The sequence below is a fragment of the Nilaparvata lugens genome, chromosome 5 (assembly GCF_014356525.2).
Source record: "Nilaparvata lugens isolate BPH chromosome 5, ASM1435652v1, whole genome shotgun sequence".
Lineage (NCBI taxonomy): Eukaryota > Metazoa > Arthropoda > Insecta > Hemiptera > Delphacidae > Nilaparvata > Nilaparvata lugens.
The window spans coordinates 63,867,041-64,443,756 of NC_052508.1; the positions used below are offsets into that span (position 1 = coordinate 63,867,041).

The window sequence follows — 576,716 nt, forward strand, 5'->3', positions numbered from 1 at the left end:
AGATCACTTCTAGAGCTTTCACGGACAACTTGGGTACCAGTCATCTATATAAGTATGCAGAAAGATAAATTTCAATTTTGTTGTATTTCCGCATCTTTTTATAATGGATCGAACTTCAAATAATCGAATAATTTCAAAATATTTCTTGTGACTCAATTGAATATAACATTTTATGAAATATTTAACCATGATTAAGTGCTGATTAAAGACGTCTTGACTTTTCTGATTGATTCTCTTCAGTACTGAGTACCCTACCCATAACATCATGTTCAATTGGTCAATAGCTATTGATATGAATTTCGAGTTGCATTACCACGAGCAATGGTTAAAATTAGAAATATCATTAAATATAAACAATAATGGTTAGGTGTGTTATTTTTCAATTGCTTTCATGTTTATTGAATTCATCAAGTAGTACTTTGGCTAGAACAATTGGCTCTTCCATAGTTTATATCCAATGTTGTGCTTTACAATATTTTCATCAGACTTATTGGCTGAATAAAACAAACTATTTAAATGTTATGGAATCTATTGTGATGAGAATTCCATCATGCTTCTAGAAATAGATATGAGAACTTCATTATTTTTTGTCAATGGAACAAAATTTTTTACAATATCATGACACGTTTTAAAAGTTTTTGGAAATTCAGCTTTCAGGTTACGTTACCTACCTTTCATTTTTACTTGCTATTATCTACGATTCACTATTTCAAGTTCCAAAACTATATTGGGAATATAGAAAGAACATGAGAGAAATTATATCGAAGTTAATAAACACAAAAATATACTTTAATAAGTAAAAGCAAGCGATTTTGCTTATAATCCCATATAAGCTCCATTGTAAAATTCAAATATTTGGAATCTTCATGGCGGCGGTGAGAAAAAAAATCCAATGGCCATGCTGTGGGTAATATAGTTAGTGTAGATATCAATTTCAATTCCAATGTCAGCTGAGCAATCTATTACGTCACACAACGTCCACCAATCACGTGCAAGTACACTTTTAGCTGCTCAATGCAAGTCCAAGACTACAACGCGCTCTCATTGGCTGATGTCTTGAAGCCATCATGAAGACTGAAAATATAATTTGAACTGATGAGATGCTGCTCTTAAAATCTTATAGTATGAGGAAAAATGGGTGGTAAAGCGATCAGTCAACAATTTAAACAAAAATTAAACTTTAGTTCATCATTATTTAAAAAGTATTAAGTTTGGTATTACATGAGTTTTAACTGTGATATTACATTATTAACAATTTGTCATTTCCGTCATTTATAGATCAACAAATTTGTATTCAATTCAAAAGCCCAATATCTCACTGAACGTCAGCTTCATATCCACTCATACTGCGTTGCACAAACGTTTTTCAATAGAAAATAAAATACCAACCTGAATATCAATGGCGTTAATAAATAAGTCACGCCACGTTCCATGCGTTCCTGATAATGTGTAATGTTCAAAGGGCATGATTAATTGATTTTCAGCCCGTTAAGACCAAGTACGCGAACTGGTTTATGAAATAAACAGCTTTTTGTCATGCGATTATTACACGATTTAACTTCTGCCACACCATTTTTCACGAAACTAACATCTTGCCAGTTTCTCAATCCAGTTATTCTATCTTCATGATGACAAGAGTAACTGATTCCGAACTTGTTTTGACCAGTATTTCACAAATTTATTAGTGGTCGAATTTTCCCAAATTAATAAAACGAGGTATCCATTTTTGGTGGAAAGGAATGCTGTAGCATCGTACACGGTTGTGCATATGAATGGAAATTACTATTCCACTTTGTCATATTATTAACTGTAGTTCCAATTCAGGTATTTGCCCCAATATTTTCAAATTGGCTAAGGTTATTCCTCTATACAAGTCAGGTGATAAGGGAGATAAAAATAATTACCGTCCAATATCTTTACTGAGTGTATTTTGAAAAGTTATTGAAAAATGCTACAAAAACCAAGTGTCTCAATATTTAAAAATAAACAAATTATTATCTGATTGCCAGTTTGGATTCAGGAACGACTGCAACTCTTCCAACTGCTTCTATCAACTGAGTGACTACTTGAGAAAAGGCATTAATAATAACAAATATATTCTTTTGCTGTTTGTTGACCTGGCAAAGGCTTTCGATTCTATCGATCGCGCAATATTGCTCAATAAATTGAAAAATATTGGGATAATTGGCGCTTCTCATGATTGGATCGGAAGCTACTTGTCGGGTCGCAAACAAATAGTAAACATAAATAGTCCATTCAGTTATAGTAACAATGGTGGTAACAATGAAATTAATAGCAATAATGTAAATAACAACAATACAAATTCTGTCGATAGTGAGGTGCGAAGTATCGATTTTGGGGTTGTCCAAGGAAGCACACTTGGGCCAATCTTATTCCTTATATACATCAATGACATTATCAAATCTGATATATCGGGTAGAATGCTACTGTTCGCTGATGACACTGCAGTCTATTTTGAGGCAGACAGCTGGATGGAAGTCTACGAGAAGGCATCCAGAGACTTAATTACACTCAAAAATTGGTTTGACGAGTATGAATGCGAAGAAGACCAAAATTCTACCAATATTCCTTCATAAAAACCGCGCCCCTCCGGATAATTTTCTGCTAAAACTACATTGTTGTGGTCAGGTGTGTAATGATGACTGTGATTGCCAGGTGATTGAATCGGTCAACGAGTTCAAATACCTGGGTATAATCATTGATAATAATTTATCTTGGCATCCACGTATTTTCTACTTGAAAAAAAATTACGGATATTGATTTTTGTTTTTTCAAAACTGAATGGCATTCTTAACACGAAGGAATTGAGGACAGTGTATCACGCACTTGTGCAGTCAATCCTTACCTATGGAATTATTGTCTGGGGAGGTGCGTGTGATACTAAGATTGCAGAACTTTCAGTGACTCAGAAAGCTATTATCAAAGCCGGACTGGGCCTGGAAAGAACATATTCTTCCGAACGTTTATTTGTTTATTTTAATGTTCTAACTATTAAGAAGCTTTATGTTAAATTTGTCTTAATGTATGCGTTCAAGAATAAAATGAACTTAAATATTCCAGCACAACAAGAACATAGGACTAGAAGCGGACTCCTTCTGCATCCCAATTTAGAGAGAAATTCGCGAGCTGTTTGCGACAGAAATGTCTCTTATGTAATTAATATGATTCTGCGGAATGCTCCCCCCCATATAAGTCATCCTGGTTCTTGTACTGTACTAAAGTACAAGAAAGTGCTACATGAATGGTTGGCATCTTTAAATGACTATCAGTGTGGTAGATTGATCAAATCAATGTATGTGTAACGCCTTGGAATTTATTCCCTCATGTGTGTGCGTAGTGTGTGTGTGTGTGTTGTGTGTGTGTGTGTGTGTGTGTGTGTGTGTGTGGTGTGTGTGTGTGTGTGTGTGTGTGTGTGTGTTTCCCTTCCCGTGCGAATGTTCATAGTTGAGCTTGAATATTAAAATTAAATAAGTATTTTTATCTTTTATTTAAATAGTTTTGATATTGTATTATTCAATACTATTAAATATTGGTAGCTATCTATAATAGTAATATTACTTCTCTGTATCATAGATAAGTTATCTGTGTAAATTAAATTTTAATATACTTATGCGAACTCTTACTCACGAACAGACCGACAGGTCCATGTGAGTACAGTTTCAATTATTTTGTGAAATAGTTTAAACATAGATATAATTTTCTTTAAATTAGTACATTTACTTATGTTTTATAAGTCTTCTTTTTGTGAAACAATAAATCAATTCAATTCAATTCAATGTGTAGTAGGCCTACTCTTTTTACTGTATTTGCTGACATAACAGATTTCGGGTAACCTATTCTTCCCATTATCAAGATGATGGCCTAATGAAAAATATTAATCTTTATATAATAATATATATATAGATTAATATTTTTCATTTCACATATATATATATATATATATATAATATATATATATATATATTGTGGTGCGGTATTTTACTCGCCTCACATGTGTAGAGAGATTTGCCAAATCATGTAGTGCTGTATTTAAATGCCTCACGTTGGGCCGGCAAATCATGTGGTGCGTTTTTTAACGGCTTCACACATGTAGGGTGAACCTTGTACTGAGTCAATGGTGTAGAGGCTATAAATTTTGCAGTGCGTGTGTGGACGCTGAGTGAACACCAGACTGATTGATTCACTACAAGATTCATACAATTGTCGGAATCGCGGGAGGCCTAAACGCTCGCTCACCCTTGATTCTTCTAATGACAGATTGTATAATGATGAAATTTTTATAAGTAGTGTAGCGGACGCTAAACACTGAATACGGATACCTTAAAATTATTACCTGTGAAGAATGAGCATACAAAATCATACAGGTCGAGCAAAAATCCCGATGTAGATAATTTACGGGACTGCGTCTCTAATAAGTTCTGAAGGATTAAAATACGGTATTTGAACCAAATATCGTTCAGAATATATTTCGAGAACAGAGTCTTGTCGGGTTTTAAGCTCTATTGTAGGAATTTATATGATCTATGGCTGCCACTGCTGTACAATTGATGCGTTCGCTCCTAAGTCGAGGTAGGTAACAGATAAAAGCTGATGTATGAGCAGGTAAGGACAAAGAATAAATATCTCGATCTGACCCCACTCGCTACATCCACTTAGACCTGTTCCAATATCCAGCTTGATTCAATTATTCCAATGATTGTATTCGATCGGTTCTTGATGATATAGAACGTATCAGACACAATAATTGACAGGCTTAAGAAATAATCGAACTCAGAAAGCGAATTAACAAAACTGAAATATATTATAATAAAATATGTAATCATACAGTGCAGATTCAGAATTTGATTTACAGGTTGATAATAATTTAGCATTAATAGAATAGTTAAAAATTTTCTTGTGCTTGCATGATACCATGCGTGATTCAACAGAATTTTACAATTGATAAAATTGAACAGTTTTGAAAAAATAGTGAAAAAAAAAAATGAATTATAGAAAATATTTTTTAAAATGCTCGGGGTCGTGGTTCAGGCAGCGGAGGATAGTCAATCAACTACAAATTCTTATAAATTTAATATGAATAAATTCTAGACTCTTAAATGCTAAAGCGCTTGTCGGCGTGGCCAATAATTTAACGAAGAAAAAATTTATGTTTTTCTGCACTGAAATATTTTCGAAGCGTAGATTGGGGCCCCTTTTAAAACTTATAACTCACGTGAATTTCCTTGGCGGTCGTGGTTTTCTTCTTTAGATCAAAAATCGTTTGATCGGCGGCAATCCAGGCTTCGGTTTCAGCACGTGGGGAATTTTAATTTAAATATCTCCTTCACCGAATTAATTAAGGGATAATTTACTTTAAGCTTTTAAATTTATCGATTGATGAAAACAGAAATTTACAAATAACAAATAAATTGGCCTAAAATATCGGCTCACAAATAGAACATTTAAAATCGAACAAGAAATTTTCACAAATAGGTCTTGGTAACTATAAAAGAGATCTGCACGGTGAGGATTTCAAAAGGGAAGTGCTGTCTTTTCTCTAAGCTTCTAGGCTAGACCTTGCTTCTCAGAATCTCGATGTAATAATTTGCATAAAAATTTGCCATTGGTAGAACGCTTGTGACGTAAACATGACGTCAGTGGCAAGCAGTAGAATATAATTCTTTTAATTACAATAATAATTCAATTTATGTAATTCTTAAAACTGCTTAATCTTCTAGACATAGTTCCTCTCATACAATGTACATGTGCTAGTGTAACTGATAAGGCAGGGTTGTTGTCTGATAATAGATTAACATGTGTTGCTTTCAAACGATCACCTTCTTGGTGCTATTTCTATGCACTATGATTGGCTTAGACCTGCCAAAGAGATTTAATTACCATGTGGTTCAGTTGAATTAAATCATTAATAAATTAATATTCTTATACAATTTTTATTAGGTTTGAGATTGTTATAATTAATTTCTGTCGTTTTATCAATAATATAATTTCATGCTATGACCTATTTAGTTACAATAAGACCTGACATATAATATAATTTCTTAAATAATAAATAATTTCAACGATAACACATACATTTTATTTTTTTATTTGAAATTCTTGATCCTTTATGGATAGTTTTAATTTTTAGAGATGGTATTATATCTTACGTGAAGCCAGCGTGACATTTGACAATACTTTGAATCAGTCAGCTGCGTTCGAACTGTTTTAAAAACATCTGATCGATAGTAAACAAAGTGTAACCTCAAAATCAGTGAGCGATTCATAAATAATTTGTGCTTTATTTGCAAAATAATTATAATTTTATTGAATAATTTTCCTAGAAAAATATTCAGTACAGAACGGTACTCTTATCAAATATACAGTTACTGATAAGTAAGCTTTATCGCTCGGTCGCTAACTATTCCTTTAGCAAATTCTTTCATTTTAAAAGGTAATCACAATTTTTCTCTCTTTTCATGAGATCTATTTGAAAGATTCATCACACAAAAGCCCCCAGGATATTTTAAATAGGTAATTGGGAGACGAGTCGAAACAATGACTATTTGAAAAATCCGATATTGTGATGAATACACTATTTCATCTCCTTACTTCTACGAAAACTCCACACTTAACACTAAAAACAATATATCGTGCACTTTTGGCTACGAGAAAATAAATAATTGATTGTTCCTTTCATTGGATACAATCGAAATACAATAATTAATGAGGTCTCTTTGGATCCTTCATTAAAACAACTCCACAACTTCCATTCACGGGTGGCTTATGAGCAGACCCATAACTATAACAAATATACAAGATTTCACATATTACTTCTTAAGATTTGAACAGTATTTGCAACAAATATAGATTTTCATCATTTTTTCATGGTTATTACAAGTTTCGACTCTTTATTCTGGCTTTTACATAAATTGGGTGAGAATGTGATTTTACTTCGGTGACTTGACAATCGTCTACCGTTTGACTCGAGCAATTTCTTATTTGCGCTTAGTATGTTGTGTACAAACGGGGCTACACTTGAAATGGCTTTCTTGATTTTTATCAATGTTGGTTACAAATATTAAGTCTTTAAGATTATATTTATCAATTTGAATTACAATTCATGATCTTTTGATGCAACAGTAATAAATTTCACATTTGAAGGTAAGAATTTCATTTTCTTTGGAGTTTTTTAGAGATACATTCATATAACACAGAACATGCGCATTTCGTGCAAATTAACATAAATATATATTTTTGGTTGCGTTTTTTACTTATAATTCCACATTAAATAACAGGTTACAATAATTAAATAACGATATTGCTTTGATTCTATACATTGACTCTAGGATTTCGCACACATTGGTTGGTGGGACGAAGAAAATTATCGAACAGGCTTTGGTTCTGAGTAGATTTTTCTATTGATTCTGTATTTCAAGGTTAGATTTACACATTTTTTCGAATAAACTTTGTTTGTTTTCTTTCCTCCTATTCACTACTAATTTCATCTGATTTCCAATTTACAAATATTTTCTGTTGATAATATAACTCTTGTTTCTGTTTTTCAGTTGTGCAGATGATACCAGGCGATTGTTTCGGTGATGATTGTAACATGAGGTGGATGGCTTGATCAGGTTGGTAAATTCTTAAAGTTGTTTTCAGTTTTATTTCTTGATTTAAAGTTGATTTCAATTTCTTCTTTTGAAGTGAATTGTTGTTTATTAGATGAGATGTGGCGAAGTTTAGGTTATGTTGATTATGATTAGGCTGCAGTAAAAAGATGCCAGTATGCAAGGATATGATTTGATGGGTAGGCTGTGACTATGAAGAAGTTTGATAGCTGATGTACTTCACAAATGTAGCTTCCAATTGATTAAAAGATTATTATTTCCTCAAGCCCCCATCTAAATTTGATTTCGGTATCCTCCAAGGTCCAATTCCGATTTGTGACTATCCATTTTATTAAATTTGGCTTAAAACGAATGTGCCTGTGGTGTAGATCATTTCCTACAAATTATTCATTTCCTCTTGGTCGGCCGGTGACATGCAGTTTGATATCCTTAAATCTGACATGCCGGTGGTGTCTGTGTGTCTTTCCAAATAATCCTTTTCTTTTCTGCATGGTGGTGTACAGTTGGCTTGATTTTAACCGGACATGACTGCGGTGGTTGTAGGTTCTTCTTGATATGGTTTTTCTCCTATCATGCATGCTTGTAAAAGATTTGATGTACGATTTCAGCCTAACATGACGGCGATGTAGATAAATTTTTCTTGAGACCATTTTTCTTTTCCGTGGAGCTGCTATTTTACTTGTGTGTTGTTTTGATTTAGAGGTTTTTATTTTCAGTTGTGATTTCAATTTGTTGTGGGTTTCTGTTTCATTTCTATTGTTTAGGTGACTATCTTCATGAATGCTGGGTTTATATGTTGCAGGCGCTGTCCTCGGTGGATGGACGGTGATGTGGGCGGTCGGCGGTCCGGGCTGCTCTTCTACGCGGCGGGCAACGTCCTTGGACTCCTGGTGTCCAGCGCGCGGTGGTACGAGCTGTCCCTCTATGCCACGAATGATGTCCTCAGCTTGGCGGGCGATGTCGACTGGTTCCTCTCGGCGTTCGGCGGGGTGCATCGCGACTCCAGTCTTGACATTCTCGGTGGGTTGGTTTTCCATACATGTGTTATGTTCGCTTGCTTGTTTGACTTTAACCACCTTTATTGTATCCTTCTCCACATGTATATGTTTCTTAATGCTGACTTCGACGCTGATTTTTCCCATATGCATATCTTCAGATATCCTATCCAATCGGTTATTTGTTTCTAAAATTGATTTATCCAGACACTCAGCTAATTTTTTGATGGTTTTATCTGTGTCGCGGAATGCTCCATCCATCCGCTGACTCAATTTCTCCAAACCCTGTTCATTTACCTTCTTTGCTTCTTGAACTTCCCTTTTTAATTCTTCCTTTGTTTGTTTGTTGCCTTCTTTTAATTCTTCCTTTGTTTGATCGCTTTTTTCATTTAAGTTTTTTATTTCTGCATTTGTTTTATTTATTGCTTCATTGGTTTTCCTTATTTCTTTCAGGATGAGGGTCCAGTCAACGGCGGGAGTGGGTGCATGGTTATCGGTTAGCCGCTGGTTTTTTATCCGAGCAACGGTGCGAGAAATGGGAGTTCCTGTTTCTGAGACGTCATCGACTGAGTGCTCTTCTGATGTTTCATCCTCCGGCTCTTGGGCTACCAACGTATCCTCCACCAGAATGCAGCTCTCCTCCACCTGCGTCGAAGATAAATCATCCAGTACATTGGGATGGAAATCGGCGGATGCGGCGGCAGATGCGGATGGCGGCGAACAATCGGGTGAGATGTCTTCGGTGTCCGACAGACTTGGATTGACCTGGTCGTTTCCTGCCATAGTTTGCGGAAAAATAGCGCAACGAAAGTGTGCAGTGAATAAACGTGAAAGTGTTGTGATATACAAAATAATTAATAAGAAATCCAATAGAAATTGTGATAGCTTCGTAGTGAGTGAAATACAGAAAAAGTGGTTTAGCAATGTGTTCAGTGATAAAATGAGTCAAGTTAGCAATATCATTAACATAAAAATGACAAGAACATACAGGATACACAGTGAACACTTATGCGGTAATACAGGTACGCCTCTTATAATTTATTATTACTATTATTATAAATATCTTACTTTTATAATTTCTTGCCGCAATTCAATATATAGGCTAGTGTTCTTTGCAAAATTTTATATAAAAGGGGCAGTGTTTTGTTTGAATTATTCCGCAATATATCCGTGATTTAATTTTACTTCCCTCTTTATGTTTTAAAAACTTTTAAAAATGTAAATAACTTCAATCCTCTTTTCTGTAAATATTTATAAATTGTTTCAATATAGACCTAATATTCTTCAAATAATATGACCTTTCTTATGATATCTCTTATACCTATGACTTATAGTATGACCAATTTTCGAATAACACGATAATAAAATTCTGAGTTCGATTTTCTCTCTAAAAATTCATCAATCGATAAATTTCTTTTCTGTTCAAAAATTGGGTATGGTACTTCTTGTTATTTTATATAACAGTGAACAGTCAATATTAAATTCGAAAAAATTCACAACCATGAATTTTTCACAAATTTTCCCATTGTCAGCGCTATAGTATACTGAGCAACTAAATAATCCTCGTAGTCGATTATCCACCTCTTCAATGCCTATCACTGTTGGGCGCCAAATCATGGGGTGCGGTATTTTACTCGCCTCACATGTGTAGAGAGATTTGCCAAATCATGTAGTGCTGTATTTAAATGCCTCACATTGGGCCGGCAAATCATGTGGTGCGTTTTTTAACGGCTTCACACATGTAGGGTGAACCTTGTACTGAGTCAATGGTGTAGAGGCTATAAATTTTGCAGTGCGTGTGTGGACGCTGAGTGAACACCAGACTGATTGATTCACTACAAGATTCATACAATTGTCGGAATCGCGGGAGGCCTAAACGCTCGCTCACCCTTGATTCTTCTAATGACCGATTGTATAATGATGAAATTTTTATAAGTAGTGTAGCGGACGCTAAACACTGAATACGGATACCTTAAAATTATTACCTGTGAAGAATGAGCATACAAAATCATACAGGTCGAGCAAAAATCCCGATGTAGATAATTTACGGGACTGCGTCTCTAATAAGTTCTGAAGGATTAAAATACGGTATTTGAACCAAATATCGTTCAGAATATATTTCGAGAACAGAGTCTTGTCGGGTTTTAAGCTCTATTGTAGGAATTTATATGATCTATGGCTGCCACTGCTGTACAATTGATGCGTTCGCTCCTAAGTCGAGGTAGGTAACAGATAAAAGCTGATGTATGAGCAGGTAAGGACAAAGAATAAATATCTCGATCTGACCCCACTCGCTACATCCACTTAGACCTGTTCCAATATCCAGCTTGATTCAATTATTCCAATGATCGTATTCGATCGGTTCTTGATGATATAGAACGTATCAGACACAATAATTGACAGGCTTAAGAAATAATCAAACTCAGAAAGTGAATTAACAAAACTGAAATATATTATAATAAAATATGTAATCATACAGTGCAGATTCAGAATTTGATTTACAGGTTGATAATAATTTAGCATTAATAGAATAGTTAAAAATTTTCTTGTGCTTGCATGATACCATGCGTGATTCAACAGAATTTTACAATTGATAAAATTGAACAGTTTTGAAAAAATAGTGAAAAAAAAATGAATTATAGAAAATATTTTTTAAAATGCTCGGGGTCGTGGTTCAGGCAGCGGAGGATAGTCAATCAACTACAAATTCTTATAAATTTAATATGAATAAATTCTAGACTCTTAAATGCTAAAGCGCTTGTCGGCGTGGCCAATAATTTAACGAAGAAAAAATTTATGTTTTTCTGCACTGAAATATTTTCGAAGCGTAGATTGGGGCCCCTTTTAAAACTTATAACTCACGTGAATTTCCTTGGCGGTCGTGGTTTTCTTCTTTAGATCAAAAATCGTTTGATCGGCAGCAATCCAGGCTTCGGTTTCAGCACGTGGGGAATTTTAATTTAAATATCTCCTTCATCGAATTAATTAAGGGATAATTTACTTTAAGCTTTTAAATTTATCGATTGATGAAAACAGAAATTTACTAATAACAAATAAATTGGCCTAAAATATCGGCTCACAAATAGAACATTTAAAATCGAACAAGAAATTTTCACAAATAGGTCTTGGTAACTATAAAAGAGATCTGCACGGTGAGGATTTCAAAAGGGAAGTGCTGTCTTTTCTCTAAGCTTCTAGGCTAGACCTTGCTTCTCAGAATCTCGATGTAATAATTTGCATAAAAATTTGCCATTGGTAGAACGCTTGTGACGTAAACATGACGTCAGTGGCAAGCAGTAGAATATAATTCTTTTAATTACAATAATAATTCAATTCATGTAATTCTTAAAACTGCTTAATCTTCTGGACATAGTTCCTCTCATACAATGTGCATGTGCTAGTGTAACTGATAAGGCAGGGTTGTTGTCTGATAATAGATTAACATGTGTTGCTTTCAAACGATCACCTTCTTGGTGCTATTTCTATGCACTATGATTGGCTTAGACCTGCCAAAGAGATTTAATTACCATGTGGTTCAGTTGAATTAAATCATTAATAAATTAATATTCTTATACAATTTTTATTAGGTTTGAGATTGTTATAATTAATTTCTGTCGTTTTATCAATAATATAATTTCATGCTATGACCTATTTAGTTACAATAAGACCTGACATATAATATAATTTCTTAAATAATAAATAATTTCAACGATAACACATACATTTTATTTTTTTTATTTGAAATTCTTGATCCTTTATGGATAGTTTTAATTTTTAGAGATGGTATTATATCTTACGTGAAGCCAGCGTGACATTTGACAATACTTTGAATCAGTCAGCTGCGTTCGAACTGTTTTAAAAACATCTGATCGATAGTAAACAAAGTGTAACCTCAAAATCAGTGAGCGATTCATAAATAATTTGTGCTTTATTTGCAAAATAATTATAATTTTATTGAATAATTTTCCTAGAAAAATATTCAGTACAGAACGGTACTCTTATCAAATATACAGTTACTGATAAGTAAGCTTTATCGCTCGGTCGCTAACTATTCCTTTAGCGAATTCTTTCATTTTAAAAGGTAATCACAATTTTTCTCTCTTTTCATGAGATCTATTTGAAAGATTCATCACACAAAATATATATATATAAATATATATATATATATATATATATATATATATATATATATATATATATGAAAGCGAAATGGCACTCACTGACTGACTGACTGACTCACTCACTTTCAGAACTAAAAATCTACCGGACCAAAATCGTTCAAATTTGGTAGGTACGTTCAGTTGGCCCTTCAGAGGCGCACTAAGAAATCTTTGGCGATATTTTAACTCTAAGGGTGGTTTTTAAGGGTTTAAAGTTCTTTTAGCTTGTATATTCTTCTTATTCCAATATCTTGAAATAAATTATAATTGAAATGTCCATATCATATGTTAATATAGAACTATAATCTAGAGAGTACCTCTTCGAAACAGTTGTTGCGGTAATTAAATTAAAATTTTGTCAGGTTGGCATTAAGTTGAGTTGACTTTGTTAGGTTGGCACCAAGTTGAAGAATCCAGGACCTCCTAAATACCAATTTATCCAATTAGCCAATATCAGCGTTTTCTCAGCTTTCCTGCTTTTCCTCACCTTCTTCAATAATTGATGGAAATATATTAACAAAAAAAAATCAGTACACAGGTTTAGCTGAGGTGGAAGAATTTTGTTCGCCAAAGATACGCCGATATAGTAACAGGGTGTTTTTCGAGATAAAATTGACATAATACCTTCAAATTCGGTACAGAGGTTCCGCTAAGGTCCACATGCAGGCGAGCGAAGCGAGCCCGTTGATCTCATTTTTGGACGATCTAGTCGGGCGTCCAGGGGGCGGAGCCCCCTGGCTAGATGGATATGGCGAGCGAAGCGAGCCTGACGGCTAGTATTGTATATATTTCTAATGTGTGGAATATACAAATGTGAGAAGTGAACATGCAAATAAAGTAGACGCTTTTGAAATTTTGAATATTGTGTGAATGGGAAATTCTAGGCCCATAAGCATTGAATTCAAGCCATTTCTTGAATTGATGTTGTTAAACTTTATTGGAATCTTATGAACTCTATATAAAATTAATTATTGTGACTTACTTGTGCTCTCAACCAATCAGCGTTGCCAAATTGTTTGAAATTGAGACTTTTCTATGCAAACTTATGTGATATTCAACGTGACAACGCTGTCTTACCTGATTCAAGTGATGTCATCATATTGATTGGCTTGCAGGATTGACGTTTTTGGGGCAATATAGGAAACTCTCAAAAATGCTGAATGAGTTTTGGAAACGTGGTTAGTGATGAATGTACAGTTCAACAATGCTACCTCATTCGATGATAGAGATCTTTTAATGGGAGAAAATGAGACAGAAACACATGAATGAAACTCATTCGTTAATGAAGTCGTGTGCTAAGTGAAGACGTAAAATACGTGAAGATACACTTGACCAGCTTTAAAATGTAGCATGTAATGTGTATCTATATATTGGTAATTTATATATTATAACGAATACCATCAGACAAACATCATGAATATGTATAGGCCGTGTTATACCGAACAACACCTTCTACTCTAATACTCTTCTTCCTTTTCTTCTTCTTCTTCTTCTTCTTCTTCACGTTTTTCATCTTCCTTCTTCATCATTCTTCTCCTCCTCCTCCTCTCCCTTCACCTCATACTACTAATCCCCCACCCCCACCACCTCTCTCTCCTCCCCCTATTCTTCCTTCTCATCAGTTTCTTATCGTTTCTTAATGCACTTGCTGTATTTGATCGCTTGACCAACTATAAACAGATATAGACACTCTATGGTGTGTCATATAGGTCTATACATTAACACGCCTACCTTATACACCGATGTTGGATTGAGCACTCTACTGTACCAGTGTCTATACACTGAAAAACAACATGGCACAGCACAGAGCACAACATGGCTACCGAACAACCAACATCTCCATCTTGTCTCCACGAACTCGGATTCCTCGTATTTAAGTTGTCCATTAATCAGGATGGACTTTTGCATTTCAAATGGAGCACTTTCTTTAGAACAACCTGAGAACTTTGTTGTTAGATTCACTTGAATATGTCAGCATTGTTTGAATGGGATATGGGAGCATCTATGTTATCTATTACAGGGATTATGTATGTTAGAAGTGAAGTTTAAGATGTACTTTAATATGTCAGCATTAGTTGAACGGTGAACATTGATGCTATCTATTGGGAATGCTGACTGTTTAAAGCGAATCTCTCCATGTACTACCTCTGAATACAATCTGCGCTCTAGCAAGAAGCTTTGAGTATCTTCCAGACTCCCTTACAAAGACATTGATTCAATGCCAGTTACTTATTATCTTATATTGGTGATTTATGGCGAAAAAGCGATATTGTGTTTGACATAATAATATACTGTTCCATAATGAACAGATACCTAAAACAGTATCTGAAGATATACTGTTCCCTTTAATGGAGGATTGAATTATTTCAGGATAATAGCTGTGAGTATGTAGGCTATAAGTAGCAGTAGCCTACTGTATGAGGTTAAGGTAATATGATATAACTGTTTTTGAAAATAGGTTTTTGGTTTTTTGGTATAAAGTTTTCGTCTTATGATTACAAGAAGAAAAATATATAAAGAGTAATTCATTCACAATGATCTTCAAATACTACGTAGAATCAAGAAACTATTTATCAATTGAATTAATAATTCTCCCATGGATCATAGAGAATGTTGTTTCCACTGAATTGTTGTACATAATTTTTAATGTCGTCGAAGATTTGGGGGTGGGATGTGACTCAACACCGGGAGCCATTCCACAGGGGTAGATTTCAGAACACCACCTATCATTCTCATTGAGTTATTTACCTGTACATCAACCCTATGAACATGAGAGCTATTCATCCAGACTGGAGCACAGTACTCAGCAGCTGAAAAGACAAGGCTTAGGGTATATCTTAGAGAGTACAAGAAGATACAGGAAAATCGAAGCCTGCCAATACATGAGGATATACAAGATGCCAATCAGAGCCGTCTGCAATCTCGTAAGCCACCGGTTAGGACGGCAATTACAGCCTTAGATTCAGGTTTCCGTTCAACTGAGGCCTGGCAACAAGCGTGGTCAGCAAAGCAGAACATTGACATCCCATTTGTAGCCAAAAGGCCACCAGGCTTCGATTTGCCTCGTAAAACATGGTCGGCATTGAATAGGGTACGAACTCATCATGGTAGATGTGCCTATCTGATGCATAAGTGGGGGAAGGCTGACTCCCCTTTCTGTGAGTGTGGAGCAGTCCAGACTGTGAGACACATAGTGGAGGAGTGTCCCAGATCAGCATACATGGGTGCACATGAAGATTTCCTGGTGGCTAAACCAACATCAATAGCCTACTTAAATACCCTGGAAGCATGCCTCTAATTTCCAGGTCAAAAGTGACTAAGATATTTTCATTCGTTTTATATATGAATTTTCTATTGTTTTCTTTTTTTTTGAATTTTGTGATCATAAATGTGTTGTGTATACTGCCATACGCTGAATAAATTTAATGTCGTACTAATTATTTATCAGAGACAAATAAATGGGTGCCATTTTGAATAAACAAAAATCTGGTGTGGCGCACTCACACAACTTTCCTTGCCGTTATGAAAATTGATCACCTGACGCTAGTTTACCCGCGCATCTCAAGTCTACTATTCAAAGATTTGAGCCAGCTGGTGACAGGGCAATAACGCTGGAGACACACATGAGGTCTGCTATCTCTTCATAGTGAATGATTTAATAGAATCAACAATAATTTGCAATTGAATAATCATATTTTCTCGAATTTAAAGCTTATTTTCAATTTTAGGTGAAAATGTTACTGAACATTAATTGTAGAGATTTTCATGCTCAATCTACTCCACTTGATTTTTTTTGTGTCAATTGTATCTGAAGCCTGATAATTGGGAATCTATCTGCATTGATGGGGCGGAGCTCCTGAAATTGTTACAGATATGGGACTTGTGGCAGTTGATGAAGCTTATCGATGACTATTTTAAGTATGAATTTGATCAAACTCGTTGGAGCCGTTTCCGAGAAAATCACGAAAAACCCTGTTTTTGAAAACATTTTCGCCATTTTAGCCGCCATCTTGAATTGCATTTGATCGAAATTGTTCGTGTCGGATCCTTATAGTGGAAGGACCTTAAGTTCCAAATTTCAAGTCATTCCGCTAATTGAGAGATGAGATATCGTGTACACAGACGCACATACACTCATACACACACACACACACACACACACACCACACACACACACACACACACACACACACACACACACACACACACACACACACAACACACACACACACATACAGACCAATACCCAAAAACCAGTTTTTTGGACTCAGGGGACCTTGAAACGTATAGAAATTTAGAAATTGGGGTACCTTAATTTTTTTCGGAAAGCAATACTTTCCTTACCTATGGTAATAGGGCAAGGAAAGTAAAAAATCAAACAGTATCTCTACTGTATGCTTCAACCTAATATGAACAAAATATTCAATACTTGGTGTGAGAGAAAAATATGATGAATACTGTTGGAAGAGGCTCATGAATGAACTTTTCACCATAAATGTGTTACTAGCCAAGCACGATGTGATTTTTCAGTTACCATTTACTACGCCTTCATTGGTTCCTGGACAAACACAGCAAGCCGTATTTATTGCCACCAACAATGTGAAACATATAAATATTTATGATAAAATCATCAACTCCAGGTATGCTCCTTTAAAAATTCTAGCAAGCAGTTTCATGTCCACGCCGTGACTTGATATTAAGTATGAAATATATTGAGATTTATCTCATACTGACTCTCAAAATAGACTTTCTGTTTATCTTTTTAAGTAGATCGTGAGTTAGACTCTTCTCAATGAACAGAAGCTAGTGAGTCTTACTTTAAACTGTCAGTATACTACATGAATAACCCAAGTGATCCCCATTTAACCATCGCTGTCAGTTTAAAGTGAATCTCAAAATAGAAACAGACACCATTAACCTTCCGATGACGTCATTATTTTATTTCTTTAACGTCCAGCTCCATAAACACAGAACACTTTCCACAGCCATAATTATCGCTCTCTTATTATCATTATTATTTACCTGGCTGGCAATGAAACTCAACGAGAAAGAAATCTGAGAGAATAGAAATGAATTGGGAAAAAGATGAAGACAAGAAGTAAATTGAAAGGATTCAAACGGAAGAAGAAGAAGATTAAGGAGTGTAGTAAAACGTACCGGTAACGCCTATTGTATCTGCTAATGATTGCTGGTGTTAATGAGTGGTGATTTACAAGGCCTTCAAATGATATTTCAATGCAAACGGAATGATGTGTTCAAGATTTAATAATAGTAATGATAATAATAATAATAATAATAATTATATTCTACCATCGTGAGTACAAGCTCATACCAACCATGTGGGTATCAAGCTCAATTTTCATTGTAGTGGAATAATAGTGTGCTGAATAGTGAGTTGTGTTTTTTCTGGCTCTAAATTTTGTAAAATAACTCAAAAATTTTCCAATTAATGGTGATTTGAGAGTGATATTTTTGTTTTTTTATTCTGTTTCCAACCGTCAAAATTTAAAATCTTAGTTTTTGTTGTTTTTGAGTGAAAATGGACTGAATTTCAGTAAAGTGAAATCATAACCCTATTTTGGACTTTTAAAGTTACAGCTGTGATAAGTTCTAAATAGTGTGTTTGTCTTTTCGGTCTTTAAATTTTATAGTTTTTTCAAAGTTTGGAATTTTTTAATTAATTGTCATTGATTTAATTTAATTTTGAAGTATTTTTAATTTAAAAATAATCTTTGTGTGTTTCAAATTGTAAATTGAGTGTGAAATAGGAGAATGTTGAGTGACACATAGCCTAGCTACATTTGGACTGTTGTATAAATTAGAATTGGAACCGTTTTGGGCTTATAAGCCTGTGGTACTTTCTGTAAGTTGTGTAATTCTGAATGATTGGATAAATAAATAAAGTGTTATCTAAATTTGGGAAAGAAATAGTACAAGGAGTATCCTTAGTTTTCCTCTCCCAATCAGTGCTTCTCTGTAAAAAATATAAATAAATAAAATAAATAAATAAATAAAATAAATAAATAAATAGAATAATTTGATTTGATGTGAAAAGATTTCATCCATTTTTTAGTGTGATTGAAGTAAGTAGAGTAGGTTGACAGCTACAAAGAGATTAGATTCCTCGGAAAACTCCAATTTTACAGACTTAGACATGAGGGGTGAAAATGTCGAGTTATAATTTCACACTGAATAAAGAGACTGGATAGGCCTACTGTCCAACCACAGATTTATTTTAAAAATTGAGGCATCGGTTTTGGTTACTGCACCATTATCAATCTTTGGTAAACCCTGCAACCAAAAGTTTACCATATCATATTTACAATATCTAGTACCGGTTGCACGACAGCCGGTTGAATTTTAACCGTGATTAATCCAATGAGAAACAATCAGAGAAGTCGTCTTTTCAAATCGCCTTCTCTGATTGGTTCTCGTGAAATTAATCACGATTAAAATTTAACCGGCTGTTGTGCAACCGGGCCCTAGTCTTCCTATTCATTATGGATAACAACCACAATATCACCTTCACAGCTACTCAAAAAATTATTTCTCATACTGGTGATGTGGTTCAACTGAATATTTGACTATACATAAGTCTTAAATATGTGTGTTGCAAATATTTGTTATAATATTCATAAACAATGAATACAATTCAGTTATAATGAATACAAATTCATTATGATGATTATAATACATATCAATACATAATAATATAATAATGCACATTTAGCCGCAAGCTTAATTAATTCAGTTATTCCGATATGATAATGAATATTATTCATTACCAGTATTATTATAATGAATATTATACTCATTAAATACTAATAAACTCATTTTGTATTACAATAATATGTACAAAAAATAAGTGAGAGGAACAGTTATGAGTAGTTTCTCCTCTATCATAGTCATGAGTCGTGAATGAGTGGCAATAGTTCTCTTCTTCATTGCATTTTGTCAATTTGCTTATTTGAGACGATGAATTCTATCACATTCAATTATTCTGTAGATTGATCGAATCATTGTTATTTGTATTTCCATCAAAGTCAAACCCAATCAGTTTTCAAGATACGGGTGCTGTGACATGATAATATAATGGTTAACAAACAATTCTGAACTGAAAGTTTCAATTCAAACTCACATGTAGTGACCTCAGACCTTCCAATGATTGTTGACATTTAGTTGGCCATAATAAGTTAGTTCAGAAGTTCGCCGACACTTATGTAGTGGCAAGTTTCGCATAACTCGAATAGTAACTAGTTAGTTATAAGCTGATGCATAACTTATTCCAGTGGCAATAAGTTATATTCTCAATGATATTATGAAGCATGCAGATAACACAGACAAGGATAGTAGGCTGTAAATCAAAGGAGAAATAGTTTGAATTTTAATTTCTCCTATCTTCTCTTCTTCTCCTTCCTCTTCTATCTTCTCTTATTATACTTCTTCTTCTTCCTACTTCCTACTCTCCTTCTTTTTTTACTCCATTCTTCACTTTCCAACCTTTTTCTCTTTCCCCCGTTACCAATCTGCTTCAGTTTTCTAGACTTTTGCTTGTCTCCTTCTTTTCATCTCAATTTTCCTAAATGTGGTTTTCCCCAATTTCCTTGTGCTTCACCTTCCACTTCTTCTCTTTCATTTTCTATTCATTCATGCTTTCTCATTTCACGTAAACAGGTTTCATCTTCACTATGATAAATGTAATGATAATCCTCATGTAGGCTTTCAATTATTGTTCAAATGAGTTCCGCAAAATCTAAGAGAATGTTAAAAAGTTATAAATCAATATTATTGCAGTGGCTCTAATGATGTATGACTGGGTAGAGTACAGCATATGACTTTGATTCAATTTGATTTTTTTGACAAATAAAGAAAGAAACATTTAGTTTTCGAATATATTCTTTTGGAATCGTATCCGACGTTGGGACAATGTCATCTCATCTTTAATTAACTTGAGGTATTTGAAGCTGATAATTCTAGATTGGAGTACCTGTATTGATTGGAGACAGGATTTATCCGTATATTGAGCCCCGAAAATAAAATCCTGGGATGGAAATTGAATCTCAAATAATTAAGATGGAAACAAACTTTTCACCTTCCTGCGTCAGGCTATTATACAACATCTTTCCGGTCTATTATCCTAATTGATAATAAAAATGATGGTGAGCGAATATGTGCTCAGAAGAGAATAAATAAAAAAAAACAAGAGAAAGGATAGAATAGAGAGAATAAATGTGTATGAAAGAGAGAGAGGGAGGAAGAAAGAGTGTGTGAGAGAGATAGATAGATGGAAACTCAGCCATAAACGGTAATGGTGCAAGACAATAAAAGCCGACGACATGTTTGCATGAGCGACTGGAAGTCGAAGGATGGTCGTAAATAAAGTTAGTGTCAGTTCGGGAGTCGAACCCAGGACCGCGAACAAGGATTTTCTCTTAGCTGAGAATGCCGCCGACTCGAACTATACGACAGCAAAAGTGAGAAGGAGAACATCAAATATGGGCGAGGGAATTCCAAATATGATGAGAGAGAAAACACCTGATATTGAGTAGAATGTGTGAGTGAGAGAGGATGATCACTACGGCAATTGAAAGGTCTGATTATTAGATGAAATTTGAAGGAAATTGATCAAATGGTGCAAAATCATAAATGTAGTGCCGAGGATAGCATAAAATATGAGGAAGATTGCCAAATTTTTAAAGAAAAACGTTGAATATGAGTGAGGAACATCATATGTGTAGGAGAGGGAAAGAGAGAGGGAGAGAGAGAGAGCGAGAGAGTGTGAGATAGTATGAGAAGGAATCTGTGACTTCTCACAAACGGTAGCATCAGTAGCGCAAAAATGCTGCTCAAGATTAGAGACTCTTTGACTCTCTTATCACACCGCCTTAGCACAACGCTAGTAAATTCAAATATTCCCGCTATTAAATGTCGCTTGTTGTCATTGTGAATAATTGGCTCAAGGTAACCATTATTCATAGAGCTACAAGTATATTTATCCATTATATATAACAGAAGAATGAGTATACAAATATAATGTTGCCACTCATTCCATAATTTTCAAAAAATGTTGATTGAAACAGTAGTTGTTCTTATCTTTCACGGCAATACTCGCTCTTTTCTTGAAAAAGAGTGCAGGAAAATATTCAATTAATTAACTTCTAATATTCCATCTTCTATGGTTCTTCAATAATGAAGGTAACGTCTGTGATGTGAATCATCTAAGATTTTCCAAAGTTGATGATTTCTTAAATATAATTTGACTGCCATTATTCCAATTAACTGTTAAATTTTAGCTTGAATTAATAGGAAGTTTCACACTGAGGGGGCTTGTCGCTTCTTTACAACTTTGATGATGCTAATGAGCCCTAGGCCTAGGCTTTGTTGAAGTGGCGTTTGTTTCAACTGATAGAATATGTTAAAATTAGTCTTTCATTCATGGATCATTCCCTGAATGGTATCATCAATTAACATTCACCAAGGTAAAGATAGAATTATTCCACGAATGCTTTTGTAGGATGAGGAGATTGTTAGCATACAATAATATGAAACAGAGCCCTATAATAATAATAATATGAAAGAGCTCAATAATTTATAATAATATAAAAGAGCTCTAAGGAGAAATTAAGAAGATTCAGTACTTAAAATCGAAATCAAATCACTTTTATTTTGACACTAGCTGGCCCGGCAAACTTCGTACCGCCAAAAAGTTAATGCATCTCATGACGAACTTTAGCTGTATGCACACCTGAGGAGGCGCGATGCGGTATTTTGCATCCAGGTGCTTCTTGCTTATTGGTTTGAATGGAAGCACTCGAATTTTATTGTTTCAGCTTTTTATATTGTTTCTAATAATTTTAATAAAGTAGCCATACAAGTAAAGTGATTTCACTCATCCATCTATTATGAATTATTTTTAATGTCATGGCGATCAATGGGAGATCGGCCTGGAAAATATAATTGTTCTAGTATCAACTATTGTCCACTATAGTATTGTTCTATTGTCCACTTTGGGTTACAGGTCAAGGTGATAAACAAATCTGACCTTATTTTTGGTTTAATTTATATGAATAATTTTCCAACTGCAAAATAAATAATTTACTATGAATCAATTAATTCTGAACTCCGAAGACAGCACAATTATTCGAAACAAAGCAATGTCTTTAGAGCATGTAAGTCTTCAACCTGAGGCCGCACTGCTGGATGGTTACACACAGAACAGTCATTTTGTTTTTAGTCGGGGCGTTTAGAATAAAATACATGGGTGGTTATGGAGCAGCACACACTCTTGTATGCTAGCTACTGACGGCTGTTGGATGGCGCAATGATTATATTATAACAGCTGAGTAATAAGAGAATAAGAGCAACAGCTGATTTTTATTTCTGTGTGTGACCAGCTCACAAATCTTCTCCCATTAGGAATACATGTCAACTTTGAAGGACCGTAGGAAAGAGTCATGAAGTCGGATTATAAATTTGATAGGCCATAAACCTGATCCTGAACATAACGAACACAACTGAAAAAAAATCATCAAATTTGGTGCACACATCAAAAAGTTATTGAATGTCAAAATTTGAGGCTCGATTTCTATTCATATAGATAATCATAAATGACACCTCAACATTTTGTAGATAATAATCTTATCCAACTGGGATTTAACAAAAACAAAATGAATTTTGTTACAATCATTCAAAATTAGAAAGAATAGACTAGATTATCGTACGTATTTCTAAATTAAACGCGGTTAAGTGACGTCATTGCACTGTTTTATGACTCTTCTATTAGATCTCGTTACACTGTAACTCTAGTTATGATACAATATTAATCGAGGTTGAAGATAATAGATGAAATAGTAATAGGTTGATGATAGATATTTCTATTCTAACAAAAATAGTGGCACGTAATAAATATTTCTATCCTTATCTGGAATCTGACATGGTCTGTCAACCTATAGGAATGGAGAAAAGAATATTGACATGAATTCACAGATCCATACCAGACGAGGTACAGACTAAATAATATCACGATTCTTATTGGCTGATCCAATGATGTCGGAGGTTGATCGGAGTTTCTATTTTCTCTCAAATTCAACATAGCTTCTCAACTTGGAGGAAGAATTCACATAACTCATTATGAAAAAACAAAAATGAAATGAATTCCACACCAGACATCGAACAGACAAAATAATATTACGATTGCTCGATTGTAATTTATATTTATCGATTTCGGCTGCAATACGAATGTCATAGCATAATACATGGGAAATGGATGCACGCCAACAAGTGAGTGTTGTGTATTCGGCTACTGAAAAAACGAACAAGAATACAACAAGATTAACGACACGAATCTTATAAATCTCCGTTCAGAGCAGACAGAGAAGGAAAAGGAGAAAGAGAAGGCGAAGGAGAATGAGGTGGTAATGCTGGTGAAGAGGATGCAGGTGAAAAGGTAGATTGTGAAGGAGAATGATAAGGAAAGGGAGATGAGATAAAGTCAAAAATAAGAGAAGGAGAATGAGAAGAACATATGGGAGAAATTGAAGAAGAGAAAAGGAGGAGGAGTACGTGTAGGAGATGCAGAAGTGAATAAGAGAGAAGACGATGTAGTGGGAGAAGGGAGAGAAGGGAAAGTAGAAGAAGATGAAGATGGAGAAGTAGAGAATGTTCAGGAAAAAGTTATTGTGGAGAGGTTTCAGTAGAAGAGGGAGGGAATGGAGAAGGAGATGATATGAGCGAGAAGACGATGGAGAAGGAAGATAAGGAGATGAGAAGGAAAGGGCAAAGATATAGAATATGGATAAGAAGAAGAGAGAAATGTGGAAGAGAGAATGAATGAGGGATAAGGAAGAGATCAGTAGTAGGCGTAGAGTTCAAGCGGGTGTTGAGGATTGAAAACGTTAGAAGAAAGTGAAGAGAAAGATGTATGGAAAGAAGTAGAACTGTAGTAGAAGAGGAATCTGAATGGGTGATGAGAATTTGAATAGGAGGGAGAACGACTACAAAAAATGACGTTGAGAGGAGTAATAATGTGAAGAATTGATGTGAAAAACGAGGAAATTAGAATAAGGAGAAAGATCAGGAAAACTACGGAGGATAGGAGACTGAAAATCGGAGAAAAATTATAGAAATGCAAGGATTAGGGAAAAGGAGGAGGATGAAAAGAATAAGTAGTAGAATAAGGAGAAGAAGGAGGAAAAGAGAATTAAAAGTGGCAAGTGAAGAGGGGAAAGAGGAAAAGAAAAACAATGCTGAGTAGGAATGAGATATGGCTGTAAAGAGGAATTGATAGGATGAAATAAAGAGGAGAAGAAAACGGATGAGGATAGAAAGAAAAATAAGATGAAGAGCAAGTTATTGGAACAGTGCTCTTTGTATTGTCAGAGCAGAGAAGAAATCACAGACAATAGAATTTTAATGCGTTTTGTTAGTGAGAGATAAGGTAAGAGATAGAGAGAGTGAGAGAGAATGATAGTGAGAGAGAGAGTGAGTAAATGAGAGGGAAGAGTGCTGCTGGTTACCTCTTGCTGTTTTTACGTCGGAAATAATTATTTAATTCTCTTTGCGGGGCGCGGAAGAGAGAGACGGATAGACGGTGTGAGTGGGTGTAGAAAATAAAAAAAATTGGTCCATGGGGGTCGAACCCATTGCAAGAGAGTACATGGCACGTCGTAAATAAAATTTATGACCAACTGTAAGACTGTAAGATGGTTTCAGCTCCTGGTGATGTCTTAATTTCTTACATACTCACTCCCTACAGTCTGCAATTATTGTTTGTAGGCTGCATTATGATCTTCTCATTCAGAATTTGAGCCTATATTGATTATTATTATCGTAGACGATTTACAGACGAAAGATTAATCCAACTATCACTTCTTCTTTAGTGGAAATCGGTATGAATTTAATTTATACTCTTGATATTCATTCAATTGTCGATTTCAATTTCAATGTTATGAGATCATTCATTGATGATCGGGATATTCAAGACCGATTGTAAGTTATCATGTTGTATTCAATGAACTCAGATATTTTAAATTTATTTGAATATTCAGATTTGAGAGTTGTTCTGGTGATATCACTTGATCTCACTTGAAATTCGTCCAATCTTGGAAAATGAAGTGTCAATCGATTTGTGATTGAATTTAACAAAAGAAGTTATTCTTGTTATTTGTTCATAGAATGAAAGGATTTTTGGTTCTTCAAGAAATAACATTTTGAACAGACGCCATTTTGTTTTATAAATTTGAGAAACTGTCATATTTTTTGTAGCTCTGTCTAGTTGACATAGATGTTTGTGCAAATATTCAATCCTTCATTACCAGCCATTATTTTAAACAAAATGGTTTGTGAAGAAGCAAAATGACGGCTGTGTGAGTAAGGCTAGCTTAGCTACACACACATCGAGTTTTATCCATACGATATTTTTCCGTCCTTATAAATTCTATCAGATTAAACAGATGATTTCAAACAGATGATGTTTGTTAAGTCCCGTTTAATCTTATAGAATTCACGAGTACGCCACTACATCGTACAAACAAAAATCGATATGTGTGTGCAGGGCTCTACTAGGGTCTTTCGAACAGTTTGAAAGTGATACATAGATATTTTCTTACACAGGAACAATGCCATAGAATATTGGTAGAAAGTTTTGAAACTCTCTGTATTACAGAGAATTCAAGCTTTTTCAAATCATCATATTAGTAAGGAACAAATTATGGTGATAGATAGAGCATTATATCTAGTACCATTATATCTAGTATCATTATATCTATTGTTAAGTATTTTAAGTGAATAATATATTTGCCATGTTACGTTCATATTTCTCATTAAGGTTACATTGATTTTATGGGAAAAATCTTCTCAGTGAAGCTTCTACCCAACTCTCTGCTATGGAGTTGAAATTCTTTACTCCAAAATCAATCTGAACCCGCCTTTTGTATCATTGTTCAATCATTTGATGCACATCGTTGATCTGTCCAGGCTCCCTTACAGGATTCAACAACATTTCGAACAATCCTTAACTACAAATTAGAAACAATAAATCCTCAGCTTTGTATGGCAGAATTTCCTCTCTCCTACCCTTTCCCCTCATCCACTCCTCTTACTGATTTTTCCGTGTCTGTTCATCCAATTTCCGATTATTCTTTTCAGTTTAGCGCTCATTAGGAATTTATGAATTCGTTTCTGATCAATATTCGATCATGTTTCGCTTTCAAAGTCGGGACGCGAAGATGTTCAGCCCAAACGAGACTCTAATAATCTTGATGTTCCACTTGATATACGATGGGGACATGTGAGGGATGGGAACTCATGCTTCCACTTTCGAGAACATGTTTTTGGAACTCATTTTATGTAGCCTAATCCTGATCATCAGCAGAAATCAGGAGCAGAACGAATTTTGCCACCATGAAATCCGACAAACAAGATTCCAAAAGTTTCAGTTTATATCCTTCCACTCATCCTGTCCCTCTCTTCCTCATTCAAACCTACTTTTTCTCTCGTACCCACAACTTTTTCTATCTTTTCCCCCTTATAACTCTTCACCTCCTTCAGTTGCCGCCGAATAAAAAATTATACATCAGCAAAGATTCACTTTTTCAGAAGCTGATTTTTTCATGTACTCACCCGTAATTGGCTATTTTTGAAATCACGTTTCGGCTTTCGGATTAACAACTCTTCAGTGTCTCTGAACGACTTTTGGTTACAATATAATTGAATAATATATTTACTGAATTGAACTGTATTGGATTATATTCAACATCGATTCAATTATATTTACTGACAATTTTCAAAACGTAAAAATGCCATTGTCCGTAATAATTGAATTTTAAAGTTATTCAAAATTGAGAAGAGTTGAATTTGTCAATAGCTACTGAATGAATGTATGAAAGTTATGCATTCTGATAGATGAATCAAATTAAATTCCTCGTAGAAGAAGAAGCGAAGTAGTTCCGTTGTCAAATTTATCTCTCATTCCAATTATTATTAAAGACCAGCATCAAAGGAATATTAGGATCTTGAAATAATCATATCTTAATTTCATAGTCTGTGCTCTTTGAACTATGATGGAATTAATTCATTATTAGATCGACGATAATGTTCATTGATTTGAGCTACAAAACAATATTTTATTACAGATGGAATAAAATAGAGAATGCATTTATTCAAATGCTAATTAATATATAATTATTATTTTACGAAAATCCTAAATAAATGCTGCAAATCACCCCGAAGACCTCTGCTACTGCAGACATTGACAACAGGGTTAACAGCTGGTTGGAAATTCGATGAGAACTACTATCCAAAAATTAGTTGCCAGCCCGGGAATCGAGCCCGTTACCTCCCAATTGCTAGTCAGGAATGCTTGCCCTTACACCAAACTGACAATCTGTGGATAGCAGCGCTCATTTTATACGTATAGATTGTCAGTTTGGTGTAAGGGCAAGCATTCCTGACTAGCAATTGGGAGGTACCGGGTTCGATTCCCGGGCTGGCAACTAATTTTTGGATAGTAGTTCTCATCGAATTTCCAACCAGCTGTTAACCCTGTTGTCAATGTCTGCAGTAGCAGAGGTCTTCGGGGTGATTTGCAGCATTTATTTAGGATTTTCATAAAATAATAATTAAATATTTTATTACATGGATTCAAAAGAAGAACTCAATTGAAATATACCAAGATCTCCGATCTCAGATACTTGAACCATGTAAATCTTTGGAATACAAAAATCGATGATTCGAGGTTCAAGAAGGGAGTATATAAAGTGAAAAAAGATTACAAAATAGTAAAGAGATTGAGAAAAGGGAAATAGCTGAACCATTACGACAGTGGAATGAATATGATAATGATTTCAATCAGGTACCCTTTTGCTGTGGCTGTGGCATGTGGCATACTGTGACGCCGACTGAGCTGTTTGTGTATTCAATAGGAGTACTACCGACTACTTCGATTGTGGTACACCATTAAATGATGACCTGGGGATATTTTGCAGACCGAAAGGTGCCCGTCTATCCCAGGGTGGCGCGCAGAGTCTCAAACCCACAACACGAGCTACTGTTTCATTATTTATTCATCGATCAGTGGATGGTTGCCCACTTGATCTTCATCTTCTTCTTCGTCTTTTTCTTCTCCTTTTTCTTCTCCTTTTTCTTCTTCTTCTTCTTCTTCTTCTTCTTCTCCTTCTTATCCTCTTCTTCTTCTTCTTCTTCTTCTTCTTCTTCTTCTTCTTCTTCTTCTTCTTCTTCTTCATCTTCTTCATCTTCTTCTTCTTCGTGTCTGTGACTGTGTATTGCTTCCTATGTTGTATCTCAATTCATTCATTTTCTCGAATACGCCTTACTTCTAATACTTCTTGATTACCCTTCTTTTCTCCAATCTCATTTATTTTCTTTATTCTCCTCTCATCTTCACCATTATACAAGTTTTCTTCCTCCCACTCTTCCTCCCCCTTTCCATTCTCCTCTACTCTCTCCACCATCGGCTTCTCTTCCTCCATCTCGTTTCCCACTCCTCCTCTTAGTCAATATATTGTCGATTCCTCTCAATAGCAGTCAGTTACAAGAAAACTTGAGAGTAATTCAATAATAATTTTCTTGTCCAAGTGATTCATCTTGTAGTGGTTTGTTACTGCTTACATTCTCCTGTCAATTTCATCCTGCCATATTACAATGTCTTTTTCAAGGGCACTTTTTAAATTACATAAGGCGAGGAGAGCTGATTATTATAATAAAATGAATTCAACATAATGTATGAATAATTCAGAATAGTGGAATTTCACTAATGTGGAAAGCATATTGCCCACTGTCTCCTGTACTCAATCACGAATTATGAACTTTTATGGTAACGCCAAGAAAAATCATTGCTTTTAGTATCGTAGCCTATTACTTCATGCTCAAACAACAATTCCATTATGAGGAAGTTGGAAACAGTGTAGCTGCATTATAATTCAACCTGGCAATTCACCGAAAATTGAACACGTAGAGCTGCTAAACTTGCTTTTGAAAGTGATTTTCGGTCGCAAGTGTCAGGTTGTAATGATAGTAATTTCTGTAGCGTGTGCAGACAATATTAGGAAGCTGGACCAACAATTTGAGAGAAAAACGTGAAGTAAGAAGAATGAAGAAGTCCTTGTACTTGGTGAAATTGCTTGAGCACTTTGCTTCTTAATTGACTGTTGAAAAAGACAAAACTCACTGTCAACCGATTTTTGTAGATGGTAACATATTATTATTTGACCCTCCAACGGCTGGGATATTATTTTTTAATACAGTGAAATTCGTCCATTGGATCTCTCTCTCTCTCTCTCTCTCTCTCTCTCTCTCTTCACAATATGAATCCATTGATCAAACTTGATAGATAATCACAGATTCAATATATTCTGTAAATTTGTGTAGCTTTTGATGAAGATTTCGTTTTTTCATGATCTTCAGATGATATTTTCTGGATGTCCAATGATTGAGAGTTTTCTATTGTTATCCATACAGTAATCCACCAGTAATTGGATTACTCTACTTTACTTATCCTATTGTTTCTGTTGTTTTTTTATTGTAAATCTTCAAGTGTTATTGCTAATATAATGCAGCTCACGGTGCTCATTCCCCACACTCAGACTTGTTGTCTTTGTGGGGAATATTCACTATTTATCTAATGTTTCTGCTGCTGTATTCCTTTTTTTGTGAATGAAGATCATCTGAATTTGAATTCCCCAGTTGTTTTCAAAACCTTATTGGTTTCCAGTTCAATACATCATTCAGGGAGCTCACAGGGGGCTCAAAATAATTGAAAATGTGAGAAAAGAAATTTAAAATGACGACTGACGGCCTTTTTTATGGTTTTCCCAATTTATAGGGGGTCAGAGCTGAATTTTTACTATGTTGAGGCTGATAATATGAAAACACGACTCAAGTATATTCACAGTCTTTGACATTAGATTAGTTATTTGTGCAACTAGTGCGCAAAGTGACAGTTTAGTGCACCGAAAGAATCGTTCACGGCTTCTTGAGTGCAGCAGAGGAACTTTTCGCACGTATTTCATATTAAATTTTTCCTACAGTTACCATTGAATATAAAAAGTGGGTAATCATGGGTAAAATTCCCTGAAATCCATAAAATGTTTTTCTGTGTAATTTTATCATTAATAAAAACTTTACTTTATTTAAAATTGAATAATGTAGTAAATAAATGAAGGCGGCTGTGGCACTCATGTGGTGGCTGTCGCTGTCATCCACTGCCTTCATATTATTATAACGTGCACCACAACACTATACCACACTATACCACACTATACCACTCTATACCACACTATACCACACTATACCACACTATACCACACTATACCACACTATACCTCAGTTACCAACTTCATTTTGATTTTGCTGCACTGGTGCTCCATATAACCTACTAACTATTTTGCGTTGCCATGTTGCAAATCTGGAGTGCAGAAAAAATTTTTCCCGCACTAGAGCGGAAAAGTGATTCTTTGCGTTCTGTAATCAGTGCAGGAATGACCACTTTTCAAGATAACTGTAGGAAAAAGAATATGTAGGCGAATGACATTGATGAATGCACTTTCATTGAATTGAAATTCAAACAATTTTCGCTATAACTCTGGTCTTCAGCTAAGTAGATCCAAATAACGATAGGTGGTCTGGTATTATAATGTAGGCATACTGCTGATGCTGATTACAACTGAACTGCTGAATGGATGAAGCGAAGAATGCTGATCGCTGAGTGCTGATCTCATAATGATCAGAGCAAGTCACTGATACAAATGAGCTCACCTCGTCAACTCTATTCATCAAGCTCCAAAAGAACTGTTGATTATGTATTCAAAGGCAGTAGATCACAATCACATGATATAAAGGCAACCAAGAAGAGGACAGAAATGAGACGATGGAATTTTTGGTTTTATAACAGTAGGAATAGGAATAGTTTTGGGATTGACTCTAGTGTTCTTTTCCAAAAATTTTACGATTGTTGCTTGCTGTAATGCAGAATGGATGAGTTATCGATTTGGTCAGAAATCAGGAATATGGAAATCGAGTGCATTCTTTATATCAAATATTCATAACGTATAATATTGCATGCACATAATATCATCATCACCATCATCATCATCATCATCATCATCATCATCATCATCATCATCATCATCATTTTTATCATTGACTCGACAATCCAAAGCGGATCTTGGCCTCTTCATTGTACTCTGACCATGGAAGCACGCCTCCAATTCCTGACTCCAACAACTCTTGCATCTCCGGCTTGATAGATGATATATTCTGAATATCATCAGAATATTTTGGAGGCAATGATCTACTCATCCGTGAGTTTGTAAGCTATTAGATCAAATAGGATTCGCGTATATACTGTCTCTGATGGAATCTAGATAAAATCCTCTTTGATAATATCCACTTGAAATTGTAGTTTTGAAGCTGTGAAGATTTCTAATTCATTCAAAATTTAATTTTCCATTTTTAATCTAAAATCCAATTTTGTAAAATAATAGCAAAGTCATCAGTTTCATCAAAGTCACTTGAAATATGGATTCAAATATTGGAATAATATTTGGAATACCTTTCATTTTCATCATGTGTTATTCATTTTTTTTTCACGGGATTTCATACTTCATCAACCGACGACCTCTTTGTGTATTGCATCGTGCCAGGTCTGGGTGCTTTATGCTTGACGTGATATCGTACAAGCGATAAAAAATAAAGTTCCTTCATACTGAATTCCTCAATATATTTGGAATTTTCATAAAACTTGAAAATTCCTTCTCACGATACAATAATTCCCTATGAAAATATTTCTCAAATGAACCTTCCATGGTGTGTATATCTATTTATTTGTTCATTAGGTTAGCAAAAACAATACAAGGATCGGAAAAGAAAAAAAACTGGTGTGGCACACTCACACAACTTTCCTTGCTCATTGAACTGTAAGCCCCATTCTTAAAGGAGAATAATTTAAGGGAATAACATATTGACGATTGGCAGCAACATATTTGAAACTACGATCAGACTACTGTATATGTGTATTATATAATTGTTTTCAGAGTACTTTTTCTCTTGTGTAAATTGTGAAATTCGATATTTTTTGAAAATCGTCAAAACAGCTGTTCTACAGATATTATATCTCGACTATGTGTTCTTTTTATGAACTGCGCTACCTACCTACCTAATAAACGAAAAGGAGGCTACTAAGTCCATTTCTCAAGGATGGGGTGGACCCCCCATTAGTTTCCCAGAAAGGAGACTCATGCCAGTTGTCAGGGCTTATAAATAGCTCTCCATGGTATAAATTTGAAGAGAATCGTTGGAGCCGTTTTTGAGAAAACTGTGAATAACATGTTTTTAAGTGATTATCCGCCATTTTTCTCAAGAATATTACGGAGCTCCTGCAATTTTCCCAGAAATGAGACTCATGTCAATTGATAGGGCTTATAAATAGCTATCTATGGTATGAATTTGAAGAAAATCGTTAGAGCCGTTTTCGAGAAAACCGTGAAAAACATGGTTTTTTAGTAATTATCCGCCATTTTCTCCGCCATCTTGAATTGAATTTTATTGAATTTCTCATTGTCGGATCCTCATGGTATAAGGACCTCAAGTTAAAAATTTCAAGTCAATCAGTTAATTAGGAATGGGGTGATCGTGTTCACAGACATACACACATACACACATACACACATACACACACACACACACACACACACACACCACACACACACACACACACACCCAAAAATCATGTTTTTGGACTCAGGGGACCTTGAAACGTATAGAAAACTTGAAATTTAGGTACCTTAATTTTTTTTGGAAAGCAATACTTTCCTTACCTATGGTAATATGGCAAGGAAAGTAAAAACAGGCTATTGCCAAAACTTCTTATATGCTGCAAAGGTATAAATTTCATTGAGATCACAGACTCACATCAAATTAAACAAGAGCCCACAAGGGTAAAAAATCACTCAATTATCCACATTGAGAGCTGCACACCTTCTGTTGATTACATTTCGTTTCTCAGTAGTATTCTCCCTCTTATTGGAGAGTGAAATCTTGTTCAAATTGAAAGAAAAAGATGTTCAAAAACAAGAATTACCTGAGCAGTTAACAACAAAGCTCACTGAAGCGGGCTGTTTGATAGGAGAAGATTGTTTAATTGGCGAGTGAAGATGCCAAGCAATGATAGTCGGAATAAAGCATCGAAACAAACTTCTGGATGCATTTTTTTCCACAACACCTCCTTCAAGAGGTGCATAATAATTTATGGTTATCTGTTATTTATAAATTAATCTTGTACCATGTCCCGTACTGTGTCCTTTATCATACTGACCAATCTTTTGATTGAGAAGTGAATAAATAATTTGAATAATATTTTTATCTCTCAACCTTTGTTCTTCTTCTCTCTCTCTTTTGGTCCTTCTCTTCTGTGTTGTTGCAACACAGCACGGAACAAGCCATAAATTAGGCGCAACCTTGGTTTTAATTGTCACATATCGGGCCTAATTCTCTGATTAATTGTGTTTTGTGGTTAGATTGGAACGTTATTTATGTTGCAACTGTTTTGTTCGGCTTGTTCGTGAATGGTATCTTCTGAGGCAGTGGGTTAATGGAACCTTTATTCCACTGCAGAGCGAGAAGAGAAGACTCAATTTAGTGGAACAGCAATTATTTATAGTGCGGATTAAGATGTCCAAGTAGCCTCCTAAATGATACTCATACATTCATCCTTGTTTTGAGAAGCGTTTGAGACAAATAATAAGAAATTGATAAACATGGGAATTATCTTTGTATTTTGTAGTTTATGTAAAAATACTTAACAGAAGTGGATCCACAACATCATAATAAAACCAATTCAGGACTATATTTACATATTATATAAGATATTACATAAGAATACCAATAATGGAATAAGAAGACTTGTAATTATCATAGCCAAAAAATTTATCAGAATAACAATATACAGCTTCCGGTTGTTATTCCATTGTCCTTATACCTGGTGTTACACCTTATACATTATTGACCGAACGAAGTGAGGTCCAAGATTCATGTCGACTGTTTGGCATTTCTCTTAATGTTCAAATGTTTGAATGTTTATATGTTTATATGTTGCGCATTTACGGCGAAACGCGGTAATAGATTTTCATGAAATTTGACCATGTATGTTCCTTTTTTAATTGCGCGTCGACGTATATGCAAGGTTTTCGGAAATTTCGCATTTCAAGGATAATATAAAAGAAAAAAGGAGCCTCCTTCATACGCCAATATTAGAGTGAAAATCAGACCAGAGAATTATTCATCATAAATCAGCTGACAAGTGATTACACAGATGTGTGGAGAAGCCAGTCTATTGCTGTATTTCCATAAGGTCTATAGTTTCAATCAGGTAGTAAGTTGTGGATGAGAATACTGCGTTAGGTCTACTGTTCAGAGAACTACTAGTGTTATACCTGGTGAACTTAAACATGAATACAGAGCGGCATAAGAGCAGTACGGTAGTGAGTGAGCTCTACGATTGGTAGAAGACATAATCAAGTTCAACATTTGCAATTGGCCTAGACAAGCCACACCCACAATCACCGGTCCATCCACACGTCACAACAATAGTAATTCCTACATCAGACAGTATAGTAGAAATCAATGAATATTCACAAGAAAAATGTGAGTTGATTGATATATTAATAGAAAAAATAGTAGGAAACCGGAGAATCATACAATATTTTCTGAGAAGAATCTAATGATTGGACAATTTGAAACTAAATTAGGAAATTGAAGATGTTTTGGGCAATAGCCTGTTTTCTCTTCTCTGATCTTTGTAGTGTTTATGCTAACCTAATAGATTAATAAAAAACCTATGGCAGATTTGGATTGGTGATAACTTAATGTAAGAATATCATGGAGTTTAGTATGACACCAAATCAATATTATTCTAGATTAATTTGGAAAAATTCAGTTGCAAATATGAAAAAGAAATTTAACTGAATGGGTACCGGATTTTTATTTTAATCATTTATGAGCAGTAGTGAGTGAGCTCTACGATTCTACGATTGGTAGAAGACATAATCAAGATCAACATTTGCAATTGGCCTAGACAAGCCACATCCACTATTACCGGTCCATCCACACTATTTGGGTCTACTTTTATCTCAAGAAAAGACACAGATTTTGACTTGAATGCAAGGTCTTCAAATTTATCATTTCTATACAATACATTTTAAAATCTTTTTTTTTTTGAAACAATAATTCAGATTTTATCAGCAATGTGCTGAAGCTCGTAAGTCATTGACACCTATTCTCATAGCTAGTAAAACAAGGAGCTCAATTAAAATAATTCAAAACCAGCACATTTTATACAACCGACTCAAATGTCATGCAAAAATAATTGAACATTGGCGACTCATTACCAACTGTCAGCCTACAATCGGTGTGAATATGTCAACAGGTCTGCCAACCTAATATCCAGTAGTCAATCACTTGTTACTGTCAGCATTTGTTGAATGAGAAACGCTGGTATTAATAATGAGAAGATGCTAACAGTTCGAAGTGAACTCACTTCACCCTAATCATTCGGGCGGTAATATAGCAATGCCGCCGCAATGCTCATCTATATAAATTAACATCAACGTGCTGGAAAATCAATATAAATTTATTTCACATAAAAAGCGTATCTGATTCTGTTATTGAGATAGAACTACAACGATTGTATTTGCCGACTTGCAATTATTATGACTTTTATGTATTTGTGTGCAGATTTTTCAAACTTATAATGGAAGATATCTTGTTTCTGCAAGTTTCTCCTTTTTATTGGTGTTTTTTCTGCCCTACCTACATGTGACACTTTCGTTAAGCCGGTGATATCACCAAAGGTGGCGCTGCGCTGCGTTGCGGCTGGCTAATTGAACAAAAATAGACAAAAATGAGCGAATAAATCATACAAAGTACATGTGACCTTCCAAGCTGTGTACCTGTATAATAATACGAGTATCTAAAGCCGCGCGCTAATTAAAATAATCTTTTCATCGATGAATGCGTCGCTGTTCGGACTGGCTGGGGTTGGCGATCGCGCCTAATCCGACCACATTAGCGGACTGACAGTGTCGATCCAAGATTCTAGATTTGCACAACTCGAGAAAAATAATCTTCCCCCTCTCTCTTACACTCCCTCTATCCAACTCTATATCGTTTCCCTTTTCACAAAAATAATTTTCCACACCGCCGCGCGAATTAATCATCGCCTGTTTAATTGGCGGGGACATTGCGAAATGCGCCGTCAAAATAATGAGCCGGCGTGTAGCGATTGTCAGCTGATAAATTGAGGCGTCGCCGCCAATAATGACAACATTTGTCGGGTGCCAGGGGTGCCGAACTCCCAGAGCGTCACATTCCAATATATAAATATATATTTCCAGAATATATTCACCCTTGAAATACACCGAGATGAATATTCAGAGAAGCTGTTTAGAAACCGAACGCATTTATTTATCTGGCTACTGAACTGTGGGTGAAGAAAAATTGGATGGTACAACCTGTTTTTATCGCGCTTAGAGGATATTGATCAGTTTTTATCGATGCTGTAGATGGTGACTTTTTCGTAAGACTAGCTAGCCACAGTGGAGGAATACATGGGAGTGGGGAAACTATAAAATGTGTGATAATTTGATTTGATTATTCAGATCAGTCAGTGGGTTCAATCTTCAAAATGTTGTGCCGTTTTAAAAACAGGACAAACAGAAAACAGTACAGTTGAACGATATTATTATTCTGCGTGTTACTATGTAACAGAAGATTATAAAGTGTTATAAAAGCTGAAAGAATTGAGGATTATGGTTTCACTCATTGCAATATTTATGACAATTAAACCCATGAATCATAAAATTATTAAATCATAGTCCAGTCCTCTATGATTGTGATCAATAAAATATCTATACCATCAAACCTATTCCATGTTTTCTGTGTTGAATTTCATAGAGATCATGAAATTCTCCATAAGTTGTGAAAAATAAAAATAATCATAGAATCAGTAAGATAAAGCTGGGAGGGAATACAAGTGGGAATTCTATTAATTTTGGGAAATGATAATTCACTGGTTAGTAAGGTAAGTTACCACTCAATTGAAAATCAATTTTGAATTTGAATTCAAAAAATGTCCATTATAAACATCAATTTTCTGACAGACTTGGAGTTATATGTTGAAGCTATATTCTACTTAGCACTGTTAATCGATTCTATAGCAAGACAAACGAAAAAATGCACAATTTTCTCGATAGAATTCCATGATATGAATTGGGAAAGATGATAGCTCGTAACTTGTTATAATTTATTGATTATAAACTCTTGATTGGTTTAGTAAATGGCTGTCAAAAAATATAAGATTTGATAAGTGGGAAAAGAGGAGGAGGTCGAGAAAGAAGACAAAGATAAAAAAGAAGGAAAGAAGGAGAAGAAAGATAGAAAGGCTAGTCTTCAGAAGCGTGCCACTTAATTAAAAGTGTGTGCAGGTGCTTTGCCATATTATGGTCAAGAATCTCCAAAAACCAGGTGTATAATTCCATAAATTACACGAGAAGGGATGCAACTTTCACAATAATCCACCCCTAGACGTTTTAATAATACAGCTGGCCTCTCCGAGCCCTTATTAACCTTTAAGCCCTAAGAGGGCTTCTCTTGATTATGATAGACTTGTGATAGTGCTCAATTTTTTTAGTTAGCCCTTATAGTCTGAATGTTTCTAGTTTGGTTGAATTTATGGATGTCAGATCTGTTTAATTTTGAAGGGTAGTTCTTAATCGAGTCTTTCTATTATTCAAATGTTTCCATAATCATAGTATCTCTCTTTGTATGACCGATCTTTATAAAACAAGTTAGACTGATATTTGTAGGATATATATTTCAATTGACTCGATATTATATTGAATGACGGAAAATGTGTGATCAATAATAATTGCTGCTACAAATCGATTCAACCGTTAAAAAAGAAGAAAAGAATAAAGAATAATTATTGACAATCGGCTTACAACACTGCTTCTACAAAAATGTGAAATATGGGAAATAAGTGGTTATAGTTGAAACTTTAACGAGCCAACAATTTTGAACCATTTGTCTTCTAGAAGGTAAGGCTTTCTTCAGAACAGACTATATACAGTAGCTTCTATGTGTAGAGGATGGTGAACAAGCATGGTGGATGTTCCACTTTATACTGTAAGTACAGTATCTAGGATTTGACAGGTCGTAGTTACCGACGTAAATAGAGATGTAACAATTACGATTGACCCTTGGCCTCTTTGATGGTGAATACTGCCGTCAACTAGGAAACAACTAGCCTACAGTTACTTCTTCCTCTTCTTCTTCTACTCCTCTTCTTCATCTAATTCCTCTCCTGTATCATCCTATTTTCTCACAGCCTCCTCTTCCTCTTCGCCAAGGTCCCTCTTCACCTTTCTCTGTATCCTCTTCACTTTCTGCACCCTCTTTCAAGATTCTCATAATAATCTCACTGCTAATTACTAGAGCATCATTAATTTTATCCGATTCCTTCTCTTTCCTTGTTCATCTTACATTCTTGTACAGTAATTTCATTCCATCATATTTTTCCCATTGTTGAATGTTCCTTGCCTTTTATCTAATCCTCCTTGTACTTATTATCTTTTCCGAATTTTTGTTTCAGATTTTCTTGTTTCTCACTTCTTGATTCTAACCTTCTTCTTCTCTCTCTACTTCTCTATTCAGTTCTCTCAAAGTCATTATTATGCACTTCCATTTCCCCATCATCCTTGCTTACCTATCAATTTCCACTTGGACCCTCTTCTTTGTAGTATCCTTCTCCTTGTTATTCCCTCATTCTTATTCCTTACTCCAATCTTTTTTCCCCTTCCTAATTTTGTAGAGAGTTAGTGAGAAGGATAGTATAAATATTCTTCCCGAAGAATGGACATTGATATGTCCAAAGCTCCTTCAATTTATGTAGATGCATAACAAAATTACAGTATCTATGGTTATTCCAAATTGCTATTAATAATTCATATCATATACAATTCAATAATAATTATTTTCTCTATATTATGTAAATTCATCTATAATTTTGCTTTATTGTAAGCTATTGTATATGAATGTATAAGCCAGTATATATTATAATCTACATAAAGTACTTAATCAATCAATCAATCCTTTTCTAGTACTATAATCTTTCCGTTCATACTCTTTCAGTTGCTATAATTTCCTATCGCAATCTACCCTGAACTTCTTTCTTTCTTCCTTGATCATCTCCCTCTTTTCTCCTTCTTATTCTCTTCTCTCTCTCAAGTTCCATCTCCATTTTCAAATATTCAATTTTCCCCTCATTGTTCCATCTTCCGCAGCTCTGTCTTACCTCTTTATCGTATTTTCTCGTTCCTCGTTCTCTACTTCTGAATGGTTCCTCTTTCTCTCCTTCGAATTCTCTTCTTTATCTATGCTCTACTTCTATAACTCGATATCCATCATCTGTTTACTCTCTGTTTTCTTGAGTAATTGGAGAAGATAAGAGAATTATCATTATTCTCCCATCTTCTCTAGTTCTGCTCTCTTCTTTCTTTTCCGTCCTACTTTATCTTATCCTTCATTATTCTCTCATCTTCTCTTGCTCTTCTCTCTTCTTTCTTTTCCGTCCTACTTTATCTTATCCTTCATTATTCTCCCATCTTCTCTTGTTCAGCTCTCTTCTTTCTTCTCTGTTCTACTTTATCTTATCCTATCTGTTCATCTTCTTCTCCCTTCCTCTGGCGTCTCTGAAATGTGCTCCACTACTGTTCTCCACTTGCTCCCAATAGCTCACTCAGCACTGTCCTGGACTTTCACTTAAATACCGGTAGTCGGTAGTTGGTAGTTGGTAATTGTCTAGCCTTACTCACAACAAAATTACAAGTTTGTACCAATTTATTACAATTGTCGACCCACGACTGAACACGGCTACTGTAACAGATTGTTAGTACTTCGAATTTATTTTATTGTAATAATAAAGCCGGTGGTTGCCGCTCGAATTATGTGACAGCTGTAGTTGAACCTAACCGTGCACACTGCCGTGATATACCCTGCTACACACAACGTCATAATATTGATATAGTTCATGAGGTACTATATCGTAATACACACTACCATTGTTGGAGATATAGGTACAGCTATAAATAGAGTATAGGTACATACTCTATAGTATAGGTAGTTTATAGTATAAATGGGTATATATAGATATGTAGTATAGGTACAGCTCAGAGTTAGTCCCATATATACGCTACCAAACAGTAAGTAATAGCATAACTATATTATCTTCTGGAGTTCCAGAGTAACCTTATTCTTCTATGATGATATAGTAATAGGTTCAAAGCTACTGTATTGTAATACACTCTATCATGGTTGTAGCTATATAGTTATAGTTCCAAAGTTACCTGTAACTATTAAGTTACAGTGCAGGATATGAAGTGAAATGGAGTCGGAGAACTTTATTAGATCGTAGAATAGTGCATTGTAGTAACTCAATTGACCATAAACACCATTATTGGAATTAATTGGAGATAGTTATTTGAGTTAGCTGTCTGTGTAACTAAGATGTTGATTTTCAGTGGGTAGGTTGATCAAGTAACTAAACAGGGTGTAGACTGCTGCTGAGTTACTTGAGGCTCGTATAATTATTGAGTCATTGATCAAGCATTGCTTTTACATGAATAGAATAGTGAATGATGAAACAATAAGTCGCCTACACATGAGACATGCATGCATAATTTTTGACATACTTGCAGTAGTAAGGTTGTCCAGTGTGTGAACATGGTTACAGTTGTTCAGAAATCCAGTACTAGATGTTCAGAATCAACAATTCAGAGTTCTAAATATTCCATATTGCCAAATTTGTGATGAATCAGGATAATAAATTTATGAGGATGCTGTATTATTTGCTTCTGGAATTATATAAGATACGAATATTTTCTCGCAGAATACATCACAAAACAATTTGGTTTCATCAGTATTATTAATTAAATGAAGGGGTGCCTACATTAATGTTTGGACTATTTTCTTTTTTTAGGAGGGTGGTTTCAAAATAAAATCTTGGTGTGGTTCCAAGAAATGTGTTCGGAATTAATACTGACGACATTTTTTGGGTTTCCAATTCATGTGGAGGGGGTACCCCTGTTTAATCACGAAGTATTCATAATCAAAGAAAAACCGTCAATCAAAAAATTCTATTCCTTTAAATAAATACCAATGTGAGACTTGGCTTCTGAACATGTAGATACACAGGGCTTCTATTATGAGTTCTTCAGAAGATATCTTACTCAGTTGAACATGTTATGGCTAGCTATTTCATAGAACAATGACACAAACCAATCAAAACGATTTCAGATTCGGATTGTTGGCCATAAAATACTTGCTTGGCGAGGTTTATTCTTTGGAATACTGTTCAAGTACGGATAGATGAATTCGGCACACAGTAATCGATTTGGAAAACTTTCTTAGGTAAGCACGCTTTGTTGAACCTATCTATCACAATCACTATGATTTTAGTGGTGTGTTCAACAATTTCGATGGTCTCGCAATTGTTTGCTAAGGAACCGAAGCCTGATTCGATAAGACCGTTCCAAGGCTCATAAACTCGGCCAAGTTTCATAAATTCCCTTTCAGCGTTAGGCCGTGGGCTAATAAACACATTGCAGGATCTCCACAAAAAATCAAGTCACCACTAAATTTTAATTCAACTTAACGATTGCAATTTAACAACACTTACAATCAGAGATAAGATGTGACTCCTCAGTTATAATGATCATGGTTGTCGCTGTTCTCCCTCTGAGTACTCTTCTTCTCCCTTTACATATTTTTTATCCTTATTTGTTTCTCTCTCCTCCGTTTTCTACCCTCCACATAAACCACACCTCTCATCTTGCGGTCATAGCCTGATGATTGCTCCTGTAATAAACTGAGTGGCAAGAAATAATGTAATGTACAATATACAGAAGCGGAATAAAATGACAATAAAGTGAATTTGAAAAAAATGAGAGGAATGAAACACATAAAACATTGAACCAGTTTAATGTATCATAAAACGCTCCGTGAGTGCTGCTTAATTGTCTGAGGAAGAGGTGAGGGAAAACGTAGAAGGGAACTAAAAAGAGAGGGAGTTTTCGATGAAGTGAGAAAGGAGATGGAGTGGGGGAAGTTAGTAAGAGAATCGGGGGATGAAGGAAGATAGGAAGGTGGGAATGAGAGAGAATCTGAAAAAATCGTGAAAGAGTCAATTCTTTATCCTCGTCTTTTTTCTAGTCATTTCATGATTTGGTTCAATCTGTTCAATGAAATCATCTGCCATTTTATTGCTACATCCAACCCTTCATTCTTATTCTCACCATTCGTCTCCTATTAATTTTTTTTTAAAGTTACCTTTGTATTTAGTTACATTATAATTACTATGCTCTGTTTTATTCCTCATTCATTTCTTAAAGTCAATCATTTTCTATGATCAATACCTCACAATTCCCCTGCATTTTCATAAAATCCACGTTATAATATTACTCGTTACATCTCTTCCCTTTGCTGCTATCAACCTCTCTCTTACTTCTCCATTATCACAATTCCTCATCCTCCATTTCCAATCCTTTCCTTCCCTACTCAGCAATCTTCCACTTCTCTCCTAGACACTGGCAAAAACACAGAAAATAATCGTAACAGTCGTAATAATGACGAAAATAATAAAAGTGATCTTTACGATTCGCCATTCGCCTAATGATGACTACAACTGGAATTGAGCTGGATTGGGTGTGATGAGTAAGTACACACTTCTGCTTCCAGTACTAAGATTTCTCCGTCTCTTACTTCTTGTCCTTTTTCTCTTTCTCTTCCTTCTTCTTCTCTATTTCCTCTCTTTGAGGAGTATACATGTATTCTGTACTGCATTTATGTTTGGCCTGCACTCATAGCAGAATGATTTTTGTCAGTGGTAGCTCTGGCCAATTTATAAAATACTACAAATTATTGTTCTTTGTGCAGTTGATAACAGTGATAAAGTGTGGTCCACGTTATAATGGCAGTGGATAAAGATAGAGGAATAGCGATGCCGATTCTCTGCATCAATTAATTATATTTCTACACTGTCAAGGACATAATTGTCATCGATGTGTACCTAGAAACGGATAGTACAACCGGCTTTGTCGAATGATAGACAAGGATAGCAAAACCAAAGTTGATCAAATACTGTCATTATAACGTGGACCTCACTATAGCTTCTCCTTTGTATTTTGTATCTCATTTTTTTCAGGTTCATCTCACTCTGTTTCTGTTTCGTCTTTGTTTTCGTTTTCGCACCCACCTTCATCCACCTTCATTCTTGTTTCGTCTCAATATTGTTCCATTACTTAACATTCTGTTCTATCATTTTATCAATATTTTTCCTTATTCTTTTCCTCTTTTTCTACTTTCCACTTTCCATTCGTTCATATTCTCTTCATCCACTCTCTATTCGTAACATTGCGTCCTTTTTCAAAAAATTAATAATTTTCCCGTCTTTCTCTTTTCTTTGCTTATATTCTATCCTCTTTTCTACCTTCTCAAACCTCAAATCTCATTCCCCCTCATCATCATCCTGCTTTTCAACTTCCTCCTTCTTCCTAATTTCCTTAAGTTCATCTTCCTACTCTACAATTCAAATATTGTGTCTCATCTCTCTCTTCTATTTCTACTCTCTCACCTCGTCCACCTCCTTAACATCCTCCTTCTCACTCTCCACCACCTCCTCCTACTCCTTGAGTTCTCACCACCAATATCCTCTTGCGTGTTATACTAGCCTAAGCAATAAATTAGAGGCATTGGTTAGTCAAGAGTGTAGGCAGAGCGCCATCATCCAAAATATCATTCTCATTATCATCATCAATATCAGCAGAAAAAAGAGAAGTTGCAAAGTTAGTATCATCATCATCATCATTGTCATCTTCAGTATTATTATAATTCAGCAACATCGTTGTCATCATCATCATCATCAGAATAAAATTCAGAATTATCATAATCTGAATCTGCACAATCAACATCATAGTAGCCATGATCAGAAGCAACCGAAACAGTAGTAACAATAACTGTAGCATCATCATCATCATCAGTGTCATCAAATCAGTAACTTCATGATCATCATCAGCAGCTTTATCATGAGCAGGAGCAGCAGCAGCTGTAGCACCATCATAAACATCATCATCATCATCAGCTTAATCAGCATTATCATCAACAGTGGCAATCAAATGACTAGGATTCATAGGACTAGTCATTCATAGGAACAACAGCATTATCACCATGATCATCATTATTATAGTAACATCAGTATCGTCAGCAACATCAGCAAGAAAATAATAATAATAAATTCATTTATTCTTCCAATTTATGCATTACACATAATCAAAAATTATGTATAGTACAGTAGATATATAACAACAACAATCTTGCAAATTATAAAAAGTATAGATAATAAAAATAATACAATTACACGTTGTACAAAGAAATCACAATAATTCATTTACATCAAATGAAGAATAAATAATTTCAAGTACCACGAGGACCAAAAGTCCTGTTTGGGGCACCTTCATATTTTTAATTAAGAAAGAAAAAAAGCAATGAATTATCTTGCCGAGTCGGAACTTGCATACTATGACAGGGTGAGGAATTTTAGTTTAGAAAATACATGTATATTAAATTTTTATCTACTTTCATTTGAAAAGAATAACCAACAATCAATGCACATTCCAGGCAATTAGCAGACTAATAAATTTCATTTTATAAATTTCTGTCCATAATGATCAACATTTTAGGAAAATTACTCATTTAGCTTGAATAATAGTATTATCTTCACACAATTTCCAAGAGAGAGAGAAGACATTCATCCAATGTGACCCGTAAATTCATCTATTCTACTCTTGAGAGTAAAATCATCGTAATCATCATCATCATCATCATCATCATCATCATCATCATCATAATCAGCAGTAGCAGCAGCAGCAGCATCAGCTTAATCAGCATTATCATCAACAGTAGCAATCAAATGTACAGCATCCATAGAAGCATCAGCATTCTCATAATGATCATCATATAGTAACATCAGTATCGTCAGCAACATCAGCAAGAAAATCATCGTCATCATCGTCGTCATCAACATCATCATAAGGATCATCATCGTCGTCAGCACAGAGCAGCAAATGAAGTCATAAACATTAGTGCTTGCGTCTGGCTACAGTCACAGTGGCAAGCTAGCCGGTCGGTTTGTTTTTTAATAATAACGATAAATCTTTGTGTTGAGATGGAGGCGCTCCCACTTTCCCTAATATAACTGCCCTAACAACGGCACCACTCTTCCCTCTATAACCTCTTGTAATTCTCTTTGCATTGACATCGGCAAGTTATCGCCTTCCTCTCATCCCTTCTTGTCATTCTTCTTCTTCTTCTTCTTCTTCTTCTTCTTCTTCTTCTTCTTCTTCTAGGAGGAGTAAGGGAATAAGAAGAAGAAGGAGTAGCATATGAGGGAAATAAGAATTAGTGGATCATGAAGGAGGAGAAGAGGATAAGAAAGATGAAGATATACTATACAATAGTGATGAAAAATAATAAATATTTAGAAGATGATGAACTGAAAACTTCTTTTTTTTCTTCTTCTTCTTCTTCTTCTTTGTCTTCTTCCTCTTCTTCTTCTTCTTCGTCTTCTTCTTCTTCTTCTTCTTCTTCTTCTTCTTCTCTTCTTCTTCTTCTTCTTCTTCTTCTTCTTCTTCCTCTAGGAGGAGGAAGTGAATAAGAAGAAGGAGTAGCATATTAGAGAAATAAGAATTAGTGGATCATGAAGGAGGAGAAGAGGATAAGAAAAATGAAGATATACTATACAATAGTGATGAAAAATAATAAATATTTAGAAGATGATGAACTGAAAACTCGATATTTTTTCTTCTTCTTCTTCCGCGTTACCCTTCTGCTCCTCATCTATTTCCTTCTCCACATCCAATATCCCATCTCCTCACACTCTCACTGTTTCTCATCTTTCTTCCAAAACTTCCCTTCTCTGAATTATTGAAAATTATCATCTCATGTGATAAATGTTATTACCGTGCTCACTTCAACTATTTTCCTTATTATCCTCTCATAGTTTCCGAATTCTTCTCCAATTCATATTTTTCGTAATCTCTTTCTAATTCTTTAACCATATTCTATAAATGAATATTATTAATGGCAATGTCTTTCGATTTTCGATTTATTCAACTTTTTTCCCAAGTAAAAGCTTCCTGCAAAAAAATAAATTTACCTATACTTCAACTTTCGATTAATCTACAACTCTATTTTGTTTTGATGATGATTCCTCCATTATCACCACTATTCCTTCTTCTCCTTTTTCATCTGGAGGATGGATTCTTGATTTATTGGTGGTTCATTCGAAAAACATTACTTAAATTCCTCTTATGCTATGTGGATTATTATTAGCGTATGGCTTTGAATGGTGGAGAGACCCAAGGGTAGTTCCACCTCGCCGTATATAGTCCAAACTTCCCTAACAACTTAACAACTTAACCGTCATCCACATATTTTCATACTGCAATGGTGGGCCGTGAGACCCCATGTGGGATCTCACATGACTTTGCCAACCAGCCATGAGACTCCAAATGGAGTCTCACTTACTGTGTGCTCATCTGGAGTCTTAATTCACGTGTTTTTATACTCTATTCTTGTTCCTCACATTCCAATCTTTCAAATCATATGTTTAGCCAGTCAAAAAGAGGGTTGGGAAAGAAATTATACAAAATCAAAAATTTTTGTATATTTTTAAGTTGATAGTGTCTTTACCAATAATAAAACTATAATCATCTTATTTATTCTCAGCAAATAAAAGTTGTGGTGGTAGAACTGCTGTACAACAGCGTTGAAGGTGGCACTGGTTGGGTTGGCTTCAGTTGTCGCGTGCTCGTTGTGATTTCTAACCGATTGTGTTTTCTTGTTTTATAATTTTCGTGTTTTGTGTGTTTAAAATTCGGATTAATTATGGATGAAGAGGAGATATACGATTGCTTAATGGAAGACAGCAGTGATGATGACGACTTTGAGATGCTATGGGAAACTGGACACTAAGGTTTTAGTGAGCAAAATACTTTAAACTTACTCTTTTCACTTTGGAATAAAGTTCATTTGATGTTAAAAAGTCAAAACCGAAACAATACCGAAACAAAACACAAAACCATCAAGCCAAATTTAGACTTTGTTTTTTCTTTGTTATTTATTTATTAATAATTTCTACAAAGCAGCATAGATTGGGAATAGATTGCTATGTGGAATAGACCTCCAAATGGAAATAGAGGATCAAATGAAAATAGGGAATCAAATGAAAATAGAGAATCAAATGAATGCTCTAATGTTAAAATGAATGAGAAATGGCGAGTTGAAAAAGTGTAGAATTGATGTATCAATCAAGAATCCCTACTCTCTGATGAATTACATTCGTTTATGTTCCAGTGAATAGGTTTATACTGTCACGAATCATTTTCATTTCATTTTCGGGGTTGTTCGTTGAGGCAAAGAGTAGCTTGTTGAGCATGATCCACTCAAATATTTTAATACATCGATATTATTAATAATTGGCAGGTAGCTTGAGGTCCGCAAGGGTCTATTAAAGATTTTACAAACTGAAAACTTGACCTACTGGAATCTTCAAGTACTTGAAATGAGCCTATAACTATCCTTGGTGAATCATGAATCTATATTTATGCAAAATTTCAAGTTAACCAGTTCAGTAAATAAATTCGTATGGCTTTTGTTGGTGGGGAGTCTCTTGCGGGAAGGTCCCACCGCCTGAATAATTAATTTGAGCCGTCAATGGGCCTTAAGACTGTATACTTCAGCCGGGACCGACAGTTAACGTGCCCATCCGATAACACGGGAGTGATCTGGTTAAAAAACTTTTGGTTGTGAGAGGGTTCGAACCCGGGATCTCTATGCTGCTACGCAAGCTCTCTATCCACTAGAACACGGATCAGTCCACCAGTTCAGTAGTTCAGACGTGATGATGTAATTCGTGAATTTACTATCCCCTAAATGTATAAGCCGATTTTTTACCTCTATTATATAACTAGCCGTCAGGCTCGCTTCGCTCGCCATATCCGTCTAGCAAGGGGGCTCCGCCCCCTGGACCCTCGACTGGATCGTCCAAGAATGAGATCAGCAGGCTCGCTTCGCTCGCCTGAATTTTTATCATATGTTATGACGATATGTTTATTATTAGGACGATCCAGTCGGGGATCCAGACTAAACGTCTGGCTAAACGGATATGGCGAGCGAAGTGAGCCTGACTGCTAGTAATATAATATTCCCAGGATTGAAGTAGCAGTGCCCAATCAATTTTTCCGCGATAAATGCATTTAAATCTTCAACTTGGTGCCAACCTAACAAAGTCAACTCAACTTAATGCCAACCTGACAAAATTATTAATTTAGTTGCCAGTCAACAACTGTTTCGAAGAGAGACTCTATCTAGATTATAGTTCTATAGTAACATAATATGATATGGAAATTCCAATTATAATTAAGAGATTGGGAGAAGAAGAAAGTACATGCTAAAAGACGAACTTTAAACCCTTAAAAACAACCCTTAGAGTTAAAATATTGCCAAAAGATTTCTTAGTGCGCGTCTAAAGGGCCAACTGAACATACCTACCAAATTTGAACGTTTTTGGTCCGGTAGATTTTTAGTTCTGCGAGTGAGTGAGTGAGTGAGTCAGTCAGTGAGTGATATATATATATATATATATATATATATATATATATATATATATATAAAAATAGATAGCTCATTGATATAGAGGACCTGTTTTTCCAGAGAATATGGGGATATTGTGTCCAAGAACAATAATTGGTTCTAGAAAAAGCAGAAGAGGAAGAAGGTGAAGAGGGTTAGCTTGAAAGCGGCAAGTTAAACGTTCGGAACTCGTCTGTTATTTATGGTAGTCAGACAGCGCTCGAATCTGCATGCGAGCTTTTTCACCCACTCGTCTCAAGGATGGAGGAATACTGGAATACTGGAATGGATTGAATAGATGCCAGCAGTTGGATGGAATCCAACCGATTCCAGTAGCAGCAAATGACTGGAGCGGGAGGGAGGGAGATAGAAACAAGGGTAGAGATATGTGAGAAGAGAGCAAGTTAAATTGCAGCCGACGACCCGAGGCTAAACAGAGCAGGGTAATCAACGGATAGAGTAAAAGTGAGGAAAATGAAAGAAGAGAAAATGAATACAGTATGATAATAAGAGGAGGAATAAAACCAAGAGGAGGAACAATGAACTATGATAATATTGTTTTATAGAATAAATTTAATAAATGAGCATGTTGAGAGTATCCAACACTTGTAGGAAAATTGTTTTCTCGAATTTATTCATTTATTGAAGTTTCTTCAGTTTATCGGATTGATAGTTTGAGAATTTGACACCTTTGGGACCGGACTCCTAAAGTCTTGTTGATTCAAGAGATTCGTAAAGTGGCATGGTCCACTTTATAAATTTTATTGAAGTTTTCTCAGTTTATCAGATTGATAGTTTGACACCTTGTGGGACCGGACTCCCCAAGTATTGTTGACTCAAGTGATTCGTAAAGTGGCAAGGTCCACTTCATAAATTTTAGTAAATTACTATAATTTTAATGATTTTAATAATTTCCTGGATTATTATAATTTATTTCAGCCTTTGTAATAGAAATTTAGGATAGATATAGCTCAAAGTAGCCTTATTCTTCCTCTCCCGATCATTATTCAATGATATACTTCTTGTAAAAATTAAATTTAAGAATGAAAATTATTCCAGAATGATTATTATTGTATTCGTTATGAATATTGTTGGCCAGAGAATTCAAATATTATATAATTCATTAATTATACTTGATAGTTTATTGATAGAATCGTAATTGAACATTTTAATCATTATCATAATAGTATTTTTATTATCTATATTGTATTATACCATCGTGATCCTTATAATATCCAACCAACTTTTATACTTTAAGCTTCTCAAATACTAGTTGTTTATAAGAAATAATGATACAGTGGAGTGAGATGAATGGAATTGATAATAACATATTATTTACTTCCTATTATCATCAAAATTTTTATAGTTTTTGCTTTTGAATGTGATTTTGTGTTTGAAAATAGTTTTCTTGATTTTAAAATTTATAAAATAGGAACTCAGGAAGTGAAAGTGCAAATTTTTAGTGAGAAAAGTTTTTCTGGGAGTTTCTAGAAGAAATGAATAACACTGTAACGGTAGCAGTTTTCTATTTTTTCCTCTTCATTGTTCAGATTGGAGTGTGATTAACGTTGTTTGAAGAGGATGGATAAACGGAGAAGAAGACGAAAAAATAAAGATTGATTTTTACCGAAGTCATTGAAGGACAATTATAATGTGAAGAGTTTTTAGTGGGTTGATGATCAGCTGGCATTTTACTAACAATGATGGTATCTAGTTAGCCTTGGAAGAAACATAACAAGGTGCAAAATCTGATAGTGATTTGCTTTATTCGTTTCGTTCTGGCACAGTGATTATGAAATAGTTTTTATTCATTTAAACAACGATTTTTATTATTTAGTAAAGTTTCCCCAGCTATCAACTGAATAGTGTTTTTGAGTTTTGTGGAGCCAACAAAAAACTAAACCATCAACTATCAACTAAACTAAAAACTAAACAAAAAACTAAACCATCAACTATCAACTAAACCATGTTTTTGAGTTTTGTGGAGCCTGTTAACTTGAAAACGTCAGTGGTTCTTGCAGAAGCTTTACAGCTTATGGAACTTTATTGTAACTTCAATTCAAACCAATTAATATTCTCATCTGAATCAGATAGCGATTGTGCACCCTCAATCAAGTTGACTAATACCTATCCAGTTGTAAAATTTGGAACTTGACTCAAGTCTATCAGTTCATCAAGCTTTAATGGAAATTACCTATGAGAATGCATATTTGAATAATGATTGTTCAAAAAGTACTCGACGCGAGTTGTATGTTGATAAATGCATGTGAATGTTGAAAAAATGGTCATTTCCCTTGTATTTATATGAATTCGTTCTCTTGAATAGTGTTCAAAAAATAGCTGAGGAAACATTTTCAGTAAATCTAGCGTGCAAAATCTGTTTCTCCCACTTGTAAACTCTACTGGTAAAAGTATCAAGGTGCTTGATGTATATGATCTGACTCAGGTTACTTGACCAATTTAGACGTCCTTCGAACTCCATTAGATTTAAACTTCTTGAAACCCTAAACTTCTTGAAACTCTTACAACATATTCGATCCTGCAGTATCTTAAGAGTACAATACTGTGCTATCCAAAAGACACATAAACGAGAATGATTAATTGGTTGTCTTCCATTCATATTTTTCATTCAAGTGACCAGTCAAAAACATGCAGGAGATCTATCAATGCAGTGATCTATCTTATCTATTAGAGAAACATCCACCAAAACCATAGCGCAGCTAATTTAGAATTTTGAATGTCAAAAAGATGTTGAGGTGAATTAATGGAGCTGGCGCTATCCTTTCTTCTTCTTCTTCTTCTTCTTCTCTTCTTCTTCTTCTTCTTCTTCTTCCTCTTCTTCTTCCTCTTCTTCTTATTCTCCTTCTGCTTCTTCAGCAGCATGCAGCCAATAATCAATCATAACTGCTCTCTACCTCTGGTTTCGGTAAAGTACACAACACTGACTGACACATCCTAAGTTTATTTATGCTAATGTCTGAGCGGTGATAGTTCTATTAAACATTCAAACAACCCACACGGACATTTGGTTTTGTAATATTCTTTTTTTTTACTGATAATAATATTGATGATTGTTGCTTCTATGTACATATTAGTTTAGGCGCCTGTAAGGAACTAGAGATGAGGGGAGTGATACATTATTTTATCTTCTGATGTAGGACTAACAAGCTAACAATCATTGGTGAACTGCATCAGCTGAACTGCATAAGCTGAACTGTATTATCTGAACTGCATTAGCTGAACAGCATTAACTGAACTGCATCAGCTGAACTGCATTAGCTGAACTAAATTATCTGAACTGTATTAGCTGAACTGCATCAGCTGAACTGCATTAGCTGAACTGCATCAACTGAACTGCATCAACTGAACTGCATTTGCTGAACTGCATTAGTGGGTTAAATACTAATTCAGCAAGTTTAAACCTGTATATATTTTTTTATTGTGGATGATGCTCATATAAGCTCTCTGCTTGTAAGTGGATGATGTGGACAGTGCGTGGATGATTGATGGGATGAGCAAACGTCCATGTCTACCGGTAGGATTCGAACCCACTACCAGGCAGTGCTAGTAGACTGAACTGGAAGGTGTAACGCCGCTACCTCCGTAAACAAAGTTACGGCTTGCATTTGTGTGACATCAGCACAGGTGGGGCTCCTACACCATTAACAAATCTGGTGTGGCGCACTCACACAACTTCCCTTGCCATTATGAAAATTGATCACCTGACGCTAGTGTTCCCGCGCATCTCAATTCAAAGATTTGAGCCAGCTGGTGACAGGGCAATAACCCTGGAGACACACATGAGGTCTGCTATCTCTTCATAGTGAATGATTTAATAGAATTAACAATAATTTGCAATTGAATAATCACATTTTCTCGAATTTAAAGCTTATTTTCAATTTTAGGTGGAAATGTTACTGAACATTAATTGTAGAGATTTTCATGCTCAATCTACTCCACTTGATTTTTTTTTTGTTTCAATTGTATCTGAAGCCTGATAATTGGGAATCTATCTGCATTGATGGGGCGGAGCTCCTGCAATTTTTACAGATATGGGACTTGTGGCAGTTGATAGAGCTTATCAATGACTATTTTAGGTATGAATTTGATCAAAATCGTTGGAGCCGTTTCCGAGAAAATCACGAAAAACCCTGTTTTTGACAACATTTTCGCCATTTTAGCCGCCATCTTGAATTGCATTTGATCGAAATTGTTCGTGTCGGATCCTTATAGTGAAAGGACCTTAAGTTCCTTCCGTTGATTGGGAGATGAGATATCGTGTACACAGATACACACACACATACAGACCAATACCCAAAAACCAGTTTTTTGGACTCAGGGGACATTGAAACGTATGGAAATTTAGAAATTGGGGTACCTTAATTTTTTTCGGAAAGCAATACTTTCCTTACCTATGGTAATAGGGCAAGGAAAGTAAAAATCAGACTATAGAATTATTCATCATAAATCAGCTGACAAGTGATTACACAGATGTGTGGAGAAGCCAGTCTATTGCTGTGTATTTCCATAAGGTCTATAGTTTCAATCAGGTACTTGTGGATGCGAATACTGCGTGAGGTCTACTGTTCACAGAGCTACTAGTTTAGTATTATTTTTTCAACTGAGGAATGATAATTATTTCATAATGCACCTGATGAATTGGTAACGTCTGTGGGTACTGAGTGTGAGGAGGTACGTACTCGTTACAATTTCCAGTACAGTATTCAATTGTTTTTGTCGACCAGGTTGGTCGAGCGGTTGGTCGGCGTTACCACTACCTCCGTAAACAAAGCCGTATTGCATTCGTAGTGCAGCCGTAGGTCAGCACAGGTAGGGCTCCTACACCAATAAAAATTCGTTGATTTCAGCTGATCTATATTAGCTAGTGTTTTACTTTCCTTGCCCTATTACCATAGGTAAGGAAAGTATTGCTTTCCGAAAAAAATTAAGGTACCGCAATCTCTTAAATGTTGTCAAAAACAGGGTTTTTCATGATTTTCTCGGAAACAGCACCAACGATTTTGATGAAATTCATACCTAAAATAGTCATCGATAAGCTCTATCACTGCCACAAGTCCCATATATGTAAAAATTTCAGGAGCTCCGCCCCATCAATGCAGATAGATTCCCAATTATCAGGCTTCAGATACAATTGGAACAAAATTGAGTGGAGTAGATTGAGCTTGAAAATCTCTACAATTAATGTTTAGTAACATTTTCACCTAAAATTGGAAATAAGCTTTAAATTCGAAAAAATGTGATTATTAAATTGCAAATTTTTGTTGATTCTATTAAATCATTCACTATGAAGAGATAGCAGACCTCATGTGTGTCTCCAGCGTTATTGACCTGTCACCAGATGGCTCAAATCTTTGAATAGTAGACTTGAGATGCGCGGGAACACTTGCGTCAGGTGATCAATTTTCATAACGGCAAGGAAAGTTGTGTGAGTGCGCCACACCAGATTTTTACTCCAATATTGTCGTATGAAGGAGGCTCCTTTTTCCTTTCATATTATCCTTGAAATGCAAAATTTCCAAAAACCTTGTATATATGTCGACGCGCAATGAAAAAAGGAACATACCTGACAAGTTTTATGAAAATCTATTACCGCGTTTCGCCGTAAATGCGCAACATATAAACATATAAACATTTAGATATTCAAACATTCAAACATCAAGAGAAATGCCAAACCGTCGACTTGAATCTTAGACCTCACTTCGCTCGGTCAATAAGGAAATAAAAAACAGCCATTTTCAGATGATTATTCCATTTCCAAGTTTTGAAAATTAAGTGGCCCTGAAGAAATACATTTTCAATAAATTATAATTTATAATCAGCTGTGAACAACGTTGGTTAACTCTTATTTGGCAACCTTCACTCATCTGTTTTCATCTCCTTCGGACTATTTTCATGCGGTTGACTATAGGTGAAGGTAGATTATGAGTTCGGAAATTCAGCAGGTTTTTCAGTGAAGCAGCACTAAATTATGTAGTATATTATTCAGGGTTATCAACAATATTCAATTTTCAAATCACGTACTCTCATTTAGACCGACTACTGGTTGGAGGCTCGGCGCTCTGCCATCATCTTGTATGCCCCAAGGCCACATCAGTGAAAGCAAAATTATTGTTTCAAAGCTCCAGATTCATTTAGAGATTAATCGTGAGCAGAACCGCAGATAATGAACGGTGATGATAGTTGAAAACACCAGATAATGCATTTATGATTATCGTTGTAGCAGCTACAAGTATACTAGAAAAAACTGTTTCCAGTAAGATTAGGAGAAGGGGAATAAGAGGAGCAGGGAGGGGAAGATAGTGGTGAAGGAATGGGAGGAAAGTAAGCAGGAGGAGGAGAAGTCAGAAAAAGAATGAGAAGATAGTGTGAGCTGGAGGTGCAGAAGATAAAGGAAGAGAAGAACAATGAGAAATATCGTAAGGGTACTGCAGTACGTTTCGGAAATTTTATAAATAGAGCAGAAAATCAAGCAAACATGATGTTGGATAGGAAATGAAGGAAGGAAATGAAGCAGAATAGAACGAATACTCGAATGTAGAGCATTGAAGTGGAGTGGACTGTTGAAGGAGAGTGAAAAGAAAAGTAGGGGGGGGGTGAACGTGAGGGGAAAAGACAGAAAATGAAATAGATGGATGATGGAAGTTGAATAGAAGAAATTGAAAAAGAAAGGTGGAATATAATTGAAAAGAAGGGACAAGAAACATCTAAAATAAGGAGGGAGAAGGGAAAAGCGGAGAGTGTGCAAGTGGAAGAAGTAGAAAAATAAGAAATGAAAAAAAATGAATGAAGGAGATGATAGTTGCATGAAGGAGTAGACAAAGATAGATGAAAGACCAGGACGAGGAGTAGTGGAGTGAGGATGGATAAAGAGAAAAGAGGGTTTGAGAGGAGAAAATGAAACGTCAAGACGAAGTACCATGGTGGGGAAATTGAGCAAATTGTGAGATAAATGAATTGAGAAATGATACGGGAAGGAACAATGGAGATTGAAGAATAAGAATAACATGGAAGAAGGGAAACACAACCTGTACAGGACTTCATAAGAAGAGAATGAGAAAGAGAGAAAGAACAAATAGAAGGAAAAGTTTATCACAAGATATCCACAAGGGAGATATTCACCAGGTTTACAAGATCTTTAATAGAGGAAAGCAAATAATGATAAGATAGAATTGCTTGATAAATGGATAGAAATAGAATAGGGTGGACTACGAGATAATGAGTGATAAGACACCACTCACAAAAAAGGATATTTTGAGACTAATGGAATATGATGAGGGAAAGGACGATGAAAGATGAACCTGCAATCAGTTAAAATAATCATTAATTGAAAATTAATAAGAAAAGAATTCATTGAGAATAAAATTATATACACATAAGGATAGGAGAATTATGTTTGACGCATCATCACGTCTGAACTACTGGACTGATTAACTTGAAATTCTGTATATAGATTCTTAATTAACCGAGAATATCTATAGGCCTATTTTAAATTCTTCAAGATTTCATTACGTCAAGTTTTCGGTTTGCGAGTTCTGAAAAAGATCCTTGCGGATCACGGGTTTCCTACTAGTTGAAAATAATTTAAGTTAAAATAATTCATTGAATTTCAAAAGATGCGGAGTGATAATCGAAAAGATAAATCAATAATCGTTCGAGATGAAGAAAGAGGATACAGGTATAGAGGAAGATCAAGGATTTGGGAATATGAAAAATAGAATGAAGAAAAATGGAGGGTCCAAGTGGAAGAAGATGCAAAGCGAGAAGGAAAACAAAAGGAGAAGAGAGAGCGAAGCTTAGATAATCTAAGACAAGTAAATGATGAATTGTCAGTTACTTAGCTGCCTGGTTTACAACATGGAGAGCTGCTACTTATCGCTACTCGTGAATTCAACTGAAGTGGACTCTAATGATATTGTTCCATAGGCTATTCAACAACATTAGTCCTCGATTAATAGGGAGCTACTTATGTATTTGTTGACCGTCCCTCACTAGAGGTCATTGGCTACTGAGAATAGGAATGAGAGGAGAAGACAATACGAAGAAGGAAAAGGAGGAGATGAAGATGAAGAAGGATGAGATAAAGGAGGAAGAGGAGATGAAGAATGAGCAGGAGGAGGTAGGAGATGAGAAGAAAGAGGAGTAGTTGTGAGAGAACGAGTGTGGAGGATGTAGGGGAGGTATGAGGAGGAGGAGTGGTGAAGGAGATAGAAGAGGAACCATCAACAGAAACAGCCAATTAAGAATGCAAAATCGTTTTGATATAAATAAATGAAAGGCATTATAAAACAATTTCAGAGTAGCCTCGTGCCTTGTGCTAAGCACTGTATTGCGTGTCTCATATATCTTTTGTAAAGCGCATGCGCTAACTTGTTGTTTCTCCCTTCTTCCAACCATATTTTCCGACACTTTTGTGATCCTATTCGTTTCTCTGTTGATCATCGTTACTACCCGTTCCTCTTTAGAACTCATTCGTACAATTAACACTACATGTGAATAATTGACCGAGCGAAGTGAGGTCTAAGATTCAAGTCGACGGTTTGGCATTTCTCTTAATATTTAAATGTTTAAATGTTTATATGCATTTACAGCGAAACGCGGTAATAGATTTTCATGAAATTTGACAGGTATGTTCCTTTTTTAATTGTGCGTCGACGTATATACAAGGTTTTTTTGAAATTTTGCATTTCAAGGATAATATAAAAGGAAAAAGGAGCCTCATTCATACGCCAATATTAGAGTAAAAATCAGACTATAGAATTATTCATAATAAATCATCTGACAAGTGATTACACAGATGTGTGAAGAAGCCAGTCTATTGCTGTATTTCCATAAGGTCTATAGTTTCAATCAGGTACTTGTGGATGAGAATACTATGTGAGGTCTGCTGTTCACAGAACTACTAGTATTGGAAGAGAAATAATAAGGCAATCCTTGTGCTACTTTTCTCCCTAATTTGGATAATATGACACATTCCCAAATATAGGTTGGTCTTTCACGCATTCTTGAACACACTCTGCAGTCCAAAAATCATCATACAACTTTGAATTTTCATTCTATGTGGATTAAACATAGGTGAATACATAAATGTTCCACATAATTATAATTTTAAACGGGAAAATATGGAGTTGAGTATTGAAGTTGAAGTTGAAGTATTGAAGAGAATTTAGCATCATGAAAGAAACACAAACTTACTAGCTACTGAATTATTATTATCTCATATCCTTTCTCTGTCACCCATCCTGAACTTAAAAATATATTTATGTATAGGCTATAATTATATCGGATTGACAACGACTTAAAGTTGTCACAATCATATCACAGTTATCAAGAAATTTGAGACTAATTTTGATATTAATTTTTGTTTTACGGAGAGTGGCCATCCCCAGTGAAATGGAAGAACAAACATAGAGCATCAGACTATCAACTTCAAAATATTATTAGTTGATTGTAAGTATGCTCATTGATCCAATCTAATTCGGTTTTTCGGGTTGAATTCCAAAAAGCCTGAGTCAAGATTGTCACTAATTAAGATTTGTTAGAAAACAAGTACCGTCTCAAATATTAATTTCTTCTATTTCAGAATCTTTTTTCGGATTGAATTTCAAAAAGCCTCAGTCAAGGCTATTGCTAATGAGTGACTACAGTCACTGGTAGCTACTGCAAAGTTTTTTTGCATTTGAAGATAACCGAACATATTAATATAGCTCAGAATAAGTGACTTACAGAAAAAATTTACAAAGAAAAGCAAAACATTGGAAACAAGCATCTTTCCACAACACTAATGAACGGAACGAGACCAAAGAAGAGAGTGAGACAGTGATTGAGGGATTATCTGAGAGGAGGGTGAGAGAGAGGTTGAACAAGATAGAAAAAGAGCTGAGGGTTAGAAGGGGAGTAAAATCTCTCACCACTCCCAAAAAATTAATCACAGGTCTGCCGATCACCTTCAAAAACCGATCATTACTCGTTTATTTGCTCATTCCTTCTTCATCTTCTTCTTCTTCGTTTGCTTCTCCAATAATCCTCTGCCTCTCCATTGGATCGTGCATTGTCATACTAATCACCGAATCTTGAGTAGTGATCAACTATCAGAGCCAGAATATCAATTAACTTCCCAAGCCACTAATTGATTAGACCACTCTCCAGGATAGATCTCTGTGCATATGCATCCACCTGATAATATGAATGAAGTGGAGTGTGCTTGTTTCAATTTTGTCTCAGTTTGTCTTTGTTTCGATTTGATTTTCACGTTGCTCATTTATGCAGCTGTTGAGTTATTCATTGCATTAAAGTATATTGAAAAAAGAAGGAAGAGGATAAGCGAGGAAGGAGAAGAAGAAAATAAGAGAATTGAAAGAATAAGAAAGAAGGAAAATTAAAATGCAGAAAAGATAAACAACGAGGATGATAAGTGATTGGAATCATTAAGATGGTCAAATTATACAAATGATTCTCATGACTTAAATGATTATTATTGGTGACAGTTAACATGCTGATCATGTATGTCCCTCTGAAACTAACTTTCGATTTTCTATTGCTGTAAGGAGGTTGGAGGAAAATAGGAGAGATTATTATAGAGTAGAAAAGTGAAGAATAAGTAGGAGGGAGGATGAAGAGCTAAAAATAGAGATGGAAAAGGAGCAAAGATAAGAGAAAAATGGGAAAGCTCTCACAAACGAGATGAACATAATTATGAGATGGATTTGATTAGATTAGATTTCTTCATCTATGTATGTTACAATACAATAGAGAGAGAATATGGGGAAAGGAATGTTAAACGATTGTAGGAAAAGGTGGAAATAAAGAATTAGGAAGATAAGTAAAAGGGGAAGAGTTGATGGAAGAAAAAAATGCAAATCTAGGTGGAAATGGGATACAGGAATAGTATATTTCGCACCTAGAGCAGAAAATGAGATTTTTCCGGCTCGAAATCGGTTTTCAAAAGATTGAGAGCCGGAAAAACATTTTGCCCGTGGTGCGAACGCTATTTTTCGCCACACACAAAAATAAACAATATATATATATGAGAATAGTTGTTTACTAAGCACTTCCGAAAGCAGGAGTGGAAGATGATAGCTCTAGCAAATCTGAGGTAATCTGAAATCAGGAAATTGTCCAAGTATTTTCATTTTTTATTCTGATTTGTATAAATAACCTAGATGATAATGTTCAATTATGTGGGAGGTTGAGTTTATACTTTTTTATTCTTACAAATGACAATAAGATTATATTATTATAAATGTTTTAATTATTGAATAATGAACACAAATAATGAAAAGTTTTTTGATTACCTTTCTTAGTTCCATGTTAGCGGCTGGAAAGGGTACTCTTTCCGGCCTAGGCCGGAAAGAAACCTGTTTTGATTTCAGACGAGAGTCGTCTGCAAACAATGTCTTTCAGATCTACGTAGGGACTGGAAAACAGCTGCTTTCTGTGCAGTGTGGCGAAAAATATTTAAAAGATGAGACAATGTAAAAAGCAACTAAGCAAGGATAAGAAGAAAATATTGATTCAGAAGAAGAAGATAAGTGTATAGGAATAGAGGGAGAAAAGGAAGAAGAAGAAGTAGCTTAATAAAAATGGAAAAAGATAAGAGTGTAAGCTTAAAATCTGGTAGCTAGCTCCTGTCAAAATGGCAGGCAACAGCCTATCTCAGTTGGCGCACTGAAGTGAGATTCATTCTCCAACTGTCAGCATTGATTGAATGGGGAGCTTCAATGTTGTTAATGAGAAATGCTGACAGTCAGAATCAAATCTCTGTCTATAAACGAATGCGAACTTAATTATTTGGAGTTGTTCTGTCGAGCGTCGAGCCTGTGGAAATTAATAGCTGAACAATTTCTAAGTTACGAGCATTGTAAAGCCAGTGGAACAACACGGCAGCTAACTGCTTGTTCCATCTCCTAAATCAATGTGCCCTCTCTCTACCCATTCATGCTATGGCGCTCCACAATACAACTATAGTTATAATAGGTTTTCATTACAACAGTTGAAACTTTACTATAGTTATAATTGATATAGTATAGTCATTGTAAGGATTAGTATTGTGGTATATCGTTGATAGAGTTGTAATAGGTTTAAGTACATAAACCGGTGAATGTCTTAGATTCAACTATCATAGTTATCAAAGGTGGGTACTAACTCCTTCAGTAACAAACTCTTGTTTCTAGTTACTGTCAATTTTACAAGAGTTAACAATGATGTAACTAAAGCAGTTCTCTATTAGTGTTTTTAAAGAGTGTGTCACAAAATCGAAAAATTGCAAATCAACTGATAAACTTAGAGTTCACGAATCAACAAAGATAGGTTTGCAACGATCAGAAATGTCGGAGCCATAGATATCATGTCGGACCTGAGTGATTCCTTCAATCCCAGCAAGACTGGAGGTACCTCATACTAATAATTAAAAGTATAGGTACTACCAGGAAAAATTTGAGATTCATTGATTCATACAATAAGTACATCATCAAAATTATAGAGGGAAAAAATGAGGTAACCTTGTGCTATTCCTCTCCCAAGGTCACACATAGTCCGAAATAGGTTTAGTCTTATTTAGATTGTTTCATTTTATGTTACTACATAACACGAGAGACCGCTAAAGAAACATATTCCTATAGGCATAATTTATAACACTGTTATTGTTTTGAATAATTTGGTGGAGAACCAAAAGGCACAGTCCAAAACTGTTCCTCCTCCGAATTTCTATTCATTTGTATAATTCGCCAAAAGTATGTTCGAAGTAACTACATATTTAGTGTAATCAATAATTTATATTTTTTACTACAATCCAACATCACTTTCAGCGAAACATCGAATTATAATTTTTGTTTGTTGTCTCTCTCTAAATATTTGTAATTATTCATGCTTGTGTGGTTAAAGTTTTCTTTAGAGTGATGCAATATTGTAGAATTATTGACTACAAATACCATTAAAATATTATACTGTATCTGTATAATGTGTATAATAGTATTAAAAAATATCAAACTTTACCTATATAATAATATACTTTTTCTACCTGTGGCATAAATGAAACAACATTAGATATAATCTGCCCTGCTAAGCGAAAAGGCAGTATCTGCAAAAACCAAGTTTCGAGTAAATTGGATTTGAAATTTGGCAACAATAAACTGAGGGCTGTCACCGGGCCTGAACTTTTTTCAACATACTATTGGTGGATTAATATACTTTTTGTCACTTAGAATTGATTTATGCAATATTTTTCTATGTTTTTTTATGTTTTCCACATAATAATGCACATACTGCCTTTTAAAAAAGCTTTGTGCTAAGCAAGAGGGCAGTAAGTGACATATAATGCTCTTTTGCTTCGCAGGCTCTTCCTTCATGAAGAAATTGGTGCTAAGCAGGAGGGCAGTAACTGACAGATACTGCTCTTTTGCTTAGCATTCTCTCCCTTTATGATAATGAGCTACAAGTTGTAATGGCAGTATGTGACATATACATTATGCTTATTGATTAAATTGCCTATTAATATTATACAGATTCTTTAATTCAACTTTTTTGTTTGTGTTCCCATCTTCTTCTTTTGGTTCCTATCCGTTCCGGAAGTCGCCAACCAATATGTTGTGTTCCCATATATAATAGGTTGAAAAATAATTTCTTTCTCAATTGGAAAATAAAAAGCTCATCTAATTCAATGTATCAGTAAAGGAAAGGCGTACTGAAATAGTGTATCAATAAAAAATTCATTCAAGGGAAGAAAATGAAATTGTTTTTCTATTTTAGCTATTTTGTAGAGAAAACAGTTAGTTGGGAAATAAGCATTGAGATATCAACAACAAGAGTTACATTGCTTATTATGAAATATGAAATAACATGACTAATTGAAATATGAAAAAAATCATAACTGAGGCTAGCAAGAAGATGATGAAGTTGGATGTTCATTCCAAAATTTTCTTCTGTTTGGGGGAAGTATGGGGCGCAATGCTTTCATCAGAGCTTGTTTCTTCTCCATAGGGAACCCCTCTGGCTCAACTCGTACTTTTGGAGTTGGAAACTCCTTTTTAGTAGGGGTAAAGTGAGAGTACTGCCCCAAAGCTGCCCCAAAGCTGCCCCAAAGCTGCCCCCAAATCTGCCCCAAATCTGATTCTTGGTTCTAACCTTGCCCAATCCAATGTAATCTGATCTAACCTAACCTAGCCATACCCCTAATCTCACAATAAACCTCAAATGAAGATTTCCCACTTTTTTGGAAAAAAAACTAGATCCAGCTTTTTTTTATTTCTTGAATAACTAAGAAACCGTTAATTTTACAAAAAATCTACAAGAGTAACTTTTTCCAGTACATCACATATCGAATCCATTGACACCCCATTTGTCAAGATTGAACAAAAAATAAGGATCTCATGGGAAAACTAGATCCAGCTTTTTTTTATTTCTTGAATAACTAAGAAACCGTTAATTTTACAAAAAATCTACAAGAGTAACTTTTTCCAGTAAATCTAATAACGAATCCATTTGTCAAGATTGAACAGAAAATATGGAAAAAGTAGATCCAATTTCTTGAATAACTAAGAATAATTTTTTTCAGTAAATCCATTATTTGTCAAGGGGATCCTAACTCTGAAACTGAGCAACAAGCATTTTTATGTTGAGACCCTTTCTTTAGCAAACCTCAGCACTGAACCCCCCCCCCCCACAAGGGGGGGGGTTGGGGGGGCTTGACCCTCTGCCTTTAACCTGAACTACTTGAAAACTCACCTCAGGTTGTATTAAGAAGAAAAAAATATATAATAAAAATAGATCATGAGTGTTGATAAATTTGGTCGATATTTGTATAATAAAGATAATAATAGAGATATTAATGTTGATATCAAAAATTTGATTCAGAATTTTTTCCATTTTTTACAATGTATACCATTAGCTGCAACTTTCATACCAAACATCAATCTCAATAATGAAAAAGAATGGAAGTATATGACTGATCCAAACTTAATCCAACAATTCTCACTTTCCTCTGGAATCTCTTTTAAAGAATGGTATGAAAAAAATGTAATAAATATAGATGAAAAATCTTAGGTTTAGGTGAGTACACCCAGAAAAAAATTGTAGATGTAGGTGAGTACACCCAGAAAAAAATGTAGGTTTGGTTACCCAGACCAAGAACATTATTCAACTTTAATGAAAAATCTAAGCTCATATGGATAGCACTATATAATCACAGTCAGTATTTTGCTTTGAAAGAAGCTGATAAATTGAATAATAATATAATGCTTTAAAATTAAATTTGAAGAAAATGGTTGAGATCAAGACAAGAACAATTCTACAAATCAATGGGATGATACTGAAGGTAAAATATTGATACATTTGTAGATAATACTTTTGATTTGAATAATGTCTAGTTCTTTGTTATTTTATAGAAGATTTATAATACTCTTTTTACTGTTCCACTCAGTGGTGTATATTCAAACTCATTATCATAGAGGATTAAACAGTAGGCACTGGTTTTTTCTGAGAAATTATTTGTTGTTTCCAATGTCAACTTTATGTCTATTGCACCAGATTTCAATAGTTCATTTTGCTTACTACAGTCTATAACAACCAATGGTGCATATTCATCAAATGTTTTATACTCAATTGATGTACTGCTGTCATAAGGATAGTATTCATTTTGGAATTCAGAGAACATGTGATACAATAAATGTTTATTACCAACAATATTTTCATAGGGGAATGATTGAGCATTTAAATAGAGATTAACATTGTTCAGATTACAGAAATCGAAATGTGACCCGTTAGCAGTTATAACATTTTTCCTATTCTTTTGAAATCCAAGAATAATGAATCTAGGTTTCAATATGTTTGAAGTTGTCTTAACTGTCCATTGAAGATTGGTAGTTTCAGGTAATTGTGGAAATTCATGCAATTCCCATGATCTGAATGGAATGGTAATTGGTATATCACTATGTGTTAAACTCAGCAGATCAAGACGAACAGTGTCAGAAGCATGTATATAGGGTACTTTCCATTGTAGTTTTGTAATATCAATTTTCACCAATTTTGCTGTCTCTGATTCAATACAATTTAAGTCTGATGATGATCTTAATAGAACAATTTCCTGACAAACATTTAATAGAACTTTTCTATAGTCTTCCATTACACCTAACCACATATCCAGAGGAATGCAAAAGCAGAATTTATCTAAACTTTTCCATCCAGTCAACTTCCATCCTGCATTCTCCATAATTTTTTCATTGAGTTTTGATTGACGTAGATAGTTTTTCATGGTTGTTGTCAATCCTACATTACGTGTGCGATCAACTTCAACCCCTCCCAATTCATATCTGATTTCATCAAATAGGTATGCAACTCCATTATTGATAAGTGAAAAGTCCTTGGTTTCAACATCATTCTTGTCTTTCACTTTGATTTCGCCTTCAATTATGAGAAAACTTCTACTTGGAAGTGTATAAATATCTTCTTGTTTTAAACTAATTCGAATTTCATCATTGTGATTAAATGTCTGTTGAATATATGGTGTGTGAGTGATATACTCATATTTGGTAATACTCTCATCAAGATGTACACTCTGATCAACAAGTAATATATCCGACTTGACTTCTTTCCTATACATTTTTATTATATATTTTTTTCTTCTCAATACAACCTGAGGTGAGTTTTCAAGTAGTTCAGGTTAAAGGCAGAGGGTTAAGCCCCCCCAACCCCCCCCCTTGTGTGGGGGGGGGGTTTAGTGCTGAGGTTTGCTTAAGAAAGGGTCTCAACATAAAAATGCTTGTTGCTCAGTTTCAGAGTTAGGATCCCTTGACAAATAATGGATTTACTGAAAAAAATTATTCTTAGTTATTCAAGAAATTGGATCTACTTTTTCCATATTTTCTGTTCAATCTTGACAAATGGATTCGTTATTAGATTTACTGGAAAAAGTTATTCTTGTAGATTTTTTGTAAAATTAACGGTTTCTTAGTTATTCAAGAAATAAAAAAAGCTGGATCTAGTTTTCCCATGAGATCCTTATTTTCTGTTCAATCTTGACAAATGAGGTGTCAATGGATTCGTTATTAGATTTACTGGAAAAAGTTACTCTTGTAGATTTTTTGTAAAATTAACGGTTTCTTAGTTATTCAAGAAATAAAAAAAGCTGGATCTAGTTTTCCCATGAGATCCTTATTTTTTGTTCAATCTTGACAAATGGGGTGTCAATGGATTCGTTATGTGATTTACTGGAAAAAGTTACTCTTGTAGATTTTTTGTAAAATTAACGGTTTCTTAGTTATTCAAGAAATAAAAAAAGCTGGATCTAGTTTTTTTTTCCAAAAAAGTGGGAAATCTTCATTTGAGGTTTATTGTGAGATTAGGGGTATGGCTAGGTTAGGTTAGATCAGATTACATTGGATTGGGCAAGGTTAGAACCAAGAATCAGATTTGGGGCAGATTTGGGGGCAGCTTTGGGGCAGCTTTGGGGCAGCTTTGGGGCAGTACTCTCACTTTACCCCTACTCTTTTTCAATATCTTTGTTTGAAGAAAATCAAGTTGCTGGTATTCAGTCTCCTCGTTGTAATCTTTCTTGAAATCCAGCGAATGATGACTTGGTAAAACAGTAAAATGATTAATTTAAGGCTTAACTGTTTGAGTGTCAAATAATGCCATGTCTAAAATCAAATATCAATGAACCAACAGAAAATCTTCCTACAAAAAAGGTATTGTCAAGTTGAAACATTTTTCTATCAACCAAGCTACGATAGTATTACAATAGTAAAGGTTAGTATAGTATTACAATGTATTTGGTTAGGATATGATTTACTCCAATGGGATAAGTTACTGAATAATCTAGCAAATAATTTTGCTCATTTTTCTATTGTGTGACACTTGGGTACTGAATTAAAAATGACTGTAGTAATAACATTATATTATCCAAGCAATGAAATTCGTTAAGTAGGTACCTAATAACTTATCCATTACCGGTACCTTACTAATACTTTATGGGGTTATTATTTAATGTTCACTTGTGAAATACTCATTAATCATAGATTGAAATTATATTAGTTATTGCAGACTGATGATAGTTACTTTCTGGTTGGGTTTATTATTGTTGTTAGCACCAAATTCCAGTTGGTTCATAACTCCAGGCTCTTCACATACCGGTATTTGACAAACTGACCGATGCACAATAAATTTCGATCTGTTATTTAGTGAAGTATGTTCACTACAGTTACAACAAACAAACACCATTGTAAGCCTTTCATATGTCTTTACATTTATTCGTAACATTTATTGTTACTGAACCGGCTTTTCATACACACTTTTGCAGCTAGTAAAAACTCACAACACAGTCTGACCTAGCCTAAAAACATAAGATTTTTGGCGGCAACTAACAAGAAACCGTCAGGCTGAGCTAAGGATAAGAGCAGTATCTACAGCTTTTATTTTTCATAACAGCCGTATCTGCCAAATCACTGCTACAATACTCAGGCAAAGAGCAGTATCTGACAATGCACTTACTGCTCTTTTGCTTAGTACTAGTAGATACTGCTCTTATGCTGTGTTCTTGCTTGCTGGTTTTGTAGATACGGCTATACTGCTTATAGCAAAGTGTCTATATCTCGAGAACGGATACGGCTATACTTGCAGATACGTCTTTTAAACCTAGTCCATTGGATTCCCCGCCTAAAAATACATGGTATTCGATATATAACTCAAAATATGAAAATTTGTAGATACGGCCCTTTCGCTTAGCAGTGCAGATTTCTGTGTACTGTGAAAAGTAATACATTTCTCTACCCATGCTATACTGTACTGAAATACCTTTCTCTACCTATACTTTACTGTACTGAAATACCTCTCAATGGTTAGCGCTAATTCTCTGTGTACTCTCTGCCATGCAAATCACATGCCTTCCGATGTGAGTGAAATTGAATACCTCAACAGAAAAGCTGGAAAAAGCAAAAGAAAGAAGAATGCAAAAGAAGTCACCGCTAATTGCGAATCTGGCTTTAGATTGACAGCGAAAAGAGTAGACCTGATGTCTGACAGCGGAAGAAGGAATTTGGCAAGAGAATTTCAGAAAAGAAGCAGAAGAAGAAGTAGAAGGAGATGAGGAAGAAGGAGAGATACAGTGAAGGAATGCAGGCAGCTTTGTGATACCGCCTCTGAGTAAGGCACTCCGAAGGTGTTTAGGTGCCTTTTTAATTCTAAAGGTATTTTATGTTATGAAAATATTCGAAAAATTTCGCTTGAATGTAGTTAATCTGATTTTGTTTTTGGATCTACTTGATCTGACGCAGAGCCCAAAGGTAAAAAATTAAAGATGGTCCGACAGAGCTTGGAATAATAAGTGTAGATGCTATTTATCTCTTTTCTGTATGGGGTTACTTTTTATAGAAATAGAGAGGAAAATAAAAATCTCAAGTGTAGATGATTTCTTCCGAACTTCTGAAGATTCAGATAAATAGTTTGAAATGAGTCTTACAATATAACAATAAATTTTGTGTGTTTTCTCAAGTCTCCAGAACGCTTTAAAATGGTAGAAAAAGAACCCGAAAACTTCAGTTATAGGTATTTGTTGTTGATTGACGAATCATAGGTAGGAGTCAAATTACTGACATTATTAAAAAAAATCCAATCCAATTTGCAGCGAAACTGCAAAACTTCGAAAACTTTTAACTCGAATCGTGAGATATGAGTAGATTTGGAATAATGCAATGTTCAGAAATACTCACTATTGAGGAAATTCAACTTTAATTATTTTGTGGCCCTTTCCATCATATTGTATTGTATGCTATGTTATGAGTCGATAGTGCATGTATTTGAAATTTTCTTCAATTCCTATAATATTTCAAACATTGAATCTCTTTACTTATCTCGAGTTTCAGAAAATGCCGATTCCAATTTTGAATTGCATAGCCTCGAATGACAATAAAATGTAGCTCATCCAGTGACGTAGAGTCATCAGCCAATGAGAGCCAATTGTGGGCGTGACCTTGAACTAATCTGAAGTTTTCTGCCTCGTGATTGGTTGACATTTTGTGACGTAGTGTATCTGTCAGCTAATGTTTGAATAGGCTTCCACTAATAGCAATACGGAGGGGCGTTTTGTGAGGTAACTTCTTCCTCACTTCTTCTTGGAAAACTTTAATATATTTGGATTGATACAAATTCTTTTGCTTGGAGTTGCTCCCTCCTTTTTTCAAATCACAACCAAGTGTGATGTAAGAATAAGTAAACTATGAGTATGTAATTTTTGATTATCTTGAGAAAGTATGGTAAACGTGAAGAACTTGATGATCTTGATAAATATGATTAGAATGAAGTGAGTTTCAGGTAGCTATACCCTATTACGAGCAATATCATAGGGAGAATTCAATTGTAAAAGATGTGAATATTGTTTATCGAATCACGTTTGTATGATGAAATACAACAAAACGAAATTTTGTAGCAATAAAAGATAATTTGAGCAAGCAATCGATTTACTCAAGCTCAACTGGCTTGAGTTGAACAAATCTATTTTTGTCATTAATTTTCTTTTGCAACCATTGAATAATACTGTGATTATCATAATCAATCAATAATTTAGCCAGCATTATGATGCTATTTCAGGGTGACTGAATAGATTACATTGAAGAGTGTGTCATATCAACTGTCATATGCCAGTCCACTTTTTATTCTTTCGCTGAGGATGATCCCCTTATAATTTTGAAGCTTGTGCTTGACTAATGGGAGGAATGATAAGGCATTGATAAACTTCAACTCCTCAGAGAGTTTTAGGAAAAAAAAATAGTTGTAGAAGTAATTTTGAATCTCATATGTTGATGGAGCAGCCACTCATACAATGAGAGTATCAAGCGTTCATCACTTTAATAAATGATCACATCGACACCTCTAGGCTTCGAATCTTCTACGTCTATAAAATCCAATTCAATTGAATATGAACTACTATTTTGATAAGTTATCCTCTCTGTTATTCAATTTAATACTTCAAGGAAAACATATCTGCTTCTGCAGGAGTCTCCTTCTTTGTTTCATATTTATTTTCCAAAACCTAATCTATGGTTGATGTGCTCGATTATTCTCGGCCACCCAACTTAGCCAAGATCATCAGTAAAACACCTGGTAACCGGGCAATTTGTACTCGAAAATAGAATATTCCTTCCAAAGTTAAATACCGGCCTGGTGAAGGCTCGATCTTAATGCATCAGAGCCAAGATTAATAGCAGATCTTCAATGTGGTTTGGCTGCCCAACCCTTCAACCCGTTGACGAACATTAATAGAATTGTTGACGAAGTAGTTGAATCAACGGTTACTGGTCAACAATTTTGGATTCCATCACGAACTGCGATTATTAACTCACTCGAAAATGATGAATTGAAGACTACCAGTCCAGTTTTTGAAACTGTTGTGATAGAAAATTACTCACTTTGACAACGAGATCTTTCAGCTGGGTTGACATCTTCTTGTTCTATTCATGTTCTATTCTTCTTCTTGTTCGTTCCATGTAACTATATAACTATGGTTATATAGTTACTGAAGTTCCATGTTTTCAAATTGAGCGTTGAAACAACATTTTCAAAAAAAAGACTGCTAGTCTTGAAATTTATCAAATTTCAAGTGATTCCATTTCTCTGTTCCCTGACGAGGTTTAGTTTTTCATTAATATTGTTGGAGTTTATAAAATAGTTTAGTTTTTAAGATTAAGGTTCTTGGAACAAGAACCTTGGTTAAGGTTGAACCAGGTTTCAACACTTAACCCAGGGTACGGTAATGTTGAACAACATTTTCAAAAAAAAAAATACTGCTAGTCTTAAAATTTAACAAATTTCAAGTGATTCCATCTCTTTGTTTTGTGACGAGGTTTTGTTTTAAGGGTGTGCAAAGGCTATAAATAAACTTTCTACTCGTGGTATTTTTTAAAGTTTTTCGAGTTGTATATCAATAAGCTAACAAAATAAAAAAAAATTCTCTGGAAAACATTTTTTTCGATCATTACTTTTTGAGATATGAGCGTCTGAAGTTTGAATCTTTGGGGTGGGGCAGAACATTTCAAATTCGGTAAAATATAAATTCATGAGATTCAGATGATGAATTGTTATTGTACTTCATGGTATTGTTGATCTAATAAAACAAAAATTTTCTGAAAATATCCATTTTTGAGAAAGTTATTCAATTTACCAGAAATAACCAAAAATAACTTAACAAAAAGTTTATTTGGGTTATTTTTAGTTAATTGAATAACTATCTTTAAAATGGATATTTTCAGAGATTTTTATTTTACTAGATCAACAATACAATGAAGAATCTATCCTCCAAATCTCAGGGATTCATCTCTTACCGAATTTGAAATGTTCTGTCCCAAGAATTTAAACTTTAGGCGCTCATATCTCAAAAAGTAATGATCAGAATAAAAATGTTTTCCTGAGAAAAGTTTTTCATTTTGATAGCTTAATGATATAAAAATCGAAAAACTTTGAAAAATATCACGAGTAGAAAGTTTATTTTTAGCCTTTGCTCAGCCTTAATTGTTGAAGTTTATAAAATAATTTTGTTTCAAAGATCAAGGTTCTACTGCTTCATGACAGATTTTCATTCTCTGCTGATTAAACACGTTAATGTTTCAACAGGTTCTTCAACTAGTTAACCCCTTCCAAAACAGTTCCATTCCATCAACGCTCAACTAGTCACTACTGGACGCTTCACTCGCTTATTAATGCATCTTCTGTAGTCGATTAGTGACTGAGGAGTGACTGCTCGAGAAGCGTGCACTTCCAGTCATCTAGTCATTTAGTCATTCCTGTCCAGTCATTTCCAGCGAGCGAGTTAATGACCACACATTCAATGATCTAGCTACAGAAATGAGCTTATGTGGCCCACCTCACAACATACACCTCATATTATTATCGAACCATCTTGTTTTGCTCTGTTATTATAATGTAATATATGCTAAGGTTTTCTACTCTTCCCTATTTCAACAGAAGACGTTTCAACAGTGTGAGTTCAAACCGAGTTTGATGATTAAAATCAATCCGTTGTTCCATTTATTATGATATTCAATTGCATTAATAAATGAATGAATTTGATCCACTTCGCATTCGAACCACGCAACCATATATGATATCTAATATAATATGATATTTCGTTCAGTCCAACCAAACTCATTCTGTTGAGCTGCTTACATACAGAGAGATCCGATAGCATATTATGAGATCGGTGATAGCGAAGCGATGAAAACTGGAATTACTCTCTCAATAAATACCAAGATGAATTGTTCAGTAGGCTACATAGTGAGATAATAGCAACGGTCCAGCAAAAGATCAGCCTCTAGTTCAATTTCAATTTACAAGTCTAATATTGAGCTATGTTGCTTTGATATTGGATGTTTGGAGGATGAATACGAAATAAATTCTTAAGAACAACAATATTAATCGAAAATATACATTTATTGATGAAAATATTTTGTAATTAGATAGTCATTGTTATATTATTTCCAATAATTCTATGTGCAATCCTTAACAATTTACATGACTAGAGATAAAGTAGAGATACATAATGATGCACTTATAATAAGAAAATATCCTACATAACTAAGTTTTTAAAGCAATCCTTAACCATGCTTTTTTCGTTGTAAATCTATAACACAAATAATTCATTCAATAAGTATAATACAATATCGAACAGAGATTATGCATTACTTATTTGAAGTATTTTCAGGACTCTAAAGATATATTAAATAATTGTTCTGTAATTTCGAAGGAAAACATTTGAATCATTCAACTTCTATATTTTAGTAGAATAATAATTGACCGAAACCAAATCATAGTAATTGAAACATTTTTTGTTATTTATGCCAACAGAATTAATATTCATAACAGAGAATACATTTAATTCCACATGAATAAAAACGATGTTCATGAATATCTTCCAGCTACCCAGCTTGATTTTAGAAAAGATGATAATAAATCATTGAGATCAAAACAATAGGAATTAATAAGACCTATTATACATCCAATTCCATAATTTTGTATTAGAACTACATTATTTTTTGTAGTGTTATTTCAGTCTTATTTTAAGAGATTACTTTCCATTAATGATGGAAGATATAGGTCGTAATTTAAAATTTGAATATTTTTTTTAAATTGAGCTTAGAAAGAATAATAAACTGTTTTCGATTATGCAGAGAAATGTTTTTTGCAGGATCTAAGTTAATACTCCTCTCTTAATCAGTTTGAAAACTCAATCTTCATGAAATTCAATTATCATACTTCATGAAAAAGTTGGAATAAATAATGCTGAAGTAATTTGTTCAGCTAACAAATTTCATCATTTAAATGAATGTAGGCCATACAATTACAATGCTTTTTGCAGACCTTCCTAGTGCACTAAGTGTTAAACATAAATATACACATGCTATCACATAGTAAGTTGAATACATAATGAGCTAATACTATTATAAATAATACAGCGACCGACAATAATCTATTGAGATTCTGTTCCTACTTGAGAAGTACTCATTTACAATCACGATGAGAATAATTAATACTAGTTTAACTAATTCCACTACAGCATCAGATATACACATAACACAAGAGTCGGCCTACAATGATAATATAGTAATAAATTAGTTTGTCAAATATGAACAAAAAATGATGAAGCAGATGAAAATTCCCGAAAAGGATGTATTTATGGATAATATATTTTACAAATTACCAATAACTCTGCTACAGCATCCATAACATTAACATAAATCACAATATTTTTGTTCAATTTTTAATGAATTTGTGCAGTTTCCATTCAATTACATAAATATTCAAAAGTGCTTGAAATATCTTCATTAATAGATAACATTGAGCTTGATACCATGAAGACTACAAAATTTGTTGAAATTCCCATATAGTTTTAATCATAAATAGAAATACAAATCTCAGTACCCTTTTTGAAAAGAGACAATTTTAATCATATCTCATAAATATAAGAACTATACAGATATTTTACATTGTACGATACACTTATTTCTTCAAAGGATGGATTGGAGATATGATTTTCACTGATAACATTTTACAATACCATATCAGCTGTGCTAATAGTGAAGTTGTGTTTCTTTTCTGGCTCAAAATTTTGCAAAATTACTCAAAAATTTCCAATTTGTAGAGATTTGAGTGGAATATTTCTGTTTTTAATCCGTTTTTAAACATCAAAATTCAAATTTTTTAGTTTAGTCATTAGTTTTGAAGTGGAAATTGGTGTTTTTGGAGTGAAAATAAAATCTTAACCTTATTCTTTTTTGAAACTTTTATTTGTAAAATTTGGGAGAAGACAGTTTTGGGCTATGCCTGTTGTCTTCTCCCAATCATATTATATTTATTATAATTATGATTTGTAATTGTCAATGAAATAAATAAATAAATAAAAATGATTGGAAGAGCCAAATTGCATAAATAAGCATTGAAACTGTGATTATAAAATTTACTGTTATAAAGTAATGTTTACTTATTAATATCGATTGATTTTAGTACTATTCTGAACCCAAAGCGTCAAGTAGGTCTTTCTATTTGATGAATATTAAGTGGCTTAAGAATATGACCTGCGTGTCCGTTGATGCAAGATGGGTTGTTCAGTTCAATTATTTTATAATCAAGTAACAAGAAAAAATTGACAAAAATGTATAATATTTTCAAAGCACTGAGTTAGCGGGTCGTCAGTGCGCATGACTGGAGATCAGCTGTCAGCTAACCGGTCACTTTGCTAATCCGAGATGCGAAACTCAAGGAAGGAATGTTTACTGATCGGAGTTAAAAAAGTGGAATGTGAAGAAGGAATGCTTGCTCAGTGAGATTCTCTCTATACTGTCAGTATTTCTCATAGAATCTAACAATACCTTCGATTTGAATAATGCTGACAGTTCATTGTGAAACTCTAGAGGGTTGGAAACTGTCAGAATTCTTCTTATAAACTCCTCAACTCTCCAGATTTATTCAATGCTGACAGTTTTATGTGAAACTCCAGAGGGTTGGAAAAGATGGTAATATGCATACGGAACAGAGAAGAAAGAGGAGGAGCGAGTAAAAGAGACAGCCTGACAAAACAGGCTGAGTTTCGCTTTGCTCTAGTGAGTTTAGACAGTGGAAGATGGATAGCGTTAGCCAATCAAGGGTGGCCTTACATCTCACATCAACCTGCATAATAACAAGATGAATATTTTGGATGTGAAATTTTCTCATCGATCACAAGATGTAGAAGATTTCAATCTCTAATAAAAAATAACAATCTTGTCATAATAGATTGCAATAATTTATTGTTCAGAGTTGATTGCTAGTTTGAGTGTTGGATAAGTACAAGAATAGTATAGTATAGTATAGCTATATTATACTATCCTTGGGATAAGAGCGGAGAATTTGAATAAAGCAAAAAACGCTTGACGCTGTGTTGTGTTGAGTAAAGTATTGGATTGATATTCGATTTTTTGAATCCAATCACTCACCCTTCAAACGTTATTAATTCATTCTATTATCACAATACTATTTACCTCACTAACACAATTTTTCGCTCTATAAATATCTACTTTATCAGAAGAATACCATCAGTGTTCTTATTTGAAGCTTGGTATTTCTCCCGGAAATTGTATGATTCGCACCCATACATATAATACATTCCATTCAGTCTACATATGGGAAAGAATTGGAAATTGCATTTGGTAAAATGCTGATTAATGAATAATAATTATTAAACTAAAATACCAATAAAATTCTGTGAATCACCCTTGCATTACTGTATATTCGCAGTAGCAGAAGTGTTCATGGTGATTAGCAGCATTTAATTCGGATTTTCATTAAATAATAATTATTCATTCCATTCAGGGTTATTGAAGAGTATAATCGATTTTATTCGAGGGAAATATACAACTTTTTCAATTTTTAAGCTATGTTTTATCACGTGTCTTTTCAACAATTCCAATTCTCTTGCAATATCAAGTATATTATATTATGTTAAATTGTATTGAATCATGTATAATATAGAAATTCGCAAGTTAAAAGTATCTTACAATCCATCCCATACAAGAAATAACCTATCATCTTCTGAACTTAAATAAATAATATGCCTACTCAAACCAAACTACATAACTTAGAATTAAACAAATCACAAAATTTACAGAATAATCATATTATAAACACAGATTATCACAACAAAGAACACATAAACAGGATACACAATGAATAAATACAATTTTTAATTGATATAGAATGTGATAATGAACCTTGTAGCTATTATCACTTGTTATCACATGTTTCATTACAATTGTGAGGTTTAATCTTGAGCCTCAACATTGTGCACAGAAATAAATATTTTTACAGGAATTTGAATAATATTGGAACAATAATAATGACGCTCTATTGAGCTTCAAATAAGGTTCTTATTGTGAGAATATGAATTCTGATATTGGACAAACTTCCTATTTTAATTATAGAAAAGTTGTCTGATATCCGATTTCAAATAATCTAATCCACGAACAGCATTCAAAGATGAAGAACCTTCCGCTGGAAAATTGATAATGGAAATTACCTATAATTAGTCTAGTAACGATACCATCCATAAGCGTGTTTATAGGTAGTATTGTCAGTAGTTTCGTAGCACTGAACTATCATAGAGCAGTCTAAAGCCCTCTGAACAAGCTGTCTAGTTAACAAAACCAAAACTAGTCTACATGTTTCAATAATTGTTTAGACTGTTCTACAAGAGAGCTTATCACATTCTTGGTTTGGAAATTTTAGGATAAGCATTTACAAAATTGAAAAATTTATTCCGCCATCAATTGAGTGGAAGAGTCCTCATCTTAGAAGCATTTTATGGAAACCAAGGGGTTTTCCACTGTCACAGATTCATTAAATAATATATATTCATATGATTCAGATATATTATGATATATTTTATGATTCAGATTCATATGATAGGTTGAAAAATCAATGTCATGAGTTTCAAAACCATCAACAGATTTCCCATGCAGGGATTTGTCTCATTCCAAAGAAACTATCGTATTCAAAAAGAGTTTCATGAACGAGATACTACTGATTCGAAATCCAAATTGATCGATCAAACCAAATTCTATACACTACACAATAATCTGATGCAAACATATCTACTTATCAATAAGAAAGAATCAATTCCATCTATTGAGTTTCCCATGTAACAATCCTTTTCAACAAAATATTCAATTTATTGTCATTGTACTCACATCAGATTAAAGATAATGCGAAGCATCATGTCCCAAAACTTTTGTCATAAAAAGTAAAATTCACGCATCTTAGTCCCCCTACATAGAGCTGTTCCATTGATATCAGCAGAAACTATATCTATACAAATATATTGTGTGAATATAATATGATCGTGACTCTGAATGATATAATCATACTTTCAGGCTAATATAAATTCATCTTGTCCTATATAAATTTGCATACATCAAAAGCAACAGAATCTCCACCCAAAGGAGATTAGAAAATAATTCACATGGACACTCTTAAACTGTCTCTCTGGACTATCAATATTAGTTTGCAAGTTTCAATTTACAACCACAAACAGACTCAAGTTCCAGATTGACAATATCGGACAAATTACATATATTTACAAAAAAAAACACAAATAAATTATTAAGCTATAGTACACAGATAATAATTGCCATGATTTGAACATTATAATACTAGTGTTCATTAATGAATTCATTCGATGTGGATAATTAAGGCGTGACATGGAGAAAGAACTATTTTCACATATTTAATTCAATTTCAGTTCATGATCTTTCAGCAGCACGACTTCCACCACGACGACCACCTCACTGCACCGAGTGCCGTCCTAGACAGGATGAATCTCCTCCTCATCATCGCGCTCCTCCGTACCAGTGGTAGACTCCTCGCCGTCGTCCGAGTCACCACATGATCGCAGGGAGGGTGAAGAGGCGGCATCCTTGACTCCTCCCACTCCGCCACCGCCTCCCACCTGTGGAGGCAGCACTCCTCCCTGACTGCTGGCGTAGCAACTGCCACAGAAGCCGTGGGCCAACTGGTTGCTAGCGATCAGGTACACCTTGCCACAACGCACGCATTCCTCTTGGGCGTCACCTAAAACCAAACAAAGAAAGAAAAACATTAATAAATTGAGTAATTGGAGTTGTTGAATTTGAATAAGTGGTTTGGATATTAATCATGAGAAATAAGATAGTAACAAACCGAAGTCAATCAAATCGTGAACAACACATGGATGATTCATTAAGTATGGAATATAATGATGTGTAGTGGATTTTAAGTTTGATAGCAGTCGGATATTAATAAATAAATAAAAATAAAATAAATAAAGGCCTTTATTGAACATTTCAAAGGAATCATTACATGATATTATTGTATATTTAATTGTCGGCAGATCTTCATGGCAAAGTGCCGTCAGGAGGCAATCGGATATTATATTCAGCCTGTTTTACAACTACATGCCGTCAACTTAGGTATATGAAAAATGCTCTTATGAGTTTATGAGCTATGCTCAATTTGAGTTTCAGCCCCGTTTTTCATGTCAAGCTTTCAATAATAACTAAGTTATTGGAACAATTATTGTACGTTATAGTCATTATATCATTATCAAAAGGAAGAGTCTTTTAGAATAGGATTATTTTGTACACAGTTGAAGAAGGTACTCAGGATGCCATTGATTCTACTCAGAGACAATCTAGCATCAAAATATTAATAAGACGAACAGGAAAGTGAATAATCAAGCTGGAATGTTTCTTCAGCAACAACATCCTAGAATATTATATATCCAAGAATGTCAAGAATTTTCAAAACTATCATACAAGGACATTAAATCCATATCAATTCCCAACCCACCATCTAACTTCTAAAATTCAACTCCAGAAAAATCTCGATCAAGTCTATAATTTTTCGTTACTTAATGATCGGGCGACGAAAGTGACATTTAATTCAGATCGTAGACACAAAATGGCGTCTCAGATTGCAACCTTATAGTTTAGAACTAATGAAAAGGGTTCGTCTAATGTCCTCTAGACCAGTAGATGATGCCACTATAACCACATATTCCACTATAATCACAGATCGACTATAATCAACTCAAACCATAGCTACCAATCTTTGCGGTCAATAGTGCTATCAAGTCCTCAACCTGCAATCATGGAGCCACAGCTTTCCAGATCTAAAGTTATTCGTCTCCTCTCTTTATAGACAGCATCTCAATGACGCTTCCACTTCAAAAGTACAAGACTTCAAAAAGTAAACTACTACAACCTGACTCGAAAAATCCCGTCCCATACACTCAAAATTTGCCATGAAAGTGATGATTAGCGAATTTGGGTCCTTTCAATCAATGACCTTTTGGACATTAGACCGTAATGTGCCATTTTTTGAAAATCACCCTCGACCATAGTGTTTTAGGTCCTTTTTGGCAGACGCCAAAATCACCTGCCCGGGCAACTAATGATACTATAGGAAGGGCGGTATCCTCTGATACTCATCTACTTAGGACGAATTTGTTGTAATTCTGAAATAACATGGTTATACTTCAGCAAAAGCTTTGATTCTAGTGTAAAACGAATTCTCCTGTCCATTATCAAATGTCTGAGGCTGGGTAATCGAAAAAAAGGAAATTCAATCATCAATATTGTGATTCGAGATAAGGTTGTATTCTACTGAAGCTATAATATGTATTGACAAATGTATCTATTTGAAATAGTAGAAGATTGAGCGTTAAGCTGAAAACTTGTACTCCTCTGTTATTTTTTAGATGATTAACATTCAAGTTTTATCAATATTCTTTTCTCATCTCATATTTTGAAATAATGAAAGTCAATTTGACAATATCATTCCTCCAACAATTTCAATTCTAAGACGAACTGAAAGTTCTGGAATTGTTATGAAATTTCTTGATAATAATATTACAGCCACCCCTACGAGGACATTCATGACATTCATCTACCAGTGTGATTAACAGAACTATGAAGTTTGAAAGAGATTCCATTTGAGGAGATGGTATTGCAATTTTTACTGGGATATAAATTATTGCACAATGACGTGAAAATTTGAGAAAATTGAAAATTATGACTTAAAACAGCAGAAGAAGGGAAGAAATTTAGATGAAGGAGAAGAAGAAGAGGAAGAAGAAGAAGAAAAAGAAAAAGGAGAGAGAATGAATTACTGGCTAAAGTAGCAACTGGAAGCACCAAGTGGCGCCTTGCTAATGGAGCAAGGCAGGTCCTTTGCCTCTCCCTCTTTCTCCTTCACCTTCTTCTCCTTCCTTCTCCTCACCAGCGACCAGTTTCAAAAGTCAACTACTATCTGCACTCTTCAATTGAATCAGAAACTGCCGCTCTGAACCCCCTTCACTCCTGAACCCCGCTGCCAAATCGCCTGGGGGGCATTCGTGTACTGGCGGCGTTCCTATAAACACCCCTCTACAATCCCACTCGGAACAAGAAATCACTGGTCTATTTACTGGCATTTTATAGAGATGCAATCTAGACGTGAGCTAGGCGAGAGAGATGGAGGGAAAGGGAAAAGAGAGAAGAGAAAGAGAAAATTTGTTCACGATGATGAATGGAGTAAACAAAAGAGAGAAGAAAAATGAAAGAGAGAATTGATTTTTTCTCCCTTCAAAATATACAATAGGATAGAAGGTTTATCCAGGGAAATTCTACAAGCAACAATAATGTATGTTAAATTTTAGTTTAATCCAACAATAGTTCAATTTTGTCATACTGATACATTGAAATATCATATATCATTGATACATAATTATGATACATTGATGAGTATGTCACATTGATATACTAAAGAAAATTTACTATAAAATAAAGGACTCGGAAAAGAAAGAAGAAAAGCTTGAATGTGAGGATAACTAAGAGGAGAATTATGACTAGAGGAAGTGGGGGAAATCACAAAGATGGGCACGAAGATGGAATAGAATCAGAACATTTGAAGTGAACGAGAAGAAGATGTTGAAGGGAATGAGAAGAATATGGAGAAGAAGGAAAAGGAAAAAAACAAAAAAAAATGATAATAAGTAAAAGAGAAAGGGGAAGTAGAAAGGAAATAGGAGAAAAGAAGAGAATAAAAAAGGAGAACAACAAGATGAAGAAAAAAAGAAGAATAACAACAAGAACAAGCAAAAAAAGACGTAAAAGGAGGAGAAAAAGAAAAAGAAGATGCAAAAAGGGAAGAAGGGGAGTATAGATAGGAGAAGAAAAAGAAGAAGAAGAAGAAGAAGAAGAAGAAGAAGAAGAAGAAGAGAAGAAGAAGAAGAAGAAGTGATCATGATTGGCGTCAGCCATCCAGTATAAGCGAGCGTAAAACACCTCTAATCACAGCAGAGATAAAGACAGCTAGCACAGGTCGCAATAATAATAAAAACCACGCGCCTCATCACAAGACCAAGACAAAGAAGAAATTGATTGGACAAAGATGGAGAAGACAAAGTAGCAATTGATCAGACAGAGATAGAGAAGAAAGGAACTGTCGAGATATTGATTGAAGGGAGATGGGAAAGACAATGATGGTGCTCGTTGGAGGAAGATGGAGAAGACAGAGTTGAAATCGATTGAAAGAAGATGGAAAAGGATGGACTTCTTGAATGGAACTAGTTTTGAGAGAATAATACGCCCCGCTCGTGGAAGTAAATTAGCCTCTTTCAATCATAATCCATTCTGAAATGCCTGTTTGGCTTGAGGACCACTTCAGTTTTGAGTCGTGCATTTGCAATTCAATGTTCGACGGATATTGCTTCAAGGAAGAGCAGAGAAACGCCTAGCACGTGGCTACCTCACATTACAAAAAGGAAACTCTTTTCGAAATTGAGAAAATGCCGAGCAGTAAGCATGATACGAGTATCTTATCGCTGAGATTGTACTCAAATACATTGAAGTCTTGTATTAAAAAAAAACTCTTGCTTACTATTCCGAGATAAGTACTACTTGGTTTTGACAATTTTACATACCTGGAGTATTGGGAAAATTAGCTCAAGTATTTTATTATTCTAAACTCAAATTTCCCAGTTTCTAGTTATTGGACAAGAAGTGAAATGCAACCTAAATGGATATTATGTTACTCTATTAATAATTTTAGAGGAGAGCAGTTTTGTTCGAAGCCTGTTGCTCGCAGCCAGTCAGTGCTACTTGATTTGTAATTGTATTGATAAATTGAATAAATAATAAATATAAATTTGAATAATGCAAGCGATGGACATTACGCTGTATAGTGAGGTCCACGTTATAATGGCAGTGGATAAAGATAAAAGAATAGCGATGCCGATTCTCTATATTAATTAATTATATTTCTACACTGGCAAAAACATAATTGACATCGTTGTGGACCTAGAAAATGATATTACCACCTGCTTTGTCGAATGATAGACAAGGATAGCAGAACCAAAGTTGATCAAATACTGTAATTATAACGTGGACGTCACTATAGGATAATTATCGTAGAGTGGCTATGAAGTTTGCATATAGTTTTTCTTATACTCAGTCAATAGTTTAAAGTTACATACTTGAAATATATAGTTTCTTTCTGCTTAAAACCATGATAATTATTAAGAATTTTGGAAATTGTATCATCAATACAAATACTTACCTTCATGTGTTTTCATGTGGGCCCTCAGGTTGCAGGCCAGGGCGAATTTCTTGTTGCAGAGTTCACATGCGTGCGGCTTATCTCCTGAAACAAAACGAAACGATCCTTAAGTTCAATTTATTCGAAATTTATTTGAGAAATTCATTGTAGACTCCTATATTTTTGATGAATATACAAACTTTAACCTGAAAAAAAATTATCCGTTTTCAATGGTGATGATAATCATAATCTATAATATTGTAATAATTGGTTGCAATCCTTGAATTCAATCCTTACGAGTATTTATGAGGAGATCTCATTCATGTTCCATATTGATAAATATTGTATTATAGTAATGCATTTTTGAATTCACCTGTATTTGTTAGTATTTATTATGACAAGTGCAAAAAACAAACAATGATATCAATATGAACTACATGATGATACTGCACATATGATGGTAACTACATAGCTACATCTATAATAATAATCAATAATCTTAGCTACTGATCACAAGTTCTGATCACAGACAGAGAAAACTACAAACAAGGTTTAAAAGCAAACAACCAGTAAACCACAACAAACAGATGCTCACAGACACTATAAAAACTAAAAATAAGATCTAGTTCAGTGGTACAATAAGAGAAACCGTTCAGACAGTAGAAAAACAGTAACTTTCAATGGTCAGCTTGTTAAACTTGAATGAAAATACAAGAACTACATTGATTGATGCCTGATGTGTGCAAGATACATGGAGAAATGCGACTGAAAAGTACCAACTTTACTACAACCAGTATAACACTATTACTATGTCGTATAATATATCTAGTGAGACTCAGTTCAATCTGTCAGTATTGGTTGGATGGAAGGAGTTGATGCTATTCATGAAGAATGCTGACAGATGAAAGTGAATCTCAAGATAGTACATATTTGTAGCGTTCTTTGAAGATCATTATAAACAGTCAGAACTACGTCAATGAGGAGTATCGATGTTGTTTATAAAGAAATCCTAACAGTTCAAAGTGTATCTCACAATAGAAGAGCACATACTTGATCGACCACTTTTATTGTCGTTTTACCGTAACAAGATTCTTCACACAACTTTTTATCGACAATGCAACTTCACGTCAACAAGTTGCAATGTCACAAAAAGATGGAGTTGTACTTTTATCTCAAGCACGTACTAGTAGACACGGTTCTATAACTATGTATATGATGTGGGTCATAAGTATACGTCAGTTTCCGCTAGTCGCGAGCTGGAAAAAGGATGAAGAATGAACAAAACAAACTTCTAGAAGTGTGCTTCCGGAATTTATACTTTTTCTCTCCTTCTTTATCCTTCTCACATTCCCTTTTGCGGCAGATTCTATAATTGGCGTGTGTGCGACACAAGACAAACAAAAAGTGAATGCAATTAAAAAAGGAAACAACTGATCAAAGGAAGTGAAAACAATAAAACGGATCAGGAAAGACTTCCTTCAAAAAAACTTTGGCACACGAATTTTGACCTGAGGATGCACCATTACAGTTTCCGATCAAACAAAGAAATTGGAATAATTCTAGTAATAAATAATTGGATTGAACGGTTTGTTTCCTTCGTTATCAGAGTAGAATGTGTCTATCCGTTTCCTGATATTGGGAGAGATTTTGAGTAGTTTCACCAAAAAAGGAGAAAAAACAGTGATTGAGGAGGATGCAAGGATCTAGTAAGAAACAGTTATTTTTTCAGATCAGTCAGGATTTTAGAGATTATACAATCCATTGAAAAATTGAAGAAATGTAACTTCTGTTACAGAGATCAATTATTTCATTCAGTTTTTCATTGAGCTATTCCCACTTGAAAACAAGTAGATTGCAACATAATACAGAGACTGGAATATTATCATATACAGTATTTATACTAAAAAATGTGTTTTTACTGTATATGCTGTATATACTGTATACTGATCTTGTATAAATGAACTTATTATGCAATAAAAAAAACTCTTGTTAGTAAAAATGATAATATCTTATGTATTCATTATCAAACTTGTGTTGGTAAAATTATGTTAATTGTAAACTTGTGTAAGATATGCTCATATTTGTCCCAGATTTGTGTGTTCTTGGTCATTGAGAGAGTCATGATGGGATATGAACTGAAGTTTCATATGAGATTGGATCAATTGAGAAGTTGATTTGAGAACTCTCATAAATGTCAGCTAGCAGATCCAGCCTAAAGATATAACTCTTTTAATCGGAGGACTTGTGTGACTTTGCTCATCTCAGCTCAAAAACAAAATGTTGATTCAATCTCCAAGTCACTCACTTACAATCCCTCATAAAAATATGAGTGCAACGAATCTTATTTCCTAGAAGGTCCTCGAAGCTATGAAATCATGAGATCTACATGCCTACAATCTCAAAATTAGGGTGCAAATCCGTTCTGTAATTTGACTTGGCATTTTCAAAATAATATGACTCATCAATACTATTTTTCAAAGGAAATAGAGAAGTGCTATAGATAATAGGCTATCAAGAGCAGTGGGAATGTATTTCTCAGTCAAATTCAAGGCAGCAGAAAGTGATAGTGAATACTATAGTGTTCGTTCCAGCTGTCTGTCTGTTGTGGTCCATCTGTTTGAATAGTAATGAAGAAGAATCAGGATAAGAGTGAGAATATAGAGAGAGAATGTGAGAGCTGAAAAAGGAAGAGGTTACAGTAAGAAAGCAAAGGACATTGCATTCTACACTCCGAGTAGAAGAAAAGGTACGAAAAATGATTGTGAGAGGGAATTTAAAACAAGCAGATGAGTGGAAGGAGAATTGAGTAAGAAATCATGATTAATTCATTATGAGGGAGAAGAGACGAGAATGAGGAGGATAACATTAGGGAGGTTAGTAGAATATGGAATGATTTGTAAAACTGAAATGATAGATACGTAGAAGATGGTGATTCAATTTGGAAATTCAAGGGATTTTCAAATTCCCTGAACTCACTTGTCATCCGGGTTCAAGAATTATTAAAACGAAACTGTCATATAATCAGTGATAAGGGGAATTGAAGAACAAGGAAATAGAAGAGTGAATGATAGAAACGATTGAGAATAATGGGGAATACAACTGGGAGAAAAGAAAAATGGAAGCAACATGAATCAGTAAAAAATGTAGAACAGAGAAGTAATAAATGGATTAGGAAAGGGATGGCCGAAAAAAAGATATTAGGAAGAAGATAGAGAAGACGAAGAGGTGGGAAGAGAGAAAATTGAGCGGGAAAGAAATAGGACGAAGGAGGAGATGAAGATGAAGAAAAGGAGAGATTTTGTTTGAATAGGGCATAGCAGATGAGCCATTAATCGTCTGGTAGTTCCCCGGTAGACGAGTAGCTGAAACGTTGAAAAGCAAAGGGAGCGAAGAAGAAGAAGAAGAAGAAGAAGAAGAAGAAGAAGAAGAAGAAGAGGAAGAAAAAGAAGACTGAATAAGACTCAAGCAAGAAGAAAACGAAGAAGATAGAAGCCAGAGAAGCCGGCGGTCGGGCGAAAGGACTTAATACGCAATGGGTGACATCTGAATGGATCGGGGGCTAATTAAAATACTTACCCTTTTGCCCCCCACTCAAGGGTAGAGTGGGGAGGGGTGGACACCGCCAAAGGGCCCCCGAACAACAATGGAGAGCTCGCCGACATGAGAGGGAGTCTGCCGCCGCCATCACGGGGACAATGGGCACCCGGGTCACTGCAGTGCAGTGCATTATGAGACAACTGGCATTGTCTCATGGGTCTCAGACTCTGACTTGGATGGACAATCGGCGGCTGTAGCGGGTAATGTATGTGAGCGGTGACCGCTATTGGACGGACTCTATTCAAATGAGCTGCAGAAGATGTATGGGAAGTGGGAGAATGTTGGAGTGATGATGCAGAAGTGGGAAAGAGGAAGAAGCTGGAGGAGAAGTAGAAGAAGCAGAAGGGGAATTGAGAGAGCAGAATAGGCGAAAGAGAATAGAGAGGCAAGTATGTGAGGGCTGAATTGAATAAAGACAGAATGAGAAACAGGAAGAAAATTTTGTGAATTATGAATAAAAATTGATAAACTAGGTTATCAATAACATTCTTGACTTGTATCAGACTGATTGCTGGAATTTAAGAATAATTTCTATTGTGTAAGTATAACTAACAAAGATAGCGTTTTCAAGATTTGATGTTGAAGGTTCAATGAAATGCTGAAAGATGCACTAATCACTAAAACAATTTAAAGGGAATGATACAGAAAAGGGGGAAGAATATTTAGCGAGTAAATGAAAAATAAAAGATGGAATGTTTTTCGCTGTGGTGGTGCCAAAAATTTCTAGTTTAGTTAGTTTTTTCTATATAAGTTATAAATATTATAACAAAAAATTTCTAGTTTAGTTAGTTTTTTCTATATAAGTTATAAATATTATAACTTATAATGTATAATTTTAACACTTTGCGCGATAAAAACCATTTTTTATATATTACTTATGGAATCTGAATGATAAATATTGTATCACAGAGATCAGTTTAAATCTACACATGTCTCTGAACATGAATAATAAAAATACATATTATAATGATTCTACCATTATAATCAAATAATTGATTTGATTTGCTTTGAAAAAAATTCTCCGACAATTAACCTTGTCTTTACTATTCAATGTTTGTGAGAGGATTTTGTGGCAAAACTAAACTTTAGTTGAACTACCACATTATGGAAGGAAATGATAATGTACATTTTTCTACTTGCTGATGAGGAGATGGAAAGGCTTCGGAAGGAGCGTGGAAAGATGGTAGAGAGAAAGAAAGATGGTGGATGGAGAGAACGGGAAGAAAGTTGGTAGAGAGATACAGTATGATAAAAGAGAAAAAGATTAGTAAGATGGAGAAGTAAATAGTTGAGAAACGGAAGAGAGAGGAAGAAAATAAGAAAACGAGGATCTAAGTGAGAAATCAGACATGTCATTCCCACTGATAAGCATTACGTAGTCCTCTGTATTTGTAGCAGGTAGCTGTCCATTTTACTCAATTAATTGGACCTTTTACTGTTTCAAATAACTCTCTCTTCTATCTCCTATTTTCTCAAACTTCAACCCTTCTTCTCCTTGTCCTTTTCCCTGATTTTCTAATCTCCTCTCCTTTAGTTCATTCCACTTTAAATAATCACCGAGAACCGAACTAGTCAGCTACTGGTTAATCTATAGCGGAATAATTTATGCATCTCATCACTTTACATCCTCTTCTTCTTCCTCCTCCACCTCCTTCTCCACCTCGTCCTCCTCCTTTTCCTCCTCTTCGTACTCTGCAATCTTCTTCTTCTCTTCTTCTTCTTCTTCTTCTTCTTCTTCTTCTTCTTCTTCACCATCTTCTCCTTCTTCTCCTTGTCCTTGCCTTCTCCTTCGTCTTATCCTCCTTCTCCTTTTTCTGTCTCCCTCGTTGTTTCTTGACAGGTTCTTGGCATTCACAGCCTACAGAGACTGCATGCATCCACTCAAGCAGACAGTTTAAGAAGATTAGCGAGTTCAGTGCCACTCGTCTCTTGGTTTACTGAAATTGTTTTGCTGCAGCAAAGTGCAGCGGTATTGAAAAGGGCAAGGTGGATTGAAGTGCTGCATACCATTGTAAGACAACATGTGAATACAGTGATACAGTACACTACTCAGTAAGCTTCTATGATTTTTACTTTCCTTGCCCTATTACCATAGGTAAGGAAAGTATTGCTTTCCAAAAAAATTTAAGGTACCCCAATTTCATGTTTTCTATACGTTTCATTACTTCCTTTGCCCTATTACCATAGGTATGGAAAGTATTGCTTTCCAAAAAAATTTAAGGTACCCCAATTTCATGTTTTCTATACGTTTCAAGGTCCCCTGAGTCCAAAAACATTATTTTTGGGTGTTGGTCTGTGTGTGTGTGTGTGTGTGTGTGTGTGTGTGTGTGTGTGTGTGTGTGTGTGTGTGTGTGTGTGTGTGTGTGTGTGTGTGTGTGTGTGTGTGTGTGGGTGTGTGTGTCTGTGAACATGATAGCTCCATTCCTAATTAACCGATTGACTTGAAATTTTAAACTTAAGGTTATACCATGAGGATCTGACAATAAGAAATTCAATAAAATTCAATTCAAAATGGCGGAAAAAATGGCGAATAATGGCTAAAAAACAATGTTTTCCACGGTTTTCTCGAAAACGGCTCTAACGATTTTCTTCAAATTTATACCCTAGATAGCTATTTATAAGCCCTATCAACTGACATAAGTCTCATTTCTGGGAAAATTGCAGGAGCTCCGTAATATTCCTGAGAAGAATGAATTTTGTTAAATTTCTAACACGATTTTCTCAAAAATGACTTGACCGATTTTCTTCAAATTCATACCATGTATAGTTATATATCAGCTCTATTAAATGGCATGAGTCTCCTCCCTGAGAAACTAACAGGGGGTCTACCCTATCCTTGAGAAATTTACTTTGTAACCTCCTTCTCGTACGTGAGGTAGGTAGGTAGAGCAGTTTATTCAAAAGAACACATGTCGATATTTTATTTGTAGAACAGCTGTTTTGACAACTTTTAAAAAATCCTCAAATTTAATAATTCAAACAAAGGAAAATGTACTCTGAACACAATCACAATTATAGTATAATCGTAGTTTCAATTATTTAGCCGCTAATCGGCATAATGTTATTCCCTAAATTATCCTCGTTAATGAGACTTACAGATCAATGAGCAAGGAAAGTTGTGTGAGTGTACCACACCAGATTTTTTTGTTTTGTAATGCGATAAACCAAGAACGATGTGCGTCTTTCACCGTGAGCCTCTTGTGATAGACAAGCATATTGTGCATTGATGGTAATTTGTCGTATTTTCGACCATTTTCCGAGATATGATTTCTTATATTTTAATTCTCCAATTCAGTCTTGCTACATCTCATTCAAATGAAATTTTACTCCCGAAGTGAACTGAACAATTTGTTTGAACTTTCTCTGTAAAAACAGAATGAATGGAATTTTAATCAGGTGATAACATAATTAGTATCCCACTAATACAACTTAAATAACCTTATTTTTCCACACAACATCATATCATAACTCATCATATCTAATAAACATCATTAATATTCATATCAAACTTCATAATTACAGAACTGTAGACATCGTATTGTGTTATCTCAGTCACATTCAATTTACTCCACTTCTTCTTCTCCTTCTTCTTCTTCTTCTTCTTCTTCCTCCTTCTCTTCTCTTCTTCTTCTTCTTCATCCTCCTCCTCCTCCTCTTCTTCTTCTTCTTCTTCTTCCTCCTCCTCTTCTTCTTCTTCTTCATCCTCCTCCTCCTCCTCTTCTTCTTCTTCTTCTTCCTCCTCCTCCTCCTCTTCTTCTTCTTCTTCTTCATCCTCCTCCTCCTCCTCCTCTTCTTCTTCTCCTTCTTCTTCTTCTTCTTCTTCTTCCTCTTCCTCTTCTTCTTCTTCTTCTTCTTCTTCTTCTTCTTCTTCTTCTTCTTCTTCTTCTTCTTCTTCTTCTTCATCTTCTTCTTCTCCTCCTTCTTCTTCACCTTCTTCATCCTCTTCTTCTTCCATTCACCTTCCATCCTAGCTACTTGTGTTCTGTTTTCACAAAGGCCAAGCGCCGGTTCCCCCATTCACAAGAGAATGTAGGTACTACAAATCGATTATGTGCATATGTTCGATTATGTTAATGCGAGTGTGTGTGTGTGTGTGTGTGTGAGAGAGAGAGACAGAATGGGAGGAATGAGAGAAAGAGTGTGAGTGAGTGAGAAGAGGAGAACCGTGAAGATTGTTAATAGTGTACGGGGACCCGCTTTTGTTTGGTATGGGTGGCCAGTGGCAGTTTAGAGTGGTCGGTCACTTTTAACCAGGAGAAGAAATTGCACCCTGGCATCAATACTCTTTAACTACACCGCCATATTCAAAGGACAAAGACTCTCTCTTCCTTCTCCTTCACCCTTTCTCACTCTCCCTCTCTCTCCCCCATTTATTAATCATTTCATCCTTTTCCTCATCGTTTTTTCCCCTTCCTTCTCCATCACTCTTTCTTGTTCTCGCTTTCCCTTGGTTCCATTCTCTCTCTCTAGTCAATCACCGTATGCAAAATAACCTGATTGGATTGGAAGCCCATCTCATTTTCTTCTATTTACTCTCTTGGTTCAACTTCTTATCATCTTTCCTCGTTCCTATTCTCTTTCCTTAATTTTTTGTCTCTTCATTCTCATTCTCTTCTCAATCTGCATCCATTATAATATAATTCCATAGGTTCTTTATTTGAAAAAAAATCAATTTCTTCCAACTTATACTCATTTATCACCCCAATAATTATTATCCCTCTTGTCGCAATTACTGATTATTTTTCTCTTTCTTTATGGCTATTCGCTTATTATATTCGTTAAAATTCGTTATCATCACCTTTTTTTTCATTACATCACTTTCAAATTATTACCGATCTTATCAAATTCAATTTTTATTCCTCTTACTCTTCCATCTCTCAACTCACAATCTTCTCCAACATTTTGAATTTTTTCAACAGTTCTGTTTCCTAATTAGTTATCGCTTCATCCTTTTCTCTTCTTATTCTGTTTTCCACCATTCTGCAAAGATATTCTCCCACATAATTATCAGGTATTATTTAATTCAATCCCTTTTATAGCTCTCTCTTTCCTCATGAACTCTTCGTCACGCTCTCTTCATTATCTTCTCCCTTTTTTCTACAAAATTCTTCTCCCACATAATTAACATGTTTTATTCAGATCAAGTCCCTATTCAACTCTTTCCTTCTCTATGAACTCAATATGATTCCTTCTCAATCCGTTTTCCTTCTTGATCTGAACAGAATTCATCATCATCATCATCATCATCATCATCATCCGCACCTTCTTTCTCTTTTTATTCTCTTTTCCACCATTACCACCATTCTGCAAAGTTCTTCTCCCACATAATTATCAGGTATTATTTAATTCAATCCCTTTTATAGCTCTCTCTTCCTTCATGAACTCTTCGTCATGTTTTTTCACACTCTCTTCATTATCTTCTACTCCCTTTTTTCTACAAAATTCTTCTCCCACATAATTATCATGTTTCATTCAGATCAAGTCCCTATTCAACTCTTCCCTTCTCTATGAACTCTTAATCATGTTTTAATTTGTTTTCCTTCTTGATCTGAACAGAACTCATCATCATCTTCCGCACCTTGTTTTAAGTTTCTTTTCTCTCTCATTTCTTGCTGGTTCTAATAACAAATCACCGTCCATTTCCTCACCCTCTTCCTTCTCATTTATCCCTTCACCACTCGCTCTCCATTCAATTCACATTCTTATATCCCTTTTCCTCCTCACGATGAATGCACAGTAGCACCGAAAAAGATTTATAACAGTAGCAATTGATCCGAAGATATTGCCATCTCTGTTGCCCAACATTATATTACGAGCAGGCGACAAAAATAACCATCCATAACTCAATGAAAAATAATCGAATCTTCTCCCGGGAGATTCATTCCAAACTATCAGTATTGGTTGAATGGAAGACATCAATGTTGTCAGGGAGAAATTATGTCAGTACCGAGAGTGAATCTCACCAACTCACCACTAAAGAAATAGAGTGTCCATGCTGGAATATTTATAGCAGTTATGTTTAGTTTATTACCATCCCACAATTCATTTTGAAATATTATGGTAGCTATAATTTTTTTCTCTCTTCTAAACTCTTGTTTTTCGTTACTACGAAATCAACCGATCTAGTTTATTATCGTGTAGAGATGTAAATGGAGAGTCTATTCATCCATAGTGAAATTTAATTCAAACTGTCATAACTCCGTGAATTTGTTACTTTTGTTGATGTATGTCCGTTTATTGATGAATTTTCCATATTGTTAATTCAATGCAATCAATTATTTATTTACTCTTATGGCTTTTATCGGCAGAGAGATCCTTTCGGATGTTCTGCCTTGCCGTATTACCCAATGTCATTTCCTATCAACACTCAAGTTTATAGGTTATGTCTTGGGTTCTTCATTTTTCTCACTAAAAATATGCACTTTCACTTCCTAAGTTCCTATTTTATAAATTTTGAAATCAAGAAAACTATTTTCAAACACAAAATCACATTTAGAAAGCAAAAACTATAAAAATGTTGATGATAATATTGAACTGAAAATTCAATCAATGCTCACAGTTGCAAGTGAATCTCACTGTATCATTGAATATTCAATATTGAGAAACTTTGGAATTTACAAATGAAAATGGGCCTCAATTTCAGTACATAGGCTTACATGGACTTGATTCTCATTTGATTCCTTTTGAAGTAGTGATTGGAAATGCAAATTTGCAAAAGACACTGTGATGACTAAGTTTGATTTAATCTATGATATATTTGAAATTAGATAGTTCGTGATTGATTTTATCAAGAATAATATCTGAAGTTATATCCTCTGCTTGATTCCCTAGTTCCTCTTCTCATACATCGTGAATGTGATCTATTTATAGTTTTTCTTAGCCAGTCTATCACAATCATGTCATTTTTGTATTTTGCGTTCGCTAGAATTAGAATAAACATATATTAATTTCTATCTGTTTTTCAAATACCTCGTAAAAATATTATCCATTCATTGCCTACATAGTTCATTTAGTCAGCCTACTAATATCTATTGAGTAAATAACTATTTACTTATTTCGTAGGGAAATATTCTCTGGAGAAAAAAAGTTTCTATTTGCTTTGATCTGCATCATTACAAAATTGAGGTAGTCACAGTATCTTCGTTCTTCTCCTGCTCCTCCTCACACCCTCTCACTCTCTATCTCCCTATTCTCTAACGAATGTGAAGTCACAATAAGATTCGTTACTAACCTCCTTTCTATTAGGGAAATATACGATCCTCCATCTCAATTTCAATCTCAGCTGAAATTCTCAGCTCGTAAATAAATTTATGAATGAGGTCGTAGCCTGAGGCGAATTTCATTCACAGAACGCAGCTACTGAGCTACTACCGAGATTCATATTTTAGAAACCAATCAGTGCCTATCACACAATGATCTATTGATGTTGTTAATGGCTTTTAAACTTTCCAGTAGATATGTAGTGTGACTATAAAGGTATATGGTCACGTTGTGCTGCCACACCATCTGGTGGCGGGAAATGGAACTGAACGCAATCACTTATCGGTCAAAATGGAATTTAAATTGAAAAATGTGTGACTGCTTGAGTGGTTGGTGATGGAGACTGGAAATAACTGTGACTACTATTGTACGAGTGTTTCCATATTGTATTCTCGTTATTCAAATTACATGTGAAATATGTATGAAGAGATGAAGAGAACCAATCCCACGCGTGCATTCTTGTACAACTTTCTTGTGAGACTCAAGATTTTTAAATTTGAACTGATACGAAAGTATTATGAAGTATACTTTTAGCTTATGTATATCTATTGAAATATATGTATATGAATATATGTTTAGTTTTGGAACATCTTAATTTAAAAATCTTCTTCGTAAAAATACTTGAGGACTGAAAATTTTGTGAATTGAAGAACTACAAGACTTAACCTATTTCGGACTATGTGTTATCTAAATTTAGGAGAGGAGTAGCACAAGGCTACCTTATTTTTCCTCTCCCTATCAGTTTGATGATGTACTTATTGTATAAATGGATAAATAAAAATGATGTTTTTGGACTCAGGGGACCTTGGAACGTATAGAAAACCTGAAATTAGGGTACCTTTATTTTTTTTGGAAAGCAATACTTTCCTTACCTATGGTAATAGGGCAAGGAAAGTAAAAATAAATACTACCGCATACAATCAAATCTTCTGATTTGAATGACGATTGGAAAAAGTAGAATATCAGAGAAAGAAAAGCTGGTTATACAGAATGGTTCGAAATAGATTGAATTTATCCAGAGAAATGGCAGATTCCATTTAGAACATTTGTATAAATAAAACTAGGAACCAACTTCTAATAGTTTTGAGCATTATGAGCCAGAAGCCACTGTCATTGGACGAAGCAGATAGCTCCATCCTTTTCCAACTATACACCGTGTTCATTGTATGTTCTGTATGTTAGAATAAATGATATTATAATTAACTACCAAGTTACTGAATGTCATTGATTTACCTTTTGATTTTGAATTAAATTTCCAAGATAGAATGATTGATACTTGGATTAAGGAGAGGTTCTTTTTTTCACTGGGAGCGGAATGGTGGTAGTGCCAATTTGATTTGTATTTTTTTTTCTCATTTAAAAATTTTTTCCCATTTAATTTTGTTTTTCATTCGTTTTTAAGCTATCTATGTATTTACTCGTTTATTCTTTTTAGTTGATCTACTTTTTCAAGTTTTTGTTTTCCTTTTTATTTATTTATTTATTTAATACTCCCACCAGCGGGCAAGATGTTTTTTCTTTTGCTGGTGGCGCCTAAAAAATTCTACTTTTATCTTAGGTTTTCATGATTAGTCAAGTTCTATTCTATGTTATTTCTTAGTTTAAGATATTATGTTTTTTAGACTTGACCATTTCAAATTTTTGTAATGTATGAATTTTTTGGCAAATAATTTCAAATTTCATTTATACATTCTATAAACTGCAGTAATCAGTAGTCTATGTTATAAAACGCTATCATAGAGCTGCATGGTAACATGGAATAGTATTGATAATTATTGAAACTTTTTTCTAAAATGAGTGTGAATGCATACTGAAATGAATTGAAAGAAAACATAATAAATTATAGTCACCCTGAATCAATTCCCCAAAATGTGTTTTTCCTTTTCACTTTTATAAATCGCTCTCAAACAACATTCATGGGTAATTGGCCTCACACTCTATTTACATGAGAAATGTCCCCTCGTCACAGTTGGTTGCATATCAGTGGCTGTGAAGGATGAGACAAGACCTGTCACGACTGAACATGCAAACATGTGAGGCCTTCCAGTATTGGCTACTTCATTGTAGGCTACTCACAAGTGAACCCTGAATTCCATGCAAAGTGATGTAGGCTATCAATTCATATTAAGTTCAATCGAATCTAAGTGTATCATCGCCGCTGAAGGACTAGAAGAAGAGAAGAGGGTTTGATTGATTGATTGAGTACTTTATGTAGATTACAATATATACTGGCTTATACACTTATATACAATAGCTTACAATACAGCAAAATTATAGATGAATTTACATAATATAGACTAAGAGTGGAGGTGGAGGAGAATGGAGTAGGAGTAGTGGTTGAAAAAGAAGTAAGTGGAGGAGAATGAATAGATAGAGAAGAACAAGGAGATGAGAGGGATAGAATGAAAAGAAAGGGAAGAAGGCAAAGGAAATGATGAGAGAGGAATTAAATTAAAAGGAGAAGAAGGAGGGAGAGAAATAGAACGAGGAGAAGGATGGGAAGGATAAGAAGAATGAGGAAATATTTATTTATTTCATTTCATTTCATTGACAATAACAAATCATAATTATGATAAATATAATATGAATGGGAGAAGACAACAGGCATAGCCCAAAACTTCTCCCAAATTTTTACAAATAAATGTTTCAAAAAAGAACAAGGTTAGGATTTCACTCTCACTTCAAAAAGTCCAATTTCCACTTCAAAACTAATGACTAAACTAAGAATTTTCAATTTTGACATTCAAACACTGATCAAAAACAAAAATATTTTACTCAAATCTCTACAAATTGGAAATTTTTGAGTAATTTTGTAAAATTTTGAGCCAGAAAAGAAACACAACTTCACTATTAGCACAGCTGATAATATTGAAGTATGGAGAGCCAAAGAGGGAAGAATGGAGAAGGATGGGAAGTAGAAGATGATGAAGAAGGAGGATCGGAGGATGAGATGATGATTGAGAAAGTGGCGGTGGAAGGAGAGGGGAGAGTGAAGAGAATGCGAGCTAATGGAAGGAGAAGATAAAGAAACGAAAATAAAACACAACCAGAAGAAGGATATGGAGAAAGAAAGGATCAGTAAAATGGAGAACGAGAGGGAGCAGCAGAACCAAGATGAACTACAAGAATCAGAGGGAAGAAACAAGAATACGCAGAAAGCGTGTGTACTACCAGAAAAAGAAGAAATGAAAATCAGAGAGAAGATGGAGAACGAGAGGGAGCAGCAGAACCAAGATGAACTACAAGAATCAGAGAGAAGAAACAAGAATACGCAGAAAGCGTGTGTACCAGGAAAGAAGAAATGAAAATCAGAGATAAGTAGGAGAGAAATCAGAAGATACTAGAATAAGATGAAGAAGAAGACGAAGAAGATGGTGAAGGAGAAGAAGAAGAAGAAGAAGAAGAAGAAGAAGAAGAAGAAGAAGAAGAAGAAGAAGTGAGTAACGTGGTGCCTGAACCTGTCTACCACATTTAAATTGACATCAAGTTGGGCATACTCCCCATAGTGACACTGAGTCAGTCACTTCACTGCACCACGACTCTTATAAAACGTCAATTTTGTTCCAATCTACCTACTTTATATCACTCCACGCATGCGTAGAATGACTCTCCATATGTCACACGCTTGCTATAAATCGAGGCTTGAGAGATCTCGTATACAATGTGTATCGTATATGTGAATATAATAGTGGGGTGGACTTGTATAATAGTGGAACGTGTGATAATACGTCTTGCATACAAGCAGCTACCAATACTATACATATCCTACAATAATATTTGAATAAATATATATATTTGCAAGGGGCAAGATTGCAATCTGGACTGGATGATGCACGTTACACTTATTCTTTGGTTTGCCCGCCTGACCACCACAATGTTATCGTGTTAGATAATCATGTGATTGTGTTGGTGGTCTTAGTGCTTAGCCAACGTTGGTACACTTATTTGCTGCTATTTGAAATATCTCCTCCTCCCCCTCATCCTTTTCAACCACACCCCCTGGTCCCCTGGCCCCCTTGTAGCCCCCCGTAACCTCTTTTCGATAACCATCTCCGCCTTTTGCTATCGATTCAGATTGGCCTGCTCTGTCGATGGCTGCTTTGTCGATGGCTGCTTTATTCTTTGTTGATCGTTGTTTGCCACCCTGTAAATTGCTGCTGAGGTCTACTAGACCCTTCCGTAGTCTGTGGGACCATGGTTGTGATCTGAACGATCGTTTCCAGCATCATCGCCAGATTAATCCACTGATTTTCTATGTTTAAGGGTAGAGCTCTTAACAAGAAATGATTGAAAATTTAACTTAGCAGACCACTTTGAAATCTGCCAAAAATATTGTAGATTGTTGATTTTAATGAGAAGTGATTGACTGAATGAGAAAATTCAATTGAGCAGACCACTTTAAAATCTGCCAAAAATATTGTAGATTGTTGATTTTAATGAGAAGTGATTGTTAAATGAAAATTCAACTGAGCAGACCACTTTAAAATCTGCCAAAAATTGTAGATTGTTGATTTTAATGAGAAGTGATTGTTGATTCTATGAAACGTTCGATGTTTAAAAGTGGAAATTATAGGAAGCCATTGTTGCCACTTTTCCTTTCCACCGCCTTCTATGGTCAATAGCTATAATCCAAGTTATCTTTGTGAATCTGATATAATAATAAATTCTTATTCTTCCAAAAAATTACGTTTTCAATCCTATCTCAAATATATTATTACATTCATCAAGAGGGAATATTTCTTATGATTCAATAATATATTTTCATAATTGAGATTAGATATTTTGTCAGTTTCCCACACAGTCCTCAGATAAGAAGGAAAAGGATGGAGCTATTTGCTTTGTCTAATGACAGACAAGAATAGTGAACCTAATGTTGACTTTCAAAACTCACTGAAGGCTCTCTATGTTTGATTTGCTGAATATCTCTATTATTGATTTATCTTGGCAGAGAAAACCTATAAAATGTTTATTCCAATAAGGATATTTTTTACAAAAGTGTTACAATGTATTTGATACATTGCTTATTGTAATAATGTGTTTATTCCATGTTATTGGTTAATCATAAATACATCAATGCCGAATTCAACTGACTCTAATCGATCAAGCCTAATTTATCACTATTTCCACAGTAAGAGATTCTGAATTGAAGTATCAGTTTCCAGAACATCCATTTACCATGCTAATTCATTTCCTGTATTGAAATTCCTTAACTCAAATTTGTACGATGGGATCAATTTCAAACTAATTGGGAGTGATCTAAGTATATGTGAACCCTCAATTCTACTCATAGATATTCACAATGCTTGAGCAATGAACCAATGAATATTAATCACAAGAGAACACGGCTACCGAAATAATAGATTATGATGATGTATGCGTCGCGTCGCAGAAGAAGAAGAAAGAGAAGAACAAAGAAAAGGAAGAAGAAGAAAAGAAGAAAAAGAAGGAAGGGGTAAAAGTGGGAGAAAAAGTAGAAGATACAAGAAGGGATATAGCTAATATGTCTTAAAATATTCTGAACCATTTCCATATTCATATATTAAAATACGTAGCCGTTAAATTATATAAACATTGGCATGAAGATTTCTTTGAAGAGATCGACTTCAATCTGTCAGCATTGATTGGATTTGAAGGCATGATCCAATTTTCGAGAAAAGCTGACAGTTGAAACTGACTCTCACTATTGATAAATTGCCGGTATGCCTTGATTATTCCAGTAGCGATCCAGAAAATTGTCGAATTAATTTGAATTTTTTGTACGGTAGCATTTTAGTGGGAGGATGGATGATGGGCTATAAGCAGTTTTCAGGTTAATTGAGATGATTCGTGTTTAGGTACCAGGGTGCTATTTACATGGAAATACAGTAGCCTCACTTTGAAGTGCGCTATTAACGTGAATTTCATCGGAATACCAAGTAGTTTGATTTTTTCCCTATCGATCACCTACTCACTCAAATCGTTGTCTCTCACTCCTCCATAATATCTTCCTCCCACCTCTGATATTAATACATCATAATACATTCATGTATTGATATATCGAATGAAAAAGACTAAGAAATTGTCAAAAAACCACTGATTTATTGATAATTAGAAAGACCGGTTTCGGTTATTACACCATTGTCAGTTAAACAATCATTGTCGGTTATTAAACAATCAGTTTATCAGAGATTGACAATGGTCAATAATAAACAATCAGTTTATCAGAGATTGACAATGGTGTAATAACCGAAACCGGTCAATTATCAATAAATTATCAATAAATCAGTGGTTCTTTGACAATTTCTTTTTTAATTATCAATAAATCAGTGGTTCTTTGACAATTTCTTAGTCTTTTTCATTCAATATGAATAGTTACCACAATATCAACTTCTCAACTACACAAAAATATTGATATATCATTTTTTAGTGATAATAATATGAATTATTTCTTCTATGTTTGGTTTTGAAGCATCTAAATTTGAGAATCTACTTTGTGAAAATAATTAAGGATTGAAAATTTTGTAAAGTGAACAACTAGAACACTTAACCTATCTCGAACTATGTGTGAAGTTATCTAGAATTGAGAGAGGAATAGCACATCTCCTTATTTTTCTCTCTCTATCATTTTGATAATGTACTATGAAATAATCAAAAATGGATAATATTTACTTGTCCAATATACTATAGTGAGGTCCACGTTATAATGACAGTATTTGATCAACTTTGGTTCTGCTATCATTCGACAAAGCCGGTGTTACTATCCTTTTCTAGGTTCACAACGATGCCAATTAAGTTTTTGACAGTATGGAAATATAATTAATTAATGCAGAGAATCGACATCGCTATTCTTCTATCTTAATTCACTGCCATTATAACGTGGACCTCACTATATATTTAGGTCCTACTATCATACATCTTTTAGCTACCGAATTCAAGCTACATTCCACTCCTTTATCAACACTGTTCATGAAACGTTCGCTTAGAATTTGAAAGAGGTGAACTGATCTGAAAGCTTTTCGATCCTACAAAAACGATCAATCACGTCATATTTGAAAGGATAACTTTACACACATAAATATCGGTCATTTGAAACTCGTGAATGGATCTATTGAAAACACTCGCTGGCAAAGAGCTAGTTCACACATAAATAGGTTATTTTTCATAGCTATGAATGGATCATTAATGCCCAACTGATGTATTGTGAGGTTGGTTTGATCGTTATCACAATGACGTGTATCGATCAATTCACAGCTATGTTCGATTATTTGAATGTCATACTGACATATTAGTTGCTAAACATTTGATACTGTCTTTTGTTTAAGGATGAATTGGTTAAGGACGTCCATTGAGTTAGTTATTGAGCACTCGAGTTTTTAGTTATGATATATTGATCAGTGACTATTGTATCTGAAGGAGTTCTAGCATAGATGAAGGATAAGTAATATTAAAACTATATTATTCTTGTCTCTGGTTCTAGTTACTGAATAACACGACAAAAGTTACTAAACACCTGTTCAATGATCTATTGGAGTGGACCATCCTCCTGAGTGAGTCATTCTATTGATGTTGCATTCTATTGATGGACTTTATAGAGATATGGATCTTTTGTAAGGTGGGCAGATCCTGTAACCTTTGGAAGATAAGATGATTCAGATCATCATCTAGCTATCTCTTTTCTGTATAGGGCTACTTGTAATATAAATATAGAGAAAATAAAAATCTCAGTACCCTTTTTTTGAAATATTTTATCACAATATGTTTCGGGTGATTATCACTTCGCATAAATGTCCGAATCATGATGTGATAAAATAATTCAAAAAAAGGGTACTGAGATTTTTATTTTCTTTATATCATCTAGGTAGTCTAGGAAGGCATTAGCACAAGGTGGCTCTTATTTGGAAATGACATTATTGTGGGTGAGTTCAAAAAATTGAAATTATAGTTGAGGTGACCGATACAAACTGTGGTAAAGGAGGAACAGAAAGTGAAAAACTTGAAGAAAAAATGGAAGAAGATGGAGATGAAGAAGAAGAAGAAGAAGAAGAAGAAGAAGAAGAGAAGAAGAAAGAAGAAGAAGAAGAAGAAGAAGAAGAAGAAGAAGAAGAAGAAGAAGAAGACGAAGAAGAAGAAGAAGAAGAAGAGAAAGAAAAAAAAAGAAGAAGAAGAAAGAAGAAGAAGAAGAAAAGAAGAAGAAGAAGAAGAAGAAGAGAAGAAGAAGAAGAAGAAGAAGAATAAGAAGAAGAAGAAGAAAAGAAGAAGAAGAAGAAGAAGAAGAAAAAAAAAGAAGAAGAAGAAGAAAAAAAGGAGAAGAAGAAGAAAAAGAAGAAGAAAAAGAAGAAGAAGAAGAGAAGAAGGAAAAGAAAAACTAAAAGAAGAAAAGCAAGAAGAAGAAGAAAAACAAAAAGGAAAAGAGGAAAAACAAAAACAAGAAGAAGAAGATGAGAAACAAAAAGGACGAGAAAGAAGAAGGAGAAGAAAAAGAAGAAGAATAAGCTCAAGTAGGAGAGAAATGTTAAGGTGCGTACAGATTAACGCGCCGCGAACATGAGCAATTCACTTTTAATCAGTTGATGTCAAGCTTTTTATATCTATATCTTACCGTTTTTGTAAAAATACAGGTTTGATCAGCTGATTAAAAGTGAATTGCTCATGTTCGCGGCGCGTATATCTTTACGCACGCACCTTTAGAGGTGCAAGAAGAAGAATGCAATGTGTGGATTATGAAGTGGAGATGTGCTATGGTGAAAGAAAAAAGAAAATAAGATATAGAATGGAAGAATAATGAGTAGAGTTAAAAGTGAAAGATGGAAGTTGAGTGAATAAGAAAGGGGAGGAGGGAAAGAGAGAATGCATGAAGTAAAAGAACAATAAGAGAGAATAAGAAGGTAGAGACAGAATGGGGAATGAGAGAGGAGGTGGAGGAGTAGTTCGTTGAGTGGGAAGAGGGGGATGATGAGGAGATGGAAAGATGAGAATGTGACAAGAGGACAAGATGTAGTAGGAGGTGAAAAGGATAGGAGAAGAAGAGAATGAGGAGGGGAAAGAAAAGCTCTTGAAATCGGTTCCACTACAACGGATATTTAGATTTTAATTGCTTGCAGATGCAAAACGACATTTAATTTCATGGAACGAGTAGGATAGAATAAAGAGGAAAACGCAAATAACATAGAGTGGAAATGGTAGTGCACTGCATCCAAGTTATCTTCGTTAATCCTCCAGTGCGCAATGAACGTGGAGAAGCATGATGTCAGATGTGGAGAGAATGTGGAGAAAAATAAAATAAGCGAAAGAGGAAGAAGGAGGAATCCTGTCGTCCGTTGAACATCGGTCTTCTCACGACATTCTATGTTTATCTCACCGTCTGCACTGTTCAACTCTGCTTAGAATTCATTGAAGTGGAAAGCAGTCAACTTAGCGTCAAATATAATGGAAATCTTAATTGGTGCCTGTTTGCCGTGATGAGCACAAAATTCACTTCAGCGAATCGATTTCTGGCAGAATACATTGTGACAATAATTCGAATTTTAAAGGTCATCAACAATGAAATGATGATTATTGTATTATATTGTAAATGTATTATAATATAGTATACAGTATATTGAATGACAGATGACCTGTGCACACTTGGAATGACTGACCAGTTTCAAATCATGTTCATCTATACAACTATCTATATATATAAGAGCGAAATGGCACTCACTCACTGACTGACTGACTGACTCACTCACTCACTCACTCACTCGCAGAACTAAAAATCTACCAGACCAAAAAAGTTCAAATTTGGTAGGTATGTTCAGTTGGCCCTTTAGAGGCGCACTAAGGAATCTTTTGGCAATATTTTAACTCTAAGGGTGTTTTTTAAGGGTTTAAATTTCGTCATTTAGCATGTATATTCTTCTTAATCCCTTAATTATAATTGGAAAAAGGCCATACCATATGTTAATATAGAGCTATAATCTAGAGAGAGTACCTCTTCGAAATAGTTGTTAAATGGTAACTAAATTAATAATTTTGTCAGGTTGGCATTAAGTTGAATTGACTTTATTAGGTTGGCACCAAGTTGAAGATTGAAATGCATTTATCGCGGAAAAATTGATTGGGCACTGCTACTTCAATCAGAGCTATTCCTGGGAATAATATATCACTAGCCGTCAGGCTCGCTTCGTTCGCCATATCCGTTTAGCCAGACGTTTAGTCTGGACCCCCGACTGGATCGTCCTAACATATGATAAAAAAATGCTCAAATGAAAAATGTAGGCGAGCGAAGCGAGCCTGCTGATCTTATTCTTGGACGATCTAGTCAGGGGTCCAGGGGGCGGAGCCCCCTGGCTGGACGGATATGGTGAGCGAAGCGAGCCTGACGGCTAGTACTATAATAAAGTAAAGAACTGGCATGTACATGCACGGGATATGCAAATTATGTTTGACGCATCATCACGTCTGAACTACTGGACTGATTAACTTGAAATTTTGCATATTAATTCTTAATTGATCGAGGATGGTTGGTTGTCTATTTTCAATTCTTCAAAATTCCATTACTTCAAGTTTTCAGTTTGTCAAGTTTTAAAATAGACCCTTGCGGATCAAGTTTCAAGTCTGCTAGTCTTAAATACTTGTATGAATCACTTCGGCAAGTCAAAGTGAGTCCTCGTCTTTCTTATGCAACAATTAGTGTCAATAATTTCTTCCAATCTCTAAGATTCTCAAGCTTCAGGTTTATGTTCAGAATTTTTGGTGCAACATGACAGAATTTTATTTTTGATTTCGTAGAGCTTTTCATAGTTCACTTGGAGTACAGACAATATTGTAGCTGCAACAATTATTGTGAACAGCATTTGTGTATTTTTTCCAATGGTAGAACAAACTATGTGTAGGACCAGACCTCATGTGAAGCACATATTATGCTATGGTGAGGTCCACGTTATAATGACAGTATTTGATCAACTTTGGTTTTGCTATCCTTGTCTATCATTCGACAAAGCAGTTAGTACTATCATTTTCTAGGTCCAGAACGATGCCAATTATGTTTTTGACAGTGTAGAAATATAATTAACTAATGCAGAGAATCGGCATCGCTATTCTCCTATCTTTATCCACTGCCATTATAACGTGGACCTCACTATAGTTACATGAGATAAAAACCGTTTAGAATCAACCGGCAATTCCAAGGAAAATAGTAGCTGTAAAGTAAATATTAAATCACCAATGTTGTGGGGAGAAAATGAAAATTCTACAACTGTACAGATTTTTAAGTATTTCGAAGAAATAAATACAGAACATTGTCCTGGAATATAGTTATATAGCCAATTATAGGCTGAATAGATCCAAAACCAGTAATTCACAATATTGCTGGATGAATGAGAATGCAGCAGCGAAGCAAGCAGTAATCAATGGAACTGAAGAATATCGCACGGTAACCTTTTTATTTTTCAGTTTAGTTACATAAATTGTCGGCAAATATCGTGACTAAACATCGTTTCTCTATTGCAGAACTGAACTTGTGGCCTCAAGTGGGTAGCCTATGAACCACATTTAAGTACATGGATTTGTGAAGAAGAAGAGAAAGAAGATGCAGAAGGAAGAAGAAGGAAGTAGAAGAAGAAGGGATGAAGAGAAGAATATGAATAAGAAGAAGAAGAAGAAGAAGAAGAAGAAGAAGAAGAAGAAGAAGAAGAAGAAGAAGAAGAAGAAGAAGAAGAAGAAGAAGAAGAAGAAGAAGAAGAAGAAGAGAAGAAGAAGAAGAAGAAGAAGAAGAAGAAGAAGGAGAAGAAGAAGAAGAAGGAGAAGAAGAAGAAGTAGAAGTAGAAGAAGAGAGAGAAGGGATGGAATAGAGAGGATCTGATACGAAAGTCGTGCAATAATGAGAGTAATAATTACATTGAGAGATTGATCGCAGAGATGTGTTATGGAAATAATATGTGTTCTGTGTTCTGTCATCTACTCCTACACGTCTTGCTATCAACCTTCTAAACATCTTCTTCCTTTATCATTCTTATCCTCACACTTCCTCCTCATTCTCGATCACTTCATTGTCGTTCATGCTGATCTCTCTACTTACATTCCCTCATGATCTTTACTGAATCATTGTCTCTTTAATATAATATTCGAGAAAACTTGTAATTGATTTGCATGCAAACTGTTAGAGTATCTATTGTAGTAAAACAAAATAGATCTTATAGCACCCTTTATTCTTTGAAAAACATTAAAATAGTTGAACAACTAGCTTCGGTTTACACCATCTTCAGGTTCTAAAACCTTTATAACCTGAGATTTTAGAGCCTGATTATGGTGTAAACCTAAACTAGTTGTTCAACTATTTTAATGTTTTTTATAGAATAAAGGGTGCTATAAGATTTATTTTGTTTTATTAATTTAGAAGCAGCCCATGTCAATAAGTGTTTCATATCTATTCTAGGTATTGAATACTCAAACTTCAATAACATTGTCCAATTATCATTGATATTCCTTCCAGCGTTTTTTTCACCTCGTCTGCTTCTCAATTCAACTAATTTTCCTTCTTTCCATTCAATTGATTGAAGTTTTTGAATCATTTAAAATTTCATCACTCACACACTACATTTCATCATCCTCTCCTATTATTCATAAGTATTCTTCTTTCATCTTACACTCTACCCTTCTTCTTTTTCTTCTTTTCAATCATCCTCTCCTCGTCTCATATTTATCTCATATCTCCTTCTTCTCTCTTCTAGTCGTTCATATTCCTTACTCCAATCGTTCTGGCGCCTCTGACCACATCTTCATCGTTTCACGCAATTCTAGTTGTTCAAGCAAAACAAGGCTCTACTTCTCTTCTCTTCCTTCTCTCTTTTTTCTCATTCTTCTTCTCCTTTTTTTCCTCCTCCTCCCCCTCCTTCTTCTTCTTCTTCTTCCTCCTCTCCTTCTTCATCTTATTTCCCTCCTTCTTCTTCTTTTTTAACGTCTCCTCCAACATCTCTTCATTTCACGAAGTGGCGTATCAGTAACAAAGCTAAGAGCGTACAACATCAACTGGTAATGTATTTATGTAGTAGGCAGCAGGCAGCAGGCAGCAGATAGCCAACAACATGAACAGTAGCTCTTTACTTGAGATAGGCACCTCTCCTTCATCCTGCTGCTCCTCCTCATCATACCCAACCTCCTCCCCCTTGACTCATGGCGTCCTCTTGACTGGAGATGTGTTTTATGTTAATGAATGTCGGGCAATTACAAGTTAATTTTCCCCTCAGTCCGACACAAGATTAGCTATTCCGATCACTCCTGCGTTCGGTAGTTGTTGTTCGGAAAGTGGCCAACAAAAAGAGTGAGTGGACAGTGTGAAAGGAGATGAGGACGAGAGAGATGGAGAGCGGCGTATGAAGCGTGGGAGGAAGTGAGACAGAACAAAGCCGTTGAGGATGCTGTTGATCCATACCATCCTGTCTTCGTGAAGTGAGAAAAATAAGAAAATGAGAAGGAAATGTGCTGTGATCTTCATTCGCTGATCACACCTTTTGCTCCAATCTTATTTTGCTGCATTCAATTCTCTTCTTCTTATCCTACCTCTCCTTCTTTTCGTTTTTGTCCTCCTCCTCCTCCTCCTTCTTCTTTTTCGTCCACGAGTTCTTCTTTCCTTCTGTCCTTCTTTTCTTCTGTCCTTCTTTTCCTCCATCTCCTCTTTCTTCTTCCACTCCTTCCACCTCTTCCACGAGTTATCCATAATTTCATATTGTTCCCTTTCTTTTTGTTTCCTCCTTTTTCTCGTCTTTCTCCTGCTACTCTTCCAACCTCTTTTCCAAGTTAGTTCCATATTGTTCGCTTTCTTTTTTCTCCTCACAAATTTCCATCCTCCTTCTGGATATGAATCTTTGCCTACTAATTCTTTCTCTCCAACTTCTACTCTTCGAATGTATTTGACATCTTCAATGAATATTATTATCTTATTCATAAGAAAATTACTGTATAAGATATGAATGATAAACGTTCGTTTTATTATACTAATTGTCATTCGTACTACTTGTGAATTATTGGTATCTTGCTATACTTAGTTCTCAAAACTTCAAAAACGATTTATTCCAACTATAAAATTATTATAGTTTTCAATTTGGAGTAGATTAATATTCAAAACCACATTGTCGGGTGTTCTTGTGCCATTGTGGTATTCTCAATAGTCTTCTGTGTTCTGCCATCAGGCATTTAGCACTTCAAATTTGGAGTCTCAGAATAGAATATAATATCGAAGACATACTGTTGTTTGTTGTATTACTATGGGAATTCCAATGAATTGTGAATTTACGATTCAATAGAGTCAAAAATTCATAAAATTTCATTTTAAAAATATTGAGTATTTATTTATTCACTTCATATCACTTGAAAATGGCATCAATGTCCAAAACATGTTGTGATTAAATAATTCAAAAAGGGTACTGAGATTTTTTTATTTTTCTTTCTATTCTTATATTGAGAATAGTATATATTTAGAACCAATGCTTCACTTGCCAATCCTACTCCTGATCAGCCGATGAATCCAATGAATTCGCAACAGCTTCAGATCATTCTCCTCAATTTGCTCTAAGAATTTACGTTGGCGTCAGAATAGGTAGCTGAATGTGTGGGAGTGGGTATATTTATCAGCAAGGCGTGCTAATAACGTATAAAGAATGCTGACAGTGCATATTCAACATTGGTAGCTTGATATTTATTGGAATAATTTGAAGTATTGTGAATATATAGCTTCCAGAGTCACATGTAGATAGTATATAGAAGTACAGAGTTGGGGTACAGTCGAGAACATAGAGCCAGTATAGGTTCAATGTTTTTCAAACTTCAAAACTAATTAGCTTCCTAGGATTGATTGGATGATTGACTGGTTAGTCACCCAGACATCGACATTGACAACCCAGTTGAGTTGTCAATCCAAATTAATAAAGATAGAAACATAGTGCTCTATTGTGTAATACCATAGAGAAACGATAGCATAGATATCCCATGGTATAGGGCGTTTATGTCGCAAGTATTACTGTTATCCCAAGCCGATAGTTCACATAGTTCTTTCCTATGCAGCTGTGTGATGCTGGTAGTCTCTTAAATTGTGCCGTTCATACACTATCACCCCAACAAAACAGTGAAAATCGACAATAATCGACAATAATCGGCTTGTGATAACAGTAAAAGTTGCGACATAAATTCCCTATACCATGGGATATTTACTTACGCTATTGTTTCTCTATGGTAATACATTGTATGGCCTGTATGGGCTCATATCCCATCTAACCTTATAGCTATTATACATTAATTTCATAATAGGGTTAGTCGATTTTCATATAGATGTATAAATTCATTCCACATCTAAACCTCTCTTTTCATATAGTTATTAATCAAGTTAAATTTTGGAGTATATAAAATGAAGCCTGATGTAGTGAACATTTCTGTGCAATGGACCTACGTAGGAGACTTGCCATTTGTAAGAAAAACTGAAACGTATGGGTATAGGGTAGAACGGAATTCATGGTATTCAATGAAATATTGATTACTTACATCTATACTGCTAACAAGAGTTGGTTGTATAGAGTTGAACAAAATCTATTGGATCCATGAATTATCACTGATCATAGAATACATAGGTATATTACTAACTCGAATCGAATTTGTGATACCCATAGATACAAAATGTAACGAAATTTATTCGATTTCATGAAATACGGTTCAATACATAGGTATACTTGTAAATGAATTATTGGTGATATCCATAGTTAAGAATTTCAACAAAGCTCACAACATTCCGTGATTGTACATAGATATACAACTGGATGAATTGGTGATAACTACAGGTATAGTGTGTCTATAAACTCCTAAACAATGTGCGAATGGTGTTGTTACAGCACAGAGTTGTTGAATTAATTATTGGCGGACTGAAAACGTGTTAAGTTGGAAGCAAAATCGTTGCATAAATTTTGTTCGATGCATTAATTTAATGGCGAAATGCTTCTAGCTACTGTGCGTAGGTGACTTGTTCAGTGTTAGATCGGAGTCTGGCTGGTATAGTATTCAATGTGAGATTTTATTTATGTTGGAAGAAAATGAATATTCCATGAATGTTCAATGATATAGCGAATAATTTAAAAGTATTCAAATAGTTTGCAGGAGTCTCAGCTGGTTATTAACTAGTAGTTCTATGAACAGTAGACCTCGCGCTCAGTGAGTTACATTGACCTGATGTTATGTTTTCTCAAAAATTAATCAATAATTTATCAATTGAAAATGTCTAGAAAAAATCCTAAATAAACATAAAGCTTTCTGTCCTATATCGTACCGTAACGTGTCGTCCCGGAATGTAAGTGTGAGCGCTGTTATCAGGTCTGGCTGCAACTGTCTACAACGTTGATGGAAAGATACATTTTCAAGATGTTCGATGTTTTTGAACGGGTAGTATCATAGTCAACTGTCTACTAACGTTAATGGAAAGAGACATTTCCAAGATGCTCGATGTTTTTGAACGGGTAGTATTATAGTCCACTAGACAGCTGATTTATGATGAATAATTCTATAGTCTGATTTTTACTCTAATATTGGCGTATGAAGGAGGCTCATTTTTCCTTTTATATTATCCTTGAAATGCAAAATTTTCAAAAATCTTGTATATACGTCGAAGCGCAATTTAAAAAGGAACATACCTGTCAAATTTCATGAAAATCTATCACCGCGTTTCGCCGTAAATGCGCAACATATAAACATTCAAACATTAAGAGAAATGCCAAACCGTCGACTTGAATCTTAGACCTCACTTTGCTTGGTCAATAAAATCTAGAGTCGTTAGATAGTTGACGATTTTAGAAAGATAGTTAATTAACGAGAGTTGTTGAGCAGCATTGTATACATTACAAAAGTATAGTACAAATACTCGATATTTTTTATTAAAAAATTCCTCATATTCATTGAATTTTAAAAATTATGTCAACTCATCAAATCATCTTATTTCACATCTCCTACTCCTCACTATTTCTACACTGTCCCCCTACACTCTGTTCCCCTACTTTTTCTACTCCAAACCTCCTTCTATTTTTCCTTTCACACATTCTCTAACTCTGCCCAATTCTGACTCATATTCATTCCAAACGTTATCTCTTTTCAAATCACCATTCGCGCATTCACACTTTCTCTTTCTTTTCCCTTCATTCTCGAACCTTTCCTGCCAAACCATGTTCACAGCATGGTCCCTCTGAACCATCTTCAAATACTTTTGACTTTCTTCACTTTTTTTCGAATCCGACTATCTACCGTTTCCTCAATGACAGCACCCAATGTTCTTAGTATAGTGTTATAGTCAGATTCACTCTGAACTATCAGCATTGTTGGAATAGGAAGTATTGAAGTTTATAATAAGGAATGCTGGCATTTTGGAATGAATCACACCATCGTACACCGGTAGATCTACCTGCTGTGAGCTGTGAATAACGTTTTCAAGTAGCCTGTGTTAAGAGTTTTTTGTTTTTCGGATTAGATTATATACCATCATCATCCACCATCTGGTTCCTTACTGTACCGCCTTAACTATTATTCTATCATTTTATTTTTCTTCTTCTTCTTCCTCTTCTTCTTTTTCTCCTTCTCCTTCTTTTTCTTCTTCTTCCCCTTTATTCTTTCTGTTTTCCAACCTCATCTATTCTTTCTCGAATTGTGCTCCTTACCTGTGATGCTGTTACATTGCTGCAGAGATTTCCATAAATGAATAAAACATTTTTCCCACGCTCGCTGGGTGCGTGTCTCAACTCTATTAAGGAATATGATAAGATATTTCAATGTCTACATTTCAAGAGAACAGCCTTGTTCTATGTTAAACCAACACTAGAAACCTAGAAACTCACAAATTTTAATTTTTTGAATGAGAGATACTTCACTTCCTATGTGTTCACGTTTGTGTCCTCCTCACAATCTGTTTTTTCAATTATATTTCATTTCATTTATTCATATACGTTTCATATTCATAATTCTCCATAACGTTTTGTAGATATACAATATTTATTCCTATGTGATATTATTCCAGTCTCTTCAATTTCTGATTCTTCTTTTTGTAATTTGTAATTTATGATACAAGAATTTTGTACAAGAATAAAATTGTGATAGCTCAAGATTCTTATTGTTTAGTATAGTTCTATATTTTGATGTTTGTTTTTAGTAAGTATATTATATCGTTTCTTGAATTGTATAAACTTTATTGCTCAAGAATCTTTGTAACTCCTTTAAATTGTATTCAGAAGGAAAAAATAAATTGAATTGAATTATCTTCCAGTAAAGGCTCACGATCAGACAAGAACGTTTTGTGAATTCCATATCTTCCTGTACTGTTCCAATATTCATGAATTATATTGTAATTTCATGTGGTACTTTGTGAAAAAAAATCAATAAATTTGAATATGAATGGTATTTGTATATAATTATAGCCCAATAAATATAGTGTTTGATAGTCTCTAGTTTCTAACCTATCATATTGCCCTCATTTGAATATTCTTCCAGAACAGGTGTGACTTGGTTCATCTCGTGAATTTTATCCAAAACTAAACCAGAAGTAACAGAAACCCGGTAGAAGAGTTGGTTGAATCAGCTATCATTTAATCCTTCAACTGCGAAGTTTCAACTGATAACTGAGACGTTGAAGCGATATGACCAGACTGTGGTTAGGCCAAATCCGTATTCTTGATATTGTTTACATACAGGATAGCAGAGTCTGTACCTATACACAGTCATAGTCTAGAAATAGTCCATTGAAGAATGAGAATAATTTATGCATTAAAAATATAAAATGGTATAGGAGATATTATATTGTTCAAAATCCCCATAACATGGATAAATAATGTCTTCAACTCTCTGTTTAGTTGAGAAGTTGATATTGTGGTATATTATCCATTTTTCAAATGAGAGACTTACTTTTTGATAAAATCTGCGGTTTTGACAATTTTAGTATTTTTATTTAATATTCAATTTTAATGTACTTTTCCTACAGTTACGTTGAAAAGTGGCCATTGCTGCACTGATTACAGAACGCAAAGAATCACTTTTCCGCTCTAGTGCGGGAATAGTATATTTCGCACCTAGGGCCGAAAATGAGATATTTCCGGCTCGAAATCGGTTTTTAAGTCCGAGGCCGTAGGCCGAGGACTAGAAAAGATTGAGAGCCGGAAATACATTTTTGCCCATGGTGCGAACGCTATTTTTCGCCACACCCAAAAACAACTTCCCAATATATAAGAAATAAAAAAATAAATAAAATTCAAACAGCCTATTTTGATAGTTTGAATCTTGGTTATGACAACTTTTACTGTCAATTAATTTCAATATTACCAATTAATAATTTACAATAATGACCATATTTTTATACTATTGATATTAGGCACGAGCTTTGCGCCGGTGCAATATCATGGATAGATGGATGATAGAATTTTCATTACTATTTTGAAATAATGTGATGAAAAAATTAATATAATTGCATATTTCACAGTTTTGTCTCAAAATATATCTAAAAAATTGATTGAAATTTAAATTACGGTAACTAATATAAAAAAAAGGTAATAAAAGTCGAAATTCATCGACAAAAAAAAAGTCATTGACCGAGATTCGAACCTAGATCATGATTGTTATTCACTGAACATTGAGTTCTGACTGACGCCTTTACGCCCTCGGTCATTCCGTACTGTTGAACGCTGGGGCCTGACTGATAACCCTTAGCATACACGTAATACTGTAATACTAAACTTCTAAAAAAGTTTACTTCACTCCTAAAAAGCGTATCGTACAACAGACTTTGGCTCATGACTTATATTATTAAAATTAATAATATTATCTGTCTCACAATAAAATTTTCACTCTGAATTAAGTCAGATAACGTAGGCTATGTAGGCTACTATAATAATAGAGTATAGCGCAAATTTAAAGCCGGTATGCTGGCATTTTCACAACAAAATATTGCTCTGAAAATAGTTAAATCATAGAGAAAACATTCGAAGATTCAATCTTGAGTGGGCCTAATGTTTTCTCTATATGGTTTAATATTGAAGAAAAATTATCTAAAAGTTTTAATAATGAATTACGGAAAAATTACTAGGAATTTTTCAGTCAATGCTGAGTTTCACCAGTAGGCTTACCTTAAACTTCAGATCTGTGCTGTATTTGCTTATTATTATTGTTGATTGTATTGCATTAAGAGTGGAATTCGATAATAAAAAAGAAACAATTATTACTCTACCTTACTTTTAAATATTGATACAATTATTGTACTTTGAATTCAAATTCGATTCTTCACTTTTAAATACTTGCGATACGTACCTATCTGACAATGGACAATGTAGCCAACATTATATTGTTGAGGCTATGGAGATATATCATCGTATTCTATTGTTTGATATCAAAAACACAATAATAAATATTAAATTATGGAACAGTAATTTATAAAATATATTATTATAGACATAATACCGCGATTCACGATACATAATTATATAGATTATTACAGTCATTATGAGATTATCTCTCTATGATTTGTGTGAGATCGGACACGATCAGCTGTTATTCAAGGTCATTTTACAGCCCTAGGGCCGTAAAGTTTTACCGGCCTGGTCGGAAAACAATCACTTTCGGCCTCCATATGACGCACGTAAACCAGCTCATTACATCCAAGTGTGGCGAAAAAATTTTTCTGCACTCCAGATTTGCAACATGGCAACGCAATAGTATATTTCGCACCTAGAGCAGAAAATGAGATTTTTCCAGCTCGAAATCGGTTTTCAAGTCCGAGGCCGTAGGCCGAGGACTAGAAAAGATTGAGAGCTGGAAAAACATTTTTGCCCGTGGTGCGAACGATATTTTTCGCCACACTACAGGTATTGCTGACAAAATAAATAAAGAATACAAAATAAAGAATACTCGTTAAGCTATCGTACCTATCTCTTGATTTTAGTGGTAGAAGATTTGCAGTCAGGATTTCAGATTCTTTTAAATTTCACTTGGAATACCACAGTCATCTTCAAGCATTTTTGAAAATTCGGAATGCACTAATCAAAAATAAATAATTGAATAAAACTGGTTGCGAAGCGAATTAGGTTGATTCGAAACTGGAACTAAAATCATGGCGACTTCAGCTTATTATGAAAGTGGACACTCGCCCGATCTAGCGGATGACTTATTAATAATAATTAGCGCGTTGTTTCCAGCCATAAGCGGCTGGAAAGAGACAACTTTCTGGCCTAGACCGGAAAAGAAACCCTTTCTGACGTCGTCTGCAAACAAGGTCTTTCAGATCTACGTAGGGACTGGAAAACAGCTGCTTTCTGTGCAGTGTGGCGAAAAATACTTAGTAGGTTATATGGAGCAACAGTGCAGCAAAATCAAAATGAAGTTGGTAACAGTGACTGCTGTGGCTGCTATAGTGAGCAGAGGTGCAACGAAGCACACCGCGCTAATTATTACTATTATATATTATAACGAGGACAGCAACAGCACAGTGCCACCACAGCACACACCACACAGCCGCCTCGCCATTCAAACACTACTAAGTTATTTGATGGATTTCAGGCAATTTTACCCATTATTACCCACTTTTCATATTCAATGGTAACTGTAGGAAAAACTTAATGTGAAATACGTGCGCAAAGTTCCTCTGCTGCACTCAAGAAAACCATTCCGCCCTCGCCTACGGCTCGGGCGTAAACGTTTCTTTTGGTGCAGCAAACTGTCACTTTGCGCACTAGTTGCACAAATAACTATTTCCTCCTTTCTTCCTTTTCAGCACACCCCTAAAGTGAAGTTGATATTATGGTATATATTATTCATTTCAAATGGAAAACTTACTTCTAATAGAATCTGTGGTTTTGACAATTTTAAAATCTTGTTATTTAATATTAAATTTTAATGTAATTTTCTTCCTTTTTTCCTTTTCAGCACACCCTACTATGAAACCTGTTTTTGTATTTTTATTATTTGTAAATTTATTATTGATTGTTATTTTTTGTTTTGTTTTCTTTTATGTATATTGTGTTGATTTGAATAAAATTATTGATTGAATGTCTACATATTTACCAATTTTATAAAGTTATTAGGCCCTTGCAACTTATCCAGTAGATCACATGCGGGACTAAGGTTTCATGTTAAGACCAACTAACACATCTCAAGGTTTAAGCATGAAAAGCTTCCTTGTTATTCAAGTAAAATACTGAACAGGGCTTGATTCACACGTATCAGTATGTGCCCGCGTCCGATTCAGTGCGAATATTACTATCAATATTATAGTTAAATTTATTAATTTAACTATAGTTTGGTGTTTTAATTCTTCCAAATTCAAAATTTATAGCTTAAACATATTCTTTTGGACGAAAATTGAACTTGAACGTTCTACAGAACAAACATAATCTATTTTTTTGGACATCTTATTCTTTATCAAAATTTGAGAATGGAATAGTTTTGGGCCAAGCCTTTTGTTCCTTCCTAATCATATTTAGAGTATATGATTTGTGATTGTATCAATAATGAAGTTTTATTTAATAGTTTAAATTTAAGAATGGAATAGTTTTGGGCCAAGCCTTTTATTCCTTCCTAATCACATTTAGAGTATAAATGATTTGTGATTGTATCAATAAATGAATGAATCATTCACACGTGAAGTGAGTTAAAAAATGTGGAAATAAAATATAGATAATGAATTATATGGGTAATTTGGGTATAGGTAATATGGGTGAAATAGGTAATATAGCCGTTCTCAATAGAATCTATTTTATCAATTCATCAATTGAATTTTTTTGCAGAATTAGCTACTTTGTATATTTAAAATGTATTCAATTCACGGAAGAATCTAAATATGTAGCCCAGATAATATGGTGTAACAATTGAATTGAGTCCTCGCGACCACCAAACCGATCTTAAAACCGCAACGGTTTTCAAGTCACCGTTGCTTGTATTATTTTGTCGTGGCAGTTGATATTGCTATGAAGCGACCAAACGGTGTAATGAAGGTAATACGATAGGCGGATCGACGGCAACGATTGTGAGCCAAACCACATTCAACGATGTTCAGTTGCCCTCGATTTGAGGGTGGTTGGGAAGGGGGGGAATGATGAGGAGGGGTTTTGGCAGGTGCTTTTCAAAGAAAGAGTGAGAGAGAAGGAGTGGTGATGAAGGATAACAGATAACACCGGTTAGCAGGTGTATTGGGTAACTTAGGCACAAGGAGTAACAGACACAGCAGTGCACCTGTAGGTCGGTTGAAGAAGAAGAAAAGAAGAAGAAAAAGAGAGAGAGGAAGAAAGAAGAATAGGAAGGAGATAGAGGAGGGAAGAAGAAGCAGAAAGAAGAAGAAGGAGAGAAGAAGAAGAAGAAGAAGAAGAAGAAGAAGAAGAGCAATATAATATCTCCCATACCATTCCATTTTATATTTTTAATGCATAAATTATTCTGAACTCTAGTGAACCTTGTTTTTGATTCTTTGAAGAATTTATTCATGCACAAAGTGAGCACCTAAATTTTGTGTTGCCATAAAAGATTTGCTAACTTGCTTCTTATCCATCCATATTATTGCAGTCTTCTAGCATTTACATATTACTGGCTTGGATTTCGTAATGAAATTAACGCAACGTATTTAGAAATGTATTTGAACTGTGCGACCCCACGACGTTTTAACCTGAAATTAGGCCGGGCGCTCCACGTGTTTTCTTGAAAATTTGAAAATTTCAGTGGAAGAGCGGCAGTTCTAATCGAGTCGTCACCGCGAGAAGATGTAGTCGCAGAACAAGTCTCGGTCTCTAATTTAGGCTTCGGCCTATAATTAGATGAAAAATCTCCTTATTATTTTGTATAAATTAGAAATATGTAGTCTGGAAAATAGTTAGCAAATCTTTTATGGCAATACAAAATTTAGGTGCTCACTTTGTGCATGAATAAATTCTTCAACAATCAAAAACAAGGTTCACTAGAGTTCATATTGGAAAAATTTAGTTCAATTTTGATCAGTTCAACAACCTGAAAGGAAGGTACAAAAAAAAACTACAATTCAAACCTCTCAATATTCACCATAAGCTATTACAATAGTATGGAATGAAACGTCAACTATTTTTACCGCTGTCCGTTTTTCTAATTACGGAAGTTTCTCAAATACGAGTCTTTCCAATAGAACCTTCATTCCTCTTGACAAACAGTCAAGAAAAGACTTATTCAATAGAATCTTCATCTGTCTTGAACAAACAGTGGATCCTTGAATTTACAAGAAATCACTCCCGAGTTCGCAGCAAGAAGCAGTAGTATTTATTAACTCGTGCTATAAACAGGACGATCTCAGAGCATAAATAAACTTTACGATATCCACCTTGCTGCAGCCGCTTTATGCACCACTATAGCTAAAATCAATGCTTCTCATTCAGTGAATGCTGACAGATTGTAGTGAATCTTATCATAGAGTCGGCCGACAATCAAATCCGTAGCACTTCTGATTGCATAAGAACAAAATCAGTAGGCTACACGAATTTCCAATTAGAACAGTTATTCGGTGAATTTTAATGAGTGGCTGGAGGAGAAGAATTTTAGGAACCGCGATAAAATCAGAAGGGAGGAGGGTTGGAGGGAGTGAGGGATGATGGGGGAGAGATAATGGTGATGATTGTGATGAGGGACAAGCGAGAAAAAGGGGAAAGCTGGAGGAGAGGAGGTGGTAAGGAGATAATGGTGAAGAGTAGGGATCGATCATAAAATGGAGGCAGGAGAAGAAGATGGATATGATAATCGGAGGTAGAATATGGAGGATGAAAAAAGGAGAAAGGATAGGAGTAGGAGCGAAGAAGATGAGAAGGAGATGAAGGAGGAAAGAAGAAGCAGAAGTGGAATAAGGAGAAGAAGAAGAAGAAGCAGAAGGAAGAGGAGCAAGGAAGAGAAGAGGAAGAAGAAGAAGGAAAAGAAGAAGAAGAAGAAGAAGAAGAAAGAGAAAAAGAAAAAGAAAAGTAGAAGCATGAGAAGAAGAAGAAGAAGAAGAAGAATTTTAGGAACCTCGATTGAATCAGAAAGTAGGAGGGTTAGAGGAAGTGAAGGGTGTTGAAGATTGTGGACGAGAGAGAAGAGGAATAATACGTGGAGAAGAGGTGGTAAGAGGATAATGGTGAAGAGTGGGTAGAGAAATCATAAAATGGGGAGAGGGAAAGAAGATGGACATGATAATCAGAGATGGAAGATGGAGGATGAAAAGAACGAGAAAGAAAGGAAGAAGGAGCGAAGAAGAAGAAGAAGAATAAAAAGAAGAGGAAGAGGAAGAGGAAGAAGAAGGAGAAGAAACAGAAAAAGGTGAATTAGGAAAAGGTATAAGTGGAAGTTGAAGGTAATGTGAATGTGAGTTAGGAAAAGGCAAGAATGCATGAAATAAAAGAAGAAGGATAGAAGAATGAGAAGTAAACTGAATAAAGGGAGAAGAATTTCGGAGGAGATATTGATGCATGCATATAATGGAACGCTACTAAAAAGGAAGAGTGAGTAGTGACATAGTGTAGCGGGCGTTATCGTCAAAAATTTATTCATCTACAAAGGCAGGACGAAGTTTTTAAGAAACCAGTTCGATTCTTGTGGATTAAGGAGGAAACAGGATGACTTTATGTTTCCTCTATTAGGCGGGAAAAGAGAAAAGAAACAGAACAGCGCAGCCATATGACACTATAGAAATTTCTGATTGATTGCGTCACTCGTCGATCGTTATATTTTCCGTCGAAAATACTTCTTCTCCTTCTTCTTCTTCTTCTTCTTCTTCTTCTTCTTCTTCTTCTCCTTATTCTTCTCCCATTTCTTCTCCACCTTCTTCTTCCTATCCTTCTTCTCCTCCTTCTATACTTCATTTGTGTCTTATGTCTTGTGCCGACGACTCATCTCCTCATTCTATAGTCGAGTCGAATAAATTGATAAGGCACAGGAAAAAGGCTTCGTTATTTATCGGAAATTTACATCCTTGCATCCTCCAAGACTGAGACACTGATAGCTGTAATCCTGAAGCTGTTATTAGACGACCAGCCGCCTACCTGTCTGCTTCCAAGTATATTTTTCTCTCTGTTTTTAGTTGGTCAGGTTTCGTGGTCACTTTCATCTTTACTGGAATAGGCTCTATGGTTTTAGTTTTCCGTCAATACAGTAAAGGCCGGTTTCCGAGCTCGGGATTTGGTCAAGTTCTTTGACTTTAGATAGCTGGAGTCAGAAACGGGGCGTAGTCGTAGTCATTGTTATAGCCACATTTGAATTGAATTTCGAAAAACTAGAAAATCGAACACAAAATAAAATAGAGAGGAAATAGTGTAAAGTTTCAGCTATTTTGGATTATTTAGGGATGTTTAATTTCATCAGGAAAAACCTTTCCAATATTATAGAAATGACTAAAGTCTACAACTTACTATAGCGAGTTCACTGTTGTGTCGTGATATTCAGATCACTACAATCATGGGACTCTCTTATAGCAGAGAGATAATGATACAGGATTCATCTAATATTCTCTGTTCATAGGAACAACAACTGAAAGTGATTTTCGCTATAAACAGCTTGTGATGACTCAAATAAATTAGTGGCTTTCACATGAAATCGTTATAACTGGATGTGGAATTTTAACATCTTCCATTTAGCATTTAAACATCTTTATAATATAAGCAATGGAATATTGATTGTCAATCAATACGATTATCATTGATGCATTCATACCCCAAACTTCAACCACCTTAAACCGGATTTCCAGTGCAATTTCTTGAAATTTTCGCTTTCAAACGAACCAGGATTCACTTTTTGAAAAGACAGTAAAGAGTTGACAAGACGACAGGATATGAACAAAAAATCGAGAAAAGGTCAATACATTTAGGTGGAATATCTGGAGTGAAGTCCAATTAACATAATCTGAGTGACGCAATGGATAATGCAACCGATGATGCTTTTTCGGTTGAGAGCATCTGGCTTAACAGCGGAGGCGTTCTCATGGAACCCAGATTTGCATATTATTATCCATTATTCATAAATATATATTTATATACGTGGTCGAAACTGTAATATTTATACATTTTCTCGTGTTTGATCGATCGAGAGCAACCTTTGCAGCTGCGTGTTTTATCTGTGGATACTTCACATCATGAAAATAATATTTAATCCTTCTGTTGGAATTTAGAGCCACCAGGCGAATCACTTATCTTTGCGTGCCTGGCTCTCTACTTTAGAACTGAGCTGAAAGATACTATTTGGTGTTTCTCGTCTACTTGAAGATTATAGAGTTCAAAATCCATATTATCTAAGTTTTTAACTGGGTATAGCTTGTGGGTTGATGAACGATATGTTGGCATTTTGTAGGTAGTCGGAATTATAGTTTTTCGAATCATAGTTGGTGTCTTAACACGAAAGATCAAGGAATAATTTCGACATATATGGCATTTGATAGCGTGATATTCTCACTAGAATATGAATTATTTAGAATGGGAATGGAGTATTGCAAAGTGAGAAGATTATCATATAGTGATCTCTCGCGATTCTCAGATACAGAGGCGAAAATAGTTAGCGTGACAATCGTTCCAGTAGTCACGTTATTCAGAATAAGTTGAATCAGTAAACTAGTAAGTAGTAATCAGTAAGTAGAAACAAGTAGAATCTACTCTATAACGATATCAATATATGAGAAATGAATGCTTATGTAGTTCAACTTGGATTTTTAATGGATTGAATTCATTGATAATTTTCCTTATATATTATAAAATAAATTGAATTTTCAACTTGATACTGTTAGTATTTTAATGCTAAAATTGTATTTTCGACTATAGTCGAATTACTTAGCAAAAAATAATATTAGGATGTGTATATTTATTATTGTTCAAATTCCCCTAGACGGCACTTTGCCATGGGATGAAAATGCTTTACAATGATTTGGTTTGTGTAGCGTTTTTTGTGGAATAATTCAATAAATGCCATTTATTATTATTATAAATGTTCACGTTCAGTGGAAAATCATGATTCTTAAAAATTTGTAATCACTCCTGCTTAAATCGGTCTTATTCTCAGTAAAATTCTTAAATATAATTGTGAAACTTTTTGTGTAGTTGAGAAGTTGATATTGTGATAATTGTTCATATTGAATGAAAAAGACTAAGAAATTGTCAAAAAACCACTGATTTATTGACAATTAGAAAGACCGGTTTCGGTTATTACACCATTGCCAATCTCTGATAAACTCCATATAGAGTACGTACATACTCCGTATGGAGTTTATCAAAGATTGACAATGGTGTAATAACCGAAACCGGTCTTTATAATTGTCAATAAATCAGTGGTTTTTTGACAATTTCTTAGTCTTTTTCATTCAATAATTGAGAAACCTGAAATAATTGAGATGAATGTATGTTTTCAGAAATGGATTCTATTCAAATTGAGTTCCTACCTTCCTACATTTCTACTCTGAATTATTTATGCTAGAAGCCTGAACATTTGCGTGGTTATAATTTTGATAAACTTATCATAATTTTTATCATTAAAATATTTCTTGAGAGTCTGTTCTATCGACCACCCCACATCCTACGCAAGAAAAATGATCGACATTTCATATATTTTCTTGTGGTGACTCATACCTTTCAACATCTCATTAAATTCCCCGTATCTTGCTCTCGAACATCCACATAACTCACAAAATTAAATCACAACAGTAGTATTTCTATATTCGTGTACTTCTAACAAGTTATATCTCAGGATTTTCTCGGAATAGCCAACATTAGTGTGGAAGCAGAAACAGCAGCCATCAGCGAGATAAATAATTGATGCATTTGGCTTCTTGTCATTAATGCACTGAACTGCATGGGATGCATTTGAGATGCACCAGCACTTGTGATTTACTTTGCTGCAGTTTTGTATGATACGGTGGTACAGTCAGTTTCAGACTGCAATAAATCACAGCAGTTTGCAGATTGTGTGCTGAAGTGAAGTGAGTAGGAGAAGTTCAGGAAGAACAAGTGAAAGAAGAAGAATAGGATGAAGCAGAATGAGAAGAAGAAGAAGAAGAAGGAGAGGAGACCTCAGTTTGTTATCGTCTCCATTAGAGCCTGATGACATGTGGGGGTAGTTGGGGATGGCAGTGGGAGGGGGTTTACATGCTAGTGCACAAGCAATTATTTGAAAGAAGGATTGCATCTTACTCTTCAAATCACACTCTATGTCTTCTAGTTCCTCACTTTGTTCTCTTTATACAGGAAATTTCTGCATAAAAATAGCGATGTTCTTTAGATGGTTTTCTTACAAAGAATAATCAATTCTATTGAATTGACAGTGATTTGGTTTTGAGTTCAGGATGAGTTTGGTTTGGTTAGAGAAGAGGAAGAAATTGATATGAACAAATTTCGGAAAATCTTTTTGGTAGCGTGAACTGGTGAGGAGAAGTAGCTAAATGGGGAATAAGAGGAAGAAGATTAGGAAGAAGGGGGAGATGGAGAATATTAAAATTCAGGAGAGAAAGAAAGAAGATAACTGAGAAGAAGGATTCGAACATCAAAGAATCGCAACATTGTAGTAGGGTAGCCATCAGCCATCATCTTCCTTTATTGTCGAGTACCGATATAAGATAATGAAAAGTATTGTTCTCATATTCGTCACGCACAGTGTGTTGGGTTGAAGGAAGAAAGAATATTGTGCCTGTGCCCTTTTGTGTTCTATATGGGTCCTGGTGATCATTAAAAAAGACAAAAAAGGCGAAAGAGAATAGGAAGAAGGAGAAAGAAGATGGGTAGATTGAATAAAAAATATGATTCAAGATTGTACCCCTGTGTCTAATCTTAAAGATGCGCTTGAGGCTTCTATTTTGGCTACCAGATACTCTCTTCTTCTCCTTCTTTTCAATTCTCTTCTTCTTTTTTTGTTTTCTTCCTCTTCATCAGCACCGAAAATCATTAACGGACCTATCGATAAAATTCTATCGATCACATTATCATCCTCCCAATACAATATCGAAGGAGTTCGAATTCTTTCCCTCCAATTAATTCCTCTTCCATTTTTTTTCTCTTTTTCTATCTATGAAAGCTTTATCTTTTGTCAGGTCATCTTCAATATAGCCCAATTCATCAACCAATTTCGAACATAATTATCTTCTTTCAGCACTCTATTCATTCCAGCCAATATTTTTGAAAGATCTCCCTCTTTTGAAACTACCAATTTTCGCAAAATCTTTCCCCATTAGCGAACTAATTTGTTGAAATTTTACCTCCCAGGTGTGAATTTCTCTATTGTTGTTACACCCACAAAAGGCCGAGAACCTTATTTCATGAATGGGAGATGTTGTGGACCGTTAAATAGGCCAATATTGTTGGAAAATTATGAATTAAGGTTTTCTGAACCGAAACCGTTTTTGGAAATATCGGTTCTCACTGAGAGAAACAAGAGAATATAAGTCTTAAGAAATGTGATATCAAGCATGAGGTTGGATTAGGTTGAGAAGGGACTCAAAATTCAATTAAATATTGTTCAATGGTAAAAATAATAATATCGAATGACCTGGCTGGCTCAGGTCTGGTGTCAGAGTTTTCAGGTCGTAACTGATCAATTCCAGGGCATCTGACATGACCCAACGACTGCTTTTTAGGCAGCCGGGAACGACATCTTAACGTGTCCATCGGAAACACGAGAGTGACCCGAGATAAATATCTTGCCCGGGCCGGGATTTGAACCAGGGTGATAATGTTTAGTGGTAATAATGAAACAGGTGCTAATTTTAAATGAACTTCACATCCTTTTGTTTGTGATCTTTCTGCAATGTTAATGATATGTATTCAATGAGATTTTGTATTATTGAGACTACCAACATATCCCAGTCTCTGGGAAACTCTAAATTGAAAAACACTAGAAGAAAAGAAATATCTCAAAAAAATAATCCTGAACATATCTCCCATTGAAAGATGGATGTGATCACTAGACACAAAATACCAACAAGGCAAAGTTAAATGAAAAAATGAATGAATGCAGACAGGATCTACTCTTGTGATATTACAAGAAAAATAAGATTATGCTTTCCTAATGACACTACTTCACTATCAAAGAAAAAACTCCCAATGGAACTCATCTTCTACATCACACTCACCTACAGCAATAATTCATACAGACATAACAATAACAATAAACTACAACATAACAATCAAACTTGCAATTTTTTCCTGTGAATTGATTATTGATTCAGGTATGTGAAACAACAGGCAACAGAAAAGGTATTCAGGAAGTTGATTTTCTTTCGATTCATTGTAAACAATTACTGCGCCGACGCATTCCTAGTCTATGATGTCACAAATCGTGCTTTACTACAATCACGTGTTCTTTTGTAATGAATGAATGAATGAGTTATCAATGAATTCCAGGAGAAAGCCCGAAGTTGCCTCTAGGCTAGACCTGGCTATGTTATTAGGTGTCGATTTCTGATGGTTTCCTAAAGATAGGATGAACAAAGAAAGGGGAAAGTGGAGGAGTGAGGAAGATGAAATAGAGGGAATATTGAAGGAACAAGAGGGATGAAAAGAGCAAAGAGAGAACCTGAGTGAGAGGTCAAGATTGAAGAGAAGGATGATACTAATTATAGTGATCAATGGATTCAAATTCTCAGGAACATTTGGTGATATTTCTCAAATTTTCTAGAAGTGCAAAGAGACAGGTGAAAACGGGATAGGAGAAGGAGGAAGAAGGAGAAAGAGGAGGAAGGAGCAGGAGAAAGGAGAAAAGAATAATTCGAAATAATAGGTGATTCTTTGTTCAGATTCCTAAGAAAATCGGCGATATCTCAAAAATACTTTCCAAGAAATATTTTTTGAAAGTATGCCGATAACGGGAGAGTAGTCCGATGATCTCAGGAACTAGGAATAGAGTATTCCAAGTTCCAACTACAAACTATTCTCTGAAATAGTCTGCAACCAGTAGTTACTATCATCTTGTATTGGTGCCAGACAATCTTAATCATTATCCTGCAATAAAACTACTTGGAATTTTAAAATTCTATTGAAACTCTAATTTGATTGAATGTTGGAATCGTTTCAGATCTCAACAGAGAAAGTATTAGGGTAAAGAAAGGCTACTCACATTTTAGCCTGTGCTCGTATAAGGTTTGTGTAGTGGTTTTCTTACCTGAAAATGAAAGAGGAAATACATGATTATGATTGGTTGAGGATCAAAAATCACAAATAAGAAGTAATACAACTGAACAAGAAGTAACAAAGGAACTACATTATACAAACTAGACTCGAAACTACAAGTCCCTCATCACTTACTCCTAACCAATATTACAACTCGACAAAACAAACAACATTAGCCACAGCTTTCGTAAGAACCGGTGACGTACTAGAAGTTTTCAGAAGAACAAAAACACTTATTATCTCATTTGAGGCAATGTCAAGTTCGTGATTCAAATCAATGGTAGCAAATCAGCCAAGGTTAAGCGAGGAAAATTATACAAGTTTTTAGTCGGAAAAAATTGCCAACCTGCGAAAAAACACTCAAGGTTGACTAGCAAAGTAGCGTTTGGTGAAACTTGTTCAATACTGATTGGTGATAACTTTTGTTAGGCTAAGTAGTAGCCTAGAGGCTCTTTGAAAATCATTGCCTGATGATTTGTTGATATTTTTGATAAATTCCGATGGATATTTGAACTCTCAACCTCCTCTTCTCCTTATTCTTTTGGCTTTTGTTTCCCTCTGTTCACTTGTTTTTATTTCATTTTTAACAGAATTAGGTTTCAAGTTTTACGGTGATTCTGCAAAATTGTATTTTTAATATGTGAATATTTCCTATTTTAGTTTTATTAATGTGGAATATTTTTCCTTTGTCTAGTTTTGAAGCATCTGAATTTGGAAATCTTCTTTGTGAAAATACTTGAGGACTGGAAATTTTGTGAATTTAAGAACTAAGAGACTAAAGAGCTAAGGAAACCTATTTCACAGTAGGTGTTATCTAAATTTGGGTGAGGAATAGCACAAGGTCCTTATTTTTCCTCTCCCTGTCATCTTGATATGTACTTGTTATTGTATGGAAGAATAGAGAATAACATTCCCTATATTGGTTTTTGATTGATTCATTTCCCCTTCACTTTCTTCCTCTTTTTCTACTCATCCCAGGCTGAATTATAAGAGCTTCAACTCTTCAACTGTACTATTCTCTCAGTTCTCAGATATCGACAGGTCTTCCTACCTAGCCTACCTGATCTAGGTTTGGAATGATCTAATCGATCAATCTACCAAGTTTATGAATATTAAACTTGAAACTATAGAACTATCCAACTCATTCCATCTGTATTATCTTCTTTGCTCATCCAAATGTTCTCAACTAGAACTAGCTCAACATAAATCATAGACTAAATTCATTTACAGAAAAACCTTCTCCTTTGTCCCATCAACCTTGTCTTCACCACCTTGGAGTACTTAGAACTCAGTCAGGTTGCTCTTAATTCTTTAAAAAAATACTCTGAACCATAAAATAGAAAAATGTGGCTCATTCCTTGTAAAGTACTTGAATGAATATTGTAGCTTATTCCATGTATAGCACTATATACAACTTTTTCGAGCATTGACTTTACCAATCTGGATTTCTAATTGATTGAAAGATTTCATCAATCATGACTCTATTAGTTACTGTGGTACTGTAGTGTCATGAGCCAATCATGTAATGTTTTATATGTTCGTAATTAACACTTGTTAGAAGTGCTGCAACGCTTGATTATCGCATCCATGACACACTGTGACATGAGGACATACACGAAGTAAATCACGTGCGAGCGTTGATCAACGTTGATCAATCGGTCAACCTTGATTGACCTTGACTCATCTGCGCATGCGCCGTCAATGTCACGGTCATTCACACACGCGTGCGCGCTGCAGCACGCGCGTAACAACTTTTGTAAGTTGTGTAACACCTGTGTTACACGTTACGTTACACTGGATCGTATGACACTAGAATCAAAGAATAAGCATACTGGATTGCTTGATTAGCTTCTCTATGGTATAAATGAGATGAATTGATTGTTGATTGAGTAGTCAAACAAGTAGATTGAGATCAATGATTCAAAAAGTTGAATCAAGGTAATATAGGCAGAACCAGAGAAAACTTCCATAATATAACTTCTATAATGTATTCTGTGGTAGAACTATAGAAGTGAAAAAACTAGTATGTGGATTGTTAGACCAGGGTTTTGGTCGCAAAGTCTTGATAATTAAGAAGATGAATCACACGTTGAAGAAGATTAAGCCTGAGTCAAGTAAACACGCAAGAAATTTGGGTATTCCAAGTCTTCGAACATACATTACAATGATCTTCCTGGTCTATATAATTAGAATATTGATTTTTAATATTCCAAATGAAAGATATAACCATAGAGATTCAATACAAGTTATATTTCATTTTGCTTCTTCTATCTTCAAACTTCTTCACTTCTTCTATCTTCCTACTTCTATCTTCTAACTTCTATCTTCTAACCTCTATCTTCTAACTTCTATCTTCAAGTTACTGTCATCAAGTCTATCTTCTTTCATCTACTGTATCTTCTATCTTCAAGTCAATAATGAATGACAAACCACAACTATTAAAACCATGAATTCATAATGATCACTATCAACTCCAGTCACCTTCTAGTTTAGATCAAAGTTCATTGATAACTCCACATAACACAGCGTGATAGCTAATTGCAAGATAATAAATCAATGGACCGGCGATCAATCATAGTTTATTTATTAGCTCATTCTACTTTTTTACGAAGCTTGTATTCTTATTTGTTTCAAAGCGACATTGTTTCATGTGTATAGGGTATTATACATGTATTACTTGTGTATTCTATGTATATGTGTATTGGGACATCGGTAGCTCACAGCTGCCTGTTCAGAAAAAAACCTGTCCTGCTTGTTACCATACTGACCAAGATCGTGATAAGGAATTCTAAATAGTTCTAGATCAGCCTAGTTGGTCGTTTAATGCTTCCAGGTGTGGACTAACTATGAGGTAACTAATCAGTTTTGTTTCCGAGTTACCAGTGACCAGTAACTATTGTTCCGTATCTACTAAGTAACTACTAGTCAATGTGGTCTCCAGGTGAAATAGAATCGCTGTCTTTATTATGACCTACCAACGTAGAAACGTTTTAAGTTTATGGTCAATAAGTACCTCAAAAAGAACAAATAGGGGAGAAAATAACTACGTATAATTAATAAAAACAATCTAAAAACATTGGGTATAAAATATATAGAGTTCCAAAACTTAAGCTTTACCCCAAATTGTTGCGCATTCATATTGCAATCAGTTCAAATTATATGCGCATTCAGTTTCAAAGATGTAAATTGTGAAATTTCAACAGTGAATTAGATGAGAGGGATGTAGGGGGAAGCTTTTGAAAATTGGAAAAGATAATATAATACGAGAGAAAAAGTATGGAAGAGTTACATTTGAAGGTTCTTTGAGTCATTCAAAAATATCACCAATTTTATTCAAATTTATATAATTTAATTAATTTATATTGCATCAATATAATATACATTTTTTTCCATTTGTCAAATGGGATAATTTTTCTTGTGTACGAACAATAGTTCATATATGTATTCATTTATATATGTAGTTCATATTATATTTATCAAAATTTGGGATTGAAATAGTTTTGGGCCAAGCCTGTTGTTCCTTCTTAACCATATTCATAATTATGATTTGTGATTGTATCAACGAATAAATAAATAAAATAAAATGTATTAAGCTGCTGAATGTATTGAGCTGCCTGTGGAATGTGGATGAATATTAATATTTTGCCTCAATACTTTTCTAATTCGATAGAAGTATGATATCATTTATTCAATTTGTGATTTAGAGTTTTCAATGATTGCCTCTCATGACTTTAACGATATTTAAGGAAAAATGAACATATAGAATAAAATAAAGAAGAAGAAGAAGACAAAGAAGAAAAAGTGAGAAGTAGACTGTAAAGAAGACAGTGAGTATAAGTGGTAGAGGAAGTTGAAAGGCCTGGAGGCAGTTGAGATGTCTGGCACTGGCAGAGGTGTAATTTATGCATAATGCTACTGGTTGGGCCAATGCTGTGCTGGCTGCTCTCTTGTAATATGCATAAACACCGCGGCAGCCCTAGTCCTTCCCCCATCCCCCAACCCTGGCAAATCTTCACCAGTCCTCCACTCACAGCTATTCTTAATCTTTCTATCCTTCATCTTCTCTTCTTTCTCCTCTCGATCAACTATTTTTGTCATCTTCTACGGGTCTTCGCTCCATTTGTTTTGTTGAGTTTGTATGATATTACTTCTCCATCATTCTTCTATACATCATTAACTTCCACAAGCTTTTGCGATCAAATTGTTTGTATTGATTCCTGCTCTTGTCAGTCCTCTCTTCTCCTTCTCCCAAACAATCTCTTCTACAGATGATCTATAGCTACAAGATCTTCCATAGCTGTTTACCTTGTTCTCAATATTTGCAGTAGCAGAAGTCATCGGGGTGAATTTCAGCATTTATTATGTCGGTCCCGGCTGAAGTATGACAGTCGTAAGGCCCATTGACGGCTTAAATTATATATTCAGGCGGTGGGACCTTCCCGCAAGGGACTCCCCACCAACAAAAGCCATACGAATTTACTTTTTACAGCATTTATTTGGATTTTCGTTTAATAATAACAAATCTATTTTTCCTGATTTTTCATCTTCAATTTCCCTCCTTTCTTATCAATATCCCATTCTTCTCTCATTTTACATCCTCATGTACATGTTATCAACGTGTCTCTTATTTTTATCTTACCTTTCTATTTATCTCAGTCACTTACTTCAATCTCCATCAATCTCCTTTCCATTGTAATCCTTCCACTCATCTCGTTTGTATTTTTGATCCGTATCATTGTTCTTTATTGGATTTGATCTCCTCTTCTCAACTTCTTACTAGTGAAAATCGTACATGATTTTCAGTTCTTATTGTGTGTTCAAATATATCACTTTGTCAGTTTTTTACATCGTCTTCTACATAACTTTCTCCTACTTCTTTTACTTCTACCAGTACTCCTCTCCAACGTGTCTTTCGCCTCCTTCTCCCTTCTTCTTCTCCACCTTCCTCAACCACTGAACTTCACTTCGTAGTCATCATCATACTCTCTCAAATCCTCCTCCCCCACAACCTCATCATCCTTCTCCTCCGCCACCTCCTCCTTCTCCACCACCTCCTCCTACTCCTCATCATCATCATCCTCCTCCCCCACTACCTCATCATCCTTCTCCTCCGCCACCTCCTCCTTCTCCACCACCTCCTCCTACTCCTCATCATCATCATCATCCTCCTCCCCCAATACCTCATCATCCTTCTCCTCCGCCATCTCCTCCTTCTCCACCACCTCCACCTCCTCCTACTCCTCATCATCATCATCCTCCTCCTCTTCTTCTACCTCCTCCACCTTCTCCGCCTCTCTCGTGCCCGACCGGCAGCAACCGATTATAGGCACCGGTTATCGGCTACTACTGAATTACATTGGAAAAATGATTTGAAATAGGGAGTCGCGAGCCCCACCGATACTTGATTAAAGAGAGGAACAAAACTGCTGCCTACTGGCTAAACAGAGTATCGAGGATTAAGTATAAAGATACATATATAGTGGAAGAGAGAGAGAGAGTGTATAGAGGCTGATGGCCTCCAGTACTTTAGACGAAGCGCCACAAGTAGCTTAAAGGATACCCATTATGGACCGACCAAGATTGGAGTTGAGTGGACTCTACTCCTCCCTCTCCACCACTTCCTCCTCCACCTCCTCGCCCTTCATCCTGTCCATTCTTGACGCGTGTTTAATTGCGGGCGCGCGACTCCTAACCGCGATCATCTCCTCTGCTCGCTAAAATTCATCTCTTCAATCATCATCGTTGAAGCATCCGCTCGTTCGCCCATCCTGTCCGTCCATTCTGCTCATCAATTCACTTTTTTTTTGTACTGCTCCATCATATTTTCTTCTCCTTGCTCATCATATTTTTGTTCGTGTTCTACCTGCCCATCATCTTCAATCGACACTGATGTCAGAGGGTATCAATCTCATGTATGCATGCATTACTCTATTCTTTATGAATTACTTAATGCTTATTTGAGGTTATGTGGGTTTCTCATTTATGCTAAAATGCATCGGTATCCAACCGTGAACACTCATCATTGAAACAAAAATGATATCATAATGATTTGAATGATTTTTTTTCACATAAATGAATAAAACGAAAACAAAAACAAAGATTTGTGTAGTTGAGAAGTTGATATTGTTGTAATTATTCTTAGCGAATGAATGTCAGTGGGTTTTGACAATTTCTTAGTCTTTTTCATTCAAAAAACAAAGATTCTGGTATCATTAAAAATTATCTAATAATTTTATAACTGAATATTTGATACTGTATCCACTTGCCTTCCAGAAAGCAACAGATTCTTGTCGGACTGGAACCTTAACTTACTGAAGTTGCCTTCTTGGATAAGTATCATATATTTTAGTATCATATTGAGACGCAAGGCGACGTCATATGACGTGTACCGAGTCAGCTATACGTGTTAGATTCATATTATCATATTATAATGTTCACACATGTTGTCTTAATGTGGACGTAATAGTTATGACATTAACTCACGTTTGTTTGTTTGTTTGTTTTCAAAAGCTTTCTAAAGACTCTTTTCAGAGTATAGGAGTTGTCAAGATTTATAATATACATACGGTAACACAAAAGATGAGAAGGAAATCACACAATCCTACCTAACCTTTCAGACTCGCGTCACGTCGCGTCAAGTCTCAATATGCGACTAGCCTTATAGCAGGCTGAAGCGAATATTGTAGCAATAAAAGAAAAATATACGTTCTCACTCAAATTTGTAAAATATTCCATATCAATCTTGCATTCATTTGACCGTTGAATTCATCGGTTGAGGTGAATGAATGAGATATCAAATCAAATCAAATCTTTATCTGTCCCAAAAACATAATTACAATGACAAAAATGGTTGTAAATGGAAAAAGTAAAATACCATTAATAGGATTAAACATAACTATATTAAAAACGGGAAGTCCCTGCAAGGTTCGAGGAACCTGAGCGCAGAGGCCGAGTGTTCAATGCTTAACAGTACATGAAAATAATAATGGGATATTATTAAGAAATAGGGAAAAGAAAAAGTGAGTGAGGAAGGAAAGAGAAAGAGCAGAGTGAAGGCTTAGGGGAAAGTAAAGAATAAAATGTTGAAAATTACATAAAAAACATGAGAAGTCTTTATACTAAGCTATGAGGAAATTACATTGCCAAAATTACATTGTTCGAGATTATACATGTATGAATTTCAATTAGCAGTTTTCTATTCAATTTACTAGTGATAAAATGGTTAGGAATAACATTGATGAGCTTTGATACCTGATATAAAAATTGTTTTCTACAAATTGATAGAATAGTAAAAAAATATCAAAATAAAAAATATAAAATAGTGATAAAATATCATTTGCAGAAAAAGATGACTCATCCACTGGAACTATTTTCAAATTTGTGGATTGAACCAGGTGGTTTATTAAAAGTGATCAATTAATCAGCGATCATGCTCGTCAGTAATATCCGATGTACCGGTATATGTGAATAAGTTCATCAACAAGTTTACTATCGTCAAAATATCTCGAGAATGTCCCTGGATTATAGACTATTCAAGGACTATCCATGTGCCGATTATAGCAAGAGTAGGGATTCAGATATAGCCATCAAAGTATAAACTTCTTCTTCCATATACATAAGGGATAAATAATCCACCTTATAAACGTTACACTCTCTGGATACAGCACAATTCATGATGGTCTGTATTTTTTTCCGAATTTTTCAGATGATATTGATTGATTTGAATTTTCCATCGATTTCATGGGTATGAATTGATAGATTCATCCTTATAACATCTAGTGAAAATTCAATTCAATCAATTCATCCCGATAAAACCGAAGCGCGATAAAGCGATAGCGTGATATCTACATCATCACAACACAAAAAAACTGAAAATAAAATCTAATAAGCTCTACTGTATCCTGTATGCCGTTCCGCTCCTCAATAACCTCACAAGGTCTGTAATAAATAAGGCCGCTATCTTTATTAGAATCCTAGCAGTGAAAATAACTTATAAGATATAACCGGCAGCTGTAAAACCGAAATGGGTCCATATATATTCTGTGTCCTGAGCTTCGTGTATTTATGTATTCATGCATTTATGTATGGACAGAAGCGGGGGACATCGAGCGAATTTACAGGTTTGTTGTGTTCATTATAGAGGTACGCAGCCCTTCTCACCCTGAAGCCCTGGGAGCTAACTTCATTCATTGCAGAGAATCAACCTGATCAACCGTCTGGTGTCAAGTCTGTGGACGCGCGTATCTATTCAAATACAGTATACATTTACGAGGCTGTATTTTAGTATCGTCAGTAAGTAGTGGACAATACATTTACGAGCATTCTTTCAGTCCTCTGTCTCCTCATCATCTTCTTCTCAGGAGGATGACTTCTCCCCCACTCCTCCTTCTAGGACACAACCTCCTCTTCCCACTCCGTCTCCTCTTCCTCCTATTCCTCATCATTCTACTCCTGATTCTTTATCTCTACCACATCCTTCGACCCACCCTCTTCAACCTTTCCAACTTTACTGTCGTATCCTGCACTTTACTGGCAAATTTCATCAGCATTCATACTGGATATGTTTCAATTTAGCGGTAGACTTCGTTCTCACTCTCTTCCCTCTCATCCTCTGCTTATACTTCCTTCTCTCATTCTTTGTCCACTCCTTATGTGGAACTGTCGTGTCTCACACTTTACTGGCTCTTTTCATCAACGATTTACCGAAGATATTTGAATTTTATCGAAGAGTTCGTTTTTCTTCTTCTTCTTCATCGCTTGTTCTTCTTGAATGTCTCCCCATTACTCTCACACTTCTCCTTCCTCTTCTCCTTCTCTTCCCTCTCCTTCCTCTTCTTCTTCTACTTCATCTTCTTCCCCTTCTCCTTCTTCCAGCTTACTTCCTTTCCATCATCTCTTTCTTCTTCAGGCTTTGATCACCTGTCTCGTCTTGCACTTTACTTGCAAACATCATCAATGTAGTATCCAATATGTTTCAATTTACTTGTCGAATTTTAATTTCTTCTTCTTCTTTTATCTCTTTTCGGTCATCTCCACCTATCGCCCTCTCTCTTTTTCGCTCTCTCAGTTCACTTCTGTCCACTTGTCGTGTCATGCACTTTATTTACAAATTTTACAACCGATTCATACAGTATATGTTTCAATTCAGCGGTGGAATTCGTTCTGCTTGGAAAACTACTTTGAATCGTCCATAAATGTGACTACAACGTACTCCCAAAGAATGGTGTGTCTCTTGACTAGTATAAACTGTATTCAATACTCTAAGCAGTATGAAGTCTTCTTCGAATAGTGCCAAGCATCATTAACATGTTTCAATTTATTCTTTTGCCTTCATCCTACTTGAACTGTTGATATGAATAATATATTGTAAATAATTAATTAAAATAATTGTATTAATCTTGCAATTTTACAACAGTACTCACGGTTTTCTTGTTTGACGGACGCATTTCGTGGCACTGAGCCACATCCTCCATCAGTGCCACGAAACACGTCCGTCAAACAAGAAAATCGTGAGAGCTGTTGTAAAATTACAAGATTAATATCAATTATAATAATCAATTGTTCAAAAAACAAGTTTAATTTTACCTGTCGAATTCAGTTTTCTTCCCCTTTATCTCTTCACCTCCACCTATCTCTCTCTCAGTTGTTACAAATTGATTTCTTTTCATATCATATACAGTTCAATAATTATTTTCTTAGTCTATATTATGTAGATTCATATACAATTTTGCTGTATTGTAAGCTATTGTATATAAGTGTATAAGCCAGTATATATTGTAATCTACATAAATAAAGTACTCAATCAATCAATCAATCAATAAATCTCATTCTCCGTCATTTCTTTCAGTCATACGTCTCGGTTGAATGTAACAAATTCTCTCATTTTTCCACCAACTAGAGCAATTCTATCACGAACTAACTCCATGAACTCCATGAATTTTTACGATTCCCTTCCCTTCTCCAACTGCAACTATTTCTTTACGAACAAACTTGAAACAATTAACCATTAGTGCTCTCTGTCTTTTCTCTCAAACATATTGTCCTGTTAAATGTTTTAAAATCTTCTCATTCTTTCACCACTGAAGCGATTCTATTACGAATCAACGCCTGACAATCATGAACTATTTTTACTATTCAACCCCTTCTCCAAGTGGAACTTTTTCATCACGAACAAACTTGAAACAATTACCCTTAGTGCTCTCCGCCATTTCTCTCACTCATATTTTTCTGTCAAATGTTACAAATCCCTTTCTTTCACCAACTGGAGCGATTCTATCACGAACTAACTCCTGACAATCATGAACTATTTTTACGATTCAATCCCCTTCTCCAACTAACTAAAACTATTTCATCACGAACAAACTTGAAACAATTACCCTTAGTTCTCTCCGCCATTTCTCTCAATCATATTTTTTAAATGATACAAAATCTTCTATTTTTCCACCAACTGCAGCGATTCTATCACGAACTAACTCCTGACAATCATAAACTATTTTTACAATTCAACCCCTTCTCCAAGTGGAACTTTTTCATCACGAACAAACTTGAAACAATTACCCTTAGTTCTCTCCGCCATTTCTCTCAATCATATTTTTTAAATGATACAAAATCTTCTATTTTTCCACCAACTGTAGCGATTCTATCACGAACTAACTCCTGACAATCATGAACCATTTTTACGATTCACTCCCCTTCTCCAACTAAACTGAAACTATTTCATCACGAACCAACTTGAAACAATTACCCTTAGTTCTCTCCGCCATTTCTCTCAATCATATTTTTTAAATGATACAAAATCTTCTATTTTTCCACCAACTGTGGCGATTCTATCACGAACTAGCTCCTGACAATCATGAACCATTTTTACGATTCAATCCCTTTCTCCAGCTATCTCTCTAGGTAAACTGGAACTATTTCATCACGAAAAAACTTGAAACAATTACCCCTAGTGCATGTAAATGTGACTCGCGCGCCTAGTCGGCAATAAAGTGGACGATTGATGGAAGAAACGCCGGCGGCTACACTCAATCCTAACTGACAGCATTCGTCATAAACGCCCTCAATGCAAACCATTCAACCAATGCTGACAGGTAAGGAGTGAATCGAGCTAGAGCGGTAGCGCGTCCACTGATAATATAATGCAGGTGCGTTTTCGGACAGCGCGTGAAATCTTCAGAAGCCGAACAGTGAATTTGTGATTGGTGGGTTGTTGTTGCATTGGAATAGCAAGCAGCCCAGGAGCCAGTTGCAGGCTCAGTTGTTAAGAATAGGTTTCGTAGCAAACCGACGGACAGCTACTACATACAGCAACTGATGTGTCATTATCATTTTTGTTTTCTTCTTCTCGCATGTCGATCTACCTCTCCTTCCAGTTTTTCTTGTTCTTCTCCCTGTTCTTCCTCTTATTCTTCTTCTACTTCTTCTCATTCTTTCTCTTGTTCTTGATCTTGATCTTTTCCTTCTTCTTTTTTCCATCATCATCATCATCTTCTTCTTCTTCTTCTTCTTCATCATCTTCTCCTTCTTTTCTTTCTTTCCCTTCTTCTGCTTCATCTTCTCCTCCTCATCTTTCTACTTCTTCTTCTTGTTTCCCTTTTACCTCTGTTTTTTTGTTTTTTCTTGTCCTCCATCTCCCTCCTCGTCCTTTTTCTCTCGCACCTTCACCTTTTTCTTCTTCCTCGTTCTTTTTCTTGCCTTGTACTTTTCTCGTATTTTTCATGTTCCTGCTCTTATTTTCCTTATTCTTCTTGTTCTATTTTTCTTCTTCTTCTAATTCTTGTTCCCATCTTCTTGTTTCGCTTTGTGTAGATACCTTTTATCAATTTTCCCCATTTTCTCATATTCTTCTTCAATTTACTATTTACCCATTATACTTATTCCAGTAATTTTACTCATTGTATTCATTATACTCATTACAATTAATCATACTCATATTTTTTTCTTTTCAATCATACATTTTTCCATATTATTATAGTTTCACCTTTCATCCCATGTTTCCCTTTGTAAATTCCCTCATATGGAATGGATCAATGGAGGAGACCTTTTCTTCTTCCATCATCCGAATCTTTGCATCTTCCTTCTTTTTCTTAGGTACTCTTCGAACAAATGGTCTGTGTGGTAGCCACTCTTGAAAACACGCGCGTCTCAGCAATATACTTGATCGCGAGATAGACTGTTATTTTCTGGTAGTCCAAGCCCCTTTTAATGATAGGCCACGTGCACACGAATAACTGAGAGTATGAATTGGAGGTGGGAGATGATGCGAGAGGAGCGAAAGAGAGAGAAAAAGTTGGGGAATAAGAGTTGCGCGTATTCCTTCCTATGCAGAGAGGAAATATTGAATCAGAGGAAGAGACAAAGACATCAAAGAGAGAGGAATTAAAGAAAGTTGGAGAATAAGGCTGGAAAAACCCGACTCGGAAAAAGGAAGTATTGGAAGAATTGGTTGGGCTGAGATTGAAGGAATGAATTGAGAAAAAAACAATTCGAGGACGAAAATGTGGATAGAATGGGATAAATTTCGAGTGAGAGTTAAAATAAATTCAGGAAAGCAATGAGAAGGAAAGATTATATTGACTTGAAACTTCGAGAATCGTAAAGAATGGGATTAGAGGGAAGGGATGAGAAGGTGGAAGAGGAATAATACATAATATATGAAGTATAATAAAGATATCATAATGGAGAAACTATAAGCATAGAGAAACAATAGCATAAGTAGATATCCCATGGCATAGGGCGTTTATGTCGCAACTTTTACTGTTATCCCAAGCCGATTACTGTCGATTATTGTTGATTTTTACTGTTTTGACCGGGTAAGAGTGTATGAACGGCACAATATGAGAGACTACCAGCGTCATAAAGCTTCACGGGAAAGAACTACGTGGGCATACACTCTTACCCGGTCAAAACAGTAAAAATCAACAATAATCGACAGTAATCGGCTTGGGATAACAGTAAAAGTTGCGACATAAACGTCCTATACCATGGGATATCTACTTACGCTATTGTTTCTCTATGCTATAAGTGTTGAATATTATATGAAAATTTGATGGAAAATAAAAATGAAAGGTGAGAGAACTATGAAATATGATTTTCATTCCTATTATTTCATGAAGAGGAACATAATATCCAGATACATAGTCTACAGGAATTCAGGAAAATTATTGAACCCTGAAAAGGGTTGAATATAGTAATACAGATATTCAGATTTTTTAATGCTCACCAAGAACTGCAGATTGGAAAAAGTTATGGAATGTTAAGTTTGAATAAAAGAATTGAGAAGTATAAGAAGGAAAGGTGAATGAGGGAGACAATGGAATTTAAAGTTTGAATGAAAGAATTGAGAACTATAAAAAGGAAAAGTTAGTTAGGGAGATTCTATACGAGTGTAGAGACATGAAGAAGACTGGATAAACATTGAAGAGGAATAAAGAAAGAGAGGGTGCATTCAAATTGAGACAGAAAACGTGGTCCGCGACGCAGACGGTGGAAGGAAGAAAGAATGTCGGTGTCAAGTCTGATAAGCTAATTGTATCTAATGATAGTTTGGAACAAACTGGTGTTGCTCCCGATCGAGCCTCGGGCCAAAATGGCCACAAGAGGATGGAAAAAGGAGGAAAAGAAGAAGGAGAAGATAAAGAAGAAGAGATGGAGAACGAACACAGACACCTACGATTAAAAACAAGCAACGAATCTGTGAGCAACACGAATAAATTGTGGCACGAAATGAAGGTAGAGTTGTATAGTCGTCGGACATAGCACACAGGAGATATGTTTATGCACCCGTCATTAAAAGAGCTGCTGTTTCGCTGCCTCTTGCGTAGAAGCTGCACACACGCTTCTCACTTATTTATTATTTATTTTGCTTCTTCATCTTTCTCTTCTTCTTGATTCTCTCTCTCCTCCTTTTCTATCTTCTTCTATTATCCTCTTCATCCTTTTTCTTCTCTGCTTTCTTCTCTTTCCCTCTCCTTCTTCCTTGTGTTCTCTTGTGTATTCATTCTGTTTGTCCAATGTCTACTTCTAGTGTTCTGGTATACCATTCCTCTATGGTGATCATTATTGACAACTCACCCTCCAGCTGGATTCTCACAATTATATCAGAATCAGTTTAGGACACTGGAATAAAAACACACATAGCCTATACTGTCAAATTCTACAGTTTTATTTGGTGACTACTCGAAAATGTGACCTGTGTGGTCACGAAACCATGGTCCAGTGCCAAATAGAACTGTAGAATATTATAATATATGTGTGTTTTTATTTCATTATGGAACGGTTCTACAACATCGACAGTGACTCAGTCGAAGTTGAGGATACACTTTTCATACAGTAAAAATATTATTTCTATTTATTGTCTAAATTTGGCTTAGTGGGTTTGTGTTTTGTTTCGGTTTTGTATATATTTGGACTTTTTAACATAAAAATGAACTTAATTCCGAAGTGAAAGGTGTAAATGTAAAGTATTGTGCTCACAATAACCTTAGTGTCCGGTTTCCCATTAGGGAACATTGGACTATATACGGCGAGGTGGAACTACCCTTGGGTCTCCCCACCATTCAAAGCCATACGCCAATAATAATAATTATTTCTATGAATTCTTATGGGACCATCCACATTTAGCCCAGCCGAGCAATTATAAAATTTATAATGATTGAGTGATTATCATCTATTCCTATCAAAATTCAATAATTGAATTCAAACCCTTTTGAATCCGATTGACCCTCAAATCCGTGAATTCATAATTTTACTAATTTCCAGAGATAGCATCAATAATAATTGAGAACAGGAAAGTTCACTCAGCAGTTCAGAAAGTACTCTGATCTGAACTCCTTATGAAGTCTTTGCTCCTTACTCCGACTGAAGAACTTATGAGTAAGCACTCATAATACCAAGAACTTTGAAATAATTATAAAACAAAATTAAAAATAAAAATCTGTGAACTACGCTAAAGACCTCTGCTAATGCAAATTTTCTCCATCTATTTTCTCCAACTCGCAATTGCGCTAATTCTCACGAATAGTGTAAAGGTAGTGTGAATAATAGAAAATGGAGGAATTCACTGACCAGTATGAAGGAAGAGATGGTTTTTGAGGTTGGTGTGTTTGCTGAATCCTCGATTGCAGATGTGGCACTTGAATGGCCAGGAACCATTATGCACATACATGTGTGATTTCAGGTCGCCGGGAGTCGGGAACGACTTGGAGCACAGTCCGCATTTGTGTGGTTTCTCCTGAAATCAGACAAAATTCAACAGAAATTATTAATGGAAATAACGGAAATGATGTTTAAGATCATGGAAAATCAGTTATTTTCAATAATTTGAGGAGATAAAACTATCATAATTGATGTTGTTTTATACCAGCATGCGATAAATTGAATGAATGAATTATTATATAATTATAGAATAATGAATTATTATATTATATTGATTATTAGTATTATTATTATTCTATTATTCATCGATGATTTGTACTCTTCCGAATTTTCTCAAATAAACACTTCTAGTTCCAGTACTCATGCTATTTCTGAGTGTACTTTTTTGAAAGAAATAGATTACATGGGTAAATGCATATGTTGGATCGAGGATCAATGACTAAAAAACATGGATGACAAATAAAAAATAAACTGAAAATGACTTAAAGTATGAAACACACATACTCTTTACTGGATTTGTTTGTAGTAGTCTTAGAATGATACAAGAAATAGGTACTTTATTGAAGATCATTTCTAACAAATATTTGGAAGCATTTGAAAATCAACAGAATACAAATAGCCTATGAACCGCATATTACTTCTAGTTGCATTCTTTGTCGAAAAAGAACACATTTCTCAGAAAGGATAGATAGAATATAGTTTATCCAAACATAAGGAAACTGAGCAGTTATTCACAATCTCAATTCTATGAAATAGAGAATGATCCCATAAATTCAATTTCTTCAATGGAGGCAAAATCACCTAAAACAAAACAGATTGTAACCTTCATCTGATTCCCAAGCTAGAAAACTGGCAAACGTCTCTCAAAACGAATATTAATCACGCCAACCAGAAACATGATTTATAATTTCTTATCACATCGACTACTATGCATACAAACCGCAACAATCCCAAGAATTTTCGCAGAAAGAATTCGCATCTTCTTCTCGTTATACGATGTGTCAAATGTGAAAGGTTAATGACCTTCTCAGGGCGACACTAACTGACAAGATTAATCTTATTACGCGGTAATTGATGTCCGACAAAGCCAGGAGAAATGAGACAGAAACAGATTAGGGAGAAGAACGAACGAAGATGGAGAACAGCAAATAATGCAGATAAATAAGCGAAAGAATAAAGCAGAAAAAGTGGTCGGATGTAGTAGGTAGTGGATGATATAAGCGGTAGCTGTGCATACATTAGCGATTTTTATTGCGTTTGTCGGCGAAACTAGATACGAAAGGAGAAAAATTAGAAGGAAGATTTTATGTTGAGAAAAAATTGTGGAGAGAGGAGAAAAGTGACATTTTCCGAGTTATAGTGTGTTATGAATGTGTCCAGCTTTCAAATAAAGGAGGAGTAGGTAAGTAAACATATGTGTGAATGAAGAAATGATGAGATAGGAGAAGTAGTAAAAGAAGGGAAGAAAGAGAGAAAAAAGGGGACGTAGGACAAGAAAGACTTCAAGACTTCCACCAATGAAATGCAAGGAGAAACTTATGAATAGGAAGGGGGAGGAGAGGAGGTGTAAAAAAGTAGTGGGAAGAGTGAAAAGAATAATAATAATAAGATGAAGAGAGAGAAGAAGAAAGCAAAATGAATATTGATGGCCTATTGGATGCTGTCCAATCTTGCCATCAAACAACTAAAGTATGATTGATTATTATTGACGGAAAATGCCATTAACTGGTGTATTGATTACACCCACATCCAATAATTGAACAGGCTAATTTCTATTTTTTCTTAGTTTATTTGTACTTGAAGATAATACAGGTTATACAGATGAGACAACTTATTAGAAGTTTCGATTTCAAGCATGATGGATGATAGAAGATACACAAGCATTGTTGCAAGATACACTAGCATTGTTGTGGGATACACAAGCATTGTTGCAAGATACACTAGCATTGTTGCAAGATAGACAAGCATTGAAGCACGATACACAAGCATTGTTGCAAGATACACTAGCAATGTTGTAAGATACACAAGCATTGTTGTAAGATAGACAAGCATTGTTGTAAGATACACTAGCATTGCAGCAAGATACACAATCGTTGATGCAGGATACACATTGCACGCACTTGTTGCAACACACTTGTTGCTATAGTGAGGTCCACGTTATAATGACAGTATTTGATCAACTTTGGTTTTGCTATCCTTGTCTATCATTCGACCATGCCGGTGCTCGTATCCTTTTCTAGGTCCAAAACGGAGCCAATTATGTTTTGGACAGTGTAGAAATATGATTAATTAATGCAGAGAATCGGCATCGCTATTCTTCTTTATTCACTGTCATTATAACGTGGACCTCACTTTAGGAGCAATATGCTCGCACCTGTTGCAAGACACTTGTTGCATGCACTTGTTCCACTCAAGTTGCATGCCCTGTTGAACAAGTGTACAAACATTACATTTTTCCACATCAACCTGTCCATCTTCTTTCACTTGAAACTGTCATCATTCTATATAAACAACACTAAGGCTCCCCATTAAAGCGATGCTGACTCTCACCATAGGGAACTCCACCCTACCATCTCTCATGTGTCATGGTCTAACGATGTTTTCACGCTCCCTTGACCATAGGGTGTTACCCGAGTCCCGTCTCGTGAGACCTCATGACACAATTATTACCATAGCCCTCATAGATTACCATAAAAATCGTAGATAACCATAGTACACCCACCTAACTACGAACTGAGACCATTCTTCATATGGTTAGCTGTGATTAAGCGCGTATTACGATCAACGCACAGTGGTAATTACACACTTGATGGGTACCATTAGAGCTTTCCTATCATGCTATGATTAGACACGATAAGATCTACACATCATATCAGAGTGGGTGACCTTGGGCAAGCTTCAAGTTTAATTTTTCGCTGTTTTAATTGTTACTCCCAACTGTTTTAAGAGCATAATGAGAATGATATAGAATGTGTAACATAATAATGGAACATTAATGTTAATCTGATTACTGGGAACTCAGAACGTAGAATGTTTTATACGTTTGATATCCAAATTTGGGCTTGTTGATCAAATTTACAATAATTGAAAGGATAGCTTCAATTTTGTCAGTATGATATTTTGGTTGACATAGTGAACATCTCTTAGAGTTCTGCAAACTAAAAGGGAGAAATTAGAATTGAGGCAATTTATTATACATTCTTCTTCCTCATTGTGAGCTACATACTAGTAATAGACTACTATCTCATTAAACTTTTCCTCTGAATTTCTCTTATTACTTATTACTATAGAATGCATAATACGTTTGATATCCAAATTTGAGTTTCTTGATTTAAATTACAATAATTATTGAAAGGATAGCTTCAATTTTGTCAGTATGATATTTTGGTTGACATAGTGAACATTTCTTAGAGTTCTGCAAGCTAATTGGAATTGAGGCAATTTATTGTACATTCTTCTTTCTCAATGTGAGCTACATGCTAGACTACTATCTTATTAAACTTTTCCTCTGTATTTCTCTTATTACTTACTTCAGTTTGCCGTCAATAAGATTCCATTTTAGTTGCTTTTTCAATTTCTACAGTCGAAACTGTGGAAAATATGATATAGATATAAATAAGATAAAGACAGAAGTAATGGTCCGCTCAAACGTCCCAGAGAATGTGTCCATTGAATTAGATAATCACGCCCTGAAGTAAGTGAAAATCTTCAAATATCTTGAAAGCATTATATCAGAAGATGGGAAAGATAGACTGGATATAAAGCACCGAATCAGAGAAGCTAAAGGTATTTTTATTAGTAAAAGGCAGCTCCTTTCCTCAAAAATAGACTAACGTTGGAAATGATAAAGGGACTACAAATGAGAATAAAGAGTTACAAATGAGAAGGTATTCCAGAGAACGGTGGAAAAGAGGTCTCTTCTGAATTTTCTCAAGGACAGACGACATTCTTGGATTGGACTCATAATAAGACACGTCGAATTCACGTCAAGTATTCTTTAATGTACAATTGATGGACAAAGGGGTCGTGGAAGACCCCGGCGACAGTATTCAAGACAAATGACAAAGGATCTGGGAGCTATGAGCTATGTACAATGGAAGAGAGTAGCAATGGACAAATTTAGATGGAAGGCTGCCAACCAATCAAACGATTAAGCTGTAAGAAGAAGACAGTTGAAACAAACATGATATTGAATGCAAATTTATTATAAATTATAAAAGGAGTTTATCAGTATCATTGAATCATTAAATTGACTTGGGACTCATTGTTTTGAAATGATAACAAATTTACTTATAATGCGGGATATTTTTGATGAATCATTACAACGTTGAGGAATCAAGTATATCAAGTTGAATCTCTTATTCTCTAGTTTCCATAATCCCCTACATTCCTCCATTGAAATCTCATTTTCAGCAGCTCTCTCCTCTTTTTCTTCGTCTTCGTCTGCAATGCTTCTGTTTATTCTTGTACTCCATCTTATTTTTTTGCTGCTGTATTTCTCAGTCGGTATGCACAACATACCAGACTGCAGGGATGCGATTGTATTTAAATGGCGATATTCATCGGTCAGACCTAGCTATATCAATCATTGCAACCAGAAACCATTACTTAGCCTCGATTTATATTGAGGAACTTGAAAACCGCACCGATTGACTCCCACATCAGATCATGAAGTGTTTTTCTCTACCTTCTCTCTCTTATCCTCAATTCACCTCATCTCACCAGTCTCCTTTCTCCTCTTCCTCCTACACCACTTCTTCTGTCCATCCTTCCCCACCACCTTATCATCCCGCTCCCTCTTTTCTTCCTCTATCTCTCCCTCATTAAACATTCTCATCTCTCTTTATATCAAAATAATCTCTCTTCTCTTCATCTTCTTCTTCTCACTCTTCCTCCTACTCCTCCTCCTCCACTTCATCTTTATTATCATCTTCCTTCTATATATCCTCCTCCTCCTTGTCCTTCTCATCCTGTTTATCTTCCTCTTCCAACTCCTACTCCTCCTCCTCCGCCTCCTTCTTCTCCTTCACATCCTTCTTTCTGTTTTTCTGTCTGTTCCTTTGACTACAGAGTATGCTGAAATGCTTCTGTGAGGCCTTCAATCGTTGACTGTGGAGAAAATCGAGATCCTTAAATTCACCCTAACATGTCTGTTACCATGTGAATAATGGGTATACGATTAAAAAGGCAGTGTGTTCAACTGGTCTAAGGCTGCAATCAAGGTGGCACTGCACTTGATATGCATGTCGTCGCTATGAGATACGATTCATCTCATAGGGATCTCGTTCATTTCAGAATCGATGTTTCTTAACCATGAATAGGAATTTCATCCATATCTCAGCAAACGAGCGGTATGAACTCTTATATGAAGTGCTAGTCGGGAAAATCATTTGAGATAGATAAGAAGAAGGAGAAGATAAATGAGAGCAGGGTGATGAAGAAGATTGGTAGGAGTAGTAACAGGATAACGGGGTTGAGAGGGGTTAGGTAGATAGTCCTTCTCCTTCTACCGTTGCTTCCGTGTATATGGATATACGAGGAGAAAACGCAGTAGGGAGATAATGGAAATGAATTGAAGGTGAACGAGAAAAGGAAAGAGGATGAGGCAAAGGTGGAGAAGGGAAAGAATGTAAAGGGGATGAAGGAAAAGTAGGAAAGAATATGGTGAAAATGGATGTGGAGGAGAAGTAGGAGATTGAAGATGGAAAGGCGAAGAAAGTGATAAAGATGGAGGAGATAAAAGAGACAAATCATATGAATATGATCGGGATAGAACAACAGGCATAGCCCAAAACTATTCTGTTCCCAAATTTTGATAAATAATAAAATGTCCGAAAAAATAGGTTACGTTCTTACTGAGGAAAGTTAAAGTTCAAAGTTCTGTCCAAAAATATATATGAGCTGAAATTTTTGAATTTAGAATGATTAAAATACCAAATTATAGTCGAATATAGCACTTAATATCACCGCACTTTGAATGAATTAAGTTATTTCAGAAAATTTTGAAGCCAAAAATATACACACAACTTTCCACCAGGCACAGCTGTTACCACTTTGAGTTAGAGGAGATGAAAGGGATTGAGGAGATCTAGGAGTTAAATGAAATAACGGTGATAAAGGACGGGAAAGATAACAAAAACAAAAAGTTGATGGAGTAAATACAGATGAAGGTCGGTTCAAGCAGATGAAATGAATTATAAAATAATTAGAGGGAGGTTGAAATGGAGAAGATGACTGAGAAAAATATCAAGAAGAAGAGGAATAAGAAGATATAGATGATGGAGAAAACAGTCAAGAATAAGGAGAAAGACAGCATGATGACGGAGAAGCCACAAGGAAGGAATTAGAAGACGGATGAATGTAACCAGGAAGTGAATCAATGTGATTGGATGGCCAGGCATGAGAATGATTCAGTTTTCAGTTGATTGGATGCAGCTAAAGATGGATTGATTCCATATTATTCAAATATTGTTGATGTTATCTGTTTTGTTTTGAATAATATTGTCTGTCCCTGGTGGGTCTTCATCTCAGAAGTTGAATACTGTATTACAATTTCTGCAAATAAACAACGTTGACTGTCGCATTTAAATTATGTCTAAAACATTCTTTTTATCTAAGAAAAGAATTGATCGTATTCAAGGAGATTCTTGTCTGTTTGAATGACTCTACGGTATTGTTTCACATAATTATTATTTTACGATTGATTGATTCAGAAAGAAGACAATGTGGCAGTTATTTGATTATTTATCGTGAATAGATAAAATGAATGTATACGACACCATATAATTCCAAGCCCAGTTACTATTTTTTGACTCAAAAATGTGTAGACTCCTGACTGCTTTGTTGATTCACTATAGTGAGAATCGACTGAATCTTTAAAAATTATGATATAATATTCCACAATCAATTGATGAATGTTAATTATGTGATGGGTTTGGGTAGGGTATTAAGAGGATTTGACTTATAAAATTCCTCATATTATATTCCTTCAATAGATGCGTTTCATCTTTAGTGAGTAGAATATTTCTTGAATGTGGTTATTGAATAGCGAGGGAGTGCTACGTGATACAATTAACAATTTACAACACGAACGAACATTTACTGACATTTCCTCTCATCTTGACAATCAACTAATGAATGGTTTTTATTACAACAAAGAACATGTGTCAATGGAGTTGCAAGGGGATACGTAATGAAATGATTCCATTCAATATCTCGTTCTTATTGACAACAGCATCACGTCAGTTATGTAACTTATGTTGATGGAAGAGTCTTCAACACAATCACTCCAGGTCACATTCTGTGATGTCCAAGTGATCTTCATAGTTGATGATATTTGGAAATAGTCATATTTGAAATCTAGGTAATAGCCTGTTTTCCCTTTACCGATCATTGTATTGTTTCATCTATCTACCATGATGTGGTTGCCATGGCAAAATTGTAACGTGCTATAAATTTTCAGCTCTAAATTTATTGTCTAAATTTGGCTTAGTGGTTTTGTGTTTTGTTTCGGTTTTGTATATTATGTTTGGACTTTTCAACATCAAAATGAACTCTATTCCGGAGTGAAAAGTGTAAATTTAAAGTATTGTGCTCACTATATAACCTTAGTGTCCGGTTTCCCATTAGGGAACTTTGGACTATTATAAACGGCGAGGTGGAACTACCCTTGGGTCTCCCCACCATTCAAAGCCATACGCTAATAATAATAATAAATCTATCTATTAAATACATGAATGATAGAAATATGCTGTGATACCATGAATAAGATGAGAACAAATAAGATTAACTGAATGATGTAGTGAATATAGAATGATGAGAGCAAATAGTGGAGTAGGAATACACACACACGAAGTGGAACAAATATCTGAGCCGAATTGGCTAATTAGTCAGACTCATCAAAGGTTAGCAATGTGAAGACAAGATCAATGGACAAGAAGAAGAAGAAAGAGAAGGAGAACGAGGAGGAGGAGGAGGAGAAGAAGAAGAAGAAGAAGAAGAAGAAGAAAAGAAGAAGAAGAAGAAGACGAAGAAGAAGAAGAAGAAGGAAGAAGAAGAAGAAGAAAAGAAGAAGAAGAGAAGAAGAAGAAAGAAGAAGAAGAAGAAGAAGAGAAGAAGAAGAAGAAAGAAGAAGAAAGAAGAAGAAGAAGAAGAAGAAGAAGAAGAAGAAGAGAAGAAGAAGAAGAAGAAGAAGAAGAAGAAGAAGAAGAAGAAGAAGAAGAAGAAGAAGAAAAGGACATAGAAGGGAACCAAAGTAGCAGGAGCCTTATGAGAAGTAGTAGTAAGGGAATGAGAAAACAAGAAGGGGAGGACGAAAATAAAAATAATGTTGGCAATTACGCGGGTGCTAACAATGCATCATGCTGTTGTCTTCTTCCCTTTCTTTTTCTCCGTCTTCTTCCGGTTCTTCCGGTGTCGGTCTGTCCTACTCTATCTGATAACAACATCACCAACTGACTCTACTCACATGCACCTTGGCTACTTCCTCTTAGTTCTGGCTCAACGACTTTTCAAAACGCCATAAGGGCTTTCTTTGAATTAGGGTTTTTTGTACACTCAAATTGTAAGTATACTACTACTTCTTCTTCTTCTTCTTCTTCTTCTTCTTCTTCTTCTTCTTCTTCTACTTCTTCTCCTTATCCTTATCTTTTTTCTTCTTCTTCTTCTTCTTCTTTGCACTCCCCTCTGGTTCCGGTACTGTATGTTTGTGAGAGTATACTTTCTGTAAATTTGTGTGTGTGTGAGTGTTCGTGAGTACACGCATTGTTACCTTGAAAAATTACGTTGTTGTATTATGTTTCTAAGTCTGAGACGTTCATCACTTCTCAGCAATGATTAACCCCAATAATATTATTGACTCGGGGGTGGTACTAGTGTCTTGGATGGCCTACTTTTCCCTGGGGAAAAAAGACGGTCTTCCTTTGACAGAAGTTGTGGTTTCCTTGACAATAACTCTCCATATTGAATGGAGAACACTAAGAAATTGTCAAAAAAACACTGATTTATTGATAATTAGAAAGACCGGTTTCGGTTATTACACCATTGCCAATCTCTGATAAACAGAGTTTACTGAGTTTATCAGAGATTGACAATGGTGTAATAACCGAAACCGGTCTTTCTAATTATCAATAAATCAGTGGTTTTTTGACAATTTCCTAGTCTTTTTCATTCAATATGAATAATTACCACAATATCAACTTCTCAACTACACAAAAAAAAGAATAACTCTCCACTTTCGAGTAAATTCAATTAAAGTTTTCAAAAGAGAGACAAATTTCTGGTTTGGCTGACAACGTTAATTCAATAAGTCCCTTATCGGAGTTGTATTAAATTGGATTTCTCCTTTCCAACATAAAAAATCGCGAATGAAAACTTTATGTTCATAAAATAAAATGGGAAGAATATCATCAAGAATCGGATCCAACCCTTGTTTTGTACAGATTCACACCCAACAGTTACCGCTGCAAAAAGCGGAACGAATCCAACATCAATCACAATCATCAATCATGATTCTATTCTTCTAGTCTCAACCGATTTCTGGATAAATGGTCCGAATTTTCCCGTTACCTGAGTTCTATTCATTCAGAAATTGATGGTGTTTCCAGTTTCCATTAAAGATTTCCGAAAAACTTACAAAAATTGGTTGGAACAAATCCATTTAATTTGTGGTGTGAGGTGCAGCTGGAGTTGAGGTTCTCTTGTATGAGAGGGTTTCTTTATGTACTTGTAAACGTTTAATCACTTCTAATTTATCTTCAAAACATTTTCAAAGGAGATCTGCTTCATTCCAGTCTCAGGTGGTTAGAAAAGGAACATAACGCGAATATAGGCTACACCATATACAATAGACAGGAAACTATTATCAACCTCACTTATTTATGATTTTTCCAATTTCTGAAGAAATTTTTTTGGATTATGATTATGACAGATAGTATCCAGATTGAAGATGGTATCTCAAACTTATTTGATATCATAGGGATTTGGGAATTGAATAATAAATAGTATTTGGTTGTTTAAAAATATCACAAATCTCCAGTGAGATATGATTTCTTGCTTCATAAAATATAATTGATTATTTTGAACAGTTTATTATTTATTATTTAGCTTATGGCATTTTTTCTGTCAAATTTTTAAAATTTCACACTTTCATAAGTGCACGTCAAGGGATGAAATATACTATATATCTATTTTCAAAAATAAAATATTTTACTTAGCATGAATTCTATTTTTAATTGTTATTTATCTCGTATTATATATTACTTCCAACCATGGAATAATGAGTGTTATTCTCTCCGTGTTTTCATGTTTTCAGCACTTCATGTTGTAGCTATTAATTTAAATCATGAAGTTCTTTGATGAATGAATATATTCGATTATTCCAAATACTATAGGCAGAATAAGTCTGGTCTTCTATTATAATATGTTAATATCTCAAATACTTCATTGTTCCCTTTCTTGTATTGGCTACTTGTATTTACATAAAGATTGGAGAAGTAGATACTATATTTAACATTAATAAAAAGAGAATGTTGAAAAAGGTACTTTGATTTTGAATATTCATCTCTCATACTGTCTACCTGAAACTCGCTGACTTCAATAACGTCTCTGACTCTATCTAACTTTTTCAGGTAGGGGTCAAATGCATTTTTCATCTCACATACTTCATTGTTCCCTTTCTTGTATTGGCTACTTGTATTTACATGAAGATTGAAGAAGTACTATCTTCAACATTAATAAAAGGAGAATGTTGAAAAGGGTATTTTGATTTTGAATATTCATCTCTCATACTGTCTACATGAAACTCGCTGACTTCAATAACGTCTCTGAGTCTAACTTTATCAGGTAGGGGTCAAATGCATTTTTCATCTCACATACTTCATTGTTCCCTTTCTTGTATTGGCTACTTGTATTTACATGAAGATTGAAGAAGTACTATCTTCAACATTAATAAAAGGAGAATGTTGAAAAGGGTACTTTGATTTTGAATATTCATCTCTCATACTGTCTACCTGAAACTCGCTGACTTCAATAACGTCTCTGAGTCTAACTTTATCAGGTAGGGGTCAAATGCATTTTTCATCTCACATACTTCATTGTTCTCTTTCTTGTATTGGCTACTTGTATTTACATAAAAATTGAAGAAGTACTATCTTTAACATTGATAAAAGGAGAATGTTGAAAAAGGTACTTTGATTTCAAATATTCATCTCTCATACTGTCCACCTGAAACTCGCTGACTCCAATTACGTCTCTGACTCTATCTAACTTTCCCAGGTAGGGGTCAAATGCATTTTTCTCAATTCAGTTTCCTTGCTAATACTTTTTCCTACGCCTCTTCTCTGCCATTCATTCATCAGTTAGTGCATTGCTTTTCACAAGGCAAGACAACCGCAAGAAGCTACTTATCTTGATCGGTGACTTGGAGTGGAACTTGAGTCAGGTGCATTGGTCATTGTGCAGGCGCAGTCAAGGGTGCAGCTAGTGAGCGACTTAAGGAGTGGTTGGAGGGGTGAGGTTGACTTAAGACACAGACGAGTGTGTGGGAACTTTACGAAGTTGTCTTTCCACCCCGGTTGCGTTTAAGCGCACATATAAACTTGGTCTTATTCATTTTTTCCCCACTTCTCTTCTTCATCTTCTTCTACTCCTTCTCACTATTTCCGCAAGACGTACGTTGCTCTGTTCTGTCCAATACTGTCTGCCTGACCAAAGATAAGACATTTAGATCTCATGTTTTACTTTCCTTGCCCTATTACCATAGGTAAGGAAAGTATTAATTGCTTTCCGAAAAAATTAAGGTACCCCAATTTGTAAATTTCTATACGTTACGAGGTCCCCTGAGTCCAAAAAATGGTTTTTGTGTATAGGTCTGAATGTGTGTGTGTGTGTGTGTGTGTGTGTGTGTGTGTGTGGTGTGTGTGTGTGTGTGTGTGAGTGTATGTGCGTCTGTGTACACGATATCTCAGCTCCCAATTAACCGAATGACTTGAAATTTGGAACTTAAGGTCCTTCTCCTATAAGGATTCGACACGAACAATGCAATTCAAGATGGCGGCTAAAATGGCAAAAATGTTGTCATAAACAGGGGTTTTCGTGATTTTCTCGAAAATGGCTCCAACGATTTTGATCAAATTCATACGTGAAATAGTCATCGTTAAGCTCTATCAACTGCCACAAGTCCCATATCTGTAAAAATTTCAGGAGCTCCGCCCCATCAATGCAGATAGATTCCCAATTATCAGGCTTGATAATTGGACAACCAGAACATTGGACAATTATCTGGACAACCAGAGCATCGTTGTGTTGGACAACCAGAGCATCATTGTGTTGGACAACCAGAGCATCATTGTGTTGGACAACCAGAGCATCATTGTGTTGGACAACCAGAGCATCATTGTGTTGGACAACCAGAGCATCATTGTGTTGGTTGTAGTACCCTTTATTGAAAACTTCAAAATATTTTAATGACTAGTTTCGACCATTGAAAATTTTCGAGTTGAAATGTTATTTTCGAAAAAGACCGATGGTCGCAAGTACTGTTTGAAAAGTTTCAAAGTTTTTAATAGAGGGTACTACAAGTTTTTATATTGTTTTCATCATCCTGAATTATGTAGCCCATATAAGTGAAGTGATTTTTCAAAAACTAGTATTATCTATGAACTGTTTCCAAGAAAATTGTTGTTCAATGATGCTCTGGTTGTCCAACACAATGATGCTCTGGTTGTCCAACACAATGATGCTCTGGTTGTCCAACCCATGATGCTCTGGTTGTCCAACACAATGATGCTCTGGTTGTCCAACACAATGATGCTCTGGTTGTCCAACACTCAATTCAGAATGATAAAATCAATATGAAAACTTGTAGTACCCTCTATTAAAAACTTAAAAATTTTTCAAACAGTACTTGCGACCATCGGTATTTTTCGAAAATAACATTTCAACTCGAAAATGTTCAATGGTCGAAACTAGTCATTAAAATATTTTAAAGTTTTCAATAAAGGGTACTATGAGTTTTTTATAAAATTCACTGGTTTTTAGTATAATTATTATCAATTTAACTTTACTTTTTCCTCCTTCTGATAAAGTAATCTGTGCTTTTCCTGTCCAGATGTCAACCAATGGATATGGTGTCACCTTCTTACTACATAATTTCATTATCTAAATATTTCCCTCTCCCTATATTTCACTCTCTCTCACCTCAATCCCTTTCTTCACCGATCTTCCAGTCTACTCACAGCACTGCCTCGCATCCTCTTCTTCTACCTACAGCATATCTTTCCACCGGTAGTTGAATGTAGATAGTAATTACAAGCCACAGTGCACTACTGGCAACTTTTTAATCGTGATTTACGTTATCGAAAAGCGCTGCAAATTATATCCTGCCCGGCTGCAAATCGTGGGCCACTATAATTTGTGAATAGGCGAAGCCCCCTCGACCCCTCACCCCACTTCCAATGATGCTACACACTGATAGTTCGGTAGCCCTGTATTTAGTTCACACTCTTCTGCACTCCTTTATTCTTCTCCTTTTTCTTCTCCTTTTCTTTCTCCTTTTTCTTCTCCTTTATCTTTTCCTTTTTCTTCTCCTTTCTCTTCTCCCTTTTCTTCTTCTTTTTCTTCTCCTTTTTCTCCCTCTCGGAACTTTTTCCGCACAGTACACTCACTCTCGAAGTCCATCTTTCCACTCTGATCTTCAACTTCTTCTTCAACCGTTTTCTTCTTAATACACATTCTTTTTTCCGTGCACGCCTCTTATATAATTCATCTGCTAGATTATTGATCATCATATTTCTTCAATTCAACTCTTTTTCCCTCTCTTCTACCCTTTTCCCACTATTTTTTTCCACTCATTAAATTGATCTGAGATAATCAATACTCTGATCATCATCTTTCTCCTCATATACCTCCAATTAAACTCTTTTTCGCTCTCTTCTCCCTTCTCCTCACTCATTTTCTCCTACTCATTAAATTGAACTGAATAATCAATCAATACTCTTTCCATTACCTCGATGACTCTTCCCAGATAGAAATTCTTATAGTTTTCACTTGATTTCGTTGAATTAGTACATATTCTTGATAATCCTTTTCATATTACCTTCATCCATGTTCTTCGCTATTCTCATTTTTCAATTTCATCTCCTCGTTTCGTTTCTTGCTAATCACATTAGTCATTGATTTCATTCTTTTTTCTAGTTATAAAACCCCTTTTTCTTCCCTCCCTATATTTCAGAGTCTTAACTTCTCATACGCTGCCAACCTTCCTTTCATAATATTCTGTTTATCTCTGCCTTTCTTATTCCTTTTGTTTCTCTGTTTCTCCAATTAATTCCTCTCTTAAATCTAATTAAATTCCACCCAAATGTTCCTCTACTACTACTTACCTGTTCCTCTTCTACTCATTTACTTTCTTCCCTATATCTCCCTTCAACATACATTTCTTGCTCCTGTCTTCCTTGTTATTTCTCTTTCTCTCATTTTCATCCTCGAAAACTTCTCTTTCTACCTTCATTCTCCAAAATCTTTCTCCATTCCTTCTCCTCTCCTCAGCAATCCTCATAATATTCTCCTAAAATAAAAGTTCTCTCTCTCTCTCTCAGTTTACTCAGTCTCCCTCTCATTCCTATCCCACATTCTTCTCCTTCTTCTTTTCTACTCTACTCCTGCCTTCTTCTTGCGCTAGAGAAGCAGCAGCCGCAAAAGGCAGGTGTTCAATTCAGCACGTACTTTACTGTTGAGAAACAGAGAGAGAAGCAACCAACAGACAACAGACCACAGTACTAATTAATTATGATTACAGTGGACGAACTTCTCGAAGAAGCATTTGCTTCCTTATCTTTGAGACTCCTCAACTACATTCACCTTAACTCAAGTATCCCCATAATTCGTTTCAAATTCAGTTTACAACATTTAACATCCGAGTAATTGCATGAGTCATGGGACAAGTGTAATTTCAACATTGCATTATGTAAGTTCATCGAACGTAAATGTAACTCTATATTCAGATGTGTGTGCAATTAATAGGAATTTGAAAGTCTTGTAAAGCTGATGACAGAAGAATGTGAATACACACTACACGAATAGAAACTCTTATGAATGAATAAAATACATTTTATGTGATATAATCAAAAGGACTCTTCTAGTTAGTGTACAGTTTTCTTCTATGAATTTTTATGAATCGGGAAACCCTTCCTACTTGTACAAAAGTATATTTTCAACATTTTTCAATCACGATTAAGCGCCTAGTTCCCATTCTGGCAATTTGCAATATCACAACAAAACCACGAGCTGTGCCAGGTTGTTAAGCGATTTTTACAAAATTTTTTAATAATAATTTCTTGGACAAAGTCGAAGTACTTCAATGACGAACTTACATAGACATATTATTATATTACATATTATTTAGATCATGTCGGAACAAAAATACACTCTCAGTTGTGAAAAGACTGTATCGAATGTGTGTCTATGTAAATGTTATTATTAATCAAACCATTATATCAAGCTTCAAGAAATTTTTATGATTCTTTTAATTATAATGAATATTGGAAGGAACATGATTTATTTGGATTCGCTGTAATTACAATAAAGCTGTGACAAAATCATAGGCAATTCAGGAAGCTTTTTCAATTATTTATAAAAAATTGTAAAAGGTTTCCTTGTTGGAAATCATTGCAAGTTCTCCTCATTTCATTAATGATGAGAGAATATTTTAAAGATTACAATGTCAGCTGACTCTGACATATCCGATCTTAGGAGGCCAGAGGGTTGATATGACTACAATCGGACATTTGACTGATCCAAGACGTTCCACTCAGGACCTCCCTTATTATACTAATACAGAATACCACAATAGATCACTATATACAATCCTATATATACCAAACAAGCCGCAAACAGTATGTTTCCTGCATGCATACCATATGCTCCTCTTCTTTCACTTCTTCTATATCCTTTTCTACTTCTTGTTCTTTCTCTTCTTTCCCCTTTCCCACTTCTTCTCCTTTTTCCTTCACACATGCCTCCTTACAAGAACTACTCAAGGTGAGTAATAATAAAGGAGAAAGAAATGACGGACTAATAATGATGACAGAAAATAATCTAATAACAAAACAACAATCGTAGCATATGTGTTGTAGGCCTACTGAAGGGTGAAGATGGCCTAGTTTACGGGTGAGATGTGCGTCTATAATATGTTGTCCTGAATAAAAGAGTGATTCGATATGCCTGGATAGAGCATATCTTTTTAAATGGGATGAAAATAACCAAGTATCCTTCTTATATTATTTTATCAAAGCGCAGCATTATTTTTATTCTATTTGATCGTAGTAGCCCATCCAAGGAAAAGTAAACTCACTAATAGCATAGAGAAACGATAGCATAGGTAGATATCCCATGGTATAGGGCGTTTATGTCGCAACTTATAGTGTTATCCCAAGCCGATAGTTCACGTAGTTTTTTCCTATGCAGCTGTGTGACGCTGGTAGTCTCTCAAATTGTGCCGTGCATACACTATCACCCCAACAAAACAGTAAAAATTGACAATAATCGACAGTAATCGGCTTGAGATAACAGTAAAAGTTGCGACATAAATTCCCTATACCATGGGATATCTACTTACGCTATTGTTTCTCTATGCTAATAGTGAGTAGGTTTGTGATTTTGTATTAAAATTTTTCAAGTAAGTGTAATATTTCTTAAGTTTTTTATTCATTGTGATACATTCTGTGATTCATTTAAAGTATTTAATGTCAACCTTCAAAATTCAAAATCTCTAAATATTATTCTTGGATGATAAATCAAGTGAAGAAGCAGTGTGTGATATCATAACCTCAAACTTTGCACAACATTAATTTTCTATCAAAACTTTTGGAGTGAAATAGTACAGGCTCAGCCTATTTCTTCCTCCAATGTCATAATTATATTATGATTGTAGTATTTTGCACAATGAAAAAATAATAAATAAATAAAAGCATCTCCAGTCTGAGTTTTCTATTACAAATGCATAAAGAGAATATTACTTTGACTCATAATGAAAAATAAAAAATGACAGTTTTTGAACTTTTGTATATTTTCATTGAATGATTAAACTGGAGGATTCATTGAAAACCTCTGCTGTCATCCCTATTTTGAGCTTTCTGTATTTGTGACACTCGATGGTTTCAGAAAGTGATTCATAAACTTCAACGAGAAGTTGTGTCATTGGAGTGCTTAATATTTTAGGGATTATTTTCTTGAAACCTCTCCAACACTGCATTTCCAACTTCGAGGACATCATTAATAATTATTATTCAACATGATTTTCCTAAAACACTAATTGAGTGAGACTAATAGAAGAACTAATACAATAATTTTGGGGATGAGGGAATGGACGAAGAAAAATTATGCAGTGGATGATGGAACAATCATCCTTTCAGATCTGTGTGCGATCTATAGGAATTTGGAAGTCTTGGAAAGCTGATGACAGTGAAATGTGCACACTGCACGCTCTATAATGAAACTCCAGAATGATCCATCTAGTCTGAAAACAATTCTTATCAGAGGAAATTTCATTTCTTATACTCCACCCACCGGATACAGAGATACGGTATTATGAATATTTCTCGGATTCTCAAATCAACTGAGACATATGTCCCTATATAATTGACGAAGCAGACGATTGTTTGAGAAGCACAGGCAGAGCTGAAATGATTGTAAAAAATCTCCACAACCTAATTTGTCAGTAGACCATCTTCATCTCCTTATCCACCTCCTCCTTATTCTTCCTCTTTTCCCTTTTCTTCTTCATATTTTTGTTTTCTTTTTCTGCTGCTTCCCTCTTCCGGTACTTACTGTTACTATCCGTCTTCCAGAAAACTCTAACAACGCAACGATTGCTGTCTGGTTGGCTCATAAGCGAACAACTAAATTGAAGTGGAAAAATGAGTTTTGTGGACTAATTGCTTCTTTGTCCGTGTTGTTTGTTCTTTACTCCATTTTTTCGACAAGTTAGACGAGCTTTACATCCTGTCTAAACGGGATGATGATGAGATATTCACATAATTTGGTGGTGCTCTAAAGTAGCTGCTGTGTGATAATCACACCATGGTTTCCACAGATTTCCTGTTGAACTTTGATTATGTGTCACTATGAGCTAGTAAAGTCTCCAGTCTCCGGAGAGTGTCGTTTGCGATGTAACAAATTTTGGGTAAAATGCTGCGTTCAATGTTTAATCTGCATACGAAAATGCGTAGAATATATATTCTTCATCTGTCGTATATGAACATGTGTCACCGATAGCTCAATAAAAAAGCATGAGATTTCATAATTGGGAATAATCGAGAACTCTAGACATTCGAGATATGGAGCGAAAAATGGATAGTTGACATGAGAATATCTTTGAAGCTTCTTGCAGGGACATAGAAACAGAATTTAGAAAGTGTACATGATACTAAAGACACAAGAAAGTTTTTTTCATCATATGGGTACAATTTTTCTTAAAAATCTCTGTTCCATAATAGGCATGGAAAACACTTTGAAATTCACAACATCCTCTATTATATATTAACATAGTGATTCAAACAGAAGTTGAACATGAATTATTGACCGAGCGAAGTGAGGTCTAAGATTCAAGTCGACGGTTTGGCGTTTCTCTTAAAGTTTGAATGTTTAAATGTTTATATGTTGCGCATTTACGGCGAAACGCGGTGATAGATTTGTATGAAATTTGACAGTTATGTTCCTTTTTAAATTGCGCGTCGACGTATATACACAAGGTTTTTGGAAATTTTGCGTTTCAAGGATAATTGACCGAGCGAAGTGAGGTCTAAGATTCAAGTCGACGGTTTGGCATTTCTCTTAAAGTTTGAATGTTTAAATGTTTATATGTTGCGCATTTACGGCAAAACGTGGTAATAGATTTGTATGAAATTTGACAGGTATGTTCCTTTTTAAATTGCGCGTCGACGTATATTCAAGGTTTTTAAAAATTGGCATTTCAAAGATAATTGACCGAGCGAAGTGAGGTCTAAGATTCAAGTCGACGGTTTGGCATTTATCTTAATGTTTGAATGTTTAAATGTTTATATGTTATATGTTGCGCATTTACGGCGAAACGTGGTAATAGATTTTCATGAAATTTGACAGGTATGTTCTTTTTTTATTGCGCGTCGACTTGTATACAAGGTTTTTGGAAATTTTGCATTTCAAGGATGATATAAAAGGAAAAAGGAGCCTCCTTCATACGCCAATATTACAGTAAAAAATCAGACCATAGAATAATTCATCATAAATCAGCTGACAAGTGATTACACAGATGTGTGGAGAAGCCAGTCTATTGCTGTATTTCCGTAAGGTATAGAGTTTCAATCAGGTACTTGTGGATGAGAATACTGCGTGAGGTCTACTGTTCACAGAACTACTAGTTATCGATGTTATGTTCTGTTTACAAACACGCAACACTGGTTTACTAGCCATTGTTAAAAGTCACCTCCTGAAATACCAGTTAGTTCAAAGACGAACAGGAAATTCATTACCAGCTCATTGACTTACAGTAAATCATAATGATTTCTGATTGTGTGGCCCTATACACTCCCAATACATAATACACCGAAAGTAATATAGAGATAGTAGAGGTGGTGGGCTTAAATATCTATATAGGCAAGATCTATTGTTGGATAGCACCCTGAAGTATAGATTACGAAAGAATTCGAAATAATAATTAGAATAGAGCAGCAGTAGCAGAAAAGGATAGAGAATGATGTAAGAATGTGTGCGCAGGTAGAAAGATATTGGTGTTGATGAAGTTGCTAGATATGAATGGGTTGAGAAGAGTGGGATGGAGAATGGTTGTTTGATGGAGGTTGATCCTCACAGAAAGGTTGGATGAGAAGGATGATGAATGAAAAGGGTAGAAGGAAGTAAAAGAGTCAGAGAGGAGGAGAAAAGAGAAGTAAAGAAGAGAAGGAGAGATAGAGTGGAAGTTGGAAGAGGTAGCAAGAAGGAAAACAATAGTTGAATCATTGGAATTAGATTAATCAAGTATCAGGAGAAGTTCCGATTGATATAGAGAAGATTTTGAATCAGGATGGGAAAGAAAAAGTAGTACCTAAAATGTGAATGTAGACTAGCTTATTTCATACGAACCAGAAAAAGAATGGAAGGAGGAAACATCTCCTAGGAAACATCTCCTAGGACACATCTCCTAGGAAACATCTCCTAGGAAACATCTGCTAGGAAACATCTGCAAGGAAACATCTGCAAGGAAACATCTGCTAGGAAACATCTCCTAGGACACATCTCCTAGAAAACATCTCCTAGGAAACATCTCCTAGGAAACATCTCCTAGGAAACATCTCTCACGGGAAGCCGAATGAATTAGGTATTGAAGAATCAGGATAGAGGGATGAGACACAGGACAGAAGGATAAACATTAGTTGATTGTGAATGATGAATAAATAAATAAAAAACGAAACTCAAGAGAAGATTTGTAATAGCAGACTGGATGAGAAGGAATAGTTTAAATGAACAAGTGAGTATACATGGTGGGAATTATGACAAAAAAATGAATTAAGAAAGAAGACAGATATGGAATGAAGATATACAGAGAATAAAGATGAACAAGAGTGGGAATAGTGTGACAGCGGAGCAACGGAAAGAGAGACAATGAATGGAAAAACTGAAAAAGGTGAAACAAGGAAAATGTATGATAAAAATACAAGAAACTTGACGAGAAAGCAAAGGAAGCTAGAAAGGTGAGGGTAAGAAATTGGAAATAGAAGATTTTGAAAAAAAGAGGGATTCCGTGTGAAGAGCAATGAGAATCTCTAAATGAAAGTGGAATACAGACAATGGGCGATATCCTAGAAAGATGATTTAGCAAAATAAAGATTAATCAGAAGAATAAAGAAACTACAAATCTATGAGTAATTACGAAGCAGTTCACGGAAAGGGGAGAATATCAAGACGAAGAGGAAGGAGAAGAAGAAGAAGAAGAAGAAGAAGAAGGAGGAGGAGGAGGAGGAGGAGGAGGAGGAGGAGAAGAAGAAGTAGTGGAAGAAGACGTGACACGACCAAGAACAAGTCAGTAGGCTATAAGATGAATGGAGAAGATGACTATTGTGGCTTTGAAGATAGCACAGCCTGGCAGGATAGCAGGAGCCCTCAATATATTATTTTCGAGACTATGATACAACAAGTAGGAGACCGGTAGCTTAATCGGCACAGTAATTAACTCTTAAGATAGCATCTCCTGGCTTGTTGTGTATTGGGGCCTCTCTTGAGATAGCCCCTTCTCACCTGCCCCCCTGCCAACCCCCCTTGGGATGCTGGCCCCCTGGCAAGACTAGTTTTGATTGGCCGTATTGTCTTGCTTTCGTCCGTCGTGTTTGGCACACGGCCTACAACGGTTAATGTGCACGAGAGAGAGCGAAGAATGAAGGATAATGGGAAAGAAAGAGATAGTACAAGAGAATGACAGAGACTATCACTGAAAGGATGGAACGATATTCAGATGGAAAGAATAATACTCGTGAAGGATATTTTAAACATCATGGGATCTAGAGTTTTTGCTCTAAGACCATGGGATCTATAGTGCGGTCCACGTTATAATGACAGTATTTGATCAACTTTGGTTTTGCTATCCTTGTATATTATTCGACAAAGCCGGTAGTACTATCCTTTTCTAGGTCCACAACAATGCCAATTATGTTTTTGACAGTGTAGATATATAATTAATGCGGAGAATCGGCATCGCTATTCTTCTATCTTCATCCACTGCCATTATAACGTGGACCTCACTATTAATTAGATTTCATGGATTTCTTGTTCAAATACCTAACAATTACCTGCTGGAACCTATGTAATAAAAGAATCCATTATTGTGGAAATAAGATTTGTTTTTCGCGGTTATTTGATATAATCGAATTAATTATGTTTAGGAATCAAGAAAATTTGAAGCTTTTTCACTTAGGTGTCTGTTCTATGTTTTCACAATGTTACCACATCCATCACTTTCGATGGTCGAAGATTTTTTAAGACCGTATGAGAAAAATATCCATACTTAATTCATTCTTAATTGTTTGAAAAGTTAGATCACCCATTAATTTCATGGAATTAGTGAAATTAATAGACCAATTTGAGGAACAACTAGGACGACTGTAAAACGGGAACAAGTAAGATTGGAAACGACTATACCTAAGAATCGAAATACCAATATAATCTTGACGATTCTCGACAATCTCAAAGTATTTTGTTCCTGATTTGATTCCTCGCATTCTACACAAGAATGATGTTAGGTTGATTGATAACTCGTCAATGATGATACGGCAAAATCGCAATGTGTCGCAAATCGCACAAACCCAACAGATCGGAGAACAGATAATCAATCACTCGATCAATCCATCGATTGCGTGATGAATTGATTGACAAGACACGTGAAATGCTCCGAAACAGCGCGATGGAGTGGATTGTAGAATGAAGCAAATTCTTCAAAGTCCTTAAATGGCTCTGCTCAATCAATTTGTCAATGTCAATCAGGTAGCTTAGTGGATATCTTGATCTGTTACCAATATGAGGTTGATTGTTGTTGGGTTAATTATAATTCAATAATTCACATAATTAAATTGGAAGTCAAGCATGAATTAACGAGCCTACTTCATTGAGATCATGAAGCATCCAACTAAAATTTTCTTGAATGAAACTATCATATAAACTTATCGAAAATCACTTCACTTGTATGGGCTACTTTATTACAATTAATAAAAACAATATAAAGACACTAGCCGTCAGGCTCGCTTCGCTCGCCATATCCGGCTAGCCATATCCGTCATATCCTGGACCCCCGACTGGATCATCCAAAAATGAGATCAGCGGGCTCGCTTCGCTCGCCTGCATGTAGACCTCAGCGGAACCTCTGTACCAAATTTAAACGTATTATGACAATTTGATTTCGAAAAACACCTGTTACTATATCGGCGTATCTCTGGCGAACAAGGCGAAAAAGGTGTGGAAACGCAGAAAAGCTGAGAAAACGCTAATTTTGGCTAATTGGGTAAATTGGTATTTAGGAGGTCCTGGATAAATGCATTCCAATCTTCAACTAGGTGCCAACCTAACAAAGTCAACTCAACTTAATGCCAACCTGACAATATTTTTAATTTAGTTACCAGAACAACTGTTTCGAAGAGGTACTCTCTCTAGATTATAGTTCTATATTAACATATGGTATGGACATTTCAATTATAATTTTAAGATATTGGAATAAGAAGAATATACATGCTAAAAGAACTTTAAACCCTTAAAAACCACCCTTAGAGTCAAAATATCGTCAAAAGATATCTTAGTGCGCCTCTAAAGGGCCAACATAACATACCTACCAAATTTGAACGTTTTTGGTCCGGTAGATTTTTAGTTCTGCGAGTGAGTGAGTGCCATTTCGCTTCTATTATATAGATGAATTACCCCTTTTATTTAAAACATTTTAAAAGTTGTTGAAATATTTCAACAACTTTTAAAATGTTTTAGATGAAAATGTTACTTCATGTTTTTTTTAAACTTATCGAACTATAAGGTCTTGAATATTGTATCATCGTCTTCAACCACGACTGAACTCAAATTAGAGCTTCAACATTTTTGTTGCGTTATCTTTCAGAGATGCTCCAGTAGAGATGTAGAAGTTTTGGGGTGAATTCTCCTTAATTCGATACCATTGGAATTTGATAGGGACGGAATAAATAATGATTGATTCTAATGATTATTTTTAATTATCAAGCCATGGAAAATGTGCCATAATTAGCCAAAACTTGATACGAATATGGATTGTGCTAATCTGCTTACAGAGGATAGAGAAAGAAAACAGTGCGGGATTCATATAAAGAATTCATTATATTCATTATAAGAATAATCACAAATTCTGAAAGATTGGCTCATTGTAAACCGTTATTCGCTCAAATAGGTATACTGACAGTAATAAACCTGTATATTTTTACTTGTCTCCTATATACGAAAAATAGCTTGCCTAATAATCTGCTAAGGAGAAAATATACATTCCCACAACACTAGGAGTAACGGAAATATAGAAATACCTTTCTCTAGGCTGACTAGATCTAAGGATAGCTATGAAGTTGTTGGAATGAGAATGTTTAATAAATTACCACATGAGTGGATAGAAGCTCCATTTCAATTATTCAGAAATAGGCTTCATAGCTGGTTAATTAGAAATCCTTTTTATAGTGTGAAAGAGTTTTTCGAATTTAAGCAAATTATTCTTTAGGATGAACTATTCTATACTATTATTTCTAGTATTTATGTTATTTCTTCTATGTAATATATTTTACGTGTATGTTATTTTGACTTGTGTTTTTACATTAACCCTCCATGTTATAATATAGGTTGACTATGTTTGCTAAACAATAATTTCTGACGTTGTCCATAACTATTGTAATGTTGAGCGGCAATAAAATTATATTTATTTAAAGAAAAATCTCTGAAAACTGTGTATATTCTTCTTTAATAATTAACTCTTCTCTCCAGCACAAGCTTAGACACCCCTGTAAGCATCACCCTCAGCCAAAACGAAACTGAATTTCACAAACCAACAGACTCCAAAACTTCAACGGTAGTTCGACCATTTCCAAATGAGGCTTGTCATTGAGCCAATAAATGTCATCCCTTTGTCTTAGATCATTATCCACCCCACTTCTCGAAAATAATTTATCTTCTCAACTGTCATCCCTCCGCCTGAATGAGACCTATTTCTCTAATTTCGTTTTCTTTTTGATTACAACTAACATCCCCTTGGCTTAAGTTCATCTCAAACCATCCGGAAAAGATATCCGTTCTGTTGATTCTCCTTCTGCTTTTCCATCATTCTCTTCTTCTTCTTCTTCGTCTTCTTCTTCTTTTTCTTTTTCTTCTTCTTCTTCTTCTTCTTCTTCTTCTTCTTCTTCCCCTTCTCCTCCTCTTCCTCCTCCTCCTCCTACACCTCCTCCTCCTCCTCCTCCTCATCCCCCTACTCCTCCTCCTACTCGTCTTTCTTTTTCTCCTTCTTCCTCTATTCTCTCTCTTAACAGCAACATGACAAACACAACAGGTGATCGTAAAAAAGCAAACGAAATATGATCACCGTTATCCAAGTGTTGATTCTTCTATTATTGCCAAACTGTTCGTCTTCTAAACGATATCCATTTCATGCAAGACTAATAATGACATAATATTTATTCGTCTTCCAGTGTTTAGTTCAGCCAACGTCTTCACTTCTCATTGACTGTGACGATCAAATTATTTCTTTTCTTAACGAGCATATGTCTTAATGCTTACTTGACATTGATAGTCTATGTACTTATGTGAGAAGTTATATGATGTTTCCGGAATGAGAAAATAGTAATGAACCTCTTTAGTTGAGTGGATTCTCAAGTTGTGTAAATAGGTTTCATTGTACAAATTCAAATATCTTTAAAAATATAATTCCAAGTGATTACAGTATTATAGTTGAATATTTTCCTTCTAATTGATTATATTATCATCCCGATTCGCTGTTTCCAAGATGTATAGTTTGATGTGAACATAAATTTAGATTCAAATCGCATATATTTGAACTATTCATTAGAGAAAATCAACAAATAGGAGACGTTCGGTGTTCTAGAGTTCCATCCAGTAAATAGTTAAATTTAATGTTTAAAACAATCAATTGCCATTGAATTATTGGAGTTACTGTTATTTGAGAAATTTAATACAGCGATGTGTCCGATAATTGAATACATTGGATACCATGAGGCACTTTGCTTCTATGATTCGACATTCGTTATGGTGGAACTAATATTATCTGAAACAAATTTCACAATTGATATTTACCAGAGAGGAATATTATATTACGGAAGTACCAATATCGTTGATAGGCACGACTGTCATTCGATCTTAACCTTCTCCATCGATCAGCTTCTCCTCTTTCTCTTCCTCATTTCCTGATCATCCTCATTTCTCCTCCTTCTCCTCCTGCTCATTCTCCTCCCACTGCTCCTTCTCCTCCTTCTCCTCCTTCTTCTCCTCCATCTCCTCCTTCTAATCCTTCTCCTCCTTCTCCTCCTTCTCCTCCTTCTCCTCCTTCTCCTCCTTCTCCTCCTTCTCCTCCTTCTCCTCCTTCTCCTCCTTCTCCTCCTTCTCCTCCTTCTCCTCCTTCTCCTCCTTCTCCTCCTTCTCCTCCTTCTCCTCCTTCTCCTCCTTCTCCTTCATCTCCTCTTCCAAATTCTTTCCCTTTATTTATTTATTATCTCTCGTTTCATGGCTGGCATAACAGCAAGTGGTTCGATTTTGTTATAAGCCATAAAAACAGTGGAAATCTTTATTAAGGTGCAATTGGAAGGGTGATGTGAGTAGGAGAGAACAAGGAGGAAGAAGAAAAGGTGGAGAAAGATGAGGAGGAGGAGAAGGAGGGAAAAGAAAAGGAGAAGGATTACGATCGTAATTCAAGACATCGCATAAAAGATACTCCTCCGCCAAAGCTTCAGTAGTCCCCCGTAATAAAGCTGCAGCCAGTGTCATTTCAACCCATAAAATATATCTATGCACCCATCTAGATATAGCACAACTATATGGTGCCAGCCTCTAGACTGCTTTTAATTGGACTGTTAATCCTTTTATTAGTCTACTTTTCGTTGTCGTCTCTTCATTTTTTCTCCTCTTTCTTTCAAACTTGCGCCGGGTTCCCATTGGAGTATCATCACATCATGCACTTGGGAGATTCTGTTTTGCTTCTCAGAGGTTATGACTTTCTGGGTAGGCTCTAATGTAGAATCCGGTGTGATTCACATGTAAAAGGTAGAATTCTCAGGTTATATGGTCCTTGATTGATATTTCACTTGAAAATGAAGAATTCACCTTAACCAGTGGGATTTACATGTAACAGGTATAATCCACAGGTTATGGTGACCTGTATTGGCATTTCCACTTTCAAAACCTCAATATTGGTTGATTGGAATAGAATTTGTGAGATAATTGAATGAGCGAAGCGAATTCTATGTTTTAAGTTTACGAATTTTAAGTTTTCTATGTTTTATGTTTACGAAGCAGTGTGTGATTACATAACCTTACCTTTTGGACAACATTAACATTTTATCAAAATTTTTGGAGAGAAATAGTACAGGCTCAGCCTAGTTTTTCCTCCAATGTCATAATTGTATTATGATTATGGTGTTTTATACAATAAATGGATAAATGGGTGATGGGTAAACGAAAACGATGGGTAAACGATGGGTAAATGGAAATGGATGATGGGTAAACAGTGACAAGGGTCAATCATCGTGTGTCTGCTTGTTTATACCGCAGTTACAGTCGTAGTTATGGACCGATTTGGACAAAATTTGTTGTATGAGTACTTTGAAACAAGGGGCAGAAACGTATATATTTCAAATTTCTAAATTCATCCCCGTTCCAAGATGGCGGCCGTTTATTCGGAAATTTTACCTTAAAATTCAACCTAACTTCTCAATACTTTATCGGATCAGGTTCTAATTGGGCGCATTCTTCTCAGCGTTTCAAAGCGGTATTATTCCATGTATCACATGTTGAAAAAAATCAGTTTTTGGAATTCGAATGTTTTTCCAAGTCCCAATTCAAGTTTCAGATTGTTTATCTTTCCAACAGTGCTTCCGAGCTCAAAAATGTGGAGGACCTTTATTCTTCAGCTCTCATACTCTAAATCCAATTTGTATGTATGAATAGGTAAGCGTGTATGAGTAGAAATGTTAGTGAGTGTAGCGAGTTATACTGCTCTCCGAACTACTAGTAAGTTAATTTCTACAACTTGAGGTGACGTTACGGTATGGTAATGCTGTTTCCAGTACTAAAATTTTTGTTTCCAATGTATTGACTGTTTTTGAAATTGACAACCAACCTCCTGTCCTTCATCATTTACTACCTACCCTTCTTCGACTCCATCACCTGTCTACTTTCTTCCCTCCTTCACCTGTTCATTCTCTCTTCTTCTCTCACTTGTGACACCTGACCGACAAAACATGCCGGCCGCAAAAGTTGACTGAGCTCGTAGAATGTTTGGATTGATGCTCACTTGAATCGCGGGTCTGATGAGAGGCAGAGAAAGATAGAGAGAGCAAAAAGCATTTTATTGATATGTCAAATGTGTAACTTCCCTTTTCCTTTAGTATTCAGACGAAGGGAGAAGATCATCAATAGAATGAATGAAGTTATGAACAGTAGAAGAGAAGAAAAAGAGGAATAGGGTGAAACAATTATAAGAGAAATGGAAGAAGAGGAAGTGAGACAACTTTAGCAGTGAGAGAGAATAAGAACAAGAAGAAGTGAGTGAATAAAAGAAGTCAGAGTACTTGATAATAGGTGGAGGATAAAAATGCAAGGAGAGAAATAGATATGAGAAGAAGAAGCAGATAAGGAAATGAAACCAAGGAAGACGAAAAGGAAGGGAATAATTGGAAGATAGAGACTAAAACAAACAAAATTGAAAGAGCAAAGGTGAAATTGAATTTTTCGCCCCACTTGGATGTAATGAGCTGGTTTACGTGCGTCATATGGGGGCCGAAAGTGATTGTTTTCTGACCAGGCCGGTAAAATTTTTACGGCCCTAGGGCTGTAAAATAACCTTGAAGTCAGCTGATTCTGATTTGATGTGAACTTGTTTACAAAATAGTTTATGAAACGGAATCAGTTTATGCTTCTAGAATTGAATAAAGTTTTTGCAATAAGATACTATCATTTTATTTGGATGGATAAAATACAAATGAGATATTATATATAAACTATTCAAATTCAATTTTCAGAGTATAATAGAATCTAACCTCAAACTTCCTAGTAAAGCGTTTGTCACGGAACATGGTGGATAAACGGAATCATTTTATGCTTCTAGAATTCAATAAAGTATTCTGTAATAATATACTATCATTTTATTTAAATGAATAAAATACAGATAAGATATATATTATAAACTATTCAAATAATTAGATTTTCAGAGAAGGATAGAACGTCTAACCTAAACTTCCATTGACATTCAGATCACATCAGATTGGCCAAATTTCAAGTGTGCTAAAACAGCTGATCAAAAACTTTTTCAAGTGTGATAAACCAGCTGATCAAAAACTTTTCATTATTTGTGTTTATCATTCAATAATTAAAACATTTATAATAATATCATCTTATTGTCATTTGGAAGAATAAAAAGTATAAACTCAACCTCTTACATAATTGAACATAATCTTTTAGGTTATTTAGACAAATCAGAATAAAAAATAAAAATACTTGGACAATTTCTTGATATTCATTCAGATTACCTCAGATTTGCTAGAGCTATGACCTTCCACTTTTGCTTTCGGAAGTGCTTATAGTAGACAATGAGAATACTTATTAGTCTCATATATATATTGTTTATTTTTCAGTGTGGCGAAAAATAACGTTCGCACCAAGGGCAAAAATGTATTTCCGGCTCTCAATCTTTTCTAGTCCTCGGCCTACGGCCTCCGACTTAAAAACCGATTTCGAGCCGGAAATATCTCATTTTCGGCCCTAGGTGCGAAATATACTATTGTAAGTAATATAAAGGAGAAATAAGAGAGAGAAAAAATGAAATACGAACAAGAAGAGGCATTGGAGATGAATGAGAACAGGAAGAAGGAGAAAATAGCGAAGGAGAAGGTGGCGGAGGAGAGCGATGATTACAGGAGAAAGATAGGAGGAATAAAGAAGAAAGACAACGGGGGGAGGAGAGAAGTGAGAGAAGTAGAAGAAGAAGAAGAAGTAGACTAAGAAGGGTATTAGGAGAGGAAGGAGACAAAATAAGATGTGATAAGGAGATAGAGTGACAGTCCTTAACAGAGGAATAATATATAACATGAGAGGAAGAGCATTTAGAAGAAGGAAAAGACAAAATAGAATGGTATATGGTTCCCAAGAGAAGAATCTATAACATAATTGGGTTAAGATGAATCTCTTAGTGGTGTGTCAAATATCAAATAATATCATCCTCCTGCTTCTCCACCTTCTCCCACCTCACAGAGAAGATGAAAGAAGAAATCCTTCTTTTTTCCCACCTTCTCTCATCCTACTCCGCTTCAGTAACTAGAAGAAGAAGCAAAAAACGGACAAGAAAAATCCACAGAAAGGTGCACAACTTACGACTCTGACAAAGGTGCCGATTTTGAAAACGTGGATTTCAAAATCGAAGGTCTTTGATTTCTTTTTCCGTGGTTCACAGGTAGCCTATCTGTATGGCTGCTGGCTAATAGTGTTGTCCTTGTCCATATACCTTTTTTATCACTTTCTTTCTGCCAACAGATTTCTCTAATTGGATCGCATTCCTCTTTTATTCATCTCTCTTTTTTCTTCTACAACTTCTTCTTCTTCATCCTTTTCTTTTCTGGTAGCCACTGCAAGAAGTAATAAAACAGTAGCTGTTGAGTGCGAGCAAAAATACAGTAATGTGGTACAGAATAAAACTCGGCTTATCTTTATTATTCCAGATAACAAGCTAAAACTAGCTCCTAGCACTTTATTATGGTAGGACTGTACTTTTTATCACCATTCCAAAAAAAATCGCTTCAAAAGCAGAGCACGATGGTGAGTTCTATGTTGGTTGTTGGATGATTCCAATCAAAATGTGACACCTTGTCCAATATATTAATATTTAGATTCAGTGTGCCAAAAAGTAAAGTAATAAAAACGGGTATACGGGATTTCGACAGGAGATTTTTTTCAACAGGTGGGAAACTTGATATTTGAAGTCAATAATATTATATGTTTTGTAGTGATATGATTCTCGATCCTGCCATTGAATCTGCAACATGATGATGATGATGATGATTGATGATGATTAATGTTGATAATGACATGATGATAAAAAATAATAATAATATCGTGTGACCTGGCTGGCTCAGGTCTGGTGTCAGAGTTTTCAGGTCGCAACTGATCAATTTCAGGGCCTCTGACATGACCTAACGACTGCTTTTTAGGCAGCCGGGACCGACGGCTTAACGTGTCCATCCAAAACACGGGAGTGGCCCGAGAAAAATATCTTGCCCCGGCTGGGATTCGACATGATGATGATATGCAAAGCTCGAGCATTTTGTCATCTTTTCACGATACTAGTGTTTTTCTCAGTTACAAGTACTTGTTTACTAGTATCAGTCACAAGTCTTGTGGAAACTAATCTTGACTCTTGTTTCATTCCAATTTCCACTGAAATATCTTTGTATTCTCCTTCTTTCTCCATATATCCTCTTCCTTCACTCTCTCTTATTCCACTTCTCCTTTTCAATGATGAGGCAGTAAGTCACTTTACGAGCGTGCGCACATCAACCGATCATAATTCATGTAATTTTGAAACAAAATCCGCCGCTAATAACGTCAAAACTGTAATAAAGCTAGTCGTTAAACGCGCCACAATAGAAATATTTACTTTTCTTCTGTTGTTTCTACAGCTGCTGCTGAGACAATTGAAATCAAGTCATTAGTGCTTCTGTGGTAGACTGGTCGGTAATTGGGGTTGCAGTACAACAGAAAATCGAGAAAGACAGTAGAAAAGGAAGAAGATGGGAACAGGAGATGCAGAAAAATTAGTAGGGAATTATGATGGAGAAGTGAATAGAATAAAATAAGGTCACTTTTATTTCTTGACGTGGTAGAGTTTGGACAGTGATGAACAGAAGGAGGGAGAGAAGTGAAAAGAAGAAAGGTAGGAGAATGATGAGCACAAGGATGAGAAGAAGAAAGAGAAGTAGTGAAAGAGGAAATAGAATGTGGTCTAATAGTAATTCTCAACAGAAAACTCAAGACGATCGAATTATACGAATGTGTTTTCATTATTGATTCATTATTGAAGTTATTCATATTGATCAATATAATTTTGACTCTCAATAAAAAAATAAATTCGTATGGCTTTTGTTGGTGGGGAGTTCCCTTTCGGGAATGTTCCACCGCCTGAATATATAATTTAAGCCGTCAATGGGACTAACGACTGTCATACTTCAGCCGGGACCGACAGTTTAACGTGCCCATCCGATAACACGGGAGTGATCTGGTTAAAAAACTTTTGGTAATGAGAGGGGTTCGAACCCGGGATCTCTATGCTGCTACGCAAGCACTCTATCCACTAGACCACGGATCACTCTCAATGAATACACAACATAGTACCATAGAGAAACAATAGCATGAGTAGATATCCCATGGTATAGGGCGTTTATGTCGCAAGTTTTACTGTTATCTCAAGCTGATAATCCACGTAGTTCTTTCCCGTGAAGCTTTATGACGCTGGTAGTCTCTCGTATTGTGCCGTTCATACAATCTTACACGGTCAAATCAGTAATAATCGACAATAATTGACAGTAATCGGCTTGAGATAACAGTGAAAGTTGCGACATAACATAAACGCCCTATACCATGAGATATCTACTTACGCTATTGTTTCTCTATGATAGTACCATAGATTCATCCTGTTTAGTTAGTTTTTGGTCATCACCCTTTATCTGAGCTTATCTCTAGACTCAGTTGAACGGTTAGGATCCAATCAAGCCGGCCGGTTTTTTATTGCGTGAAATGCTGTGTCCAAGTGGAGGAGAAGAAGAAGCCTCTCGTGTTAACCTGGATGAGGATGAGGAGGAGAAGGAGGAGGAGGAGGAGGAGGAAGAGATGAAGGAGGAAAGGGATGATTAGGTAATTACATAATTGGTGCTGCTGTTGTTGTTACATTACAGCCTTGTGTCGAAAAGCAAGGTCCACTGTCTGGAGAGTCTGCTAAGCGTGCGTGACCAAACGGCTAACATACAGAAGACACAAAAAAAGGATACGAACAAGAAGGAAAGGATGAAGAGGAAGAAGAAAAAGAAAAAGAAGAAAAAGAGAAGAAAGAGAAAAAGAAGTAGAAGAAGAGGACGACGAAGAAGAAGACGAAGAAGAAGACGAAGAAGAAGAAGAAGAAGAAGAAGAAGAAGAGAAGAAGAAGAAAGTAGAGAGAGAGAGAGAGAGAGTGAGAGGGAGAGAGAGAGTGAAAAAAAGTAAATTCTTATGTCTTTGGTTGGTGGTGACTCCCTCGCGGGAAGGTCCCTCCGCCTGAATATATAATTTAAGCCGTCAATGGGCCTTACGACTGTCATACTTCAGCCGGGACTGACAGTTTAACGTGCCCATCCGATAACACAAGAGTGATCTGGTTAAAAAACTTTTGGCTATGAGAGGGTTTGAACCCGGGATCTCTATGCTGCTAAGCAAGCATTCTATCCACTAGACCACGGATCACTCCAGAGAGAGATTGAGAGTGAAGAATGGGAAGAAGAAGAAGAAGAAGAAGAAGAAGAAGAAGAAGAAGAAGAAGAAGAAGAAGAAGAAGAGAAGAAGAAGAAGAAGAAGAAGAAGAAGAAGAAGAAGAAGAGAAGAAGAAGAAGAAGAAGAAGAAGAAGAAGAAAGTGGAGAGAGAGAGAGAGAGAGAGAAGAGAGAGAGAGAGAGAGAGAGAGAGAAGAGAGAGAGAGAGAGAGAGAGAGAGAGAGAGAAGAGAGAGAGAGAGAGAGAGAGAGAGAGAGAGGAGAGAGAGAGAGAGAGAGAGAGAGAGAGAGAGAGAGAGGAGAGAGAGAGAGAGAGAGGAGAAGAAGGAGAAGGAGAAGAAGAAGAAGAAGTAGAGGTGGTGAATAGAGACAGTAAGGATAACACACAGAAACGATGAACGAGGAATAAAGAAGAATTCAAAGGGATAAAAATAGGATGAAAAGAGCACGGAGTGGATATGAATTTCTTGTAGAACGGTTATGGATTTCAAGATTTGGATGATGATAAGCTTTGGATATGGATAGAGATAGAGATGTTGAAAAGAAAATATGATGAAGAAGGGAAAAGTGACAGTTGAGGGAGTAGAAATTAAGTAGAACTAGATGATAGGGTAGGCTATACTTTGGAGGAGAATAGAATGCATTGCACTGAAAAAAGTAGAATTGGGAAGCTGGAAATAGAGGGGTTATGTAAAATGGATTACAGTTGGTGAAGTGGGAGGAAGATGGAAAAACAGAGGATAAAGGGGTGATTTGTAGTGTATTTTTAGTGTAATATTATTTTTTCCTACAGTTACGTTGAAAAGTGGCCATTGCTGCACTGATTACAGAACGCAAAGAATCACTTTTCCGCTCTAGTGCGGGAAAAATTTTTCTGCACTCCAGATTTGCAACATGGCAACGCAAAATACTTAGTAGGTTATATGGAGCAACAGTGCAGCAAAATCAAAATGAAGTTGGTAACAGTGACTGCTGTGGCTGCTATAGTGAGCAGAGGTGCAACGAAGCACAACGCGCTAATTATTATTCATTATATATTATAACCAAGGACAACGAGGACTTTAGGATTTTAGGATTAAGGTTTTTATCAATAATAAAATTACACAGAAAAACATTTGATGCATTTCAGGCAATTTTACCCATAATTACCCACTTTTCATATTCAATGGTAACTGTAGGAAAAACTTAATGTGAAATACGTGCGCAAAGTTCCTCTGCTGCACTCAAGAAACCATTCCGCCCTCGCCTACGGCTCGGGCGTAAACGTTTCTTTCGGTGCAGCAAACTGACACTTTGCGCACTAGTTGCACAAATAACTATTTTGTATCAGTAACTTATCTCCATTATTTTGACAATACTCTCCAATGATGTTCAATTTAGAGAGTCATGATCCATTAAAACGATCTATTGTATTTGATTAACGTCTTCCTCTGAAGTTTATAGTGGGGTCCACGTTATAATGGCAGTGGATAAAGATAGAAGAATAGTGATGCCGATTCTCTGCATTAATTAGTTATAATTCTACACTGTCGAAAACATAATTGGCATAGTTGTGGACCTAGAAAAGGATAGTACCACCGGCTTTGTCAAATGATAGACAAGGATAGCAAAACCAAAGTTGATCAAATACTGTCATTATAACGTGGACCTCACTATACACGTCTAAACGTCATCTTCTCAAGTCCTCTGAAATCTAAAAATTTTTTTGTACACACCAGTCACCAGTCTCCAAAAACAGAGAGATAGTGGAAGAGAAGGCTGGAATTGATCGAAGCAGAAGCAGTAACTACAGTCTTAAGATAAAGTAGCAGAAGCGATCAAAACCTTATATTTTCACGCTTCGATTGCGACGCAGTAGTCAATTGCTGCTGCTGCTGCTGCTTCCACTGCGCCGGCGCTGAATGCCACCAAAGAGGAAGAAAATGAAGGACAAAACGAAGAAGAAAGAGAACAAGAAGGAAGAGTGGAAAGGAGAGTAATAAGTAATGCCCTACTGCACTTACTTAGAGAGACGACCGGAGAGATTATTTAGTCAGGACCCGAGAGATGCTGTTGCTACTAGTCACGTCCTGGGTAAACACGGAGGAGTGGATGAGAAAGAAGTAGAGGGGAAGAGGGAGAAGTCGGCGGAGAAGAAAGAAGAAAGAACGATAAGTAAAGATAAAAAGGTGCTTGAAGAGTATGTGTGTGTTCTGATGAAGATTTCTTGATCCAGTTCTAATAAGTTCAGGCGTTTTATGTTCAGCATTTTTCTCTGAAGAACAGTTCAGCTACTCCTTTATAATCTGGGGTTCCTTTATGTTTTCCATAGTGGTACAAATCACTTGTGGAGCTGTGCAGACATGTACTAGGGTAACATTATATTGTTGAAAGACTTCTACTGGACGTTTCAATATGTATTACGATTAGTTATTCAATTAAGATGATTGATTCATGCGAAGTGAGAAGAAATTAATTATTGTCTAATACAAGATTGCATTTGAAATTATCAACTTGCAAACTCTGTGGCTGATTTGAGGGATTGGTACATTAATTTTGATGTGATTTTTCTGAAAACGCAATCTCAATCAAGTGAGAAATGAACGTATATCAGAGTAATTCTCGTATGATATCCTCATGTTTCTATATACCATCAACACATTACTCTGACCTCTTTCCCTCTCTAGAATTTCTATTCACTCCATCCCTCTTTCCGTTTCATCTTGAATCCTTTATTCTATCTCTTTCTAGAAAATTATAGAATAGGATAATAAAGATGTGACGGGAAGGATTCGGAAAAAACGTTTGAAAAATGATGGGAATGGAAATAACATGGATATTGAATGTGAATTCAAATTGGGAGAATTCACATGAGGAAGGAGAAAAATGTGTTAAGAATAAACTGATAACAAGAATTTATAGAATAGAAATTCACAAGAAGATTTTGATTGAAGATATAGTTAAAAGGAAATATTGATTGTGAATTCAAATTAGGAAAATTTACATGAGGTAGGGAAAGAGTGTGTTGAGAGGAAACTAGTAACAAGAAGTAGAAAAATGACTGAAAAAGCAACATGTAGAATTAATTTTATGGTCATTTTTATTTGTTCATACATCCATAGATGAAATATAATTTCGTTCATTCCATTTCATTTCATTACATTTATTGTATAAAATACTAAAATCATAATACAATTATGACATTGGAGGAAAAACTAGGCTGAGCCTGTACTATTTCTCTCCAAAAATTTTGATAAAATGTTAATGTTGTCCAAAAGATAAGGTTATGTAATCTCACACTGCTTCGTCACTTGATTTTCGGTCCAGGAATGATGATTTAAAATTTTGAATTTTGAAGGTTGATTTTATACTCTAAATGAATCACAGAATGTATCACAATAAATTAAAAACTTAAGAAATATTGCACTTATTTGAAAAAAATTGAATACAAAATCAAAAACCTACTCACTATTTGTTATTCACAGCTGTCATCAATGAATTTCAATTCCTAACTCATTATGAATGATTGGGAAAGAAGCAATAGGCTCAAAGCACAAAACTGTTCCTTTTTTGGTAGAAATAGTCCAAAAATAGGTTACGGTATGCTTTTTTCCTGTAATTTCTGTCCAATTTTGAGTCCAAACTACATACTAACCAGACATTTATAATTTTGATTACTTCGATTATGAGTTTAGGATCTTATGATTTACCAATAAAGATCTAATATTATTTTATAGAGACCATGTAGCTCAATGGAGCTTTATGAGAAGCATAGGAAAGAGAGAAGGAGGAGAGAAAAAGGAGCATAGATCAACAAGAATGGTTAGTTTATCTGGTAGTAGGTAGTGGTCTCTGTGGACTCCAGTGGCTGGAAGCATTGGCGTGATAAGCTTCCGCTCCTAAATAATATGCCACCAATTACAATGTCCAGCCCTGCCACTGCCACTGCCACTGCCACTGCCACTGCCTTACCGATCCAACGCTCCAAATTTACAACACCGTTTATTTATCCGATGCGTGCTGTTCAGCAACGAACGAAGACGAGATGGAAAATAGAGAAGATAGGAAAACAGGAAGAAGGATAGACGAAAGGAGAAAGAGGAGGCGTAGTGAGATATGAGAAAGACTGTAGTAGGGTAAGAAGAAGAAGAAGAAGAAGAAGAAGAAGAAGAAGAAGAAGAAGAAGAAGAAGAAGAAGAAGAAGAAGAAGAAGAAGAAGAAGAAGGAGAAGAAGAAGAAGAAGAAGAAAAAGAAGAAGAAGAAGAAGAAGAATGATGATGAAGAAGAACAAGCAAAGAATAGATGGGAAACAGAGGAGAGTGGGACTCAAAAGGTGAGGAGTGAACTATTCAATATAGAAAGAGAACATCGCGAGGAGGAAGAAGATTGATTGATTGAGTACTGTATTCATGTAGATTACAATACTGGCTTATACACTTATATACAATAGCTCACAATACAGCAAAATTATAGATGAATTTACATAATATAGACTAAACAAATAATTATTATTATTGAACTGTATATGATATGGAAAAAGAACTTTGGAATAACTATAGATAATATTGTTATTCTTCTTCATAAAAAAGGAGACATATTTCGGAAGGAGTATTCAAAATATCCTTCCTACTAACTCTCTACCAAAAGAATATGGAGAAAAGAGGCTGGAAGCATGACAGAATAGGAAAACTAGAGATATTTGAGAAAATTTAAAGATCAAAGTACCAACTTGATTTCAATAAATTCATAAATATGCATGAATGAATAATATGGATGAAATAGAGCCGAAAAAATACCGAAAAAAGGTACTTTGGCTTGCTTTTTTAATTTTTAAATGAATACGAGTAGCTCTCACTACGGTTGCGAATACCAGAGATGTATGTATGAATAGTGAGGAAGTTGTATAATATAGATGAGTGTATCTGGGATAGGGACTGAAGAGAATAAACAAACGATAGAAAAAGGGATAGAACAGTCGATGAAAAAAGCAAAAGAGAAAGATGAATTCAACTAGAAGAGGGGGTCAAAGTAGTGCAGAGTAATAGGGAATATAAGTGCCAGAGAAAGATAATGATGATCATTAAAACATGAAGTTTGGAATATTAAAATGGGGAGAAAAGTGAGAAGGAATAAACTCAATTGAAAATGGAAAACAGAAAAACAGCTTGAAACAAGAAGCTGGATTGAGAAACAATTGGAGATGTATAAAAGGGGATGGCAGGAAAATCAGAAGAAGATTGGAAAGAAGAAGAATGAAAAGTAGGAAAATGTGATATTAAGAAGACTGAGGAAGAGGAGGAAGAGTGAGAAGGAGGGGGGGTAAAAAGAGAAGAAGAAAAAGGCAAATAGGAAGAATGTGGGTAGGAAAAACTGGACGAAGCATGAGAGGAAAAACAAGAAGTAGAAGACTAGAAGCGTTACTGAATGAATTGACTACTGTTATTACACGGCAGCCAACAGAAGGCAGTGCTGTGTTCGCTCTTGCCAATGCTGCCTGAATAGTGACTGCTGCTGTATTATGGGCAACAACATAAATTATAACTATATCTCCAACTTATATTCTACAATCTAACATGTCTTGTATACCTTTATTTGTTCGCCCAAAGTGTTCTTATATGCTGGTATAGCATACTTCTGCCGCTGTATTATGGGTAGCACACTTTTAAACTATAAATATATCTATATTCCTAAGTGTATATCTGAGCTGATATAACTATATTCGGTAGACTATGTTAGGATTAAATATATAGTACAGAAGCAAGGCGCGGCTTTTAAACACAGGAAAAGCCCCGAGGGTAACCAAGGCAGAACTCAGACAAGAAAAGGGTGCAAGATCTAGAGCCAGGATAAAGCGGTGAATGATGGAGGAAAATAGAGAGAGAAAAAGGATGAGCGGAGGTGGAGGAATATCGAGAAGTGATATGAATGATGTAGGAGAGAGAAGGAGGGAGATAGATGGGAGTATGAGGGAGTTATGGGAGAAGCTTACCGGTATGGTTGTAAATTTTTAAAAGCGTTTATTATCTATCGGATGAGGAGTTGTGGTTTATTGGGTTTTGAGCGAAGAGAACAACAAGGAAATAAGAAAATGAGGAGGAGGTTCATCATGCTGTGGAAGGTGTAGGTAACGATGAAGAAATCAAATGAGAGAATAAGGATGAAACAATATTGAATGAAAATGACTGAGAAATTGTCAAAAAACCACTGATTTAAGTCAAATTAAATCAGTGGTTTTTTGACAATTTCTCAGTCTTTTTCATTCAACATGAATAATTACCACAATATCAACTTCTAAACTATACAAAAAATGAAACAATATGGATTGATGAAATTGTGAGAATTATACAGGGAGATGGACAGCATGATGAGAATAGCAAATTTATTCAGGATAAAGAAGAGTAAATGCAGAGAATAACCGAATATAGTTTGAAAAAGAACATTAGAAAAATGAAGGAATATGAGGAGAAGGAAATAGCAGTTTTTGAAATCGATACAAAATACTTCAAATCAAATTGAATGAAGTGTACAACGAAGGGTCAATGAGAAGGAATAATGAAAAGTAAATGGTGGAAAAAAGGATGCTAAAATAGTAAATGGAAAGAGAAGAGAGAACGAAGAAGGAAGTAAATGTATCAATGAAAGAAGAGTCTCTCTGAATCTGAATCTGAATCTATTGAAGAATATCCAATACTGGAGCAATCACATCCGTTCAGTATGTTTTAGATGGAACGTTAGTGAAGATAAGCTAAATTTGTAAAACGAGGGCAAGATAGTACGCTAAGGTGAGAAGAGTTAGAAGGAAAAGATACAGTGAGAAAGTACAGGTTGGAGAGCAAGTGAAGAAACAAGAAAATTGGATGTGGAAATGAACTAGTGGAGAACATTAGATGTGATAGGACAGAAAATGCAGGAAAATAAGATCTTCGATTACAAAAGTAAACAGTGAATGAGAAAACAGTTGAAATAAACAGTAGTGATTCTTTTCCACTGAAGGAAGGAAAGGAGAAGAGGAGTCAAAGATACTGAAGATGCTAGCTGGTGATGATCAAGTAGAAGGAGTTCAAGAAGAATAAACCTATTGGTGAGAATAATACAAAGGCACGTCAATCGCTGGGGCTAGACGAAAGATACGGAGGCATGCAACAGTTTTCTTCTCCTTCTTCTTCTTCTTCCTGTCTTCTTTTCTTCAGCCTCTTTCTGTTGCCGCCTCTGCCAATATGAGAGGTGTCCAGGAGCGAACGGGATGAGGGAGCAGAAGAGGCGGTAGAGAAGGAGGAGGAAGATCTCTTATCGAAATGCTATTCGTTCTGGTTTGGCTTCTGGAATGTGTTCTAAGATGTGGCTCCTACCGGCTATTTTAATGTGGGTAGTTACCGGAATTGGAATGGATTTACTGAATCCTTTAAGAGATCCTCATTCTCTTCCTTTCGATATTCTCAAATTTTGGGGAATGAGTATCATTGGGATTCGAATACACACTGGAAATGCACTGAATTATTGATTCTGTGATATTATTGTGTAAGATAAGATTATTGTAATGGGATTGACTCAATTTGAGTTTCTTTCAAGTTTTTAAATTTTCAATAATTGATACAGTATTTTCCTACAGATACCTTGAAAAGTGACCATTTCTGCACTGATTGCAGGCTGCAAAGAATCACTTTTCCGCTCTAGTGCGCAAAGTATTACTTTGCGTACTCCAGATTTGCAGCATGACAATGCAAAATAGTTAGTAGGTTATATGGAGCACCGGTGCAGGAAAATCAAAATTAAGTTGGTAACACTGACTGTGGTTCAGTGAGGTCCACGTTATAATATGACAGTGGAGAACGGCGTTGCCTTGCCATTATGTGACTTGATTAATTTAATTATTATTATTTAATTTTAAATAATTTAAGGTTTTTATTATTGATAAAATTACACAGAAAAACAATTGATGGATTTCAGGGGATTTTACCCATAATCACCCACTTTTCATATTCAATGGTAACTGTAGGAAAAATTTAATGTGAAATACTTGCGCAAAGTTCGTTTGCTGCACTCAAGAAACCATTAATCCGCACTCGCCTCGGGGCAGCAAACTGTCACTTTGCGCACTAGTTGCACAAATAACTATTTCAGTTATTAGTGAAGTATTCTTATTCAATTTGGTTTTCAACTTTTCTAAATTCTAAATTCCTAGTTTATAAATATTTCGGACTCAAAATTGGACAAAAATCATGAAGTGTAAACAAAACCTATTTTTGAACAATTTCTATTCAAATCTGGGGAAGGAACAGTTTTGAACTTTAAGCCTGTTGTTTCTTCCCCAGTCATTAATAGTTATTCAAATAAATAAATGCATCAAATTATCGATGAAATGGAGTAGAAATGAAGGTTGAGAAACTGCAGTGTCGAAAAAAATTAACATTTATCTGAAAATGTGATGTCATAAATTGATGAAATGAAGCGGAAATAGAGATTGGATAAAATCAATATTCACCAAATGAACAAAACTGGAAACTGGATTTATTTATTTATTGTATAAAATACTATAATCATAATACAATTATGACATTGGAGGAAAAACTAGGCTAAGCCTGTACTATTTCTCTCCAAAAATTTTGACAAAATGTTAATGTTGTCCAAAAGATAAGGTTATATAGTCACACACTGCTTCGTCACTTGATTTTCGGTCTAGAAATGATGATTTAAAATTTTGAATTTTGAAAGTTGATTTTATACTCTAAATGTATCACAATAAATTAAAAACTTTAGAAATATTGCACTTATTTAGAAAATTTGAATACAAAATCAAAAACCTACTCACTATTTGTTATTCACAGCTCTAAAATATATTTAGATTACAAATATCTTTGCTCACAAGTAGTAGTTGGTCGTCAAATATTTTAATATCCATACAAATGATAAAATTATACATTTAATATTGAAGTTCACATATTTAGAAATGAATCATCTCTTCTAAGTAGGAATTACTACCTCAACAATCAGTAGCAGAAAAATCGTAAGGGATGTACTGAGCCGACAAAAACCACAAAAATCACCAAATGAACAAAACTGGAAACTGGATTACAAATACTTGCTCACAAGTAGTAGTTGGTTGTCAAATATTGTTAATATTCATACAAATGATAGAATTATACATTTAATATTGAAGTTTACATATTTAGAAATGCATCATCTCTTCTAAGTAGGCCTTACTACCTAAAAATAGTCAGTAGAAAAATCGAAACGGATGTACTGAGCCGACAAAAACCACTACAATTTCATTTCTCTCAAGCTTTCCTCCTTACCTAAGCCAACAACCATTCATCTACAAGTAGCACTAATGTTCTAATAAACACTCTCCCCCTACCCCTCCCCCTACACCCCCACCCACAACCTAGTCTACATGCAATTGCCTGAAGCAAGTTCAGTTGGGAAGTACGCAGTTTGAAGTGATCTATTACGTCGTTTACAGAGCGATCGCGGACTATTAAGCTACTGTTTCACTTCTGTTTGAAACGATAATGTATCAGCAGGCAATCTGTGTAAGTTGTTGCACAAATGTTCCATTGTCCGCCACAATTAAACGTCTTGTGAAAACAATTCCCAGTGTGCTAATAAATGTAATGTTGGCCGACTTGTAATGTTTATTACGTCTTGGTGCATGGTAGTGACACATCAATCCCAGGCACCTCTATATATCTATCTACATCCATCTGGGCACTGGGCAACTCTATATATTACTTGGATATCTAGGAACAAGCCTCAAGTTATGATAACAGATATCAAGGAAATGTCAGCTTATCTCTAGATGATAATCCCGTAACAGTAGCTGATTTCTGCTTGAAATCATGTTGAACCATGACTTTAAAGGTCTATTCTAGCTTGTGAAACGTTTTCATGGCAATGTTATCGTATTCACATTATTATTGGTAATGAGTCGTTCAGTACTAAAGTACAAACCTACAAACCTTAGTCAGAATATTGTAAATGCCGATCGATTGAAGCATAATATAATAGTCACATTTGCTACTAATGCCAGAGGATAGCTATGCAATATACATCTGTACATATACATATATATGTTTACATGTTAACAATACAATACAATATGTTCATTCTATGCTGATACCTGATAATATTCTATAGTGAGGTCCACGTTATAATGACAGTATTTGATCAACTTTGGTTTTGCTATCCTTGTCCATCATTCGACAAAGCCGGTGGTACTATCCTTTTCTAGGTCCACAACGATGACAATTATGTTTTTGACAGTGTAGAAATATAATTAATTAATGCAGAGAATCGGCATCGCTATTCTTCTATCTTTATCCACTGCCATTATAACATGGACCACACTATATATCTCTCGATCATGATTGACATTTGAGTTTCACTCTTGGTAGTTCAAATTCAACGTCTCTAATCGTTCTCTGAAACAATTGGAGATTAATGTTACGTTATGTAATGTAAATTCGGAGAGAAATAGTACAAGTAGTATCCTAGTATTCCTCTCCCGGTCAGTGCTTTCTTTTAAATTAAAAATAAATCTTGGAAACTCAGAAGTCCATACTGAGCACAAGGCTTGGTAGCAACAATGTGCTCAACCGAAATCAAGTTTGGACTTGGCAAGTTTTTTTGGACTTGGACTTGCAATTTTGGCAAGTCGGCGTGCCAGGTGACACACGAGGATGGATGATTCCAGCGGCATGTCTGTTGTCCAAATTCTTAGAGATCCTCAGCCTGACTCGTCCAATGGATCACAACCAGAGGACTCAACCGAAAACACTCTGCTTCTTTGAATTTATTTTTAGTCTGTGTCTTCTGCTACCAAACCTCTTCTTCTACACCATCAAGTATTGTTCTCGACTTGTTGTTTTCTCCTCCATCCTTTCTATTCATTCATTCCTATTTCATCTTGTTTATTATCTCCTGTTTATATTCTTATTATCCTTCTTCTCTCACGTTATTACCACTTCCTGCATGATCTTCTACGTTTTCTTATACTTGATAATATTCAATTCACTTAACTGTATTTCTCGACTATGTTTCTGTCTCTGTCTCTGTATATTAATAGACCATTCATCTCCATAGATCTCCAGACCTATTATAAGAATTTTTGTAACTAACTATTGTATGTAATTTATCTAATATTCTGTGTAATTGATGTTGTAGTTCTATTTTTTTGGGAAATAAACATTTATTTATTATTTATTTTATTTATTTATATTCTATTCTCCTATTGATAACTGTCTTGTATAACTTCTTCAACTTATGATTTTCCATGTCTCTCTTCTCGTACAATTATTATACTCATGTGACTACTTGACATTCTACTTATCAATTTAAACCACCTCCCTTTCCCTGGCTTCAAAAATATCTCAACCCATAACTTTTCTAAAATCACAACTCATTGTCTTCTCTTTGATTCATAAATCCCGAATCTTTCCTGTTTTATTTCTATCTTTCCCGTTTCTCTCTACACCCACTTATTCCTTCTCGTCCCTCTCTACTATCTTTTCTTGCATTCTCTCATTCTTCCTCTCTATCACTTCTCTATTCCTCTCTATCAATCTTCCTCTATATCTACAATATTTCCATTAATAAATAAATCCTTAGTTTAAATAATGAAAATAAGGTTTTGGTAAAGAGTTAGTTGGGAGGATATTTTTAATATTCTTTCCGAAGAATGGACATTGATATGTCCAAAGCTCCGCCAATTTATGTAGATGCATAACAATATAATTATCTATAGTTATTATATTACAAATTACTTTTTCATATCATATACAGTTCAATAATTATTTTCTTAGTCTATATTATGTGAATTCATCTATAATTTTGCTGTATTGTAAGCTATTGTATATAAGTGTATAAGCCAGTATATATTGTAATCTACATAAATAAAGTACTCAATCAATCAATCAATCACCTACTTATTCCTTCTCGTCCGTTTCCACTATCTTTTCTTGCATTCTCTCATTCTTCCTCTCTATCACATCCCTGTCCTTCGTTCTTTCCACATATTCCTCTCTCATCTTCTTCTGTTCATCTCCCAAATTTCTCTCACTTGTGCTCTTTAGTTGCACCTGCTTCCTCTTCACTATCCTTCTCCTACTCACTTCCGCCACCTTCACCTATCTTCTTCCAACTTCTTTTCATTCTTCATTCCTCTCGCCTGCTGCTCCTGTAATCAACAGTAGGCTCTTTATTGAAGAATTGAATTATTTTGCCTCTTCTATCATACCAATCCTCACTTTTCTACGTCTTCTGATTCTCTCTCCCATGCATCTCCCATTTTACAACTCTCTCACTTCTTCTCCCTCTCCTTCTTCCACCTTTATCGTCCCATGTTGCTCCCGAAATCAGCAGTAGACTCCTTAAAGCATCGGCCTTTTTAGGTGGCGGCTTTTCAGCTGATTTATGGCGACGACATAATTCCCTTCGCAACCGACCATCTGCGTGGGAAAAACAACCAACTCTTTCTTTCTCTTCTTCTTCTACATCTACTTCTTTCACTCTTCCTTTTTGTTTTCTGTTTCGTCCCCGGCTTTCATCAATCACGCCTTTCTCGTGAATGCTCGTCCTCACATATGGTGCAGTGAGTGACAATACCTTTTGCCGAATTCCGATTATCATTCTTCTGGTTTTTGTCCTTGTCCAAATTATGGTCTCATCACTTGATTCCCAGCACTTTGTTCTTCAATCACTCTTCAACCACAGTCAGTCCGAACAGAACTTTGATACAAAGAGAGTATAATACGAATAAATTTAGTGTGATAGTATTGGAAATGCGCTGAAAATAAAATGAACCAGAGCTCATCTTAGTATTGATTCAAATGCAATAATTATACGTATTACAATAATTTCCCTACAACATTCATGAATTAAACAATAAACCTAGCTGCTTAGATCTGTGAGTAATAATTATTATATTCATGAAAGATACGATACTCCCAACCTATTCAATAAAATATTACAGCCTTTTTCCATATTGAATATTTCAGGTTCCAGTATCAAATGCGATGAATAATAATAATGATCCAGAATAATAATCGATGTTATAATTAAAATCATCATCCATTAATCCTCATCGTACTATACAATTGACTGAGAAAAATTGGATAAAAATCAATCAATTTTCAGAAAATAATTATCCAATCGACAATCATAATGTGTCATCGGATTGAACTGTAAATTATAACTCTGAAGACGTCGTTCAATATTGATAATATTGTCAGATAATATATTACCTCATCGTTCAACAATATTGTTTTACAATATACATTTTTGAATAGTTCCAAATTTCTTAAATAACTCAATATTATTCGTTAAAAGTGGTAATTGAGTGGAATATTTCTAATTAATTTATCAATTTAAGCCATCCAAATTCAAAATTTATAGTTTTAATGTTTATTTTGGACCAAAATTTTACACATGAAATTCTAACATTATCTTGGACTTTGTCATCTAAAAATTTGGAAGAAAGATAGCACAAGGACTACCTTATTATTTCATCTTCCAATGACATTAGTTTTATTTGCATTGTTATTATTATTATTATTATTATTATTTTATTGATTCAATGATACAAAATTATTATTTAAAATAATTTGGGGAGGATCAACAGGCACAGCCCAAAACTGTTCCTCCCCCGAATTTTGATTTATTAAAATAGTCCAGAAAAAAGGTTATGTTTCCTTCACTTAATAAAATTTTGTCTAATTTTCTCACCAAACACTTGAAACAATTATTAATTTTGAATTTAGAAAGATTAAGATCTGAATTGATAACAAAATTTCTTTTTACTTAGCACTCAAAACTGTAAAATAAATATATATAAATAAAAATAAATATAAATAAATTGTGAATAAATTGTGAAAATATTGTATTATTTTGAGATCCAAATATGAAACTAAACGTAAATACTAAGTTTGATGTGAGAAATGAAACTCATCCGATGAATACCACGATAACATTCAAGCATGACACCATTTCCGTTTTGCATCAATTATCATTCGAAAACACCTCCACACACTTTCAATGTAAATCAGAAGCTGAGTTTCAGTTGGTAGCTGTTTGAGAGTTCAATTAAAAAAGCGTTGCACGTTCTGAAATGAAAATATATTGCTATATTATCAACATATCTGTATATATCTCATCGCAGTTATTTTCATCTCACTATACTATGAATATACATATAGTTGAAGCGTCTTTCTAACCATGCACCTATTATGTATTTCATATTCGTTGGCTGTATATTAGGTCACACTTTTAAATCATAGTGTAGGGGGTAGCTAACTACTGACAGTAGCATACCTAACGCCTACAACTTGGTTAGATTTATATCTATAGACGCGTAGATATAAGACTGCTTTCATCTATGGATTTGAGCCGAGCTACAATACCAATTATAACGACCAATAACAAGCATCCGAACTTAGATGGTGTTGCTGCTAAGTTATACCCCTTAGCGATCAATATGTGTTGTTCTTTTGTCACTTTTTAATTCCACTTCTTCTCTCTACATTCACTTCTACTTATTCACTCCTTGGTATTTTCTCTCTTTCCTCTCAATCTATGTCCTTTGTCTTCATACCTTCTCCTGTTCTATACTACTTGTTTTAAAAGTTTCCACTTTCAAACCATAAGAAAATATTTATTTAAGCTATTCCTTTGCTTTTTCTCACGATTTCTTATGAAGTTTACTTACGTCATGTTTATTATTCATATCAGGAGAACTTCAATTCAACCTAACCTCTTTTTCATTTATTTTATTAATCACTCTTACTCTCATATTTTACTTGAAAATTTTTTCTCATCTAGATTCTCTATTGACAGTATCAAATCATACAATGAGGAAGGGGGCAATTATTAGTCTTAGCTTACATGATTTTCAATTTCGTCACATAAATAACGAAGAATATCATAGATGTATACGAAGTCTATGTATTAGGTTACCGTAAGGTAACAAGCCATTTCATATTGACTTCGATAAGTTTCAATAATCTTATTCTATTCCTTGTGTATATTTCTTGTAATTTCAAGATCTTTTTCCCACTTTTACTTATTCTCATTCTCCAAAAACAGTATGCACTGATCCTTTAGACTTGTTCTTCCAATGACTTCTTCTTCTCCACCACCTAATTCTTGTAGTTCAATTACTGTAGCTTCCGGTGCCATCTGTTATCTTCTTGGACAATGCCATTATATCTTAGGAGAAGTAAGGTGGGGAGAAGATGAAAGAATAGGATGAGGAGGAGTAGGATGAGGAGAAAGAAGAAACTTCCAAATTTCAGACGGAGGAGAAAGAGGTCCATGTAGCACGTCCTCCTACTTCAATTCCTCTTCTTCTCCTCATCCTTCTCCTTCTCCTCCACCTCTTCTTCATCCTCTTTAACCTTATCCTCCGCTAGACTGTTTCTTTTTCGTTTTTGTCTGCAGCCTCATCTCATGTGTGATGTTAGATTGGGAATCTTATCAGTTAATTAAGTACGGGTGGAGTGTTGGGTGGGGGGAGGTGCATGTCGATATGTGGCGCTGATATAATTGACAGTAGTAGCCAGCGGCTTCCTTTTAGAGCATCGACCAGTAGTACTATGGAGAGGCCAATGAATGCTAGCTACTACACACTGGGCCTCTCTATAATGCTACTACACGTTGCCGACTCGCATATTAATTACTACTGGCATTCCTTGCGCGATCATCGTTACCTGCTCCGCTTTTTATTACTCTCTGTTCACCCTATCACCCTTTCTTTTCGTTATCTTCCCCTCGTCATCATACCTTCTTTCTCCATCATTCTTTTTCGAACTTGACCGTTCCGTATGGTCTAACCCTATCACCTTTTACCCATACCTCTTATATGCAGTGCCTTCTTAAACTTCTTCAATCGATACCGGAAATTCTTAGCAATTAACGCTCTCAAAGAAGAAGATTGGAAATAAATGGATTATTGAAAAATATATTCACAGCTAACCAGTTCTTTTTAAATAAAAATACAAAGGAATTGTCATATTTTTATCAATTGATATGAATAATTACCACAATATCAAACATCTAAACTACCCAAGAAGTATCCATTTCTTCCTAGAATACAATCAAGCCTGAAATTTATTAAAATTATGTGAGTTGACAATGATTGTCAATTCGGCATTGAGACATAATTGAACACAAAAGAAGGAGAGGACATTGAGACATAGTTGAACACAAAAGAAGAAGAGGAAAAAGAAGAAGAAGAAGAGGAGGAAGAAGAAGAGGGAGAAGAAGAGTTTGTGAAGAAGGACAGTGAGGATAGCATAAGGGAACTATGAACGAGGGATAAATGAAAATACAAAGGATGAAAAGACGACGGAGTGGATACGAATTTCATGTAAAACAGGGTGGAATCGAACACTCATGAAAACGGAAATGAATTTTCATGGAAACTGAGGTGGATGATGATATAGAAACAGATGAAGAGATATTAAAAAGAGAATATATAATAAAGAGGGAGATGTATCATTTACAGATGAGCGAGAAGAAGAAGAATATATAATATAATAATCCATATAACAATATAGAAATCTTGTAGTTATATAAGTTATATGTAGAAATCTTTATTTATATAATCTAGTTATATAAATTATATAACAATATGATAATCTTGTATTATTGTATTTGTGAAGGAGACACATTGGGGGTAACCTGTTGTCTCCATAAATAAATAAATAAATAAATAAAGAAGTAGAACAAGAAGAAGACGAAGAAGAAGAAGAAGAAGAAGAAGAAGAAGAAGAGAAGAAGAAGAAGAAGAAGAAGAAGAAGAAGAAGAAGAAGAAGAAGAAGAAGAAGAAGAAGAAGAAGAAGAAGAAGAAGAAGAAGAAGAAGAAGAAGGAGAAGAAGAAGAAGAAGAAGAAGAAGAAGAAGAAGAAGAAGAAGAAGAAGAAAAAGAAAAAGAAGTAGTAGTGTAGGGTATAGAAGGTAAGTGTAGCTGGGATGGAGAGATAACAATGACAAAATCAGGTACTTGACAATGTTAATAATATGATGAATGAATTCGACTCAAATAAATGAATAGTATTGTGAGGAACTGACCTTGATATGCGTCATCCGATGATAGTAGAGGTTGGAGCTTGCCGTGAATCGCTTGCCGCAAACCTGACACTGATGCGGCTTCTCGCCACTGTGGATGCGTCGGTGAGTGTTCAGCGAGCTCGACGTGGAAAAGCCCTTGTTGCACACCATGCACACGTGCGGCTTTTCTCCTGTCAAGGAAAAGCGGGAAAACAACTTTTCAGAATGAAGACAAGTTTATTAGAACGTCAACTATTATTGTTTACATAATTTGATTGTAACTGATATCACTTTCATCACATATTACATGTTGATGAATTATTCTTCTCACCGACATATGAATTAATTCCAGACAAAAATCTTTCATCTGTCTCCACATTACAAATCAATATCTGGGCATCGAGCTTCGCTTGTTATTCATCTATTGATTTACAGAAAACAATTCTTTTAAATTTACAATTATCAAAATTTGGGAATGGAATAGCTTTGGGCCAAGCCTGTTGTTCCTTCCTAATCATCTTTATATGATTTGTGATTCTGTCCACGAATAAATGAATAAATAAAATTATTGGGGAAGGACTAACAGGCACAGCCCAAAACTGTTTCTTCTCCAAATTTTGATTTATACACTATAAATAGTCCAAAAAGTAGGTTATGTCCCAAACACTTGAATTCAGGTCCGATTTCCATTCCAACCATTTGAAAACAAAAAGTTCCAATTTAGATTGTTTACAAACCAAATTGAATAACAAAATAACACTCACTAATCACTTGAAACTCTAAAATAATTATTAACTTTGAATATTATAATATACTCCAATTCATAATGATATACCATGTCATGTCAATGAATCAGATTATTTTGATCAAGTCGATTTGAATTTCTAGATAATATTTCTCGTGAGATAAGCTGATTGATTACACAGCTGAACATAATTCTGTCTCTCTTCCACACAGGCACACGCATCTTCTGTTATCGACAGACGACGGAATTATCATCTTTTTTCTCAAGGATGAATAATTATTATCACCCTTTTCATGTCCTTCAGCGAGTTTTCCCAGGGATTAGACCTAGTGCTATCGAATTTTTGCATCATAAACCTACTATGTTCTAATTCTCGTGAAAATCGTTTGAGCCGTTTTCGAGATCCGTTGGACATAGACATAACCATATAACCATATACAGAAATTGCTCGCTTAATTTAGTAGGATACATAATGTCCTCGATAGGAGAATGTTTAGCTGGAGAGGGAAATTTTTAGATTTCATGCCAAAATATGTATGATAATGTCACTATTTATTGATGTATCAAGTCGTGAAATTCAGGGGAGCCAAGGTAAACTTGACGTTGTTATTTATCTTTGACTAATAACAGATTATGTTGATGAGATTTCATTGGTGAGTTATTTTCGATATTTCAGATTGATGATTGACATATCAGAAAGAATTACTCAATTAACATAATCTATAATCCTCTGAAAACTTCCGCTACTGCAAATATTGACAAAAAATTAATAGCTGCAAGGGGATTTGATGATTGGCGCTACTACACAATAAATATATTATTCCTTTCATTAATAGAATTTCCCATTTGAAATATGTCGAAAATGGGAGCTTTCGGTTCAATATATTGTTCAATGAATGATGAGTTATGAAAATGAATCCATACAGACATTTGATGATCATGATGATTATTTTTTTAAAACAATTTAATTTCATTAAATAAAATTTACGGTAGTAAAGGAAATGAATAATAAGAACAACCATGTATTTCCTTACAAGACACCCAAATTGAATTGAGTTCATTTCATATTGAATAAGTATATTGAAGGTTATGGGAATGAATATTGTTGATAACTTTTGGAATGGGAAATGACTAACCTGTATGCGTGCGCATATGCCTCTTCAACAAGGATGGCCTATCGAACGCCTTCCCGCACACCTCACACGGCAACAGGGTGCGTTCACCCCTTGCACTACGCGCCGCCACCTTAGTAGCCGCCTCCTGGCCACCCGTCACGCCGTGTGAAACGCCTCGTCTGCTCAGTCGCAGTGGCGACTCGAGCGACAGGTCGCCGGCCGTCGAGGAGGCACCGGACGACAGCGAGCAGTCGCCTGCGACCAGGTCGCGGTCGCGTTCGTCCGGATCGACTGCGCTCGGCGGTGAGGAGGCTGAGGAGGAGGTTGAGGATGAGGAGGTCGAGATTAGCACGCGCGAGAGGAGCGATGTGGAGAGGTCGAGTGGGGAGTCTGTGAACAATAAGACACAAATCAGTGATTATTATCGAACAAAATTAGTAACTGAAATATTTACCAAATAATAAATACATGTGTAGTTCATAATATTATCATTGAACTAGAAAAGTAAAAGCCCAAAAATACATGTGAATTGAAATATTATTTTGGAAAAATGTAATAACTGAAAACAATACAAATGTATGATGGGGTAGCAACCGAAGTGTTTTGGCAACTCCAAATATTTTTCGTTCAACACGGATGTCTACCACACTATTAATAACAACACATACACTGAAAATATTCTTGAATTCCAACATTATTCATTTTCAATGAAGTATTTCAATAGAGCTACTATCATTGTTCAATTAATATGAAATAAAAAGTACCCTTTCTAAACTGTTTTACATAAACACTTCTAGTTTCAGCATGCCTTATTCGAGTGAGCAAGAGTAAAAAAGATAGCTGAAAATGATATGAATGCAGAAACTACTTTAGTACTGTTTATGTAGGAAACATAAAAATGGTATTTGTTGTGGTTATTTCTATATTAAGTCAGCATAATTATTTAATTCGATGAAAGAAATCATTGTTATTATCAGAACCTGAACTCACTGTATATTATACATAATAAGAATACTTAATAACAAGTAATTATTGCAATGTTTTAACCGACGAGCTCACTTCAATTTCAGATTCACACTGGTGAGAAAATAATTGTTGGTGAAGAGAAGAGATGTGAAGAGCAAAAGGAAGATATGAGAAGCCAGGAGATGAGAAGAAAATTGGTAAAGTGAATTAAGTATTGACATCTGTGATCAATTCAAGGAAATGGAAGTAAAGTCCAGTTTGGAAGCAACTACCACAAATGATCAATTCACATTTAATGATGTAAAAAACAATGGAGGCGAAAAATTCATAACAAATACGAAGAAAATTGAAAAAGACTACGTGTCAACGAACACTGAAAACATCACATTGAAGTCTGGAAAGAACAATGTGAACAAAGCTCCTCAATAATTCATAATACAGAACTGAGAAGCTTCAGAAACCTGAACGTCTTGAAGCATTATGAGATGTCAATGAAGTCACAATGACGACTATGAAAAGAAAGAAGAAGATGATTGAAACAGAAATACTCATCGTGAAATTAAAAACATACTGAAGAGAACATGGACGAAATGACAATGAAGAAGATAAGACTACTTTGGAGGAGATGAGAGTAACAGAGATGAATTCAGAAATTGGAAAAAACGTTGCAACCATACCATTCTGCTCGTGTTATATTGATGATACCAAACAACGGATATAAATCGTCATCGGATAGGAAGAACAGGGAGATAGAAAAAGAGACGAGAAGAAGGAAAATTGGATAATAATTGTATAGGTAGCCAGGTCACGTAGAAGAGAGTCGCAAAGAGCCGAATCTTCAAGAAAATCTAGAACTTTTTGGTGAACGTTGTATCCGAAAACGGTAGGGTTCAGAAGACTACCGAAGATTTTGCATTATTCATACGGTAACTTTGCTGTAGAACCAGTCATTCCTCAGTTGGCTGTTTACTTTTGGAGTAGCCAAACAATAGAATGCTCAATTGGGGCCAAATTTGGAAGAAATTGTTGAAGAAGTGGATGAGAGTGCTGTGAGAGATGCCGTTTATTATTCGGAGGTTCGCTTGTGGTTTATTCGATTATGGACAAGGAGGAAGATATAAGACAAAGGGAGAGAAGTCGATGAAAGGTTTGATGAGTAGAATATACAAAGTGGAGAGCACAAGTCTCAAACGTCTCGAAGAGTCCATTGGCAGTGGATGACGATAAGGACGAAATAGGGAAAAATAAAGAGTTGGGGTAAGAGAGTTGAGAAAAGACTAATGAACTTAAAGAATTGGGAAATTTTGAGAGGATCAGAATTGTATGAAGTGAGAATTATTGAGGGAAAAGATAACTTAATTAAAAATATTATGAGGTAACGCAAAGTATGAGTCGGGACAACTTGTATCTTGTAGAACATTGAAAATTTGAGACAAGAATATGGTGGAGAAAAAGGATTCGAAACAAATATAGGCAGTGAAAAACTTTAGACCTATTTCTCATAGATGGTGATGATTATGTAGACAGAAGTTGATGATGGAAGAGTTGAATGGAGAAAAGAATATAGATATTGTTGAAATAAGGGAGAGGCTATATTATATCCATATTATCCATAATTTTACGATCACACTCATAAGGAGATCGAGATTGAATGAAAGTGTTTTACTATATAAGTATTGATGGAACTGATAAGAGCGAAAAGAAAGTAAGACGATGAATGACAAGAGAAATTCAGTAGGGGAGATTAGAAGAGAAAACATATTCTTCATAAAGCAATTTATAATTATGAGAAACGTGGAAAAACGGGAGGTAGGTGTGGAATAGTGGGAAGCAGGAGTGAGGATGGAAATACAGCAGAGATTGATTATGGAGAATTGAACAATAATTGAGTAAAGAGAGAAATGGAGTAGAACAAGATGAAGAAGAGAAAAAGGGGATGAGATCATAGAGGAAATCGAGGAGATCAGGAGAGGATGGAAATATCAAGTGAAAGGAGAAAGAAGGAGGGCTAGGACAACGAAAACAGCATCCAACAGCGCAGTCAGTCACATTGTTTTCCGGTGCACAATTATTTTAATTTTTCGTCTGCTCCAAGCTCTGTGTCTGTACCGACTGCAGAAAACACAATTGAGCTCGGTGAGACAGAGTGCGAGAGGGAAAAGGAATGTTAAAGAAGTGATGATAAGGAGGAGTACAGGGAGAGCAGTTTGAAAGAGAAATACCGGCGAAAAGTTTTCAAACTTTTTTTGCGTTTGGGTGACACATAGCTGACATTTCAGCGCTACTGTGTAGAGCCGCGAGACGACAGAACAATGGGTACAACAAACTGATGACCAGAAGAAGGGAAAGAAGAAGTGGGAGAAGAAGAAGGAAAAGAAGAAGAAGAAGAAGAAGAAGAAGAAGAAGAAGAAGAAAAGGAAGAAGAAGAAAAGCAAGAAGAAGAAAAAGAAGAAGAAGTGGTAGGTGGAGAGGAAGATAAAAGGAAGAAGTGATAAACATGCGGCTTCTTCAGTTTGTTTGTTTACGGTGCTGAAGGACCTTTCGCTCTTGCTGACTGACTGAGCGATGAAAGAGAGACGGCGCATTTAATCAGGCATTGACAAAAGCGCACACAGACAATAGGGCGCATTCTCGGCGCATGCCTACGTGAGATACGCGCGCCACAATCGCGCATAACTATGCGCTGACGTAGTCCATAGGTAGCTGGCTGCATAAAACACATTACTCTGATTCAAATAGATTTGGATCAACTTATTTTTTTGAGCTATTTCCGTAATTAGTACAAGCTATTACCGTATTTGTACAAGTACAGAGTGTGGACAACTTGTGAGATGATATCATAATCATTATCGTGACTGAGCATGGATACGATAAGCACTAATGGATACGATTCAGCACTAAATTGGCACAGAATAGTGTGGCTTAATGCAACAAAAATCTGTTTTTGACATCTCAAAATCTCATTCTTTTGTTATTTATTTATTCATTTTTATAGCTTTTATCGGCAGAGTGATCCTTTTGAATGTTCTGCCTTGCCGTATTAACCCGATGCTATTTCCTATCAACACTCAAGTTTATAGGTTATGTATTGGGCTCTTCATATTTTCTCACTGAAAATTTGCACTTTGGCCTCCTGAGATTATATTTTATAAAGTTCAAAATCAAGAAAACTCATTTCTAAACACAAATTCACATAAAAAATGTGAACAAATGAAAAATGTATCTTTAATTTAACAATTCTTACGTTGAACGACTGGAAACGATGTCTGTTTCTTCTATTTATTCATTTATTTCATTGGCAATTACAGATCATAATTATAATAAATATAATATATGATTGAGAGAAGACAACAGGCATAGCCCAAAACTGTCTTCTCCCAAATTTTTACAAAAGCTTCAAAAAAGAATAAGGTTAAGATTCCACTTTTACTTCAAAAAGTCCAATTTCCACTTCAAAACTAATGACTAAACTAAAAATTTTGAATTTTGACATTAAAAAACTGATTAAAAACAAAAATATTTCACTCAAATCTCTACAAATTGGAAATTTTTGAGTAATTTTGCAAAAATTTGAGCCAGAAAAGTAACACAACTTCACTATATGGTCACATAACAGCCATAGCTGTTAATTAATTCCATTTACTCCATATCTCTCACATAATATCTCACTCGAATATCTCCTTTCTCACCAGATAACGGAAGCTTAAAACTCATTTCAATGTCGCTCGCAACATAATTTTGCATTTGATAGAACCTTATAAATATATTTCCACAGTCATATTGAGAACAGAAAAGTTTTGGAGTAGAAGAGGAAGAAGAAGAAGAAGAAGAAGAAGAAGGAGAAAGAAAAGGAATGGTGAAAGAAGAAGAAGACAAATTTGAAGCCAAAATTTTATATTGGTCCATGTCGAGTCAATGGACTATTATTATACTATTTATTACTATCTATCAAAAGTTTCCTCAACAATTCAGCCAGTTACACACACATCGATTTTCGGACGTTCGATTTTTCGCCGTCCTTATGATTTCTACAAGATTGAACGGAACTTGACAAACATCATCTGTTCAATCCAATAGGTTTCATGAGGACGGCAAAAAATCGTTCGTCCAAAATTCGATGTGTGTGTAACTAGCCCAGATGTGTGTTACTATAGTGAGGTCCACGTTATAATGACAGTATTTGATCAACTTTGGTTTTGCTATCCTTGTCTATCATTCGACAAAGCCGGTAATACTATCCTTTTCTAGGTCCACAACGATGCCAATTATGTTTTTGACAGTGTAGAAATATAATTAATTGATTCAGAGAATCGGCATCGCTATTCTTCTATCTTTATCCACTGCCATTATAACGTGGACCTCACTATAGAGCTCTCAACATAATTTTCTCAACACCAGCAATACTCTCCGCTTATAACAATAGTTCAGTTACTGCTAATCACCTGTACAATAGTGAGTGCAAATGATTGGTTACTCGGCCTACAGTTCAAATACCCTGAAGGAATTGAAGAACTCGAGGACTTTGACATCATTCGTCATGAGGACCAACAATACCACTTTTGGATCAATACAGTGGTGCCAAGTGATGTAGGAGCGACATCGTACGTCATTTCAAACAGTGGAGAATAGGAGAGGTGACATTCCGCCTCTGATAAGATAGCCGACTAAACGCTGAAATAAATATAAATAAACGCCGAACGCGCTATCATCTCCCAACCGCTAAACGGAGCCGCGCGGTGAATCAAAGGACTGCTCTGCGGTGATCAATGCCCACTGGGTTCTGTTGGAATGTATGCATTATGCTGGCTGGCCCGGCCCTTTCAGTCTCTTGCGCTCTGTTCCACTGGCTTTTCATCAGGGTGTGCTCTTCAGTCTCCTTTCAAAGTATTTTCATCGGTTACTTATTTGTTCCCAAAAATGGTTTTACTGTCTCTTCTTCCCTATACATTCTCATTTCATTTATATTTTCAATTTCTCTTTTCTTCAATACACAATTTATACTCTTCAGTATTTTTCAAAGTAATCTCATCGTTTACTTATTTTCCTTCTTGAAAGTCGTTCCACAGTTCGTCTTTCCCTATACATTCTCATTTTATCCGTGTTTTCAATATCTCTGTTTTTCTTCATTCAATTTGTACTGTAACTCAAATTCTCCCGTTTTTTTATTCATTTTCCACACATCTGTTAAGCTAGCTACACACAAATCGATTTTTGTTCGTACTGTATTTTGCCGTTCTTATAAACTCTATTGGATTAAACAGATGATGTTTGTCAAGTTCCGCTTTAATCTGATAGAATTTATAAGGACGGCAAAATTTCGTATGAACAAAAGTTGATTTGTGTGTGTGCGGGGCTTAATATCGAAGAGTTTGCAACATACAAAACCCAAGTTACACCCATGGCAATACTAATGAATTACACGAAATTAAATTACAAGTATAAAAGCATTGAGTAGCCTATCTTATTTCTTGTAGTATCTAATATTATTCTAACAATATTCACCTATCATTATGAATTTATCCATCCACATACGTACATATTATTATTGAACCCAATATTGTTTCTTTCCTGGATTATCCATTATCAACCTAAAGTAGTTTGAAATGAGATCATGTCCTCTCTTTCACAATAATTCTCTGCAGTACTAGATTCTCTGATTGCATCTCCAATCAAGTCATTACTCAAGTTCAAGCTTCTTGAAGATAATATATGGCACTTTTAGAAACTACAATTTGTATTATTCATCAGCTACAAAATTGTAAACTGATGACATTAAACAAAATGGCTGCCTTATTTGGATTCGGTTAGGAGAGCTGTTCTGTGATTGGCCAAGACTAGACACTCCAACTTTTAGCACTCCCACTCACACTCTTGGTCAAAGTTGGCCAATGAGAATCGAGCTCTTCACTCGCGGCAATTTTTGACATTATTGTATGAGTTTCGGTCAGGTTCTTGATTCAACCTATCAATTCTCATTATTTATGGATCCATCATTATTCTAGCTCGCATAAGATTGATCACTGCCAATTTTATAATATCTCGTATTATAAAATAATAATAATATAAATAATAGTAATATCTCGTATTATAAAATAATAATAATATAATAACTCGTATTATTTTATATTATTCTCGTATATCGTTTATCAATGAGGAATTGTTTCTTTAAACCTTGTTCGACATTGAATCCATCATAGGGTATAGATTGGATAACTTCCACGTTATATTGAACATTCGTCTATTTTTCTATTCCATTAAACTCCATAATTTGCCACGTTTTTATTTGTATATTCTCGTTTCTCCAACATGAAACACGCATCCAATCCTCATATTTATGACATAAATGATTTGATATCGTATCAGATTAATTATAAATAAAAGTCATCTATTGCAACATCACTGCAACAGTAAAATCATCAAACGATTAATCTCCGATTAAGAGAAATCTACATTAATTCTCCTCCACACACGGAAATTCCACCATTCTCATGGATTTCCAACTCATTACAATTCTGGACTTGACTATCATTACTTTTTACTACAGTGATAATGAATTCAAATTGTCAGCATTACTCACAAACAAAATCAATGCTCCCCAGTCAACTTATAATGACGGTTTTGAGTGAATCTTTCTGTAGTGACTATATTACTCTGACATGCGCATAGGCATAAAAAGCAACTATTTTTTCTCACGCCAGTATCAATCAGATCACATCAGCAATGAACTTGGCCTCTGTTTAGTTTCACCTCATTTACAAGACAAGTAATGTATGAAACTGGTTTCTAATTACTTTGAGACACATGCACTTGTGGTGCGAAAGAATAATTATTTTACAATTCTTGTTTACAATCCGAGACATTGCTGGTATGACTGTGAATACCTGTCCTATATCAGCTGACTTTTCTCACTTGATCACTTTTTTAAATCTATGTTTTCCTTTCTAGATTTATCTCTCCCTCGCTCTTTCTTTGCATCTTTCTACCCATCGCTGTATATGTATCTTATTCATTTATCTTCGAATCTCTTTTATCAATCTCTGCTTCACCTTCAATCATATTTTTGAATTTAAGTTTTCCTCTCCTCCCTTCTATCCATTGTTGTATAAGTATCTAATTCATGTATCCTTGAATCTCTTTATCAATCACTGTTTCACCTTCAATCATATTTTTAAATTTAAGTTTGCCTCTCCTACCTTCCATCCATTGCTGTATATGTATCCAATTCATGTATCTTTGAACCTCTTCTATCCATCTCTGTTTCTCTCCCATACCTCTCGCATATTTGCCTCATATATTCAATCCCTCTCACTCACTCTCATCGCTACTGGTCACACTCTCGTCTTCTCATCCATCACAAATCAAAAATAAACCACGTTTTTGAGACCTAGATACCTAGATCTGAAATAAATAGTGTTATCAGTAATCAGTTATGGGGATTAGCATCTGCACTATCTAGAGTACAGTCGTTTAAACAGCGTAGATCAGTGTAAAAAATCTGCATTGAATGTGAAACTTGCCGTCAAATTCACACCTATGAAATATATGAAAGCAACAAACTACTGTAGAAAACATCTACGATCAACGTCAGTGTGAAACAAAACCTGCCATACCAGATGCAGTGTCGTGAACTTGAAAATGAACATTCACTTATCTGACATCAATTGCTCAGTACAGACTAATGACTCCTCATTAGCTCCAACCTCATTTCAGATCCACATTTACGAGGTTGATCTCATTCACAATTAACATTGAAATACGTGTGAGACAATAACTGAACTCAATCAATGTGTTATGAGAATTTAAACTAGACTAGTAGACAAATACTTTTTAGAATATCATAGTTTTAGTGAAATGAACTGATAATCAGATCTCTGGGGTATTTTCAAGTTATATACATTCGTATATCATCGATTTCATTTATATTCATAGTCATTTCAGCATAACATATTTAACGTATCGATCACAACTTGATAACCGTGACTACATGGATGACTGTATCAGAAAGACAATGTGTTTATCAGAATGAAAAGTGAATAGTTTTATTATAGACTACTCTAAAAAGATGAATTTTGTAGTGGTTAATCGAAATCAATGAGAATAGTACTGGAGTTTCAAAAATGATAATGAAGGTTCTATAACTAATAGAGAAGGTACTCTAAACCGAATCTGAAACAATATTATTTATTCATCTATTAATCAATCCGTTTTTTATCAATTGATGAATTTGTTTATTGATGAAACAAATAATACAACGTTCCGAGAAGAAAGAACAGTATGTAGCCCAAAGCTTTTCTAAATTTAAATTATATTTACGTTTTATATTGAGAGACTCTGTTTTACTTATAAGCGATAAGAATATACAAATATACAAGAAACGGGAAATGATACTCGAGTATATAATGATACTAGAAATAATTCAAGTAACAAAATTCAAATTGGAAACAGAGAGAAGCCACAAGTAAGAAAGAGATTCGAGAGGACATTGAGCCTCTTTTTCTATGCAGCACGAGCCATAGGTTAATCTCCATCAAACTTAGTGGACAAAAACACACACACTCTTACACGCCGACAGTGTGTTTACCGATTTTCCATAGTAAGTGTTCACAAAAGACTCAAATGCATGCAACGAAGCTATCTATGCATTAACATTGACCGTGTCCTATCAAAAGTCTTTTGTGGTGACATTCTCTTTGTAGACGGTCTATGAATAAGCCCGTGCCGCTTTTTCTATATGGGTAGCATCCGTTATACTTTCGGCAAGTTTTCTATCAGCAAGGATCCTGGACGACGCTATTGGTTAATTGTTGTATGTTCACAAGTAGGTTAATGAAAATTGTATATTGGAATAGCTGAATACAGAGTCACTTAAGAAGTTCCAATAAAATAGTCTAAGGGCCGGTTTCCGAGCTCGGGATTTAGCTAAGTCCTAGACTTTAAACAGCTGGAGTCAGAAAATTGGCTTTCCAAAACGGGGCGTAGTCGCAGCTTTTATTATAACAGTAGTAGTAGTTTTTATTTTATCATTTCTATAAATTGAAAACGTTTTTCCCTGATGAAATTTTAGACATTCCTTAGTAATTCAAAATAGCTGAAACTTTACACTATTTTCTCTTTATTTTATTTTGTGTTCAATTTTCTAGTTTTTCGAAATTTAATTCAAACGTGACTATGACAATGACTGCGACTACGCCCCGTTTTGGAAAACCAATTTTCTGACTCCAGCTGTTTAAAGTCTAGGACTTAGCTAAATCCCGAGCTCGGAAACCGGCCCTTAATGATTCTAGTATAGATTTTGAACTATTCAGAAAAAAGTCATATTATTATTTGTGAGTACCATTTTTGAATTTTCTTCAATAAATTGAATTTGATTCTATTTATTTCGATAGGATAATATATAACAGATTATAGAATAGAATATACACACAGGGTTTAGTAGCACTAAAATTATTTGAGTAAATTACATATAACAATATAGATAACAGTGGAAATCATCCCTATTGTATATTAACACTTGGGTACTCCAGAAAATACAGCAGTGACATGGGCATGGACATCAAAAGCTACTCTCACACATACCACAAGTGACTTATGTCACAAATTGAACTCACATTGGATTATTCAACCCGATTGTCAATAATTCAATTAAAATTATGAAAGAGATTTTAGAATCATGGAATTAAGACGAGCTCATAATAGAAGGGATGTTTTAAAATGCTTGTTTTCAGAATCGATACATTTTCATCATATCCGGATTATGAAAGTTGATAAGAAAGCCATGCAACAGGTCGCTCAACTGTCAAAGACAGTGTTGCATTGTGGGTCATCGCAGGTAATTACATTACCCATAATGCCTTTGGGGGGCTCTTTTGATATCATCAGTCCAGTCTCTTCTCACTTAACACAGCAGAACACTGAAATGACCGCCAGATCTCTCACAATGGAACGCGTGCGCGTATAACACAACACACAATAGGATACTGTTGGTTGGATATCGATGATAATGGCAGAGGACAAAAAGCAAAATGCCCATCCCGGATGAGCAGAAAAATTAGGAGAAGAGGGACAAAAAGGGAGGATGAGAAGGATAAGAAGGATGAGAAATAGTATAGAATGAAGGAAAGGAATGAGATGGAGCAGTAAAACGGAGAGAAAGAAGAATTAGGAGAGAAAAATATGAACACCAAAAAACAAGGGAAACGAGACAGAAGAGTAGACCAGTGAGTGGAGGGAGGAAAAGATACAAATAGGAGAAAAAGCGAAAACAAGGAGTTGGAGGAAAACAAGGAGGAAAGGGGAGATGATGAAAATGAAGAAGAAGAAGGAAAAGGAGTACGATGAGGAAGAGGAGGAGGAGGTGGAGGTGGAGGAGGAGGAGAAGAAAGGTGTAGATGAGGAGGATGTGGAGAAGAAGAGTTAGAGTTAGAGTTCTTTATTTATCTATGTTACAATAGTAGAAAGGTAGAGAGCTATGTATGAAGATAGTAGAGAGGTGGCGACAAAAAAAGTTTTTCTTTTTCTAAGAAGGAAGATAATGGGACAAGGAGGAATGGAAAAAAGTAGAAAAAAACGATGCAGATCGTTGAAGGAAGAAAGTTGAAGAAGTTGGGGGAAAAAATCGTAAATTCATGAAAGAAGAAAGAGAAAAGGGGGGCAGAAGATGATGTGGTGGAAGAATATAAAGGAGTGGATGATTAAGAGGAATATGATGTTGAAGTGGAAGACTAAGAAGCAAGGACGGTGAGAAGCGCAATAATGATGAAGAAGGAGAATGAAGGAGAAGTTGGTGAAGAAGAAATGTGGAGAAAGAAAACGATGAAGAGAAGATGGTACAATTGGTCGCGCACGCGTTGACTGTTGTACGCGCATGAGCGTTGCCATGACGACAGGCAAGACAAATCACGGCCACTGGTCGGAATTCTTCGTGTAGCTATTGGTTTTGCCTGTTATTGGGTACTGTAACCTCAGAAATAGACGTTTCTTGTGCTTTTCACCCAGAAAGAACAATAATTATTTCAATCTGGGATCAGTGTTCATTGCTGTTATACAGTAACTTTACAGCATAAAGGAAGTAAATGATATTACTTATTTAATCTGTGCTTACATTAACTTTAGTATAACAATGAGTAACAATATAATGCAACTATGAAGAAAATTTCATTCTTGAGAAACAAATAGGGCAAATTATTTGAATCAATAAGGTCTGTTCCTTTGATTTGATATTTGATATTTATTTATTTTACATCTTACGTTGCCAGGTCTACCTAATTTGAGAGAGGACCTTTAAGAGATATGTGTTGTTACCTTCAAGTATCGTGTCCATAGTTCGTCTGTAGAGTGAGTTGCGCAGATAGTGCACGGCTGGCATGAAGAACACCTCCTCTGGTCTCTCGGGCAGATAGTAAACCACCAACTCTGTGTTTGCTGGAATCGATTTGACCACTTCGTAGATTGGTTCACCTAAAACATAGAATAAAACCATGAAATTTATTTCTCCGATTGTAATATTTCAAGCTTTTATGAAAAAGTGAGAATATCGCTTGAAGGGGCTGGAACATAATTATCCAATCATCAAAGATTTGAGATTGTCATAATCACTGCTTTTTCCTATTAGATATATGTTCCGTTGAACTGTAGTTCTATTTCAGATTCACAAATCAAATTAAAATTAAATCACGACAATTGAATTTTTATTTATTATGAATCCCGAGAAAACTCTGAATTTACTACTTCAGTATTTGAGAGGTTAGTGATTTGAGAGGTCAGTATTTGAGAGGAATAGTGTGATATAGAGATAAGTGAAAAAATATTAGAATTTATTATATATTCTCAGCTTATTTATTTGATGCTGGTAGCTTTTTGTTGAACAGAAATCGCAAAAACGTCTTGAATTTGTTCATCATACAGGTATCTTTTTGGGATTGTGCTAACCCAGTTAACTATCAAAGATTTATCTAACATCAAACTCAACTTCAAAAAACAAATGGAAAACAATACTTCATTTCAATCTTGTTCGAATTCATGTGCAATATAGTGTCATGTGTTATATAGTATAATTATTATGTAAACGTTTCTCAAGATACTATCATAAAATTCGTCCTACCTGTCACCATACGGCGAGCTCTCTAATTAATGTACTCACATGAGAAACTCAACTGTCACATGTAACTTCATTGTCAATCAACTCGACATAACTTGATTTATACCATATCTGGAACACTCAAAGCGTTATTTCAATCATTGGTCATGTATCCCAATATATTGATTGTATTAAATAGAATACAACTTCAAATATTCTCCACCAAATCTTACAAACGATTCTAATCAACTTGTATCAACCAGTCCTATATCAATCGTCTTAACCAAGTACAGTGCTCAATTAAAATTATGAAATTTTCGTGCGTTTTACAAACATTGCAATCTTGATCTACACAAGCTGCTTCACTGTCCAAAAAGCAGGTGAATTTCTTAATTGATAATTTATGGTCTTGTGTGACCAAACACCTGCATCATTCTTGTATATTTGTATTTCTATAATTTATTTGTGAATGTGTACTTGTAATTGAACAGGAAGAAACAAGTATTGTACCCTAAGATAAGCTCACACCTCACCACATCAAAGATAGCATCGTCTACGTATCATGCTATAAATAATAACCTTAAACACTTCAGTTCCTGTTTGGCTTGAAAATGTGCGATACCAGCACGAAACGGACGTCGCCACATCAAAATAATGTGAGTGCTTTTTCACTTAAGTTTTATAAAATTTAATAGTGATAATTATAGTGGAAACAAGATGGATAACCAACAACAAATAATAAGAATTGGGAGCCGTTTCAATTTTTCCTTGTATTTCTCACCTTCATCGATTTTGTATTTGTCCTTCCTGCCTACAAAGTTCTCCTGTTTGATATGTTACATCTCATCGTGTTAATTATGATATTAACGTATTGCAGATTTTAGCAGCTCTACAGGAAACTACAACTCTATTATCAATGAGAGTATTAAACATTTTGGAAAAGTTCATTGAATAGATTCTATGATAAAAATATATGTTTCAACTGAGAGAAGTATTGATTTCCGTATGTGACACCGATACCCCAATATTATCACTTAAAAAAAAAAATAAATAAATAAATAAATAAATAAATTTTTAGAGATCCCGGGTTCGAACCCCTCTCATTACCAAAAGTTGTTTAACCAGATCACTCCCGTGTTATCGGATGGGCACGTTAAACTGTCGGTCCCGGCTGAAGTATGACAGTCGTAAGGCCCATTGACGGCTTAAATTATATATTCAGGCGGTGGAACATTCCCGAAAGGGAACTCCCCACCAACAAAAGCCATACGAATTTATTTTTTTTTTTATCACTTAATTATTAATCGGAACTAGCGATTGTGATCTTCATTAATGAATGAATAAGTTTGAGTTTTGAGTGATGATTGGGGGTAAACTGACCTTTGACCTTGGTGCCAATGAGGTTGACCTGTGGATTGTAGGATGCCGACGTGCGCAGGAATCGAACCCAATTACAGTGTCGCACACGTCTTCGGTCCGCCTCTGTGATTTCATCGTAGCAACCGAATCTGTGACGTATCTGCAACAGAAATAGGAAGAAAAACATTAAGAATCAAAATAAAAATTCGACTGAGTCACTGTCAATGTTATAGAACTGTCCCATAATAAAATAAAAACACTAATAAATATTGTCAAATCCTACAGTTTTATTTGGTACAGGTTTAACCTGTAGAGTTTAACAATATATGTGAATCGCTAATTGCAGAAAGGGAACATGACCAGTTTTCATAATTTTACAGGAGAGACAAAAAACTTATTTAAACCTGAATCTAAACCTGTAATAAACGATATTATAATATTCAAAACGTCGTCATTACAATGCTTTCAGTTGGACATGTATCCTTCCTACAGTAAACGATGTATCTTACATTAAATAGTTGATATTTTGAAAAAAAAAAGATTTTTGTAAAAGTTGGACATGTTCCCTTTCTGTGATTAGCGATTCATTGTGTATTTTTATTCCAATATGAAAATTGATCATTGGTTGCAATATAAATATAATAGATCTTTCCTTTAAAACAGAGAAAACTTTTATACTAGATTGTAAATTCTGTGGCTAGAGCAATAATGTAATACTAGAGTATTGAATATCTAATCTACTAGAGTCTCAACTAATTTGTATACTCATTGTATACAACATTTTAAATATTTTTCCCACATCCAAGAAACTATACAAGCAGAGCTGTAAGTTCCCACTGGAAGTGTAAGCATTCACAGAAACATTTTTCCATATTCTGTGGCTAGAGCAATAATATTACTGGAGTATTGAATATCTGATATACTGGAGTCTCAACTAATTTGGATGACGGTTACACATTGTATACAAAATTTTAAACATTTTCCCACATCCAAGACATTATACAACAAGCAGAGTTGTAAGTTCCCACTGGAAGTGTAAGCATTTCGAGAAACATTTCTCCATTGCACCTAACAACTTAGAGTGCAATTAAGTGTGTGGAAGTATTGGGGATGTACGCAGTTAGTAGCAAGTAAGTACGAGAGTAGTGCGTAGCTGGAAATCCAACGTGTCAAAGTAACGTAGTGTAGTAAGTAAGTGAAGTTTGTAGAGACTCGACAAAATCGTGAAAATGTTTCTTGTTTTGCCCCCTGCATAAAATGTAGCAAATGAATGTTCTTGTACCGTATCTTAGGCCTATTCACACCCTACTGTTGGTGGGGCCACCACACCCAGCATTGGTTGGATCTTGGGTGGGACACATTATCCATAAGAAACATGATGAGAGTTGGAGTTAATTAACTCACTTTGACAGCAGATAGTGAATTCGTTTATAAAAAATGTGCTGTATAATAGGTTTTTCGACATAGGCTACATCCACTTCATAGAATCTAGTATGCTCTTCATGCACTTGCTAGTATCCTCCACATAAGTACCTACATTATTGTAATTTTCTTTGTGGTAGAACTTTTCATTTTCAGAATGACAGATATCTCGCAAATATGGAAAATCAACTAGCCTAGTGCAGAGAGAAAAATATAAAACAGAGAAGATGTAAAGGAAGAAGATAGGTAATATGAAAATGGAAGAGGCAGAGTGAGAACAAAGGAAGAAGAATAAATGAAGGAAATGGATAATATAAACTATATCATTCTACCAACACACTGGATGGAAACTTTGCTAAGAGCTGAATCTCTGTTTTCTCAAAAAAGGTACACTGTGAGCAAGAGACAGTGAGAAGAAGAGAGTCAGCAAGGGACAGAGAAAGAGTTAGGAAGAGTTAAATAGAGAGAAACAGAAGAAGATAGGCAGAGTGAGAGAGATGGAGATGCGCTAGGTTTTGTGAGTGTTTGAAGTTAATGAGAGACGTTATCTTGTGTGAAAGGTGCAATTGCAGAGCAGCGAAACATCTCCAGCCGGCTGACCATTTGCTATATTTCAGTATCTTAATGGTAGCGCTTGGAAATAAGGATTGCTACTGTGCTTGTACTTGTTCTTGTACAATCTGGGTGCAAGTGATATTATGCCACATTAGGTGCAAATAGGCACAAAAAAGGAGAATGAAGAAAAAATGTTGAGAAGGATAAAGATAGACGAAGTAAGCAGAGAACAAGATGGGAAGACCAAAAAAAGTGAGGAAAGAGATAAAAAAATGCAAATCGGCACAAAAAAGGAGAATGGAGGAAAAAATGTGGAGAAGGATAAAGATAGACGAAGTGAGAAGGGAACAAGATTAAAAGACAAGAAAAGTGGGAGAGAAAAAATATGTAAATAGGCATAAAAAAGGAGAATGAAGAGAAAAATGTGGAAAAGGATAAAGATAAGGAAAACAATAAGTAAGTAGAAGTGAGGAGAGAAGAAGATGAGAATACAAAATGAGTGCGGAAAGAGGAATAAATTATCAATGAAAGTGAGGAAGGAGATGAGATAGATTGTAGACATAGGTGTGAAAGAGTGGAGGAATTATGAAAGAGAAGAAGATACAGGATAGAGGCGGCAGATGGAAAAATAATAAGGGAGAAGAAAAATAGGAGATGAAGAATAAAAACATGAAAACGTAGAGTAGAAGGGAGAGAATGACAAGGCCAAAGAGAAGGAGAATTGGGAGTGAAGACGAACAATTAAATCATATTTTACGTTACGTACGTCATGATTAAGAAATAAGAAGATGAATTGTTTGAATGTATTGTTTTTTTGAATTGTACTGCTCAGTGTGCGTTAAAGAGGGCAATACAGGAATACAGGTATCTCCTGGTGCCCTCAAATATGTATATTTTCAAATAAACAATAATGAAGAGACTGGGGAAGTAGGACAAAGGCAAAAGGACGAGATATCATAATAGAAAATTGAGATGATGTGTACACGTAGAGTGTGGATATGATGAAAGAGGAAAAGAAGTGAAACAGAGGATGATCAAAAGAGAGAAAATAAAATGGAAGGAACACAGATATTTACTTTAGTAAGGAAGACAGGAGATGTTCAAACTGAGATGCTGAGCTACTGAGTACATGTAGGATAAGCAAGAGAATGGGAACTCAAAATATAAAATTGAGATGCAGTTTACTTGCAGAGTGAGAGGAAACTAAAAACAGGAGGATGTATATAAAAAACCAAGATAAGCTGAAAAGTAAGGAACACAGTGGCAGTGTCGTATCCTCTCGGACACTGCCATTAGAATATTTATTTAGCGACCTCATTTTATGCAAATCAGAGTCTTCGACCCGTCTAATGTCACTATCAAGTTGCCACCTCGCTTCTGTGTGAACGCCTCCTATTAAACTAATGAAATTGTTTAAGCCAGCCACCAGTGCAGCAGCCAATTAAAGCAGATTATGAAGACGTAATGCACACCCACACACTCGCATACTTGCATAAATTGCCGATCATTATGCAGTAATCATTGGATATAGTGATTGAGAATAATCAATGCAACTTAAATAATTGTTAGGAATTGGAGTGGATTGATAAGACTCATTAACATTGTTGATAGCAAAATACTGTAGTCTATGCAGTCTCGATTGGTATCCCCATACATGCACTATGCGATAAACTATTGAACTTGTGGATCGAATTATGCCCAGCATTCTGATGAGCGTCTACAATATTATAAAATAATCCTTGGATATGCAAATTATCTTTGCAACAGAACTTGATTGCTTGGGAATCGAGTTAAGTTCATGAAGCTTAACATTGTTGATGACATAGGAGTGTCTATCAAATTGTACAAATTGATATCTCAGAACCTACGCAAAGAACTATTGCCCTAGATAAAATTAGAACGAATTATGGAGTGAACTTTGAAGTCATCCCAAATTCGTTCTGAATTTTTGATGACTCTCACTACTCAGGAATTGGATTTTTATTCTAATTATATTCATGTGTTATGTATCTTAATGTTTACTTAATCAAATTTAAAATTCAATCAAAACGAAGAGCCTTATATGAATAATCGAGACCCTGACCTACGTTCTCTTACCAACTCATAAATGCTGCATTATTAATCACATCAACACAAAGATTATATTCAGCGAAAGTACACGTTAAAAGCGTGGGAAGAGACGAGAGTTTCGTCCTTTTTCATCCTTAATTCGAGCATCCTTCACACGGTCATCACTTTCCTCGTCCTAGATGGCGCGGTATTGTTCATTGTGACTGCATAATTAAAAATAACCGCGGTTAAACTGCCAGTTAACCTCGACATTGACTACACCTCACACGCTTATCTGGTGTAAGATTCACTCCATACTGCCAGTATTGTTTTAACGGGAGGCCTTAGTGGTATTTATAGAGAAGATGCTGACAATTGAAACTGATTGTCATATAATTATTCACAAATTTCTCCGGTTTTTCAGTGACTCATTAACACACTTTCTGTGTACTCTTTATCTCGGATCTTATCTGATAATCATCCGGTAATGTCTCAGTTAGACTAATGTCTCACTCAAATTAATGTCAATATGTCACGCAAAACTGTTAATATGACGTCAAGTGTGTATATTTCGCTTTCATATACTTTCATTTTGTTAATCTCGTTTTCTGATCAGATATAGCACACGAATGGGATAAACCATGGAAGAAATTCAGATAAGAGGGAAAGCATTGAGTTTTTTCATAGATTATATCGTGTCCATACAATAACTGGTTGAATTTTAGAACTTTTGGTGTTTTCGTATGTTCATTTTCTTGTCACAGCTTTCTTTCTTGGCTTATTTAACAGTAACCTAATATTCGTAGAGAGATATATGCTTTTGCAAGAGAATACGTACCTCCATGAAAGCTACTGTTAGAAGAAAATGAGAGAATCAAATTCTAGTATGATTTTGTTCTATTCTACCAATCCATTCATGGAACTAGACAACTAGAAACTAGAAAAAGATAAAGACTGCTCTTTTATTTACACATCAACAGCTAATAAGAGTAGTGGGACAGAAAATTCAGCCTGCTACGATCTAGCCAATGGGAGAGCAACGATCCTGTCGTCATTACAACAGCAAATGGCATTTGAGGAACAGAGGAATCAGGCCACTACGAGATAACCAATAAAAGATTTGTACTCTTTGAACATCAATCTTACAAAACAATCCATTGAAGCTAAAATAAGTAGTGAATAGTTGGATGAATTATTCTCTAACCATTATCCAAATCTAAAGTTCCACAATATTTTCATAATAGCTTCATACAATTCAACATACGATAGAGGCCCCACTTATCATCAATCTACAGAACGTGAATTCTTTACAAAATTCATTCACGAGTCATTAAAGTTGAATTTACCACTACTACTACTGTCAAATTTGAGTCATAGAGAAAACAATACTAATAATATCTAAAGGATAGTATTATATAATTGAAAAGAATAGTAATGTATATAATCTGTGGTTGGGTATAACTTGACAACCCAGCTTCACACCTTTATCTTCATAATAATTAATGCAAGAGCCTTAATGGATTAACCGAAATTAACTAACAGCTAACAGCTACTAAGCTAACAGTTAATAAGCTAACAGCTAATAACAGCTAACAGTTGGAGAATCACTTTCTAATCAAATATACAGTATTAATTAATTGTGAGAGAGAGGTGCAAGCGCACCACTCATCTTTCTTTCTTATCTTATTAATTTATTTATTATTTTTCAAGAACGCACTGACTGAGAGAGAAACCCTATTTCTATCCCAAATTCAGATAACATTTTCAAAGTCCAAAATAGGGTTATGATTTCACTCTTCTTCTTCACCCCTCTTCACCAAAAATTTTTTAACCAGATCACTCCCATGTTATCGGATGGGTACGTTAAACTGTCGGTCCCGGCTGAAGTATGACAGTCGTAAGGCCCATTGACGGCTATTTGATTAGACGGCTTCCAAATCTAAAGTTCCACAATATAAATATATTACAATTCAACATACAATAGAGGCCCCACTTATCATCAATCTACAGAACGTAAATTCTTTACGAAATTCATTCACGAGTCATTGAAGTTAAATTACTACTACTGTCAAAATTGAGTCATGTAGGAAAAAATACTAATATATAATATCTTAAGGATAGTGATATATGATTGAAAAGTATAGTAATGTATTATAATCTGTGGTTGGGTTTAACTTGACAACCCAACTTCACACCTTTATCTTCATAATTAATGCAAGAGCCTTAATGGATTAACCGAAATTAATTGCTGACAAGCTTCCTACCAATTAACGATCGACATTTAATGAGAATTAATTTATGTGTATCGGATTTTATTTCAAGTCTGACTCGTTTCATGTCTCAATTCATTAGGGTCTCATCGGTAATCTTGCCGGCAATGGAAGCAAAAAATAACTACAGATTCACTCTAAACTTTCAGAATTCTTTATAAATATAATCATTTCTACCCATTCAATCAATGCTGACAGCTTAAAACGGAGAAAATAATGGTGAGATTCACAATGAACTGGCAGTATTTCTTATAAATGACATCAATAATGTCATTCAACTAATGCTGACAGTTTGATGAATGAAGCACGCTTTAAAAGTAAGAGTGGGAGTAGAAATGAATGGCCCTTGTAGAGATTAGGAGTTGATTTATCAGTCAATCTCAGTTTGGAACGTTCTTACTCTTGGTTTAAAAAGTATTTTAAATTGTGGTTCTGAAAATAACTTCCTTTGCTTGTTGAAATTACAATGAGGCACGTACAATGAATATAAGACACTTCATTGAAATGGGCTACTTTTAAATTAACAAACTAGTTGTTCAACTATTTTAAAGTTTTTTTTTAAATTGAGGGTGCTATAAGATTTTATTAATGAATATAAGTTTTATTCAAATTCGAGTTCACACTATCAACTGATCCAACGAATTGCTTCGCAAATAAACGATGACTCATTAACTTATAATTGAAACAATCATAATATGATACGGTATAATATATACAGTAATATGATCTGGGATTGAGTTGATCTTGGGTTTCTGTAATCTTAGGCTGTTTTATCAATGAATATAAGTTTTATTCAAATTCGAGTTTACACTATCAACTGATCCAACGAATTGCTTCGGAAATAAACGATGACTCATTAATTTATAATTGAAACAATCATAATATTATGATACTGTATAATATATACAGTAATATGATCTGGGATTGAGTTGATCTTGGGTTTCTGTAATCTTAGGCTAGGCGCACATCAGTTAGTCAAGACATGTTCAGTCACAATACTTCACATGGTTGCTCATGGAGACATGTCTAATTGCAATGCCTAATCAGCGTGAGTTGCGTCATAAGCAACTATGTGAAGTATTGTGACTGAACGTGTCTTGTCTTGTATTGACTGACTGGTGTGTGCCTAGCCCTATTCTGAATATTTCAACACCAATAATCAATTCCAAGAAAATTTTACTTTAGACAGAAACTCTGCTGGTTGAACTAAACTTAGTGAAACAATCAATTTTGCACACAATATGATTGTCTTGAACCCAATAAGCCATAAGCAACTATGTGAAGTATTGTGACTGAACGTGTCTTGTCTTGTCTTGACTAACTGGTGTGTGCCTAGCCTTATTCTAAATAATACAACACCGATTCCAAGATAGGTTTACTTTGGACAGAGAGCTCTTGGTTGAACTAAACTTAGTGAAACAATCACTTTTGCTCATAATCATAATATGATTGTTTGAACATAGATTTATTTAATAAGCCTTCTTTGTATGTTATTGAAGTAGAGCATACAAGTTCCAAATGTACCAATTTGATACGTTTCACCAGCACATCTCTTATCTCTCATTGTCTTATTTCTATTCTAGAACCGTTGTTACTCTCCAATATAAACAATAATCTATAGAGCAGATTCGAAGAGAGGTATCGCAGCATTTCCATTGTAGGAGTGAAAGGCGCATTTCCTTATAAACTTCAGCTGTACTTTGTGCCTACGCATTTCAACTGTCATTATAGTTTGAATGGGTAGCCTACCTGTTATTCATTGATAATGCTGGCAGTTCAAAGTGAATTCTAGTATATTCAAAGAGAATGGCTGAGTTGAAATTTTGTGTTTTACAGGCCACATGAAACAAAGAGGAAGGAAACCACTACTTCCTCGTTGACCCGCTGACAACAGAACTTTCCTTATCCTTAAGGAGAGATCTCCTTAAGGAGTCGAGGAGAGGGACCGGAACAATTAACGGCCGATTTTTAATTGGCGGTCAGCATGATTGCCAATCGATGACTTGTGAAAAGTCGGTTTGGTCAATTGTTGATTGGAGATTAGTGATCTCTCTTTATTTTTTATACTCGGAAAGTGGATTTTTTTTGTGTTTGTTCTGCTACTTTAACTTTAACAGCACTTCCTCTTTCTCACTCTTATTCTCCGTCCTCGAATTATCTCTTATACTCTTATTCTCGGATACTTCGAATATTCTTTTCGAAGAATGGACATTGATATGTCCAAAGCTCCGCCAATTCATGCATAACAATAGATGCATAACAATAATATCTATTTCATCTATAGTTATTACAAATTGCTTTTTTCATATCATATACAGCTCAATAATTATTTTCTTAGTTTATATTTTGTGAGTTCATCTATAATTTTTCTGCATTGTAAGCTATTGTATATAAGTGTATAAGCCAGTATATATTGTAGTCTACATAAATAAAGTACTCAATCAATCAATCCCCTATCATAATCATTATTGTCTTCTCCACATTTTCTTTCCTTATCTATTCTCTGTTTGATCATTCTCTATTCTTCCATCCTTTCTCTCCTCTTCTTCCTGCTCATACCCTCCTCAACCCTCCAAAGTCTCTAATACCTCTCTAATATCACTATACGGTAATATCTCTCCAATACATTTTCTAATATTTTCGACTAAAATCTCTGGCTAGTTCGACATTTTTCTCTCAATCATAATAATATTATAATTATGGAACAATATTCTCCTTATCGCTTTCTTCAGCTCACTCTTCTTCATAATCCTTCCCTGACTTCCCTCTCCTTCTATTTCTCGTTCCCATTAGGAATTTCTCTAATTTTATTGTTTTTCTATTCCTCCTTCTTATTCAAAATTCCTTCAATCCTCCTTTTATTTTCTTTCTCATTCGAGATTTTCAAGAATTATCCATCAATAACTATATGTTTGATCTTTTTTCCTCCTAATCTTCTTCTTCATCTCCTTTAAAACAATATCGCAATTCTTCATTTTCATTTCTTTAAGCTTCTTCTATCATTATATATAGAAGAGATATTAGCTCTTTGGTAGAGAGTTAGTGGGGAGGATATTTTTAATATTCTTTCGGAAGAATGGACATTGATATGACCAAAGCTCCGCCAATTTATGTAGATACATAACAATATAATTATTATCTATAGTTATTATATCACAAATTGCTTTCTCATATCATATACAGTTCAATAATTATTTTCTTAGTCTATATTATGTAAATTCATCTATAATTTTGCTGTATTGTAAGCAATTGTATATAAGTGTATAAGCCAGTATATATTGTAATCTACATAAATAAAGTACTCAATCAATCAATCATTTTCCCATGTCTCAGACTTCTTTTCCACCTGTTTATTTCCTTCCTTGTCCTGTGAACTACCCTTCCCCTACAGTCATAATTTCTCCAGTTTAAACTTCTTTCCATCTCATTCTAGCAACAATAAACCTCAAAATTACTTCGCTTTTTTTTATTCTCTTTCCTCCTCAAACGATCCCTTTCTAAAAACAGTTTAACAATTCTCACATTCAATTTCCAGTACCCAACTCCTACTACAAGCACGCCTCCTAAAATGATAAATAATTTGATGCTTGTAGTACTTACTCCGCTCGTGGTGTAATGAGTGTGTTAATTCAATAGTAATTGAAACTCAGAGAAAGACACCACTAACGATCTCTGAGATGATCAAAAATTACTGTATAAAATAACCACAAGATATAGTATCACACGCAGATAGTAGCCTATGGTTGTAGTTATATTGTTAGTGATACGTCATATAGTGTAGTAATGTATTCTGTGCTTCAGAATTAGGCTAGCCCCAATTGCCCCAGACTATGCAATAAATCACGGATAATGTTTGCCTGATGTTAGGCTAGTTCATCATCTCTGTGCTCTCAAAGTACATTTGACTGAAGCCTGGAAGCCTGAAGCCTAATTATGCTTCTGCCACGTGGTATGCAAGATAGCTTACGATGTGTAATGTGTATGTGTTGAGTATGTGTAATGTGTATAGATAGACTCTATATGTAATGTTTTCAGTAAATGAGTTCAGCATCATACACGTTGATTTTGATGACTTTGGACATCACGGTGCTATTGAAAGTGATGCGGCTTGCGTAACTAGAGCATTATACGATATAGAAAGAGGTGAATTGTTTTGTAAAATTTCAACCGAATTCCTTAATATTGCAAACTGAATATAATATGATCCGTACTTGAGCCTTGAACGAACGATGAAGAAATAGTTAAATTGTTTTGTACATTTTTAACCGAATTCCTTAATATTGCAAACTGAATATAATATGATCTGATAGAATAATAACTGAGTATAGACCATCAAGAGAATAGGGTTTTTCGGGAATCTAAACTTTTACTAAGTGTCTGTACCCTTAGTCGCGTACCCGTCTGTAATTCTATTTTGGTATGAGGAGTAGGAGTATAGAAAGTATGAAAGTATATAAGTATTTGATGGGTTTGAGATTTGATATTTCACCAGCAAAGCACTCAGCAATCAACTATTATATATGAATGAAACTATAGTCTGGAATCAGTATTAACTATTAAGTCATTTATTGAATAATCATAGAGGCATGTTGATTCTGAGAGTGAATTTTGTTCACTTTTTCATGAAATATTCCAAATATTAATGGGTATATAACCCTATTGAATAGGAGAAAGCCTCGAATCTGTTCCAATCAGTGGGCTGTTTGAAGAATAATGTTCGAATTAATAATTAACCGGCTTCTGTGCAACCGGGCCTTGACCTATTTCGGACTATGTGTTACGTTCCTAAACGTGGGGTTCTTTGAGCCTTTGGATCCTTGAATCCGTCCTTCAATAATAATAATAATGATAATAATAATAATAATAATAATAATTTTTTCCTTTCCTTTTTCCTTCGTCCTGGTACCCCCAGAAGAAGGGAGTTTATTAAAGAAAATATAACAAACAAAAATGAAAAATACACTTATATACAAAAATATATAATTGCAAAAATAAAAAAATAAATCTTACAAACAAAACAAATGAAGAATAATAAAAAAAAGCAAGAATGATAAAAGATAAGAAGATTCCCTTTCAGTAGAACATTTCAATTATTATAAACCAGACGAATTATAAATTCTCCAAAACCTTCTAAAGAAGGTTTGACTGGAGGAGTCAAGTTTTACATTACCTATATTAAAAAAAACATAGAAATAGTACATTGATATAATCAATCAGTGATCCCAAAATAAATAATTTGCAATATTCAAATAATAATAATAATAATAATAATAATAATATAATAATAATAATAATAATAATAAAATAATAATAATAATAATAATAATAATAATAATAATAATAATAATAATAATACGTTCGAAATCTCAATTTGGGAGAGGAATAGCACAAGTTACCTTATTTTTTCTCTCCCTATCATTCCGATAATGTACTTATTGTATAAATGAATAAATGAATAAATGAATAAAGTTCGTATCTGAATCCATATCACAGAACCTTTATTGCACACTTGGCTTTTTGTAACTATTCCGTGATAATAAGGATCTAGGACAGGTCTTTTAAGAATCCTACCACCTAACACTGATAAACCACGATAGCTCAAAGATCTATTCTATTCTGTTCATAGGATTGTAATCTTCTCTATGGGAACATTATGATAGTAGTCTATTTTTCTAGCATGATTGCAGTCTATGCGTCTAGCCTATGATTGTAGCAGTAGCGTGATCTTGATCTTTTTGATTATGGTCTCGGTTGAAAATTGATAATTATTGGGCGGCCCAAAAAATGGGCCTATTCCCGATGTAACTCTCGATTCTGATTGCATTTTTAGATCACTATGCGTGATCTACTGTTTGAAGATTATTAGAACCATGCTGTATAATATGTTTCATAATGCATTATTGAAAGATTTGATTACACGAGAGTCCATTATACATGCAGTGAATACAGGATCAAACTTATTCCACTTTTCAATTGGACTTTTATTGCCGACACTTCTGTCTAAGTCTAAATTAAGACTGCAGTGTTGTCAATAATAATTGAAAAGTGGAACATCAACTGATAATACTTTTTTGGAAAGTGGAATATATGAGTACAAAAAATAATAATTTCAAATAAAAATCATAAGAAAAGGTTAATGAGATTAGGAGTATCTATTTATGTTTATAACTAGCGCAAGGGTCTAATTAAAGACTTGACAAACTGATATTATTTGACCTTTTGTGATCTTGAAAAAAATAAAATAGGTCTTTAACATCCTTGGTACACTAAGAATCAATTAGCCAAATTTCAAGTTAATCAATCCAATAGTTCAGACGTGATTCATGAACTTCCTATCCCGTACGTGTATAAGCCGACTCTTTCCTTTATTATATTATTTATTTATTCGTTGATATAATTACAAATCATAAATGAATATGAACGGAATAGAACAACAGGCATAGCCCAAAACTATTCTGTTCCCAAATTTTGATAAATAATGAAATGTCCGAAAAAATTGGTTATGTTTTACTGAGGAAATTTAAAGTTGAAAGTTCTGTCCAAGAATATATATTAGCTAGAAATTTTGAATTTAGAATGATTAAAATACCAAATTTTGCACTCAATATCACCGCACTTTGAATAAATTAAGTTATTTTAGAAAAATTTTGAAGCCAAAAATATACACACAACTTTCAACTAGGCACAGCTGTTACAAACTGTGGATAACTCATTGATAGAGAGGCGAGGAGGACCTGTTAATTAGGCAATATGGGGATATCCCCATTATAGATAACCTTAGTCAAGGTTACTTATATCATAGAGAAACGATAGCATAAGTAGATATCCCATGGTATAGGGCGTTTATGTCGCAACTTTTACTGTTATCCCAAGCCGATAGTTTACGTAGTTCTTTCCTATACAGACGTGTGACGCTGGTAGTCTCTCAAATTCTGCCGTTCATACACTATCACCCCAACAAAACAGTGAAAATTGACAATAGTCGATGGTAATCGGCTTGAGATAACAGTAAAAGTTGCGACATAAATTCCCTATACCATGGGATATCTACTTATGCTATCGTTTCTCTATGCCTATATCAAGTTCGAATGAAAATCATAAGAATATGTCAATGAGAATATAAGTATCTATTTATATTCATGTCAACCTTAACCTCCACTTAGCTTTGTCAGGAGAAAACAATGTTTCAGTACCTGAGATTCCTTTATGGCTTAATGTGATTCTTATAAAGAGAGATAGAAGATGATGGAGTGAAGAATAAGTTGTTTAAGAAACAACTAGATGATCTCCAAGAGTTTCATTTATTATAATTCTGACATCATCATTCTGGTTTTCTCTATGGCACCAATGCTTGCATCTTCTCTGTTTGAGATTTCTAAATCAGCTACAACCATAGAATAAAACAATCTAAGTTTTCTTAGAATGAGTTTAATAAATAAGTATAAGCTTTCTCTGCTGCAACGAAAACATCCTCAGCAGAAATTGGTTGGTACAGTACAGTTTTGAATGTGCATGCTAACAGCCTGTACGTCACCAGCTGATCGACGCGTGTCGGATCGCTGATCGATTATCCGGATATTCGGTGGTCCGGCCACTGTCGGTTAGTGACGCCGATTTTCCATTAAAGCAGACTCCACCCATCCATCGGTAAAGACCGGCCGTCTGCTCCCGCTAGTCCGACGCTTTTTAACCCGACACGATTAAACGCTCAGGCTACTATTTCGGAGATCACCTCTGTTTCTTTAACATATTGTTCTTTACTTCATCATCTTCTATCTTCCTTCCTACAAACTACATAAAGTCACAGAGGAAACTTAGGTAGCCTACTGAAAGATTGTTTTTCCCTGACAAAACTAAGTGGAGGTAAAGGTTGACATGAATATAAATCGATACATATATTCTCATTGACCTACTCCTATGATTTTTATTCGAGCTTGATATTTCATATTACTCATATGAGTTAGAAGAGGGCTATGAGGATAGAGATAGCCCGAGTTGAGAAATATTGTGTAGGTGTAAAAATGTGAGAAAGTTTTCGAACCCGAAAAATTAGATGAGTGACAGGCAGCAGTTCGTGAAGATGGAATTGGATGGAAAGAGCAGTACAAAAGTGGAAAGCGGAGAAAGAGAAACAGAGGATTACGACCTACCAGTCATTCGTTTGAATGTTATTAAAATATAAAAATCGTCCTCAACAGTACAAAATGACTTATACTGATATTACCTAGCAAAGATAGAAACTTTTGGATTGTATTGTTAAGTTCAAACAACAATAGAAATTGAACTAGAGAGAAACGACTTGTTCTGTTAAGCCCAATCGATAGAGCATGACAAGATCTAACCATTGATACCAAAACCTCAAAATGGACTTTTTTGACTTCATATTCTTGATCCCAAGCACTCTAGATTTCATATTACTCATATATTACACTTCCTTCATATGGTAAGATTCACTTTGAGCTGACAGCATCAAGTAATGTTGAAAACACTAACGCTTCACATTTAATCAATACTGTCAGTATGAAGTGAATCTCACTCGATAGTGTTACTCCTGTTTCTCATTGTAATAACAAACGTTGGAAAATAGAGGAATATTATGAATTAGATAGGAGCATCTGTCCACAAGCAAGCCTCAATATATGAGGAAAATTAAAAGAGCAGAAGAACAAGATGGTGAAGTAGAAGAAGCGAAGGGAAATATGGAGAAGAAGAAGAAGAAGAAGAAGAAGAAGAAGAAAAGAAGAAGAAGAAGAAGAAGAAGAAGAAGAAGAAGAAGAAGAAGAAGAAGAGAAAGAAAAAAAAAGAAGAAGAAGAAGAAGAAGAAGAAGAAGAGAAAGAAAAAAAAAAGAAGAAGAAGAAGAAGAGAAGAAGAAGAAGAAGACGAAGAAGAAGAAGAATAGAAATTAGAAGAAGGAGAAGGGAAAGAAAGGATAGAGAAAATGGAAATCTCTCTCATTTTTCTAGAAAAGGAGAATAACGAATAGAATAAATGGCATGGAAAGTTAAAAGAAAATTCGAAGAAAGAGAATAACGTTTCAAGTGATCAACAGAATCGTGGAGTAACGTTAACAAAAAATCATATAAGCCTACTACTAGTAGTATATAGAAATTGGCTTTGAAATTCAATAATTTCACTTCAGCACCAACTCATAATAACCACTAGCAAGAAGAACATTAACCATACCACGCTGAAGGGGACATAGCATGTAAGTGTTTTCTAACAACTATCAACTATTCATCACAGTCTGCAACATTACTCTAGAGCAGCTGATGAACAGGAAGAAAATAACGAAACGAGAAGGAGAAGAGGAATAAGAGGAAGAAGAAGAAGAAGAAGAAGAAGAAGAAGAAGAAGAAGAAGAAGAAGAAGAAGAAGAAAATACAGAAGAAGCCACCAGAAGTAGAAGACAGATCTACTGCAATAAATAATATAATGTGAGGCGGTTCTGTCCAGCACACAGTTAGATCAGTCTAGTTGAAATATTAGACCAGAAACCAAAAATAAAAGCAGAAAATAATCTCAGTGTAAGTGAGCCTGGGTGCTTAGTAATGGATACTAGACAATTACATAGCAATGAAATGGGCGCACAAGTGAAATTAGACAACTACATGGTCTAACTATACACATATAGTTGATCTACAAATATATCATAGTTGGACTACGGTCCAGCTTGGTTGATGGCTACTTTCAATTTCGGAGGTGATTACTAGAATGGTACAACCATAAGTAGCCTAACATTAGTGGGCTGACGGTTGAGAGATGAGCTACTCTAGATGAGGATTGTCTGTCAGTGATCATGAGAGCTAGACGGAGATAGAGATGGGAGATAGATGCTGATGAAGAGTAGGAGATTATAAAAGGATTGAGCTTCCTGACAGATGAAATTTCTTGATAGCCTACGTTTAAAGCCAAAACTGTTCCTATCCCAAATTTAGATAGAATTTGTCCAAAAATAGGTTTCATAAAAATTAGGAATTATAAGGTTATTCCAGGAAAATACTCGACCCTCAATATGGAACCAGCTCATTCTCATCACGAGGAATTCAACTACTGAACATCCTAGAAAACCATCCAAGAAATTGTAGATTAGTTCGAGGCGTCTTCTTTCCATTTCTTTACACTTTATCATTATTCCTTCACTCATAGTAGTTAATTTCTCGAGACATTCCCAGCAACACTCTTTTTCGTCTCTTTCTTTCATGCGCAGCTCTCAAAATCATGTTCAGCTTCCATTCTGACCTGGAAACCAACAGAGCACAGTTTCTAAATTGTTCAAAAACGGGAGGTAGTTTACTGGATTGGTTCGGGAGGAGGCCTGAGGTCCAGTCATGTCCTGCCCCTCCCCTCTAATAAATTACAACAAACCTATTACTGATTTACGGCCAACGCCAACAGATCACTTCATACTGGCAGCATTGGTGGAATGGAAAGCCTCAATGTTAATAATATGCAGCATGCTGACAGTTGAAAGTGACCATCACTATGGGCTCCCGACCAGGTTACCTATAATGTAATTCCATATTGTACAGAGGCACGCAACCATTTGAATCTCTCTCCTAGACTCTGTTTCTTCTTCTTCTTCTTCTTCTTCTTCTTCTTCTTCTTCTTCTTCTTCTTCTCTTCTTCTTCTTCTTCTTCTTCGTCTTCTTCTTCTTCTTTCTTCTTCTTCTTCTTCTTCTTCTTCTTCTTCTTCTTCTTCTTCTTCTTCTTCTTCTTCTTCTTCTTCTTCTTCCTCTTCCTCTTCTTCCTCTTCTTCTTCTTCTTCTTCTTCTTCTTCTAAATCTTCTTCTTCTTCTCTTCTTCTCCTCAACCCTCTGTTCAACCCGTTTGTAACTGAGGTTCACAAGTTCTATCATTTTTTCAATATTGAATCACTATTCCCAATCAGAATCCATTTCTATACTGTAATGAACGAGATGCTGTTCAGTAGATTTATTCTGATATTGTTGCTCCTGATCTACTGCGAAATATGCTCGAGTATTCTATTCTCCGTTTTTAGATTGGATCTACATTTTGATATTTTTACTACAGCACAATATAAATTGTCTTCACAACATAAGATTATGAGGAATCTATTCTTCATGGAGTTTATTATTCGAAATAATTTGTTTCGACTTCAAGATCCGTGATTTATTTAGATATCCATTTTAATATTGTTACTACAACAAAATTGTATTCACAACAGAAGATCAGTAAGAAATTCATTATTCATGGAATCCATTATAATTTTATCCGACTTCATGATTATATTTCTTCTATAATCATTGATTATTGTTTCGATCTGTTTATTCAAGTTTCTGGATTTTACCGGATTATGATTCACCATCATTTACAAAACAGCGCTCACTTCCTATGAAACTGGTTCAATAAAAGATTTTCCTCAATGATCTAAAACATGTTTCAATGGATTTTCCCCGTAATCGTTAGGATCAACTACTCAGCGTAAAGTATCGTTAGTTGTGAAACAGAGTTGAATTGACAAGATTTGAATCGCTCCATTCTGTATTCATAATACACATAGTCATACATAACGGATGTATCATCGATTACAAATTGGGATACAAAAATCTTCACAAATCCACTACCGTACTCAATTTGGGTTATTTCTGTTTCAGTTTTGTTCAATTGTGACAGAGCATCTTTAAGACAAAACTAGAAACCAGTTATAGTATTTATTCTAGGATAGATTGATCATTATTGAATATCATGTACACCCATAAAGCAACTCAGCAACACACTTTCAAATCAAAGTAATTAGTATTTGTGAATAGTCAAACTAGTCAAGTAGTTATAGTAATTTTCAATTGAAGTAATACCTTCAGTTGAAAATTGTACCTTTCAATTGAAAAAGTACAATAAAAAACAAAATAATTTTGCTAATTTAATTTTGTACAATTATTGTACAACACAGAAAGTCATGGAAAGTATTACCACATGGATACTGTAATACAAGACTGAAGAAGAAGAAGAATCACTAAAAAGAATCGAACTTGAACTCCATACTGATATAAACTAAATAGCATCCACTTTATTGATGGAATGAATAATGTTATTATTGTACAGTCATGGAAAGTATTACCACATGGATACTGTAATACAAGACTGAAGAAGAAGAAGAATCACTAAAAAGAATCGAACTTGAACTCCAGACTGATATAAACTAAATAGCATCCACTTTATTGATGGAATGAATAATGTATCACCAGCACCATTTAAATCGACTTGATCTTCAAAGCAGCAGCTTAACTCTACAGGTCAACGACCGCTCACTGTTTATTTTTAAAGCTAATTAGCAAAAACTCGTTTGATATGGTTTCAACTGGCTGGGAGATTCACTCTAATCTGTCAGCATTTCTTAAGAATGACATCTATGATTCCCACCCCAACTAATTCTGACAGATTGACGAGAACCGTACTGCGGTGGGATTCTCGTTGATTATTGACAGAACTTCCTCTAAAGAGCAGAAATGCTCCTCATTCTATTAATTCTGACAGTTTGAGGTGGATCTGACTGTAGCAAGTCTCGCGGTGCTATTAGGAACGGAGGCTTACTGGGTGTAATTTGTTTGAGTGGGTGACACTACAGCTTCCCTGTCGTCGACAACTCTCCAAAGCGCAACTTTTTCGAGTTTCCTATAAAACTTCTTCTTCTTATGCTTCGTTTCAAGTTGTCGTTCGCTTCTCTTTATTTGGCGTGGACTCGGTGTCAATATACTGGCTACATTACAACAACATCCTTACTGGTATGCTACTTGCACACAGTGGTCCGTTTGATATCAACGGTTGTAGCTTATCTATTACAAGGAACCCATCAAGACACTGGCTATGGAGAAGTTGATTCAATTCAATATTGTTTGTTGATCTTCAACAAAGATAAATAGAGCTACTTACAACCATAGAGAAACGTATAAGCATCGAGAAAAGATACCACATGGTATATCTTTGTTGATCTTCAACAAAGATAAATAGAGCTACTTACAACCATAGAGAAACGTATAAGCATCGAGAAAAGATACCACATGGTATATCTTTGTTGATCTTCAACAAAGATAAATAGAGCTACTTACAACCATATAGAAACGTATAAGCATGGAGAAAAGATACTATAAGAATAAGATATCACATGGTATAGGTCGTTTATGTTCCAAATTTCAAGCCGATTTTTTTTCAACTCAAGCCGATTACTGTCGACTATTGTCAATTATTACTGTTTTGGCGGGGTAAGAGTGTAAGAACGACACAATATGATAGATTACCAGCATCATATAGCTTCAAGGAAAAGAACTACTAGGACTATCAGCAATGAAATTTGGAACATAAACGTCATAATATACAAATCTTCTTATGCTATCTTTTCTTCATGATATGAGCTAGCTTATGCTATCTTGTTTCCATGCTAGAATTAATAATTTTTAAGTGATCTATTGAATCGTCAATTAGAGCACGAAAACTTCGGGAATGATTATAATGCATAATATGGCATCAAGCAGTGAAAAAAAAGAAGTAATACTGTGTGACTAATGTGTGAAAAATTGTGCATGTCTCACATTTCAATCACAAAATGTGTGATGAACAGTGACAAATGGAGTTAAATGTTTTACTCAAGATTGTTCCACCATTCTAAGACATCGTCCTAGAGTGAATAGAAAAAAATATCCAGATATTTGGAAATTTATTTCTAGCGTATTGTCATCTTATGTGAGTGAAACTTATTTTTGAAGATAAAATCCACCTTCTGTCAATTATTTGCAAATATTTCACACTCAATTAAGAAGGAAAAATCAAATATTAATTCAAATTTTCCTTTGAATTTCACCTTCTATCTGATAAATAAGATATATAATAGTAATAATTTTCCACTATTTAAGCCTGTTGTTCATTCCCCAATCATTCATAATTGAGAATGATACTGTATAAATAGATGTATAAATAGATAAATAAATATTCATGTTCATTCTCTAATTACAGAACAATTTTACTAGAAAATCGAACACTCTCAATAAAATGAATTTTTGCATTACTTCATGAATTACATACATAAATTGCATCACTTACATATAGTGACATAACGTCACTTACATCACTTACATAAATTGTGCTAGGAAAAACAAATACCTCTTATCTTGAAAGAGTGTTTCTAAAGTGAAAAAGTATACGAGAATAATGACTCTGAAGCAGTTTTTTGAGCTCAATATTCAGATGAAGGTACTGAGATAGGATGTTGATGAACATAGCTAGAAACTAGAATAACAGTTCAAATCGGAAAACTGACTGTTAAATCATTCTACACAACTATATTCTCCCAAGTTTAATAGAACGTGTTGGAGATTCCATAGTTCACCGTGTTCAGTTTGAGGCATTGAGAACCAACGTTTCAAGGTGTTTCGACATTTCAGAACAAAATGAACCATTTATTTATCAATTCAATGATTTCTCAATCTTTGAGAGAAATTAAAAATGTTTTTGGAAAGCTACCAAAAGCTGGTACCACTATAGAGTTTGACGCTCTCTTATTCAAAGATGAGATCAGCTTGAGGTGATTTAGAATATTTGAAATAATTTGCTGTTTGAGGTAGTTTGTGATGACTCACAAATTAATAGTTGTGATGATTTGTGAAAGAGTCCCAATCCATCTGTTCCCTTCCATGTAGAAGAAGACATTTATTTTACTCCTCACTCTTTCAGTAGCATTTTACATCCTGATCTCATGAAATATTCATTACCCTTTCTCATTATCAGATTGAACAGTATCGAAATCAATTAATACGTCAGAGGAAAAAACTGAACCTTCATAAGAGGTGTCCGACCATTCCCAACACTCACGCCCGATGATGGTGTAATAGAAAAAATATTATGAGAAAAGAAATAATGGAAATCGATAAGTAGATTGTAATCGATAAGTAGTGTGTATGTTATTCCGTAGTGTGTATGTTAATGATATTCCGTACACACAAGAGGAAGAGAGAGAGTAAGGAATGAGAGCTAGAGTGATAAAGATAGTGAATGGAAGAGTGAAGTGGTGTGAGAGGGAGTGAAGTGGTGTGAAAGGGAGTGAAGTGGTGTGAGAGGGAGTGATGTGGAAAATATCATCGTCGGTAGCTGTATGGACAACATTTATACATTGGAAATAAATTATCGCAATCGACTGAAAACCGAATTCTAATGAATTACGATAAGAAGAAAAATAAAATCATGGAAAGGGATAGAAGGAGAGGTAATAGCGGAGGAAGAAGCGAGATGAAAGACGCGCCCAAAACTGAAATTAAAAGGATGGGAGATTTATGAAGTTGGTTATTAAAAGTAGAAGAAAAAAGATGAAAACATCTATGCGGTCTGTGGCGGTGTTACAGGTGGTATGCTGAGATTTCAGCTGTCAGCATTGTTCAAATGGGAAGAGTTGGTATTTTCTGAAAGAAATGCTGACAGTTTTGAGTGATTCTCTTTCTGGGCTTCTGAAGGTGCTTCCATCCCATATTGTATATATTACTATATTTATTTCTATCTTCCAGCCCAGAGCTATCTCTCACTTGAAACGGTGGGAAAAATTCGACCGACACTGTTTTTTGAATGAACCCACTTTTTCACTATGAATGAAGAAGTCTCGGATACTCGAGATACGGATTTTGGCGCTAGGTAAAGTTTTTAGAAGGTTCTCAAAGTTTACAGTTGCCGTTCTGAACTATGATGTTCTCTTAAAAGCGCATAGTACGCCAAATATCTCTGAATTCTCTGAGATAGAAGTTGAGAAATGTTGTCATTCATTTACATTTCAATTTTGTTTGTCATAGTTTTCGTAAATATCCTTCATACTTATTCAACTATTCCAAACTCAGCTGACTTGCGAACGAATAATCCAATACTAGAGTAATTTGTAACACGTGAATTCTTCACTAATGATCCAAATTAAAATTTTCACGTTCAAAAGACGTTTTTAGAGACACAGATATTTTATTCAAGCATGAATGATTATATGTACATGGTAAAACATTCCAGTCCACTCCATATTGATTGAAGCTACAGACATAATGGATATAAGCTAGTAATAGTATATTAGTCAAGTTATTTTATTTTCATTTTAATGTATTGTTTTTTCAAATTGTACGCTCAATGTGTGTTATGAGGGCAATAATGGGATTCAGTTCCTGGTGCCCTCAAATATGTAAATTTTCGAATAAATAAATAAATAAATAAGTTGAGAAATGTGAACCCCGATTTCGATTCTTCATCTGTTAATGTGTTAACAAACCTACATGATGAAATTTTCAATTAATATTGAGAGAACAAGGAATGCAAAAGCTCACTTCAAACTGTCGTCTACAGAACATATATATAGGAATGAGCTTTCACAAACATTCTTTAATTACAACTTCTACTGAAAAAACTATAATACTTTATATTGAGAAGTATGTTTTTGATAAAATTATTATTGATATTGATTGATTGATTGATGTACGAAAGTACGGTTATATAATCTGATGATAGTAGCATAGAGAAACAATAGCGTAAGTAGATAAGGGATAAGGAATAAGGGATAATGGAATATATGGGATGGATAACATGGGATAATGAATTTATGTCGCAACTTTTACTGTTATCTCAAGCCGATTACTGTCGATTATTGTCAATTTTTACTGTTTTGTTGGGGTGAGAGTGTATGAACGGCACAATTTGAGAGACTACCAGCGTCACACAGCTGCATACTGCATAGGAAAGAACTGCGTGAACTATTGGCTTGGGATAACAGTAAAAGTTGCAACATAAACGCCCTATACAATGGGATATCTAGTCTACTTATGCTATCGTTTCTCTATGATAGTAGTTTGTCAGTAAATTGAACAGGCTTCATCATAAGTACTACACTTATACTCTCTTTACAGAAACTGTTTTACAAGTGCTAGAAAACTTTAAAAAATAATCATCAGATTAATAGAATAAGGATAGAAAACAGGGGAGATTGTAAGGATACTCGAGTGGGAGGAAGATGAAAGAGCTCCCAGGAGAGTGCTCCTTGACTCCGTGACCAGGTATATTGGCTGGGATGAAAGGGCTTTTGCCGCCAATTGTAGTATAAATATACAGCCTCAGCTGATAGCATCTGCGAACAATCCTATTCAACTTAACTGATACAATAATTGGAGGATTGAATTCAATGGCTGAAGCCTATACTGCGATCAATGTGCGCGTGCTCGGAAACAACATGCAGAAGAAGTGAGAGAAGAGAAGAATATTGAGATTAGAATATTGAGAAGAGAAGAATGGAGAGATTAGGATATTGGAAAGATGGAGAAGAGAGAGGAGGTGAAGAAGAAAAAGAAGGTGAAGAAGGAGAAGAAGGAGAGGAAGGAGAAGAAGGAGAAGAAGGAGTAGGAATACAAGTAGGAGAAGGAGAAGAAGAAGGAGGAGAAGGAGGTTGAGTTGGAGGAAAGATGAATAGAGTGGGTTAGCAGAGAGTGAGGGGAGAAAAAACATGTGAGGGAAAACATTCAGTCTTCTTACTAATAAGTGGAGCTTGCAATTGAGTTTAGGTGGGTTTATTATCAGTGACCGATCTTGATTTCCTGGTCGGTTCATAGCAAATAGAAAAAGGGATTTCAAATGGACTCAAGCTGCTTCAAAAGTACAACAGTACAGAGTCCGGCAAATGACCCTATAATATCAAAATGTATTTACAAAACATTTCATGGGTACAAATAGCATACATTCATTGACGAATACTGAATGTCTATTCAGTATTAAGGCTGTGCAAAGGCTAAAAATAAACTTACTACTCGTGATATTTTTCAAAGTTTTTCGATTTGTAAATCGAAAATTTTCATTAAGCTATCAAAATGAACAAGTTTTCTGTAGAAAACATTTTTTTTCTGATCATTACTTTTTGATATATGAGCGCCTAAAGTTTGACTTTTTGGGGACAGAGCATTTCAAATTCGGTAAGAGATAAATCCATGAGATTTAGAAGATGGATTTTTCATTGTATTGTTGATCTAGTAAAACAAAAAATTTTCTGAAAATATAAATTTTTAAGATAGTTAATCAATTTACTAAAAATTACCAAAAATAACTTTTAGTCGAGTATTTTTTGGTAAATTGAATAACATTTTCAGAAAATTTTGGTTTTAATAAATCAACAATACCATCCTCTAAATCTCATGGATTTATATCTTACCGAATTTGAAATGTTCTGTCCCAAAAATTCAAACTTTAGGCGCTCATATATCAAAAAATAATTATCAGAAAGAAAATGTTTTCTAGAGAAAACTTGTTCATTTTGATTGTTCAATTTGAAATGTTCTGTCCCAAAAATTCAAACTTCAGTCGCTCATATCTCAGAAAGTAATGATCGGAAGGAAATGTTTTTCTGTGAAACATTTTTCATTTTGATAGCTTGATGATATACAAATCGAAAAACTTCGAAAAATATCACGAGTAAAAAGTTTATTTTTAGACTTTGCACAGCCTTACTGACGAAAATACAGAAAATACTGACGAATTCTACTCCATCATGAAAAAAATATGTCAACTATAAGAAATGAGTTGAATGGTGTTCTCCATTGATGACAAAAGAGACCCCACAAAGAGTTCTTCTGGTACTCCCAAAGGAAAAAATCACATCATGATAAATGCGGTGACATTATGGGCCTTCCAAGAGAAATTACAAATAACTATTAAGTACTTCCAAGATAGACCAGGTAAATAAATCAACAATGGATAACGCAATAAAAATAACAATGGATAAGTATTATTTGGCAACTGAATGATATGAAAATTGCCAAAATCTATAAAGATTTGATGAATCTTCAGCATTTCTTTTGTTACAAACTTTAAAAAATTTGTTAGTTTTTGTTGCCAGATTCTGTACAATTGCGGAAATAATCCATTCTTATCTTGGATGAGAATCAAAATCAGTTTTCAAAAAGTATGTTGATGGAATCATCCGTGTTGAGCAACGTCTTCTCAAGTTTTTCAACTGAATAAGTTGGCTCCAGAAATTGAGAAACTTAGTAATCCTCAACTCCCGTTTGCAGCTTCTGACTCCAGCCCAGCAGCAGACGTCCCCCTGATTTCAAGGCGTAACTGTTGTGAAATCCACTTCGAATTGACAGCATTGGTAGAATTCACAACTTAGATGTTTCTTATGAGAAATGCTGACAGTTCAAAATGCTTCTCACTATACTGAATTTCCCTTGCGGCTATAGTGAGACTGTCAGCATTCCTGATGAATAACATCAACGTTCCTCATTTTAACAATGCTGACAGTTCTGATTGAATCTTACTGTAGACACGACAACCTTGGCGTGTAGAGTACAGAGAAGAAGATCAGAAAAAACGGAAGGGAATAGAGGAGAAACAAAAAAATGTAGCAGAGAAACAACAAGTGAAGAGAATATAGAAAAAACTATGAGCGAAATTACAGGACACAGGAAGAGAGAGGGAAAATGAAGGCGAGGTAAAAAGGAATGTGAGAGAAAAAACGATAATGAAGGGTGAGAAGAGTGGATGAAATTGGTAGGAGGGGAGGGTAACTTTTGCAAGGATTGTCCAGACAATATTTGAACATTTTTTCAAAGTTCGTGTGTCTAATTTCTGAAACGGTTGGATAATGAGATAATGTGCTACCCCGTAGCCTACGGCATGTGGGTGGTGGCTTACTGGTCAAATTGCTTCTTGCTTCTTTCATTGTCTTCTTGTTCTTCTTCTTTATCTTCTTCTTCTTCTTCTCCTTCTTCTTCTTCTTCTTCTTCTTCTTCTTCTCTTCTTCTTCTTCTTCTTCTTCTTCTTCTTCTTCTTCTTCTTCTTCTTCTTCTTCTTCTTCTTCTTCTTCTTCTTCTCTTCTTCTCTTCTTCTTCTTCTTCTTCTTCTTCTCTTCTTCTTCTTCTTTCTTCTTCTCTTCTTCTTCTTCTTCTTCTTCTTCTTCTTCTTCTTCTCCTCCTTCTTCTTCTTCTTCTTCTTCTTCTTCACCTTGTCCTTCACCTTCTCCTTTCCTTCTCCTTCTCTAGTCACTTCCTCCTCACCTTCTATTTCTTCTCTCTCCCACCCATGTTTCTCATCTTCTCCATCATCCATCCTCCTTCTTTCCTTCCGCTTCATCACTCCAGTTTCAGCTCCTTCATTCAACTTCTCACTTTTTCTATAAGCACTCAACTACAAGCTTAACTTATAGAGAAATGCTTCATTTTCTGCCCTACAGCTACTACTGTCATGTACTTGCACTCCGTCGGATGCCAGCTCAGATGTCTGATGATGAGGCTCAAGGTGAGAGTATAGCATAATTTACAGGAGCCTCAGTCTTGGAGAAGGGTTGTACTTCAATAAAGGCGGAAACTCCAACACTAATGCACATGCAACCACTAAAACGGAATACTCTAGTCACAAGAGCAGTGACACTCATCAAAATACACGCAGGCAATGAAAAATTATTATTAAACAAAATGCAAATTCAATGCTGCAAATCACCCCGAAGACTTCTGCTAAGGGTTAACAGCTAGATGGAAATTCAATGAGAGCTACTATCCAAAAATTATTTGATGATTTGGTTGATAATAATAAATATGTATCGATTAGTAATTGAATAATTGCAATTTCTCATTAATTTCAATATACGCAGGCCTTGTGAAGCCCTAGCTAAATCCCCAGAGAAGCCCTTCCCGATAAATTCCGCTCAGGTGAGTAGCGCAAAAAAAAAATTGTTTCTGAAGGAGGATTTTACTATCGTAAAATGAAAATTTCAGAACATTCCCATAATAAACAATGATATTCTTCTCCTCCTCATCTGAGGAGAACTCAATACAATGCATGTGAGAGTTTTACTAGGTTTTGCTTCAGTTCTTGTATAAAACACTTATTGAAATTGTAAGAAGTATAAAAGCGTATATAGTAGCTTGAGGTCTGGCTATATTGATAGAAAAAGTGATACTACTTTGTGGCATGTGACAAGTGCTGGAACAAGTGACTCGACAAGTGTGGCGCGTGTTGAATGCTCGCTGCTCGCTGCTCGCATGTGGCGCGTCTCGCTTCGGCGCGCACCAGGATTGCATGACCGATTGCATCACAACTACACACATCGAGAGATCAGGGGAAATTGGGGAAGGAGAGAAGAAAAGATAAAAGAGAAATAGAAAATAGGAAAAGGAAAGGAGAGAGTGAAGGGAGAATGAAGAGTTGGAAAGGAAGATGAGTATAGAGGACTAGGTTAGGAACAGGTTAGAGTGAATAGGTTAGAAACAGAAAGAAGAGAGTGGAAAAAGAATGGAGCCAAAGGGAATAGATTGACAAAAAAGAATGACGAATTCAAAAGGGATAGAGACAGAGGTGATGATAGAGGAGATGAAGTAAGATGTATAATATTTGGAATGCAACGATCATGAGCTTCATCCAGGATAAAGCAGCATGGAGTGGTAACAAGATTTTTTTCAATCTCATCATGTGTTTCATGATGTCCAAGTTGGACTATTGGAAATATTATTTCCGGAGGATTTTTTTCACTTCATACATGGAGCCTGTTTTTCACTTCATCATGTGTTTTACTTGCACTATTTGATATTGTATTCAACTAAGATTCTCTTCTTTGCAAATATTATTCCTAGAGGATCGTCTCTACTTTAGACATGGGACCTATTTCTGTACTGTATTTAGTGTCTGATGCGATTTTCCAATGTGGCATCCAGGTGCTTTCAACCAGTATTCTACAGATTGGGGAATTCATCAACAATTATCTATTATTTTCATCATTCATTTTTTTGAGTAAGTTTATTGAATTCAATCAATGAATTCTTCTACACTTATCAGCTCAATAAATATAGAGAGATTCACTATATAGTCAGAATTGGTTGATTGGGGAGCAATATATTATATATAATTATTTTCTGAGGGTGATGCCCATATGATCTATAGGCTTGTGCGTTAGTATTGAGGCGGATGATAATGAGAGATGAGTGAACCCAAAATATTTTAGGTGGGTTCCGAACCATCTGAAATGATAATCTCACTATAGATAAAATAATAAACATAATTACTAACATATGATCAAAATAAGAATCTTCCAGTAGTATTTATTTATTTAATTCATATCACTTGAAAATGGCATAAATGACCGAAACATGTTGTGATAAAATATTTTAGAAAAAGGGTATTGAGATTTTTATTTTCTTTATATTTATAAAATAATAATTTTTCAATAGAACCATCCCAACATCACTTGAATCCTCTCCACAACCTTCAAAATCAGTAAGCAACATTCCCATTGTTAACTCTTCAGCAAACCGTAATTAATTCTCCCGAGAGTTATAGGGGCCCTAATTAAGAGAAAATGGATCTGATATGCGATGGGGGGTGTCAGGGGAGGGTAGAAACCGGTTACACGCTTCATTTAAATATAAGTGCTCTGTAGCGGCTGTCTTTAGGCTCTCTGTTCTTAGCTACTACCACTCTTCCATTCAATAAATGAATTTATTAGTTGAAATTCCTGTTTCAAAGAGCCATCGGGACAGTCAGATTCACTATGAACTGTCAGCATTGTATTAATGAGATGCATTGATGCGTTTTCATGAGGAATACTGACAGTTCCAGACACAAGGCATCGGTAGCACATGCGGCTCAAGTCTGGAGACTTCGTTTCATGGTCACGTGGTATGGTTTCATGCGTTACAGGTTACAGTTGGATAAGCTACCGCTTCATTATAGGGTGCATTAGAATATTCGTTGCTTTGTGCCATAACCATCTTCAACTTGCTTATCCATATAAGATTAATACTATGGTCATATTTGAGTTTCAATTTAATTTTTCTACAACTGCGCATAAAAAATAATTTACATACTCAATTCTCCTCGTAAAACAGCTTATTTCTGAGGAGAATCTACTTTTTCGCTCGCTAACCATCCGCGCATGCGCAGTAGATTTTCTTTACGCTCGGTAATCATTTACGCATACGCAGAAGAGTTTCTTTACGCTCGCTGATCAGCTGATGGTAAGAAGCTCGCCAAAAGGTCAGATCTTAACCTAAAAAGTCGGCAATTGTAACTCCGCCGATATAAGTAATTTAACAGGTTTGGGCAGTTGTAGAAAAAATGTGTATGTAATTCGCGCGTAATGCTTCTTTATCGCTCTTGCAAAATTGCAAAATTGCAAACTGTTTTGCGCGAGCGATAAAGTCGCGCATTACGCTCTTATTACATAAATAGCTATTTGGACTCACAAGAACATAAAGTAGATACAGGATATGTAGGATAGATTAATTTGATTGTGAACTCACCAAAAATACTTTTTGGTTTTTCATAACGGAATAGGATGTGATATCATACTTCACCAACTTCTGGAAACAGTAGATCAACTTACCTGAAACCGAAAACAAACGAAATCGTATTAAAATGTATCAATCTATAAACAATCTTCAAGAGAAATTAAAGTCTCATCTTAGAGACTTTTCAGTCTCTTCTTATGTCTATCTTAACTTCTATTGAGTTTCGTCTTAGAGAATTCATCACTGATGAAGTCATATTTGTCAACCAACTAAAATAAGTACAGATGAATCTGTACTATCTTAACTTCTATTAAGTTTCGTCTTAGAGAATTCATCACTGATAAACAGTCATATCTGTCAACCAACTAAAATAAGTACAGATGAATAATAATTGTATCAATCAGGATTGATGTATATTGAGATGCGACAGGCGCGTTTGGTTCGACATGCCACAGGGCGAATTTTCTCAGCACTTACAAAAGTAATAGACGATACTTAATGAAATAATACTAATCAAACTTATAATGAGCATATAGTTGGAAAGTGTGTGTGGGTCAATGGTCAAAGAGAAAAACGTGTTGGTAAAGCATAGAGAAACAATGGCGTAAGTAGATATCCAATGGTATTGGGCGTTTATGTCGCAACTTTTACTGTTATCTCAAGCTGATTACTGTCGATTATTGTCGATTTTTACTGTTTTGACCGGGTAAGAGTGTATGAACGGCATAATATGAGAGACTACCAGCGTCATAAAGCTTCACAGGGAAGAACTACGTGGATTATCAGCTTGAGATAACAGTAAAAGTTGCGACATAAACGCTCTATATCATGGGATATCTACTTACGCCATTGTTTCTCTATGCTTTTACCAACACGTTTTTCTCTTTGACCATTGACCCACACACACTTTCCAACTATATGCTCATTATAAGTTTGTTTCTCTATGGTAAAAGTGAATTATTGCTTAATTGTTCCCAAATTTTTTGAATGAATAGAACTGAGTAATATTCAAAATTAATGGACTTGAAAAAAATTGACCTATTGACCTTGACAGATTCGACCCTCTCATAAACTAATGCAACACGCACATATATCAGAGCTACCGTAATTGATTGCAGCCTTTACCATTCTAAAACCTGCACTATACTACTGTACATCCATACTTCTGTTCACCTTTGATTATATAGCTATACCTTTATCAAAGACCGATAAAACCGTTGTCCGATAGTTAGATTCGATTGAGACGTTCGGTGATGTCGAAAAGATTCTGTTTGACATGCTGCGTTCATTGGCTACCCGCTGTGCGGAGGAGAGAGAGAGAAAGAGTAAGGGTGGGTCTGAAGGTGGAAGGAGCAAGGAGTTCAGTGTGAAGAAGGTTGAAACCACTTCTTGGCCACTGTTCTGAATGCATGAGACACAGGAAACTTCAAAGCTGTCGTCGTATATAATTGTTTATTGCGGCGGTGTATCGTAGAAGAGGGAGATGGAAAAGAGCTAGAAGAAGAGGAAGAAAGAGAAAGAAAGAGGATGATGGAATTGGGAGAAGAAAAAGACAAAGAAGAAGAAGAAGAAGAAGAAGAAGTAGAAGAAGAAAAGGAGAAGAAGCAGAAGAAGAAGAAAAAAGAGAAGAAGGAGGAGGAGGAGGAGGAAGTAATGGTAAAGGAGAGGATAGGAGGATGTAAAAGTCAAATCTTGAACAGCTGGAAACTGCTTCTTGACATCAGGAGAGAGAAAATGTAAAATAGGATATAGTGAGGTGTTGATAAAGAAAGGGATGAAAGAAGAAAATTTGTTTGCGAAAAAACGAAACAAAGGAAATGTGGGAGAATAATATGAGGAACTTGATGAAATTCAAAAATAAGGAAAATTCAAAGAGCAGAACGTTGAGATAGAAGAGACGGAAAGAAATATTGAAATGCCCGAACTTAGCAGCAAGAACGTCTGAGAAAAGAAAATATGGTTGAGGAGAGTGCAGGTTGTGATTAGAAAGGGATAGAATTGAGATTTTTAAATAAATTGGGAAAGCATTAGGATGCAACATGATTATAAATGAGGCTAAGATTAAGAGAAAACAAGTAAAAAAAATAATTGGGAGGAGAAATGGCTTAGATCAAAGGAATACAGAACAGCAGAGAGGAAGGATAAAAAGAGGAAATTTTAGTAGCCTAATCAAAACAACATTTGTGAGAAAAATTAGTTTTGAACAATTTTCGAATAGGCCTATATTGAATCAATGATGAAGTTTTGGTCACTTTGTAAATGTAGTATTTCTATGTTCAAAAATATTGATTCAAGAGAATGTAAAGGGAAGAAACTAGATACAAGAAGGATTAAATAACGCCGCAAAGATAAACGAAGTAAACTAAGGATATAAGTAGAGAGAAAAAGTGGGAAGTGGAAGAACAGGTTAGAATGATCCAGAAAAGCAGCGGGGGTCATATTCTCACGTCGTCTTATTATATTGCTCAACTACGCCAGCGCCCTGCGCCCTGCGCCCTGCGTCTTCATTTTTGCTGCTTTTTGGTTGTATTGGTCGCGCCCGCTCTGGTCCATACGCGTGCGCCCGCCGGCTGCTTGCCGCGAATTATGATTTTAATGACATCACGAAAGGCTTCCAACTCTCTTAAATCATGCGGGCTTGCAGCGTGATTATGCTAAGCAAAGATTTGCTTTTATTCGAGCACCACCTTCTATCATTTTTATTGGGCTCTCGTCTTCTCCTTGATTCACTGAATATTCCAATTTTCAGTTTGTTTTACTCACTATATTATTCGACTCTCTAATGACTACTATTTCTCAAAGTTCTACATATATTCGGTTCTTCACTCTATTCGTTTCATTCTCTCCCTTATTCTCCAATCCACTTACTCATTATTGAATCTTCAGGTCCTTTCTCTCTGTTTCTTCATGATTCACTCACTACTCATTTGAAACTCTTCCTTATACTGTGTAATTATAACCTCTTATTATTATTATTATTATTATTATTATTATTATTATATTATTATTATTATTATTATTATTATTATTATATTATTATTATTATTATTATTATTATTATTATTATTATCATAAGCGTATGGCAAACACATAGACACACATAAATTCACAAAAATATTCAGGTCTTTGACCTTTGTCAGCTTGATAAAAAAATAGAACCATCTATCTAGGTTATAGCATACAAAGATACAAACAAAAATATATCACAAAGGAAAGTGTATAATATATGCACATGAAATTATAACCTCTTTTGGACTAATATGCAATCAAAATTTGGGAATGGAATAGTAACGGCTATAAGCCTGTTTTTCCGTTTTCAGTCATTTTATACTAAGTTGTTTTGTCATTGTTGTTGAGTAGATCCTAAATGAATAAATAATTCACTTTTTAACTCTTCAATCTCCACTTCCTTATCTTTTCTGTTTTCATGATTTATTCCTCACGTTCATTACTAATTTATTTCATATTAGCTTCATCCCCACTTCTTCACTTTGCACTCATTATTTCTCTTCAGCCCTTAAATAAAACGTCCAATCATATTAATGAACAATTGTATCATATTAATGAGTTTATCATTTTCAAAGGTTGACTTTGACTCACATTAGAATTCCGTATTTTCCAAGTCATTCAATAATAATTTGTAAACGGGAAGGTTTTCTTCAACAAATTCAACTATCCTGATAGGTCTACTTCTCTTGCCATCATTTCACCTGGGATTGGGGATTGTATCATATTAATGGGTTTATCGTTTCCAAAGGTTGACTTTGAATTACATTGGAATTCCGTATTTTCCAAGTCATTCAATAATAATTTGTAAATGGGAAGGGTTTCTTCAACAAGATTCAACTACCCTGATATGTCTACTTCTCTTGCCATCATTTCACCTGGGATTGGGGATTGTATCATATTAATGGGTTTATCGTTTCCAAAGGTTGACTTTGAATTACATTGGAATTCCGTATTTTCCAAGTCATTCAATAATAATTTGTAAATGGGAAGGGTTTCTTCAACAAGATTCAACTACCCTGATATGTCTACTTCTCTTGCCATCATTTCACCTGGGATTGGGGATTGTATCATATTAATGGGTTTATCGTTGCCAAAGGTTGACTTTGAATTACATTGGAATTCCGTATTTTCCAAGTCATTCAATAATAATTTGTAAATGGGAAGGGTTTCTTCAACAAAATTCAACTACCCTGATATGTCTACTTCTCTTGCCATCATTTCAGCTGGAATTGAAGAGGAATATCTTTCACATTTTTCTCTCATTGTGTTGAAAATCTGAGTAGGAATAGAATGGATGATACACAGAGCCACATATATGTGACAGCATTACTTGAAATTGGAAAAGTCGATCTAAACAAGAAGTTCTTAATGTTATTTCAAAATCACTGAAGACTTTCCTTTTCCCCAAAATCTTCAATTTACTGAAGCGTTTAGTCTACTCTCGTCTGGGAGTCAACAGTCAACCAACTACCAAAACGGTTTCTTAAAAAAAACTGTATTCTATCTGGTGGATTTGATCGAATGTCCTCTTCCATAAGAAGTGCTGATGACACTTTTTACGGTAAACGGATTTTACGTCTTTTTAGTCAACGGGAACGTAGGAACCATTGTTTGCTTAAAACGCAGTCACTTGGTATGATACTGCTACTTTTATCTCTTCCTCCTCTTCTCCTCCTCCTCCTTCTTCTTCTTCATCTTCTTCTACAACTCCTTCCTCTTCTCTTCATCCTCCACCAACTCCTCCCCTTCCCGAGCATCTTCTAACCCTCCTACCGCTTCCTTTTCTATTTGTTCAGTCCTCTCTCATTCCACTTCTTTCCTCAAATCTTGCATCTCCAATACTCATCTTCCAGGCTGTCTCCTCACAGCGTTTCTTGATCATTATTTTATTGTTCTGCATGTTGAATTCCATCTCTATTTCTTACTTTCTTCTTCCTTTCTCTTCCTACATCTCTATTCTCTTCTTGAACTCTTATTAATCAATAATTGTTCTACTCAATCTTTCCCTATACATTTCCCATTCACTCTCTCTCCCTCTCTCTCACTCTCAGTCTCTTCTCTCAGCAATTCAGAGATTCTCACAGCTTCTCCTCAAGTTTCTCATTCAATTGGATCCTTGCGCTTATCAATCATATATTTTGTCCCAATTGGATCCTTGCGCTAATCAATCATATATTTTGTCCTTCTGTCTCTTTTGCTCTATATTAGATTTTTCTGATAATATTGCACATCGTCATCTCCCTGTCAATTTTTCTCTTCTCTTTACTTTTCACATTCCACATTTCCATCATCAACTCTACATCCTTTTTTCCCTTCAAGTTCTTCGTTTTATAAAAACTGTTCTTGAAATTTGTATACCATCATTACCAGTCTCTTCTTTCGTCCTCTTTCTCTTCTCCTTTTCACTTCCTCCTTCACTTCTTCTTCTTCATCCTCGTCTTCTTATTCTTCTTCTCATTTGTCTCTTCCTCATTTTCCCCCATTTTCTCCTCTTTAACATCCTACATGCCCAGCTATATAAATACTGATGTTGCCCGCACCAAATTCTGTTATCTTTTATCCCCTACTCAACCACTACTTTCTGCTATTTCTGCCGCTAGAAGAAACAAAACCGTTCCGCTACGGTGACAAGATTCAGAATTGCATTAAATTCGCACTCGACACTCTAGACAACGGTGAAGGGACGGTTCTATCTGCTCTGACTCTGATTATAGACGAGCAGCCTAATAGAGTGACGGCTCTAAAATCAGCGGTGCATGTAAATCGGCCATTTTATCGGCTACGTTCACCCATCAGATCCACTTGCAACTGTCAGTATAGAATCAATGAGAAGCATATACTCCTTTATTAGTGTAACGCTGACAAAGTTTCACTGCATTACAAGTAGTTTCAGCTGAAACAGTCACACTTTCCAAAGAACACCTGCAGAAGAACAGTAGTTTCTGTTACAAATAAATCACTGGCAATGATCTGGAACAAAAACTTTTCCTATTGTTTACTCAACTCGTAATAGTTTTCATACATGTTTAACTGTATCCGCGGTTCAATCTCCATATTGGAATACAGAATGAATCGGAGACAGAATGATACCGTGTGTCCTTAAAAGACAATCCTGAAACAGCTTTTTTGGAACAGTCTATAATATGAGAGTCTTGTGATAATATCAGCTCAGTTTAGACATTCTATTTGGTTAGTCTACGATATGTGTTCAAACTGAACTATATAATATCATTACTTGAAATGTGAAGTTCTCTCAGATCGAGGATTCCATATAAATACACTTTATGGAATTCGTGGAATAGTAGAGCATTTTTGAAAAGGAAGAGATAAGTAATATCAATTTGAGAAAGGGCCATAATATAAATGTAGAATGTTAATACAGAACTTGGAAAAGACTCATAATGAGAATGCATCCGAATCAATTAAATTTAATGTTATTCAGATGAAAATTTGATTCGTAGAATACTTGAGAATATTATCGCGAGGAGGGAGATCGACGTTGATATTAGGAATATTGGGTATATTATAAACTCACAGAAACCCTACTAACGTTGTCTACTAACCCTATCATTGTTCCAAAAAAGCACTTCTGGAGCGAGCAAATCTTAAATGGAAGAACTGAAAATGGAACTCAAAGAGAGCAAACAAATAGTACTATTTTGACAGATTAGTCGGTTATACACAATTTGTAGACTAGAGTGAGGTCCAGATTATAATGACAGCGGAGAAAGATGTAGGAGAAAAACGTAGCCGATCCTCTGTCTTGTCAATGCCTATTATAGACGGTAGCTGATACAGGTTTATTGATGTGATATCAACTGTTCATTCTCGTTTAAAATAACCAATTATTTTTTTAAGAAAGAAATTATATTTTCCAATAATTTCATAATTATTTTTCATAATTGAGATGGAATATTTTGTTGATTGATTATCAATTCTACATTTTCAAAAGACGATCTGGCAACAGAGCAAAGCGAGAAAGAGATAGCGCTATCCGCTGTGTTGAATGATGGACAAGGATTGCGGTACCATTAATGAAACACTGCCATTATAACGTGGACCTCACTATAGAGTGTAGTTTGAGATAAAATTAGAAAAACTTTCCAATGAAGAGAAGTGGTTGAAATGGCTGTTTTTGTATAATTAATAATAGTTGTAGAATCATAACGATAGTGATTATTAGAGATGTTTAAATTTCTGCTTATGCTTAAACTCATGTATTTCTTTATTGCGGATGATGCCCTCATAAACTCTTCGCTTGTGCCTGGGTCATAAATTTAGTGATTATGAGATGATCTTCAAGAGTTATAAGTTACACAAAATGATTTTGCTAAAATTTTCATTTTTCATGAGTTTAATCAATGTACATGTATTTAGTACATGAGTTTAATACATGTATTCTAGATACCTTGAGTTTAATCATCTCTCACAAATAATATCACAGCTGATATTACTAAGGATGACACTATTAATTTATTATGATAGAAGATTCTGAAAATAATATGAATTGTGAGTTTGGAATCTATTCAACATACTATAAATAGTAGTACAGAATACGGAATCGAGTTAGAACAATGGTTAGGAAGTTATTATTTGGTACGTTTTGAGAAAGATGTTTTCAGATTGATAGATTCCTTCCTGAATGACTGAATTGTTCTCTCAGCTTTCATTTTTCATCATTGTAAATCTGTACGCACAGAGTCCATAATAATGTGTGTATACAACTTATTCCATGATCATTGGCATGGTATGTTTTACATGTGCAGTTACCATGTTCATATAAGAGAGAAAATGTAAGGATAAGGAGGAGGGGGAGGAGTGGGAGGGTGAGGAAGAAGAAGAAGAAGAGAAGAAGAAGAGAAGAAGAAGAAGAAGAGAAGAAGAAGAAGAGAAGAAGAAGAAGAGAAGAGAAGAAGAAGAAGAAGAAGAGAGAAGAAGAAGAAGAAAAGAAGAAGAGAAGAAGAAGAAGAAGAAGAAGAAGAAGAAGAAGAAGAAGAAGAAGAAGAAGAAGAAGAAGAAGAAGAAGAAGGAGAAGAATCAGCGGTACTAGAATGTCGGTCTGTGGCTACTGAGTAAGTAAAAAGCCTATGGTAATCGTGGTTGAGTGAAGAGATACGAGCTCATTGTCCATCCATCCAAAGAGTTCCAAGTCGCCCTGATTTAATACCCTCGGGGTATTTCTTCTTCTACTTCTCTGTCAATCCATCCTCCATCTGCCCTCCTCTCATTCTCTTTAACCTCTTCATCTCTTTTCTCGAGTTAAATTCGCCTTTCTCTGTCTTCTCTTCTTCCTTTTTCCAAACGAAATCCACAATGATTGTTTTTTCGTTCTATTCTCTTCTGTCTCTTCCTGAGCGAAGTTTATGATGACATTCGAAATAGAAGAGAGTGATATACAGGGAACAGTGTTACAAGGAGACAACTTATTCTTTTATTTCTGATTTTTTTCCTCTTTTTTTGAATTTGATCTGCTACTTCAATTTTTATTCAAATCTTATTTCATGTTAGTATCATTCTATAATTCCCCAATTCTTACAATGTGGAATTCATTGAAGAGTTGGCATTACTCTTGGAAAATATACCACAGATTTGTATATGGGACAGCATGAATTTTGATCAAAATATAGGCCTGAATGACGGATCCCAATTCAGCCAAAAAGCTGAGTTTAGTACAAAAAATGTTGAAATTCTATTGATATTGCATGAAAGATGACTTCTATTTTATCATTAAAAACACCAATCAAATAATAAAGTCATGATAGAAATATTATTATCATGATATGCTGATAGTGAATGTTTTCGTGATTTTTCTGGCTTCAAATTTATCAAGTTTTTTTATATTTATCAATTTATTAATGCATTTTCAAGTGTAATAGTAATTTGTTTCATCTTTCTGATCAACCGAGATACAAAATTTTTAGTATAATGTATATTTGGACTGTAAATTTTAAATAAAAGTGTTTTCATAACCTCATTTGGACTATTTTTATCAAAATTAGGGAGAGGAACAGTTTTGGGTTTATCCTGTTGATTCTCTCCCAATCATTAATTTGATGTTGTGATTAAGGAATGTAATAATAATAAATGTAATAAATGATAGGAATATTTATTTCAAACGGTATTCCCATTTGAAGTGTAGTTTATCAAGTACAATTTATGTCACGAGGAACTACTTCAAAACCTTCACATTGATAATGGGATTGTATTTTATTCCCCAAACTATAACATTATCAAATACCTAAAGCTGAACATAGGTGATCTTCTATAGGTGGCACGATTGCTAATAATCAAACAAGGCTCAACTTGAGTCTAACCAGCTGTTATTATTGTAAAAACCATCAACTTGGAACGGTATTTCTATTTGAAATGTAGTTTACAGAGTGCGAACAAGCTCCAAGTTGAACCAGTTGCTCTCTAACTGGCGATCATGAACTTGCAATGAAAAAACGTTCTCAACAGCTATTTAAAGCCGTTCAATCATCTGGTCAAGCAGCTTATTCTGATGAAAGGTTAGAAAGTGGACTACGAAAAAAGTATGGAGGAGCGAGAAAGAGAAGAGAAGAGAAAGAGAGATAAAGAGTGTGAGTTGAAAGAGGGAAAGAAAGAAAATGAAAAGTAGGCCTAGTTCACACACTTGACTTGCAACTACTGGAACTAATGTAGGGTCTAAATCGTGTGTAGAATTTTAAAGTAATTTATCGTTTCATTGAAAGAAAAACTGTTTCATTCATAAAAATCGTACAAGGATGATTCGAGTATTTGTGAATGGGAGCTGCAGTGACATGATGTGTAGTATTTTTGGATAACGTGTTGTTTCATTCATAAAAAATCAACTATATATAGTAGGAGAATTTCTTGAATGAAAGCTTCGGTGACATATATAGAATTCTCATAGTATGTGATTAAGTCAATTAATAGAAATAACAATGTTAATGACTTGGCAGGCCTACAATGGTACATTTTGAGTGATTCAACCCCAATTTTTAATCACAATGGAAGTTCAATAATTGAAACAACTTTATCCATCTTATTCATATATCAATTTTTAAATTCATATCTCTACGTACTCATTTATTCATTTCAGTGTTCTCATGTATTCATTTTCAGTGATTCAACCCCAATTTTTAATCACTATGAAAGTTCAATAATTGAAACAACATTATTCATCTTATTTATATATCAATTTCAAATTCAGATTTCTACGTACTAATACATATTCTTTTCATAGTCATCATTAACAATATTATTTTTGAGAATTGAATCAAGATGAACGGGTTTCTGCATGAAAACCCAATCAAATTTAACCTCTGTAGAATGATTTCAGCAAACGGGAGCAATGCAACAAGAACCAATAATCAATTCAAAGTCAATCCAACATCGTTCAATGTTGTGGATTTTCGTGCAAGTGATTCTAGTTCCAAATAGTTACAAATGCTATAGTAAATGATACAAGAAGTATGATTGACACGTATAGATGATCAGAACTTCGGCTCAAATATAATTTGTAATTTGAATTCAACTAGCCTATTTTTCGGTTATAAGTCTCTCATAGCTTACAGTAAATCAGCCTCCATTTGATATCGAACAATGATTCCATAGCTCAGGAGTGAATAAAATCGATCATCAACCACATCACATGATTCTCCACTCATCAAAAATGGGTAAAATGAATAAAATCGATCATCAACCACACCACATGATTCTCCACTACAAATGCGCTTCTAATGGAATCTCTAACTCGAATATAGAATCTACTCTCAACTTATATTATGTAAAACCGATGTACTAGACTTTGGTGTCATCCACAAAAGTGACCTTTTAAGGGAAGTTGCACATTACACAGATTACCCTCTTCCTGTTGGCATCAATAATATCCAGCTCCTTCCTTATTCTTCAGTCGATAACGAGATCAACTCATCAAAAATGGGTCAGCCGGTGGGTGAATGCATCTCACAAAACTTGATTGCAGCCGCATTAAAAGTGCATTTAACATATGCAACTGCTCTAAAAAGTGCATTCTACATTCAATCCAGTTGTTTGTTCCCACACTGCATACTCAACTTATTCTAATTAGATGAATCTGGAGAAATTACTCCCAGGCCTTTCAACGATTATTCATAAATAATGTAAACAACTAATCTGATTGCTTGAAGACAACTTGAACTGTTGCTACTTTCTTCGACATTTAGATGTCAATTTTTATCGGCGTACTCTGTATTTCAAGCTGTATTTACTAGAAAAGTTTCCTTGTAGAAGTAGGGTTGGGTTTTGCATAAATAATGAATGGGGAAAGCAATAAATTCTCGCTTTTTTTAAATAATATCTGTTTAGTGATATTCACTTCAAACTGTCAGCATTCTTTGTGAGTAGCATCAACGGCTTCCGTTGAACTTATACTGACAGATCCAAGTGAATTTCGTCAAGTTTGTTTAATGACTAGTTTGACGAGTTTTGATTTGCTGGCAATAAACTTATTTATTGATTAATTATGGGTTTCATCAACCATCATTATTCTATAGGTCAAGTGAACCAGTTGATAGAGCTTGTGAATTAATTCATTCGGATGCTAAGTTCATGAATCTAGTTTACTTCCATTATTTTACATCTTCATGGTTTTTCCAGAATTCAGAGTTTGGCTTTCTTCTTAGACAGAAAATAAAAAAAAAATGAATAGCCTTCATGGAGGCATGAAAAGTTTAAGAACTTCAAAATGATAATAGCTGTTAGATATGAGCTCAAAAGAGACAATGACTTGGAGATGAAGATTTCAAATGTTCAACAGCTATTTCCTATTTCAAAAGCTCATCTCTTCATCCACACCTACGTGTTCATAGAATGATAAATTATTCACAATTCATCCCTATACTGAATTAATGTTCAATGCACACACACATCGAATTTTGCCGTCCTTATAAATTCTATTAGATTAAACAGATGACGTTTCTCAAGTTCTGTTCAATCTAATGGAATTAATGAGGACGGCAAAGTATCGTACGAACAAAAATCTATGTATGTGTTTGTGCGGGGCTTTGCAATGAACATGAGTATAGGGATGAATTGTGAATAATTTATCATTCTATGAACACGAAGGTGTGGATGAGGAGATGAGATGTTGAAATAAAACTAAAATTGAATTCCAATTATTATTGATAAGTGACAACCGATGTTAAATGGTGAAATACCTGAATTGATTGAAACAATTTTGAAATATTAATGGTATCGATAGATTGAGCTATCAAGATAGTGTCTGTACTGTTAGTGAGTAGACCTATTACACAAGACAGCTTTCGGAACATGAACAAGTATGAAGGGATTCACTTGAAGCTGTCAGCATAGGTGGTATAGGAACTGTGGATGTCAAGGTAGCACAGCGGGTGTTCGACAAGGGGAATAGAAGAATTGAAATGTGTGAGAAAAATAAAGAGGAAGAAGAAGATGATGATAAGGAGAAGAAGATGACAAAAAATGAGAAAAAAAGGAGGGAGAAGAAGAAGGAGTAGAAAAAGGAGGAGAAAAAAGGATAAGAAGAAGAAGAAGAAGAAGGAGAAGAAGAGGAACACAGACAAAGAAGAAGAAAAATAGGTGGAAGAAGAAGAATAAAAATGAAAAGAAGTAGAACAAGAGGAAAAGGAAGGAAATAAGGAGAAAACAGTAGAAAAACAAGGAACAAATACATGAAAAAAGTAGCATTGAAAAAAGAGCCTACAATAGAAAGCGAATAGTTCGGAATATTTCACAGTAGTTTTAGTACATCACTAGCCGTCAGGCTCGTTTCGCTCGCCATATCCATCTGGCGGAGCCCCCGACTGGATCGTCTAAGAATGAGATCAGCTGGCTCGCTTCGCTCGCCTGCATTTTTCATTTGAACATTTTTTATCATGTTAGGACGATCCAGTCGGGGGTCCAGACTAAACGTCTGGCTAAACGGATATGGCGAGCGAAGCGAGTAGCTCTTATTCAATTAGCAGTGCTCAATCAATTTTTCCGTGATATCAATCTTCAACTTTGTGCCAACCTAACAAAGTCAACTCTACTTAATGCCAACCTGACAAAATTATTAATTTAGTTACCAGTTAACAACTGTTTCGAAGAGATACTCTCTCTAGATTATAGTTCTATATTAACATATGGTATGGACATTTTTCAATTATAATTAAGAGAATAAGAAGAATATACATGCTAAAAGACGAACTTAAAACCCTTAAAACCCACCCTTAGAGTTAAAATATTGCCAAAAGATTTCTTAGTGCGCCTCTAAAGGGCCAACTGAAGATACCTACCAAATTTGAACGTTTTTGGTCCGGTAGATTTTTAGTTCTGCGAGTGAGTGAGTGAGTGAGTGAGTCAGTCAGTAAGTCAGTGAGTGAGTGCCATTTCGCTTTTATATATATAGATAAATTGAAACAACAAGAAAAATCACGTGTAATTTTCAACCAGTCAACACCAACATGATAACTGACTAATTCGAACCAATAATCAACGCCTGCGAGGTAACTCACTGATTTATTTCAATTTTCAATCCTACACTCAAGAACGTACTGTAAATCAATTTTTTCAATGATAAATTTCTTCCGTCAAGTTCCTAACCACAGATTGGAACACAGTTGCTGTATGAATGAATGATGACATGTGGTAACATACGAGTGATTCCTGCGCTTCAAGTTGATGTACTGGATCGTTCATGCTCAGATGCCTCGAGGTAACTGAAGAAAAATATTCTCCTCATAATAATTTTTCTCTTTACATGAATGATTGGTGGAATCTTCTATGAGAGGTCATTGAAAAAGTGTTGGAAGAAAAATGACAGAAGAGAAGAGACAGAGGGCAGATTATAAACAACTTAGAGAGAGGGTGAAAATTGAGAACAAGAACGAAGAGGATAGAAGAGAAAACATATTGAAGGAATGAGAGTGAATGATGTAAAAGTTGAGTGAATGAGGAAGGTTGAATTATTGGATAAAATTTATTTGAAAGATTGAGAAGAAATTGAGGGATGACATAGCAGATATCGAGAAACGGAGAAGAAGGTAAGGGTGAAATGAGAGGAAAAGTGCAGGATAATGAGAGGGAAAACGAAAAAAGGAGGAGAGAAAAATGATTGATTGATTGAGTACTTTATTTATGTAGATTACAATATATACTGGCTTATACACTTATATACAATAGCTTACAATACAGCAAAATTATTGATGAATTCACAAAATATGAATTAAGAAAATAATTATTGAGCTGTATATAATATGAAAAAAAAAACAATTTGTAATAACTATAGATAAAATAGATAATATTGTTATGCAATGATGAGAGAAGAGTGGGAGAAATTAGGAAACGTACATGAGGGGAAAGGTGGGAATGATGGGGAGATGATAAAGTTGAGTAGGTTTTGCTAATGCGTAATGCGAAGGAGATGTGAACGTAGTTGTTAATGATAAGATGATGTTGAGAATATTGTAAGAGTGTAATGGAATCATTGCAACGATGAAGATCATAATAAAAGTTTTGAGATAAATGAAGAGTAGATAGGGATTGAAGTGGGGTAAGATATCTTATTATTTCAGGGAGAGAAGGAGAAATGGAGAGAAGAATGAAAACTAGAGAAAGGAAGAGAGGGAAGAAAATGAAAGAGGAAGAGATTAGAAGATCAAGAAAAAGGAGAGAAGAAAAAGAAGAGGAAAGACAGAAGAGTTGACCGATAAAAAGAAGAAGTTTAGAGCCCCAGAAGAAGACGAACAAAAAGTGGAACATCATCAGTCAAAATTTTATTACATTTTGACCGCAGGCTAGTTGCTCTCGTGAAGCGCCTTCCAAAATTATTTTCTAAATTCGTTCGAACAGTAGTAGTGAAGCTGAGGGCCGTTAATCTAATATTCCACAGTAAACTGCCTGCCACAACTTCTAAAACAGAAATTTCAGTGATTGATAGGCCTTTAGACCTGTTGCGAAAGAATGTGGCTCCTGGACTCAAAGATGAACGGGAGGAGAAAAGTGAAGCAGAAGAAGAAGCAGAAGAAAAAGAAGAAGAAGAAGAAGAAAAAGAAGGAGGGGGAAGAGAAGAAGAAGAAGAAGAAGAAGAAGGAGAAGAAAAATAAGTGGGAGAAAATGGTTGCCCATTTTTTTTTATCTAAACAGAAAATGATTTACATCACTAATCTAATTCCAACTTGTTTCAGGAGCTTTTCCGTTAGACAAGTTGGAGCCAGTGAATTATGTTGTTTGTTCATTGCGTGACTGCTTTATTGGATAGCGATTAATGTTCGATACAAATAAAATATAACATGATGTTCGAATATGTGTAACATAACTGTAGCTGATGATTTATTGTAGAAGGTTCATCAAACACGATTATCCTGAAACCACAAATTCAAAATGAACTAGAGTAATTGAAATCAAGGGACTTCAACGTTTTATATAACCGTATTATTAAGCTTCGTAGGATAATTTTGTCTATATTCAGAGAAATCTGTTCTACTTTTGTTACTTGAGAAAATATACGTTTCAAGTTTCCAAGAGTTCATTTTTTATTGTTGAATATATTCTTTGATAAAATTATCTATATTCTTGAATATTTCTTGTTCCACTTCAGTTCCCCATATTAAGTTTCTTGCAGGACCATTCACAAGCTCCACTGACCAATAATAATAATTATTATTATGCAGAATCACTACCCAGTGGTTTGTAACCAATTTAAAACTACATACTACATTTTAAACTGTAGGTCATTCATCTTTTATCACTAATGCACAATACCATTGCTAATAGGAAGAACTACAATAGGGTATAGGGAAAATTGACAACTCTTATAAACATTATGAGTCATCTTTTGTCTTATTAAGTTACGATACAAAAATGTGTTCACTAATAATAACCCACTTGACTGTGTCGTAGTCAAGTTGGAGGCTTATATAGTGATAATTTGGTTAGATAAGAGTGAGAATAAAATTCAGGCAGGTAATAAGTGAAAAAATGAAGATGGATGACGAGTGAGAAAGGAACTGGAGGAAAAAGACAGAATGATCGGAGGAGAAGAGAGAAATAAACATAAACAGACTGGTTCCAGTTCTATATGGCTTGGTTAAGTCACAGTAAAAAATGCGTCATATACCTATACAGTATACATTCATCTCTATTCTAAAGTATAGATGTTTGTTATAATATATGAGAAGAGAAATGTGTTAGAATCACTTTGTCTGACGTTAACATCGGAGTAATTTCGGGAAAGATACAGATCGGAAAAGTAAGATATTGTAACACACATACAGGAACTTCAATAGGATTTTCTTCTCGTGAATTCTACATTTATTCTTTTTGTATTGTACATTAAATTAAAGTGTTTCATATATGTTATTCCAAAAAAAGAAGAACATGGAGAAGAGAAGGTAAAGAAGAATATTGGAGAAAGAAGATGATTTCCACTGCTGTCATCTTTTCACACAGCAGGAGACAATCCTTTTTGATCTCAAGATTAATACTTGAAGACCTTTGAGTGATAAACATGTATAAAACACTGCGAAATCCTGGTTGCATATTATAATCAGAGGCTACCTATGAAATGATGTATTTGATGTTTTGAGGTGGATTCAATAACGTTTTAGAGCAAGTTTTGTTGAACTTCAGAAAATATAAAACCTTCACTTATGAAATATATTCCATGAGTATCTCAACCATTACATTTCCTGTGAGAATTCAATCACGAAATTGTATATTCAACTGTACTATATTTGTACTGAATGAGATTTGATTTACTCTAATAATACTTACTGTGATAATGGAATCAGTAAAGGAATACTTGCAGTACAGAAACATTGGAGTTAGAGGAATCATCTATTAATTTACAAATCGAATTTAAAATCTCAAGTTAATATTATTTCAGTTTAAATTGACGAAGCTTGTTCAATTTCCCATTCTGATATTGATTATTATTATATTAATAGTACAGAGACATTGAACTTGGAGACCACACAATAAGCCAATGAGGTTGTGGCTTGGATAGATTAAGGTCTTGTTACTATTCAAGGTGGAACAATCACTGGGATATCAATCCCGTCGCATTAACTGATGCAAAATGGTCATCAGGACGAAAATAATTTGCTAGTTAATTCCGGGTAATATGCATATCAATCGCGGTTTGATGAGCTTCTGTAGAGTTGGCAGAATTGCAGTCGTCATTAAGGAGATGATTGATATTTAATCGGATGTATTTCCGAGCAGAGTAGCTCGTTGGTTAACTGGAGAAAGAGATGGAGTCAGTAGAAAGGAGATGAAATTGAAGGAGAAGAAGACGGAGAAGGGGTAGGATAAGGAGAAAAAAGGAGAAGAAGAAGGAGAAAGAGAAGGAGAAGGAGAAGAAGAAGGAGATGGAGAAGGAGAAGGAGAAGGAGAAGGAGAAGGAGAAGGTGAAGGAGTGCGATAAGGAGAGAGAACAGAAGAAAGGACGACAATTGGAAAGGAAGAGAATGTAGTCGATGCATAGGATGAGAGGGAATAGGTTAAAGATGATTAGAGTGGAGAAGAAATTAACGGAAGGGAGGTCAAAGAATAAGGGGAAGAAAGAAGAAGATGTTGGTGTAGAGGTAAGATAGGGGTTGGGAGAAAATGAATTTATAGAAGTTTCAATAGCTGATAAGATATTTTTTGGATATCCAAGAACTCTTATTGACAGAAATCGAATAATTAAATTCTCTGATTTTATTGAATCACTATTTTTCACTTCTCCACCTTTTTCGTAGCTTTTTGAATGTTTTCTTGTAATATTTAGTTTCAAAATGACAGCATTTTTTTCTGAAATATAGTTTCTTCCACCAATTTTATTCCCAATTTTCGAAAAAACACCACCTGTCCTCAGTGGGAATTTATATCATTTGAGCGTTTAGTTTTCTAGTATTAAAATAGAGTGGACTGATATTGCACCTGATCACATCTGAATAATCCAAAACAGGATCCATAAAGCGCTAGACGCGGTCTGGCTCTATAATAAAAAAGTAGAATAGAAGCAGGTGATAGGGCGCAGCTTGTAGATGATAAAAAGATGGCGAAGAAGAAAAAGAGGAAGAAGAAATATAACATTAATAGCTGCAGCTGGTAAGGAACGGTCAGATAGATCTTGAGCTGTCCAAGAAACCTTGAAAAAACTGATAAGAGTTCAGATGAAGTCACGTTCCTCACCCTATCCAAGCTCTTCATCCATATTTTCTTTCTCCACCTGTCCTCCTTTTCCCAACCTCATTCCATCTTTTCCCTCCTCTTTCTTAATCCCATTCCCTCAACTTTTATCTCTATTTCATTAGTTTCTATTCGTCCTTATTTCCCCATCCTCATTCTTCCTCTTATCCATTAATCCACTTTTCTCATCATTTTTCTGTATCCGATCTTCTGCTATCACTATTCTCTCACTTATCTTATTTATCTCGTTCCCGTTGTCTCTTATACAAGACCTCATCCTTTCCTGTCCTTCTCATCTCCTTGCCTTCTCCATCTTCTTCTCTTCTACAATGCCTTCGTCTGTTGCTTACTGTTTTAGTACGCGCCAATCTATACTAAAGATAATATAGAACAGGTACGTTCATAATAATTGAGGTTATAATCCGAACGGCAGTAGCAAACGTAATTTTGTTTGAGATCGAAATCTCACCTCTCTCTCTCTTACTCTCTCACTCTCTCACCCACTCCTTCTCTCTCTCTATCACTCCACTCTCTTATCATCCTTCTCGCTCACTCTTCATCTCCACTACGCTCCTCTCTTCTCTCTTTCACACACACCCTTAAAAACAGGTACATGATCCAAATACGGTTTTTATGAATCAACTACGTGAGCTAACTGTTAATCATTCAGGAATCCCTGACTGGAACAACCCTTGGGAGTTATGGTTGAGGCCAATTAAAAAAGGGTCGGGAGTCCAGAGTGTAGTGGATTGGGTGAATGGATTGAATGTTATTTTGAGATTTTTAAAATGGATCGGCTAATTGTCTAGGATAATAATATAATGATACTCAACTCATTAGATTATCTACATTTACAAGGTCTGCTTCAATATCTGGAGTCTGCTTGAAGATGAAAATATGAACGCACGCTTTCTTCCACTTAATAAATTTACTATTCTACATGATATATTTCAATCTTCATTACAAACTCTATTTCAAATTATACTACTTTACAAAATTGAAATCGATTATTTATAATATTATCATGAACTATTTTATTTATTTATTTATTCGTGGACAGAATCACAAATCATATAAATATGATTAGGAAGGAACAACAGGCTTGGCCCAAATCTATTCCATTCTCAAATTTTTATAAATTAATAGAATGTCCAAAAATAGGTTATGTTTCCACTGTAAAACGTTCAAGAAAGACATCTTGATGTATTCATACATTTCTATTCTGTAGCTCCATCCACTTCCATATTATGAATTATAATGCATTGAATCACTTGAATCGTATGAACTGAATTTCCTTGTACTGCACCATAAAAAAATATATTCGTGCTCGATCTGTTGAGAAGAATTGATTTTTCAACTCTTTTATTGCATTAGACCAATGTTACTTTTTCACAAAATATGACTATGAATAGATTGAATACACAGTAGTCTATTCTATAATGGTTTGTAACAATGATTTAGAATATTAAACCATAGAGAAACAATAGCGTAAGTAGATATCCCATGGTATAGGGCGTTTATGTTGCAACTTTTACTGTTATCTCAAGCCGATAGTTCACGTAGTTCTTTCCCGTGAAGCTGTGTGACGCTCGTAGTCTCTAATACTGTGCCGTTCATACACTCTCACCCCAACAGAACAGTAAAATTCGACAATAATTGACAGTAATCGGCTTGAGATAACAGTAAAAGTTGCAACATAAACGCCCTATACCATGGGATATCTACGCTATTGTTTTTCTATGATTAAACGTTCTAGTCTACTCTATCTAATAAAGAAGGAGCCAGTGATTAACAAGTTAATGATGCTAATAAAACTAAGCTCCATATAGCCATTAGTTGAGAAAAACGTGTTTATTCGGCTATCCGTTAAATTATCAACTACTTTTTCAAGTAACACCCAAACCAAATTGTAGCGTTAACACGAAAGGTCAGAATCGATTGAAATCTAGATAATCACTTGTTTAGATAAATGAGGCTAGAAACAATAAAGCTCAGCTTGAACAAAAAGTTGCAGAATTGAAGGTCGACATTGGTTGGGATTGGGATATTGGAAAGAATATTGACTAGAATGAAAATAATTATAAATATAATATTATTCAGAAGAGTGAAGAAGGTGAGTGATAATGGGTGTAGTTGGAGGAAGAGAGAAGAGAATTGACTTCTATGTTTGCATGATGCTGTATTCTCCATTCCAGTGTTATACAGTACGGCACTCGAAAACACTTAACAGTTGGACAGTTTTGACGGACAATGATAAACGAAGTTCACCTCTTGAAACGTAATTAAGTTCTCGTGATGCTAGCAGCTAGTATACCTACTTTGCGCTTTGCTGCTCCTTTCAAGTCCCAAGATAAAACGAAGTTGGAATGCTTCACTTGTATAGTTCACAAATAGATAGCTTACTGTGTGAGTGAAATAGATGATGCTTACAAGTGCTGTATGATTGAGGTTCACTACAAACTGTCAGCATTCCTTATTAGTAACATCAATACTCCCCATTCAAGCAATACTGACAACTTGAAGTGGGTCTCACTGCGAGTAAGTGCGTTTTGGGAACCGTAGATCATGTGCTTTCTAGCAATCATTAATCATCACTCATACAAGCTACAACTGGTTATCTACCTTCTTCAACATTTGACTCCTCTTATTTATGACCTGAGACATTCTTTGGTAAACTCAATGTCGGATCTGTTCAATTTGACATCTCAATTACATTTTTTCAACTCTGTCATCTATGCGCTTTATACACAATAATACTCAAGTCTCCCTTACTCTTAACTGATATACAATATTATTATGAAGCGGTGTAAGAATATTTAATCATTTAATCAATCAGAATAATTACACAACTTACAGAAAAGTACCACAGGCTTGGTTCCAATTCTAATTTATACAACAGTCTAAATGTAGCTAGGTTATGTGTCACTTAACATTCATCAATTACACACTCAAATCCTGATGATGAATATATTATTATTATGGATAATAACTTATATTTTTATGATTCGTTAATAATGATATACTGGTATTGAGCGATTACAAGCATACTAAGAAAGAAAATTAGCTTAGCCTAGTTTATCTGGAAGTATCATGAATAGGACCCCTGAACTTAGCGTACATAAGAAATAAATTGGTGAATTTTTAAATATATTGGAGTTTCTCATGTTGGGTAAGGCCTAATATAACCAATTTCCATCCTGGATAACCCATATTATGGGCCTTCACTTCAAGCTTTAGTTATGCTTGTTTTGCTTGAAATTTACTGTATGCTTTCTGTTATTCAATGTGTAGTAGGCCTTTGCTCTATTTATGTTATGACATAATATACTTTTAAATTCATTACTTATTTTAGGCTTTATTTATCATTTTATGCGTCACAATATGGGACTATTTATCACTATAATATTCATAATAATGATTTATATCTAAGTGGATTAATATCGAATGATTTTCCAGCCATGTCCTTTTCTCGTAATTGCTCCCCAATCATTATCAAGTCATATTTATTTATTTTTTCAATCATTCAGAATTACACAACTTACAGAAAAGTAACACAGGCGTACGCCCAAAACGGTTCCAATTCTAATTTTTACAATAGTCCAAATGTAGCTAGGTTATGTGTCATTTCAACATTCTTCAATGAATAACACACTCAATTTACAATTCAAAACACACAAAATCATTTTTAAATATTGAGAAAATACTTCTCGATTGAATCAAATCAATTACAAATTTTCAGAGAACTCCAAAAAATATCGTCAAACAATAGATTTCCGATACTGATCAGTAACTCCCACAACATTTCGGTAAGGTTGAAAAGCCTCAAACAATATTAATTTCTGACCTAGTACTTGAAATGTCTATCCTTGAATTTTTCGTATTCATTTGAAAGTAATTGTGATAGTTTGATGATTAGTTAGATTGATAGTACAAAAAGTAGTAGTAATTAGAAACACACGAATTGTACACGATGTGGGATATGTGGGCTTGTTAAATTGAAGCCTCATTGTTTTTCGAACAACCAACCACGAATTATTGTTCATAATTCTCTAATTCATCTGAGAAACTCACATGAGTTTTGAATGAATCGAATGCCGAAAAAACCTTTGCTAATGATCGAGCATCATCAAAAGCTCAATAAAACCGAGATTCTTAATGACGGATGGGAACCAGATAATAAGATCGGAGCAGATATGCAGACAGACGAATTCAAAACTTTCGATGTGTGATTAGTTGTAGTTAGTCCTTGTGTTATTTGTTTGATATTGAGTTTACAATTACAAGGAAAACGTGGGGCATGTATTCAGATTTTCATTTGTCTTATCAAGCGGTTTCACTTTGATTATACATGTGAAGGTTGTAGGTTTTCAGTTATTAGTTTTGTTTTGTTATGAATTCATAGATGCGTGCTAGGCCTATCAGAAGACTGCTCAAAATAGTTTTCAAATTAGGATAATTGATATGAAGGTCATAGTGAATATTTCTCAACCAATTTGGTTTCACACTGATCTAAGCTTCTTATCTAGATCTATCACTCGGTGTAGGCTAATAGAACCTCTTGATTGAAATACAGTGCACATTGGCGTAGTGAAACGATTAGTAAACTATTCTAGTTGTCACATATTTTCCTATCAATATTGTAGATGAATATTAATTTCATCCATTGAAATAGATCAGAAGAATTGCACTTGATCAGATATTAAAAATAAACTGAATATTGTCAGTCACACTTGATATACTTCGGAGTATAGACTAAAATCCCTAACATGAACAGCATAAGTTTAAGATAAAGTATATGAATGGAGTCATAAATGATTGTCAGATAGATAAACTATTAATGTTACAGCCTGTTATTGGTTGAGATAAGACACGCCCACCATTATAAAGCAGAGGCCAATGGCAGACAGTACACTTGTTCAACGTTTAATCAAACACCAATCATATGGCTCTATTTACACTAGAATTATGCTGTTTTATGTTAAAGCTTACAAAGCACTAGAGATCATAATTTATTATATATTTATCAGGTTAGCAAAAACAATACAAAGATCGGATCAGCAAAAACAGGCTATTGCCCAAAACATCTTCAATTTCCTAATTTAGTTTCAAATTGTCCAAATATTGTATAATATAGGTTATGTCCATTCCAATTTCTACACCAAATCACAATCTGAAAATATAAATTAGAATAAAACAAACAATTTCACATTTGGATAGATTGATAATGATGTAGCAACCGGCGAGTCTAGTTTCTCAATTTACTGATGAATAAGCATTTGTTAAATTCTCAAGTCGTTTCATCTAGCTTTCATTTTTTTCTAGAGTTTTTAATTTATTGTGATACATTCTGTGATTCATTTAGAGTATAAAATCAACCTTCAAAATTCAAAATTTTAAATCATCATTTCTGGACCGAAAATCAAGTGACGACGAAGCAGTGTGTGACTGATGATTATAGTATTTTATACAATAAATAAATAAATATAATATCCAAACCTACCTTCACCGTAACCCAGGAAGTTACTAGTAATTATCATTTTCCATATTTGTGATTGAACCTATCATACATCAATCAATGATTTTTAAAAATGTTCCGAATTCATTAGCCTATATAATCTTATCAAATCTTTTGTACTCTGACTTATTATGGTACTTTCTTCTTGATCATTCTTCTCTATTTTGTGATCGTTGGAATCATCCTTCTTCATCGAATAAAGAGACTAGTCATTCTATCATATTCTATTCAGATCTATCTACTGGTACAACTCCCATAAGTACCACTGAAACGAAAAGTGTTAGTTCACTACTAATAACCATTTCCGACACGGTTGCTTCTCTCATCAATATTCATGAGTGAATCCGAATGAATATTCAATTCATTCTTCCAAAACATGATTTATCACTCAGAACCAGAAGGACCAAGAGATTCCTCCAAATTCAAATGGGAACATCATCAGATCACTTGCGTTTTCATTCACACATCAATTAAAACCAGAATTCGAATTCAGTTGTGTAATAATTTGAATAAGATGAGAGTGTCCGAGTGAAATTGAATTTGGGAGTGAGAAATAAGGAAATAATGTGAATCAAAAACAGAAGCCACTTGTGTTTTCATTAGAGATTGAAAGTAAGAATTAATATGTCTTGAAGATATGATCGCAGAAACAGATTTTGAATAGTTTTTGTTACCTTTTATTGTGTTCTCATATCTAGGGACCAAAGTGAGAAGCTATGTGGAATGAATACTTGATTTCACAAAATACATATTTGTTATTCATTTTCAGAACGACGGACATTTAGAATGATACTCGAGAATTTTGGTGTTTTTCTAGACAAGCATAGACAAGCTCCGCACACACACATCGATTTTTGCTCATACGATATGCCCTCCTTATGAATTCTATCAGATTAAAACGGAACTTGACAAACGTCGTCAAGATGTTTGTTTGAAATAATCTGTTTAATCTCAAAGAATTTATAAGGACTACAAAATACCGTGCGAACAAAAATTGATGTGTATGTGCGGGGCTTTAGGAAGACCTTTGTAAGAGAACTGAAGGGTCTTGTTTCAACCCCTCGTTACTTTTTTGGAAGAATGATATAGTTTACAAAAATGTGGGACATGACATGTCATAATGATGTCAAGATTTTTTTTACTTCATAATCAGATGACAATAGGTGATAATGAGAAGCTTATAACTCTACTTTGAAATCTGTGTGTACTGAGCTTCAGTACTCTTAATAAACTTTGCAGTTCCAGATGGATCCTGAACTAGTGAAGCTTTTGAGTTGTAGATGTTAATTGAATCGAAATAAAGCAATTTATTGGGACAATTTATTTACTCACAAACGTCATCCCCTTGTGAAATTATAACTGACTGCATCAGGCTACTCACCTGTAACCAAAAGAAAAATACATATATTATAATCGATTAATATAATATCAATGTATCCCATGAAATGAGGATATTTATTGATACAAATTCAGCAATGAATTGGGAATACAAATCACTATAATGTGAAAAACAAGTAATTTGGAACGTGTGAATGAATCCTATAATATAATACGAACTTGAAAACTATGATTAATTAGGTTGTGATGAGATGGATGATAATTATAAAGCTGGAACTATTTCGATTATTCATGATGCTGGGAAGCTTGATAATTTATATCAATAGCTAAGTGAAGAAGCATGAGTCAATTGATTAATTAGGAAAGTATTTCTCTTACAAGTATTGGAATAGCTTCAAATAATTTCCAATTCCAATCGAATCAATCAGTGGATAAAAAATGCAACTGAAAATGTTACTTTACTCAAAGCATAATGTTTTTTTTTCAAAAGTACACTGACATTTCAAAATATACAGATGAAAATTACAGAGATGCTACAGCATTCAATTTGGATTTTCGTTTAATAATTATTATTTTCAAACTCTACTTGAGAGTTCTGTGTGATGATGTAAAATTTTCATACTTACACACACAGACACACGGTTACAAAGTTGCATGTAACACTGATTAGATGCTGATGCATTTTTTTCTATTACTGCGTTGCCCACAGAATTTATGCTAATCCGTGCACATGTTAGCCAGTGTTTTCAGAACTCATATTTCATAAAATGCGCCACCGATTCATTATTATTCATGAATATGAAGCAGATTCATGAGCCACTCAAAAAACGATCAACGAGTTCATTTTTTAACGAGAGGAAATCCCAATCAACGTTGGAAAAACGTCTGCCAACTTATTAACATGTGCGCTTGTTCTGTGCTGTTATTGGACTAAACGCAACTTGGTGTAGAAAATGTTTCAACTGCAAAAAGATGTGATTAAGATTGAGAACATTCTACCACGTCATGCATTTATCAAGAGTGTTTGGTTTTACCAAGGAACTGAACAAGAACTACTTTATGACAAAACTTACGCAGCAAATATTAGAATTGAAGGCGGAGTCCAATAAATAAGTATCCGTAAAATCACTTCACTTGTATGGGCTACTTTATTCAAATTAATAAAAACAATTTAAAATGGACATTTCAACTTAAAAATGACCAATGGTCGAAACTAGTCCTTAAAATATTTTAAACTTTTTAATAAAGGATACTACAAGTTTTTATATTGTTTTTATCAGTATGTGTGTCCGGTACAGTGAAAATATCTTCCCCTTGATCTAATACCCTGAGACTATTCATACTCACTCGCTTTGCCTGTTTAGGTGAAAATAGTCCCATTTGAACTCATGATAGTATCTCCATTGTATCGAACACGTTCAGTGATACTGATATATGTGGGAATTCAGCTTTTGTGGGAATTTAATTCCGAGGATTGTGTGATGAGTAGTCCTAATGTTTGCAATCAATCAAATTCCACTAAGCCCTAATTCCATAGCGAAACAAGAGCTGATTTCAATTTTTAGCTTGGAATTTCCACATTTAGTTTTTCTTTCATAGGAAGATCGCCATGCGTCTTGATGATGGAAGTATTTAATTTCTCTCTAAAGCTATGTTGTTGTACTTTCTGGGTTTAATTTTAATCTCTGACGAATATTCGATGATTTTTTTTGTAATTCGACTGCAATCCAACACTTTGGTTAATGAACAGTTCAATTCTAGCTCAAATAAACACGTTAAAGTTTGACACTAAAGGGGTATATCACTCATTCACAGTCTAAGTGAGCAATGCTTATGCACTGTTTCTTTCAGAATCACTCTTACTACATTTAAACGATATCTGTAGGCTTCTCCCTTTTCAGTATTTACACTGTATTAGAGTTGTCAATGAGGTGTAGAGCTTGGATGTTCTGATGATTATGTAGTGTCTCTTCATGGTTTCTGGCAGCCATTCAATACTCTTAAAGTAAATATAAAGTTAAGCTACTCAATACAATTAAAAGTAAATTTCTAATGTATTATTGATACATTATGATATAGTGCCAAATTAACATTTCAGAAGTGCCTAGTATCTTTAAATTGTTAGTTATAGGTATTTGATGAGATGTTTTTTATTTTGTTGTATTGCTGATGTGAACAATAAAACTTGAAACTTGAAACTCGATGGATGATGAGCCTCCGTTAGATTTATTTCATATTCAACTGAAAAATATCAATAATTAGTCAATTGATGAATCACAATCATAACCGCTAACAATTGGGAATCGTACAGGAAACAGTTTTGAGATATCAAGCCAGCTGTCCCCAAACTTTTATTGATTTTTTGTGAGATGGATGGATTAATTGAGAAATATATAAAGAATTGGTGAACCTGAGAAAAAATCTAATCGAATCCTAATAGATTTCAAAAGTAAAGCATCCCACAATCGATATAAATCTTCAAAAGAGATCAATCAAGTGACTAAGTTCTTGAATCACAGCTTCTTTCAACCACCAGCAATTAAGTTAGTGAACTTGAGAGAAAGTTGTTGAACTTGGTTGTGTTGTTACGGTATGTCTGGTATCTGGTATGGTACCGATCATCATTGCTATTCCGAGCAGGCTGCAGCAACTATTTCAACAAGTTGCCGCAACTGAATTGAGTTGCTTGTCTGACTGCTCCACTGACCAACTAGACCTACTGTGAACAGAACTTGATTGATCAGCAGGTTTCATTGTGGACAATTGGTGAGAAAATAATAAGAAGTTGAAGAAGGTGGGCTGTGGAGTATGTAGTCTAAAGTTGCGTACAGATATACGCGCCGCGACCATGAGCAATTCACTTTTAATCAGTTGACTATATCTGTATTTTTACAGAAATGGTAAGATACAGATATAAAAAACTTGGCATCAGCTGATTAAAAGTGAATTGCTCATGTTTGCGGCGCGTAAATTTGTACGCACCTTAAGGTTTCAATTTCAATTTATTTTCAATCTATTTCAATTTCAATACACATCTCATTAAATACAAAACTCATATATATTTTAATCCCTCTAGCTTTAATCTATTTGAGGGATTTCTTTTGATATTGAGAATAAGTGTTATTGATATATTATTTAGTGATTATTGAATATATAATATTCTTGTATTTGTTTTGTGTTTAGTTGAGGAGAACTCTATTGCGCATATTCCTTTTGTATTATATTTGTTATAGGGTATCAAAATAGTTCGACCGCTGGAGCTTCCGTATAAGAAGATTTGTTGCGTAGATCAGATGGTTTAAGGCCTATTTTTTAAATTTAAAAATAGCTCACTCTGGATGAATTTGCTATGAGAATGATTTGACATAAATTCAAACACTGGCACTTTCATGAAGAAGTTGTAAACTTAAAATACGGAAATTTTGCCACGAGAGATCGCATAAGTTGATTCACCAGCCAAGTCAACCTCTGATGCCCTATATTGTATAGGGTAATAGTGTATCATGTGTGTATCTTGTATCTAGTGTGTATCTTGTATCTAGTGTGTATCTTGTATCTAGTGTGTATCTTGTATCTAGTGTGTATCTTGTATCTAGTGTGTATCTTGTATCTAGTGTGTATCTTGTATCTAGTGTGTATCTTGTATCTAGGGTGTATCTTGTATCTAGTGTGTATCTTGTATCTAGTGTGTCTATATTGTATCTTGTATCACTTGTTTTACTTGATGTATACATAATTATCATCTTGTTTGGAGTTGAGTTTATGCTCTACTAGCACTGAAAGTAAACAAATAACATCGATATTCAGGCTGCAATAAACACATGTACAGCATACAGAAGAGTCAAGAATACAAGTATTAAATAGCAGGAGAACTACTTTTCTTCTTTGATAGGAAGTTACTGGTTACTTCTTCAGAGGAATTCCATGAAACCGATACGGAGTTGGCTTGCAATACCGGAATCTGGAATCTAGAGTGCTATTTACAACTTTGTGTAGTGATCTGACTTCGCTGTCAATATCAGCTGCGAACTACAAATCACGTATGAAACTAGACTCGCTTTTAAAAGCCATCCAAGTAGCCTACCTCAGGGAAAACCAATAATAGTTCTTGTACTTCGTTGATTCGTTTTTTGAATCAAAAACGCAGGATTTTTTTGTTTTCGATACTGTCGAAAAAAAGCTACTATAGTATCGATTGGCTATCAATAATTACTGCGAAACGGTTTTGTATTTTTGAATTTTATTTAGAGTGTCTGTTTGGAGCTCCTAATTACACAATTTCTAATACAGTTTATAACAGATAGTTTCTAATATCACTTACTAACATTGTTATTCTAACTATTTGCATCATCATTGGCATCATAACAAGAATATCAGTCATCATCATCATCATCATCCTCATCATCAGCAGCAGCAGCAGCCGCAGCAGAAATTGATCCTTTACCGGTTTCCTCACTGTTGTTTGTGTTTCAGTCTTTTTTCGGGAGACTTACCGAAATTCTCAATTTAGTTAAAAGGCAGACGCTGCTGAGAATAACTGAATTCTTCCTCTCCTCCTCCGCCACATCATCCTTCTCTCCTCATCCTTCTCCTTCTCCTTCTCATCCTCATCACCCTCTCTTCCACTTCTTTAACCTCACCTTCTCGCTTCTCTCTCTCAGATAGCCGCCGACAATATTTATCGACAGGTTGGGAATAAATTTGTCCACACTTTTTTCGGGGGCCTGCTTCATTAGTGAAAAATACTTACAGAAAAGCTGCCGCTCTGAAGGAGAGAGATGGAGAACAAGTGAGGAAGAAGATGGAGGAGATAAACAGAGGCAAGATTATGGCGGAAAACAGGAGTAAGAGAGAGAAGTCAAAGACTGAGATTTGTTTGACGCTTGAGGATTGCCTCAAACACATAAACTCTTTTACTTTAGTATTGTATATTACTTTCCGAAGTATCAACTTTTCGTCTTCTGTTTCTCAAATGCTTCCACTCCCCCTACTCTTAGATCATCCATCGTCACTCCTTATCCTCTTTTACTCCTGACGATCTTTGAACGTTGTCTTTATCCATTTTCCATTATTTAATTCTTGTTTCAATCTGTTTCTCATCCTTATATTCAGATACTTTCTATTGCTGGTGGTTGTAGAAAAACCAACCACCTTTTCCACCTCCTTTTGATTTTTCATTTCCTTGTCCTTCATCTCTCTCTTTCTTTCGTTATTCTGTACTTACATTCTCATAGGTATTTCCGTTCATCTCCATTCCTTGCCCTAGTCTCTTCCATTTGCTTCTTATTTCTTTATATCCTCCCTCTATTCCTCCATCATCATCTTCTTCTTCTTTTTCTTTTTCTTCTTTTTCTTTTTCTTCTTATTCTCTTATTTTTCTTCTTCTTCTTATTCTCTTCTTTTTCTTCTTCTTTCTCTTTCTCCTTTTTTCTCTACTCCTTATCCTTCTTCTACTCCTCTTCCTTCTTCTACTACTTTTTACCTTCTCCTTCCACCACTTCTTATTCTTCTTTTTTTTCTTGTTTTTTCTCATTCATTTTCTCCTTCTTCTTCTGCTTCTTTTCCTCCTTCTCCTCATTATTCTCCTCCTTCTTTCTCTTCATCCTCTCTATCCTCTCCTTCTTCTTCTTCCTCCTTCTCTTTTTTACTTCATGTTCTTTTTCTCTGGAAGACATTCCCACGCTCTTATCTTTGGTAGCTGTTATATCTACATGCTGCCGCTTCATCACGCTTATTTCTTCTCCCTTCCCATCTTCTTTTACTCTCCTTTTATCTTTTCTTCCCCTATCTTCTCTCTCTATCATTTGGGTATCATTCCTTTTCCAATAAAACAGGAGCGACACTCGAAAAATAACAAACTTGTTGAAAGCTAACCTACAACTTTTATAATCGTCCTCCGACCGTTGTCCGTGCTTTATTAGCCTCTGATTCTACTACTTTTTCCTCTCCTCTCATCGTTCTCTCTCTCTCCATCATTTTCTCCATCTCTCTCCCTCATTCTTTCGGTTTCTCACACATTCTGACTCGTACCTGTTCTTCCATGCTGCCATATAGTTCACACTTCTAATACTGGCTGTTAATTTTTAACTGTAGCCCATAAAGCCTTGCTGTTGTAAACACATAATAGGCCTACCTCTCATCAGCTTGGAATTCTCTAGCTCGTTAGTTTGGTTTACTTTGCAATCATTAATAGCACTTCTCAAACTATTTGTATATACTAAGTGATACTCAAGTTTTTAATTAAATAAAAAAATTACAGTAATGTGCTCCAGTAATTAAAGCGAAATTCAAAACATCTACAGTAAAACTGCTATTCTTATTAGTGAATTATTCACTATCCACTATTCTTATTTATAGATATTATCAATTCGCGAATGAACAAGTCAAGTATATGCTAGAAAACAATATAAATTCAATTATACTTCAAGAAAAATGTGCCTTTCTTTTTCCAACTCACCAATATCTCAGCATTACAACTAAAATCTAGTGAGATTCGAGTTCTAAAATCAGAATCTGATTAGAATTGGTTGTACCTTGTCTGTCATTGAGCAAAGCAGATAGCTCTATTCTTTCATCTTCCCCAACTCTGCTACGTAGCTAAATTGTTCTTAGTCTATGTAGAAACATATAATATGAACTTCCAAAATATTCTATCTCAATTGTATCAATTAATAACTTCAATAATAATCACAACAACAATAATAATGAGCTTCCAAAATATTCCATCTCAATTGTATCAATTAATAACTTCATTAATAATTACAACAATAATTATGAACTTCCAAAATATCCCATCTCAATTGTATCAATTATGGGATCATGAGAGTATAAAATTACCATTCATTCATTAATGGATTATTATGTAACCCCTTAATGGAATATATTTGGGTTGGAATCAATCTTCATTGAAAAGAATCAACAATAATTCATTACTTCCAGATCAGATATACCGGCGTGACTAGAATCGGAGCTATCTTCAATAGAAGTCGGAAGAAAAGGAAAAGTGACAACCGCCCTTCTATCATTTCAACTGACTTTGAAATCAGGGGCGCCATTAAGGGGGCGCAGGGGGGCCCCTCAAGGATCAGATAAATGATAAAAATACGGGTCTATCTACACGAATCCTTAGAATTTCATACTGATTTAATACTGTTTTTAAACAGCAGTAGTATAATTCCTTCTACAGTTTCAACAATGTAGCAAAATTGCCTTGGAAGTATGGCTACGGGTATGGAGTAATAAAGAATATATTTTTCTCTGTGGTACAGTTGAAGCTTAAATATAGAATGGGTAACTTACAATTATTGATCGTGCACAAAGTGAGTTATTGCATAAATTTCAACGTGAGAATAACAAGTTGAAAGATGTCACAGTGAAATCAAAAAAGAGGGCACAATCAGACAGTCAAAAATGTACCATACATATACAGAGTTGGTGAGAATTATGGGAACAGCTTAATGTTTCTTCAGCTTTCTAACTGGAAGTTATTTTCCAATCAGAATATGATTCCCTATGAAATTGTCATTGCAAAAGAAAAATTTATCTGTGTCCATGATTTTTAAGAAATCTGTTTTAGTGTATCCGTACTTTAGAGCCTCTTTGTAGGCCTATATTTCTGATAAATATTTCATGATTTAATAAACTAATAATGTATATGTTTTTATTATTATATATTATATTGATACTTCAACCAAATTTGTATAAAACTGGAAAAAATGAAGCATATATTAAAACATCTTCGAATGTAACATTTATGGAGAAAAATCCAGAACCCTCTATCCTTTGGGGGTATTCCTTCCCCCTTATACCTCTTTGTTTTTGCCCCCCCCCCTAGCAGTTTGGTGAAATGGCGCCACTGTTTGAAATATGAATCTCACTATAATCACTACATAGGTATTACAATAGAGTGAAGATACTGTTCAAATTTACTATTCATTTGTCTCTGGTATAATAACACAATCAAGAACAAAAACAAGACCAAGAAAAGCCACCTGAACGGAACATACAAATACGATACCAGTCTTGCACGTGCTTGCTATTGAGTAGGCTTTCAAAACCGCGGAAAAACTGGAACTACCCTTTCTCCTCCTCTTCTCCATCCTACTCCTCCTCATCACCATTCTTCTCCTCCACCACTGATTATACTTGTAAGTTTCTCTACAAACGAGCAATCGCAGTTGTAGAATGTGCACACTTTTTTCAAACTTGCGGAAAAAGTTACCGGTTACAGGATCTATTCATCCATCTCAATGATAATAATTATCTGGAGCAAGCATTCAGTTCCACTGGTAATTATTTCAACCTAACATAATTCCCTGTCTGTGTTAGTAGGTTTTATTTACAATCAACATGCAGTTTTTATACTTACGATTATCAAGTTCATGAAGGATTTCTGTCCATGTTAATAGGATTATTACCAGTCTACTAAGTCGTTTTTATTTACAATTTCCAACGAGCTCTGCATGGAGAGTTTATCAAGTTGCATTCAACTTAGTTTACGATGAGGCTTATTAACTACAGTTTTTTGCTTTAACCTAATTCATTGATGACAAGATATGAGTAGAAGTGATTGTGTGTCACTTCGGTTTCTCTTCAACCACAATTTATTTAATTTATGTTTCATCGAGGATAAGTATGACTACATTGACTAATAAGCGTAATGATGGACCCTATCTGACCAAAGATTAATTTAATGATGTAGAAATTTTATTCGTACTAAACGTATATTTTAAGTTGATATGAGAGAGTCGTGAAGTAATTGAGTCTTCTTCGAGAACTATGAGTATTTATTGCATAATAGGAACGTAATCGAAATTTGAAAAGAAAGAGGAAATGGAAAATGCGACACAAAAGTGGGAATAGAAGTGACTAGAGAAACAGAAGTTGAAGAAGATGCAGTGACAAAGAATATGAATAAGATTATGAGCAAGATGTAGAAGACAGAGAAGAAGCCTAGAAGAAGATTAAGACAGAAAAAGATTTTCTATGAAAAAGTAGAGAAAGTGGAAAGAAGGAAGATAAAGAAGACGAGTAACATGGAAAATGAGGTGACCAAAGTACAAAGGAGGAGTACAAAGTACAAAGGAGAAGATGAAAAGACAAGGAGACTATGATGAAGCGAAAAAATACAATAATAAGAAGATAAAGAAAGATAAGAAAGGAAAAGTAAAGATTAGCTGGTGTTAATGAAAGAGAAGGCAAGAGAAGAATGTAGCAAAGAATGTAACGACAGGATAAAGAGAAGAACCAGACAAGATGTGAAGAAGAATGAATCAAGTGAAGAAACTTGAAAGTGAAAAGTGGAGGTAGAAAAAGGATATGATGAAGAAGGTGATGGGAAAGAGAAGAAGGAAGAAACGAAAAAGCAACAGAAAAGAAGAAATTGATATATAAAAGAGTAAAGTTGGTGTTGGAGTGACCTATATGTACATAACCACTCACTACAGACTACACGGTCTCGAGATAGATGGGAAACAAGATCAAGCTACTGACTGACCTTCTTTGAGCCACCAACAAATGCCCTAAGGGCTATCAACTTATAAATAAAACCTATCGAAGAAAGCACAGACAACTTTTTCTGTACATTACGGTAAACGATCGATGGTAAAAATGAGACTTGGAAAGTTCCCATACACGAAAAAAGATCTTATAAACTTCTGGTTGAACTCACAGATGTCACGTGAGCTGCAATTGGTTCAGTTGAAACGGCTTTGAGTATGGCCCATTATTATTCATGTATATAGAAAACGTTGCAGAATAGAGTTGAAAAATCATTGTGGTCAACCATTCAAAAACAGTTCTGAGAGGGAACGTCACTAAACTTGGTTCAGTTAAAATGGATTTGAGTATACCCTATTATTATTCATGTATATACAAAAAGTTGCAGAATAGATTTGAAACAATCATTGTGGTCACTCATTCAAAAACAGTAGGTACTGTGAGGAAACTAATGAACTATCGTTTATTAAACTGAACGATCACATCATGACTAATATGTTCCTAACGTGATAGGCATCAACCGTTATGCCTATAAACAGTAGCCTATATACAATACCCAGCAGTCCTACTGGAATCCGTACCTCGAAAATCTAGTATCGTCCCCAGCACTCACACTAAAATCCGTACTGAAGAACCGTAAGTATAAAGCTTGTCTGGTGAAAAAACTGGTAGTATATGCGTACATATGTGGCTACACATGTAGGCTACTTTACAATACATGTAGACACATTACAAGCCGCTACGTTCTGCTATAGTAGTCGCTGTCGTGATATTGTTTTCACGCTACAACTGCAATACTTGACGCGCACGACTTCACACACACACACTCACACTCACTCATCCTCTCTCACACTACCACACATTCTTATACACATATAATCCCACCCACGCACGCACACACAACCTGAAGTGAATCGAAGCATGGAGAATATTCATAAGGCACGCAGACAGGATTATACGCGCGATTATTATGATTTTTACGCGCGCTGATCCATAATTGACGCGCGATTTAATGGCCTTGATCGTCGGTCAGGCGATTCGTCAACGTTGATCAGTGTTAAGAGTGCATTCATGACCGTGATCGAACTGATGGAAGAAACAGGTAGTGGAAAATCGCTAGTAGCACCCAAGTGTGTGTTACCGATTATTCTATGTGTAAAAATGTAGTCTGTGATCTATTCTGCTGGTGATAGAGACAATAAACTAACATTTTCTTTTATTCTCCAATCATAATAGATTTTCCATTGTAGCACTTGTAATATGGGAGTGTTCCCTCCCATAGAACAGCATCTCACATTTTTATAATGTAAAAATTTATCCAATTTCAAATAAAAAGTAAATTCGTATGGCTTTTGTTGGTTCCCTTGCGGGAAGGTCCCACCGCCTGAATATATAATTTAAGCCTTACCACTGTCATAATTCAGCCGGGACCGACAGTTTAACGTGCCCATCCGATAACACGGAAGTGATCTGGTTAAAAAAACTTTTGGTTATGAGAGGGTTTGAGCCCGGAAGATAACACAGATATAAAATTGATTTTGAATTTCACAATGTTGATATAAAGCCGAAAAACAATAATCAATCCGAAATTCGATTAAATTAATTGAAATAAATTAAAAATTTGAAGACAAAAATTAGACACTCACTTTCAGCTATCGAGCTATCTTTCAGCTTTCATAGCATATCGAGTTCGAACCCAATGTTTCATTCGACTTTATTGGTTATTTTAAGCGTTAATTAACGAGTTTACTGAGAGAAATAAGACTTTCCAAGCTTGGTAGTAGTAATTCCGTTTTATTTTCTCTAAAACTAACCACGGGAAATTTATTATCTTAGTTGAAACTAAGTTGGTCGTAAACTTGTAATGAGGGCTAGTTACCATCTGCACTATTTTCATAGAATTTATTCTCAGTTTAAATTGTGTTCTCACCTTCACCTTGATGTGACAAACATGTTGTATATCACGATTGTGAAATCGACTGCAAACGTGAGCATTCCTGACGAGTAAGATCAATATTCCCCATCCAATGCTTGAATACAGTAGTTTAAAGTGAGTCTGACTATATTATATATGAGCTGTCATTGATTTTGAAACTGGTTTAGAGATAATTATGGAAGAACAGTTAGTTATTTATTGGTTTGAAATTTATGAACTTGAAATAATTAAAGTTATTAGTTCGTAAAATTACTTGAAAAGTAGTTTGCTGTGAATGTATGGATGAATACGGAGGTTACTATGAAAGGGATGCGAGGATTGAACTATTAAGTAAAACGTTCAAACAAGTGTGGAAAATATTTTGAAGCTCTAACATTTTCCAAGATTACTTCAATATTCTAGATTATTATAGAATTGAGGACCAATATTAGTAGGATAATTCTACTGAAATAATATTATTCCATTCATAATATATGAATGAATATGGAGGTTGTTACTGTGAAATGGATGCGTGGATTGAACTATCAAGTAGAACGTTCAAACAAGTGAGGAAACTATTTTGAAGTTCTAACATTTTCCAAGATTAATTCAATATTCTACATTATTTTCGAATTGAGGACCATTATTAGTAGGATAATTTCACTGAAATAATCGTTCCATATAATAGAGGGAAAAAATCTTGTATCCAAAGTGGGATTCAATCAAAAATGCGAGCATTGATCGAATGGGATGTGTTTGTGTTATTAATTAGAAATTTTGACAGATTAATGAGTCTCATCTAAGGAATATCATCCAATAATAATTGAAGTATCTAGGAGAACTGATACCCATTTCATTTTCTATGACTATAGTTTACAATTCCCTAGTAGTCTATCATCATCTATCTCACTGAAAAACTTTCCCATTTCTAGAATATTAGTTTGAATATTAATTGGTGCACAATTGACACACGCAACAATAGTAGCTCATACAGCAAGTTCATTGAAACCATGGGAAAAACTGTTTCATCTCACCTTCGTTGAACTAATCATATGGTACGAGCTTTTTATCGGATTCATCCATCGGTAATTGAAGTTTTTAATTACTAGGCACCCTTTACTTACAAGGTATATCAAGTCTAAGAACATTCGGCATGCAAAGAAGCTTTCCCCACACAGTTTATTTCTTCTGCTTTTCTCATTCTTCTTCTTCTTTTTTTCTTCTTCTTCATTTCAAATTGAAATTCATTCGACTCAAGATACACTATCAAAATCCAAAACAGGAATAATACAACCATACTACTCATATTTACTACAAATTCCACAATAATACAATTCAATACTCAAGTTTCAATCACTAACAATTTAAACATTCTAATCAATCTCATTTTACTCTTCCTTCCCCACCACTCTTCCTGTCTCTCACTCTACCTCATCTCATTTTCCCATATCCTGATAATTTTATCATACTCCGTCTTCTCCTCTCACTTACTCATCACATGATTCTTTTTCAATTTTCTTTCCTTTCGTCCTACTCTCAATTTCACTTCACCTCCTCATCCTCCCCTTCTTGTTCTCTCTACTACACCTACGGTATAACCCCTTATCCACTCTGACGTCACACGCATTAATTACAACCTCTAGTACGCATGCGTACATGCTTTGTTCCAACAATTATTCATGTTTTCTTCAGCAATATTATTCATTTCCCATGCTCGTGATAACCACAGTACTTCACTAACGCTTTTAATATCACTCATCCATTAACTCACTATAGTGGGTATTCATTATTAATAACTCCTTTAGTCGGATTCACTTTTTACTGTCATAATCAGTTGAATTGGAAGCATGGATGTTATTCATTAGTAACACTGACCGAAAATAGTGAAACACGCAACGAAATTCCAGAGTTTTCCTCTACAAAAGCGGTTGTTGATCTTTTCCAGATAGTGGGACTCACAATAAACTTTCAGCCTACCATATATTTAGCATCAATGCTCCTCATTCTACTATTTCTGACAGTTTCAAGTGAATTTCACTGTGGTGAGTGAAGTTGTTTAATCACAACTTACTCTGTCTTGATTAGAGCTCAAACCATGTACAATTCGCATTGTTTTCGGTCGCTATGTTTAATTAAAACAAGTATAGACCACTCTTCATAATCATACATTAATGTTGCACTTTCTCACGGTGGAAATATGTACTTCTATGTTATACTTATATGGCACTTAGTGCTGTTATGAATCGTATACTTCAAAATGTTTTAAATGTTGTACTTGTATTCTATTTATCATATGACAGAACAAATTCATACGTTATACTTATATTGTACTTGGAATCATCAACTATTAAAAGTACCAAGTTTTAATATGGTAAACACTTGTAAGAACGAGGAATGTCGTGTTACCGCACAGTAATGGAAACCTTGCTTGAGCCATAATCATAAAATGGCTACAGAAAAATTAGTTATACTGACACTGGATTCAAATGCAAATAGAAAATGTAGTTTCTGATCAAGTACAATTACAATTACCATATTATTTCTAGCTCCTATCATTTATTGGGGTTTGTTTGTACAAACTTTCTTCAATATAGTCCCAGTAATGGTAATGTTTGAGAAAATGCTTTATTCAGAATAGAAACTCTATTACTATAGGAACTATTTGGAAAATCTTAAAAAGAGATATCACAACTTACCCAGATCAAGCTAGAAAGCAAAATTATCTAACCGAAATTACCCACAGTTCATCAACATTGTCTTTCCTATTATTATCTAAGCCTAGGTGAACTAGTTACCCGGATGACGCAACAATCCAGTCCAAACAAATTATTATCGAATTATAAATTGAAAGCTACAAAATAGGAATCAGCTGAGTTCTGAACAGAAATCAGCTGAAAAAATATCTGGACCAATCAAGAAGCCATCAAAGTTACATTCGCTACTGGAGAGGTTGATTTCATCGTTAGTGATTACTTGTTGATTTGCGAAGTGAAAGAGAGCGAAGTGAGCTCTTGAAATCCAAAGAGAAAGACGAATGGATGAATGAGAAGAGGACAAAAGATCCAAATTGAAAAGTAGGAGGGAGCCTCGAATGGCAGGATGAAGTAAATTTTACGCAGAGGCGTAAAATTTTATCAAGATTGTGAAAAATTATAAAAATGAACTGTGGCTTCCGGCATCATAACAGCCTACATAGGAGTAGTTGAGCATTATTTCAGAATAGCAAGTATCCAGAATCTGATGACCATTTATTTATTTATTTATTCATTCATTTATTTATATTTTTTACAAAGAAGCACTGTTTGGGAGAAAAAAAACTAAGGATACTCCTTGTACTATTTCTCTCCCAAATTTGGATAACATTTTAAAAGTCCAAAATAGGGTTCTGATTTCACTTTACTAAAATTTAGTCCATTTACACTTAAAAACAACAAAATCTAAGATTTTTAAATTTTGACGGCTGAAATCAGAATAAAAAACAAAAATATCACACTCAAATCACCATTAATTGGAAAATTTTTGAGTAATTTTACAAAATTTAGAGCCAGAAAAAACACAACTCACTATCCAGCACAGCTGATACACAGGATGATACAGACCATTCAAGTAACTGTTTTCAGTAAGTTATTACTCTCTATTGTAAGTTAGTATGACAATAAAAGTATTTCAACAGATCATCAAACCGAATGTTTTTTGCTTATACTACATGATTACACAGGCTCAATCCATTAATGGAGCGCTGTTATTACTATAACTGCGATGAAATAAAAAAGTCAAATCAATCACGACAATATTTCCACTATTAGCAATATAGACTATATGTTATGTGACAATAAAGCTAATCACAAGATTAGACTATGCAAACGATAATACAGCTATTATAACAATACAAGCTACCAATCATACATACCATGGATCTGCCTTTTGCAAATACTGTGATAAGTTGCTGTACGATCTGCAATTGAATTGCTATTTATAGTTGGATTCTAGAAAAGATAGATAAATACGAGACTACGAGAAAAATTGATAGATGAAAGATGAAGAAGATAAAATTTATAGATAGCTTAAGCCTACAAGAGGCAAATGAAGAGGATAAGATGACTAGACATGAAGATAGATAATGACGTGAAAGAAAAACAGAACAAGGAGAAGAAGAAAAAGAAGACGAAGAAGGTGAGCAATGTGACAGAGGTGAAAATGAACAAGAGGACAAGCGTTCCATTGTCAAAAGCTGTGACATAGTGGTAGCTCGTGCGAGGCTATAGTTGGCTGCTAATCTAACGGAGCCTTACAAAATGTCAATTTTCTAGTAATTTCCTTCTTTTTCTTCGGCCCAATGTGGGGTCTGAGGCCACGACAACACCCTCTCTTTTCCATTCTCCCTCTCACTCTCTTTTTGTGTCGTGTCCAATGTCCAACCAGCAGCTGGAACGAATCACTCTATCAAAAGAAAGACGGAGCGGATCGTGATGAGGTGTGCATGATCAACACTACAGACAGACTGTGCAGGAATCCGAGATGTAATCGAATTTGTGATCGATGATCTAGCTTGGATGGTACAGGTCTTGTTACCTAGCAACCAATTATTCCGGAAACATGTCATGTAATCGGGAAACAATAATTAGGGGAATAGTAAGTCAAAAAATACGTTGAAAATTTATGATGAAAATCTCCCGTTGTAGAAATTTGGTCAAAATCGTGTTTCTGATGGATTAATCGGCATTTATTTATCAATATTGAGTGCAATCTTCCAAAGAGAATCAACAGGCTAAAGCCCAGAAGTGTTTCTATTTTTTGCTTCTCACATAAACCTGTTTCCTTGTTTAATATACTCTAGTGCTTTGTATTTGCTCACTATTTACTCACTCAATTTTACTATGATGCTTACAATGCTCACAAAAGGATAAACTATTCTTAAAAGAGATTCAAGTATTCATGATTCATGAAATTCAAACATGACCATTTTTTTGCTAGCAGTACACTCAATCCAATTTTATTATGATTCATTCAGGGGTGATCAACCCCCGCCCCACAAAACAATGACGCAGACCCCCCAAATTAAACTAACACCCCTCGCAAATGAAGGTTATCAGTTGTCAGTCGTTATATGAAACACTGCTGTGTTCTTTTTTGGAATTCCCTCAGAATAGTTAATGGAGACCCCTCGAAGATTCAAGGAATAAGTCTGCATCTTTACCCCGCTCTCTGTCGGCACCCCTGCATCATTCCATAAACAATTTTTTTACATTAACAGACCTTCCACGACACATTTTATTCATTGCATTATAAGGTGCGTTCAAACCAAAGTTAATAACAAAATGTTAATATCTTAATTCTTATAGATTCTATTAGATTGAACATATATTATCATACACATGATGAACATATATGTGTTTGTCAAGTTCCGTTCAATCTAATAGGATCTATAAGGATTATGCTATTAACATTTTGTTTGTAACTTCGGTGTAAACCCAGCTTAAAGAAATCCAATCAAATCAAACTTGAAACCAAATTATCTTTGTCAATGACACTGACCTAGGATCATCAGAAATCATGCGTATAATTAAAAGAGATCAATTCTCATTCAATGAGCGAACAGCTCTCCTGTTTAAAAAGGAAATTAGGCGAAATTTTATTGTGTGGGAAATTGTACACTGAAAGGTGCAAGTAACAATGAGACTTTCACTAATCTGGCTTCAATATGATAAAGTCACCTTCTATCTCACTCACACATAATATATCTAATGTGTTTTGTCTCAGTTTAGCTCGTGCCAAGAGTGAGATAGAGAGAGAAAGAGAGTAAGCGTGAGTGTCGTGCAGCATACTATTCTCCCTGATGTTCAATGTCAAGATCAACATGAACTACTTTACTTTATTTTTTTCATTAGTTATTATCGCTGACGGTAGAGCACGTTTTGTGCTCACACGCGTCATTATCGTCTTCAAGGTTTTCAGGACACATTTAGATCAGAGAAGTGACACCCGATAGGAAATGAGTGCATGATGACAATCTGAAGATATTATCTGTTGTTGATAGAAGATATGAAGTCAAGTAAGATTATATGTTGGAATGCAGACTTCTGTTGATCATAAAATGTTTCATAATATTCTAAATGAGAATCAACTTGCCTTTTCATAGCATTTAGTATAAGACATTTTTTAGCTCAAGGTTTAGGTTTCAAGCTGCGTTCATATTAATCAGAGGTTGAATTATCAAAATTATCAATCAATCAAATTGTTCCGTGTTTGATTATTCCATTATTCAACGAATTGGAGCATAGCTGTATCACTTGATTTGGTTCAATTCCAGCTAGAGCGATATCGATAATTTATTGTAAATTATTATTGTAAACTGATTATTGGATCATTTCGAAATTGGCTGAGAATTAGTCAATAATGTCAGGTAAAAAAACATTTATAATCAGGAGTCTTCTTTCTCAATATTGCTAGAGCAGTTTCACATTCCTTTCTGAATATTTTTCCAAGGATATATGCAATATTCTTTTTGAATCCATAAGGCCTTCTTGGGTTACATATTTCCCTGTTCATTAAATCTATTGATGGATTAGTTTAACATCAGCCCTTAAAAAGCTATCGTCTGAAATATAATAAATAAAATAATTGGCTTACACACGTACGGGGTAGGAAATTCACGAATGACGCATCATCACGTTTGAAATACTGGACCGATTGACATGAAATGTTGCGAACAGATACTTAATTAACCAAGGATGGTTATAGGCCTATTTCAAATTCTTCAAGATTTCAGTTTGTCAAGTTTCTGATAAGACCATCGCGAAGCACGGGTTACCTGCTAGTATTAAAAATAAAATTGAGTGGAGAACACTAACTCAATCTCAACCTAATAAGCTGCAACAATATTTATCTCGACTAAATAAATCTACAAGTTAACGCAAAATTAAATTATAGTAAATATTTACCATAACGGTTTATGACAAGTGGTACCAGCTATTTAAAACGGAGCGCGCTCTATATATACGCATGCGCAGAAATAATTGGCCATTATTCATATACGAAGTTGGCGTATCAACTTTTTCCAGCCATGAGAAGCAAGGAATTTTATGACGAGTTGCCTCCAAGTGGCACGCTGGAAAAGTGGAGCAACTTGAGTAGAGGAGTTCCCAGAGGGCATTCAGGCAGGGGGGGCCTGTCCGTATGCCCCCAGGGGCGTAGTTCCTCTGGGTGGGTTTGGACGCACCCTTTATGAGATATGGAGATCAAGGAGGCTGTGAGAAGGCTCTTAAGATCAAGATCGATCTTATTCTCATGAGTGGAGGAAGAGAGCTGTGTAGTTTTCTCTTGCTAATTGCTGGCGACTTGTTTCTTGCTTCTGCTTGTTGATGCTTGCTCTACATAACGGTCAGCACAGCACTGGGCCGTGGTCATCTTCGTCTTCTACCTCTCTTATCTCGACCGATTCGCGAGCCTTGTCAAGTACAAGTTTATAGCCAGCCAATAATAAATATCGGAAGTAATCTTGAACTTGGGAAATAAAAACTTGTTCAATCATAAAAGTCGCGCAGTTACTGACAAGTGACATTTGGATTAAAATGTGTAACGTTTCAGTTTATTTGTATTTTCTTCGTTTGTGTATGTCATTAGGTTTTGTAGTTTCAGCATATAAATTGCTCTAAGATCTGTAATGACTCAGAATGAGAGTTTCTGTTGGTAGCTTCAAGAGTTATGTTTTCTTCTATACCTCCTCTTTGCATCTAGTAAAGTTTCAAACTCGATTTACTAGAAACAATGATAAAAGTGCCCTGTTTAATAACTAACACCACTCACCAGCATATTCTTACTAAGAGGTAGAAGTGGTACAAAAATTTCAAGCTCGATCCTTAATAAAAGTGTCCTGTTCAATAACTAATACCATTCACCATATTCTTACTAAGAGGTAGAAGTAGTATAATAGAATAATAACTCATTTATTCCACTGTAATTTACAAAGAATAAAAACATAATCATACAAAACTTTATCAAGGCATTATAAATATACGATAAGTTGTCGTTTTTCTTTAGGGCTACTTTTGACATAAATAAAAATGTAAGTCTCAGTATCCTTTTAAATTATTTTGTCACAACATGTTTCGGAAGCTAATGCATTTTTCAAGACTTGAAATAATTTAGAAGGGTACTGAGATTCATATTTATATTTATATACGATTGGATATTGATGTACACATTGCATAGTCATTACATATAAGTAAAATCCACTTACAGATAATTTGATGTGTACAATGTTGATTGAACTGTACCTTATTCTTTTCTTTTTTATTGTTATTCCTGATTCTAAGTTCTTGATTCTTCTTCTTCTCGTACCAACCCAATCGAGCTCTAGAGAAATTTTGAATTCACTCACTAGAAACGGACTGCTACAGATTTAAAAACCAATAAAGATTCAATCGTGTCTAACGCAACTTACTAAACTACTATTACAAGTAATGTTCACACATATATTAGCTTCTCGAATCAGTGACTCTATTCATTCACCATTCAACAACGTCGTGAGTCCTCAATCCGAATTTTCTCAGCTTACTGGTAATCGCTGACTTCGATCCACTTTCTCTAGGCTCTTAGCAGAGTCCCTATGAATTGATCACGATCTGTGGTGTAATTATTTACACATTTACATGGTTGGACGCACATTTCTAGTAGCGGCTAGCAGACTAAATTAGGCTAGGCTAGATAGCCTTCAATGCTAATGTTTGAATTGAAGAAGGGTTCAAACAGAACCGTCAGGTTTTGTAACAGAAAATTATTGTAAGTTATCATTATCATTCGCGTATGGTTTTCAATGGTGGGGATACCCAAGGGTAGTTCCACCTCGCCGTATATAATCCAGAGTTCCCTAATGGGAAACCGGACACCAAGGTTATAGTGAGAACAATACTTCAAATTCACACTTTTCACTTCCAAATAAAGTTCTTTCTGATGTTAAAAAGTCCAAACATAAACAAAACCGAAACAAAACACAAAACCATTGTAAGTTATAAAACATGGGTATAAACTTATCCTTACTTTTATACCCTCTACCTGCCTATTACATGGGAAACCATAGTAGGCTAGGTGTTTTTACTCCTTTCTTTCTTTTCAGAACACCCCCTACCATGAAGCCTGTTTTTGTATTTTATTTGACATTTATTTTTGATTGTGATTTTTTGTATTTTTTATTTCCTTTATGTATATTGTGTTAAATTGAATAAAATTATTGATTGATTGATTGAACAGTACGGTTACTTCTTAAATTCCATTCACCAAGATGATATTCAATAGTGGTATCAATGAAAACCGAAATCTTCACCGTGACTTACTCGTTCTGTTCACATCTTCATCCTCATCCGATGATAGTATGTAGAGGCCAACTGAAGTGGTAATAGGTCTAATTTGAAACCACATGAACAAGGGAACTGACGGAGAAAAAATATATTTCCTTCTACTCCTCTTTTTATAATTCTTCCTCTCTCCCATCCAACGCTAATTCCTCCTCTACCCCTTACTCATCTTCATAATCTTTTCTTATACTCTTCTATCTCCCTTCTCATTGTCTATTCATAGTTTTATTTCTATTCCCATTCACAAAGAAAATTAAGATACTATCATACTGGTCCATGTATGATACATGGTGGTGATATGATACATGTATGATACATCCTATCAACGTGGTGTATGAATATTATCAGTAGCGCGACTAATACTTGCCTTGGCTACAAATTTAGTATATTTTCGAAGAACACTAATTTATTATGCCTTAGCCCTCCTCTTTTTCTCCTGAATTATCAACTCTACCTTGTCCTACTCATCATCTCTGACGATCCTTATCTCATTCTTCTTCTCCTGCATCTTCTTTCTCCCCTCCTTCTTCTTCTTTTTCTTCTTTTTCATCTTTGTCTCCTCCTCCACTCAACTCACCCTTTCCCAACTTGACCACTTCCTCTTCTCATCTTCCTTCTCTTCCTCCCATCCTTCTTATCAGAGCGCGGTCATCTGAATTCCATTCACTAATTGAAAGGAACCATCCGGGCCCTAAATAGCCTAACCGGCCATCAGAACACATTATCGAAAATTTAAAGCTCGCCAAAATTATCATTCATTTTGAGCGCGGCTGCCTATCTTGATCCAAATCTTGACAGGTTATTTATCGACATGACCAAAAGTCGAATCTCGATTATAGTGGCCGAGGGTCGAATTAGGAACAGCATTTGCTACTGATAGTGTAGGCCTATCATAATAATAATTGGTTTATGATACAGAAGCATGATTGGTCCGAACACCAAACACTCCAATATCATAATGATATTGATATTCATGATATAGTGGCAGAATTAAATACTAGCACCATTGATCCACTATCATAATTGATACATAATCCAAACACTGTGTATCATAATGATTTTGATATATATTGTAAGCCCACAGTGGCGTAATTAAAACAAGAACATATCAAGAAGTATAAAATGTTGTAATGATAAGTATAAGAATATTGACAGTTATATTGACATTGAACATTGAGAATGACTCAATCAATATAAATTTGTACTTCAATATTATGACCCAAAACAAATTGTTATTCAATACTAACACACCATTAGTGATGAGATATTCCATTTCTGTATCACACATTATTTATTGTTGATCAATCTATACAGACATTTCATTGATGTCTTATATCACTCCTGATCCTTATTTGAGTTGAGTAGAACCTGCAGTCTATAGATACAGTAATTCAGAAACTAAATCTTGATACAAATCAACTTCAAACATATTAGAGAGTAAATTATGTGCGACACTCGCTTTAAATCATATTTCCTCTCTAGAAATACACTGAAATTGAATAAATTAAGCCACAGAAACTGAAAATCCCAATGTTACAGATTATTACGATAAATAAACCGATTATTTATGCTGGATGCTTATCAGATGCCATAAGCCGTCAAGTGATGTCAGTCTTTGCACGAGAATACCATCTCGTCAATCTATGAAGGAGAATTTCCCGCAACTTACAATGCAAATAATGTTGTTCTTGCCTTGACACTGTCATGTGTCAATCATCAATCATGGGCGAAATTCCTTCTCAAGAGTAATGCCACAGTTTGCCCGGTTTGTGCGACACTTAAGTGGTCGCCTGGTGAAGTGGACACTTAAGTGGCACTTGGCGAAGTGAAGGAAGATGTCTATCGCTGCCATCTCCTGCCTCACAGTTTGAGTTTTGAGACCGGCGCACTCAGTTCTGCATATAAATCTTCGCAACTAACTTGAGTGCAACAAATATCACTAGTTCATATCTATATTTATTCTAAATAGACCTACAGCCCCCACGTATATGAGATATATAGAATAGATTACATTTGATAGACTTGAGGATGTATGAAGATACATAAGTCTAAAAACTTTAGTCTGATATATAGACAGATTACCTGATGTACCTGTAGACAGATATAATCATGAAATATAGTTAGTGTATTTAAATGATACACACAATTTATATATTCATAGTATGAACCGTACTTTTTAGGGATGTAGGTTTTGTATACCGTAAATTTATGCAATACGGCTTTTTAAAATGGTTGACGTATTGGTTAGAAAAATTGAAGGACAAGATTTATAAGCTCACAGTACCTAACTTGTTGAGGAGCTGATGATACTCCATAAGAACTTTTTGATTGTGCTTCATCCAAGTTTACAGTCAAGTTTAGTTTAATTTGAAGTTTAGAATTCAAACGATATGAGTTGATCTAGTGTCTTGCAAAGGAATTGTCAATTAGAGTACGGAGAGTTGAAGATTATGATGTACCACATTCACCCACGAATCTCTGCTGATTTGAACTGGTTGAAGATAATATCCAACATAGCCTACTTGACTAGGTTTTCAACGAGGATTAAAATGTAACAAATTTGAAGATACCTACTGATCATTTGATCTTATGTTAACTCATATTTTGTCAATTGACCTGTCAAATGAACAATTTTTTGAACTATGAAGGTAAGAACTTGAGAGATAAACTGCATTGTGAATCAAAAATAATTGAAATACTAAATGTTCACCAGTGCACGTCAAATGAACAAAATCAATATCATTATACTCCAAATTGATTCATCAAATTATAGTTTTTAAGGGACAAGACAATTATTGATGTAATTTCATGAATGATTGTCGAAAGAAGAGACGAAGTCATATTATCAACTAATTTGAATCATCATTGATTTTAATTTCAACTATTATCATAGAGAGGATTTCCAATATCCTCTTGAAAAAACTCACCAAATACCTTCTCTCTACCGTGGGAAGCCACCCACAAGTTTTATCGTACAACTGTGCATCCAAAAGAGAGATATTTACTTCAGTCAAACTGTCAGCGTTTTATTGAATGGCAAACACTGATGGGAATCCTTACTTACATGGGGAATTCTGCCAGTATGAAGTGAATCTTACGATAGTAAACACATTTTGAGAACGTTATTTCTGCAAATTTGCCCAGCTGCACATATTCCAGTTTACATTATTCATGTTCTCCAAGTACGGCTCAACAAGTATGATGATTGTCTAATGCCACACTTCAGTAATGTTTCCTGTATAAGTTGGGGGTGTTTTATTGTTGCAATTTTCCCTGTGAACACTTGGCTGATGATACAACGTTTTCTGTATGGGGCGCTGATCTATAGTAGGTAATTTTTGGCTTGAATGGTTGGTAACAATCCCTCATGTTCTGTATGAGTTGCGGGAATTCTATTGTGATTTCTTGCTTCAACGGTTGGTAACAATTTCTCATGTCCTGTACGAGTTTATGGAAGGTGATTTTTGGCTTGACCGGTTGGTAACAATGTCCTATGTTCCGTATGAGTTGTAGCGATTTTATTGGAGGTGATTTTTGGCTTGAACGGTTGGTAACGATCTGTTAAAAGGCGGTAAAAGAGTGCCGAGATTTGCACCTACAGTGAGATTCCCTTCTTCTGTCAGCATTGATTGAATGGGAAGCATAAGCGTTTTTTGTAAGGAATGCTGACAGTTTGGTATACTCCTGACACCTGCGCACTGTATTATTGTCCACTATTTTTCCAGTTGGTTTCCGTGGTGTCAGTCATGCCTGGTAAGCATACACCTGTTGGGTTGGCCAACCTGTGGTGTTGTTCTGTGATTTGAACAAATTAAATCGTCTCAATAAACAGTGACGATTTATTTCCTGGAAGCGTTCTACGGACCGGAACACTAGCGCACTCTTTTTACGACACGTTTTACTACGTTGGTAAATTGTGAGGTTACTCCAGTAGTAACGCAAGTAGTGGGAAATGCAGGCATTAGTAGGTAGTAGCAACTACAGAGCTAAGCGTTACTATATAACACTTCACATAGTATAAATCTATATACCTCTAGAGTACTATAGTACTAACTTCAAGTACTTTACTGCTATACAGTAGTACGCTAAACTAGCTCTGCTTCTATTAGTATACCTGGGCAACAAGCGGTACGTGTTTGCAAAATTGGAGATTTGTTTTTGAATTGTCTGCAATGGTCCATAAAATACCACTAACTTCTTTCCTTGCAGCTGCGTCAAGAGTTGGGTGTTTATGATGGCAATTCATGTTGGCAAATTGAATTTCTTGGAGAATAATGTTCAGTTTTGTTACATCTTCTAATGGGCTTATAAAGGAATAAATTCTATTTTTCTTATACAGATCTTTTTATATAGATGATCATTTTCGAACTCTCATGACTTCTGTATGAACTTTGAGGACATCACATATTTTAGGAAATCAGATTCTTATCTTCAAGGATTTGGGAAATTCATATGCATGTGTTTATTTGAAACATTTTCCCAATCACCCTCAGAGTATACCAGAGTATCCCACTACCTTTGATGATATTGGCAATTTTTTCAATGTAACATGACAGACTGATATCCTGGTTAATGAAGAATTTAGGTTGAATGAAGACTCCAGACTAGATTGCTTTATAGAATATCTATTAATAAGCAGCCCTAACTATTCATCAACAATAACGATTCTAACTCTAGTTGATAGAATATTTCAGACTTGAGGGGTTTCCAATATAATAACTCATTTTCAACTCGTATTGAGCAACACTCATACACACGAAGAACCGTATCATCAACATTATTCCACACATTTTCACATTCTACAATGACCAAATACGTATCACTTTTTGACCAATGACATCATTGACTGTGTGGTTTGTGTGACAGTGTAACGTGACAGCTGCACTCTGCACTATAATTTTCACGTTACCGTTCCATTGCAACGTTACCGCCTCGGAACAAATCAGATCTGGCTGTAAGATGCTCTCTAGACTGACAGCATTCCTTGAAAAATAAGATCAATGCTTCTCATGGAACCGATGCTGACAGTTCAAAGTGAGACTCTCTAGTCTCTATATTTGTCTGTCGTCGTGAGCCTGAGATTAGGCTTAGTGGCCTGACTTATGAGGCTTACTGATATTTCACAGTGGCAGTCGTGTTTTGCAGATTTCACTGTCATTACACACCTAATATCGCCATCTTAGCTGCAGTTTGAGTCTGCTGAAAATACCGAAAAATCAGCTTTTAATGAATTTTGTATTATGCTGTTTCGGTGGATCTGAATCTACCCAATTCTTTCCATTCTCATTGTTTCCCTTCTTCGTCTTATTTTTCTTCTTCTTCTTCTTCTTCTTCTTCTCCTTCTTCAAGGTATTCACCCCACATTAAATAAGCTGCGATTTCGGTAAAATATTAGATGAGATGTGCAAAACTGATCGAATCACATAAAATGTCTGGATTTCTATTATATCACGAAAAAGGTACTGTAGAGTAGAAGTATTGAGAAATCAAGTATTCATTACATTTGTGATGTATAGTTGAAGGGTTTGTACTTCGAGGAAATAAATTTGAATTTCTATTTCGAAATTTGATGTAGGGGTTGACGAAGGAAATGATGATGAGGAAGAAGAGGAACATTTTGATGGAAAAGATGAAAACGGAAGTGGAAGCAGCCGACGAAGCAGGTGTGTGTATGAGAAAAGTATGAAAAAGAAGAGCAGTGAACTTGATCTTATCCCGGGGCAGGTTCAGTTTGTTTCTTGACTCGTTTCGAGGTTTATAAAGAGTGAAACGACAGCAGAGAAGAAAGAAAGACAAGAGAAAGAGAGAAGGAGATAAGAGAGAAAAAAGCGGGAATGCTGTTATGGACTGTATAGCGGAATGGAACTTGGCTTCACTTTTTCAAGTGGCTTCCTTAGGAACGCGTTGAAGGAAGAATTTGGTATTTGGCAAGTTTCAAAACAATAAGACTGATCCGTCAATGGAATTAACGTGTTTATTGAGTTGGTCACAACATTAATGACGTCTTTGATAAAATGAATCAAGATACAAGCTACTTTTGATGACATTAATCACGAAAATCATGATTTGAGTTATCTCTGATGATATCAATCACGCAAATCAATATTTGATGATTGGATCTTGGGAAATAATATTTGAAATGAGTAAGTGGGAAGTAATAAGCCAAAGATACATTATGAGTTTTAAAGGTTTGGTGACGTATGAGCTTCATGGGATAGCGGAGAAACTATTGTTCCAAACTATAATTGGAGAAATTACGAGTTCATGTCATAAAGGAGTATATCAACATTGAAGATGTAGAGAAACAAACATGGTGGGAATTGAAAATGATATAGTGTGATAGTATAATTTGAAAAAGGTGAAGCTGTAGAAATTGAGAGATATAGTGAGTTTACGCTTCAGTAGTTACTGTATATTATTATCAAATTAGACTGAGGTTATTTTGATTTTCACAGGTATCATAACCTGTGAAAATTTATGAGCCATGATATTTATAATTTATTCAATATGAAATACTGCTCATTTTAATCATCTCATTCGAGCCCCTCAACCACGTAATTGATCCAATTATTATAACTCTGCAGGCAGAAACTTGAAGATAAGGGCAAAATAAGATGATTCTGACCTGTTTAACAGGCTGTTACTTCTTGAATTTTTATATTACTCGAAAGTAAATTGGCATCAAACAATGTTGGCGTTTCATGTAGGCTACGTTATAGGGGTAGTCTGGATTGAGCAGTTATCATGAGTAATTCAATGTTTGTCAGATGCACAGAAGTGCATTTTTATGAGTCTAACTTGGTTATAACGTTATTAATGCAGGCTGCATTTTTTATATTATCATTTTCAGAAAACTATATCAGTCCTATAAAATGAGTGTTTATACATTGATTTAATACGCGCGTTAACATGTGCACGATCCCAGTGTTTCTATATATGTATCAAACGCGCGTTTGACAACCGAGCGTTAATCACGGCGTTTAACATCGTCATGTGTAGTATAGGGCCTAAGATAGAAGGAGAATAATGAATGCAATCATCAAAGCAATTACAGATTATCTATTTTTCTTAAACAGATTTTGTGATCCATCCAGTTTTTGATAGATCAAAGATCTTAGAATGCTAAATCAATAGCTCATAATTATGTAACACTTTCAGTTCTGTCTCATGTAGAGATTTAATTCAATATTCATCGCCATTTATGAAAAATGTTGACATTCTACCAATTAATAATGAATTATTTATTAATATATTTCTGAGTAGAAATGACCTTGTAATGGCTGGAATTGAAGAATGTATTTCAGCTCATCTAGTCGAAATTTTTTTTTCTCCGCATTTATCCAAACAATCAACCAAAAAATGTTTACAAAGAAATTGATTCACTATGTGTGGGTTACCGTACTTCTCAAATACTTTAGAAACTTACATTTTTCTGCCATCCAATGGAATATTATTCATTTCATTCATTTATTGTACAAAATACTACAATCATAATATAATTATGATGTTGAAGGAAAAAATGGGCTAAGCCTGTACTATTTCTCTTCAAAAATTCTGATAAAAAGTTAATGTTGTCCAAAGGTTGAGGTTATGATATCACACACTGCTTCTCCACTAGATTTTTGGTCCAGAAATAATAATTTGAAGATTTTGAATTTTGAAGGTTGACTTAATACTGTGAATGAATCACAGAGTGTATCACAATTAATAAAAAACTTGAGAAATATTGCAATTATTTGGAAAATTTGAATACAAAATAACAAACCTACCCACTATTATTATATTTCATAGACGCATCCATTCTATTCCACAATTTTCTCATACATGGGTTAAATGTCACTACAAATATTATGAACGCTTAATTAATATTATGTATAATTGGATAATAAACTTTATCACAAGCAGTTAATACTAATCCTCAACATTATACAGAGAATACCTGCATAAACCAACAAAGATTAAATAGTAAAATTGATGATATGATAAATTTTATTACAAGATTCATAGCATTTCACTAGGTCCTTATACTTCTTCATCTATTCACCCATTTACTTCATTTCCAGTTTATTGTAATCACAACGACTACAGCAAAAACTGCATGAAGCTTTCTACAAGAACTTGGGCTCTCCACAATACATGGATGTAAAATAATGGAAGATTGCATATATCAAATGCTAATAAAACGAAACATAACAATTATTGAGCATATCATTTAGATTCTCATTTAATGATTATTATGAATCCCAGAATTATTCAGCCATCAAGAACTAAAAACGATTGAACATTATTATTCTCAAATACTTCTGCAAAAATACTTATCTACACGTATTATTTCAGACAATATCCAAGTCTCTATACTATTCATTATCCATGTACGATATACAGTAAACTATAATATATTGGAACAAAATAATAAAATCTGCTCATTTACCATAAAAATCGTGCTCATTATCAATCATTTCTGTCTTTCCTACAAACCTACAAGTCATACTAGAATCCCACCTTAGTTTCAACCTTGAAATAGTTTAAATTAATAATTTTCTCATACGCACTAGTCATAATTATCATTTCTGCTTTTGAAAAAAAGAAGCAAATCACACTCAACACGCCTATGAGTAACTCTACCGGATTCCTGAGTAATTTAGCTGAGTATATGACAAGTTTAAAATATCTATATTGTGTGGAAAATACGTAAATATGTATAGAAAAAGTATATGACTAGTAAGTTCTAGAATATGTATACTGTGTGAATATGTTAAAATGTATATTATATGCTATACACATAAATGTTGTGTGTTATTATGTATATGACAAGTTTATGCTAGCAATGACGGACTGTTAGCATGTGGATAATTGGCATTATTAGTAAACTGACCAATTAGATCGCTGCATTGTCTGTGAGGTAACTGCTGAGTTTACATTTCCTTCTTGAATTTGTCACTAACCTCGCAAATGAGTATTTATGAGGAAGAATGTATGCTCGACTTGTATGTAATTGATGGAAGCCTACAAACAAGAATTCTCACACAAAGATCGTATTCCAAGGAATTGTGGGTAGGAATCGGAATAGACTGAGAAAACATTGGAATTATTAATAGAAATATATTGAACAAACATGGAGTGACTATTCAAAATAATCATGAAAACCATGGAGTCTTGATATATTCATATACCTTACTCCTGTAATTATTTATTCCATCCTTTTGCAATAAAGGCATTTGGTAAATTCAGTATTAGATAATTTGGCAAATTCAGTATATAGTTTTAAAGATTTAATTATGTAGCATGAAGAATTAAGGGAATATACTATGAAGTGTAATGAGAAAAGTGAAGTGTATTCCAAAGAACAGTAAATAAAACACTCTCTAATGTACAATTTTTAAACTAAGAATCCTTCAATCAAATAATATAATTCCATTTAATACCTCATTATTGGCGTCAAATCCATACAGTTCATTCAATCTTTTACATGTATTACCATTGCGGTATCTCAATTTCTGTTAAAACATTGAAAATTTACAATGGATCACACCAGATCATTCCTAAACATATGCAACTATCCTCATCCTCCATTTTATTAAACAAACTTCTACTCAACAAATCTTAAGATTATCATAAAATTTAGATAAGATATTGAAGTTCACATGGTTTATTTCAACTGTGGAACTCTTCTGTTTGGCTCGAGACTTTAATGTACTCTATCCAAAGCACCGTGGTTTTCAAAAAATGCTTCCAACAAAAAATTGATATTAATCAACAACTCTGCTCCATAAAATCATCACAGCGATAGAAATAACTTGTTCATGGAGTTCTAGGAATGAATTATCAAATAGAGATTCGTAAGACGAGTGAAATACATCAATACTATGTAAGGAGAGTTTCCTTTGACTCCGTTAAAGTCTCCAGCATCGAAGAGACTTGAATGCCAAAGGAAAGCTTTGAGCAAGCTGCCTTCAAATTTATCGGTTCAATTTGTACTAATTAGCATGATGAGCCAATGATGATGACTGGTGTGATCCACTTCATTCTGTCAGCATTGGCTGAATGGAGAGCGTCGGTTTTATTTATGAGAGTTTCAGACAGTCGAAAGTGAATATTATTGTCAAGAGGAAGTGTAGGCCTAAAGGAGTCAATAAACTATTAATACGAAGAGTAATAGCTTTTTAAAGGTCAATCAGTAGCTTCATAACATTAATGAATTACATTGATTGGATTCTAGAATGATTTATGTATAATGTTGGAGATGTACGATGTAACGATGTAATAAATTGTAGTTGGAAAGCTCAGCATCATGAAATTAAAGTGTGTTAATTTGACTCTCTATGAATAATAAACCACTTCCGACTTGTAATATTGAAATATTCTACAAATTAATGAATATTACAATTCACAGTGTAGAATCAGCGATAAAAATGTGGAAAAACTGACACATAAATTCAATTTGATAAAAAACTTTTGAAATTGATTTTGCTAAATCAACTTTCTATGATTAGAATGTCAAAAATGTTTGGAAAGATTTCTTCCTTACTGAGTTTCTTGTTTTGAGATGATTGTAATTTATGTTCCAAATCAAAGCGTAGAGATGAGAGTGATAGATTATTACATAGACTAATACTCAACTTGTACGCAGTAATTGATATTGAATTAATCGAATTTTAGTAAACAAACTCAGATATTCCGTTTCTACCACCATAATCCTATTCCATAGATGTGAATAACATTTAATTTCCTTCGATAGAAAGTTCAGTTCGAAGTGAACTCAATAGCATTTTGCCAGAATGTGTGAGGGTTCAATGGAGATTGGAGTCTCTAATTCTTGAGAATGAAGTATGATAGACATTGGTCATGGAATCACGAGGTAAAATTAGATTCTACAAGGGTTTTATTTTTCTTGCAATGCTGTTATTCCTCTTGATACCACATAAAGTAAAATTAATGACTCTTGAAGTGTACAAAATGACTTGAAGTTAACTATTGAAGTAATTAAGAGTTTTGAGAAACCCAATATTGATACTTGAATCGTGGAAAACTAAACTTCATTAAAACAGCCATTGACAATGTATATTAATTGTTATGTCAAAATGTGAGCACAATTTATTATCCCATAGTGATATGAATTCTGAAAATGAAATCGAATTGTTCAAAGATTCGACTATATCTTGGACTGAACATTCAACTCTGTATTTGCATACTTCTGCATAGTATCAGAGAGAATAGAATACTCGTTTGTCTATCAAAGAACAGGATATTCGTTTGTCTCTGATAGTGTAGAATAATACAACATGATATTTTGATTATTAGGCTTAAGAAGAAATGTATGTTTTCACTTTAATTTGTTCTATTCTAAGTTGGACAGTAGGCCTACACTATCAGTATTACTTTCTTATGATGTAATTCTGCATTGCCTAATATTGGGATTTGCCTAATGGCAGGAATTGACATGCATTTAGAGAATTAATTATAATGTATTTTCAAACTGAAGAATGAAAAATAAAAAGAATATTAAATATTGATACTACTCACATCATTATCCTCCAGATAACTGTAGACCTCGAGTTTGTCCAGGCGTATCGTGCCTTGGAACGGGTAGATGAGAGTTCCCTGCGGAATTCGCGCGTTCGTCCATACACTCACCCCCATTTCTGGAATTTTCTTGCTGAGTCGAGCATCGGCCGCGGTCAGGACCAGGGAGAACTCCTGTGGGATCAGCACACACGTTTCCATGGCGACCACAATGTAAACAACAATAGTCAACAATAAAAGTCACCACAATTAACAACAATTTATAGTTGTCACTGGTCAATAAAAGTTAACAATGGTCCAGGTCACACACGAAAAAAGTCACAAAAATGTCTTGAGATTATAAAGCATTCATAGTCACCTCATCTAAACTATGAGTGAAAATGGAAAACGTAGTTGTAAACTTGCAGAAAATTATATGACAATGTCAAAAATTGATGTTGATGAATGAGGGAATATTCACTGTATAATGTCACGAGATATAGCTACTGTTTACCATCACTATGATATCACCGGCACGAGAAGTTGCAAATTGTAACAGTCATGAAATAAGAGATGAATGCAGTGTAACCAAAATTGAAAGATACATTGAAATGTATTTCAATATAGTATACTTTGTTTAATTGTCACAGTAGCTTGAAAATATCAAGACTCAGTGATGCACTACAACATACTCAATATTTAACTGAGATACAATCAACACTGTATTATTGGGAATAGAGTCAATAGTCAAAACTCATTGTTATAGCACATGAAAATTGACTCCTCCATTTCATCGATACATGAGTAAAATGTTAAAATATTTTATCACGAGTCATTGAAACCGATGAAATTCAATCACGATTGGTTGAGATCACACACAAGTCAGAGATACATCGGAACTAAGTCAAAAGTCACAATTTCTTATCAGAACATTAGCAATCCTTATCACGATCAGAACAGTCACAATCCTTATCACATTCGTAACAGTCACAATTCCCTAGCATCCAGTAACACACGAGTCAAGGATACAAATCTAGTCACACACGACTCAAGGACTAAGTCACTGAGACGGACAAAGACCCAAGAAACCGACTACCTGCTCCAACAGGTGAAGACTACTGTAACCAACGTCTTAGCACACGTCAGGCCAACAGCCCACGTGCCAAGGCCCCCTTCCCAAGGGGCGGAGTCCCCCCGGCCACCAATCGCAGCCTCTTGACAGCTTTCTTAGGCCGGCGTCTCCGCCAATCGCAGGCCAGCTTCTAGTTCTTCCCCGCACCACGACTAACTTCGTCTTATTGTATCGTACCTGTGGATCATTCTCTTCTTAGTGCAGTTTTGTTTGGCGGCAGCTACTAGTCTCTCACACGCTCTGTCTCTCTTGTTATACTCTTGTGAGCTCCTCTCTCATTGTCACTTAGCACTTCTTAATCGTATGAGGAGAAGTAGGAGAATAAGGAGAACAAAGCGAAGAGGAAGAAGGAGAAGGTGATGAAAAAGTGGTGACGGAAGAAGAATAAGGAAAAGATGAAGAACAAGAATAAAAAGGAGAAGGAGATCAAGAAGAGAACAGGGTGATAAGTTCAAGAATAAGGAGCAGGAGAACAAGAAAAATAAGGAGAAAAAGAGAAGAAGAACAAGAAGAAGGAGGAGGAGAAGAAGAAGAAGAAGAAGAAGAAGAAGAAGAAAGAAGAAGAAGAAGAAGAAGAAGAAGAAGAAGAAGAAGAAGATGATGAAAAAGAAGAAGACGAAGAAGAAGAAGAAGTGGAGGAGGTAAAAGAGTGGGGGAAATGAAGTACAGTACAAAGATTAGAAAAGAAGGAAGGAAAAGAAGAAAAGTGTTAAGGAGAAGAGGAAGAAGGAGAGCAAGACCTGGAAGAAGAAGAAGAAGAAGAAGAAAAGGAGAAGAAGAAGAAGAAAAAAGGGAGAAGAAAAAGAAAAATGAAGAGGAAAAAAATAGGAGTAGATGAAGCAGAAGAAGAGGAGGTAGAAGTAGATAAAGAGTAGAAGAAAAATGGGAAGCCGGAGAAGAAGCAGTGAGATTCCTCCTCTCTCTTATCGTATTCTTGTAGTCAGCTACTGTTCTTCCTCTTCCTCTAGGTACTACTGTACTCCAATTCTACTCCTTTCTCTCTCTCACTCCCTCTCCTCGCTGCTCCTGCAACTGACAGTCTCATACCCTCTCACTCACTCTCCTCTACTCATTGACTCTCTTTTTCTCTCCCTGAAGTAGCCCAGCACTACTTCGCAATGTAATAACAAGCTGTGTATATTAGGAGCGAGCGAGAGGTGATAGGTGAGAGGTAGCCGAGGTGGCTACCGTTGTTGCTGCTTCTTGTTGTTGTTGTTGTTGCTGTTGTGCTAGTGTTGTTATTGTGTGGCGGCCGCACCGCGTAAAAAGAGGAACCGCCTCCTGGGCTATGACGCCGGCGGGTGCCTCTCTATTTTAATATACGGTGCTCTTCTGTTCTCTTTCACTCTCTCTCTCTCTCTCTTATCTGTATCCTTCTGATTTTCTGTATTCTTCTTATTTCTCTCCATTCCTTGCTATTCTTCATCCTCAATATAACCAACGAACATCCTTATTATCCAGTTTCGCTGAGTTTCTTCTTCGTGCAATTCATCCTCTTCTACTTCTCCTTCTCCATCCTTTTTCTTCCTCTTCATCATCAGCATCTTCTTCTTCTTCTTTTTTTCCTTCTTCTTCTTCTTCTTCATCTTCTTCCTTTCTAGTTACCTATTTGATATAGATCATTATTGTGTCCCTTAATATTTCTGATTCATTCACGATCCGTTTTGTGTCATCCTTCTGCTCGTATTCTATCTCTACTCTCATTCTATATTTCGTTTGTGTATCACTAGAGTCTAGAGACGCTCCTGGAAATTATTCCTTTCTACTTCGTCTTTGTCTTATTTCATAAATTGAAGTCTATTATACTCTCTCTTAAAAAACTGAGTCACTGTTCTCCTCAAGCAGACAACGTTATGGAATTTTATACACTGTATGATAACTTAACACTCATACATGAAAACTTGAAACAAAGCACACTATTATATTCTCATATTCTAAGCTTTGAGGTTGAGTGAAAACAGAATGCGTTCAGGCGTACCGAATTTCGCGTTCTTAGGCTAGTTTCACACTTATTCGGTTCGTTTCGTTTTCGATTCGTTTTCGGCAAAGTCCGATAAGTGTGAAACGGTAATTCGGTTTGAATTCGGTACCGAATAGAAACCGCATAGAACCGATCGCCCACTTGACTCTAATAAATTCCATCAGGTTTCAATTCGTTGCTAGCGAGAGGCTACTTTCACACATTTTCGGTTCAGTTCGTTTCGTTTTCGGTTCGTTTTCGGCAAATTCCGATAAGTGTGAAACGATGATTCGGTTTGAATTCGGTACCGAATAGCAACCGCATAGCACCGAACGCCCCCTCGACACGAATAGGTTTCATCATATTCGAGAAGGAGGAGAAACAAATTCTTTTACACACGCTTGCCTTTTTTGTTTTTATTTTAACCTGATATCGTGATTATGTGTTTCAAAATTGTCCAAGTCAAAATCAAATGGTCAATTCATTTCTGTTAGTTCATCGGAACATTTTTTTCTCAATGAATGGTTTGCTAAAAAAATATAAAAGATATAAATTAAAACTCAGGGAGAATTTTTATTTTTTTAATTTTTTTTTCCGCGAATATTACATGATTTCATCAATGGAGAGAAGAGATGAAGTTTATATACCATGTATCAAAACAAGGAACAAATTTTCAATTTATAAAAAATAATCTCTTAACATCCAAAATTAAGATAATAAAAAAAACTATTCAAATAATTCACAATTTTTAATTAACTTTAAAATTTTGTTGTTCAAGAAATAACATCTTACAATTTAACACCAGCTTATATATTTAAATATACCAGCATGAACTGTGAAAATCCAAACACAGCTGTGTTTGGGAAGAAAATACCTAATTAGAACCGTACGAATTAAAACCTGACATGTATGAAAGCCTCATTCGTTTTCGGTAACGAACCGAACCGAACCGAAAACGAACCGAACCGAATGAAACCGAGCGTGTGAAGCTAGCCTTAGAAACTAAAAATATAGAAACTGAAGTTCTCATTAGGTTCTATTAAATTCATTCAATTATGAGAGAATGGTAATTTAATCGAACACCACTGTACACTCTCCTTTCTTAAATCTGCTTTATCTTCTCCTTGATTTATCCTCCTCCTCATCATTCTTTCATCATATACTTGTCATTGTGAATGTTCATTTCCTTTATTCTTTTACTATTCCTCGATGATTTTCTCATTGGTTTCCTTATTTTTCCTCCTCTCCTTTGACATCCTCGTTCAGCTCTCTTTTCTCACTCATAAACCATTATTTTCTAGATTTCTCTCTTGATTGTTTCTTTTTCTCACATCTTCATATTTTTATCACATCGTCCTGGTTCAACAGTGAGTTGAGTGTTGGATTACTTTATTGTGAATTGTAACCATGAAAATAAATGAATCAATTAATGAATAATATACTCACAATTTTCACTACAGATTAATAAGGAAACAGATCAATGGATAACGATAACATACTACTGTTCTCCAGCCACCAGCCTTTCCGCCAACCAAACCCCCACCTTAAGCGTGCGATACTCCAGTCATTTTATATAATAGTTTTTTTCTAAATAACATTCCGATGAAAATCGATCAACTCCACATTATCACAGCATCCAACTTAATCACGTCTTCCAACAATCAAGCCCAGGTAGCCGAAATTAAAGCACAAGCTTTGAACAATAGAATGGAGAGATGTTGTTAATTTCGGGTTAATCTTCCTTGACGGCTAATTGGGTTGGCCTTAGTGCTTCTAGAACATCTAGCCAGGGGTTGAACTGGCCTTACTTGAGCCTTTCATGCTTTCAATATACCTATGTTATAATGAGCGACCCATGTTCTGATCAACTTCATTGGGTTTCATTGCATCCATAGTTTGTTCGGCTTTTCAGGATCGAGATCTTTGATGATCTTTGATGATCTTTTTGGACTGTTCTGTATCTAGATTCCAATAAGATTCCTTGGACATCTCTATAACAATATCTCAATGTTTTTGGAATGTACTTGGAAATACTTCAATGTAATCGGATCTATAGAACCGTATATTATAACTGTATTGAATTCAGAATTTTTTTGGCAACACTATACTACCGTTGTACTAAACCTTTTTTCTTCTTCTTTATGTACCTTCTCCATGGCGGAGGTTGGCTATCAGGATGACTGACCTTTTATCATGGCCTATTCATGCAAATCATAAGCTGTTTGCTGGGCTTTACCATAGAGAAAAAAGTATAGATAACAAGATATTACATGGTATAGGGCGTCTATGTTGAAAATTTCACTGTTAACTGAAGTCCTAGTAGGTATATTATAACTGTATTGAATTCAGAATTTTTTTGGCAACACTATACTACCGTTGTACTGAACCTTTTTTCTTCTTCTTTATGTACCTTCTCCATGGCGGAGGTTGGCTATCATGATGACTGACCTTTTATCATGGCCTATTCATGCAAATCATAAGCTGTTTGCTGGGCTTTACCATAGAGAAAAAAATATAGATAACAAGATATTACATGGTATAGGGCGTCTATGTTGAAAATTTCACTGTTAACTCAAGTCGTAAAACTATATGATTCTGGTAGTTTCTCATACTGTGTCGTCCTTACACTCTCATCCGCGGAAAAAACAGTGTTGATAGACAGTCGACAGTAATGTACTTGAAATTTTGAACATTAATGACCTGAACAATGGGATATGTTTCCATGCAATCTCTTATCTATTGCTATTATGAGTAAAATTAACAACTCATCAAGAAGACTGTAAAACCTACTCAATACTTATTATTACCAGAGATAAAGGATAAGCATAAGAAAATACTATACTACTATATACTATAAATACTAATATACTAATACTAATCTACTATATTTCTTGTCTCTGTTATTACTATATCTTCGAAGTAAATGGAAGTTAAAAAAGATTGTAGTAGAGTTTCTTCTGTGGTATTAGGCTTGCACTTTTGATGAAATTTCCACTATGAATAGAGATGAATTGTGTCTGTACATAGTACATGTTAACTGACAGTGATAAGTCAGCAAATTACTGTTTTTTTCTCACAAAACATTGTAAGAATTTGACATCACGAATGCTTTTTAGAGAAATTGACTGTCGTCAATAATGTCGACCACAGCTGTATAGAGAAACTATTGATTAATTATCGCCACGTTAGCCATAGAATTTACAGGATGATTTCTTCATGGTATAGCTTCATGCTTATATAGCAACTGTAGTTGTTCATATTGCACATCATATTCTTTACTGTTCATCATCATCATCATTGTCATTCAAGGATTAGGCTCTGTTGGCCTGTCCCGGCATCCATTTCTTCATCGGTCATCCGACGCCTCTCCTCCCATCGGGTTTGTAGATGGCTAGACCAGTTTTCTCTACTTTTCTTCAATATTTGCAATAAAGACTCTACATTCAGTTCGGTTCTTATTACGTCGTTTCTTATGTGATCCAACCTAGTGAACCTAGTTCTTCACTGTTCTCCACAAATTTGGGCAAAAATAAATTGCTGAGTCTATCAAGCGAAATACTTTTCAAATCTATGAGTATTGAACATCGCATTTTCAAACTTGTAGGATTATTTGGAACCTCTTCATAAGTAAACTAATACAGTAGAAATAATAACACTTTTTTGTTGAGCTATAACTCAAATTTAAGATACTATGCAAGATGCAACAGATAGTTGATAGTTGAGCCTACTGTATTTGAACTATATCCATGTATTCAATCCTATTCTCCAAGTTTCCATCGAATTTTAACAACATTTTCAAGAATATTATTCTCAAGTCAAAACAGCAGTTGACTGCTGTAAAATGTTTTATCGACTGAAGTGATATTTTGTTGAAACAGGTGTAACATTTTGGACATATAGTTCTAAATGGAACTTCCCATATTATACAAAACCATTCCTTTAATGAAAGAAGTCAATGATTATTTGACAATAAATCAATGAACATTGCTTGATTATTGTACACTTCTAGTAGCCTACTCATGCGTATTTTTAAACTCTTTTGTATAGTGAGGTCCACGTTATAATGACAGTATTCGATCAATATCGGTTTTGCTATCCTTGTCTATCATTCAACAAAGCCGGTGGTACTATCCTTTTCTAGGTCCACAACGATGCCAATTATGTTTTTGACAGTATAGAAATATAATTAATAAATGAAGAGAATCGGCATCGCTATTCTTCTATCTTTATCCACTGCCATTATAACGTGGACCTCACTATAGCTGCTCACACTGTTTCTATGCTTTCATCCTTCAAGTTCATCATAGTTCAATTCAACGTTTTATTGCAAAAGTTTAATTCCTCTAAGCTCTAAGCTCTAGGATATGATTCAATAGATATTATCATTGCTTGAAAATATTCACATTCCTGAGTAGTCAACTTTTCTTAAGCATCTCAATTCGTTTCCATGTTCTTAGCGCCACATTCACAAGTTCAAATTCCATTTGTTCAGACCAGAATTTCAACTGTATTCTCCCCACGTGAAGCTAGAGTTCGCTGGTGAGATTCACTCAAAACAGTCAGCATTTCCTGTAAACAACATCAATACTCCACATTCAACCATCTCTGACAGTTCCAAGTGATAGCTACATCGATTCTTCATCTACAAATATCTTGCAATACCACCAAAACATCTCCAACAGGAAATGAAACGTAGGCCTATAATTTTTTATGTTTGTCAAGTTATTAGAAGTGAGGCGGCCCTATGAGATAGGCTATCATCCCGAGTCCATCGCATGACGCCGTGTCGTTAGGAAAAAAGAAACACACATCGAAGAACGAGATACATTTCGAAAAAATGATTACTAGCTTGGTATTGAACTGAGTTTTGTCCTACGAAATGATTTTTTCGAATGGGCAGCTTCTCGAAATCTGTTCTTGTGATTCTCGGTTGTAATTTCGGACGACTATGTCTTTGGCGAATTATGTAAATTTCTGGCGGCTAGATTATCAGTTTCTATATCTGTCTTCAGCCTTGATAAGCTAGAAATTATTTGTTATTGGAGGTATGATGACTGTGTGTGTGATTGTTATTCTGCTCGGTCGCTGTTATTATACGCCGGCTGAATTGTAATACGGGTTTTATTTAATACGACTGAATAGTCAGTGATACGAGTTTCATCAGGCGCTCCACATCAAATTGGATGTGTGTAATTTGGTCTCGCTAGATAGTCGAATAGCTTCTTTTCATTTTTCCTCTCAAATATCCACCAAATGCATACAATATGTGGATAAAATTCATCATGAGTTGAAGCAGATCTTCTCAGAGTTGATCGTGTACAGTATTTCACGTTCACTTCTTTCTATCCGATTCTGTATTTTTTCGGATACATTCATGATTATTCAGTGTTTCAGACTCAACTTTACCCAATAAAGGATACTCAATTTTCATTCCCCACCCTTCAATTTCATTCTATGATTAAATAAAACTTCAAAGAGGCTATTTTATTCTAATTCTAGTTGTCGAATTCAAATTCAGATGAGTTATTGAACGGGCTTGTTCTAATCGAATTGATCTGTTGTATCATGAAATCGATATACGAGTAGGGATGTTAATCCCGGGACTGATTTTCAGTCCCGGTATTTCGGGATTATCCAATATCAATCCCGGGATCCCGGGACTGATCCCGGGATTGGCAAAAATCAGTTTCATGCATTTTTAACCAATTTCCTCCTCAATTACATGTTCGGTAACAGTGTGTGTGGATAAAAAAGGGCTCATTAAAGAGGGAGAGGATATTATTGAAATGGAAAAATAGTTAGAAATAATATCAAAATCAAACATTCTATTTCTATAAATATTTTCAAGGACAAGTTTAAAGTTTTTAAAAGCTGAACCACTACTAAATGAAATTTCGTAGTGCCAACTATATCTACTTCAACTATATATTCTACCTATGATAGAGAAAGAGAAGAGATGAGGTTCCCTCATCTAAAGAGAAAGAAGAAATACTCCATTAATTAGACAGAGAGTAATTAGATTGTGGTTGTTTAATTGTGATTTCTGAAGTCTTTTCAAAGTTCTGAGTGCATTTCAAGGAAATGATAACTGCACTATTGCAAATATTGGGCCGTCTAGACTGGTAATTATTGTCGTGCTGTGTAAACAGAAACAAACATACAGACATAACAGCCGATCAACAACCATTCTGAGAATGATGCGAACCGATAATGCGAAATCTATTTAGCCAGCACAGAGTACAGTATATTATCATGTACTGTAAATGCAACTGTAGGCTGTGCGAGTAGATTAAATTAGCCAAACACTTGGAACAATAAATTAGTTCTGTAAATAAATTCTATATTGAATTGTTTTTGAAAAAAAACGATTCACAATTTCAGGTTTTCTAATCCCGAAAATCCCGGGATTGACGCTGAATAATCCCGGGATTGCTAGGTATCAAAAATGGACCGGGATCCCGGGATTGACATCCCCATATACGAGATGTAACCCTAGTCGGCTACATATATTATTTCCATTGGATACCTTAACTGCAAATGGGAGTATTCCACGCTTTACAACTTTAAAATCTTGTATATAGGATTACGTTAATACTATTGAGTGATATCATTCTTTCAATTGATCAGATCAGGTCTATGAGATGGATCCGAAAGATACTGAGTGTTGACATAGATGGGAAGTATCTATGATGTAGTTCTGGGACAAAAAAGAACCGTTTTTTAGGATATATTTATGGTGAGAAAACCTCCTATTATGTCAGACAAGCATGTAATATTAATCAACTGATTATATTAATGGGATGAAGAAACTCAATTCTTGTAACTTTTGCCTAATAGATTCAAACAAGAGTCAATTAGGCTCTTGGAACATTCCAGTTATCATTTTTGGATGCTTGAAATGATGCGTGAGAGAATAGGTTATTTTCTGTGTGAGAAAATCATGATAGCGTATATTATTCTGATAAATATTTGTGAAATTCTACCACTATACTTTTCACTTGGGAAATAGATGCACGGGTACATTCCCATCCACCCCAAAGATCTATTTATCGTATAAGAAGTCGTGTTTTGAGTCAATAACAAAGTATTAAGACTGATTGACAGATGACTGTAGAGTTACATAGTTTTTGCTTCAGGTCTTCTCCTAATCCTTTTTTCTGAGAAAGTTTCACCAGATGACTCATTCTCTCCTATAATAATAATAATAATATTCTCTTCTAAATAAGCTAGACAGTGTTCCTTGAAATAGATCAATAGTTTCCAAAGCTGAAGCATAGAGGAAAGATAGCATAGGCTCATTCCTCCATGACAGAAGCTATTTTCAAACTTCGAATCTTTCATTCTATATCCGACGCCTCTCACAAGCCTTGTTTCAACTTTCATGTATGAATAGAACACATCCATTTACTTGTATATTTGTATAATGTGTTATATTCTTGAAACTTCGTTTCACTTTTCAATTTTCTATCTCTCATCATACAATAACCAATATATTGTTTTTCTCTAGTCTTATCAGGAAGTGAAATAATTTAAAAAAATGCATAATGAGAATTTCGAGAAAATCAAAGCCATATTTTTTAGTATTAGAGGTTAGTTTATGGGTGAAGCTTAAAGGTTGACTTCAAAAGGCATAGGAAGCCAAACTGAATCTACAGTGTATAAGCGCAAATTGATGACAGTAGTTGGAGATCTATCTTGTTTCAAGTGTTTGTGTTTTGTTTAAATGTGGAAATTAGTGATGAATTGAAAAGTCACACATAACCTTTATTTGGACAATTTATTTTATGAAATTGGGAAGAAAAGAAGTTTTGGATTGTGGTCTGTTTCTTTGTCCTTAAGTTGATTGTAAATGATAAGTAAATAAATAAATTAAATTATTATTCTCCCTACGACTAGTAGCCTATGGTTTCTGGAAATAATAGACAAGGAATAATCGGATTTCCCAGGTTAAGAACTGCATCAGGAATGAATGTACAATGTATGGAACTACATGAAGTAGCAATCATTATTTGATTGTTCAATTCTCAGCACGATAGAATCAGTATCTTATTGTTCAATTCTCAGCACGATAGAATCAGTATCTTATTGTTCAATTCTCAGCACGATAGAATAAGTATCTTATTGTTCAATTCTCAGCACGATAGAATCAGTATCTTATTGTTCAATTCTCAGCACGATAAAAGCACCACTACCTCTTTCAAGTGCTAACAAGAGAGAAGATAGTTGGAGTTTAAAGTCATGAAAAGAAGGAACAAGCAGTATTCTAATGTAACGCCTCTCTCGAATCTTATTGGTGAACAGACCTATCACATCACACAACGTCGACCAATCACAAGCGAAAACACTTCAGCTGTTTTGTAGCCTACAAGTCCACTCCCGCAACGCGTTCTCATCGGCTGATGACATTTTGCCATTTTCTGGAAATGGAAACAATTACTTTGTTGATGAATTTAATTTGAGACCATCAGGTGTTATCAACAGGAATGATATCCTATACTATTAAACGAGCAATTTCTGTTTATATGTTGTGATGTACCAATGATTGTACAGTCCTAAAAATACAGAATAAATTTGTTCATAGGCTAGTACAAGAACGGAATAGCTTCTATCACCGTAGAGACAATACAATCTTATCTGAGGTAGATAGACGACCATTATCTAACTTACAAAGAAGGAAATAAATAAATCTGTAATTATATGCCTTCCAAAAAATTAGTCAATGGAAAAAAACCGTATATGTTTATATGCATATGGATTGGAACAGTAAAGTTATATTTGAAGGTTAGTTTCGAAACGAAAACATAACCCTAAAACAAACCAAGGCTAGCTCATTAACAAGTAGCAAATAGAGAAGGCAGTTCAACTAAACATCGATCATAGAAATAATATATTATTAAATTTTTCATTTTTATACTTTCGTTTCTAGGCCAAATAAGCCCGAATATTTATTTATTTAAACTACAAAGAAAAATATACTTGTTAAAAATATATGAACAAATTAGCTTAGCCATATATAGCGTTTGAGGGTCGATATTCTAGCGTATAAAAAACAATATAAACAAAAAAATAGGAAGAAATATTTATTCATTATGATGTTCGTTATTGTTATAAACATATATATTCTTATGTCTACTTTATGTTATACAAGCATGTCTATGTTCTATAATCTTTAGCTGTTCATTGAAGCCAATTTAAAAGCATATCATCATAGATGAATTCTATTATTTATGTATTATTATAATTATAAAAAACTATATGATAATTTGGAACAACTTCAAATCAGGAATTTCGCCCTATTTTTAAAGCTTTAAAGTTGGACACAGTGACACCACCCATTCGGCGTATTGGTTACGTCACAGAATCGGACCAATCCCGAATTAATATGTAAATTTGGCAAGATAAAATTTGGAGGAGAAATTGAAGTGAAAATTAGAAGAGGAAGACTCGAGGCCATTTTGCAAGGATCATCGGTAGGATGCAGACCTAGTCCACGTACCTAATTGTTCAAAAGCTTTAATTTCTGTTTCATGTAACTTAATCTTCATTTTTCTGTTTTTTAAAAAAGTTGTTCCAAAGTTCCTATAATAATTGTGATATTAAAATTTTAAATTTCATTCAAATAAACCCTGAAATTATATCAGTGAAGTCTGTTCAACATTTTTCGCCACGTGGAAGGACCCAGCCGGAACGATATATTCTACGGCCGAATATATTTCGAAAAAACCAAAAAACGGAAACAAAAGTCTGCGTAAGTTATTCGAATATATAAAAGGGGATCCCCATAAATCTGCGAAAACTGTACAGCGTATAAATTCGTCCATTTGGAAAAGTCATGACTATAGTTTTAAGGGTACAAAACTTATCATAATTAATTTTTATAATATTAAATACATTTAACTATCCACGCTGTACTTAGCCAAAAGGTCTATTTTCCTTAGGCGAAACCACACCCTGAGAATAATTTTAATTATTAATTTAGGCCTATTCTATTTTCTGAATCACCATTTCATATTAACTTGTTTTTTCTTGTTGAACTAGTTCAGTTTATGACCCTTTCCAAGGGTCATAATCCATTTCATTTTGTTTAATTGAAGAGTACCGAACTTTCTATATAATATTTATAATTTAAAGATTCAAATCTGCTATCAACCAATATTTATTTTGTATCTATTGAAAATTATTATTCACATAATCTGTTCATTAATTTATTCAATATTTGCTGTAACAGTTTATCTCTCAGAATATATCCATATTACCGTTTTGTTAAACTGGGTTTACTTCATTATACCTCCAAATTCGTTCTTTCTCTACTGACACACATTGGTCATTCAGGACACGTCCTGTTTTGCAATAGTCAGACAGTAGCGAGTATAGTATCTATCATTAGACTATTATCTATTCTGGTGGTAAGTGGTGGTCGTTTTTCTTATCAAGTAATAAATTCTGTCATTGGGAGTATCCCACAGAATCAAATAATAAATCGACTCCCACCGGCCTGCTACACCGAGGTGAAGTGAATCCTGCATCATCAGCCGATCAACGTTGAAAAGAGAGGTAATAGATCGTATAGACAACGTTAGAATTAAACTCGGTACTCGAAATATTTTGGTCCAGCACTTCGCTACATAACCTATAGTATTTATCAGAGACTTGGTTCGCATGGATTTGCCATTCTACCTGTTGTTTCATGCGGTCTAATATCTTTCCAAATTACGGCACAAGTATTGGAGTCTGGATATATTGGTCATCATTTGGAGAAAAGGTTCACTCCAAAGTTACTATCTCTGTCTGATCATAGTGACAACAGGATTTATTTTCAGCAGATTCAAGTTGAACTGTATTTTATTATTAAAGTGAATTTAATTCCACCTCACTATATTATAGCCACCTACCATATTAAGTTAGAGTCTCAGGTCCCTTACTTCGGCTACCTTTGTAGACCGACAAACCCTCTGTTGAGCAAATTAACTTTTTCAATCTGTCCCATCCATATACTAGTCATTCTGCTTCGATACATCGATTTAAGTGATATCGACAATTCGATTAAACAAAGATTGATCAATCTAACCTGCAAATATCTATCATTGAATCATAACCTCAAATATTACAACTGTTCAACTATTCTATTTAATCTGACTATTCTAACCATCAATTACTTGTTTATTGTACGTCCTCTCTTTTCTACTGAACAAAATAGGTTACAACATTCGCCGACACAAGGTAGGACCCAACGTACAAGGAAATCGTACTCAAGACCGAACAATTATAACCCTAATTTATTATCATATAGTTCAAATTATACATTTCCGTGTCCCCCCTTTGGAGTAAGATCATGACACATGACGCCCCTCCAGAGACTGGGATTTGACACATGCCGACACAACGTGGGGCATTAAACGTTGAGAAATATTGCTCATGGTTTATGATTGTAGTTTTGGTTTTTTGGTTTAATTGTTGAAAGTTTATAATTATCAATTTTAGTACATGTTCATGCCCCTCCCAGGAGCAGAACTTGACAATGTTTAGATATTTATATATATATATATATATATATTATATATATATATATATATATATATATCTGTATGTGACCGGATCTCGAAAACGGCTCTAACGATTCTCACGAAATTTAAAACAAAGTAGGTTTATGATATGAAAATTCGATTGCAGTAGGTCTCAACCCTGGGATAACACGCTGGAGGACATTAAATGGATAAATACGTCCTTGGAAAAACAGCTGGAAATTTTGTCGTCTGTCAATACTGTAATGAAGTGAGTGAATAAGTGCATGTGTGGGATCATTCAGCTGATCTCACGAAAAGGAAAATTCAGATGAAAAACTTATTTTCGTTTATTTCTCTTTTTTTTAGAAAACATGTTCACTTCAGAAAGTCCAAAATAGTAAATAGATGTTGTTAGTGTAGAATAGTACATAGTATATTAACAAATACTGTAGCAAACATAGTATATCAATCTAAATCTAATTCATAGTATATCTATTTGTAATTGATGATGTGTCTGTTTTTTGAAGTGTAAATGAATTGTTATTTTGATGAGTGATAGGAGCTTAACCCAGATTTTGATTTGGACTGTGGTATAAATTTGAAAAGGGACAGTTTTGGGCATAAGCCTGTTGTGTCTCCTCATATAACTATAAAAATAATTGTACGACTAAGAAAATGAATAAATAAATATAAACTATAAATTCGTTCTGAAACGTTGAAAAACTATCTTTCATTACAAACTTTCTATGCTTTTACACTCCTGAGCAAAGCTCGGTCCCCCGATATTCGTGAATATTTGTAGATTGGTTGAATTATCAGTCTTATTAATTCGGTATTTGAAGAAAAATAATCTATTCGGATTATAATGGAATAATCTGTATTCAAATAATGAATTATTACAACCTATATTTCACATGAAATTTGGAAAAAAAATATTTACATTCATGGCGATGCAAAATGGTTTCAGCCCTATCCACAATGAAATTCATTCAATTTTGCAATACCAAAAGTGAGTATTTCTTTCAATTCAGTCTACTGTCAAATAGACATACTATTCTGTAATGGAGATTTTATAATGATCAAGTCATGGAGGCACTACATGGAGTTGTGCACAACCCAACTGTAATTTATCACTCATTTTATAGAATTCACGCTCTCTTTTGTTTATTTTTCCGATTCAATAATAAATTATGACTTCTTCCCTTCTATTTAGTTAAGTTTAAGTTTTTATTTTAATCTCGGATTGTTAGATGATTTATGAGTTGTGTGGTATTTTATAGTCTCAAAGCTCATCAAATCCGAACAATCGATGAATATTAATTCAATATTAAAATCAGATTACTGAGAATCATCGAAATGCTGATGAAAAATATTGAAAACCTATTGAGTTTAGGGCAAAAATTATAGAGCATCAACCATTCATATTACAAGCACTTAAGAATTCGAAAACCCATCAAGTAGCTCAGTAACATTCATGGAAATAAACGATATATCAATATTCATTTTCATTTAATGTAGGAATCGATTGAAGACACTAGACAGTAGCCAAGTTTACAACCTTAGAGCAATCAAAAATCTTATTACCACACGTGGGAGGGCATCAACTCATTATCTCGCTCCCTCTTTTACTCTTTTATACACACATCCTCTTTCTTCTTCTGTTCTATTTGTTTTGAATCTAATCTATTTTTTCTCTGATTCCATTTTGTTTTTATGTCAAATCGCATACAACAGAGACATTCATTTCGATTACAATAAAACGTGTAACGATAGCATTTGATCGAGAATTTTCAAAGAGTATCCCGGTATTATTATCTTGAGCGGTAGGTGAGTGGCTATACTAGAAAATGGAAATAATTTGATGGCGCTTCTGATTGTATAGCAGGAGGAAATTGTAGTATATCTACCCGTATATATAGGTATTTTACCTTTGTTTGTAGAGGGACACGGATAGTTGCATATAGATATACCACAGTTATTTTAGAGGAACGCGACTACTTTTAGATAGATATGCTACCGTTGTTTTAGGTAGACGATTATGTTAAGACTGATAATATAAAAAGTCTTTACCGGTTTTTGTGTTTCGCTCGCGGGCGATTTTGAGTTTAAATGCGTTATTGACCGGTAGCAGAACTGGTATAGTGAGATTCACCCCATACTGACAGAATTAGTTGGATGATAAGCGTTGAATGAAGTTAACAAGGATTGCAGACAGTTTGATGTGGATTCTGCTTTAGAAGGGTCTGTAGATGAGGGTTGAGATTGTGTAAATATAGGTATATTGATGGGAATTGGCCTGAGATGAGACCTGATCATAAGTGGAGCTGGGCACAGCATGGCCTGGCATAGCACAGGTCTTGCATAACAATGAGGTGCCTGATAAGCTGAGGACAGTCAATGAGTGGTCGTGTTTAAAATAATGGCCAAGAAGCAATTATTGGGATGCGAGAGTGAGGTTGATTGTTGGAGAGATGAGAGTAGCCTGGAAAGAGAGAGGAAGAGAATAAGAAGAAGAAGAGAAATAAAAAAATATGTAAAAGAAGATGGATTCAGAATAAGTAATATGATGCACTATTGAGTGTGTACCACTGTAGAGAAAAGATAGCATAAGAGGATATCGCATGGTACGTGTCGTTTATGTTTCAAATTTCAAGCCGATTTTGTGTTAACTCAAGCCAACTTCTGTCTTGAAGAAGAAGAAGAAGAAGAAGAAGAAAAAGAAAAAAAAATTTAAAAGAAGGTGGACTCAGAAGAAGGGATATGATGTACTATTGAATGTGTACCACTATAGAGAAAAGATAGCATAAGAGGATATCGCATGGTATGTGTCGTTTATGATTCAAATTTCAAGCCGATTTTGTGTTAACTCAAGCCAACTTCTGTCTTGAAGAAGAAGAAGAAGAAGAAAAAGAAAAAAATATTTAAAAGAAGGTGGACTCAGAAGAAGGGATATGATGTACTATTGAATGTGTACCACTGTAGAGAAAATATAGCATAAGAGGATATCGCATGGTATGTGACGTTTATGTTTCAAATTTCAAGCCGATTTTGTGTTTACTCAAGCCGAATTCTGTCGACTACTGTCTGTTATTACTGTTTTGTTGTGGTGACAGAACGGCACAGTATGAGAGACTACCAGCTTCACCTAGCTTCGAATGAAAAAATATCGATGAAAATTAAAGAGGAATTACAATCATTCAAATTCTCATTAATGAATAATAATTATTTATTCATTTGTGGATAAAATAAAGCCCATGTTTTTATATTTGAAAAATTTTATTTGTTTTGTAATTCTTTGTTAATTTGTTTTGTCTTGTTTGTATGTTTTTAATAAATTTAAGTAACAAATCATATGTATATGATCGGGAAAGAACAACAGACATGTGCCAAAACTATTCTATTCCCAAATTTTGATAATGAATAACATGATTATTGAACGAAAATCCAAGTTAAAATGCCTTATATCACCCAGAAGACTTCTGCTACTCCAAATATTGACAACAGGGTTAACAGCTAGATGGAAATTCGATGAGAGCTACTATCCATCCAAAAATCATTTGCCAGCCCGGGAATTGAACCCGGTACCTCCTAATTGCTAGTCAGGTTTGCTTACCCTTACACTAAACTGACAATCTCCGAACATCAGCGTTCATTTTATACGAAACCATAGCGGCCAGCCAGTCTATAGATGGAAATTAATGACAGATTTCTCTATGGTACTACTGAGTTTGAAGATAAATTAGGCTGTTTAGTTGTGGATTGTTTTGAAGTAGCCTGCGTGCAGGGAAAATTCTTCAGATACAATTGGAAGAGGGACAGAATTGTGTTGACATTTTGGGTGATCAATACAAAAAATTCATAAATTCTGAATCTAAATGAGTTAGCTTCAATTGTTTCCTTTTTGGGTGCTCAGTTGATGAAATTATGTATGCGTGGATTGTTTCAAGTTGGAATTAGCGTTAAGTTGTCTCGATTCACGTAATGTTTCAATACGTGGTCTACCTTGAGAATCAAGAGTATCATCATGCTCCTACAATTATACTATAATCTAACAAATGTCGTGGAATAATACATTGTAATCAACCAAGGAGTGACTAGTATTGGTAATAGAGAGTAGAATAGAATGCCTTTCCATTTGTTGACGTGGCGAAGTTTGGACGGTAATGTACATTCTACAACTTAACCACGCTAATATGCCAATATAGTCTATATTATTTGTAGCACATAACAGAAGACACTTTAAAGTTTGTAATATAAATTAAAACAGGAGACACAAGACATAAATAGATTGAAAACTTACATTAGAAACGGAAATTTTCGGAAACTGAGTTTCCATCCTCAACCGAGCAGTGAGTGGGTACAGTTCCACTTAACAAATAGAAAGAAAACTGTACCCACTCACTGCTCGGTTGAGGAAGGAAACTCAGTTTCCGAAAATTTCCGTTTCTAATGTAAGTTTTCAATCTATTTATGTCTTGTGTCTCCTGTTTTAATTCAAATTCCAATATATATTATGTAATATAACATCTGTAACCAAATGAGAAATCTTTAGCCTCCAGAATTTGCTACGACATTATACGTGATTTAAAGCATCTCTTTAGAATTTATGTGGATGAAGGGTTATGAATATTGAATTCTACTCAAGTGTTTCGTCCTTCTGGATTTGGAAATCTCTAATATATTATTCATGTTGAGACAGAGAATTGAATTCAAATACTTGAAAGTGAAAAGTAACCTATCTTTTTGAAATGTTACTGTTTATAAAAGTTGGTAGAAGAAAAGTTTTGGGCTGAGCCCGTCTTTTTCTCGTTGTCATAGCTTTATGATTTCAAATGGTATTCATTAATAAATAAATGAAATATTCAAATTCTTGGTTCTTAAATCATCATTCAAGCCGCTTTGAACATGATGTTTAATAGTATCAATAAATAAATATTCAAATTCTCAGTTCTTGAACTATCATTCAAACCACATTTGAGCATTCTCAGTCTGCCTACCGCGTCCAACTTGAACTCTCGAACAAGTTCAACCTCCTAGCATTCAACTCATTCAAACTCTATTTAAACTTGTTTGGACAGTCAGCGTTGAAACCAGAGTTCAAGTTCAAGATTCATTGGAAAACTGGTCCGTATGATTCAAGAAGTCGGACTTGATTTATACGAGCTGCGTCGTAAATAGCCGTCTGCTCCATTTGCATTCATTCAATGATTTACTGAATAATTTGCATTGGTCCAGTAGAGCGGTGGCCAACAGGAAGTCTGCAACTACTGATCATCGTATCAAACACAGATAAGATGAGCTGTAAATCCTAGAGAGGTTTTTTATTGCTGAGGGTGATGCCTAATTCGCAGCTCTTGACTTTTGGGTGAGTAACGAGACAGATGATGACGAGAGATGTGTGAGAGAACCTACAGCTATTTCATTTCATTTCATTCATTCATAGACAATAGATACAATGCAGGTAAAAACTTAATTTAAAATAAAAATTTAAAGGTAAAAATTTAGATGGGTTCCGAACCACCAGGAAGCGATTTTCGATCAATCATAGTCCTATCGTCTATATTTGAATATATAAACATTGAAAGAATCAAGCCTCAAACCTTTTCACTTTGCCGGTTTATTTATAAAGTTTTACATTCAAAAAGAAACGAGAGGAAAAATAATTATTCATGACCTGGTAGTTACTGCCATCTATCGGTAGAATTCAGCATCATTGACTTTCTTGTAAGCCAATGGGATGAGAGTGGGCGTAGTTTAGATTTTTGTGTGGGAGCGTGGTTTGAATGTGATAAAAGGTATTCTTGTTCATGATTGGTCCGTCGTTCTTATTTTTCACTCTCTTTCGCTACTAGTGCAATGTTTCTTTGATGTTTTATTCGAAATAAAAGTGTTCTGTTTGGAATCTTGAAATCTCCATCGAATTAACTAGCTCGATGTTTAGTATATTCGTCCATCGGATTAATGTCTTTGGATTTGAGCTGTTTTATTTTGACATTATCCTCCTCTCTCCTAACAGTAAACTATACCAGAAGCTTTCATCATCACGTGTAGAAATGCGCCAAAATATTCCATGTAGCGAGCATAGAATGAAGGGACACTATAGATTACTATTGTAGTTAGTCCAGGCGCTGGCTTACATTGAGCATACATGAGAGAGGCAGAGAATTTGACTTCGGATTATTGTTAGAGGGTCTTCAGTGTACCTATATGAAACTCGATGTCGTCACGTCCCAGGGTGGCCGTCAGATTGGGGGGAGGGGGTAAGTTCTAAAAAACGCGCGCTCATGTAAAAATCGCCTGTCCTGTAGTTACTATTTATAGTATAGCTTTGAGTTTTCTCTAATATTATCTACATAAAACTGGCTTTCAAGATGATGCTTTACATTTTTACGATAAACCGTATAGTTTTTCCGTAAAAAAATAAAAGAGCTCGAAATATGTATTTTTTTCTATTACGGACTTTTTCCTATTTCTTGAATATTCAAATCGTTAGCCGACTTGGAGGAAAAGGTTTCCAATAAACGTTGTAGGCCGTTTTTTCCTGAATTCAATGATGTATATAGTTCAGTTGGTTAAGTTGGTAGTGACAATAATTTCAGTCAGATAATCAACTTGATTGGCATTGTTTTTAACCAAACTGTTGATAGTTTCACTCAGCAGCTGTGCGATGCTAAGATGTCTTCTTGTTTTCCCTGTTCAAGAGTATTACAACGAAGCTGAGACAATACACATTTAAAAATTAATAAAAAACTGTTGTTCACGATACTGGAACTAATTAAATTGAATTGGAACTAATATGATTCACTAAAATAATTTCATTCAGCAATGGAGAATAAATCTAACTGCTTAATGAGTCATAATGAAGGGTGAACAACAACTATCATTCCATATAACCTTTGGAACACACAATCTGTTGCAAATAAATACCGCACAATATTGAGTTTCTTGTATTGGAAATGTATTCGAATACAGGCTTAATGGAACAGTATGGAATATGATATGACGGTGTGGTGTGAGCTGGTGTCTGTCTTCCTTCTTTACTGATATCCACTCCAAACTGCCAGCATACCTTATGAATAACATCAATATTTCCCATTAACTCAATGCCGACAGTTAGAGGTGAATCTCATCATATCACTTGATTCCGTTTTTGTAGATCACGCCAACGTTTTGCGGTTAACCACACAAGTTATGTATCGATATATCGATATCGGCATGATCGATTGCACCAGTGTCAATGCATCGAAATTCGATACAATTCGACCGCAATCGGTTGCTTCCAGTTTCGTGTTGAAGAAATCAAGAATTCAACATGGTTCGTTCTCGAAAAAAGAGAAATCTTGAATTGATATATTGTCTGTCTCTTTTCAAATACGAGAAACTATGTGTGTGTGTAATACGAGAGGTGGGATTATGGTTTTACTTTTTTATATTGTATTATTTATTTATGTGTGTTACACCAATTGAACGTCCGAAGAAATATGAGTAATTGACAGATATCAGAGTATTCTACCTCATGAAATTCGATATTTTCCACAAAATGTGTACGTGTGTGTTTCTTTATTCCAGGTTTGAAAGATTTTTGGAGATTCCAGTTTATTTGAAATTTTGACATCATCATGAAAGATTTTGTGACTCTGTAAGGTAATGAAGCACATTAATTGATAGAAGAATACTCACACATGGATATCTTAGTTTGGGACTAACACTGGCATTAACAGTGTGATGGTATTTCCATTGAATCCTATTATATTAAACGAGCAAATTTTGTATATTTATAACTGGTAATTTTTATATCTGGTTATTTATGTTCAACGGATCTCGAAAACGGCTCTAACGATTTTCACGAAATTTGGAACATAGTAGATTTATGATATAAAAATTCGATTGCACTAGGTCTCATCCTCAGGTAAACTCGCTGAACGACCTTAAAAGGATAATTCATCCTTGGCTGAAACAGCTGAGACTTTCGTCGTCTGTGGATAGTAAAAAATGAGCAAGTGATTCTGTGGAAAATCAAAATATCGCATCCCCGAAATTCATAATCTGACATGAATATAGCCAGCTGTAAAATATAAATACGATCATTTTAGTGAATTGTGTTCTGTTCATCAATAAATAAAAATAACGAGCGAAGCTCGGTGACCCGATATCATGGTATAATAGTAGGCCTACTCCTACTGTAACATGTAATAATTATTCTTGTGTAGATTAATGAACCTTTTTGCAGGAAACAAAAACTTTACTGTGTAGAATGGGTACAAAGTTAGTCATCTATGCTCTTCCAATATTCTAAAACATGGACTTATCGAAATCCTGATTACTCAATCTATGATACAGAAAAATGTACAATATTGATAACGGATATCCCAACGAAACTCACGTGATTGGCAAAATCCGATGATTTTGCAGGCATTGCAATCATTTCCAGGCACTGTGTTTGATTTGATCAAGAATTTCAAAGGCTATGCAAAAACTGTTGTAAGAATCAATTTTTATACAGATAAAATTTATATCATATAAAGTGCATATAAATTTGAGTGTATTCAAATAAGAGCAAGGGATTGGAATTTGTTTTATCAACTACAATCTCCCAAATTTACAGAATTGTATGACGAAATAATTGCTGAATTCTTTTGCTTTGAATGGAACAATGAATCGGTTCAGTTTCTCACACATTTTCTCCAAAGTTCGTGAACAAACTGCTGCAAACTAAGGAATTCTTCTTCAAAAACATGTAAGTTTCACATTGAAATCCTGTAATTTGTTTCCCGTGAATGAAAGAAAGATATCTTTTGAATCGTGCTGTTAATCACTCCGAAATAAAATCTCAGTGCTACTGGTAAAACATTATCTCCCACATTCCATATATTATTCAAAGGTAATTATTCGGAAGCTGAATTCTGTTTAATGATATAGAGCCGTTTCAAGAGGAACTGGACATTAACTAGTCAAAACGGGTTGTCTGATGAGTATGAATGAAGTTAACCGCTGATTAAAATCACGTGGTTGTGCGTTGATCGTTGATTTTGACACTGATTGCTGATCTGTTGAAGACGGGAGGGTTTAACGTAAGTCAATTTTAACCGGGAGAAATTCCAGACTTGATTAGAATAAGAAACCATCAAGCACATGGTGTTGCTTTGTGTGGAAAACTTGTGTTTAGAACAAGAATGTGTCCATCAGGATTGCTATGAATACGTGATATGAAATGCTCTCAGCCAAGTTTGAATTAATTTCAACTTTTATTATTTTTCCATAATAATTTTCCAATAACTTACTGCTTATACTTTTCAATACTAATACTTTCGAGAGTTGCAAATGCTGTGAAAAAACTATACAATTATTTTATTCGATGCTATCACAACCATTAACAAATTTATGGATAAGATTTTTATAGAACTAGGCTATCTATCTCCAGTTGATACTTGATCAAACTTTAGGATGTATACTGTAACAGACGCACTTGATATAATACAAATTGTAACATATTTAATTTGGATTGATTAATAAGAATCCCTAGCTAAAATATTTATAGGTCTAAGTAAAGTAACTGGCTAATATCGCCAAAGAGATAACATAAAGATTAGATAATATCAGATTGTCCTGGCTAAACTGTACAACAGCCTAAGAGGAATTGAAATAATTTTTTGCCAATATATAATATATTATAAAATATTGAAGGTTGAGGTTAGGCATAAACATTTAGTGATCGGCGACCTAACGATCGACCGAGCCATGCAACGTAGAATCTGACCAAACACCTTGGCAGAAATTTATTGTGGCAAAACGGTATGCAATTTGAGGAACAAAAGGTCTCACGTGGCTAATTATTATGATGCATGAAACAAATAATAACACATAGAAAATTAACTAGCATGTAGAGAGCATATTTTAAAAACCCAATAAAAATAATTAAATGTATCCAGGAAATAGGAGGTTACCAGGCGCATGAATACTGAAATAATTTGCATGCACCAATCACATAATGGCAATTGATAGGCGGCAATAGTATGCCTATTCAAAAATATTTGTATATATTTCTACAAATAAATAGAATTTGTATAAAATTGTTGTATAGTCTATGTTTTGGATATGGCCCGAAGGCAAAGAAATTATTAAACATACAACATAAGTAATAATTTAATATTTTAGTACGGTCTATTTGAACCTTAAATGGCGGAGGACTAGGATATTCAAATTTTATGTAAATTTAGAAATCGGAAATGAAAATTGTAAAATTGAGAAAGGAGAACCAACACTCGCCTGCCAAATGCCACCATGAGAGGTCCCTAAATATTATAGAGCGTAATACCTTGCTATAACTTGTAAAAATTTAAAGTTAGATTGAATTACTAAATTTCTTATAAGACTTTGTGATGCTCTTATAAAGCAAAAGTCATTTTCATTTTTTTTTAATAATTTTGTAACCCCTTGGAAGAGACGACTCCGGCTACCATAATCCAGGACCACCAGGAGTTGGATCGACATCAGCAGCTCATAAGAAAATTTCGACACGTGAGTGAGAAATATTGAAATAGTGATAGGGCGCCCTCAGTGCTTCGAAATTACATGAGAATCAAAGCTAGCTCGTCGAAAGGGTTTTCTCATAAATTAAGAATTTAGTAAAAAATACTTGCGCAAGTAAATATAGTATTAAAGGTATTTTATTAGAAGAGTAACGAGTCAATACATATCAGAAGTTCTATAAATCAAAGAAGTAAAAAATCTAGGCTAGTAATACATATTCATATGATCTTTAATTTCTGCAATATAATTTGCGATAGTTTGTTGTAGCTCTGATTCACTAGATGAATTGCTCTATTTATTCCGTCAGGTGCCGAATCTTGCACCCTGAGATAAAAATATATATTCATTGCAAAGAAATCTATTAGATACTATAGAATTTAATATATATATTTGGATTATTGGTTGTCAATTTATCAAGCTGATTTTGAGGAATCTATTTTTAATGGAATTGTCCAAGTCGACAAGTATTAGCAAGCTGATATCGCAGCTACATGCAAAAGGATGCATATGATTATAAAATAAAAGCACATGGTAACGTTTCGTGCTATAAAATTTAGAGAATAGTATTTAGCCTGTGATATTTTATTGATTTCGATTATTGTTCTATTTTTATATTATATATTTTTTATCGCTCTATATATTTTTTGCTCTGATTTATTTTTTGCAATATTTGTCAATATATGTATCAAATTGTTTATGGTGTGCAATTTATTTTAATTCCTCAATACTATAGGATAAGTACCATATATATATATATATATATATATAATATATATATATATATTATATATATATATATATATATATATATATATAATATATATATATATATTTTTTTTAATGAATTATCAGAATCATTGTGGAAGCTCATATCTGGGCCTATAAAGATCTTTATGAGACTGTATCCTATTAAAAACCACGACCTAATTTTTATAATTATATTAAAATATTTCATGCTCTACCGACTGATGCCAAGCAGGAGGCTAATCGTTATTTAAATATAAAAAATAACGTGACAAAATATTTAGACATTCAGTAATTTGAAAAATAACTAAAACGTGAAACGGTGAATTCTATTTTGAATATTCGGAGTGTTTTCCTAATTGTGGATGATTGATATAGATAATGTGATTATGCATTATGAATAATGCGAATCATTATCCTTATCATAGTTTGATTCCATTGACTCTTGAAGAGCAATCATAGATTTGAATGATATGGTTCATCGAAATGAAGGCTGAACTATGATGTCATGGCGTCAACCAATGAGAGCGCGTTTTGGGAGTGTACTAGTACTAAGCAGTTGAAGTATACTCGCACGTGATTGGTGGACGTTCTGTGACGTGGAAGACTTCTCAGATGACATTATATTCGTTATCCACTGTTTCTACATTGACCGTAGCTTACTCCAGTATAATGGAATAAAAATTATGAACATTCCAAGGGTGGAGAGCGAGAGTGTAGTCAATATAATTACAATAATTAGGCTATTTATCCCATTATATTGAAATTCAACAAAGAATCGAATAAGAGAGGATTCCTATCGTCAGCGCGGGAGTCATCTGAGATTCTGAAGACTGGGCTGCTGGGTATGGAACCAAACAAACAGTTTTTTTTTTCAAGAGTTGATGTCAACCTACTCCTATTCGCTATTGAAACGTGCAAAAGATTTTCAATCAAGAGGTGTGTTCAAGAATGTGTGGTTCAGGGGTAACGAACTGCTCGTTAAGAAATAAAATTCAGAAATATAAATATAATTAAATATTAATATCAGAGGACTGGAAAAAACCATTCAAATCATATGCTGAGGACATAGGTGCTTTGGTGGGGATGAGGACCCTCACTACTCGGAAAGTGAAGGGTTGAGCACAGAAACTTCGGGAAATGGAAATAAGGCAACAGCAACCACAAAAATAAAAAGAGAAGTGAACGCAGAGAGGCAGAGAAGAGTTTACCTATCCTAGCGTACGATGAATACTTTTTAGAGAAGTAGACATAGTTGAAATGATTCTAAAGAACGAAATGAAAAGTACTCATATATTGGAATAATATTTTGGAGTGTTGGAGGATTTTGTGAAGTTTATAATTTCAGGGCGGAAACAATTACAATAGCATTGTGTTGATAGGCAAAGAACGGCAAAATGAACGACAGTTTGTCTCTGATTTGAACAGTTTTCTGCTCAACTTTCTGCCGATGGGTGAACACTCCCATAAGAACCAATGTTAATTTAAAGTGAATTCTGTCGTCTGCCCGTTACGAAAACACACCTTTACTTGTCTAGAAGCTCTGTGATTTGTTTCCCTGAACTTTTCTTGTCAACAATGAATCTGCTAGACCGGCATGATTTGAATATTATAATGTATTCACTTCTAATGTGACATGATTTAATATCAGAGGTAGACCCAATGACGGATTCATGACTTTGGTGTAGAAAAATTTGAGTGATACAACGGTGCTGGATGATAACTGCTATTGGTTGATACTGAAAATAAGAATTTGAACTCCTTTCTGATTGTTTGGAAATGTCCATTGGAGACCTGGTGACAATAGTCTCCATCACGCTCTTTTCGGATGTCCTAATTTTGAACATCACTGGAGGACGTTCTTGGCTGAATATATCCAAGAAGGTCTGTGGAATGAGGAAAACTACACAGAACCTATTGTGTATTGACTCGGCCACCAAATTAGATGAAATTTTCTCATAGTCCTCCAGTATTTGAAATATAGACAATTTTTTGTGAATTATTCAGAGTGATTTAAATTCTCAAGGGACGGTTCTAAAAATTTAAACTGAACAAACTTTTTGGATTAATGAGCACGTTAATTTCAATTTTAATTGGCAGTGATATATTCTGCTTTCAAGTTCACAATCCACATTGACTCTCTAATATTAATATACTCACAAGTATAAATTGTATACCAACAATTGTATACAAGTTGAAATTGTATAACAACATCTTTTAATGTCTCAAGGGTTCAAACACAAATGAAATATTCTATCCTATTGTTAAATTCTACTGAATATTCACTAAGTTGTTAAAAGCGAACGATTGATGAAGTGCTCATTTCGCAACACTTGATGGAGCTGGATAGACCAATATAGTTTTGCTCGAGAAAGCATTGTATAATATCATGGTGTATGTATCAAGTATGGTTACATAATTGAATTATCACATATCGGGGATTGTTATAAATTTTGGTTTTCATTGTGAAACTGTGAATATAGATATAATCAATTCATGAAATTCAAATCACTCAACATTTCTGTTGTGTCTAATACTCTTCTATCGACCATTGGATTTTTTGCTCTATTAGAACAGAAAAATTTCTAGCCAGTTCGAATCTTGTTTTAAAGTTGGAAATGAATATTTTCCTTAAATGGTAGGTAGCAATCCATGTGAGAATTGCAACCCTTGACATTTAAAATGCTCTTGCTCCAAATAGTAATACTATGTTGTATTACATAATAATTCATGTTGGACTCTATAAAAAATCATTTTCAATTTATGTGGAGAGTGATATATTATGTTACACTAAAATGTATGAATTCAGGGCAATTTGTATTCTTGTTCTATTATTTTATTAATTTAAGATACTATATTATTATAGAAGGGTACTATTCTATTTTACATTATACTAATTTTTTCCATTTTCGCTTTTTACAGAATTACTATGTACACTAATCAAATGTGACAGGATATTAATCAGATTGATTATTGACCTATACTTGTTTTAAAGAATTTCTGGACCTCGCATGTGAAAGGATTAAACTTCAAGAGACATTTAACACCAGAATGAAATGTATGCTACATTTGAATAGCCTTCAAGCCACGATACTCGAATGATGCTCTTTAAAATGGGAAACGCGCCTTACTATGTTTATGGTAACTAGACTAGTAAGACCTCGTCTCAGTAATAATAGTGGAACCACTAAAATTCTAGTAATAATAAAAAAATCGCAGATTACAATAATAGGACTATACAAAATTTCGTGACACCATCATTCTGTCACAAGGAATCAACAATATTTCTTCAGACAACATAATAATTGAGAGGCCAAACTTTGGCATATACTGTACTAAAATCCAATTGAAAAACTCAATACCGGTATCTGTTTTTTGTGGATCTTCCCACACCTTGGCAAAATCCTCTCTTAATAAACGCTAATTCAACTCGTTGCCTCTGTTCTGGTGACACCAGATAAGATTAGGCTCCACCGAAAATGTCACAGGAGACTCGAGAGAGAAAAAACGAGAATAGGAATTGAGAAAGGTTTGTAGAAAGGGAAGGAAGAAATATATATGTAAAACAGAGAGAGAAATTTGGATTGTATTGGAGAGAAAGAGAGGAATTTGAATCGATGAGAAGAAAGGAAAAGATAGGAATAGGAATAGGAATGGATGGAAATTTTCTAAACGGAATGTGTTTCCTCATATCGTAAAATATAAAACTGAGGATTTTTTGAACACTGAAGCTGCAAGCCATGTTTCCCAATCTATTTGTTTGTAGTACGTCTTCATATCAGGAACCAATCTTCGTCGTTCATATAAAATCTACGTCGATTTAGATTTTTCATCTGTAAAAAGTTATCTTCACGTTTATTAAATTTCTAACTAGTGTAAGCTCCACTTTCTGAAGCTTTTCATCTGTAAGTGTAAGGTATCAAAGAGCTGAGTTCAAAGTCTAGAATAGACAATTCTTCTAGTATGAAAATTAAGAGGATTACTAACATAAAGTGAAAATGATAACTTGTAGAGTAAAAATGATTGAAACTCGACAAATCACAAAGCTTTATGGTACCTAATAGAACAGAACCTCTAAATTCCATAATATTCTATATTCTTCATAATACATTTTTTATGGAATTGGATTCACTTGAGTGATCGATTTGAGCATAAGTTGAATTCTTAAGGTACGTACAGATATACGCGCCGCGAACATGAGCAATTCACTTTTAATCAGCTGACTATATCTGTATTTTTACAGAAACGGTATAAGATATAGATATGAAAAGCTTGGCATCAGCTGATTAAAAGTGAATTGCTCATGTTCGCGGCGCGTAAATCTGTACGCACCTAGATCGTATTAGGAATAACTCTTACTGCAAACCAAAGCAGTGCTGTATGGTGACAATTCTTTGGCATTATTTAGAGAAGAATTTCTATTCCCGGATAAAATACTATTCGTATAAAATATCTATAAATAGAAATCGAAAATGTTCTCAGTCAAGCATAATTCAGCTTTAGCTTTAGCTAGTAACCAATAGGGAGGAACTCAACATAACAGACAATAGCTGCTGGTTCTTTGAAATAATTCATTAATTATAATTAATTTATTGTATAAAATACTATAATCATAATACAATTATGACATTGGAGGAAGAACTAGGCTGAGCCTGTACTATTCCTCTCCAAAAATTTTGATGAAATGTTAATATTGTCCAAAAGATAAGCTTATGTAATCTCACACTGCTTCGTTACTTGATTTTCGGTCCAGGAATGATGATTTAAAATTTTGAATTTTGAAGGTTGATTTAATACTCTAAATGAATCACAGAATGTATCACAATAAATTAAAAACTTTAGAAATATTGCACTTATTTAAAAATTTTTAATAAAAATCAAAAACCCGGAAAAAGTTAAATAGTTCATAGATGCGGTGGTTCTCATTGGATTTAGATTAACTGTGATAGATTTAGATCCTATCCGACTCGATGAGAATGAATAACCGCAAATCTATGAATAATTCTTCTGGTAGAAGGTCCCACAGTTATTATTCTCAAAATTCCCAAACTTGCTAGTCTGTTATGTACGAGTACTTCCTCCCACCATTCCAAATTCGGAAACAAGATGACCTACTCTGTTCGGATCTAATTAAGAACAAATATATACAGTAGTGGGATACAGCAACAAAAATAACATCTGATATCCACTATATCATAATTACAGCCATTATTCAATCGAGTTTTCTGTTTGTATTATTCTACAATACAAATTGCGTGATGAAACCACACGCATCTTTATACTATACCTAGTCCTCCTCATCCTACTACTTCTTTTTCGTCTTTTTCTCCTCTTCTTCTTCTTTTTCTTTTTCTACATTTTCTTCTTCCTTCTCATTCTTCTCCTCTTCCACTACCATCTCCTCATCTTTCTGCTACCTTTTACATCTTTTATTTTTTACTATACTTTTTCCATCTCTTTTCACGCACATTTCCTCGCGTTCAAGACAGAACCACACGCATATCATGTTCTCTCTCCCTTCTTCTCCACATTCAAAATATCTCCAACCTATCATGAATTTCAAAATTGTTGTATATTATAAAGAACAAGTAGAGGAGCTCCAAAACTAACACCGAAATCTTATACCATCAGCCGAGATGCTATTGGTTGGAGAATGATATATATTATTGTGTATTCAGTTCTCTGAGGAAACAAACAATTGTGATCATTATTACATTATGATTGACAGCATTTCAAAAAAAACTTATAATAATAACTTATTGAAAAAAACAACAGTCTTTGCTAAGTTTGCTTGGATTTGAATAAATAGTAGCATGCTCCAAAATCAGATTGAAAACAAGAAACTAGACATTTTTTAAATTACCGAACATTAATTTGTGGAGTCCCTAGGGAAAGTCATTCATGTGAAGCTTTTTTTGAAAAAGTAATCTCTTTCTTACTCTTTTGTTTCTGTTGTAAAAGTATCATGAATTTTCACTTAATAATTTATCATTATTTCTTGTTCATGTTCTTCTCTTCGTTTTTCGATGGCCAATGAATTGTTGAAAATCAATGAATTTTTCTCCATATTACGATCATAGTTCATAATTATCACATTTAATGTCAATTACTAGTCTCTCTCGAACATAAACTCCATCCTAATAGTTAAACTGATGTTCAGGAAACTGGTAGCCTATTTTTTGTTATTAATATATAAACATTATAAATTCGAAAGACATTCCTCATTTGAGCTATTCTCCAGCCATCATCTTGAGCAGAATGATGAATCATGGTTTGAAGAATAATTCGCTATGATATAATAGTAGATAGTGAAAAGTGAATAGTAAATTGTAAATAGTGGATAGTGAATTTATCTCTTTCCTGATAAATTTAAATGTACAGCAAGATAAGTTTAAAAAATCTGGAATCTATGAACTTAAATGTAGTGATTGGGACAAATTCTATATTGCACAAACGGGTAGAAATTTCCATATCAGGTTTCGAGAACATATCCAAGCACTAAAATCTAAAAATTATACACAAAAGTCGGCATTTGCTAAACACTTGATAGATTTAGGCCATAATTTTACAGATATAAATTCCAATATGAAAATGCTTAATTATGGTAATAAAAGTCAAAAACTGAATGTCATAGAAGAATTTCATATTTATAAAGCAGCAAAATTAAACAGAGATAAAATAATAAACTCAATCCAATTAGACACCAATAACCCCATTTTTGATAGAATCATGCGAATTTAAACCTAAAATTCACAGTCCTAGTTCATAAAAACATATGAATACACTAACATATGATCAAAATAAGAATCTTCCAGTAGTATTTATTTATTTAATCCATATCACTTGAAAATGGCATAAATGACCGAAACATGTTGTGATAAAATATTTTAAAAAAGGGTACAGAGATTTTTATTTTCTTTATAAATTGGATAGTGAATAATATACAGTATGCTTAATTCTGCAACCTCTGATAAATTTATCATTCTGAAAAGCTTGAATAATCGTCATAGCCACCCACTGACTCCATCTCCTTCTTTTCCACTTCAATACAATATTTCTCTCTCATACTTGTTACTTTATAGTGTCGAAATTATGAGATCATACAAACAAAACCGGTGAAACCACCCACTAACGTACTGTTGTACGTACTGGCTACCGATGTAGCTAGTACTTCAATAACAAAATCTCAACTAGGAATTACCAATTTCTGTCTTAACCAATAATAGAACTGATATCAATTATTGCAGTCTCGAATCACGATAGCCTAACGTATTACTTTACAAAGCAAATTACCCTCGTAATTTCTGGAAGCCGAACGTATGAGTAACCTAATCGAGGAGCAGACATGGTGAGATTCACTTTAAGCTGATAGCAATTTCTATGAAAAACATCAGTGTTTCCCATTTGGACAAGACTGACAGCTGTAGGCAGATCTCACTAGGCCTGGTACTGGATGTGATCTAGCACGTAGGCGGTAGAATTACTCTATTGCTACGAGAAATCCGATTTCAAACGAATAGAGTATGATGGAAAAAAGAAGAGGAAGAATAAAAAGAAGAGAAAGAAGAGGTAGATGAAGAAGAAGAGGAAGAAAAAGAAGAAGAAGAAGAAGAAGAAGAAGAAGAAGAAGAAGAAGAAGAAGAAGAAGAAGAAGGAGGTGGAGAAGAAAAAATGGTTGAAACAATAAGTTTCAGTAGTTTGTACGTGATCGAAAGAAATATTACAGTACCCTACTCGAGTATGTAATAAGAACTGAAAGAAATCTAATAAGCTTACAGTGAAATTCACTTGAAACTATCCTTATAGATTTAATAATAACATCAAACATCAATACTCCATATTCAATCAATTCTGACAGTTTGAGGTGAATTTTAAAGGAAAAAATTGGAGTTTGTAGAGCTTGTAAGAGGCTGAATTGTTTCAAATGGAGGTAGAGATCCGAGAAAATTAAATGAATATTGTTGGAATTGAGAATGATTGCGTAGGCTACCTGGTAATAATAAGCTACAAGACTCCTATCTGATTATTTTCAGATACATCCGAGTTACAAGGGTCAAGTATTGTTTTGAAGATCCTACGAGATTACTTTCTTCTTTTGAATCAGGGGCAATACAACACTGAACGCCGCTACCTTACAACGATTTTGTATGAAAACTAGTGGCTGTATGGTATGTAATGGTTGTATGGCTGCCGAAGCTTGTTCAGAAATTTCTATGACGACCGATGCATTCTAGCAGTATTTCAATAATTATTTATTGTATGTAATCTACGTCGAGCAATGATTATGTTTTGATTTACCTCTCAGTTTTGACCCAAGAAACAAAAACTGATTGTTCTAAGAAACAAATAGATAGTGCACATTTAGAACCACTGACCTTTGGTTTTTCGAATCAATTTTAATTGATGCATTGCTAATAATTATGTCGAAATTGGTTGTCAATTGGTTGTTGAAGTCTTACAGAATGAATTTATCATTCTACTGCTATCATTATTATGATTATCATTATACTTTGATTAGGCGAAAAACATTTTAGGCCTTAATTAAATATAATTATTTTGAGATCACTGATTGATTATATCAATGTACTATTTCTATGTTTTTTTTCTTATGAAAATATAATGTAAAACTTGACTCCTCCAGTCAAATCTTCTTTAGAAAGTTTTGGACAATTTATGTTTCGTCTGGTATATAATTTTGTTGAAATTTCCCACTGATAAGGAGATTGCTTTGTTTATTATTTTTCATTTTTTGTTTGTAAGATTTCTTTCTATAAGTGTATTTTTCATTTTTGTTTGTTATATTTTCTGTAATAAACTCCCTCCTTCTGGGGGTACCAGGAGGAAGGAAACAGGAAAAAGGAAAGAAAAGGATACTACGATTATTACTATGCTATTATTATTATTATTATTATTATTATTATTATTATTATTATTATTATTATTATTATTATTATTATTATTATAATTATTATTATTAGAAGAGAAAATTGGGGGGGTTTTAGAAGAAATAAAAAACCTTAAAAAGAAGACAGAAATCTTAAAAAGCGATATTGATGACTTGAGAGTGGACTTGGAATGTGAGCGACAGTATGGAAGAAGCAGAAACATCATCATATCCAGTATTCCGTTTTCGAGGAATGAGGATCTGAAAGAGAAAATACTCACGCTTATGAAGAAGATGGATATTGAACTGAGAAGAGAAGACATAACTACTCATCGCCTGCCGTCGAAGAATGCAGAAAGCCCAACTATCCTACAGCTGAGCTCTCGATCAGTGAGGGATATGATAGTTAAAAAGGCCAGGGCGATTAGACCTACCACGTCCATGTTCAACGAGACCAAGACAGTCAAATCAATTTACTTCAATGACCATCTTACCCCCTATTTCAACAATCTATTCAAAAAAGTGAAGGAAATGAAAATCACAAAGAAATACAAATTTCTGTGGATGAATGGGGACAGAATAATGATTAAAAAAGATGAGACAGCTAGAGCAATAAAAATAATAAGGTTTGAAGATTTAGAAAAAATAATATAAAGATAATTAAAAGTTCTCAAGGCCAGGATATTACATTTACAATTTAATTAGTAGCTCAATAAGGTAAGTTACTATCTTTTCTCCCTAATAAATCTACCAAACAGTAATATTATAGGTTTAAATAAAAATATAACCATAAAACTTTCTAGAAATCAAAATTTTTCAATTAAATGAAGAAGATTTAAATAACGACAGGGATTTCAGAGTATTTCAAGACTTGGATCAGTCCAAAGAATTTTTGAAGAAGAACAAGACAGTGAATGAACTAAATATTTTATGCACCAATATTAGATCACTCAGAAAAAATTGGGATACATTGAGAGCAGAAACTAACAGTATAATCAATGAAATAGATATTCTTGTGCTTAGCGAAATTAATATTAATAGTGAAGAAACAAATTTGTATGGAATTCAGGGTTTTACAAGTCTATTTAAATGTAGGTCCGATGGGAGAGGGGGAGGTGGATTGGGAATTTTTTACAAAGCAGGTATTAAAGTTGAGAAAAATGAAATAGATTTTGTGTCTGCTGAATTAATATCTTTTAAGTTTTGTGATAGAAATACGACAATAATAATCATAGCTATTTATAGACCACCTAATCAAAATGTGAATTTATTTAATGAAGAATTAGAGAGGCTTTTAACATCAGAAAGAATGAGTCAAGAAAAAAATATTATCATGGTAGGAGATATAAAATATGTTACCTGTCAGATATGTATGGTTCGAATAATTATATAAGTGTACTCTACTCTTATGGTTTATACAATACTATACAAAAGCCACTAGAGAGGAAACATATGGTAACACAGTTGTATCATCATGCCTAGATCATGTTAATGTAAAGTTAGATCCTAACAACTCTTATATTTCATTTTTGATTGAAAGCAAAATTGCAGACCATTACTGGACAGGGATCAAATTGTTAGAAACATGTACAGATGGTACACACCAGACTATGGAAAATGAATATAAAAGTGTCATTTTAACGGGGAGAGTAAATGAATTGATTCAAACTGAAAATTGGTGGCCGATTCTAGACTTAAGAGAACCATCAGATATTTATAATGATATAGTCATGAGGTTCGAAAATATATATGCTAAAAGTGTCATAAAGGTTAAACAAAAAACTAAGCAACTACATAATTCCTGGTTCAATGATAGAATTAAGCTGATGATAGAGAGAAAGAACTATTTATGGCAAATGGTTAAAAGAGATAAACATAATGTGGATTTGAGAAATCAGTTTAGAAACATACGAAATAAGTTAACAGACATGATTCGTAATGAGAAAAGGAAATACTATTATAGGGCTTTCAATGATAACTCCAACAATACTAAGAAAATTTGGGAAATCATCAATCATTTTATAAATAAGAAGAATAGGCCGTCTCTAAAGGAATCAATTAAGTTAAATTTCAATATCAATGAAGATCATCAAATTATGAACCTAACAGAGAAATTTAAAAACAGCTTTAAAGAAAAAATAGAAGAAATTACAACAGAAATGAACGGGCAACACTTTGATATAATACCACATTTAAAAGAAGGTAACTATACAATAGGGGATAGGATGAGTATGAATTTTAAAAAAATGAAAGAACATCAACTTTATAGTATCATTAACAAACTAAACAATAGATCATCTGCAGGACCTGACAAAATTAGGCCAAAAGATATAATAAATAACATTTTCTATCTAAAGCTGATCCTGATGCATTTGATTAATAGGATAATTGAAACAGGAAAAATACCTCAGCGTCTAAAAATAACACATCTCAGACCGATTTTCAAGAATGGAACAAAGAAAAATGTAGGTTCTTATAGGCCAATAGGATCAATCTCAGTAATTATGAAAATTCTAGAACATTTCATCTGTATGCAATTGAATCAATACCTGATCAATCAGAACATAATAAATGATGCTCAATATGGGTTTATTCCAAAAAATCAACAATAGATTTATTAGAAAAACTAACAGAAAATATATTTGAAGCTTTAAATGACAATAAATTTGTCATAACTGTTGCAACAGATTTGACAAAAGCATATGATTTGGTTAATTATAAAATTATGCTACAAAAAATCAATAGAATAGGTATTCGTGGAAAGCTATTCAACTTGTTTGAAAACTATTTTGAAAATAGAAAAATACATGTTAGTATAGGTGAATATATTAGTACCGATTATAATCAATCCTGTGGACTTATTCAGGGCAGCATTTTGTCTCCTGTTCTATTTAATCTGTATGTAAACGATCTAGCTAGTCTCAGTTTCAAAAGTAAGGTGCTGCAGTATGCAGATGACAACCTGCTATATATGACACACACTGATCTAATAATGGGCATAAGATACATGCAAGAGGATCTCAATTTGGCTAATAAATATTTTTTCAACAACGGTATCAAGATAAATTCACAGAAAACAAAGGTAATTATATTTAGAAATCCTAGAATTAACGTAGGTTTGTACAATTATAAATTAATTTGCCATAAAGCAGAATGTCTAAGATATAATAATTTGAGAAACACATGCAGGTGTCAGCATTTGGAATTCAGTGAGAATATTAAGCATCTAGGAGTTGTTTTTGATGCAGACATGAAATTCAATTCACACAATAATAGGATGCTGCGAATTATGAAAGCTGCTTTATACAAATGCTCTAGAATTAGCCACTGTTTTCCAATAAATATTAAAAGAATTCTCTATTTCTCTATGATTCAAAGTATAATATTCTATGGTATTACAATTCATAGTTTAGCACCAGTGTATTTGAGACAGCCGTTGTATGATGTAGTTAGAAGAGTAGCAAATACATTATTTAATGGAGTCGAGCTTGGAATATTGGGTATTATGACACCAGAATCTCTCGCAAAATACACTGATTTGTCCAGACATTATTTTGAAGATGAATTAAGGGAAATAAACGAAATAAGTTATGGTTTGAGAAATAGGCTATTTAGAGCACAGCGTTATAATAATAATTATGGTAAGAACCTATTAAAATACAGAATCCCTTACCTGTTGAACGATTTGCCACCAGAATTAAAAAATTTACAAAGAAATGAAATAAAAACCAAACTTAAGAATTATTTTATAGGAATTGTTTGAATGAAAAGATATGTTGAAGATTATTGTTAATATTCTAATAGGTTAGTTAGTAGATAGGTTAGTTTGCACATAGAAGACAATAATAAACTGCACTGTACAATGGGAAATGGAAAAGAAAAAACTATGGATGAATAAATAAATAAGAATAATTTTAATATTGTAAACAAAAAAGTGCTTTAGAAGCAGTTGAAAATGATTAAGAGAGTGTATATTACAGTTTGTAGTATAATAAATGTTTTTTTGGAGGATAGGTTATGTTTTTGTATTCTATGACTGTGTGTGTATTGTAATATTGTTGATGTGCATGTTGGTTCAGCTAGTCAGCTGTTCAAAGCAATGTCTGCAAGGTTGATCACCGATTTAGTAGAATATAGAGTGACTAATGTTGTGATTCAAGTGGTGGAAATTAGAACTTTAATATCAAATCCCAGATAGAAACTATAATAGACTTTCAATTTAGTTTATTGAACACTTTACAAAAATTTTCATTTGTAGTATTTATAGAATGTATACGGTAACTATTATGATGTAGTATGAAATTTGAATACTCCTCAATTAGCTCTAAGCTAGAGGAGCAAAAAAACACTGTATGTATATGATACTATGTAACTTTAAATGAAATAAATTGAAATTGAAATTGAAAAAAAAAAAAAAATTATTATTATTATTATTATTATTATTATTATTATTATTATTGTCATCATCATCATTTTATTGACTTATCAAATCACTTAGGATTATTTGGGATTACTTTATAATTATTATTAGAACTATCCCAATACCTATTAGTCTTGAGGTATTACATTGGGGTACAGGTCTAACAAAACGAAATGAGGAGACTAATATTGAGACGGTTGAATAGTATAGATTGAGTGAAAAATATATAGAAACGCCCAGTAACACTTTGTGCATGTTTTGCATTGATATTTCATCAATTTATCTTTCTCTCAAGCTTTTTCTTTTTTTCTTCATCTTCTTCTTCTTCTTTTCCTTCTTCTTCTTCTTCTTTAATGATTATTTTTCTTTTTTAAGCATAGAATGAAATAATCCCTGTATAAGTTTTCTCTGATTCAAGCCTTACTCTTTATGTTATTCTCTTTCTTTATTGCTCATCTCCCCATTATTCGTAACTGGTGATCCTCTCTTTCTGGAAATTCTCTCTCTGTAAAGTATCTTCAACACAAATGCTCAGATTTTCTCTTCTTCCTCCTACATCTTAAATTTTTATTCTCAATCTTCTAATCCCCTACTTGATACTACTTCATCCAGTCACACCCTTTTGTCTCAGCCTCTTACATCCTTTCTGACCGTTTCTCTTCTCCTTTCCCTGCTACTTCTCTTTTGCCACCGCTTCATTCAGCGCAGGCGCAGTCCAGACGACTACCGTACCGGCTTCTAGTCACACCTTCAGGTGCTACTGAATAAGCAGTGTACGGTAGAGGACGTAAATTTAAAATTTCCAAAAGCAGCAACAGGAAAAAAATTACCAAACAAAATTACTACCTGCGAAACAGCAGCCAACTCCGAACAACCAGCGCCTCAATTCATCCCGAGGCGTTTATTATTTCCTCTCATTCGTCTTCTTCCTCTTCTTCTTCTTCTTCTTCTTCTTCTTCTTCTTCTCCTCCTCCTCCTTCTTCTTCTTCTTTTTCTCCTCCTTCTCCTTCTTCTTCTTCTTCTTCTTCTTCTTCCTCTCTCGTGTATCTATCATCTTCTTCCTTGTCCAATCTTCATATTGTTTCACAATCATTATTTTTCTTCCATCATAAGGCGGCGGTGCCGGCCTGAAATAAAAGCAGAAGAGAGCATAAATAGTGTTTGGTACATGCGTATATTTTATCGTGCTTTATCGAAGCGCTTGCTGGTAGCTTACTGTGGGGAGTGGATGGATGCCACACCTTGAATCATGAGGAATGGTTCGGAAGCAGGAGGTGAGATGGAAAAGTAGAAGAAGATGGGGAAGAGTGAGAAGAGATGGTGAGATGAGTGGATGAGGATGGAAAGGAAGAGAATTAAAAAGGAAAAGGAGAAGAATGAAGAAAAAGCTAGACGGAAGAAAGACGACAACTGCGAAAAATGAGAAGGGCAATATGAGATAAATAAGAAAATGTCGAGGAAAAATAACACTTTAAAGTGGAAAACAAAGTAGGCTACACTCTTGGAAAAACATGTTTCAATGGGTTGTTTTCAAACGTTGAAATGATTAATCGCTATCGTCTGATTAACAACAAATAGTTTCTAAGGGTGCAATTTTGACAAAACAATAATATTATATTGAAATATATTTGGTGTAATCTTGTTTGACGTTTATTAAAAGTTCATATGATAGCTACGAATGTTATCCAAGCTAAGATTCTGGATCAATACTACCTTTTTTATGTTTCAACGTTCATTAGAGCATTTGCCATCACAAATGATAGTTTTTCAGAATGATCGAAATAAATCAATCATTCTATGAAGCTTATCGTTCAACTTGAACATAATAAATCTCACACTCACTTTATTCTATTATTATTTATTGATTTATACAATAATTACATCATCAAAAATGATGGCGAGAAAGAAAATAAGGTAACCTTGTGCTATTCCTCTCCCAAATTTAGATAAGGTTACACATAGTCCGGAATAGGTTGAGTCTTGTATAGTTGTTCACTTCACAAAATTTTTAATTATTCTATTAATAGATCTCACACCATATATTGTTCAAGCTTTTTTCTAAATATTTCCAGTAATGGATGGATGAGATGAATCTGTAGAAAGATTTTCATTTAATTGTTTTACTTTCCTTGCCCTATTACCATAGGTAAGGAAAGTATTGCTTTCCGAAAAAAATTAAGGTACCCCAATTTCCAAATTTCTATATGTCTCAAGGTCCCCTGAGTCCAAAAAAGTGGTTTGTGGGTATTTAATTGGTATTAATTGGTCTGTATGTATGTGTGTGTGTGTGTGGTGTGTGTGTGTGGTGTGTGTGTGTGTGTGTGTGTGTGTGTGTGTGTGTGTGGTGTGTGTGTGTGTGTGTGTGTGTATGAGTGTATGTGCGTCTGTGTACACGATATCTCATCTCCCAATATTAACGGAATGACTTGAAATTTGGAACGTAAGCTCCTTACAATATAAGGATCCGACACGAACAATTTCGTTCAAATGCGATTCAAGATGGCGGCTAAAATGGCGAAAATGTTGTCAAAAACAGGGTTCTTCGCGATTTTCGCGAAAACGGCTCCAACGATTTTGATTAAAGTTATACCCAAAATAGCCATCAATAAGTTCTATCAACTGCCACAAGTCCCATATCTGTAAAAATTTCAGGAGCTCCGCCCCTTCTATGCAAAGTTTGATTCTGGATTTCCAATTATCAGGTTTCAGATATAATTCAAACGAAAAATTTCGAGTGGGAAAGATTGAGCATCAGAATCTCTACAATTAATGTTCGGTAACATTTTCACCCACAATTAAAAATAAGCTCGAAACTCTAGAAAATGTGATTATCCAATTGCAAACTGTTGGCAACTATTGATTCTATTAAATCTTCACTATGAAGAGATAGCAGACCTTGTGTGTCTCCAGCGTTATTGCCCTGTCACCAGTTGGCTCAAATCTTTTAATAGTAGACTTGAGATGCGCGGGAACTCTAGCGTCAGGTGATCAATTTTCATAACGGCAAGGAAAGTTGTGTGAGTGCGCCACACCAGATTTCTATGGAAATTTTCTGTATATGGTATCATAATAATATTATCGAAGTTGGTAATGAACAATCTCTGCGAAGTAACAATTGAACAATTATTGGATACTCAGTTTCAATTGGTAACTTTACATAATATGTGCTTCACAGTATGTGCTTTACAAAATTAAAAATAAGCTCGAAACTCTAGAAAATGTGATTATCCAATTGCAAACTGTTGATTCTATTAAATCTTCACTATGAAGAGATAGCAGACCTTGTGTGTCTCCAGCGTTATTGCCCTGTCACCAGTTGGCTCAAATCTTTTAATAGTAGACTTGAGATGCGCGGGAACTCTAGCGTCAGGTGATCAATTTTCATAACGGCAAGGAAAGTTGTGTGAGTGCGCCACACCAGATTTCTATGGAAATTTTCTGGATATGGTATCATAATAATATAATCGAAGTTGGTAATGAACAATCTCCGCGAAGTAACAATTGAACAATTATTGGATACTCAGTTTCAATTGGTAACTTTACATAATATGTGCTTTACAGTATACAAGAGACCAATAACTATACATAGGAAGAGAGAGAGGAGAGGGAGATTGGAAGAGGAGATAGCAACCAACGCCCAGATTTATCAGTTTGTTAAGCGTGGAGAATTACTGGGCACGAGAAAGGTAGTGGAAGGGAGGAATGCATTGGGAGGAGAAGGGAAGAAAAAGAAAAGTTGTTCAAAGCAATATTGCCATAAACATCTTTGCTGGGAGAATTTGTGGGTTGCTAATTTGCAGGTTCCTATGGGTAGATCTCTGAACGTTAGAGAGGAATAGGGTACGATGTGATATATTATTATCTGATTCATTTTTCCTTCTCCTTCCTTCACCTCCTACTCCTCCTCCTCCTTCTCCTCCTCCTTCTCCTCTTCTTCAATATTTTTCTTCTTCTTCTTCTCCTTCTCCTTCTTCTCCTTCTCCTTCTTCTCTTACTTCTTCTACTTCTCCTTCTTCTCAACATTTCCTGTTTTCCAAGATTCTATCTTCTAAATCCCATATTACTTCTATAGATCATAGAATTTTGTCATAGAATTCTATCAATGACAGGAATATTGACAATCTCTGGATAGCAGCGCTCATTTTATACAAAGCCATAGCGGCCTGCCAGTCTACAGATGGAAATAAATTACAAATGGAGAACTGAATTCAAAGCTAGGATTGGATTGAAAAACGTATCACTCACAAGCTAGTTAGCTCCTGTTCAGTTGCAGGACAGGTCTCGTGGAATAATCGTAAAAAGTTGTGATGAAAAGATACTAATAAACACCTCGTAGCGTCGTGTTATTACAACTCTCAAAGAAAAAGTCCAGGTTTCGAATCTCGCCAAGTTGAACGAACTTTGACTTAATTTATGCCTCTCGAATAATATTGCTCACAAAAATGTCGCATCTCCTCCAATTCGTACATTTTGATGCTTCAATTTTTTTTCAAAATTCATTCCCCATAATTAAAAAAGCACCGCCTCACAAGAAGCTACCGTCTTGAAACTGGAGAATTTCGGAAATAAAACCTCTTTCAAAACACTGAGCGACGAATCAGATCTCATTATATTAGTGTGAACCACTTCAAACAGTCAGTATTCCTAATGAATAACATGAATACTTCCAATGTAACCGATACTGACAGTTTATAGCAGTCTTATGACATACCAGCTACTGTTCTGAGGAGAAAACGTTTTATGTCCGAAATAAAACTCTGATTTCCATCTGGCATATTTTATTTTGTGCCACCGCAGTTTTCAAAAGTCACAAACCGATTCTGATGAGTCTAATTATTACATAGTATGCTCCAATGGGAGCTAGACTCTGGATTATTTCGTAGATTCTAATCTTGTTTTAGTACTGAGAAGGAATTTTTGTAAGTTGGGTAGTAATTGGGTGGAAATTAATTGGGAAACATATATGACATTAATGTAACCAGCCCTTAGATTGAAATCATACCAGAGTGGAGAGGAATCATACTAAAATGAAGTGAGCCTATTATATGGAAGTATCTGCGAATGTTCGAAATCTATTAAGTTGGGGTACTACTCCCACATGAAAAGCCAAGTTACTGTAATTGTGACTCAAAAGTTCAAGTAGTATGAAAACATCAAAATGATACAATTCCAAGCTCACTGAAGATTATTTTTTAAATTCATAATTCTCTAACCTTATCAACTCATTTAATACCAAAAAATATTTGAATTTCACTATAAATTTCGTCCGTAATCTCGTTATCTAACCTCACCAACTCATTTGATAACAAAAAATCTGGTGTGGCGCACTCACACAACTTCCCTTGCCGTTATGAAAATTGATCACCTGACGCTAGTCTTCCCGCGCATCTTAAGTCTATTACTATTCAAATTTAAAAGATCTGAGCCAGCTGGTGACAGTACAATAACGCTGGAAACACACGAGGTCTGCTATCTCTTGCAATTGAAATAATCACATTTTCTCGAATTTTGAGCTTATTTTCAATTCTAGGTGAAAATGTAACTGAACATCAATTGTAGAGATTTTTATGCTCAATCTTTCCCACTTGAAAGTTTTTGTTTAAATTGTATCTTAAGCCTGATAGTTGGGAATCTAAAATCAAACTTTGCAGAGATGGGGCGAAGCTCCTGAAAATTTTACAGACATAGGACTTGTGGCAGTTGATAGAGCTTATCAATGACTATTCTAGGTATAAATTTGATCAATCGTTGGAGCCGTTTTCGAGAAAATCGCGAAAAACCCTGTTTTTGACAACATTTTCGCCATTTTAGCCGCCATCTTTAATTTAATTTGATCGAAATTGTTTGTGTCGGATCCTTATATTGTAATGACCTGAAGTTCCAAGTTTCAAGTCATTCCGTTAATTGGGAGATGAGATATCGTGTACACAGACGCACATACACACACACACACATACAGACCAATACCCAAAAACCACTTTTTTGGACTCAGGACACCTTGAAACGTATAGAAATTTACAAATTGGGGTACCTTAATTTTTTTCGGAAAGCAATACTTTCCTTACCTATGGTAATAGGGCAAGGAAAGTAAAAAATTACTTATTCAGATCATTCAATAAAACACCAGAATAGTTATTTGTGCAACTAGTGCGCAAAGTGACAGTTTGCTGCACCGAAAGAAACGTTTACGCCCGAGCCGTAGGCGAGGGCGGAATGGTTTCTTGAGTGCAGAAGAGGAACTTTGCGCACGTATTTCACATTAAGTTTTTCCTACAGTTACCATTGAATATGAAAAGTGGGTAATTATGGGTAAAATTGCCTGAAATGCATCAAATTAATGTTTTTCTGTGTAATTTTATTATTGATAAAAACCTTAATTTATTGTCAAATTGAATAGTCTAAAAATGTTGTCCTTGGTTATAATATATCTAATAATAATAATTAGCGCGTTGTGCTTCGTTGCACCTCTGCTCACTATAGCAGCCACAGCAGTCACTGTTACCAACTTCATTTTGATTTTGCTGCACTGTTGCTCCATATAACCTACTAAGTATTTTGTGTTGCCATGTTGCAAATCTGGAGTGCAGAAAAATTTTTCCCGCACTAGAGCGGAAAAGTGATTCTTTGCGTTCTGTAATCAGTGCAGCAATGGCCAATTTTCAACGTAACTGTAGGAAAAATAATAATAATAATAAAATCTATCTCAACAAAACATATTTCTTGAGGAAAAGAATAACATCCAAAGCAACTAATAATGTCTCGAAAGATTTCCGGAATGTAACATGCATTTTCAAATGGAAGAAATCTCTCAGATTACTGTCTGGGTCATGGACTTAATATTCCACAATTCAGAAAACTTGGCAGCATATAGAGGACAGACGATCTGGAAGATGTTATCGAAGTGGGATTCAATTCATACTGTCAGAATTGATGGGGAATTACACCAATGCTTGACATTCAACTAATACTGATACTATGAAATGAATCTCTCTACAGTCAGAATAAATCTGAATCTGGTTGTACTATGAACAATATCTATATATTTCACAAAGTTATACGCAGTTTTAGCTTGTAACACACATTTTTCTGGAGATTTTTTTCTCAAACCGTGATAGACTGTTGGTGTCTGGGAGAAAATATTATAGGGGAATTCACTTTAAAATGCCAGCGTTTGTTTTTAAGAGCATCTATACTGTTCCCATTGAACCAATGCTGTCAGACTAGACTGATGTGAATGCCAGCACCATAGGGCTGTCCTCTTCGAAGTGAGATATCTTGTTCAACTAATCCGATTATATAAGACGAGGTCTGTGACAATTGACATCTACCACAGAGCACTAAACTGGTGGGCAATCTGACACATTCAGATGACTTTGGAATTTATTAGAAAGCCACGATCACAGAATTATTATTAAAAATCAAGAGGCTTTTGCAAAGAAACACTCTTCTTCTTCTTCTTCTTCTTCTTCTTCTTTTCTTCTTCTTCTTCTTCTTCTTCTTCTTCTTCTTTTCTTCTTCTTCTTCTTCTTCTTCTCTTCTTCTTCTTCTTCTCTACAGTCCAGTACAGTATATACAGTATGCATATATACACTACATATCAAAAGCTAATATCTCGTAGACATTTATACTGTCAAGTCCACTCCAGCATTATGGTCTGGATCGAAGTGTTCTGGTTTGATATGGGATATAGGCATAGCTCATTATAGAAGCATCACGGGGAGGTCTTGGGACATCATTATGTTTTCCAAGTAGTATAAAACTCTGGAAAATTGGTGGAAGAGGAGATTACACCTGAAAGCTAACAGGATTAAGCAGATATTACTACCTGTTGGAGCTGCCAGATGGGTTTGAGATGTGAGAGGACAGACAGACGAATTCCTAAAGTAGGAGAGAGAGAGAGAGAGAGAGAGAGAGAAAGTGATAGAGTGAGAAAGAGATAGCGGAGGATTGAATGACGAATGGTGTGGGGAAATGGAGATTTTGTGTTTATGATGTAAGAATGCAGCACAAATTACCAGGATGAAATTTCAATGTCTGAGATATTTATTCCAGATCTGTTGGAGATAAACTAAATAAATATATCATTAGTCTAATAATTATTCGTACTGTAGATGTGAAAGAGTAATACCAACACTTAATTATTTATTTACAGTTGTAAACGAATTTCTATATGAAATGTAAATGAAATATAGATCACGAATTTCTAAAACAAATGAAGTTTAAAAGCTATATGTTGATAATTGGATTTTTTGTAGATGAAGTAGGACTCAATTTACCATTACATTAATGAAAACACAAATGCATAATAAATGCACATCAATTCTACGTTTTCATTCAAGCTATCAATAGCAATAATGACATAACCGCTTAATCTCCACTTCATTTTTATGACTTAGTTATATCTCTTATTTTGATTTTTTATATTGGGAGTTGATTGATAAGCTCTATTAAAACTTTGTTTGGAAGTTCAATCTACAAGACACTCACTGGATTGAAACAAAAAAAAAACTACGTATGGATTATATAAATATATAAGTATCATAAAATATATAACAAAAAATACTAGAATTGTCCAGAAATATTCGAGAACCTACATACACAAGCAGGATATCCCAGTAAAAATCTAGGAGGAAACCAACTATTTACAGTTACTTTATCTTGAACCAAATTCGCCAAAAACAACTGAAACCGCAACAATCATGAGAACTCTGGAACTTTCCACAGGTGGACTTTGTCAAATAATTGACGATTACAATAATTTGACCTGAAACCAGGAAACCAATAACAGGAGATGCAGAGAATACGTGAAAGACAATATAGGAAACAATTAATTGAAGTCACTTCCTGGTGGAAGTTACCAAAAATGGTGATCGTTTGTTATCTTTGTCTTACTTTGTCTCGTTTATCTACTGTTATTTTATCTAGTTTTCTCACAAATGGTTGGTCTAATGAACTTTCAAATTTGACAGAAGAACGTGAGAAAACATTAATTGAATGGATAAACTGTTGGATTTTAGTAACAATAATTACTGATTTTTAATTTGAACATTATTTCTAGTTCACAGTAAGACTCAGTAAATCATGGTCCATTGACCAAGATACTTTAGACAGATAAGGCGATATCAACTTACGAAGAACTGTGATCCCGAAGCAGTCGTGGGTTCGAAACCTGCCAAGCACGTGGCTTATCATCATCATCGTTCCCTCGCCTCCTATCACCTATGAGCAAGTTCAAACTCCAACATGGTTCGGCCAAAAAGATGTGAGCTAGTATTTTCTATCATGAAAAGGGAAATTGGAATTGAATTATTTTCGATGACATCGAAAATCTTAAAATTTACAACAATAATGTAATTTATAATAATTATGTTTCAAGAATTTTGGACGCATTGGGAGATAGTGGGTCTGCACTATTAAAACAGGTTGAGTGCTGTGAATTTTTCGTATGAATGTCCAAATTTGAAATGAGGTACATATATGTACCTCACACATGATGTCCATTAATGCTGTGAGGGCCACATCTGTCTCACGTGCAGTGTTCCCATCCAACAGCTGTGGCTTCTTTTTGTACCTCATTATCAACTTTCTCGACCAAAGACCTTAAAGATGAAACCTTTAGATAAAGAAGATATCTCTTTAAGGTCTTTGTTCTCGACTGCTCATCTAGTTCAGAAATATTCCACGAGTTCGTATATCTAGTTAGCATTTCAATATTCGATTTTGTTCAGAAAATAAATATGATATTATGATGAAATTTTTTTTTGGCTTTTTTGATGACGAAAAGCAATATTTTACATTGAATATTAAAGGAATAAACCAATATTCCAATAAACCAACAAACAGCTGATTTAAAATCATGTTGGTCAACATGTTTGAATTCCCTGTGCTGTTGTTAGTGGTGTCGTCAGAATATGCCAAGCTAACCTCTCATTCGTTTTAAACACACGCTGTATCACAGTTTGTTCAATGTAAACATTTTACACGATGAACAATAACTCCAATATCAGTCTGTCAACTGGTGAAATTGTTTTAGAGCTGAAAAATGATGAACTGAGTTCAATAAATAGTGATGATGTGAATGAAATTTTCGATCTTGATGACTCGGATGCTGATCCTGACTACAGACCAGAGGATTTACAAGAAAATGAAGACGATGAAACTGACGATAATCTTGAGCCTGTAAGTGATACTAATCCTAATTCTAATTTAAGGCCAATGGTGAATCACCAACCAGAACTTCTTTGGAGTCTATCAGATGGTGTTCAACAAGACATTCCATATAATCAAGATGATATAGATGTAGGAATAAATAGTGACATTTCTGAAACCATGTGGATTGTGCTTTACAAGACGAATTTTACGAACTGTTTTGGACTCGGAAATATTAACTCTTGTAGTCACCGAAACGAACCGTTATGCAGCACAGAAAATATCCAAATCCAGACTACGGCCAAAATCAAGACTTCACAAGTGGTTTCCTACAGATATAATGGAAATGAGAATTTTTTTTTGGTATTTTGCTTCATATGGGACTTGTACAGATGCTAAAGATAAGTGATTATTAGAAGTCAAACACTCTGTTGACTTCACATCTAGGGAAAATCATGAGTCTCAATAGATTTCAATTACTGCTAGGCATGCTTCATTTCAGTAATAATGAGGATACTCCTGAAGGAGATAGGCTATTCAAAGTTCAAATTTTGATTGATTTACTTTGTGAGAAATTTCAAATGTGTGTGATTCCATCAAAATTTGTATGTATAGATGAGACAATGATCCCATTTCTCGGTCGGCTTGTCTTCAAACAGTACAATAAGCAGAAGCGCCATAAATATGGCATCAAAGTTTTTAAACTTTGCTCTGATCCATATTATACATTAAAGTTCAAAGTTTATTCGGGTAGGGAGAAACAGCTGCTTGACCATTCTTCACCGGATAATTCTGTTACTAAAAAAATTGTAATGGACTTGATGGAAGGGTATTTAGACTTTGGTAGAGTTTTGATTGTAGACAACTGGTACACAAGCATAGATCTCGCTCATTCTCTCATGTCAAGAGGTATTCACATTATTGGCTCACTAAGAGCTAACAGAAAAAAAATCCCAAAGTTGTTACTCAGGCAAAACTAAAGCGTGGAGAAATAATTTCAAGAAAAAGTAGCACTGATATTTTGGTTTTAAAATGGAAAGACAAGCGAGATGTTCTGATGTTAAGTACATGTAACACTGACAATTCCATTGAAACAGTTAGGCATGGCAAAGTTATTTCAAAACCACAAGTAGTAGCTGATTACAACAAAGGTAAGGGTTACATTGACTTATCAGATCAAATGTCATCATACAGCAGCCCACTCCGTAAATGTATAAAATGGTACAGGAAAATTGCAGTTGAAATTCTGTTGAATACATCAGTAATCAACTCAATGATAATTTTCAAAAAAGTGACTGGACTTAATCCAAATATAACTCAATATAGGGAGAGTTTGGTAAAATATTTAACTCATAAGACCATAGTAGAGAGAATCCCTGTAGCAGCAAAACATGTGCTGACAAATGGAACCACACGTAAACGGTGCTCCACATGCTACAACAGCCTTGTTGCAGAAAAAGGTAGAGCATAATTATGCTCAAAATCACAGTAAAAGGGTGAAAACCATGTGTTCCAGATGCAATAAAGTGTTTTGTTCTGAATGTTTTTTTAAATTTTACTAAACTTTAGCAGTTTCATATAATAACTAAAGTTCATCTCACTATTGCATAATATTTCAAATAAAACATTTATTTATTGAAGTACATTCAATATCTGTTTATTATAATTCTAAGTTCATCTTACTATTACTTGCTATTCTAATTACAAATATGTTCTTTTAAATTGAATAAAATCTCATTTGAGCCATTTGCTACTGTTATTCTTTCATGAAAATTCAATTAAATGTCCCTCAGTGCTATGAGGTACACATATGTACCTCATGGGTTTTCCATGCATTTTTGACTCATATATATTATTTTGTATGTAAAAATGTATGGTTCAATAGTAATTTCATCATGAACACACAAAACACCCATAGCAATGAGGAACAAAAAAATCAAAATTGTCTTAGCAATACAAGACATAGCAATGAGGGACTTATATGTACCTCATAGCACTCAACCTGTTAAGCAATGAAGGTACACAATCTGCGTCAAAAACGAACCAGTATCTTGATAAACAATAAATAAACAGTACATTCATATGATGGTTTGATTTATACATCTAAAATTAAATACATATTGTTCTTTTATTATTTACCAACAGAATGGAGGAATGAGAACTTTGAAGGTAAAGTAATTAAGTACAACTTTGAAGGTTAAATACATCTTTGTAGTCTAATACAACCCTAAATGTTATTACAACTTTCCAAGTCATAAAGACTAATATCGGGGACCGAGCTTCGCTCTGGAGTACAAAAGCATAAAAAATGTATTACAAAAGAAGAAATTATAATAACATTCATACAGAAATGTTCTATGTAATCACAGTCAATTGAGATTAATTCCCAGAAGAATGCAAAAATTTCCCTCACAAAGGCCCAGTTGCACAAAAGCCGGTTAAATTCTAATCTGATTAACTTCACGTGAACCAAATCAGAGAAGCATTTCAAAAAGATGGATCTACTGGAATTAATCAGGATTGAAAATAACCCGGCTTTTTTACTTTCCTTGACCTATTACCATAGGTAAGGAAAGTATTGCTTTCCAAAAAAAATAGGTACCCCAATTTCTAAATTCTATACGTTTCAAGGTCCCCTGAGTCCAAAAAAGTGACTTTTTGGGTTTGGTCTGTATGTGTGTGTGTGTGTGTGGTGTGTGTGGTGTGTGTGTGTGTGTGTGTGGGGTGTGTGGTGTGTGTGTGTGTGGTGTTGTGTGTGTGTGTGTTGTGTGTGTGTTGTGTGGTGTGTGTGTATGTGTGTGTGTGTGTGTGTGTGTGTGTGAGAGTGTGTGTGGTGTGTGTGTGTGTGTGTATGAGTGTATGTGTGTCTGTGTACACGATATCTCATCTCCCAATATTAACGGAATGACTTGAAATTTGGAACGTAAGCTCCTTACAATATAAGGATCCGACACGAACAATTTCGTTCAAATGCGATTCAAGATGGCGGCTAAAATGGCGAAAATGTTGTCAAAAACAGGGTTCTTCGCGATTTTTGCGAAAACGGCTCCAACGATTTTGATTAAAGCTATACCCAAAATAGTCATCTATAAGCTCTATCAACTTCCACAAGTCCCATATCTGTAAAAATTTCAGGAACTCCGCCCCATCAATGCAGATAGATTTCCAATTATCAGGCTTCAGATACAATTGAAACAAGAAAAAATCAAGTGGAGTAGATTGAGCATGAAAATCTCTACAATTAATGTTCAGTAACATTTTCACCTGAAATTGAAAATAAGCTTTTAATTAGAGAAAATGTGATTATTCAATTGCAAATTTATTGTTCATTCTATTAAATCATCCACTATGAAGAGATAGCAGACCTCATGTGTGTCTTCAGCGTTATTGCCCTGTCACCAGCTGGTTCAAATCTTTGAATAGTAGACTTGAGATGCGCGGGAACACTAGCGTCAGGTGATCAATTACCTGGGCTAACCTTACTGGGTAACCTGGGCCCAAGTGGTGGGTTAGATAATTTGGGCAATGATACTACCATTATGAGTCTCAACATTCAGGGGTTTATGGGTAAGGTTGAGTCTCTAGCTGCTTTAGTGACTGAAAATTGGCAACCAGCTATGATTTTTTTGAGCGAGCACTGGCTGAGAAGGATAATTGTGGGGTTTGAGCTCTCTTGAGGGGTATTCAGTGAGATCAGCATTTTGTAGAGAAAGTAAGGCAAGAGGGGGAGTTGCATTCTTAGTTAGGGATGATATTTCTGTCACGGTTAGAGAGGATATTAATGGTTTTTCTTCAGAGAAAGTGTTCGAAGTTGCTGCAGTTAAGTCCGAGGGATTGTGTGGTGGTAGAAGAGAATGTTCTGTTGTAGTATCTCTCTATAGAACACCGGATAGTTCTTTGGATGACTTTTTTTCGCGACTGGATACACTTCTTTGCAGATTGAGTTCGGATGTCATGCGGAAAAATGTTTTTTCATGTGGTGATTTTAATATCAATGTCTTGGATCATTACTCGATCCAGTGCAAACAATTCATTAATGTGTTCTCTTCTCATGGGTTACTCTTTGATCAATAGTCCAACAAGAATTCAATCAGGGCCGTTTTATACTACATCAACTTGTATTGACAACATAATAACCAATGTTGTATCTGAGAGCGTTGTGGGTGGGGTGATTGACTTGGGTTTGTCTGATCATCATGCGATATTTGTCAAGCTTATTGGTCGAAAACAATGTGAGGGTGAGAGGTATATAAGTAAGAGAATTTTCTCAAGCAAAAATGTTGAAGGCTTGATTTATTGAAAGTGGAAACTTGGGAAGATTGTTTTACATCCTCTAGCTGTGATTTGTGTTTCAAGAAGTTTTTCTCTAGATTCAATCGATGCTTCATGGAGGCATTTCCAATCAAAACCATGAAGATTAAAAAGAATAGTTCAATGAAAAAATGGTTGACTCCAGGTTTGAGGATCTCACTTAAAACAAAAAGAGAGTTGTTAATGTCTTTGAAGAATGATGCAAGGCGGGATCCTAGCTTTCATTATATGTTAAAAAGTATAGTAAGGTACTGAAAAAAACAATTACTTTGGTCAAGAAAAAATATCTTGATAGTGTGATTAAGCATTCGGATAATGTTACAAAGGCTACTTGGCAGGTAATAAGGAATACTATGGGAAATTCATCTTTCAAAAACGAATGCCCAAAATTGTTTGCGGATGGAGTTTTGGTTGACGAGCCTGTACAGGTTGCAGAATGTTTCAATGAGCACTTCAACAGGAAATCCAAAGCACATAGGTGCAACTTAGAGGACATTAAAGAGTACCTACAAGCATTCAGACAACATAGAATAGAGAATAATAGGGGTATTAGACAGTTCAGATTTCAACCATTATCGGAAGGGCAGGTTCTCAGCATAATGACAGGCTTAAAAAATAAGAGTTCAGCGGGGTGGGATGGCATTCCTATATTATCATTAAAAAGTCATGTAATCTCATACTTAAGCCTCTAACATACTTGATTAATCTCTCTTTTGATACTAGACATTTTCCTGACTTGTTGAAATACGCTGTTTTGAAACTTTGTACAAGAAGGGGATAAGAATGATGTTGCTAATTTTAGACCAGTAGCTCTGCTCTCATCTTTCTCGAAAGTTTTTGAACGGGCTTCTCATACTCAGCTCAATAATTTTTTTGAAAAATCCTCTCTTTTTTGCAAGTCACAGTTTGGATTTAGAAATGGCAGATCCATTGAAGATGCTGTTTTCGGAATTAACCAGGGGACACTTAAGGCTAGGGATGACTCTGAACAGGCTCTGGGTATTTTCTGTGACTTGTCGGGAGCTTTTGATAATGTTCAACATGATCTTCTATTGCACAAATTGAAATATTATGGTGTAAATGGGAAAGAATACTCTTGGTTCCAGTCATATTTATCGGGGAGGTTCCATAGAGTGTCAATATCTGTTGGTAATGAAACATGCAGCTCTTCTTGGTTACCTATGTCTCAGGGAGTACCGCAGGGTTCAATATTGGGTCCCCTCTTATACTTGGTCTATGTTAATGACATCGAGAGTCACATCAATTTCAAACTCTCCCTTTTTGCGGACGACACTACAGCTTTAATAACCAGTAGGAACAGTGAATGTTTGATAAGAGAGGCTGAGAGGTGTCTTGCTGAATTAGATTCGTGGTTTGTTCAGAATAGTCTCAGTTTGAACTGCAAAAAAACTAAAGTAATTCCCTTCAGTAGAGACTATAAAAGTTTTGGAATAAACTTGAATACGCAAAGTAGAGTTGAAACTTCTGATTCCACGACATTCTTGTGTCTGATGATGGAGAGTGATTCAAAGTGGAAGCTTCATATTTCTCATGTCACTGGTAAATTGAATAGAGCCTTGTTTGCATTAAGAGTAATGGCTAGAGTAGGGAGTGAAAAAAACTGTTCTTTTTGTATATCATGCTTATTTTCTGTCAGTTATGAGATATGGAGTTATTTTTTGGGGGAAAAGTATAGAGAATAATGGAATATTCATACTGCAGAAGAAAGCCATTAGGTTAAATTCTAATCCTGATTAACTTCACGTGAACCAAATCAGAGAAGACCATTTCAAAAAGATGGATCTACTGGTATTAATCAGGATTGAAAATAACCCGGCTTTTTACAACCAACACTTAGTACCTGATTGAATGATTACAAAAGTTCAACAGCTGAGTCATAAATTTTGACACAGTCCCACACACATGAACTCGCTCACTCACTTCCATCACCAACAGACGACGAAATAATTATTATCATCTGTTTTCCCAAGGATGAATAATAATTATCCTTTTAATGTCCTTTAGCGAGTTTTCTCAGGGATGAGACCTAATGCAATCGAATCTTTATATTATAAACCTACTATGTTCTGAATTTAGTGAGAATCGTTAAAGCCGTTTCCGAGATCCGGTGAAATACAAACATATGAACATATAAACAAACATATAAACATCCAAACATCTAAACATATAAGCAAAAGTTGCTCGTTTAATATAGGATTTGAGACATTATAACTTACAGATATATTTAAGAGTATCTCAATGATCATTTTGGGGGAAGGGATCACAATAAATTGGAAACGCAATTAATAAATGAGAAATCACAAATTTATATGATGACAAAATCAATGAATTGTTTATCAAATTGGAGAGTGATTATTAATAAAATGTTTTACAAAATCTGCCTTCTCGTTTCTTGACCATGATCTTATTCCCCGCCTCGAACTTCTCCATTCTACACCCTTTCTCTCTCCTCAGCTATCTACTCTTCCAATTTATTTTCAGCAACATACACACATCTAGTACATCAATCTATCCCATAACTCATCATCTAAAACCACTCCAGCAACCAGCTACATGAAAGTTCGAGCTCCTGTTTCGGCCTCCTCCTCCTCCTCCTCCTCCTCCTCCTCCTCCTCCTCCTCCTCCTCCTCCTCCACCACCTCCTTTTCCCCTTCATCATCATCATCATTCAACAATCTTCCATCATCTCGTTTTTCCTTTCTCTTACATTCTAGCCACTTATTGCTGGAAGATCGAAGAGAAGCGAATTAGATACCACCTCATCCTGCTTTCCAGATTAACAACAGCCGCAACAACAACATTGGACCGAGGTAGAACAGGAGCAGGAGCCGGCAACAAAATAACAACTTTGGAAAGAATAATAGACTTCAAGCAGGAGCCGATAGTAGCTCGAATAGATGAATGAAGTACTCCAGCACAACTACTACTCAGATTTCGTAGAGGTCTGTACTATCACATATCTATCGTATAATGTATGGACCTACTGAATATAGTAAAGTTATATTGAACCCATCCGTTAGTCCTCAGTGGACAACTATAAAGATAACTAAAAATCTATGGTATATGTGAAGTCTATATTAGTATGGAGTATAGCCAACTTATATTCGAATGGTAAAAATGCATGTCAAATCAAATCAAAGTTTATTCATCGAAAGCAAATATAATACAAATTAGAGTACTATAGAATTTGATACAATTAAAGAAACGAAGTTCTATGCATTGAATTAATTCTTAATAAGCATAGATAATTCAATAAATATACACCCCACTATAAATATGACATGTGTTGGGGTATAAATACCCAATTGATGTGTATAAATACTATCTGTGAAGTATAAAGTACAGTTTGTATATATATAAATCTATATATATAAAAGCGAAATGGCACTCACTCACTGACTGACTCACTCACTCACTCACTCACTCACTCACAGAACTAAAAATCTACCGAACCAAAAACGTTCAAATTTGGTAGGTATGTTCAGTTGGCCCTTTAGAGGCGCACTAAGAAATCTTTTGGCGATATTTTAACTCTAAGGGTGGTTTGTAAGGGTTTAAAGTTCGTCTTTTAGCATGTATGTTCTTCTTATTCTCTTAATTTATAATTGAAAAAAGGCCATACCATATGTTAATATAGAACTATAATCTAGAGAGAGTACCTCTTCGAAACAGTTGTTCTGGTAACTAAATTAAAAAATTTTCAAGTTGGCATTAAGTTGAGTTGACTTTGTTAGGTTGGCACCAAGTTGAAGATTGAAATGCATTTATCGCGGAAAAATTGATTGGGCACTGCTAATTTAATCAGGGCTATTCCTGGGAATATCATATTACTAGCCGTCAGGCTCGCTTCGCTCGCCATATCCGTTTAGCCAGACGTTTAGTCTGGATCCCCGACTGGATCGTCCTAACATATGATAAAAATGCTCAAATGAAAAATGCAGGCGAGCAAAGCGAGCCTGCTGATCTCATTCTCGGACGATCCAGTCGGGGGTCCAGGGGGTGGAGCCCCCTGGCTAGACGGATATGGCGAGCGAAGCAAGCCTGACGGCTAGTATGTATTAATATTCAAGGGGAGGTATTCATGATGAAAGAGGTAGAATACAGGCAATAGCCTGTTTTTTCTTTTCCGATTCTTGTATTTTTTGCTAACCTTATAAATAAATAAATAAATACTCAAAGGAGTACGTTCAGTTCTGATTGATACATGAATTATCATTACATTCTTGTTCTCAAATATATGTATAGATTCGAAGTACTGTAGAGGTTTCCACCATAAATATATAAGTGAAAAAGAGGTAGCACCACATCATACGTACAGATTTGTCTGTAGCGTATATCTCCAGATATGCAAGGATATAAGTAACAAATTATCCATACATTCGTTCACTGAATATGTGTGTGTATTTAAGTGGGGGTCTGTACTATATATATTGCATAATGTTATAGTGGGATTCGGTTCGAACTGGCAGTATTACTGCTTTTAAACAATCATGCTTGCAGTTTGAATAATGCTGACAGTTTGAAGTGGATGGGACTACAGCACGTACGGCCATGATTGCAGGCTATTGGTGGAAGGAAGCCGGGCGATTTAATCAGCCTTATAATGGGCCCTGGCTGACTGACGATGCCAAGCAGTATCATTACATTTGAAAAGTACGTGCCCCTCAAAGCTACGCCTTCCTTCTGGTCGAAAATACTAGAAGATGAGAGAAGGATGAGGAGCAGAGAGTGGGGAAGGTGGAGATTGAAGGAGAAGGAGGAGAAGGAATTGATAAGGAAAAATGAGATTTTTGATGAAGGACAGGAATAAGATGAAGGAGGAATATATGCTGATGAGGAAGAATATAAGTGAGAGAAAGGAGAAATAAGATGGAAGAACGAATAGAAATGGAAAAAGGAAAAGTGAAACAGGAGGTAAAAGGAATGGAAGAGGGAGGTAGAGGAGGAAGAGTTGGAAAAAAAGATTGAGGAGAAAATGAAGCACTGAAACTTACCAGATGAGAAAAAGGTGAGAGAGAAGATAAAAAGTATCAAGAAAAGGAGGAAGAGAAATAGTACAGTGAATAAGGAGTATGGTGAATACCACCTGGAAATCAGGAGAGTGGAAATTGCATAATTATAAAGTGGTCATTGACAAGCTTTCCAAAAAGACAACACAACATCCGAAATGTCCCCCAATTGGCTTATTCTCACTAAAATGATTCTCAGGCATTCGTTGGACATTCTGGGAGTTGTGTAGGCTTGTTGCAACATCCGTCAGTGGCAAGCTTCTATAATCATGGATTAACTACCAGTTAATTTGTAAATTCTTCGGTTTCTTAGTCGCTGTTTACTTTTAGGCGAGCTAGGTATAGTAGAGGTGCCGTATCGGTGGGATCCGTATCTCAGTCATGTCGCTAGCTAGTTTAAAGCTGAAATAATTCAAATTGGAAGAAATTCCTCATCGTCAAGAAGACGATACGTTGTGAACTTGTGAATCAGGATCCCAACAAAATCACTATCAAGGATTATTGAAGAAGTGTGGAAATCTGTATAAATATGTGTTCAATAATTATTATCTTATTTTGTTTTGGTAGTCAGCAAAATCACTGTTGTTGGGCAACTTGAACCTGAATGGATTTCCTAGTTCAAGTTATTATTTATAGATTCGTGGAATTTTAATATTCATTATTGTAAACATTTTTATCAATAAATTGAATCCATAATAACAATTGCCTATTGACGTTCGTTGTAGAAACTGCTAAAAATACATTTCATCAGATTCCTCCTAATGAAATACTGGATTTGATATCACTCATTAATATTATAACTCAGGAATCTGATGAAATGTATTTTTAGCAGTTTCTACAACGAACGCGTTTCGAAAATTCCATTGGCGAATACAATCAGCTGAGATCTACACTGTGTCGACCAATCACAATCCAGTAAACCCTGGTACCCTCCCACTACTTAGCTCAAGCCACGCCCTCAAGCGCTCTCATTGGCTAAAGCTATTACCTTATGATATAGTCTCCATTTCGTCGACTTGATATTGACGATTTCCTCCCATTGACTTGATTTTGGGTAATGATAGAGTAAAATAGAATAAAAGTTATAATGAACAAATAACGAAATTGATGAAGTGATAATTGAACTAACAACTAATTAAGTTATTATAAAGTTTAAAAATTTTTTTCTCCAGCATCTTAATCTAGAGAGTGCATGTTTGTAGTGGAAGATTTGAAGGAAAAATCCATTTAAAATTGAAATGTAAAAGTAAACTTCAACTGTTTCATTTCCATGCACTTTCTACGGGAATTTCAACTTGAGATTCCAGTGAATAAAATTAATTTATTTGAGTAGAAAAGACAACTTACGAGATTGTGGTTTTATTCAATCATGGAGCAACCCTCAAACATCTTTGATAACAGATTTCAATAAAAATAATAAATTATAATTATTTCAAGTTACAACTGAATGAATGAATCTATTTGAGTAAAAAATACAGACTACGAGATTGTGTTTTTAGCCAATCATGGAACAATCCTCAAAGATCTTTTGATAACAGATTTCAATAAAAATAATTATAATTATTCCAAGTTACAACTGAATGAATGAATCTATTTGAGTAAAAAATACAGATTACGAGATTGTGTTTTTATCCAATCATGGAACAATCCTCAATGATCTTTGATAACAGATTCCAATATAATATTATAATTATTCTAAGTTACAACGTCTTCAAGAGCCGTTGACAGTATAAAACTAGCTATTCTGAACTTTCTTCAAATCCAGTACAAAATAAAAACTATATACGAAATCAATTCCAGTTCACTGTTCTTTGTTGTGCTTCTGTTTACTCCAAATTGATACCCAAACCGAAACAATATCTTTGACCACAAAGTATATTATACAGTAGCCATCAAGGATAACATGATCTCCTTTCTCCACTGATCAAATCACAAACCTACTTCATAATACATTTCGGGGATGAATTATTATGCGCTAAGAAGTACGTGATCATTGGTTCATAGGCTATTCAAACTATCAGCGTTGGTTTGATGGCTAGCATTGATTTTATTCGAATGGAATGCTGACATTTGAAACTGAATCTCGGCATAGTGGCTACTGTTCGAGACACGCATATTAATACGTTGTCTAATATTTGGTTGAGGGCGCTTATAACGTAAAGAAGTAGTACCTGTATTGTGAATGTGCATATTAATACAATTCAAAGCACGTAGAACATAGAGGAATTTCCGAGGCGTCAACAACCACACTTTTTTTTCTTCCAATTCTTCTTCTTCCTCCGCCCTTTCTTTTATTCCTACTCTAACTACCGTCGAGCACGCTATTCGATTTTATTATTGCTCTCAATATTCTGATTGGTTTGGTGTTGGATGCTAGGGGATTGTTTTGAAAATAGGAGAGGGAGAGACAGAAAAGACAGATAAAGAGGAGGAGGAAAATGAAAAGACAGATGAAGAGGAGGAGGGAGATGAGAAGGAGGAGGAGGAGGAGGAGGAGGAGGAGGAAGAGGAGGGAGAGGAGTTAGAGGAAGAGGAGAATGATGAGGGGGAGAGGTGAAGAAGGATAGGAAGGTAGTTAAGGGTGGAGAAGGAGGAAGAAGATCAAAGTAGGAATAAAAGAAACAGAAGAAGATATAGAGAAGCTGTATCAATTCGAAAAGAATGAGATGGCTTGAGTGTACATTCACAATCTAATGATCTGGCATAACTTACTCAAAAGTTGAACAATATTAGATACTGTATTATTGTCATTCAATTCTTTCCACAATGTATCCATATCAATGTGATCTACCCACATACGAGGGCATACATATCATGATGCGAACATGACTATACACGCTCAACTTGATCTATGAACAGGGTGATTTTTAGTCCATATACCCAGATCTCAATTTATTTATAAAATAAATTATTATAAAGTAAATAAAATAATAAATAATTAAAACTATCAGGCTACAAGGGTGAAAATGAAAATTTAATATTAATATTGAAACAAATAGATGAGTATAAATAATTCAATTATTATAGAAATCACTTGTAACCTTTTCTATTTGAACACAACTAGTCTCAGCACTCATGCCATTTATTGTATGATTGTTATCATACAAGATAAATTATAATACTTCACTACTCTTTTCTTAGTTTGGAAATTATAGAATATGCTCAAAATGACCACTCAATAATTAAACTATACACGCTTTAGTTCTTTTCACCATTATATTCATGTCCTATGGAAAAAAACATTCAGTTCATAAAGGTGCGTACAGATATACGCGCCGTGAACATGAGCAATTCACTTTTAATCAGCTGATTATATCTCTATTTTTACAGAAACGGTAAGATACAGATATAAGAAGCTTGGCATCAGCTGATTAAAAGTGAATTGCTCATGTTCGCGGCGCGTATATCTGTTCGCACCTTAAGATGACTGAAATCCACACACAATACTACACCGCTCAAGGATGATCAACTTGGACTACTCTGTGTATACCGATTAAATAGGGTTGAATAATTCGTGCGACAAACTAAATTTCCCCTTATTCATAAACAATAAATGATAGAATTAGCTTATACACTGTCAAATTGTGCTCCTTGGAGGGTTATCTCTTATGATAGAGCCCCACGTTATGAAGCTATTATGTAAAGTGGTAAACCTTTGCCAATCCTTTACAGATGATACGATGTTATTGGTATTTATAAGAGCAGTTGTTAAATTCCCTCTTTTGCGAATAAATTCACAAAAAATTAAGGCCGTCCGGCTCGCAAAATTACTGGGTTCAAACCTCAGCTCTAGCTCAGTGGTAGATACATGAATTTTACAAATACAAGTAATCACCATAAGGTTCAATGACCGGTGATTAATAATTCTTACCGCTGCTTCTATGAAGTTCTTGAAGAATACCAGTGAGGAAATTAAAAGAATATTTGATGACTGATTATCAGTAACCATGTACCCACTAGAGAATAATAAAGACCAACTATAGTTGTTTCTAGTTGATTCTTAAAACGCTCGTGATGAATACAGGTATTCACCAATTTATCCTTCCAAAATTCCTTAGAACTTACAACGCCAGTTCTTGAAGCTCTCTGGATCCTTATATGATATAACTGGAACCTTATTAATATAATTTTCAATATACTTGTTCTGACAGATTAAAGTGATTATCATCAAAAGATGATAAATACTGAATGCTCTTAATAAGATCAATATTACTTGATTCAATAATTTTATGTGCTGCTCAATATTTATTGGTATTGAAACAGTTCAAACTGTATATCACGAGATGAACTAGGATAAAATAAATTTCTACGATTTGTATGCTGACATAAAACACAAAATATATTCCCATAAAAATGTGTATATAAAATATTCGATATATCTATGATTTTTCTTAAATAAATTCTTTCTAAAATCTGAATAATTATCACAAGATTCAATAGCTTTCACAATAGTGAGTTTCAAATTCATAAACACATTATATTTAATACTGATGCTTAGACTTCCAGTCAATACAAATTTCTACAAATAAAAACCTGTTTGGTCTATAGGTTTGATATGATATACTTTGTTCAATTAACAAAATAATAATTAACCAATTATTATTCAAACATGAGATCTCAGGGATTTATATGAATTCGGGCCGTGCATGGAAGTAAGCTTCCTACATATATCAAATAAATTTATAAAATGTTCTTATGAACTATGTGATAGTACTCAACACGTGGTGACTTTTATTTAATTTAAGTCAATTTGAATAGCGCTTTTAATTAATTTCCCCACTATACGCAGAAAACCTAAAACGAGCTCGTTTGACTTATCACTCACATAAATGAAGTTCTTGACGGTCTCGTGGGTTGAATTAATTATTTCCAATAATTAATTAGGTAGGCTCCTTTCGTCTCTGCTGGGCTAGCGCGTGGTCCAGATTCTTATAGATTTCTTTTTCTAATTAAAGATATACTTATGTGGAATAATTACGATTACGAACTCTTCAACAACACTGAGTTCACAGATAATTTAACATTTAATACAAATATTTCACATTTAAAAACGGGTTTGGCTTAATAGTTTTAAAATTTTAAAAAGGAAGAAAGAACCCTAAACTCCATGTGCATCCTCTCAGATTGAGATCTTAAGCCAGAAGAAGGAGGTTTTCAGAAAAATTTGTCTCTTCCTAGAATAATTCTGTAAGCTACTCTCTGATTGGTCTTCAATTTAATAAACTCAATACAATTGGTCGCCTTGGAAACAGGGCTTCCTCAACTTTATAATAGAAAAAATTAAATAAAAAAGTTTTTATACAAATATATGGAGTGTTTATCTTGAATTGATTTCATAAATAAATCGTAACATACGATTTTAATAGATAATACATTTAGTTTTTTATATGAGTTTTGTATACTCTTGATTTTTCGTGCTTCTTAGATTATAATAAATATTTATACAGAATAATAGTTGTCCGTATTTCTACACATCAACTTCCTTTAGTATACATAATATATCCTTTGTGAGTAAATTTTATATAATTCAACCTATTATACTGGTTGATCGAATGATCAGCTGATTCGCTCAGCATTGATTCTAATAATTATCGATTTATTCAAGATCGACTAATTCTTTTCAAAATGTAAACAAATAATTCTAACCTCAATGTTCATGCACACTTTTATTTTTTATAATCCGCCAATAATAAGTAGCCGCTTTATAATTTTTTGATCTTGCCAATGGGTTCTCATAGTTATTGAATCACAATTATACATGTTTTCTTATCGTTTTTGATAATACTATTACTCCTAATCGCTAATAATATTCGATTTAAGTTGATTTATCCTTTGACTAGGTCTAACCTTCTTTCCATTTTATAATTCTATTAAAATTCATTGGTTCATTTTAAAATATTTGATGGTACTAAAGTACCACGTGACAACACGTATGGAATAGGATATTTAAGAATGCCGCATAATCACGTCTGTACTACTGGGCTGGTTGAATTGAATTTTTGTAAATAGATTTTTCATCTACCGAGGTTGGATATAGGCCTATTTTTAATTCTTGAAGATTTCAGTACGTCAAGTTTTCAGTTTGTGAAGTTTTTAATTAGACCCTTGTGGAGCATTGGTTACCTGCTAGTTAGGAATAGATTACCACACACTTGAAATGAGGTAGGCCTACTTGAACTAAAAAATCACTCTGTATAATAGATTAATTCGGCATCCACATCTACGAGAGAGATGTCTCATCTTCCAAAATTGGAAGTTGCTAAATCAAACCGCCATATCAATACATCGATTCATATGATATGAAATGTCATCAATTGATTTTCATTGAATTCATAATGCAAGATTCCTGCATTCAATCCAACAATCTATCTGAATTTAAATGGTGACATAATAGTTATTTGTGCAACTAGTGCGCAAAGTGACAGTTTGCTGCACCGAAAGAAACGTTTACGCCCGAGCCGTAGGCGAGGGCGGAATGGTTTCTTGAGTGCAGCAGAGGAACTTTGCGCACGTATTTCACATTAAGTTTTTCCTACAGTTACCATTGAATATGAAAAGTGGGTAATTATGGGTAAAATTGCCTGAAATGCATCAAATGTTTTTCTGTGTAATTTTATTATTGATAAAAACCTTAATCCTAAAATCCTAAAGTCCTCGTTGTCCTTGGTTATAATATATAATGAATAATAATTAGCGCGTTGTGCTTCGTTGCACGTCTGCTCACTATAGCAGCCCAGTCACTGTTACCAACTTCATTTTGATTTTGCTGCACTGTTGCTCCATATAACCTACTAAGTATTTTGCGTTGTCATGTTGCAAATCTGGAGTGCAGAAAAATTTTTCCCGCACTAGAGCGGAAAAGTGATTCTTTGCGTTCTGTAAACAGTGCAGCAATGGCCACTTTTCAACGTAACTGTAGGAAATATTTATTATCAATATATGAATCTGAATTTATTTGTCTCATTGCATGTACAACAATAAAATTGTAGGGCAATCGCCACATTATAAAAACAAAATGTCACACCTATCAATCAGTCAGTCCTTCAATTTTTCTTGAACTGCACTCCATTGTCAATATCCGTGAGGTAGTGCGGCAGGGAGTTGATAATTTTTTGGCTCATATGGATTGGATTTTTCTCGTAAAACGATGTCCTATCTTGTTGTATTCTGTGGTTGTTTCTTGAGCGCGTATTATAACTGTGTAGGTCAGCACTTCTTGTCCACGTCGTTGTATGCTTGAGACCAAATGCTACAGACTACTCCAGAATATACAGGCAAGGTAGTGTGAGCGTCCCTGTTGCTCATAATAATTCTCTACATGGAGTTCCAGGTGGTTTTCTTAGCATTACTATAATCACCCTTTTTTGTGCTCTGAATACTTCAAACATTTGGTAGAGAGTTAGTGGGGAGGATATTTTTAATATTCTTTCCTAAGAATGGACATTGATATGTCCAAAGCTCCGCCAATTTATGTAGATGCATAACAATATAATTATTATCTATAGTTATTATATTACAAATTGCTTTTTCATATCATATACAGTTCAATAATTATTTTCTTAGTCTATAAAATGTAAATTCATCTATAATTTTGCTGTATTGTAAGCTATTGTATATGAGTGTATAAGCCAGTATATATTGTAATCTACGTAAATAAAGTACTCAATCAATCAATACTCTGATAAATTTCGATGACGTGCCCCGGACCAGTAATCCTTAGGTAAGAAGAGGCTGAAAGTAACCGTAGTATGCAGAGAAGACTATTCGCAGATGCATTGTAATTTAATATTATCATGAAATTATTACAAATATGTGTAGGGATCAGATCTAACAAATCGCAGATTCTCATTTAGATCCACAGATCTGAAGATGAGTACAATGACAGATGGAGACACAAGATATCGAGATGGAGAAACATACGAAGTAAACAGCATGAATTTTCAAATGTTTTTGAGCGATTCAGTTTCATTTTCAAGTTGATTTGTTGGGGAATAGCTTTATTTATTTATTTATTTATTACAATACAATTGTGGAGGCAAACAGGTAGAACCTTAATATTGCCTCCTTAACACTAGTTACACATTTCAGATATTCGATTTACAGTTAAAAGAAAAACAAAATAAGAATAAAAATATAAAATAAAAATAAGAATAAGATAGTTAAACAAGATGAAAGTATTGAAAAATAAACTAAATATGAATGTATACAATATGAATGCTGTAAGAAATGAATAGCTATATTGTATACTTGAACAATGAAAGTGATGAAAAATAAACGAAATAAGTATGTATAAATAATGTATGCTGTAATATATAGTTGCAAGTCGGAATTAAAATAGAGAGAAAAAAAATCGAAAGGGATAGAGAGAAGCATATGGCATATAAACGGAATGAGAAGAAAGAGAAACACCTGAGAATGAGCAAAACACAACAAGATTACCATTCATTGATGAGAACATTAACAAGTACTAGCTCCGGATGATATTGTGAGCCTTTTACCTGAAGCTGCCAAAACCATCTCCAAGCACATCAACCCCACTTCCAAGACCATTCAGCAATCTGGGGATTCGATTGAGAGGTGAGAAGTATCTATTGGCTGTCCTTGATCTGGGTATGAAAAACAATGGGTGATATCTGCGCATCAAGACTGGAATGGAGAAGTAAACCTTTGAAGTGAGATATGGAGATTTTATTCGATTATGAAGGATATTGTACCAGATAAGAATGGACAGTAACTCACGTCTGCTCTTCATGGATGACACCTGGAAAATTCCTCTCAACTCTGCTGATGGAAAATCGCGAACACAAGACTGGCCAAACCTCTTGAAATATGCAAATCTCAGAAATTTATTTTGGATTCTCTCCAACCTTGTGGTTGCCACAATGTGATGCGGATTCCAAACGGGTGCAGCATACTCTAACACACTTCTCTTTAGAAACATGGGTTTCATTTTGGCGTTTTCTACTCGAGCATCGCAAAAAGATTATTAGTCAAATTAGTCAAACAAAGGTCATGTACGAGCAGAAAAAGGCTCAGCTGTCAATGCTAAATTTTATTGTCATGAACAAACCAGAAAATCACCCCACTAATTCATTACATGTGGCTCTGATATTACTAACTTCCTCAACACAGCACTCACTTGTTATCATCACATCAATGTTTACAAGATTATTCCATTCAAAATTCTAAATCAATCTTCATAAGAATTTCATAGTAATTTAAGTGGTATTGCATTACATTATTCTCAAACTACTTATCATTACGTCATCAATTCCATATTTATTCTTGCTCTAATATCCCTAGCAATGATCTTCTCATAGTCAATAGAAGGCTATTTCAACATCAACCAAGGTCAAATAAATTAATCTTTATATGGTTGATGTCAAACTTTGTTGAGTAAAAGCATTGCTCACATTACTGTGAGTGGTTCACACGCTCAATCCAAGGATCTTCATAATGTTTGCAAACTTTATTTATGAATTATTGTAATAGAGGATATTGAGGATAATAACATGTGAGTCATATATGACTACCATAAAAATAATAGTCACGTCGGTTTGAGCAGCCTTGTACAGTATGTAATGTTGAATTAGTGCATACATGAGTACAATATTTTCAAGGTGATATCTAATTTTCAAGTATTTCGTTGCAATAATGTGACTTCATACTAGCTTGATGATCATGATTGTATGTGTAGCTTACAACTCACATGGATTTTTATTACTTTCCTTGCCCTGTTACCTTAGGTAAGGAAAGTATTGCTTTCCGAAAAAAATTAAGGTACCCCAATTTCTAAATTTCTATACGTTTCAAGGTCCCCTGAGTCCAAAAAAGTGGTTTTTGGGTATTGGTCTGTATGTGTGTGGTGTGTGTGTGGTGTGTGTGTGTGTGTGTGTGTGTGTGTGTGTGTGGTGTGTGTGTGTGTGTGTGTGTGTGTGTGTGTGTGTGTGTGGTGTGTGTGTGTGTGTGTGTATGAGTGTATGTGCGTCTGTGTACACGATATCTCATCTCCCAATTAACGGAATGACTTGAAATTTGGAACGTAAGGTCCTTACAATATAAGGATCCGACTCGAACAATTTCGATCAAATGCGATTCAAGATGGCGGATAAAATGGCGAAAATGTTGTCAAAAACAGGGTTTTTCGCGATTTTCTCGAAAACGGCTCCAACGATTTTGATTAAAGTTATACCTGAAATAGTCATCTATAAGTTCTATCAACTGCCACTAGTCTCATATCTGTAAAAATTTCAGGAGTTTCGCCCCATCTATGCAAAGTTTGATTTTAGATTCTCAATTATCAAGCTTCAGATACAATTTAAACAAAAAAAATCGAGTGGAATAGATTGAGCATGAGAATATCTACAATTAATGTTCAGTAACATTTTCACCTAAAATTAAAAATAAACTCGAAAATCGAGAAAATGTGATTATCCAATTGCTAACTATTGGCAACTGTTGATTCTATTATTTGATTCACTATGAAGAGATAGCAGACCTCGTGTGTCTCCAGCGTTATTTATCCTGTCACCAGCTGGCTCTAATCTTTGAATAGTAGACTTGAGATGCGCGGGAACACTACCGTAACGTCAGGTGATCAATTTTCATAACGGCAAGGAAAGTTGTGTGAGTGCGCCACACCAGATTTTGTGAAATTGATTTCGAAATTCAATTATTATTGTTTAACAGAATAACAATGTATATTAGAGCTGCACTACAGAACAGCAGCAAATGACTGAATTTTTCATTGACGCTACATTTTCAAATTGAATTTTATGTAATTATGTGAATAAACATCTCATTCAATGGATAACTTCAAATTGTTCATATATTCATCTCACTAGTGCATGGGCTAACTAGTATTATAAATACTGAGGAAATGAAACTTTATGTAATAATATAAATGAACATCTCATTTAACAGCTAACTTAAAATTGTTCATAAAATCATCTTACAAGTGCCTGGGCTAACTAGGATTTTGAAATACTGTTATAGCTGACAAGATAATATGAAAAAATATCTTTTTTTTCTATGCTTCATGCTTGTACTATCCAACACACATCTCCACGAGTTCTTCTTCATAATTCGGGATTTATCTTTATTCAAACGCTGAAGTCTCATCTGCTCAAATTATTTCCACCCCATAACCTACATAATATTTGGACGCCTTGAGACAAAATCTGGAAATAGGAGAAGTTTTGAGCAATAGCTTGTTTTTTTATTTTCTTATTGTATCGTGTGCTCTGTTTAATAAATAAAAAAAATTGAGTATGTAGATTTCATCAGTCATCAACCAATAGGAGCGTGTAGTGGACGAGGTCTTGAACTAAGCAAGGATTAGTATAATCGCACGTGATTGGCTCCAGTGTGTGTGTGTGGCTATTGTCATATCAATCTAAAAAGATTATCAAACTAAGGTTTTGACAAACTCTTATGACTTCCTTCAATCAATATTCATATTCCTTCGGCACTTTAATATGCATATCGCTCCAAATGGTTGACTCAAAATAATGGCTTGATCTGATAATCTATGATGCCGGCCATATTAACAGCGCTACTGGATACTGAGCTACCAATATACAGCACGTACAATCGACTTGTTTCAAAATTATCAGCCATAAATAACAGCATTGTAATTTTCTTCATGTTGAACGCCATCTTGCCACACCCATCTTCGCCATTTCCTCTGCCTGTTCTTCTTCTCCTAAATCTTCAACATTACCTCTCATTTTTCTCTCCTACACCTCGCCTCATTCTGATGCTTTATCTCCTCCTTCTTCTCATTCTCCTCTCTCTTCACCTCCTCCTCCTCCTACTCACCCATCCTCCTCCTCCTTCGACTCCTCATTTTGCGTCTTCTGTGTCACCTCCTTCTCTTCCTTCTCTATTCACTCTTCTTCTTCTTCTTCTTCTTCTTCTTCTTCCTCTTCTTCTTTCACCTTATCTTTCTTTTCATGCCTCGCCTCATTCTCATCCTCATGCTCTTCACTCACAATCCTTCTTCTTTCTTTCTCTTCTTCTTCTTCTTCTTCTTCTCTTCTTCTTCTTCTTCTTCTTCTTCTTCTTCTTTTTCTTTTTCTTCTTCTTCTTCTTCTTCTTCTTCTTCTTCTTCTTCTTCTTCTTCTTCTTCTATGTTCACTTGTTCCTTCCTCCTCATCCATCTTCTCATGCCTCTCCTCATGCTCCTCCTCCTTCTGCTTCTCTCTCTCTCTAGCTCCTCCTCTTCAGTGTGGCAGCTAAAAAGTTGTACTATTCGCTAGATTGTGGCAGGCATGCAGTTACGTGTCCACACCATCATCTTTCCAATCGATTTTCTGTCGTTTTTTTAATTTCTTTCTAGTTTTCATAACTTTTTTGAAGTGGTTTCGATAATGCTACCAGGGCGGGCTGGTGCTCACTTGAAGCGTGCCAGCCAGCAACTTACCATTATAAGTGCCTAGTGCCGCGCCGCTCTCGGGAAATCGTTTGCTTCCTCCTGTTCTTATTAAAACTCTTCTCCTACTGCCCCGCCTCTCCTCCTCCTCCTTCTCCTCCACCACCTCCCCGTCCTCCTGAAGGACTATTTTGATTACTGTCATAGAGTCACAGACAAATAGTAATTATATACTAGATATAAATTTCATGAAAAATTAATGGTGTCTCGCTTTTGCTAGCACTTTGACTTGTCTGACGCCGTTGAGGCCAACCAGACGTAGTATATATCTATCTATCTATCTATCTATTCCTCCTCCTCCTCCTTCTACTTTTCCTCCTCCTTCAACCTCATAAACGGAAAGCGATTGGAGCATCAAGTCAAAAGTAGGAATTCGTGAATCTTGAGACGCTTTCTCAACTAAAAATATACTTTTTACCAATTTGGCAACCGGCTCCAAGACACCTTTCAAGTCTCAAGAAAAAAATATTGTGAACTCTAAAAAATATCCAGAGAATTGTAGAAGGTATTGTAATGTACACTTCCTGGGTACAGAATGCATTTGAATTGAATTTGATTCCAAATAATTGAATTTCAGTTTTTCGTTTAATTTTCAGCTTATGTAATAATTATGATATTATTCTTCAAATTCAATTGAATCTTTAAATTCAACTTGGATCTTCCTCAATTTCAATCAAATTAAGAATTTTTTATGTTTATCTTATTCCACTATTCATTTATAATAATTTTTTACAATTCTTGTCAATTGAATAATTATTATTTAACGAAAATCCCAATCAAATGCTTTAAATCACCCCCTAGACTTCTGCTGCAACGAATATTGACAACAGGGTTAACAGCTAGATGGAAATTAGATGAGAGCTACTATTCAAGAATTATTTGCCAGCCCGGGAATCGAACCTGACACCTCCTTATTGCTAGTCAGCTTTCAAGCATGCCTTCAAGCATGCCTGACTATACTTCGTTTAAATTAACTTCGGACTTGGGATGGACATGCGCAGCAGAGAAGGCATACAGCGGCAGGGATACAACGGCGGCTATGTTGCCGTTGTGAATCGGCCAGCGTTCTCCTATTTTATTCCAGTGAGTATTCAAGCGCACATGTTAAACTTAGGAAGTTTCCTCTCTGCAATCACAGTTTCGACTGACTCTATTCGACAAATTGACAACTGCTTTTCCACCTATGACTCAATCCATCACTGCAATTGGCTGATCTCCCTCCATTTCTCTGCGCCGCAAATTCCTCCAAGTCTGAAGAAGATTTACACGAAGTATATATAGCAATTAGAATATACCGGGTTCGATTCCCGGGCTGGCAAATAATTTTTGGATAGTAACTCTTATCGAATTTCCATGTAGCTGTTAACATTGGTGTCAATATATTTGAAGTATCAGAAGTCTTCGAGATGATTTACAGCATTTGATTGGGATTTTCGTTTAATAATAATTATTATTCATTAATAATCATTTGAAATAATGCATTTCTAATTTATTTCCATCTTGTAGTTTAGTTTTTTCCATATTAGATGGAAGAACTCACTGTCCTTATTAACTTCCAACTTTGATTTCGATCCCTATATCCAATTTCAAACAACCATTTTACATCCACATTATTCCGACTTTAATATCTGCTCCCGAACAAAACAAAGTACAAAACAAGACCCAACTACTTCACAATAATTGATATTATTCTCCTCCACAACTCGAACAAGTAGGTACTACAAAAATGAAACCACAAATGGGCTTTACATCACATGATGAAAATGCTTCCACAACTAGAACACTATAAGTTCGAAAAAAATGATTAAACAATATAGATGTTATAGACATAACATTTGTACTATATTTTTTACCTTTTCACTGCAGTTTATTCATAACGATTTCATTCTCTCAGTAAATGCCAACTCGAACAAGACCCTCCAGCAATAAAATGACAATTGCCAAGAAAATAGATTGAACATGAAAGAGATGAAAGAGATAAAAGTCGTGAGATAAAGATAGAAATTGGCACTTACTGCTCCACAATAGTGGAACTCATTTCAAACTGTCATAATCCCCTATGGATAAAAGCAACGATTCCAATTCGACATCAACTGACCGTTTTTAAGTGGATGCCACTGACTAATAAAGCTGTTACTGAGACGTTCTCATAGATTATATTCTCAAAAAATGATACAGTACTTGTACTTTTATGGCCTCATCAGTGGTCTAGATTTTATTACCCGGGTAATTGAAGGTAGCAGGTTGAGGTTGGTTTAATTTATATTTTTCTGCTCCTAATTAACTCGTCTGCTACCTGTAGTAAAGTGACCGCTCATTGATACATGAGTTCTCATCTTTATCTCTCTCTCTCACACCCTCTCTTTGTGTCCTTAACTGGGGGATGAAAGTGGAATTATAGAAAAGAGGTGATGCTTGTAGGTAGGTAGAAGCAGTAAGAGGTAATTTGAAAGAAACAAGGGATAAAGGCGCATTGACACATGAGTTCTAGTAGTTTGCTGATCAGAAAAACACTGGGATATAATTAAATGCGGGACTGGAGATGTTTTTGAGCATGATTCAAGATATTGTGAGAATAATTATTATTATTGTCTAGTGGTATGAGTTTCTCTGACTATAATTGTATCCTCCTCTCATACTGTGGTATTATTGAAGAGTTTTTATATTGATTAGGATAATAGAATGAGAGGGTTGGATCTGCCAATAGGAAACTTTTACATGCCTATTCAACTCTGGTGTCAGTATATAATTTCTAGTTTAAAATTGAATTCATCATTCACCAATAGCCCAGATTAGATGATAGATAAGATTTAAAATGCCTGAATTCTTCTCCAATGATTATATTTTAACTCCCACTTGAACCATAATACTTGTGTATTCTATTTCAATTTTGATAGATTCCATAATGACTATTAGTGCTTCTAAAGGTAGGTACAGACTTGCTACGCTTACTATCTGTACCTGGCTGTTTCTGTACAAATACAGATATAATCAGCTGATGAAAAGTGGAATGCGCGTGTTTTCTTGCCGCTCAAGTCTGTACGCACCTTTAATAAAGTAGATTAGGCTACCAAAGTTAAACATTAAAGGAATCAGAATCAAACTATAAAGCTCAACTCACACTTACGCGACTCAAGTCGAGAAGAGGAAGCTTGAAATGGCAGCGGGTAGGATAATCTAGAGCGACTCTAGTCTCTTCTCGACGCAGCATGTGTTTCCAAATGGTGACACTCAGACCAGTCTCCGCGACGTCACCATTTGAAAACAAATGTTGTGTCGAGAAGAGACTAGAGTCGCAGTCTCTTCTCGTCCTGAGTCGCGTAAGTGTGAGTTGAGCCTAATAGGAAAAGTTGCAATTTGGATGGTTCACGAATTAATCTTATTTTAAAGGTATCTTTCGACCCATAATCAACCACCATTTTCAGTTTTCGAATCAAAAAACACTTCGAATTTTTGGGAGAATACCGCCGCAACAAAAACAGTGACCTTTTTTACAATCTATAATCATTGTGGTGACTTGATCAATAATTCCGAATAACACACCTGGAGATGAGACACGCCGTTAAAATGATTGAGACATCCTGTGGGACCTAAAACTTGTACAATAATTCTCACGTAAAAACTGTGATATAATAACTCTGGTGTAGGGCATCACCACGCTACCGGTACCAATGGAGATGTCAAAAAAATATCACATTATCGTCATGCAACATATCATCCGTCTTGGCTCTATACCCTAACAATCTAGACTAGTCAGGCTTAAGGGCGTTGGGCGATCTTACTAATGTGTGAATGAGAGGATAACAACTGATGATATGAGTGAATATTTTTCAAAAGAAATACAGTAGAGGATATCGACTAACCGTATTATTTTTAAAGTTTGAAGTTCGGAATAGGTGTAGGCTATACAGTCTATTCATATGGGAAATGAGAGGATAGGTGAAGATGATTAGAGAAAAATCTGGGCTTCATCATCCTACCCCGCTACTATCTCAAGCCTTATCTCGTGATTGAACCATCAATACTAAGTAGCAGATCAATAGGGATAGAGAGACTGATTCTATTCTCTATATCTATATTTCAAGTTGAATCAACAGAGAATGACATGATTGTTATCCTAATTTACCCTTATATATTAATAAATGTAAACTTAGTTTGATCACAAGCTTTTCTACAAGGCCTCGGAGTTCACCTGAAACTATACGCTCTTTCATATCTTACAAACATCATTCCTCACTATGCTCAAGACTTTATCCTTACAAGGAATCAGCCTTATATCCTTAGGTATCATCCCTTAGTTTAGAGTCAAAACATAGTGGAGCGACGAAGGTAGAGGGTAACTGAGAGTCGTATTGCAAATAATACATGTATTTCAATGTCCCCGCTTCCTTCCACATTTTACCTTACCTTCGCTGTTCCAGTCTCCACACTTTCATTATGTTTTGACACAAAATATTTTTTAATGCACAATACACTTCAACATTCACAGCTATACCTTCTCCGCTACCCTCTATTTTCGTCAGTCCACTAAGTTGTGACTAAACTTATATATTTGTATCAAGATTTCCTACTTCAGTATTTCTTCTATTTTACGAAATATTTGGATGTGTGTGAGTGTAGCGTCGCCGGTTATCTGATCAAATGAAGTAGGATGATTTTTATCGGCAAAGAAGTGAAATGGGAATGACATGATCTGCAATTTCTGGCACAGAACATCAAAATCTCAAGAGAGATGGTTTCACAAGACCTTTCTTCGGACAAAGAGTAACTGTTTTCTCCGGGACTACACTTGACACCATTCCGTTTCTAGATGAATAAGTAAAATGCACGAGGAGCCAAATCGAAACATAAAACACAAATCAAATACTTGATCAGAAAAGGACCAACACGCCTAGCCCAAAGCTGTTCCCTTTCCGAATTTTGATAGAAATGCCTAAAACTGTTCCCAAAATTAATAGAAATATGTCAAAAAAGTATGTTATATACTTCACTTTGAATCAAATTTCGAGTCCAGAAATATACAAATCAAAATTTAGAATTTAATTAGATTGAGAACCGATAAGAATGAAAATATTGCACCAAACTGTATTTCCAAACTTGAGAACATTGAGTTATTTAGAAGCAAAAAAATCCTGTATTCTGTATTGGGAAGATTTGGGATCTAAAAGAATGGAAATGGAGGATGGAAATGAAGATGTCGCCCCCAAAATTATCATTATTATTTCAGACACAGACCGGATGCTGACATGATAGGTACACATGGGAAGTTATGGAAGTAGATATAGATATAGGCCTCCTACAATCTAGGTTGTGGCGCTTCATTCAGCATTGATCTATAACACCTATAACACGCAATCCTGACTTTTTCCAGAACCGGCGTTTAGACTTTTTAGAGCATCCTTGCGCATGCGCCTAGTGGGAGCCAAACGAGCATTGGTCACGAATGCAGCAGCTAAAGTGAGATTCAAGTTAAACGGTCAGCATTGATATTATTACTTTGTGTAATACTGACAGTTCAAAGTGAATCTCACGGGCGTCGACAGCGTCACGAATGCTGAATAATGAATCACAAAGGATCACTTGAATCACGGGTTCGAGTCCCGCGGCAAAGCGGCGTATCATTCAATTTCCGTCTGCAAATTTCCAAATCAATTTCCTCTGTATATTGATTGATCTTTGATCTGCAGACATACGCCTGCGTCACGATTGATCGAGAGTGAATTTTTGTCATTTATTTGGTTTGGTTTTGAACTCAGCACTTAGGCTACTTCATAGATGCTGGTAACTCATTGATGGATTCAAATAAAATCATCGATTTCTTATCATTCTCAATCCTAGATTTTTCTAGATTTTTAAACTCTATGGCAACTTGAATAGTCAAAGATTAACATCAAACTGTTGTGAAGAGTATAGCGATAGGTTTTACCAGATATTCCCTCAATTTCTTTACAAATATTTGAGGATCTTCTAATAATTTCAAATTCAAATTCAAATTGTTTTCTTATTCTGATTCAAAAGTCAAATACATACAAAATTTCAAATACATCAAACATCAAAAATGGAAATAAAATACAAAAAGCACTGAAGAAATTGTATAAAATATAATTTATGTAATAAGGCTTTCTACGTGTATGATGTATTATGAAAAAAAAAACAAAAAAAAAACAAAGCTTTTTTGAAACAGAAATATTTCTAGCTTGCTGTAAGCATATAATGCTTAACGCGTGCAAGCAGGAGTGCTTATACTATAATTGAATAAAATCAGAAAGAAGAAAAAAAATGTTTTTTGGGCAAGAAAAAAATGAAAACACACACTCACACATTCACTCACCTCTCATACATTTCCAGTTTGGGCTTAATTACTTTTTGATATGATTTTCAACAACTATAATAATTATTATGTCGAAAACTAAGAAAGAATAAAAACATGTGTTCTAAACAATCAGGCAAGATATTTCTAAGCCATTTAAGAATGTAATATTTGAACATTCTCCTATTATAAATTCTCTTTGCCTCAAAAGGTAAATTATTGAAAAATTTCGGACCTAGAAATACAAACGATTTCTGGAAACAAGTGGTATATGACCTGGGAAGCCTTAGCAGATCAGAAGTGACTCTCCTAGTTTGATAATTTGTTCTCTCCCTGAAAAGTGCCTGACCACTGTTTCCAGACATTACAAAGAATAGGTATAAAACTTTGAAAACATATATGTATCTTAGAGGCAAGCATTTTATATCTTGAAAAAGGGGAAAGGCATGTTCATATCTTCCTGATTTTTTCACAGCTCTGACAATAGATTTTTGTAAGGTTATAAGTGGTCTCAAGTGGGTAATGTAAGTAGAACCCCAACAACTTATTCCATAATTCAGTTTAGAGTCAACAAGAGCAAAGTATAACTTTCTAAGAATTTCAAATTAGTTGGTAACTTCATAAAATATTTCTTTCCTCTGTAGACTACTTCATGAATCATGCAGGAGAGTTCAATGATATTTTTTGCTCTCGTATATTAATACATTGTGTAAGCCTATAATTAATTAGATCAACTCGTAAGACAAAAAGTACAGGAAGTTCAGGCCATGCACGGGTTCTTTATTTGAGTGAACTCCCACTTTAATCAGGTCTACTCATTATACAAAAAGTATTATATATACAATTAACACTCTTAAAAAAGGTCATGCACCATTAACGGGATATCGATTTCTAAAAAAACATTATTCATTTAGGACTACTGAAAGCAAAAAGTACTGGAACCTCGTCAGGTCTCTGCTATAATTTAAGGATTCTCCAGATTTTGTAAACAAGCGAAATGCCGTAAGTTCAATGGAAGGATGATATTATTTATGTTAAAACTTTTGAAGAAAAAGAATGTCAGAACAAGTCTGACATTCAGTAAAATAAATAGAGGCTAAAGCAAATTACAAAGAGAATGCATATAGGGTCGAAAATGATGAGAACCTACATGGAGAACAGAATCAAGAAGATGAAAAAAAGAAGCGGTAAGAAGTGAAAAATTGAAGAAGTGAGATGTAAGTGGAAGAAGAATAATGATATGAAGGAAACAAAAAAGATGGTGAAGTGATTAAGAAAGTCCAGAGCTCAAAGGCTCAGTTTCAAATGTCTTTTAAAAGAGCAAAAACCTCCCAGCAAAACCCTTCTTTGGTGAGATGATCTCTGAGATTAGAAATTAGAGAAACACTTGAATTCGATTAAAAGTCCACCTTTCACTCAATTAAATCAAACCGTTCGACCTTTCTCAATAAAATCCCGCAAATAAGATATTTATTTGCATAAATATAAAGTAACGGTGAAACTGTTTTATAGTTGCAAGAGATTCTTGTTATCGACTCAACTAAATGTAAGTACGTGTTGCTATAAAAAATCGGAGCAAGGCATTAATCATGCGATCAGTTAGAGCTGTTTACTAAATGTGAGGATAAAAAATTGGATGGAGAAAAACAGCAAGAATAAAGAAACAAAAAGTAGAAAATTCTCCAGGTTAGAGAAAGAGCAAGATGCTTCAGATAAAAATCAAGATTATGTTTACTGAGGTGTCTCGAATTTTGTGTTTATTATTCAACTCATGAGATCCATCAGTGATTTGCTAAGAGCTTATTTGCAAGAGTATTTTAGCGTGATATGCAGGAATAGTACTAATTTATTATCAGGGCACAAATTATAAAATTTTCAAGTAGGTATACTTGTATATAAATAGAATTTTGTGACTAGCCAAAAATTCTTCCTCTACCAAATTTTGGGAAAATAATTTACTTAGGAGAGAATATCGTATCTGATACAAGATAAGAACGAAAACTCAGCTAGCCTAATCTATCCAGGTTTAACTTTATCTAAAATGGATATTTAGATATTAACTAGCAGGCTATCTAAACCGTAATCAACCTTGGTTTGAGATTGGGTAGATGAAAAGCCCTAACAGAAATAGTAATAGGTCTAAAAATAAAGTAATTGGCTAATATCGCCAAGCAGATAATAAACAAGATTAGATAGCATCAGCTTGTTCTGGCTAAATGGTACAAGAACTTAAAAAGGATTTGAAGGAAGTTTACTACTCATAAATAGATTATTTATAAAATATTTGAAGATTGAGGTTAGGTAGATGTATTCACAGATCGGTGACCTAGAGATCGATCAAACCGAAGAACGTAGAATCTGACCAAAACCCCTTGGCAGAGCTTTATTGCATTCGGATGGTGTGCAATGTGAAAAAACACCCGTCCACGTGGCTAATTATTAGTTAGCATGGAATTAATATTAATATATAGAATATTAACTAGCATGCAAAGAGCATAAATAAAAAACCAAATAAAAATAATTTAATGTATTCAGGAAATAAGAGTTACCAGGCGCATGAATACCTAATAAAATTTGCATGCACCAATAGTAAAACGGCAGTTAATAGGCGGCAACTGTAGGCCAATTCAAAAATATTTATATATATTTATATAATTGTAGTAGATTTTGTGTAAAAATTTGTGTAATCTATGTTATCAATATGGCTCGAATGCAAAGAAATTATTAATCATATAATCTAAGCAATATTTTGGCATTTTTTGTAAGATCTATTTGAATTAATGGCGGAGGATTGAGATATTTAAATTTTATGCTAATTTGAAAGTCGGAAAGAGGATCTGTAAAACTTGAGAAGGAAGAACCAGCACTCGCCAGCCAGATGCCACCATAAGAGGACCCCAAATATTTTAGAGCGAAGTACCTTATTAATAATTTTGTAAAAATTTAAATTTAAAGTAAATTATTAAATTTCTTAAAAGACTTCGTGATGCTATTGTGAAGCAGAAGTCATTTTTCATTTTAATTAAATTTATAACCCCTTGGAGGAGACGATTCCGGCTACCATATTCCCGGACCACATGGAGTTGGATCGACATCGGCGGCTTACAAGAAGATTTTCGACACGTGAGTGATTAAATTTGAATTTAGTGATGGGCGCCCTAGTGCTTCGAATAATCTGATGATCAAAGCTAGCTCGCCGAAAGGGTTATTATAAATTAAGAAATTAATAAGATTAATACTTGCGCAAGTAAAAATTAGTATTAAAGGTATTTAATTGAAAGAAAAATATAGATCAATATTTTAGAAATTTCTATTTAATCAAAGAAGTACGAAATCTAGGCTATCAAACGTATGCATACAATATTTAATTTTTTGCAATACAATTTGCGATAATTTATCATAGTTCTAATTCACTAGATGAATGGCTCTACCTATTCCGTCAGGTGCCGAATCTTGCACCCTGAGATAAAAATATATATTCGATACAAATAAATCTACTAAATACTAGAGATTTTAATATATATATATATTTGGATTATTAGTGGCTAATTTATCAAGCTGATCTTAGAGCACATATTTTTGATTGAATTATCCAAGTCGACAAGTATTAGCAAGTACATGTCGCAGCTACATGCAAAAGAATGCATATGATTTCAAGATAAAGGCACATGGTAATGATTCGTGCCATAAATCTAGAATATAAAGTTTAGCCTGTGATATTTTTATTGATTTCAAATATTGTTCTATTTTTATATTATATTTTTTATCGCTCTATATATATTTTTTGCCTCGATTGATCTTTGCATTATTTGTGTAATATATGTGTGAAATTTTCATGGTGTGCAATTTATTTTTTATTCCTCATCTCTATAGTATAAGTATCATTTTTATATATATTTATATAATTGTAGTAGATTTTGTGTAAAAATTTGTGTAATCTATGTTATCAATATGGCTCGAATGCAAAGAAATTATTAATCATATAATCTAAGCAATATTTTGGCATTTTTTGTAAGATCTATTTGAATTTAATGGCGGAGGATTGAGATATTTAAATTTTATGCTAATTTGAAAGTCGGAAAGAGGATCTGTAAAACTTGAGAAGGAAGAACCAGCACTCGCCAGCCAGATGCCACCATAAGAGGACCCCAAATATTTTAGAGCGAAGTACCTTATTAATAATTTTGTAAAAATTAAATTTAAAGTAAATTATTAAATTTCTTAAAAGACTTCGTGATGCTATTGTGAAGCAGAAGTCATTTTTCATTTTAATTAAATTTATAACCCCTGGAGGAGACGATTCCGGCTACCATATTCCCGGACCGCATGGAGTTGGATCGACATCGGCGGCTTACAAGAAGATTTTCGACACGTGAGTGATTAAATTTGAATTTAGTGATGGGCGCCCTAGTGCTTCGAATTAATCTGATGATCAAAGCTAGCTCGCCGAAAGGGTTATTATAAATTGAGAAATTAATAAGAGTAATACTTGCGCAAGTAAAAATTAGTATTAAAGGTATTTAATTGAAAGAAAAATATAGATCAATATTTTAGAAATTTCTATTTAATCAAAGAAGTACGAAATCTAGGCTATCAAACGTATGCATACAATATTTAATTTTTTGCAATACAATTTGCGATAATTTATTATAGCTCTAATTCACTAGATGCATGGCTCTACCTATTCCGTCAGGTGCCGAATCTTGCACCCTGAGATAAAAATATATATTCGATACAAATAAATCTACTAAATACTAGAGATTTTAACATATATATATATTTGGATTATTAATGGCTAATTTATCAAGCTGATCTTAGAGCACATATTTTTTGATTGAATTATCCAAGTCGACAAGTATTAGCAAGTACATGTCGCAGCTACATGCAAAAGAATGCATATGATTTCAAGATAAAGGCACATGGTAATGATTCGTGCCACAAATCTAGAATATAAAGTTAGCCTGTGATATTTTTATTGATTTCAAATATTGTTCTATTTTTATATTATATTTTTTATCGCTCTATATATATTTTTTGCCTCGACTGATCTTTGCATTATTTGTGTAATATATGTATGAACATTCATGGTGTGCAATTTATTTTTTATTCCTCAACTCTATAGTATAAGTATCATATATATATATATTTATTGTTTATTGAATTACAAGAGTTATAGGAGAAGCCCATATCTGAGCCTATCAAGATTTTTTAAGACTGAATACTATTAGAAAACCACGCCCTAATTATATTAAATCTCATGCTTTACCGACTGATGCCAAGCAGGAGGCTAATCGTTATTTAAATATAAAGAATAACGTGACAGAAAGACATGTCGCCCAACGTGATAGGCCACGGATACGACAGAAAGACATGCCGTGCCAACGTGGGACTGATGATGAGAGCCAAGCTCATTGAATAATTATTTGGAATTAAGTCAATAACCATATTGAAAATTATAGATAACTTATACGAGTTGTGAGGAAAACTGGCGAAGGGAAATTTGTATTACTTTTTGGGGAATCAATAGCTTTAAATAAAGAGAAATTATATGTTTTAAAGAAAATTTTCTATTATTGTTATTGTAAAAAAGAAAATATATTTTATAGAGAGAGCTATTATATTTTATGGGCCTAAACTGCTAGTCAGAAATCAATGAATAGTATTATTATATTATAAGAGCTTAAGTAATAAATAGGTTACCTGGCTTGTAATGTCCATAGGCCTATCCTCATTTGTGTCCTTATTAATGCCTTGTTGGCCAAAACTTTCACTTTTTTAACAAACACTTGACACTTAATCCATTTTTAAAATATGAGTCTCTTTTCGTCCACGCAAAGTAAGGTAGCAGACACACTGCAGACGGCGATAGTAGCGGAGATCGACGCTGAGGGGGGCGCGATGGAGTCCAACGCCCAGATATCTTCAATCACCGCCAAGAATCCTGTGAACAGTAATAAACCGTTAAATGTCTCCCAAGAAGCAATAAGGAGGGTTATAGTAGAGGGGATGATCAAGTCATTTTCTAATAGTTTAGAAAAAACAATGACCATGGTAATGAAGGACTTGAAGGCGGAAATGAAGGAAATGCGGGAATCATTGAAGGATATATCGGTAAGAACGGGTAAGGAAACTGCGGACACAATATCAGCATCTACCGCTGAAAATCAAGAACTAATTACAACCGATTTAACAGCAAAAATAGATACTGTCACTTGTGAGTTAAACGAAAGAATAGATAACCTACCAGCACAAAACACTTCGCAAATTCATGAAATAGCTCACCCAAATTCTGATATAAATCAAAACATAATACAACTTAATTCATTGGAGACAGCCGTTGGAGAACAGCAATTATTTTCATCTGAATTAAATGCCGAAGTAGTAGAGAATGAAACAGAAGCTTCTAGTCATTGGAAACAGGCCCAAGAGAAGTTAGTACAACTTGAAAATCAAATACATCAATTTCCGCACGAGAATATAGAGCCTATTCCCATAGCAACGTTTGATTCACTACACAGTTTCAATGAATTAGGCCGTTTTGACAATACAGACCGCTATCTCCAACCTAAAGAATTTATAGATCAGATAAAACTAGTTCAATCATTAACACCCACCTCTTGGAATTTTTGGCGTCTTCGTTTGACTAGTTTATTGATTGGCGAACCCCTGATGTTCTTTCGGAGTAGAGTCCATGAATTTACATCATTGGATGAGTTTGTAGCTGTCTTCCTGGAACAGTATTGGAGCAGAAGTAAACAGTTGGACGTGCTAGCGGACATTATATCATGCGATTTCAACCCTAACTTAGACGGTGCATGTACCACTTTCGTCACTGCCCTACAGTTTAAAAATTCTCAATTGAGCGAGCCCATTAATGAATCGGCATTAGCAAGTATTATTTTAAAGAAGCTACCGTATCAAGTTAGAATGGCACTCGCCACACAACCCATTACTGATTGTAAGCAGCTGATAAATCATTTATATGGCATAGAGTCTGCAATGGCAATGTCAAACCACCGTTCAGACCAGAGATATACACAAAATCAACATAACTCGAAAAGTAATCAGTATACCAGCCAAAACTATGAATCAGTACCATATGATTGCTCACGATCTACCCCTCAATTTAAACGCCGCTATAATCATAATCATAATAACAGCTGGAATAATAGAAGTTTTCAGAATCGTCAAACAAATCATTATCCACAGCAAACCTATGAAAGAAATTATTATTATGGCCATGATCGATTCAACACAAATAATGATTACACTCAGAATAATTATAATAGAAATTACAAACCGCCACCTCATCAAATAAGTACAAACTATACATTAGCACATGCAATAGGATTGAATCAACAAAAAATCCGGAACCCAGCACCCAACGACCCGCCACCAGATATACAGAAAACTACAGCTAATAAACCAGGACTATATGATACCCCCGATATAACAAGCACAAGCTCAAATGAAACAAACCAAGAAAAGCAGGATATTTCAACGTCATACACCACATTCAGAATTGATTTACCGGAGACTTTGTTACAAGAAACACAAGATAACCCACCACCAGACACACAGGATCCCATACAAGACAGCCTATCACAAAAAACCGCCGCCCAACATGCAATTAAAGCCAGCCGCAAGCATCAGCCTCTATTAAGTTTCCTGTTCCCCACCGAAGAGCAACCTGCCACCGAAGAATCACTGCTAAAAATAAACAGTTGCCAGGAGGAGACCGTCACCATACTATCCGCTTTGAACGTCTCACTCGCGCATCAAGAGACCGCCACCGCACCCGCGCATCATTTGACCCCACAGCAGACCAAGGACCCCATGGAAGAACGAGAGGATGGCATCCAGGACAAGAGGAGCGACCACCGTAAGGCCCGGAGACGCAAGCGCCCGAGGACACCGGACGGCCGACATCAGGACGGAGAGGACGGCATTCGGGAGCAGAAGATGCACCGCAAGGCCCGGAGGCGAAAGAAAAGGAGGAACCGCGCGCGCGCATACCGGCCGCATGCACGGTTCAAACGCCCGAAGAGGACACCGGACCGACACCGAGGAGGACAGGAGCGGACCGACGGCGTGCATCCGCGGCACATACGCTTTAAGAGAGATAATCAGCGATGTGACCGGAAAAATAGGCCAAAGGAATATGACAGAAACGGAACTGATAGGAGTACTATGATTGATTCATGCGCAGATAATAATGGAATGAAGTACTCATGGAGATTGATGAAGGATAAACGGTGTCTAGGAAGAGTGAAAGAAATAAGAAATAATGTGAATAAAATTGAAGTACCTGGCTATATGTTGAGTGATTATATTGTTAAAATGATGATAAATGTTTGGATATGGTGTTTAATATTTGGTATGATGGCTGTGATATTAATAAAATACTGTGTTGTAGATAGGATGAAAAATATTGTATTGTTGGTATTGAAAGAATCTATTATTGATAATTGGAAATTTAATATTATAAAAATGTTTATTGTGGTAAGCCTAATGAGTTATAATGAGCCGAAATTAAGAATATTAGATGAAAATAATGAAAGGAAGGATGAGTTAAGAGTACAGATTGATTGGAAAAAGAATGGATTAAAAGGAATTATCATAAATGAAGCTTGGAATTATTTAAAGGAATACACCAGATACAAGGGCTTTAAATTCATGAAGATAAATTATCAATTAGGACAGCCTCACCAACGGATAGCAGATAACCTAACGGCCTACAGCAACAATCTACAAACAGAATGCAAGAAGATGCAAGTAAATCACAACATTTCCACATGCAATATCGTCGAATTTCAAATAAATATGATAAGAAATCAAGGAAAACATTATTATCAAACCGATTACTAACCTTCCTTAATAAATTTAATATTGGTATAGGACCTCGTGGCAACAATCCAATGTTTAATTTCTTTCCAGCCGTTAGAAGCCTGCAATAAGAAAAAGAACAATTTTTAAATATGTAATTAAATTATATACATCAGATAAAAAAGGACACAAGCGGGGATAATAAAATTAAAATTTGTTAATTACCTTTTTAAGAGAAAAATTGAGCAGTTAGGTTAATTATGAAAGTCGATAGCAAATTCTGATGTAACATGTAGCACTATGAATTGTAGAACAGCGACCAGCTGACCAAAGCCACCCAAATCAAATGAATGTAATGTCTGTTGAACATATGTTTATAAAAAGAAGTACTGTACCCAAAGAGTTATTTATTATTGTTATTTATTATATTTATTAATGTCGATATATTTATTTATATGTTTTTATATTTATTACTTTTAATTATGCCACGTTTGTTACCTGAAAAGACTTAAAGTGAATACCAGTTACCAAAGCCAAAGAGCCATTAGCAAAGAAAGTATTGTACCTGATGTATAGAAAATTATTTATATTAAGACCTAAGAAATACTATAAGATATAAGCCCAGAAGTTCATGAATCGAAATTATTGTCTAAAAGGAATCATTTATGAGAATTATGAAATGTGTGTAGTTAAGTTGGCGGCCCTGCAAGCAGCGAATTTAAAAATTACTATGTTTTAAATGGTGTCAGGAGGAGTACGTTTAGAAGTTTATATTTATGATATTTTTATGTGTGTTGAAGAGGAGAATTTGTTATTGTTTTTGATAAAGGTATAAAGGAGATGCAGCAAATATGTCTGCGAAATGTGATAGAAGTAGGAGAGTATAATTTATAAATAAAGTATAGTGTATATCAATGTATTGAAGGGTGGGTTTTCATTAAAAACATTGTGATTCTCAAATATTTTGAATTCAAACCCAGGGGCGCGTGTAACATATTTAAATTTGGGTAGAGGAAAAACCCTAACAGGAATAGTAATAGGTCTAAAAATAAAGTAATTGGCTAATATCGCCAAGCAGATAATAAACAAGATTAGATAGCATCAGCTTGTTCTGGCTAAATGGTACAAGAACTTAAAAAGGTTTTAAAGGAAGTTTACTACTCATAAATAGATTATTTATAAAATATTTGAAGATTGAGGTTAGGTAGATGTATTCACAGATCGGTGACCTAGAGATCGATCAAACCGAGGAACGTAGAATCTGACCAAAACCCCTTGGCAGAGCTTTATTGCATTCGGATGGTGTGCGATGTGAAAAAACACCCGTCCACGTGGATAATTATTAGTTAGCATGGAATTAATATTAATATATAGAATATTAACTAGCATGCAAAGAGCATAAATAAAAAACCAAATAAAAATAATTTAATGTATTCAGGAAATAAGAGTTACCAGGCGCATGAATACCTAATAAAATTTGCATGCACCAATAGTAAAACGACAGTTAATAGGCGGCAACTGTAGGCCAATTTAAAAATATTTATATATATTTATATAATTGTAGTAGATTTTGTGTAAAAATTTGTGTAATCTATGTTATCAATATGGCTCGAATGCAAAGAAATTATTAATCATATAATCTAAGCAATATTTTAGCATTTTTTGTAAGATCTATTTGAATTTAATGGCGGAGGATTGAGATATTTAAATTTTATGCTAATTTGAAAGTCGGAAAGAGGATCTGTAAAACTTGAAAAGGAAGAACCAGCACTCGCCAGCCAGATGCCACCATAAGAGGACCCCAAATATTTTAGAGCGAAGTACCTTATTAATAATTTTGTAAAAATTTAAATTTAAAGTAAATTATTAAATTTCTTAAAAGACTTCGTGATGCTATTGTGAAGCAGAAGTCATTTCTCATTTTAATTAAATTTATAACCCCTTGGAGGAGACGATTCCGGCTACCATATTCCCGGACCGCATGGAGTTGGATCGACATCGGCGGCTTACAAGAAGATTTTCGACACGTGAGTGATTAAATTTGAATTTAGTGATGGGCGCCCTAGTGCTTCGAATTAATCTGATGATCAAAGCTAGCTCGCCGAAAGGGTTATTATAAATTGAGAAATTAATAAGAGTAATACTTGCGCAAGTAAAAATTAGTATTAAAGGTATTTAATTGAAAGAAAAATATAGATCAATATTTTAGAAATTTCTATTTAATCAAAGAAGTACGAAATCTAGGCTATCAAACGTATGCATACAATATTTAATTTTTTGCAATACAATTTGCGATAATTTATTATAGCTCTAATTCACTAGATGCATGGCTCTACCTATTCCGTCAGGTGCCGAATCTTGCACCCTGAGATAAAAATATATATTCGATACAAATAAATCTACTAAATACTAGAGATTTTAACATATATATATATTTGGATTATTAATGGCTAATTTATCAAGCTGATCTTAGAGCACATATTTTTTGATTGAATTATCCAAGTCGACAAGTATTAGCAAGTACATGTCGCAGCTACATGCAAAAGAATGCATATGATTTCAAGATAAAGGCACATGGTAATGATTCGTGCCACAAATCTAGAATATAAAGTTTAGCCTGTGATATTTTTATTGATTTCAAATATTGTTCTATTTTTTATATTATATTTTTTATCGCTCTATATATATATTTTTGCCTCGACTGATCTTTGCATTATTTATGTAATATATGTATGAACATTCATGGTGTGCAATTTATTTTTTATTCCTCAAACTCTATAGTATAAGTATCATATATATATATATTTATTGTTTATTGAATTACAAGAGTTATAGGAGAAGCCCATATCTGAGCCTATCAAGATTTTTTAAGACTGAATACTATTAGAAAACCACGCCCTAATTATATTAAATCTCATGCTTTACCGACTGATGCCAAGCAGGAGGCTAATCGTTATTTAAATATAAAGAATAACGTGACAACTTGTTCCACATAATTTCTGCAATTATGTACCTGAAGAAGCTCTATAATGAGATTAAAATTTTAAAGTGAATGAAAATAGGGAAGGTTTCCATTGTAGTCACTATTCATTTTCACTGCCTTCCACAGTAGACAGTTGTGATTTGAATTATCACCATAAATCTGATCTAATGTGATCAATATTCTAAATAAACAATTAATAATAATCAATTCTATCTCAAATATATACCGATATTATCCGTCAAAAGAGTATAACATTTTTTATGATTCAATAATCAATGTTCATAATAATTGACACTGAATTGGAAGATTAGATTTGATGCATTGTTTCCAATTGGAGTGCGCATACCTATACAATGCGGATAGGTATGCGCACTCCAATTGAATACAATGAAACAAATCTAATCGTCCGATGCGTGCCGTCCGTCCGATGACGATCTGTGTGCGCCTACCTTAATAGGGTTGTTTTTCAGTAATTCACAAGTCCTTCATTACAGAAACAGCTGACTAGGTTGTTCACACACTAGACAAGCAAAGAATGGCGTGTAATAGAATATAAGAGTAGAAAATGAGCATGTATAGTTTGAGGGCGTCTCAAGTCACATATTTCTCAGTTTTTCTGATCATATAAAATTTACAATACTGATAACCAACACAAATACCATACAAATAATACTTGGATTGGTAGTATGTTCATCATATTATACAGAGTGGGTGAAAAGTCCGAGATCGTCTTAATATCTCATACACAAAGGTAATTTGATGGTGGGTGTGGTTGGGGATTCTACTTAAAATTAAAATACTACTCTACTATGACTTCAAAAATATGGTCCACCAACTTGAATCCGCCATATTGAATGCAACTTTATTTTTTATTATAGGAAGGTGGTCATGCGATACATGATTTCGATACGAAACTCCAAGAAAAAAATGAATGGCGAAAAACGCATATCGATAACTCAACCGTTCAGAAAATATTCACATTATTAATCGATACTATTCAAAGCAGAAATGAAAGAAAAAAGTATGAGAACGGCTTAGTATCTCATACACAAAGGTAATTTGATGGTGGGTGTGATCGGGGATCCTACTCAAATTGAAAATACTAATTTACTATTACTTCGAAAATATGGTCCACCATCTTGGATCCGTCATATTAAATGCAACTTTTTTTTAAATGGGAAGGTTGTCTTGCGATACATGATTTCGATACGAAATTTCAAGAAAAGATTAATGGTGAAAGCCGCACATCGATATCTCAAAACGTTCAGAAGATTCACATTATTAATCAATACCACTTATGTATTTAAATTTCTGATATGCATGATATTGATTAATAATGTGAATATCTTTTGAACGGTTTGAGATATTGATATGCGGTTTTCGCCATTCATTTTTTCTTGAAATTTCTTATCGAAATCATGTATCGCATGACCACCTTCCTATTCAAAAAAATGAAGTTGCATTCAACATGGCGGATCCAATATGGTGAACCCTATTTTTAAAGTAATAGAAAATCAGTATTTTCAATTTGAGTAGGATCCCCGATCACACCCACCATCAAATTACCTTTGTGTATGAGATATGAAGCCGTTCTTGGACGTTTTTCTCTCCTTTCTGTTTTGAATAGTATTCATTTCATTTATTCATAAACAAGATACAATTAAGGCAAAAACAACAGGCATTCGCCAAAAACTGCTTTAGACCTTAATATGGTATACACAGTCTACAGGTTATGTAAATGATAACTTAATTCTTACACTATTTTGAGACCAAAAAATGTATGTACTACAATAATTTTAAATTTATCTGATTAATTAATTTCAAAATACAAATCCAAACAAAAATCTTCCTTCATATTGATTAATAATGCGAATATCTTCTAAACGGTTTGAGATATCGATATTTGGTTTTTGCCATTAATTTTTTCTTGAAATTTCGTATCGAAATCATGTATCGTATGACCACCTTCTAATTCAAAAAAATAAAGTTGCATTCAATATGGCGGATCCAAGATGGCAGACCAGATTTTTGAAGTAATAGTAGAGTGGTATTTTCAATTTGAGTAGGATCCCCAATCACACCCACCGTCAAATAACCTTTGTGTATAAGATATTGAGCCGTTCTCGGACTTTTCACCCATATGATAGCACTATAACATTTATAATCTTGGAAATATTAGAAATAAACACATTTTTGACTTGCCTGGATTATATGGTAGTTAAATTACGATATACGACTGAATAAATACGATACTAAGCTGAACTATTCAAATAAAAATATTCAACTCATATGGAGGAAAAATTTTCGACTCAAATGAAAATAATATTAGCAATTTTGTAAATTCCCATCGCTAAGATTTTCATGACGGAATATATTGAGGATTCAAAGTACTACTAGGCTACTACTACCAATTGAGAATATGCTGACTCATTTTTACCAGAATTCTTCTTTTTCCATTTTTCAATACTGCATTCTTTCATCCATATTTCTTGTAAAATTTCATTGATATTAATTTTCTTCAACTTCTGCCGTTCCGAGGTAGGTCTCATTCCTGTGTACAGTATAAATAAAGAAATATTGGAGATTAATGATGTGTCTGAAAATAGAGTAGGCCTAATAAATAATATTAACGTCTCCTATTGAACGACAAACTACGTTATGGTTTGACATGTTGTTGATTATTATTGGAGCTAAATTGAAGATTATGCACAACTAGTAATGGAGATTGTTGAATGGTATTGAAAAATTGATAATACAGTATAATAACGATTGATTTTATTTTAATCACATTTACTCATTTTCAACAACCTGTGTTAGGTCAAAGTGCATTATTAAATAAGATTGAAGACATTTTGAGGATTATTAAAAAAACATTGAAGGAGTATCCAAGGAGCGAATATATTTTAGGAACATGAAAGTTTATTGGAAAAATATTAATGGTTGCAGTTGTAATAATATTGAACTTTATCAAAGGATCTGATTATTCAATGAGTGTTGGTGATACCAAGAAGTTAACGGAGATGAAAAAGGATTTAAAAACAAAAATACAGAAACTAAAAAAAATAACACATACAAACAAATTGTTTTATTCAAATTGAAAGAAATCACTTCAGATTTGAATGGTATATTATTTAAAATCGATAAAGCCAACAACAATAAATAAAATAATATTATATGATGCTATAAATAATTATGAAGGCGAAATATAATAAATATCTAGCTATAACCTACCACTTCTAATATGGAATGACGAATTTATATACAAAATACAGTATACAGAAGTTATGTACAGAATACATAATATACATATCACAGGCAAGTAGTATTCTTCTTAAGTCTAGTTTGTGCTTCACTCAGTTTTCACACACTGATTATTTTTGGGGCTGTTTAAAACACCATGCATCATGAGGTGGGGCTCGGTTCTTTTTTCAGCAGTTGATCAATCTGAAAAACACAGAGAACGATGTTCATAAGGAATAATGTATAAATTGATGTTACAAGGCAGGTCTTTTTGAAGTGCAGCTTTGGAAACATTGCATGGAGTTCTTTTACATACTGGCAATAGTAAAATAAAGATTGTTCATAACTCATGAAATATTGTTTTTTCTGTGTTGTTGTAAAGGTGATATGGTAAATATCCATATCAAATGAAAACAACTCAATTTTGTCAAAGCCCCTAATTTATTGAAACAATTTGAGATATTGGTTTCGGTTGTTACACAATTATTAATCTCTAGTGAACCGAAAGCTTGAGCATTGAGCCGCAGGATTTAAAGTGTGGGAGATACCCCACTTGGCGAATCTCCAATTTGAATATCCCTTTGAGATTCATATTTTTCCAAACATTCAATCTCATTAATAAAGAAAGGAATTGTCTTCAACATGTACGGGACAGGAAAATCACGATTGACTGAAATCATCACTAATGAACTGATTAACTTGCAATTTTACATTAAGATTCTGAATGTACCAAGATGGTTATAGGTATATTTTCATGCTCATCAATTGATAAATTTTAATTTAATTATTGAAACAGATTCATTCAATTTGCCATTCAAAGTTTACGCAACGATAAAAGCCCAACCATAAACTAATGGCCCAACATAACAGAGCTCCAAGTGATTACGTAGTGTAATTGGTAGCACGCGCAGTTCATGAATGGTTGCGGGTTCAATACCAATTAAACTATTTTTTTCTGGAAATGTTCAACTCTGATGAAGATTAGCCACGTAATTTTGACAAAATAGTAAATACCGTAATTATTACATTTGTTGATGTTTCAAAAATATTTGTTTGAATAAACTCGACATCGGAACTGTTTCAGTGCACAGTCACATAAGCTTTCTCTTAATGATAGGCTCTCTCTTTCTTTTATCCACTTTCATAGGTGAGATATTATTGAAAAGGCCACCTACCCACTCATTTAAACCATACAACTCATGGAAGAGGTCGGCTAGTGGAGTGTTCGTCAGATTAGCTTTCTGCGCCTAGCGCTAAACAGATGTCAAGATAAGAGCGCATGTACAGTACTCAATTCTCCTCAATTTAAAAATGTTCTCGCTCTACTGAATTCTCTCATCTTGGTTGTACTGGATTAATGACAGTTTGGGGCATAACCATGTTGTGCCTTCTCACATAAGTGTAATAATTTTACATGACTGAATAAATAGAAGAAAAAATATAATCTCATCTCACTGCATAATGGGTGTGATTACATTGAATGCGTATATGTACAAGTGCAAGTCAGATCCGAAAAACAAAATTTGAAAAGAGCATTTGAAACACGTTGTGACTTGCATGTACCTGCTGCTCACACTGAACACAACCAACAAGTGCAAGCGTTCAGTGTGAGTGTTCCTATCGCTCTTTCTAAATTTTGTTTCTCATCTGCACGCTTCGCCATGCATAACCAAGCTTGCTTTAGCACATATACGCATTTAATGTGATCACACCCTTATAATCTAAAGCCTAAATACAGATGGATCCTCGATGATCCTTGAAGATCCTTGATGACCCTTGATATCCAGTTACTGCACTGACCTGCGCCTTGTACATATCCTTGACATCTTGCAGGTCCATCCTGAGCTCTTGACTTTCCTCCATCTTCTCGCCGTACATCTGCAGCAGGGCGTCGTACTGCGTCGCCAGTGCTGCCAACTGTGCACCCTGATCCTCTGCGCGCGCAGTCATGGCTGCCAACTCATCTCGCAGCTCTGCCCGTTCAGTGTCGCGTTTCGTCAATTCCCATTGCATTTGCTGCACTTCGCCTAAACAAAAAACCACAATTCATCCATAATTTATTCTATCTATGAGCAATAAAACAGTTCATACTCGTGAACATTCCAAAATTTTTAGATAATTTTCGATGAATACAACTTAGTACAGATAGTTATTGTTCTGATATGGCAATAAATGGAGTTGAATAAAAACGTTGCAATGAAAACGAATAAAATCGTTGGAAAATGGACGTTGAATTTATTTCCAAATTTCAAGATACAACATTACACCTCACTTTATTGTATGTGTAGCGGTTCCATTCTCAGTATTAATATAAAATATGAAATGACGTGTCTGGTCAGTTCCCACTGTATTTGCTGTTAATGTCAAAACAATTACAATTTAAAATTCAATCTACCCATTTAGTTAAAATCTGAATTCAATAAAGCAAAATTTATATCCTCATTTCCACACAATATACAACATCTATATAATAAGAGAGAGTAGGGTTGTGTTTGTTCGCATCAAAACATGTCAACTTGTGGATTGTATACCGGAAAAACGGGAATGATTTAGTTCTTCAAATATTGCACGAAAATTCTAAAAATATCTTGTGCACTTCGAAGCCCGAATTTCAATTTTCCATCTGGATTTTTCAGAATTAATGTTGAAATTTAATTCATGGGACACAAATACATACCATAAGTTAATAGAGAACTATAATCTAGAGAAACTACCTCTTCGAAACAGATGGTTAGAATTGGTAACTAAATTAATAGCCAGTCCAATTTTGTCAGGTTGGCATCAAGTTGAGGAAGGTTGCTGAACAAGATTTTTGAGTTATGTTACTTTATTATGTTATTAGACTACCAAGTTGAAGAACATATCAATACTATAATAAAGGAAAGAACTGACTACGGGATGAAAAAAATAATGTTTGACGCATAATCACGTCCAAACTACTGGACTGAAATCAACTTTAAATTTTGAATATAGTTTCTTAATTAACTGAGTATCGTTCTATGTCTACTTCAACATTTCACTCAGTCAAGTTTTCAGTTTGTCAAGTTTCAAAATGGGCCCTTGCGGAGCACGGGTTACCTGCTAGTGATTTATATAATAAAAATGAATATTTACTGTAATAAAATGAGAATGAATAATATGTGTTTCAATGTAATCGGATTTTAATCAAGTACATTTTTTATTGTAATCTTCACTGTATGTTATATTTTAATAATAAAGTACAGGATTTCAATTTGAGTATCCGAAACCTGTACATTGTTGTGTGATCCTATATTTATTAGATTATTGATCATCAATTAGGATGAAAACTTTGGAAGGAATAATTTATTGTTCTAATAAAGATTCAGGTATGAACGTAGATCATCTCAAAATTCGTGTGTTGAATCAAACGTTTTAATAAATATTTAGTAGAGAGATTTACTTGTGTTGCTCACCTGGATGTTACCTTGAGTAACATACTTAACACACTGATATTGTTTATTGTTTACATTAGGACTGATTAAAACTTATTTAGTCAGTACCGTGACATAAAAATGTTTTAGGTATTTTTCAATAGAAATACGGTATGTATAGATGGTGCAATAGCTCACCATCACGCAGCTTCAGATGTGCTTGCAGGCTTTCTATGAAGGAGGTATTGTACTCGGGTCGAACATTCTCAAAGCCCAGTCGCCCCGATGTAGATGCACTTTCAAACGCATCCTCCCCAAACTACAAACAAAATACAATAAATAGATTCAGTAGGATAAAAGAGATTAGAAACCTGCTGTCTTGTGTTGTGTCAAGTTAATTTTTGTTCAGCAGAAAATAACGTTTAGTTCAGAAAAGTGTATAAAAAACAATGTACTTTCAAAAGTACTCATCACTTTCAGCAAGAAATTGTGTTGTCAATGAGAAATGACAACAATGAATAATGATCGGAGAAGTATTAACTACTAAGACTTATGAAGTAATATATTATTATGATCAATATGATGGCCATTGTGCTGAATGCTCAACTTACATCAAATAGTAATTGAAGCCTTTCTTCTTAACCAATTTCTATTTTCATTGATTAACCTACTAATATTCCAATAAAACTTTTAAATAACTTAAAACCTACTGAAACTTGTGATATATCACGACGGATAATACAATGACCATTGTGCTGGTTATGATCAATATGAAGTCGTAATATTATTCATTAATTGTGATGGCGCAGTGTTATTATTGCAACAGTTCTCTGCCAGCATCAGGTGACGTCGTTACTTGTTTTGGGTGTAATAATAAATTTAATTTTGGGTGCAGTCTCAAAGAATCTACATATCGTCGTATGTCGGAGGACGAGCGAAAGAAATGGCGTTGTTTCCATGTGTTAAAAACTCGAAAGGGGCAACAGGGATCGCATCTCCAGGTAATGAAACCCCTAGAGATAATATTAATGATCCGGAAATTCGTACAATACTCCATTCTTTGAACACTAAATTAGCAAGTATTGAAACGACTGTTAATTCTGTACAGGCGAATCAGGTGTTCATCTCCTCTAAATATGATGAACTTCTCAATGAGATAAAAGTGCTACGTACCGAAAATAAAAGCTTGACTAGTGAGATTGCCAAACTGAACAAACAAATTAGCGCTAAGGATATTATCATTAACGATCTTAGTATGCAGATTAATGAACTTGAACAATACGGTAGAAAAAATAACTTGGAAATTCACTGTCTTGATGCAACTCATAGGTCTCCGCTCGAGGATTTGAAACACATAGCTGAGAAAATAGACTTGAACTTTAGAGAAAGTGATGTGAGTGCTACTCATAGACTACCTGTCCGAAAATCCACCGCAAATTCATCAGTAAATGCTCCTGTGTTGATTGTGCAGTTTGTTTCGAAATTGGTTCGTGCTGAATGGCTTACTAAAGGCCGTGCAGCAAAACTAACTAACAAAATTCTAGGAAACCCGTCAGATAAATCAATATTCTTTAATGAAAATCTCACAGCTTTTAATAAAAGATTGTTTGTGCAAACTAGGAATAAAGCAAGATCTCTTGGTTATAAGTTTGTATGGACCTCTCAGGGTAGAATTCTTGTGAGAAAGGAACCTCAGGCACAAGTAATTCGTATTAAATGCGAATCAGACCTTGACAAAATTATTTAAAGATATTTGTACTCGTAGTGCTTTGTAGTTACATAATTTGTTTTCTTATTCCTGTTATCTGCTATTTCAAATCTCTTTTTATATAATGTGTATTATCACCATATTCTCTGTAATGCATGAACATACTATCCCAGGTAAACTCAAAATTATAATTACAATCCCCTTTTAATTAGTCAACAACTACAATCATGATTGACAATGATTTTCAAATTGAGGAGATGGTTTTGCCATGCAAAACGTTTCCGACAATCGATAGCTGGCTTGCTGATAAGAGCGTCCCTTCCTTGTTAGCTCAACAGATTAGTTATCCGTTCAAAATTATTTACCTTAATATTAGATCATTGCGACAGAATTTTGACGAACTTACTGTAGCTATCTATAATGCGAATATCGATATTATTTTGTTATCAGAAATCAATATCGATCCTGACCTAAGTATCCTTTTTCAAATAAATGGTTATAAAGCTGTATACAAGTGTGCTCCAAGCAGATTTTATCATGGCCTTGTTGCTTTTATAAGAAAAAAAAATATTAATTTCAAGGAAGTATCTGTCAATTTCAGTTCAGAAAATCTAGAATATATTATGCTGAATTTCAATGTTAATAACCTGACTCTTAATATAATAAGTTTGTATAGACCACACAGTTTTCATAAAGATAATTTCATTACTGATCTAGAGCAGTTAATTCTTGAGGTTGATAATACAGCTAATCTTATCATTATCGGTGATGCGAACCTAGATATTCTTAAATCCAATGATCAATTTGTACAGTTATATGAATCAATGCTTTTTTCTTATGGTTGCAAAAAAGGTATTTCTGCTGTCACTAGAGAAGAGCTCAGGCAAAGTTTGCTCACTCAAACTTGTATTGATCATTTATTCCTACGTCTAAATAGTAATTTTATTGCTCATACCGGAGTCATCAATGTAAAGATCTCCGATCATTGGTTGCAAAATTCATTGCAACCCACAATCGAAACCCAATCATGACCAAAAAGTATTCAAAACTATCATAGATAAGAAAAAACGTATATCTTTATTAAAACAAAGTGAATGGAATAGTTGTCAATTACTTTCCTCTCTCAATTTGGTATATGAAATGATTAAATTAAATTTTGATAGTGCAACAAAACAATCTGAGAAAATTATTCGTATTAAAACCAATCATTCCAATGATTTTAAAAATAATTGGATGACATATGAACTATATAATAAGCTTAAAATAAGAGATATCTTATTCAGGCGTTCCAAAAGCAACCCTACGAATACTGTGTACAATAATGATTATCAAGTTTATAGGAACAAACTCAATAAAGATATCACACTTTCTAAACGAACTTATATAATAAAAAGCTTCAATGATTCAAAAAACAATATCAGGAAGAAATGAAGTGTATAAATGGTATTTTAGGTCGATCATCTGACGTCTCAGATAGTAGAATCCTTAAAGACTTCTCTCACAAATTCTCAAATCCAGACCAAATTTGCTCAGCCTTCGCGGATTCTTTCATAACAGATATTAGAAATACCTCCCATTTATGTCCAATAATTCTTGATGACTCTGTTTCAATCCCACCTAATCACAACTTATATCTAAGACAAGCTACTATTCAAGACATTAAACAAATAGTTCATGAAATGGATAAAAACAAATCTCCTGGATTTAATGGTATAGGAGTATTGGAATTGCAAACCCTTGAAGACTATCTTTGCACTCCTCTTTGCCGCATGATCAACCCATCTATTCTAAAAGGCATTTTCCCCGACTCCCTGAAAAATTCAATAGTTAAACCAATTCATAAATCTGGTGCACGTGACAACTTCAATAACTACAGACCAATCTCTAAATAGTCAGTACCAGAAAAAAATTTCGAAAAATATTTATTAACACAATTAAATAAATACATACTCCAGAACAATATTATATCTAATTATCAGTATGGATTCCAAAAAGGAAAATGCACTGAGTCACTTCTAGTAAATTTTACACATAAAATAAATACTCTCCTGAATGGCAGATATCATGTTCTTGCGCTATTCATAGATTATTCAAAAGCATTTGATACACTTAATCATAGGATACTTCTTGAAGAATTACTTAATATTGGAATTACTGGCAATGTATTGAAATTGTTTGAGAGCTATTTGAGTGATAGACACTTCATGGTTAACCTAGGGGGCAATCACAGTGGGTTATATAAATGTGACAATTTTGGAGTTCCGCAGGGAAGCATTTTAGGTCCCATTTTGTACAATATTTATGTGAATTCAATTTCCAAAGTAATCAGACATGGAGAAGTATTGATGTATGCTGACGATACTGCTCTGATTGTTGGACATAAGAATTTAAAAGTGGCTGAACAATTAATACAGTTTGATTACAACAGAATTCTGAAATGGTCCCATGATAGAAATCTTATAATCAACAGGAAAAAAACTGTACTAATGCACTTTAAATCTCCACATCTAAGATGCAACGTAAATCCAACTGTATTAAGCCACGACTGTCATTGCCTTCTTGCGAATGTTTCTCAGATCTGCACTTGTCCGCCTCTTACTTTAGTAAATAGTACCCGTTACCTTGGCATTATAATCGATAGCAGCCTGAGATGGTGTCCTCACATAGACTACATTTCAAAAAAACTTCAAGCGCTTAACGCAAAAGTATTTTATTTGCATAAAAATATCACCCCTGATTGCCTATATCTAATTTATAAGTCCTTGATGGAACCAATAATTAGATATGGCATTGAATCAAGGGGAAGTGCAGCCGATTATCTTTTATCTAGAGTTGAACGAATACAATCAAGAACATTAAAATGTATAACTACCAAAATTCCTGATGTTAATAATATTGATCCATACAACCCACGTAGCTTACAAATATTCTATCATACCTTATCGCCCAAACATTTCTACCTTTTCAAAATTGTAATACTCCACAAAGAAAATTTATACTATAGACTCCTTGCTCCTCCCTCACCCTACAATTTAAGATCTCCATCAATATATGTAGTACCCAGATTCAATAATATTTATGGTAGAAGATCCCTACATCATGTAATTCCCTACTTATTTAACAGACTACCTCCAAATATTCGTGATTACTCTAAGAAGGATGTAATGTTGTATCTCAATAATAACAGCACAATCAATTTATAAAACTAATAATATTACAAACGTACACATAATTTTAAGAAACGTCAATTTAAAAAAAATGACAGCTATATGCTTACATTATTAGAATTTTTCAATTTTTGCTGGCAGAAGTTTTGAAATTTTCCTTTTATTGTCACTGCCGCCTGCCTCAACGATAAAAATGTACTATTACTTGTGTAAAATTTTTTTCCCTTTTCCTTATTATTTCATTCCTTTCTAATAAATTTTCATTTTTCCCTTTTTTTAATTAATTCTGTATCAAAATCTGATGTATATTTCTTATTTTATTTTTTCATTTTGCATTAGTTTTCTTTCATTTTTTACTTAAAATCTTTCAAATGGAACTTATTCACTTATTTATTCGTAAATTGAAACACAACAGCGGAATGAAAAAACAGGCGCTAGCCCAAAATTTCTTCCGTTCCTAAATTTTGTTTAACAAAATGGTCTTTTATGTATGTGCTATGCATTGCATTCTATCTAAATTCTAATTCTAAGCGTATTCTTCTCAGACATCACTTTCCATATTAAAAATGACAAGGCTATTGAAGGAACTTACCGTCGGCCATGCCGTACTGCCCATTGACTCAGACACAGAAACGCGTCCAAAGCTGAGGGTGGGGGAAGACCTTGGAGAAGTCGTTTGTGGGGATGTGTTAGATGCACCTCTTGTCCTAAGGGCGTCCTGGAATTAAAATTAAAATGAGAGTTTCAGAGGAAAGAAAAAACGTTTGAAATGATAATTTAACAAAATCCCAAATTGAATAATAATTTCATATTTATTATCATTTCACAAATGCAATCTATCATTCATTTACATCCGTGAAGAAAATTTTATCCCCTTTTCTGTGATGATATATAGGCTATAACCAAAGCAAACAGAATGTAATTAATTACATCTAATTTGTATATATTATTGCACACAATTCATCTCAATGTAATACAGTTCAAACCTACTGCTGTTCAAACTTGTTCAAACAAAAGGTGAGTTTTCGACCACGACAGTGTGAAGATCTCAGATTGGGTAAATTTCAATTTGTCTAAATAACCTAAAATATTATGTTTTAATAGGGAAGATTAAGTTTATACTTTCAAATGACAATATCATGGTATTATTCGAAATGTTTTCATTCTCAGATAATAAACACAAATAACGAAAAGTTTTTGGTTGAGCTGTTTTAGCACACTTGAAATTTGAGCAATATGAATGTCTTCAGACAACAATGCCTGTCGTCGTCGACTACAGAAGTTTACGCACAAACGAACACCGAGCTTTAGACTGTACCAACGGTCCTAGATGTAACAAATAATATTGATAAGTCAATAGTTAAATATACTGCAGTATCCCATTGCTATATTGTATTGCTGACAGTGCTTATGTCATTGTCTTCCAAGTCTTCCACTTTCTTCCTTGTTCCAAGCAAAGCAAGTTCCATTTGGTTGGACGAGGATAGTGAATTGTTACTTACATGTAAAACATTGTTTTTCCTCTTTTCTGCTTCAACGGCTGCCCGCTCTACAGCTAGCTGCTGTTCCATAGCTCTTGTCTCTCTCTTCGCCTCCTCCACACTTCCTTGTAGTCTCACCTTCTCACTCTCCAGCTCCTCTTTCATCCTAGAAAATTAAGACAATTTAAAAAGAAGACAAAAGTCAATGATACATACAAAAATGTAAGTTGAATACAATCTTAATAAGTCTACCGTGTAGAAGTGATGGTACATTGTATACGTTCACATTACTAAACAAAATAGGAACTTTGAACAAGATAACAAAACAGAAATAGAAGCCATTTAGTATTGATATTATCATATAGATTGGGATGTGACGTACGATAAAATGGAGTGACGTACGATATAAGATGAATAGCTTAAATTTTTTCAAGAAGATAACTTAGAAGAAGTAAGAAGACTAAGAAGATATATTCAAAGTTATATAGTGTTATGGATGAGGCCTTTAGACGGATGGCAGGAGGCGAGGGGTTTCTAGTAAACACCACAGAGGAGGCAGGGGGGGGGGCTTCTGGATTGTTCTAGATAATTCCCGTGGTCTTCTATTAAGAAGACCAATCGATTCTTCCTGTGTTGACACTAAGAATACATTATTAAAATCGTGAGTACGATAACATAATGTAGTTTACAATAGTGCCATATTGCTTTGTGAATTGAATTACGAGTTACGACATCATTTCGTACGTAAACGCATCAAAAATGTGAATACAGCGCTCTAAGAGTAGAGCCAGAGACGTACAATACATGTATTACGGTATATTTTCTCAATGGTAGAGCTTTTGAAAAATATCGGAGGTGTAAACTGACATGATTTTTGACTAGATAAAAAGTATTCAATAACGAATGCAAGACGTAAATAATATTCTAAAATGTATTTCAAGCAGACAGTCCTTTATTATGACTCGGCAACGTGAAATATAGCATTGAATCAGACAAAATAAGTAATAATCCTCAATGATTGAATACAGCATCACATTACACCATAATATACAGTTACATTGTAAATAGTCACGTTTCTTCTGATACTGTTTTTGGTGAGACATAGTGATATTCATCCATAATGGATCACCAGAATATTGTCTGATAATATCACGAATTTATTAAAAAAAATAAATTCGTATGGCTTTTGTTGGTGGGGAGTTCCCTTTCGGGAATGTTCCACCGCCTGAATATATAATTTAAGCCGTCAATGGGCCTTACGACTGTCATACTTCAGCCGGGACCGACGAATTTATTGAAAATTAGATACATGTATCATCTACAGTGTCATCTTCAACATAGATGTTGAAACATGTATGTAATTTTTCAATGGATTTGTGATATTATTAAACGATATTCTAGTGTTCAATTATTCACTTGACCTTTGTAGGCTAGAAGAATTATCAAGTAAAATAGAAATCATCCCCTATAATAGAACATGAATTAATGTTGTGAATTAATAGAATATAAAAAGGGTTCTTGATTATTTTGATTTCACCTATCTTACATTGTATTACGCCTGAAATCCCCCAGATACTCCCAATTCTCAATTACTTATAATTTGCAATTCATGGTCGAGTGGTAGAGTGGACATTACTATCTAAACTTGACCACGTCATCAAATGGAAAAGTCATTCTATTCTATTTGAATAATTCTAATTGTAATTAATTTAGATAAAAATTTGAAATTTAAAATCTAAATTGATTTAAATTAATTTAATCAATTGTAATTCATTATATTCTATTTATTTTCAATTCTAATTATTACCTAGATGTCTCCTCCTTGACAGCCTCATTCTGCGCGGTTAGTGTTGCTATCTTGGTCTTCAAGTTCTCTATCTCCTGTTGCGCCTGGGCGCACCTCACCTCCAGGTTGGCATTGGCGCTGCTCAGGCGGGCGCATTCCTCCCTCGACGCGCGTTCGCTCTCCTCTAGCTGCGACAGTTGCGACTGCAGATTGCCTGACAAAGTTCAAAATGGACGTCAAACTTGCTCAGATAGTACTAACAAAGATAAGCAAACATAGTAATTTATCAAACCTAGGTGAAGACCTGATGAAGTATAATGAAAAGAAGTGTTATTAAGTAGTGTTTTCTCTTTTCAGGTACTCAATTCCTCAAATTTGCAAATCTTATAGAAATTTACTTTGTGTTTTTAGAGATATTATTACCGTCTCTTCCTTTTTCTTCTTACCTTTCTTTTCCTTTCTCTTTTCAGTTTTCTTTTCTTTTTCTTCTCAAATCACGTCTTTTAAAGATTTTTCATCAGCTGATTCGCCTTTGTGGCCTTACTATGTTATGGATGAGGCCTTTAGACGGATGGCAGGAGGCGAGGGGTTTCTAGTAAACACCACAGAGGAGGCAGGGGGGGGGGCTTCTGGATTGTTCTAGATAATTCCCGTGGTCTTCTATTAAGAAGACCAATCGATTCTTCCTGTGTTGACACTAAGAATACATTATTAAAATCGTGAGTACGATAACATAATGTAGTTTACAATAGTGCCATATTGCTTTGTGAATTGAATTACGAGCTACGACATCATTTCGTACGTAAACGCATCAAAAATGTGAATACAGCGCTCTAAGAGTAGAGCCAGAGACGTACAATACATGTATTACGGTATATTTTCTCAATGGTAGAGCTTTTGAAAAATATCGGAGGTGTAAACTAACATGATTTTTGACTAGATAAAAAGTATTCAATAACGAATGCAAGACGTAAATAATATTCTAAAATGTATTTCAAGCAGACAGTCCTTTATTATGACTCGGCAACGTGAAATATAGCATTGAATCAGACAAAATAAGTAATAATCCTCAATGATTGAATACAGCATCACATTACACCATAATATACAGTTACATTGTAAATAGTCACGTTTCTTCTGATACTGTTTTTGGTGAGACATAGTGATATTCATCCATAATGGATCACTAGAATATTGTCTGATAATATCACGAATTTATTTAAAATTAGATACATGTATCATCTACAGTGTCATCTTCAACATAGATGTTGAAACATGTATGTAATTTTTCAATGGATTTGTGATATTATTAAACGATATTCTAGTGTTCAATTATTCACTTGACCTTTGTAGGCTAGAAGAATTATCAAGTAAAATAGAAATCATCCCCTATAATAGAACATGAATTAATGTTGTGAATTAATAGAATATAAAAAGGGTTCTTGATTATTTTGATTTCACCTATCTTACATTGTATTACGCCTGAAATCCCCCAGATACTCCCAATTCTCAATTACTTATAATTTGCAATTCATGGTCGAGTGGTAGAGTGGACATTACTATCTAAACTTGACCACGTCATCAAATGGAAAAGTCATTCTATTCTATTTGAATAATTCTAATTGTAATTAATTTAGATAAAAATTTGAAATTTAAAATCTAAATTGATTTAAATTAATTTAATCAATTGTAATTCATTATATTCTATTTATTTTCAATTCTAATTATTACCTAGATGTCTCCTCCTTGACAGCCTCATTCTGCGCGGTTAGTGTTGCTATCTTGGTCTTCAAGTTCTCTATCTCCTGTTGCGCCTGGGCGCACCTCACCTCCAGGTTGGCATTGGCGCTGCTCAGGCGGGCGCATTCCTCCCTCGACGCGCGTTCGCTCTCCTCTAGCTGCGACAGTTGCGACTGCAGATTGCCTGACAAAGTTCAAAATGGACGTCAAACTCGCTGAACGACATTAAAAGGATAATTCATCCTCGGAAAACAGATGATAATTTCGTCGTCTCTCGATAACAGTAGATGCGTGTGCTTGTGTGGGAGAGAGACAGAATTATTTTCAGCTGTGTAATCATAATCAATCAGCGAGAAATTTTATCTAGCTAGACAATTTTTAATCGATTTGAACAACATAATCTGATTTGTTGACATGACATGATAATCCTCCTAAACTAAAGTATATCATAATTTTCAAAGTTGATCATTATTTGACAATTTCAAGTGATTAGTGAGTGTTATTCAATTTGGTTTGTATATAATCTAAGTTAAATTATAAGTTTTTTGTTTTCAAATGTTTGAACAGAAAATTGAACCTGAATTCAAGTGTATGGAACATAACCTACTTTCTGAACTATTTATAGCGTATGAATCAAACAAAATTCGGGGAAAAAGAGTTTCGGGCTGTGCCTGTTAGTACTTCTCCAATCATTTTAAAGAATTGTGTCGGGTTTATCAAAAGTCAATTAATAAATAACGAGCGAAGCTCGGTGCCCCGATATTATCCCGTTAACAAGCGAAAAAAAAACAGCGCGTCTAAGGGTATGATCACATTGGATGCGTATATATTATGTAGGTGCACGCTTGATTTTATGCATGATGAGAAACAAAATATGGAAAGAGCAAAAGAAACACTCACACTGAAAGCGTGTATTTGCAGTTGCGTTCAGTGTGAGCAACTACATGCAAGTCACAAAGTGTTTCCATGGCACTTTCCAGATTTTGTTTTTCGGCTCATGCATGATTCGACGTGCACTTGCACATAATGCATTCAATATGATCACACCCTTAGACACCTGTATAGTTGAGGCCTGAATCTCCTTTAATCTTGAATTAATCCGCAAACCAACTGACCGATGTTGTTTAGATAGCCCTGCTCCGCCTTCTCCCAGTTGGCAGCCGCCTGACTATTACTGGTGGTGAGCGCCTCACCGATGTTGTTTAGATAGCCCTGCTCCGCCTTCTCCCAGTTGGCAGCCGCCTGACTATTACTGGTGGTGAGCGCCTCTATTTGCCTGAGCAGCGGCCGCGTCACGGCGCTCACCGCGTCCGACTGCTCCTCCCCACGTGACTCCGCCTCAGCCAACCGACGCAGTAGCGAGCTGTTCTCTTCGCGCAGTTCCGTCTCGCGTCTGCCAAACACAAATGCGAGATCTTTTAGAACTATGTAGAAAATAGAGACCACTTTGAAAAATAAGTGGATTAATCAGAACAATTTATTTCCACATTACATCACAAATATATGTGAAATTACAGAAATTCAATTCTTAATACAAAACATTAATTTAAATAGAAAATGGTATATTATTACATTATTGTTAGTTTACAGACGGTGTGGAATTTTCCCAAGAAGACTATACCGGTACGTCTGTGAATGGGGGAGAGTAAAAAATACTTGCAATTCATAAATCAGTGTCATTGATAATATTAAATTGATAGATTGTATTTTATTTCAAATATATTTGATTCATTTTATCTTAGAACACTTGGTAGACTCCTAAAATCCATTCACATTTTAACTTTATTACTTACATTCCCATATGAATTGGGGAAACGGTGAAAAAGAAAAAGCTTCGAAAATTTCAATATGAGTGAATCAACCAGTAAAAATATTTTGCTAAACTAGTTCAACGCTACATTTTGTAGACTTAATTTGAAAGAACAGTTAATGGAAGAAGATTACTGAATGGAAGTTGATAACGCTTAAACAAGTCGATCTAGTTTCTTGTTATTTTATGAATGAATGGCGAAGCAACTACAAATAACTTTGAAAAAAGCCTTTGGAACTACAAAAAAACCTTTGGATAGTTAATAATGTTCATTGTGCAAACCAAGCAGTATCGGTAGTTATTACAGGAAAATTCATTTATTTTTCAAGTGTTTCCAAAAAAAAACAATGTAGAAGGTTATAGCCCAGTCAACGAAGTGTTATAGAGGGAAAAGTTTGGAAAACAATTTTTGACCCCGCAGTTCTGTTTAGGGTAGTGAGGAGGTAAACATATCAAAATTCCCCACCCCTAGTCCCTGTGCTAAGGGGGTGGGGGTGGTTCAAAGGTACCATTTTTTGGTTTCTCACATATAACTGGAAAATTATGCATTTTACAGACATGACTACTCTATAAGAAATTAAAGCTTACATAATTTCCAACAATATTGATCCAACAACTTTTTTTTATGTTTCACTTTCTGAAACATCAAAAAATAGGATTAAAAGCTGTTAATTTAACAATTTTACACTTTCAAGAGCGTATATCTCGAAAACTGTTGGAGATATCACAAATCACCAAAAAACAAATATTGTAGAGAATTTATCAAGCTTCAATTCTGAATAGTTAGTCTTGTCGGTTGAACGCATTTTTTTCAAGATATGAACGTGTAAGCAAAACATTGGAAAATGCAACTTTTAAACCACCCTCATCATTTTAGCACAAGGGGTAGGGATGGGGACTTTTGATATGTTCACCCCCTAACTGGTCCCAACAAAGCTGCAAAGACAAAAATTGTGTTCAAAACATTCTCTCCAAATTCGTTTGTCAATTTGGTCTATTTTTGCATAACTGAAGATCTCACACTCAACACTGAAGCTGCTGCAACAGTCGAGGGGATGTACGTAAACTTGTAAAATTGTACACCGAATTGAAGAGAATTTGATGCTCTATAAGCTCATGATCAGTATGGATTTTTCCCGTCGATATTCAAAAAGTTATAAGAGCAAAAATATCAAAAAATTGAAGGAAAACGTGTTTTTTCAAAAATGTCACATCTTTTGGAGCAGATATCTCGAAAAGTGAAACAGATAAAGAAAAAGTTGTTAGATCAATATTGTTGGAAATTATGTAAGCTTTAATTTCTTATAGAATAGTCATGTCTGTAAGATGCATAATTTCCCAGTTATATGTGAGAAACCAAAAAATGGTACATTTGAACCACCCCCACCCCCTTAGCACAGGGGGTAGGGGTGAGGACTTTTGATATGTTTATCTTCTTACCACCCTAAACAGAACTGCGGGGTAAAAAATTGTCTTGCAAACTTTTCCCTCTATACCCTTTTTTGTGCATTCATTGCCTGGACTAAGAGAAAACATGGATACATATGAAAAACGTAGTAACATTAATTAAAATACTTGATTTTATTGTTTTAGTTTCACATCTATCTATCCTTCACAATATTTCATAGGTCTTATAGGTATTGGAGTGATCGGTTTTATAGTTACATAGTTTTATAGTTGATAATATGAGTTATGAACTTACAAATGAAAAAAGCTCATTGCGATTCAGTAAAAACATGGAAGAATTAGAGTCAAACCTATGAATGGGATTCACTTTTATTGGCTCCGTAATGCAATATTTTCATTGTCATTATTCTGTAATATTGAGCGACAAAGTTCCTTGACAAGGTCTTTGAATAACTACAGTTGACAATAAACAGTAGCTCTTGTGAAGAATGGAAAGTACTTTTTTGAACCTTGCAAAAACTAGCAGAAGGACTAATAATAATATAATATTCGTATGGCTTTTATTGGTGGGGAGTTCCTGACGGAAGTTCCACCTCACCTGGATATATCATTTGAGCCGTCAATGGGCCTTACGACAGTCATACTTCAGCCGGGACCGCCGTGCCCATCCGATAACACGGGAGTGACCTGAAGAAGGACTGATAAGATTGAAAGATGTAATAAATGAGAGAAAATTTACAAATTTTAATATAAAACCAAACAAGTCTGACATTGTTTCAAATATCATCAACGTGTCAACTAATAGTTCAGCTGAAGATGTGGTAGGTGAAGCCACGAAACCTGGTTCTGTATTTTGCATTATTTTTTGAACAAATATAGTGGTATTTACATTTACATTAACCAATGCACAAATCAAATACATGATTAGAAAAGGACCAACAGACCTAGACGAAAACTGGTCCCTTTCCGAATTTTGATAGTAGAAAGCCAATGTCTACTATGTATTGAGCACATCAATGAATTACTATTTCAACGTGTCAACTCTTCAACTTGCAACTACTTTGATTATCTAAGAATGCCCAATGCTATCTAGAAAATGGGTAGATTCTCTAGAATAGGAATATGGAGAAATATACAAAAAAAGGAGAAGGAGAAATTCTAAATAAATGGATGAAGATGAGAAAGAAAGAGAAAGAGTGAGAAAGAAAGAAAAAAAAGAAAGAGGAGAAGAACCTGAATTTATTTATTGAAGAGGAGGAAGAATATAAAAAAATAAGAAAGAAAGAGAAAGAGTAAAAAAGGAAAACGATGAAAAGAAGAACCTGAATTTATTTATTGAAGAGGAGAAAGAATATAAAAGAGAAGAAGTAAACAGAAAGAGAGAAAGAATGATAAGAAGAAGAGCCTACATTATTTATTTTCATGAACTTACTGGACATTGGCCTCAAGAGCCTGGCCCAGTTTGTCTCTGAGCTCGTGAATGGTTGCCTCGAGTTGATGTTGCTGACCTGAGGCGGTCTCCAACTCCTCCTCCAGTCGCCTCCTCACGCCGTCCTCTGCACTCCTCACCGCCTTGGCCGCCTCCTCACTCAGTTGCCGGCACTGGTCACGTGATTCGTCTAGCTCCCTAAGCAGGAGAAAAGTATAAAAATAAGTGTAAATTTAAAAAAAGTTGAAATGAATTTGAATTATTCCAACCAATAGCATTCATACAGAGAACATGAAGTTGTTACAGGAAATCAACTACTCACAACAGTATAATACATTGCCAAATACAATAAATATTCTTACAAATAAAAAGAATCATTAAAATACAATAGTTTTTGGCGTGACTGGAAAAAGAAGCCTAGAGCTCCAGCCATGAGTTCTAAAAATAAGAAATACATTTTTTAATCCAATAACAGCGGTACAAATGAAGCAATTCTGTTGATGGATGTTGAATTTTACCAATAATCCAAGTAATTGATAAACAAAATATAAGTGAACAGAAAAATAATATGATAATTGTCAAGTTTTAATAATTTTTACGTAATAATGAATAATTAATATAGCCAAAATTGGTGATTCAGCAAACTCAATTCTCAATTTTAAAATAATAGTTTTTTTTACCCACAATTTTATTAATATCAATTTGGTTTCTGTTATTTTATCTTTAATAAAGTCTTTCGGAATTTTATTTATTAGTTTATTACTCTGATATTCAAATTAGTGTTTACTAGATGTTAATGAAGTAAAATTAATATTTAAAGCATTTACTATAGTTGGCCGTATATTATGGTTGCATTATAAGAATATTTTGTGCATGAGTTGAATGTTAGTTCAAGTGCAACGAATTTTTGCTGTGGTAACACAACAATGTGTGACGACATGTGTGTACACTTGTCCTGGCCACCGTACGACTGCTAGTCGGTATTAGAGTGCGAAATCGTAAACGCAGAAATGTATTGATCAATCGGTATATAAACTACTCATAAAACCAGTCAAATATCGTGTGAGTACATATCAATCAATCATCATATTATTCAATATTTTTTTGCATTTCTATCGATGGATAGACTATAATATTAATATAAATGTAAAATTAAAAATCCAAATTTAAAATTGTTTGTTTTATTCTAATTTATATTTTAGATTGTGATTTGGTGTAGAAATTTGAATGGACATAACCTATAATATTTGGACAATTTAAAACTAAATTAGGAAATTGAAGAAGTTTTAGGCAATAGCCTGTTTTTTCTTTTCCGATTCTTGTATTTTTTTTTTTGCTAACCTTATAAATAAATAAATAAAAGAATAGTTCCTATCACCTGTACACCGTTACTACAAGTTCGAACTTGAATATTATTCAATCCTGGACAAAATACCTCATCAAATATATTATGACTATTGAATATTATAAATTAATAATTTACTATTAAATATTGAATATTTACAACTACTTTGAATTGTCACCACCACTGTCACAGATCAAAAATTGACTTTAATAGAGATTTATGATTGTATAATAATGGGAAATGTGACCTAAAAAATCGACTGAGTCACTGTCGATGTGGTAGAACCGTTCCATATTTTCAGTTTGAAAATGTGACCTGTGTGGTCACGAAACCATGGTCATGTACCAAATAAAACTGTGTAGAATTTGACAACATATGTGTTTTTATTTCATTATCCTAAAAATGTTTTGATAAATAAGTGATTGTGACAATTTGTTTTTGTTTAATATGGATATCTACCACAACATAACCTTCAAAACTAACAACATAGAATGAAGAAAAATAATGACTATCTCGAATACTTTTGCAAGGCATTAATAATGGGAAATAGTGTCTGTAAATGTTTCAATGAATGAGTGATTGTGACAATTTCAAGTATTTTTGTTCAATATGGATATCTACCACAAAATCACCAACAGAACAACATATAAAGGAAACATAATGGGTCGATTGGATAACAACAAGAATCTAGTGACTAGAAATTAGTCATTGGTCCTGGGTATACAAATAAGATTATACAGATGACTCTAATCCTAGTATTCGCTTGTAAACTAGTAGTTCTGCGAACAGTAGACCTCGCTCATGAATACAACTTTCAAATTAATGAGAAGGGCCATTAAGAAAGTACAGTATATTGTGAAGATTTAGCCATGTCATATATTATTTTTCCATTACTAGTGCAATGGTCCATGGTCCAGTGCTAGTCCATTCCAAGAAACACAACATCAAAACAAACAATCCTAATTCACAATCCCAATTATTCAATACCATAATAGACACAGAGACTGCAATACAAAACACTACCCTACCTGACCAAGAATACTTGAGACAGGACATAACAAGAAACAGAAACAATTTCAAGCCCTCAGAAAAAACCAACCCAGAACACATGATATTGAAAAGCATAAAAAGGACAGTCTGATGATGAACAACAACAGGTCGGAACGATCGTCACTACAAAAGTAAGTGTATTTTCACTTCAAAAGTGTTTTAAAATTAAAGTTAGTTTTTATTCAATTGACTATGGATTCTGGAGTAATTACTTTTGCATAGCAGCCATAGACGATGTGAGAGTGTCGACCTGGCCTTGCAGCTTGACAGCTGACTTGTCCAACTGCTGGTTGGATTTGGTGAGTTGGTGCACGGCTTCTATCTGCGAGCGCTCCACCTCCTCTTTCGCTGACAGTGACTTCTTCGCCCGTTCCAGCTCTTGGTTCGCCTCTTCCAGCTGTTCTCTGCAAATTCATGAGATAACATTTCAGTTATTCATTCATCCTCGATGGATACAAATAGATGTTTCAGTTTAAAAGGCTTGAAATAATGATATTGAAACTAAACAATTATAATGGAAACTGAGAAGTGATCATCATCAGTAATCTTCTTATAGTAGCGTTCACCGACTTTCCTTTTGACTATCCTATCTAAATTAAATAAATGACTTGGAATAAATGATGAATTTTATTTCCATCATAAAAAACATAGAAATTTCACAAACATGTTTTTTTAATTAAGTGGCTAAAAGTAAGCGTGACCAGTGTGTATAAGCTATTGTAATTTAGATAAATACAAAATAGTTTGAGTCTAGTCCGCATAACTGTTCATAGCATCGATACTGCCTGCAGAACAACACAATGAAATAATTTGAAATAAAAACAATAAAACGAAAACACATACCTAATACCAGTATTGTATCTTTATATATTTCTTAAAAACCAATTAGTGTCGTTTATTTCAAACAGCCATTTCTTAGTTCCCTCGCAGAAAAGAGTGGTAGTGTTCAAGATGTAAGGCCCTAAATACAAGAATGAGTGTCTAAAGTGAATAGTCACAACCAATTCTTACTGAAACCTTTTATCAATTATCAAACAACCCGTACTGAATAACTAGCTAATTTCAAAATATTGATGGATTTATTATATCTTAGTACCTGCAATCTGCATCTTCATAGCCTAACACAAAGATAATATTCGTGACTATAGATTGTTAAGTTGGCAAAATTATACCATATTTGGTGTATAAATTAAAATGGACATAACCTACATAATATTTGGACAATTTGAAACAAAATAAGGGAATTGAAAAAGTTTTGGGCAATATAATGTTTTTCTTTTTCGACTATTGTATTGTTTGCTCCATCCAATATAATAAATAAAATATAACACTGATGTAAATAACTGTATGGATGTAGCACATGTTGAGGAACAGCGTTCCATATCAACTTATAAAGCTGAAATCTCACAAGTTAGAATCAGTGTGAGTGTCCGATATAGTAAAAATATAATTCCAATGAGTCCTAAGAGCTCTAATATGACTCAGCCCGGCCAGGTGTTTATGAATGTTCGAACTCCTGTAAATTATATATTTTCACTGTACTGGACACAATCAGTGATAGGCCTACTAATATGTGGGAATCCAGCTTAATAATTTAAAAATGTTGTTTCTTAAAATTGAACAATCTTATTTTTCATTGTAATGAGAGCCTAACCTAATAAAATTATAAGAAATGCTGATCTGGAATAGTAACGTTAGCAACTGCTACCTGCAATTAGTTACGAGTTACTTAGTAATTACGTTGGTTAATTATTTATTAGCTCAATTCTCCTTGGTATGAAACTTCGTCAAACTTGATCAATCTTCGCCAGCTTTCCCTCTATCTCCAATCTGTATGTTATTATAGCATTGGTGTCAAACTCACTTGAGCGAATTGATAGATTTCTGGTTATCCTTTTCGGTAGCTCTCAACTTCTTGATCATGTTGTTGAGAGACAACTGCTGTTTGCTGAGCTTCTCTCCCTCCTCGCGCAGCTCAGCGATCACCTGGTCTTTCTCCGATTCTGCCTCACGCTCGGACGCTGCTGCTGCAGCTTTCGCATGCTAAACAATAACGAAATCAGAATTGAAACAAAACAGAAGAGATTAGACTGGTTCGAAACACGAACAAAGCTTGTTTTAAAAAACTAATGAGATGGGTAGAGGTACTATTTTTCGGTAGTAGAAGGGCCCGATCACACGAGAGCGATCTGCGAACCTATAGGTTTCTATACACTATACATCAACTTTAGATATAAAAACCAATAGATATAAATAACATTGGATAAAAATAGATATAGAAACACATAGATATAGTCTTAGGTATAGATATAGAAACCTATAGAATCACGGATCGCTCTCTGTATGGCCAGGCCCAAAAGGCATATTGATATTTACGTATATAAATTTGAAAACTGGAAAAATTCAAGTTATTTCTAACTAAAAGATCAATGAAAAGCCTGTAATTTGAGTGTGAACATTTCTTTGACAGTGGAAGTCAAGTTTTATTGATCTATTCCGACATCATATCACACATTTGAAAATTGAAAAGGAAACAAGTGGTTTTAAACGGTTTATAACGAAAGTGGTCAATTGAAACACTGTAATAAATAGGCTTGATTAACGTCAGAAAGCAGACTGAATTTTGTTCAATGAACCATGATTATGGGAAAAAGAAGAAGACTTCCAAGATGCTCAATGGATAAGGAAGAATAATGATAAAATGATTGTTTTTTGTAAGAGACAGTATTAATAAATGAGAAATAACGAAAACTTCTTAAGAAATTAGAGAGGATAATTTTCCTTCTTTTAACAAATGTCTTACGTCAAGCTGCTTCCTTAGAACTTCCTTCTCCCTTATCGCTTGTTGAAACTTTCTCTCAAGGGCGGCAAGTCTTTGCATGAACTCTTCGCTCATTTGATTCACATCTTGAGATTCTAGTTGACTGCAACAGGAGCAAACATGAATACATCATTAATAATGAATAATTATTAATAATTTCTAATAGTGTTTAGAAGTTTGTGTTTCTTCAATGGTTTCTAATTTTCTTGAATAACTCAATATTATATCGTTTCAAGTGGTAATTGAGTAAAATATATCAAACTAATTCATTAATTTAAGCCATCTAAATTCGAAATTTATATTTATAGTTTCCATGTTTATTTTGGACTAAATTGTACACGTGAAAGACTAACCTCATCTTAGACTATGTCATCGCCTAAATTTGGAAGAAAAATAGCAACTTTATTATTCCATCTACCAATGTTATTACATCAGTGTCATTTGCATCGTAAATGTAGAATAAAATAAAATAATTTCATAGAACTAGTGACTGAAAGAACAAAAAAATCTAAGAACAATACAGTGAACAATGATCAATATACAATATTTCAACCTGTGAAAGGCAGAACGCCGTTAGTTTTCAAGTGTCTTGTTTGAAACCGCGCTGGCTGACTAACAAACATTACCGTGGCTTGCTCAAGCAGTTCTGAAAGAAGCCTCTAGGCTTCTTGAACAATTATTCATTTGCATCAGCTTTTATTTCAAGCTCAAATTATATTTTTCAATCAACATGATTTCCCCTTAATACAAACAAACTTGTATATATAGGGCAGCTAATCATATATAGGGAAGGAGGATTGGGTCCAGTAAAATTTTATGAGTTCAGCAAGAGTGAAACATGACATTATTATTATGTATAAAATGTTGCGTGATTGCATTTTTTATGATTATTGTTATGACAAATGTTATAACAAGTATGACAACTTTTAACCAATATCGCACTTTTGAAACTATTTTTTGAGACCTCTTGATTGCTATTATCATCTCGTCTGATGATTTTCAAATCAATGGTTTTGCCAAGTTTTGGAAAGAATTGTGAATTTGAGTATACCAGGATTGGAGAAAACACTGACAACATACCTTCTTAAATCGGAATTGGCTTCTTGAAGTTCAGCATTGGCACGACTCAAGTCAAAGAGTTTTGACTCCCTGGCTTCGATTATTTCTTTCATTTCTGAGATTTTCTATATAAAAGGAAGAAAAAATTTCATGCAGAGAATTATTTCAAATGAATTGTATACTTTAAAACGAATTCATTTCTTAACAATACTAGTCGTTCTGAAGCTCTGATTCTTATCTGTTATGAATAAAACATAGAAGCATTCTGTCAATAGTGAGATTCACGTTGGTGGAAATGATAGGGCGGCATAGTTGTCACGTTTATTTTTCCTGCGAATTTTATAGCAAGAAACTGTGACTTAACGTTATCCCGGTATATCTGATCCAAAATTATTTGTTGATTCTTGTTGATAATGGTCGATTTATTCAATCTCAAATATATTTTACTCGTCGAGAAAATATATTTTTCCTACAGATACCTTGAAAAGTGACCATTTCTGCACTGATTTCAGGCCGCAAAGAATCACTTTTCCGCACTAGTGCGCAAAGTGAGTACTTTGCGTACTCCAGATTTGCAGCATGACAACGCAAAATAGTTAGTGGGTTATATGGAGCAACAGTGCAGCAAAATCAAAATGAAGTTGGTAAGAGTGACTGGGCTGCTATAGTGAGCAGAGGTGCAACCAAGCACAACGCGCTAATTATTACATTATATATTATAACCAAGGACAACGAGGACTTTAGGATTTTAGGATTAAGGTTTTTATCAATAATAAAATTACACAGAAAAACATTTGATGCATTTCAGGCAATTTTACCCATAATTACCCACTTTTCATATTCAATGGTAACTGTAGGAAAAACTTAATGTGAAATACGTGCGCAAAGTTCCTCTGCTGCACTCAAGAAACCATTCCGCCCTCGCCTACGGCTCGGGCGTAAACGTTTCTTTCGGTGCAGCAAACTGACACTTTGCGCACTAGTTGCACAAATAACTATTTCCTACAGATACCTTGAAAAGTGACCATTTCTGCACTGATTTCAGGCCGCAAAGAATCACTTTTCCGCACTAGTGCGCAAAGTGAGTACTTTGCGTACTCCAGATTTGCAGCATGACAACGCAAAATAGTTAGTGGGTTATATGGAGCACCAGTGCAGCAAAATCAAAATTAAGTTGGTAATACTCATAGTGAGGCCCACGTTATAATGGCAGTGGAGAACAGCGTTGCCTTGCCATTATGTGCCTTCATTATAGTCATTTCAATGCTTACATAACATAAATCCCCTTCAAGTAGTCACATAAATTTTCAATTGAATTACTAATCATTATAATTCAATTTTAAATAAATTAAGGTTTTTATTAATAATAAAATTATACAGAAAAACATTTGATGGATTTCAGATAAATTTACCCATAATTACCCACTTTTCATATTCAATGGTAACTGTAGGAAAAATTTAATGTGAAATACGTGCGCAAAAGTTCGTTTGCTGCACTCAAGAAACCATTCCGCCCTCGCCTATGGCTCGGGCGTAAACGTTTCTTTCGGTGCAGCAAACTGTCACTTTGCGCACTAGTTGCACAAATAACTATTTCCATGATTCAATAATCAATTCTAATAATTGAGATGAAATATTTTGATATTTCATGTAGTATATGTCCTAGTGATCTATAGTAATCCATTATGATCTACGGTGCGTACATACTACTGTTCCAATATCATATACTATTACGCAGACGTATACTTAAACCGACTCTAGATTCTGAGTCTGAAGTCTAAAATATGACCCAGGAGTTTGAATTTGCTTACCTTATGAAGTTTCGCCTGTTCATGTAAAAAATCTCTCGGAATATAGTATTTTATAATAATTGCATAACTAAACTAGTCTGATACACTCTCAAATATACAGTGATAGAAACTTAATTTCACTGAGTATTCCAAACCAGTAAACAGCACAAGATCTATTAATAATTAAACTAGCCAATTTATCTTCACAAATCAATCAATGTGCGATTAAACACAAAAATACAGTCACATGTCACGAATTTATTTGGAGAAATCACAAAAATGCTTAACTCGTATGGTGTCATCTTCAGTTTGACACAGAAACTTCACCTTCGAACTTCTTCAGACTAGACCAATGACAATAAGGTGTTGACAATACAGGATGTAGAGATGACAATATAGGTGTTGAAATATGTTTGTGTTTCTACATTTTTTTATTGCGGATGATGGCAACATGAGCTTTTTGCTTGTGCGTGGGTGACGGTAAGAGCGTTGGTGAACTGATGAGACGATCAAACGTCCATGCCATCGGCGGGATTCGAGCCCACGAACTAGGTGGTGCTAGCAGACCGAAGTTTGTATCGCTCCTTACCACTAGACCAACCCCGCGGGCATTGAAAATGAATTAGTGATATTTGAATATATATTTGTGTTTTCAATATGAATAAATATTACTACATCCCACCTAACACTTGTCTAATGTGAACCGACATACATTATTATACTTATTCATAATTATTAAACCATACTTATTTATACATGATTATTTATTTATTTCATTGACAATTACAAATCATAATTATACTTATTTTCATGGCGAACGACTGTGATTTGATGATATAAGTTACCTTTTTGTTTAGCTGAGAAAGTGTCGTAGGGCTCGGACGATGAGCGACCTCCCATGGTGAGCCACGACCCGAACCTCGGCTTGGGAGTTTTGTCGTGATGCAACTTGGCAGGACTCTGTCTTGAGGCAGCACTACTACTATCGCCATTCGGCGTCGGACTGGAAAAAGTCCAAAAATACATATCAAAATATCCCAAACCTCACAACACCAACCAAATTTATAAAATACTTTTGAGACAAAATTCAGTACTAGAGGTTTTGGACAATAGCTTGTTTTTTTTATGTAACAGGTACGATTGATGAAAATATGGTGCTTAAAGAGAAACTTCACTTGATAAGGATAGGGAGCAGAACGAGAATACGATGGGAAAATGAGATAGGGATGATTTAATAAGGATGGGATATGGAGGATGGAGAAGATTAATATAAGATAGATGCTTGGATAAATGTTGTGGAGGAGGCCGAAGTCCACAATGGCCTGAGCTGGAAAAAGTAGGATTGATATAGGAATGATTCTGCTTCATCCAATGAATGAATTCATCATTTTTTCCTCCACCTACTGTCTAAAGTACTTACTTTACTCCCTGAAACATAATACTAAAGTGTCACTTTTTCGCTCTCGGTAGTAAAAACCAGAAAAACTCCCTAGGTAGGAAAAGTGACTCCATTTAAATAACATGGGAAGCATCTCTATTTTAAAAACTTACATTGTAATAGGTAATATAATAATAATATCGAGTGACCTGGCTGGCTCAGGTCTGGTGTCAGAGTTTTCAGGTCGCAACTGATTAATTTCAGGGCCTCTGACATGACCTAACGACTGTTTTTTAGCAGCCGGGACCGACGGTAACGTGTCCATCCAAAACACGGGAGTGGCCCGAGAAAAATATATTGCCCGGGCTGGGATTCGAACCCGGGCCTTTGGATTACAAAGCCAGCATTTAATCCACTCGATATTTCATATCATATCACTATACTAAAAAAAGGTATAAATATTTTTTTATATTCCATGCTATTCAAAATACCAGGCAATGAATATTCCTTATTAACTAATCAAATTTGATAGGTGAACTTAATCATAGTTGTAGTTGTGGCGGCCATTGTTGTTACAACTTTTGCCGACAGGTAGCGCATATCGCAGTCGGCGGAGAACTGTGATTACAAGCCAGCCTAGCTGTTTACTCTTTAGATTATGTTGTAACACATTGTTTGGTCACGTACGTTTTTAAAAATTATTTTATTTGCAGTTTTTATAAGAATGTAGGTGGAGGAAAAATGTTGTGTATATCACGAGTGAAAAATGTTTTTTCTCCCTCAGGAAAATTGTTGCCCTCGGCTTCGCCTCGGGCTTCAAACTTTTCCCTCAGGGGGAAAAAACAGCACTTTTCACTCTAGATATACAAATAACTATTTCTTTTCGTTTCTTTGCTTTATTTGCCAAAATGTTGAATCTCCTGTACTGATCTTGGCAGAATTTAGGGAAAGCATTTAAAGCAGACAGAGGTATTTATATGTTGGGCAGTACCTATGTAAACCTAAATCTGGATTCCCATATAACAGAATATTAGTGAACGTGTCCGGTATAGTAGGAAAATAATTTCTCATGAGTTCTAATAAGATTATTCCTATTTTTTCAGTCGGGCTGAGTGGGAATAGTGCGATTAGAACTCATGGGAATGATAATTCACTGTACTGGACACATACACTGATACTTATAAGTAAGATTCCAGATTTGAGGACGCAGTTTGACGTGATTAAGGTCGGATCAAAACGGTTGGATTGATCTGCTGGAGTATTTTTCAATGAACCTAACCTTGCAAGAGATTTACTCGGAAGATTATGTCTAATAATATAATATCAATTGTGTGGGAAGAGAAACGTAGATGATCCAAACAGAGATGATGGAAACGACAAACGATGATGGAGAAGACAAACATGGAAAGGCTTGGTGCTACAGAAGGAGATGTTGAAGATCGACCCACCTGGATGGTGCGACTAAATTGTGAATATCAACTTAGATATAGATGGCTCTAAATGTGGGTTAATAGTTATGGAAAGGCTTTGGGTTCGAGCTATTCTTGAGTACTGGGTAGGAAACTGTAATGCTAAATTGAAAGAGAGTAGTGCATGCACATGCAGTTGTCAGAATTATAAAGTAGTTCTCGGATTGAGCAAGTTCAGAAGAATTCGTAATTGTACAAGTAGTACTGGGAGCGATTGTTCTCTTAATTTATGAGCATTGAACTCTTTCCCACTGTCGGTCTTTGTTCAGAGTGGGTTTCGAACTCCCTCACTCTATACGGTATTTTGCCCGGCGCCAATCAATTACAATGACTTGATAAAATAATTACTTTACTTATATTTCACTCACTGAACTAATAATAGTATAGAAGAAAAGATAAAGATAGATAGATCAGGGTCGTGTGTAAGGGAATGTATAAAGTGAAAGGCAAAACAAAGGTTAATTATGAATTTATTATTGAACTTTAAATTTATATGAATTTATAAAAAATTGATCAAAAATATAGTAATGATTAGATATAAATACAAGATGATTAAGTTTTTGAAAGTACAACAGTTCAAGTTTAATTTTAAACAACAAAATTTAACAAATAGTTCTTATTACTTTTATCAGGTTACTTGAAAAATAAGTAATAAAATCAAAATATTGAACACCCCTAGTTAAAAATACGATTATAGTCAAAAATAACAGAATTGATAAATTTTAAAGAATGAATATGATTAGGGGAGCCTTGCTTTAAAAAAACTATTATTTGTGCTTAGAAGTGAATTTCAACTATAAGCTTCAAGAAATTAATTAAGATTGTGTCTTTAGATATGAGTTTAAAGAGAAATAATAATTAAGTTTGCTCTTTACTATGATGCTATGAAATTTTATATACTTATTTGGGCTTTTTAGGGTGGGGTGGTGTGGATTTTAAATGAGAAAAATTGAAAATTCTAAATACAATCTTTACCTGGCTCAGTCAATTCCCTATAGGATAATTGAAGTCTGAGACCAAAAACTCACTCCTACACTGAACACTGTCCAAAATCCAAGAGACTCACAGCAACAAACAGCAACTAACTGCCACTAACTGCAACTCAAATGCCACTAACTTGCAAGGCATGGTCTGCCTGCATATATACTAGCACCACGATTTTCCACCCCTCATCACCCTTCGCCCTCTAGCTCCGCCTACCCTCAAACTCATCAGCTAATATTCTGCTTACAAATTGAATTCAAATATCAATTTGAATTCACTATAATGTTTATTATGTTATATCATTTCAAACTATGGCTCCCCTTCATTATTAAAACAAATGATATCATATATTTTATCAATATTTAAACTCTGAAGTTTGGATACTGACAATTGAATGCATTGATTTGATTAATACAGTAATCAATCTTATAAATCTAATATGGCAAATACTTCAATAATAAACACATGAAATGAACAAAATACAATGTCATACAGTACATCATTACAATTGAGTTGAATAAATCAAATTAATAAGATACCAATTAATTACTACTTAATTAATTAAGCAGGTTTCTTATACTCACTGTCAACATCTTTCAATCAAATATACTAATTTATTCTATTTACAAATTTGTCCTTAGCCTATGAATTCGGATTCAACTAACTTAATTAGCTTATAATAATTATTAATTATAATTTATTATGTAACATTATATTTGTTGAATACTTTATACATATAGCCTAATCTACTTCATGACCTAATTTATAAATACATTTACTCATATATCATGTTTATCGTTTTATGTGATCACCATTCAAATAATTGATCATCAAATAATTGCTTCAATAATATTCATATGCTAACCACGTGGTAAAATTGTAGCATATGCTAACCACGTGGTTACATTGTGAACTAACTCACATATCTATATTTACTTCTCTCCTAACTATATATCTATATCGCTATTCACAATTTTCATTCACCTGCCATCAACTTATGCTATAGATATATACAAGGGTTGACACAAAGCACAGTGGGCCATGTGGTTTCTATAGTAAACGTGTCTGTGACTGACATTTGAATACTGTTACGTTTCTAGGAAAGAATGATTTTTGTTTCAAACTATTCTCTAAAGAATAATGCCCCAGCGTCTGTCTAGGTAAGCTATTCAAATGCATTTTCAATAGTTTCGAGAAACTGTTCTTTTTATTATTCTAGCTCTTCGAGCGTTCATATTCCTAAATACAATATGTTCAGAGCACGTGTTGCAACAAATAACATATATCTACAATTTTTAAATTTTAGGAGAGCACATGGTCGCCATTTGTGGCTCAAAACCCCCCTCTCAAGAGCAAATACTAAATGAAACATGAGTTTAGTCTTTGCGACATTAACACTAAAAGGATGGTTATTAAGAGTAAACTACGTGATGAAATTAATGTTCTCACACTTCAGACACCACAACATGAGTTCATATGGACGGTCTAGAAGTTTGAAGATCACTGTAGTTCTCCATCGCTGTACAACCGGATCATTGGATGCTGCATGTTACGTTGAATTCTGACTGGCCGTTACCCTAGTGACTCTCGTAAGCTGATGATGTCAACTTAGTCAGCTGCTCCATTCATCTCCAATTCCCTATCTATTTACAATCTCTTCATAGACTATATTAGCATTTAGATTTACTCCTTCTAAGGGCTACTCAATCCACCCTTATCGTGAGCTTCACTAAATGCTAGTCTACACGTTCTCCTGTCACCTTTTTATATGCCTTCATTCTCTCTATATTGTACACACCAACTAGTTTATCGTCCATAGAGTTAATTACGTAGCAGTTGTCGCTCTTCTTCTTTGAAACTTGATACGGTCCTTCATATTTTAGACACAGTTTCGAAATTATTTTGTCTTCCTTATTTGAGTGGATATTCTTCTTAATAAGAACTAAATCTCCTTCCTTATATTGAATAGGAGATTTTATATCCTTGTCATGTCTCCTTTTCCTTCTTTCAGCCATTTCTTCATCCGAGAGTGCCGGTGTCAAATTCCTTGCAATGAGCATCTGCTTTATGAAGTACTCACTTGCGTTTAATTTCCTCCCTCTAATAAATTTTCCGGTTCTCAATCTCTCTCGCACTGAATCTTGAGTGAGTTGGCTCCAGAATTTATTGGTGAAACGCTCCTCAAATTGTTCAAGAGAGTCAATGCTAGCCTGAATAATCATCCACCATGCTGAGTGTTGACTATCGAATGACTTTTCAATGATGCTTGATTGCTCACTCCAGTTAATTTTCCCACTACGCCGCAAATACTCTTTCAACTTAATCAAAAATTGCATAGGATTCTCCAGATATTTCTCAAATTTTGGCACTTCATCCAATCCCCTACAGCTGGTGTTGACGATAATCGGTTGTGTCCTGGCCTTTTCGAATTCCGTTTTCATCCTCTCCTTCTCTCTGTGAAATTCCGCGAGCTGCTCCTCAAATCTTTTAAAGGCTGCATTATCAATTCCACCTGATTTCTCTGATAGCTCCTTTCTCACCGATGCGATCTCTGTTGAAAGTCTCTTATCTATTCTCTCGACGTTTTTCTCAACTGCTGTTATTTTAATTGCTATCTCACCACAAATCTCTTTAGTTTTTTCCTCCATTTTCTTCTCAAATCTTCTCTCCAGCTGTTCTACATTGCTACTTAACTTTTCTAACTTTTCGTTCATTTCTTTCTTATTCTCTTCCAATTTCTTACTGTTTTCTTCGAAGCTGGCACCCATATCTTCCCTCATACTTGTTAATAAGTTGAAAATCTTGTCCATTTCGTTCCCTGATAGTCCCGCTTTACTCCTTTTTCCACTCGGAATTTGCTCTTGGTCGTCATGAGAGTCACCAGGTTGATTTACCATGTCAGAATTCGGTAACATCTCCGGTGAATATTGCTCCTGACTCTCACTGGTCTTGATGGTGTTATCTGTGCTTCCCTCACTGCTTTCGAAATTTGTTGTGGTGCTCTCATTTGTTGCCATTGTGTCTGATTGAAGTGTGTTCACAACCCTATTTCTAAGAAAATATCCTGACATAGGTAACCTATACTACGAACCTATTACTAGTCCTACCTATCACGAAGCGCATACATGACCCAAATAATGTTCATACAGAAAATTGAAATACTGTTTAATGAACTACACCCACAAATAAATAATTAAAATTTAACTTTCTATGATGCTTGACTGGATAAAATAATATACAAAAGATATAAATGATACTATACTCAGGGCTTCCTATTCTCTATTTCTATACCCAAAAATTATATTATACTAATATAACCCAAAATTATATTCACAAAAATAACATACTAAATGATTGATTAAACCCAAATAACAGACTTTTGAAATAAAGCTACCCAAAGTAATATTGAATGAGAATAAATAATATCAACTTTCCTATAACCAATATAAAAATCTACATATGATTGAGCGCACCAAATATGAATTTAAAAATTGATATACAAAGTAATTAAGTGAATAGGTTAAACACTGAGAATTTGAAGAATTTAAACAGATAACTTTCCTACCTGGCAATACTAATAACAATAATTATCACACTTCTGTAGCACACTCAATAAGAATTTCACACAAATGAGGATGATTATATATACCAATTCACTATTATACACTTTCACTTGATACACTTCAGCAGATTAACTTAGAATCTGGCCCCTAGTTGCGGCGACATTTTGAACTCTTTCCCACTTCGGTCTTTATTTAGAGTGAGTTTCGATCTCCCTCACTCTATACGGTATTTTGCCCCGGCGCCAATCAATTACAATGAATTGATAAAATAATTACTTTACTTATATTTCACTCACTGAACTAATAATAGTATAGAAGAAAAGATAAAGATAGATAGATCAGGGTCGTGTGTAAGGGGAATGTATAAAGTGAAAGGCAAAACAAAGGTTAATTATGAATTTATTATTGAACTTTAAATTTATATGAATTTATAAAAAATTGATCAAAAATATAGTAATGATTAGATATAAATACAAGATGATTAAGTTTTTGAAAGTACAACAGTTCAAGTTTAATTTTAAACAACAAAATTTAACAAATAGTTCTTATTACTTTTATCAGGTTACTTGAAAAATAAGTAATAAAATCAAAATATTGAACACCCCTAGTTAAAAATACGATTATAGTCAAAAATAACAGAATTGATAAATTTTAAAGAATGAATATGATTAGGGGAGCCTTGCTTTAAAAAAACTATTATTTGTGCTTAGAAGTGAATTTCAACTATAAGCTTCAAGAAATTAATTAAGATTGTGTCTTTAGATATGAGTTTAAAGAGAAATAATAATTAAGTTTGCTCTTACTATGATGCTATGAAATTTTATATACTTATTTGGGCTTTTTAGGGTGGGGTGGTGTGGATTTTAAATGAGAAAAATTGAAAATTCTAAATACAATCTTTACCTGGCTCAGTCAATTCCCTATAGGATAATTGAAGTCTGAGACCAAAAACTCACTCCTACACTGAACACTGTCCAAAATCCAAGAGACTCACAGCAACAAACAGCAACTAACTGCCACTAACTGCAACTCAAATGCCACTAACTTGCAAGGCATGGTCTGCCTGCATATATACTAGCACCACGATTTTCCACCCCTCATCACCCTTCGCCCTCTAGCTCCGCCTACCCTCAAACTCATCAGCTAATATTCTGCTCACAAATTGAATTCAAATATCAATTTGAATTCACTATAATGTTTATTATGTTATATCATTTCAAACTATGGCTCCCCTTCATTATTAAAACAAATGATATCATATATTTTATCAATATTTAAACTCTGAAGTTTGGATACTGACAATTGAATGCATTGATTTGATTAATACAGTAATCAATCTTATAAATCTAATATGGCAAATACTTCAATAATAAACACATGAAATGAACAAAATACAATGTCATACAGTACATCATTACAATTGAGTTGAATAAATCAAATTAATAAGATACCAATTAATTACTACTTAATTAATTAAGCAGGTTCTTATACTCACTGTCAACATCTTTCAATCAAATATACTAATTTATTCTATTTACAAATTTGTCCTTAGCCTATGAATTCGGATTCAACTAACTTAATTAGCTTATAATAATTATTAAATTATAATTTATTATGTAACATTATATTTGTTGAATACTTTATACATATAGCCTAATCTACTTCATGACCTAATTTATAAATACATTTACTCATATATCATGTTTATCGTTTTATGTGATCACCATTCAAATAATTGATCATCAAATAATTGCTTCAATAATATTCATATGCTAACCACGTGGTAAAATTGTAGCATATGCTAACCACGTGGTTACATTGTGAACTAACTCACATATCTATAATTACTTCTCTCCTAACTATATATCTATATCGCTATTCACAATTTTCATTCACCTGCCATCAACTTATGCTATAGATACTATATATACAATATATATAATATATATATACAAGGGTTGACACAAAGCACAGTGGGCCATGTGGTTTCTATAGTAAACGTGTCTGTGACTGACATTTGAATACTGTTACGTTTCTAGGAAAGAATGATTTTTGTTTCAAACTATTCTCTAAAGAATAATGCCCCAGCGTCTGTCTAGGTAAGCTATTCAAATGCATTTTCAATAGTTTCGAGAAACTGTTCTTTTTATTATTCTAGCTCTTCGAGCGTTCATATTCCTAAATACAATATGTTCAGAGCACGTGTTGCAACAAATAACATATATCTACAATTTTTAAATTTTAGGAGAGCACATGGTCGCCATTTGTGGCTCAGCATGATGTAACGAAAGTTTTTTATGAGATCTGATGGTCTTAAAGACCAATTTATGTTCTCAAAAAATGAAAAAATAAAAGCACAATTTGATTGTAAGAATGTTGGAAACATGAAAAAATATATGGAATAAACCAAAAAATGTTTGACAAAAGTGAAAAGCTTCCATTTTTAAATAATAAAAAGGAAATGGAATGGAATGGAATGGAAATTAACTCACCTAGATATAACTTCAATGTCTGAAGAGGTGGCAGTTTCCAGTTCATCGCCAGATGTGTGCTCACTGGAACCTATTTTGGCATCTGACAATCTGAAAATAATAACAAGATTGAGTCAAGAAATAGTTCTCAGAATATCTACCAAATTATTGGTGCTAACTGATTACAACTTTGAGTGAACTGGGTTGATCGCTAACAGATCCTCAAAGCCATGCCAGGATCATAATGATCAATTTGTTTTAAGCTTTATTCGATTCATGACTTTACTAAATGCCTCTTTAAAGCAATAGTCGGAACTTATGCAACTTGGCGGCCACAGAAGGGTTGATGAAAATTATAGCCCACTTCATCATTGGAACAGAAATTAGACTATTGAACTTTTTAGACACTCTGTATAATCTTGATTGTGAACTCACCTTTCTGAAGACTGCGGCGACTGCTCCTTAGCTTTCTCAGTCATGGCGTCGGCAATCATATTCTTAATCATGAAACTAGACGTGGAAGTGGTCGATTCTTGCATACGGACGTCCTCCTCACAGCTACTCCCCATCAGCGTCCCCTCCTCACAGCTACTCGAATTCAAAACTCCCGCCTCACTCTCGCCAGCCAGTTTCCCACTCTCGCCACTAGATTGCAGCAAACGGAGCTTACTGCTATCACCGCTAGGCTGCAGCACTACTATCCCACAATCACTGCTAGGTGGCTCCTCTGAAGTCATATTATCAGCCACCAATGTAACCGAGCTGCCACTGTGGCTGGAAGGTTCCAGAACGCCGCAGGTTTCTTCGCCTGTAATTGGTCTGAAGATGTCGCTCACTGATTCGCTGAGTTTGGAAGTGGGCGTGGTTTGTAGGTCGCTGCCCAATAGCGATAGAGGGACCTGTTCGATGCCACCCAATGATGAACAGCTTTGATTCATTGAGGTTTGCATCAGAGTGGTGCTCGACCTTGACAGAACACCCTGTAGACAAGGAAAGAACACATTAAGTTTACACAAATTATTCGAAATGCATAAATCTAGAATGAGTGAAAACTGCATAAAATTGATGAAGCAATGATATCAAACAAACATTCATCAAAAGTGATAGTATATTTGGATCCTACCACATAGCATTACAAGCTATCTGGCTGTTTTGTAGTGGAGATGATGTGGAAAATATCCATGTTGAATAGATATCCATATTATATACAGAAACAAATCCATTGAACCATTCTTGAGAAAACGTTTCAGGTTGTCATACCATTCTACTCCAGTTTAGTTAATGAGAGTAAATAACTATCTCACAGTAATGTTGGTGTACCCGATCTTATTCAATTTGATTGTTGCACTTTTTTACTTTCCTTGCCCTATTACCATAGGTAAGGAAAGTATTGCTTTCCAAAAAAAATTAAGGTACCCTAATTTCAAGTTTTCTATACGTTTCAAGGTCCCCTGAGTCCAAAAACATGATTTTTGGGTGTTGGTCTGTGTGTGTGTATGTGTGTATGTCTGTGAACTCGATAACTCCATTCCTAATTAACCGATTGACTTGAAATTTTAAACTTAAGGTCCTTATACCATGAGGATCCGACAATAAGAAATTCAATAAAATTCGATTCAAGATGGCGGATAATTACTAAAAACCATGTTTTTCACGGTTTTCTCGAAAACGGCTCAAACGATTTTCTTCAAATTTATACAATGGATAGCTATTTATAAGCCCTATCAACTGACATGAGTCTCAATTCAGGGAAAATTGCAGGAGCTCCGTAATATTCTTGAGAAAAATGGCGGATATTCACTAAAAAGCCATGTTTTTCACGGTTTTCTCGAAAACGGCTCTAACGATTTTCTTCAAATTTATACCATGGATAGCTATTCATAATCCCTATCGACTGACATGAGTCTCATTTCTTGGAAAATTGCACAGGAGCTCCGTAATATTCTTGAGAAAAATGGCGGATAATTACTAAAAAAACCATGTTTTTCATGATTTTCTCAAAAATGACTTGACCGATTTTTTTCTTAAATTCATATCCTGTATAAGTTATTCATCAGCTCTATTAGCTGGCATGAGTCTCCTTTCTGGGAAACTAATGGGAGGTCCACCCCATCCTTGAGAAATTGACTTTGTAACCTCCTTCTCGTGCATGAGGTACTGTAGGTAGGTAGAGCAGTTAATAAAAAGAACACATAGTCGAGATATTTCATCTGTAGAACAGCTGTTTTGACTACTTTTAAAAAATATCATCGAATTTCACAATTTACACAAAGGAAAAAGTACTCTGAAAACAATATTATATATACACATATACAGTAGTCTGATCATAGTGTCAAATATGTTGCTGCCAATCGTCATTATGTTATTCCACTAAATTATTCTCCTTTAAGAATGGGGCTTACAGTTCAATGAGCAAGGAAAGTTGTGTGAGTGTGCCACACCAGATTTTTTCATCTGTAGATTTCTTGACTGACTTGTCATTCATTTCTTTTTATTTATATGAACTCTAATGTTGATTTCCATGAACAAATTAATATTTTAATATTACTATTCATCACCTTCACCACAACAAATGTAATTTCAGACGAAAAAAAAATTCAACATTATAATCAGAAGGAAGATATGTTAGTAGTAATAACTCAAATTGATGATTCATTTTGAATAGCCAATAAACAACCAAAGAATTTGAAACAGTAGGGCAATATATGTGAGCCTAAATTACAGAATACAAAACATCGTTCATTAAATAGTAGAATTTGTCCTCATGGCTATGAGAATTGTGTAGAATTTCAAGATAAATCTGCATTGCAGAATACACAACAATAATAGTTTAAAGAGTGAATTCATATAGTTAGACATGAGTGCGTGAGTACGTTATCTACAGTTATCAACGGTTTGGACTGTTTTTCTGATTACTTACATCCCTGGGCGACATATCCTCGAGCGCATAGTCCCAGTTGATGATGTCGAGTCGCCTGTCAGTGGATGGGTGACCGTACTCGAGCACAGTGGTGTTGAGTGTGCTCTCCGAAGCCGACGTGTAGCTGTCCTCGGCCAGACTCGGCTCCTCTTCGTCTTCCATCAACTCGGGGATCACCTCGACACCCTCGTTCTCTGCCACCGGCGAAATGGAGTCACTTGAATACCTGGAAAAAATTATGTGTAGTAAATTGACAAGAACCATGAATAAACATAAAGTGAATTAAAGTGAATGGAGTAAATTGGAGTAAACATGAATGAAGTGAATTGGAGTAAACATGAATGGAGTTTATTCATGAGTGAACATGAATGGATAAAAGCAGAATGAAATAGTTTCAAGATATTACATAATCCAATAGCTGTTTCTTAGCAGCTAAGCCTTTAAACAAGATCGAAAATTTTTATACAGTAGCTAGGAATATTGGGTTATAAGTTGAAAATCAGGTGACATATTATCATAGGGTACTGATAGTGTAACCATAGAGAAACAATAGCGTAAGTAGATATCCCATGCTATAGGGAATTTATGTCGCAACTTTTACTGTTATCTCAAGCCGATTACTGTCGATTATTGTCAATTTTTACTGTTTTATTGGGGTGAGAGTGTTTAAACGGCACAATATGAGAGACTACCATTGTCATAAAGCTTCACAGGAAAGAACTATGTGGTCTATCAGCTTGAGATAACAGTAAAAGTTGCGACATAAATTCCCTATACCATGGGATATCTAGTTATGCTATTGTTTCTCTATGGTGTAACTTGCTGATGTAATATATTTGTCCTTGTATCATGTATTATGTTGTATATATTTGACTCTTGTATTATATCTGAAGACCTCAGATATGGCTGCAATAAAGATTCTATTATATTCTATTCCAATGATATTTCAGACCACATGACCCTCAATAGTATGAAAGCAAGCGAACATAGAAAAAAGTATTATCTACTAGTATGAGGGGTTTGCATGAGATACAAGTCAAATTGACAACTATGGGGATGTTATCGAACAATTTTGTATTATTTGCCATTTACATTTCAAGAGATTAATTACCAACGATATTTCAGACCACATAACTCTCAATAGTATGGAAGCAAGCGAACATAGAGAAAGTCTCATCTACTAGTATGAGGGATTTGCATGAAATACATGTCAAATTAAAAAGAATGAGGAGGTCCTCAAACAATTTTGTATGAGCTGGTAATAACATCCATACATTTGACTAGTATATGAACAAGTATGTTTGCGCATAAGGCGGGATGCACACCGGAAAAAAGCATTTCGTGAAGCCCTCTTTCATGAAACATGTTTCATGCAATCCGTTTCACTCGCGCATGCATTCAAAAGAAACGTTTCCTGCTTAATCTTATCAGTCGATTGCGAGCAACTTTCGTTTCACGTTACCTGAAACTTTTTTCACGAAACGCGTTTCTCCGGTGTGCATCCCGCCTTAATGTTTCTCCTTATCATTTTTGTTTGTAATATGTCCTTTGAAACTGCCAGTAGAGTATAGGAATTGTCAAAAATACAGAATACTTCTGTGTGATATGAAAGACTAAACCTATTGGCAAACTTTTCAACTCCTTTCCAGAAAGGTCGAGATTCTAACAATTCCAAAATCTCCATTCATTTATTAATCATTTGTATTTCATACAAGTACATTTTTGATCCATTCTGAACTGCTATGTCTATACACACCTTAAAACTTCAATACTGACATGAACTTCAAATTAGATTGTTTAATTTTTGTCTTTTTGATTGTTCAAATAATTCAATTTACCTTAAACTTAATTGAGCAAATTGTTCTTCATATGAAAATTTATGACTGCACGATGACATTGGAGTGAGAGATTGTGTGAACAAGTTTCTTGTTAAATTAATAACTATTGGTGTTCTTAATTGTGACAGATTCATCTCTTGATTTTATATGAATTGATAAATGAAAATTAAGCAAAGAATTCACATGTGAGTTTGATGGATAGATAGTATTTCTTTGAAAGGTATCATCTACAGTAAATTAATGAAACAGATAGCCTAACACTAGCTAGAGATGTACCTCTCTTTGTTGGTGTCATCGACAGAAGTGGTGTTGGAGGAAGAGGAGCCGAGCACCTCGACCGAGGAGGGCGAAGTTAGGACTTCGACCGAGCCGAACGAGCCACTCTGCCTCAACCGGGCCACCGAGGACGACGTCGATATGGAAGTGGTGCGCTCAGACTCCGGCGTCAACGAGCCGATCACTTCGCAGCTTTCTAGCGATCTGTCAGACACAAAATGAATCATCATACTGATTAATCAATCAAATATGTGGATCATCGAGAGTGGAATAAGTAGTAATAAAGAAATAAAATTAATATGAGTTTGTGAGGGAGGGTGGAGGAAGTTAGGGTGCTAGGGCGGAGAAGAGGAGGATAATGTTAGGGAGGAGGGAAAATAGTTCATGCTGAACAGAATCGCACAGGACAGAGAGGAATCAGGAATAATGAATGGACCTGCCCTAGGGCAGAATACTGATGATGATGATGATTATGATGATGATAAGTTGGGTAGTAATAAAAACAGAAAAATCTAGTCAAATATCAAGGATTCATTTTGAGACAAACACAAACATGCTTCAAAGCCTATAGTGTCACCACATCATCACACTTCGCCACAATCATTTTGTTTTTCTCCACATAATATTTCAATTGTGATAATATTTGACTACATCTTTGTATTATGAATAAATACCACTACATCTCATCTTCAACTTTGAAGGTCCATTAACTAATGAAAAATTTGTTGGATGATCGACAGTAAGACTCATTTCAAACTATCAGTGATGGTACATAACAGTAATTCTTCCCATTATACCAATGCTGACAATGTAAAGTGATTCTCACTGTAAAAACCGGGAATAAGTTTTGCAAATTTGACTTACAAAGTCACAAATTTAACTCACAAAGATTCGTTTTGATGTGTTTACTTAACTATTTTTTGTAACACAATCCTTCAAACATTCTTTACTGCTGTAAAAGTGCAATATCGGGGCACCGAGCTTCGCTCGTTATTTATTTATTGATAAACAGAACTCAATTCTTAAAAATGATTGGAGAAGGACTAACAGGCACATCCCAAACCTGATTCTTCCCCGAATTTTGATTTATACACTATACATATTCCAAAAAGAAGGTTATGTTCCATACACTTGAATTCAGGTCAAATTGCTTGCAAACCAAATTGAATAAAAACAAAATAACACTCACCATACACTTAAAACTGTAAAATAATGATTAACTTTGAAAATTATGATATACCATGCCATGTCAATAAATCAGATTATTTTGATCAAACCTATTTTAATTTCTAGATCATATTTCTCGTGAGATACGGTAAGCTGTTTGAATGATTATACAGCTGATCTCCCACACAGGCACATGCATCATCTGTTATCGACAGACGACGAAATTATCATCTGTTTTTCCAAGGATGAATAATTGTTATCCTTTTCATGTCATTCAGCGAGTTTTCCCAGGGATGAGACCTAGTGCAATCGAATTTTCATATCATAGACCTACTATGTTCCAAATTTCGTGGAAATCGTTAGAGCCGTTTTCGAGAGCCGTTGAACATAAACATAACCATATAAATAGCCAGATAACCAGATATAAAATTGCATGGGTGCCTGTAAAGTCGGTATACGGGCGAAAGTTTTACGTGACAACGACTATGAGTGGTAAAATAATTTTAATGTGAATATTCATTCGTATAGTAGGAAGAAGGATGAAATAATAGTAACAATTTAAAACATTTATTTATACAAAGAATTATATTGAAAACATTAATTTATACAAAGAATCTCGCACTGAACCACAACATTGTGATTACTACAACATAACCTATTCACTTATTCACCTAAGCAGGCGCAGTCGCAGGAAATTGCTTGCGGCGCCTGCGCAGGTTGACTGCTCCGTTTCACTCTCTCTCCAGGTGAATGCCTTTGGATTGCTGCTGCGTTGCTCGCCACTGCTCCTATTCGTGCTCTTTCCAGACGACCGTGAACCGAAACGAACGCTCTCACTCGCTCTCATTGTGAGCGCATAACGTGGGAACGTAACGCAGTTTCTTGAAGTGTCAACCGGCAAACCAATTTATAAGACGTTGTCACGTCAAAAATAACCAGATATAAAAATATATAGCCTACAGAAATTGCTCGATTAATATAATAGGATAGCCATGGTGACTAAGTTTCTAGTTTGAACTTCGACTAAGTTTCCATCAACCATCGAGTTGAAAGTAGCGTTTTTGTGCTCTTGCAGGGCCTAGATGTCAGTCAAACACTGACAACCAGGCCCTGCAATACTGATTCTTAAAACAATGCATAATGGTTGGATTTTGCATGTCGCTTAATAACCTCAGATTATTGCCCAGCCCGGGCAAGATATTTATATCGGGCTACTCCCGTGTTTCAGATTGCACGTTAGGCCGTCGGTTCCGGCTGCCTAAAACGTAGTTGTTAGGTCATGTCAGAGGCCCTGTTATTGATTAGTTTCGACCTGAAAACTCTGACACCAGACCTGAGCCAGCCAGATCACTTGATATTATTATTATTATCTCAGATATTCATTCGATATTTTTCCTATAGTGAGATTCATGTTATAAAATCAGTAGAAATGATAGGAACGTATTGATGACACTTTACCGTTTCCACCGCCTTCTATAGTGAATAGCTGTGATTCAAGAAATCACGGTATATCTTATCTAATATTGATTGCTAATTCTTGTTAATAATGATCAATTTATAACTATAGTGAGGTCAACGTTATAATGGCGGTGTTTGTTCAGCAATGGTATTGCTATCCTTGTCTATCATTCAACAAAGCGGATAGCGCTATCTCTTTCTCGCTTTGCTCTGTTGCCAGATCAAAGTAGAACAAAGAAGCCATATCTTTTAACAATGTAAAATTAATAATTGATTAGCAAAATATTTCATCTCAATTATGAAAATTCATTATGGAATTATTGAAAAGTATCATTTCTTGCTTAATAAAATATAATTGATTATTTTAAACGAGAATGAACAGTTAATATTACATCATAAACCTGTATCAGCTACCGTTTATAAAAGGCATTGACAAACCAGAGGATCGGCAACGTTTTTCTCCTATCTTTCTTCACTGCCATTATAATGTGAACTATACTGTCATTATAACGTGAACCTTACTATAGAATATATTACATACACCAAGGTGATAAGTAGTTTCATGATTTAATGGTAAATTCTTATAATTGAGATTAAATATTCTTGTAGTTCATTATATTTCTTTTTAGTCACAAACGATATGGCAACGGTGCATAGCTGGAAAATAATGGAGTTATCTGCCCTGTCAAATGAAGTCAGACAAGGATTGCAATTTGATCAGATGTTGACTTTAGAACTTAAATCTCAATCCTATCATATTAAGCGAGCAATTTCTGTATATCTGTTTATATCTGGTAATTTATGTTCAACAGATCTCGAAAACGGCTCAAACGATTTTCACGAAATTTGGAACATAGTAGGTTTATGATATAAAAATTCGATTGCACTAGGTCTCATCCTTGGGAAAACTCGCTGAACGACATTGAAAGGATAATTCATCCTTGGCTGAAACAGCTGAGACTTTCGTCGTCTGTGGATAGTAAAAAGTGAGCGAGTGATTCTGTGGAAAATCAAAATATCGCATCCCCGAAATTCATAAGCTGACGTATAGCCAGCTGTAAAATATGAACACGATCATTTTAGAGAATTGTATTTTGTTTATCAATAAATAAAAATAACGAGCGAAGCTCGGTGCCCCGATATTATAGCTTAAAGATTGGAATAAACCAATGTTAGTAGAGAGAGTTATCTGTCAACTAACGTTGGGAATAACCTAGTTTAGTCTGAACCTAGTTTAGCCTGTTCAAAATACCTTCTATCACCCTCGGACGATATGGCCGACAGTCGGTTAGTATAGTTGCGCGGTTTCCGCTCCCTCATCACCACTTCAACCGCCGGATAGTTCCTGATCTCGTCTCTAATACTGCTGCCGTCGTCAGCCCCTGTTCGCTCGCTTGCCTCCTCTTCTGCCCCCTCCTCCTCTCCTACGCTTTCCTGCGCCTCTTTCCGTTTTTGATGTTGATCAGCTGGTGCAGTGTCGCCGACACTTTGTGTTTCAGTCGACGTAGCTACCAAATGAGAAATTCAACTGTTTAATTTGTCAAGTTTTGTAAATAGAGAAATACATATACGGCAATTAGATTGTTCATCAACTTTTCTCTAAATTCAATCATAAGTTACAGTTGACTAAGTTTAGATTAAACTCGTAAATTTGCACATTCATATTACTGGAAGGAAATTTTATTAATTATTAAAAAGAAAATTAATAAAAAAACCTGTTTTAAAACTTAGTATTTTGACCATGTGACCTTAATATTGGATAGAGAACCTCTACATTGGTCAAGTTCACTTGATCAGATAAATTTGAATGAACTTACCTTTAGTAAACGCTTGTTTAAGTCTATCATCGCTCGTTCAAGTAGTACTTGACTACTAGAAACAGGTAACTTACACAGAAAAGATCATTCAAGTTGCTTGATCAAGTGTACTCAACTTGAACGCCATTACATTGACTATCACGCTAACAAGTGAAGACATAAGTATAGGCCTACTAGATTTTGAAAAAGAGGTTTTTATTGCTTCTTCTAACTGATTGGGATTGTTTGAACTAAACTTCGATCTAACAAGCCGATACGTACAGTAAACATTCCTTACATAAAATTCGGCTAAGATCGATGGAGCTTTGCTTACATATAGCCTACTAGGAAAAAGTTAGAATTAATTCACATCCTACTTTACTGTAAGCTGTTCCCGATTCATAATCATCTTAAGGAACATGTTCCTTTTATTCCCGTTTTATTATATTTATGAAACTAAAAAATCACCTTTTTTCGAGTCATCTTTCGCCGGAGATAGTAGTGACGACTGGTCACCGCTGACCTTGCTGTGGACAGGCAGCTCCAACGATATGGAGCGGAATGCTCCCGCTTTGCCCCCTCGCCGTCCCTCCGTGACCAGATTCGTTGGTCGACTGGGGGATGCGTCCTTGCTAATACTACTGCTTTCACCTGAAATTCATAAAGAAACACATATTTTAGAAGATTTTATGTAAGATTCTAAAATACCTTTTCTATCTCTAATAGAGTAGAGTGGTAGTGAGTGAAAATAAATGTTGAAGGAGCCATGCTTCCTACATACAATCATATAGAAGATACAGTGACTGAGACGTTTGATGATGTGCGAGTTTACATACAGACGGCACGTTATTTGAATAAGGTTACTTTTAATAAAAAAGTACTACGTATCAAAAAGATATGACACTAATATCAATGGAATGCCTAAACTGTAGTTTTACTACATTATATTGTTTTACTGGAGCATTTTACAACGATAGGAAAAGCAGAGGGTCTAGGATAGTATATGTTTGGCTGTGATATACTGTTTTGGAGAATTTAACTACAAATTGAGATTTATTTTTTTTTTTTATTTATTTATTTATTCCTTGAAAAAGCATTACAATAATTCACAATTTAGAAATATAACAACAAAATGAATCAATAGGAAATACAAATAAACATAAGGAACTACTTCCCCAAAAGAGCAAGCTCGAGCTTGGGGAAGGAGCAGCCGTACTTTGACTACTTACTTATTATTAATTAACATTACAGTATATACATTAACAACTAAAATCAAATCCTTTCAATAAACAAGATAAATCAGTGATGCTATAATAGATCAATATATTTACATACAATATGTGTTAGAATGCAACAAAATTTGTAAATTATAATAAATTATAATAATGACCTGATATTGCCTAGCCCAGTGTATAACATGATATAAGATGTGGTACAAAATGAAATCTATTCAATTGGAATAATTACTATACTAATGTAATCCAGAAATTCTCGGCACTATCCCAGCCATGAGAGCTAACCAGATACTTTTTCAAATGTAGTCCAAAGTTTTTTTGGGCGAGTAAACCTCTCAAATTACTTGGAAGAATATTAAAAAATAATGGAGATAAATATATGAAGCTACGCTGACCAGCAGTAGTCAATAATCTAGGAACAGTAACCAGACCTGACTCCTCCCGTCTTGTAATAGCACAATCCGTTCTATTAATGAAATGAAAAAGTGATAGCTTCTTATAATATAATATGATGTGTTTCAGGTATATCTGTCTAATCGGTAGAACTGAAAATTCCAAAAAAGCCAATCTTGTTGAATACATTCTATTCTTTTTCAGAATAATTTTTAATATTAAATTTTGTATTGTTTTTACTGGTTTTAGAACATTTGTATATGCACCACCCCAACCCACAATACCATATTGGAGCAATGACTGTGCCAGTGCATAATACACTATCTTCATGACTTTCATAGGCAAAACAGAACGTAATTTCACAAATAAATAAATAAGTTTTCTAGATCGTGTAGTAAGCTGCGACAAATGTACATCCCACTTTAAATGCTGATCAACCATTACTCCAAGATATCTGATACTGCTAACCTTCTCTATTTTATTACAATTAACTGAACACCCTAAATCTACATGACTAAGACAATTTGGAGAATGCAAAACAAGTGACATATTAACTGGCTGATTCTGTATATTCAAGGAAAAAGAGATGTATTTTGTTTTGGACAAATTCAGAGTCAGTTTTCTTCTATCAAGCCATTTTTTTACTTCTCCCAGTCCCCTAGCAGCTGAGTCATATGTGCTAGCCCAGTTTTCTTCATGAAAAATTAAAACTGCATCGTCTGCAAATGACAATATTTTCCCATTGATTAAATTAAGGTTACAAAAGTCATTAATATAGATCAGGAAGAGGCAAGGTCCAATCACTGTTCCCTGCGGGATTCCCATTTTAACAGATTTATATTCACTAACAGTGTTATTGACTCTAACACATTGTTGCCTATTCTTTAAATAACTGCAAAACCATCCCAGTGCCACATCCTCAAGACCAAGGCTACGGAGACAATCAAGTAGACGATCATGGCAAACTGTATCAAAGGCTTTTGCAAGATCAAGAAAAATAGCTATTTGTCTCCTACCTACATCCAAGTTTAAGATTGTTTCTTGAACAAAAGCAGCAATTGCTTCCTGTGTTCCCATCCCCTCTCTAAAACCAAATTGATTTTTTGACAGAATATTATTCACTTCCAGAAATTTATGTAGTTGTCTCTTTACACATTTTTCAATTATTTTAGCCAAATTCGAAAGTAAACTTATAGGTCTATAGTTGGTAATTTTCCTTTTGTCTTGTGATTTGAATATTGGTTTTACTACAGTTGTTTTAAAAGAATCTGGAAAAATACCTTGTTCAAAACTTACATTAATAATGTGTTTGAGTGGAGAGGCAACAATACTTTTAACAGATTTTAAAACAGATACAGTAATGCCATCATGACCAGGCCCAGATGCACCTCTAAGACTCTCGATCGCCTCCACAACCTCAGTCTCTGATACATATTGAAAAGTAAAATAATCTTGCGGATTGTGGGGATTGTCTGGTTGCAAATCGTCACCAGGCTCACTAGGAATATTTTGTACCATTTTCTCTCCTATAGAGATGAAAAAATCGTTTAAAGCATTAGCACATATATTGGGATTATCCCTAGCACTATAGACATTACCATCAATTTCAATTTCTTCCAAACACTCCTTCCTTATTTTACAACTAGCTACCTCCCTAACTACATTCCAAGTCCGTTTTACATCATTTCCAGCCTCCTCAATTTTTCTGCTATAATACAATCGTTTAGCTTCTCTAATAAGGACTGTCAATCTATTTCGATAACTTCTAAAATAATTTCTCAGATTTAAATTGAATGGTTCATTTTTACATTTGTTAAATAGAGCTTGCTTTCTTCTAATAGAAAATACTAAACCTTGAGTAATCCATGGCTTGATTTTTTTAAACCTCGAACTAGATTTGGCTACATTTATAGTGGATTTTTCAATATAGCTTTGTAGAGTTGCTACAAAGTTATCTGTTGAAACATTAACATCCCTACTAGAAAATACAGACTGCCAGCCCTCAGACTGGATAAGAGACAAAAGCCTATCATAATCGAGCCTGGTGGCAACAAGTGGCAACTGAGCAGCATTGTTAGTCAAGTCTATTTCACAACGAACCCTAAGAGAAGTAACATAGTGATCAGTAATACAAGTCTTCAATACCATGGGTTCAATGTGCTTATTAGTGTGAACATTACCGAAATAATGATCTAAACACGAAGGTGTTCCCTGAAATGGAACCCTTGTAAAACAATTCACATAAGATATAAGCCCATTTTCGTTCAATAAATTCAAATAAGATTCAGTGTGGATGTTATTTCTATTATTCAAGATATCAATATTTATATCTCCTACAAATATAATATTTTTTCCTAAATTTAAATTCGAAAGCAGCTCAGCTAAAGAGTTAACAAAGTCCTGGCAATTATCATTAGGTGATCTGTAAGCACAAACAATAACCCACTCCTCCTCAAAAATTTTCAGCTCTATCACGAGACAACTAGCCCCAACTATTGTGCATTCCCGCACATGAACATGATCATAATCTTTTTTCAAGTAAACTACTACACCCCCATTTCTATTTGTGTGATTCATTGAATAGTACTGATTAAAACCAGGTATATCACACCCTATGGGCCTAACACCTTGGTGACCCGTCTCAGATAATACAATCATGTCTATAAATGGCAATACATTAGCAAATTCTAAACAGAACTCGTCTAAATTCTTCCCAATGAATCTGATATTACTATGAATTATATCAAAATTTACACTGGGTTGATTAGAAATAATATTGTAATAATCATTAGAGTTATTGAAACATAATGTCTCAACTTCATCGAATTCATCTAAATTTTCAAAAATGTCCATAATAAAATTATTTTACTGTTCATTGTTAAACAAGTCTTTAGTACTTACATCTTAGAAAGGTCCACATCACTTTTAATATGTAAAACATTCTTACTGGTTTCGTCTTTTTTGACAAGAATATTACCATCACGTACCCACACAAAGCGATATCCTTTCTCCCGAGCGATTGTTCTGGTCGTATTTAGCAGTTCAAGCGTTGAAGGTATCAAATGTTCGTAAGCCATCACCCTTGTTTCAGGTAGAACAGCTGAAATGTTTTTCGCCGATATACCAGCCCCACTATTGTCCTGCGAAGATGCTAGACGAAACTGACCCATCCATGACATCTTATCTTGACGACGTACGAATTTAATTACTATCGGTTAGTAAGATAAGCTTAGTAGAGGGGGGGGGGATAAGACTATATATTTCATTCAAAGGGAGAATAGATTTTGACCCTATGTCTCGTCTCCAATTGCATGATGAATAATAGTGAAATGAAACCTATACAATTGAGAAGTTTACTTTCATTAATCAAAGAGAGGCATCTTTTGTAAATTATTCTTGTGAAATCTGTTGATCCTTGTAAATCAAGAATCCTTCGAAGATCAGAGAATATTTCTGGACAATTTTTGAATGGTATAATCAGTATATTTAGTGATAGAGGGGGTGATATGAACTACAACAAACTCTACATTGATTGTCTGATGTTCAAACAAGTTCCAAATTCCTACAAGTACATCAATCGCATTATGTTCCTAAGTTTATACAAGAAAATAATCTCAAAGTCTAAAGATTTCTCGAAGAGTTCAAGAGAGTGAGTTAATCTTAACACACCTTCCGTCGTGTTCTTGGGATTCTCGAAGAACGAGCCAGTGAACGACCCCCACAGACTGGTGCTGGAGGTGAGCTTTTTCGGCAACGCAGTGGGTTGCGTCACTACGCTAGCTTCTGCGTCAGAGGGTGCGGGTGGTGACGTCACTGGTCCCAAGCTATCGTCTACTTTGACGGCTGGTTCGTCGACTCCCCAAGCATTGAAAAAGGTATCTCCGAACGCATCGATGCTAGCAGCTGGAAAGAATATTAAGATATTGGCAAACGAAATGCGAATTGATTTGCTACCAACTACTCTGACTACTTCTGCCATTGCATATATTTACAACAGGGGGCCATCATCGAGGAAGAAGAGAAGTACAAACAATTTTCGCCAGTGCGGGCGAAATAAGCTGTTATCCCTGACCCTGAATGAATTAAATTTTCACGTTTAGTCAAATCGTAGCATCCTTCTAAAATAATGTAGGATTTTTAATATCGAATAACTATTAAATAATAAATAAATAAATATTTTTATTGGATAAAAAGCTGTACAATTACAGATAGGCAAACGTCAATTATTATAAAAATAAATTAAATACTTGAAAATGATCAATGTCACAAAGTACAAACACAAAAGTACAATAAGTTATCAACCACAGCTACTAATTGATAACTACACAATATTATTGGAAAGTATCCACTAATTATCCATGTATTCCTTTATGGAATAGAAGCCACCATTTGATAAATAGTTCTTTACTTGGGCTTTAAATACATTTTTATTCATTTTAATAAATTTTATTTCTTTGGGAGCCTATTGTAAAAATTTAATCCTTGATAAAATGGATTTTTTCTTTGCTATCTATCGCTAAATTAACAATAGGTAAACGATAGTTATTGGCAGTTCTTGTTCTATGACTGTGGATATTGCTATTAGTGGGTAGAAAATTATTATCAACGGTGCTAAGGATAGTCTTGTATGTGAACAAAGATGGAAATGTGAGAATAGCCTACTTTTAATTTTAAAATAGTCTCGGCAGGACTGATATCTCATCAGTTTACACATACATCTAATGGCTTTTTTTGCAAAGTGAATATTTTTCTCACATTTCTTTCAAAAGAATTGCCCTTGAGTGTTACTCCATATCTCAGATGACATTCAAATTAAGCAAAATATATACATTTTAGTATATTGAAAGTACAATAGCGCGATAGTGTTCTTAAAATAAAAATAACTCGATAGTGTTCTTAAAATAAAAATAACTCAAATTAGTTAACAACAAGTGTGATCCACATGAGATTGCCAGTTAAGACTAGAATCTAGATGAATTCCTGAAAATTTACACACTTTAACCTCTAAAACGAATTCATCCTCCAGCAATAAACCAATATAACATACATTATTTGCAAAGGTAATTCTAACAGTTTTTCTAAAATTAAGATGCAGATTAATGCTACTGAACCACTGATAGATGTTATTGACTGATACATAAGCATCCATCTCCAGCTGCTCACAGTCATTCTCAGCATTTAGGATGCTAGTGTCATCCGCATATAAAGTAAAATCAGCTCCTAATCCACTGCCTTTTATATCATTTATGTAGATGTTGAAAAGAAGCGGACCTAGTACCGATCCTTGAGGGACTCCAAATTTGACTTCTCTTGATCAAGATTCAAAATTGCCATTGCTGTTTTTTATTTCGATATATTTTACTCTGATATGATATAGATAATATGACTCAAGTAATTTCAGTGCAAGCCCTCTAATGCCAATATTTTTCAATTTATCTAGTAGAATATTGTAAGTTCAACTGTATTAAATGCCTTGCTTAAGTCAACAAAAGTGGCAGCTAAATGTTTTTTCTTATCCAAATTATCAATAATTCTATTGACAAAGGTAACAACTGCTTTTTCTGTGGATTTTCCTTTTATGAACCCATGCTGGTCAACACTAAGAAGTTCGTACACAATAAAGAAAGACACATGTCAGTAGAGCATTTAAAATCAGAAACACTATTCCATCGAAAGTTTTACTCAATGTAGGCTCAAATAACCTGTGTAGGGCTAAGACTCCGAATCATGTCATGAGACCATTATGGCTCACTTTAAACGGTTTCCACACACTAATTGGTACGTTACATCTATTCCAATTCGGGAGGATATAGGTGAGAGATTCATTGACGAAAAAAACAAGGCTCTAAAGTTTATGTGCTGGCAGCTTAATGCTACATTTATTTACAATAAAATCATTTGCATAAGCGTCACCTGAGCTGGGATGGACGAAGTTTAAACCTAGGAGGTTCTAAAATCTTGCCAGAACAACTTGCAAGTGCACTGGAGTGTCAAGGCAGGAATTCAGGATAGCAGCTAACCAAACAGAAAGATGACCGAAATCGCCATAGACCAAAAAATACAGCCAATAAAACAATAGGAAATGCACATTCACATAAAAAGTCGTTGACTGTTCTCCACCTAAATATTCAAAGAGGTCTTCAAAATAAACTTGATAGACTGGTTGTAGAACTCGAAAAATTTCACCCTGATATTCTAATTATCTCGGAACATGGCTTAGGCACTGACCAATTAAATCTCACAAATATCGAAGGTTTCAGACTGACCTCCATTTATTGCCGAACTGGACGTATGTGGGGTGGCATAGCTGTTTTTGTAAAAAATAATTTTTCTGTTGACATAGATGAGCTTCAGTTGCCAGAGCAATGCAAGTCAAAGGAACAAGTGTTTGAAACTGTTGGGTTAATACTCAAATATCAATCAAGAAAATTGATTCTAATAGGAACCTACAGATCTCCTAGCACTGATACAGCAGAACTTTTAGGAAAATTGGGACAGTTACTGGGACAACACACAAAGAAGTCAAATAATAGAATAATACTAGGAGATGCTAGGATACTAGGATATAGACAACAGTCAAATGATATAATTATACTAGGAGATGCAAACTTTGACATACTCAGACCAGATGAACGTAGTGTAAAGGACCTTCGAAATGTGTTATCTGAGTTTGGATGCAGAATACATCACATCCCTGTAACAAGGAAAACCCCCACTACTGTATCCAGCATTGATGGGTGTTACACAACTATCAAACAAGAGGAGATTGAGGTAAAAGCACACTATATAACACTGTCAGACCACCATTTGTTGCTATGCAAAATGAAAAATAGAAGTAAAAGTTAAACCACCTACAGATACTCTAGGAATGTCTCAAAAAACAAATTAATTGAACTAAAGCAAATGTTAAATACGACCAATTGGGAGTCTGTCTTTAAACCAAAGTCTGTTGAAGTGAAATATAATAACTTTCTGCAAAAAATGCGCCAGAGCCTTGACCACATGAGCCTTATGCCTCTAGGGCCGAAAAAAATGAATGTACCAAATAAAATTATTTTCATGGATTGTGAGTTGCAGAAGATGAAAGCCTCCCTTCAAAGTTTGCATGACAGATACCAGCTGACAGGATCAACCGAAGACAAAGTCAGGTTTCAAGAGTCTAAGAAAACTTATGACATTGAAGTGAAAAGGAAGAGAACGGATCACACAATGAACAAAATGAAAAACTCAAAAGACAAAACCAAAGAGCTGTGGAAAACTGTGAATGGTGAAAGAAATAAGCATGATGGAAGGCAGATCAGCTGACAGCGGATCCACTTGAAATCAGCAATATTTTCAACGGCATCTTCACCTCACCTCAAGCATTGAACCACACAAACCAGTACCACATCTGAAGCTGAGCCCGACAATGGTATACCAATTTTCTCAACCTTCAAAAATGTCACACATCACGAAATGGATGAACTTCTTAATAATTTAAAGTCCAACAATTCGGCAGGCTTTGATGAAATCTCTGGGAAGATGCTGAAATTCTGCAAAGAAGAAGTCATAAAACCATTGACCCACATCATCAACACCTCAATGAGTCATTCTACTTTGCCTAGTAAGATGAAGATTTCCAAAGTGGATCCAGTTATCAAGAAAGGAGACAAGCTTAATCCAAGTAACTACAGACCAATATCAAATTTGCCTGGAACTTCAAAGCTGACTGAGCGGGTGGTGTACAATCAGTTAATGGCACATCTGAAAAAAAATGAACTGATTTCATCATTTCAACATGGTTTTAGGAAGGGGTGAAGTACAAACACAGCAATAGCATATCTCTGCAGGGTGATTAATAAGATCTGGGAGGAAAAAAGGATAGCATCAGGTCTGTTCTTAGACTTGCAGAAGGCATACGACAACTTAGACCAAGAAATCCTAATAAAAAAATTGAAACAGCTAAACATTCAGGGCCAAGTCATAGAATGGATCCAAAACTATTTCACTGAAAGGTATTAGTATGTTGAAATCAGTTATCAGCAGCACACAGCCTTGACTAGTGACAAATCATCTCTTTGCAAAAGATCCAAAGGTGTTCCTCAAGGGTCAATCCTAGGACCCTTGTTCTTCTCATTTACATAAATGACTTCCCAAATAATCTCAAGAAGGACCAAAAATGTGTACTATTTGTAGACGATACCACCATAATAATCCAATCAGACAGAGAATCCGAAAGCAACAATACAAGCTCGACTTGAAATGGCCACAAATATATGTATAAAACTGAAACTATCAATTAATAAAGACAAGACAGTAAATATAAACTTCAATCCAAAGGGACAGATATTCAAAGACAAGACAGTAAATATAAACTTCACTCCAAAGGGACAGATATTCAAAGACAAGACAGTAAATATAAACTTCACTCCAAAGGGACAGATATTCAAAGACAAGACATTAAATATAAACTTCACTCCAAAGGGACAGATATTCAATATAGACAACAATGTAACCAATGAACCAACAAATACAAAGGATTGTACAAAATTTCTTGGTATCATGATGGACAAGAACCTGAACTGGAGTGAACATATTGACCTTTTGTGTAAAAAATTAGCTTCAGCCACATATGTACTTCGCTCATGGAATAAGATGTACCACTGATGTCAGTACAACATTTATCGCATATTATGCCCTATTTGCCTCACAGCTGCGATATGGCATTGTTGCCTGCATCAGCGCAGGTGCACTTGGAATAACTTTTACAATCTTCAAGTTACAATGGGGAATACACCCATCTCGAAAGATTTGTTTATGATAAAGGCAAGAGGTGTACAAATAAAAGTGTCGCATTCCTTTACCAACCAATTAGAAAATCCATCATGAGCCTCTGACTTTTTGTTTTTTAGTGTTCTTATAACATGCAGCGCCTCATATTCGGATACCGATGCCAAGTATATTGAATTTAATGAGTTAGTTGATGTTTTACTACAATATTCAAACCTCTGTTCTCCCCTGCCTTTCCGTACCTATTTTTTCAGCCAAAGATACATATTGATAATTGAAGACGTTGGCTATTCGATTCACTGGGTTTCGATTTTGATTATAGGTTTACTTCTTTTATTACTAGCTCTATTACCCACCTCATCTATATTCCATGTAGTCTTACTCAGGTTGTCTGAATTTGATATTTGCCTAGTGATGAGTTGTGTTTTGCATGTGTTTTTAATGTTATGGAATTCTTGCTTTTTATGTTTTAATAAGTTTTTGAGAGTATTAGTTTTTTATTGCCTATAGAAAAGAGCAGCATCTCTATATTCCTCCCTAGCTGTTTTTACATCATTATTCATCCATTTATTCTGCTTAAGTAGTGATACTTTCTTTCTTTTTAGCGGGAACGCCTGATTTTTGTGAGAGGGTTATATTTCTAAGAATGATTCATACATTATTTCATCAACATTACAAGATTATTTTTTCAGCAGTTCATGAAAAACATTTACATTATGTTTACTATAATCTCTGAAATACGTGAAGGGTGTTTGGGGTTTACCCTGAGACCTATCAGCTTCCTCGCTAAATATTTATATTATTTGGGAGTGATGATCAGATATATAATATGTTTTTACAACTATTATATACATTAATAAATAAATATATCGATTTTAATAAGCTAACTGCTATAGAACATTTATTCGTTTGCACGATGTAAATTATTGTTCTTTATAAAATTAGGTAATAAGAACTCGGATCCTGAAAGATTATTAGTTTTTACATAGCATAAGTTACAAGCAATAAAAATTGGTGTTATTAGAAGGTATAGACTAATTATAATAAGAATTCATCAAATTTAATACTAAGGATAATAGATTAGTATTTGCATTTATTTCTTTAAAAAAATATAGGATTAGGCCTACCTGTTTGAGATTCGGATGCGTTGAGATCTTCATCTTTAATGTCTAGAGCTTTATCGATTGTTTTCTGAGCACCTTTCAACGCTGTTTTAGCTAAATTGGCAAACCCAGTTGCATCAAACCAACTCATTGTTTACACTCATTAATCTGAAATAAATGAAACGTTCAATAAAATAAGGACGACCTAGAACTAAAGTTATATTTGAGAAAATAGCATTATGAATACCAAAGTTGATGTTTACGATAAAGTGATGCAGCAATCGCGATAATACTAAATTCATAACTTTGTAATTTTTATACTAAATGATTCTCTACCATTTACAAATTGAATGAACAAGTAACAATTCAAATGCAAAACATACACAAATGAAAAGACGCATAATAACCTACAAATTATATCAGCTGACCAACGATACTTACTTTGCTGTTAAAATAAACTTATAATTGTAAAAGTTTACAGAGATTTTATAAGTAAATTGAACAGGAGATTTAATCAACATTATCAAATGAATAAGAAGAGTAATTTTAGCTATCCATAACAAATTCGTCTACATTTTTTTAGAAACTTGACGTGTACACTTGATTGGGGTGTATTTAAACAGCTGATTGAATAGCAATGAGCAAGCAGACGCTATAATTAATGCCTTTTTGATAATCGTGATTTTCAAAACTGTACTAAGTATTCTTTCAAAAATCTCTCTCACATTGTACTATCTGGACGCATCAAAAACGGATAAATTATTTCTTCATCATGAGATATGATTATTCTCAAATATCTCTGAAAGTGTATTCACATACAGAGCCAGTAATGGTATTTTGTCATAAAAAATATTATTATTATTAATTTCATTGATGAAATGAATGAAAAAAATATATAATATTATTGGGAGAAGACTACAGGCTTAGCCCAAAACTGTCTTCTCCCAAATTGTCACGAATAAAAGTTTCAAAAAAAGAATGAGGTTAGGATTTCGCTTCAAAAAGTCCAATTTCCACTTTAAAAATAATGACTAGACTAAAAATTTTAAATTTTGATATTCAAAAACTAATTTTGAAAAAATCATAATCAATTGTCATGTTTTGATTAAATAATGATAAATTAAATATCAATTGGAGAAGTATATTATTTTCAAAATTACTTACTCAGGAGAATCTGAGTTGATAGCCAACTTTTCTCTTCTATTTTTTGAAAAATACTGTATTCATTCAACTTTCTTCTTCAACAAGCATAACAAGGTTTTACTTATGAGTAGAACCAGGAGTCCTTCTCCTTTTTCAAGTTTTAGTCCTCTTTGAGGTATAATATGAAAGTAAAAAAGAGAGAAATTTGTAGTGACTCATTATCGAGCTTACATCTTATTTGTGTTTTTGGAGTAAATTTGGCAAAATATTTTTGAAAACAATATTGTAACTAAGTTTGAAATAGAGAAGAATACAGTACAATAATATGATAAATAGTATACAACTTACTGTAGTGTGAAAATAAATACTTGGAAAGAATAAAAAGAGTGAATATAGAGAATTGAAGGGAGAAAATACTAAAGATAGGAAGAACAACAGATTGGAGAAGAATAATATACCAAAAAAGGAAAGAAGATATAACGAGACAAAATGAAATAGATACCTAGTATATCAAAGTCAAACAATGGAATGTGTGAAATAGACTTACGTCTTCATGATGAAATGTAGGTATCAAAGAGATGTTACCTATTTCATAAAATGTAGAAAAAATTGTCTAATTAATATAAGTAGTAGTTGGAGAACAATAGAATATAATGATGAGGGAAAAATCACTGTAGCAAGTTTATGCTGAAAAATCCTGTTTTGAAACATTTTTCATTTTTTCTGAAACACCATTATAGAACAGAGATTTTATTAAAATCCATTAAATTTAAAAAATAAAGACAGTAATCATTTCAATATAATAAAAGGAAGAGAATAGTGGGTTTTCTGAATAAACATTATTTCTAATAAAATTATCTAATAATATATTATATTGATCAATAAATATAGGCTTTTCAGGGTAAGGTATAAATGTTAAGTTGGACGTTAATATGCAATCATAATAAATAACAATCATATAAAACAACATTATTTATTTCTAATATATTGCTCAATACATAGGCTATTTCCAGCCGGTGGAGTACCGTATTTATCTCAAGTGGGACGTTCATATAAAACAAAATATATATAATTTGATTGTATGGTATTTGGAGATGTTGTGGAATTTCTCCATAATTGAAAGAATAAGACGTTGATATTGTCCACTATAATATAGTGATATTGACAATATATACTTGTAAAAAGCATCAAGCTATTCTTTCATTTTATATTGATTGCTTTATAAACACAGTATCCAAAAGAATATGATTTATTTCAAAGAAAGCAATTTACTGCTCTTATCACTGAATTGTTTTCTAAGGTATCAACCTTATAGGGCTGGTTTCCGAGCTCGGGATCAAAGACCTTAAGATGAAGATCTCTTCAAGGTCTTTGCTCGGGATCTATAAGTTCTGGACTTACAGAGTCCAGGACTGAAATAAGCTCTCGGGTCTAAATTGATTTTCTGAGTCACGATTTTATCCTCTAAACTCCGGAGTCTATCAAGTTCTCGACTTATTTGAGTCCAGGACTTTAACGCAGTAAACATATTATATGGGAAATTCACAATATTTTGCTGTTGTATTGTTGGCATTATAGCAAAACGGAAACAACTGATTGCAGCGGGACAATTCAAATGAGCATGCTCTCCAAACTATTTTGTAAAAATATTGTAAAATCTGACAAAGCATCTATTGGAACGGTTTCACTTGTTATTCGTTCCGCTACTACGTAGACTTCATGTCGTCATCATGTCTGTCTGTCTGCGCGCTGTGTCTTTTGTGCGTCTGCGCTGATCAGTGATGTCTCAATCGCGGTTTTTGCCACTGCCCTAATCAGCTGGTTTTCTATACTTTTATTCGTATTTTTTCGTCGGATTTTTTGCTGTTGCAATTTTAATATTTGTGCTATTCGATTTTTTAGAATTTAATCTTGTCTTTTGGCATCTTACCTTTTAGTTATTTGCCACTTTTTCACCAAACGTTTGTGGACGTTTCACGTTTTTGTTGCTAGCGTTTTTAGCTTTTCCTGTCTATCTATTCATGGAGGTCGTCGAGTGTGTTCTTCCTGCGCTCGGTCTAAACCTTTCATCTGAATTCATCGGACTTACAAAACCTTTTTAAAGTGTGAATTATTCTTCAGATTAATTCGTTTGTTCTATTCTTCAGTGTGATTCAATTATTCATCGAGTTCTTTACTCAGTTACTCTGTTAAAATTGGATAAACTTTGTCTAAAATTGCAACCTCGTGTGAGCGTTTCATCGCTATTCATTTGATCTACAAAACCTTTTTAAAGTGTGAATTATTCTTCAAATTAATTTGTTTGTTTCATTCTTCAGTGTGATTCAATTATTCATCGAGTTCTTCACTCAGTTACTCTGTTAAAATTGGATAAACTTTGTCTAAAAATTGCAACCTCATGTAAGCTTCAGTTGCCATTTTTTCTACAATTGGCTTCACCTCGTGAACCTCAAATTTTCAAGTGCATCATCTCTACTGTTTGGAAATCAATCCAAAAATTCCACAATTTGAAGATCGGATTATTCGTTTGGAATTCTACTCGCTCCAGCCTACTTTTCCATTGGGGGATTCGCCTGCTGTAATGGACGTTTCCATGCTTGTCATCGCATGGCCTAATCACTTCATCACTTGCTGATGTCCTGTTCCTGTTGGTATTGCGGAGTCGTTGCCTGTCTGCCTGGCCGCATCTCCTCTTCAAAATTTTATTCAGGTTATGTAAATCGTTCTTTTCAATTTTCATTTACGTATGCATCATTATTATTTTATTAATGTCTTCTTGACATGCAATTCACTAAGGCCACTGATGCCTACTTATTATTTGATTAATGTCTATCTTGACATTCAACTCATTGAGGCCACTGACGCCTAATTATTATTTTATTAATGTCTATCTTGACATTCAACTCATTGAGGCCACTGATGCCTACTTATTATTTTATTAATGTCTATCTTGACATTCAACTCATTGAGGCCACTGACGCCTATATAATTGTATTCAATTGTAGCAATTATTCTTTGTATTTAACAGCTACCCTTGGCTTCACAAGTGATTTTCTGAGGCCACTGACGCCTATATAATTGTATTCAATAGTAGTAACTATTAATTCATTGGATTTGACAGCTACCCTTGGCTTTACAAGTGATTCACTGAGGCTACCGACGCCTACCTATTGTTTAGTTAATGTCTATCTTGACATTCATTTCACTGAGGCCATCGACGCCTATTTATTTATTGGATTTGACAGCTACCCTTGGCTTTACAAGTGATTCACTGAGGCTACCGACGCCTACCTATTGTTTAGTTAATGTCTATCTTGACATTCATTTCACTGAGGCCATCGACGCCTATTTATTTATTGGATTTGACAGCTACCCTTGGCTTTACAAGTGATTCATTGAAGGCCACTGTCGCCTATTACTCGTTCTAATTGATGTCTATCTTGACATTCAATTCATTGAAGGCCCATGTCACCTATATTTACCTGGATAATCTTCATTGTATTTATTAGCTACCCTTAGCTCTTAAGTGATATTTTAAGGTCAGTAACGCCTATTAATTGTTTGGTCGAAGTCTATCTTGACATTAAAATCACTGAAGGCCTATGCCACATATATTTTTTATGTATGTTATTTGCTGAGCATTTTTTACAGCTTATTGTCATTTTTTGATCATTATTATTGTACCTTAGTAATAGCTTTCATTATTGCACTCAATTATATTCATTTCAGGTATCATTATTAATACCTTTGCATTTATTGCAATATCATTAATACCAATATCATTAATAATTTAATATCATTAATACCTTTGCAGTTATTGTCAGACCTCAATGGTCATTAATGTCATTGACCTAATTTCTTTAAATTTTGTAGTTCTCTACATTATTTCACATGTTGTAATTTTCCCAAGATTTGACTCATTGTTTTTGTATGTGGCCATCTGCCTATTATTATTTAAGGATTCAAAGACTTAACCTACTTACAATTGCCTTTGTATGTGGCCATCTGCCTATTATTAATTTATTGATCTCAAAATATTTGATTCAATGTTTGTATGTGGCCACCTGCCTATCATTATTTTATTGATCCCAAGATACTTGATACAATTGTTTTTGTATGTGGCCATCTGCCTACTATTATCATCTTATTATTATTAAATCTTATATTGTTGATTCATTTAGTCTTTTATTGGCGTACTTACCACACTTCAAGCTATCAGTATTTTTATGTACAGAATTCAAAGATTTATTTGTAGGTATTTATACCAACTATCATCCACAGTCCACTGCCCTGCCCTTGGATTCTGTCATAAAAATTGGTCCTCCTGCCCGTCATCTTTGACCCAGTTTGCCTAGGATAATTGTTAATTTTTATTACCCATTTCTTGGTCCATTGAACCTTGGGGTTTCAGTGACCGTGTGCCTAATAGTCTAGCTTGATGCCAATGATTAGGTCCCACTCTAGTGTATATTTTATTTCATTGTACCTTTGTATGTTTATATTGTTTAATATTAAGCATTCACACACTTGTTTCAAATTTTCAGTACTGGCTGCAACTCAAAGCACGCTGCGACGTGTATGCACCAGCTATCAACTATCTTGTACCCTGAGAGACTGAACCGCACTGAACTGGTCACAGACGGCTATTGCGCATTGAGAAAGCAACACACGGCAAACTACACCGCCTTGCGAGCTCGCTACTTGACTCGCCGCACAGCAAGCTTGATACAACTTGCCTCAAACGCACAGGCGTGCCTCTCTGCGTACTGGACCAGCGCCCAAGGTTGCTTATTGGCGCAGCAATCGCATTGCTACAGTGCACTAGTATCATTCACTCAGGTTTTTCTGTTAACTTTTAAGCATGTCTGATCATGAGGAAGATTCACTTCCTGAGCCTTCTGCTCTTTTCAATACAAGAGACAATTTGCACCAGGAAATAGATTGGTTCATAACCAGCTATAACGATTATGTTGTGGACACTGAAGCCACTTATTATCAACTATTGACTGTAAAAAACGAACTAGGTTCACTTAGAATTAAGTATGATAAGATACATCAACAACTATGGAATTCAGAGTTGCAAGTGCAGGACACTTCAACTCATTTTGAGATACTCAATAAGTTTATCTCCATTACCTCTAAGGCAAACGCTGCATTAACTGCCTTTGAAAGCAGACAACGCATCAATGAGGCCACTGCTGGTGCTTCCCAGCGGCCAACATCTCAAAACGCACATTTGGCAAATTTTCAGTTGCCTCAGATTCCGCTTCCACGCTTCAATGGGGAGCTTTCAAAATGGCAAGCATTCTCAAGTGCTTTTACTAATATTATTGGTAATCAAGATAACATTAATGATTCATTGAAATTTTTCTATCTTCGTCAATCACTCAGTGGTGAAGCTCTTGCTAGAGTGGAACACATTGAAGCTGACGAAAATGGTTTTCAGCTTGCATGGAACCTCTTAAGGGAGAGGTATGACAACAAGAGATTAATTGCTGCCAGGCACGTCACGGCAATTGAATCTCCGCCTACCATAAAGCGTAACTGTCCGCAATCATTACGGGCATTCATTGACTTTTGCAAGTCCCACATCACCGCGCTCGAAGCGCTTCAACTTGGAGTCCAAATCAAGGACTTGTTGTATATGCACAAAATGTTGTTGCAGTTGGATACTGCTACTGTTCGAGAATGGGAAAAGAGTGTTGGTATACACGACATTCCCACCATTGATAAATTCTGGAATTTTTTGGAATCACAATGCAAAATCATGGAAGCTGTTGCTTCAAGCTCAGCTAACCATCATCAAGGAAATGTACAGCAAGGTACATCCAACTCGGTTGGTGCTCATAGCAAGCCAAAGTTCAATCAAAGTCAATCAAATGTTCAAGCTAGGATGCAGGTTACTACCTCTTCTATGTCACTTTGTAGTTTTTGTAATTCTGTTGGTCATTTTCCAAATCGTTGTAATGAATTATTGAAGTTACAGGTTACTGATCGTTGGAATGCTGTCCGTGACAAAAGGTTATGTTATAATTGCCTCAAGCCTTTCGCACCCAATCATGTTTGTTCGGACAAATCGTGTACACTTTGTGGCAAGAGTCACCACACTGTTCTTCACAGGTCGTATCCTCAATCACGGGACACTCAGCCTACTTCTAAGGATAAGGTAACTTCAAATGTTATTCATTCTCAATCCTTTGCTCCCTCCAGGGGCAAGAATGCTGTTTTGAATTCCGTCATGGTTCAGAATGCGGAAACAACTAAGCAAGCTGTTTCTCATGCTGAACAGCCTCAGAAGAACTCTCATGTCACGATGAGCTCTACTTCGTCACTGTGTTTGCAACAGCAATCAACTGTCGCCTTGTTACCTACTGCTGAAGTTTTGGTTCAAACTTCTAGTGGGGAATTTATTAAAGCAACCGCGCTTTTAGACTCTTGCTCTGATTGTAATTTGATGTCAACTAGGTTGGCTGAAAAATTGTCACTTGTTACCTTGTATTCTGACACTTTGATTCATAGTGTAGGTGAGAATAAGACCAAATCATCTATTTCTCATTCAGTTTGCTTGTCTTCATCTGATCGTTTGTGGTCGGTTGAAGAAAATTGTATTGTAGTTGATAGCATATCATCTAATGTTCCTAGGGTGAGCATCGATCTTTCTAAAATCTCAATTCCTGTTGAACTCAAATTAGCGGATCCATTGTTTGATCAATCTAAACCTGTAGATTTGTTACTTGGTGCTGGCATATTTGCATCTGTTCTTCAGCCTGGTAAATTGTATCTAGCTCAAAACGCTCCCATCCTTCAGAAAACCAGTCTAGGTTGGGTCATATTTGGTTCTTGTAAAACCATTCGTCCTATTGCAGCACCTCGTTCGTGCCTCCCTGCTTCGCCTGTGGCCACTCCCCGTAAGGTCATATCGAATTTTCTAACTTCAAATGATGTCTCGCGTCTTGAAGACGGACGGTTTATGGTCACTCTTCCCAAAAAGGATCCCAGGTAGCACAGAAACGTTGAAATAACGTTAGAAACACGTAATACCTTAATGTTGAAAAGACGTTTAAATTCAACGTTGAAAACACGAAAAAATGTCCGCCGTTTCCACGTTATTTTCAACGTTGAATAATAGTTGAAAAAACATTGTAACAACCATTATTTTCAACTATAAATAGACGTTGAAAGCACGTCGTGACAACCATTATTTTCAACTATAAATAGACGTTGAAAGCACGTCGTGGCAACCATTATTTTCAACTATAAATAGACGTTGAATTAGCCATACTTTTGAACCGGTACCTTATCAATTACATGGTAATATTTCTAAAATCATTTGAAAAGAGATGAAAATACGAAATCATATTTCCATTTATTTACATATGATTTCATGTAACAGAAATATTACCGTGCAATGCGGTACATTGGTAAGGTGACATTAAAAACACACAATAAAAACCATATTACTTCATTTCTTTTCTGTATAGGGCTACTTTTTATAGAACTAGAAAGAAAAATAAAAATCTCAGTACCCTTTTTGAATTATTTAATCACTATTATTAATCATTATTTAAATGATTCAAAAAGGGTACTGAGATTTTTATTTTTCTTTCTATTTCCATATTACTTCAATTTTGATCCACAAAAATAGTATGATAACAGTTTGTTTAAAAAACTGAGATGGTTACAACCAAATTACCATGGTAATTTAATATACTCTGCCAAGCTCAAAAACATTTTATGTCTGTAAGAAACATACCTAACTTAAAACTATTATTTCAAGAATTCAGCAGTTGTTTAAAAATCTTGAATTTTTAGTATGATAATTTCATCTGTGGTGAGTAAAAATAGCTCAATTCTTTCTAGCAAATAATATAGATCATCTAAATTTTTACTTGACATTTATGCCAGGTTTAAACTATGCCAATTGGCAAAACAATAATAATTGTCTTCTTAAACCGTCAGCTGATGTTGTCAATTAGTTTTTATTTAGCCATGCCTAGATGATGGTTTTAGAATTAAAAGATTCAATTGATAATTTACACCAGCTGTACATTTCAGAAGACAATATTATTGTCTTGTCAATTGGCATCGTATAAACCCCCCTACATTTTAGTTTTCAGGTATGATGATTGTTTGTGATTTATGTAATAGCCAAACAAATATTTTATTACAGTGTTTCAATAGAAAGGAACTTTCAAAATAACTTTCCACTTCCATTTCATAATACTTTAATATTTTATTAAATATTTGTGTAAAATAAATATAAATATAAACATAAATATTAATGTGTTTAAATATTTTATTTTATACCTTGATATTTTTAATTACCGACAAAATTAGATTGTTTTTTTTTCTCCACTGAAAATACTCATATACTGTCCCATATTTTAGCCAATCCTTAATAGCGTCTTCAATTTGGGTCTTAATGCCCACAGTCAACCCACAAGATTGTTTGATAGAATCTGAAACATAAGGTAATATAAATTTTAATGAGAAATTCTATAAATATGAAGGCAGATGAAATTTTGCCACCACATAGGAGTTATTATTTGATACAGGTGTTGCATGGTTAAAAGAGACAAAAGGGATAAAGGGACAAGTACAAAAATTTTTTTCAAGTGCACATCTAATATTTTGTTATACACATTGATATTTTGAATCACAAGGCGAGGTGATGACTGTTTTTTAGATATTCGTTCAAACATTCAAATTGACTAAGAATAAAGTATGAATATTGGGTTTCCAATTTTGTAGCATAGACGAATTTTAACTTGAAATACTCCTCTTTCATTAGGCCTATAGAACTAAATAAGGCTCTATATAAAAACGGTAAAAAAGTTACTTTTTAGATTTATGAGTAAAATGTAATAGTTACTGTAGGTACATACTTAGTTTTATGAAAAAAAAACAGTTGTATGCCGATATTTTAACCATTTTTTATTGGCCTACTAAATTTTGTAAACCTAGACCAAAAGTTAAAATCACAATGAAATTAATCAAAAATATCCTTGACATATGAGTTGTAGACATTCATAAATTAATTGGAAATTAAATTTTAAAATGAACAAGTTTAAGCTAAATTTCGTCACCATGGAATGACGATATTTGGAAAATGTTAATATTTATGAGGTGAACTCCGGGCACCCGTTTTTAATTTTTTGGATCACCGAGTTAATTATTGGTACTGAACTTGTTAAAAGCAATCACTTTGATGTTAGCCTACATAGACAATTTATTAGTGCCATAGCAACAGACTTCCATTGTTTGCAGGTTAAATTGGGTTATGTTTTAAAAATTTATATTTTTCATTATATTATTAAGTTTCATTCAATTTCTCAACACAAGCAGTCCTGTGACAAAAACAATACATAGATAGCATAATGAAATATTTGTGTAGAAATCAAAGTAATTGTAATTTATTTGGAAGTTAAGTAGTAGGCTACATGTACAATACTTAAAACCAAGCTTATTGTATTATATTAATTTTTAATATATTAAATTAGAGCCCAGTTAACAAATATACCTAACCCTAACCTCGAATGTAAACAAGTGTAGGCTAAATAACACACAATATTTGTTTTCAAGTTTAGACAATAAATCACCAAACAATCTCATTTTTTAAATAAAAATAATAAATTAAAGAAACTTACCAAGTCAAAGTGGAATGGGTAGACACTTCTAAAAGAGTTCACAGCTTTCATCAACGTGATGAAAATAATTTCTAACATGAAATGGCGTCGATCGGTCGTTGACGAAAGTTGCTAGATCCGTTTTGTAAGGACTACATACTGTAGCGCTGTGAGTGGTGGAATTGGAAGCTCGTTTTCAACGTGTTTTTAACGAGAGATCAACCGTTGAAAACAATGTTGTATTTAAAACGTTGAAAAATTCAACCGCTAACGGTTATTCGACCTCAACAACCAAATTTCAACGTTGGAAACACGTAGGTGTGCTACCTGGGATAATTTCCACTCATTGGGTCATTCCCGATTTCAAGCATTGAACCGATTTCATTCATTAGAAAAACGGTTATCATCAAATGTTGAGTTAAAAACTCAATACACAGCTTTCATGGAAGAATACCAACAGTTGAATCACATGTCACCAGTGCCTCCAGCACCGGATAATGAAAAATGCTACTTCATTCCTCATCACCCGGTTTTTAAACCTGATTCGACCACTACAAAATTACGTGTAGTATTTGACGCTTCTGCTAAGTCTACCACTGGAACATCGCTTAATGAAGTATTGTATGTTGGTCATACAGTTCAGCCTGAACTGTTCGATATAGTTCTGCACTTTCGCACATATCAAATAGCCTTCATTGCGGACATTACTAAAATGTACCGTCAAATCTTAGTCCATCCCTCTGACCGCAACCTTCAGAGAATATTTTGGAGATCTGATGCTACTCTACCCATTCAAGAATTCACCTTGAATACTGTAAGTTACGGCACTTCGCCGGCAGCTTTCTTAGCTACTCATACGCTTCATCATTTGGCCGATCTTGATACGGCACCCAACTCTGCTGTAGCTAATGTCATTAAAAATCACTTTTACGTTGATGACCTTATTTCTGGTTCTTCTTCGGTTTCAGAAGCTAAGCATTTAGTTCAACAATTGATCAGCACATTGGCTCAGGGTGGTTTCGAGCTTAGGAAATGGTTGTCCAACTCGCCTGAAGTTCTCGCTACTATTCCTTCTGATCTGCTTGAAGCAAACACTTCCAAACCGTTGTTCGATTTCAATGATAGTGTGGTCAAGGCACTAGGCCTCATTTGGAACTCCACTCTAGACGTCTTGACTATTTCCTCTAATGTTGCTGATGTATTGCATAAAACATCTTTCACTAAAAGAGAGCTTCTCTCTTGCATTTCAAGCATATTCGATCCATTAGGTTTGATTTCTCCTGTGGTCATTTTACCCAAAACACTTTTTCAAAAACTCTGGTTATTAAAGATTGATTGGGATCAAAAAATTCCGCAAGATCTGTTGGAAACTTGGTTGAAAATTCTGCATGAATTGCCGAACATTGTTAACATTTCACTTCCGCGTTGTGTGTTATCAAAGGACTCTGATGCCTCGCTTGAGTTGCATGGCTTCGCCGATGCTAGTCTCACTGCTTACGGCGCCTGTATTTACGTCAGAAGCACCTCTCTGGGTAGCAGTCAAACTAGGTTGCTCACTTCCAAGTCCCGCATTGCCTCTTTGAACCCAGTTCTCTCTGTTCCCAGATTAGAACTACAGGCAGCTCTGCTACTTTCGCGTCTTGTGAATAAGGTTTTAAAGGCTTCAAATCTTACTTTTTCTAATGTGTATTTGTGGACTGACTCGAAAACAGTCTGTGACTGGTTAAGAGCCCCTCCCGATCGTTCTAATATTTTTGTAGCTGTACGCATTTCTGAAATTCAGAATTCAACGTTTAACTTTCATTGGAATCATGTTCGTACTAGTAACAATCCTGCTGATTTGATATCTCGAGGTTGTACACCCAATCAGCTGGCCGCTAGTCATCTGTGGTGGAATGGTCCTTCATGGCTATCTATGCCGAATAGTTCTTGGGATTCTTTCTCTAGCAATGTTGCTATTTCTCAATCAGTTCAGGTATTAGCTACTTCCTCGTCTCGTAATGATGTTATTTCAGGTATAATCAATAGTTGCTCAACTTATCACAAAATTGTTCGTACAACAGCATATGTTCTACGGTTCATTCATAATTGTAGAAAACAAAATTCAGTCGCTCCGCGCTTTGGTCAATTAGCTGTCTCTGAAATTTCAGAAGCTGAAAATTGTATCTTCAAATCTATTCAAGAAGAAGCTTTCTCTGCTGAACTTAAAGCATTGCGTCAAAATCAGGAGCTATTGCCTAATAGTTCTATTAAAGCCTTGTCACCATTCATTCATTCAGATTCTCTGCTCAGAGTTGGTGGACGTTTACAAAATGCAAATGCTTCCTTTGATTATAAACATCAAATATTGTTGCCCAGCAATCACAAATTCACTCGTGCATTGATTGTTGCTCACCATCGTCGTCTAAGTCATGCTGGGGTGCAGGCCACCATGGCCAGTGTAAGACAACGATTTTGGTTTCCCTCCACCCGTCGCACCATCAAAAGTGTATTGCGGCATTGCATATTGTGTTTTCGCTTTTCAGCTCTTCGCTCTGAGCAAATCATGGGTAGTTTACCAGCGGCCCGCGTTCAGGCTAACTTTCCCTTTTATAATTGTGGTTTGGATTACGCTGGTCCTATTTCCATCCGTGTAGGCGGCCCCAAATCTCGTACTGTTTCTCCATCACTCTTCAGAAAAAAGACCCACTCCTCATCCACTCTTCTGAAAAAAGGCAAATGGTTAAACAGTTGTGAAAATTTGAAGGTCGGTACAGTTGTCATCTTGAAGGATCCTGGTTCCGCGCAGTCCACTTGGAAGCTGGCGCGCATTACTGAAGTTCATCCTGGTAAGGACGACAAGGTTTGTGTTGTCACTGTTCTCACTCCCTCTGGCACTTTTAAGAGAGCTATTTCGAGTTTAGCACCTCTTCCCATTGATGAGGATTCTAGTTAATCCCCTTGCTCTTATGGTTCATGTTGTATTTTCAGGTTTCATTGTTCTTTTCCCCTGGTTCTCACATGGGGCCCAGTTTTCAATTTCCAATTGCCTTGCCAGATTTTACATATTTCTTACTTTTTCTTATTGTGCCATACGCCCGTATGACACAAGGGGCCCAGTTTATGTAAAATCTGACAAAGCATCTATTGGAATGGTTTCACTTGTTATTCGTTCCGCTACTACGTAGACTTCATGTCGTCATCATGTCTGTCTGTCTGCGCGCTGTGTCTTTTGTGCGTCTGCGCTGATCAGTGACGTCTCAATCGCGGTTTTTGCCACTGCCCTAATCAGCTGGTTTTCTATACTTTTATTCGTATTTTTTCGTCGGATTTTTTGCCGTTGCAATTTTAATATTTGTGCTATTCAATTTTTTAGAATTTAATCTTGTCTTTTGGCATCTTACCTTTTAGTTATTTGCCACTTTTTCACCAAACGTTTGTGGACGTTTCACGTACGTGGCTACATTTCCGCCTTCTCGTTTTTGTTGCTAGCATTTTTAGCTTTTCCTGTCTATCTATTCATGGAGGTCGTCAAGTGTGTTCTTCCTGCGCTCGGTCTAAACCTTTCATCTGAATTCATCGGACTTACAAAACCTTTTTAAAGTGTGAATTATTCTTCAGATTAATTCGTTTGTTCTATTCTTCAGTGTGATTCAATTATTCATCGAGTTCTTTACTCAGTTACTCTGTTAAAATTGGATAAACTTTGTCTAAAAATTGCAACCTCATGTAAGCTTCAGTTGCCATTTTTTCTACAATTGGTTTCACCTCGTGAACCTCAAATTTTCAAGTGCATCATCTCTACTGTTTGGAAATCAATCCAAAAATTCCACAATTTGAAGATCGGATTATTCGTTTGGAATTCTACTCGCTCCAGCCTACTTTTCCATTGGGGGATTCGCCTGCTGTAATGGACGTTTCCATGCTTGTCATCGCATGGCCTAATCACTTCATCACTTGCTGATGTCCTGTTCCTGTTGGTATTGCGGAGTCGTTGCCTGTCTGCCTGGCCGCATCTCCTCTTCAAAATTTTATTCAGGTTATGTAAATCGTTCTTTTCAATTTTCATTTACGTATGCATCATTATTATTTTATTAATGTCTTCTTGACATGCAATTCACTAAGGCCACTGATACCTACTTATTATTTGATTAATGTCTATCTTGACATTCAACTCATTGAGGCCACTGAACTAATTATTATTTTATTAATGTCTATCTTGACATTCAACTCATTGAGGCCACTGACTCCTACTTATTATTTTATTAATGTCTATCTTGACATTCAACTCATTGAGGCCACTGACGCCTATATAATTGTATTCAATTGTAGCAATTATTCTTTGTATTTAACAGCTACCCTTGGCTTCACAAGTGATTTTCTGAGGCCACTGACGCCTATATAATTGTATTCAATAGTAGCAACTATTAATTCATTGGATTTGACAGCTACCCTTGGCTTTACAAGTGATTCACTGAGGCTACCGACGCCTACCTATTGTTTAGTTAATGTCTATCTGACATTCATTTCACTGAGGCCATCAACGCCTATTTATTTATTGGATTTGACAGCTACCCTTGGCTTTACAAGTGATTCACTGAGGCTACCGACGCCTACCTATTGTTTAGTTATGTCTATCTTGACATTCAACTCATTGAGGCCACTGACTCCTACTTATTATTTTATTAATGTCTATCTTGACATTCAACTCATTGAGGCCACTGACGCCTATATAATTGTATTCAATTGTAGCATTATTCTTTGTATTTAACAGCTACCCTTGGCTTCACAAGTGATTTTCTGAGGCCACTGACGCCTATATAATTGTATTCAATAGTAGCAACTATTATTCATTGGATTTGACAGCTACCCTTGGCTTTACAAGTGATTCACTGAGGCTACCGACGCCTACCTATTGTTTAGTTAATGTCTATCTTGACATTCATTTCACTGAGGCCATCAACGCCTATTTATTTATTGGATTTGACAGCTACCCTTGGCTTTACAAGTGATTCACTGAGGCTACCGACGCCTACCTATTGTTTAGTTAATGTCTATCTTGACATTCATTCACTGAGGCCATCAACGCCTATTTATTTATTGGATTTGACAGCTACCCTTGGCTTTACAAGTGATTCATTGAAGGCCACTGTCGCCTATTACTCGTTCTAATTGATGTCTGTCTTGACATTCAATTCATTGAAGGCCCATGTCACCTATATTTACCTGGATAATCTTCATTGTATTTATTAGCTACCCTTAGCTCTTAAGTGATATTTTAAGGCCAGTAACGCCTATTAATTGTTTGGTCGAAGTCTATCTTGACATTAAAATCACTGAAGGCCTATGCCACATATATTTTTTATGTATGTTATTTGCTGAGCATTTTTTACAGCTTATTGTCATTTTTTAATCATTATTATTGTACCTTTGTAATAGCTTTCATTATTGCACTCAATTATATTCATTTCAGGTATCATTATTAATACCTTTGCATTTATTGCAATATCATTAATACCAATATCATTAATAATTAATATCATTAATACCTTTGCAGTTATTGTCAGACCTCAATGGTCATTAATGTCATTGACCTAATTTCTTTAAATTTTGTAGTTCTCTACATTATTTCACATGTTGTAATTTTCCCAAGATTTGACTCATTGTTTTTGTATGTGGCCATCTGCCTATTATTATTTAAGGATTCAAAGACTTAACCTACTTACAATTGCCTTTGTATGTGGCCATCTGCCTATTATTAATTTATTAATCTCAAAATATTGATTCAATGTTTGTATGTGGCCACTGCCTATCATTATTTTATTGATCCCAAGATACTTGATACAATTGTTTTTGTATGTGGCCATCTGCCTACTATTATCATCTTATTATTATTAAATCTTATATTGTTGATTCATTTAGTCTTTTATTGGCGTACTTACCACACTTCAAGCTATCAGTATTTTTATGTACAGAATTCAAAGATTTATTTGTAGGTATTTATACCAACTATCATCCACAGTCCACTGCCCTGCCCTTGGATTCTGTCAATATGTTTCGATTTCTTTGTAGGCCTATTCAAGGCAAAAACCTTTGAAAGGTGAATGAATAAACATTTCATTTTACATTATGCTATTATTGATCATTGATCCTAACCATTGATTTTGGAATAAAAATTTCATTAGGCTATTGAGTTTGAAAACGTATTTGTTTTGAAAAAAAAAACTGGAATAATAATTTATTATTTTTATATTATTATTAATATGTTGAATATAACATTGATTAATAAAATTCAGATTGGAGAATAAATTTCAACGCAATCCTTGTATTATTTTTCTTGAACACTTTTAGGTTGTCACAGGAAAATGAGGTTAGTAAACATATGAGGTTAGTTTTTTACTTTCCTTGCCCTATTACCATAGGTACCGTAAGGAAAGTATTGATTTCCAAAAAAAATTAAGGTACCCCAATTTCTAAATTTCTATACGTTTCAAGGTCCCCACCTCTGAGTACGAAAAAGTGGTTTTTGGGTATTGGTCTGTATGTGTGTGTGTGAGTGTATGTGTGTCTGTGTACACGATATCTCATTGTGATCTCATCTCCCAGTTAACGGAATGACTTGAAATTTGGAACGTAAGGTCCTTACACCATAAGGATCCGACACGAATAATTTCGATCAAATGCAATCCAAGATGGCGGCTAAAATGGCAAAAATGTTGTCAAAAACAGGGTATTTCGCGATTTTATCGAAAACTGGTCCAACGATTTGATCAAATTCATACCTGGAATAGTCTTTGATAAGCTCTATCAACTGCAACAAGTCCTATATCTGTAAAAACTTCAGGAGCTTTGCCCCATCTATGCAAAGTTTGATTTTAGATTATCAATTATCAGCCTTCATATACAATTTAAACGAAAAATTTCAAGTGGAAAAGATTAAGCATGAAAATCTCTGCAATTATTAATGTCCAGTAACATTTCCACCTAGAATTGAAAATAAGCTTGAAATCCGAGAAAATGTGATTATTAAATTGAAAACAGTTGGCAACTGTTGGTTCTATTAAATCATTCACTACGAAGAGATAGCAGACCTCGTGTGTTTCCAGCGTTATTGACCTATCAACAGCTGTCTCATATCTTTGAATAGTAGGCTTGAGATGCGCGAGTACACTAGCGTCAGGTGATCAATTTTCTTAATGGCAAGGAAAGTTGTGTGAGTGCGCCACACCAGATTTTTTACGCATGATTCTGATACAATTCTATTCCAAAATGAACTTGCAAACTATAAATTATGAATTCAGATGGACTAATACAAATAATTTAGGCATTCCATGACATCTATTTGGCTTTTTATCTACTCAAAAACAATAACTGAATTGTGTTTGCTTAGTTAAGTCTAGAACTTGAATTTAAACCCTACACCAGTCGAGGGTTTAAAATCACGCTGTTTTAAGTCCTGGACTTAACGATTTTTGATAAATAATCCTTGACTCGGAAAGAGGCGAGAATCTAATTCAAGTTCTGGACTCATAAGCCCTTCACTCAGAAAGCGAAATTATAAACTCCAGGGTCTAAAGTGATCTTTAAACTCCAGAGTCTATTCAAGTCCTTGACTACGTTAACGCTCTGACTCGGAAAGCCAATTTTCTGACTCCAGAGTTTGAAGCCAGTTAAAGTCTAGAACTTAGCTAAATCCCGAGCTCGGAAACCGGCCCATAAAGTTTTAAGGATCTAAGGTTTTAAGGATCCTTGTAAGGCTTATAAGGATAATAAGGTTTTTTGTGTCTGGTAGTAGGCCTACATGACAAATTGATAGTGAGAATTGACAATTGGGAAGGCCATAGATGGGCGCATATATAGGATATAGTTGGAAGTTACACAGTCACACATAATTCTGGGTTTGGAATCTCTAGAGGTGGTGGTTCGCTTTTTTGTACATTTTAACATATAATCGTTTTTTCTCGAGATTCGAATTGAGATAAACATTGCATTTCATCTAGTTGAGCTTGATTATTTCCCATCGATTCACTTTAATCATGCAGATTGCAATGAAGGGATATTGTTCTTCAAGTTAATACAGATTACACTATAGAATTCACAAATATATTCATACCATTTATCATAATGTACGATGGAGTACAGTAGTAGGCTTGCTCACGATATAGTTTTATGCAAACAATGCAATAATTTGATATTTTCATGGATAAACTCCTGATAAGACTAAGGCTGTGCAAAGGCTAAAAAAAATTTTACTGGTGATATTTTTCATTTTTTTTCGATTTGTAAAGCCTATCATCAAGCTATCAAAAAGAAAAAGTTTCCTCAGGAAAACATTTTTCCTAGCATTACTTTTTGAGATATGAGCGCCTAAAGTTTAAATTTTTGGGACAGAACGTTTCAAATTCGGTAAGAGGTATAAATCTATGAGATTTGAAGAATAAATTCTTCATGATATTCTTGAATAAATAAAACAAAAATTTATATTTTCAGAAAATTTTTGTTTCATTCTAACAACAATAATATCATGAAGGATTCATCCTCTAAATCTAATGGATTTATCTCTTACCGAATTTGAAATGTTCTGTCCCAAAAATTTAAATTTCAGGTGCAAAAAGTAATGATCGGAAAAAATGTTGAGAAAACTTTCTCATTTTGATAGCTTGATGATATACAAATCGAAAAACTTTGAAAAATATCACCAGTAGAAAGTTTATCTTTAGGCTTTATTGCACAGCCACAATAAAATGGATTCTTTTCAACAAGGCCAGTTAGCTAATACACCACAGTCATCAGATATACCTGTGCTATATGTTCTATATAGAAGGCAATGACAAGGCAGAGAATCGCCAACGCTGTGCCCTATATTTTCATCGACGACATTTGATAAGATTCATCGGAACAGGTCTTTTACACAACCAAGTTATCTGGCCAACAGCCTGACGGTTATTAAGGAGGAGTGTTTTTTTGTAGTAGAGGAAGTGGGTGAGGAGAAGGCAAAGACTTTAAAGAGATAAGCATCTTTAAGGTCTTTGGGAGAAGGCATGATTTTTTCTGCCATGTCTCACAGACGTAAACATGGTAGTATGGAATATGTGAGGACTAGAATAAATTAGTTTATAGCAAATCTTCGGGAATGGCAGTGAATTTGTTCTAAATGTTTTCCTTTAGTTAATGAATTGTTGTTGGACGTATTCGATGCACCTTGCCTGAGAAATCCCCAAAGTGATGCGTTTTAGACATTTATGGGGTAATGCTATCAACATAATCTGGCCGGCAATTATATAACATTATTTCTTGAATAAAATTCTATCGCCACTATTGCAAGTTCCACAACAACCCAATGATCCATGATTAAGCTGCCATAATAATAAATGGCGAAACGTTCATATCAATTATTATTGTGCAAAATTTTGAACAAAACCACTACAAGCAATACAGTGAACTGTATCATTCAGAATTCGCTGATCCCCTGCTCTACTCTGTAAGACTCCCTAGAATATTATTATACATGAAATATTAGAATATTATTATGTAGAAAAGAAATTGATATTTTTTGATTATATACTTTATTTGAAAAAGTTATATGGCATTTCTACAAACATATCTGTTTCCCAGTCAACACCACTTTATATTCTCGTTTACTGTGATAAAATATTTAAACTGTCAGCATAAGGCCAATGATTGAATGAGGAATTATAATTCATCAAGTATAAATAATTCACATTATCATTAAGTATTGATTATATTCATAAGGAATGCTTACAGTTAAAAATAATAATCTACAATATAAGATAACGTTATTCTGAATGGTCTCATGATAGTAATAAAGCATTCAGGAAATTAGTTCAACCAAAAGCCACTTTATCCAGTCATGACAGTAGGGGTAAAGTGAAAGTACTGCCCCAAAGCTGGAGAAAAGCTGCCCAAAGCTGCCCCCAAATCTACCCCAAAGCTGATTCTTGGTTCTAACCTTGCCCAACCCAATGTAATCTGAACTAACTTAACCTAGCCATACCCCTAATCTCACAATAAATCTCAAATGAAGATCCTCATTCCCACTTTTCTGGAAAAAACTAGATCCAGCTTTTTTTTTATTTCCTGAATAACTAAGAGACCGTTAATTTTACAAAAAAATTACAAGAATAACTTTTTCCAGTAAATCTAATAACGAATCCATCAACACCCCATTTGTCAAGATTGAACAGAAAATAAGGATCTTATGGAAAAAGTAGATCCAATTTCTTGAATAACTAAGAAACCGTTAATTTTATCAAAAAGCTACAAGAATAAATTTTTTCAGTAAATCCATTTGTCAAAGGATCAGTCTAACTCAACTCAACTTTTTCTGAAACTCAGCAACAAGCACTCAGAATCTCTGATATTTTTATATTGAGACCTATTACAACTCCCTTTCTTAAGGAACACCAACCTCAGCACTAAACCACATTCACCTGAATTTCCACAATTACCTGAAACTACCAATCTTCAATGGACAGTTAAGACAATAACTTTGAACATATTAAAACCTAGATTCATTATTCTTGGATTTCAAAGAATAGGAAAAATGTTATAAGTGCTAACAGGTCACATTTTGATTTCTGTAATCTGAACAATGTTAATCTCTATTTAAATGCTCAATCATTCCCCTACTCATGACAATTATAATCAAATGAACAATTAAAGAAACTTGGGCTTTGAGAGACTTAGACTAAAGAAGCACAACTAATATATGAGGAAAGTAAATTGAGGAAACAATCCTTTCACTTTGTCTGCAAACATGCTAATATGCTAATTAGTGATAGTCCCATTATCTTTGCTGGCTCCATCCAATTGCGCCATCTTTTCCTGCTTCACTCTCGTTCTAACGTTTTGGATGTAATTCCTTATCTGGTCCTAGAATCAATAAAATAAATAATATCGATCAGTGAATCAGTGAATAGACAGTTGTCGATATTCGCAACTGTCATGAAATATGACAGTTTTGGATATATTACACTGCAATTCATTTCATAGTCTAATAATCAATCTTGAAAAAATGAGTGAAATCTTTTAATTATATTATTGAGGGAAGTAATTGGCGATAAAATATTTTATTGGCATCATGTTTGTGCAGGATATGGAATAGGTTTTCCATCATCATAATAAGAAGTGATGAACTATTTACAGAGCTGATAAATAATATAGCCTATACCTTCAAATAAATTATAACTTAAAATTATAATATACATGGAGAATAAAGATTATACATTAAAGAATATACATAAAGATTCTAAACAAGGTAACGAGCCATGGTAACGTGCTGCGGGACTAGTAGACTATGGATTAAAATGTCAAATGAAAAGAGTCAGCTCAATTCCAGAGTGTGAGAATTGATTTTTTACTAAGAATTTTCAACTTTAATGAATGAAGATTACCAAGTGGCATAGGTAATTCTCACAAAACATTGGGTTATAATTTTTAATATAACTTCATTGTAGATTTCTACACTTATTGTCATGTAAATTTCATGGGATAAACTTGATACAGATATTGAACATGGAACTACTATAGAACCATTCAATTTATTTTTGTGTTTTTCACAGACTCCTTTAAGCGCGAGTTACACTAACACTATCACATGATTGATAAAAATATTCTAGACTATTCATTTCCTCTGTCTTCAAAGTGAAGTTTACATTCATTACTGATGATATGCGACTATTCATTCTGAATTTCTGAATAGTGTAGGCCTATGAGAATGTATTACCCTATTACTATTTATAACTTGTATGTAATATGATGTGTGTGGGTATATTTATATAAAAATATATAGGTAGTCGTCAATATTATGAAATTAGCAAACTCTTCAACCCGGGGTCTCAAAGCAAATTCAGAATACCGCTACTTGACTTTTGATTAGCTGTTGACCCTTTTTCCAATTCATATATATATATGATTTGTGTATCATTCAGTGAATTAATAAATAAATGAATAAACACTTACAAATTCATCATGTGTAAATACACATTGTGTTAAATAGTAGCTGTAAGCACATTTATTCTTCTTATCCACTGAAATTGAATACAAAGCAAAACATAAATTAATTTCAATTTGGTGATACAGTATTATATTATTCTCAACATACTAATAAGAGATGTTTTCATTTTAACTTGAACTGTTAGTAAATATTGTATCATGTGAGTTTATATGAATGTATGAAAGAAAAATATCCTCATGAATTAATAATAAATTGTTGTCAAAGTGCAAAAAGTTATTTTTTTTAATTACCATATTATTAAACAAGTTTGTTTATGAACGTTATGGAATCCATGGAGCTGTTGAAAATTATCACTTGTTTGTGTTTTATTAATATTCCATATTGTAATTATAATTCCTGGCAAGTCTCCAGGCATGGATGGATTTAGTGGTAGGTTATTAAAAATAGTGTCTACATCAATTATTCCCGTTCTTTGTGACATTTTCAATAGTAGTATTTCTTGTGGAGTATTCCCTGATGCCTTGAAAATAGCCAAAGTTGTGCCTATCTATAAAAAAGGTTCAAAAACTGATATTGCCAATTACAGGCCAGTATCTTTGCTTTCAGTTTTTTCTAAAATACTAGAGAAACTAGTAAAGAAGAGAATTGTAGATTTTTTCAATGTTAACAAATTCTTCTACAGTGGCCAATTCGGCTTTCAACAGGGTTTGAGTACTGAAATTGCGCTGAATCACTTTATGACAAATATTTATAATAGTTTGAATACTCGTGGTAAGATGAAAGTTTCAGGGCTCTTCCTTGATATTAAAAAAGCTTTTGACACTGTTGATCATGATATATTGATAAATAAGTTGTTCATGTCTGGGGTTCGTGGAATCCCCTTAAAGTGGTTTAAATCTTATTTAGAGAATAGGAGCCAATGTGTTAGTATAAATGGTATTAATAGTGAATTGGTTGTAAACAGCAATTGTGGAGTCCCTCAGGGTTCAGTCCTGGGGCCTCTCTTATTTTTAGTATATATAAATGACTTATTCTCATTGAATTTTCATGGATCTGTAACATCATTTGCTGACGATACTGCACTGGCCTATTCAGCTAATAGTATAAATGAATTACAAATGATGTTACAGTCAGACTTGAGCAATTTGAGACTCTGGTTTGATGGGAACAAAATAGTGTTAAATGCTTCTAAAACTAACTTCATTAATTTCTCCCTATCAACGGTTTTTGAATTCTCAGTCCCTTTAAAGTATCACGAGATAGATTGTCAAGCAGAGTCATGTAAATGTAATAGTATTTATCAAGCTAATTCCTTGAAGTATCTTGGTATGACTTTGGATGACAGATTAATTTGGACAAATCACATAACAAATTTGAAATGTAGACTTCTTTTTTTAATTAGGAAATTTTATAATCTTCAACAATTCTTACCTAGATATATTCTCCGTCAATTGTATTTTGCATTTTTTCACTCAAAACTAGATTATGGATTATCTTGCTGGATGTCAACATATGCTTGTCACTATAATCCAGTTGTAATTCTACAGAAAGCCATAATACGCATCATTTGTGGTGTTAAAAGAAGGATTCACTCGTTCCCTTATTTCAAAATTTTGCAAGTTCTGCCCTTGAGAAGCATGTATGTGTTCAAGGTGCTGTCGTTGTTCTTTAAAATGAGTGGGAACCGAAATATGGGGATTGCGCCTGAAACTCATCCAATGGGTGAAGTGGTAACACGGCAAAGAACAAGAGAGTTGCTAGCAACACCAAGGCCTTATTGTACCAGGTATAAAAAGAGTTTTGTATTTTTAGGATGCAAATATTACAACTTGCTCCCTACTGACATAAGGAGAATCAATTCTTTGACACAATTCAAAGTGAAAGTAAAGAAATGGCTTTTGAGTTTGTCATTTGAAGATTTAATGATGTTTATAGAACTATAATACTTTTATTTTTTACCTTTATTAATTTATTTTTTATTTGTTGTACTCATTGATGAGTTCTACGACTTTGTCTATAATTAAACACCATCTCAGTGGTGTTGATGAACTTAAATATTTTTGTGTACTCATCAATTAGGGTTTTTTTTATATATACAACCTTGTCTTTAATTTGATATTATTATTATTGCAATTTTTTCACAATTTTGTCTGTACTGTGATACTGTTGTTTTAATGTCTTACTTCTAAGTGAGGAATTTATTTTTCCTTGTTGACAGTCTGTGTGTTATTTTTAAAGCTAGTGTTTATCATTTTTTGCTTTTCTCTTCATAATGTCATCTATACTTGAGCAATCTAAGCCTTGTTTTATTACCATGGAATGAATAGTTTAATCAAGAATTAGTTGTTGGTTGTGACTATTTATTATTGAATTGTATGGTAAAGCTCAAATTGATTCCCATATGCATGTGTGAGAGTGTGTGTGTCTGCGTGTGTGAAAGTACATTTTGATAAAAATTAGCAGTGTTGTCAGCTCCTACTAACGGGCAAAAGACTTTGTTCTTTTTTGTTAGTAGTAATTTTATTTTGCTCTGTGAAAATCATGTTTGTTTTTTTCCTTTTCTCTTATTATACGGTATATATTTTTTAGTTTTAAATTACAGTATGTTATTATACTCAAGAGAAGGAACTTGTACTATAATTTGTTTTGATGCAAAATAAAAAAATATTTGATTTGATTTGATTTGAATTCATTCATTCATTCACACACACGAAATACAATATAAAAATACAAAATATAACAACAATCATAATCACAAGAACTGTGGTAGGGGGAGGATTGAAATGTTTTCTAATTATTGTTATCCGCATGTACTAGGAAAACCTTCAATCCTTGAGAGCGAGAAAGTTTAAATGAGAAACTTGTTTCATTGAATTAAGAGCTAGATGATTCGAGTTTTAAAATGATGAGATGAACGATTATTTCAATGTAATGAGTAATATGTAGGTAATAATATGGTTAACATGTAGAAGATACGGTACTGTATTTTTATAAGTGGATTAGGCTATTCCATTGAGAAACAATAGTGTAATATTTATGCTATTGTTTCTCTATGATAATTCTTTGTAAGTTTAACATAAGTACTATGCATTGAGATTAATAATATAAAACAGCAAACATAATAGAGTAAGATTATAATCTATTGAGATGATTATTAATTAACATAGATGATGATATTGTTATATTGATGAACAGAAAATATTGAATTTCAATTAGACGACAGTGACAGGTTAAATGTGTAACATATAGGATAAAATATATAAAATAGATGGATAAATGAAATGAATGGAAGGAAAAGCATTTGTTTTTTTGTCATGCAATGATCTAGGGTTAGACAGACAGTGATTCTCTATGAGATATTTCTTCATAGACAAGATAAGAATCCCGCTCGGCTGTCAAAGTTTCAATGCATCTATAGAAGTTTAATCTATAGGGTTGGATAGCTTATTTCATTCACGGAAAAAGCTAGTAGGATGAGAAGGAGAAGAAGATGGAGGAACAGGATAAGGAGGAGGAAGAGAACAAAGAGAAGGAGGAGGAAGAGGAGGAGGTGGTGGTTAAAATGTGCAATCTGTGTAGTATTATATGACTCAACTTACCTTCATCAGTAACTTTGACAGAATCCAAACAAGCTTCAATTATATTCAAGGCTAAGGTGGCCTTTTTCTGGGGGTTGTCTACAAGGAATACTTTTGGCAGAAATTTAGGCAAAATTGCCAGTGCACCTCGGGCAAGTAAAATCTTGCTTTTAATAGCCACTTTTTTTTGCTTGCCATTTTCATTAACCTGTTCCATCAGAAATAAATACTACAAAAGATTTGAATTGAATTGAAAAAAAATTGATACAGTTTTTCCAAAAGGCAGTTTTTCGTGCAATCGTGCTGTGCTAGAGCTTTTCCATTTTTTTTTTTTAATTGCAGATGATACCCATATGAGCTTTTTGCTTGTGTATGGGCAATGGAAATTGAGGGAGTGATTTAATGAGATGATCCAGCATCCATGCCTAAAGGCGGGATCCGAACCCGCAACCAATAACTGAATAAACAGGTACAACCCTTTTTAGTCTTATAGTCATCTTGGCTACTGCCGAATTTTAGATCAAAAAATGATCTCAGGAGATAGGATATATTTCTATTAAAGATATTAGGATATTATTCTTTACAAAATAATCAGTCAGTTCATCAAATTTAAACAACTCTTGGCATATCTTGAATTTCATTTGCTTTGAGCAGGACATCACTATTGAATATTGTAATATTACATTTTTTCTCAATAAAAATTGAATCTTCGACATTCAAAATATTAATAAAACTTGATAGTAAATATTGGTGTAATCGATATGCAGACTTAACATTTTACCAGGAATTTATCAGATACACTAGTGTTGAATAACCTACAGTAATAATAAGGTTCTATTTCTGAGATGACAAATAATTCTAAACAACATAAAGGTTAAATAATTTCAAAACAGTTTTAAAATAGAGTTTTATTGAAAATAATAAATATAATTTGTAAAATTGTATTTCTTATTAGTGAGTTTGGCAGTTGATGATGTGTTTAGGCGTTCACCCAAAAGCTTCAGGTGTTTCTCTGAAGATGGGTAGGGTTTAGAATTGAAATTTTTCCATATAAGTGAAGTTTAAAATGTTTTAATTGAGATCTGAATAGTTTTATTATGTTCTCAATTTGTGTTGAATGTTTTGTGTAATTTTGTAAGCCTCTAGCCAAATAAATGAGTTCAATATGAAGAGATAAGTATTTTAGCTTGTAAGAATTTTCTGTTGAAGTATCAAATGGTTCTCTTCAGTAATTTTTGAGTTGTAAATTGCCAGGTTTTATGAAAATTAAAATTTGATTTGCTCTGAACTAGATTTCTTATTCATAGACATTAAATCCATTCATTATTTTTTATCAAGATGTTAGTAAAATTGGAACCGATGACTTTCCTTGGGTGATAGGTGAAAAACTATCAAACCTATTGGATAAAATTGGTAGCATGCCAATATTGAAGCACATAGGCCTATGCTTCTTGCCTCTATCGATTATTTAATTGGTAAATTACTGATAATTTTAAATTTAACAGTGGTTCCCAGAGGGGGAGCAGAGACACAGATACTGTTTAAGTATTCATTGATTTTTTTATGGTGGCGGAAGGCTCAAAAACAATTTTTTGGGGATAAAAACTAATGAATATTATGTTATCTCTACAAAAAAAAAAAAATCATCAGTAGCCTAATATCTGCAATAGGTTACCTGGTATTGTAGAAATATCATATTATAACAATATATGATTTCCAATATAGTGTACATTCTATTTTTACATGTTGTATCACCAATTTTCAAAGTAATCTATAAAATTATTTAATGATTTCAAGTAATACTGTATATATTTAATAATCACAAAATCCACCCCCCCTCCACCCACCAAAAACCCAATATGAGCATTCTCAAAGTAATAAGTCTCAAACTAGGTTTCGGAAATTGATTTATGATAATGAATTATTTCAATTATTATCTATTTACAGTCTTGCATGATTGTTTTTGAATGTAGTTCATTGCTGAACTGCTATAGGGGCTCACTTGAACTGTCAGTGATTGTTTATCAGAAAGCATTAGTCATATCCATGAGGAATGCTGTCAGTTGAGAAGCCTCGCATCTCAATTTATTACAAAAGTGATTTTTATAAAAATAACGCATTAATCCAATGTACCTAGAATACTAGAATGTACCTAATATTCTAGGTACATTGGCATCAATCAAATAAAAACCAGAATCTAGTGACTAGCACCTAGTCATTAATTATTATTATTGCTACCTATACAAATAAGATTATACAGTCAACTCGAACCCAAGCATTTGCTTGAAAATATTACCTATAGTAATAGAACTATTAAGACAGCAATTGCTTGCTTTTATTTTATTGACCTAACATCTATCTGGTTTATGAATGAATAATAAGGCAAGATTAGGTGAATTTAATAGATTTGTTAGACTTACAAGACTTGTTCCATAATAAATGCAGAAAAGAAAACACTGAAAAATAAAACTTCAATTACAAATATCAATAAAAATAGTATGGTATAAAATTTTGTAACAGATATAAAAGAAAAACTCATCTATATAGAGAATTTCCTAAGTTGTGTAATATAGTATGAGAGACAAAAATAACACATGACATTTTTCTTTATTATTTGTGAATAGAAAGGTGATGACTCAGATCTGCTTCTCATTGTTTGAGTTGTTGAAAAAAACCAGTTTACTTACATATAGCCTATAAGATAGTAAACTCAGCTGTTACATCAGCTTCACTATCCCTATCATTATAATTTGTTGATTTTACAAAAATAAACAGTTCAGTTTTAAAACCAAAACGAACCACATATTACTTAACTGGTGCCGAAACCCTATTTGTTAAATTTGTTTGTTTTTGTTTAAATTTATTTCTTTTTGTTCAACTTTGTTTCTATTTGTTTAAATTTGTTTGGTTTTTGGCTTTGTTACTTCTTTTTACCATGGCTGATGATGAACCTCTTTTATAATTAGCCTTTATGAATGTGCGATGTTTGATGGACATGGTCAATTCAATTCATCAATTCACAGGTGAGGTGAAAGAACTTTCTTTGTTCCTGGAACGGATGGATTCTGTACATTCACAAATAATACAAAATAATTTTGATGATTTGACAACGAATAATTTACACTCTTACTTTCTTTCGAGAATCGATACCTCAGTGTTGATAGAAATAGGAGTTTCATTCACGTCGACTTGGGAAGATGTAAAAAAGGCGTTGAAAGAGCAGTATGCTGGTGCTCGGACTCCAGTAGCAGCGAGTATGTTGAAACTGTTACAATTAAGTCCGGATTCAGGAGAATCAATTTTTGATTTCACCAAACGTATGGCACAATCAAATCAAAAGACTCAAATCAAAGGTTTTAGACTCTTGTTTGAACAATGATGAAGGAATTTTGAGGAACAGAGTCTATGATGAATTAGCAATGGAAGCCTTGACAAACAATCTTTCAACACAATTGCAAACTGCAATAAAGATTACAAAGCCGAAAAGTTTTGAAGAAGCAGTGGCTTTGATCAGAGATAAAACGACAGACAGAGAGGAAGTACAGCCATCAATTCCCAGAATTACTTTTCGTAATCAACGGTCTGATGGCATGCAAATGAGACACAGGCCTACAGAAAAGCTTTTTTTAAGTAAGAAAGAAAAATTCATAGACAAACCTAAATGCTGGGAGTGCAGTGAAGAAGGACATTTTGCTAGAAACTGTCCATATATTTATCGGTGAAAACATGAAAAAATGACTCATCATGGAAAAAATGTTGGACCCAGAAGGATGAATGTAAACACTGTGTGAAGAGTAGAACACAGACCAATACAACTTTCTGACCCCGAATTGGAAGGAGAACATTCCTCTCACTCAAATCATTCATCTCAAAGTGGAAATAGTAGTACATACGAGCCAAAGAAAGGCCAAAGGAAATACGTACATAAGAAGCCAAAGAAAAATGAGAAACAAGAATGAGGATCTGGTTCAAGGAATATAGGCAGCAAGAATACATGAAGAGTGTGCTTGAAGGGTGAGTTGCCTATATTTTTTGTAAAGGACTGGGATGTTAATTGCTTGTTGAGCACAGGATCAGATAGTACATTGATATCTGAAAGAGCATTGAGAAAAATAGACAGTAGCTTAATAATTGAGAGATGCTCCTGTCAAATGTTTACATTGACTGGAAATAGGGCTCTGAAAGGAGAAGTAGATATAGATCTATTTGGATTAGTAGGGATACATGGAATTATGAGAGCTAGTGCATGTGGCAGAAATTAATAATAAAAAGTATGACATGATAATTGGATGTAATGTGATGAAAGAAGTTAAGGAAGCTCCTAGAATTTACAAGGACCAATGGATTATTAAATTAAGGAATAAGATTTATAAAGCAAGAAGTTCAATTTCAACAAGCAATCGTATTTATATGGGTTTCATTACTAGACAGGATAATACAGATGAAATGCAGTTGACCAAGGAAAGAGCACAGCTAGCATCCTACATACTAGACAAGTACAACGACACTGTTTATAAAGAGGGACAAATCTTAACTACTACTGGAAGAGTTCATCATTCAATTCAACTAAAATCATCAAAACCTATATTTGTAAGGTCTAGAAGATATCTGCATTCAATGAAAAAAATGATCAAAGAACATATTGGAGACATGCTCAAACAGAGTACCTATTATTAGAAAGTCAATATCTCCATTTTGTAGTCCATTATGGGTTGTTCCTAAAAAGACTGCCCCGGGAGAACCACCAAAGTACAGAGTTGTTGTAGATTTTAGACAACTGAATGATCAGACTGAGTCAGAAAAGTATCCCCTTCCACGTTTGGAAGATATGTTGACAGGATGAGGGGAGCGCAGGTTTTCAGCACTTTGGACCTAAAATCTGGTTACCATCAGATCAAAATGAACCCAAATGATAATGAGATAACAGCATCCAGTTTTGAAAGAGGAAATTACGAGTTCACAAGAATGCCATTTGGTTTAAAAAATGCTGCATCTACTTTTCAAAGACTTATGGATGAATTCTTGGAAAACATAGATGAGCAAGCAATCCAAATTTACATGAATGATATTGTGGTATTCAGTAACAACCTTCATGATCATAAACAACATCTTATGCAACTGTTTGAAAGAATGAGGGAATTTGGACTTAAGGTCTCAAGAGAAAAAACTAACTTATGTCAACCAGAAGTGAAGTTTATGGGACGTGTAATTTCAGCTAGTGGAATTCGTCCGGATAATAATAACTAGAAATTCCTATTCCCAAGAATATCAAGGAGATTAAAACATTTTTAGGAATGGTAGGCTACTACCGAAAATTCATTAATAATTTTGCACAGATGACAGAGCCACTGACAAATTTATTAAGGAAGGGAGTGCGGTTCAATATGTCATCTGATGTTATACAAGCAGTAGAAAAATGTAAGAGAGCAATTTGCTGTACACCGGTTTTCCAGTTTCCAATCCTTCAGCAACCCTTGACGTTAACAACCGATGCTAGTGGGGAAGCAATAGGGGGAGTTTTGGCTCAGGATGAGAAACCTGTTGCATTTGCAAGTAGAAAACTCTCACCCACAGAGAGACGTTATAGCACCATTGAAAGAGAGCTTTTAGCAGTTGTATGGTGTACAGACAACTTGAGGCCATACCTCTACAGCAACGAATTTGAGCTAAGAACCGATCATATGCCATTATTATTATGGGTCAGCAAATTGAAGGAAACCTCTGCATGGATCACAAAATGGAAAGAAAAATCAGCTGTCTACAATTTTAAAATCAGACACATAAAAGGAACCGACAATTCTGTTGCAGATTGCCTATCAGGAAATATTGATCCATTCTCTGTCAATTTAATGGAAGAGAGCAATGAATAGGTACTTGACAATTGAACCAAATGAGATTGAAGTAATAAGTGACATCATCAATGATAAAAGGAACCAAATAGTCCTGTTTAAAGAAACAAAATGGAATAATTGAGACTAACATGCATAGGTATGGGCCTATCAGAATTACAACTATTATTATCCCTCCTCAAATTTCAGATGGTGACTTTATGAATACAATTCAAGAAATAACAGTCATGGGTAAAATCTATTATTTTATTTGGATGATCAACTATTAAAGAATAAGATTAAAAGACTCTATAAAAGTGAAGAATGGGATAGGAGAATAAAATTCTTCATGTGTAATGAAAAGGTAGAAACAATAGAAGATAGGATACAACAAGACAATATAATCAAACAGTATCATGTTGGGAGAACTAATCATTGAGGAGTTAAAGAGACTGTTCAACAACTCAAACGACAGTATTATTGGCTCAATATGTTCAAAACTGTGAATAATGTTCTAAGTGCATGCGAAACTTGTGAAAAAGTTAAATATGATAGAGCCCCTTACAAGACACCTCTACAGTTAACACCTACACCTGAACGACCCTTCCATACAATGGAAGTCGATGTTTTCCATTACAACAAAGAAAAATATTTAACTTCAATTGATCGGTTCACTAAATTCGCCACCGCTTGGCCTCTTGAAAACAAGGCAGCTAAATGCCTAATAGCGAATCTGATAAGACTTTTTGGGTTATACCAAAGTCCACAGGAGTTAATTATGGACCGAGGGAAAGAGTTTTGCAATAGTCAAGTGAAGGCAGCAATACAAGAGTTTGGAATCGCAAGTCATTTTACAAAATCAGGACATCCAAGATCCCACAGCATGATTGAGAGATTACATAATACTTTAACAGAACACCTTCATCTCTAGAGGATGATAAATCAATAACTGGAAAAGAAGCTATGGCGTGGGCAATATTTGCTTACAACAATAGCATTCATTCAACAACAGGCTTTACGCCTCTGGAATTAATTCATCAGCATGAGATGCACAAACCAATTTGGGAAAAGATGTGTAAAGAGAAGAAGAATCGTACGGCATAATTTGGAAACCGAACAAGTGGATGAAAAGATTAAAGTTGGTGATATAGTCTTCAAAAAGAACCATTATAAACGGACTAAAGCAGATCACCGTTTTATATGACCTTTTATTGTTCCGGGAACTTCTCTCAAGGAATCGATAGAAGCTTGGAAAATTGCAAGGAATGACAAAACGTTCTGAGATAGCACATGTTCATGAGATAAGAGGAGTCAAGAGGCGATCACCAGATTGCCAAACGAACTAACATAGGCTTGTTTCCATTGTTATTTTGGTTTTTATGTTTGTTGCAGGGATAGTGATGACTGGGGAGGGGCAGATAGTAAACCCAGCTGTTACATCAGCTTCACTATCCCTATCATTATAATTTGTTGATTTTACAAAAATAAACAGTTCAGTTTTAGAACCAAAACGAACCACATTACTTAACTTATATACATTCATGTGATTTTCAGTCCACCTCAGCTTCAGTGGGTGGCTATTGATGTAAATACAGTTTGGCTACTGTAGCTACTGTGTCTTGCTTAACTCTCGCACGCGCATGTTTGTTTACATTTTCTTTTGCCTCCAAAACCGAGTATATATAGGTACTAGCTGCTCTGATAATGTTCTGATTTATAATTAAATACACTTAACTTCTATGTTATATTACAAAAAATAATTCAACCTACCATGATACGATTGTTCTTTTCTAAAAGTCTTTGGTCCGTTAGAAACGCAAAAAATTCATCTGAAAGATAATGATAGAATTTTAGCCAAATTTTATAGGATTGGCCGACTTTTCATTAAGATCGATGAATGAAGATGAATAATTTTTGTGAGATCTGAGAAGGATAAAACAAATATGTACAAAGTGGTAGAAGGTGAAAAATAAGGAGTGTGGTTAAATTACTAAATAATCTTTAAAAAATGCACCCAATCCCTGATTGGCCAACCAACCAGGAAAGGGTACAAATTTTTCCTCATTGAATAACATAGAATGAATACAGCCAGAGGTGCCCACAGGGGGGGGGGGGGGCTAGGAAATTCTTGGAGGGGAGTTTGGCTCAAAATCAAATCTTGAGGGTCTCAGAAAAGTGTAAAAATCGATGACTTCGTGTTTTAATGGCACTTTTAAATTTTGTTTTATGGCTCATGCATGAGCCGCATTCATCAGCCTCATGCATGAGGCTCACGCATTCAATATGATCACATTCCAAGCAGTAAGAAAGCGTGTTTGAAAAACGTCGTGATGTCCATCTTTTCTAGTGATAGTAGACGTATATAGGCTTCCATACTGTTTCACAAATCGTCATGTTCTCTTTTTGTATTGTAATATATTGAATCAATTCCTATCAAGTTTTCAGAATGCATTGAAAATAAAATTATCTTTTATTAATTTAGAGATTTGATGTTCATTTATGCAAGTAAATCTCTAAAATTTCTAGTTAAAGACATTCACTGATATTTTCATAACTTATTTTCAAACCTTTATCACTATATGTAGTTGAAAGTAAGAAAATTTGGAAAGGAAGCATTCCATTTGAGTCAAAATACCTCAATTCACTCTCAATATCGCGGGACCGAGCTTCGCCTTGGAGTACAGAAGAATAGAAGAAGCAAATTTTAATGGGAGTATTCTTTATCACAATTGAAATTGATACAGGTATATAGTAGGTACTATAACAGTTTTTTCTCTCAGATGAGTCAATAATGTTGAGCTTACTAATCGAAAATAATTTGTTGAGATGCCAAATAATGTTAACACTGTCATCTAATTACTGTATGTGTTTTTCACAGCCTCTAGTTGTTGAGGAGCACCATGGAATACATGATCATTTCCAATATCTACTAATATGTGTAATACGGTAATAGAATTGCCATTATTTAAAACTATATGCCAGCTCACCTTCAAATAATTGATTTTTCACAGCACATTCTAACATAAGTGCATCATCATAAGGGCTTCCATCAGGATTTACAGGCATGGTAAACTGAATAAAGATCAAAGAAGTCGCTTTCTGTTGAAACAATCTTGAACGATACTTATACACTATATGAGATATAGTGAGATTCAATTCAGACTGTCAGCGTATTAGCTTTTATATTAGCGGAATACTGACATTTTGAAGTGAATCTCATATCTTATTAGGCTAAATTATAATGAGTATTTTATGAAAGATTCAAGTAAAAATCTTTCTCATACACTGTCGTCATGAATATAATTATAAAAAATAAAAGGTTATCTATATAACTTAGGTTAACTAAAGTGTGAGATAAATTACTTTTAACACGGCTCTCTCTTGAAAACGGAGAGGTGCTCTATCCTCCACTAATCACTCCCACTACCTAGCAGCATTCTCCACTTTTGTGTCTGAGTGAGAGAGCTTTGTAACGTGACGCGGCAACACTCCCCTCCATCTATTGCTGGCAATGTTCCAAGAAGTGAACTGGTCAGCAGGTATATTGGTTTGTGTATGTTACGGAGATGTGTTCATCACAAGAACATGAAGCAAAATGACATGGCGCATCCAATTGAGCACAGGATGTCCGTCTGTGTCTACACGCTACAAACTGTGGAGGGAGAAATGGGTTTCTCCTCTTCATGTTAAAAGTAATTTATCTCGCACTTTATATATCTACAGTAACTTATAACTTACTTATAAGTAACTTGTAAGTTACTGTGGAAGATTATCATGTCTTTAGAAAAATGCTTGTTAACCTCTTGCTATGAACTTTTTACTTTCCTTGCCCTATTACCAATAAGTAAGGAGAGTTGCTTTCTGAAGAAAATTAAGGTAACCCAATTTCTATACGTTTCAAGGTCCAAAAAGTCAAAAACGTGGTTTTTGGGTATTGGTCTGTATAGGTGTGTGTGCGTATGTGTGTGTGTAGGCTATTGGTTTGTGTATGTTACGAGAGAATGTAAAGCGAAATGACACGGCGCATCCAATTGTGCGCAGGATGTCCGTCTGTGTCTATGCTACAAACTGTGGAAGGAGAATAATGGGGTTCTCCTCTTCATGTTAAAAGTAATATGTCACAGACTTTAGAATCAGTAGATATATTCAAGATGAATTGAATCATTTATAGAAGGCATTGGAAAAAGGAACGTGGTAACGCTATGGCATCCCATCATTTACACTGACTTTATAATGTTGTCCCACTATAGGTATGTTACGTCCTACGGTATAGAGAATTAATTTCTCCATGATCTACCATGCTCTCTTTAACAGCCTACACTAGGATTCATGGATTTTCCGAGATCATCATCTGCATGCATGATAGAGTTACATAACTTGAGAGTGGCTACCTTTCAACGTAACATAAAAAACCATATTTAAAACTAATTGAACGCTTTGACAAGTCTGTTATAGCAGATGGTTTAGTCATGAGGAGAAAAACTTGAAATTGCAGCAGCGTCTATGGTGATATATATATAATGACCAAGATTTTTCTCGTGACTGAACACTACCTCCGTGAACAAAGCCATAGTGCATCCTGGTGACGTCAGCACAGGTAGAGCTCTACACAAATAGAAATTCGTTGATTTCAGCTGATATATCATCAGCTAGTGCTTTTATCGGTGTAGGAGGAGCCCTACCTGTGCTCGTGCTGACGTTATACCATCAACCACCTGTCATGCACTATGGCCTTGTTTACGGAGGTAGGCTAGTGGACTGAACTGTCATTTTTAAGCTAGGTTTACGCTATGTAGCAGAGCTACATGTAGCTCAGCTATATTATAGCTCTGCTACAAGTTCAAAAAGTGACACTGGAGATCTGCTATATAGCAGTTTTAAGCCTATTCTCAGCTATAAGCAGAAAATGAGCTATCCAAAATTTTCGGTAAACATCATGCCACATGTCAATTTTTGTTTATAGCAGAGCTAGATATATGTAGCTGCTCTGTCCTTGAAGGAAGGCTGCCACAGCTGTTTACTGCTGAATGCATAGCTGTTTAGTGCCTGCTGGGTTTACACCAATATACTGTAACTGTAGCTACTCATTTTTTGTCAGAGTGCTAGTAGGTTACTGCGCATTGCGAGCATTTCTTATTATTTATAAATTATTGTGCAATAATGAAGAGTGAATTTCACTGGAATAGCAGAGACGAAATGATCCAATATCTTCTTTCTCTTCCGTGTGCTGAAAATATCACAGTAGCTGCGGCTGCTGCAAGAACTACTTTCTTCTTTGGCATCTTTCTGGGAACTGAGCAGTTAATACTGGTTTGCTCCAAACTATATGTAGCTCTGCTACAAGTAATGGCATCAAAATGACAGCACAGAGAAGAAAGAGAAGATATTGGATCATTTTGTCTCTATTCCAGTCAAATTCACTCTCCATCATTGCAAAATAATATATAAATCGAAAAGAAATGCTCGCAATGCACAGTAACCTACTATAGTGAGGTCCACGTTATTATAATGGCAGTGTTTGATTAGCAATGGTATTGCTATCCTTGTCTATCATTCAACAAAGCAGAAAGCACTATCTCTTTCTTGCTTTGCTCAGTTGCCAGATCGTCTTTTAACAATGTCGAATTGATAATAAAACAATGAAATATTTCATCTCAATATTATGAAATATTGAAAAATATAATTTATTGCTTAATAATATATATTAGATTATTTTTAATGAGAATGAACAATTAATAATACATCAATGAACCTGTATCAGCAACCGTCTATAGAAGACATTGACAAGATAGAGGATCGGCAACGTTGTTCTCCTATCTTTCTTCACTGCCATTATAACATGGACCTCACTATAGCACTCTGACAACAAATTAGCACAGTATATCTGGTGAAAACCAGTTACCCCAGCTGGAACTAAACAGCTGCGGCAGCCTACTTCCTTCAAGGACAGAGCAGCTACATCTAGCTCTGCTATAAAAAAAACTTGACATTTAGCAGAGCTACATATAGCTCATAAAATTAACGTTAAATCTACTTATAGCAGAGCTACATCTAGCAGAGCTATATCACAAAGTATAGAAGAACATCTCTTCTCTATGACTATATATGTAGCTGACAGAGCTATATTTAGCTCAAATTTTATATAGCTCTCCAGCTACATAGTATAAACGTAGCTTTATTCAGATAAATTTATGGTGTTCTCATTGAGCAAACAATATAAAAAATATTCACGAAAAACGAAGGTAAGTCTTTTCCAGTTCGTTCTGGTTCACATATTTTATATAGTTAGGCTATACGGTACCCTTTTTCTCGGTGCAGATGTTTTGGTAGTATGTACTACAATTGTAGTGGGTGCCAAAACAGTATCTTTCCGGCTTTCTTCTTCTTCTTTAGAGTCCTGTGGTTATCGTCCTCCTGTTCAGGTTGTACTGGACTCTGAAACGATCAAACACACAGATGGTCAGAATATGTTCACAGCTTTTGAGATACCGTATAGCCCTACAGTGAGGTTAAATAAGCGATAATGATCAGTAGTCTATAGTGAGGTCCACGTTATATTGAAGTATTTGATTAACATTGGTGTTGCTAGTTGCTATCCTTGTCTATCATTCGACAAAGCAGGTAGCACTTTTCTTTTCTAGCTCCGCAACAATGCCAAATATGTTCTTGACAATGTAGAAATTTGATCAATGGAGGCAGAGAACCGGCTACGCCGTTCACCTATCTTCCTCCACTGCCATTATAACATGGACCTCACTATAGCACTCTGACAACAAATTAGCACAGTATATCTGGTGAAAACCAGTTACCCCAGCTGGAACTAAACAGCTGCGGCAGCCTACTTCCTTCAAGGACAGAGCAGCTACATCTAGCTCTGCTATAAAAAAAACTTGACATTTAGCAGAGCTACATATCTCATAAAATTAACGTTAAATCTACTTATAGCAGAGCTACATCTAGCAGAGCTATATCACAAAGTATAGAAGAACATCTCTTCTCTATGGCTATATATGTAGCTGACAGAGCTATATTTAGCTCAAATTTTATATAGCTCTCCAGCTACATAGTATAAACGTAGCTTTATTCAGATAAATTTATGGTGTTCTCATTGAGCAAACAATATAAAAAATATTCACGAAAAACGAAGGTAAGTCTTTTCCAGTTCGTTCTGGTTCACATATTTTATATAGTTAGGCTATACGGTACCCTTTTTCTCGGTGCAGATGTTTTGGTAGTATGTACTACAATTGTAGTGGGTGCCAAAACAGTATCTTTCCGGCTTTCTTCTTCTTCTTTAGAGTCCTGTGGTTTATCGTCCTCCTGTTCAGGTTGTACTGGACTCTGAAACGATCAAACACACAGATGGTCAGAATATGTTCACAGCTTTTGAGATACCGTATAGCCCTACAGTGAGGTTAAATAAGCGATAATGATCAGTAGTCTATAGTGAGGTCCACGTTATATTGAAGTATTTGATTAACATTGGTGTTGCTAGTTGCTATCCTTGTCTATCATTCGACAAAGCAGGTAGCACTTTTCTTTTCTAGCTCCGCAACAATGCCAAATATGTTCTTGACAATGTAGAAATTTGATCAATGGAGGCAGAGAACCGGCTACGCCGTTCACCTATCTTCCTCCACTGCCATTATAACGTGGACCTCACTATAGTTGATCATACTTTGGTCTCCCCATCTGGACATATCGCATAGGTGAAGCACTAATCTAATCTGACAATTTCCCAGACAATAGTATGTTGCTACTTTATTACTTCACTTGAGAAAGTGAAATTTGATAGTTCAGATTAAAAAAAAATGTCAATGTGGGCCTACTCCATTTTTTATTCCATTTTTGTATGATTTATCATAGTATCTTTACATGTGAAATTACATTAGATCATACATACGCTACCATAGAGGTGCGTACAGATATACGCGCCGCGAACATGAGCATTCACTTTTAATCAGCTGACTATATCTATTCTGTATTTTTATAGAAACGGTAAGATACAGATATAAAAAGCTTGGCATCAGCTGATTAAAAGTGAATTGCTCATGTTCGCGGCGCGTATATCTGTACGCATCTTAGTATGGAAATCATGTAACACATGACAAAACCATCCCATTTGAAAAAGAGGTTGGATTCAAAGTGACGGATCCAACATGACAATGGACCAACATTTTGAATCAATAACAGGAAAGTATTTTCTCAAAACTTCAATAGGATCCTCGATGAAGCCTATATCAAATTATCCTAGTAAAAGTAATATAAATAACTGTTTCCACAATTTTCGCCAAACTTGTATAATATATATATTATTTTCCGATAGGCTTATTATACCTAACAATATTACTTAGTGTACCATTATTGATTGCTCAATTATCGTATGAAACTTACCGAGTGAACCTGCTTTAAAATATCTTTCAGCATTGAATGTATTAGATCATTGTTTCCCTGTAAAAATATATTTAATTATAGCTACCGTATTTCCAAAGTACTATCCTTTCAAATTATTTTATTGTGAATAATTATTCATCATAGCGAATAAGCTACTATTCACTAAAAATCATTAATTTGATATTGCGATTGTGGAATGAAATGAATAAATAAAACGTTATGTTTATGCTTGAAACACTTTTTAATCATGATGAAAAGATTTTTTTATTGAAAAAGGACACAGAAGGACTTTCTATTGCGGGGTATGTGTCCGATCATTGATGAAAAAATATATCAGTGAATGTTTCACATGATGTAACTATACAGGATGATTCATAATTATGGTAAAATATTTTAATACGTGATAGTAGAGGTAAAAATAAGAAAAAAGTTCATATAAACATATATCCATAAACGCTTCATTAGCGAGCTATACAGGATGAAAGATTTCGCCCGGAATTCAGTTCCTCTGGTGAAATACACAAATGCAGAATTGTTTGGCGACTAGTTTTTGAGAAATTTATGCTGAATTCATATGGAAAAATATCTGAAAAATTGAATAAAACTAGTCTGGAAGGCCATTAATCCTAATCTTCCACAACATCAGTTTTCAGTGAACATTTGGGCAGGAATCGTAGGAGATCATCTACTTCTGTTCGAGCATCCTCCCAGGCTCAATGGCATGATCTACTAGTCTTTTGGTACCTATAAGTTTAATGTCATTTAGTATGCTACTTTCATATAAAAAAAATATCATAAAAACAGAATATTTTATTTGCAATCAGCTACAAGTTATGAGTTATTAGTTCTCTCCTCATAAAACAGCAAATTTTTGTGGTGTAATGTACTACATAAGAATACATTTTATCCAACTTTTATTTAAATTTAGTTTACACAGCTTACATCATTCTTTTCAGAATTAAATTCTCTACAATTTATATTGCGAGGAATTATTTGTTTACTGGTCATTAAAGAAAGTTATTGGGCATCAAACGTAGAAGTCTGCGTTTTTCTACTTAGATTTTTTGCATATTTAAACTTTTTTCTCAAAAACTACTCACACTACAGCTTCCAGACTAGTTTTATTCAATTTTTCAGATATTTTTCCATATGAATTCAGAATAAATTTCTCAAAAACTAGTCGCCAAACAAATCAGCATTTGTGTATTTCACCAGAGGAACTGAATTCCGGGCGAAATCTTTCACTCTGTATAGCTCGCTAATGAAGCGTTTATGGATATATGTTTATATGAACTTTTTTTCTTATTTTTACCTCTACTATCACGTATTAAATTATTTTACTATAATTATGAATCACCTTGTATAGTGCATTAGTTATTATACTGTTCACTATTTCAAATTTAATTTCAAAATTCAAGAGTTCAGTTACTCTTGTACAGAATCTATAATAAGCTCTATATATTATACTAGTAGCAGGTAACCCGTGTTTTACATTAGGGAACATTTTGTTCTGTGAAATGCAATCTCCTCTGATGTCCAGAAAACATGAAAAATAGAATAACTACGGTATTTCATCAAAATTACGTGGATAATCTTCATCATATTTTAAAATTCTTAGCAAAAAATGTTTGGTCTCGATCCCGCAAATTTTCATTCATTAAGCGCGTGAGCTACGGTACAAATTATGCCAAGGAGTCGCTGTTTGTTTAAGCTTTTATTGTAAACTTATATTTACAAATTGGATGGATTCGTTTTAATTTATTATGCAATAGGAATTGATTAATGAATAGAATTGAAAATAAGCCTGTTTAAGGCTTGATTGAAGTATTCATCATTAACATTTTGTGTGAGAATTAAATGATATGAGTAGGCCTACCGGTATATAGGTACCGGTAGCTAAGTTAACTTGTTACTAGGCGTTTTTCCATTTGCATTTTTAATATCCTAATAAACTCCATCTAGAACTTGATGGTACACTGGAGCCGACTTGTAACATTCTATTCAATAAAATAAAATAATCTTATTGATTTTTCCATTCTTCCGATTGCTTAAAAAAATTTCCACTTACCAGCTTCCTTGATTTCTTGAGCCATTTTGAGTATTTTATATGTCCTGGTTCCATTTTTAATCCAAAAAACCGTAAGACCCACCCGATTGAGAATTCAATTGGTTTCATCTTCATATAAATAGCCTTTCAAATGAAACATCATGTCAAAAATAAATAAAAACATATTAACTTGTCCTATAATTTTCTTTACAGAAATAGCTGCATGAGCGAAGCGATAGTTAACTGACGCTTTGGTTCTAATTTTTAAGATTTTATATTTCTTAGAACCATTTTACAAATCAAGTTTGTAGGCCAAAATTTATGTCATACAGAGTTAAACATTGTAATCGACTGACTATACTTAATGCAGAATATTCTTGGAAATGCAAAAGGAATAATATTAATAATCATTATTACAAAGCATATATTTTTTGTATTTAATATATAATTCTTAAAGTTTCGTGCTGAAAGCACAATGTCATTCGTCAACTCATACATGATTCAACATTACTCTCGTTTGTAATGCCAGTATATAATAACATAGTTCCAATAAAAAAGTTCCAATAAAAAATAAAAGTAATAAATAAATAAAAAGTAAAAGTTCCAATAAATGGAAATTTCATGTATTTGAATAGACTATGATCATCGTCTTTATATAGGCCTATATCCAACTAGCAGGAAACCCGTTCTTTGCTCTGGGGAATAATTTGTGTTGTATAAAATGCAATCTCCTTTTATGGCCAGGAAACATGAAAATAGAATCACATTTATATCGGATAGATTTGTTTCAATCATAATATTAAAATTTAATTATCAATAATACCTGAAAATAGGCCTATCCTTGGTTAATTCAGAATCTCAAAGTAAAATTGAAAGTTAATACGTGATGATGCGTCAAAATGTCACAATTATTGTGTCTATCCCGTTCATGTATAAGACAAATTCATTTCTTTAGTAATAAGAAGATTATGAATTGAAATTGATAAACAAGTCATCAGGTTTGTGAGCTGTGCTCAGCTCATCCATCTCAAATAAAATTTAAAATCTCATCATCTGAGTTTGATGAGAAATTATAATTTTTAAAGATAGGTAATATTAGTTTTCATCTCATCTCGAATAGTCGATACAACATTGAAAAACTTCAAGTTGAAGTTTTTCTACTTATGTGATAATAAGTAATAGAATTCGTGATAAATATTCACAGCGATATTCATCAATTTATTCATAGATTTTATAATATCTCTTCAAACAAGTTTAGGTTGATTTATTTGTTCTGTGAGAAAATGTATTCATTTAAGCTAGTAAATGTAGTTGGGAATATCTTGTATGACCTGTAATTCATTTTCATCTGTAATGACATCTCCTCTCCTAACTGGAGGGTCACAGCATGTACACACGGCATCGTTCTCATCGGACCAGGGGGCTTCAACTTCAGGTAGCTTCAACAAAAACATTCAATCAGTTCAAATAATATGGATAGTCAGCCACGTAATTAAAATCTATGGTCAAAAGGTTAAGTACGGTACCAATGGTTTTTGTAGCCTCTGGAGTGATGTCATAGTGAGCGTTCGCCGAGCAAATACCCCCCCCCCCATACACACAGATGGATAGTCTAGTGGGGAGATTCCAAAATATGTTGTATAATACTGTATATTGTAATTTATATTCGTGTATTATGTTTTTTTTTTGAAAATAAATTTAAATTCAAACAATACTTTGGGGTCACAGCGACTTTGAAATTTCCTTAGGGAAACAAACTTTGGAGTGAATAAAACTTTTACGATAGTTAGGTATACAAACGAGTACCGGTGGGTCTAGAACTAAATTAGCATTTACTGTAGGCTTTTGCAAGCTAGGTCGGAACTGTGACTAGCTCTACCATACCATATTAATTTTCCCCAGAGTTTTTTTGAATAGACTAGACTGTAGAAGTATGCTATATATTATTTCGTTTAGATTTAATTATGAACTACTTATTATCTAGCAAATTTCACAAAACTGAAATTGAAATTGAAATTTATTCACAACACTGACATGTTATACAAATATTTTTACAATGCAATTATTATAAAGAAACAGTATCATGATGGAAAAAAATAAAAGTACTTCAATAGCTTAACAGCTGTGGTTGAAGTTCTACACTATTGTTAATTATTGTACATAATAATATGAACGAGACAGTCACTTGATTTTGATAACTAAAAAAAATAATAAGTCTTTGTCAATTTCACAGAAACAGAAATAGTGAAAAACAAAAAAGAAATAATAATAAAACCTGAAAAAACAAATGAAATATAATTTTCCGAAGTACCTAAACATCTATACAGTAAATATATAACATGAAAAGAATAAATAAAAAAATGAATGAATAAATAGACCTCTGTCACCAGTCAAATTTTCAACAATTGAGTCTAAAAACAGTCAAATTGAGCATCAGTAAAGTGACAAATAAATGCAAAAGTTAAATTTAGTACAAAATATTGTTCAAAATACTACAAGCAAATACTGAAGGAAAAATAATATTAATTCAATAAAACCGATTTACGCGGGAAAAAATGAAAAAAGTCTGAGCAGAATCAAAAACAGTGAAAGCGTCTTGAAATGATTGGAAAAAAGAGCAACGAGAAATGTATGATAGTCTAAAGAAAGGATTAGTTGGCCTCTAGAATATTTCCTCCTCAATGTCAATCCCACATATCCACTCCTCAATTTCATTCCTGAGCTTTCTGCTACCGCTCATATTTTCTTTGAATTTAGTCGGGATTAAATTTATCAGCCTCTGAGAGACGTAAATAGAAATTGTCTTCTACTCACATTTAAGTCCATTCTATTTTGCTGAAATATGTCTCTAGTGGGGTGTAAGTTCAAGTTGGAACCGGTTACACGCCTATTAAATTTATGTTTATTGTTTTTTATGTGAAATATTAGGTTTTTATGTAGAGCTGTCGAACGGTTAACACTTTAAAATCATTGAATAGATTACAGGTGGGATAACGTCTGGGCTGCCTAGCATATAGTTTTAATAATATATTTTTGAATTATGAATAGCTTTTTTAAAATATGTATTCAAAGCCCCACCCCAAGCCCATATACCATATTGTATAACCGATTGTGCATATGAGAAGTAAATTAATTTTGTAATTTCCAAGTTATTTAGTTGTCTAATTTTGATAAAATCTATATATTAGGTATTTCAGTTTTTGAAAGCACATATTATTTATATGAGTGCCACACCTGAGATGAGGATCTATCAGAATCCCTAGATACAGTATTTTACTTGCTCTTTTTTATGGATCTCTGGACAAGGACAAAGGCTGTAAGGCTGATTATTACAGTCAACTCTGTGTATTTTAATGCTTTCCAATGCCTGAGGTTGTGTTGCGGCAGTAGGTGAAAAAGTCATGAAGACGCTTTTGTCAGTATTTAAAGTTAATGTTCATTAAGCCATGATTTTGCTACCTTCAGACCACTCTCTGCCACTTGTTCCACCTCTTCCCAAGAATGGCCAGTAAAAGTTAAAGCGGTATCATCAGCAAATGATATAATATTTCAATGATCAATATCCAGTGTGAGCAGGTCATTTATATATAGATCTGAAATAGAATCGGAGAAAGAACTGTTCCCTGTGGCAAGCCATATTCTGTGAGTTTTTTATTACTAGTAACGTTATTAAGAGTTAGCAGTTGATGACGATCTGATAGGTAGCTGTTGAACAATGTAAGTGGTGAGTCTCTAATTCCCAGGTGCTCCATCTTTTTCAAGAGTCTAGACTGCGATACAGTATCAAAGGCTTTTGCCAAGTCTAAAAAGTAGTTGCGGTTTACTTTTCTATTAGGCCTATTGAAATTATCTATTATTATTTCGAGTAACTAAGTTATAGCATCTTCTGTCGATTTTTTAGTTTTAAAACCATACTGATTTTTATTTATAATAATAAATTTTCCCAAAAAGCTTACAAGTCAATTTTTAATTTTTTTCCATAACTTCAGCCAGATTATTTATTAAGCTTGTTGGGCGATAGTTTATAGGATTTGTTGGGTCACCTGACTTATGAAGAGCCACTACTTTGGCCACTTCAAATTGTTTTGGAAAATGACCTATGAGAAAGCATTTATTCTAAGAGGATTCAAGATGTGAGTAGCCACTCTTTTTAGGCATACTGAAACTCAAATTATCTACTCCAGGAGGATAATTACTTTTCAGAGACATTATTGTGTCTAATATTTTATCATTATAAAAGTCAAATAAAAGGAACTATGTAGAGGGATTATCGAATCAATATGAGTTCGTGCCCTAGGATTTTCATTTATTATTTTATCCGCATACAATTGACCTACATTCAAGAAATGATAGTTTAAAACTTCTGCGTATAAGCTGGGTATTTTTTTAACTTTTTTAGCATTTAACAGGTCATTAATACATTCCCATGTTTTTTTAGAGTTTCCTCTACATTGACACAATTTATTATTGTAGTAGTCATATTTTATTTTCCTTAAGAGGTTATTTAAAAGGTTTCTATAATTTGCATACCGTATTGAGACTTAAGAACGGAGTTTAAAGGTTGTTTATTCAGCGCTTGATGCATATTGTATCACGCTTTCTTATTAATTTAATGAGTCCGGTCGTTATCCAGGGTTTGAGTGGTTTAAGTCTATTTGCTACAGTACTGTTTTTATCTGAGTCGCCCAATCTATCTCTTTGATTAGTGTATTGACAAAGATATCAACCGCATCATCAACATTTGATTCAAGCTGTGAGTATAAGTCAGTCCAGTTATGATTTGCTTAAGATTCCTTATTAATTTAATGAAATTTATAGATTTTTTTAAATGTACCGTACACTTGGATTTGTTTCTTTTCTATTCTCGTCAAGACAGAGATTAATACATGTTAAGTAGTGGTCGGTAATACTTGTTTTCATTATCGACCCGATAATGTTTTCATTATTAAAAGATGTTTTTTTGTAAAAAATATGATCAATGCATGAATTTGATCCGTTTGACTCACGAGTGGGTTTGTTGATAAAAGATTTGAATCCATTTGATAAAAGAATATCGAAATACTCACTTACAGTGTTTATGTTTTGGTTTATAACAAGATTTATATCACCAGTAACTATATTCTGGCAATTTGTATGATTAAAAAAGCAATACAATCCTTGAGACTATCTAGGAAAATCTGCAAGTTTGAAGAGGGAGATCGGTAAATAGCAACAATAGTGAAACTTATATTTGTGTCCGGTATTATTACGTACACTCAATATTAAATAATATGACTCAAGTATATCGAAACTTTTCGTCTCTACTTCAAGAATATTTTTAGTAAAAATGCAAATCCCATCACATCTATTGAGTTTACTTAGTGCATTATGAATTGAATAACCACTCAAATTACAATTCGGGTCACTATTTACAATCCAGGTCTCATTGAGAGCAATTATTATAATATCAAAGTTCGTCTCACAGTTTTGCAGAATATAAGCTAGGTCGTCAAAATTTCTATTCATACTCCTTATATTCATGTGACAAATGTTTAAAAAATTCTCACATGCTTCATCTGTATTATTCTGTGGATTAAAAGTAAAGATATCATCCACCTCAATAGTGTTGTAGGACTCACTTGCTATTTCATCTTCGAAACAATTTATCAGATCATTCATCATATAGTAATAATGGAAAGAAACATTTAAATAATAAAATGAATATAAATATAATGCTTAAAGTAGACCCAAGACACTCCCTTTTAGAGTAATATAAAAGAACATTTGGGATGACCAAGAGACTGAAAATTGAACAATTTTCAACATAATGACAAAATATAAACATGAGAGGATGGAGATTGCTGATTACAAGGAAACGAATCACCGTATAAGTAGATTTCAAAAACGTTGGCAGTGACAGTACTGCAACATCGAATTTCAAAAAGGATAATAAAAAGGTAGTCATTCAGTATTTCCTGGTTAAAAGGCACTACTATAGAACAATAAGAAAGTCACAATTTTTCAAGATCACTCAACAAAGAAATTTTCACACATGGTTTGCCCTGCTCTTTCCTCATGAAGATCCTCCCCTTGTCCACCCATAGATATCCTACGTCTAGTTCTTACTCTTCTTTGCATCCCTGGCAGCAGCATATATCTTTCTCCTTCCTGGACTGAGACGGATGTAGACCGGAGTCGGAGGTTTTTGTTGGAAACCGAGGTCTTGAGTAGACAAGTTCCGCTTAATCTTCCTTTTCCCTATTACTGCAAATTTGTCCTCTCTTCTAACAAACTTCACAATAATTCCTGCGGGGCGTTTCTCGTCTTTCTGCTTCCCCAGTCGATGACACACATCAATCCTATCTCGCGAGATATTAACGTCAAGCGCGGAACACACCCTTCGAACCGTCTCATATAAATCATCGTTTGCAGCCTTCATCATGTTGCCACAATTTGGATGGCAACGTTTTTTGCAATCATTGCAAGCAATATTGCTCCTTGTTGCTGTTATCGGAGCCTGACACACCGTGCATACCGACTTATCACCCATACTTTAAAGCTCTCAACTCAAAAAACAACAGGAATAGAGGATTTTTTGGCCTATCCCTTTCTTCGAATAAATCGCAGTATCAATGAAAACACGGAAGAGGATGGCAAGGAAAAATAGATTTGCGTCAATAGGGCTATCGTGACGACTTGTGAAAAGGAAGCCCCTGAAATGAGAATACAATTTATAAAGAAGGAAACATGTAAGGGAAAAAGAAGGGAATAATGAGAAAAAGAATTAGTAGAATGAAGGGTGCAAAATTATGTGCTGAGAAAAACTCACGTTACCAATATACAAGTAGCAGTTATTGTAGAAGCAAGCCAGCTGTATTTCGTAGAGTTGCAGATAGTGTAATCAAATCACAAGATAGTCACAGCACTACTGTCTCGCTCGGCTGCCCGAGAACGACTGAAACTAATTCTGTTATTTGAGTAGCATACATGTTTTTAGGCTACCTACCATGGTTTTTTGTCCATTGAACACTTTATATTTTCTACTTAAAATTTTCAAATAGCCATCATTTTGTTCTATGAATTTGAAAAATTATCATTATTTTCTAGTAGCTTTTGTCTAGCTGTTATTAATATGCAAAGTATCAATTTCGTATGATTCACCATTATCCATGAAAAAATAATAAGTGGAAAAGCAAAATGGCCGCTGTTTGAGTAACTGAAGACTACCGGACAATTTAAATATGATATTTAGAAATGTTACCGTTTTTCTTACCCAGGAGCAATGCCCTAGAGTATTGTTAGGGAGTTCTTAAACACTCTGTAGAAGTGTCAAATTTGCACGACCATATGCTATCTCATTATGTTCGAAGGTGATAACCATAGCCTAGTATGGTGCATAATGCCATACATGTCCATCATGTGATGTCACACCACCACCCTTCCACCCACATGATAAAATGTGGCCCGACTGTGCAATAAGCTAAAATAACTTGAATTAAGTTATTTTAAGTTATTTTTTGAGAATTGAATAACTTTTTCTAAAATTGATAATCTGATACCTGTAATAAATTACTGATTAATAGTAATATTATTATTATTATTATTGCAAAATATCTTTTGTCTTAATAACTAAGTAGCCGGAGATCAATTCTGATCTCAAGACTAAAATAGTTGCAATTCAAAGCAGAGACTCATTCACTCTTTTCCAGATCAGAGGCTTAGAAACTTACGTACAATATTAGTTGTACCAAGGACTGCTGCTTTCTGCATAATTCTCATATGCCAGTTCTCCAACTGCAGTTGTTCCATTGCTTGTCTCCATTCTTTTGTGACCAGTCCATTGGCAGACACTACTATAGGGATTATCACCACCTTCCTTAATTTATACATATCTTTCAGTTCAACTGACAGGGGCTGGTATTTTCTTTTCTTTTCGGCAATGGTACTCACAAGATTCTCATCAAGGGGCACTGCCACATCAATTATGTAAGCCTCTTTATTCTTTCTGTCAAACAAGACGATGTCTGGCCTGTTAGCCTCCACTGCTCTGTCAGTTGTCATACAGCAATCCCAAAGAAGTCTTCCCTTTTCACCATTCAAGACCATTTCTGGCTTACACTTGTAATAGGGCACCTCACTCGCTATCAACTCATATCTTTTCGCCATTGCCTGATGAACCACTTTGGCCACATTGTTGTGCCGTTGCAAATACTCTGTATTAGCTAGTACAGAGCAGCCACCACAAATATGCTGTATCGATTCTATGGCTTTCCTGCAGAGCCGACAGCTACTATCCACTGTGAGTCCCATCACATATCTTTTGTAAGCTCTAGTGCTGATTACCTGGTCCTGAATGGCAAACATGAAACCTTCAGTCTCACCGAATATTCCACTAGTCTGCAACCACTCAATTGATTCTTTTCTGTCAACACAATCAGAATGAAGTGCTGCAGCAAATCTTCCATGCAGCTCTTTCTGCTTCCACGCTTCCAGCCTCTCTTCTACTGTGCTGGCTGTTAGCTGTTGGACTCCATGTGCCAGCTGCAATGGGCTGTACTCCCTGTCTACCAGACAAACGGTCTTTAGCAGACCACTGTTTGCATTCTGGAAGTATTTCCGCAGTCTGTCTTCCTGTTGACGACACATAGTCTCCAGACTCAAGAGGCCTCTTCCACCAACACCTCTAGGCAGGTAGAGCCTCTGGATTGAGCTACGGGGTGATGAAGTCTATTCTTTGTCAAAGTTGTTCTTACCTTATTATTATTATTATTATTATTATTATTATTATTATTATTATTATTATTATTATTATTATTATTATTATTATTATTATTATAAAAGTAGCCTATTGTACCTATACTCTTTTCAAGGTACCAATACCTACATCATCTTCATCCAGTACCGGTAGACTTTCAGCTGAATATGGAGGAACCTGAAATGCATATTCATATATGAAAAGCTATTTTCACATCAGATACTCTTGCTGGTGTGATGTGATATCTATTCATGATGAGAACACTGAGATTCAATTTATGAGTTGAAAATAAGTGTTATACACTAATTTAAATATTATAGGTAGTGATATTTCTGAAAACATCCCAGTGTTTTCATCAGTTATTTTAATATACTTTTTTTTCTTTTTTTATTAGGGCTAGGCTACTCTTGAATAAAAATAAAGAATAAGAATCTATTGAAGTAATTGAATATTATTCAATAACTTTGATAATGCCATCAAGGCCGAAACATGTCGCACCGGTACGATAATTAAACAATTTTTGAAAAAGGGTAGGTACCGTACTTGGATTTTTATTTTTTATTTCTATTTTTTCTTTCTGTCCATATATTCACAATACTGTAGGCCTTCTGTATATTATAAACTACCCACACTCCATAATGAAGGTAGGCTACTGTATAATTTATAGATCAATAACCCGTACCTACGTTACCTATAGTATATTCCATAAAGAATTACTGTAGGCTATTAAAGATGGAAGATTTTATAAGAAATTGCAGTTTAAGCAACTGCTGGAATAATATTACTGTATAATAATTATTCCAAATATCCCGGTCTGGGTGCAGTTTTTGGACAGTTTCACTCATCAAATTTCCTCCTGCTATTTAGCTCTTATTGGTCAATATTTGCAGTAGCAGAAGTTCTTATAGCTCAATAGTCCTTATGTAGTCCTTATTGACCGAATACAATGAGGTCTATGTTTTAACTAAGATTTTCTTTCGTCTGACTGTATGTAAAACGCATTTACGGCCAAACGCGTTGATAGAATTCTATCAGATTTGGCAGGAATATTCCTTTTTCAACTGCGCGTCGATGTATACACAAGGTTTTTTTGAAATTTTGAATTTTAAGGATAATATGAAAGGAAAAGGAATTTCCTCCATACTCCGATATCACTATATATCATCTACTCTGAAGATACAGGATTGATCAGACTATAGAATTATTATTATTTTTATTCATCATAAATCAGCTGTCGAGTGGATTATTAATTGCATGCAATAAATATCTGAATTTAACTTGGTAAAAAATCAGCTGCTGTGTGGACTATTAATTTCATGCCTCATTGAATGCAACTGTTATGCACTGTTACATGAACTATTGATTGCATGCAATAACGCATGCAATTAATAACTAAAATAGTAGGCCTATTTCTCTCGACCTTTCTCTGCTTTGAACTCGGGTTGACCTGTTGACAGTATGTCTTGATAAGGAGATTAGCTTTTGATGTTAGCATTTTTGATACGGCAACCCCAACAGCCATTAGCCGTTTTCACACCGATATCTCGCCAACGCGACATACAGACAGGATATACTCTGATTGACAGTGTAAGAGGAGGCTGTGGTTTATAACTGCGCGAGGTCTACTGTTCACAGAACTACTAGTATTGTTGAATTAGATATTTGAAATGATTCTACAGTATTATACAAATGAAAAATGGAAAGTAGGCCTATAACTTATAGTTCACTTATTAGGCTGAAGAACCAAAAAGGGAGTGTAAGTATTGACCTTTATTAATTATGATGAGGAAAAATAAACAAATCCTCTCAAGTTCATGCATGGCATTTCTTCGATCTCCCGCAATCATAAGATATTTTTTCAACCTTGATATGTTAGTGAGTGTATAATTCGATTGTGGTTCATTGTGGTAGCTTGAATAAAGTACCGTATATATACCGTAGGCATTGAATAAGATGACGAGTGGCCTGCTGAAGAAACAAAGCAATAAGAAATGACTTAAAAAGAACGACTAGCAGTCAATTTTTTCAATAAATGAATATATTCACTCACTGTGAGAACGAGATCTTTCGGTCTTCAACCAAGAAGATGGCGTGCCTGCCGAAAGATCTCGTTGTCACAGTGAGTGAATTATAAAAAGCCGTTCGTGATGGAAAACAACATTGAGGAGCAATAATATAATATAATACTTGATAGAAGATAACACAAAATGGTATATCAACTCACCAGGATTGACAAGCAACAAACTAATCCAAATAAAAGTAAATTTGGTGAAGACATACCAAAACTACTGTTGAACAAATACAATAATTGATAGGCCTGATAAGCTGCCGTCAATATTATTACCTCAGCTTTTGTGAAGAGCTTTCAACTGCATCGAAGATAAGTTATTCATAATCACGAAGCTGTGAGAAAAGATGAATAACAAGAAAAACACAGAGAATACTGTATTGAAACAGTATGCTACTGATTCTTTTAAGAATTCGTCATTCATTTTATATTAAGTAGCGTATAGGCCTAAATTCTAATTTTCTTCATTTAAATTTTTCATATTCCATTTTATTTGTAGACCCACTTCTTCAGTTGAGTTAGAGTTATTCAAGTTCATTTTGTTAAGAGTTTATATTATTCATATATAAGTAGAGGGCTCTGCTGATTTGTCATGGGTTCACAATCAACCTTAAATGATTAGGCTGGGGAACACTTTAATAAACATAATCGAATAAAGTTTATGATATTATAATAAAGGAAAGAATCGTCTTACACATGTATGGGATAGGAAATTCACAAATGATGCATCATCAAGTTGTCTGAACTGCTGAAATGATTAACTTGCAATTTTATATAAAGATTCAGAATTATTTACCGAGGAAAGTCACCTATTTTCATTGTTAATAGATCAATAAATTTCAATTTGATAATTTATACAAATTTATTCAATTTGCGATTTGAAGTTTACGTAACTATAAAGCCCAACCAAACAGTGTATAGGCCTACTTTTTAGTGTATATCTCTTTAACTTATAGCGCTCGCGGTTCATGAATCATAGGTTGCGGATTTGAAACCAAACTCATTTCTTTCTAGGAATTTTCAACTCTCATAAATATTATAAACATACTTTTGAAAAAAAAAAAATTCAATCATTATTCACTTTTTTATATTTTCTGAACATAAGGAGATTGCATTATTTCACAACACATCAATACTTTCAAAACCAATCTGACGTAACCTATCAAGCCAACTGAACTGATTTTTCAAATGAAAAAAAAGATAAAATATAACCCAAAACCCTAATTTTCTATATGACTGATATTATTTTTAATGTTAATAATATTATTAACCCAATGTTGGTATGATTTCAATTCTTTCAATACTACAAAATGCTTCTGCAGTTCCATTAAAAACAGATAGATTTCCCCAACTTAATCATTTTCAAATTAAATCAAACTTAATAGTTTACTGACAAAACTGCTTGCTCTATAAGCAGTGCTTAATTTGTAAATTTTGAGGTGCCGGAACTCTGGCTGGCCCAATTACCAGGGAGTATGGAATTCCCCCCATTGGAAGGGGGTCCGGGGGACAACACCCGGAAAAATTCTCTAAATTTACCCTTTAAACCCAGTTTTAAGTCTGTTTTCAATTATTTTAATCTTCAATTAAATTTAACATGAAACAAATACAGATTTTATCAAATTAAATTAATGGTAAAGGAAAATACTTTAAATTGCCAGAACCTTAAGCTGCAACTACGTGTTACGTTCCGGTCGCCCTGGGAGGTACCGGAACGCCGTTCCGGTGCGTTCCGGCACAAATTAAGCTCTGTTTTTAAGTATTTATAGTAAGGTCAACATTATAAATAAGCACTAAATTAATATTGATGTTTCTATCTTTGTCTTGCTGTCTTCAGACAAAGCAGATAGTGCTTTCCTTTTCTAGTAGGCTACCACAATGTTTCCAGATTGTCTTTAAACCATGTAAAATAGAATAGAATAAGTTTTAAGACAATATAGTCCTTTTATGAGACATTTTATACTTGTAGACATATGGTATAATCAATTAATTATAATATATCCAGCCTCAATCATAAAAATGTATTATTGCATCTTTTAAAAATACAATTTTTATGAATGAAATATAACATTATTGTTAACATGAATAAACAATTATTATTCATTAAACCGAAATCAGCTATTTAGTATAGAAAGCAGTGGCAACTCCGAGTAGCGCTAACCAAGGAGGATAAAGTATTGGCGTTAACGCTGTCGTCTTATGTTTTCCACTGACTTAATGACATGAATCTCCATATAGTTGAAAAACTGCTCACCTGCATCTCTGTATTGGAGTATGCTTTCCAAAATATTTGCAGCGGTCAAACTTAACTACATAGAAGTAATTAACTCCCCTCTAATACTCCTGAACAGGCTACGCTAGAAAAAGTTACATCAATGTCTGATCGATTCATATGATATGAAAATAATAGATTTGTTACAAAACGAAGAAATTAATAATTTTTCAAAATTAATAAAGCCAAGTTGAATCAATAAAGCCTTGATTGATACAAAAATTGATTCTAGTTTGTTTGGTAATATAAATCCAGTCAGCTGTTGCTATGACAACGGCTCCAGTAGGCATTGTTTTTTAAATTTGCTTGTTAGGTTATGTTCTTCTTGTATATTGTACTCATATATCTTTCACAAGTTACCAGAACCAAGAATATCTTCCAAGATTAACTTCAAAAATGCTCTTGAAAGAATTAAAATTTGTCTTCAACTATTAAAAAATAATAAATAACTTAACTTTTCAATATTTTGCAGTTTAGGTCAAAAATATACTCCTTCACAGTTCACAGTAACCTGTGATTGTTTATTTTTGTAAAAAGTTTTATTTTTATAATGTCAATTGTAGACAATAGTTTGGCAAAGCGCCCTCCTGATGATCCTTTTCTGGTATCAACTACTGCTGATAGAAAATTTGCGCACTGGAGAATTGTTCTTGAAAAACCAGACGATATAGAGCAAGACAGTGTCTCTGAAGCCAGTTGTGAAACTGAAGAAGATATAGAGTACGACATTGAGGAATTTATATCCAAACCATCCAAGTCTAAAAAATGGAGTTTTTCAGAAGATTTTCTCCCAACCCAGTATCCTTTCATGGTGTAACTTAGAATATTCATCTGTAAACACAATAGTTCAGTAAGTTAGGTACGGTACGTTTTAATGATTCAAAATCAAGTCGATAATGTGGGCTAAGGTGAGGTAAAAACACTTGAGAAGTATAGGATCATCTAAATAAATGACGGCTAAAGTCCAGGTCTAGTGCCATTATACCTGTTATCAATTTTATTGTGATAAAAATAACATACTAAATCGACTCCAACCAAAAATTTGATGATAGGTATAACAGCACTGGACCTAGATTTACACCGAAATGAAAGCTTCTTAGCAGGTTGCGTATGTTAAATGCAGAGGTTAGCCAAGAATAGTAACCCACCAAAATTGTTTTGGGAGGCGCATCCCACCCAAAGTTTTGTTAAATTTTTGATGGGAAACAGCATTTTAATAAATGTAGAATATTATTGCCATACTCAATTTATTACGTCTATTTACAATTAATAAATGTCAGTGTTGAAAGTAAAAGCATTATAAAATGAAAAAAAAAACAACTTGAAATGTTGATATAATAAAATGAATCATGTCAGGAGAACTAAGATAATGTCTGGTATTTCAATTACAAATTGAATTCCAAAATGATAGATAACAAAATAAGTAAAATTAAAAAGTAGTTTTGGAAAAGTTTTATATATCAGGCCTGATGTAGGAAATAATGTATCAAAAGATCGAGCTTTTCTATCAATATGAATGAAATAATCTAGAACCAAGCGATTATCATTTGACGGTTAAAGTAAAGACTAAAGAAACTCATCCCAACTACAAGAATCCTCTAAATTGTACAATAAACATTATCATCTATGAATAGTTAGGCTATCTATGTTACATAACATTGTTATCATCGTTATTGTCATAATCAACGTGGCTAATAAGCTTAGCTTACTTCCAAAAGGGGACTACTCTCAAAAATCAAGAGACTTTTCAAATTATTATATTATCAGTTTTTTCACAAAAGGGAGAAATTTCCCTCCTGAAGGAAATGGTGTGCATAAGAACAATCCTTCAAATAAATTTCATGAGCTCAATAGAAAGCAAGATTCATTTTAGTCAAAACTAAATTGTTATAATCTGCATCCAAACAAACTGTATTGTTTTGGAATGTTGTTACCTGCATCTCAAACCTAGTTTACCTTTATGGTGAGATCGGGCTGAAAATATTGCTTCTAAGACTTTTAGAATTTCAAAATTTTTTCGGAGGGGGGAACTCCCCGGATCTATCTTTCCCTGGCGCCCGCGTCCAGCAACAAACTTTTCAATGGTCTCCGAAACTGCAAAGAAGATATTATAGTCTATCTTGCAGCTAGACTGCAAGCTTGCTGATTGCTTGTAGTAGAAACTTGAATAGATATGGGCGAAGCCTGAACAAGTTTTGTTGAGTTTCTAGTAGGGTCTAACCTATCTAATCTAATTCTCTTCTGGTCTTATCATAGAGAAACAATAGCATAAGTAGATATTCCATGGTATAGGGCGTTTATGTCGCAACTTCTACTGTTATCTCAAGCAAATAGTCCACGTAGATCTTTCCTGTGAAACCTTATGACGCTGGTAGTCTCTCATATTGTGCCGTTCCTACACTCTTAACCGGTCAAAACAGTAATAATCGACAGTAATCGGCTTGAGATAGCAGTAAAAGTTGCGACATAAACGCCATATACCATGGGATATCTACTTACGCTATTGTTTCTCTATGCTCTTATTCACCTAAGTATCCTTCTGCCCTCGCAACATGGGTTGACATCTAAATGGTGAAAAGTTCTTCCAGACTTGTATGCGTTTTACAGGGTGTGTGAAAATATAAAGGAAAAGGTGGACAAGTCTACCAGCCCTACAAAAATCCTCATGTCCTAAGGATTACACAAGATATCTTTTGGGTACACAAGACCTAAAAACATCTACCCAAAGCTTGAGGTGAAATTAGATTTCACTCTAAAAATAGTCAGAGTAACACAAGTGATAGTTTACAGTGGATAGTTTAGTAAGCAGGGACATTGCATCTCTAAATCCTAAACTTATAATTAAGAATAATTATGTAATTATTTTTTCCAGGTTAAAACTAAGTAGTCAAAACTAAAGGAAAATTATATACATCCCCATATCTCTATATCAAATATTTACTCGTTTTTTCAACCGATCACAAATTTTCAATTCAATTTAAATTCATTGTATTTTTATAAGAACAAATTACAATCCTCTGAAAATACTCCTCTTATAATATGGAACTACCCAAAACAAATATACTTGGACTATATCAAAGAAGTTTCTTTCAACAGCATTCGTTAACAAACAGACTAGGTATCCTATTCATATGCATATAACATAACTTTCATCATGCAGAAAAAAACAACAATTCAAATCAACGTGTCCTTGACTCATTCACCAGCTATTCATTTGGGTACGATTCAACCAAGATATTCAACCTGGTTGCTGTCGATGAGGACACACTCATTTTTGGCTCAGGTGCTTTGCTGCACATCTTTGATATTCCCACAAGACAACTGACATTCAGACGGACGGCCGGGGGAGGTGGAGTTGGTCACATCACTGTAAGTATTATTGAAAATAATACATCAAGTCTCAAGTCACACATTCCAAATATCATCAGTACACCCCCCAGGTAGCACAGAAACGTTGAAATAACGTTAGAAACACGTAATACCTTAACGTTGAAAAGACGTTTAAATTCAACGTTGAAAACACGAGAAAATGTCCGCCGTTTCCACATTATTTTCAACGTTGAATAATAGTTGAAAAAACATTGTAACAACCATTATTTTCAACTATAAATAGACGTTGAAAGCACGTCGTGACAACCATTATTTTCAACCATAAATAGACGTTGAAAGCACGTTGTGACAACCATTATTTTCAACTATAAATAGACGTTGAATTAGCCATACTTTTGAACCGGTACCTTATCAATTACATGGTAATATTTCTAAAATCATTTGAAAAGAGATGAAAATACGAAATCATATTTCCATTTATTTACATATGATTTCATGTAACAGAAATATTACCCTGCAATGCGGTACATTGGTAAGTTGACATTAAAAACACACAATAAAAACCATATTCATCTCTTTTCTGTATAGGGCTACTTTTTATAGAAATAGAAAGGAAAATAAAAATCTCAGTATCCTTTTTGAATTATTTAATCACTATTATTAATCATTATTTAAATGATTCAAAAAGGATACTGAGATTTTTATTTTTCTTTCTATTTCCATATTACTTCAATTTTGATCCACAAAAATAGTATGATGAAAGGTTGTTTAAAGAACAGATGGTTACAACCAAATTACCATGGTAATTTAATATACTCTGCCAAGCTCAAAAACATTTTATGTCTGTAAGAAACATAAATTAAAACTATTATTTCAAGAATTCAGCAGTTGTTTGATCTTGAATTTTTAGTATGATAATTTTATCTGTGGTGAGCAAAAATAGCTCAATTCTTTCTAGCAAATAATATAGATCATCTAAATTGTTACTTGACATTTATGCCAGGTTTAAACTATGCCAATTGGCAAAACAATAATAATTGTCAATTAGTTTTTATTCAGTTACGCCCATATGATGGTTCTAGAATTAAAAGATTCAATTGATACTTTACACCAGCTATAAATTTCAGAAGACAATATTATTGTCTTGTCAATTGGCATCGTATAAACCCGCCTACATTTTAGTTTTCAGGTATGATGATAGTTTGTGATTTATGCAATAGAGAAACAAATATTTTATTACAGTGTTTCAATAGAAAGGGACTTTCAAAATAACTTTCCACTTTCATTTCATAATACTTTTTAATTACCGACGAAATTAGATTGTTTTTTCTCCACTGAAAATACTCTGACTGTCACATATTTTAGCCAATCCTTAATAGCGTCTCCAATTTGGGTCTCAATGCCCACAGTCGACCCACAAGATTTTTTGATAGAATCTGAAACATAAGGTAATATAAATTTTAATAAGAAATTCTATAATATGAAGGCAGATGAAATTTTGCCACCACATAGGAGCTATTATTTGATACAGATGTTGCATGGTTAAAAGGGAATTGCTTTTAACAACAAGTACAGAAATTTTTCTCAAGTGCACATCTAATAATGTTATATACATTTGATATTTTGTTATACACATTGATATTTTGAATCACAAGGCGAGATGATGACTGTTTTTTAGATAAAAATAGTCCATTACTATACAATAGTCAGATGAGAAAGTCACGCCAGCTGTTCGTTCAAACATTCAAAAGAACTAAGAATAAAGTAAGAATATTGGGTTTCCAAATTTTGTACCATAGACGAATTTTAACTTGAAATACTCCTCTTTCATTAGGCCTATAGAAGTAAACAAATAAGGCTCTATATAAAAACGGTAGAAAATTTATTTTTTAGATTTATGAGTAAAATTTAATAGTTACTGTAGGTACATACTTAGTTTTATGAAAAAAACAGTTGTATCCCAATATTTCAACCATTTTTTATTGGCCTACTAAATTTTGTAAACCTAGACCAAAAGTTTAAAATCACAATGAAATTAATCAAAAATATCCTTGACATATATGGGTTGTAAACATGCATAAATTAATTGAAAATTTAATTTTAAAATGAACAAGTTTAAGCTAAATTTCGTCACCATGGAATGATGATATTTGGAAAATGTTAATATTTGTGAGCTGAACTCCGGACACCCGTTTTCAATTTCTTGGATCACCGAGTTAATTACTGAACTTGTTAAAAGCAATCACTTTGATGTTAAGTGATTCATATTTTATTAAGTTCAGTGTTATATTAAGTTCGATGGAATTTCTCAACACAAGCAGTCCTGTGACAAAAACAATACATAGATAGCATAATGAAAATATTTGTGCAGGAATCAAAGTAATAGTAATTTATTTGGAAGTTAAGTAGTAGGCTACATGTAAAATACTTAAAACCAAGCTTATTGTATTATATTAATTTTTAATAATTATATTAAATTAGAGCCCTCTAATTTAAAACATAATATAACTTACCTAACCCTAACCTCAAATGTAAACATAATTATGTTCAACACACAATATTTGTTTTGAAGTTTTGACAATAAATCACCAAACAATCTCATCTTTTAAATAAGAATAATAAATTAAATAAACTTACCAAGTCAAAGTGGAATAGGTAGACTCTTCTAAAAGAGTTCACAGCTTTCATCAACGTGATGAGAATTCAAACATGAAATGGCATTGATCAGTCGATCGTCGTTGATAGATCCGTTTTTGTGTAAGGACTACTGTAGCGCTGTGAGTGGTGGAATTGGAAGCTCGTTTTCAACGTGTTTTCAACGATGGATCAACCGTTGAAAACAACGTTGCATTTAAAACGTTGAAAAATTCAACCGCTAACGGTTATTCAACCTCAACAACCAAATTTCAACGTTGGAAACACGTAGGTGTGCTACCTGGGCCAGGTATTCAGTTACAGTATTCTCAAGTAGTATTCTAAACAGATTGAGAGTGAACAAATTACAATCACATAAATTTGTGGACCTAAACAACTTTCTGACTCGATGTATTTTGTTGCAAATAAGTTAGTCTTACAGTATATATGTGATACATTCAGTAATAAATGTGTTGCATTGGATACTTGAAATAGTACACTCGGGGCCTGTGTCTTCGAAATTTAATAGTAATAATCTCTCTGGATGTTGGACGACACATCCAGAGGAGTTTATTCATAAATTCATACATATATTACATTACATATTTTTTCATACATTTTCAATAATATAACAATATTCAGGGTTTACAAAATGATACCTCACTATATAATATATGTGTCGAGGTTATCATCAAATTAATACTAATTTATGCTACAACAGATAATACAAAAAATCTTAAACTATATCTATTACCCTAAGCATCACCTAGTACAAAGATACTAAACCGAGGTACTATTTTCTACCTATAAATTACCTTATTTAAAAAGAATACTACTTAAATCTAAATCCTACTTACTATTAGCTCCTCACTACTATGTATCCCAATACTGAATAACCAATGTCTAATTTTTCTTTTGAAGCTATTGAAATTTTCCTCTCCTTTGATTTCTAATGGTATTCTATTAGATATTGTAGGCCCTAAATATCCTAGTGATCTTTGCCCAAATGCTGTATTCATTCTTGGTACTTCTTGATTGTAACGTTCTCTTATTCTAGTATTATGGCTATGATTTATGATATGGTTCCTATTTTGATGCTTTTTCATATACCCTAATAACAACAATATATACAATTGCCTAACGCTGAGTACTCTATATTCTATAAATAATTCTACAGTTGGAAACCGGATTTCCCTGTTTCCCATTATTTTCAAAATGCGTTTTTGAGTTTTAAATAATGGATCTATAAAACTGAAGTTGGCTGCACCCCAAACTAACAGACCATACCTTAAAAGAGATTCAACTAATGTTAAGTATACAGTTTTTAACATTTCTTTGTCTATGATACGCATTAATTGATAGAATTTGTATATAAGCTTCCTTATTTTGGCAGTTGTATATGTTATGTGCTTGTTCCATTTCAATGAATCATCTACTATTATTCCTAAATACTTTATATTGTCAGAGCGTTCTATTAGTGGGCAATTACAATTATTGTTACTATTTCTAGTTGTTACTATTACTAATTGAAAAATAAGTATTGGGAAAACATTTTTTGCATTCATTTGTCCTCGACCAAAGTGTAAACACTGAACAATCCTAAAAATAGGACTTGAATATTCATTTGCTTGCCTATCTTCTATATGAAACATTTTGGTGAGGGACAGTGTTGGGCTGTAGGGCTGAGCCTTCGACCCTTTTCCAATCATTCATAATGTATATGAATGCTTTGTTCTGTACCTCAGTGCTAGAGGAGCGTAAGTCCATTTTTTGACAAAATGAAGTTTTTAGTGGATGTTGTTCAGTTTTTCGAACTCTATATAGATTCAAGATAACGTGAGTCCTCTGCAGTTGATAGTTTTGAAGATAGCCAGAGCTGAGAGAGCGTAAGTCCATTAAGCATTAAAACTGAAACAACGTGAGTCCAATAACTCACAAGTAATTGTAATGCTGATTTGACTTACGCTCTTTCAGCCCCGGCTGGGAGTGTAATACTTTTTGGGCTCTCCTGTAAATCAGCTGTTTGAGACTTACGCCCTTCTAACTCTGATGTACAGCATTCACCAATCAACCAATCATAAGATTAGTGTATTATGCAATATCAAATATCAATTCCAGTGCTCACTATCTGTTTTAAACTAGCAGATTTCTCCTCTAATACATCTTAGCAGAATAAATGAATACATTTCAAACTACTAGATCAAAAACAGAGTTTCACTGTTTCAAAACAGTTACAGAGTTTCACTATTTAAGATGCGCTCACTTCCACAATATTTCTTCTTTCAATTTTGTAATATTAACTTTTTCAGAAAAATCTTGCATTTCCTCATATTGCTATTGGAGAGAAAGGCGTGAATCCTTTGATTATAGTCTATGAATGGCCTTCGTTTCAAGTGATAAGTGTCCTGAAAGAAGGAACTACCAAAGAGTACACTCATCTCAATTTCAGGTAACCTTATATTTGCTTGGTTATTGATAGTTAAATACAGATGTAATGAATAACTTGAACAAAAAATATCCAATTATTAGAACAACAGTTAGCCGTTTTGGGTGTATCCCGTGGCTTACTTCTGTATATACATTGTATTGTAAATATGTTTGGTGAATAAATAAATATAAACACCGAATATCGGTTCGATATCAACTATTGTTTCTTGTTAATAATGATCAATCATAATATCTCAAACAACTAACTTTTTGAACCTACTTCTATAAATATTTGGAAGAGGAACAGCATTGGGCTATAAGTTTTTGATCATAATATAATTTATTTATAAATAAATTATTTCATAATTGAAATTAAATACTCTGGTAGATCGTTTTATCTTTCAATAGCCTACGCGACTTTAGCTTATTAACCTTCCGGTAGTCGCGCCCTACTCAATCACACGATCAGTCGTGTGGTGTAATTTTTACAACATCCAATTTTTCAAGTGTTATGTACTCTGTTTACTGTCAAAACATATTAATTAATTATATAATTACTTTTTCCATCTTCTTGGATTATTTTACGCCTATGAACATTTGGATGATTACCCTTTCATAGCTCAATAAGTTACATCAAGCAAAACCATCAATTATGTATTATTGGTTCGTTTACAGTCCCCGTATACAGTCTCTCCCTATCTTATGCACAGTGCGACTTATGCACTGTCGCGACTAAATGGCACCTAAAGACTGAACCATTGCTCGGTTGATACTGCAACTCAGTGGAGTGATGGGGGGAAAGTTCTGGAATGCATAGGTGACTCATTCACTGACACCTCTCAATTCAATAGTTTTGTGCAGCAAAAAACTTACACTGTTGTACTTTTTAAAACAGCGTGACTGCCGGAAGGTTAATAGTGCGAAATTTAAAAAGGTAAAGCTTTTTATGCTTTGTCCAAAAACAGACAAGGATAGCAAATCAGTTGTTGAGTTTATAACATGAATCTCAATGAAGTCTTTGAAAACTTGGATGATAGCTTACCTCCTCAATGGAGAAGGCATATGGAGAATTAGGTCTAAACTTGCATTACATACACAGTGTACATAATTCATACTTTATTCTTACACTCAGCTTAAAAAATGAAAATTTCTCAACTGATTCCATTCATCAACGTTTTGGAAAGATAATTTTCTAATGAGGGGAAAACTTTGTTGTTTTGCAGCTCAGATGGAAAGCATCTAGTCTCACAAGGAGGGGAACCCGACTTCCTGATCACCGTATGGAACTGGAAACGAGGTGAAATCATGCTACAAGTCAAATCACACACTCAGGACGTTTTCAATGTTGAATTCTCGCGATACTTCCCTGGAAACCTCACGTCCAGTGGTGAGTGCTTATTTCCTATTCTTCTCAACTTTGAATTTCGTTCATTTAAAAAATAATTCATCCTCCTGTTCGAGTATAAAATTAAATTATATCTTCTATTGGGTGAAGTCAGGACATGAAAGTCCTAGGGCCAAGCCACATGAGGCATAAATGTACATAAAAGGACAGAAAGCTCTCCGATTGGATAGACCAGGAAGCTAACTCGATACACCAACCTAATCAGCCAATTGGAGAGCTTCCTCACCTGTCATGCCGACTGATAAAAGACCTTGTGCGGCATAACCCATATAGTGAAACTCACTTGAGTCTGCTTTCTATTCTTAGTTTTGAATTTTCACTCCTTCAAAAAACATCTCGAGTATGATATTCAGAACTATTCTCTATAAGGTTCAGCTGGGACACGAAAGTCCTATAGTGAGATTTACTTCAGACTGTCATCATTGGGAATGGGAAGCATTGAAATTATTCATGTATATATCGGGTGCGGCAGGAACGATTTAGCGGTTTGTTTCCATTGTCACATTAGCTGTGATAGAGTTTGTCCATTGTCACATTGTTTTTTCCATTGTCACATTTGCACATGGTTTGTTTTTGTTTATTAGTTTTCCATTTCAGTAGCCAATATGGTTTGTACCGGTACTCAATGCGGGCTCACCGTTCGCGCTCATTATGAGAGCAATTTATCTGCGATTGCTACACAACATGCTCTTTTCTTTGACGACTGATTCCATACAACAATGCCGTTCCCAAACACAATTGGGTTCTGGATTCGGCAGTTGGAGAAAACTGGTAGTACACTGAAAACAAATACAAATCCATTAGAACTCCAGAAAATGTGCTGATAGACGACATTCTTTCAGACCGCAGTTTGAGAAGGGTTTTACATTCCGGTTCAAAGTTTCAACCTTTAAAAATAGTGATTGCCCAGCAGACTACGACAACCGATAAAATTTGTGTAAGCAAATGCTTACTTATATCCCTCCAAATGCAGCTTTCTTTAGTAGTGACGAGGCACATTTTCATCTTGGTCGGTACGTGAATAAGCAAAACTTTTGCTGATAGGCTGAAGAAATCCCTCGAATTTATCATGAAAGACATCAACATTCTCCTAAAGTGATAGTATGGTGTGCCATATCACAATAATTTGGCTTGGTTGGCCCTTCCTTTTTTGAGGAGGAAGAAGTAACCGTGATAGTGAATTCCCAACATTATGTTCCAATGCTGAAAATTTTTCTGCAACACAAATCAGACGAGATAAAAGAGAGGAAAATTCTCAATGCTCGAACTGGAGAAAGTGAAAGGCAAAATAAACGCTTTGGAAGAAACAATAATAAAAGATGGTTTGCATGGAAAGCTTTTCGACAGTAATGATATTGTTAAAGAGCATGGGCTGGCGGATTTGTGATTCCAACAAGATGGAGCCACTGCTCACACAGCACGAATTTCTCTAGACGTTTTAAGAGAAATGTTTCCGGTATGCCTAGTCTCTTTGAGGGTGGCCTGCATGGTCGCCAGATCTCAGCATCTGCGATTTCTTTCTTTGGGGATATCTGAAGGGAAAGGTTCTCAAAGTCCGCCCTCAAACTTTGGCAATGTTGAAACAGCGGGTTATTGTAAAAGTAAACGCCGCCATACCCCGCGATATGTGTGCAAGAGTTGCTCAAAACTTCAGATTGCCTTGAACAATGAATTGATCCTAACGGCCGCCATCGTTAGGACATTATTTTTGAAACCTGATTAATATAAAATGGTATATTCAACCGATTTGGAAAATAAAAGCATGTTCCCATTATATATATATATATATATATATTATATATATATATATATATAATATATATATATATATAATATATATATATATATATATATTTTATCCTGAGCTATTTTATATTGCTCATTGAAACTGCTTAGGGCCTAATCTTTACTGCCGCAATCTGTATGAGGATAGCTGACAGTTTGGAGTGGATCTCACTTAAGCACTCGACTTTGTATAAGGTGTAGTACCGCCTTGTCTTCTGTCACATGTCTTCTGTCAATCTGGTTGCAAACCAATTCGAAATAGTTATTTGTGCAACTAGTGCGCAAAGTGTCAGTTTGCTGCACCGAAAGAAACGTTTACGCCCGAGCCGTAGGCGAGGGCGGAATGGTTTCTTGAGTGCAGCAGAGGAACTTTGCGCACGTATTTCACATTAAGTTTTTCCTACAGTTACCATTGAATATGAAAAGTTGGTAATTATGGGTAAAATTGCCTGAAATCCATCATGTTTTTCTGTGTAATTTTATTATTGATAAAAACCTTAATCCTAAAATCCTAAAGTCCTCGTTGTCCTTGGTTATAATATTTAATGAATAATAATTAGCGCGTTGTGCTTGGTTGCACCTCTGCTCACTATAGCAGCCACAGCAGTCACTGTTACCAACTTCATTTTGATTTTGCTGCACTGTTGCTCCATATAACCTACTAAGTATTTTGCGTTGCCATGTTGCAAATCTGGAGTGCAGAAAAATTTTTCCCGCACTAGAGCGGAAAAGTGATTCTTTGCGTTCTGTAATCAGTGCAGCAATGGCCACTTTTCAACGTAACTGTAGGAAAAATAATTTTAAGCTATTTATCAATGTACCATACAAACATTGTATGTTACAACTGTAACATGTTACAATGTTACAACATTGTAAAGTTGTAATTTTACAATTTTAACATACAAATCGACAAATCCTTTTATTGAATGATTATTTCAGGCCTTGGTCACATAAAATTTTGGAAAATGGCAAAAACTTTCACGGGGTTAAAGTTGCAGGGGGAAATTGGCAAATTTGGAAAAACTGAAATTTGCGACATTATGGGTCTTTACGCCATGCCTGATGAGAAGGTCAGTATTATTCACTGACACAATATTTATTTAATCGCTCAAACAATTTCAATATTGGAAACTAATACAGGCGCTAAACAAAAAACAGCATGCATTCCTGAACCTTAAGTCTCTGAATTTAGTTCATAAAATTTTTACAAAGTAATATTGTAAATTATAAGTGAATGATTTAATAATCCAATTTCGAATTTAAGCGGAACTACTGGTCTCTTGGAGTTCTAGTACAATAAGAGATACCCATCAATTTACTGTGATGCAAGTATTTGCATAATGTAATGATTGCTTCCATGAGGATGAAATGTGTCCTGAATTATTCTTATTCTTTTTTGAATCCATTTAAGCCAAATTGCCTACAATATACTTTCTCAAAGTTCTATCTAATTAAAATATCTGATTCCATTCTCTGATATAATAAACGATTTCCTGTGAAAATAAGAACAACGTAATAATAATTGCTATTGTTAATAGCTGTTGAGATTTTGTATAGATAACAATTTTATAATGGATGTATGGAATTTTTTAAAATCTCCTTATCAACTGAAATTTTAAAGAACGAACAGATAGTCTGAATGTGTAGTGACTGTTTATAATATTATGATTGCATAATGGTTTGTTAACTACATTCCATCGTGTTTATAATTATTCCATTTTTTTTCAATAAAGAAATTTAGGAGTAGACCCAATGATAAAACTGTAATAACTCAAATAAAAACAATTGGACTTTTTTTAATTTTGTAAAAAAACGTTTCAGGGTTCAGATTAAGACAGCCCCTGTATCATATATGATTGAAATGATTATCCAGTGCTTCAAGTATTACCATAGATTAACTAGAGACTCTAAACTGTCTGTCCCGGCTGAAGTATGACAGTCGTAAGGCTCATTGATGGCTTAATGATATATTCAGGCAAGGTGGGACCAAGGGACTCCCCACCAGCAAAAACCATACGAATTTACTTTTTTACTCTAAAGATGCTCTATGTCCAGTTATGTCTAGGTAATCTTTGGTATTACTTTGTTTGGTCTAGTTACTTTCAATTGGTTACTGATTATGTTCATCTACTGGGCAACTGTAAATTGATGACTTTCAGTTATAGTTTTCAAATAGTTGTAGTTAATCATTTAATATTTGAATGCCCAATTTTTAAATTTAATGTAAACCTTGACGAGGTGCATCAAGCAACACCAAATTTCATCCAATGACTTGACGCACTTAATTGAACTGTGTGACTTTTACTTTGTAAAGAAAATGAAGTGATGTGCTCTATCTCATACGATATATATATATATCTTGAATCGCATTTGATCGAATTTGTTCGTGTCGGATCCTTATATTGTAAGGACCTTACGTTCCAAATTTCAAGTCATTCCGTTAATTGGGAGATGAGATATCGTGTACACAGACGCACATACACTCATACACACACACACACACACACATATAAAATTATATATATATATATATATATAATATATATATATATATATAATATATATATATATATATATAATTATAGTCATAGTTTTTAGTTAAGGGCTCGGTTGCACAAAAGCCGGTAAAATTTTAATCGTGATTAATTTCACGAGAACCAAACAGAGAAGGCTTTTTCGTAAAGGAGGCCCCTCTGATTGGTTCTCGTGAAATTGATCACGATTAAAATTTTACCGGCTTTTGTGCAACCCTCACTAATAGTTTTTGAACAATTTCATCTATTGACCAACTTTCTCAAACTAGTTTCTGATTTACTTTCAAGTACTATTTTCTGAGACATTTTAATGTAATTTTCAGGTATTGACAGGATGCGAATGGGGCAACATTCTGGTGTGGGACGAGGGCATGATTAAGATGCAGGTGGCGCGGAAATTGGAGGGCATGCCCTGCCACCAAGGGCCCATCACTCACTTCGCCTACAATCACGATGATGGCTATCTGCTTACTGCAGGTAATCCTATTAATTGTAGCTTTAAATGACCGAGCGAAGTGAGGTCTACGATTCAAGCCTACGGTTTTACATTTCTCTTTATGTATTTATGTTTATTTGTTCCGCATTTATGGCGAACGCGGCAATGCTGAAGGGGACAAAGATGACTGGACAGTCGAGAACAATGCAAGTTATATAAGAAAGGGTGAAACATAGGAAGCTGGTGTGAGTAATAAAATCAGAATAGCTGTTGGAAACGGGAAGGGTAGCAGTAAGAAATGAATTAGGAAAGGAGTTCGAAGAATAAGAATATTATATTAATTCATGAAATTTTACAGTTATGTTCCTTTTCAAATTGTGCGTCGACGTAGATATAACGTTTTTTTGAAAATTTGCATTCTAAGGATAATATAAAAGAAAAAGGAGCCTCCTTCATACGCCAATATTACCGTAAAAATCGGACTAAAGAATTATTTATCACAAACCATCTGTCGAGTAGTGGTTAATTGATTGCATGCAATGACGCATGCAATTGATAACTCAAACTAACATAGTATTTTCTACCGACCATAATCTGCTTTCAACTCGATTAGCTTTTGATGATAGTAGTTGTTTCAAAATCAAATCAATTTGTATAGTGTATTTGAAATCGAGGTCACCGTTCTGTGTTACAGGCTTGGACGGATTCATAAAGATCTGGTTCTATCGTTACATCAACGAGCAGAATCCGCCAGACACTGATCCGTTTGTGCGCATTGAGCCGAGCTTCTCAATCGAGGTGAAGGATGAGATTGGACGGGCACAGCTGGTGTCGCTCAGCAAGGTTGACGAGAATCCTCTCAATCATCGCTATTTCGGACAAGTGAGTTCCGATCTCTGTTATAGTTTGTACAAGTGACTATGGGAAGGTAAACTTTCACATAATATATGTATATAATGAATCAAGAACTCTATTGATAAATTCACATACCCCTTCTATGGGCGTTCAATGAATGATAGAAGAAATGCATTAAAAATAAAACAATCAGGTTTGTTTCTGAAATGCTAATATTTTCAAAAGTTTTGAACTCTCATAATTGATTGAATGAATAATTGTTAATTTTGTCAAACAGAGGAAACCGATGTGAATTTTTTGGATAATGGATGAGTGTACCGTTTTTGTAATACCTACAATAGGTTTGGCAATGGTGCGGAGTTAGAAAAGGATAGCGCTATCTGCTTTGTCGAATGAAAAATAAGGATAGCAAACTAATGTTAATCAGGTAATTAATTTACAACGTTAATCTAAATACCGGAAGAAATCATCCATTTCCCATGTATCAGCAGTTTTACGGTTTTTGTAGCTTACCGGTAGTGAAAATCGCAACGTATCACGTTAATATATAAATAAAATATAAATATCAGTACCCTTTTTAATTATTTTTTCACAACATGTTTCGGACAACAATACCATTTTCAAGTGAAAATTTAGAAACTGAGATTTATATTTTTATTTATATTAAAAGTAGCCCTAAAGAAAAAATACACGTTAATATGATACATTAAATCACAGCTCAACACAGTATAAATTGGCTAAATAGACTGTTCACTCTACAACTAGTCATAAATTCAACAAAATCAATCTCAAATAACAATAATACAACGCAACTCAACACCTCAGTTAAGCAAAATGCAACACGCATGAGCACTGCGCAACACATTTAAATCCAATACACTATCAAATTAAAAGCAATAATTATACTTACACAAAATTTCAACTCTCAATAGAAAAAATAATTGGATTTTTGACGCAACAAAACATAATGCAACACATTGCGTACCAATATAAAATGTAGGCTTCAATTTGTAACAATCTGCTTTAGTTTCAGTGGTTCTACGGTTACATCAACGAGCAGGATCTGCCAGACACTGATCCGTTTGTGCGCATTGAGCCGAGCTTCTCGATCGAGTTTGTGTTTGTTGCATCTAGTTTTGTTTCATCATTCAGAATATTGTTGTTTGTTGAATTGTGTTGTGTTATTGCTATTTCCATTATGTTCCGTCAGATTGAAATCATTAGATAACCAGATTTGTGTTGTGTTGAAATGGGTCTTGTCGAGTCGTGAGTGCTTCAATTCACTGTGTTATATTATTACATGTAGTCTTATTGGCTCGGGTTCCCTGTCATAGAACATCAAATCGAACATTTTATCTCATTTAACGGAACTCATCATATTATTATATAACATGGCCATCCCATCTCAAGTATATCAATAAATCACTAATTTCTTCTATCTATCCAGGATTACAGCGGCTTGTGGTCAATAGATGCCGAGATGAAGTCTGACCTTCCCAAGCCGGTGAGACTCTACTGCTGCCACAAAGGTCCCATTTTCGACATGGCCATTTCTCCGATAAGTCATCACCTAGTCACCATTGCTCAGAATGCGAGGCTACATGTCTACGATATCGAGAAACGAAAACTGCTACTTGTCAAGCAGTTTAAAACTGATATCAAAGTGTTGCTCTGGCTTCCTGTGAATGTGAGTATTGATATGAATTGATCTGATAGAGTTTTCGATAATTCAATTATTGATTTCAAAACTAATAATTCAATGGTTACATCAAATTCAACAACAGTATATTGGCGACAAGATAAAATTGGTATAGTTCGAGTTCAAATGTAATACCAAAGTCTTGTATTGGTTACATGTAAATGTAATTATTTAACTGATTCAATAATTATAGATGTATCATTGATGTTCAGATATTGACGGTGATCAAAAGTTGATGCTGTTCAATTTTGATGATGTTCAGATATTGACGGTGATCAAAAGTTGATGCTGTTTAATTTTAATGATGTTCAGATGTTGACGGTGATCAAAAGTTGATGCTGTTCAATTTTGATGGTGTTCAGTCAGATGTTAACGGTGATCAAAGGTTGATGGTGTTCAAAATTTGACAGTGTTGAAAGGAACAGGTTCAGATGCTTTCTACTGTGTTTACCGACCACAGTTGAAGTTCACAAATTGTGTTCTGTCATGACTGGAAGACTTGAACCAGCCATTTACGTTACATTTCACCGGAAAAATTCTACGGCACATTCAAAAACTGAAACTTTAGAGTCAGCCGCTTCTAATTTAGGTGTGCTCTTGCAGGTCGGCTATTACAGACCAATGTTTGCCTTTCAGTCGAAAATTTAAACGTAAATTGAAACGTATCTGATTTGAATATTGAAATTCAAATTCAAATTCTTTATTTTCCGCATAAATACAATAACAAGAAATGTCTGTATATCGCAGTCGTCATGAGTACAAATATATACACATAGGTAACATGTTTTTTTTATTTATTTAACATAATAAAAGGTTAGAAAAAGTCAGCCAGACAAAAACTCATTCAACGAGTAAAACTCTCCTTCTACAACAAACTTTTTAAGGTTTTTTTTGAACAAAGCATCATTATCAATTGACTTCAAGCTATCTGGTAATTTATTATACATTTTAATACCAGTGACATTTATATCCCCTTCAGACAAGGCAAGACGATGTTGGGGAAGTAGCAAATTGGTACCATGTCTTGTAGAATAATTATGGCTAGCTCCTACAGTTGTAAAACGATCACCATTCCTTCTTATATATATATATAACAGACCGATAAACGAGAAGACAATAAAATGTCATAATTACAAGTCTGCTAAAAGTCCCTCTACATGTATGATATACTGGAAGGCCTTCTATAATTCGGATATTACGCTTTTGTATCTTGAACACCTCATTGGAATGGGATGAGAACCCCCAAGCTTCCATTGCATAAGTCATCACAGATGCAAAACAGTCATGATAAACAGTAAGTAAATATTCTTTATTTAACAGTGACTTTAATATTCTCAGTGAGAAGCACATTCTACTAAGTCTACTGCACACTTCAGTGATGTGAGGAATCCAAGAGAAATGCTTATCAATAGTAACTCCCAGAAATTTGGACGTAGCGGATTCACTAATGTGCCTACCATTTACAGATATGGATATTGGAAAGGGTGACTTATTTTTTGTCAGAAGCTGGAGAAATTTAGTTTTGAACACATTTAATGATAGACTATTTCCAGATAGCCAATCATTCATAGATAATACTGCTCTATTCACCCTCAACTGAATACTCTCTCCCTGACGACCAAAAAGCAGAGTAGTGTCGTCTGCATAGAACAGAGCCTTGCAAAGCGGTAATTCAAATTCCAGGTCATTGATATGAATGAGAAAAAGTAGAGGGCCCAATATTGACCCTTGGGGCACCCCTGAGCTAACCTTGGAGGTTTTTGATTTGATTCCCTGCACCTCAACAAACTGAGACCGGTCCTCAAGATATGATTTGAACCATGAAAGTGATAAAACATGTACCCCACACATTTCAAGCTTGAGTAAGAGTGTTTTATGATTAACTCTATCAAAGGCTTTTGATACATAACAAAATAAGCATATGGCTGGTTCTCAACGTTCAAGTTGATCAATGATAGAGCTTAAAAAAGATAGAATGGCATCTGTGAAGCTTCGTTTTGGCCTAAATCCAAATTGCTGACTTGACAAAAAGTTGTGACAATTCAGATGAAATAGCAACCTAGAATGAACAATCCTCTCAAGAATATTTGATAGGGTAGGTATGAGTGCTACAGGACAATAATTTTCTTCACTACATCTGTCACCTCCTTTGAAAACCGTAATAATCCTTGAATGTTTGAAAACTGCAGGGAAATGACCTTGACTGAAAGACTCATTAATTAAATAGGTTAATGGTCCAATAATATTTGAATAGGATCGATGTAGCAGCCAGGCTGATATTCCATCAATTCCATATGACTTTTTCGGTTTAAGTGATAGAATAGCCTTGCCAATATCGTCATAATTTACAAAAGGAAGGTAAAACTGTGATTGAATTCGGGGGCCCTTGGGTAATATTGCATTCTAGATTTGAATATTGCATTCGAAATTGCTAATTTTCATCTTTATTTTAACTTTTTCAGGTATCCAAGTCTGGTACAGTTTTCATTGGAGGATTCGTTGATGGAACTATCAAGATATTTGTGATTGACATGGACAAGATTTCCATTGATGATGAAAATCTTCTGGGCGACTACGTTCATATTACCTTTGTGAGTGAAGATTCATTGCTTTTATTCAGTAATAAACTGACAATATAGCTAACTATTTGATGAATAATATAAAGTATGTGAACTGAAGAATGAATGTTAAACACAGAAAATATTAATTTTATACATTATATTTCATACTAGTGTATGATTGTGTGTATGAGTGAATAGGGCTCAATCGTATTAACAAGTACTGAATTTAAGTGAATCGCTTTCGTTCTTAGTATTCAATTACTGTTCAAAACGTCTTATATATAATAATTGATTTTTTTTGTAGTTTGTTACTTTCAATGAATATTCCAATTCTGTACCTTCATACTTTGTGACAAGATTTATAATGTCTCAATTAATATTTGATTTTGGTTCTAGTCAGAGAAGTTCCATGTCGGTATCATTTCAAAATTGGCACTAGACAAAGAAGGCACTATGTTAGTGAGTGGAGGCGTTGATTGCTGTGTGTTTGCCAATCGAATTGTCACAACTGATCAAGACAGTATTCAGCTGGAACCTATTGGATTCATAAATACTCCAGCTTCTGTCACGTCTATTTGTTGTAAACATGATCAGGTAGATGCAATAAGTGATATTTTTAATTTTTTCGTTTAATAGAATCATATTTATAACTACTTAATCTAATTGAATTGTTCTCGTTCTTGTAGTATTAAATTAATGTTCAGAAGACCTTGCTATATAATTAATTTTTCATATCTAATTGAATTGTTCTCGTTCTAATATTAAATTAATGTTTAAAATGCCTTGATATATAATTAATTTTTAATCCAGTTTGTCACCTCCAATTCGTGTAAAACTCAATAATTACTGAACATATATTACTATCAAATGTAGCCTATATTGAACATCCTAGAGCTGTTAACATAATTATTTCTAATCTAATTCTTGTAAGAACACTATTCTCTATTTCTTCAAAAAAGACATTCATTGATGTAGTTAATCCAATATAAATTGCTCTTTCTCCACGATTAACTAGAAGCCTATTTTAATGGAAACTTATTAGTCTTGTCAAGCAGAAATATTTGAGTGATTCACATTTCTTCCATTACATACTTACTGTTCTATGCTTATTTAGTGTGAGCAATTTTTACTGTTCGTTTTTGTAGTTTTACTAGACTTTTCAATTTTCATGAAACATATAGTTGTGAGGAAAATGGAAATTTAGAAGTCGTGTTGAACGATGCTCAAATACTAGATGAGTAGTACGATAAGAAGCATAGAGAAAGCATGTTTTACTGTTGGCTTTTCATAAAATGTAATGTATGTTTAGTGAGTGAGCACTGTCACAAAAAAGGTACATTATTCATGTCTTTAGCATTATAAAGCTAATGCTCTTTTTCTCAGTATTCAAATTATTTTTTATTCATCAATAATGTTTTATTTGAATTTAATTTAATTCATTTTTTTTATTTTATTTAATTTTTTGTAAGACGTATCTCTCAATTTTAAAAAATATGCCCATTTCTAACCGGCGTACCTCTGTCTCGCGTCGATGGCGCTACATAATACGCATCCATAATGCTGCTGTTTGTAACTTAGCCATCGCTCCTTATCTCGGACAGCGCATGCGCTCTGAACTTGGAAATGACACTTGACCACAGCTCAAACTGTGATCAAATACAAAAAGAATGAAAAAATATAATTATTTTCGTGTGACCTGTTCATAGCTTGTGTATTTATACGTTGGGATACCAGTTACATCGCCCGAAGACGCTACGGCGGTCTAAAATCGTAACCTATGTTACTACGTATGTTACGTATGCTGAAATGGCCTTACAATTTGCATGCGAGCTGATCATGCCATACTGCCTTTTGACTAAACATTGAACTTCTCAATACAGAGTGAGATTCATAGTTGTATGTTGTTTTATTCTTTTTACATTCGAATAAATTCAGTTAACTATTGTAAAATTTGTCACGTTCACTGTCAATTAGTATAGTCTATACAAACTAATCCAATCTTACACCTCATTCTCACTAATCAAACCAAAATTCGTTTCTACAGTCGCCAACCTTCCTAGTATGCTGTTCGGACGGCCATTTTCTTGAGGTGACGTTCCCTCTCCAGAGAGAGTCATTTGAAGTGGTGAGCTATGAGTTGCACAATTTGGCAACCAAGCTGCGTCGGTTCGCAAGCATCAAATCGGAGATACTGAGAAGCATTGAGCTGCAAGAGATCGCTAACCGAAAGCAGGCCAAGCTTGACGCGAAAAAGGCCGAGTTGGAGAAACTGAAAAAGGAGAATCCGCATTTGGATATCAATGAGGAGATCTATTTAGGTAGGCTGTACCAATTATTCTGGACTCTCCCAACAAGCTGCTCATAATACTGAAAAAAGTTCCTTGAACTGATCTCCAATTTCATCCCTTAATAAACTTTCTTCTTTGCTGTGTTCAATTCAACTTATCATTTGGCATACAACTAACTATGACATAACACTAACATTGTAAATAACACTAAACTATCAAATTTTTATACATTATTCTAATAGCCTTCATAGTTTATTGTATTTGTGTTTACACATTTCGGCCCAGTTGCACGAAAACCTGTTAGATTTGATGATAAAATCCCTTAAAAACCAATCAGAGAAGGTTTTTCTGAGAAAAAGGCTCCTCTGTTCGGTTCTCGTGACATTTAATCGGGATTGGAAATTAACAGACTCTGTGCAACCAGATCTTTGTGTTTCTCATAAATAAATGTGGAGGTTATTTATTTTAGTGAGTCATATAAGTTAATAATCTACCATTTAATTTTCAACTTCTATTTTCTGTGTAATGTACAATTCACTTTTGTCTGTATTAATAACTTTCTCAATTCAATAATCGAAAAAAAAGCATAGGAGATGGTAACAACTTACTTACCATTGAAAATTAATGTATGGAGTTATAATGGTGTAACAACCGTAACGATTATCTTGTTATTCTAATAAATAAGTGATTATGACCTTTCAAATTGAAGTATTTTATCAAATGCGTATGTCTTACAATTTACACAATATCATCGTCATTATTATACAAAAATTCATTTAGAATATTGAGACTTGGTCACATCATTTTTGTCTGTTATCAAAATAATTCTATTGTGAGATTCATTTTCAACTGTGAGTATTGGCTGAATGGAAAGCATTGAGGTTTTTATATATAACGCTTACAGTCTAAAGCTAATCTCACTTTATTAATTTTATTCTTTCTTAATCAACATTTGAATCTCTTACTATAATATTATAATATTGAATCACTAGTACCCGCTTATTCTATTTGTGTCATCAATCAAGATTCAAGCGATTCTATATTATTCTATAGTTAGTTTTATACTGTATTTCTATTTATATATGTGATTCCATACTTGTGTCATCAAAGAAAATGAAAGAAAGGATACTAGTAATTCTATTTCTATTTCTATAGGCTATGTGATTCTATATTTTTATGTCATCAAAGAGAATGAAAGAAAGTGTACTAGTGATTCTATAAACTAAAACTAGCAGCCTTATAGAAATAAATGAAAAATATGGCTCACTTTAGTAATTCAGGTTTTCCTTGATGAACAGTTGACTCCGACGTTGAGATAGAACTACCTCCGTTGTACTTGCCGAAAGACCCAACCCCTATACTGTTCGGCACATATGATGAGGAGGGATTTGCGTGGCTGTCTGTAGGTGGATACGATGCTGGCTACCTGTACAAGTGTGACTTGAATGCCGAATATGATAAGCAACCCATGGAACACCGACTGATATCACTCGAGGATGAGATTGTTTCTTCTTGTAACATGTGAGTAGTCTTATTTTTCGGCTAAGGCTCAACTCACACTTACGCGACTCAGGTCGAGAAGAGACTCGACTCCAGTCGAGAGCATGTGTTTTTAAATGGTGACACTCAGACCAGTCGATTCTAGTCTCCGCAACTTCACCATTTGAAAACACATGCTCTCGACTAAAGTCGAGTCTCTTCTTGACCTGAGTCGAGTAAGTGTGAGTTGAGCCTTAGTGATAACCATATAAGCTTCTGCTTGAACATGGGTGATGCGATGACATACTTGAACAATACTGACGAGATTCAAAATCAGATGCAGTGATAGAAAACTGGAGTTGTGACATTCTAGTCTACTCTACCATTCGGCCTGGCCCATTATTTATTGTTCCTCATTGTTAATTCCAAATCGGTTGCTGACAAAATCACTGGAAGGGTGACTGCTCGAGTCCAACTCCACTGACTGGCAGTTTCAAGCTTTGAAATCACTTCCTGGAAGTTGTATGAACTCATTGGAGACGGTAGGTTCATTTACCTCCAATCTTTGTGTTCATCACTCTAACTATCCTCATACAAGCCAAAGTTTTGTCAGTATAAGATTTGAAGTTAACGAGATATGCTGAGCTAGTCTCATCCTTTGCACTTTGCACTCTATATTTTGCGTGCAAAATATATGTTTAAGTTTATGTTAATTATATGTTACGTACATTGTATTGTTTCTTAAGAAATAATTTTTTTTTTTAATAATCTCCATCAAAAGTAAATAAAAAACTTGATTTTGAACTCCTCAACTCTCCAAAATAAACTCTGGAATTTCACACAACTCTAAACTTTTCAGGACTTCCAGCAACCTCTATCTGGAATTGTTTGGATTCTCCAATTGTGTCTTGAAAGTGACAGTGAATTAACTTGAATCTCAAAGTCTTTTACTTCTCTTATCAGTTCTACTCATCTATAAAAACCAGTGAAATTCTCTAAATTTTTCAGGACTTCCAGCGATCTCCATCTGAAATTCTTCGGGCTTTCGAACGGTGTCATAAGAGTTGTGAATATTAGTGATGATCTTTCCGATGATTTCTGCGATTACCTCGATGTGCCAATCCATGACAATGTCTACGGCAGAGTCACCAAATTGGTCATTAGTCATGACAAAAAGTATCTGTGCAGTTGTGGAGATGATAGCAACATATTTGCGTTCAGAATTATGCTGCCTGGGTTGCTTGCAGATGAAGAAGAAGGAGAAGAAGTTGGCTATAGTGGGTTATCTGTGAGTATTTAAACATTAATATTTTTTGTTTTCAAGAAACCTTTTTTCTTCAAACTAGAGGATCCAACCTCTTCTCAGAGTTTCTACCAGGTTTGTGAAATGGATTTCAACAAATTCTGGAAATTCCATTTCTTGGTTTTCAAATTCAAATAGAATTGTTTCACAAGAGAGTTTCTAGGGTCTGCAGCAACTCCTCCATGCGTACAGGGAAGCTTCCCTTGCATGAGAGTATTTATTGTCAAGAGAATTGAATGTTTATAATATTCATAATTGTATTATTTATTATTATTAGTTTATGCTCTAGATGATTGACTATTATTATTTTGTATGTATTGTTTTTGGCAATAAAGTTTATTATTATTAAGTAAAAAAATTAAATAGCAACTACTTTTTGCTTTGTGAAGTGGAATGTATTCTATCGCTCCTGGTTTAGAGCTTTGTCAGGGCTACTAGTTTCTTGAGGTTAGACCACATGCCCATTTATGAAAAAAATCTGAGTGAAAAGCATTCCATCTCTCATAGCCAAAAAGTGAGTAGTTTCTAATATTCACTGCAAAACATAAGTGATTTAGTAATTTGTAATTTTGATATTGATATTGACATTTAGATTTTGATGTTTGTGATGAAGTTATTAATAAATCTTCCGTCATGAAAACAACATGGACATTTTGAAAATTCTTTATTGATCCATATAGAAATTAGAAAAAATAAATTTGTTACAAAGCTAAAAATATGTATTTCTGTACCAGTTCAAATTTGAATAGAACCTGAAGTTTTTCCATCTTTCGTCTATGTCGACTACTCTGCTCTAGAATGTGTCATTATTATGTTAATAATAACTTCATGTGTCATTATTATGTTAATAATAACTTCATGTGTCATTATTATGTTAATAATAACTTCATGTGTCATTATTATGTTAATAATAACTTCATGTGTCATTATTATGTTAATAATAACTTCATGTGTCATTATTATGTTAATAATAACTTCATGTGTCATTATTATGTTAATAATAACTTCATGTGTCATTATTATGTTAATAATAACTTCATGTGTCATTATTATGTTAATAATAACTTCATGTGTCATTATTATGTTAATAATAACTTCATGTGTCATTATTATGTTAATAATAACTTCATGTGTCATTATTATGTTAATAATAACTTCATGTGTCATTATTATGTTAATAATAACTTCATGTGTCATTATTATGTTAATAATAACTTCATGTGTCATTATTATGTTAATAATAACTTCATGTGTCATTATTATGTTAATAATAACTTCATGTGTCATTATTATGTTCCTGTCTATTTATAAATTGTTTAATTGTTAATCAATGAAACGCATCCTGATCAATATCAAATATCCACAATTCAGATAAATAGAGAAACTAATGTTAGCAACTACTAAAAATGAATAAATTGAAATGAATAACAAATTTTGGAACTATGAGAAGAATATATAAACTCTTCAATGTTTGTTTCCATTACGAACTGCTTGTTAATAATCACTTTTGAACAATTAAATTACGTCATAGCAGTCAGTTCATAAATAAAAGCTATTAGCTTTTCCTGAGAAGTGTCAACCAGTGTTGATGAAGGGCCTAGAGTCTGAAAGCGATCCACCAATGTGAGTAGAAGCTAATAGCTTTTATTTATAAATATCTGACTGTTATGTCGTAATTCAATTGTTCAAAAGTGAATATATAAACGTTCGAAATATGTAACATATAATCAGTTGTTAAGGAGAGTGTTTTGTTAATTTATTAAATCTATTCTGTTGTAGGATAAAATTGTAGCATTGCCAGATGAAGGCCCAGGAGCCAATTTGAGTCTTGAAGAGGAGAAAAAGAGAATTGAGGATTTGCAAAGGAAGCATGAGGCTGAAACTCGCAAAGAGGAAGTTCGGAAAAGATTGAAAAACTGCAAGGAGAGATTCTTGAAGATAATGGAAAAGTTTGTAGTTTTTTAAAATCATAGTCGTTATGTTTATTAATGTTCCAAGATTGTTTATCCTCAATTCTTCTCCTCAATTATACTCCTTGAAAATTCTGCCTTCATTCTTGTTCTTCTTATGCATCCTCCTTCTTTCTTCATTCTCTTTAGGGTGATAGTTTATCTTTCGATTTTGCTTTTCACCTACTCCTTCATTATTCTTTCTTACAAACTCTACCCTTTTCCATCTCATTCTTCCTTGCCTTTTCTGCACCTTTCTCCATACGCTGGTTTTCCTGTTCATTCTTATCTCATTTTTTCCTTCTACTTCTCAGCCTTATTCTCGTTTATTGTGTTGTGTCTTACCCTCCTTGTCTTTCACATTATTTTCCTTCCAATTGGAATTTGTGTTACACCTACTACCCTGTCACTTTTTTTTCTCCGTCACTGCTAACCTCGGAGTATCTAAACAAGTTTTTCCCTATTTTGTGCTTCTACTTTCCCCATCTAGTATTTCTCTTCTTCAGTTAACATCGACTCACATACTAACATGGTTATATTTTCACGATTTTAAACTACAAAAATACGGTAAATATTAATAAGAGAGAAGTAGTAGGATGAACGTCAGTTCTAGTTAGAAGGAAAATAATAAGAAAACAAAAATAATATTCGTTTATTCGTGGACAGAATCACAAATCATATAAATATAATTAGGAAGGAACACCAGGCTTGGCCCAAAACTATTCCATTCCCAAATTTTGATAAATTAATAAAATGTCCAAAAATAGGTTATGCTTCTACTGTAGAACGTTCAAGTTTAATTTTCGTCCAAAAATATATAAAAGCTGAACATTTTGGATCTAGAGAAATTAAAACACCAAACTATATTCAAATATAACACTTAACATTGAAAAATATGCATTTATAAACTTACATGTATGAAGGCTACATACATAGGTATGTGAGGTCTTGTTTTCAGAGTAACTTTCAAGTTGAACTCTCAAAAATAAATTGACATTAATTTTGTAATTCCAAATGAGCTCTACTAGTTTCGGTCAGGGTAAACATTGCGTTACCCTGAGCGAAACTATATTTGTTATGTATCTAGTAAAAGTTATAATATTGTTAAATATGAAAACGATACTAATATAAAAGAATCATAGTGATATCTATTACAAGGTATCTACATTTTATGTATGTCAATGGCTCAGTCCATGAAGGGTTTAGGTCTACCAGCTGGTTGCCAGTTTCATATTCACTCCACTAAACATCAGTGCCGGCCCGCGCTCACGAAGCAGGCGAAGTGCTGTACAGTATTAAGGTGCGTAGAGATATACGCGCCGCGAACATGAGCAATCCACTTTTAATCAGCTGATGCCAAGCTTTTTATATCTGTATCTTACCGTTTCTGTAAAAATACAGATATAGTCAGCTGATTAAAAGTGAATTGCTCATGTTCGCGACGCGTAAATCTGTACGCACCTTAAGATACGGGCACCTCACCCGCCCCGCGGGCACGAGCCGCCAACATTTTATATAGGTATATTATTTTGTACACTTCTTTTTCACTGCTTATTTATAATTTATTGTTTCAATTAATGCTTTTCAGAAACAACTCACTACCCGCCCAGTACAGACTGACCCCAGAGCAGCTTGAAATCGACCCTCGAGTCACCGCACACCTTGACGAAAAACTGCAAAGCGAGTTGGATCTGGTGAAGCGCAAGTTGAGCTTCGATTTGGAGAAGAGCAAACTGCTTTACGAAAAAGTCCACTGCTACTTCATCAAGCCTCTCGCTGCGTTCAAAGTATCCGTCGCTTCTATTGGGTAATTAATATTTACAATATAAGTTAAAGTGATGCCTAAAAAAACGCTTACAGAAAATTAAAAGATAATATTATCAAGTGACCTGGCTGGCTCAGGTCTGGTGTCAGATTTTTCAGGTCGCATCTGATCAATTTCAGGGCCTCTAACATGACCTAACGACTGCTTTTTAGCATAGATAAACATTTAAACAATAGCGTAAGTAGATATCCCATGGTATAGGGCGTTTATATCGCAACTTTTACTATTATCTCAAGCCGGTTACTGTCGATTATTGTCGATTTTTACTGTTTTGGGTAAGAGTGTATGAACCGGGTAAGAGTGTATGAACAGCACAATATGAGAGACTACCAGCGTCATAAAGCTTCACAGGAAAGAACTATGTGGACTATCACTTGAGATAACAGTAAAAGTTGCGACATAAACGGATATCTACTTACGCTATTGGTTCTCTATGTTTTTAGGCATAGGTTTGTTTCTCAATTCATATATAAAATGTGTAAAATATGTATAAAATATAATAAATTATTTTTTCGATGGCTTGAATGGTTAGATGATCTACAGCATTATCTACAAAGATAACATGAAGAAGCACAATTAGTACATTGAATACATAGCTTATTGTTATGACAAACACATACCAACAGACGGACAGAAATGGAGGAAATAATCCCTTCCTAGATGATCGAATGTTGCAACGCACTCAGATGTCTGCATATATGTCTGCTTATGTCTGCATGGAGAGGTTTGATTTTTTCCTCCGTTTGCTTGTTGCTGTTTACGTTCGCCTCTAACGTTTTTATGAGGTACTAAAGTTATGAAATATCAATAAAATCAAGCTTAACAAACAGTATTAGTAAATTCAATGTCCGATTTCTCTTTGTAAAATTGATTAAAATGTTATACTTTAATGTAATTTCAATATTGATAAGTAGATAAATTTGGTTTGTTGCAGGAAGGATTTGCATGTGACAACCTTCGTTCACAAACAACTAGATGAGGAGTTCAACAAAAACTATGAAAAGTTGGTGAAAACTTACAAACCAGACTTGAGAAATGAGATTAGGTAGAGTATTTGTTTTTCATTTGATCAATGTAACATAATTTAACTCAACAACGACATTAGAATGGAACATGAAATGAATTAGTAATGTACCGTAACACAATAATCATGAAAATGATGACGATATATGTTCTATACGTCAAAGAAGGATCCACAGAAGCTTAAACTTTCCATTAAATACATTTTATCATCGAATTAATTTTCTTGAGAAATTATTGTGACAATAATTTAAAATTTTATATCAGAAAAGGATGTCGTGGAATAAAATTTTTCTCAACACTAAAACTGGGTATTCATTGAAATAATTAGTATCAGCTTCTATTCACCTATTAATTTCGGTATTTTTTTTATTCTATAGGATGGAGAAAATCAAGCCAATAGTGATTGAAGAGGAGCCAGAGTTCGTTCCTGTGCCGCTGATGCCCTGGCTGAGAGGCGAGGACAATTTCTATGACAAGTTGAATTCACAAACTTTGAGAGCGCTGGACCGACATTTGGCCAGGCAAAAGTACAACGAGAATAGGGAGGCTGAGGTAAATTTCAGTCAAAATTCAAAATAAATCCATTCATCAACGAAAATGCATAATAGTGTATATGGCTTTTGATACTCTGGATTTCATCCCTTGAAAATCCTAGAACTTGCGATACTGACCACTTACAATTTTCATCCCGTCTATAACTATTTTTCACTCCTTTTGCATATCTTTCTCACTTTTATAGTTATTTGTGCAACTAGTGCGCAAAGTGACAGTTTGCTGCACCGAAAGAAACGTTTACGGAATGGTTTCTTGAGTGCAGCAAAGGAACTTTGCGCACGTATTTCACATTAAGTTTTTCCTACAGTTACCATTGAATATGAAAAGTGGGTAATTATGGGTAAAATTGCCTGAAATGCATCAAATGTTTTTCTGTGTAATTTTTGATAGAAACCTTAATCCTAAAATCCTAAAGTCCTCGTTGTCGTTGGTTATAATATATAATACTAATAATTAGCGCGTTGTGCTTCGTTGCACCTCTGCTCACTATAGCAGCCCAGTCACTGTTACCAACTTCATTTTGATTTTACTGCACTGTTGCTCCATATAACCTACTGAGTATTTTGCGTTGCCATGTTGCAAATCTGGAGTGCAGAAAATTTTTCCCGCACTAGAGCGGAAAAGTGATTCTTTGCGTTCTGTAATCAGTGCAGCAATGGCCACTTTTCAACGTAACTGTAGGAAAAATCTCTTTCTCAACTCTTCAAATCTTTCTCAAGACGTACTATAAATCAACAAATGTATTTATTTATATTCAGCGTATGGCAGATACACAACACATATAAAGCTCATTAGTCTCAAATGTCTACATATACACTACATTTTTTTAATTTCTTCAAGATGTTGTGTAGTTTTTTGTCAAGAGAACATAAGTTTGTCTGACCGCCATTATATGCTAGTCCATTTAACGTTACCCAATGTGAGGCGAATTAGCGTTACACATATTTAAAATCAACATAAATTATTATATGATTCGTCAACTATTCCTCGTCTCTTTTTGAACCATTTCCCATGTTTCTTCTAACTCATCTGTTTTTATATGTTATTTTTTCTGATACTTGAATTTGGCTGTGCAGATGTATAACTATTTAATAATAAGTTAAATCGTCCAATTTCAATTTTGGCTTACATGTCACTCAGTGTTTTATCACTTAGTAAATTTAGAAAACTTGTAAATTGACAAGTCTCTCTTCATTGTCCTTTGTAAATGTTTGGTCTGCTACCCTCAGCCAAAGTTTTATGTATTCGTTAAATTGTTTTCCATTCTAATAAGAAAATCAATTCAATTATATAACAGTCAATATAGATACTGATTAATATCAATACACCTACCGTTAAATATTTCAACTATTTTGATAAGAGCTACTTGTATTTATGTAAAAATTAGAAAATCGAAGTACTCTTTTTAAAACTTTATTTTATTACTTACGACATATCAAATCAAATAAAATTTATAAATATTGTCAGGATACAAGCCTATGCCAGCATATTTTCTAAAATTAATGTATAATTGAGACATAAATCAAATGTACTCACGTCAAATTATGTAAAACTCATTCAATTATAGTTTTATTAAATTCTTACAGTATTATTTCGTATAATTTACCATTTATTGTCAGAGTCATTCGTCAACTGCCTACCAATGTTTACTAACTTATTTTCAATAATTAGGTTAGAGTGAATTGCGCCAAAATTGATGACAAGCCTTATCTGTCAGCTGTTGATACCGCCAGCTACTGTGCTACTGTGATATCTCTATATTGTCTGTTTTCATTTTAAAACTAGCTCAAGCTTGTTCATTTCTGCAACCCCTGTTTATTTTCTGTTTATCTGCTTTAATTTTATAGTCTTCCCGTTTAACGTAATTTTTTGTCATTTTCTGTGTTTTTCGAACCTCTGTGTCTAATTTAAATATTAAAACCGCGTGGAAAAATTCCCATTGGTGGACTTTTTCTTATTAGGCACAGGATTGGTTCTTGCCCAAATGACGTGGTTCTTCTTCTCAGAAGAAGACCAGGTGATTTCCGCTTTTTGGGAAGAAGAGACACTTGCCTTCTGAGAATCGAATTATCAGGACCCGTTTAATTTGTCCTATTAAAATTAATGTTTAAATGGTTTCTCTTCTTGTTAAATGTAATATATCCAGTGTGTTAAATGTGTAGCTCCTCTGTAGTCTTGTGCTCTTAAATTAAATTGGAAGGCAAGTTCAATTTGTATAAGCTTATTCCTGAGGAAGAATTGTGAAACTAAATCCTGGGTGACGCCATTCCACGCCAGATCTTCAAGTGAAATAAAATTATTAAGTGAATTGGGGCCCCACGATCGAGTTGGTGAGCGAAAAATACTTATTCTATCCAATCAGTGAATTGAGAAAGCTACAATTTTCTATCAATTAATTATTGTGAAAGAGTGCAGGACTATATCCTCCTATAATACCGTGTAACCCCTATTAAAATCCTAATTGCACTATATTACCAAGAACATTCATATTATTATCTCATATCAAGAACATTTATTACCAAATTTTGAAAACTCTATTATTCCAATTTGTCAATTATTTAATTAATTATTATTATTTGATTCTTAACGATTATAATTCATCAATAAATTTGCATAATTGTTAACCAGTTTCAGTAATTTCTCTAATTAGATCCTGCTCAGTTCGGTCTATAATTACCATATTGGTTTTCCTCTGTAGGAATTATTTCAGGTATTGGAATATCAATATTGAATTTACTTGTTATTCATAAGAAATAAATTACATTCGCTGTGCTCGGGTTTGAATTGCCTGGAGATATTGGTAGGCTATCACACCTGATTCTCAGGCGGTTTATATCAGAGTACGGCGGAAATATTATTTCTTGTGGAATTGTAGGATATTCTGGACGGGTGTAGGCAGCTCTGCCGGCTGATTTTTTATCCGAATTACAGGTGTTAAGCGTCCAGAGGCTCTTGCGAATCCACAAGATTGGCGCCCGAACAGGGACGGTGAAGGAGAGGGAGCTTATTTCATCTTAATAATCATAAATTTATTTCAGAGATCGACTTATCTACGCTTGAGAGGGAGCAGAAATATAAATATTTCTTTTCAGTGGAGTCGTGGGTCGCCTAGCCATCAATACTCTGTTCAATATTGTTGTTCAATTTTATTTCTTAATAATTATTGATCGAATTGAGCAGGTATTTTTTGTTGCACTAATGGGGGCTACACGGTGTTACTCTGATGTATTAATCCCTGAAATGAACAAGCTTGAGGTAGTCGATTTATTTATTAATTTGTGATTGTTCATACACTGGATATTATTTTGATTGTGTTGAATTTTATGTTGATCATTACGGTATATTATATTGTAGAGTATTATTGTATTCTAAAACGTATTATTGTCGCGATTTTGTCTTGCTTTGAAGTTGTGGGAATTAGTCAGCGGTATTAATTCTTCAGAACTACAAGATAATTTGCACTGACCTGATTCTGTTATTCCAATTTGCGCGCACCACTATCATTCACTCACTATTTTTCACTTGTTGGATTTCGTCTACACTTCACTTTTTGGGAGAATCATGGCAAACCCCGCCACGGAACTGGATGGGTCTACCACATTGTTTACACCGGCAGATCCTGTCTCACCCGAAGCTCCTCCAAAACCGGCAACCAGCGCGACTTCAGTTGACTTTGAGCGCGACATTCGAGAGCGTTTGTCATCGACTCAGCTAGAGGAAAGTCAGCCAATACTTAATTCGGTGCAATCATCACCAATCGCCAACATCGATCGGCGCGAGGTAGATCGTCAAACGTCTTCCAATGATGTCGTTGCTGCTGAGTTGGAGACCAAACAGCCGCAGAAGCTGCCATATCTACCACCTGGGACGATCGAAACCATACTTGAAGTTTTCAAGACCACTGCTGCTGGAATAGAAAAGAAATTAGAAGAAACCGGCAATAGATTGGACAAGAAAATAGAAGAAACAAGTAATAGTTTGGACAAGAAAATAGAAGAAACCAGTAATAGATTGGACAAGAAAGTGGAAGAAATGACCGCAAACTTTTTGCAACTCAAAAGTAACGTTGAGGATTTACATCAAAAAATGGATGAAAAACAAATTGAAGCTAAGAATTATACAAATGAACAAATACAAACGGTGAGAAGTGAATTTGGTGAAAGAATTCTAAACCAACACCGGGAAAATACTGAAGCAAATGGTGAATTGGAGAGCAAGATTACCCAGGCCAATGCTAAGCTAGCTCAGAATGATGTGAGGTTAGGTAAATTGGAGGCTCAGCAAACAAATCACACGGCCCAAATAAACCAGCTGAGAGCAGATGTCACACAGAATTCAGCTGAAACTTTAAATCCCGAAGTAATTAAGGGATTGAAAACTCAGCTAGATCAAACTAAAGCCGAGTGTCTACAAATAAAGAATAGTTTGGCTAACGTTTCTGGTGGTAATAATCATAATACTGGACAAATCTTGTCATCTTTACCAATATTTGATGATACTGAGTGCACCATTCAACCACGGGCATTCATTCAGCATTTGCAGGCTATTGATTCCGTTACTACTATACCATGGATTACGTGGAGAATGCATCTTTTACTATGTCTACAGAAAGAACCACTGATACACTTCAGAAGTCGCATTACTGAATTCAACTCGTTAAAGGATTTTATTGACAACTTCTTAGCTACTTTTTGGTCTCCCGCAAGACAGAGAAATTTATTGTCTCACATTATTACATGCAGATATGACAAGCAGAATACGGGGCTGTCCATGAGTGCCTTTTCAGCCCACATTCGCTATTTGAACAATCTGATGGATAATCCAATCGAGAATGGAAATTTGATCGAAATATTAATTGGGAAGTTACCTTATTCCATTCAGACGGCATTAAGCTCGCAAAGTTTTGAATCCTATGACAAGTTTGAGGCTTGTTTGAGTCGAGTACAGAGTGTAGACGATAAATTTGGTTCACGGAATTTCAAAACAAACCATCAGAAGGATGAGAGATTAGGTGTTGTCGTGAATGAAGTTGAAACTCCTCATCGTAATTATAATCGAGGCAGTCAACCGAGTCGACCTCAAAATAATAGCCGTGGATTTGGAGATAATCATCGGAGAAATTATAATGAGGGAAGTTCATTTATTCCAAATAAATTAGTCGACTCAACTACAACTCCAGAACAAAACATAAACAGAAGCGATGATGTCACTCAACCGCAGCCATCTGTATCAACAACCAGTTCGTCGCCCAACCAACAATCTCAGTCCAACAAAAAGCAGTTCCATTCTAATAATCAGAAGGGAAATAATTCTCAGCGTCGTAATAACAATAATTGACAACCAGTTTCGACTGTCTCTGGCATCAATCATCATAAAAACGAGACAGTCAGAAAAAAAGTTATTCCAATCGTAGGAGTAACCGACCGTGAGGTGCTGCAGTCTGGCGGAAAAAATTCACACTGCTCCCAACCACGTGACAGCGGTAAATCCGGTCATGAAGAAGAGAAAAATCTGCCTGCTCCTATTGCGTCAGCTAGTAGTGACAGTTTGCGGGTTCTGCCCCACGAGGCTACTAGTAGTGATGGTTTGCGGGTTCTGCCTCCCGAAGCTGCTCCACATCGGTCCAGCTGCTCCACATTGCATCGTTGGATCTTCACATTATCATCACAGCACCCACAACTCAAAGCAAGTTGTTTATTTATTGTATTATATTGTTTACTATTGTAATATAAAGATTTGCTCACTGGCAAGTTAAGCCTACCCGCAATTACAACTAAATTTGAAATTAATTCTAAACTATAAAGTAAAGTTATTTTGAATTATCCAGAAAAAAAAAAAAAAAATTATATAAAATAGAAAAATAGTCCGCTGTGATATTTATTAATAATTTTAGGTGTAGGATATTTTTGTGATTGAAAATCAACCATTGAATGGTCTTCATTATTATCAGTATTGTTTGTTTGAAATATTATTGTTGTTATCATTTGTGCTGTTGCATTATACATGCACTATTAACTATTAATTATCATTTGGTGATAAAATTATCTTGAATATTATATTTGTAGCATGAAAGCTCACTATAGATTAGAATTCTTAATTTATATGTTATTATTGTTATTAACTTAATGAAATTATTGTAATCACATAAATGTGATTAGTATTTTTAAAAAAAAAAATATGATGCATCAGAAATCTAAAACATGCATTCAGCAACTAATTTATAGGAAAATTTGAATATTATGTTACTTATTGTATTTTTGTATAGAAATGTTGAGAAATGAAGGGAATTTTGGAATCAAGTTTTAAAAATAAACAGGGTAGAAATTCTGATTGAACAAGTGGAGACTAGTTAAATGTATTGAATCACAGAGAGATATTATCAATCTTTGTAAGCTGGCATACTTGATGAAACTTGGTATAGTTATATTTTAACAGACCTGCAATATTGGATTAAAATTGTTATTAATGTCAAATTGTAAATTTTTGATAAAAATTGTTAATTGTTGGCATGGCCCTTTGATATTGTTATTTTGGCATCTTCTATGCACTCTATGCAGGTCTATTTCACTCATGCACCTCTGCTCTTTATTCTGTGAGGAGTGATGGGGGGCTTGTGCACCCATCCTCTCACCGTAGGGATTTTTTGGATTCTGTGCATGTGGTATTATCCCACCTCTGTACTTCCTTTGTAAGTCTGACTGGGCAAAAATCCCGGGACCTTAGTTTGTGGTTTCTGGCACCACTGCTGCGGCACAAAGCCATGCATATTTGTTGCAACATCATGTTTTTTTGTGCAGATTGTTGTTTGGCTGTGAATTTTTTGTGATAGACCCTAAGTCGTAGTTTTAAGTTAGCATATGTCATTGTACCCTTCTTGATTGAAATTAGAAAGCCTTTAATGGCCTAAAACCTTTCTAATTTGGGGGCTTTATGTCAGGATACAAGCCTATGCCAGCATATTTTCTAAAATTAATGTATAATTGAGACATAAATCAAATGTACTCACGTCAAATTATGTAAAACTCATTCAATTATAGTTTTATTAAATTCTTACAGTATTATTTCGTATAATTTACCAATTTATTGTCAGAGTCATTCGTCAACTGCCTACCAATGTTTACTAACTTATTTTCAATAATTAGGTTAGAGTGAATTGCGCCAAAATTGATGACAAGCCTTATCTGTCAGCTGTTGATACCACCAGCTACTGTGCTACTGTGATATCTCTATATTGTCTGTTTTCATTTTAAAACTAGCTCAAGCTTGTTCATTTCTGCAACCCCTGTTTATTTTCTGTTTATCTGCTTTAATTTTATAGTCTTCCCGTTTAACGTAATTTTTTGTCATTTTCTGTGTTTTTCGAACCTCTGTGTCTAATTTAAATATTAAAACCGCGTGGAAAAATTCCCATTGGTGGACTTTTTCTTATTAGGCACAGGATTGGTTCTTGCCCAAATGACGTGGTTCTTCTTCTCAGAAGAAGACCAGGTGATTTCCGCTTTTTGGGAAGAAGAGACACTTGCCTTCTGAGAATCGAATTATCAGGACCCGTTTAATTTGTCCTATTAAAATTAATGTTTAAATGGTTTCTCTTCTTGTTAAATGTAATATATCCAGTGTGTTAAATGTGTAGCTCCTCTGTAGTCTTGTGCTCTTAAATTAAATTGGAAGGCAAGTTCAATTTGTATAAGCTTATTCCTGAGGAAGAATTGTGAAACTAAATCCTGGGTGACGCCATTCCACGCCAGATCTTCAAGTGAAATAAAATTATTAAGTGAATTGGGGCCCCACGATCGAGTTGGTGAGCGAAAAATACTTATTCTATCCAATCAGTGAATTGAGAAAGCTACAATTTTCTATCAATTAATTATTGTGAAAGAGTGCAGGACTATATCCTCCTATAATACCGTGTAACCCCTATTAAAATCCTAATTGCACTATATTACCAAGAACATTCATATTATTATCTCATATCAAGAACATTTATTACCAAATTTTGAAAACTCTATTATTCCAATTTGTCAATTATTTAATTAATTATTATTATTTGATTCTTAACGATTATAATTCATCAATAAATTTGCATAATTGTTAACCAGTTTCAGTAATTTCTCTAATTAGATCCTGCTCAGTTCGGTCTATAATTACCATATTGGTTTTCCTCTGTAGGAATTATTTCAGGTATTGGAATATCAATATTGAATTTACTTGTTATTCATAAGAAATAAATTACATTCGCTGTGCTCGGGTTTGAATTGCCTGGAGATATTGGTAGGCTATCACACCTGATTCTCAGGCGGTTTATATCAGAGTACGGCGGAAATATTATTTCTTGTGGAATTGTAGGATATTCTGGACGGGTGTAGGCAGCTCTGCCGGCTGATTTTTTATCCGAATTACAGGTGTTAAGCGTCCAGAGGCTCTTGCGAATCCACAATATGTAAATTTATTGTCAAATTGTCAAATACAAGAAATATTTTTAGAAATAAAAATAATCATTAAAATACAACAGTTTTGACTGGAAAAAGAAGCCTTGTGCTCGACTCACGATATTTATACATAGCCTATTAGTGCCATTCTCAAGTGAGTTGAATATCTACATATCTATATACTGGTAAGTCTGCTAAATTCATGGCATGCATCCCACACCATTCCTGTGACTAATTGAATTATTTTCACCATGATTGGTCGAAATATTGTTCTATTTCTAGTGGCGCAGCTTCATGAACTCAAAACCAGACATCAACAAGCTGGACGCAAAAGATTTACTGCGCATTGACTTTGCGCAGCGCACAATCGGTGACTACAAGCTGAAGACTTCGGCCGACTATAAAGTGCCAAGGCAACTCAGGGTATCAGTCGCCCAGAAGCATAGGCAACTGTTGATTGTCAGGAAAAATGTGAGTTTCTCTAAAAATAAATTGTCAAAATACCTTATTAAAATTAAATAAATTGAGCAAATTTATTATTTAGTGATATTATTTTGATAATTTATCGAAATAAATTGCTCCTCATTTTAAAAAAATTCCTGGCCTTTTTTGAAAAAAATATCAATTCCCTTAGTAATTCACACGAAGCACTTTATTTAGCATTGGTTTGCTATCCTTGGTCTTGTATGTCAACAAACAAAAGAGATAGCTCCATTCTTCTACAACTCCTTACCGTCGCCCAATCGTGTGTAGGTTATGAAGAAATATAATGAACTATGAATTCAACTTTTACACCTAGAAGTTTCGAAAAACAGTATGCTACTATTTACTTTTCATTTATTCTGTCTAAGTGAACACATTTTCATTGGGCGTGAATAACACCTCCATAATCTAACATTACAAATTTCTTTACAAATTTTATCAACAGTCGAAATAGTTTATGCTTTAAGTTTCCATTCATTTTAATACATAATTCATTCATAAATTCAAGATACACAATTATTATTAATTGAAATTCTACCTCATTGATAACCCTCGTTTTTGTAGACCATTGCTCCAGGCATTTATTTGTAAGTATAATTCTGGTGACTCTTCACAGGGTATTTTCAGATTGTAAAAATGATATTATTTTTATTCGATACTGAAAATAGTATTGACTTGATACAAAGGTTTGGTTTGATACCAAGGTGTTGTTGAGAACCGGTACCAATAGTTATCTTCAGCTAGCTAGTGTATGCTGTAACCGTTATCACCACAATAATTCACAAAAATTTATGGAAATTACAATAATATTTGTATATTTCCAAAGCTTTATAATTGTATAACTCCAATGTTTTAACAGGTCTATGATGAAAAGAATTCGTTCAACAAGAAAGTGATGAGATTGAGAGATGAGAAAGTGCAAATGGTGAAAGAGTTCAGGAAGTTGCATGCCGTGTTGAATGAGTTGCATAAGGAGATTGATGAATCACTCAGAAAGGAACCGCCTTCGATTCCCTCAATTGATGTCGATGCTGAGTTTCCTGAGAGAAAGTTTCAGGTAAATTTGTTATTCTATTCAATATCTCAAATCGATTTCAAGTCATTGCTCTGATTGAGTGGAGTAAGAAATCTAGGTGTTGTCTGCCCCAAAACCCTTGATAAAAATAGAGGGAATCATTGCGTGAATCAGTGGCTATACATTATGAAAACCTTGGATTTATTGTCAGTGAATTATAAAACTTCTTATAAAACGTCAAGAAAATTGGACCGAGGACTAAGAGGTCTGTTCACAAGAAAATTACAGACTTCTTTGCGCAGAAGGACGTCCTATGATCGTGCTCATAAGTTGTGAATTGTCATTTCCATTTTCTTTCTTGAACACTGGGGCCTATGTTTGTTTATTTATAGGCCTACTCCATTTTGAGTTTTAGACTTGGGTCTTCAGATAAGATTCAGTTATACATACTGTATAATAAATTACGAGGGCTATTTTTTTTCAACTTCCGATCCTGCCGCTAGATGACAATGCGAGCGGCAAAGGCCAACAATGCGCGGCAGCTGACTATGCACATCTCACACTATAACCTCACTCGTTTTCGTCCATCTGTCGTCATTACCAGTTCATCTAGCAACACATAAACATGGCTAATATGATAGAATCTCCCGCCAAGTGTGAGTTGCGAAGTGTAATTCGTTTTTTGCAAGCTGGAGGGTTATCCGCAGCAGAAATTCACCGTAGAATGAAACGAGTATATGGTGAAAGCTTTATGAGTGACAGTGCAGTGCGTGATTGGTGTAGGAAATTTAAAGATGGACGAGTTGACGTTCATGATGAAGGGGGCCAAGTTTGACAACGCCCGTCCTCACAGTGCTGCTGTGACGAAGCATCTTCTTGACGGGTTTAAATGGGACGTTTTTGACCATCCGGCGTATAGCCCAGACTTAGCACCAAGCGACTATCACCTTTTCCCGCAACTGGAGAAAATGCTAGGAGGGCAGAGCTTCCGATGCTGTGAAAAACCATCTCAAATCACTGGCGGCTAACTTCTATGAACAAGGTATTAAGAAGCTTGTACCCAGGTATGAAAAATGCCTCAATCTGAATGGTGACTATGTTGAGAAGTAACTAATAATGTAAATAACTTTTGATAATAAATTCATTCAATTACTCTCACTAGTTTCTTTTTTATACCACATCGGAAGTTGAAAAAAATAGCCCTCGTATCTCTTTTCTAAATTATTTTAAATTGGAAGTGTGTGTGGTTTATATAAAAACTGTTTCCTAATTTTTCCCCGATCTAAAATAACGATTCTGAAACATCTTTCATTAAATGTGTAGTTCCTTAAATAACGTTATAACAAAGTTCCACTGTAATAGTGTACTGGTGATGTTATAGATATCAATATAAAATTAAACTAGTTGAAATATTGTTAAAGCCATCAGTTTATTGAAAAACAATTATTCTCAGTTCCCATACCATTACCAATCGTTAGTAATCTCTGAATAGTGGTGACTTGTGTTTACTAAAAATTGATAATGATGTAGTGAACAAAACTAGTTTCTCAATTTTTTCCACAATCAATGACCATGACAAATTCAAGTATTTTTAATCAATAGATCTAGATTTGTTTGAATGCCCTGGACGTGATTTGAAGCTGATTACTGTTAATCGTTTGAGCTGGCCTGAAGCAGTCACCTTTCCAACTGGAATACCGAGAACACATCACATCTTTCATTGAAGCAACTGAATCACTTATTCATTCTCATTAATTAGTAGATATGAGTTTGATAGCATAAACTGTTTTATACATTCATAACTATCCAAGTAAGTTCCCATATCATTTGTGATGATTACTCGATTTATATTAGGTTATGTCAATCAATTCAATATCTTGATAAAATGATAAGTTTTCATATAATTATGTTCGAATATTCTTTTCGTGTTCACAGCTTCATCCACAGGAAATTGGGATTGAGGACACAGCCATTCACCAATCCATTGATGAAGAATTGAGCTATTTATATCCAGAGTTGCAATTCAAATGCAAAGATGATATAATAAACGAGGAGGAAACCAGTTGGACGAAAGAGAAGAAAGTAATGCGGACTGTTAGGTAAATGATTTCTGTTATCTCAATGTTTTCTAGCTTAATCAGTTTCAGGTTATGTGGCATTGAAGAAATTTCTTCATAATCTTCTTCTCCTGTCTTCTTCTTCTTCTTCTTCTTCTTCTTCTTCTTCTTCTTCTTCTTCTTCTTCTTCTGTCTTCTTCTTCTTCTTATTCTTCTTCTTCTTCTTTTCTTCTTCTTCTTCTTCTTTTCTTCTTCTTCTTTTCTTCTTCTTCTTCTTCTTCTTCTTCTTTTCTTCTTCTTCTTCTTCTTCTTCTTCTTCTTCTTCTTCTTCTTCTTCTTCTTTTCTTCTTCTTCTTCTTCTTCTTCTTCATGTTTCTTAAGTGGATAAACATAGCTTACTGCTGATTTGGAGGACTTATTGCTATTGAATCAAATCATATAAAATAATGATACCAGTACCAATGACTAAGAGTTGATGAACATCGCTTCTCGTGAGGATGGCTCCAATGAATAGAAAATTATACCTTCTAGTGAGGTTCAATTTTATAGTATCCAACCTTTAGTACCGTATATCTTATTTTCAATACACAATTCATGCAATTCGTTCATAGGCCTACCATGCAGCTGTCATTTTGTTCTAGTAAAAGGTAGGTATTTTATATAAAATAAATTATCTGTTTTCTATATTATGACTATTAATATAGTTCACTAATACATTTTTTCGTGTAATTTGCCATCCAATAATTTGATAAATGGACAGCTCAATTTCATCTTTTATTCATGGAACATTTTATACTAAAGTGGTTTAATGGAAAGGAGTTACTCCTTTCTAACTCATTTGTAGTGCTCATTCAGAACACCAACGAAATTTTTTTTATTATCATAAGGATGGTGGTGGTCTTTTCTATTATTGTATTTGGTATTTGAATAAGCTTCATTGATTTTATTCTTTATTGATTGATACAATGGTCCAGTTCTGTGTACATGGAACGTGATAAATTGTCCTATTCACAATTTACCAAGTAAACAGTTCCGCGTTCCATGGGAGGAATTTTGACAGATTCTGTTCCAGAAACCCGTTCCAGTTCCAAAATCCTGTCCCACAGTCGAAATGTGGTAAATTGTCCGACCTGGTACAGTTCCAACTATCTGAGCTCTCATTGGTCGATTATTGTAGTCTGCTTGCTTCTCTGCGCATGCACTGTTAGTTCACCATAGCATAGCATAGAATACATAACCAAAAATATGATGTTTGATAACCATTCATTAAATTAATTTTCCTCGATAGAAAATTTGAGAGTAATGGAATGAAAGAAATTTACAATTTTCTAGACGGTAGGTTTGTAAAACAGCCTTTCTTCATTCACGCAGCTAGTAAACGACACATTTTAGTGTAAATCAACTTTATATGTGCGCGCCAAAAGCTTGAACCAACGATTTTGAAATGGCGTTCCATGGGAACATTTTGCACTAGTTACGTGATGGAACAATTTACGATTGGAACTGGAACAATTTACTGTACACAGAACGTACACAATAAGTACATCATCAAAATGATAGGGAGAGAAAAAAATAAGGTAACTTGTGCTATTCCTCTTTCAAATTTAGATAAGGTTACACATAGTCTGAAATAGTTCAAGTCTTGTAGATGTTCACTTCACAAAATTTTCAGTCCTTAATTATTTTCACAACGTAGAATTTGATGTGGTAGTATTATTTTGAATTCAAGTGTTTTGATATTGAACCTTTTTTTATAAATGATTATTTTTAATAATTACTTGACCAATGTAATATTGTATTATTGTACTAAGGTTCTAATTATTAAATGATTAGAATTACTTATTCAACATAATGCCATACATACTATGGTGTGATCTTATCTCCAAAGAATTCTGACTCTTTTAAAGTGAATCAGACTTTTTCGGCTGTAATTTTTTCTCAGACGTCTCGTGGAACAGGACTCCATAATCAGCAGCATGGAAACGATAATTAAGGAGCACAACAAGCGTGTGGCGAAACTCAACTGGGAAAAACTGGAAATTTCGGTGAAAATCAAAATGCTGGAAATATTCCAGCTGACCGTCTACCAAGAGCTGGTTACCATCAAGTGCTTTGAACGGCTGGAAAATGAACTGATGGACAGAGTGGAGGCCATGTTGGCTCTGAGGTCCATAGAAATGTTTAAGGTAATATCTATTATTTCGATATCAAGTTATCACTCTTAATTCATTAAAAAGAGGTGACTGGTCTATTGGAATGGTATTGGTAATGTTATTGTTCAATATTTATCAATAATTTTTTTTCGAGTTGATAGACAAAAGTTCAGGCTATATACCTATAATATGGGGGAGTTCAAGATATTCAGGGTGAGTGTAATTTGCACACAGAGGCAGAGAGCGGTCTCAGGAGGGTAAAGATATATCAATCCATATAATTTAGCTCACATATATTACTATACCCTTCTAAGATCGCTGGATTTCGAAACGCCTGACCGCACTCTATGTGCATTGTGCAATCACCCTGTGATTAGCGATCACAATAGGCATTGAACTTGCAAAAATTTGAATGAATTTGATTCAATTACCAAAAAACAGTTCAAAAGTGTATTTCTAATTGAATTATACAAATTTTGAGTAGTGCCCAACCAAATGTTTGTTACAATAACCTCATAATACATCAATGTACGATAGATTCATGACATATTCATTATTCTTCCTTTATTAAGTTTATTATAAAGTGTATATAGGTATGTCATGATTATTTCTTTCAGATCAATCGTAACAGGAAGAAAATCGTATATGCGACTAGAGAAATCAATGCTCTGCAGGACAAAGAGAATGATGTTCTAAGAATATTTCAAGAAAGTGTTTTTGAAAGTAAATTCGTTGAATTCCTGACTAAAGTCTATAAGAAAAAGTACAAGCCGCCTAAAAAGAAGAAAGATGGTGAGTTAAACTCCTATTGGTATTACTATACTGAATGACTTTATATTTATAGTATTGTATATTGTGATATTGTATTTTATGTATAATTCTCTGAGAATTTAACTTTCATTAAACTGCATTCTTTCCAGTAGAGTCATAAAATAATGCTAAAACTGTATCTTGATAACTAGTACTAACATCTTGATATTTTGATAGTCTCAGGCCCGGTTGTAAAAAAACCTGTTCAATTTCAATCATGATTTAATTCCACGAGTACTAATCAGAGAAGGTTTTTCTGGGAAGGATTCTCTGATTGGCTCTCGTGGAATTTAATCGGGATTAAAAGTTAACTGACTTTTGAGAAATTGAGTGTTAATGAAGAACTGATAAATGAAAAAATAACATGGTAATGTTCTTGATAACCATTAATTTCACTTATTTTACATGTATAAAATGAATAAATGAATGTTTATTTCCCCAAAAAATTAAAACTACTACATTAATTACAGAAAATATTAGATAAACTACAATTACAATAGTTAGTTACAATAAAATTACTTATAATGTGTCCTCTACATGCTTAGTGTTTTCTGTGTGCAAATTGACCTACTCCATTATGGCGTACCATGTTCTGGAGTAGGTTTTGTTTGTTCTTCTTCTGCTCAATTAACATCTTATTTTAGAATAATAATTTCTCTGGATGTTGTCGTCCAACATCCAGAGGAGTTTATTCATAAATTCAAGAACATTACATATTTTTATACATTCTCAATAATATAACATTTACAATTATTCAAAGTTTTCAAAATTATACCTCACTATTTGTCGAGGTTATCATCAAATTAATACAAAATATTATGCTAAAAACAGTTTAATGCAAAAAATTCCGATAATCTAAAACTATATCTATTACCCTAACCACCACCTAGTACAATGATACTGAACCAAAGAACTATTTTTTACCTACAAATTACCTTCAAGTAAAAAGAATACTACTTTTGTCTAAATCCTATTTAGTATTAGTTCCTCACTACTAATTCATAATAATGTATTCCAATACTGAATCATCAATGTCTAATGTTTCTTTTGAAACTTTTGGAATTTCCCTTGCCTTTGATTTCCATTGGTATTCTATTAAATATTTGGCCCTAAATATCCTAGTAAACTTGCCCAAATACTGTACGAGTATACATTCTGGGTACTTCTTGGTTATTACGTTCTCTTATTCTAGTATTATGTCCATGATTTACACTAAAATGGACATTATGTCCATGATTTGCCTAACGATGAGTACGGTACTCTATTTTCTATAAATAATTTCATGGTTGGAAAACGGATTTCCCCGTTTCCCATTATTTTCAAAATACGTTTCTGGATTTTAAATAATGGATCTATGAAACTGTAATTAGCTGCACAACAAACTAACATACCGTATCTTAAATGAGATTCAACTAATGTAAAATATACAGTTTTCAACATTCCTTTGTCTATGATACGCCTTGATAGATCTTATACAGGGTGTTGACGAACTTATGTTGTGTTGGTGACCTTACAAACTTGAGAGTAGTTTTCATTGTTTTGACATAGAACATGTTTCAATAGTTGGAACTTGGAGTGTTGGTGGTCTTCAGCACACCCTTTTCAAGGAAATAACTGGGAAGAAGTTCTGAACAGCAGAGATAGAAATCACAAAAATCACTAGTTGGTTAAGAAATAATTTATTGTCATTAAATTGAAAATAAATAACTTTTTTTTACTTTTTCTTTAACAAATAGGACAAAGCCACATATGACAACAATGAAGCTTCATTATTATGATGAAAGTAGTAAATATTGTAATTGCCCGCTAATAGAACGATCTGGCAATATAAAGTATTTTTAGGAGTAATAGTAAATGATTAATCGAAATGGAACAAGAACATAACATTTACAACTGCCAAAATAAGGAAGCTTGTATACAGGGTGTTTACGAACTCTCTATCAATACTCTAGGGCATTTTTCCTGGGTGAAAAACATATCTAAATATCATATTTAAATTGTCCTGAAGTCTTCAGTAACTCACACAGCGGCCATTTTGCTTTTTCACTAAAATAACGTTACATAACCCTCTAAAGGTCATAACTGTCATATCTCAGTTAAATGGTCCAATCCTAAAAAATCTGGTACCAATCGATAGGCAATTAAATTTACTAAAAAACGTTATTCCTTTAAAGTTCTGTAAAACCATCGGTTTTTGAGTTATTCAAGAAACAAAATGTTCAAGTGCCCGCCATTTTGTTTTATGAATTCAGAAATTATCATAATTTTTTTGTAGCTTTTTATAGTTGTTATAAATGATTGTGCAAAGTTTCAATTTCGTACGTTCAACAATTATTTAGAAAAAAATAAGTGAAAAATCAAAATGGCCGCTGTGTGAGTAACTGAAGACATCCGGTCAGTTTAAATATGATATTTAGATATGTTTCTCACCCAGGAAAAATGCCCTAGAGTATTGATAGAGAGTTCGTAAACACCCTGTATACAAGCTTCCTTATTTTGGCAGTTGTAAATGTTATGTTCTTGTTCCATTTCGATTAATCATTTACTATTACTCCTAAAAATACTTCATATTGCCAGATCGTTCTATTAGCGGGCAATTACAATATTTACTACTTTCATCATAATAATGAAGCTTCATTGTTGTCATATGTGGCTTTGTCCTATTTGTTAAAGAAAAAGTAAAACAAAAGTTATTTATTTTCAATTTAATGACAATAAATTATTTCTTAACCAACTAGTGATTTTTGTGATTTCTATCTCTGCTGTTCAGAACTTCTTCCCAGTTATTTCCTTGAAAAGGGTGTGCTGAAGACCACCAACACTCCAAGTTCCAACTATTGAAACATGTTCTATGTCAAAACAATGAAAACTACTCTCAAGTTTGTAAGGTCACCAACACAACATAAGGTCACCAACACTCCAAGTCCTTACTATTGAAACATTTTTTCAAGTCAATGAGAATTACTAAAGTGTACAAGTTCACTAACAATGAAAATTACTCCAAGTGGATAAGGTCACCAACACTCTAATTTAAAAAAAATCACAAGTCCAAAAAGTGCAACCACTAAAATTGCTTGCACTTTCTCATCCAGTTCATTCAGGCTTTAAAATTGAATTAAATCTACCTCTATTTTTTGTATCAAAAAGCTTGCGATTTTGATGCCTTGAAGTGAATAATCTTTCTTCTTCCTATCCAACTATAATTGATTTTTCTAAGTAGGTCAATAAATTCACCCAAAAGTCAAAAAACCGCCCTGCCCCAACGTATGGGAACTTTTGAATTCTGTAAAAAAGGTTCTTGTTCCTCATGTGTAGCTCTATAATACACTAAAAAATCAGACCAAAATATTCAAAATACATATGATATACAAAAATTAACCTAATCTCCCATGCTAATACACATACAGTATAGGAACTTGAATTGTCAAGCCCGTAACTTGCAAACGATAAGCCCGATTGCTTTAAAACTTCAAACACTTATAAATCACATTTAGATCTAAAATTTGACACCAAACACAGTTCAAAACATTGAAAAACCCCACCTTTTTCACTTGTAAACAGGAGCTCACTTCAACAGATGTAGCCACCAGTTCTGCCAACTGGCAACAAATGCATACAGTGCATAAATAATGCATATAGTGAGATCCACGTTTCAAAGTCAGAGAAAAATATAGAAATCCATTGTTGCAACTTTCTCTTTCTCACCGCCTACTATAGTAGATAGCTGTGATTCAAGTTATCCACGGTAGATCTGATCTGATATTAATTTTTCCTACAGTTACGTTGAAAAGTGGCCATTGCTGCACTGATTACAGAACGCAAAGAATCACTTTTCCGCTCTAGTGCGGGAAAAATTTTTCTGCACTCCAGATTTGCAACATGGCAACGCAAAATACTTAGTAGGTTATATGGAGCAACAGTGAAGCAAAATCAAAATGAAGTTGGTAACAGTGACTGCTGTGGCTGCTATAGTGAGCAGAGGTGCAACCAAGCACAACGCGCTAATTATTACTATTATATATTATAACCAACGACAACGAGGACTTTAGGATTTTAGGATTAAGGTTTTTATCAATAATAAAATTACACAGAAAAACATTCGATGCATTTCAGGCAATTTTACCCATAATTACCCACTTTTCATATTCAATGGTAACTGTAGGAAAAACTTAATGTGAAATACGTGCGCAAAGTTCCTCTGCTGCACTCAAAACCATTCCGCCCTCGCCTACGGCTCTGGCGTAAACGTTTCTTTCGGTGCAGCAAACTGTCACTTTGCGCACTAGTTGCACAAATAACTATTTTAGTCTTGTCGAGAATATATATCTTTTTGATTAATAATGAAGTTTTGTAATTGAAACGGAATAATTTGTTGATTCTTTATATCGCTACATAGTCCCAAAACAATTCTGCAACAAGTTGAGAAAGAATATGGACTAAATTTTAGAAAAGTGAAACCATAACCCTATTTCGGACTTTTAAAATGTTATCTAAATTTGGGAGAAAAATGGTACAAGGAGTATCCTTAGTTTTTCTCTCCCAATCAGTGCTACTTTGTAAAAATTATAAATAAATAAATAAAAATAGAGTAATCCACGTTGTCTAATGACAGACATGATAGCAAACCAATATTAATGAATTGCTGACTTTGGAACGTGAATATCACTATAGAATAAAACCTGCAATTATAAGACCGCTAAATTGATGATACAAACTGAGTTTTATTAAACGGTGACTGACGTGTTCTAATGTTTCAATTGTTATTTGTGCAACTAGTGCGCAAAGTGACAGTTTGCTGCACCGAAAGAAACGTTTACGCCCGAGCCGTAGGCGAGGGCGGAATGGTTTCTTGAGTGCAGCAGAGGAACTTTGCGCACGTATTTCGCATTAAGTTTTTCCTACAGTTACCATTGAATATGAAAAGTGGGTAATTATGGGTAAAATTACCTGAAATGCATCAAATGTTTTTCTGTGTAATTTTATTATTGATAAAAACCTTAATCCTAAAATCCTAAAGTCCTCGTTGTCCTTGGTTATAATATATAATGAATAATAATTAGCGCGTTGTGCTTGGTTGCACCTCTGCTCACTATAGCAGCCACAGCAGTCACTGTTACCAACTTCATTTTGATTTTGCTGCACTGGTGCTCCATATAACCTACTAAGTATTTTGCGTTGCCATGTTGCAAATCTGGAGTGCAGAAAAGATTTTTCCCGCACTAGAGCGGAAAAGTGATTCTTTGCGTTCTGTAATCAGTGCAGCAATGGCCACTTTTCAACGTAACTGTAGGAAATAGTATATTTCGCACCTAGGGCCGAAAATGAGATATTTCCGGCTCGAAATCGGTTTTTAAGTCCGAGGCCGTAGGCCGAGGACTAGAAAAGATTGAGAGCCGGAAATACATTTTTGCCCATGGTGCGAACGCTATTTTTCGCCACACCAAAAAAAAACTTCCCAATATATAAGAAATTAAAAAATAAATAAAATTCAAACAGCCTATTTTGATAGTTTGAATCTTGGTTATGACAACTTTCACTGTCAATTAATTTCAATATTACTAATTAATAATTTACAATAGTGACAATATTTTTATACTATTAATATTTCGAATAATTGTTTGAATTTTTATAGCTCACGCTTTCGCCTGGTGCAATATCTCATGGATAGATGGATGAATAGAATTTTCATTACTATTTTGAAATAATGTGATTAAAAAATCAATATAATTGCATATTTCACAGTTTTGTCTCAATATATCTAAAAAATTGATTGAAATTTAAATTACGGTAACTAATATAAAAAATAGCTAATAAAAGTCGAAATTCATCGACAAAAAAAAATGTCACTGACCGAGGTTCGAACCTAGATCATGTTTGTAATTCTCTGAGCCTTGAGTTCTGACGCCTTTATGCTCTCGGCTATACCGCATTGTTGATCGTAAGGGCCTGTAAGTCAGGTAACGTATGTAGGCTACTATAATATAGTGTATACGGCAAACTTGAAGCCGGTTTGCCGGCATTTTCACAACAAAATATTGCTCTGAAAATAGTTAAATCATAGAGAAACATTCGAAGATTCAATCTTGAGTAGGCATAATGTTTTCTCTATATGGTTTGATATTGAAGAAAAATTATCTAAAAGTTTTAATAATGAATTACGGAAAAATTACTAGGAATTTTTCAGTCAAGGCTGAGTTTCACCAGTAGGCTTACCTTAAACTTTAGATCTCTGCTGTATTTTCCTATTATTATTGTTGATTGTATTGCCTTAAGAAGTGGAATTCGATAATAAAAAAGAAACAATTATTACTCTACCTCACTTTTAAATATTGATACAATTATTGTACTTTGATTTCAAATTCGATTCTTCACTTTTAAAGACTTGCGATACTTACCTTTCTGACAATGGACAATGCAGCCAACATTATATTGTTGAGGCTATGGAGATATCATCGTATTCTATTGTTTGATATCAAAAACACAATAATAAATATTAAATTATGAAACAGTAATTCATAAAATATATTATAGACATGATACCGCGATTCACGATACATAATTATATAGATTATTACAGTCGTTATGAGATTATCTCTATGATTTTTGTGAGATCGGACACGATCAGCTGTTATTCAAGGTCATTTTACAGCCCTAGGGCCGTAAAGTTTTACCGGCCTGGTCGGAAAACAATCACTTTCGGCCTCCATATGACGCATGTAAACCAGCTCATTACATCCAAGTGTGGCGAAAAAGAATGTTCTTATGTTTCAAAATGTGTTCCAAAAGACTAAAGTTCAAAGTTAATATCTTGAGCCTGTAATGTCTAAATTTTGTAGTGTTTTTAAACGAAATAAGGATGGTTTCTGGTTTGCAGATGAAAGTGAGTCATCATCCTCAGAAGAGAGTTCATCAGATGATGATGAGAGTGAGAGCTCAGACGAAGGAGAGATGAAAATAATCAAATTCGATGAGAACATTTGTCCGGAAGGCTGTGATCCCGATTTGTACAAGAGAACGTTTGTACTTCGCGGTAGAAGGTAGGCTTTATGATTTTTTAGCTTTTCCTCAACTATTATCATGAATTTATAATGGAGTTGAACTTGAGTTAATGCATTAAACACAGGTTTCAACAACACAGGAGTTCAAAACAACATCTGGAGATAGTGACCCAACGCTCTGTCGTTAGGTTAGGTTAGGTTAGGTTAGGTTAGGTTAGGTTAGGTAATATTTAGGTAATATTTCCCAACTAATTTGTTCTAATGGTTCAAAACATATATTCAATAAAGATACCTGCCAACCTAGCAGGTGACATCACCTGAATAGGTTCAAAAACATCTTCAGTTATGTATTGTACCGTCCTACACTAAATTTAGATGTACACATACAGTAAACTGAATGATCAGATACGTGAATTTTGATTCAAATATGAATACGAATAGTTCTATGAAAATAAAGTTCAATCAATCAGACGAATGTAGCTCAATTCATTTTTTATATAATTTCCATTAAATCTATAGTATTAATTGAATTAATATTTTTCTTCCATGGTTCCAAATTTTCTTAACTCAATAATAAATAGTTACAAGTGGTGATTGCGTAGAATATTTCTAATTAATTTGTTAATTTGAGCCATCTAAATTTAAAGTTTCCATGTTTGTTTTGGACTAAAATTGTCTAGAAATTGTAGCCTACACGTGAAATTCTAACCCTATTTTGGACTGTGTCATCACCTATAAATTTGGAAGAAAAATAGCACAAGGGCAACCTTATTATTTCATCTACCAATGTAATAGTGAGGTCCACGTTATAATGACAGTATTTGATCAACTTTGGTTTTGCTATCTTTGTCTATCATTCGACAAAGCCGGTGGTACTATCCTTTTCTAGGCCCACAACGATGCCAAGTATGTTTTTGACAGTGTAGAAATATAATTAATCAATGCAGAGAATCGGCATCGATATTCTCCTATCTTTATCCACTGTATAACGTGGACCTCACTATATATACAGGGTGATTCTTAATTATGGTAAAATAATTTAATACGTGATGGTAGAGGTAAAAATAAGAAGAAATATTCTTATAAACATGTATACATAAACGCTTCATTAGCGAGCTATACAGGGTGAAATATTCCGCCCGGAATTCAGTTCCTCTGGTGAAATACACCGATGCTGAATTGTTTGGGGACTAGTTTTCGAAAAACTTATGCTGGATTCATATGGAAAAATATCTGAAAAATTGAATAAAACTAGACTGGAAGCTGTATAACATCAGTTTTATTTGTATCGAGAATAAATAAAAAAAATGGATGGATGAATTGATTCCACTCTTAGAAATATAAATCATTTAATAATTATATGTTTTGATCACTATTACATATCATAATTATTATGATCGTATTCAGACATGAATTGGAACTCGAAATAATTGAAGTGAAGAAGAGAGTTGATTCATTGAAAAAGGAGAATGAAATGTCTGGCAAAAGACTGCTACAAATTGATGTTGTATTGCGACTGCATCTCGAAAAGTTGGAAAGTTTTCAGGTATTAATTGAAATGAAAACCAAGCAAAAGTAATATAAAATCAACCGCACATTTTGTATTTCTAGATTCTAGAATGGATTGTATTGGAATATAACGTTTTGTTACTTTGCATAGATTGATTCACTGGCTTCTAATCTAAAGTTATTTTCAATTTTCTTTACTCTTGAGTTTATTACGTTCTGCAGTTATTCTACAACAGATGTAGTTGATTCGTTAGTTTTTTTTTCATTGATTTTTGCATTTCGTGTCATACTAGCTCAATAGATTTGTATTTGTGCATATCCTAGTTTTAATTCTTTCACTTTCACTCATTAATGACGTTCATTTTGTGGGTATTATTGTTCTAATCTATTCAAAACTGTAATTTTTCATTTTGAATATCCTACTTATAAATCTGTAACTGTTTTCCAAAACAAAAAATCCAAACTATTTTCTTCTTTTTAGAGATAATCTCCATGGACTTTGGTAATCATGAGTCACATTTAGTTGATTCGATTATTTACACTATATAAAACAAAACCAACAAATTTAAAAAAAAATATACCTATTTAAACTTGAAACTTGGAGCTGAAAAATGATGTTAGGTGTACTACTGTACTACTTTCACATACAGAAAACTATATATCTCATTGTATGAACCATTTCTCTTCCATTTTAGCGTCAGAAACAGAGGAAGGTGAACGAGGTTGAGACAGTGGTTGTTCTGAAATCCGATCAACTTCTGAATTACAAGAAATCGGATGAGATGGGATCAATAGGCAATTCGGTTTTGATGCCCATGGACAGTTTGAAAAAGCTGAATGACAGAGTCGGCGAGTTGGAGAATGAGACAAAGGCTGAACAATTGAAACACGAGTAAGTTGTAAAACATCCATCTATAATATAATAAAGGAAAGAACTGGCTTGTACACGTCTGAACTTCACGACTGACACATCATCACGTCTGAACTACTCAACTGATTCACTTGAAACTTGCAAACTTGAAACTATAGATTCTTAATTTATCGAGGATTGTTATAGGCCTATTTTCAACCCTTCAAGATTTCATTTCGTCAAGCTTTCAGTTTGTCAAGTTCTTGTGGACACTTGCGGAGCACGCCCTGTAAGTCTCAAATAAGAATATTAAAGAGAATGTTCAAATTCCTCTAAAGTACAAATTGCATTGATATTTGGAATATCAGCTTTATATGATTAAAATACATCAGTATATATGATCTTATTAAACTTACCATAATAAAATATAAAACATGTTACTTGCATTTTCTATGATGAAGCATATGATGTAAAATTTATGTGTCAAACATAATTATTTATTTGGAAGTTCTCGAATAGTTTGGTAGTCTTACCTTGGAAAATAAAAGAAGCCCCATGTCTGGCTTTGAAATTATTAGAGTAACGCAAGTGAGCACTCGGTGTATTATTATCGAACGTCAATGAGAATTGCATGCTTAAAGGCTTTCAGGGTCCTGGGACTTCAACTTTCAATAATGAAATATTTTCCACCGTCTCAGGACACTGGAATCTACAATTTTCATTCAATAAGAATGCACCGTGCTCACTTGCTTTACTCTAATAATTTCAAAGCCAGACATGGCTTTTGGTTGTATTTTTCATATCTTTTTCTCAGTTTAGTTGAAGTGGAAATGGGTGTAGAAATTCATCAGTTTGAAAGATGATTAATTCAGTTTAGGTTGGATTTTTTTCAATATATTTCTTCTTATAATAATACTATGTTATATCATAGCCTAATGTAAATTATCATTACATCAGTTGGAAACTTACAGAGTTTCTGATTAATTTCTAACTACAATTACCATCTCTTGCTTAGCTCTAATTTCTGATACAAGCCCTAGAAGTATTGACGTTAGTAAATATTCTCTAAGTTATTTATAAGCTCATTTGAACTCATTGGTAGTTTATAGTTTCGAAGTAATCAAAACTATATTATTCATTATATTCAATTTCAATTCGTCTATCTCTTAAATTTCATTAGAATATTCTCGAAATGACCTCTTCATTATTTCCAGACAATACAAAACTCACCTACAGCGTATGAGAGTGGATGTAAAAGCTATGGAAGCACAAATAGAAGAGCTCAAAAAGAAAATCAAGAATGAGAAAATGATAAAATTCGGAGCCGAAATTAATATTGATCGACTGGAGGACTCTGTGTTGAAGGAGATGATACTAGCTGTGCGATTCGATATTACCTCTCTGCAACAGGACATGGAGAAAAAACTGAACGCATTCAAGGTAGGTCTATGGTATACGACATTCTGATATTTTGTTAGGTATTTGAAACTGAATTGTGAAGTTCATTGCTATAAGTGAAAGAGGAGGAATAAATAAGTCATATGAGTATTGTACCACCTATAATATGTTTGTATTCTCTTGTGAATTCATTCAAGTATTTCTTTTTTATCTCTTATTGTGAATTGAACTAACTACGTTTTCTGTAAATGTTTGAAGTATATTTCAAATGAATAGATCTGTTAGAATCCGTCTGAAAATTTGAATCGGTAATGAAAAGCTGCCAGATTCAATGTGTGAGATTTAGGCTATTATTGAAGTCATCCAAAAGTAATTTTCTCATCGAACGACAAAAGTCATCTATTAATGTTTTTTCTCTAGGAAACTATCCTGGCAAAAGCAGAAGAAAAGGCAAAAATTCAAAGAGAAAATACAAATAAATTCCAGATGCTTTCCTCTCTACAAGATGAGAAGACAAAAGTGAAACAGATGCTCAATGCTCAGAGGATTAAAAAGGTTCGTTATCCCGTTCTTCTCAAGTTTTGCTTTATTGAATTTGATTCAATTTATAAATTTGACATTATAGCATAAAATCTACGATCCCATCACAGCCTCTCAATAAACATTATTTGATTGTATAAATTATCCATTATTTACTGTGTATAAATTATTAATACTGAACTTAACGTAATCGTGGAATATAACTCATTTTCCAAGGTAAATGAATTAAACAAATATTGTCAATTTCATACATTATTTTACTTAGAAAACCAATTTTCATTTTCGATGTTCATGAAATATCGAGTGGAGGTTGTGTTCAGTTATTGTAAAGGTCTGTACAGATTTACGCGCCGCGAACATGAGCAATTCACTTTTAATCAGCTGACTATATCTGTATTTTTACAGAAACTGTAAGATACAGATATAAAAAGCTTGGCATCAGCTGATTAAAAGTGAATTGCTCATGTTCGCGACGTGTATATCTGTACGCACCTTTAGATATAATGATTAGTTTATTTTAAAGTCACTATTAATAAACTGAACTCTCATGAATCTACAATCTGTCTTGTTCAACGTTTGCAATTCTGTAAATGATTTAATTTAAAGAATAAACTTTTACAGAACTTATGAATTAACTGTTGGAGAACTAACAGTTCATAATAAACTGAACTCTTCTGAGGTCTTGAATAACAATTTTACTTTAATTAGAAGAAAATACCCCTCATTAGGTACAGGTGTGTTTTTCTTTTTCAGGAGTGTTTAACTCCTGTTCCATCTACATTGTTAACTTGTTAAATAATACATTTTTAACTATAGAATTCATTTATTTTTCACAGACCAAGCTTCAAGACAAAGACATCTTCGAAAACGAGATCAACATGGACATCAAACACTTGGAAGAACTTCTGAAAGAACTGAACACCCAACGCGAAGCTATCCTACACGAAATCCGAATCCTGAGTTTGAAAGGACGTCCGTTGCCTCCCATCACCAAGGCCGGGCCCACTCCTCGAGAGAGAGTTCCCAAGCGGCGGTCGGCGCCCGTTTTGGAGCGCATTGACTCCGAGGAGCTCGAACTCAAAACGGAGGTTCCCGCTAAACCGAGATCAGCTAGTATGACGTTGAAGTTGACCAAACCGACACCGCGGAAATCGAGTAATGTGAGCATAGAGGTGCCTCAAGTGGATCTGGGTTTGAAGTCTGGGAGAGAGAGCGACACTGATACTGAATCTCCGTCCACTGAACTGCCGTCGGGCATCGAGGCGGCTCAAGACAGCCAGCTCTACGATATGTGTGCGAACATTGTGGACCAGATTGTGAACGAGTGTACGGATAGTTTGGGCTATGAAATTGCCAGGGAGGTTCTGGAGATTGTGGTGAAAGATATTGGGGAAGATATCACCAGTAAAGAGAAAGATAGGTTCGAAGGTGTTGAGGAAGATGGTTCTCGGAGAGAAAAAATCAGGTTCGAGGAAAAAATTGAAAAGTTCACTGAGAAACATGGTGTTGAAGATGATGCACTTGAAAGTGGGGCGCAAAGTTTGGAGGATAAGAATGAGGAATATAAGTTTACAGCAATGGGTAGTGAAGGCGATTTATGTGAAGGAGAGACAAATAATGTGGAAAGGAAGCTGAACGCAATAGATGAGGAAGATATTGAGGTTGATGCAGCTAGAAGTGTAGGACAAATTTTGGAGGATAAATTGAAGGCTATTGTAGTTGGAACGGATATTGGAGAAGAAGTAGTAGAGAACAAGGAAACAAATACGAGTGAAAAATCGGGAAATCTTGAAGGTGAAACTAATGTTGGAAAAAATGTTTCCAAGATTCGAGGAGAAGATTTGGGAGATAAATTACAAGAGGTATCAGGTAAACAAGGTACAACATCTGATGTGATCAGAGGTAATGTGCAAGGCTTAGAGGAAGAGTTAGGAGTGATTAATAGTGAACATGAAATCAAATCAATGGGAGGACCTGTACCGGAAAAGGAAATTGGAGAAGATGTTCTTGGAAAAGAGAAACGATATGTAGACGAGTATGATGATGAAAGACAGGATAATGTGGAAATAAAATGGACAAAACCCGAAAAGGTTGATGAAGAAGGAGGAGAAGATAGTGGAGGAAAGGTTGAAGATGGAAAGGAAGGAGGGCATGGTGATGATAAAGAGAAAGAAGAAGGGGGCGAAGAATAAATCGAAGAGGAGAAACTAGTAGGGGATGGAGATGATGATTAAAAAACTATTACCTATTTAATTTTCTAGGGAACTAGGAAATTGACATTAAGACTAAGATGTACAATAATTGATTCGTTAAATTTATTCCATGGTTTGAAAAATGTTTTTAATTTATATATTATTATGGTTCATTAGAAAAAGCCAAGTTTTATTGCTTGGTTTATTTTGCAATTCTTCTTATTGAATAAACTATAACCTAAGACATTTTCTTCATAACATTAAATAAAAATATTTCCACCTCAAAAACGTGCCTATCTTTCATAAATTATTAATTCCATTACCGTACTCAAGTTTAGGAAAAACGTGATCTTTAGCTTCTATACGTACATGCATACATTCATACAGATACATTCAATTTAGAATTGAGCTACTTTTAGACCCCAGAGAGTAAAAGATTAGCGGGTACCCAACCCGGTTCTTTTGAAAATCATAACATTCATTGAAACTGTCAGCGCTCAGTTGACATTAATAGCATGCTGCTCCTCATACAAACAATGCTGAAACACTTGAGGGTAGGTTTTGTTTGGCAGGTTGCCTATCCTGTTCCTTTAAAGCCCTTGAGATTCACATCATTCTGTCATCATTCCACCTGAATAATAAGGATTCTTCACATTCTGCCAACGCTGACAGTCTGTAGTAGGGTTGGCTTTGTTTGGCGGGTTGCATACCCTGTGCCGTCTTTTGAAAGAAGTAATTTTTTAAAAATAGTCTATTCATTATTATTTGTTAACATTTTTTCAACAGACAAAACTTATCCTTTCATCTCCTCCAAGAAGAAGTAGGAGAACAAGAAAAAATAGAGTATATTTTCGTTGAACTAACAACTCTTGTCTATTATATGAGCTACTAGATTTCTTCCAATGTACCTATAATTGACCGAGCGAAGTGAGGTCTAAGATTCAAGTCGACGGTTTGACATTTCTCATAATGTTTATATGTTGCGCATTTACGGCGAAACGCGGTAATAGATTTCTATGAAATTTTACAGAGATATGTTCCTTTTTTAATTGCGCGTCGACGTATATACAAGGTTTTTGGAAATTTTGCATTTCAAGGATAATATGAAAGGAAAAAGGAGCCTACTTCATACGCCAATATTAGAGTAAAAATCATACTATAGAATTATTGATCATAAATCAGCTGACAAGTGATTACACAGATGTGTGGAGAAGCCTATTGCTGTATTCCCATAAGGTCTATAGTTTCAATCAGGTACTTGTGGATGAGAATACTGCGTGAGGTCTACTGTTCACAGAACTACTAGTACAATGTATTCTAAATACATTGCCTCCTACACAGGTGCTTAGAGACATGGACCAATAGAGTTGCTTCCCATGTTTTTCGAATTGTGTTAATTTTAGTCCCTAGAGCGTAAAGTGACCACTTCACTTCCTAGAGCAAAACGTAATGCTTGCATGAGTATTTTGTTCCAGAGGGTAAATTTATTAGTAAGACTTTAGATATTAGGTGGAAGAGAAAGTAATCACAACTATTCAATGCCAACTCATAATTTATTTATTTCGAAATTCACTTCAGCACATTTCATTTATTTTCCATCAATTCACACCACAAATAAATGTGTTAATCTCTATCTTCTTCTCCAATACCTCCCTTTTGTTCCCTTCTTCGTCGGCTTGCTCCTACTAGCAGACAAACTGGAAGCACTGGATCGGCTGTACTTTTTCGGTTTAGATTTCATAGAAATTGACTTAGGTTTGCTGGGCCTTTTAGGTTTTCCTACAACTTTCACGTCTATCTTATAGGTGATGGGGCTACTAGGTCTATAGCAGTCATTGTTATTTCCATATGCTACATCCCTTCCGTAGCCATCTCTGTATCTTCCTCTTCCTACTCCTCGTCCTTCTCCACTATACCCTCCATAACCTCCACCTCCTCCTCCTCCCCCGTATCCATATCCTCCTCTACCTCCTGCAGCACCGCCCCTTCCCCTTCCTCCTCCTCCTCTTCCCCCTCCGTACCCGTAGCTTCTCTTCATTCTCTGTTTTGGAGTTGATTTCAGCTGCGCTGTCTCTAGTTTCAAACCAGGAAAAAAGAAGACGGTTAGAAAATTATAATGGATTAGAAAAAGAAAGTTGAATAATGAATGAAATGTTCATTTCCCAAAAAAACTAAAACTACAACATCAATTACACAAAATATTAGATAAATTACAATTATTACATACAATAGTTAGTTACAACAAATTCTTATAATGTGTCCTCCACTTGTTTAGTTTTTTCTGTGTGGAAATTGACCTACTCCACTATGGCGTACCATGTTCTAGAGTAGGTTTTGTTAGATTTTTTGTGCGTATTATTAATTAGTTAGTGTTTAGTAAGTCATTAGGTGGTTAGTTGTTGTTTGAAATAATGTTTTCTATGTTCTGTCTTCCTTTGCTCATCAACCAATTGTGTACTATTGTTTTAAACTTCCTAGGATGATTAGTCTGTTTAAAGTTTGCAGGAAGTAGATTATATAATTTTGGTGCTAAATGATTGAAATGTCTCTGGTATAGAGCCTTCCTTGCAACACTGGTGATGAGAAGATTCCTGTATCTGGTGTTGTGGTTGTGGTTTCTGGTTTGGAATGTTGTTGGGTTCTTGTGTAATCTGCATAGTATCTCCTTGCAGTTGATAAAAATATGTCATGATTAGGATGTTGGAAGTATTTTCCTCAAGCGTTTTATTTATTTCAACTGCCACATGCTAGATCTACATCTGTCGTGCTAAAAAGTTTATTGCTGAAGGTATGAATTTTGGTGATGTGTTACATTTGGAATATTTGTTTCTCTCAAACACAATCATCACCAAAATTCATATCTTCAGTGATTATTTTAACTGATATTTGTTCTGGTTAGTAATAACAAGGCTTCTCAAATACAGTAGACATCTGAATGATAGGTTGCAATGCAACGGGAACTAGAGTTGCTCTATCACAATTGTATTACTTATATTGCTATAATAGCGATGGCGTGGATACAATAATATGGGGAAAAGATAATAAGTATCTTCCCAATCTCCATTATTTATTATTATTTATATGATACTATAGATTGACTACAAAATACCCTTTGCAATGCTATTACTACCCGGTTGCTCTATATATTATGTTATGAGCCTCATAGGCTCAAGTAGCTCAAGTTTCAAGATTTTAGGGCAATGAAATCTCGCTTTACCGTCACTCTTTATCACAGTTCGTGTCCTGAAAGTGGCGATTCATTGGAGTTCCACAGTATTGAATAATGATCAGTCTGAAGTAATTCTATCTAAAGTCCTAGGAGCATAATGTATGCGTATTATATTATTGTATACAAATATAATATTCTGTCATGTGGAGCATTATTATTGTGTTTGAATGGTGTGCCTGTCTCTTATTCCATACTACATCATGGAATATCCTTATCTGTTGTTGCCAGCATATTATGCACCAGCACTTGTATACATAATGAAACTTGTTCATTGGAACAGCTAATAGAAACTATGACTTTCTTACCTTTTTCAATACACTATTTTCATCAATCATTTGAGTATACAACCAATACCTACTATTATTGGTACAATATGCTATTAGTAGCCTACCAATCAATATCATTAGTATGATATTATTACTATTAGTTATAGGTACAATACAAGATAATCATAGCACCTCAATTATTAGACAATTTTAAAATGTTTTGGAAAATTTTTCAATTACCTACCATCAGCATTCCAGTTCAACAGTGTTTTCCCGATAGCTTGCTCATCGGAAAAATTTGTTCCCTCCCAATTCACAGGGTGTCCTTTTTGAAAAACAACATCGTCTTTTTTGTCTTCCACAATCTCGTCAATATCAGTCGGTCCTTGCAGTCTTGTCAAAAGGCTGCAGTCCTGAAATTCCAATCAGAATTATGTATTAGAGGAAAACATATTGTTATAAGTCCAATTATGAAGATGCTAATCAAAATTATTCAATACTTCCAATCTCATCAAAGGGTTAGAGTCCTAGACGAAGAAGAAGAAATAATATACTTCAAGAATTCTCCATTATTATTATTAAGGTACCTCCACACTATGCCGAATGGGGTCGATCGACACTGTTGAACAAGTGCGGACATGTCGCCATGTGGCTTTGTCGAATCATACTGGCCCGAACCGAATTCAACCCGAATCAAGGAAGTCAAATCCACATCAGCAGTGTGGACAGTTGCTCAACATTTCACACTGTTGTTTCAATAGTTGTTTTATTTTGAATCATTTTAAGTTTATATTATTTTATTAATACATCAATCATATTATATTAATAAGATGGATTGGAGTGACGACCAAACAATTTCAATTATTGAAATGTATTGTGAACGGAGTTTCTTGAGGGACCCAACTGATTCACAATACAAAAATAGGAACAAAGGCATGATGGACTAACGGAGATCGCTGTATCTCATGGCATTGAGAAATGCGATGTGGAGAAAAATATAGAAAATTAGCAAAGCCAGTTTTCCAGAGAACGAAATAAGGAGAAAAAAAACTGCAATGTCAATTGCAGCAGCCGCCACTGCAGCGTCTTCCAAGTCACTCATTTATTGTTAACTTCAATTTAAATTCACTTTACACCGACGTGTGTCGCCCAACTAGTCCACATTTACGGACGTATGTGGACAAGTCAAATGACGAACGTGTCGATCGATACGTGCAGATCGACTTTGTCGATCGGCATAGTCTGGATGCGGCTTTAGATCAGTTATCGCGATGCTTATCATCATCAATATTTACTGATTCCTCCAATCTTGAATAGCTAATGTATTATAATAATGATAATAGAGAGATATTGTAAGAAGTTTGATTAGTCTTCATTTTTCACGATGTAGGCTATATTATAATCACTATAATTAATTATTCATGTTTCTTTGGAGGAGCATTTTCAGATGATTGCTTGAGCTGATCAATTATTTATCAGTCTTGAGCTTCATTGTTAATATGTGAGTGAATCTATGAAGATGTGTTTGAAGAATGTGGATGGATTCAACGATAAATGTTGAATCCATTCAAGTTAACCTCAGTTCGCTCTGAAGTCAAAAATTGATGAATAATCATAAAGTGTAATCAGTCTTTACAATAACATGTTAGCATTGAAGTTATTCATTAGGACTCACTAAATTCAATACATTCTGTGTCTTGAAAATGATATTTATAAATGTTTAATGTTATGGGCGAATCAAACTATACTTCTAAAGGTAAAACACTTCCGCAATCCGCATCTATCTGTGAAAGCCGTAAACTGTTTACTGCATAGGTCTGCATTAAGTACAGGATTCTGGCTGAAGATACGTTTCTTGGTTTTTGAGTAACCCAGCACCCTTGAAAGCTTAGATCTCTACTATTCTCCAACCGTTGATATTTTCTCGCTTTGTGAGAACTTTTCCATCTCATGTTTTCACATCTACTTCTCACTCTCTCTCTTTCTCTTCCTCACTCCTCCTCTTCCACCACATTCCAGTCGTGCTTTGATGGGATGGTTATCATTTTATATCTTTTTCAGAGAATCAACAATGATCAATTGCTGAAACACCGCCGATTCATGCAGTTACATTACAATATTATATTATCGATATTTGCATTCAATCTCCTTTCTGTTTTATAATTATTCATACTTTGTAAAATTCAAATCAAATCAAAATTTTATTCACAATTCAAACAGTTGAGGGTCCTGCCAAACCCAAAGGTTTTTCGGCGGGTGCCCAGTTACAGGAAAAAAATTAGTTACAAAAGATAAATAAACTTAGACAAAATAAATATTACACTTCAAAGATTTTAAGTAAAAAATGAAAGAAAACTGATACAAAATGCAAAAATAAAATAAGAAATATACATCAGATTTTGATACAGAATTGCAGTAATGAAAACCAAAAACCAAGAAACGTATCTTCAGCCAGAATCCTGTACTTAATGCAGACCTATGCAGTAAACAGTTTACGGATTTCACAGATAGGAGTGGTTAATTCGTTGAATAATTATCGTCTGTCATTTATTGTTAATTGATTTTCAAGCCAGAATATATTGTACATGGATAAAGAAGTGCCAATTTAATCTGATCCCTCTTCTTTCTACTTTCCTCCTTTTCCTCCTCATTCTTCGCAAATTTGCTATTTAGGAATTTGTGATAATTTCCTCAAGGATCATAGTCCTGGGTGAATTGATTCAGAAAACATAATCTCTGATAAAACAAATCTATCAGTGATTTCCACTCGGAAATGTTGAATTCATTGTAAATGTTACACTAAACATAGAATTATTTTCATCATTTTTCACAGATATATTTTTGAGCATAGTTTTTAGCTAAATTGAATGTACGAGAGTTAGATTCAACAACAAACAGATTCACTTTCCGTCAGCATTCTTAACCTTCCGTCAGTCGCGCTGTTGTGAAAAGTACAACAATAGTTTTGCTGCACAAAACTATTGGATGGGGTGGTGTCAGTGGATGAGTCACCTATGCATTCCAAAACTTTCTCCCCATCACTCCACTGAGTTGCAGTATCAACCGAACAATGATTCAGTCTTTAGGTTCCATTTAGTCGCGACAGTGCATAAGATGGGAAAAGACTGTATACGGGGACTGTAAACGAACCAATAACACAGAATTGATGGCTTTGCTTGGTGTACCTTATTGGGGTATGATATGGTAATCATTTAAATGTTCATAGGCGTAAAATAATCCAAGTAGATGGAAAGAGTAATTATACAATTAATTAATATGTTTTGACAATAAACAGAGTACATAGCACTTGGAAAATTGGATGTTGTAAGAAGTACAACCCGCTACTGCTCGTTTGATTGAGTAGGGCGCGACTACCGGAAGGTTAATGAATAACATCAAAGCTTCTTTTTAAATCAATAGTTACTTCCGCATGTATATTCCACCATAGAATCAACCCTGGGATCAAAGAAAAATATTTCCAAAAAATATCTCTCATGCTTTCTTCAAAGCATGTAAATGATTGTAATTCTTAACTACAGTGTAATAACACTTTCATGACTTGAGTTTTTTTTGCAAAGCACAACCTACCGTAGACTTCCACAGTCCAAAGATCACAAAAAGCAAGACGCTAAGTCTCCTGCCAGTCCCCATTACGACTGCATAACCCTGTAAAGTCTTGCAACTAAATGATCCTAGCAGATGGAACAAAGGTGTTTCAATATCCTCTTTGAGCAAACAGATATAAATATTCTGCAACAATGCCCTATCGAGTAAATAACAGAGATGATGAACGTGCATTATATGTATTAGAATGTTGTGCTTCTTCATTGAGACTTGGTCCATTCATCTTTTTTGACACTCGAGTATAATTCGTGTTCTTTCTTCGCTATCTTTTGTTCGATCTTTTATCTTCCGTTTATTACAATGACGTGCTCTGTTTTGCAGTCGGTCATTCGTGTTTTGTGTATCTTTTTCTCTCTTCTATACCCTTTTGAAAATGGGATATCCTCTCAAAATGATTCCTTTTGTCTCTTTATACCTTTTCGTTTCAACACTATGCCAATGTGAGCTTTATGTAGTTGATAAAGTAGTCCAAATAAAGAGCATCTTGTTCCATGCGGGCTATTAGAATAATTGTTGAGCAAACGCATTCAGATGTTGAAAAAGTATTGATAATGTTCCAAATGACGTGGACAACTTAATCTTCTATTTTTTTATTCTAGCTTGATTATGGGTCTGATCCAGATGTATGGAGTAGACTACAAATAGATCTTCCCTCTAGTCTTTGAACTCTTTTCACATCCTGAATCCCCTATCGTTAGTTTATTATTTATCCTGTATCAATCACTGTTTTGAATCCAATAATATCATGATAATGTAGTACTGTGTATCAGATTGTTGCATTCATACTCTATAATTCATATTTAAAATTCAATGATAGCTTCATAAATCTAAAACCAACGAATTTGAGCGAACTTTAACATTATACCATTACAAGATCAATCAATTACGAAAATTATAATTTTAATTATAGGAGAAATAAATTATTGTATAATTCAATCATGAAACTCCTAGAAAAATCCGTCAAGGCAATCTACATTGCATATATATTTATAAATATAAATTTATGAAACTTGTTTGTTTTTGTCGGAGTACTGGGAAGAGAAGAATGTTTGGATCACTCATTTGAACTCCAAAAAGCTAATCAACTCAAATTTCAATATAAAATCAAATAAATATGTTGCATATAATCGAAAAGTATCGGATTTATCGAAAGCCTCTATCAGACAAAAATTGTAGGAAATTTATTAAGCATCATTTTTATGCAGTTGATTATGTCAATAGAACACATTGTTTCCAAGATATAAGCATGTTAGTAATGAGTGGAAAATGCAACTTTCAAACCACCCTCATCCCTTCAGCACATGATGTAGGGGTTGGGATTTTTGATATGCTCACCTCCAAAGCTGCAAAGTCAAAAATTGTGTTCCAAACATTCCCTCCAAATTTCATTGTCAACTGATCTATTGTTGCAGAATAAAATTCGACTCTCAACACTAAAACTGCTGCAACAGTCGTAGGGAAGTGCGTGAAATAGTGAAAATAAATATACATCAAATTGAAAATAATTTGATGCTCTATCAGCTCATAATCAGCACGGAATTTTTCCATCAATCGTTCAAAAATTATATGGCCGAAAAGATGGAAAAATTGAAAGCAGAAGTGTTTTCTTCAAAACATGTCTCACCTTCAAGAGCGGATATCTCAGAAACTATAAGAGATATGAAGAAGATGTAAAGGACAAAACTTGTTGATAATTTTATAAGCTTCAATTTTGCACAAAATTGAACACAAATGTTCATAAGATGCATAGTTTCCGAGATATATACGAAAATGAAAAAAATGTACTTTCAAACCACCCCCACCCCTTTAGCACAGTGGGTAGGGGTGAGGACTTTTTATATTTTAATGCTCTTACCATCTTTAAAAGATCTGTGAAGTTGAAAATTGTGTTCCAAACTTCTCCCTCTATAATCTTTCGTTGACAGATTGATCTGTTTTCTTGAAACTATAGTATAGATTACCAACATCAAGAAATCTGCATAATTTGCTGGTTATTTTTATTATACAGTTATAAATATTCATTAAAATTCATTACTGAATATCCTACTTTATTTTTGTAGAAATGAGACAATTTTATTCGGTTTGAACTGGTGTATCATTACTTAGCCATCACTCTCACGATTACTTCTCTCTCACACTCATTTTCTCCACATTATCCTTGTTGAGTAGGTGTCAAGCGTATATCCTAATCTAGCCTTGTATCAAATAATACTGAAGATTAATTCTTATCGTATCCATTTCAAGACAAATATGGTATTTATTGATTGGTCCTTCAACTGGCTTGCTCAGTTTGTTTTCTCTTGATTGATCCTTCAACTGGCTTGCTCAGTTTGTTTTCTCTTGATTGATCCTTCAACTAGCTTGCTTAGTTTGTTTCCTCTTGATTGATCCTTCAACTGGCTTGCTCAGTTTGTTTTCTCTTGATTGATCCTTCAACTGGCTTGCTCAGTTTGTTTTCTCTTGATTGATCCTTCAACTGGCTTGCTCAGTTTGTTTTCTCTTGATTGATCCTTCAACTGGCTTGCTCAGTTTGTTTTCTCTTGATTGATCCTTCAACTGGCTTGCTCAGTTTGTTTTCTCTGATTGATCCTTCAACTTGCTTGCTCAGTTTGTTTTCTCTTGATTGATCCTTCAACTGGCTTGCTCAGTTTGTTTTCTCTTGATTGATCCTTCAACTGGCTTGCTCAGTTTGTTTTCTCTTGATTGATCCTTCAACTGGCTTGCTCAGTTTGTTTTCTCTTGATTGATCCTTCAACTGGCTTGCTCAGTTTGTTTTCTCTTGATTGATCCTTCAACTGGCTTGCTCAGTTTGTTTTCTCTTGATTGATCCTTCAACTGGCTTGCTCAGTTTGTTTTCTCTTGATTGATCCTTCAACTGGCTTGCTCAGTTTGTTTTCTCTTGATTGATCCTTCAACTGGCTTGCTCAGTTTGTTTTCTCTTGATTGAGCCCTTCAACTGATTTGCTGTTTGCTCAGTTTGCTTTTGTCGGAGTGCTGGGAAGAGAAGGATGTTTGGATCACTCATTCAAACTCCAAAAAGCTAATCAACTCAAATTTCAATTCATTGAATAGACAGAAAATATTTAGCGATTCCTTCAACAAAGTAATCGCTTTAAGAGCATTCAAATTATAGTAAAGTAAAAAACACCCGAAATTTGTCATTTTTGGAAGATCTTAAAACTTCCAGGGAAAGAAAAAAAAAGTTTTTTGTAGAATTAGAGTGATGGTTAATGGATTTCAATTGAAATGGAAGTTCAATTCAAATCAAAATCAAGGGAAAAAGTTTGGTGACTAACTATTAATTCAGAAGATCTTAGTAAATCAATATCATAGGGGACCCTTCTCTTGGGGAATTCGCTGTTGAGAAAGATTTACTCAAACAAAAAGACAAAGTACTCAAACAAAATCGATAAAAGTATTATTAAAACTGACAACAAATACTGTAATGTTTGAATCATGACCTAGTGTTATAAACATTGTATTGAACAAGTACTGACACTAGTTATAGACAATATAATAAAAAGACAATGCACTTCAAGTTTGAGTCGTAAATAATAGCAAACTATTGTTCTTATTTCTTTATTGAACTTGAACATGAAAATATATATTATTATTGTTCATTCATTGAAGTTTCATCGAGCTATAACTCTTCCATTTCCAATAGAATAAATTCATGCTTTTATATATTTGACTCACGTCGAATGCATTTGTTGACAATAAATGGAGCGACAAAAAAAGTTTATTTGTATGACTCAGTTTATTAACTCCATTGCATAACATCTAGCTTCAATCTAGAGAAGACCGCTTCGAAATGAAGCTTGTCCAAGTGACAGGATTCATTTTGTGGATTCACATCTTCACCAAATTGGTATGTTGTTTAATTTGATTGATAAGTTACATCACAAAAAATACGTGATCAATTGCATTTTTCAACTGCAACTGCAAGGTACAGACAACCAAAATAATAGAAAAGTTCTCATGATAACTTTACGACACAGCAGTGGTAGTTCCTACTTTGGAACGTTCGAATGAAATATTAAATAGTTTCATTGAAGATATTGATAAGAATTTCTCATGATTGCAAGCCTATTTTGTTCAAGAAAACACTACAATCGATTGATTTGGTTATAGGCAAAATTGTTGAATGATTATTTGGCCAGATCCTGTCAATGTTGTTATAATAAGTTAATGCTTCAAGTTGCATATCATCTTTCTTGGTTCAACAATTCTCTAGTTCATACTTCATTTAAAAGGTTGCCATGCTGTTTACTATCATATATTGCAATCTATGGCCGTAATCGAGTGTTTTAGATGCATTGTAGAGTTGAGGTTCCAGGCTCAACCCCCATCAGGTGATATTTTTTCGGATCATATTTTTTCAAATTAGAGGAATGACTAGTGCATCAATTGTGCTATCTTCAGTACAGTCAGAATAACTTCAAACTGTAAGAATTGGTTGATTTGGGAACTTTGATGATATTTTTTTTATTGGGAATAGTTTGAAGTTAATCGCAGTGTACGTAGAGCAGTTAGAATGGAATAGAATTTAGTTTGCACTTTTAAAAAATGATAACAGAAAGTGAAAATGATTCAACTGGAATAATTTGAAAGAAAACAAAAAACATAAGTATTCTCTCTCTGTAATTCTTTATTCATTCATACAATACGTCATCAAAATGATAGGGAGGGAAAAATTAGAAGAACTTGTGCTATTTCTCTCCCAAATTTAGATAGAGTTACACATAGTCCGAAATAGGTTGAATCTTCTAGTTCTCCACTTCACAAATTATTCCCACAGTACTTTCCTTTCTGCACACAAAATTCAAAAAAGTTCATTAGGTTTAGCCAAAATCGTTAGCCGGAAATACCGTAGTTATTCAGCTCAGTGATATAAAAATTTTGTTTTCTCAGAAGCTAATGATATTGTCATCTTTTATGAATAATAACAGGTGTCCGGAGCAACAACAGTATCGGATTTAGACATACGGAGTGTGCTGAGAAGTCGTCAAACAACACCAAAAGCTTTGAATGACCTCACAAACGAACTTCTCACAAATAAACCCCTCGTAGAGGACAACCAACCATCCGACAAAGGACTCCCGATTCCCGGAACTGAAGAGGGACTTCCACCGCTGTTGGCTGCTGCCTTGAAGTTGAACGAAGGAGAGGCCAAAGAAAATGACAAAGGAAAAGAGATAATAAGGGGAAAACGTTGCGGAGGAGGATGTGGTGGAGGAGGGTATAGAGGAGGATGTGGAAGAGGAGGTGGAGGTGGTGGAGGAGGAGGAGGATATGGTAGGAGTTACAGGGGGGGCTGTAGTTGTTCTGGGGATCGGGGTTATAGGAGGGGAGGAAGACGTGATGATTACAGCAGAGACAGAAGTAGGGGAAGAACGAAGAAGGTGATAATCGAGTATAGGGAGAAGAAGAGAGACGATAGTAGATCTACGGAACCGAGGAGGAGGAGTAGGAAGAGGGATAGTAGTAGGGGTAGAGATAGGGATCGTAGCAGGGATAAAGATCGTGATAGAGATCGCAATCGTGATAAGGATAGGGATAGGGATAGGGATAGGGATAGGGATAGGAATCGTGATAAGGAAAGAGATAGAAACAGCAGAACAACGATGACAAGAATACTCGCAGGAAAAAGCATTCTTCGTCGTCTGAAGATAGCAAGCATGATTAGAATAATTGAATCACACCAAGTACTTAGTGATCAAATTTGAAAATCATGAAAAGTGTTGAACATTGTATTGTTCGGAATAAAATGAATTATGTCTGATTGTTTTGTACGTTTTTGCTGATTTCCTCAAGTTGTTTCTGTGCTGCGAGCTGGTTTTCATAATTATTGCTGTCTTTGATGATTGAGATTATAGAAATACTACATTTAAGTACACAAGAGTTTTGAACATGACATTGGAATTTAATTCTGTTGAGATGTTTTCACGAAATACAAAATATAATGTTTTTTGCATTGTAGTGACATGTATAGAAACATGGAATAGAATAAGTTTATTTTTAAAGGAATAATTTCCTTACCAATCTATGGTATAGATAAGTCAGTCACAAGAAAACGGTTGGCTGCCCTGACGTTGCTGCAATCTCAACATTTTGACTCAACAATCATACATCAACTATACAGAAAAGTGAGGAAAGTTCTATTAGATAAAGATCAAAGGAAAAATACGAATGGTGCGAGTAGGCTATGGATATAGCATGTAGTCCAGACTCAGGTTTCAGTTTTGAATTGAGTCACAAATGAGTATTGAGTAATTCCCTCCTCTCGAACTTATTCATATTATTCCCTTCAACTTCACATCTCATCTAACTTATGATAGAACATTCAAAATACATAAGATATAATATTCATGAATTATTGTAATTAATATTATCAACATGGGCTCGATAATAAAAAAGCCTGAATAGTATTTATTATTTCTTTTCCTCCACCTACTGTCAAAAGTACTTACTTTACTCCCTGAAACATGATACTAAAGTGTCACTTTTTCGCTCTCGGTACTAAAAAACAGAAAAGCTCCCTAGGGAGTAAAAGTGACTCCATTTAAATAACATGGGAAGCATCTCTATTTTAAAAACGTACATTTGGAATAGGTCAGAAGGTCTAAGCTCAGATGAGGAAGCATATAGAGTAGTCATTAAACCAACTAAATTCAATACCTCAACCAGACATTTGATCGATATATAAAATTTATGTTTGTATGCTGAAATTATTATTACAAACTTCATATCACTATACTAGAAAAAATTTATATATTTTTTCTTTTAATCCATGTTATTCAAAATACCAGCCAACGAATATTACTTATTAACTAATCATATTTGAAACGGGAACTTTATCATAGCTGTAGTTGTGGCTGTCATTGTTGTTACAACTTTAGCCGACAGATAGTGCTGTCGGAGGAGAACTGTGATTACAAGCTAGCTGTTTCTGTTTACTTTTTAGATTATGTTGTAACACATTGTTTGGTCACATACGTTTTTAAAAATTATTTTATTTGCAGTTTTTATAAAAATGTAGGTGGAGAAAAAATGTTGTGTATATCACGAGTGAAAAATGTTTTTTCTCCCTCAGGAAAATTGTTGCCCTCGGCTTCGCCTCGGGCTTCAAACTTTTCCCTCGGGGAGAAAAAACAGCACTTTTCACTATAGATATACAAATAACTATTTCATAATGGATATTCCATGCTCTACATCAGACTCGTGTCTTCAGTAATATTTTACTAAGTAATGCTACTAACTTAGCGATACAATGATCCATTTAAAGAATGTTAAATAGATTGAGCTCATTAGTGATTCCACTGGACTATTTTCAACTACAAAGTTCTAAGCAACATGAAATCATAGCGCAAGGCTCAAAGCTGTTTGAAATAAGCAAAATACTCTAGAGAATGAATTTGATTGAAATTATTAGAAGTGAATAAAAATTGTAAATCTTTCTCAAGTCTCTCAAAATTCTGCTAAATACAAAACTATAAACAAGAGAGTATGATCATCATCATGTAATTATTACATGATGATGATCATACTAGTACAAAAGAACATACTAGATCATACTGTACAAAAACATGAGTATTATCATCATCATGTAATTATTACATGATGATGATCATACTATCTTGTTTATAGTTTTGTATTTAGCAGAATTTCGAGAGACTTGAGGAAGATTTACAACGGCGAGTGCTGTTACCATATTCATTTTTGGAGAGCATGAAAACTTTTCTCTCCATGGCAGTAGTATAAGAAAATAATTGCAACATCAACAAAAATAGCTCTGCCTCCCTCCAGTCGAATACAAATGTTTCCTTGTAAGTCCTTATTGTGGTCAATCGGAACACAAATCGTTCCTTGGAGGAAATAATCCACATCATTCTACGATATGTGATCTGTTTCACCACAAGAGTCCAGAATCGATTACCACATAATGTGGGTCATGAGGCTAACACTTCACAAGGCTTTGATTGCCAACTAAAAGAGGCTGTAGGATTATGACGGTATTTTATGAACTGTTGAGGATGTTATGAGCTCTATATATGATGCGTAGAAGAGTGTGAGAGGCTGTTTCCGGCTATAATTTCTGGCAGCATCTCTTTCTGCTTCGAAGTTTTTCTTGAAGATGCTAGATGATAATAATATCGCAATAATTTTACAAATTCTAACCGATATAGGATATCATACCCAGGTTTAAATTCAATATAAATATGTTATAAGCCATTCTGAAGACCTCTCCGACTGCTAATATTGACAAAAAGTTATAATAAATAGGTTGAAATTCAATATGAATTGTTTTGAATTCAATATTAACAGCATCTTCTTCTGCTTCGAAGTTTTGCTCCAAGATGCTGAGTGATTACAATATTGCAACAATTCTACAAATTCTATCTGGTATAGGCTATAATAATTAGGCTGGAATCCAATATAAATATGGTAAAAGCCACCCTGAGAACTTCTTAGACTGCTATTATTGACAAGAGCTATGATATGGTTAACTTCACACTGTTAACATTGGTTAATTTACGTACGGTAGTTCATGAGGATTGCTAGAAGTTGAAGTAAATTTCACTGAGGAAGGAAATACGATGAGAGCTAATATCCAGAAGTTATTTGCCTGTGCAGGTATCGAACCCAGCACCTTCTATTGAAAGTGGGAGCTCAAAAAGGAGCAATCCAGCGAATAGAGAATGAGGTATTTGGAGAGAATTGAAGGTGATTGGCAGTAGCAATAACCAAGTAAACTGGTGAATTAGGGTAACTGATAAATCTATAGAGAATAAAAACCAATTTTCAATGAATTTTGTTTTCAAAAACAAACATGAATTACCAATGGAAAAGATTAAATAAAATTTGAATAAGATAATGGAATAATTGGGTGTGGTTTTCAATCGACACTGAACGTTTAATGGATAACCGTATTTTATACGAGAGAGTTGATTGATACACAAGTTACCACATCATTCTTGAGCAACAATCACTGTTTGTAATTCCCGTCAAGTGAATAACAAATATTATACAAACTGTATAAATATTATACAAACAAACCTTAAAATTGTCAATTTTTTTCAATTATAATAATAACAACAACGCTGAGACGAAATAGATTTATAACTTTTCCAAAATAAGTAGAGCTAATACACATTGTTTTCAGAGTTATATAAATGTCTCTATGATGTCCTGTTGTGACCATACAATAACTCTCACCAAAGCGTGGGAAGGTTATACAGTGAGATTTACTTCAAACTATCAGTTTTGGTTGAATGGGAGGATTTGATGTTATCCATTACAAATACTGACAATTTAAAGTGAATCCCACTATACCAAAACTTTTGGAAACCCTGCCAAGTTTGTACATCTCCTGGATTGTTCCCAAAAAGCTCACTATTATTTCATTCTTGAATCTTGGGCAATACGTTACAACCACTTATATCAATGTGCTGTTATTTATCTAAGAAGAACTTTGACTCTTAGTCTCAGTGGGAATTGAGTACCAAAATAATCTATTTCAAGGAATGGCTCTTAGATGTTCATGAAAGCAATGAAGAACAAAACTTTCTAAGAAATTTAATATGAACATTCCAAATCTATAGAATGCTATGCTCAACAAGAACAACATGTTTAATCAATATTATCAACTAACATTTCACAGTGGAAGTGGAATTTATTCATTTACAAGAAGCTAGGAGTCTCCTGATTCAGAATATGAAATTTCATTAATATTCTATAGTAAAAATATCCACAAATTACACATTACAATAATCGTAGGTTGATAACAACGTTTCGGTTTTATTTATAATAAACGTAGGTTGATAACAACGTTTCGGTTTTATTTATAAATATTTGGGCAGGGTTTTATAATTATTGACATACAACAACAAATTGTCCTAGAAAAAAATAGATATAATTATTTTGTACATTTATAATATCCCATGGATCGGATATGGAAATCCGAATAAAATATTACAGAATAATGTATATTATTATTATGACATGATTCAAATTGAGAAAATAATTCAATTATTCCATTAACAAATTTGAAATATTTGAAAACGTTTATTCATAAACTGAAAGACATCTATCAACATGTTTCTACAAATCATTTTTATTGTGACTACAAGGTATTTTTACAGTGTTTAGGTACAAGAGCTTATTATTACAAAGTGAGTATAAATTATTACAGAAAAAAATTATATTGTATGGAGCGTTGCAGAATATTTCTTCACTACATATTTTTTGAAATTGAAATTTATTCACAACATGTTTTACAATTTTTTTTACAATGCAATCATTAGGGAAAACAGTATCATGATGGAAAAAAAGAAAAGAACTTAAATAGCTTAACAGCTGTGGTTGAAGTTCTACACTATTGTTATTGTACATAATAATATGAACGAGAGAGTCACTCAATTTTGATAACTAAAAAAAGAATAAGTCTTTGTCAATTTTTTCCAATATTTATCATAATGAATGATACATTGAATATACAAATAAACATTTGGACCAATTTGAAATTTGTCAGAAAATGGATAGGTACTAGTTTATTGAATTGGAAAGTAATGTAGGTACTGAGATCATTGCATTCCATAGATCGCCAAGCACTGGATTTACAACTTTTATAAAAAAATCTTATCTATTCATTATTTAACAGAGTAAATATACGAAGCAATTGATGAATAATTGAATCACAATTGAAGAATAGAACAAACGAATTAATTCGAAGAATAATTCACCTTTAAAAACTTTTCGTAGGTCCGATGAAAATGGATAAAAGGTTTAGACCAAAAGAGTAAATGCGCTCTTGACTAAGAACCCTTGCAAAAGACAAAAAGACGCTACAATGCTCGATGAAAGAAGCAAGATGCCGGATGTGTTTGAAACGTAGGTAAAGCATTTGCAACCGCATGGTGAAAAAGTAACAAATATCTAGAAAGTAAGATGCCTAAAGACAAGATTAAATTCCAAAAAATCGAATAGTATAAATATTAAAATTGCAACGGCAAATAATCCGACGAAAAAGTATGAATAAAAGTATAGAAAACCAACTTGACTAGAGCAGTGGCAAAGAACCGCGACTGTGACGTCACTTGTCAGCACAGACGCACAAAATGACGACATGAAGTCTACGTAGTAGCGGAACGAGTAACAAGTGGAACCGTTCCAATAAATGCTTTGTCAGATTTTACATAAAGTCTCCTGATTCAGAATATGAAATTTTATTAATATTCTAAAGTACAAATATCCACAAATTACACATTGCAATAAACGTAGGTTCATAACAAAGTTTCGATTTATTTATAAAATATTTGGGCAGGGTTTTATAATTATTGACATTTCATAATTATAAAATTGTCCTAAAATAAAACAGTTATAATTATGAATAAAATTTGTACATTTATAATATCTCATGGATGGGATATGGAAATCCGTGTAAAATACATTTGTATTACAGAATAATAATGATAATAATGTATATAATAATGTACATTATTATTATTATGACATGATTCAAATTGGGAAAATAATTCAATTATTCCATTAACAAATTTGAAATATTTGAAAACGTCTATTCATAAACTGAAAGACATCTATCAACATGTT

The 576,716-nt window shown here is 34.5% G+C and overlaps 7 protein-coding genes across 9 annotated transcripts in view; 2 read left to right on the plus strand and 5 right to left on the minus strand.

Annotated features, from left to right (window-relative positions):
• Window positions 1-73,724: 73,724 nt before the first annotated feature.
• LOC120351476 (zinc finger protein 829-like) lies at window positions 73,725-295,655 on the minus strand. Of its 2 annotated transcripts, none has more exons than XM_039429022.1 (8): window positions 294,580-295,655; window positions 207,757-207,895; window positions 205,602-205,757; window positions 193,356-193,724; window positions 191,496-191,665; window positions 141,117-141,282; window positions 83,137-83,217; window positions 73,725-78,630 (listed from the first exon to the last, which is right to left on the minus strand). In XM_039429022.1, the coding sequence occupies exons 1-8, from the start codon at window positions 294,778-294,780 to the stop codon at window positions 78,365-78,367; spliced, it is 1,548 nt and encodes a 515-aa protein (XP_039284956.1). In that variant the 5' UTR covers window positions 294,781-295,655; the 3' UTR covers window positions 73,725-78,364. The 2 variants fall into 2 exon arrangements, with proteins under 2 accessions (XP_039284956.1, XP_039284955.1); XM_039429021.1 differs by having other exon boundaries at window positions 83,137-83,220.
• Window positions 295,656-386,841: 91,186 nt separating this feature from the next.
• On the minus strand, window positions 386,842-444,452 carry LOC111060202 (TATA element modulatory factor). Its single transcript, XM_039429576.1, has 25 exons — window positions 444,261-444,452; window positions 443,844-443,987; window positions 437,617-437,850; window positions 432,788-432,970; window positions 431,776-432,031; window positions 427,899-428,102; window positions 425,785-426,010; window positions 423,300-423,844; window positions 422,886-422,975; window positions 413,787-414,002; window positions 413,021-413,054; window positions 411,231-411,334; window positions 410,133-410,253; window positions 409,194-409,372; window positions 407,542-407,733; window positions 404,938-405,132; window positions 401,482-401,681; window positions 400,280-400,472; window positions 399,664-399,746; window positions 398,570-398,762; window positions 396,784-396,928; window positions 395,874-395,999; window positions 390,605-390,725; window positions 388,815-389,041; window positions 386,842-387,218 (listed from the first exon to the last, which is right to left on the minus strand). Exons 2-25 carry the CDS (start codon window positions 443,968-443,970, stop codon window positions 387,177-387,179), a joined length of 4,236 nt encoding a protein of 1,411 aa, XP_039285510.1. The 5' UTR covers window positions 443,971-443,987; window positions 444,261-444,452; the 3' UTR covers window positions 386,842-387,176.
• A 19,812-nt stretch (window positions 444,453-464,264) lies between these two features.
• Window positions 464,265-497,551, minus strand: LOC111054159. Its single transcript, XM_039429023.1, has 12 exons — window positions 497,350-497,551; window positions 495,255-495,302; window positions 487,723-487,830; window positions 486,413-486,535; window positions 484,345-484,401; window positions 483,157-483,291; window positions 478,938-479,022; window positions 477,721-477,779; window positions 472,543-472,578; window positions 470,144-470,330; window positions 466,550-466,617; window positions 464,265-465,460 (listed from the first exon to the last, which is right to left on the minus strand). Exons 1-12 carry the CDS (start codon window positions 497,401-497,403, stop codon window positions 465,356-465,358), a joined length of 1,065 nt encoding a protein of 354 aa, XP_039284957.1. The 5' UTR covers window positions 497,404-497,551; the 3' UTR covers window positions 464,265-465,355.
• A 2,250-nt stretch (window positions 497,552-499,801) lies between these two features.
• Window positions 499,802-558,633, plus strand: LOC111054152 (cilia- and flagella-associated protein 44). The gene is made up of 28 exons (XM_039429577.1): window positions 499,802-500,263; window positions 502,672-502,834; window positions 507,739-507,878; window positions 509,080-509,243; window positions 511,986-512,116; window positions 513,904-514,057; window positions 514,711-514,898; window positions 516,319-516,558; window positions 519,033-519,161; window positions 519,528-519,725; window positions 521,176-521,449; window positions 522,718-522,940; window positions 523,907-524,186; window positions 525,981-526,150; window positions 527,739-527,957; window positions 528,910-529,020; window positions 529,376-529,550; window positions 538,265-538,453; window positions 539,325-539,522; window positions 541,416-541,579; window positions 543,480-543,723; window positions 544,308-544,482; window positions 551,375-551,537; window positions 552,906-553,044; window positions 553,703-553,899; window positions 555,072-555,297; window positions 555,676-555,810; window positions 556,632-558,633. The coding sequence occupies exons 1-28, from the start codon at window positions 500,016-500,018 to the stop codon at window positions 557,985-557,987; spliced, it is 6,393 nt and encodes a 2,130-aa protein (XP_039285511.1). The 5' UTR covers window positions 499,802-500,015; the 3' UTR covers window positions 557,988-558,633.
• Window positions 558,634-559,519: 886 nt separating this feature from the next.
• On the minus strand, window positions 559,520-565,255 carry LOC111054153 (glycine-rich RNA-binding protein GRP2A). The gene is made up of 3 exons (XM_022341125.2): window positions 565,071-565,255; window positions 561,727-561,895; window positions 559,520-560,060 (listed from the first exon to the last, which is right to left on the minus strand). Exons 1-3 carry the CDS (start codon window positions 565,131-565,133, stop codon window positions 559,618-559,620), a joined length of 675 nt encoding a protein of 224 aa, XP_022196817.2. The 5' UTR covers window positions 565,134-565,255; the 3' UTR covers window positions 559,520-559,617.
• Window positions 565,256-568,784: 3,529 nt separating this feature from the next.
• On the plus strand, window positions 568,785-570,888 carry LOC111054158 (uncharacterized protein DDB_G0284459). The gene is made up of 2 exons (XM_022341129.2): window positions 568,785-568,974; window positions 570,056-570,888. The coding sequence occupies exons 1-2, from the start codon at window positions 568,918-568,920 to the stop codon at window positions 570,830-570,832; spliced, it is 834 nt and encodes a 277-aa protein (XP_022196821.2). The 5' UTR covers window positions 568,785-568,917; the 3' UTR covers window positions 570,833-570,888.
• A 5,753-nt stretch (window positions 570,889-576,641) lies between these two features.
• The window catches only part of LOC111054154, a 3,073-nt gene continuing 2,998 nt past the window's right edge, over window positions 576,642-576,716 (minus strand). Inside the window, exon 3 of one of the 2 annotated variants that reach the window (XM_022341126.2) lies at window positions 576,642-576,716. This exon is cut by the window's right edge and continues 1,003 nt beyond it. The gene's annotated coding sequence lies outside the window, so the exon portion shown is untranslated. The other variant, XM_039429024.1, reaches the window with a different exon arrangement.

Coding starts and splice junctions, on each gene's coding strand:
- LOC111060202 (XM_039429576.1), bottom strand. CDS start 443,970: ATGAGTTGGTTTGATGCAACTGGGTTTGCCAATTTAGCTAAAACAGCG. Junction 414,003..422,885: donor GACATTGAAGTTATATCTAG/GTGAGTTAATTT, acceptor GACTTTTTCCAG/TCCGACGCCGAATGGCGATA. Junction 400,473..401,481: donor GGGCTATCTAAACAACATCG/GTGAGGCGCTCA, acceptor GAACTTTGTCAG/GCAATCTGCAGTCGCAACTG.
- LOC111054153 (XM_022341125.2), bottom strand. CDS start 565,133: ATGGGGACTGGCAGGAGACTTAGCGTCTTGCTTTTTGTGATCTTTGGA. Junction 561,896..565,070: donor TTGGACTGTGGAAGTCTACG/GTAGGTTGTGCT, acceptor TTGGAATTTCAG/GACTGCAGCCTTTTGACAAG. Junction 560,061..561,726: donor GTTGAACTGGAATGCTGATG/GTAGGTAATTGA, acceptor GTTTGAAACTAG/AGACAGCGCAGCTGAAATCA.
- LOC111054159 (XM_039429023.1), bottom strand. CDS start 497,403: ATGTCTTCACCAAATTTACTTTTATTTGGATTAGTTTGTTGCTTGTCA. Junction 483,292..484,344: donor TTTTAAAGCAGGTTCACTCG/GTAAGTTTCATA, acceptor TGATCGTTTCAG/AGTCCAGTACAACCTGAACA. Junction 472,579..477,720: donor AAAAGAACAATCGTATCATG/GTAGGTTGAATT, acceptor TTTATTTTTCAG/TGTTTTCTTTTCTGCATTTA.
- LOC111054152 (XM_039429577.1), top strand. CDS start 500,016: ATGTCAATTGTAGACAATAGTTTGGCAAAGCGCCCTCCTGATGATCCT. Junction 519,162..519,527: donor ACTACGTTCATATTACCTTT/GTGAGTGAAGAT, acceptor TTTTGGTTCTAG/TCAGAGAAGTTCCATGTCGG. Junction 539,523..541,415: donor TTCCTGAGAGAAAGTTTCAG/GTAAATTTGTTA, acceptor TCGTGTTCACAG/CTTCATCCACAGGAAATTGG.
- LOC120351476 (XM_039429021.1), bottom strand. CDS start 294,780: ATGGAAACGTGTGTGCTGATCCCACAGGAGTTCTCCCTGGTCCTGACC. Junction 193,725..205,601: donor TATGGACACGATACTTGAAG/GTAACAACACAT, acceptor TATTGTTCACAG/ACTCCCCACTCGACCTCTCC. Junction 141,283..191,495: donor ATCGGATGACGCATATCAAG/GTCAGTTCCTCA, acceptor GTCTGATTTCAG/GAGAAACCACACAAATGCGG.
- LOC111054158 (XM_022341129.2), top strand. CDS start 568,918: ATGAAGCTTGTCCAAGTGACAGGATTCATTTTGTGGATTCACATCTTC. Junction 568,975..570,055: donor TTCACATCTTCACCAAATTG/GTATGTTGTTTA, acceptor GAATAATAACAG/GTGTCCGGAGCAACAACAGT.